Below are 576,716 nucleotides of genomic sequence, written 5' to 3' on the forward strand. Positions count from 1 at the left end.
CTCTTTTCTCATCCTCTCTTGCATACTCACTGTCTTTGTCTGTTTCTGTCTACATGTTTTCCTGTATCACTCTCTTTTTCTCTCTCTCCCTTGTTTGCCTATACCTATCTCTATCTCTCTTCCTCAATCTCTTGTCCTTCCATCTCTCTCTCTCTCTTTCTCTCTCACACACACACACACACACGCACACACACTTGTCCTCCTCTGCAGATCTTGGCTCCCCAGCTGAAAGATGTAGCCATTACAGAGCGACAGCTTGACACACAATGACCTGTCAGCGCATTCATCTCTCTGTGTTTTATTTGAGCGGAGAGCCAAAACTGAGCTGAAAATAAGCAAGTTGTTTCAAGGCCCTGGAATGAGATCAAACACTCGCTGGCACCAGCCATGGCTCGCTCTCTGATTTACAGGCCATCTGTCAAAGAGGTGATTAGACCAAAGCAGTGCTTAAAAACCTATAGACACTCTCGACTCATGCAACTCCCTAAACATAACACTTCATTCCTGTTTTCTGTGTATGAGCTCTTGCGATTAAAACAGTGACAGAATCAGGGTCACTTCTGAGCATTTAGGGGCCCTAAGCGACAACTTACTCAGGGGCCCACCACTCACACCATATTCATATTATATCATTATATTCATAATATATCATATTACCTTATATGCATGAATTTATTATCTTGGATGAGTCAGCAGCCTACTGTCGTCATAGCTAGTAGTGATGAGTTAGTCAGTTAACATGTACTAGCCTAACACGTCTTAATCTAGATACGAGCTAGCTAGTCAGCCACTAACTTTTCCCATTTCAGTTACATCAACAAAGAGAAGCAAGAAAGCAGACAACTTGACTAAATCCAAAGAAAGTCTCTTTCTCCCCTTCTGCGCTTTTCCATGCAAGATACGTAGATGAGCACTTCATTATCGCTGCTTCATCATGATCTGACGTTAGTTACATCCGTTACCTCATTTAGGTATGTAAATTGCAGTTTCTATTCCTTTCACGCCACTAGTCAGCCCACTGTGACTGCTGGATTTTCACCAAATTATAGTATGCATATACATCATGGGGCTCCCAATGGTCTGGGGCCCTAAGCAACTGTTTATACCACTTATAGAAACAGCCCTGAGCCAGTAACATTTTCTGAGACAGTAACAACGTCTCTTTTTGCCCAATCAATGTCACAGTAGTTTAGAATTAAATTAATGAATAAAGGATACGAGTCACAAAAGCCACTCTTTAGCTTGATGCTCATTTGCAGGAGTTAGCATTTGATATTTGCACTTGCACGAGCATCCTGTTGTGCTAGTCCATAAATATATATAATATGAACAGGAATACTATATTTGTGAATTGAAAAATGTTGAATTCTTGGATCTGATTGCTCAGAATTGATTTAATTGATTAATTTTCTATAACAGCAGCTCTGACAGTAGTGCCGGCTGCAAGTTTTACATTATTGCCTTCATTACAATTCATTATATGTTATCATTTCTATAGTAACAGTAAATTCACAGGTATTTGGTGGATTCTTACATAAGCATTTTAAAACTTGTGTAAATGTTGATATAGATGTTTGTGAAGAGACATTTATTTAGCATTTTTGGAAGGAGTCACCAGTGTCAGTACTTTATAACAGTCAGAGGTAAAGCTGTTGTTACAGGGTTCAACGCGTGGTGTGAGCAGAGGCGCAGATTCAGGCTCATTTGAGGATGACAGTGTTCACTTTGGCAGCCAGACAGCTCAAAACAAAAACTGAGCACCTTTTCAGAGAGTGGGGTGCAAATCAAGCAGTTTTGGAACGCCGCTCCGTAGTGGTAGGCACCAAGCCACCGAGCAGATTAGAGGAGCAGTGCACATGAGGGTAATGTCAATGTTAATGTCAATGTCAATTTTATTTATATAGCTCCATTAAAAACAACATAAGTTGACCTAAGTGCTTTATAACAATTATTACAAGAGAAAAGCAACACCTAGACCACACATTCGAAGGTCTGCCACAGACACCGGCGCCAGCTTGTCTGCACAAGGTAGTGTAACTTGTGTGATACAATGAGTAGTTAGAGATGTGGGAGCTTCAGAATATTAGGATCAACACAAAGTGTACTACTGCAAGGTGGGAAATGATTAAATAAAATGGCCTCCTCCCTGGCCAAACTGAAAAGTACCAAATCATAATGGAATAGATCATTCTTAACTTAAAGGACTCAAATCTTTATCTCAATATTAAGATATACTTTTTAGCCTCCTCTTTATTTTTACGTTCCTTTTCTTTTGTTTCCTTAATGTTTTCTCTTTAATTCCGAGCTCCTTCTGTTGCTTGCTTGCTCACTCACTATCAGAGCCCAGAGTAGCATGGCGTTGCTCTGTTACATGGCACGGATCTATGTCCACACACAGATTGAGGCATTCAGAGGGCTTATAAAGAGGTGTGGCCAGGTGTAGCACATTTAGGCTGGTTGCCTGCACGAGGCCGTCATGTAGCACTCAGTGCCGGGTCTGTGATAAATATATATATATATACAGATATATATATCTGTTAAAACTTAAGTTACAAAAGGATAAAAAAAATACAATTAAAACTGTCACTGCATGACGTTTCAAGAGTAGGGTCAGTATAAGAGCAAAGTTCATTGATCTTATCCTGATACATGGATTGGCAGTGTATTATGTGTGTGATAACGGCCCACACAGCCTCACACCCACACACACGAGGACACACTTACAGGCATAGGTTCAGCTGGACAGTGTTCCTGTGCCCTTGTGCTGCTTTATTGAGTCTCATGGTGAGTTGATTCTCTGCTATTGTTTGGTCATCACTCAACACCCACACAGTGTCCACTGATTGCGCTTCATCTCTGGCCGCCTCTGCACTCAGACGTTTTGTGTTTGTGTGTGTGTGTGTGTGTGTGTGTTTACACATGCTCCACATGTGAATTCAAATTCAAATTTTATTGGTCACATACACAACCATACCCAGTACGATGTGCAGTGAAACACTTTTTTCAATTGTACATGCCATAAAAATAGGATTTACGTAAACCAGAATTTACTTATATATAGGTAGGAAAGGAAAAATATAAAAATATGATATAAGGTATACAGTGAAGTGATGCAGTAAAGATCAGTATGACCATATTTTGAATAAATGCCGACATGTTCAGTTTTTTTGTGCAATATATGCTGTGCAATATCAGAATGCTACTCACCCCAAGCACTGCCGTAAATCTACTATCCACACTCACTAAATACAAGTTATTATCAATGTCTTGTTTAATAAGCCATCACTGAATGCAACTTCCTGTTTCCCGTGGTGATGATTTTTACAATAGAACAGCCATTATGCAAGGCTGCCACATATGCTGTTCACTATCTCCTCTGTATGACTTTTTATGCTTTTTGGGTATCATTGAGTCGGTTTACTCATTCTCAAAGTTACTCAAAATTTATGACAAAATGTAATAATAGAGGATAATTTTAGAACCTTGATGTTTAGCGAAATAAGTGTATCATAAGATTCTACATTAAAAATCATACAGTATATTTTGTATATGGCTATGCAGACTTGGCAACCCTTTACCTAGTTAGCATAGTTAAGTATGGTGCATATCTTTTTTCTATTTTTTTGTAAAAGTAAGTATCCCATGGCTGGGCCTATCTGAAATGTGCAGGGGATGGAAAGATTGAAAAAAAAATTTAACGGGTCGCCTCCTAAAGTGTCGGCATAACGTTGCCTAGCACATACATGTAAGAAAATGGAAATGAGCAAAAAGGAACGACCCATTGAGCAGCAGTTTTGTGTCTGCTGATAAAAGTGCAAAGCGTGCTAATCCACATCCCACAGAAATGGATACGCTACAGTGTGATGCATGCTAATGTATCCAGGCAAAGGCAATATGCTGAAAAGTTACACACTGTATATACACACACTCAGTAGGGATTATTCACTATATACCGTATGTTCAGATAATAAGAGCATTTATTATGTCTGAGAGATCAAGGCAGAATTTTGCTGTTTCTTCTGTTGTTGTCGTTGTTTTTTTTTTTTCCGTCCTGCAGGCAGAAAGATCCTGATTCGTAAGAAAAGGTTTGCTGTTGATGCAGTTGCTACTTTGTTAATAGTACAGATCATGTAAAATTTTAGTAAACCTATAAAGGCAAGGCCAAAAACCTTGATCTGCTCCTCTCTGTCTGATCCTGATGTCTCTGGATTCTATTAACTCCAGTGTAGATTCATGTACTGGCTGTGATTAAGAGCCCGAGTCAGTCACAGGCTTTCTGCGTAATATCTAAGAAATGTAGATTGCATGACTGACACCCTTTTAAGTTCTGAGCCAAACAACGGGGTGAAGAAACCTGAGCCTTATTTAAACTCAATATCCTGCTTTGAATTCAGATAGGAGTTGAATCAGAGCTGATTTGGCTCATGATAATGCTCTTACAGTACGTAAAATAAGCTGCAAATACTAAAGCGTTAGTATTCACCACATGAACATTTGAACACAGAAATTGTGCTTAAATATAGTGACGTAGTGGAAACCTTTTTTCTACTCCCTTGTATGCACCAGCAAACATGCTGATACAACTTAAAGGTCATGTTCTTTTCACGCTGACAGGGCCCTCAGAAACTTTGACGAGGTGGTCCCTCTGAAGGAGCGCTCCATCCGTCTGCTCAGTAAAAACAGAATTAAGCTTCCCGTCAAACCTGTGTCGGCTCGATCATGCACAGTAATTAGAATGGCAAGAAAAAGCAAGAAGGCGGACCAAAAAAAAAACCCACAAACCAGCGTTTGACAACGGACAACGGACAAGCTGAGAATTTTTTGTGTTGAGACTTCAGATGAAGAAAACAAGGATTGTACATCAAGATGTTCATGTGTCACACTTCTACTGATCAGAAAAAAAAACATAACAGAGCTAATATTAAACTTACAACAATTAACGCTTTTATTCATATATTTGTAAGTGCTGTTTGACCTTTGAAATTATCTTGGTGTCTCGTTCCTAACTGACCCTTCTTGGATATTTTTACTTAGCAGGCTGAATAGGAAGTGAAGAACAAAGATCAAGGACGTAGAATTATACAGACGCACATTTCAGTGGGGGAAAAAAGGGAAAGAAAAATAACCACTGGCGATGTCATACATCAAGCCATCAAGCTGAATTCAGAGCTGAGAACTTTGAGGGCAAGGTTAATTGAAACGTTTCTGCACCGACTACAGCTCAGTCTGTCATTTTCACCATATTATATCATGTTAATTTCTCAACTAAAGCCCAAGCTCATGACTATAAACAAGCTCTGTACTTTAACACACATTACCCATTTAATTACATTTACATGAATGTAATTTAAAGGACATATGTGGAGGAAGCTTAGAAATGCTGTTCTTTTTTGTTTTTCTTTTAAGCTCTCATTAGACAAACAGTTCCTGTGAGCCATATGTCACTCTGATTATCTCACAAACCCACTGTTTCCCTGTGCAATTAGCAGGTAACAGCAATCAAGGGGACAAAAGCCGTTGACCTCTTTGCACTTGCTCTATAAATAGTCTCAGGCTTAAAGTTATGACAAAAGAAGTGACGCATACACACATAACTGTAACTGTAATTGTAAAAGTAAATGATTACAATTCCATAATGATTGTAATGTTATTGAATGGTTTTTTTTTTGTTTTCAGTCAATCTTGTATAACAAGTTTGTGGTGTCTTTCTGTAAGTGTATGATGGTAAGATGGTGTGTGTGTGTTATTTCAGCTGACCAAGGGGCAGACCGTTTCTGTTTCCTTCCGTTCTGAAAGGCAACAGTAATAGCTATTAAAGGATGGCCTTAAGAGTCTCTGGCATGTTGATGCCTGATGCACAAAGGTCATTGATTCTCAGGCCTTCTCCTTTCTCTTAACAATTCGCTGGATTTTTTTTTTTTTTGGCATTTGGTGAGCACACGCAGAGGCCAGCTCTCTTCGATGTGCCGACCTTGACAGCGAATTGGATAAATAAACCTTCAATTTAGCCTCTCTCTCCTTCTTGGCTTGCCTAGTCGGGCAGCATGTCCCACCGGGAGTCTTCACCTATCCGAAGAGCTCAGTCTGCCCTCGGCTCAGTGACAAACACAACCTCTTTCTCCCGCTAACAGCCCTCTCCTGCAGCAGTCAAAGTCAATCCAGCACTCCCCAACAATTTAATGCCAATTCTGTCTTTCGCACTGGTCTTTGACCAGCATATACACAGATCTGCGCACACACATACACCTGCACATGGACTCACCGAATAACACAATCCCACTCATTCACTAAACCTGTCGCAGGAGGCAGCTGGACTGAGTGTATCACTCCATAACAGGTAATGACATGGCATTTAATGGTACTGTCCAAAGCGATTCATGGCCCGCAGGCAGGTAACAGGGGACACGGATAAACGTGGCACAGGGGCAACAATACTGACATTGTATCTCTTCCAGGCCTTGTCAACAGATACCAAGTGACATAGGTGTCATTGTTTATGCCTAAATACATATACTTTGGTGGGGGAGATTTTCCTGATGTTAATAAGAGTGTGTAGGTGTGTAGAGGGGCTTCTGTCTACCTTACTACATTCTGTTTAATGCAAATTTTACATTTGCGCATAATAAAACTTAAAGGACATGAAATGGAAAGAGTTCAAAGTATGACAACAGGATTTTCACTCTATTGCAGGGAAAAATGTGATATGTCATGTGATAAATGTGATAAGAGCTACTGTAAATGTGTACCATTTACAAAAATTCACAAAAATACAAAGACATCAAGTCAAAGTCCAAAGTAAGTTGATCTCTATTGCTTCATTTATGTATCGAAAAAATTGTTAGCTACATAGCTAGCATTCATTCTAGAGCTAAATGTACTCAGTAACTGTACTTAACGGGGAGTTGTTGACAACCTTAATCCTATCTTGCCACCTAGCCAGCTATCTAGGTATTTAGTTAGTTAGCTAGCTTAATAGATACATAACTTTCTAGCTAGTTAGCAATTTAATTTATTCTTACTAGCTAACAAAACTAGCTAGCTTGAATGATATCTAGCTATCTAGAATGTTGTCCATGCACTGGGTCTTAAGATTTTGGATGTTGTGTTCTGTAAAGTATTATTGTCATGTATTTTGTCCATTTCTTCATGCATGATAAACAAGTTTTTGATCCACATTTCCATATCCTGAGTGTGATGTCAGAAGCAATATGTTGTGTGAATTAGGTGAATAAACAGTAATGCAAACTGAATTTTGGAATAAATGGTGGCAAAAATGGGTGGCGCATTGGCGTAGCAGTACTGTTGCCATCTCACAGCTCCAGCTTCCCCTGTGTCCACGTGGGTTTCCTCTAGGATTTGTATGAATATGTGTGTATGTGCATAGCTCCATGCCTTGGACTGTTGTCCCATCCAGATTGTATTACCACCTCATGCCCACTGTTCCTGGGATAGGCTCCAGATCCAACGCGACCCTGAGCAGGATAAAGTGCTTACTGAAGATGAATGAATGAATTACCATAACTGTGTGTATTTTGCTGGTGTCTTGTAGCAGTAAGTATGGCTCTTTGGACTTGTGTTGTAATCTTGAAGACATTTCTGCTGATCATTTGATGTATCATAAAGGCAGTTAATGAAACAGAGATATTTACATTGTCTTTTACAAACTTAAAAAAAGGCGCAAAATGTAGGAACCATGGATGGTTACACGTGTGTGTGTATGTGTGTGTTGGCAGATGAGTGATGAGAAATAGGGACAGAGGAGAACAGCTAGGCAAGGAGCTATGGAGAGCTGTAAAAGTGACTGCGGCTGGCGATAAATCGGATTTATATCAGCTCCTCTTGGTTTGATTGTTAATTGCACACTGCTTACTTGCAGAGTCAAGTCTTATGAGGAGGAAGAGCCCTTGATTTGTTCCAGTGCTCTACACTGCTGAGTGAGAAATACAGAGACACAGGCAGAGAGAGAGAAAGAGAGGATCACCTAGTGCAGAATGATGGACAAGGTTAAAAGGAGCTGCAAGTTTTGATCATTTGTTTGTGCCGTTCTTTAGCGCTGGTGGCAGAAGGATGGGGACGGCAATGAGAGCAGCTGTAAGTAGTGAACACAGAGTTAAACAAAAAACAAAACTTTCAACCAAAGTGTGTGATGCTTGACACAAGAAGTCTCATCTCTCTCTCTCTCTCTCTCTCTCTCTTTCTCTCTGATTGGTCTGTGTGACAATGTGTCATACTCCATCAGATTACAGGCAGACTACAGATAGGCAAAAAACAGAAGAGGATGGCAGACAAGAATTGGAAAGAAACAAGCAGCGAGGGTCATTTGAGATGAATCGAGAAGGAAATCAAGGGGAAGGCAGACAGACTGAAAAGGGAAGAAAAAGGCAGAGCGATATATATCCTCCCCCGTGCACTACCATTAAGCCCTCAGGCAGCGGTGGGATAGGCTGTTTGTGCACAGGCTGACCAGAGGAAATCACTGTTATGAAAGCAAATCAAATCAAGCTTTAACATTCTCTTTTAGCTAACAGCAATGGGGTCATACAGAGGTCTGCTTCTTCTTTTACCCACTGCTAGCATTAGCATGTAGAACAGATTAGCAACAGCTCTGAGAAACCCAATATGGCCTATGCAAATTAGGCAGTACAGAATTTTATAGTAATCATATAAATAATGATATATAGTACATATCACAAAAAAACACTATTTGTTGTTCCATGATTGGGAAAAATGTGGAGACAAGTGCAAACACACATAATCAGTGGAACCTACTGTGAAAGCAACTCCCAGTCATACCCCTCCCTTCCAGCTGAGGTCACCATCTCCTGAATAGTAATGTAGTTCTACAATTACTTCCTCCTTACACCATATCTAAACACATGAAACTCTCAGTATCATTGTGAAGTCTTGCCAACTACCTAGTACCTAGTTCTGAGTCTTCTTGTTTCTCTGAGTGCCTTGTTTATTATTCTGACGCTTGTCTTGCTTATTGTTAATGACCTTGGACTGTCCTTTTGATTGTAATGGCCATGATTCTTTGTGTACCAACCATTGCCTGATTCTAGAGAATGTTAGTTAGCTTGCTTTGGCTAGCTATCTGTCATGTTAATAATGTTTTAGCCAAAAAATGACATCTAGTTAGCATTAATGCCAGTGCTGTCATGCCAGTGGCATTCAACTACTCATTTTATCAACAGCTTTCTTCTTTTCTTTTGGTCCCTAACTGGTGTCTGGATGAGAGCAGCCTCAGAACTAGTGTGTTGCTTCTGGATCTTGGACAATACTTTTCCACGCTTGTTGAACAAGGGTGACATTTTGGCTTCTTTGAGGTTGAGTATTGATCCCTCAAGTCATTTTCAACTTGCTTTATCCACTTCTGTTTTGGGTCTGATCACTACCTTCAGGGAAGCCTGTATGGGAGCCAGTTGTCGCTCATCCTGTACATGTGGCTGAACCATTGCAACCTTCATCTCTGGATTTCATTCTCATTCTTGGGTTGCTGTTCACATCTTAGTCTTATGGTCTTGTTTCAATGGTGATCATGGATGGAAACTCCCAGGATTTGTCATAAAAAACATTTAAAAGACCTCAACTATTCATGTCTGACTTGAGAAGCGTCTATGTCTCTGATCCATAGAGCAGTATGTCAGGACTGGTGTTCAGAAGAATCCTGGTTTTGATGGATATGTTTGTTTTCTTCCATGTGCAGAATTTGAGAGAGATGAAGGCCACAGTAGCCTGACCAATCCAACTGTGGATATCGGTAATGGATGCCACTTTCTTCTCCCGAACCAGAGACCCCATATATTTGAACCCCTTCAGCTGTTTGATTTGGACTTCATCCAGGTTGGCAATAGTTTGCCAATCCATTGGTACCCAGGACCTTGGACTTGTCTGCACTGATTCAAGCCATAAGACTGCAGTTTAATGAAATGGAGTTCAAAATCCCTGAAATTAACCCTGTGTTTTTGGATTAGTGATGGCCTATTAAGGAGTTGTTGAGAAGTTATTCTGAAAATTGATGTGAATGGTATAAATGTAGAAATTATAGATCTTAATGAAATGGCTTGGATTTAGGTATCGCTACAACCAGTTTATTTACATACTGGGTCAAAGCAAATGATCTTAATATCATGGCGTAATGTTATGTTCTTTTGTAATTCAGAGAAATGTGGAGGCAGACATGTGTCTGTATTAGCAGACACATGAGCCAATACAGATTAACCACAGTGTGAAGCTTTATCAGGGGGTTTGTGGTATGGAGAAGATTTCCGGCTGTGTCACAGACAGCTCTAATGACACCTTCAGTCTTAAATGCGAAGCCGTCGCTGCTTCTCTCCCCGACTGTGATAATGACTGGCTTTGCCCCAAACTGTGTCAAACGAAGACAAATACACCCAGCCAACTTCATCATGTAATTAGATGCTGCCTACAATATCTTATGATAAAGGTTTATGTAGTGCTAATAGCTACCCCTCGGTTTGGGTTCAGCTTTGATTCAGCCTTTACTAACCTTCAGGTATGTTTTTAACGGTCTTTCGTCTTTTTTTTTTTTTTCATCTGTGATTGAAGTGCTTTTCTGCTCTTGGAGTAGATGTGGAGGAATTAAGTGGTCTCAGAGAGAGACAGAGGGAGAGAGGGCGAACAGAGCAAGACTGTGAGGTATATGATTTACTTATTTCTGAAAGAATAGCGTGAGTAGGCATTTATGTGTGTGTGTCTGTGTGTGTGTGTGTGTGTGTGTATGTGCATGCTTCTGCAGAATGGCACTAAAATTTGTTGTGAAAGTCAGTACACTGGGTTCATTCTTATTGTGTTTGCGTGTGTGTGTGTGTTACCAGATGAGTGTCTTCCTGCCCTCTCAACGGCCCTGAGGGTTGCCTGGAGGCGTGCCTGCAGTGCCTGTTCTTACAGAGCTCACATCAGGAGACAGCCAACACTCTAGTACTCTTCCCTGAAGCAAACTTGCACACACACACACACACACACACAGGTAAAATTCTTATGGAAATTCACTACAGTTTAACTTAGTTTCACTGTAGTGTACTGTAGCTTTACTCTATGATTTTAGCTATTAGTTTATGACAATTATGGTTAACTCTGAACTATGAAACTACCACTGAAATACTGTGGCACTTTATAGTAACTATAGTTACACAGTATGTTACAAATTAATACTTCTGTAGTTTACCACTATTTGTTGCTTTATGGTAACTATATATACTACATACAATATTTAACAATGTTACAGCCACAATTTTATGGTAATTATATTTATAGCACAATGTTGTTGAATTCTCAGATCTGATTAGTCAGAAGGTGTTGATCCAATTTCTACAACAGCAGCTCTGACAATGATGCCGTCTGCGAGGCAAATCAGGTTTATATTAATGTGTTTGTTCTGTTACTATATTCTTGTAGTGACGACTCATTCACAGTGACTGATGGATGCTCCACATAATGTAAGATTGAAAAAAGACATTATTATTAACAAATAAAAACTTAATTATCCTCAAAGGATAATGTCTCCAGTAAGGAGACATTTATGTAACAGTTATGGAAGGAGTCTCCAGTGTCAGGTTTCAGTAAGTTTTTTTTTGTTTTTTTTTTTGCCACAGGAAGTCTTCAGGACAGAGGACTTTGGACTTTCTGGGTTGTCAGTAACATGACAAGCTCCTTTTTCGAACTAAAAAAGAGGCTGGTGAGGGGATAGCCATTATCAAGACAAGTTGTTTCATGGATGTTTCATGGATGTTTCACAGCATTAAATGTACAAATGTGTTGTTCTTTAATTGCTGTCATGTAAGAGGAATATCACACTTCAGGATGCACTGTTATAGAAAAATATTTAACTTTGGAGTGGTGACGCATTGCACCATCCCATTGCTGATTATTTTCCAGCACACTGGGCATCCTATCATGTTTTATTCCTAACTTATTATACACTATAGTCTCACAATGTTACTACAGTGCTTTTTGTTAACTATATTTATTACATACTACACTGCCACAATGGTAATAATTCTAGTTGTTATATTCTTTGCCATAACATTATTATGGTTTTACTGTGATATTTATATTGTTTCGTTATTATAATACTACCATACACTTCTATATTTTTAAAAGACATGGTTTGATATTTGGTTGATATTTGATATGGAAAAAGGAATAACAGATAAACTACAGAAGTGACATAGTGTTGCATATATTGCACTTTTACTGTATAAAATATTTGTTACTCCACTCATATCTATATATCTATATATATATATCTATATCTCTATCTATATCTATCTATCTATCTATCTATATATATATATATATATATAGATAGATATTTATATTTATTTATTTATATAGATATTATAGATATTTATATTTATTTATTTATTTATTTATTTATTTATAAACAACCACATATCTATACCTTCACTTAAATGCACACAGTGCGCAAACAGACTGCGAAGGATAAATTAAACCCCCTCGCTCTCATTTACTATCCCCCCTCTTGATTTCCTTTTATATTTGCATGGCCTAAATAAATACATCAGGATGGTTTAGTAATGTGTACAGCAAGGCCGCAGCCCCACAAATCAGCCATGGAGCTAGCTCGCTCCATCACTCACCCGGCCCGTACTTTACAACACAATTACTTGCTGCCTGACACAAATGAGCTGGGCCTAGCAACCTGCAGCAAGCTAATTACAGCCAGCCATGGCCCGCCCCACCATTAAAACAATCACGCCGTTTTACACCAGCCAATGCTGCCACCAGCTACCACCCACTGCTTTTACACACACACACACACACACACGCAGACTTTATTTAGAGTGAATTTATCAGAGATCGCTTTTATTTTCTGCTTTTCCTTTCTGTGCCTTCTGCCATCCAGCATAAGGAAGTATCTGTATATTCTCCATCACTGTCTGTGTCATCCATGTATTTACACATTCATGTTCATGTCATGCCCATCATAAATTCCTGTCAATAACCTTTATATGAAACTAACCTCACAAACAGCATCATGCAATCCATTGTTTTAGAGAAACATGAAGTGTTCCTGTAAATTTGAAAATCATTAGCAATGTGAGAAGAAAGATAAGGATGTTCTTCTGTGTCTGGGAGGTGGTTGTGCTCTTTGGTGCATTTATCCTTTATCTGTATGGCTACTGGTTGGATGGGGCTCAGCAATCACCATTAATTAACATTACTGCTGCTGCAACTACACTAAAAATCAGGACTACCTTCCTCTGTTCCACAAAAGACAGAAGAATGAGTCATTTTTGCCTCCTCTGAAGTGGAGCTAAAAGGGGATATATCCTGGGCTCCTAATTACTGAATGTTTACTCTGCACCTCCACTCCTACCACCCCCAGGCTCCTTTATGCATGAACCTGAGAATTTTACAAAAGAAAAATAACTGTCAGCCATTTTGCTTTTATCTTGGAGCCCAGTGACACAGAATAGAGAGCAACAGTAGCTGACTCAGTAAGACGTTCGCTGTTTACCCTCTGGGCGCAGGATCTGCTCAACCAAAAAGATACAGACCTTTGATTTACGTTCTTGTTCTAGTATTTAGAAGCAATAAGTAGTAATTTTAGTGATTAAGCTGTTTGGTTGCTGAGTTCACACTGTAGTGTTATAAGCACTAAAATGGTATTTTCAATGACCGATGCAAATCACTGCTACATGTCACATGGTCACATGGTTATGTCACATATATAATTTTTAGATTATACACAGATTCTGCTTTATTTCATCTTTTTTTTTTTTTTTAAAAAAAAAAGCTTGGTTATTTGTCTAGAATTGGAAATTCATCAGGATCTTCAGGGAGAATTGCATTCTCAGTCTTTAAACATTTTTGCTAACCACAATAGTCAAATAAGAATAGTATCAGCGCCTCATGGTATGTGGTTTGAATACAACAATATAAATTAATATGACTTGATTTGTATGAAAAGTTACGAGATTGAATGAAATCTATCCATATCAACCTTATTCCTTTTGGTTTGTACTTTTTATACCCTTCAAGTTTTCCTTTTTCTTCATACAGATCAAGAGTGGGTGGAGCTACTTGTTGCTGATTAAATAAACGGAATTTGGGAAAAAGGCCATATCTGAAATTCCTCCATCCAAATAGCTAATTTCTTACAGGTTCATTTATTTCATTTATTTTGACAGAGTTTCTGCTCTCATACTAGAGGTGTGCATCAGGACTGGGATCCTACAGGACCCTTGCATGAATGGGCAGGGTTTTACCTTCGTGCTGGTGGGAGTTGGCGGTCACATTCATTAACATGGGAGAGCATCGGGTATGAATAATAGGACGCATTTACAGCATTCATCTTCCATAGCTGATCTAGCCTGGTCAGGGTCATGGTGGTTTAAAATATGAATTTGGTTATATTCTGGGAAATGGAACCAACTTAAGGCACTTTTACACAGTTTTACAGTTCTAATAAAAACTAATATGTTCTGATTACATCATCAGCGTAATCTGGGATTGTACAAAAAAATGGGGACACATTAACAAAAACACTCTTCAAAGTGGGCTTGAGGTAATAATATTTTTTTTTCTGTCCTTTAGCATGTTTGATTTACATTTTGCCATCCCCACTACCATATTTGTAGCTGTCCTGTGAGTTTAGCATCATCCTATGCCGTCCTCCTTTTGGTGGCTTCTAGAGAAGTATCATAGTAGCAGACATACTCTGAAATTTGAAATTTCTGACACTGACAGGTCACAATGGCACTAAATCGCTAAGCACATCACATTCTGTGTTCTAAGACCACCAATCTCAACTCATGACTGAAGAATTATTTTATGACGTGTGATTTTTGGACTCCAAAAATCATAAAGTGTAACGCCAGCTTTAGTTTGTTAGAAAATATCACAGAAAATACCGAATTTAATATGTTTCAAATGGTATCAGAAATGACTGCAGAAAGTGGGTGGAATTGGTCAAGAGAGTTTGTGGGAGTGGGCAGAATTGTGGGCAGAATTTCTTCAGGAGTGGATGGGGATGGGATTAGGAAATCCTTTACCCACCCCCTCCTTATCTCCCTTTTATTTGGGAGGACTTGGCTGTTTAGCACAAAGCTGAAGCTGCCAATAACTCCAGCCCAGGTTCTCAGTGTCCCCCCATTACATTTCCACAATCACTTTTAATACCACTATCAGTTGAAGGTATAGCATGTACTCTCAAAAAAGGTTGTGGAACTGTTCATCATAGCATAAAGTTTACGGTAAAGAGGAATCCTAAGTGCATCCAAAGCGATTGCATGTTTGCATTGTGTATTTGCTCTAGACAATGTACACACATACCCTAAAAGCAAAGCTGGCCGTGGAAAAAATGGGGCCTGTTAGGAAACTCATCTGCCGTTTCCCCTTTAAGAGATAATAAAAAGTGCCTCTTTTCCTAGATTTTTTCAGGAAAAGACTGCTAGAAATATTTCTTTCATGCCCCCTTTTGTGTGTGATGGTGTATTAAAGCCATATTTTGTGTCATCTCTGACAGATATACGGTGTGCCTTAAACAATATGAACTATCTGTTAAGAAATAAATTGCTTACACCACTGGAATTCTTACAGGAACACTTCAATCCAGACCCCCTAACCCTTTATATAATTATTTCTGCCACATTTTCCCAGTGCAAGCAGACATGGCCGCTGATTGCAATAAAACACTTCAGTATTGGAACGAGGACTGCTGAGGCCATCAGTTATCAAAGTCGACATTGATCTAATGAAGGTTTTGATGACTGCAACAAAGGTAAAAATGACCTTTGAACTTCATTTTTTTTTCCCCTGGTCTTGTGAGTTGATGTTTGGTGAAGCTCAATCTTGGATGATGTCGCATTTACAACTCACAAAGCACCAACATATTTTCAGTACGAATGTGCCACAAGGAGACAATGATATATCGTGCTGCTTAAACACCTTTTGGGTGGTTTTGTGGCTACATTTTTTAAGTACATGTCCACGTCTGCACCCTAAATGAGGCAGAACTGAGGTTACCATGTGAGTGTTAATAGTCTCTCTTGGCAACCTCAGTCTCCGTCCTCATTCTCTGTTTCTCTCCTTCCTCCTTTATATATATATATATATATATATATATATATATATATATATATATATATATATATATATATATATATATATATATATTGACCCAGTATATATATTCATGTTTGTGGTGAGTATTTGCTCATATATATATATATATATATATATATATATATATATATATATATATATATATATATATATCCATCTCTTTATCACTCTGCAAGTTCTGCATGCCATTTTTTTTCTGTTAATGCGCCTCACACATAAATCAGACTAACAAGAGACGGACGAGCAGCTAACCCTCCATACACACATACTCATTACTCTACTAAGGGAGGAAGAGACATGACACTTCCTTTCCCTCCATCCTTTCTCTCTCACACACACACACACACGCATCCACCCACATGCACACATACACATGCATACATGTTTCCTCTTGTCTCTGATTGAGAGCTTCCTGTCTCTGCTGCAGTCCCCTCCAGTTGCAAATCATCCTTCATCTCCTCATATTCACATGAGATGATTGACATTTACGTCAGCTCTTACCAAGGCAGCCACCCATCCTGTTAAAGCTCATGCCCAGATGTGTCTCATAGTGACCTGCCATGTTTCTTCTCAAACACAAACCTGAAGCAGATTGCATTGCTTAGTCATTATTCCTCATTGACCCAGTGATGGATATGGCACTGCAGAATAACAGCAGGCAGTGAAGGATTCAAAACCTGATGGGAAATGTGGGATACTCTGGCACGGTCCTGCTACCCACATGACCACAGAATAGGGAAGGATGTACACATCAGAGTTGCATGTGCCGTCCACCTTCCTAATACTCCAGGCTGCCCAAACACTGTACAGACCAGCCGTTTGCAACTGAAAGATCATGATCCGGATGCAGACCTAGCAAAAATATTTCAGTGGACTAGAAAAAACACTGTAGCAGAGCCAATAAACATTTTTAAAAAAATAGCTGTAGTTCAACAACTCTAGCTTTCTAAACACAAACCACCTCGGCATCTGTAGCAGATCCTTTGTTGAAGCTTATCTAATCACAAGCATTTATGTAGATTATATAGCTGAATGAAACTCATCGGACCGGAGACAAGCTACATGCCTAGATACATTTATTCATAAAGGGGGAAGTTTTCAGGTTTCAGATTTAGATTTAGATCATTTTATTTTTCATAGCCTCTCTGGTCTGATTAGCAATCTCATAACACGGCTTGTTTAAAAAAAAGCTGATAATGAATGCGTAATTTTTAAAGATTAATGGCCAAAGAATTATGTGTTTATTCTCCCAGGGAAATTCAAAACAGATGTATCATATCTGTTCAGATAACATGGTGTTAGTCAAAAGTAGAAAGATGAAACGCCTCTACCAAACAAAACATAACCACTTCAAACTGTTGTAGTCATGAAGTAATCATTAATGGTTAAGCAGTAAAAGGTAACTGTAGTCACCATTCATTTTAGTTACTTATCCATACCTTTGTAAGCAAAGAATTTTATGTAACTGGACTTTTACAAATATTAGTTGAGTACCTCTGGTTTAGACAATCATCACCTTGTTTTTCAGCTCCTGCTTTGTTATGATTTATAATTAGCTACACATTAACGTGGCCTACAGTCCGTGCATGCAATTTGAACTTTTTTCTGGGCCATTCATTTCACCTTCTGTGTCTTCTTTTTCTTGGAAAACAAGTAACCAATATCACACTATATCAAACATGTCTTTGAAAAATTAACATGTTGATACACTGCTATTTTAATAAGTAATACATTACTTAAGAAAGTGCTCATAGGGCCTACATAAAACCTACATAAGCCCTTCATAAAAACTTACATAAATCTACATTTATGAATATTAATTAAGTCTTTTTCCAGCAGACATCAGCAGCTTTGTTCATTTTGATTTCAAGTGATAGATTTTTGTTGACATAAGGTTGTGTTATGACACTTTCTGCACTGAAATATGTTCGAACATAATTACAACTAATGGTGATGATTTAACCTGTCAAACATCAAACTAATTTTAATTTAGGGTCAGAGAAAAGATGCATAACTGTCATTAAGGTGTTGTGAAATTGCTTTAATAAAATCTTAGGAATGCTATAATTAAACACACTCTACTGATGGGCTAGAAAAAATACACATATAACTCTGTCACGATAATGTCATGGATTTAGCATACAGATACATGAAAATGTTATAATTAATGAAACACAAAAAAAATTTACTTAAAAGCCATAGAAATATATACAACCTGACATTACTTTCAGTATTTATATCAGTCATATAAGCAGAATTCATTTCAGTAAACATCACATCATTACCCTTATGTAAGTTTGACAAATTAAAAGAACACTGACTTACAAAAAGTCCAACAAAGTTGTCAAATGACTTGGGTGTTATGTCACCTAATCAGAATAAAAACTGATCAAAGTAGTTAGCAGTCAGTAGTCACCTGTCAGAATAAGCCTTTATAAATATCTATGTATGTTTATTTTGCTTTAGTTATTAAAGTTTTATGTTGATGTCTTGTATGGTTACGAACACCATTTATCATAATATCAAAGATTACAATAAACAAACTATAAATGATTCTATTTTATTTAACGAAAATGCACTTCAGCTGTCTACTTGGTAGCTAGCTCCCTAACAACCTACTAAATCACCATTAGCATTTAGCACTGTTAGCAAGAGCTACTGTATGTATGAATTGTTATTACTGTAATATAATACATATATAATAAAATAAATATTAGTTGCTCAATCAGATCATGTTCATTCATCCATACATCTTCAGTAAACTCTTTTTCATGGTCAGGATCCAGGGGCGGGAATATACCCCGGATGGGACGCCAATCCATTACAGGTACCATGCACACACTCATTCACACCTAGAGTCAATTTAGAGTAGCCAATCAACTACTGGCATGTTTCAGGAGGTGGGAGGAAGCCAGAGAACCCAGAGGAAACCCACGCTTTATAAAGCAAATTAAAAGTCCTGCCACTGTCACCGTCAGCTTGCTCATCAGAAAACTAGACATGGACGTCTATAAAGCTGCTTTTTGGTAAAAGTGCCATTCTGCTGACAAACATGTGCTCACACACATATAGTGTACATAACTATACACACATGCATGTCCACTAAACCATTCATCATCCATACATCCTCAGTAACTATTTAATTATTAGGAACACTAGGTGTGAGCTGAGGACACTGCAGTGCATCACTCACACAGGCACTCACACCGAGGGGCAATTTAGAGCCACCAGTTCACTTCCTGGGATGGATTTAGGAATTGGGAGGAAACCGGAGAACCTGGAAGAAACCCACGCAAAAAGAACTCGAAACAGACAGTAACTCAAGCTCAGGATAAAACCAGGGACCCTGGACACACTAGTCACCTATGACATACTCTTGGCTCTGCATTTTAAAAAGTGGCAGAGTTTTTTTTTTTTTAAATATGCTCTCTTTCTCTCTCTGTTTTCCCCTTTCTTCGTTTATATTTCCCCCATCCCCCTTTCAGCATGTATTCACTACACCCACACGCACCCTTCCACAAGGCTCCACACATCTTGGCATATTTCCTTGTTTTTGACAGTCAAATCAAACCAATGTGAGTGATGGGGACCAGAGGGTGGATGTGTGTGTGTGTATATATATATATATATATATATATATGTGTGTATGTGTGTATGTGTGTGTGTGTGTGTGTGTGTGTGTGAGCAAGAGAGAGAGAGAGAGCAAGGGATAGAGGATGGAATAACAATCGAAGGAATGAGAGAATACAGGTGTTTAGGTTTATGAGACAAGCTCAGTTGCTTGGGTCTTTGACAGCTGTTGATGTTATCAGAGACACTTGGCTGTTATTGGCTATGGGTTTGAAAGGCAGAAAAGGGGGGCTTAAGAAACAGAGGGAGAGAAAGAGGAAGAAAGAGAGAAGGAAGGGGTCCAGAGGGCCTCTCCCTTTGAAACATCCCTGTTTGATAACATTTGGCTGAACTTTCGGATGTGAACCTCCCTCCTGACTCTACCACACTCAAACTGATCGCAGAGAGAAAGCGAGCGAGAAAGGGAGAAAGACAGACAAGTAAAATATTATTGACCGGAGTGCTTCGTGTCTATTAGGAGGAAGAGCAGAACGGGGCCGGGCGAGGGGGGTCGGCGAGCGTCTCCCAAAGCAGACAGGCTTCAAGCTAATCAGGAGGGAATGAAGGAAGTGGAGAAACCCTTCACTAGAGGAACAGGTCGCCATACGGGCACATGAAAACATGCGTGCTCCCAAATGAGAGAGCAGCAGCCATTATCTGCCATTTTAACAGCCTCCTCTTTCACAACACAGACTCCCAAACTTTTCATCTTCACCTCGAGAGGGCAGAGCTCAGGCCATGTGATGTGTTTTTGCCAGTGTGCTTTGTAACAGTGGCTTATTCAGCACTTCTACACGTCTGCAAACTTAAAGTTGCTGCTCTCTATCAGACAGTTATAGCTAAAGTACTTGAATAGTACAATCTTTAAAAAAAACTTAGAATGCTAAAGGGTTTCTTTGGTTTGGCTCTCTGTGGAAATCCTTAAAGTAGAACCCAACAGAGTGTTTTTGGTTTTCCAGAGAGGATTCCAAGTTAAACACCTTTAGGAAGGCAAGAACCCTTAACTATCCAATAAAACCTTAAACCACAATTGTAGCCTTCAGAAGGGGTCACTTCCTCCAGCATAGTTGTTGTTTGTAGATAAAGAATGATGGGATACCAAAAGAATAATATCAGCAATTTCATTCATTCATTCATTCATTCATTCCTCTTCAGTAACCACTTTATCTTGATCAGTCACAGTGGATCCAGAGCTTATCCCATAAAACAGATTCAAAGGTCCAGAGATGATCAAACCTCTTGTATTGTGTATGTGTGTCTGTTTTGTTATATTCTATTACATGTAAGCAATTTACCTGAGCCTCACCATAAGCATTTCTCTGTACATACTGTACATCTTACTGCACAAAAGATTAATAAACTTGATTTGACTAGCATGCTTCCGAAACCAGTGAACTCAAACTTCAGAAATTCTTCACAAATTCATGATAATTTACATACCTCATGAAAAATTAGGAAGGCTAGGTTTGTAAGAAGGGGTGGTGTTTGCCATAACATGCTCAAATTCAGATTTTTCATGAGATTGTGTTGCTAAACGCAAGAATGCAGCTTTGCCACGTACATGCTATTCATTTCAATGGCGCATGATGGCTGTGGAGTGGAAAACCTAGCTCACCAAATATGTGCCAAAACTTGGTTGAATTTAGCCGATCAGACAAACACTTCATGTAGGGGAGACAAATCCAAAAAAATAATAGAAACATCCACTGATAGAGGCCGTGAAACAGCATGCGGCTAGAAAATATGCGAGTGGACACATAACATTACTCTCAACTAAAAGCAGGAATTGTCTTTGGCAATAATTCTAGCCTTAGATTTATTTTGCAGCAAATATTTGAACAGCCATAAAGTATTTCACTTTAGATGGTACACTTTATCAAAAAAATATGAATACCAAGTCATTTGGATGAATATGAAGCAAAGAACATCTGTTGTTTAATTCATGAGCTCTAGCTGTTAGATGCGAATGCAGACACCATTTACTGTTGACACGTAGTATAATTGCTGAATGTATACATTGTGCATCACAAATAGCGTTGTTTTCATGCCGGCTTTTTCAACTGCATATTCAGTTGCAGTCTAAAGTAATCCTTGTATGTTTACCAGCCAGATAACATTCCAAGAAACAAGCAGGGTACAAAATCAGGGAACGCCATGCAGGGAGGCCATGAGCTTTCCCCATAAAATATTTTCCTATTCTGATAAAACACTGACCCCAACTGAGATTAATCAAGAAAACAGGAGGGAGGTATGACATGCATAATCTTTTCTTTTATTCTTTTTTTTCCCCCTTCTCTTCCCGTTGAATGTTAATTTGCTCCATGCTACCACACCACCATGGATAATCTGGATGGAAATGGACTCGCTTCGTCCTAGCTTCGCCGAGAAATATGTCAGAAGTCCAACTCTATTTTCTCACACACAATATTAATTTGGAGCTCAGAGGTGTTGGAGATGGATATTCAGGATGGAGGACTAATAGCTGAAATTATATTATTGCTAATAATACATGTGCTGCAGGCTCTGATGAGCTTCATCCGTGGCCTCTTCTAATTCATATGTAAAAATCAAATATGAATTTCCTGGTTAAAAAGCGAGCCTTTCTACCGGGAGCATGTTCAATAGCGGCCGTTTATTATCAGCGGCAAAATTCCAACACCAGAGCTATGAAAGTTCACGCATAAGTCATTTAATGGAGGTTTCCCGATTCTTGATCATGGGCTTGTTTCTTCATTAACTCTCGGCTTCATATCACAGAATTTATGCTTTTCGCTGTTAATGCAATTTATGTTTTTACCAAGGCAATCTGAAGCCAGGATCAAAGTTTGCTTCCTCCAGTGGAATGAGAGAGAAGGGGAGGTATGGAGGTGGTCATTAAAGAAAAGTGCAATACATGTTGTTTCCTCTTCGCTTTTTCTTTCTTAATGCACTGGAAGATAAATTACACCCCCTAGGTTTCTCTTGTTATTCCACAATTACAGCAGGTACACGACTTTTCTTCATAAAGGACCTGATTGCTCAGAGTGCTCTACCTGTGCACACACTAAACCTCATCTGCCCTTTAACGCAGTGAGATTGCTTTTTTTGTTTGTTTTTTTTTTGTTTGTTTTTTTTTACGTCTTTGTATGATAGACAGAGATCTTTTATTGTGTATTTATCCTCACCTACAGTTATACCCAGATCTTTCTTTCCATAAATTATTTGCATGTATGGCTTTCTTTGCAAATTCAATTCTTCACAATGCTCTGAACTTTCATCCACACATCTTAATCCAACACAGCCTTGCCCTGTTATCCCAAAACCAGGAAGAGAGTGGTGTAATCATAAATGGAGGCTAAGCAGTGCACAATCTGCTCTTCCTCGTCCCCACGGTTTTGGCAACGAGATGGAGATTAATTTCAGCCTCACCCACAGAACAAGCGTCTGCTATGGTGTTACTTCACTGCCAAAAAAGAGCTCAATAGTTTAATCTGTGAGCAGGATTCCTTCTGCCATCACACCTCTTTTTTTTTTTTTTTTTACATAAAAAAAATTACACAGTAACAGTCAAGTGGCTTGTTCATGGATTGTTTTGCTCAAGTATAAAATTATACGTACTTATTCAAAATGATGCTGCTCTAGATTTTCAGAATGGGTTACAAAATACTTTACTATATGGCCAAAAGTTTGTGGACACCTGACCATCACACTCATATGCGCTTTTTGATCTCATTCCAGCTTTAGCCCCCCTTTTGCTGTTATAATAACCTCCACTCTTCTGGGACAGCTTTAAATAGATTTTGGAGTGTGGCTGAAGGGATTTGCTGAAGAGTATTAGTGAGGTCAGGCACTGATGTTGGGTGAGGAGGCCTGGGGTGCAGTTGGCGTGGGTGTTCAGTGGGGTTGAGGTCAGGGCTCTGTGCCTCGAGTTTTTCTACACCAACCTTGGCAAACCAAGAGCTCGCTTTGTGCACAGGGGCATTGTCATGCTGGAACATGTTTGGGTCTCTTATTTCCAGTGAAGGGAAACTGTAATGATACAGCACACAAAGACATTCTATACAATCGTGTACTTCCAACATTGTAGCAACAGTTTAGGAAAGGCCCACATTGGTGTGATGATCAGGTGTCCACAAACTTTTGGCTACATAGTGGTGCGTACTACTGCCTTATGTTTTCATTGGTAGAAGAAAATAGGGATTAAATGATCTTTTTGTAGGCTAGACTTGTGTCATATCTTGTATGTTGATGATAAAAGATTTTTAAACCTTGTAATGTTTTTTAGGCATCTAATCACTGATTTAAGTAATGGACAAACAATACAGTGCATGTTGTTATAAGGAAATAATCAATGATGCATATCAGGCCATTACCACTCTGAACAGCATGCCCCAAATTAATTTATTACTCTTACACTGCAGAAATTTGTCAACAGGAACAATCTTTTATTTATTTATGTACTCTTTATCTGTTTATAGTTACATATAATGTTGTGCAATGACCACAAAACATATTAATTCCTGTTATCATGTACATTATAACAGCGTTCCCATCAGCCTGCCTTTTTTCTCTTTCTTGGTTTAATATGTTAAAATGTTACTGAGAAAATATAACTTTACCTATTTATTGTTACACAGCGCTGACAATGGAGACTCCTTCCAAATATGCTAAATAAGCATCTCTTTACAAAAAAAAACAATCTTTTAAAAAATTTGTTTATGTGGTGTGTCCGCATATAAGTCCATGTGTACGTTGTTAATATAAAAACAATAACATATTAGAACAAGTGCATTACCATAAACCCATGATTTTACTTGTAGCCGGAAATAATAATTATTAATAATAATTATTAATAATAATTATTAATAATAATTCTGTAACATACTGTAAATCATGTCTTTGTATACAATGCTGAATCACTGCACTGTTTCTGTCTTTGCTAGCATTATGTCATTAATTGCTTTAGTTGTCACTATGGACATTGGGTGGACATTGGCGCTAATATAATTAGCTACTTTATTAACATAAAGTTCTCCCTGGTATTTTAATATAGGTGCATTAAAAACAAATTCTAATATAATTAGAAGTCTGATTTAGTACTTTATCTGATTTATGGCTTATTTGATAACGATCTGTATTAACTGAGGTATTGAGATTATAAACAACTTTTGATAAAACTATGTGCATACATTATACAGTATGCATCCTGCTAGTTACTGGACATGTCTGCTCATACCGGCGGTAAAATATTTTTACTAAAACTATTATTTTCAGGTAAATTTGGAGAGTTGAGGTCCATTAAATGTTTCAGCATTTCAGGCTGAGTTGAGAAGATTTAATAATAGGTAAATATATTAGTTAGCTAGCTAGCAGCATGAGCATCAGATATAAACTGAGGTGATAGATTATTTGTTTAAATTGTGTTAGAGCACTGGTGTGACTTTTAGCAAGTAGTAATTGCACCTGTGATTATTAAGAAACGTCACAAACAAGTGCCTAGACCACTGTCTTGTGGAAACCAGGAGAAGCCTTTTCTCAAGTTCTCCTACAGTGAGAATGAGGAGAGTATAGTAACTCTGTCACTGGTCAAAACCCTAACATTTTCTAATTAGCTGACAACTTTTGGCAGAGTTGTTACGTTGAAAACCTGAGCATGTGGAGAAGGGACCAGGAATGGGTGAGTGCAAAAAAGGGCAAGTAGGGTCAATTTAAGCAGACAGGACCTCTTTCCAAACACACAAAACAATGCCTGCAGCTTAATTTCACTGTACATGTTTATCTTTATAAGTGAGAAAATGAAAGCTGTATAGAATGAATCCAGATTCAGATTAAATTGTGCTCTCAATTTTTGACAGTAAAATAACATCCATAATATGCTAGGCAGCCATGAAGTGGGGGAAACAGATTAGCAGATTAGCAGAAGCCTAAAAGAGTTCTCACAACTATTATTCTGTTTGCTGAGTTATGAATCAGAGTGAAATTGATACTTTTGGTTCATTGCTATTTGGCTGAAAGGAAAAAGGTCACAAACCTTAGCCAAGTGCATACAGAAAACACAAAAATCAAACAAAGGTTGAGCATAGATTTGGCAGTTTAATAAAAGATTAAATAAGAAAGCTGTATAGAAGTTTAATAAAAGATTAAATAATTATATAAACAACTACTTTAAAATGTCTTGTGTATTTCATCCAGCGTTTTTTTGATTTTTTTGTTCCCGGAACAATTTCCAGAATAATCACACATTTCTTCAGCACTCAGTTTGCTCCTTGTGGTTCAGTTTACCAGCTTGCATCTACAAAAAAAATGCTGTCTACACAATAACACAATACATGCCATGTTTGGTTCACTTCCTGCAGTTGGGTTGCTTCAGAGTCACTTTGGCCCTGTTCACACCTGGCATTAACATGCGTCTTGGATGATCAGTGGACAGCTGAGATGCATAGCTGTTCACACCCGGCATTATGAATGAGTCTCCAGTGACCAAATGTGATTGGATTTCATATGTTGTTTCCGCTGGAAGAAGACTGTCACACTCGTTCATTACATCAGTCTTCCACTGCATATATTTTCAGACAGAAATGTCCCTTGAATCATATCTCATGTACCTTTACGGTATGTTTCAGAAGTTTTAATCGCATGGTCTGCTAACAAAACATATAAATGATTGAGAGATGAGGTGAAAAATGAAGCTATTGAAAGCAGCTGCTTTTGTCTCTGCTGTTGTAGTGTCACCTTTATCCATTAGCCTAGCAGCAGAGAGTTCTACCCTTCAGCATGATTTCCAAACAGTCTCATACTGATTACATGTTTTCCAGCTAGGGCAATGATGCAGTTGATTAGTTAGTCCTTCGCTGCTGTCGGGGATGAATCGAAACGCATTCGCATTCACACTACATATATGATATATGGTATATGGTCCCAGACCACCTCCGAATGTGGTTTGAGTGATCAGATCAAAGTGCGTCTTCAAGACACATTTGACGCCATTAACATCTGAATTTAGCGCTGTCCACTTGTTATCTGATCACCCTGGACACACATTAATGCCAGGTGTGAACATGGCCTTTGGGTGCTTTTACATATAATACAAACGTTTTGTTCATTTGAATGGAACCCTGGTGTGTTTTTGCCCTCGGTGTGCTACATCTGGTCAGGTAAGAATGATGCAATCACACTCACGTGTGGACAGAAACAACTGGTCTCGATCCAGTTCCAAGCGAACTGTAATGCAAATCGATTGCAGTGTGAATGTGATTCAACCCTGAATCGACTCCACTGCAGAAAGTGACCTAAACATCCTATGTATGTGTACAATGGTTAAAAAAATAGAGAACTAATTGTCTTCACGTTTCAGTGGTTATCCTCTCTCACTTTGCTGAAAAGTTTTCGCTGAGCATCTTTTACACCTGACTTCACGAGAAGAAAGCAGAGCAGCCCCGCTAACAGAATTACAATGAGGCCCAAAATGTACTGCATCTGCAAAAATTAATTATGCACTTTATGATTTCAATAATACATAACGAAAGGAGAAAAAAAAGATTTCGTCTTTTATCTTTGAGCCCTTTCCAAATTTAGTAGCGCTGCATGGATAGGTTTCATTTTGCTTTGAGTTAAAGAGGCCTTATTTTTTTTTTTTGCCTTAAAGCAGCCGGCACGGAGCCAAGAGAAGTGGGAGAGATTTTAAAAAGGATGTTTTGAGGCCCCCTTACCATGAGCTTGCTTTTGTAATTAGCTGGGGCCACCTCAGCGTTTTTTAATGAAACATTTCCGGAGTGCGGGAAAGAAGGCCTGTCTCATCTGTCCGTGTGTGGTTATGGACAACACACACACACAACAAACACCATCAGCCAAGCATTCAGAGACAGTATGTGTGGGATAATGTTATGTGTGTGTGTGGGGGGGTATGTGTGTGTGTGTCTTGCTTCTTAAATAGGCCGCTAATCACACAAATTATTGCATCTAATTACCGCTCAGGCTCTAATTAATTCCTCCAGTATCACATCATTTAGTGCGCATTCACACCACAGCACCTGTTTTTCAGCGAATCTGCGCTGTTAATTTGCTTATAAAACAAATAGCATTTGCATAAAATGCTTAATGAAGGGTTGAGCTGGGTTCTGCTGTCCCGCCATAGTGCTGCGTAGAGAGGTCAGAGATAGAGACGTGCTCTAATCCCACTCCAGAACAATGCTCTCCATTGTCGCGCCTCTCGCCCCATCTCTCCCTGATAGGTTTTAATAAAATGAGAGCACTCGGCACTAATTAATACGAGCATGCGTTGCTAATTACTCTGCTGTACAACACGCCGGTTGTTGAACCCTTTCATGAAAAATAAAAAAAAGCATGTCAGGCTGCAACACATGAGGAAGGATAATGATGCAAGAGGAAGTGCGGAGGTCAGACGTGGATTTTTGGGAAAATCATAACACCTGAGGAGGTTATGCAATGCGGTTATTCTCTAGTGAACTGCTGAGGCCTTGACTTGAAGAGTGTAGTGAGCCAGAGTTTTGGAAATATCTTGGTTTTTTTAGCCAACTCTAGCACTCATACTGTATGAGGATTATAATCCATACAACATTCATGCATCATTAAACTTGTAGTATAATGACACCAATGCACAGTGATGCACATCTCTCCAATCCAATACAAAGCTGCTTTTCATGAGAACACTTTATTTTTAGGAGTTACTTTTAAGAAATCAGGAGCACGGTATACAAATGCAGCATTAGTTCCAAGCTTCAGAAAAACATAAGCAGCTGTAGAGCTGTTCACTTTAGCTCACTGAGAGATGCCATTATCTCCACTTTTTCTTTGGACACTCTTCCCCCTACTGGCGTGAAACTATCATTATACATCTGTGCTGGTAGAGTTTATGCATAACCGTATACACACGTTCAACATATCACACACAGCATGCAGTTTAGTCTCAATATGTGATTAAGGATTATTGATTAACTGATTAATACACAGAATTTCATTCTGATTTTGTCTTTTAGTTATAGTTTTGTGTTTAATGAAGGTCACATGCTGATAAAATGCAAACCTGAAATGGAAATAAAACAGCAATGGACAAGTTGCAGTAGCTTACGTTAAAATCAAAGAAGAAATCTGCATTCATAACCACAGTGAACTAGTGTTAAGCAATTTGTCATAATGGTCCATGTTTGACCCCAGTACATGTTCTCTTGCCTTATTATCCTTCCCTATGGGCTGCAAAAGCAGTCCTGTGATGCAGCCTAGTGTGATTCTTTTTTATGTAAAATAGATGTGTTCCACAGCAGAGTAATTAGCAACACGCAGTCCCATCAATACAAATAGTATAGAGTAATAAAAACACAATATAATTGAGCTGTTGTTAAATCTCTGTACTGTACATGTACATGGATACGCTGTATATGGACACGTGACACATGTACTGTATATACGGTGTATATGGATATTGCTGTTGTAGTAGTGTTATGTTAATGTTCTGCCTTTTATATGGACATTGGACATGTCCAACAGTCAGTGCAAGTTAAATTATTTCAGTTCTATTTTGTTCAAATATTATTGATATTTCATCTCACAACTTCATAAAAAACCACCAGTTCAAAAGGCTTAAGGCTAGAGGAGTAAGTATTTGTACCTTCATTCTCATAAAAATTGCCCTCAAATCTCTCAGGATATCAAGCTATTGCTTCCAAATGAAGGATATGTGGATTTTGAAACATTTTATTATTCAGGTTTATGTGCTCTTTTTTTAAAAAGCAGAACATCATGTGCAAAATGTAGTATTACCGATCTAGGCCCGGTTTCCCCATGGCATCATGAAGTTAAGATGATCTTAACTAGCAGAGAGACTATTCAGTCTGATGCTCACACTATTATTTAATGATTTTTGTTTTATTTATGTTGTTTATTTATTTATTTTACTATTTAATGAGTTTTGTTCCTGAAACTCAAGCCTGATCTCAACATATGTGTGTGATTAGTTACTGTATGTAGATTATTCTGTTACACCACACACACTTTAAAAATCCTGGCTCTTTCCCAAGCCTGTTCAGCTCAGGTCAGCATAAACAGTGTGTAAAACACTACTCTCTCTCTCTCTCTCTCTCTCTCTCTCTCTCTCTCTCTCTCCTACTGTCTGACACACACATTAGGAAGAAAAAACAGATTTTTGTAGAGCCAACATTTAACCCACTACTCCATTTTTGCCAAAAGCAAACACAGAGAGGAATACGACAGAGAGACATTTTACAGTAACAGAGCAAACAGTCGAGCCGAGCCTTTCCGCCTCTTCGCCGCTCCATAACCGCAGCCCTGCGCTGTAAAGTGGCTTTATGAGGATTAGCGGGAGGTGCTGATTTTTTGACATCCATCATTAAGAATTAATCATCCTTAATAATTCATGTGGGCTTCCAAAAGTTGAACATTAATTTTTGATCCACTCCATCCCGGCCCATTATTTGCATGAAATCAAATGAAACTGTCACTATAATGTGGTGACGTCTGTGAGGAGGAGACGGAGGCCTGGACCTGGCCTGGATGAGAGTGGGACCTCAGTAGTTAAACTTTCAGTCCATGTGTGTAGACTATTTTATGTAGCAAACAGGAACTTTAGGGTGATTTCATTTTAAATTTTCTATGTATTGCTGTGCTGCTATGACAGACACATCGGTCCACTCTCTTTTTTCCATCAACTCTTACTTCCAAGGTTTGCAAATTGGCTGAATTAAATTTTACCTACATGAACATGCAACAAAATTAACCTCTACTAAAAACAAGTTCTTTTTTTGCATTCTTTCCACATTCTTTCATTTTTAATTAAATTAGCTTTTTCTGCCAGCAAACTTTATTCCATTTTTGTTCCACTGCTCTTGGCTTATTAAGTGAGTAGCCAAAATTTTGACAAATGAGCCAGTCTGTTCATTAGAAAAAAAAAAAATTCTAAGCAGTGTTTAAATAACTTTATTTGTGTCACTGCCATGAACTGCGTCAGTAATCTATTGCATTCTAATCAAGAAATAGAGGCCTACGTCACTTTGCATTTCAGTATATTCTTATTGTTGGTTGAATAAACATTAACTATAAAAATTCAGGTTGGTATTGGGAAATAATCGTTTGCAGCCCTAATTTCTGTTACATTTAAGTTTTGATTAGTTTAAGAATGTAGTATTCAGAGTGTTCAACTGCATTGCAGAAATCATAAAAAGTAAAAAAAAAAAAAAAAAAGTGTCTTAAACATTAAGCTTTCTGTTTAAGTTAAATGGTTTTTGTGACTCATATATTGTCACAGGAATTTATTTATTTATTTATTATTATTATTATTATTATTATTATTATAATCATATGCTGACTGCATAGAGTATATAACACAGGGGATGTTGTTGATACTGTACAATGCACAGTGTAGATACTATATGACCAAAAAGAGCAAAAGCTTACAGGATATGTGATATATATATATATATATATATATATATATATATATATATATATATATATATATATATATATATAGCAATAAAGTGCATATAGTCCAAGTAGATGCTCAAAATAAAACACTACTACATATACTCATTATTAAAACTCAGAGCACTTGCCTCATGTTTGCCCATACAGAAACACACACACACACACACATACACACACACACCCTGAGCTAAATAATTACCCCACTTCCCTGAGCGATCGCTCATTCTGGCCGTAAAGTGAATGCTCTAGGCTGTCCCCCCTTCTCCGTCTCATTAGGACCCTCCCGTCCGCCACGCAGCCGTCCTATGTGAGAAATTATCAATTAAAACCCCGCATCATTTGCATAGGAGGAAGTGGAGATTTATGGGATAGCGAGACTCGCGTGTCCCTGCGCAATCCGGTGCCACTCAGATTGTTTGTGGCCAATCTTAAATCCTGGAAGCCCTACTAAGATGAACTGCCACGTTACTGTGAACGTCAAGGAGTCCGAGGCCCAGCTCTGAGATTTATTAGCAATATTATCACAAACATGTCTCAAGTTTTCCCTTTTAATATGGCCCTGAGTCCTTGGAGGAATGTTTCCAACACTGCAATTACGCATCTCACAACTCCCATTCCCATTCCTGGTATATAATATATTAATAAATATCCGGCCCTTTTTTTTTTTAATATAAGTGCAAGTGTGGTTTTTTTTGGGGGGGGGGTGTTGGTTGAGCCCAGGGTAACACTAATAAATTACTTTTGTCTTTTCATTGCTGTTTTATTCTTCATCATTACTTTCTTTTAACTGCACTTGTGTGCAAGTAAAACAAGCTGAATGGTCACTGCTGAGGAGAGACGGAACGAAAAGAAGTTTTTTCAGCATTAAAATGCCCTCCCTATGCCATGGCATTGGTCTATTCCAATGGACGGCCACTCACTAAATTGGATTGACCCTCTAATGCACCATGTGTGTGTGTTTGTGTGTGTGTGTGTGTGTGTGTGAGCATGTTGTATAGTGTTATATAGAGGAAGACACAGACTGCATGATTACAGCAACCTGTGCTTGTATGTGCCCATTGACCGCTTTGTGGAAATGCCTAACCTTGACCTCAGCAGTGATAGAAGGAATTATTCCTTTTCAAACACACGCTACGTATATCCTGTACACAATACACAGAGATGGGAAATTACAGCAGAGTACTGGCTTTTTTAGTTTTAAAAATAACAAGGCATTTTTAATAGGACATTTCTTATTATATAATACACAGAAATAGGTCTTATTTAGTTTTTCCATTATATATATTTCCATAGTATATACATGATCAGCCTTGTACTATGTGACATTACAGCATTTACATATTAAGTTGATAGATTTTATAGATATTTTTGTGTATCCAAAATATTCTGTGTGCCAAGCAATCTCTTGATCAAACCCAGACACTCCATCATCATTAGTCTGTAAATCATTATTAGATTTTGGAGACATCATTAGTCTCCAAAACCTATTTTTCATCCAACATTACTATATCACTCAGAAACTGATAAACTGGCTATTTTTAAGCATTAAAATGAGAGTATGTTAAGCTTTATTGACACTTGTTCTATGATAACTTTTTGAGGTTTAGGGATTAAAATAGGTAGAGGAAAATATTTCTGAAATTATATATCTTACAGCATAATTTGTACTGTGGCAAACAATTATTTGTCATAATTTAAGCTAAAATACCACAAAAGAATACATAATATTGGATTATTCATATTTCAGTATGCACTCTAGAATTCATTGACAGAATTGTTATTAAGAACATTTTTGAAATTGAAGGATTTTTTTTTGGTTTTTTATTTTAGTGAAATGCATTCATAAGCTCGTGCACACTTTATATTATGCAGCCTTTATTACAGTGTAAAAATCAGTACTACTGCAATGTAGCAAGGGTGATGTTGATTATTTTCCTATAATGACATGTCCCAAAGTGTTTTATTGCTCTTATACCACAACAACCTCCCAATGCTAGCATGTTTTTATTTATTAAAGACTGAGGCATCATACATTTTTATCCATTTATATTTACATTTAATGTTGTGGAAAGTTTGAGCGGCTATAGCGGCTACAAGCCATCATTCCCTCACCAGCCAATTCTTTCTTCTTTCTCTGGATAATAATAAGTAATACGATGGTCATGTTATCTGAGAAACTGTGAACATCCTGAAAACTTAAACATGTTACACAGAAAACTACAATTACACACGTTGTTTTAATCTGTGTATGTGGATCATCTGTCATATAAGTCCCTATGTAAGCTGTTAGTATAGTAACTATACAGAACTATAAAACTACTGTCTGAACCGTATAAAAAAAGTAATAAGGTAGAATAAATGTGGAAATAGCACTAATTATGAATTACATGTATTTACATGTACAACTATCATCAGAACAACATCAGAAATATAATATGTGTATTAATACCATATGTACAACTAAATAAATTGATTTCACAAAAATGCACTCCTCAGTAGCATCAATTGTTACCAAATGTTGTCTCTCCAATGTGCTACATATCATAAATACACCTAAAATATTATTTGATTCTTGTACAATATTTATGTGTAAAGTTCTATGCTTAGAAAAAACATAATGCCATTAAAATACACTGCAACATGACACTTTTAACATTATACTATCCATGTTTTTTCTATGTTTTTTTATATCTTTTTTAAAATATATATTTAAGAAGAACTAAACTAAATCTATCCAAATCTGCTGAGTAAGCTGCTTGTTTTCCCACTGCTGTGAGAAAGAGGAGGAGGGAGGAGAGGAAGAGGATAAACCTCGACAGCAGTGTCATACGTGTTTGACATGAGCTATTATAGCAGTAATGGCTGTTGTTTTTGAGAGAACATGTTTGTTGCTGATATTTATTCACGATTCTCCCCAGAGACGTGCATGCAGAGCAGTGGAATGCAGCGCAGCCTCACAGCGCAGCAAACAGCAGCGCAGCAGCAGCAGCGCATGGGCCTGATGTCTCTCACATATGCATTAATAATGGACAGCTTTCTCATAAACCAAAATCAAAAGGGTCCTGAGTGCAGCAACTGCTATATTCTTGTCAAAACACCTTCTGCTGCTTGCTTTTGAATGTGTCTGCATACTGTGTATGTGTTTGTGCATGTACAGTATGGATGTGTATGTATGTAGATGAATGCATGTGTGTTTGGGAATCTGTGTATTTATATGTCTTTATGCATGTATTTTTATTTTTTTTTTAACTCAGTCACATTAGTTAGAAGCTTGCCAGAAAGTTCCACAAGGCGTCTGGTTGAGACCAATTATCAACTCAAGTAAAGTAGTTCAGGAACTGTACAAGTTCAGGAGCTTATGTATTAAACTTATGTTCTTGGGCTCCCGAGTGGTGCAACAGAAAAGCGTTCACCTTATCATCCAGAGACTGTGAGTTTGAATCTTGTTGATGCCCCAGCCCTCCATGGCCAAGAGTCCAAGAGAGGAAAAATGGCCATGCTAGCACAGCAATGCTAGCAAATTGTGGGCTTCTGTGAGTTCATGAATGCAGAAGGGGACGGACAGCACTTTCATCTGAGTGTGTTACATCACCCCCATGTAGCATGGCTGGCTAGCTTCACATGTCTCGGCAGAAGCATGAGATACCTTCACCCTCCTGGACTGGTTGCTAGGGGAGACCTAACTGGTTGGTAGGAATTGGCTAAGACCAAATCAGGAAAAAATGGGAAAAAATAATGTTCAGAAAATTGCTATTTCTTCCTATTTTTTCTTTTTTAGTGAATATTAGTACCCTTCACATCTAATTAAAAAAAACTTCAGTTTTAGGCCATGTCTGCTTTTGTTTCTCTGAATACGGACACAGATACTATTTCAGCCAGATACAGATATAGGTACAGATAATGGCATTGTGTTACACTCAGTCTGTGTATATAGGTTTATTTGTCTGAGTCTAAGTATGCTTGCATTTATATGTGTTTGTTTAGATGTTTGTATCCACCTGTGTGTATATGTGATAAGCTCCTGTATGTGTGTATGTATATGTGAGTTTATGTGTTTATAGCCTAAGTATATATATATACTGTATGTGTGTGTAGTGTTGTACTTGTGTGTTTGTGTATGTATCTATATCTGTATTTACTTTGTGAGTGTGTGGGAGGAATTGAGGGGGTGGCGTCTAATGTCTACATGTGTACGTAAACTATGAATGTGTGTGTTTTGACGTGTGTGAATTTAATTATGTGGGCATGCATACATATGCATATATGTTTATGTGTCTGTATGTGTGCATATATGGTGTGTGTATGTGTATTAATTGAATGTGCATACATTTGTATGTGAATTTATATGTGTATTTGTTTTTTATGCATGTGTATGTATTCTACCCACACCCTGCACCGTTTGCACACCTGAGTGTGAGATTCAGCATGCCTGAGTATACAGATATGCTGCCTGAATATGGATCGGCCTCCCAAAGGCTAAGTGGGATGGCTAGTTTAATATCCCCCAATTAGAGTGTGATTTGAGAGATCAGCCGCTGAAGAGCCCAGGCCGTCCCCACCTACACGCAGGTCCTGTCACCCAATGTCACACTCGCACAGTGCAAATGTATGCGGTCAATTACCGAGTGCCGGGCCCTCGTCAGCCACAGGGCCGGGCTAAATATAAAACAGCGGCCCTTGAAATGGGCTGCGGGGAAAAAATGAGTGTATGGTAATACCAAGAGACCTTCCTCAGAGTAGGAGTGGTGTGATCTCCTGCCTGTAGCTTTATATAGGTTTACAAAGCTTAAATGAACCCATCTCTCTAAGGGCAAGGAAAAGTGAAGGTGGTGGTCTCTCTCTCACTCTGTCTCTCTCTTTCTCTCACACACACACACACACACACACACACACACAGTCCCAGTGTGGCCTGTATTAGTGTAGCGGTGCAGTATTTTCCCAGATTACAGGGGAGAGCTGGCGCCTGCGTTCACAGCTCAGCTGAAGGCGACCAGGTCTAATTGCTCTCAGAGGGGGACAGAAAAAGAGAAAGAGAGAAAAACAGACAGAGAAGTGAAGAAGCAAGCTGCTCTCACAGACACACCAGTGTTGTCTCACCCCTCACACTCCATATCGAGCCACCAGTCTTCATCTCTCTCACTCCGAACAACCAGCTACAATTAAGGGAGGAAGACCGAGACAGAGAGAGAGAGAGAGAGAGAGCAAGGGAGCGAGAGACAGAGAGGAACCCTTTATTAAAGCTAGTGCTAATTGAGATAGGAGCCAAATAATGGGGGATGACACTTTAATGAAGACACGCTATGTGAAGCTACTTCCTCTCGCCTGATCACCGTGCCAAGGCAGCGTGCCGGAGAACGAGCGCACCCATTTCCTCCGCTATATTACAAGACCCAAAGAAATGATGTGGAGGTGTCCTCGGTGCGCGGTAATGCGGTTTTGGAGTGGTGACAAAAACAGTGAGGGAGATGCTATTGTTCCCCTGTGTTAAAACCCAATTACATGAGGCTCAGCGTGATTGCCTTCGTGAGCTCCCCGTTCGTTTGCCCACAGCAGCAAGGGCTTCTACATGGCGCAGCTCCACTCTCTCTCACACACACACACACACAGACACAACGCAACACACTGATCCAATCAGTGCTGCAGCCAGGCTTCCAACGTCTGTCTCAAGACTGGCGTACTTTTGTTTCTCATTACTGTCTGAGAGGAAAGCAGTGTGTTTACTCCAAAACTCTTTACAGAGGCTTCATTTGTTACACAATTACATCCTGTTAAATGCGGATGTTTTTTGTAAGACATGATAGTTACAACGCGGCCAAAATGTTCACAGAAGACAACAGAACACTACAGGAATTGTTTTTCTATCATATTTACTGTCAAATAATCTTTTGAATCTTTTTTATGCCACATAAATGAACTTGGTTTACCTTTTACACTTTTTAACTGTGCATCTTAATTACATTGATTGTTTGAATTGGTGTCAAAGAAATGAAGTAATTTTTGTGTTACGTGAAAAAAAGTGACCCCATAAAAATAACATTTATTTTTGTTCATTACAACACTGAGGTTTTAAAATAATTCCATGGATGATGATTATTATTATTATTATTATTATTATTATTATTATTTATTTTATACCACAGCACTGTTAAATTCTCAAATCTGATTGATCAGAGAGTGTTGATTAAACAGCAGCTCTGATAGCGCTTTGGTATAAAATAAAATACTAATAAAAATAAATTATTCTAATATATCTTTATTGTAAAATATATTTATGATAACAATAAAGGAATAAAAATATGTAATTATTTAACAAAAAATACACATAATCATTGATCTTTGGTGAAGTATTCTATGAGATGTTTATTTAGAGTATGTAGGAAAGAAGTCTCCAATGTCAGAACTTTGTAACAGTCAAAGGTAAACTTTTCCACTACAGGAAAGTGTAAGGACAGAGGACCTTGTGTTTGTTGTGGTTTCTTGGTAATAAGCTGGATTTATATGTACATATATAAGTTGTCTTAAAACTTCAAGAGAAAGTAAGGGAATTACTCTTTATAGTTGCTATAATGTAAGTGATAACTGGAACAGGGTGCAAAGGTAACTATAAAAGGATAAAAAAAGTATGACATGTTCATGTTGTTGCTTAATAAATTAAAAACTGTAATCATTAGCAAACTGCTGTGGTATGAGGGGAATAAACCATGATATGTGATGTTATATGAAAATAATCATATTCAGGGTGGAAACCCTGAAGCATCACACTGATGTGTTATTTTTCTTTAACAGTGCCACTCATCACACCATGTTTTATTCCTTACTTAACTCCTTAAACTCCCAGGGCCTATTGATGTGTCCAGACTTACATTCCTCACTGTCTACAGTATTCTTCACATACTGTTCCTATAACTTATAGAATAGATAAGAAATAATTCCACTGTCATATGTTAATCAATTGTTTCACAAATTCTTGTAAAATTCTCTTGTATAAGACTGGTGAAGTATCAAATGTTCCCTTATATGAAAACACTGATTAGTTTCCAAGGTCATCATCAGACTATGCTAGTTTATAGAAGAACAGGAAGAAAAATTATTGTAAATTAATCAATAGACTTTATAATTAATATATTGTTTAAACCTTTTTCTATATAAAGCACTTTGGGATTTTGGGCTGAAAATGAAAAGTATTATATAAATAAAGAAATAAAGATATTTTTATTCTTAGTGAAAAGGTTTAATGGAGGTGCATTCATTTTATGACATGTTTTGCGAAATGTATAATTTCAGATATGACCAGTAAAAAAGTGTATGTTGTACACACTTTCATACAACCTGGATGCAGACTGAATCCTGTACAGTAAAATGGCATCAGCAGCTGCTTGCATCCATACACAAAAATGACACAATACAGCATCCAGGTGTGCTACTTTTTCCTCTTAATCTGAGAATGTAACCTCTTTTGGTCTTCTCCTGTTCTGCACTTTAAAGCGAACTGAAATATGATCTAAGGGGCTGGGGATAATGATACATTTTATTCTAAGGTCAGTCTTTTCTGCTTGCACACTTAACTGTTGTTTCTCCACCTGTGAATGTTTGATGGCGAGTAGGAGAGGGTCATTATTCACAGCCATTAGCACTCTCTCTCTGCCTGTCTCTCTCACCGTAGGAGAAAGAGCCTCTTGAATTTTCACACACCTACCAGTGCTTCATCTATGCTTATACGACTAACACCAGCATGAGCTTAGAAGTGTATGGACAAAACCACTCCTGAAAACTCCTGAAAACTAACCTGTGGGTACTCAGTCATGGATAGGGCCTGAGAGACCTCTCAAATTTGTATAAATAGCCTTTCAAATGTACTCTATTGTATAACATTCAAATCACACATTCCAAACACTAGAACTGTTAGCAACTGGCTTCACAACTTTACAGTTTGTGAACTTTTTTTTTTTTTTTTTAAAGAAAAACATTGGCTTTTACACACTTTTGTATGGTTATAATATATTCACGAATTAATTACAACATATTCATATATTTTTTAAAGCCCCACTTTGATTTCAGCTAGAAAATCAAAACTTTTAGAAAAGCTCTGAACTACTGTTTTGATAATATGCTCAATTACAGACAGGTAAGAAATTAAAAAAACAAAAAACGGTGGCTCTTTTATGGTGTAAGGGACATTTTGCTGGTATGATTTGGGTCTGCTTGATCCTTCAGAGGGAGGACTCACTGTTACACAAAGTTCTCATAACTCCTGGGATGTCAAACATACAGCCCCCAGGCCAGGTCAGGCCCAATAAATCCGGCCAATAAATTCCCAATAAATTCTTATCCAGCCCACTAAATTAATTTATAATCGATGTGTTAAATTAAAACTGTCTTGTGGACCATAACTGTTTTAAAAGATTCAAAAAGAGCTAGTCTCTGTTATTATCTGTTATAAACTCAGGGCCGTAAACCCAGCTACTAACAAAAATGCACTAATGATGTAATTATTTATTAGCAAGCTAAAGATTTTATGCCATAACTAGACATTCACAGCCACTTTCCACTTGACATTGGACTAGGTGTAATGTCACTCATTACCTAAAATGAATTTGACACCCCTTTATCAGAATGATGAAGCATTTCTATGCTGATGGAAGTGGTCTTTTTCAGGATGACCCCACCCCCATCCACAGGGCATGAGGGCTAACTGAATGGTTTAATAAGGATGAAAATAATGTAAATCATATGCTATGGACTTTAGTCACCACATCTTAACCCAATTATACACCTATGGGAGATTTTGGAGTGATGTGTTAGATGTTGCTCTCCACCACAATTCAAAGGGGCATTGATATTGATTAATATGGTGGCTCATGATGGACCAACACCTTACTAAGACACTTTATGTTGTTTTTAACTTAAATTTTTCACACAACTACATCTATATTTCATCTGTTTTGTCTACTACATACCACCACTTCAGGTATAATGTATGCTGCTCACAATTTGGGGTCTCTGAACTGCACATTATGTTTGTTTAATTATAATCAACATTATATATGCATGTGTCTACCAACAGTATGTCATTTCAGGGGTAAATATTGAGCATTGCCAAGCAACTGCAAGGTAGAGGCAGATCCATTGTCAGGATAATTAGAGAAACAAGATAGTGCTGTTCTAATTATTGTGTAATGAGCTACGAAAACACTAATTGATGAGTATGATGGTAACTCATTACATAGTTACAGGAGCTTATTAAGACATGTTTTCTCTCTAATCTAAACGTTGACCCATCGTCATTAAATATGCTCTATGTTAATGATGTATGATGTTTTTTGGTGACTGCTACAACAAAGCTGGAGTACTTTATAGATACAGGTGAAAAATGAACTTGTGCAATGATTACTCAAATGATTATACTTGAGCAAAGGTATTTTCTAACTATGGCCATGTGTCAAGAGGATTTACCGACATCATTTCGCACTAAACTCACAACAACCAACATAATTCAATTTGTTATGAAGTTATGAAGGATAAGATTGGGATAGTGGATTAGGGGTTACTGTTTTTACCTTTTTTGTGACTTTATTATATACAATCAAATGAAATTCAGTCTTAATACCCTCACCCATTGGAAACTGGAATTCATTGGATCAGGTTTGAATTCAGTTGAACCACACTTCAAGGTTTCTTCAAGGATACTTTGGATAGTTAAGAATTCTTGATAGCACTTTAGGATATGGTAATAAACTATGTATAAGCATGTAATATGTATTTAACTAATTAAATCTTGCATCTAAAAATATATAAGATATCTGCAAAAATGAGTAAATGCACACACTATTAGAAAAAAAAAGAAAGAAAGAAAGAAAGTAAAAGAGTCACTGGAGCCATCCAGTCCTGGTGACCCCCTGCCTTGCAAATATTTAGGAATTTGCATCCAGCTAACACACCTGAGCCAGCTCATAAGCAACATGTCATCTCATTATCAAGATGTTAAAGAGTGTTGCGAACAGAAGAAGCTTGAAATGGTGTATGGTTGTGGGTGACTAGGACTGGAGTCGAAAATACCAGTGGAATCCCTGTCAATCTTTCATTTTTGCAAACCTTTTTTTTTTTTTTGAACACAATAATAATATGTCTGCTAATATATTAGCAATGATTTAGAAAGGTGTACTAATCTTTAATTACTATTGTCGAAGTCCAATGGTCATTTAACAATAAATTAAATAAGAAAATGTTTATCTTACTTTTTAAGTCAATCCTTAATTATCAATACATTATATTAATGTTTTTTAAACTTTGTATAATAACTATTATTTAATTTATCATCACTAATTACTCATTAATTTTATTAGTAAACTATGTACTACTTGCTTATTAACAAATTTTCAATTAAAGTGTCACCAGATTTTTAGCTTCCTAAAACAAGCTATGTCTACTTAGAATCTTTTTTTAAACTTCGTTAAAGATTTTAGATTTAAGAAGAGAGTGATTAGATGCTAGGTATCAGTCTCTCACCAGATAATTGTGCTAAAAAAAGGCATCTCTTAAATCAGGTGAAAAGATTAAACCACACACGCTAGAGAAAAGGGTTCCTTCAAGGGTTCTCTGAATAGGTTAGTGTGTATAGCTTACTGAAAAAGAATCTTAAAGAAATACACTGCTGAGAAATGGATGTGTTTTGGGGTTCTATGTAGACCATGAAGGTATAAAATAAACTCAAAAAAGGGTTTCTAGGTGGAATCTCATGTGTAGCATATGTCCTTCCAGATTCAGGTACTGACAAGGTACTGTCTATATTTTATATTTATACATATACAAAACGTTAATGTATATAAACAAAAGTGTAGTTCAGGCATTAAAGATTCACAGAACCTGATCTCCTGAAACAATTATAAGCCAAAGATTTGATTGATTTTTTGTGTCATACAAGATATTCACTCTATTTCCATCCTAACCCTAACGGTAACCTTTGCATATGTTCATACACATTCATACGTATTTATAAACTCAAGACCATGCTGGATTTGCCTTGTTACAACCTAACCCTCAACCTCATCAAACTCTCTCTCTCTCTCTCTTTCTCTCTTGTTCTCAATTCCTGAAATAGGTGTGAATGATAGTAAAAAATGAGGCACCGTACATTCGGAGCTGGAGCCCTTTTGATTGAAGTGAGTGATTTCCGCAAGCGCACCTGCGTAAAATTGATGATAATGCTGTTGAAATCATTTATTACAACTTTACTAAGATGAATATGAGCTGTGGTTTCTCATCATGCAAATGCGGACGGATAATAAGGCCTCTCTTCTCTGGAGACGAGAAGTAGAGAAACTATATTTTTCTACTCCCTCCCTCCACTCCATAGTTTCTGGGTTTGCTCCAATGAAAACTATCATTTCTGTCTCTCTATATAGTGCTGTCATTCTGTAGCCCCTGCATGTGAGACAGACTGGCTTATAAGGAGACAAGAGCAAATGTGTCATCCAACTCATAACATATTGGAACTACACAACTGAGGTCTATAAATCTTTGAGATGCTTTAACACAGCAAAGGTTCAGGCTTCACACAGATTATGGGCTAAAAGAGGGCTGAAGGTCTTAAGTCTCCAAGTAGCCTTTGACTGTTGACATTAAAGCCTTTGACATTCATTTAAAGGACCCACATGGTTGCAAAGCCATCCTCATGATTCATTTGAACAGGCTTTTTAATATATATTTTAACCCACTTTCTCCCAATCTGGTCATTTGCCATTTCCCACCAATTAGCTAGCTGTTCCCTATCACATTACAGCTACCAACCTAGGGGGTAAAGTCTAGCATGTGCTTCCTTCGAGATACATCAAGCCAGCCACTGCGTTTTTTCAAACAGCCATTGTAAACATTCTACATCACAAGAAAGCATTGTCTGCCGTCTTCTGCATACATGAGCTCATAGACACCAACAATTGGCTAGTGTCACTCTTATTGAGAGGAATGAGATTAACACCATCCATCCCACCCAGAGAGCATGGACTCCTGGCCATGGGTAGCTGTGGCATCATCAGGAATAAAACTTGTAATCTCTCCACGAGAGGGTGAATGCTTTTCCATTGTGCCATTCAAAAGCCCTATCTGAATTGTTCTGAAAGTTAATGTTAGGGCTAGGATTAGTATTAGTATTTTTGGTACTACATTTGTATGAAATTAAATGAAAACCAACCACATTGCCCTCGTTTGTTCATATTTGGACAATTTTATCAAGATATCATATTCTAAAATTCACTGATATGACCATCATGCATATGTATACATAATGTTCTGCATTAATTACAATAGCAGACAAGCAAATCTGTTCACTAAATCTGTTCAAGTACATGTAAAAAAACACCATTACCATTAAACTGACTTCTAAATCCACAACATAAAAAAATTGATTTCCAACCTTTAAAAAAATAATTATATCATAACAAACAATATGGTTTGCGTTGCTGGTTAAATTCTTTATTTTCAACACTGGCAAACAATCCAAAATGTTAGACAAGGTTGTGTCAAGTCAAGTCAAGTCGAGCTTTATTGTCATTCTGAAACATGTGTGGACATATAGTGGAACGAAATGTCGTGTCTCGCAGGACCATGGTGCTACATACAAGTTAAACATAAATATGGACATACAACAATAGAAGTATAAGAAAAACAATTAAGTTGACTATACATATACAAACTGAGACTGTACAAAAACTTTACATAGATCCTGTAAATGAAATTGTGCAAAAGAGATATTTTGTACATGAAATTGTGCAAAAGAGATATTTTGGGGGAAGCAGTGCATAGTGCAAGATGATTTGTAGTGCAATGCACAAGTAAGCATACATTATCAAATTGAGTCTTTGTGTGAGGGAGTGTCTGTAAAAAGTGTTCAGTGTACATTCAGAGAAAAGAGTGTGTTACTACAGGTGATTTGTATAGCCCACTCATCTGTGTGTAGCACACTCAGAATTGCACTTAAACAGATTGTCAGTTTTTCATGAGTTAGGGGGAGGTGGTGAGGTGTTCATGGTTTCAGGAGGTTGTGGATGAGGTTTCAGAGGGGGACAGGGAGATTGGAGTTGAGGGCTCTCACTGCCTGGGGGAAAAAGCTGTCGAGCAATCTGACAGAGTGAGCTTTGATACTCCGGTACCTTCTGCCTGATGGCAGGAGCTGGAAGAGATTGTGGGAGGGATGGGTAGGGTCCTTCACAATGCTGGTATCCTTGCTGGAGCATCGTGCAAGGAAAATGTCCAGGATGGAGGGGAGAGGGGCACCAATGATCTTTGCAGCTGTGTTCACTGTCCGCTGTAGGGTCTTGCGGTCAGCAGCACTGCAATTTCCATACCAGGCAGTGATGCAGCTGAACACCACACTCTCAATGGTGCCCCTGTAGAAAGTGGTGAGGATGGGTGGTGGGAGACTTGCTCTTTTCAGCCGGTGGAGAAAGTGGAGGCGCTGTTAGGCCTTCTTGTTGAGTGACGTGATGTTGCTGGTCCAGGTGAGACACTCTGTAATGTACACTCCCAGTTATTTAGTGCTGCCAACTCTCTCCATGGCCGAGCCGTCGATGGTCAGTGGGGGGTGGTCAACAGAGTTTCTCTTGAAGTCCATCACAACCTCCTTTGTCTTACTCACATTGAGGGACAGGTTGTTGACACCGCACCATTCAGCCAGCTGTGCCACTTCCTCTCTGTAGTGTGTTTCATCGTTGTTTCTCATGAGGCCTACCACAGTTGTGTCATCAGCAAACTTGATGATGTGGTTGGAGCTGAACTTGGCAGTGCAGTCATGAGTAGCAGCGTGAAGCAGACTGACTGAGGTCTTTCAGTTAAAATGTTCAGGATCCAATTACAGAGGAGTAAGTTGAGGCCTAGCAAGTTTAGTTTGTTGATAAGCTGCTGATTGTGTTGAATGCTGAATGAAATCGATGAACAGCATTCTAACATGAGTCTTGCTGTCCCAGGTGAGTAAGAGCTAGGTGGAGAGTGGAGGATATTGCATCGTCCGTGGAACGGTTTGGACGGTATGCAAACTGGAATGGGTCCAGCGTGTTTGGGAGACTGGACTAGATGTGATGCATGACTAACCACTCAAAGCACTTCATCACAATTGGGGTCAGTCATCAGACATCCATCAGCTGTGCAGCACAATCTCTTAGTACACAGCTAGGTATGTTGTCAGGGCCCGCAGGCTTACGTGGGTTGATCTTGGACAGGGTCTTTCTTACGTCAGCTGGAGAGAGACAGAGCACCTGGTCATTTGGAGATGTGTGTAGTTTTTGTGCAGGTGTGTCGTTCTGTATCTCAAATCATGAGTAGAAGTGGTTGAGTGCATCTGGCAGGGATGTGTCATCGTCACTGGCCTGTGGCAGGGGCTTGTAGCCAGTGATGGTCTGAATGGCTTGCCACAGGATCCGGGTGTCTTTACTGTCACTGAAGTTATTGTTAATTTTTTGAGCATATTGATGTTTTGCCTTCTTGATGCCATGAGACAGATTGGTGTTTTGAGAGCTGGATTATCTCCTGATCTGAATGCCTCATCTCGGATTTTTAGCAGCCCACTAACCTCAGCTGTCATCCATGGCTTCTGGTTGGCCCGTGTGGTGATGGTCTTGGTGACTGTCACATCATCTATTCACTTTTTGATGTAAGCAGAGGATCAGGCAGAGGATCAGGTGATCTAGGCAAAACCAGGCAAGTCCAAAAACCAAGATCAATGAACAAAATCAAGTGTTTGTGTGTGTGTGTGTGTGTGTGTGTGTGTGTGTGTGTGAACGTGAAAGTGAGTGTATAGGCTGGGTGTTGTAGTCTGTGGCGGCGATATTTGTATGCCGCAAAGCATTCTAGGAACTAGAGTCCAATGCTGAGTCTGGTGTTGACATGTCACCATTCATGAGGATATTGCACTCCCCTGCTCTTCCTCTCTATTTACATGGCTTGGATTTTTTAATTTAGGTAGGACTTAGCAACCATCATTAACTTCCACAATCAAAAGTTTTTTTCTATCCATTGCCTGAATTTTGATCTAAAACTCAACCATTGAGTCTCCTTTCTGTGTCTTAGCCCCTATTTCTCCTGTACAATATGTATCTTTAATTCCATTTGGAGCTTTTTTACCTGATATTCTCATGCTTTACACTCTCATGCTTTAGTTCTTATGCTTTACACCAAAATGTACCTCAGGACTCTGCATTTGTCCTCCTGGAGTAGACGGAAAAAGAGAGCAAGGGAAGGTCTGACTGACAATGCATACTCATTTGCTAATGTCTGCTAATGTTAGCGTGAAGAAGCCAAGAAAGCAAATGGATTTGATTACAGATGCACCACAGAGAAATCATTAGCTCAGGCATGTAAAAAATACAATACAAAGCAGAAACAAAGCAGCACACATTAATGCACCTGAGCAATTTAAATGTGAAAGAAGCGGATTAGACTGATACTTATACACTGTTATTTAATTACTTTGGAGGAGACGGCAAAGCAGAAAAGTTTATGCTAAATCACTGACCAGGTCATTAAACAAGGGCCTTTAATGTGCAAGTACATTTTTTTCTAAGGGTAATTATAGTTTATTACAACTCATTTGACACTTTGCGAAGCTTGCTTGTATCATTCATTAATAACTAGCAACACAGAGGCAACGGGGTGGATATATGGGACACAGTAAAAGCTTGGAAGTTAATCTAGAATGAACAATTGATGCCCAAAGTTATAGTTCATATAATATATTCTATTCTTCAGATATTCATATAGAGTATATTATAACTACCTCACAAACCAATGAAACAAAATGGCAGTAGTGAAAGCAGTGATGAATATATGTATCTGTGGTGAAACCAGAATGCTAAATAGGCCAGTTGTGGTTGTAAGTCAAGTAACAAATAACCACAAATATACCAGAGCTTTGTTGAATTCTCGATTCTGATTGGTCAGAAGGTGTTGATTTATTTTCTGTAACAACACGGCTGAGATGTAAGTCAAAGCACAAGTTTATATTAATGCCCACATTCTAATACATTAGCGTTTCTATAAGAACAACCTATACAGGAACTTGGATGTCAGATGCCCCATATAAATGAATTAAAAATGGTGAAGTGATATGGTGAAGTTTTCTGTGAAGAGATGTTTATGTAGCAATTTTGGAAGGAGTCTCCAATGTTAGCACATTGTAACAGTCAGAGGTACAGCAAGTCTTCAGGATGGGGGGCTTTGCAGTTTCCCACTAGCATAACAATCTTGCAAATTGTTGTTAGTGATAACCGGAACTAATCTGTCCCATGGGCGTTCTACAACATTAAATGTATCTATACACAGATAAAGTGTTGTTTTTTGATAAATAAAAATGACCAGTGTTGGTAAATTGCTGTGGTAGAGGAATAAAACACCATGGGGCATGCTGTGATGGGAAAATCATCAACTTCACACCACCCTATTTTCTGTACACATCTACACAATATGGTTGAACATAGTTCAGGCTTGTTAATTAGCTGATGAGTTGAATCAGGTGAGTTGAGAGCAGGGAAAACACCAAAAATTGCAGGGTAGAGTTATTCCAGGACCAGGATTGAAAAACACTGAGCTAAGATAATAATCTATAAGAATTATACTGCACCAGTTATTTTGGGTGTTATCTAAAGCTGTCTAAAGTTCTGTCAACGTTTTATACAGAGTTCTATCAAAAATACATTGTCCACTACTGAAAAATGATTGATCATTTGCTGAAATATCATGAAACAACTGTCTAATACTGTTCAGTCAGCAATCAGTGACATAAATGAATTGAAATGCATTATGATAATGCTCACGGAAAGGTCAGTCAACCTCTTCAACACAACCCAATCAGCATGAAAATCTCAGCAGAAAGCATATTTCTGCAATATATTCAGTTCTCTGGAGTCATTCAGAGAGCAAAGCAATCTCTCTTATGGAGACGAGTGTTACTGCAGGATGGATGATCACTTGAAATGTAAAATATCATCAGGACTGATTCCCCTTCAGCTGAGATCTAGTAGGCCCTGTGGTCTGGCACATTGTTTGACATTGCACAACTCACTACTCTCTTCATCCACCTGAGAAGCTTAACTGCTAGTTTTAGCTTCAGGAATGCTATTAGCCTTTCCCATATTTGTGTGGTGGTCTGAGAAAACCCATCCCATCCCACTGTGGATGAATTCTGGCCAACAGCCTAAAATGTGAAAAATTGCAGTTTGGGCTATTTCTACCTGTCTATAACATACTCTGATACCTCAACTTTAAGAAACCATCAATATATTTCACAAAAAAAGTGGAAATGATTTTATTACATTTGTAAGTTCATCTTGAGTAAGGAGCCAGTTTAATGAGCTGCGGTTAAAAAACAGTCAGTCTGCCTGAAAAACATTGCTAGCTAAGTGTGATTTACTCCAATAGTAAATGACACACTTTGATCATGTAGTTGGATAGTTACATGCTGTAATGAAATGAAACTGTCAAGCATTCTTCCAAAATGTTTAAATGTTTCCATGTTTTTTTTTTTTTTTCACTTTGGGAGTAACCAGATGTTAAAATGCTTTATTCTGGTCAAGATACATACAACAGAGAAACATCTGTAGTTTGTAGTTTTCAGAACTATATTATATAGTAGAAAATGTCCAAATTATACTATGTGATGGGATTTCCCAGGCTGCCAAACATTTATTGTATATGGAAAGAAATTATTAATGCCATGTGCTTTTATTTTTGTTTTGGTTCTGTTCCAGTTTCAGTTTCTGCCCTCATTCTGCTATCGCTACACTCCCCATGGAGTTTCACCTGTGTCTAATTATTTATACCTTGCTCTGTTTTGTCTTATGTTGTTAAGTCCTGCCACTATCTTATTGTGCAATACCAAGCCTTTCGCATTTTAGTTAAACTCTACAGTCTGCGTGTTTTCCTGTTGATACTTTTCTTTTCCGAAGTAATCTTTTTCTGGACCGTTTATTAAAGTTCAGTAAAAACGCTCAGTAATTCTATCCCATTCCTCATATTTGTGACAGGCATTAAATAATGTACAAAGTTTTATTCCAAATATTCTTTTAAGACATATACTAAAACTAAATATATTTTACACTATTATTATCCTGAAATTGGATAAATCAGTTATTTTGTGTAAGAGTGGGTTTGCCTCTATCTCTTTTATGCAATTTTGAAAACATTAAAAATTAAGTAAAATGTAAATATTACAAAAATGGCTGAGCTGCAACAGTTAGCACATTGGTGATGAGATAAATAAATAAAACAGATTTTTCAAAACTAATCATAATATAACAACTGTGCATTCCAGTCTCTCCATGATTGTGTGTTTGCTATATTGAGGACGTCATCTTGTTGCAGCATATTCAGAAAATAACACAACAGAAGTTTCTTCTGTTGAGAAATTAATTTTTCTTTTGAGAAATGAAGTTCTAATTTGTAACACATGGATGGGAACATGTCTATTAACCATCTTGTCTTTAGCAATAGCAATATATTGAATAAGAAAGCATAGGTACTATATTAGAACATCATTATAATTTGCCTTGTGTCTCACACAAATCTGAATGTGATCACAGCTTTAGGGCTGCACAGGTTCATAAGGACTACATCAGGGTGTTTACTAAAGAAGAAAAAAGAAAAAGCCCACTTCCAACTCTCGCCTACACCCCACCCAATAGATATTTCACTTACCAGCAGTGGGTCCTGCTTTTTTCTGCTTTTTTTTTTTTCTTTTTTTTTCTTCAGACTTTCTCTTCTACTTCATCCTGATCAGGATTATAAAAAGGATCTTAAAAGTGTCTGTACATGCTACTCTTTCATAGGCTCCAGGTTATTGCATTGCAAATTTCCAGGCCTCTCCAGAGTCATGTAAATCGTTCAACAAATGTCTTTGAAAAAGTAAGTGTAGAGGAGCCGTGACAGGGGATGGGAGGAGGAGGGTGATGAGGTACGGTGGAAAATGACTTTTTCTCCTCTCGATTTCTTACTTCTTTTTTTCCTCTCAATTTCTTGGTTTTACACAAGTCATTAGTAAATTTTAATTAAAGGCTGGAGGATTGGCAAGCTGGTAGCTTTTTTCTCTTTCTCTCTCCCTTTGCATCTCTCTCCCTCTCTCTCTCTCGCACACACACACACACACACACTCTCTTATCTCTAGGTTGTGTCAATAAAAGTTAAAAAGAGAGAACTGAGAGGAAGGATATGAGGACTCCCTTATGTTAATGTCAGTGTCAGTCTGTGTCAGTGTGTGTATAAGACAGAGTGAGACACTCAGATATGGAGTACCTAACGGTGTGGAGTACAACTAGTCCCTGGCTTTAAAGCTTTAGCGAAGAGCAGAGTGCCACGATCAAAGTGATTCTCCCACGTAGAGAGTGATCTAAGGCAGCTCAACTCCCTCAGTGGGGTGCTGCAGAGAGGAGACCCACGCTCCAGGAATTAAGAGCTTCCTGAAAGCCTCTGTCAGATCCCACAATGCCCCACAGGGCTTCGCCGTGTGCCCTCCCCATCCTGTACCCTCCTCTGCACCTGGAGGGAAGGTAAAATGGTGCCGAGTAAACCTGGCACAAATCTAAAACTTGTCACGTGAAACACTGACAATGAAACTTTATAAAAACACAGATTGCTATGTCAATATTTTAAAAAAAACTCAGCTCAACAGCTGAAAATGACTATTTAAATTTCTTTTTTTTTTTCAACAGTGCAGACAGCTCTCAGAAAACTTTGCTAAGCAGATTCAAAACCTCCTTTTCTGTCTCTCTCTTTCTCTTTTTTCCCTTTGCTACGGGACTAGTCAGAATTCAGGTGCGTATGACAGTGCAGTATGGCAACGTCTGAAGCCTTTGACAGGTCCTGTCAGAGGCGAATCACTGCCACATGGTTATCTCTCGCTGTCTCGCTCTTTCTCTCTTAGTGTGTGTGTGTGTGTGTGTGTGTGTGTGACTGAAGTGCTGACCCCTGCAGTTGGCCCTAGAGGCCTTTCTGGTCATGCTGTCTCTGTCTCTCTCTCACCTCAGCCTGACAGCGTACATGAGCTGCTGGACACACAAGAGACTGGACAGGTGAGGCCTGATGCGCTCACACACACACACACACATACACACACACACACACGCTCACAAAGACAAGAATTCTGATTTTTCAAAACAGTCACAAACATGCATATGCTCTTTGAAAAAAGTAACCTCTTCTTCTATTGTTCCAGCACTTTCTATCTGAGTTTCTTTACAGCACTGCACAGATTATGTTTCTGACTGCTCCCATATACTGTATGTGCAAATACTAAGAGCTCTATTTTTGTCCAGACACAAGCATAAATTAGTGTTATAAAGACAGCATGTTGCTAATTTGTTTGGGAGTATGCCAGTTTTTCCTGATCTTGCCCACTCAGTATTCTCATGTTCAGCAAATAATGTACCCACTATGCCATGGCTTGAGCAGTGCTACAGTGGTCTGACATTCCAAATCTGTAAGTGCAATGCTATTTTCAAACCCACTTTGGTCCAAAATCGCAATAATATTACTGCTTTCATCACCCACAGTTAGTCACTGTTGATGTCATCATACTTCAAAAAAATAAATAGGCTAGTTCAAGCAAATACTAACTAAAACTCAATTGATTGAATTATATTTTCTCCAAAATAAATAAATAAATAAATAAATAAGAAATCAGATGTGGCCTTGCAAAACTCTTCACATGGTGAAATTTTTCATTTTCTACAATATATAGTTCATAAAACTACAGGCTTTTCTGAACTGAAATATGTTTCTCTTCTACATGTGTTTTACAGCTAAAATTAAATAATTTTAAAGTGTCGTTATTCCCAGAAGTGGAAAAAATTGCATTTAAAGATTCCACTCCAATTCCACTGAAAGACACCAGTACACTGATTCCATAAGAACAACTACTTTATACTGTATTGATTTGCTTTAAATGTAATATGTAATATGTAAGATTTATAAATAACAAATTATCTTTATATCAGCTTTTTTTAATGGGCTATAGACTGACCCATCCAGGCTAAGTCCCACCCATCCAGTAATTATTATTTATTTCATATAAAATAAGGGCAAGCAACATTTACAGATTATTATAAATCATTATATTTACATAATAGATAATAATACTAACGTATATTTAATTATTTACATACAGTAGTAATAAGTGAGAGTCATTAATAACTCTGTTGTCATCTTTATCTCAGTTGGAATTAATTTGATATTGATCGGTATTATCCTGAGATGACAGACTAGGAGAGAAGACTTACAGCTATAATGTCAGTCCTCTCTACTAACTACCTACAAAAGAAATTTCCTGATTACTTAAAGTTACTGAATAATATATTTTAATAAGCTGAGACTGGAAGGGGTTAATATCCATGCCTGTGTACGCAACACTTGAAGTTGCAGACTAAAACATCTATGATCCACAGCCCACAGCCTTGTCACATGACCTCTAATCTAGCACCTATTCCCACTTAAAGTCACTCGATTACTAATGAAACTCATATTATTCCATTTAATTAACCCAGACTCTCAGCGATACTTCGTGAAATCCCAATCGAGCATTGTGTCTTTGAAAATTCCAAGCCTTAATTATTTTCTTGTTTTAATTAGTGTTTGACAATAGACTGATTCACGTTTGCCGATTTTTTTCTTGTCTAGTTTGTGCATGTTTGCAGATTGCTTGATCACATTTCTGAATATTGCCTAGTCCTTTGATTTGTCTACTACACTGGTTTTAATAAAACCAGAAAACCTGCCCTGGTGCCCATCCGTCTGCTTCAGGACAGTGATTTTCAGAATTATATTGAAAAGGGCAGTTATGTTTTATGCCCTTATTGTGCTGTGTTGTTTGTGTTGTGACAAATTTTATATCCACTGGATAGAACTACAGCATATTCTTTGTTATTAACAGGGATACACAAAACATGAGAATAATTTGAAGACCAGTCTTCCATTTTGTTCTATTTTTCCAAAGAGAAAAAAAAAACACTAATAAAATAGAGCAGAAAAATCTTATCAGGAGTAGAGAAGCACGTAGCTCCTGCTTCGTATTCCTAAGCTGGTGTGTGGAGGGATAAGAAGCCAGGTGAGTACACGCACACACGCCGCCAGACCTGACTGACACTCAGATTCAGGCAGATTAGTTTCTTCCCTGCATGCCTCAGAGTTTGGTTTGGACATGGAGCAACAGGAGTCCAAACATGTCTGTCTCTGATATAGATGATGGAATTGCTGCTTGCTGTGATAAAATGAGAGGATTAAGGTGAATGTGTGTGTTCTTGTGTAGCTATGTGTGTGTATGTGTGTGTGTTCTCATGCAGACATGTATGGATGTATTTAGTGACATGTTCATATAGAGTATACGTTCCTTATTGCAGTGAAAAGACCTGTTATAGGCTTTTTTTCTCTGCTAAAAGCTCTTAAACAGGCACTTCTTTCAAATAAAATTATCAAAATGATCTCCACAATTACCTGACATACCTGACAAACTCACTTCTATTGACCAGACCACCAATTATGGATAAAACTCCACATCATCTACACTCCAGAGGTACCCTCAAGAAGTCGGGTTATGAATTATACACTGTATAAATTGTGCTGGATTGAAGGTCACCAAAGGATTGAAGCTGATTGAAGTGAATGAGGGAGTTAGCCTGCAGTCATACAGAACTGTGGCCTTTGATGTGAGCTCAGCCATATTGGCAGTGTAACACCCAGATGTGTGAATGCACATCATACCGAGCCTTGTGGACTCACCGCACCCGGAGCTGCTGGACGGCACACAGCACAGCCACTCGGATCAGCTTGACGTTTCTGAACAGATGACAGAGGTGAATTATTCACATTGTTATGGAAGCTCGCTCTCTAATCCTTGTCTATAAATCTTCATCTGAGAGATGGATAGAGTGACAGATGGGAGGGAAAGGGAGTGACGGCTGTCATCACACTTCTGGTGAACTCATTAATTCATTTTTAACCATGCTCATCATTTTGAAATTGTAATGATTATTTTATGTTTGATTGATGTTTTTCCAGGATTCTGATATCTGCTTCAAAATACTTATAAAGGATGATGAATGGTATTTCCCAGCCTTTCTCTCACTCTGTATATTCAGTTTTAAAGTATAGCCCATGAATGATGTAACTCTCAGATACATATCTTTAAAATGGGAAGAGTTGATCAAAAATAAATAAATAAATAAATTATGAATAATAATTTCAGCAGCATTTTCCAGACTTTATTCAAATTTAGATGTTAATTGGATAATGCTAATTCAAAAAGTTGCATTTTGTATGCGTAATTAAAATTCAATTGCAAAACACTGGACTATCGGCTGCAAACAATGTATTTGCATTTGTATTTCTGCGCACAACTATGTACAATGGATGACAAAATTAAAACTCAAAAGCAAAGTTTGTTTGCCATTTAATTTTTTCAATCGCTTAACTCATATAATTTTGCTATATTCAAAAAAGTCATAGGAATCCCTCCATTTGCTATTGCACTCGCACTGTTGACGTGGAAGCTCTGTCGATCAGTCACTAGGATGGGATTTTCTGATGTTGAGCATATTTTGGAGGAAGTTAAGAAATTGGTATATCTTGTGGAAAAACAACTGCAAATACATGTTTGGAATAGCATTTACCAATTAGCATTTGAGTTTGATAAAAGTTCTGTCCCGGCACTCTTGATCTCCAGACCTGATCTTATGAATGTTCTACATGGCATCTAATGATATGAAATAGGTTGGAGGCAGTTATAAAGGCAAAAGGTTCCATCGTGAGCTCAGGTTTGTGTCTGTGTGGAATTCTGTACATGGTCTGCGTGTGTCTGCATGTGTTTTCTCCAGGTTCTCCGGTTTCTTCCCACCTCCCAAAAACATGCCTTTAGGTCCACTGGCTAAGATAAAATTGCCCCTAGGTGGGAATAAGTGTGTGAATATGTGAGTGTCATGCCCTGCGCTTGACTGGCATCCAATCCAGGGTGTATTCTAACCACACACCCAGTGATCCTGATATAGGCTCCAAATCCACAGCAACCCTGACCAGGATAAAGTGGCTACTGAATGCGAGAGACAGGGAGATATAAACATCTAATCAAAAAGTACAATTTATTGTTTAATGTCTAAAGTAATTTGGCAATAACCATCAAAGTGAGGGAAGGAAAAAAAATAAATGAAAATTATATCTGAGTTGCACGAGGTTTGTATTCTTTGGAGTTCGAAAAAAAATTACAAGGTTAGAAATAAAGGTAATAAAAAAAGGCCCAAAAGTAGACTAGGCCTATAAAGGTGGATAAAGAGCTTAATGTGTATACATTAGGATTTTTTATTTAGGTCTTTATTTTTCTTCACATTTTTGTGTCACTCTGTATTTGTATTTATTATTTATCTAATCTTTTATGAGAATCAACATCCAAATCCAAAATCGGAGTCATATCAGACGCAAACATGGTCACCAAAGGCATATCCATTATCATCATCTAAACAGGCAGGCAGACATCAAAACCAGGAGACACTAAAAGATTGTCTAAGGAAAAAGAAAACACAAGAGAACTAGAAAAACAATGAACTGGGAAACAATAAATATGCAAGATATTGGAACACACATGAAAAACACTCGAGTATAAATACAGTGACTAATGAGACACAACAAGATTCATAACAAAGGACAGGTGCAAACAATGAACAAACAATGTACCAGTCTAGACAATGATTATACATAACTGTCTAGTGTGTGTTCACTGAGAAATATGAACACATGTAGAATCCTAAAAAGCCCTGGATGATCTCTAAATAAATGAAGTGTGGAGCAATGCGAACTTTTTTGCACTAACCTCCTCTATTAACCTATGCGACAGAGCGGAAGGGGAAACAACAAACAGAATCAATGTGGTTAAAAGGTAGCCTGCAGTCATACAGAAGCGTGACTTTTGATAAGAGCTCTGCTATAATGCTCAGATGTGTGGATGCATATCCCATAAAGCCTCAAGCCTGCAAGGTGCAGGACAAAACACAGCCACTTGGCTCAACTCGATGTTTTTTAGATAATAGATAACAGAGTTGAATATAATTACACTACAATATACAATCATAGTATGAATTATAATTCCTATTGTTAGGCAGACAATTTGCTGCTTAAGTCTCCATCTCAAAATATAATTTATATATTTATATAATAATATATTGTTAATGTATTCTAATGTTAAAAATTAATACAGCATATAATATAGCTTATAATACAGCATATAATACAGAATATAATACAGCAAACACAGAGGTGCAGAAGCATGCACGGGATAGTTTTCTTTCTGACAACTCCTGCCCACTCCTGCAGACCATCTTGACCGATCCTTTCCACTCCTGCAGTTATTATTTTTGTTTGCAGATAAAGCAGTTGAAATTGCAAATGTAAATGTGTCATGCTACACAAGCACCAAGTACACTCTCAAGTTAACACACACGAATGCCGTTTGTCCGGGTTGTTTCATATCTGATCACATGAAAGTAAAAATGCCTGCTCCAGTGATATTTTTGTTGGATCCTGCCCAGTCCCAATGCACACCTCTACACTAAGGTTTAAGTTAGCTAGCTAATGTCAGGAAGCACTGAACAAAAATTGCACTATTGTTTACATCTGAAGAATATTGTTTAATCAATTTAACTCATGTTCAAAAAGTACATTTTAGAAGTATTAAAGTATAATTCTTAAAGTATTAAGGCAATACACAGCTATCAACTGTTGAAAACCAATAAGTAGAAAATAGACAAACAGGACGTGTAAAAGAATTGTTATTGTCTCTAGATTATTATTTCTAGCCCAGTTTGGATAGGACATTCCTCAAACATCAAATCTTTCTTTCTTTCTTTCTTTTTATCTGTCTTTTTTTCAGGTAAAAGCAGCTCAAGCTAACCATGTACAGGTGTGCATAAGTCAAGAGGGAGGAGGTTATGATCTTACATCATGCAGTCAGGGCTAGAGGCTGTTTGTTTTTCTTTAAAATGGGCAACACACTGCATACAGAGGTCATTAGTCTTGATGAAAAAGAAATATCGTTCTTTAGTTATTATAAAGGACAATGTGTCAATGCACAAATTGCCTTTTTTTCCTTGTCACACTTTTTTACTTCCCAAAAAAGACCTTGACTCGTTCTCTGTTTTGTCCTTTACAAATGAGGCAACTTTTGTCTGCAGTACCAGTGAAATATGTTCCTGGAGGGATAGTGGACAAATTACCAAGCAGAGTGCACTTGTTTAGAGCTTTAAAGCTTTTCTATTGTGAAGTTTCTACAGTGAATGAAAGTGAGCAATCTAAAAACGATCACTTCTTTGGAATCTAAAAGCATGTTTGTTCATTCACTTATATTGTTTCTTTTTAAGGAAGTAGAACAATCTTATTCACATATTTGAACTGTCCTGCACATTTGACGTTGCTGTGGTCTAGCAATGCTCATCAACAAATCAGCTGTTCCAAACATCCTTTTCAGCTTCTTTCCTTAACCACAATTACCAGCTGTTGATGGCTACAGGCCTCTCTATGGTGCAGCCCTTACAGTAGATTGCCAATTTGGACGTTTTTCTTCTTCTCCTTCGCTTGCTCATTGTTCTCCCAAGCCGGGCCGCTGTCAGGGGGCTAGTAGAAGCCTGCAGCGCCAAGGCCCAGACCCTACAAGAACGAAGGGGTGTCAAAATGCATGGACCGCACCATTTGTCATGTAATCTGGAGAGCGAATGGACGGGGCGCTATCAGCAATCTGCTATTGATCCCCTGCAGGAGCCTTGCTATTGTTCATCTGTGGTGCAGGACTGGCACCCAGCATTAATGAAAGAAACTAAACAATGCATAGCAATCAGAGAGGCTGCATCACGGCATTGGCAGGAGAGGAAGAGGAAAAAAAGAAGGAGAAAGGAAAGACAAGATACAAGAAGAAAGTTTTGGAAGGAGATGCAAAAACTTTTTGTTATTGTATCTGTCTGCGTCTGTTTTTTATGAGAGGGTGGGTAGAAAAATGGATTGCATGGTGCTGTCACCCCGCAGCCCTCTGCTATGTGTACACCAGGGGATTCGACCCTGGAGGTGCTGTCGTGGTCCAGTAGCACAGAGACGGAGAGAAAAGAACGCATCATTACCTCAAGCTGCTTCTGCACTTGGCTTGACATTAATTGAAAAACAGGGTTCTTGGGAGCATGTTTGTATGTACTTAAAAAGAAGAAACCCTAGTAGTGGAATTAGCTTTTAGGCTACATGTTTCTCTTACATATTTCACTCTGACATGTTTAACCTTCATGTTCTACTCACTGCTTACTAAAACACATGGTTTAATGAAGCCATTTTATTTGATAAAAATAATAATTAATTGCAAAATGGATTTTAAAATTTCAAATATATGCTTTCAATTCTTTCCAATATAAGCAATATACGTATAAGGAAATTGATAAATAAAAGTATCTTTCCATGTGAAGATCCTTTCAGTGGCAGGTGTGTGTGTGCACAGATGGAAGTGTAACTGGGAAAAAGTCACTAAAGCGCTCTCTTGTTTCATATTTGCAGGGATTTAATTTTTCCTGCTTGTATTTCAACTTTCAGGTCAAAATACACCAAATATAATCACTATAAGATGTGAAATGAAGCCATTTAAGACAATGTCATGACTCATTTTTAAACATCATTCTGGTTTCTTGTGCTTATTTTGTAATTTTATAGCTGTTTTTTATGTATTGATATATTACAGAGTTACATATGAGAACAGTGTTGATTGGTTTGGAGTTGGACAGGTGCTCAAACGGGCCCTGAGGACCTTCTGCTCCATCTCTTTCTTTTCTCTCTCCATCTGTGATGTCTTCTCATATCATCCTCTCCATAATCCACTTCTATCACAGCAGAACGAAAACAGCATCCTAAGATTGAAAGACATCTGATCCATTGCATCATTTGTATTTCAATAATTAATCTATCTAACATGAATGTAGAAATCAGTCATAATCCATAATTTAGATTCTTGAGACTTTGTGCTATGAAAGCATTTTTGGAGCATATGTAGTCTATTTTAAGATAGAATTCACTTTTTGTAGGACTCATAACTCAGAATATTTTCGAAAATTGTGTTAATATGTCTCGAAATTCTGTTGTGTCACATATAAAATGGCAGCTAGATGAATTGGGGAGAAACACCAAAGCAGCGGAGGTGCCTGTTGTCAGACTAACTGTCTATTGAAGACGAAAGAGAGGCATTTTCTCTCCCTCTCCCCTCATAAAACAGTGCGATTGCCCATAGCATCACCATCTGTCGGTGACTGGAGGGTGAAACAGTAAACACTCTGCTCTGCGTGTGTGTGTGTGTGTGTGTTTGTTTGTGTGTGTTTTTGTGTGTAGGAGTAAAAGTGGGATGAATTCCAAAGCTGGTACCCCTCAATTCAATTGACAGATGCACTATTTTGCATTTAATTCACTCAATATTTATCAATTAATGAATCTGTTTGATGGCCAAATTCACTATGAGCGTTCTAGCATTTAAGCCCCAGACGGTAGTGAGTCTGTTTGCTTTATACTGACTTTTCTTCTTTCTCTGTCTCTCATTGCCCCCCACCTCTCCCTCTAATCCACTTCTTTTTATCTCTCCTATTTAGACAGAGCTGACTGAGTGACATTTGAGTGAGAGTGGCCTGAGAGATGCCTCAGGCTGTGTGTATGTGTACATGGAAGTGGGTGTGGGTGTGCGGATGCATGGACATATGTGTGGGCTTTAGAGAGACAGGAGCCAGCAGATAAAGTGCTTGTGTGGTGACCGGGTCATGTAATTCCCCTTTAATACAGTCAAGGCTGATTCCAGAGATCCCACATCCACACGGGCCTCCTGAGACCTGCTGTCACTAGGAACCAGGAGCTCAGCTCTGACATGGCCACCAAGACGAACTACACACTCACCTCTTCAACATGTCTGTGCATGTGTAGATCTGTGTGTACATTCATATTTGAGTATCTTTATTTTTTATACATTTTGATTCAATTTAATATATTGAATGCATTTGTTGACTTTAATGTAAACTTTGGACAGGGAAAATAATAGATGTTAGACTTTGGAAAAAAAAAATTCTACTTTTATCTCAGTCAATAATAATGCCCATTTCATCATAAGGATTAATGACACTTGGACCCTGAAGCTGAAACCAGGTCATTTTTCTACTGAAGCTGAAATTCACTGTTTGTCAGTGAAGTCAGAGGGACACACAGTGGTCCTGACACTACCATTAGCCACCTGATACCCTTTTTACGCTAACAAGCCAGCTCAAAGTAAAGTAATTCTACAACTCTCCAACTTCTCAGCTAGCTAGTCATCTATAAGAGAGTATTATGCAGCTAATGGTAAGGGTTAGAACTGCTGTGTGTCTTTCTAACTAGCCAGCTAACCACCTAACATTACAAAACAGTAATTCAAGGTAAAAGCTCTTCAACTTCTCCAACTAAATATTCGTTGGTTGATTCCATCACTGGGTCTCACTGATGCATTTTAAACACAACAATGCGTGTGTTTCAGATTAATAACTTAAATAACAACTTACATGAACATGAATAAAACCTACAGCACTTAAAAATGCATTTCTGCCTGTCCCAACCCACTATAACTACATTTTACCTTGAAATATATTAATTAAAATACAATTTATAATTTTTTTTTTATTATTTTTACATTAATGTGTGAATCCATTTAATATCTCAACCATGCAACATCACTTTCTATGAGCCATCCACTATAAGTTATGCAAAATGTACATTTAAGTGTTGTCCCACAAGATTCATTCAACCATGTCACTCGAACACTTTCACCTCTATGAAATATTTGGAATATTCCACAAGTCACATGTTCAACAGGAATTTATATTTATATTTCAACAGGAAGTTAATTTATATTATCTGAATTTTCCAAAGATCATGGGAAGAAGAAAGGTATGTTCTTTCATTCTTTTTTTCTTGTTTTTAATGATATTGTGAAATTGACTCATGTGGATGGTTTGAAAGTCCACAAATGCTGCCTAAATTATAGACCGAAAGTGAATTATCAATTTTAAAAAATAAAGTTCTTAATATCCTTATTCCATTATCATATATGCTAGTTTACCACATATTGTGTATTTGAGCATTCTATGCTTAAAAAATATCAATCCTGTTATTTTCAATCCTGTTAGTAATGGAACAGCAAAAAAAACTGAGGTATACAGCATATTAATGTGAATACATTTCTGAAATGAAATGCTGAAAGAAACAGTTTGGATGATGTCCTTGTAGCTAAGCATATCAGGATCACATTTTCTAGTAACTGACTGTAAATATTCTCAATGTTACATATTTTTTGCATGCATAGTGTTTAAACGTAAAATAAAATAAAGGAATAGAAGAATTATTTATTATTAACTTGAATATATATTAAATCAAAATCCACAGAGTAATGTTGATTCTCCAAGATCTTATAAAGAGAAGCTCCTCCAAAGAAATGAGACCAAGATGAGCGTGTGATTCAATATTTCATATTTTATATTGTCATGTTCAAGCCTTTCTTAAGGCACACTCATAAACAACATATTTGTGTGTTTATACTATTTGGTCACACATGCTCATTACACTGGCCATGGCATCATACATTAATAATCATCCATGACACTCTTCAACAGTCGAGCAGTCCCATAAGTCCAGGGATATTACATCTGCCCGCCTCATTTATCTTCCTCCAGCCATCTCAGCTCCACTGTGTCCACACATCGGCAGACCAGCACACCTTTAATTACCAACATATCATAAAGAGTAGAGACAAGCCTGAGGGTCCTATAGGACCTTGGCTTTCTCTGTCTGAGCTCAAGACATGGATGCTTCCATAGGATAAACATGGATTCGACTTTCACCAACTGACCAGCTTTTCTTTCTCCAAACTCCTTGTCACAAACCACTGTGAAGCACCTTGAAGGTTTCAATAGACATGAAATAGATGGATGCCAGCATTTTGCCCTTGTAAAGATAACACAGGCAGCCTTATCCTTGACAGTAACCAGCCTTGACCCAAGCTTTCTGAGAATGTTTTTGAAGTAGTTAAATAAAAGACTTTGTTCAAATGAAAGGGCACATGGAACAACTCTTCTTTTCAGTTTGGAAATATATCTTTGGTAAGTCCATTTTGATTTCTTAAAGGTATTGTATGGTCAAAAATAAAATGTACACACTGTTCCCTTTCACCCACTGTAGTCAATCAGCCAGTTCTGACCTTCTTTAGAAAAATATATACTTAACTTTAACATCATGCAAACTGCCCAAGTCATTAGACTCTAAAAGATATTGTTTGATTATGAAGTACTATTTGTACAAAAGCATTTTTTATAAAATAGCTGAAGCCTATTATATATAAATTAAACAAATTTCCTATCTGACACTAATGCTAGTGTGGTGTAAAGCTAAAGTAGCAGAGGTATGTGCTAAAAAAGGCATTCATTTCAAGTTTTAAGATCATTGCTATTGCTTTTTAGCTATACTTCATATTTATATCCATTTTTAGAGGACAGTGTGTCACACAGTATCAGAAACCACATAAGCATGCCTGGTTAACATCTTATTTAAAGATGCATTTCACTGAGCAACATGAAATTTACATAACCCCTTCCAGACAACTGACATAAACCTACATAAACCCGTATAAAGACTATACTAAATCTAATAGCCAGTGTAAAGGTTAACTGAATGTTATAAAATATTCTTATAGTGCGTTATGACACTTTTCAAGCTGACTTATATTCAACTGTCATGACAACTGACTTTGTAGTTTAGAATACCTCTGCTACTTCTACAGAAGTCATATGACATGCAGTAATCACAATCAAACACAAATTTGGCATCTTAGTTGACAAATCTCTCTGTATGTTTCATCTGCTAGAACAAATTATTATTTATAATGTTATTTATGTCAGTTGTTATGAAAGACTTATGTAGGTGCCGTAGCCCTATGAAAACCTCCCTTAGGTAAAATGTTACCAAAGTCTGTACCTCTAGTGCATAACTAAAGAAGCAAACTTAGGACACCACACATATCATGGCTAATCAATTACATTTGCAAAAAGGGGAACATTTTGTAAATTAAATTCAGAATATGACCAAACTGTTCCTTTAAAGATTATAAAAGAGTACACAGTGCTAATATTAAGATGGATACAGAGTCTATTGCTTTTAGTTATACTACACACATTTGTCGATTTCTAAAGATAACAGTGTGTCAGGAAGTCTGAACTGAATCATGTAAAGATGAAATTGACAGAATTATGTTCCTGGCTATGCAAGAATGGGTGTTCTGCTCTGCAGAGCAGACCTCATTCTTGTACGCTGTGGTCCTTATAAATCCTGCTGGTCATGGGATGCTTTTCCGAAAGGTTAAAGTATGCAGGAGCAGTCTATGGGCTGATTCTGTTCACAGTATGCAGATTCTGACCTCCGTGACACTACAGTTAATGCAAGAAAGCATCTCAACATCCCTACATGAACTCCAGTTGTTGGTTCTATCCACATTATTCATATGGAGTGGCTGTTTCTCAAATAGGCAGATATAAAAACATGACGTACACACACTGGTGGAGTGGTGTGAAGTTTCCTCTATCATTCCAAACCGCAACATAACAATTACACCCAGACTAGTAGTATTTTATATCCTTCAGGTTTGAGTATGTGAGCCTTCACAAATGAAATCTCAGTCCTCTCAATTTGACAAGTGTTTTGCCAAATTTGACACCACTCCCAAAGGAGTTCCTCCCACAGTTATTATTCTTGTCTTTTAAAAATAAATACAATTTTACATAAAACCCTTGCACTGTGGCTTAGTGAATTGCATCATAACCATCACTGTGCAAAAGAGTGTATTCGGTGCTATGGGTTGCATGTCACTATCTAATCCCACATGACTAAAGCAGCACATGCCAGCTGACAGAGGCCAATCTAGACTAGTTTTCAGAAGCTACTGAGTCTGTAGTTGAACATGGTGGAAAAACATCCCAGATGCTGCTGTAGACAACAGCCTCGATCCAAGAAAGACTATCATTGAGCTCTGTTGATGGACATGAGCTTCCATGCTGTGCACTCTCAGTTTCACAATCATTAATTTCAGCCAAGCCACTAAGGTGTCTACACAGGTGCATTTTAAGAATTGGTAAGTACTTAAACAGTGTAATATTATACACAGATTTATTATTTTGCACATTTACTACAGTTGTTTTCTTTTTCTCATTTATAGTGTAGCCTAAAAATCACAGAAGCTGGAAACTTAATTTGTAGCCTGTGTATGATCTTAAAATAAAATAGACTAAATGCGCTGAATACGTTTTTCTTTTACTGTGCAAAAGATGACAAGTTGTCTACTTTTTTGAAATACTGGTTGACTAGTAAGAATGAATAACCTTGCAACCCCTAATGCACATGCACACTGGCAGGCAGGCAGGCAGGCAGGCAGGCAGGCAGTCAGCTCTTTGTCACTGATGCTTGTTGACCTTCAAAACCTCTCCATATACTATCTTAGGTATTACTTGTTGTGTTCAGGGGTCAATAGAGGTAAATTAGTATTACCCAGAGCACCTTGCCAGAAACCTTGTACCTACACCAGCGCCCTGCGTTCCATCAGTGCAGCCGTCCACATTGTGTCCTTTAACCGAAATAGCACATCACTAAAATCTGCTCTACAAAGCACATTCTAAAGCTAAGGCTTGTTGCATTATACATGCACTCGGCAGGGAATGGACAGGTCAGGGGATCTTTTTTAAAATACATCACCTCAGAGAGGAGTGTGTGAAGTTTAACCTGGTTCCCTCCATTCTCTCCCTGTCCTATTTTCAATTATAGCACCTCTATATGGCAGAAATGCATACTTGACCGCATTGGGTTCTTGAAAATGGCATGTCTGACAGAACGTGATGAGGGTAACTGCACCTCTGAGCAAATTACAGGTTAAAGTAAGTGAAATTCCTTTAGCTGGTTATAACATGTCAAATAAAATTCATGACTTTGCTTTTTTCCCAGTCGGGTTTGATCTTTAATCTTGCTAATTCCCGCCATTAGCTAATTCTCCAGTGTTACATGGCAGCTACCATTCTGGGAAGGTAAAAGCTAACAGATGCTTCCTCTCACACATCATTATTGGAATTCAACCTGGAACTGAAATCTTCTCGACAATAAGGCAAACACTTTGAACATTGTGCCACACAGAAGCCTAAACATGACGCTGCTAGGAATCAGCAGAGAGTTTCTAGTACTGATCATGTTTTCCTCACACATGTTGTGTTTATTAGCTACAGGTAGAAATCGTGGAGAGGCTGGCATCTCCCTGAGTGGCCTTCTCCCCCGCACAACACTAGTGTTCATCTCACAACACTTCTTCTCCCTTTGTTCTTGTCTAGGAGAACATGTAAGGAGGAGCTTGATTCTTTTTTTATGATGTTCAATGCACTAAACACATGAGAAATGCTTTGTTGTGTTTGTCTCATACCATCCCCTTTCATTGTCAACAACGTTGTTGCATGTGTTTTAACGTTAGCTCGCTGGGTTTGATCTTCTAAAGCGGCATGTCGGGTAACAATGTGCTGCTATCAAAGACGAGGTGCTTACAAATAGAGCAGACACAGGGGTAACAGAGTCTAGCAAGTGGTTAAAGGTAGAAGTATGATGGCTGTGTGTTGCTTTCAGAATCCTGTAAGTCTTACTTTTATTTCATCACAACCCAGTAAATCCAATGATATTTTACTTGCATATAACTACATCATAATCATGTCCTGGAAGATGTCATACACCGTCATGACCTGTCTTCTGGGAAGAATTGCACATCCTTTATCTTTCATCTTTTAATTCATAACACTATCATAACATTAGAATTACAACATTACAGTCCACTGACACTTTACTTGAACCCTGTTCTAAGACCGGCATAAACACATCAAAAATGTGGAATGCAAAATATCATGTGTTGTCAAGGGTGTCCTCTGGGAAAAATCACTCACTTTTAATTCATTATAACCATACAAACCACAGACACTTTACTTCAACTCTGCATTATGATACTAACATGAGAGTGTCATAATCATGCCATAGCAGATGTCATACATTGTCATGACAGTATATGTCTAGTTGTATAGCAGTGTTATTATGACATATACTTCATGACAACTGTCATAATGATTGACAAATTAAGTGTTATATTCACTCTGACCTCAAAACAAAATTCTCATGATAAAAGTTTAAGAGTTCTATCATGACATTGCTAAATGTATTTCATCTTCATAAAGAGTTTGTCATTACAGTTGTCATAGCATACATGCTGACCAGAGCACCAATAGTTATTTATTTATTTAGTTAGTTAGCTAGTTAGTTAGTTATATTTAAGGGTTTATTATTATTATTATTATTATTATTATTATTATTATTATTATCCTATGATATTTAAGAGAAAATGGCAAACAAATCATCCCTTTTATTTTGGAAATGACGCTTTGCTCATGATTACAATATACATTTGTTCCTGTCATTTATAATATATTCACTGAGAGCTAAAACTTTCCAACAGATACCTCAACTTTATTATTTTTTGCCAATGTGTATATAGGATAAGAAAATAATTTCAATCACTAAGTATTTATATAATGTATTTGTAATATTAAACACCTGCCTCTAAAATAGGTATTAGTTAGTTACTGTACTGTAGAGCCTTCTATAGAAACTAACCTAAAATATATGTTGTTTATAAGTAGTTAATTCATCTAAACATCAGAAAATCAGAAAAAATCTGAAAATAAGCATCTCAATTTCCTGTACAAACCTTTTTTACAGTCTCTACTCCAAAGCAAAACTGTTTCAAAAGTTGTCTGTTGTATGTTTGTTTTCTACACACACAGTATGGTGCACATGTATGATCTTCCCTTTCAGAAGTCCATAAAGCCTAGTAATAAATAAAAGGCAATTGCTTCTATGTGCTACTGTGTGATGTTATTATACATTAAGCTGAAATTTCTTCACTACGACACCTGTAACATTTCCTAATTGAGATCAATATAGTTCAAGTTCATTGTGTTCTTTCTTTGATTAGCTGACATTGAATTCAGTTTGGGTGAGATGCTTCTGTGTAGTGCTTCCCATTGGACCTTAAGCACATATGGGGAAGCACCATGGCATAATGGCATTGCAAGGCTACAACATGACTAACTCGTTCCTCACTAATAAATGATTCCTTAATAGGGTATACATACATGATCAATTACATGAACTGTCATTTCTAAATATTTGTTAATTGTCTAATTCTGAAAAACTAATAATGAGCTATTAATGATGTATTAATGAATGTTATTATAAAGTGTTGTAGCAGGTCATGACAGCATATGATCTTTTATGATATGAAAGATGACGTGATTATTTTATGATGTGTTTTTGTGTTGCAACTATAGTGTTGCGAAGTGGATTATTCATTCATTCAGCTTTGGTCATGGCCTTTTCCTGGTTAGGGTCACGAAAACTCTGGAGCCTATTCAAGGAACACTGGGTGCGAGGCAGGAATATACCCTGGATGGGATGCCAATCCCTGGCAAGGCACTGTACGCACACATTCACACTCCAATCCACCTAGTAGCATGTGTCAGAGAACCTGGAAGAACCTACACGGACACAGGGAGAACATGAAAAACTTCACACAGTCAGTAACCTGAGCTTAGAAGTGAACTTGGAGCTGTGAGGCAGCAATGCTACCCTCTGCATCACCGTGCCACCATGGTGAATTATTTTAAAGTTAATATAGAAATGTCAAATGGAGAACTGCAGTATAGGCTTGAATTGTTTATGAGATATGTGACCTAGGAAACTAAAAGCAAACAATAAGGCACACAGGATCCAAATAGTTATTGAAATATTGCACTGATGGGAGCAATTTATCTAGTACACTATTTGTTGCTGATTGTGCACAAGTTCACCTTAATTCGTACATTATTGCTGGTGTTGTTTATCTGTCTAGCCTTTTTCACAGTTAATATGTGTGTGTGTCTGTGTCATAATAAGGGTAGTGCGTCCTTCTAAATGCAGGGGTAGCATATTTCAGTCCACACATCCCCCCCAAAAGACCAGAGATGGCAAAGACAAAGCATATAATAATTAAAGGGCTCAGGAACAAAGCACAGGATGCACACACAAGGGGGGAGGCTGAAAAGTAGCTATCACACTGGCAGATAAATTCTACACACAATTATTCATCCACCGTTCATGACATGTAGATTAATGAGTTTGATAACCCAGGGCTTTCCAAAGAAATAGATTCAATTCTGTTGTCCCTCTGCCACCTTCCTCCACCATCCCTTATGACTTGCAAACAGCAATGCGCTCTGGCACACGGGGCAAAAAACAAGAGCGAATCGATCGTTAATGCAGGCCACAGAGCAAGAACTGCCAGCTCTGCTCCATCTCCTGCTCTCTGTGGGTCAGACACAGAAGACTGAATCTCAGTCTGAGAAGAAAGACTGATTCAGGGATGGTGGAGAGGAGAGGCAGAAAGAGAACCTAGGACTGGTAATAACATGTCCCTGAGTGCTGGTGGAATGAAGGACAGAAGATTCACTGCATGGAAACACAACCCTCCCTGAACAGATGTAATGAATGGAAGCGAGATGTCTCACATATGGTCTTTATAGTGACCTAGAGAAGAGACGCCAGGAGATCTATAGGGGAAATGCAGGGTCATGAGGACACAAAACAGGACTCTCGCAGAGGTGGTCCCCTTTTAAAAATGCATTTATTTCAGTGTTGGTTCTGTTGCAATGGTCGTTTTCGTCACGCTTTATGGGCAAAACTTTGTTTCTCACCTGTTAGATCACAGATCCTATTTCATCACTGTTGTGCTTCTGCATTTCGGCTTGTCATAGGCTTCTTTGGGTCTTAAAATGAGTGGTCGAAATACAGAGAATTAAATAAGCTTTGGTTATGTTGAGTCAGGAGCTGGCAGAGACAGCTTCAAATTGGAGAGCAAGTTCGAGAAGCGAGAGATGTTCCATCTATCACCGCACCACATGTCCAGATATCCTCCCCTGCTGTATTGACAGCTGTGGATTAAAAATGGTGCTGTGATCGGCGCCCCCTGTTGGCAGAATCAATCCAAACACATCGTTCTTCACTTCCTCAGCTGTCTAAGTCAAGCAGTTTCTATTGCTCTAGAGGAAAGTCTGGAGGTAAGCACTATTCTCTCTTCTAGACAGAGGGAGTGAGAGGTCTTTCTGACATTCAGGGACCTCCTTGGAGGGCAAGAGGGAAATATTTACAGGCTTTGCTTTTGAATTGATGCATTCCTTTACACCAACTGCTAGCAATATTCATGACGCTAAACTTTGGATCAATGGTTAAACCACGGCAGGCAAATGGTCCATGTAGAGTACAGTTATTTTGAATGTGCTTGGTCTAGCAGAGGGAAAACCTAGGTGTTATTAGCCTTCTGATCTTAGCTAAAGAGGGTTTTGCTCTCTCAGCAGTGCTGAGGCTCGTTCACTGGACCTCATTCATCAAAGGCCTCTGGGAGGTATTGAGAGGCTCTGCTGTCTGAGAGCAGCCCGCTGTCAATGATTCTTACCTTTGTTTGTAATTGTCTCTGAGAAATCTTTAGCCCTGCAAAGCCCTCCTTACTCTCTCTCTCTCTCTCTCTCTCTCTCTCTCTTTCTCTCCCTAGCCCATAGCACCTTTTCCTGACTCTCCTGAGACCAGTCAATGCAGTCAATGCATCTAAAACCTCAGATCAACCAAAGTCTCAGAGTATCTGAGCAGGGCCCTATAAAGTAGCTTTGCTTGATCTCTATAGCGCTTCCTTTCCTTTTACTGACTTTAAAAGGGCCTGTTTTCAGAAGAATTATGCCTCTTTCTTACCTATTAGTCTGTTTACCTAGTTAGTATCAAAAGTTTAACACGCCACATTTAAGCAAGATGGCCTCACGGTTGAAAATATGTAACAATCTGCATGATTATTAGGGATGGGTTTAGTGTTTATGTTCTTTTTTAACAATTAATTCATATGAAATTATATTTAATCCAACCACATCATGTTCACATTTGTTTGAATTTGTGCAAACTTTTCATTAGACCAGGTTCACTTCAGTGGACCAGAAAAAAGGATGTATGGGAAAGGGCAAGGTTTGAAACATACTGACAAAAGTGTTTCATTTATTGATCAGAAAAATGAAACCAGAAACCTATTGTAAGTGTGTAGATATAAATAAAATCAACCAAACCTGGGAAACAGAGCTGATGCTAAAAATTAGATAAATAACTAATTATTAAAAAGAAAGAATTTTCTTGTGGAATGTACCTCATAATTCTTTTCGGTGTTCTTTATTGCTGATATCTGGAATACACTTGATACTTTGTCATCAAAAAATAACACCATAAAAGGGACCTTTTTTGAAATGTAAAACCTTTAATGGTGCAGAGGGACATACCAAAGAATAATCTAGTTTGCTTTGTTACACACAATGTTTGTTTTTGGGTTTTTATCCCAATTTTTTCCCAGTTTAGTTATTTGCCAGTACCTAGCCACTATCACATGACAGCTACCCACAGGGGATAGTGAAGTCTAGCATGTTCTTCCTCCCAGATACATGCAGCCAGCCAACACATCTATTTGAACTGCTGGTCTTGTTATGTTACGGGACAGCTGAACGCTCAGAGGAAAGCACTAACTGCCCTCTTCCACCTACACAAGCTTACAGATTCCCACAGTTGCCCACAAAACCCCTATGATTGGCTAGTGTTCTCTGATTGACATGGGGGAGAGTATCAACATCCCTCCCACCCAGCATGGCCAATTTTACTCTCTAGGACGCCTGACCATGGACGGCTGTGGCATCATTGGGCTTCAAACTCGTAATCACCCCATGATAGGGTAAATGTTTCTCTGTTGCACCACTTGGAAGCCCCTAAGAAGGCATTTCTCATGTGGTTTTGGACCATATGATTTGCTCTGCAGTCGAGTATGATCACTGTATTCACATAAGCTCAATTATACCACACCGATAAGGTGAACGCACAAGGATTCAATTCAAACAGGATAAAAAGTACTTGAGCTCATTTTACACTATTGATATTATGCCTGCCAAGCATATGTATCAACTTATCTTTCTCTCTCTCTCTCTCTCTCTCTCTCTCTCTCTCTCTCTCTCTCTTAAAATACACTGTGCTTTCTCTCTCTCTCTCTCTCTCTCTCTCTCTCTCTCACAAGCACACACGCACACGCACACACCATTTTAAACAGTAAAGTAAGGCTCATCCCAGTGAAAGGCCAACATCCTAAATAAAATGGAGTGGCATTAATATTTATACCAGTAAAGTGCCCACATAATCAGACAGAGAGATGTCAGATAGATGGCGTTTTTGTGGGATGAGTGTGTGAGTGATGCATGTACTCCCTCTCACACACCACCTTACATAAGCATTAACTTCCATTCCATCCTCCCTCCTTCATGCAAACACCTTTGACAGCTCCCTCCCCACACACACACACACACACACACACACACATATACACTTATCTGTCATACTTTCTATTTCTCTTTTTCACTACCACTCTCACGCACACGCTGACCCAACGAAATGGAGGTAGGCTCGTGCCCTCGGTTGAGGGCCGTAGAAATTGCTGCAGTGAGAGCCAGGTGGGAGGCAAAGGGAATAAATAAAACCGGGTGATGTTTCTAAATCTGCTCCTGTCGAGAAATATGACTCTTCAAAGTGAGCCTGTCTGTGAAAGAGTGAAATAAGGGGCATGGAACAGAATGATTTGAGCATATGCAGCTGGGGTGTGTGGAGATCCAGAGCTTGAGGAATCCAGCTCCAGGTCCGAGGCCCATATGTTTCAGGAGGTACAGCGGTCACTTATTTAGGCTTACCTTTATACATCCATATGATGGATTCATCTAAACAGATTGAAGCACTAAATACAAAAGCCACTGATTGAGCAAAGCTTACATGCTTCATCCCTGCAGTATCACAGGAAGTTCTCTAAGCTCCTCTGGATGCATTTGAGGACTTTCTATCAAGCATTGGTTACATTGTGAGAAACATGGACTTAGAACAAAGCATTTTGGGTATGTTTGATGCTGACTGGAGACTCCCATGAGAGGCATCCATCTGCAGAATTCATTTAGCTTCGGAATGATTTCATACCAGATATAATATACTACAGCATGCATTCTTCCACCTTATTTGTAGTCATATTATTAGATTTATGAGCAGTACTACAAGGTGGGATGTACAGATACTTTTAATGGTTTCTTACCATCTGTGTTCGTCAATCAGCAAAAAAGGGGTAGACACTAGAAAACAGGAGATGGGACCATCCTCTCTGTGTCTGTCCCTGTAGTGCCCTAGAGTTAAGAGACAACTAGAAAAAGGAGACCACTCACCTTGATGGCAAACCAATGAAAAGCGACAGAATGAAAGAGAAACAGTTAAGCCTGGCAAGTAAAAGAGATGGAGAAAGCATGCATTTGCCAGGTGTTGCTGAATGAGGACTGTTGGAGTGAGATAAAGATGGAAAAGGTCAGTAACGTGGCTTTAGTTCTCAGCCAGGGAATGTTTTAGCAGAGGTCACGGCTCTCCCTAAACACCTCACCAAAAAACAAACATGTTAATATCCTTTCAGCCCAGATGTCATTATGAAAGTCTTTAACGAACCGTGACAGAAATGTGGTTTGTATGGTGGCTTTCAGCCATTTCGTGCACAAACTGAAATGTTCATCAGAGACAAATGTAAAGTATCTCGCATTGTAATCTGAAAAATATTAGTCGCGAGAACGAAAATGGCTAATAATAGCACAGCCGTGAGAGGGAACGGCGAGGTAAATTGTGGTTGGTTGGTTTTTATTGCTTGTTATTAAATCTGGGCCAAACAATTATTATTTTTCTCTCTCTTTTGTTAGAGCAACATAAGAAGAGGAGAGGAATTAAAACTGTGCCCCTGGGCTGTACGCTTTAGCAGTAGTGATTAAAACCAGGAAACGGTGATACACAAGCTATTAGACAAAGCTATAATCAAATTCATTAATTTTACCCGTTTGGAGGCTGACAAGCTTTCTTAAAGTAAGATTAGCCTTACTCAAGCACAATAACAGCAGGTGTGATTGCAAATTAAAGGGTTGCGGGTTGCATTCTTCAAAAAAAAAATCTGTGTTACTCTCTAAGGCCTCACTGAGTTTTCTGTTATGGGACTTGGAGTTATTAGACACATATATAAAATGTATCAATTTTAACTGATAAATACTTTTTGTTTCTCATTATTAGCTGGGCAGTCAATGGCACACACACACATACACACACACACACACCAAATAACCCAATCTGCATTATTGAGTCCTTTTTTCTTCACACCTGTGGGGCCTTTTGTTACAAAATGATTGTGCATTATGGATAGAAACCATAAATATATAATAATTAAAAAAAGATAATGAGATATGCAATAAGAAGCATAATTGATGACTATAGCACAATAATTTGCCTACCAATATTTGCCCATATTCATACTACTTCAGTGAGCAAAATGTGATCAGTGTGATTGTGTATCAAAATCATGCTATTGACGACAATACATTTGCTTTCTTCATTTGCATGCGCTAATGAGAAAAACAGCATTTAAGATACACAGACTTTTCTGTCTGCATGGAAGTATTCACATTTTTCCTAAAAACAGTGCCATTGTGTAGGCCTGCTAAAATCATCTTCATTCTAAACCTTTGTGTAAAGAGAATAGATACTCCAGTCAAATATACAAAATACTGAACAAACCATTAATTCATTAGCTAACCCAGCAGACAGGTAAATCTCCAGTCCCTTGTGTAGGTTGCCTTGAAACCTTATTAGGCTAAAAAGTGATAGCCAAATTAATGTAATAGCATATGACTAGTTAGTTAGTTAAATGCATTAATACAGACTAAGGGAAACATTTGAGTATCATGTATCATGATCATTATCCTGTTTTATAGTTGTGGCACAACAAAATGTCAGAAAGTCACTGGCCAAAGTTTCAGTTATGAGATGTGCTGTTCTGTCCCAGTTTCACATGTAAAAGATATTATTAGAATCTGGTTGGTGTCATTATCTTCTCTCAATATGTTTAACATTTGGGGGGGGCAAGGTGGCTTAGTGGTTAGCACTGTTGCCTCACACCTCCAGGGTTGGGGGCTTGAATCCCACCTCCGCTCTGTGTGCGCAGAGTTTGCATGCTCTTGCCCTGCTTCATGGGTTTCCTGCAGGTACTCCGGTTTCCCCAATCCAAAGACATGCATTGGAGGCTGATTGGCATTTCCAAATTGTCCATATGCTACTAGAAAAAAATGGGATATTCATCAACCAGATCACACCTCAGACTGTGTGTAGTGCAGCAGGTGCAATTATAGTTACAGCAACAAGGTTGGCAACCCCAACTTGAAGCGTATTAAGTTTAAACTTAGCTACATACCAATTGATAACGTTTGAAATTTGCAAAAGTTAATAAGGAGGAAGGTTTTTCTCTTCTTGCTGATCCTACTACAAATAAACAGGCATGAAATCTGTTTGTCCTGGCCTCCTGGGCTAAAGAATTGTCCACCCCTTCAGAGACTTACAGCTCTATAAAAGCAAGAGAAAATAATTATCTAAAAAAAAGAGAAACTGAACCTCTGCTCTCTGTTAAACTGTATGTCTGACATTTTCCAAGTGTGTGATGAACATCCCAGAGTCCAACTGAAACTGATACAAGTCCGGATTCTGACCAGAGGGCCCCTTTAAGCTCAGAGAAGAGGGAAGGAAATGGATAAAAAATTTGAAACAGAACTGACCACAATCAATTCTGAAGCACAGCACCAAATTAATTAGAGTTCTGCATGGGAAGACCTGGGCTGGCTTCTGGCTGCTCAGCCCCTATTAGTCTCCCTCGCTACTCGCCTCGCTCCACTCCAGAGCACCAGAGAACATGCTGGAACAAGTCTGGCCGTGCCCTCCACCCACCTCCATGCAGCACCCGACACATGGGCCAGCCACAGGCTGCAAACGATTACCTCCAATTTATTCAAATGATTAAACCACATATGAAACATAAGAGGGGAGTTACAAGGGGCTTGTGTGTTTGGGTAAGGTTTTCTTCCAGGTCTTTTAACAGTGGTGAAGTAAGACAAATTCTAGTTAGAAAATATTAGCAACCTTCAGGCCTTCCCATGAAGAATCAGCATTATTTTCATTTGTATCATTTTATAATAGTTCTTTTTTTTGTAATAAATTTAATAATCACATCTGAATCACAATAAGGCAGTCACAGTGTCTGTGTGTTTGTGTGAGGTTATTTTTAAGGGCCATAAATGACAAAATTTATTGAATACCTTTTGAATTTTCATAATATTCACATACAGTAATGGCATAAGGAAAGTACACCCTCCTTCAATTCTATGATTTTATTTATCAGGGCCTATAAACAAACAAATAATCTCAACAAAAAACACAACAGATTTCAGTATGTAGTCATTTTTCCCAAAAAGTAAACCAACATTTAGAAGCCAGGTGGGAAAAAATAAGTACACCCTATAATGCACTAGCACGTAGAACCACCTTCAGCAACAATATCTTGAATTTAACTTTTTCTTTAGGAGTTTATCAGTCTCTCACATCATTTTGGAGAAATTTTGACCCACTCTTTTCAGTTCATTGATGTTTGAGCGCATTCGTTTTTTTTTTTTCTTTTTTGTTTTTTTTTTTTTTTATTAAAGACTACTTTTGTAAGTTGCTTTGGTTTAGGGCACTTGCTAAATGCTGTAAATGTAATAAAAATAAAAAAGTTGAGGTTTACATTAGTCAGTCTTCTTATGCATAAATTTACACATACTCAGGAGCACAAGTAGGATATTCTTCTGAATTTTTCTGAAATTACGGGATTTTCATGAATATCAAATTTCTTGTGTAAATGCTCCTATGAAAGAGTTTACAAATAAACAAGTTTATAAATATAAATCTACATAATAAATTAATCTATGAATAAATCTGTTTGTATCCAGCTTGATAAATGAAGCCCATTGTTGCTATATTCTTTCTTTAGGAGAGCGGGTTTCACTTTCACCTTATATGGTTTGTGCAATAAGAACATGTATGCATTCAGTCTGTGGGGGTATAACATTTTTAAAGGAATTTGTAAAGAACAGCCTTAGTTTCTAGTAAGGTAAATTCAGAAATAGTCCAAAATATGGACATTAACAACAGAAACCAGCTATGGGGATAAATAGACGCAATGTCAGCGCAATCTGCCTCAGTGCTGAAAGGAAGCATGATTGTGAATCTGACTCTTCAGAAGCTGACTCCGCTCTTCTCTTCAGTGTTTTTTTTTTCTCTCTGAAAAGATCTGCAGCTCTTTTCAGAACGCACTCACTCTGCTCACTAAAACATTTGAAGGCGCTGTCAAGTCTTCTCGTTAAAACTGGAGTAATGGGACATATGCAATTAAATCAAAGCTGCATTTCTCTCTGCTGGTTTCAGAACTTCAATGCAGCAGAACTTTAGGACAAAAGGGATCATCTAGTCTTGGACGTCTCGACTCAAGCCTGGCTGTCAGGAACCAAGGGTTAATGCATTGCGATTAGTGCTCATGGGTCTTCATCTGATATGTTTTTAATTAACGGTATCCCATTCAAGCTCTTGAAGTCATCCCCCACTCTTGACCCAAAAAAGGGAAAGTTTTGACAGGGCTAATTAATGAGCATTTGGGGGAAAAAAAAAACGTAGAGAGGCAAGACGTTGGGTTCATTAGACAAGCCAGTCTGCTACACATCAAACAGGCCGGAGTGGTCCATGTGATCCCTTTCTTTTATTTCCCATCTCAGAGTGGTGGGAGCAAGTGAGGATGAAAGAAAAAGAGAGGAGAGACACACAGAGAGAGAAAGAGTAGTGTTGGCACTTTGCAGCAGAAGAGATGAATGACTCCTTACCTCTGAAACACTGTGGCCTTAATGAAACCTCCAGAGGCAAAACAATGGCATCTTTCTCACACACATACACACATGCACACCATACAACATACTGTACCTACTCATATACCTACCCTCTGCATATTCCACCTACATGAATGCCAAACTCAATTCTTACTGCTTTGCTCATCCATTAACGTGGCACACATATTCAACTTACTCAATCACAAGCACAAATTGGTATGGATGTGTACTTGTGCAAATGTCTCACACTTTCCCTCAGACACACACTCTATAAAGGAGGGCAGATTCTCACACAGGTAGTCACAGTCTCTGAGACTCTGAGGCCACCTGAAACAATAAAACAGGTCACGTATACACTACACGTTATTATCAGTAAGACTGAAAATAGCGCCTACACCTTACCACCCAAAATCCTCCTCAAAACTTTTATTCATTCCTCATCAATCTGGTCCTGCACTAATAGGACTAATATCTCTGCCATTGAAAGTTTTGAATCAAAACGCTTCATTGTGGATTTTATTGAGTCTCTAATAAAACAATTCTATACAGTCAGGTTTAGAAGGAAAAGTGCACAGACAAAAAGGCTCCTGGCAGTCATCCTTTCAGCCAATATCTCATTTCTCACCCACTTTCCCCACTTTTCTGTCTTGATTTCTTTGTTTTTGGCAGAATCTGAGGGCGGCTGAAAACCCATCGGTCGTCCCGTTAAAGGCATGTGGGGACATAACTCACGGCGGCCTCCGCTATCGGCCAGCCAGCCGCCTCATAAGGCTGAGATAAAGCCGGGGCCAGGGACACAAACAGAGACATCAATCTTCCCTGATCAGCTGCAGATAGAGAGAAAGAGACGCCCCAAAAAATGGAGAAACAAATTGGATGTCAATATAGGGGTCTGAGACCAAGAACCCGGTCAGCTGAAGTCCAGAGTCCAGTCAAGCTGACCTCTAGTTGTGTTTTTGAGTTTGTGTATGAGGACGTGTGTGTTTTGTTAAGTGTTCTGTCTACTTGAGAGATACAATGAGTTACTTCACGGTAGTTATTCAGAATAAGAGAAAGGCATGATGTACAGGAAAAACCAACATAAAGTGTCTTAGTAAGGTGTTGGGCCACAACTAGCCACCAGAACAGCTTCAGTGCACCTTGGCACAGATTTTACAAATCTATGGAAGGGATGAATACCATTCTTCCAAAAGAATTTTCTTCAAATTGTGGTTTGATAATGGTGGTAGAGAGCGCTGTCTAACATGTGCGACCAAACTCTCCAGTAGGTGTTCCATTAAGTTGACGTCTGGTGGCTCCAAAATTCATAACACATGATTTACATAATGATCATCTTCTTCAAACCATTCAGTGGGCCCTTGTTCTCTGTAGATGTGGGCGGGGTCATCCTGGAAGAGACCACTCCCATCAGGATATAAATATTTCATCATAGGTTAGAGGTGATCAGTTAGTATAACAGTGACTTCTCTCTCTAAGGGGACAAGAGGACCCAATCCATGCCAGCAAAATTTTCCAAAGCAAAACAAACCCACCATTTTTTTTCCTTTAATTTGTCACACATCTGTATTTGTTATATACAGTCATATGTACTTTTACAGCCCCTTGGCTACTGTAAAATACATTATAACCTTTAAACTTGTATAATGAAAGACTGATTACTGGATGCTTTCAGAAATGTCAAGATATTTTTAAATCTTCCAGTAAAGAAGGTTAATAATAAAGAAAGAAAGCACTGTTCTGTGCACTTAATTTATTTACTGTTATAGCCTTTACATTTTGGTGGCATATCATTTCTCATGATGCAAAAGTTCACAGGCCATTCATTTCTCTTGCAGTGCAAAGGCGTGTTAAGAAAGTTCCATTTGTAATAAAATGATTTTTATTAATATGAGTAGAATGTTATTTATTGGCAAGATGCTCCTTCCTATCCTCTCCATCCCTCTCTCTCTAATTCACCCAATGTAATGTTTTTCTTGCTCTCTTCCTTTTTTCATTCCCCTCTTTATCCTTCTCTGTTTATGTGGGTGATGCACTCTGCTTATCAGCCTTCTGTCATTTTTCCTTGAATACTCAGGCTCCTTTCAGCCAGACTGAGCTCATAAACATGCGGCCAAAGCAGTTTATAGTAGTGCTTATACTTACAGATAGCAAGATAGCTAAAAGTAGATACAGTACATATAATCTGAGATGAAGTAGCTATGCTTGAACCAAATAACTCCTTTATTGATTGGTTGCAAATATAAGTTTATTCTAATGTTTTAGAATGCATGTGCAGCATATGCGTTACCATGGACTATGCATATTCAAAACTACAACCAGCAAACTCTAATAATAATGCGATAGGATAAGACTGAAATGAAAGACAGTCTTACTAATGGTGTTATAGCATAGCTGTTCAAACACCTGAGCAATTCATTCATTCATTCATCTTCAGTAACTGCTTTGTCCTGGTCAGGTCTGTGGTGGATCTGGAACCTATCCGAGGAACACTGGGGTGTGATGTGATACACCCTAGATGGGACTCCAGTCCATTGCAGGGCACCAAACACACTCATTCACACATTCATTCACAACTAGGGGCAAATTAGATTTACCTGTACACCCATTGGCATTTTTTTTTTTTATTGAGGTAGGAGGAAACCAGAGAACCCAGAGGAAACCCACATGGACATAGGCAGAACTTGCAAAACACCACACACAAAGTAACCCAAGGATCCAGAAACCCCGGAGCTTTGAGGTGGCAGCACATACCCCCTGCACCATCATGTCATCCTCCTGGAGCAATAAAAAAAAATAATTCCAATTACTTGAGTTTTCCAGAAGGTTTTGTGGGATCCATGTGCAACTAGAACCACGTCCACATTACATCTTTCACATAAACATTTAATGACTACCCGAAAAAACTGCCCTTCCACTCTAAGTACTGTGAGCAAAGCTTTGAGGTTTTCCATTCTTTTCTCAGTACAGCAAAAAATGTTCAATTTCCTAATACTATAGCAATCACTCCCATTCACCTCACAGTCATCTAGCTCCAGTGACCAAATGACTACATGATAGTGACAGTGACTAAATACAGCAAACCAAATGGCTAAACAAGTAAAACAGAACTGAGTGAAATGTTTCATATTGTTTTATACCACACAGAAGTTGAGTTTTCACATCTGTGTGGTCTGAAAGTGTTGATTAATTTCTATAACATCATGGCATCTATAACATCATGACAGCTCCACAGTATTAAATGTAACTAGAAATAGTTAAAAGTATGATGCATCATTAATAAATTAAAAATTGTAATCACTGGCAACTTGCTGTGGTATAAAAGGAATAAAACACTTCAGGATGTGCTGTTATTAGAAATTAATCAACTCTGGGTTTTCACACCACCCTGTCATTGATTATTTTCCTATAGCACAACCTGTCTTGTTTTATTCCTTCTTTACTGTATATGCCAGTGATTAAAAAATGAGAGTGTGAAAGCCAGATTCTGACTTGGTGAAAGTTTCCAAATTCACACTCCACTGTCACTGTCACAACATTAAGGTAATGCTTGTCACTGTCATTAGCTGGGTTTTCTGCGGAGGGAAGTCAGAGCTCAGGAAAGATTGACTACTGCTAGGCGGCACTGCCAGAGCCTGAAATTCAACATTAACCTTTCAGGATTTGCAGCCAGACAATGAATGATGCAACATGACTTGATGTAAATTAAAACTTACCTATGATAAGCCCTTAAACTCCAGGAGCCACTGGTGATTCATGACTTCCTCCCTCTCTAAACAGCATTCGTATTAGTTTCACTATAGTTACTGAATAGGCTTTAAGATCTATAACTGAATAATAAGCCAGGAGCATTTGCACCTTTTGTTATGAATTTATTTGAAATCTAATGCAATCCAACCACGTAGACCTTGCTTGCTTTAATTTATACAAATCTTTCATCAGGTTCAACAACTTTCCTCCTTCCCTTAGGCCCCCCCCCCCCCCCCCTATTTGCTCATCCCTACCACGGAGCAGGTGATTAAAGTCATTAGGAGTCACCTGGCTGCCAGGCGCGCCTCTATTTACACTGCTGCAGGGATGCCAAATGGAGCGCATCTACATACTCTAATGTTTCAATAGCTGAGAGAAGAAGAAAGGGAACGAAAAAGAATGATTGAACACATTTACCAAATGCTAAGTCTCTACCTACCATGGTTTTGGTCAGTCTGAGCCTCCTTATGACAAATAGGATCTGATTTCCTGTCACATAAAAAACATAGTCAGCGCCAGTCCGGATAATCACAGCAGGGGCAAATTCAAGGAAAACTTTTCCAGGGCTTTCATTTGAAATGGTACATGTGTTAGTTTTGGTTCAGTTTTGATCTTAGGAGGGGGTTGTGAAAGTATGCTGTGCATGTGTGAGTAGAAAAGGAGTGACATGTAGGCCTTGTGCATCACAATTTTATGTTTTATTTGACATATGTTATGGGCACAATGCTGATTTTATGAACATTTGATTAAAGAGTCATGTGGAAGTGTGGTTTAAGGAATTGGATTTGTCATGGGATGTGGCTTTGTTTTACGTTCTGTAAATGCGGAAGTGTTGTCTGCACAGCGGGATCCTAGTCGCACTGAGAGAGGAGTAGAAGGAACAAAGACTCACAGAGCGGAAACCAGTCATCATATGGCAACAGCATGTTCGCATGGAGAGACTCAGATATGGTGGACAGCACCATCTGTGGGCCACTTCATGTGCTGAATTCTTGAAAAAAAAAAGTCAAAAAAAAATTCAAGCCTTTACTTATGGATTTTTAAAGAGTTATGGTTTACAATATGTCATAAATGAGTGATTTGAATTTTTTTTTTTTTTTGTCCTAAGGGTAAAGTTAGAATGATTTATACCAGGGGTAAGTAAACGTCTTCCAGTTAGGGGTTTTTCAGAAAAAAAACAAAAAATCACAAGACCCTGCACAGATGAATTATAAGCAGTTTCTAAAATGTTTTTTTTTTTTAAATTCAAAAAGCAATTATAAACCATTTTTTTTTTTTTTTTTTTTTTTTTTTTTATTATTACTAGATTTGTTTTTATATAGCTTTTTATTTCTGGTCTTCCCACAAGCAGAACCAAACAGCACTATAGCAACTGTTACAATACTAATTAGTAGTAGTTTATAGTGAGCTTCACCATCATTACATCGTTAAATAAAAATAATAAATCATGCACCCCCTGGCTTTACATCCCCCTGGGGAGACCCTGGACACCACTTTGAGATCCTCTGACCCTCTTTGTACAGAGACCCTCATAGTTTTGTAATGGTTGTAATGGTTGCTATTGTGTGTTCCACATTCATACATAAAACACACCAGCATACAATCGAAGCACTGCCAGACTCTTCTCGATTTCAGACATCTCATCACTCAATGTGACTTCGCAGAGTAAAATCACAACCACAGCATGCTCTCTCTCTCACCTCCCACTCTCTTCACTCTCCCCCACACACATACACATACAGACACAAAACACAAACACATGCACATAAAGACACACTCACCTCACTTCCCTCTGGCCTTGTCTTCTGTCTCATTATCTTGTTGGCAGTAATACAGGAACATCACTATAAGGGGTAAGAGGTGTTTTTTCTGTATATGTATGTATGTGTGTGTGTGTGTGTGTGTGTGTGTGTGTGGGGGGGACAAGTATTGGTGTCTTTGTAAATAAAGAAGTTACATTAGTCACTGCGTCAGTAATGTTGACACATATGGCACTACAGACTGAGCTGAGCATTAAGGCACCACACATACACATTGGAGTGTAGCCTGCAGTCAGGCAATACACCACTGACCTATCCATCCACACACACACACACACACACACTTATACATGCACATGCACACACATACATGCACACAATACTACCTGGCCCTTACAGAATCCACAGCATCTCTTCAAATGTCAGAGGAAGGGCAGTGAGTGTAAAGATACACTTTTGCATACAATTCTACACTGGTGTTACCTTTACAGTTTGCTATTTCAATAAGCATCCTCTACATCGTTTTGATTTTTTCTTTCTACACAAAATCTTCGCAAAAGCATCTCACACACACACACACACACACGCGATATAAGCGAGATTCTGACAGAGCACACTAGCCTTTCTGCTCACCCCAATTAAAGCCAAGGTTTAGGTGCCCTTTTAAAAATACAATTTTCACGACAAATTAAGTCTCACCAAAAAAAGAAAGAAAAAAAAAGATTAAAAAAATTAAATGGGAGAAAAGTTTTTTTCTCTCTCTTCCTGATTCCAGTCAGCTGTAATCTGAAACCTAATTACTAGCAGTGCAGATTTTCCACTCTGATTTGCTCCAGCCAATTAATTTATATTATTTCCAGAATGACATTCACTCCTGATCCCTTTTTTGTCTCTCTTTTGCAGCTCACACCCACACAGATTTCGTACAGTTTAGGCCACTATCATACCCCTTTTATACACCTTCCATTTTTGTAACTATGCAGCCATACACACATACACACATGCACACCAAAACAAGGTGATATTCAAACTGACCCTGATCTAAAAATGTTATTTTGTAAGTATATTCCAATCAGCACACACCGTAATTAAAATTATTACATCATTACATATATACGGTGAGACTTTTGCCGGCACTTCAAATTCACCTCTGCTCATTCCCTCTTTCTGCATTTTATCTTTACAGCTTGCTAGTACTTCACTAGTACTTACCAGTAGATAACCAATCCTAATGAAGCACTTATTAGACATAAAGCCTATAGTTTATGTATCCTGTGGCCAACATATCACGCTTGCTAAAGTCTAATTACATAACTAGGGATTTTAAAGCCCACTCTATGCTGTGTTGAACCTGCGGCTGCACTGCAGAGAGAATAAGGTGATGGGGTCAGAAAGTGTGGTTAGGCCGGCAGCCTCAGGGGTCAAAGGTTAGAATAAGGTCAACCTCAAATGAGCCTCTGTGGTTTGTAGTCCTGCCCTGAGCTCTGTCTGCTGATCCAAGATCTTTGGCTGAGCACACCAATCGATAAATACTGTATGTGTTACAAAAAAAAGTAAGTCTGTTAGAATGTCCTGTTCCTCATAGACATATCCGATATCAGTTATATATATATATATATATATATATATATATATATATATATATTTATTATATACATATATATATATATTATATACAGTATATATATATATATATATATATATATATATATATATATATATATATATATATATATATTTATTATATACATATATATATATATTATATACAGTATATATATATATATATATATATATATATGTGTGTGTGTGTGTGTGTGTGTGTGTATATATATATATATATATATATATATATATATATATATATATATATATATATATATATATATGTTGGGAAAAGTAATACAGCCCACTGAATGCGAATAGTATGTAGTCAGAGGCCATTTCAGCGCTGTCGGGCTGTTCAGTACACACATCCTCTCCTAGTCTGGTGCATTAAGAGCTTTGAGGGAATCGTATAGCTGAGATGTTAGTGTACATAGGCATCATGAAGAGAGGGAATAGAGTTTAAACTACAAGCATACAAAGAGAATCCATAAACCATCAACTCATAAGAAGACTACTGTACTGATGATTAACTGGATCTTCGTCAATGTCCTCTCACAGTTAGAAATGAAGTGTAATAGTCATAAAAAGCCAATATACAATATGCAAACATACAATAAAATAACAGCAAAAATACTATCAAGCCAGTCATTTCTGACAAAATATGTCTATATTCAAATAACTAAATTCACAGTGCGAAAAATAAAGAACAGACAAAGTAAATGTTCGAAAAGATAAACTAAACAGTGAATTAGCCTTTCTAAAGATCTTCCTGCTCTCCTGTCCACTATTTTTAAGTATCTAAAGCGAAGATCCAAACAAGGGACACATTGCCCATACAAACTGAGAGGGGAAGGTTATGTGCCCCCCTCAGTGGCTTATGATTTGATTACGATTTAATCAAATTTATGTCAAATTTATATCGGTAGCAACTGAAATGCCCCATTTTGTGCTTATCTACATTGATTCAGTGCTAGCAACCACAGAAAACAACTAACTACAAAGTATAGTGAGCAAAGCTTACTTATCAGTCCTAAATACATTCCCTTTTTTTTTTTAAAAAAAATTAACTTTGATTCAGAGCAAAAAGATGTAAAATCAGATGATGCAGTGTTGAGCTGCTAGTAATGAGTGAGCATTAAATTATATATGAGTAGTGTAGTTCTTTCAGGGCAGGCTAGTTATTATAGAAATGCTTACTGACAAACAGAGCCAGACACTACAGGATATTGGTAACTTCATGATCTAAAAAAAAAAAAGGAAAAAAAAAAAAAAAAAACTAATGGGATTGTTACGATAGGTCAGCCATTTGTAACCAAAGCTATGGCTGAAAATTTTGTTGTAAGCAGAAAATAAAAGTTTCAAGAAGTGATTAACATTTTGTTGCTCAAAGGTTACCTGTTATTCAAACTGACTTCTAGAAATAAGATTGACAGAACCTATTAGGACAAAGGATAAAGGACAAAAAGCAAGATCTAAATCCTTCTTTCCATTAGTATTTGATGAATTATTTGGTTATATATATATATATATATATATATATATATATATATATATATATATATATATATATATATATATATATAAGATGCTCTGGTATAGTTCTTAAAAAATAACAATAATAAATCATCATATCATAGTTCATATTTCATGGAAATCTGTTTTTGTTTGAATTATGTATGGCAGTGTAAAATTATATGCATAACCATTGGTAACAGGTTATTTCCAGACATCAGTGCTGATTTAATTATGCATTTGTTTAAATTTTATTTAGACAGATGTAAGTAAATTATTACTTCAGATAATCTGTTGCTTACTGGCCAGATTTGGTTCCAAAGCTTATATTAAAATACAGTGTGTGGCCTGATCTGCTGAGACCCGAGGACATGAGGAGTGTGTCAGCTAACGAGTCTTCCTCTCTCATTAAACAGACGAGGTGGGTTTCGAGCGTGCAGTGATGACTGCAGCTCCTGCGCCATTTGTTTTTGTTTCTGTGGAGCAGACGTGAGGCGAGGCCTAAAGTTGCACTGAAAATATTTATGGCGATCGTGAACGGCAGTCTGCGCTACTCATTAAGACACATTAGTGGTGATTCCAGCCGAGCTGACGCGCTCCTTGCCTTTCAGGGCCCCCGAGTGAAAGCCGAAGCTCTGACAGCAACGTCTCTTCCAGCCACTCAAGCACAGAGCCCAAATCCAATATGAGGCAGGAAGAACAGGAGAGTCGCAGTGCAGTGCCTCCCTCCATTCGCAGATAACAGAATTTCAGGGCGACAAACTTCAAGTGCAGTGCTCCACCTCGGGGCTAAGCTAATTGCATTAATTTTCTTTGACACTTTCTGAAAATAAAAAAAAAAAACAACAACAACAACAAGATGGAAAAACAAGAAGGAAAAGAAAAGACAAACAAAAGAAAATGATATTTTCTCTTTTGTTAATTTTATAATACGTGATGAAATTCACAACAAGAAAAAACTTTCCAGCAATAATCAATCATTATTTTCAGCGAGAGGCACAGGATATTGCTGAAAACATCGTTTTGCTCCCGTGAGGATGAATGCTCATTGATGGTGTAGCACACTCATCTGTCCCTGCAGGATACCGAGTTGACTTTTTAGAGAGTAGCCACAGCATTAGTGTGGATGAGCTCAGAGAAATTCTCATCGCAGTTTATCCTGACCCAAAACCTGCACTGTTTGTTTCTCACAGAGCTCCTAATGTAGATTCTTGCTGGTAGAAGTAAAGCAATGGCAGGCTCATGGTGCAAAATGTGTTAAGATGTGAACATTTAGTATGCAGAACAGAATGTTAAATATGAAGCTTGTATAATAACTGAGAAATTGAAATGAATCTCTCTGTTCTAGACTTATGTGTGTGATTTTGTTAGTTTTTTAGACAAAGATGATCTAATTTAAAGAGAGCATGCTTGATTTGTTTTAATGCAATGGTACATGCTTTTCATATGATGAAATTACACATTTTGTTTTAAAAATTAAAACATATTTTTTTAATGTTATTGCACAATTACCATTTTCTGTTGAATATAACATATGGAACAAATAGAAAAAAAAATGTTGCATAGCATCCAAATTTTACAAAACACTGTTTCACATCAATATTAAGTTCTTCATAGCAAGATACATGTCTCTTTTTGCAACTATCTATCTATCTATCTATGATTTTTTTAATCTCAAAATGTATTCCTACCTTTCTATCTCTCCTCTTTCTCACAGCGCTGATTATCTGAAGTTCTAAACTTGTCCTTTCACTCCTTTTAAGGGAAAATATATAATGGCTTTAAACAGCAGAAGCTTTTCTAATGATCTTGTTTTTGAGCACAAAGGCAACATCGTCCGGGACATCCACGCAGCTCAGCCTCGTCTGGTTAAACGGCAGATTTATGGCTGTAAATAGCCTGACTTTTTGACTTCTGCGATAATTTCAACTTTACAAGGCAATATTTCCACTGATTATTTCCCAACATTAGGTGGACATTGCACTTAAAACTCCGCCATTTAATTTCATCCATCAGTCCAATAAACACATTTTATAGTGGACATAAATCACAAAAACAAAAAACACACAGAACGCTGTTAATCTAACAGATTTTATCACGCGGTGTAATCTATAAAAAAGATATGTTTTATACGAAAATGTGCTCTGCTGAATAGCTTAAGTAAATGCAATAAACATAGTGAACATTCACTGTAAATCTAAATTGCTGCATGTTGTTAATTTGATACATTAGGCAATCATTTGCTATAAATAATTGTTTATTAGCAAGCCGGCCCATCTCCTTCTGCTAATAACATGTATTTAAGAAGATCCTTTAGAAAATTTCAATTAGTGCACTTATGTTTTTGCAGAAGCATCAAGATCTACCTGTCCATTACACACAGTCGTTTTCATGTGGAGTTGAAAGTTCACCATCAATTTACTACTAATTATTATTTTCTTCTTCTTCTCCTTCTTCGTTTTTAAATAATATTACTCTTACATTCATGTAATGGGCCTTAATATTATTTATTAAACTGTAACAGTGATGTATTACATTCAGTAGTCACACAATACTTATTGTGTAGGAGTGCAGGTATGTGTATTATATGTGTTTTTTTTTTTTTTTTTCAGATTAACCCATCACATTTTGAGAATGAAATCAAATTCTGATGCAAAACATGATCTCAAACTATGAAGCTAAATAATGAAAAAAAAAAAATAGAGGAGAAGTGCGCCCTAAACACAACCATCCCTTCATAGCACATTCATTTTTGGATATTTGGATAGTGTGTTCCTGGCATTTCTCTCAAATCTGTTGTGATTACAGTCCAGACCTTTATCATACACAGTATGCTGTTATCATTAGACACAGAACAGGTTTCAGGTTAAAACCAGCAGTGGGTCAAGCAGCAGTCCCAGTGGCCACACACTCCCATAACCTCCACATTACACTAATGATCGGTGAGAAATGGGACCTGCTAGGCAGAACGCTCACAAATGCAGCCCTTATTACAGGCAACTAAGCAGGACTCTATACTAGTTATTTTTTAATTTATTTATCCATTTCATTTTATCCAACAAGTCGGTGATCGATAAGTAATTAATTTCCGTAGCTAACACAAAATAGTTGATTAAAGCGCAGTGCAACATTTTCTACTTCATTCATTTTAAGGAAGGAAAAAAGAAATCATTTTCATATTGGAAAGAGAAAGCATATCAATATTGTCACATTTGACTTAATTATAATCTTTTGAATTATAATTGTACTGTATGTAAATATTTAATAACACCCTCATATCTCTTTTTACTGTGGCATATTACAGAAAATTTACTCAAAACAAGAGCATAGCCGTTCAATTCACGTTCGGTACGGTGTCTGTAGAATCAGAAATCGCATCAGGTACACTCAAAGAAACCAAACCAGAGGGACGGGGAACAAGCGGAAAGTGTTGTGAGGAGCAAAGCAAGCACGAACTGGCGATTTCCCCTACCGAGAGGACATATTTTAGGGTGCAAGAATGTGAAGCGAATGAGGAAGTGGAGGGGGTCTGCGCTTTGACATTTTGTTTGTTCTTGCAGGCAAAATGGAAGACATACATTGTCCCTTATTGCCTAAAGACCCACAATGCAATTCCAGCCCTTCAGTGGTCACTCGGGGAGTGTGCTCCAGGAGTCACATGGTCAGATGGATCGCATCAATTTACCAAACCACAACAACAAAAGACGACCCCCCCTTCCTTTTTTCCCCTCTTTTGGGCTTTCACAAGGCGCACGGTGTGTTATGATACGAATAAAGCGTAGCTAAATATGCTGGCGTTCTTGTTTGGTTCTAAACGTGATAAATGAAACGTGGTGTGTGCCCGTTGTGGCTCGGTCGTGCACAAAAGTGCTACATCAGTCCACATGTGGACCTACATCGCCACCCGCTGGATGATTTAACACCAACTTTAAAAGCCATGCAATGACTTTGTACCATTATTTATAGTACTTTCCATGTTCACTGTCCCGGGTTACATATTCCTCCTGCTTCTGATTCTTTGATCAAATTCTTTACTTTAACAGTCTTCTAATTATAAGGACTGTTAAAAAGTTACCAATGACTGACAAGAGGAGAGCAAACCCAAGCAGCCAAGAACTCACTGTCAGCTGCGGTTTGGAATATTTAACACTAATGGCAGTGTGACAGAGAGAGGAAATGGAGTGATAAGAGCTCTGAAGGTGATGTGAGATGCTGTGTGAGTGATGCAGTGTTGATCTCAGCGGGGTTTAGAGTCAGAGCAGCGGTGCCACAAAGTGACATCATCAGACAGGGTTTGGATCACAGACTCCTCTGGGGCTCATCCATGTCACTCTGCCATATCTCTACTGACACAGCTATTAAAATCACATACACACACACACACACACAAAAATTTTACACACAGAATTAAGGACACTGTCGCCTCACAAATCATTTAATGGGGTTGTTTATGTTTATCAAACACGTGAAAGGAAGAAATAGTCAAAGAAACACAATATACTACTTAACTGTCCCATTGCTTCACACTGGTTACATACACAAAACAGTACTTCTTCTGTTCTTGTGTATCTTTCATCTAAGAAAGTGAATGTCATGTATCCTTAAAGCTTGTTTAAGGTACTAATTAGAACTTAAGCAGTAACATGTTAGAGGACACTCTGTGTGGGGCCCATGAAATATTGCCAGGCGTTCTGGATTTTTTAATGAAAGTTATTATATTTATTATTGAGTCTTTATAGTTATTAGCCTGTTTGACCAGTTATTTGAATTGCATGGTGTTAATCCAAAACTCAAAAACAAAAAGACCTATAAATAATCAAGGTGGCTGTAGTGTGTTCTGTCACTGAAAAGCTATATGGCTCTAATAAATAACCAGATAGTTGGATTATGTTCATAAAAAATGTTAAAGGGGGTTCCAGCCCGTAAAAAGTTTGACAGCCTTTACTCTAAAACTATTAAAAAAGAAAAAAACAAGCTGTCAACAGTGCTATCAACCAGCACAACATAAATTAAGTTTATAATTCTTGTTTATGTTTAGTGGATAATCTATAGATTCTTATTCCTATCACGATTTCAAAGATACAGATAAAGATGTTTTTGACATTTCGAACAAAAAAATAAATTGAAAAAAATGACGGTTACAGATAGTTCGATGATGTTTTTTCTAGAGATGGTTTGTATCTAAAGCGGAAAAATCCACATTCAGTGTTAGCACTCAAGTTTCTATGAGTTGTATGAGTTGTATATATACACTACATTCACTTTCCAGCTAAAAGACAAGCAATAATACAGTATAGTACCTTTTTCTGAAAGTGCAATGCATACAAACATCACTAAGGCCCAGTATAGTGGTGCAAGCACAAAAATAAAGTGATATGATCGCAGGGTTGTATACTTTAGTATTTGTATAGCATGGGTGTTATCAGGGTTCAGCTGGTACAGTTATAAAAAGGGGTGAGATGAGAATGAATGAGTTATCATGAGATGTGCCTAGGCATGCTTCTGTGATATCCAACCACTTACATAATGACAATTTTCACATCAATATTTTAGTGGTAGGAATAATAAGTTGACTGAGAGAACTTACAGCACATGTACTGACACTTAAAGAATTTATGATAATATTTCAAAGTCAAAGTCAAAGTCAACTTTATTGTCAATTCTGCTATATGTACAGGACACACAGAGGATTGAAATTTCGTTTCTCAGACCCATGGTGTGAGAAACCAACATAACAAGATAAGTAATTTAAAAAAAAAGTAAAATACAATACAATACAATAAAATACAATACAATATTTTAATGGTAGTTAAAACAGGAAAGGAGACAAATAAAGCTACTAAAATCAGGCATGTACAAGAAAACAGGTTAAAGATTGCAGGTAGCATAGACAGATTGACAAAGGATAAGGACTGAGTATCATTACCATATAAACACTTGCCCTGTTGTCTATTACCATTTTAGAAATAGTTCACCATACTGTATATGGAAAGTGGGAGTGTGATTTGAATGAATGGCTTCAGAATTTGAGATTCATACCTGTTCACAAGTGTAAAAAAAGTTATATCATGTAAAAAAATGTATGAATGGAAGGAGTCATGTCTTATAGACCTGCTGTGGATTTAAATAGTAGCCTGTTTACATTGAGGTGCAGTAACATGAATAGTGTCCATCCATAAAACTGGCTTGTAGGAAATAAAACAGGAATTTCTTACCTTTATTTGAAGTTTTGGAATGAGAACACAAATGAAATTTCAGACCAAAGTGGACTGGAAAAACACCTCTTGTTTCACCTACCCACATCAGTGCAGGTGAACATTTTAACCATAAAAATAGCAACTGAGATTAAACAGGAGGGGGAAAAAAATCTTACAAAATAGCAATGTTAAATCATCACTCACACATGAAATATTTAATGAATATGGAATAATGTCTGTTAAGCATGTGCTTAAAATCAAGAACATAAAAATGGCTGAAAAAGTGTGTCATTATTTTTTCGTTTTTGTTGTTGTTTTTTCTGAACGATATTATTTTCATGTTTGCTCTGCAATATGGTTTATAAAATTATCAGCGGTTTAACTCATATTCTGAGATCACTGGCTTTTACATCTTGCCTTTGCTTTATTAATGCTGATGTTTCCAGCATGGCAGATCCAAAAAGAAAATGGAGACATAAGAATAAATATAATACACAATACATTTTATAGTTGCAAGAAGATCAGTCTTTGTAGCACTTCATGTGAATTTGGGAGTTAAAAAAGAGGTTTTGGCAACCCAGATAACTTGCTTTTCACTCTATCACCCTCTCAGCCTAGACACCATGGGTTGGAAAAAAAAAAAAAAAAAAACGTGTAGAGAAAAAAAATCCTAAAATAATAATTTAAACTGAAGTATTACTTTAATACATCAATAGAAATAACCTAATTCCAACATTTTCAAAGGAACAGGCTGCTTTGCTCCAGGCTAGAGTGTAATGTGAGTGAAAGCATATCTCGTGGCACTCTGAATTAGAGGGGCGAGCCGGTGTGCCATTGAGTGAGAGGCAGCCGGGGTAATAGGAAGTGTGGATATTAGAGTTAATAAAATCACACGGAAGAAGACAGATATGCAACTTGACCAAGTACCGCAATGGGGGGGAGACATTACATTAGGCCACAGCACTCCGACAAGGGGGTGAACCCCTAATAGCAAAGCCCTCGCTGCCTAGATGAAATAAATAATGCACATCAAACACTGTATGTATTTATTTAGCGTGGCTGGGGTCAGATAGGCTGTGCTGCCCCTAATATCTAATGCCTCCCTCCTCTCTTTTCCTCGCTCCTCATCATTTTGAAGCATACATCAGGTTACTACTTCATTCGATCACAGTCATTCTGGGCTCATTTTGCTTTGAGCAATGAGAAAAAAGAAGCTTGTCATTCAGAAAATACAACCATCACCTACGGTTTTCCATCAGAATCGTGCTCGACGTGTGTCATGCACCAAATATACAGAGGAATCAGACAAGTAAATGCCACAGCCTGGAGTCATTTTAAAAATTGGTGGTTGGGGGAACGGCTTGGTGATAGCTGATCTGAGTGATGCCGTATGTAAGCTGCGGCAGTGAAATAAGACATTTGTGATTCATGCCAAAATGTTCTTAATGTATCAAAGATATGAAAGACTTTGACAAGAGCATCAACAGCTCACTATGGAGAACACAGAAACCGAAAAAGAAAACAAGGTGTTTTTTTTCTTCTCCCCTCCCGTCCCTTAGACGACATCCTACACCAGTACATTCACGTCCATAAACAGTTTATGATGAACTGCCTTTGTACTTAATTAAAACAATAAATCCAAACTGTGCATTAGGGATGTTAGCGGCCTCTCGTCTCGCCTCCTCCCCTCTCTCGACCTCCGCTCGGGCCATGCTGAGAGACTGGACCTTCATCGCGTGGCATGCAGAAATGACGGCACCAATGTGCTCTTATTACTCCCTCTCTTTCTCTCGCACCCAAATTGCACAAATCACACACTGAGATAATTTCATTCATATTTCACTTGCAGCGCAGGAAGGCCTGTGACAGAGGCCTAATCACATTCACCGGTCCTGAGGGGTTGCACTGTAGCTCAGAGATAGAGCTCTAATTTCCCTGTGTATGCTATGACTAGGTACCTGATGTTACATTGTGGCCTTACACTTGTCTGATTTTGTTGAGGTTAACATAGAGCATATGGAGTATTTACCCAGAACAACTTATACTATATAATAAAGGTTGCACGACTATTAATTTTTACTAGTCGGCCAGTAAGTCAAAAAAAAAAAAAGTGGTCGACTAGTCGTCTTTTTCCTAGTTAACACAAAAACAGATTCAGGGCATTGTTATTTTTAAGCTATTTTATTAGTGTAGTTAAATGCTGTTAAATAACAGCAAAGATTTTGTCATACCTCACAAATTTCCAGTTTAATGCAAGAGTATGGCCTCAGTCAGTTGGCATGTACTGTTGATCTGACTAAACTAGCTGAGCAGAATTGGATAGTGATGTGCAACCCACAGCACCGAATGCTGGTCAGGACAGAATTCACTATGTGCAATGCAAGGGTTCAAGAGTTTTATTTAAATGCCATTTAGCTTTAATGGACAACAAAAATAAATTTGGGAGAAATTCCTTTGGAAGAGGGCAGAAGTGGAATTAAAAAAAAAAAAAACAGTCCCCAGCATTTAAGCAGTAGTTTGTAAATGTTTTTTTTTTTTTTTTTTTTTTTTTTTTTAACAACTATAATAATCATAATATTTCAAATACGCTTTAGATTCACAGTGATGCACAGAGCTGTCAAGCAATGGATTTGGGTAATTTCTTCCTTTCAGGCATTTGTACACCTCTTTCTGTCTTGGCTCCATCCCCAGCCTAAGCTTTTAAACTCAGCATAATTGTAAGGCTTGCCAATATTTTAATTTCAGACAATATTGTGGATTAGTGTTGGAGTTGTACTTTGACCTATAAATGGACTCCTATTTCAGATTAGGGCTCAGTTTCTTAAAATCATCAAAAAATTACAAGAGAAAGTGTTCGAGATAATGTGCACTGTAACATTTTGTGCTGAATGCTTTGGAAAATTCAGTCCAGTTGACTTCTCTGTCCAACAATGCTTCTTGAACGTGTGTCAAAACGTCTTCGAGATGATGACAAAAACCAGACTTACTACTGTGAAACATGCAAGGAAGTCCCATTTCCCAAATGAGTCTAACATATGTCACAAAATTTACAGACACTGTTTTCTAATTCTTTAAGTCCCTGCATTCTTCACAGAGGAAGACAGATGCTTCCACAGGAACTCAGCATGGGGACAAGTATGTCATCCACCACACCTATACACATTTACAGCCTACGTCTGTAAACACTGGAAGTACAGCTCACTGCCTTGACACATCACAGTTTGACAAGCTTCATGTTCTGTTCACTATTTTATATATATATATAAGTATTTAAAGGTACAGATGGATAATGACATAAAACATACAGGGAAAACAACCCAAGAGCTTCTTAATGCAAAGAAATGTAATGTTTTTAAATGGCCATGTCAGTCACTTGACCTCACCTGACCTTACTGAAGACAAAACCTGAGGCAGAAAGACTCGTAAACAAGCAGCAACTGAAGGCAGCTGCAGTAAAGGGAGGGACCTCAGCATTTGGTGATGTCCATGGGTTCCAGACTTCAGGGAGTCCTTGACTGCAACGAATTTGGATCCAAGTTTTAAAAATAATTCTTATATTTATAATTATGTTAGTTTGTCCAGTTACTTTTGAGCCTGTGAAAATGGAGGGGAAACAACGGCTGTAATTCCTAAATAGTTAATGCAATATTTTTGTTAAACCCCTTGAATTAAAACTGAAAGTCTACACTGCAATCACATCTTGACTGCTTCATTTCAAATCCATTGTGGTGGTGTACAGAGGCAAAATTATGAAAATTGTGTAGCTGTCCAATTATTTATGCACTGTGTGTGTGTGTGTGTGTATATATATATATATATATATATATATATATATATATATATATATATATATATATATATACACATACACACATACACACACACAAACAATGATAATATATAATATATATTATAATATATAATATAATATATTATCATTGATAAATTGCTGTGGTATAAGAGGAATAAAGCACTTGGCATCACAACACCTCATCTCTGATTCTTTATCTACAATAGCATATGCATATTGCACATATAGTATATTATATTTTATATTATAGCACACACACTGTACTGAGGCTATACTGTGAAATCCCAGACAATAAACCTCTTTTATATTATTTTAATAAACTTCAGTTAAACTTGTATATACTTTGTTTGATTATTGGTTTAACTCAGTTATACCATTTTGCTGTTTTTATTAGAAACCTCTAAGAAAGAAAGAGAAAGAAAGTATAGTGAGCATGCTTGTGATTCTAATTGTTAAGACAATTAAAAAGGAGTAATGATCTTCTGTTGTCTGCTTTGTGTCACCAAACCAAAAACCTTTGCACACATAATCTAACAGCCTATACATAATGATTTCTAATTATGGTGTGTCGGTTAATCAAGCGTTTCTTTTTTTTAAAGTGTGATATTCCCTATTAAAGCTAGATGGCGTACATGAAATGCAGCCAGTTCAAATCTGCTCCAGGATTGGATAATAGGTCATGTTCACGTTTTCACTGTCCAATCACAAGCCAGTGAAAGAGGAGGAGGCGGGACTTGTCGGAAAACAGGTAGGTGGGGAAGAAAACACGCGGCATCGTGGTTGACGTCACGTTCTCATTCTTGTGTGGTCACCTGACCAAGCAGTGTCACGTGATCCGCGCTCCATTCTCGCCATTTTGAGCGCAGCGTGAGAAAAAAGTGAGAGAGTTTTTTTTACTGCCTGAGAGTAAAACCTGCGAATCACAAGCGCCGGGGGGCCAAAGATCACTCAGAGTTGCCGCATCAGTAAGTAACTCTGACTGCCTGCTTATAAAAGTCGCATGATTCCGAGCTGTTTATTAAACAACGCCAGTGGTTTAAGTGTCTTATTTTCCACACTGTCGGGGCTTCAGTGGGAGAGACGGAGTCCCAAACGCCTCCGCTCCTTATATGTAGTGCGCTACCATGGGGGTGGAAACTGTTCCATCGAACCCTATGTAGTGCGCCTATATAGGGAGTAAGGAGCCATTTGGAGTACAGCCAGATTCTCGCCATGTGTGTCTGCTCGGCGGATAGAGAAGGCATAAAAACCTTCAGGGTTATTAGGGACGTGGTGTTCTTAAGAGCAGAAAACTTTTGGCGTTTTAGCGTTAATCACTTACAAACTGAAATTGATTTCAAGGCATTGACTGCTTTCTAAATCACCTCAAAACATGTCTACACCTTGTTAGAGATTCAGAAATCTTTGGAAATTATTTTTAGCAGATAACATGCACTCCTGCTGAAAAACCAGAATAGAAACCTTCATAGAATTTGTAATGGTTTTAATGGGAATTGTAATGGTTTTAATGGAAACTCTAATGGTCCCTGTGGGCCTGTACTGGTCATTTGTTGCCTTGTGTTGGTGGTATGTTATGTCTAGTGGATACCATTAAGGATCATTGGTTGTAATGGTTAGCTGATGGTTTGTAATGGTATTTTTAGTGGAAACCATTAGAATTTCTGTAAAGATCTGTGATGACGCTCAGAATGGCAATGGACCAAAACCTACATGTTTTGGTTATCTTAAAACATTTGTGCTATTGAAGTGTATCTCTAAACTGCATTAAAAGGACCAAATACAGAAAACAATAATAATAACCTGGCCATTTTGTTATTATGTTTCTGTATTTGGTCCTTTTACTGCAGTTTAGGTCCCATCCTTTAACGTTGGCCTACACTTTAAAAAAAAAAAAAAAAAAAAAAGCATTAAAACATGTTTCCCTGCTCTGTTACTGCCTAACCCACTAAATACTGCTCAAATTCCACTTCTTTTAAGCTAAATCCAGCTAAATCTCTGGCTATGGCTTTTTACTGGCTCTATTTTGGTCCATGTGTTTTTATGATACACGTGTCTGTGTGTGTGTGTGTGTGTTATTAGGAAGTGAAATCCTGCTTTCACACCGCCGTCCCAATGAAAGCAGAAGTTGAGGAATATTTTGTGGTCAGAGTGGGAAAGTGTAGGAAACCAAATCTTTCCTCCTAACACAGAGTGACTGCATTTGGCTGATAGATATTGATGGCTTATCTGAAGTGTATTAACTGTTCAGGTGCTTACAGTGCACACCCTAAAACCAAATGGAACAAAAAAGCCAGCTCGCTTTAGTCGGGACGAAAGTCATGCTATGAGTCACAAAACCGTTCATGCAGTGTGATAAATCACAGACATGCTATAATAGCATTGGGTATTTTAAACCAGGCTCCTGCTGATCTGCTCGGGGTCAGACACCTCTTAAGGCAAACAGCTGCCTTCTCCTAGGCAGTAACTAATGAATGATATTTAAGTTTGTGAAGTGCTGACCTCAGATGTTCTCGTTACAGTTAGGGAGTTGTCACCATTAGGGGTAGGAATTGGAGTATTTCATTCCCATGTTGTGAGAATATAACGACACACTGTCTACTGTACATGTGGTTTTACAACATAGGGGATCCTGCAATACTGCAAAACAACAGTCTGCAGTATCATATGTCGTAGTATCATACGTCACACTATCTGTGTAACTAAACAGGGAATATCCATCAGGTTTGGGGGGGGGGATCAAACTCTGGACACTGAGATACTGACTGAAACACAGTGGATAAGACATTGCACTTCTGATCAGACAGTAGTGAGTTCAGATCCCAGCGCTGCCAAGCTGCCACTGCCGGCACTTGAGCAAGGCCCTTAACTGCTCGGTTGTATAAAGAAATGAGATAAATATAAGTTGCTCTGGATAAGAGCATCTGCCAAATGTAATAAATTTAAATGTAAATAAAACCTAGAACACCAGGAGCCTGGCAGAACTGAACAAAAAAATGTACTGACTGAAGTAATGACAATAGTAAATCAAAATGATAATAGGCACAGTGAGTTACTTTCTTTAGAGTGCTCAAAGGCATACATTTATTCATAACATAAAATATAACAGTTTGTGCCAGTGTATTGTTAAGCATGGGTTGACATTTCACTAGCAATACGGAACAAGCAGATTTTGTATCTCTTTATCTGCCACGTATACAGTAGAGTACAATGAAATTCTTTCTTTGCGTGTCCTAGCTTGTTAGGAACTTGGGATCAGAGTGCAGGGTCAGCCATGACAAAGTGCCTCTGGAGAAGTTTGGTGGGGCTTGAACCCACGACCTTCTGATCAGTAACACAGAGCTTTATCCAGCTAGCTGTAACTATATCGCAAGCGGCTTGTTCCGAATCACACCACCTGCTGCACCAGAGCCACTACCCGAGGCACAAAGAGGCAGATGGTAGAATGAATTTTACTAGGTGGATTAAGTAATATGCAAGGATGACAGATCTTTTCAGAATCAGGAACACACAGTTATATGGAAAAACATACTAAACCAAGCAACATGAAGTCCAGCACAAAGCCATCATATAACTTTCCTGCTCACTACACAGTCAGCTCGCAGATTTAGAAAAATAAAGACACAGCCTAGAGTCAAATAATATCTTTTATATTCGATGCAAGGAGAGAACACTTGAAGCCCATAGCTAGAAAGACCAACAACCAGCAGAAATTTTTTTTTGTCCACCCTTGCTAAGTTATCAACTGAAGTGTTGTGTTATTGTGGAATTGTTTTACCTCTCAATTCCTCCTACATCCAGCATTTGGCTTAAAATAGATGATTCACTTTGAGGATATTAGACACTTGTATTGTTTTTATGAATGCTTTTATACATTTGACTTTAAAAATTTCAATTGGGAAATGTTATTGATGTATTGCTTTTGATGTACTTAGGTATGGAGGACAGCAGTGGGGTTGCCATCCTAGTCCCTTGCTCCAGGGATCATCAAGATGTCTTCATCCCTGATTCACACATTCATGATGTGGAAGAAGAGCAGGAGCAGCACAAGCAGGCTGCAGATTCTCTCATCCAAGTGATTGAGAAGCTCAGTAAGATAGTGGAGAAACGGCCCAGGCGATGCACTCTCTCTGGAAAAAAGCGTCCTTCCATGACTTGTGCCTCAGTGATGGTGGCGGATAGCAGAGAGGGCAGTGGAGGGGTTTCACCATCCAAAAGAACCAGGGAGCATGGAGAGGAGTGCCAGGATCTCAGTTTTGCATCAGTGCCCATCAAAGAGCAGGACCTTATTAACAGAAGTGCCCGCATGGTTACCTGCTACCAGTGCAGCCTGTGTCGCTTCCTTTCTCCCACACTGAGTGCTTTGAAAGAGCACATGAAGCAGCATGATGAGCAGCACAATGATCTCATTCTCATGTGCTCGGAGTGTTGTTTTACTTCCAACCATCAGGAGGAGCTAGAAGCGCATATCAGGCTCCACTTTGAGGATAGCGACTGCGCCAAGAGGTCCCCTGCAGAGCAGCAGACAGTAAAAGGAAATCTGCAGGGAAGAATGGGGTTCTCCACCGTGAAATCTGAGACTGAATCAGAGAAAATGCCAGGAGCCCCTAAGAAGTGGTACAGCTATGAGCAAGGTCGGTATCGCTGCCTGATATGCAGTTATGAATGCGGGCAGCAGCGAAATTTGAAAACGCATGCCTGGAAGCATGCTGGCCTGGTGGACTGCTCATATCCTATATTCGAAGATGATACTGACCAGCATGAGGCTCACCCTTTTTATAACCTGAACAGAAACCCATCCTTAGAGCAGTGTAAAAAGCAGGAGGCTATTGTGGTTCTTGCACCTGTTGGAGAACAAGCTCAGGTTCTGCGCAGTGCCACCTCCATTCAGCTGGAACTGTGTGCATCAACAAATGTGAAATGTGAGGGTGATGTGGTGGCAGAGAGAGTGGAGGAGCTTGACAACCCTATGCACAATGTTTTCTCTGTCGAAGGAGCTCTGTCAGAGGAGCCCCCAGGAGAGGTTCAAGTGACTCCCGAGGCGCAGATGGAGCTGGAGTTGGAGACAGAAAACCAGCAGACTAACACTGACAGCTTGTTGTCTTCAGTACAGAAGATAATCAGCTCCAGTGGAAACAGTGCCGGCCATGTCAACGTCATTGTGGAGAGGCTGCCCTGCACTGAAGAACCTGTAGCCAGCAAGCCTCTGCTCCTGAGCCCAGAGGTGGCTGGATACAAGACCCTACTAGCTTCCCAGGAGGTGGGAATTGAGAGCCAATCTCACCCCATGTACTGTGAGGAGCAGGTTCTGATTGACTGGAATGGCAGTGACGAGCATCAGGAAATGGAGAGTCAAGAGTCTGATCCACCTCCGGTTGAGAATCTGCCTCCAGCTCGTAGGAGGACACATTCGGAGTGCTTGCGGTTGCACTCTTTGGCGGCTGAAGCCCTTGTGGCTATGCCATTGAGAGCTCCGGAGTTGAACAAGTCTGCTGTTAAGGCCACTTCGAGTGTGATCTCTGACACAGGCCAGAAAATACTTGATCTGTCTGCTGCTTCTGCTGTATCCAACACAAAGGTACCTTCAGCAGAGCTGGTGGCTGGGAGGCCAGGGTCAGCCACCCTTCTGAACCTCAGCCAGGGTTCCAGGGAAAAATTAATGTTGGAAGGACCTTCAAAAGCTGGTATCAGCACATCTTTACTGACTGTCATTGAACGGCTACGAGAAAGGTCGGATCAGAATGCCTCCGATGAAGACATTCTAAAGGAGCTACAGGACAATCCGCAGATTCTGAATGGCAGTATGGCTACAGGGGAGGTGGATGTGGCAGGTGATTCTTCCTCCACAGAAGCTGATCTGGTGGAGTACGTTGCTGGGAGTGACAGACCCTACCGCTGCCGTCTGTGCCTTTTCAGCAGTGGCAACAAGGGCTACGTCAAGCAGCACCTGCGTGTTCACAGGCAGAGGCAGCCTTACCAATGCCCCATCTGCGAGCACATTGCCTCTGACAGCGATGATCTGGAGAGCCATATGATCCACCACCGCAAGAGCCGCATGTACCAGTGCAAGCACTGCAACGAGATTTTTCACTATAAGGTGATTGTGCATGACGGAAAAGTTTTATACTGAATCCAAGATTAGTAGCATATAAGACCCATAGTACACTCTTTTGCTAGTTCTGCAGGGGAACATTGAAGATTCTGTGTAGAACCCTTTAGTAAGCAAAGAGACCAAGGGCTCTAGATCTGAACTATCCAAGGAAGCTGTGAGAAACTCTTTTTCCTAAGAATATGTTATTAAAGATTTTTATGTCTGCTTTTAAAGTCACCCTAAACTTTGTAAAATGTCTTTTTTTTTTTAAGCTTTTTAATATGAATTTAATGTGCAGCACTGGTCAAAGTGCAAAAAACTGTACTGCTTTTTTAAAGAAACATTATTGCCTCATAGAATGTAGCAGCCTATCATGTTCCAATATGCAAATGAAGGCCATGCAGTATGTGTAGGGTTGGGGGAATTTCCAATTAATGCTCAGTTTCCAATTAATGTGATTTCCTGATGCGAAAAAGCTGCCGAAGTACTTACACTTTTACCCGATTGTCCACAAGTAATATATTAAGTAATATACTATTCAGTATCGAGAGATATGTATGATTTCAAAACATGTTTTGGGTGACTTTAAGCTCAGCTATGTTAGGTTTTTAACCAAGTGATTGCTTCTGAAAGCTGCTTTTTATCTGAGCATATGTAAGTATCCAGATTTATTAGAAAAACTTCAGCGCATCACCTCCCAGTACAGCAGGGAGTCTATTAGATTAGACATGGAGCCAAATGCTGTGTGGGGCAGAACCCAGCTCCCATGTGTCTTTATATATTTACTCAAGTAAGATTAAAAAGTCATCCCCATTAAAAGTAATCTTTCAAGTACAGTAGTAATGCTTTGCATTAAGATCCCTTAACTACCATTATTTTCTTCATTAACATTAACAGACCATGCACTTCAGCAATAATAAACCATAAATGATGTTAACAAAGGAAGTTAACATGTGTATTAATTGATATTTGTTTATAAATGATAACTAAATACACCTATACTGACTGTTTAGTCATGGATTGAATACAGTTAAATTACAGCTTGTTGCTAAATGTTAATAACTTATTGAACTCTGGTCTCCAGGTATAAATATTGGCACCTGCTATTCAGCCTCTGTTCTGAATTTTGCCACTTAACATAGTCAGACATGTTCATTAAGATGTTGATTCATATTGGACATTAATTTTACTCATTGATAATATTTATGCTGGTATATACAGGTGTTGATTAGTTATAAATTAAATATTTAAAAAGCCTTGACGCACTTTACTCTAAACCTGGGACTGAGATGGTCATCAGTACCGATTCTTCCTTACTTACATTTTCAGTGCTAGCTTTTTTCCAGCCTTTTATTATTTAAAGAAATCATATTATTGCATTTTTTTTTATTATGGCAGTTCTAGGCTGCAAAAGTTTATGCCACCTGTGGTGGGTTTTATTTCTGCATTAGTGGGCAGTGCTGTTCTGAAGTGGGAAGATGTATTGATTTTTCTGCTTCTGCAGAATTCATACAGATGATTTCTAAAGTCATGTTTTTAAGGTTTGTAAGGTTCATAATTCTGGGGAAGACAAAAGAGAGAATTATTTTTTCCATCATAGGTGGGTTAAATAACAGTCTGTAGAATACAGACACATTGGCAGATTCTGTCTGATTCCTTCAATGAGTATCAAATGATAGCACTATTATGAGCGGTTTCCAGTTCAGCTCAAACTGGCTGGACAATTAAACTGATTGTGGTAACATTATTGGCAACACACATAAAGTTAGTGCAAAAATATAGTATCTTTGTTATCTATTTGTGCCAAATTGCCTATAGAGTCATTATGACACTGAAGTAAAACAATGCAGATTAAAAACTGACAGCTAGTGTAATGTTGGCAGATTATCTAGCAGCATTTTCCAACAGTCTTTGAAAAGATTATGGTCTCATATTTGTAATGACAAAAAGCATATTTTCCGACACAAGGTCACAGTTATTATTGTCATGCTGTAAGGATTCTCAGACTATAGAACAGATCACCTTGTCATAATTAATGAATTACAAGCACCAATTTATATATTACAAGCATCCCCTTGCTTGGGGTGTATAATTATATTCTTTACCATAAATTGACACTGTATGTGTTTTTGTGGCTATAGTCACTTTAACGCTGAACAACTATATTGTTAGTTAAAGGTGAAAGTATAGCGTTTCTGCCTCTCTTTGCTCCGTAATTTCTTTTTGGACTTAGAGTTTAATTGTTAATTTGTGTAATTACCTTGAAAGTGCTAAAATAGAAGCTCTCCAAGCCCTACACACAGCAGTGGAAGTTAATCCTATTATAAAGTTTGCCATTTCTAAATGTGGAGATGCGGGCCTTTTGTCTCCACTATGTATTTATTAATACACTGCCTGTGATGAATCTCTGAATTATTTATTTTTTTTAATTCCACTTTCAGAGTCAGCTGAGGAACCACGAGAGAGAGCAACACGGAATAAGTGACACCGCGGCAGCCCTCACGCCTGTTGGCGAAACCAAAGCGAACATGGACGAGTCTGAAAAGATGATTGATGAGGGTGAGACTCACACCATTATAGCATAGAGACCCCCCCCCCAAAAAAAAAAAAAAAAAACAAGACAAAAGGTGCAGCTCCTGAATTTAAATGCTGGTGGTCAGTAACCAGGTTGTGGTGCCATCAGGGATTTGAGTGCAGTGTCATTCTGTTACCACAGCAACAGCTTGAGAAGCTCAGGTTACTACAGCATGAACAGTGCAGGGAGGATTCAAATATAGCTAAGTTAATAGTGCAATGAAAAAAAATAACCATTTCAAAGCCTAATTACCAATTCTAACAGTTTTCTTTAAGGAGCTACACACTCAACAATAAAATAATGTGCCTATCATCCAATCATTGACTATGATGATATCCTTGTTCTGTATGTAGTAGGGATACATGATCTTAACGAAAAATGTGATACGCGATAGCTTGCTAAATAATGCGATATGTGTTACCATAATGCTATAAGTATAACCAATTGAAATTATATTTATGTATATATATTTAGATATATTTAAAAACTGAAATTGACATAACCAGCATATGTTTCATGTCCTTTTGAGGAAAAGAAAGCATTCTGTGCTATCTGCATCACCCTGAAACTTTGACTTTTCGTAACTTTTTGAAGTATTAAACTCATTCAGTTATCCAAGTTTTTGTGATATGCATATCGTGATATTTCGATAATTTCCATATATTGTGCAACCCTGGTATGTAGACATTGAAATGTTTAGCTTTGGGTGGTAAAATGCTCCCAAAGTCAAATGTACAACTTGTGAAGTCATCCGTTTGATGTTTTTACACTGGTCGTTAGGCAATATGACAAAAATATCATATAATGATACAATAATGATATAATGGGAAATAAAACAGAGCCTGGCTTGCTAGTATTGGAAAATAATCAACACCGGGCTGGTGTGATGCATTACCCCAAAGTTGATGATTTTCCTATAACAGCACATCCTGAAGTGTTTTATTCCTCTTGTACCATATCCCATTTTCCAGTGATTACAATTTTCAGTTTGTCAATAAACAATACATGCTTTTGAACTTTTTATAGTTACATTTAATATTCTGGAACGTCCAAGAGACAAGTTAGAGCCTGTTATAACTTGCGTTATAACAACCCTTCCCTCTTCAACCTTTTTTTTTTTTTTCTTCTTCCCCTCTTCTTCTTCTTCTTCTTCTTCTTCCCCCTGACTGCACTGTCCTAAAGACTTTCCTGTGATGGAAGACTTACTGGTACAACTGCTGACACTGGAGACTCCTTCCCTAAATGTTAAATAAATGTTTTCTTACAGAAAGCTTCATATTAACAATTATACTTTTTTTTACACTTTTTAAAAATTTAAAAAAATCTTTTTATTATTAGGTTTATAAAGTTCCTGTGAATTAGTTCTTCCTATACAAACAATAGATTTGCCTTGCAGCTAGAAATACTGTTCGAGGTGTGGTGTTATAGAAAATTAATCAACACCTTCTGACCAGTCAGAATCAAGAACTGAAGAATGCTATGGTATGACTTGTGACATTGCCCAGTCCTACTGCTCATTACACTTCCAGTTCTGATGACATGATGGTTCGCCTCTGAAACTGGTGGAAACATTTGCAATTTATTATCCTGTCCACATGAAACTTTATTTTTTTTTTACTCTAAATTTTACATTTTAAGTGATCAGTCAATGCTCATATTTAGACATGTTCTTTCTTGTACTTGATTTTTAGAAATAAAATGTCGGAGGATTTTTTGGCATGTTATCAATCATAAAGCCCTGCATAGAGGTGCTCATGTTTGTGTGTATGTCTTTGTGTGTATTTTTCCTGCAGACTGTGTCAGCGAGCCGAAAGTGTATAAATGTGACATGTGTGACTACACCAGCTCTACCTACGTTGGAGTGCGGAACCATCGCAGGATTCACAGTTCAGACAAACCCTACAGGTGTGTATCAGCTCTCTCAGCAGCACTGGGAAACTTTTTTTTTTCTCTCTCTCTAAAGCCAGTACATCAGCACATCAGGGAGTATAACAGTGACTTCCAAAAACCATGACATAGCCAATGTATATATAGCAGATTGTATATGTGTATAGCAGATTGTTAAAGTGTTTACAAGCTGAATGCGGATTAAATCCGTTAAAAAGCTTTCACTGGGTTTCACATGGGGAGCATGGGTGTGTGTAAGAGCAGCATTCAACCACAGGAGGGCAGTAAAGCCTAAATTTAATTTATTAAACATTTCAGGGGGAGTTTTGTGTGTGTGTGTGTGGGTGTGTGTAGCTTACAAAGTGGTAGAGATGCATGAAAATGGCTCAAGTGGGGCAGTTATTTTAATTTATACTGTTATTTCTAATTAAAATATCAATGTTCAGCTAATTTATGAGGGAACTGTGTAAGCTAGTATTCATTCACATGTTTTATGATTAGCCTTAAATAAAAACAAAGATTAAATCATTAAGTGAAGGTTAGTCTTTTAAATCAAAGAAACACAATATACACAGCTTGAGATTTACTGCACCAAAGTCGATGTTAGTCAGTGTCTTGTTGGCCAGTTATCTAACTTTAGCTAAGCTGATAGTATTTTATAAATTCAGGAAGCCAAAATGGACAAGCCCTGCAAATCCGTTGTGTCTTTCTGCTTCACTAGCCTAGGCTCCGGATCCACTGCAACCCTGTTGCTGAACCAGTTACTGAAAATGAATGAATGAAACAACATGGTCATGATTAAAACACAGCCCCTTCCCAGTGTGGTATTAGATGTGGAAAGAAAGATCTTCACACACACACACACACACACACACACACACACACACATAGTGGATCTCGTTCTCGGGCTCTTAGCAGGGCCTATTTACACATGCAGACATCTCTCAGCCATTTTGCTTCTCTCACCTACGCCTACTTCAAACAGCCCCTCAGAGACGCGTAGCCCTTTCAACTAGCACTCGCCTGAGCACTGCGTGTTGAGTGGGATGCAGTGGAAGTGGCAGACAGCACGATGATTTTCTGTCCTCTATAGCAGAAAAAAAATTAAAGCGTTCATCAAGTGGGTGAATTGCAGATGAAACCCATTAAATCCCTTTTGTCGGGGTTCACATGGTGACAAAGCGTGTGTAAATGCTAGAATATCAGCTTTTACCACAAGAGGGCAGTAAAGCTTAAGTTTAATTTACCTGATGTGTTTAAATGATTCACTCAGTGTAAGTAAGAGAGCAGAGCGCTTTCTTTGGTATTAGGTGTGGGTGTGAAAGATCTGTACACACACACACACTTGTACTTTTTCCAGGTCTCAGCAGGGCCTCTTTGAGCGCGTGGAGTTGTCTCTCAGCCATTCCGCTCCTCTAACCTACTCCTACTTCAAACAGCCCCTCAGAGATGTGCGCCCCTTTCAACTAACACTTGCCTGAACGCCACTCTTTGAGCTCAGACTCCATACAAATGGCCTCTTACTTCAGATGCAGAGCTGCGGGGTGATTGTTCACATCGCAGCCAGCCTTGCAAATAAGCACGCATCAAAAAACCAGCCCCAGATACACACTGGGAGTAGTCGCAGCCCCGTTGGAGGGAGGCAGTTTTCTGTTTTTAGAAGTGTTTTTATATGTCCACTCTGATCCGCCGCAGGTGCTGCAGCTGCGACTTCGCCACCACCAACATGAACAGCCTGAAGAGCCACATGAAGAGACACCCACAGGAGCACCAGGCTGTGCAGCTGCTCGAGCAGTACAGGTGAGCAACACGGCACAAAGCCGATAGAGAGAAGTCAACTGCTTTTATACCCCTGAACTCTCAAGGGGCTCAACAGTCAAAGCTTTTGCTTTAATGTCGGGAGATGGAGAGTTTGAATCATGACCTAACTATCCACGACTGGGGATTCCAAGAGGAAATAATTGGTTCTGCTGTCTGGGTGGAAAGAACGGCCATCCTCGCTCATGTCAATCAAACCGACACATCTAATCGCGGGAAATTGTTAGCATGCAGAATTCTGTATAGCTGCTTAAAAACGGTACGTGAGTGGCAGGTCAAATGGATGCATTTGTCATCTTTTTTTATTTACCTAATGCTTTTCTCATACAATTATACCGAAACAATAAAGTGTCAGTAACGAGACAGGACAGCAGATACTGAGCTGCATGAAATGCTGTAAGCTGTTGCACGTTATTTGCAACTTTATTGCAACAAATGCTTAGATGTTACCTGTTCCTGGCATGGTGATCTACTGTAGTAAACAGACACCCAGGAAACATTCTCATGCTATTTAACGTCACTGTGTCTGGCCTGTCTTGTATCACGTGACCAAAATTTATAATTAGGGGTGGAGAATCAGTAGCCTGGATAAGTAGGTTCAACACCCAGAGGACTTAATGGACTTAACCTGCTAACTAACTCACCACATGTTATTATGTTACATTAGCTGCCATTTTTTTATCCTAGTCAATTAGGTTTCCAGACAACCAAAACTTGGGACCGTGCAGCACACTGGAGCTTTTATTTGCCTGGTGGACTAGCTAATGAATTTAACATTTGTCCTCCTCTGGCAATTTATCTTAGTTTGCCACAAAGCAAACGAAGTGGATATGTATCATAGTGAACAGATGTGAAGGTCACACAGATACGGCTGAGTTATTGCTAAATATAGAGAAACAGCATAAGGTAACACTGATTTATACAGTGTACAGATGAAACTCAGCTACACAGTTCCCCCATCTTGTTCTTACAAATTTTCGTGTTCTGTTGTTTCCTATAGTTAGTTGTTTACCCTATGCTACTTCTGAAAGACTCATGCTAGTGTACTAAACAGTGTGTCAATCTAGTAAAGGTAAACAATCAGATATATAGATGTAAAGATGAAAAATTGATTTCATTCTTCTTCGTCTTTTCCGCTCAGGTGCTCCCTCTGTGGATACGTGTGCAGTCATCCTCCATCCCTCAAGTCCCACATGTGGAAACACGCTGGGGATCAGAACTATAACTATGAACAAGTGAACAAGGCCATCAATGAGGCCATCTCTCAAAGCAGCCGGTGAGTGTCACCTTGAATTGTTTGTGGTTACTTCACTGCTTTTTATGTATATATATATATATATATATATATATATATATATATATATATATATATATATACATATATATGTGTGTGTGTGTGTATGTATATATGTATATCAGCATTTAAATATAGTTGTTATTATATAGCTATATAATATTTGTATATTATATATAGTTGTTATTATTACATATATCATTATATTGCAGTCAATCTGTAGCATTGTAGCTTATTCTGAGGAAGATCAGTACCGCTACAGTTTAAGTTCTGGTTTCATGTCTGACATGCTTATAATTTTGTCCGAGGACATAGTGTGTAGTAGAGATGCATCTACTGCAGGGCAGATGGGCTATCTGACTACTGTTTTTCCTGTATTTTAATAACCTAGTCAAACCAAATCTGATTTCTACTCAAGCTTACCACAGAGACATGAAACCAAGAGCAGTTAATAAATCAGCCTATGGGTTAAACTGCACAGTAACATGAGCGCACACGAATAAGATATTAGATTAGATTAGATTCAACTTTATTGTCATTGTGCAGAGTACAAGTATAGAGGCAATGAAATGCAGTTTTTCGCATATCCCAGCTTGCTAGGAAGCTGAGGTCAGAGTGCAGGGTCGGCCATGATACAGCACCCCTGGAGCAGATGTGGTTAAGGGCCTTGCTCAAGTGCCCAACAGCAGCAGCTTGACAGTGCTGGGGCTTGAACCCCCGACCTTCTGATCAGTAACTCAGAGCCTGCATTCAGCCACCGCTGCCCGATATCAAACAGAACCTGTTGTCTAATAGTCTAAAAGGAGCGTGACAAAGAGTTAGATGGCCGTTTGAGCATGTATAGTGTTTGGCTTATCTTAGAAGACTTGAACAGCGCTATCTGCATGCTACTCTTTGCTGTCGGAGATTAACACCTATTCCACCTGCCGCATTCTGCGATGCGACAGAACAAAAGACTGAGTAACGCAGCAATGAAAAAGCAGAAACTCTCATTCATTCGTTTATCTTCAGTAATTGCTTTGCTTGCCTCATTTCAGCAAGATTGTTTTTCTGTACCAGTCTACGAAGCAATTTTGCTTGCTTGTGGCTGTTTGTGGCTCATCTGTCGAGTAGCTCTGCTTTGCTGTATTTAAGAAGTCACTTTGTTTAATCGTCCTCATCTATGGTTAGTTTAGATTTTTAAACGATAGGAAAGTTTGTGCTTAATGATCTAAACATCTTGACATTAAATACATAAACCGATATTGACCAGGGACTTAAACATAACTACGACACTTGGAAGTCTATAACTTTTAACTTTTTCAGTAAAGCATGCTGGTGTATGGGAACATGTAAAATAAACTTGGGTACGTCTGCTAGGATTCCAGAAGTGTCAACGAGAACAGAAATGATTAGACATCTGTTTCTCCAAAGTGAAACTGACATATAAGAAAATAGCAGCGAGCTACTGCTGGCTGTTAATTTTGAGCTTGATGATATGTCTTGTATCACTGCACTCAAGACCTCATGCTGTGCCAGTAAGCCAATCAAACGGGTGCGGATGTCTGATCTTTCATCCCATAATTCTACAGCAAGTCCTGATTATAGTCCATAATGCTTTAATAGAATAGAGTTGCTGTCATGAATTATTTGTAGACCTGTAATTGTGCTTGTACATTTTAGAAGCTAGTCCATATTGTAGTATCATTAGAGAGATACTGGCAATGTTATGAACATCCTGAACACTCAGGCATGATGCATTTAGAAAACTAAGTTTCAGTAAAAATAATTATACCACAGGACAGTTGAATGCTCGAATCTGATTGGTCAGAAGGTGTGCATTCTTTTCATACATAAGCACAGGTAGTTCTGGCTGTAACCTGAATGTTAATATTAATGCACTTGTTCTAATATATTATTGTTTCTACAGTAACAGCTCAGACACAGGGACTTGTACAGCGGACACACCACATAATCTAAGGCTAATAATAAGCGGATTTAAAACAAAGTAATTCTTATAATCGTTCATGCGGTGAAGTTTTTTGTTCGCAGACGTTTATGTAACGTTTATGGAAGAAGTTTCAGTTCAGTAAGAACACACAACCAGTTTCCAGTTTCTCTGTAAAATGACAGGCTGTGCTTTGTGTGTGTGTGTGTATGTGTATGTGTGTGTGTGTGTGTGTGTGTGTTTGGGGGGGAGAGAGAGAGAGAGTGTGTGCGAACGAGCAAGGCTGATGAGGGAATGTCTGTTTATCTCTGCTATAACGTAGGCGAGAAAGGAAACTAACGTGTCTCTCGGACGTTCCACAACATTAAAGTTAACTATAAACTGTTAAAATGCAGACGTGTCGTAAACATTGTAATGCTTGGCAAATAGCTGTGGTATAAGTGGAATAACACACACTACAAAAATAATGTGTTGGATAAAGAATAGAACAGGATGCGACATGCTGTTATAGTAACTGTTACAGTTACTCTTATCATCCCAGTTATTTTCTAGTAGCAGCAGCACATCCTGAAGTGTTTTATTCCTCTTATACCACAGCAATTTATCAGTGATTACACTTTTTCATCTATTAAAGATTAAAGACCATTTTATAGCTACACAGCATGTTGTGGAGTGTCTGTGAGGCAAGTTAGTTCCTGTTATCACTAAATGTTAACAGCTATAAAGAGTCATTCCCTCATCAGCCTCTTTTTTTTCCTCTCTCTTGAAGTTAATAAGACAAAAAAAAAAACTGTGCAAAGGTCTGTCATGAAGACTTTAAGGTGGTAGAAAACATACTGCCTTTTACCAAGTACTGACACTGGAGACTCCTTCCCTGAATGTTAAATAAACATCTCTTTACAAAAAAAAAGGTCACTATATCAAAGATTATATGTGGTGTTTTTTGGTAAATAGAAAACCTTTTAATAAGTTTATTATTTAGCTTAGATTATGTAAAGCGTCCAACATGCAAGTCCAGGTGAATGGGTTGTTTCTATAGTAACATTAATATATTAGAGTTGAATGCATTAATATACACCTGTGATTTGAATTACAGTCAGAATGACCGTCAGAGCCTCTGGTGTAGAAAATGAATCACCAGTCAGATTTGAGAATTCGAGGAATAGTGCTGTGGTATATTGTTTAACCTTACTTAAAATAACATCATTGATGATCATGTAGGATTATGAATGTTGAGATGTCAGGGCAGCACTTGTAAAGCCCAGTTCAGATGACTTGTTTTACAGATATTAGACTTGTAGAATGACCTTTAAGTAGAATGACTTAAAACCTTCAGAGACATCCTCGTTTTCATCCTTCTCTCACTCTTTCTCTGTCCCGGCCATAAGGTCTCCTGTTGTGCCTTCAAAATCAGGCCCGGATCCATCCATAGACCGTCCATACATCATTCTGAGCCAGAAGGAGAAGACATCGCCTCCTTCAGCCCCGAGAATGCTGGGGGTATCGGTGAGGAAAGGAGGCACAGGGCTTCCGCCAGCAGGCATGGAGTACTGCGTGCTGCTCTTCTGCTGCTGCATCTGCGGCTTCGAGTCCACCAGTAAAGAACAGCTGATGGAGCACATGAAGGAGCACGACATCTTCAGCATCATGCTGAGCAAGGAGCAGCAGGGAAGCCAGGCTTCTGAGGCCAGCCCAGCGCAGTGAGGGAAATCAGTGTACACACATACAGTAAATCTCTTAAAATTAGAGCCAGTAACTTTTTTTGCACATTTTTTTTTCTTTAATGCTTTTGATACACTGCTTTACAGATACAGAATTTCTGCACTCTTATTGTATCTTTTCTTTCCCCTTTCTTCTCTTTCTCGATGTCATTAAGGTTTGTTCAAACATAATTCAAGATTCAAATGTTTCTTCTGAAATGTTTTCAGACTGGTTTTTAAAATTAACCAAGGAAACATTTCATATTGTAATATTATAGGTGAATATTTTCGACTGAATGGCATTTCATACCTCATGAAGCCACTTTTTTACATGGTATACATGAAGATCTTTCTGGTTAATCATCCACAGGGCAGCTTCTCTACTTCATTGTAATTTTATTTATCAGTATTGTTTATATAGTCTTCATGGTAAGGGAAGAAAGGAAAAAGTATAGGTTAATTGCCTTCTCGTTTGTCAATATTTGTGTTAATATTTATCACGATAATTTATATCTTTGCATGTACCCTTCCGTTATGCTCACAGAAAGAGAACGGATTGATGCAAATCCGTTCTTTTTTTGGTGCTATTGACGCTTTCTTCGGGTCATTTGGAGTGAAAGAAGCGTCACTTCAGGAATGTATCTTAAACCTACAGATAAGCCAGTTGGATGTGTGTGTTTATCTGCTAGTACTGTTTAAATACACAGTCACAAGACATTCTAATGGTCACTGGTCCAAAAACAATCAGGTAATAAAACTCCATCCAAGACGAATACTGCAGCGAAAGCCAAGTACAATGTCATACATTAACCGTGAGGGATTATAACACGACCATTTAAAGACTTGTGCATTGGATATGGTGATGTATTGTAATATAAGTAACATTTATTAAAAGATATTTCCGTTTTCTTTCATAGGACACCATTGTCTTACTAGTAACATAGCTTAATGCTAAGTTCTTCCTTTTGTATGTAAACAAATACAGAAACTTGACTTTTTCCTTCGTTTTTTTTTTTTAGTTTACATTTAAAATTTATGATGTGATTTTTACAATTGATAGGCCACAAATGATTATTTATATATAAAATGTTTCTGTACGACTTTTAAACATTGATGGCTACCTCTGGTCAAAATGTTCCCAAAAACTTCAACTTGATAAAATTAGTCTTATGTTACCAAGGGATAATTTGCATACCTTTATTGATTTCATGCCAACAGTTAAGAAAAATGAAATCCATAATTCATGGGCTTTGAGATTGCATTTGGGGAGAACAATGTATCAAGCAAAGTAAATTATTTTATGTAAGAATATCTCTCTAGCACGCCAAATTATGAATATCTCAGCCTAATTTACAGACGGAAGAGCATGCATCAGAAAGATAATGACTTAGTATGCATGTGGAGCATGCAATCACTTGAGCTCATTGTGCATTTTAATCACAGTAATTTGAGTTTAGCTGGGATGCTCGGAAACCTTGTACGTTTCGGAATTGCTTTCCCATTTGGTTTTTAACACGCATACATCCAGTCAAGCGATGTAGATGCAATCAGATGTTGAGTGTATGCATTCTGAATGCAATTTGCTGTTTTGCAGTTCTCGTTAATAATGGAACAGCTTATTAATCTATATAGACTGTAGGAGAAGGTGGAGGAAGCAGAGGAAAGTGAAAGTATAGCTAGTTTCGTATGGTTTTTGGAGATCAAATAACCTTTGCCATTATTTGTGTATTTAGCTTCAATTCTGCACCCACTGAACTCGCATACCTACATACCATGCATCACATTTTCTAAAAAATCTCCGAACATGGGTGCTCAGTAAGTTGTGCCTTCCATTTTTACTCCTGATTAGTTCCCTTTTAAATTTAAGCCAAATGTTGCCCCGTAACTGGTTGCGACTGAATTAGGCCTTGACTCTAGGATTTTGTTCTCATAATTTCTGCAGTGTATTGACACATGGTACTGTAGTATGGCTTTATACATCACTGACTGTGTATATACTGATATATTTTTTAAGAATTTCTATTTTAAGGCAACTTGTAAACACACTACAGGGGGAAAAACAAAAAAAAACAAACAAACAAAAAAAGGAGTATCACCTAGCCAAAGCGTATCAAAAATGATCCTCTTCTACTGTAGTCCTGAGTAATGGAAAGGTTATCATCAGAAGTTTGTAATGCTGCCAAAGGAGGAAGAGCACAGTAGACTTTAACATTGTTAATGCCTTTCAGCACTATTTTTCAAGTTCATATTGTAGTGGTCGTGCAGGGCCATATTTCACAAACCTAGTGTTCCGTTCGTTTATTTATTTACACTTCATAGACTGTAAAATGTTATGACTTGTATTTTTGGTATTAAAAACTGAACAATGACATCAACCTTCTGAACGTGTCATTATTTTTTGGTGGTCTGCAAAAACTGGAAGCCCCAGGAGTCAAATCCACAGAGCTTAACTTTCCCATTTCACACAGGAGCAAAGTTCAGCATCTTCACTGTGCTTCTATCCAGTTGATCGACTTTCTCAACTGTGAAGACTTGGCTGTGTTGGATTTTAGAAAGTGTAAGAAAGGCCTCGCTGATGCTCTTTGTAGTAAATCACATCTTGGCACTTTGGAACAGTCAGAGGTGAAGCTTTTTCTGGCAAAGATTTTTCAGTCAAAGGCAAAGATTCTTCTGTCACGGAAAAGTCTTCAAGACTTTGCGCTTTGTGGTTTCCTGGTAACAAGACAACCTTTTTTTTTATCACTTCCTTAAAAACAAGCAGGTGAGGGAACAACTGTTTACCTGTTTTAATGTAAGTAATAACAGTGCCTAGTTGTTTCGCAGATATTCCGCAAGATTACAAGTAACTATAAATGGATAAAAAGTATGAAGTGTCATTAATAAATAAATTCTTCAGGATGTAGTGTAATAGAAAGTTTGTATCAGGCTGCATTACACCAGCTTGTCGTTGATTATTTTCCTATAACAGCACATTGCATCATGTTTTATTCCTTACTTAATAAATACATTAATTAAGCAATTTGAACACAGGTATATGAAAGGTTCAGATCAACTCCAGGTCACTGCTTTACAGGACAGTGAGGCCATAAGACTGGAGCTGAGGTCTAAAAATGTAATTTAATAATAGATTAAAAATAAAAATCGAGGTAATGTGTTAACGTTATCACTAAATATCAATGTTATATAAATATGCACTTGAACTTTTATGCAATACTCACTTTCAGTAGTCATCCGCTTTATCCTTATAAGGGTTGCAGTGGAGCTGGAGCTTACCCTGGAACACACCTTGGATGAAACGCCGGTTCATGACAGGGCAACGTATACACACGCATTCATGCACTCATTCAGACCTAGTAGGACTTTACCTTGCCCAATCCACATACTGCCATGTTTTTTGGGAAGAGGGAGGAAACCCAAGGTGCTAATGCTACTTGCTACACTACCATGCCATCTAACTTCATGCAGTAATGGTTCCTTTATTATAGTAAAGAACGTACATCTTGCTTTAAAATAGTTTATTACTGAACCTTAAATGAAAGTCTTACTGAGCACATTATGCAACACATTATCCTACAGTAGACCCACATTATTCTGAGTGCTATCACAAAACAACACAGACTTTGGGATTTAGATCACATTAAACCCTTTTAATGATAAGCAAACTCTATTACATTTGAGTTTGTTTCATATTATTTGAGCACAGGATTTTATTGAAATATGAGGCAAAGTCAAGTCAGTAGCCAGTATTTAAATTTAAAGCAGTCTCTGGTGGATTTAATGGTAATGGTAAATATCATATCCCTGGACTGCAGGAGCAGTGATAAGCCGGGGTGAATTGCACTGCGCTTTGGCAAAAAAAAAAAAAAGGTGGCAGGGGGAGCTTCTTTTCAAAGCTTCTTGAAATTGGAGTTCATGGAAAAACAAGAGATGACTGCAGAGAGAGAGAGAGAGAGAGAGAGAGGGGAAAAAAGTAAATCACTTAGGAAAAAAGAGAGCACACTCTTGCGTCAAGTGGCTCTTTTGCCTATTTTGTACTTTTTACCAGATAAATCCAAATCCCTTATTATTATTTTTTTTACACAGCCCCCAAAAACCTTGATTTTGTGCTTAGGTAAGTGGATGGAGAGAAAAACAGACACCGTTTTCTATCATGGCTTTAAGAATTGCACTTGAGTCCACTGGAAAACGTAGTAGCTTAACTTTAATAAGCCGTGGCCTCATATTTTAAATCTCTTACTTCCCCATCCAAACTTCTCCAGAAAGAGATAGAGTGCGTAGAATGAGGAAAAAGGCTGCAACCTACTTTCTCCTTTGGGCTTATCAGTAACTAAAGCCAGACATGAGTGCCTTCCAAGAATAAATAAATTAAAAAAACGAGAGAGAGAGAAAGAGAGAGTGAGCCATTAAACATTTACACTTTTCTTGCGCCATAATCCCTCACTTCAGTGAACTGCCTACCAATTTATTCTCCTAAATCTCTTTGATAATCTTAAACCCTTTCATACCGGCTGCAGCATTCTTTTAATACTTCTCCTCCAACCATGTGGATGCACACATCTTTCTCTTTCATCAGTTTCAGCATGGAACATCTAAGAATTTCAAAGGGGTTTCACACACAATGGCACATATGCATATCTAAAAGATGCTCTTTAGGCGTTTTATGAATTCCATCTTCAAGCAGCATGATCCAACATGCTTGAATTTTAAATATGATGGGGACTTACATGAAGGACACAATAAATTATATCACAGTCATTCTTTTTAATCTTATTTGCCGGCGGGATGTTCAGAGCATCTCTGTGACGTACTCTGCGTGATCAGTGCTGGAGCTTGTAAAACATTGAACAAACAAGACTAAAAGACTTTACTAAAAGAAGAAAATATTTTCAGGCAAATACTGAAAGGCCAGTCATTAAATTGAATAAAGAGGAGATTTGGGTAGGCTTTAGCACATTAAATGCTCTTTAACTATGTAAAAGTGTAAATATGTTGCTTTCCTCACTACGCTCGATGTGAAAATCATAAATGTCCAGTATTCTTTAAATGACTGGTCAGGATGTGTCAGTGTGACAGATGGACAGTTCTTCCTGAAGCTCTTCGATCCCTGCTACGATGGCCAGAGGACTGAAAAACAAAGCACATTAAGAACAAAACACTCGATCAACAGCTTGATCATGTGAAGGATGGGTAGATTGATGGAAAGCTGACATAAGGCACATTTGAAGGTGAGCTCTATATATAGATTTGTTTGAAATGCAGTGAAAAAAACACTTCCCCCAAGTATAGTTGATCAGCCAAGGCATGTGTGTTGGCTAACATTCAATTGTTTATTTTTCCACTGAAACTATAAGGTTAATGTAGCCATCCAAGCTCTATTTCACCCCAAATCACCCAAACCCAAATCACATCAAATAGGGGAAAAAAATGGTCACACAAGTGGGACTTGTAGTAGGACACAGTATAACTTTTGTAATCTATAAACATGGACAAACGCAGGAGTGTCAAATCTTAGCCGCAAAAATAAGAAAAAAAACGGTTTAATCAGCTGATTTTAACTTTCAATAGACTATCAGTTGTGGCACACACACACACACATACAAAATCACACATTCATTCACACCTATGGACAAGTTGGAGTAGCCAATCCAGATACTGTCATGTTTTTGGGAGGTGGGAGGAAACCGGAGAACGCTGAGGAAACTCACATGAACACTGGGAAAACATGCAAAAGACAGCAACGCTACTCACTGTGCCACCGTGCTAATCTTGGACATTTCCTTAGCACAATTTGGTAACTTTCCAAGCAAAGCAACAAGAAGCATGGCTGTACGAAGTCACAACAGAGACACGTAGACTTCCGAAGAAGGAACTGTACCAGAAAGCAGAAAGTTAACTCTTTTTACCAAGAGACCAAAAAATGATATTTCCGCCAGTTTTGGTGTTCATGTTTAGCATTGAATTTATTTGTGATGTCACACTCCACAGTAGGGGTTAATAGCTCATTAAGTCACGATACTCTACACACAGAAACCCAACAGTGTCCTGACTAATCTTCCAACAGACTTGTGGCAATAAACTAATTCATTTGTTTATACTGATTGAAAATATCCAGTAAGTCCATGTCCATTCTCACGGTGGAATAGAACACCAATGTACAGCGAGAAAGAGATAATAAGATTCAAAGATCCACTTTGAACCTATATTTTCTACTATTTTACAAAATTCCTGCTACATTACAAAATCGTTTATTTAAAAATGAAAATAGGTAGCTTACGTAGCAAATGGTGTCATTTGGTGCACGTTTATGAAGACTTAGGTATATCTTCGCTGAATAAGCACCACTTTGGTAAGTAGAAAATTTTTCTTTTTGAATTTTTTGCTAAACCAGTTGGCTGATAGTTGCTCTTTATAATCCCGGCCTGCCTTTGTGGCCACCAGCATGCACAATAATACAGCATGTGCCTTTTTCCTTTAAGCCATGCATGATTAATATTCATATTAACAAGTAAAAATGAAATATCAACTCTATGAATGTCTGAAAAGATCTTATTTATTCTACAATCTCTACACTAATTAAACATTATGGCATCCATAAAAGTAATATTAATATAATTTATAATAATATAATGGTATATATGCCAAAAACATATATACCAATAAACTGAGGCTGCTGAGAGACCAGACTAACTCTGATAAGTGTGGCACCGGAGCTGCAGGCTCTCACCATGGCGATCAGATAGTCAATCTCTGTGGTGTCTCTGTAAGGACTCAGGCTGTTCCACACAAAAGGATGATACGCTTTCCTGCACAAAATACATGCAGAGTATGTTTGAAGCTGGAGATGAAGCACTGAGAGATAAGAACCAAAAAAAATAAATTGTGCTCTATTTCAGGGATATGTTTCCCAGCAGTGAGTCTATTGTTATGTGTGAACATCAGTGTTTCATTCACAGTTCTCACATCGACTGTAATGAAAGTTGTGTATTCATCGGATACGTAATAAGGATGAGGCATTCTGTTATGGGAAAATAAGCACCAACGGTGGTGTCATGCCCCATCGTGAAGCAGAGTTACTGTTTCCACCCTGAAGTTGATTATTTTTCAATAACAGCATGTCTAGAAATGTTTTATTCCTCTTATACCATGGCAATTTGCCAACAATCTTTTATTTATTAAAGGTGGACCCACTTTTTGCCCAGTTATAGTTACATTTAATTTTGTGGAAAGTCCACAAAAAAACAAGTTCGTTCCTGTTCTCACTTATAGTATAGCATTCGTTCCCTCACTAGCCATTCTTTTTTCCCTTTGTTGAAGTTAATAAGACAAAAGAAATGGAGCTTGTCATATTACCGAAAAAAACCCCACAAATCACAACCTCCTCTGTGCTGAAGACATCATTATTCGTGACTATTACAAAGTGCTGATACTGGAGATTCCTTCCATAAATGTTAAACAAGCATTTCCTTACAGAAAGCTTCACAGTATCAACAATTATGTTTTTCTTTCTTTCTTTCTTTTTTTCTTTAAAAAGCTGTCCATTATTAGGTTTAGATTATGTGTAGTGTCTGCCATGCATGTCCCTGTAAATTAGACATGTAGAAGCAATCTTTTTAAACAAGCACATAGATATATACGACTGAGCTTGTGATATGTCAAAAGTATTGTGACAATTTTCACATTTTCAAAGAAGACAAAAATAAATTACACTGCCATATTACACTGTGCCAGCAAAGCAAATATTAAATTACTTGGTTATGGACATGGCTAGAACATCTTTAAAGTCTTGTTAATATGATTGCTCATAATAAAATAACTCTTGTAGTCTTCAGTAGTCTAGCTAACAATGTAGAGATAATATTTGTCTAATTTTCACCTGGTATTTTTGTTCTTTAAAACGTGGGCTACTCTTTTTTTAATTTGAGGGATATGCTGCATCTGGAAATACATTTTGAATGTTTTATGCTGGCATTTTATCATTTAAATACTGTAAGTATTTTAGATTTCCTTATCATATTGGTATACTGTTATACTGCAGTTCAGAATTTTAAAATAATGAGAAATATAATTAAGAAAAGCATTTGTAGGTCTCAACTAATATTCAATGCATCTTATTTTGTCCATAAAGTGCAAATTTTGGGAACTGATCAATTTCCTTTATCTGTGTGTACACCAACTCTCTGTACAGTGGTAGAGAACTGTTGAGATATAAAGTCTGACCGTTCAGGGCGAGTGAGAGCGTGCCGTTCTGAAAGTCTCTGCATTTCTGCCTTGATCTGCTCCAGCTTTTTCTTAATAAGCCAAGTGTTGCTCATGTTTCTGGGTGTGGATCTCACTACCCTACTGTAGCTCTTTCCTCTGGATAAGAAAATAAAAAATAAAGAAATTGTTTATTATTAATCTTATTAAACAGGCTGACCTATTTCACTCATTGTCTTGGGAAGCTTCAGTACATTTTCTTCTAGATTCAATCACAAAGACTGCAACAAAATCATTCTCGCTCATAAGAGTTCATACATATTTTGCCTATGATTGGCTTGAAAGGTATACAAAAATATCTGCACACACTAAGAAGACATGGTTTCTGAATTCTCTTGCATAAATTATGTGTAACATGATAAGCCTCCTTTACCTAAAGGGTATACTTCCTCAGGTTTCTCTTCAATCAATTCCACAGGGAGAGATGCGGTGTTGCTGTTTTTGGTTGGCCGGCTTGTTCTAGATGTGTCTAAAAACAGAAAGAGAGTAGACAAGTTTGGTTGAAAGTTACTCACATAGTCAACAAAGGCGCTGCACTGCTCACAGCACACTTATTGCCCTTAGGGTTTAAGCTGCCTTTCTCTGCTACAACCAGCATGCATGAATTATTAACATTATCTTTTCTCATTAGTTGGTCCACTAAAGATAAGCAATTCAATTCAGCATCTTCTATAGGATCAAAATCCAACAACAAAAGTGTTGATAATTGCCTCATTTCTGTCGTGGATGCTAAACTATTAGATTAGAAAATATGCCTGAGGACAATTTACTATTTTTTGTTTTCTTTTTTTTTTTTTTACCGAGATAAGAGTCCCTTTTTAAATCCTCTCTCATCCCAGTGTTTTCAGGACGCGTGCGGCTCTTGCTCGGGGTGCTTCTTTCACTCGAAGATGAGGATAAGTCTCATATGCTTTCAATTGGAATCTTTTAATTAAAAAAAAATCAATGTGCATTATTATTCCAACAGGTAAAAGTGCTCCGTTTCAGTAATGGTGTGTTGCTGCCGTGTCTACCATGGCAACAGTGGGCAAGGAGCAGTGTGTGTTTGGCAGTACTTAAGTAACACATCCAACTGGTTCACTAAATTGTGCAGTTTTTCCTGTCAAGGGTAGGATATTGCATTTGTGAAGTATGGCACCGTAAATGCATGTCACTACTGATTTTTAACTGTAACTACCATCATCATCACAGCCATGACCAAATCCAGAGCCTAAGCAAGATTTGATCAAAATTCAAACTACAGTGTTCTAGCATGCTGTCTTCATGGATGAAGAACTATTCTCTACCTGGGATTTAGGACATTGACAGTGTTACTGTGTACTACTATACTTGTCCAATGTCCCTAGACTCCCTTTAACAGTGTGATCATTAAATGTAGAATCAGTAAAAGATTTCTCGTTCAGAAACTCACTCTGGATCTGGTAACATGTACAGCAGGAGTAGTGCGTAGTTTTGAACAGACACTGTCTCAAGCTCTAGATAATGAATCTTACATTATTATTTCATCAGTGGAAAAAAGGAAGAATGGTACATTGGTGCAGTGGATAGTGTTGTCACCTCAGCTCTAGGGACCCTGGTTCAAGTTAGTGTGTGTGTGTGTGTGTGTGTGTGTGTGTGTGTGTGTGTGTGTGTGTGTGTGTGTGTTTCCTCCAGGTTCTCTGGTCTCCTCCTACCACCCCAAAAACACGACAGTAGGAGGCTTAGCTACTCCAGATGTGTGCATCTGTCCTCTGAAATGGGCTTCTTTTCTATCCAGAATGTAGACCCATCTTACATCTAGTATGCCCGGGATATGCTCCGGAATCATCATGACCCTGCCTAGAATAAAATGATTACTGAAGATGGATGGATATAAAAAAGGACCTCAAAACCAAGTGGACCATGCCTTTCCAGTAAGCCTCAGGACATATTGTCAATATCTACAACATCATGTTGTTTATTATGGATGATGGTCCTCATTCAGTGGTGCCATTTCTGTTAAACTTTTAAAAAGGGTCACAGATTATATCCTCTTCTACACAACATACCACGAGATGGACTAGTGGAAGAAAAAAGCTGCACTGGCAATATAAACATCCCAGCCTCAAACACCTCCCATGCAAACATGTTCACTCTTACCTACCTGAAATGTGTGAATAAAGACATTTAGACTTGACCATGACATTTACATTTTACATTTACATTTATTCATTTAGCAGATGCTTTTATCCATAGTGACTTACAAATGAGGAAATACAAGGAAAGCTATACACCAAGCAGAGAACAGTACAAGTAGTGCTATCATACAAGTCTTTTAATTGAGTGTTAGAGGAGCAAAGTGCACAGAGTAGAGGTGTAACAGCAGGTGTAAGAGCAGGTTTTTTTTTTTCCCGAGTGGTGACAAGTTAGGGGTTAGCTAAGTGTTTTGAAGACGGTGATGGATTCTGCTGTCTGGTTTGAGGTTGGAAGTTCATCCCACCACTGAGGTGCGATCAGTTTGAAGGTTCTGGAAAGGGCACTACCAGGCGTCGGTGGTTAGCTGATCGCAGGTTGAGGGAGGGAACATAAACCTCAAGGAGAGTGTTGAGGTAAGGGGGTGCAGTTCCAGACAAGGTCTTGTACGTGAGCATCAAGGCCTTGAATTTGATGCAGGCGGCTACAGGAAGCCAGTGGGGGGAGATGAAGAGGGGTGTAACATGGGTCCTTTTGGGCTGGTTGAAAACAAGGAGTGCTGTTGCATTCTGAACCATCTGAAGAGGTTTGATGGAGCTGGCTTAGGAAGCCCGGGAGTAATGCGTTGCAGTAGTCTAGGTTTGAGATAACAAGAGCCTGGACTAGTAGCTGTGTGGCAGAATGAACCTACAGAACCATGCACTTGTCGAAATGTCCCTTGACCCTTGAAACTCTTATTTTATTAAGAGAAACTATAACTATTTTATTAAGAGAATGACTATAGAGGGGGTGTTCAATCTTATCCGTAAGGGGCCAGTGTGGGTGCAGGCCTTCATTCCAATCAAGCAGGACTCAGATTTGGCTTCTGCTTGTTGGAGTGAAAACCTGCAACCACACCGGCCCTTTCCGGATACGATTGGACACCCCTGGACTGTAGTGTCTCAGAAATGTCTACTTTATCCTGAAAAAGGACAAGTGATATGTTTTGAGTGAATGAAAAAAAGGATCCTGTGGAAATAATACTCTGAGTTGACAGTTTCTACAAACAGAGATTTAATAACTAATAAACTACCAGCTCAGTGCATAGTATCACAATATTGTTCACTTAATCCAAATTAAGCTTATAATAAGTATGGGAAAAGAACACTGCCGGTGGTCGCGTGCTCACAGCTTGCTATGGTAACAGGCAAACACTCATATTAAAGTACTAAATAGTATGTACTCATAGGCTGCCACAAAGGGTGGCATGCTCAAGGGTCGCCATGGTTACAGTCAAACACTCATACTAAAGCACTAACTAGTATGTACTCATTGACTGCCACAAAGGGTGGCGTTCTCAAGGGTCGCCATGGTTACAGTCAAACACTCATACTAAAGCACTAACTAGTATGTACTCATAGACTGTCACAAAGGGTGGCATGCTCAAGGGTCGCCATGGTTACAGTCAAACACTCATACTAAAGCACTAACTAGTATGTACTCATAGACTGCCAGTAGTGGTGGCGTTCTCAAGGGTCGCCATGGTTACAGTCAAACACTCATACTAAAGCACTAACTAGTATGTACTCATAGGCTGCCACAAAGGGTGGCATGCTCAAGGGTCGCCATGGTTACAGTCAAACACTCATACTAAAGCACTAACTAGTATGTACTCATAGACTGTCACAAAGGGTGGCATTCTCAAGGGTCGCCATGGTTACAGTCAAACACTCATACTAAAGCACTAACTAGTATGTACTCATAGGCTGCCACAAAGGGTGGCATGCTCAAGGGTCGCCATGGTTACAGTCAAACACTCATACTAAAGCACTAACTAGTATGTACTCATAGACTGTCACAAAGGGTGGCATGCTCAAGGGTCGCCATGGTTACAGTCAAACACTCATACTAAAGCACTAACTAGTATGTACTCATAGACTGCCAGTAGTGGTGGCGTTCTCAAGGGTCGCCATGGTTACAGTCAAACACTCATACTAAAGCACTAACTAGTATGTACTCATAGGCTGCCACAAAGGGTGGCATGCTCAAGGGTCGCCATGGTTACAGTCAAACACTCATACTAAAGCACTAACTAGTATGTACTCATAGACTGTCACAAAGGGTGGCATTCTCAAGGGTCGCCATGGTTACAGTCAAACACTCATACTAAAGCACTAACTAGTATGTACTCATAGACTAACAGTAGTGGTGGCGTTCTCAAGGGTCGCCATGGTTACAGTTAAGCGCGAATACTACCATACTAAATAGTATGTTAAAATGTCATAGACTACTATATTTAAGTAGACGCCTTTGATACTAAATGACATGACAAATGTTATGCTGTTGCTGTTTGTCTTAGTGTTTATGTAGAAAAGTAAAATGAGAGTAGTTATTTAGCAGTATCTTGGGCAGTATGAGATTTCAAACAAAATCACAGCAAGAGCGCATTTAAGGCTTTGGACACAGACTGGGACTTTTTATCCTGTAGCGAGGGATTACTGAAAGACTGAGTTTAGCTCTTCATTTTCAGTTCCTCTTTGATTAATTCTGGCTGTCCTTATGGGAAGCTTGTGAAGAGTCTCCTGTGTGTTTCCACGTGGCGCTGTGCTATTGTACGGGCTCGGCTCACTGAGAGGGGAAACGCAGCGGCTCCGGTCACTTCAGGACCGATAATCTGTGCAAGATGGACTTTTATCATCATTAGCCACTTGCTAACTGAGAAGCGAAGAGCAGAGGCGCTGCACTTGTCCGGCTGCTTGCTTCATTCTCCGTGTCCTGCGAAAAGAGGAGGCGTTACCAGATATCCGACAACCTGCCCCGAGCTCAGAGGAACAGGGTGAGACACGAACTCATAGGCAAATTTAATCATTATCTAAATGGATTCCATTGCATGCAAAGCAGGGACACTCAAAGGCACCGTAGCGACTGTGATGGTCATGCGGGGTTTCGATGCAGTTCCAGCGGCGGCGTGAGCAGGAAAGAGCGGTGCGGTAACAAAGGCCTGCGGATGAATGGGAAACATAACCACAAAGATGCTCACATACAGTCATATCTCCCTGCTTGGAGTTGTGTTGCACTGCGCTTCTGCTTTTGCGGCTTATTTAGAAGCAGGCTGCTTTGTAAAAAAACAAAATAAAAACCCTGCATAAGGTATAAATCGTGTCTAGACGCTAAAAGACAGACCATAACAAGCCATAATGCGGCATAACGGTCTTTATTTCTCAGCAGAATAATACATATTGAGAAGTTACTTTCCAATTTTCCTGTTAACCCCGAGTTCATTGCCCCATTATGCTCTTCAGACTGCATCAGCAGTGTTTACTCTTTTCTGAAAAGTGCATTATGGGTGTTCTGCATCTGCTGCAGTGCATTGTGGATCTCAGGGGTGTGTTGGATATCCTACACTATGCTTTCAGCCATTGAAAACTCTTTTCAGGGGCAAGTAGCTAATGTACGCTTGAGTTGCTAGAAGTCACCAGATGACGCCACAGACTAATTTGCATATTCAATACATTGTTATGATTATTTGCATATCAAAAAGGTGTTACATGAAGAATTAAGAATTTCTGAAGACAGAATAGAAATAGAGTTTTATCAGAATAGAAAATGATAATAATAATAATAATAATAATTTATTTCTTATCTTTTTTGGTTATGGCACCACAAACTTTCCGTGTTTACAAATCCATGTCCAACTATTTACATATTTACAAAATGCTAACAATTACAAAATACTAATAATACTAAATAATTTCTATCAGACAAAACGAAGCAGTGGTAGTGAGTAGTCGGGAAATAGACATGTAGGAAATGGTTATGGATGGAATAACTCGCCCAAGAAGATAGTTTAAAAAAAGTGAGAGTGAGAATTAAGAAGTGCGTGGGTGGTGGGTGGGACATCAGTGGTACTCAGTGATTGGTTATATTGAACGATGGCGATCGGTAATTGGCTGCTGGGAACAATGGTGGCCAGTGATTGTTGGGAATATTGGTTTATGAAAACACAACTCAGTCAACTTGTATAACCAGCAGCTGTGATGTGAGCTGGAGAACCGTATTGAATTCAGGGCAATCTTCATTCGGATGCTGTTTTTTTTGTTTGTTTGTTTTGTTTTTTTAAATAAAGTTACAAAGTCACTAAAGGGGTATAAAAAGCCCTAATAAGGATGTCCTGATCCTATTTTTCCGATAGAATACAGATATCAAAGCTCTGGATATTGATCTATAAGTTGTGCCACAGTGATGACAACATGCATAAAACTAGCTGTGTCCCTGTACTGTTTTGGTGATTGGATAAAATCACACACATTCAAGGCTCAGTTTATGTCAATGAATTTGTTTAGAAAAGATCTAAATACATATTTAAAATAAATCCAGCATTTCAGGTCATTGATACTGATTCTCTGCTGGTTTAATGCATCCCTACTAACTAGGGTATTATATAGTAAATAGGGTTTACTGAAGTAGAGGCCTGTATCAGTGAATCAAGCTGCCTTGAGGTGAGAAGAGTCCTTAAATAATGTGTTTGGAAATTTGAAAACATAAGAGTACACAGCCATTTCAGGGACAGAGGGTGTTCTGACTCCCTACAGTCTTCACATTGTCTTGCTGTTCTATGTTTTAAAATTGAATCTGCATAAGTGTTATTGAAAGGAGCGATGTAGCTGCAGTAGGACTTCTCTTTTCACATTTTTGAAACTAAATGAAAGTTTTGATTCGTAACTAAAATATGAAAAAAGCTAAAGCAAATAAAAGCATGCAAATATGAATTGTAGTTTTGTATTGTAGGATATGACAGAAACATCTTGTGAAATTAAGTGCGTTATTTATAAAATGAGATAGACCTAAGATAAATATCCTGAAATGTGACTGTTATAAGGAGCCTCTCTGTGTGTGTGTTTCAGGATCTGTGATCGAACATGACTGCCCTAAGGCAGAGGAAAAGCAATAAAGTGAAGGAAGTGGGTCTGGAACCTCAGAGTCAGCGGTGTGAGCATGCAGCTGGCAACTTGGATAAAACAACTACTGGTCAGTACCATTTTCCTGTCAAGGACTCAAAAAGTCTGCCAGTGCAGCACAATAGACCATAAAAGTACTGTGATGGATTTTAAATAGCAGTGTCTAAGCATTTAATGGTGCTTGGTGTAATATCATGATGTAATTATATTTATGTTTCAGAAGGCACATCATGGTGGACGGTGTTGTGTGTTATCATCGGTTCTATAGTAGGAGTTAGTCTGGGCCTGCTGTGTTGCATCTACGTGGCTACACTTCATGAAAATGACCTGTGGTTCTCCAATATAAAGGTGAGCTTTCAGTGTAATGTGTCTATCCTGTTTCCATTCTGCATGTATCTCAACCAAAAGTAAAAGTTCTAGCAAAGTCTGGTTATCCCAAAAGTGAAAAGGGAGAAAATTGAATTGAAAGGTTGCATTTGATGGTGGTGCAGGAGCATTGCAGAAATTTTGACAGCTGATCTCCGTTTACAGATGGAATTCGATTATGTACTTTTCACTAATTTTTTTGCCGTATTTTTTGCATTCACCATGCTCATGAAAATGGAAGAGACACTGAAATAGAGCACTGGAGCTGAGCTGTTCTGTAGAGATGCTGATAGTTTGAAGACTGTTTAGATACTGACCTTTGGTGAGTGTACAATATAGGAGCATTGGAGACTGCACTTTTCTGTAGAGATGCTGTGATGGTGCTTAGAGACTGTGCACTGTTCTATAATGCCAGTGTGAGAGCATCTGGGACTGTGTGCTGTTCTGCAGAGAAACTATGATGGAGTGTTGAACTGTGTGCACTGTTCTGCAGAAACACTGTAATAGGGCTGTGGAGAGTGTATGGTGTTCTATCAAGCTGCTGTGATAAGTGTGCTTAAAATTCATTGTGTTGACTCATTATTAACACATTAACAACCCTAGTTAATTAGTGAAAGAAAGAACTCTACTCACCAGGCACAGAAGTAGCAATCGTTGACCCTGTGAGGTTAAATATTCATTGATTAAATATGAATAAATTTTCAACAAGGTTAGAGTCTCTTTTTGTTTACTGAAGATTTGTCAGTTCTCAAGAATTGTTATTTTTGTACTCTGTTGTTAATGTGCATCTATTTTTAGGAGACAGTGTTTAGAGTAAACTTATGCAATATTCATCCTCCCTTGATTGCAATTTATAATTTAAAAAGATTGCGGTAAATGATTAAATGATCCAGACCTGACAGCCTAGAAAAGACAGGAAAACAAACATTTCAGCCATTTCAGATTTAAGCAGAGTATGGGAGGGCATAATAATAATATCAACTGTGAAGTCAGGAACTGCTGGCTGGCAGTGCCAGTTGCAAAAACACAGCTGGGTGGTGGAGTTTTAGGTGGGGAAAAAAAAAAAAAAACATTTTTAATAATCCTTTAACAAATTGTTGTCTAATGTCCACATTTTCACTGTTCTGCTGTCCTCTGAGTGCTGACCAACACAGGATACTTTGCTATTGCATAGCTTACATTGTTAGATTTTGTTTCACATTAATTAACTAAAAACATTGTCTATTTACCTTGACTGAAGGCAGGGGTGTCCAGTGAGTCAGGTCGATAGTATGTGACATTGGGGGAAGGAGATGGGGCTTCCAGGTGGTGTTAGTTAATATCATAGCATTCAGTACAACTGCATCATTCCAGATTAATATGTCGACTGGCATGTCTCTCATTTAATTGGGGAGAAAAAGGCTACAATTCGGAAAATCTTTAAGTGATAACTTGTAGTAGACTATTAAATAGTTATATCATACGAGTGTATTTGAGACTTAAAACAGCATAATGATTCTGAGCCTTTACCTTGATATCTGTAATGTACATGTTAAATAGTAAGCCAAAACATCGGATCTGAACAGTTGACCAGTCTGAGAAGGACACATTTTAGCAGGCGCACATGTATGGTTGCTCTTTAGATGTTTGTAGTTTAACCCTCAGGCCAGTTTCAAGTATCACTGTACTGCATGTATTATGAAACTCACTGGCATACAGAAGTACTCCCAGGGCTGATTCCTTTGCTTTTGCCTTGAACTCCATGACACTTTCAGACAAGATAAAGAAAGAGACATGGAGAAGATGGACGCATTTACTTGATATTTCCGGCGAAGCCCTAGCTGAGCAAAGATTGTAAGAGCTGACATTCTCCAGGAAATTAACTGACCTTTTTCTTCATCATATGGGTTTCGCTGCATAATATGAAACTGAGATATTTCCACCTAGAGTATAACTAATCTAAGTTGCCATGTAAAGGAGTCGACTGTGAAAAGAAATATTCATTTACACATTTTAATGCAGCAAAGACCAAGCTTGTGGTTTCATGTTACATCATTCATTATTATACCAGTAGAGATAAGGCCTTACCTTCTTGTAACAAACTGCAAACTGAAATTTTAAACTAGAGCTGTCAAATACATTTGTAGTTGCATTTGAATTGAAATTATTTGGAATGTTTAGTATTTTAATGCATTTGAATAATAGTGAGCTTATAACTGAATACTACCAGAGACTGAATGAGCTTTAGCAGTAGCGCTACATGATGCATTATTACATAAATCACAGAAGGTCAAAATCAGTCAAGAGGTTTTTGTTTATTATTATTATTATTTAAAAAAAAAAAAAAATTTTTTAAATGAATGTATTTTTTTTTTTCAAACCTTGACAGTCAACTATTCCATTTATACTGGAATCCACTTGAAAATTTGACATTTTTAAACTAAATAATACATTATTAATATACTTTAATAAATTTGTAAACCACAAACAAGTAGTTAGGCTAAATCCCAAATGGATTCCTATTCCTATATAGTATATATTCACTACTTAGGATCCAACCTAATGTACAACCTATTCAGTGTAGTATATACCCAATATAATTCTCTTGACTGAGTCACAGCAATGAGTGACTCCAAGAGTGAGTTCCTACTTCCGGATTTTGTAATATGTTAAATAATATAGTATGTATTTTTCTGTGGTGGCCTGGCAAAACCTTCCATATGGTGAAACTTTGACTTTTTCTACTATATAGTATGGAAAACTATAGGTTTTCCTGACCTGACATATTTCTCTTTTACATGTATGTTAACGAATCAAGTGATCACATTTTAAAGGCTGATTGCAAGCAAACGTGAAAATGGAGAAAATTGCATTGAATGATTTCATTCAGACTGTGGTGCATCACAGACCTTTTAACAGCGAGGATCAGATTACAAACTGACTTGATTAGACTGACTATATTGTTTTCCTAATGGTTATTAAAATTGACATGTCAGAGTATATTATAGACAGAGAACCTTATTTTGGCCAAAACCTGATATATATATATATATATATATATATATATATATATATATATATATATTTGTTATTTTTGCCAGAATTCGGCCACAGAGACATTCGGCAGGTTTTCGCACATACAAACAGCAAACTTTGTTTTGATGGTCAACTTGTTACTTCTCTACATAACCTATATACAATATACAAGAGAAATACTGTACATTAATAATGTAATGTAATACTTTTTTCAGTGTGATATATTGTTCATTTTAAAAAGATGTAACCTGCAGCTATCACTGTGTTGAAAACTGATATATATTGCATTATCATACCATGAATCTTTGTATACCATGCCACACCTAGTTCAGTCAAGCGTGACATAAATTATTCCTGCTGGTATAGAAGTTGAAGGAGATATTAGAGCACCAATGTGAATGGAAAAAGCAGCTCAGTGGTCATAAATTCTTCAAGAGCAGGTTTATTTTGTGCTGTTCTCCGAGTTGCTACTTAATATTTGACACACACACACGCTTCCTTCCTGGAAAAGTGTGATTTATTCTCCAAATATGGTGAATGAATGTTTTGCTTTCCCAGATAATTTTCATGTATTAACAGTGGGCAGGAGATTATACAGTAGCTTCCAAAGCTGTAACAGAAGTCCAAAAGAGAGCCAAAAAGTTGTCATGTTCAGACAGAGACGTTTCTTTTGGTCAGTGTTCTGAACTGTCAGAAAGGTCTGAACACGAGGCCTTCCCCAGATCAGATGATGGTTTAAACAGTTGCTTATTTTGGCAGTGTGCATTATCCTCATATCCTCCTAACAGACTCTGCATTTTGTTCTGAAAAAAAAAAAGTGTATTAGTAATACATGTGCAAGACAGGGCAGTTGTAATTGGGCCATGAGACATGTTCTGCATTCCTTTCCTGTCTCTGAGATCACACAGATGTGTGCATTCATTAGAAATACAGATTGTCTTGTCTTCCACTCTGCAGACTGAATGTAATATAAATCGTATTATGTTGAATGTATTATATAATGGAGCTTTACTTTCTTTGAAGAATCGCTTAACAAGAACTATATTGCAATGCCATGTTAATATACTGTATACTATGTATGAAGAGACGTGTCTTTTTTGTGTCCTAAAGCTTACCATTTTCCAATATGCATAACTATTATTTGACATAATCCCACTAAACAAGTATTAATAATGTGTAACAGTTCAAAGACTTCTGACCCCGTGAATAATATTTATATTCGCATTTATTCATGTATACTATATTCAGCTAAACACTATGGCCTAATGTGCCATCCTGCCATATAATTAATGATTTAAAAAAAATATAATGATAAAAAATGGACATGCATTTCTGCTTCAGTGGAGCAATCACTGCTGGTTGAATAACTGATGCTTAAAAAAGCCTTGTAATGGCATTATACAAGAAAAACAGAAATGTTGTTCACTAATATAAATAAATTAAAAAAAAAAGGTTTACTGATTTACTGAAAGCAGTAATGATGATTGGAACTGTCAGAAGTATGAACTTGTGATGAATGAAGAAGAATTGTTATACACATAACTGGGATTTAATCCCTTTTATTATTACTTTTATTATATAAGCATACCAGCAGTGTAATAATTCACATACACATTTATGTAACACTGCAATAAATTACATTTCTGTTTGTCCTGTAGACGGGGGTCATCAGTTAGGGGAGTGCATGTTATTTAAAACAAATCAGTTCCATTGCATTTTCCATTAAGGCATGCACAAGTTTGCGTCAAAATGAGAAAATAAGGAAACAAAAAGTTTTTATTTGGTGTGTGTGTGTGTGTATTAAATTAATGCATGTCATGGCAGTGTGATGCACTTCACTTTAATTATATTGCGTGCGTTTGATTCCCACCACCTGCTGAACTACACACATCGGCAGAGGCTGACAGTAGATCAGTTTTCACTACGCGGATAAATTAGCATTCACGGGTGACAGACGATCTTCAGAATCAGGTATACAAATATGTAGAAACACTGAGCAAAATAGAGTGCAGCGCAAAGCTGTCATACAGCGCTCATGCTAACACAGCATGCACCATGCATCATCTCACAGTTAAGCAGTTAAACATTTTTACTGCTTCTTTTAATAGTTTTACACTACAGCTCATTGCTAAAACGTTGGCCAATGACATGGTGACTTGTTCAAAAACTATCAGTTGAGAGGATAATAACTATGGCTACACAGTCGGCCTTTCTTTTCTAATTCATATTCATTACTTGCTAGTCTGTATTAACACACATAACTAGCTAACTAGCTCAACACTCAGTATTACATTATGCTAGTTACAACATTTTAGCCTAGTCAATTATGTTTCCGGGCAGCTCGTTGGAGCTTCTACTTTCCCTATGGGTTAGCTAATGAATTTATCATTTGTCCACCCCTATATACGTGTAACCTTGTGCCATTTTTTTTTTTTTTAAATTAGGAGAGTGCAAACAAGACTTTCTGATATATTCCCTGTCACGATTTTTTTTGTGTCTATAAACAGTTTATTCTTTTTTTTTCTTGAATTACAGGAAGCATACAAGAAAAGTTTTGTATTAGTTTTTGATAAATGATGACATAACAGTTCTTGGTGGTGTATTACTGGCCCTGCTGTACATATAGTTAATCTGTATTTTTTTTTCTCCTCTGCCTGGTGAATGCAGTAGATGCAGCATGTGCTGGTCCGCTCATAAAAAGGTCGCGTTGGGGTTTAAATCAAGTCTGGCCGCGACTGTAATGGAAAGAACAAGAGTGATGCAAACGTGTGCTGTGTAGTATTTTAAGACTCGGTTATGACTCATTCTCCGCTGTCATCTGTTCTCTCGCTCGATAAACGTGGGCTGCTTCACTTTGCTTTGAAGGAAGAAATGACCGGAGCTTTTATTCCCAGCATGTTTCTTGTTTTTCTCCTATGGTTAAATGCCTCCTGGAGTGCGTCAGGGCTCATGAGAGTGCGAGCGCTTTATTTGCAGTGAAAATTCTCGATGCTGGAAATCCATTTCCCTTGGTCTTTGAGAGAGCAGACTGAGGAAGCAGGCTCATCAAAGGTGTCTGAGTTGTATTTGGAGAAAGTAAATACAGTGCAAACAGTTGCACATGGTTCATTTATTGTGTTCTATCAAGGTACATGTACAAGTCTGGATCAGAATGAGTCAGGCGAAGTTACTTTGGGTTAAGCCAAGGTTACCTTAATGTGAACCAGATATCTTGGTAACCTATGAACCCAGGGCTTGTACTTTCTGGATTTGGGCCATATATTTTTGATGTGTAGACATTGTGCTAAAATGTTCTGATATCGGCTTGGTATCTCCTCTGGGATACCGGTGTGTGAGACATGAAGCAGCTGCAGCCAGGACTCTCTTGAATTCGCAGTGTGTGAAGTCATGCCCATGACAGTTATATCACCGTGTGGACGCCATTTCAGACCGGAGCTGAAGTTTTAGATCGTTTAAAAAGCTCGGACAAATGCTTTTAACATTTTCCAAGTGATGTTCCAAGTCTTCAGCTTTCTTTTTCCATTTTTCCCTCAAACACCAAAAGGTCACCAGTTGTGCTGCTCAAATACCTTCCTTCCTATCTCAGCTGTCTTGTCTGGTCGTGGAACGGTCAGTTCTTTTGGCCGACTGTTGGTTTGTGTGACTACAAATGTCTCCCGAATTTTTACTGATCTCATAAAATATCTTGTAAAATTTGGATCTTTTTACACGAGTAACGAGCTAGTAGCACTGTTTGAGCCAGCTCCTCCTTCAAGACTCGGAAAGCACAGACTGGATTCATTCACTGAATTGTACACTGATCATCAGTGGAAGACAAAAAAGATCTCAGAAAGGCAGAGAAAGCAGCAATGGAGGCAAGACGCAGAGGCAAGAGCATGCAAGAGAACATTCTGGACAGCATCTATTTGGATAGCTCTGGGACAAAAGCACACACAGGGGTCTTGAAAACGAGGCAGTGGGTGGACAAAAGTTGCTGGAGCACTTCTTGGATGAGACATAATAACTTGCGCTGTTGGCAGACTGTTGGCATGGTGACTGGTTTAACATTGGCAGGGGTGATTGGACTCTTCCATGCTTGGTATGTTTATTCCATCCATGAAAACCTGCTCTGGTTTTCACAGCTGGAGGTAAGAAGGACCACTTTGAAGATATCAGTGCAAGTCTGTAGATCTTTGAAGCTCAGTTAATATTAATCTTGTAACCTGTGATGAGATGTAAATCTCCAACTTGGTATTATGTCTATTTGTGTCTGGAATCTAAAAAAAAAAAAGAATACAATGTTTCTCTGAGATATTTATACATAGTCAGGTATGTCTAAGAGTGTGCTGCATTAAATTTGCTTTAAAATGATAATTATATTCCTAAAAACACAAGCAAGCAATATTGGAAGTTGAAAGCAGCTTTGGTACAGACTTTATAATGAGTTCTGCAGTCATAAAGTTGCGACTGGTACTTTATTATTTCTCGAGTGGATTTACAGTGCATTTTTTCCGTGTTTTGAAAAGACACATTAACACGTTTTATATTTCATTACCTCTTAATGAAACTGAAGAAACTGTGTAAGATGTAAACTTTGGAGCAAAGTTGGGTCTGCAAGAGCAGGGATCAATGATGCACTTAATAAAATGTGTTTTTTGTTGTTGTTGTTGTTCTTTGCCTCTCATATTGTAAATGATTTCTTATGCTTTTGATATGTTTGTCCATTTATTCATTCATCTTCGGTAACCGCTTCATCCTTGTCTGGGTTGCAGTGGATCCGGGGCCTACCGCAGGAACACTGTGCGTAAGGCAGGAATACACCGTGGATGGGACTTCGGTCCATCAGAGTTTTTATTTGTTGTTACAGAATAGTTTGTCTGATCTGTGCTGGAGTTTTTCTTCTTCATACCTGTTTAAATCCATGCTAAACAGGAGGGATTGCTATAAGATCTAATTTAACCAGCCATAGTTATTGCACCTGTTTGTCTCCAACTTTTATTGTAACTCCATTATGCCAACATCTGTCTGAAAATAATGTACCACTTAAATAAGCATCTGTTACATACTCAGAAGCCACCATATGTCATAACTTTTATTTTATCTTTCTGCTCATTTGTCATATTTTGGATTTCTTGGCAGGAAGTGGAGCGTGAAATCTCCTTTCGGACAGAATGTGGCCTCTACTACTCCTACTACAAACAGATGCTGAGCGCCTCATCTATACAGGAAGGTATGGAGATTTATTCAGTTTTGAAACCTGCTGTCCAAATGGCCTGAAGGCACTTCTATTTTTTTCTCTATAATAATGGAAACATTGCCAGATTTTTACATTTTGACGCTTTTATCCAAAGTGATTTACAAGTCCAGCAGAATCCAGTCCAAATGTACAGCATTTAAACAGAGCAGACAGCAGTACAACTGTTGCCAAACTAAAAGTCTATCAGTTGGTGAGATTCGAGTGTAAGCCGCGAGTACACTCCATGACTGCAGTTAGTGCTTGCATTTTTCCATAGAAGCAAAACAAACTAAACAAAACAAATTTCAACAAACTAAAACAAAACAAACTTCATACAAATAAAACGCAGAGGAGCACATGGTCTGAAATGAACACCAGTAACCTCAATTTGTTCGCAAACTTAACGTACACATATATTGCCCTCCAGAATTATTGGCACTCGTCATAAAATGATTGTCTCGAATAAACATTACATTAGCAGGAGAGTTTGCCTACATGACAGCTCATCAGTCAATTTTGTTCTACCATCTACCAGATTGTGCTATGGCCAATGTGTGTAGTTCAGCAGGCGGTGAGTTTTGGAATGAGTAAGCACACGCTGTAGTAACATGCATGTATGTAGTTTAAACATACATACCAGATTAAAACTTTTTTGTTGTTGTTGTTGTTGTTTTCTGGTTGTTGAAATGACTTGTTTGCTCTGCAAATACAAGTAGAAAACTGCTTGTCCTGGGTTGCCGGAACTAGTGATTTGTCCACCACTGCCAAGCAAATTGTAATTCCTGAAAAATGTATATTGTTTCTAATTTGGTCTTAGAGATGGCACAGTACCACATTTCTTTTCCGAAACCGATACCGAAACCCATCAAATATTATTTTCTCTAAAAACGATTACGCTTTAAAATGTTTTATCCAATATCCAATCAACGATTTTTTGCTGGTATCAGCCTGATACTGGGCATCAGATCCATGCCATCTCTACTCTCTAAACTCTGCTGGTGCCTTTGACCATGTCTTGTTTACCATGGGTATAAATATGAGGTTGCATGCATGTACAAATCCCATCCATACATTATCATGGGAAAAAAAACAAAGAACTTTCTACACAACAGGCACAGAGGGATGTTGAACAAATCAGGTAACGAATATAAAAAATAAACATAATCAGTTAAAATACTATTTAAGCACAATTAGGGCCGTATCAAGAGGTTCCTTCCTGGTTGTCAAGTTTCACAATCAACTGTTAAATACCACTTTCATAATAATAAGCTTTTGGAAGCATTGCAAAAAAAGTAGAAGCCCCAAAATGCAGCGCCTGAACTTCACCAAGCGTCATTAGAGCTAATGGCATCATGTGTTATGATCAGAAGAGACCTTATCATACCAAATTATTTTGGTAATGCTCAACATCTGCATGTTTGGCAACAATAATGGGACTGCGTACAAGGAAAAGCACCTGATAGTCATTGTAAAGCATGATGATGGATTACTGATGCTTTGTGGCGGTTTCATGGCTTCCGCTCAATGAAGATTGATAACATCATGTATTCTGCTAAGTACCAGGGTAATTTCAGCCCAAAACCTAGTTGCCTCTGCCAGGAGGTTCTGCCAGATCAAGCTTTCAACAAATGGTTAAAGAAATACAACATCAATGGGATTTGATCTCTACTGAAAAAGCTGTGGTCTGAACTGAAGAGGGAAATCCATATACAAACCTGAGAATATAAAGGAGCTTAAAATATTCTGCATGGAGGAGTGGACTAGGATCCCTGTAAAAGTGTCTCCAACCTTGTTAAACATGTGTTATCATGTGTCATTTTTTATATTATTATTATTATTATTAATAATAATTTTTGCTCTTTTGCATGAAGGGTGCCAATAGTTCTGGACATCTCTGTATTTTAAGATAAATTAGACTGAGAGCGATGTTGATGGTGCTTCTGCATCGATGTCCAAGTGCCCTTGGAAGAGTCAAGCTGATTTCAGAAGAGTAGAACTATCAAATAGTTCTGCTATGCTTCATTAAATTATTTAAAAGTGCGTATGCGTCTTCTTTAAATCAACCTCATTCCTCCTGTGCTTTTCCAAAGCTTTCTTGCTAATTGGCGTTCAGCTTGCTCTTCCCATTCTTGGTTCAATCATCCAGCCAGTGGAAACTTGAATGAAATATAAATGAAGTAATGAGCTGACCAGTCATGCCTCCCAGTCCACTTTGTCTGTTTTCCGTTACTGTTTGTGTAAAGCGAGAGCAATCATGGGAGCTCTGCTAGTTCTAAAAGAGAAATAATAAAACAGGAGCTTTCTCAAAGTGCTATAAGTGAGCCAAATCACTTTGGTGCTCCAGCATGGGGAGGCTGGGGGGAACATTACAATTAAGCCATTAGCCATCAAGAAGAAACTGACTGCTGCAGCAACAATGCTTATAGCTATTCTCTGGATGCTGCTTTATTGTTTCTGAGCAATTGCACATGATCATGTAAATAGGCTTGGAGTGTGCTTAGATGTTCTCTTATTTATTGAATATGTTTATATGGGGAATTTTTACTTAGTCTCTGTTGCATTGCTAAGTGAGATCTATATGGCTTTAAACCCAAACTCAAAGTATGTGTGTTTGTGTAAGCAGATTATAATAGCAATACAAGTCAATTTGACATTGTAGAGACATTTATCTGGTGTTTAAGTTCTTCCGTTCTTTTTTAAATTTTTTTTTTTTTTTTTTTTTTTTTGGAAAACGAAAATTTTATAATGATGTTAAATTACAATCCCTTTTTGTCACTCTCAAATGTGGCAGTTTAAACCTTGGGTCAAACTGAAATGCAGGATTTATTATTATTGTTAGTAGTAGTAGTAATGTTGTGGTTGTTACTGATCAATAATAATAATAATAATAATTATTATTATTATTATTATTATCATTGGCCTAGTGATTAGCACGTCCGGGGTTGGGGGTTCTATTCCCACCTCCGCCCTGTGTGTGAGGAGTTTGCATGTTCTTCTCGTGCTTTAGGGGCTTCCTCAGTGTACTCCGGTTTCCTCCCCCTGTCCAAAGACATGCGTTATAGGCTGATTGGCATCTCTAAATTGTCCATAGTCTGTGAATGGGTGTGTGAGTTTGTGTGCGATTGTGCCCTGTGATGGGTTGGCACCCCGTCCTCGTCTCCTCCCTTGTCTTGTCATTTGTTGTCTCCCTAATGTTTCATGATTACTCTCACCTGTGTTCAGTTTGCCCTCGATTATGTATGTTTATGTATTTATAGCCCTCGTGTTTCCTTGTTCAGCGTGAAGTATACGCTCTGTGTCTCTCTGTACCAGTCTATTACTGAGCAGTTTGATTCATTGTTTGTCTCGCTGGTTTTGACCTTGCTTGCTGTTCACGGTTTTGATTCTACCTGCCCTAGTTCATGTTGTTTGTGCCTCGCCTGACCCTTGCCTGTATTCTGATCACGCTTTTGGAACGTCTTTGTTCTGTTTGCCAAGTTTAATAAAAGCATTGAGTACCTGCACTTGCATCCTCAACTGAACGCTGACATTTATTTTTGAAAAGCTTTAAATAATGATTAATTAGATAACTACAATATAATAAAAACACTATTATTAACAAGTCAGGAGGTCATTACTGCACACAAATGAGCTGACAATAAATAATACAATACAATGAACTTTTTTGGTCAAATATTTTTAAAAGCATTTTTGTTGGCAGAAATATGGCTACATCCCTGCTAATTAATATATTTGCAGTGGTTTAGCTACATTTGCACAATGAGTTTCAATATTAACACCCAGTTAATTATAAGCAATGACTGTAGTAACATTTATTTTTCAGTTATAGATTGAATAAACATTAATTAATGCAAGTGAATTTGTATGAAGTGCTAACATATATTATTGTTTTGTTAATGTTAACTAATGCAGTAAATGTCAGTTCAGTGAATGCTGATGTAAAGCGTGACTCTTTAAGGTTTTAATGTGTTAGGTTTCGGTATTAATAGCATTATTCTGCTTGGTGATAATTAGATGATGAAAACTATTTTTGTGTGTGTATGCAGGTCTATCTGAGCTCATAAATGACAACAAGACAGAGTCTATGAGGACTATTAATATTCTGCAGCGTATGAACATCTATCAGGAGGTGTTGCTGAGTATACTCTACAGGATTCTACCCATTCAGGTATAGCCTAATGTTTATAAAGAGTTATTTTAGTATAAGAACTTTGTAATATAATCCATAACCAGCAATATACAACTGTATATGTGTGTCCGTCAAGGGAAAAAACCCGTTAGATGTCTCTGAATTCTGGCAAACAGCCAAAAATGACCAAAATGTTGGTCAAAATTGTTTTTTTCCCCAATAAAATACTTTCACATCCCTAATTTAAGAAAACATTTGTGGATTTTAAAAAAATATATATAGTTAAGCTTCCTTTTAACCTTGTCTTGGCATCTTCCTGCAGAAATCATGAAGTCAGTTTAACAAATGCAGTGGTAAAAACAGTCTGCCTAAAGAGGTCTAAAACCTTGCTAGCTGAGTGTGATTTTCTCATGATTTGATCATGTTTTTGAATAGCGAAACAGACATAAGCCTAATCAGTTAAGTTTGTAATTAGATTCCGGCTGTCAAAATGTCTCCAATGCTCCTGCACCATCATATCATCATCAAAACAGAGAAGAGCGCTTACACACTCTGTACAGGAGTTTTAACATGTTTATATAACCAAATAAAAAGGCCTTAATAACAAGAAATTTAGTTAGTGCTCAGTCAGATGAGTGAAGGCGAGCGTGTGCTTACTCCGAGACACGTGAAGGCAGTCATTTTCATCTTTTCATACTGCTGCTCATGCTGCACGACAGGACAGTGTAATACACTCTGAGGAAAGCGCTATCCGCCCTCTTCCGCATACATGAGCTCGTAGATTCCCATGATTGGCTAATGTCACTGTGATTGACAGGTGAGAGGAAGTATGCCATCCCTCCCACCCAGAGAGCAAGACCAAGTTTGCTGCATTGTCTCCCGGCCATGGATTGCTGTGGCAATGTTACTTCTGGTTGAGAAACATGCAAAAGAGTAACATATTCAACTTTATGAAAGCCTGCAGTTTTCAGAACTATATATATTTTGAACAAGTCCAAATTTCACCAGGTGGAAATGGCCGACATACATATAAATATATTACTTTCATATGTATATACTTCCTAGACATGCTTGGTCTTTCCAATGACAAAAATATTTACTTTTGTGTGTGTTTTTGTGTATACAGTCCTACCTCGAGCCAGTGTACTTCTACATCTACACTGTGTTTGCTCTACAAGCAGTGTATGTACTCGCTCTCTTCCTCACCACTTGGATGCTCAGTGATTCATGGCTGGCTGGGACTCTCGCTGGAGTCTGGTACATCCTCAACAGGTACGGTGCATACACACACAGATGCAATTAAAATTCCCTCATGAAACAGGACCTCATTGCTATTCTGAAAGGTTTTGGCTTCAGGGAAAGGCTTTCTGAATAATTCCATTGATGCATTTTTTCTAAGAAACAGGAATATTTCAAATAGAGAATATGACCTTGTGAGCGAAAGTACTGACTCTATCTGTGTGTGTGTGTGTGTGTGTGTGTGTGTAGAGTAGACACAACACGTGTGGAGTTCACCATCTCTCTGAGAGAGAACTGGTCTCTGCCGTTTTTTGCGCTACAGGTCGCTGCCATCACCTGCTACCTGCGTCCTCAGCTCCGGCTGCAGCACCAGGTACTCATCTGTCACATGATTCACACAAATCACAGTATGTAACATGAGTCACATGATTCACATGAGTCACATGATTCACATGAGACACATGATTCACATGAGTCACATGATTCTGTTCTTCTTTTGATTCTATCTTATACTCTGAGCATGGATTTTTATCATTTCAATACTGAAAGCATCATCACCAACTGACTGACTGACCTGTCTGTCTGTCTGCCTTTTTGCCTTTCTACCTTTCTATATCTGTCTCTCTTTCTGTATCTGTATGCCTGTCTTTCTGTTTGTCTTTGTATCTGTCTGTCTTTTTGTTTGCCTTTTTTTCTGTTTGTCTTTGTATATCTGTCTTTCTATCGCTCTCTTTCTATCTGTCTGCCTGCCTGCCTGCACTTCAGACTTCCTATCTTTCTTTCTTTCTTTCAAATGAATAAACAACGTGTGCTATGTTGGATAATGTAAATGTACGTATATCTAAAAACTGATACACTATATGGTGAAAAGTGATGTACGTATGCCTAAAAATGTACGTATATCTAAAAACTGATACACTATATGGACACCTGACCATAACACTCATGTGATTTTTGAAAATCCCATTCCAGAATTATTCCCCGTTTGCTGTTATAATAACCTCCACTCTTCTGGGAAGGCTTTCCACTGGATCATGGAGCATGGCTGTAGGGATTTGCTCATTCAGCCACAAGAGCATTAGTGAGGTCAGGCACTGATGTTGGGTGAGAAGGACTGGGGTATAGATGGTGTTCCAGTTCATCCCAGTGGTGTTCAGTGGGGGTGAGGTCGGGGCTCTGTGCAGCCCACTCGAGTTCTTCCACTCCAGCCTTGGCACACCATGTCTTTATGGACCTTGCTTTGTGCACAGGCGCATTGCCATGCAGGAGCATGTTTGGGCTTCTTAGTTCCATTGAAGGGAAACTGTAATGCTACATCATACAAAGACAGTAGTGTGCTTCCAGTTTTGTGGCAACAGTTTGGCGAAGACTCGCATACAGATGTGATGATCAGGTGGCCATATAATGTATGTTGGTTAATATGAGTATGCATACCTGATGTTAGTTAAGCTCACCAATATCGCAGTCAGTCACGCTTAATTATTCAAGGTATCTAAAAGTCATGATCATATTTCCATTACGATTAATTGTGCAGCTCGAATCCTGGGGAAGATTTTTGCATCATTGCTTTTGACAGCCGCACAGTTTAGATTTCTTCTATTGACTGTTCTGTTTTTTGTCTGAGTGCTGAGGTGATGTAACAGCTCAGATGGAGGTTTATAAACATTGGTGAGAAATCTGAAAGAGACATTAGTGTTGAGCTGGTGCTGAACCGTGTGAGATGTTCCATCAACCTATCCTTCAGACAGATGGTTATGTGGTGGAAGAATTCTCCATCACAGGGACATCCTGTACTGATGGTTGGAGAGTTGGGGTTTAACATTGTGTGTGGCTGTGTGTGTGTGTGTGTGTGTGCGTGTGTGTGTGTGTGTTCTCTGCGCAGAGGGTGGTGCTTTGGCTGGTGTTTGTCTGCACGCTTTGTTTCTGTCTCACATGGCAGTTTAATCAGTTCATCCTACTGGTGCAGGCCTTCCTCATCTTCACTCTTGATTCACTGGACTTTCTCACAACCGAGCAGGTAACACACGCGTGCAAACACAGCATGAGGCATCAACTCAGGGTTACAGAAGTGTCTCGTGTTTGTAAACCTCTATATTAGGTGTGTAACACAATGTCAATATCTATATATGTATCTGTATCTGTTTAGTGCTCCAAATATCCATAGAAATATTAGTGCAACTCCTGTGAACACATTGTCTGTTCAATACAAATAATGTATTAATATTCGGTTACATCCCTTCTCCCTGTATGTGTGTGTAGGCGACGTCTCTGTACCTGGTACAAGTCGTGAGTCTGCTGTGTGTGTGGCTGCTGCACTTCTGTAACTCCATGTTGCTGGGCTCACTGGTGCTCAGCTTCATCGTGGCTGTGCTCTTCATCAAACACTTCCAGGTATGAACCTAAATTCAGCCTTCTCATTTACCATAATGCAAGGGAATCACTAAAGGTGGTTTGTTTTGACTCAAGTGGAGCTTGTTTTGTTTTGACTCTCAGTGGAGTAGGTTAAATGTGGTTATTTAGGGGGAAAGTTGATACTTGAAATGTGAAATATGTATGAATATAGCTAAAAGAAGGGCTATTCGGCACATCTGGACCTACTCTGCACAAAAAAAAACATAAACGTTTTTTGGTAATGTAAATTGGACATCTAGATTTTGCCCAGAAAAATACTTCTATTTCAAGATGAAGAAAAGATTAGTAGCGTGTTCATATACAAATCATCAAACTTTATGGACCAAAGAAGGCGTAGATATACCAAATGTCGACCATTAGCAATGTCTTTTTATGGGCCATTTTAATTGAGGCCAAGACCAGCCCAGTAATGGATGGATGTCTCTGATCAGACAGTGTTCACTGGGGAAAGTCTGGAAAAGTATCCTATTTAAAAGCATTCGTCTCCAAATCTGGAAAAATATAGAAACTCAGAAACCATTTTCGAAAACGGGAAAAAGACTATATTGAGTTTATTACTATATTGAGTTTGTTATTTTGACAAAAAAATTGCATACTTTTTCAACCAGTCATCACATTTTATGATTTTTCTTTTTGAGATACAGTTAATAACTAAGAAAACTGAATGTAGAACATCTGGAAACGTTGCAAAAAAAAAAACTGACAGTAGTCCTGTGATGCTCTGGGTTCAGGAGTTTTATAGGCACTGGTTGAGCATGGTGCAAACAACATCCCTATCGTATTATATACTTATTCTGTGTCTCGCACACATCTTGTTTTTGTGGTTTCTGGCACTGTATGACGCTGACGTACATGAAAATGGACAAAAGTATATTATGCAAATAAAAACAGCGATAGTGCCATCTTAAAGCTGGACTCACTTTCTTCCTCAGCACATTGTTTGGTGTCACTACATGCAGATAACACACAGCTGTAATGATAGAACTGAAGATAATATAGTTATAGTTTTATTGTATATGTGTGTTGGTCTGGGAAAACCCATCGGATGACAGCCAAAAATGATGACAATTCAGGTTTTGGTTAAACTTGTGTGATTTTTTTTATTATTATTATTTTTAATAACATCTACAAAACAGTAGAAATGTTGTATTTTAACCTTTGAAACATGCCTAGATGCCTAACATGCCATTCTGCAAAATCTTTTTTATGTAAATAAGGAGCCAATTTAACAAATGCGACTGTGAAAACAGAGATTAATTGTTTAATTCCTCAATTGCTAGCTTGCCTGGATAAATGTGCTTGGGTCGAAAATTGAACTGTTCAATCATACACTATGTACTTGACAATCTAGTTCCTGTCTTTTTTTAATCATCTGGTTGAATTACCCAGCATAAACACTCTGCCTGCACTATATATATATATATATATATATATATATATATATATATATATATGTGTATATATATATATATATATATATATACATTTATATATACATACATATATATCCTCTATTTCCATTTATAATCTTTGTGCAGTGTTCTTGAGCTGTTGTTTGCTTTTTTTTTTTTTTTTTTTTTGCTCCATTCGGCAGCCATCATCATACCCAGATAATCTTTACCTCTATTCTTGAGTGCAGATTAATTAATGTTGTATAACAGAATGTGTATACACAGTGAATAACTGAACATTATGTAAAGTGAAACAGCTCCGAAGCCAGTATCTGTAATTGCAATGAACTTTTTTCATTATCATGTCTGCTTTACTTATTTTGTTTGTAATGCTTCTTTTCTTTTTCTGCTCTTTTTTTTTCTGTGCATCTCAGACGGGACTGAAGACGGGAGGCTTTGTCATGCGTGTAGGAAAGCTGGCTCTTCATGTAGTCCTGGTGCTCGCATTAACTCTCATCATCAATTATTCAGCCAAGGTGAGTGCTGAGACATGGACTACATCAGTTCCGAGTCAGGGCGAAAATATTCTATCACAAGGTTATTCAACTAATATTTAATCCACTTACATAAAATTCCTTGCTCATAAATGAATGCATCTGATGATCTTCCTTCAGCTAAATAATTTACATAAACACATGTGATTGGATAAGCCGCAATAGAGGATCAGCTAGAGATGCCAAGCTGGTTCATGAAAACTAATCATTCCCATAGGTTTAACTATAGCCATAGTTTTTTTTCCCCTTTGTTTTTTATTAGTTTATGGGCTCTGCAGTTTTTTTTTTTTTTTTTTTTGTTTTTTTTTTTTGCAGTATTCAATTTGGATTGGAGAAATACTTTGCTGGGTTCACATCAAACTGATTGTAGCAGCTAATTACCTGAATTATTTATCTAGATTTATTAGCAAAATTAGATTGATTTGTTCTGTGGTGATATATCTTTGATTTCACACACAAGACTCTTGCTTTTTCTTGCTTACCCCCTGAGCTGCAACCTGTGATTGGTTGGATGCTTTTAAAAAAAACAACAACAAAAAAAAGCTTGGTTTCACTCTGCACGTTAATGAAGATGTGAAGTTTTTGGAAGCTCTCTGTTCTGTTGAAAAAATGATGACAGGAGTGTTTTTAAAAGCATCTACATTCAGCTTGCCTTGCTTACGCTTCCCATAGGATTGCATGTAAAATGAGTGATGAGGCAAGAAGCCTGGTGTGAATACAGAAACAAGAGGGAAAACCTTTTCCGTTAATTGGTTAGCGTGATTAGTGATAGGGGAGGTGTAGATGAGCATATTGTTACAATTTATTGTAATAATCATCCTCAAATAGTCTGAATCCCACTGATGGACTTGTATTTTTCTGATTATTGCCTCTAGAGTGCTGTCCCACTTTATCTATCTCTACTTCATTCTCTCTAGACAAAATGCCTCAATTCAATTCAGCTTACACTTCTTCCTTTTTCCACTTTTTCTTTGCTCCTAATGATAGCGAGTCCTGCAGCTGAGATCGGACGAGCACATCTTCAAGTTCATAAAGGCTAAGTTTGGCTTGGGGGCTACAAGGTAGGTTTTGCACCTGGATTCTTCCCTTCTGTAAATTTGAACCTTTTGTCATTAGTCAGGGCCATTAATGCAGTGTTTTATTCAGGATTCATCTCTTCACTGAGGCTAGACAGAGCCATTAATTCTCTGTGATTTATAGAGGTCTCGCTGCTGTGAAAAATGTCATCTGGAACGCAAAATAATCTGCTCATTCACTGGATATTACAACGCTTTCACATTACACCCTGGCTCCAGGGCTTAATGACTGTATCACACCTCAGACTTTACTTTTTTTTATACATTTCCTCTAACATCATCTATCTCCCCAGTTTCTGCTTCTCTCTCTGATTCTTTTTTTCTCAATTTCAAAGTTGATTTAATCACTTTATTGGCATGCATGCTTTGCATGTAATATTGAGAAAGAAATTACAAGTCGATGCAGTAATGCTGGGAATAAAAACCTGTAGAATAAGTATTATCTTCGATTTTTTTGTTTATCATTAACATATTTGCACCCACACATTCTCACTAGAGTGCAATGGTACATAATCAAAACTGCTATAAATGGCCCATGGTGTGTTTGGGTGCAAAGAAAATTGCATATATTGTCCCTATGTGTCCCTCTCTCTTTTTCAGAGATTTTGATGCCAGTCTGTATCTGTGTGAGGAGGCGTTTGGCTTGTTGCCGTTGGACACATTTGATCGTTTAGCTGCTACTCTGCTGCTGTACCCTTACCTCTGTACGCTCTCAGTACTCGTCATCGTGCTGGCGCTTGCCGCTCTCACCAACCTAAGGTATCCACATGAACGAACAAATTTTTCATTATTTTCTGATGGTTTGACTGTGTTTTCTTGTAACACTGATTGTTTCCAACTGAAGAGATAAAGCAACGTAAGAGCAATTCACTGAAGGTTTTGCTTTTCAGTATGGAACATTTTCTGTGTATTATGAAATGCGTGTATTGTATTTTACATAAATGGAACCACACAGTGAAATACAATGCAGATTGCTTTTAACTGGTGAATCATATTCATCTCTGACACTCATTCAGCATTTTAATTCTTATAAAGCAATTCCCTACACTGAAGAGATCAAGCGATGCAAGGAGCACTATGATTAAAGTTTGGCTTTTCATCGAGGCGTGTTGGGGTTTATGTTTCTAATGAAAAACAGCACCGCACTATGTATTGTGTTTCACAGTTCCCCTCAAATTATGATTGTTTTTCTATCTGGCACAGAATCTTCTTCATATTAAATTAGCATCTAACATGCCTAAATGGCAACAACAGTTACCTTTTAATTTCTTAACCACTGACTAATCACGTAATGTGATTAGTTTTTGAATTCTAAAGTGAATTTGAAATTATGTTGATTTTTGTAGTGGCGCTTCACTTTATCAATTTTGACTAGTGTCATGGATTCTGAACAGATGAGATGTGTTTTGAATTTAAGGTAGAAAGAATAACCTCATACGTCTCTTTCCATTCGTCTTTAAACGTTCTGTTTTTGTCATTGACTTTTTTAAACACTCCAGGAAATGAGACCAAAGAGGTAAATAAAATTAAAAATCAGTCAAAGTCTGTGAAAATTATTCTGTTTCTGAGGTCATGTCTCTAGCTCGTCTCTGGTCTGATGAGCCTTTAGCTAAATAATTTATAGAAATGCATGAGATTGACTGCACCAAGTCGCAACAGAGAATCTGCTACAGAAGATGAGCTAGTTCATCTTTTGTCAACTAGAATCACTGATCTACAGCCTATGTTTTTTTTTTTCTTTTTTAGAGCAAAATTTTATTAGGCCTACATATTTTTTCATAGATTTATCGGCTCCACTACAGTATATATATTTTTTAAAATATTTAGTTCCATCTGCTGAAATACTTTGCAGAGTCTGCTTCGGACAGTGAGCCAGCAGTTCGATGACCACACTGTTATAATTAATTATGAAAATGCATTACACTTTTTCGCTCTCTTTATTACACATTATGAATTGTTAATATAGTGCTTTATAAGTATTGTTCATAACACATAACACCAATCCCAAAGAAACCCTGTTTCAATTTTTGTTCTTGTGTTACTGAAATATTAACCTGTGTTAAGATGGATGTGAGGACTGAGTTGAGGATGGTGGAATTGTACATGGTTCCTGTGCGCAACCTAAGACAAATTTAGATAAATTTAGATAAATACCCATAACAATAAAACATTACTGCGAGGGAATAACTAAAAACAAATCTGAAACTGTAAGTGTTGCCTGTAATCTTATGTTAGTGTATATGTGTACACTCTTAAAAAAATGGTTCTTTAAGGGTTCTTTGGCTAATCTTAGTCCTAATTGGAGCCCATTCTGATAGATAAAGACTGTTCTAGGCTTCTACATAGAACTTTTAATGGTTTCCCCAGAGAAACAATCAAGAGTTGTAGAGTGCAATCAATTCTTTAAAATAGCTCCTCTTTCTAGTGTTGTGATCTGAGTACTGAGTAGATTTCACACACTCATCATGGGTCCATGCCTTTGCTCATAGACTGTGTTTTATCCATGTTCTATCTGTAAATAATCAGGGTTCTATGGGAGATTCCATGATTGGGGTACCTTCTTCATCCCATTGATTCTGCATTTACGTACAAATATGCATATAAAGTAAAAGACATTTTAAACATAGCTAAAGTGTCCCTTATAACAACCTATGTACATGCTTCAGATAAATAACATGAAGTATACTAAAACCCATCTACATTTTTCCTTGAAATAAAGTCATTAAAATGCTTTCAAAATCTTAATATTTTTGCATTAATATGTGAATCCATTTAACATCTCATTTTCCATGAGTCATCCATTGTAGGTTATGAAACAGTCTATATTTTAGCCCTGTTACTTGACCACATTCACCCCTATCAAATATTTAGAATATTCCATAAGTCACATGTTCAACAGGAAGTTGCATCTTCTAATTTTTCTGAAGGTCATGGGAGGAGGAAATGTAAATACTCTCTTTCTTTTTTTTTTTTTATTTATTTTCAATGATTTATGATATTGATTGAAGAGGCCACTTTGAACGTACAAGCTTATTACCCAAGATTGAAAGTAAATTATTAATTTAAAAAATAATTTTAAGTAATGTCGTCATGCCATTAGCATACATGCTAGTTAACCATATTTTGTGTAATTCTCTGCTAAAACAAACTCAACCTTGTTACTTATTTAAGAGCAAAATGCAGCCATGTTCAGCAGAGAAACTTTGTAAAAAAAATTCTCAGAAATCATGTTATCTGAGATGGGTTAACATAGTTTTGAATGGTTAATTGCATTTTTTAAAAATTTTATGCTGCAAATTAAAATAAAGTTTACATTTTAAGAGTTCTACAGACTAAATAGCTCCCCAGTCATGGAATCACTCATATTGTCTCCTTCGTTTTTAGCATTTCTCTGTCTACAGGGTGTCCCAAAAGTCTCCATACACTGGGGAAACTAACACTTTTTAGCAAAATGTAACTTTATTTACAAAACATCCTCTACATGATTGGCATTTCTTTGTAAACACACACGGAGTCGTCTCTCCCATCTTTGGCTCCCAGTTTGGCAGCAGTGTTGTGTGTGATGTGCCTGCCATGTTTCCTGTTAAAGCTTCCCGATCCAGCCATGAGAATATGTTCTTCTTTTGTCAAAGGCATTCTTAAAGGCTATCTGAAAAAAATATGTATATAATATAAAATAAGTATGAAAAATTTTGGAAGACTTTTTGCTAAAAAGTGTTAATTTCCCATACGTATGGAGACTTTTCGGACACCCAGTGTATTTCTTTTTCCTCCTTGTCTGGTCTAGAGAGTTTGGAGCTGGAAGAACGTCTGGAGTCCCAGAGGAGACGGCATTCAGCATGCGTCCAGACGTTGCCTACAACCTCCTACACACGATCTTCTTTGGCCTGCTGGCTTTCTCTACCATGAGGTAAAGAGAGGAAGATTCAGAACCGGATAGTCCTAAGAACAAAAACTAAATCGATACAAGGGACATCATGCTTTTCTTTTATCAGGCTTGTAGTGGTGGATGGTATACTGGTGGTGTGTAGAAAACATCTTTCTGCCTTAAAACATTATTTGTTCCACATACAGACATGAAATTTTAAGACCAATTCATGCTTTTAACATTGAGTGTTCTGCCGAATGATTACTGAAGGGACATACAGTCCCTGTGATCAAAAAGTAGTAAAAGATTTTTCCTCTGGAGAATGACCAGACTGGTTCAGGCTGACAGAAAGGCTACAATAACTCAGATAAACGCTCTGTACAATTGTGGTGAGCAGAAAAGCATCTCAAAATGCACAACAAGTTGAACCTTAAGGTGGATGGGCTATAAGAGGAGGAGACCACGCCAGGTTCCACTTCTGTCAGCCAATAACAGAAAGCTGAGGCTGCAGTGGGCACAGGCTCACCCAAACTGCACAGACTGGTAAAACTGGTAAAATCTCAATGTCTCCTGAGGCACACAGAAGATAGGGTCAGAATTTGGCGCCAACAGAATGAATCCATGGACCCAACCTGCCTTGTGTCAACAGTCCCGGCTGGTGGAGGTGATGTAATGGTGTGGGGAATGTTTTCTTGACACACTTTGGGCTCCTTAATACTAATCAATCATCACCTGAATGCCACAGTGTATTTGAGTATTGTTGCTGACCATGTGCATCCCTTCATGGCCACAAATTACCCATCTTCTAATTGCTACTTCCAGCATGATAATGTCAAAAAAGCAAAAGTCGTCTCAAACAGGTTTCATGAACATGACAGTTGAGTTCAGTGTTCTTCAGTGGCTTTCCCAGTCACCGAATCTGAATCCAGTAGAACATCTTTGGGATGTGGTAGAACGGGAGATTCACCGCATGAAAGTGCACCTGAAAAATCTGCAGGAATTTTGTGATGCAATCATCTCAACATGGACCAGAATCTCAAAGGAATGTTTCCAACATCTTGTGGATTCCATGCCACGAAGAATCGAGGCTGTAGGGAGACCCTACCCAGTATTAGTATAGTGTTCCTTTGAGTATTATGATACCATATTTTTCTGATAGTGCCCAACTCTGTAAGTTTTTTCCTCTGGTTAGTTTCATTGCATTTTACATGACCTTTCAAATAAACAACAACAACAAAAAAAAGTTTAATACTTAAAGTTTGCAGAAGACTCCAGCAACTTTTTAAAATTCAAACCAGTCAGGTATAGCTGATATAAAGTTTTATACCTCACTGTTTTCACGTACCTTCCTGTGTTCATTTATTATTCGTAAATCCCCTCTCTGATTCTTTTTCCCCTCTTCTTTCTGCTGAAATTCAACTTTTTTATCAGTTTTTCTTCCACTGACTCAGACCAGTTCTAATCTTTAATCTCCATCTTATTAGTGGAAGCCGCAAGCTGCGGGTGGTTTCGGCTACTTCTGCAGAAACAATAATGCGGACTGAATTATTTTGCTGAAAAGATCGCAATATATCCCACTCGGAATTCCCTCTGGTGTCTTTTGAATACTAAAAGGTCTGAGAGCGCATGCTCATTCATAGATAATGCGTTTGTAGCATCTGGTGCTGTTCTTTATTACAAAAGCAGCGAAAAGCTGTGACGTTGTCTCTGGCTACAGGATGAAGTATCTGTGGACCGGTCACATGTGCGCCTTTGCTGCCTTTGGCGTGTGCAGTAAGGAGATGTGGACGTTGTGCCTGCGAGTGATCCATTGCAACACTGAAGGAAAGGTGAGATCTCACACACATATCCTGGTCTAACGCAGTATTAAAGTTTGTCATTTTTAGAGCGTTCTGCTGCAAATCTCTAATGACGAGCCTTCTCTTGACTCGACCCCATTCTTTTGATGAAACGTTTTTCCTGTATTCCTTCCTTAAAAGTTGCAAAGCTGGTCAGGTTTGGGGCGGAGCTAATTTCCGGGCCAGAAAAATTTTTTAAAAGTAACCTGAAATGAAGAAACTAGTCAGAAACATGCATTGCAATATTGTGAAATACAGTTTATCTTAAAGTATAATATAAATTGTAATAATATTATTATAGCATTAGAAACAATTTAAAACCTTATAAACCGCACCTTTAAGGCTAAAAATTTAAGCAGGGTGGTAAAAACTTGCACATCCTGAGCCACATTTATCAGAAGTAGTAGTAGGTAGATTCTGGAAAATTTTTATCCATATGTTTTGGCTAAATAAAGTGTTTCAGTACAGCACACCCACCATCAATATTTTCCTTAAGCATCAATTACTGTGATTTGCAGCGAGTGCCTTCTTTAATGTCGTTACCCTGGAGTTTACAGCTTTGATTTACAAGATTATCAGTCAAATAATCTTTTGCAGATCATCATTTTACCTTCTGTGCAGGGATCATTGTACCGAATACACTAATACACTAAGCCATGGCTGGCTTTTTTTCAGTCTCAGCGGGATCTCATGCTTGTGTTACCAGATACCGCAATAACATCTCCGCTCTGGAAGATAAGCGATGCAGTCCGTGTAAATCTGAAACCTGACAAAACAAGGATATAGATCGTATCTCAGTGTGAAGATGTATCTTGAGAGTTGCATTACTCTCTTGTGAGAGGAGATTGAGTTTCAGTGAATGTTTTCCACAGCAAAGCACCTGCATTTCAGATTTTCCCTCACTAGGTGGCAATGTAGTAACAACCTAAAACAAAACCTCGTTTCCTTTCTTTCTTGCTGTGTCTTAACATGTTTGTGTGTTTTCCACAGCTAAAGTTGATCAGGTACTCCGTTCCGGCCGTGCTGCTGGCATTCCTTTATTACAAGGTAATGCATTTACAGCAGGCGATCATTTTCCTGTTTGCATATTCCTCTAATCTGCCTGGGCAGCAGGGTGGCAGGAAGTGCTTAGCCCAAACAGCCATGCATGGAAACCTGGAAAAAAAAAATGCTAGCATTCTCCAAGCATTTATTTTTAAGAGGATTTTTGCCCCTGCTGGGTTAATTCTGCTCTGTCAACAGCGGAATTGCAATATGCAATCAAGCATAAAATGTGCAGTTGTGTCTGTGTTTGTGTGTGTGTATGTGGTTTATAGTAGTCCTAAATCTGTTGCAATATCTTTGTAGCATTCTGTCTTTCTCTCTTTCACACTTGCTCTGTGTGTGTGTGTGTGTGTGTGTGTGCATGCTTTTGTACTTTAGTTCTGGCCCAAACTGACAGAAGAACTTTCAGAGCTGAGAGAATTTTATGACCCGGACACTGTGGAGCTGATGACATGGATTAGGTAAGATACAATACACAATCACAGAATATTATAAGATATTATAACAAAATGTGCTGCAAATGTAATAGAGAAGTCCAAACATGCTTTGTATTCTCTCATGAAAAACACACACTGACACTTCATCACATACACACCTCACAACTCTGGCTACAAACCAAATAAAGGAGCAGAATTTTTTCGGACGGTTATTAGACTTTCTGGAGTTATTGGTTATTATTAGTTTTGTGGAGTGTGTTTTATAAGTGCGTTTAGACAGACATCAGATGAAACATATTTGGCCTGGAGTTCTTATTGCTCATGTCTCTGCGTGTGTGTGTGCGTGCGTGTGTGTGTACGTGTGTGAAGGAAAGTAAGAGAGAGAGGGTGTGAGATTTGACAGCACATGACACAGGTTTTCTCGGTGCTAAGAAAATCCAATTTGTGTTGGGGATTAGAGTGTGGAGTTACCTTGCCTGGTGCTGTGGTGCTAAGCCTTTTCTCCACGCTAATTACCCCGCTGATGAAAAAGTTAAGCGAGGGATCGCTTTTCAGCAGCGTCTCCACTCCCAAAGCTCTCTTTCTGTCTCAAATGTAGATTATCAGTGATCTCTGTTCCTTTCGGAAAACTGTCCTCGTGTGAGCACGAACGCATGTGTGTAAGTGTGTGTGTGTGTGTGTGCGCACAAGAGTGTGAGAGAGGAGAGTAAGAGAGCTAGCTAAAGAGTATAGAGCCACAGCTCTTAGTTTATTCTCCTTCATCCTTGGTTCCAAAATATGCTCCATATAATGAATGCAGTGTTGATTGGGGAGCAGTGGTTAAACAGTAAAATTTGTGTGTATTTTTGGCTTCTTGTCAAGCAATGTGAAAATATTGGAAATGAAGGCAGTGCTTAAGCAGCCCAAACAAGTAAATGCTGCATTTTGTTTTCCTGTCTGACAATGAAAACTGAAGACCGTAAAAACGTAATACAAATAGTTCATCAGCAACAGAAAGAGGAAATATCTAGTTTTATGATAAGCTCTTGCATGTCACATGGGCTGACAGGAATTTTTCTAATAGATGAATAATGAAATGATGCTCAATTTCTATTATTTTGTCAAACCAGAACTTTTTCGACATCTCCATGCAGATTTATTCTTGGAAAATAGTGATAATGCGAGCGGCACAGTGGCACAGTAGGGAGCAATAGCCACCTCATAGCAAACAGGATTCCTGGTTTGATCCTGAGCTTGGATTACTGTCTGTGTGGAGTTTTGCATGTTCTTGATGCATTCATGTGGGTTTCCATCGGGTTCTCTGGTTTCTTCCCACCTCCCAAAAACATGCCAGTCCGTGTAGGATTGGCGACTCTAAACGCCCCTGTATGTGCAAATGAGTGTGTGCATGTTGCCCTGTGGTGTACTGCATTCCCGCCCAGCATTCCTGGGAATTGCTCCAGTTCCGCCATGACCTTGACCAAGATAAAGCAGTTACTGAAGATGAATGAATGAATGAATGAATGAAAATAGTGATAATGCTTCAAGCACAAAAGTAATACAAACATGTGTGTGTGTGTGATATATATATATATATATATATATATATATATATATATATATATATATATATATATATATATATATATTTATCTGATATACTATATTAATGATGTCACTGTAGGCGGAGACATAAGACAATCTAGATGATGTTGTGTAATTAAATCTAATATAGTCACAAATCCAAACTCTTTATGTCCATAATAGTTTCCACCTGGTGTAAGGCAATTGTTGGTCACTGGTCTAGTTTCAAAATTTTTAAATCACCCTCAGAAGTTTTTTGACAATATGGAAAGATGCTGTGAAGTTTGCACCCCTAAAGTTTTTTTTTTTAATGGACAAAGAGTAAAACGTTTCTCTGTTTTACAATTTATTAAGTTACAAATGAGACGTGGGCATAACTACAAGCCTACAAGCCATAACATAACGTAACATCATCAGAAAAAAGATAGTTTGAAAAAGTTTTTTTCATGACCCTCTCAGTTGCCAGACCTGATCTGAACAAGGCAGTTTGACATCTGACAGAGTTATAACAGTGCATTGGGACGAACGTGCAGGGTGGTGGTCTATGAGAGATCTCAATATTACAACTCAGATGATCAAAAAGTTGTTCAAATAATATGAGAGAAGTTGGAGGCATGAAGTTATAAAGGCAAAGGTCAGGCATATGGGTTATAAGAAAATACTTACTCAGGAAGGGAGATGCAAACTTGCGAACTGACTTAATTTTGACTTTTGCATTATAAGTATATCAAAAAGAGTGCTATTGGAACATATGCTGTGATAATGAAGGAATTTGTGAAACCTAACACTGTACCACATTGGTTTAGAATAAATTTCATTCCTTTTACATTTTATCCTAAGGGTATGCAAACTTTTGCACTTGACTACTTAAGCGTGGGTGTTATGTGTGAGCTTAGGTGCAGTGTAACTACACCTTTAGGTGTGAAACCTTCAGCCACCCTTTCAGAGTTTTTAAAATGAAGGACTTCATCACTTATACTACACAAAATTATGTTGTAAAAGGTCTATGTGGCTTATTGCACACGTGGAAGATAAGGAGAGGTTTGAAAATACGAATTGCTGAACAAAGTGCTATTAGAAGTCCTCATAATGAATAATCCTGTTGCTGTACATTTCACAGTATGCCTTAGTGCTGAGCATTTGTGCTATTTTACGGATTGAGAAAGTGTTTGTAATAGAAGAGGGGAGATACTGAGAGAAAAAATATTACAGAGAGTTATACTGAATTTACTATTAGATACCTTTTAATAGAGATTTAACCTGAAGTCTCTATTAAAGTGCCGCTGAAATTAAACTTGGTGTTTCAGAGCTTTTTCTAGCTGTCCTTTAGTGTTATGGAAAAAATATTATAGTATATCTAGAAAAAAAATAGTTTTGTTTACAAATAGTATAGAAATAGTTCAAGTAAAATGGTTCAAATTTTTTTGTTGACTCATACCCGTACCTGATATTACAAGTTTCAAGAATATGTCCACTTAAGATGACATCACTAATTGTGCCTGATGGTATATGCATTTTTATTTTTGTTTGGCCTGCCCCAATATTTTCTAATGTGTTAGTTCTACATATTACTAAAGATACAAACAAATTAGTAATTTACTGAAGCAGTTACTGAAGATGATTGAATGAATGACTGAATGAACACACTGCATGTGTTAATGTGGCTTTTCTTTGTCCCTCAAGCTTCGTAGCTGACTGCTCACTCCCACCCTCATGAGAGTTAAAAAGCACCTACTTCACTGACATTTTTGTTGGGTCATAGGTCCCACTGCACACCTCTATAGTTTAGGGAATTGACAGGTTATACGAATAGGTTTGTGAGCAGTGTGTTGTTATATATGAACATCCTTTTTGGGATCAAAACGGTGTACAAGCTTGTTTAACGTATCTCAGCCAGCATCTGTTCTCTTTGATGTGTGCACAGTTATTGTTATTTTTTGCAAATAGCGCTGGGAGTGAGTCATTAGACGTATACACAGAGTCTCTGTATTTACTCTTTTCCAGACTTGAACTAAAAACTTGTAAACACAGCTCAGTTTTGCAGACATAACATGGTCACAGGAGACATGGCAAAAAACCACAAAATTAGAGCTATTTATAAACAGACTAATGAGATAAGACTTTTAAATCAAAGGCAGGTTCAGGTTGAGATCCAGGAGAGTGTTCAGAGTGCAGCTGAAGCAGAATTAACACAGGGAAGAGGACATGCGTTCCTTCCTTAGTATCTTAGTTCATTCCTCTGTGGAGACAAGGAAGACATGCAAAGATTAGATATATGGAAAGAGGAAATGATGACATGCTGTTTTTGTGAATTCAGACATCCTTCTTCACGGAGATGTCGTTTTAAAGTGTTGCCATTTATTGATGGCTAGTTGTCAAGCTCTATCACCTGTCACTGAGCATAACAGATCTGAATATACATGACAAGGTATGATTACAAATGGAATTAACATCCATCAAACGATTTCTGCATTCTCATCTATCACCTGCTGACCTATAGACATGTTTCACCAAAAATCAAGTACGCTTTACCTAACTTTAATCCAATTTTTATTTATATATGAACCCATTTCTTTAAAAAATATTTGTGTATTATCCTATTATATTTTATTAGATTTTGTTGTATGATTTTATTGTATGATTTTTTTTTTTTATTGATGATTTTCTATGGCAGCCTCCACCTCAGAGTATATTAAAGAATCTATACCTCCCTAAAGATGGTGGCTTTCAGTCGATATCCCGGTACTAAGATTAGGGTTGTTACAGTTTGAAATTTTCATAGTAGGATAACCTAGTCTAAAAATGTAACAGTTTCACGGTATTGTCGTATTAACAGACCGTTTAAAAACACAAAGAAAATCAAGGGAAAAAAATTCTTGTGATATCTTTGCACAATCCCATATATACACCCACATGTGGGTGTAAGTGGGTCCAAAAGTCTGAGACCACACTGAAAATCCTTTTTAGAGGAAATAAACAAAGTTTTAGAATTTTAAAAGAATTAAATCGAAGAAAGAAAATGTGAAATATTTTAAATCTTTGATATTAAAGATTCTGCACTATTTCTAGGTCACTGTTTAAATTTAAGCAAATTTGTGATATTGACCATGTTACCTTTGTACAAAAGGTCAGATTTTCCTTGAGTCTTCCTTCGATGCCATCCATTGAAGCATGTGTTCAGATGACACTACAAATTTACACAAATTTGCAGAAAAAGGACATACCAAATACTAAGCAATTCTGAAAGTCACGTAAATATTTTCAAGATTCTACATTATACTCAAGTTATTGCTCATAATATATTTTTATTATACCACAGTTAGTCCTGATCAACTAATTTGATTGGACAAGCACAGTTCCAAGAGTGCTGATATTTAGTACAACCACACTGGGATATTTCTCTCTTTGTATCCCTCTGCTTGTCTATATTCGCTATGTAAAATTACAGTTCTAGCAATAGTTCACTACACTGAAACAGTTACTACACTACTGTCCGTCAGTCCGTGTGTTGCGTTGCCAACATCCAGCACTCTGTCCAGCTGTGGCTTCTGGAACTATTTTTGCTGACGGACCAAAAATATACAAAATATGTGACCAAGATCTATCTGAAATGTCAGTTACTCAATATTAATTTCTTGTTTATAGAACTGTTGTATAAAAGTAATATCACACTCACAAACATGCTGTTATACTAGGTATCAGCACAGCTATGATTACTTGCGGCCTCGTGCCTATGGCTGAAACACAGCGGTGCTGATATTCAATATAACAGCACTCATGGTAGTGTGATATTTTACATTTGCATTTACATTTATGGCATTTGGAAGACGTCCTTATCCAGAACGACTTACAGAAGTGCTTTGAAGTCTCTATCAATAAATACATCCTGAATACATCCATTTTCACAAGTGGTCTCAGAATTTTGGACTCCACTGTATATAACAAAAACCAAAAGGAAAGCTCCAACCCCGTAATTGTTGTTCTTTATTTTTGAGAACAAGTTTTCCATGAAATCTCTTAAACTGTCAGTATTTATCACACTGCATTTTAAGGTGAAAGACAGAGTGGCTGCAAGGAAAGGCAGTTAGCTGAGCCAAAAAAAAAAGTCTCTCAGTGTAGTCTGCATCCCTTGCACAGAGAAACGGAGGTTGTTTTAGTATGATTTAGGGGGTTGGAAAAAGGGTAGTCACAAAAGAGATGAGAACCACTGACAAGTACGGAATCATAAATGGTTAAATTGATGATATTTGTCCCCTCATGAAGATAAGTTAATGAAATCAGGAATGGATTGTGTTCTGCATTTTTTCCCAGCATCATTAGCTTATTCATTTTGTGGCACCTGGTCATCAATCAACCAACCACACCTAGCTTTTCCTTTTTAGTACACGCATGGATGTGTGTAACATCTAACTTGAATTAAGCTAAATTAAAACTGAATTAAGGTCCTGTCGAATCATAAAGCAGGAGAGAAAAAGTTATTTAATGAGGTCCAGACTGCACATGAAATGCTGACGTTTTTGGGGCACCAGCTTGCTAGCAGGCTTCATTAACTACAGATATACTATCAGTAGCTACTCTCAATAGAGCTGAGAAAGGCTTGCATAGTTCCTCTTTTGGCACATTAAGCAGATAATGGAAGCACATCTGGAGTAAAGACTTTGTCAAGAGCTGATTCAGATTCTGTCACTGTTGGATTTCACACTCAATTCTGCCCTCTTCATGTTGGATAAAAGTTTGAAGGACTTTTTGGATTGCAGAGGAGAAGAGCTGCTTAAAGCAGTGCAGTCATGACCTGCGATGAACACACATGCTAGGTTAACTGGTATCTGCAGCTGAAATTAAGTCATGTGTGTAAGAGCTCTGCATGAGCAGTGTACAACAGAGTGTAGTTTTTCTTTCTGAGCTTACCAAATATGGTGACAGACTAAGCTTTTGGAGTATGTGTGTGTGTGTGTGTGTGTGAGAGAGAGAGAGAGAGAGAGAGAAAATGTTTCTTCTTGGTGTGAGTGATCCGTGGCCTTTCACTCAGACTCCCTCTGTCCCACAGATCAGCACGTGATCTTTGTCAGCATTGTAATGCTCTGTCATCAGAGTCAGTATTATCACTCCGAATGTCTGTCTGCCATGTAATTAATTTCCTCTCTATGGTTTTGTGATTTTTATACCACACATCCTTTTGTCAGTGTGAGGAAAAACTGCATTCTTTCCAAATGTTGCCTTGTTTTGTAATAATGAAGACAAATTAGCCTTTTATTTCCTCTGAAGGGAAAAAAAAACTTTTGTAACCCTTCGAAGCATGGGTAATTTATGTTCTCAGAATGAACAAAAGACACTTTTCATTTGTGCTTGCTGCAGTGTCTCGTTTTTTTTTTTTTTTACTTCTTCTGTCTTTTCTGCATTCTTTCCATCATGGCAGCCCTCCTTTTTGTCTCCCAATCTGGTTGTATGTTGCACAGTTTTCTTTTGAATTTAAAAGTAGAAGTGTAGCTGTCTCAGAAGAAACTCTGCTAACATGAAGCTCAAGTGCTTTTTCCAACTGTGGCTTGAATCACTGTTTTTTTATCAGCTCACACAGTCATCTGGCCTTTCACACTTTACCATAATTCTTAGCTACTTTCTTAAATGCCACTGAATCCAGTTTTGATTGTGCAATTGAGTTAATTGTGCTGTAATTGAACACATTTCCTTCGAGCACTTGTCACCCAATTTGTGGATTTCGGCTTGCTCTTTTCAGGCGCCACTCAAAAAACTCTTTTTTTTTTTTATTTCACACCAAGTCAGTTTGCCTCATCTGCAGATCAATCACATGGCATTTTAGTGGTTGTCCTCACCCAATCGATTAGATAATAATTGAACTGAATTTGAGCTTTTTTAATATTCTCTTCACTCTGTATGTCTGTTTTGCTTTCTCTTTGTTGCTGTTTGCCTCTGTGTCTTGCTGTCTGCCTCTGCCTCTCCCTCCACACACGTTTTATGGCCCCTGCTGACAAATCTCCAGCAGCTCTGTGCAGTTCAGAAATGGTTGGTTCAGGATCAAAGCTAAAAGGTTTGCGCATGGCCAACAGAGATCAGTGCTCTGCATCAAAAATGGAGGTGGTTAGTAGTACATTTTTTTGGAAGGGACAAGTGCTGTTTGTGGCCACTTAGGGGCACCTGCTTATTAATACAAATGCCCTGCCTCTTAAAACAGCAAGCAGAAAACAGAATTGTCAAGAGGTTTATTTGTTGCCCTACCAAGCATGTGTGTGGGCAAAACACGTGGCCTAAGTGACTCCGGTTAATGCTTCTTTGAAACCGTAGTCTACTCTAAAGTTTATCTCAGAATGGTGCAACTGGTACAAAACAGAACACTTCTTTTTTTAAATGAGCAAGGTCATACTCATTCAAGTCCATGAAAACCTTGCTTTCTGACCGTGGTGGACAACAGAATGGATGATGTCTGAATATATACATTGAACCTTGAAGTGAATAGCCTCTTGGAGCAGATGAAGTAGTTCCACTCTATTTGGGTCACCCAAGAATAAATATGCAAGGCTGCATAGGACATGGAAGAACTGAGAAGAGAAAAAAAAAAGTGTGGCTGATGAATCCAATAACTGTATAGCGCAGGGGTCATCATCTGGCAGACTGTACTCAAGTTCTTCAGGGAGTCCAACCAAGCACTTGAAAAATACTATAGCAAAAGTGATGCACATATGGAAAAAAGGCTCTAAAAGGCTCTATGGAAAAAAGACACTAGTTGTTCATCAAGGCTTCTGTAGCAACTCATCTGTAGCACCTTATTCAATCACATGCATTTATATGAATTTTTTACCTGATGGCAGCTCATCATTAAGAGGATTTTTTTTTTCAGTTAGTGAAGTGGTTAGTGACATGGTTTCTTCAAAAAAAAAAATTCTGATGGAAAAATAATGTTTAAAGTTGACTTAACAGAGAAGTATGCTTCTATACTCCACTTCCATTTCCAAGTGGATGTCTCATCTGTTCAGAGTTTGTAGCACTAGTTAAAAGTAGTAAAGTGAAGTTCTGGTGCAAAACAAAACAACCACAAACTAATCCCTAATGGTTAAGCATTAAAAGCTAACTATTGTTAACATTCGTCAATGTTAGTTGCTTATCAGGACCTTCATAAGCAAGGAATTTCATGTAGCTTGACCTTTACAACAAAGTTGAATTCCCTGCTATAATCATGTCAATTTGCAGACTTGTGGAGGTATAACGGCACATATCAGGCCACCTAACATCATTTTTAGCATAATTTTCTTCCACTGGGTAGCTTTTTGCAGAATAATAAGACCCATAGCATGCATCATCTCAAGCTGGTTTGATGAACAAGAAAACAAGAAACTGAGTGTATTTGGAATTAGATGGAACAGCAGGTTCACAGCGTGCATTAGGAATCTGCAGACACTACCTCGATGCTTTTCAGACAGCAGGAGCAATTTCCTAAAGCAAAGTTTCAATCAACTTGTTGAATCTTTGCCATAAATTTCTGCAGGTAAATATAATCCTGGTACTAGATCTGCCGAAGTTGCCACTAAGTATGTTAGAGTTTAAACAACTAATCCAGAGAAGTCTATATCTGGAGATGTTAATATCTAACATCTAGGGTGGTAGAGAGTAAAATCTGTCTATTTGCTATTTTCCTCTGTCTCTCTCTCCTTTCAACGTGGGCTGTACTGGCCTGCTTTGTCCACCTAACTGACATTGGAATGGATTTTCTGCTGGCTTTCTGCTGACTAACTAGAGAGCAATTGACTGATGTTAAGCGTGCAGTTGTGTTATGTCCACCCACTACCGAACTCGTTTATCCTTTTAGCCTGAATCGATGGCAGCCATTTTAGAAATTTCTTCTGTAAATTCGATGTTTTATTTTGCTATTCGGATACAGAAGATTTGCATTTCTGCTAAAGTTCTAATTGAGCTCCATTACAGCAATTCATTCATTAATTCATTAATTCATTTATTCATCAGTTCACCTGTTTTTTCTGGTCAGAGTGGCAGTGGATGCAGAGGCTATCCTGGCAACACCTGCGATACTGGTTTTGGAAGGTAGGGTCTGTGAATAATTGACATGGAATTGTTGTCTTTTAGTGTAGAAGTGCAGTGATTGAAGGTCAGAAGAAGGACCATTCTAATATGTTAACTTGCCACTACCAGTGTCTGTGATTTAAGACACTCTTTGGTGGTTTGTTGTTGCCACTCCAGCTTGCAGGGCCACCTTATTTCCTCACTCTGACTGAAATCCTCTGATAGATACCATCTCTCTATTCTCTCTATTGTCCTTTCCTTGGCTTTGTCACTGTGGCATTCCCATCTCTTAGGATGCCAACACATTAGGATTCCTTGGAAACTTGCCAGCTATGGTTTCTTTTCATGTCGTGCTTCATGGAGCCAAGCTCGACTTCGACTTCGACTTCATCACTCTCACCTTATCTACAGTTGTTGACTCTCCCTGATACACCAAACACCCACTGCTGTTCTTTATGCTCTACCTCGATACATCATTTGCATTAAACTTTTTTAGGCACTCTAATCTCTAATCCTCTCCACCATCAGTTCCTTTGCCTGATAACACAGTTTCTCTGGATGACAACTCCCTCCAGGAACTTCACTTTTTGACTCTTTCCTCAGAACCAGCATCAGAACATGGTAACATTTTATCAGGTTGTGGGAACAGCCCGAAGACTTTTTGCTTTTAATGTTTGTTGGTATAGCCTAGCGCCTCAGTAGGCATCTTATCAAGTTATTAGTTATAAGTTGTCAGGAACTCCAAGATCAAACATATCATTCAGCCATAATTATATGCATTTTTGGGTAGCTCAGACCTCCTTTATTCCCCTTGATTAGAGTTTTTCATTTACTCCTGAAGTTGCATTTGATTATTTTAAGGTGTGTGTTTACATTCGCAAAACCAGTATCCAGTTACTTGGTTGTGCCCAGTATTTGGTCATTAGTATAATGATCAGTCAGGCATCTACCTGCCTGACAGTGACTGGCAAGGTCAATGTTCTTATCAATGCTCTTTAATATTAATGCCATTAATCAATTTTTATAATGTCAGCAAGGTGCAGACTAACATGAGCTGACATTTATGCAAGAGAATATAATACAGGAATAAAATATAAAATGCAAATCAGCCAAGGGCCAGAAGCATCTCTTGTCAGTATGGAGTTAATTAAACAGAAGCGACCCTCCTTCCTTTCCCATGGCAGGAAGTAGCCCAGACGAGAGGGTCAAAGGTTAGTCCTTTATGGCCATTTTTGTCTTTAGGTCTGGAGCTGAAAAAGAAAATGACGGATATAAAATTCATCATCCACTTTGGATAGATCACATGAGATACAGGAATGAGAAGCTGTTCTGAAAGAGGATGCCACCACTCTCATGTGATACTGGTGGATAATCAGGTTGTTTTCCTTTTTAATATTGATAATGCAATGACTTGGGCAGAAGGGAGCACTCAGCCTTGAGCAGGGAATTATGGGATTTAATCTGTTGAGTGGGCGTGTGAAGAGCATCCGAGTATCATGGAAAACCACATGTGCATTCACTCATGTGAAAGACATGAAGACATGCTCACAGACTTGCAGCTTAATCCTCCCTCTGGACTGAGTGTGGAGCTGGTGGTATATAAGAACACACATCTGCAATTTAGCCACTAAATCCTGCCTCCCACATGCCATGCTCGGCTGTAGAGATGTGGGGTGTGTGTGTGTGTGTGTGTGTGTGGAGCTGTAACAGCAGCAATGCTATTCCGTACTGTACTTGGTGGTTTGCTTCTTCAAAGTCTTCCCTCAGGAGTCCAATAGCACCTCGTTTTCTTCTCACATTAGCCAGCGCCAGAGGACAAGTCGCTCTGCCACCCACTGACAAATGGCAACCCCTGTGTAGTCTATTACTGCGAGAATCTTTACTTTCATTCTTCTTTACTCACTTGCTCTCCCTCCCTAGCTCATTTCTTCTTCAGTCTTCTTCATCTCTCTCTTGCCGTATCTTTCTTTCCTTACTTCTCTGTCTCCGCTTGATTAGAGGTGAGGATGTCGGCGAAGAGGGGGGCAGACTGAACGCTGAGAGACAGCCTATTGTAATTGTAGCCATTTTTCAACCTTGTTCAACTCTGCCAGTGTATCACTCCGCTCTAATTGAAAGCTCGTGTAATGTCATTGTGTGTGTATTAAGGGTAGAAGTGAGAGTGTATTTGTACAGTATGTAACTGTCACATCCTTGATTCTTCGTTATTGAACTGGCTGAAAGTCTTCTGAGGTTCTTCGAGGACAAATTACCCAGTATGCAACATTACTCCTTTGTAATGGAACATTCCTCCCAATGCGAGCCTGTCATAATAAAACATTCCTGCCAGCAAAACATCTGTCATGATGACACTGTCCTCTGTACTCAGTGTACACTCCACGCAGATGCTATCCCCTCATTTTTGAGACTGACACCAACAGTTTTTCTGCCTTGTGGTCAATAGCAATAGCTCTTCCTGGTGAAGGATTGTGAGAATGGCTATAGTTTGCCATGATTTAGATACATTTAGCAGAGGTGTCAACATCAACGGTTTAGCCATAGCATTTACGATTTTTGACTCAGTCCTAGGGCGATATGGGAGCCACCTGAAACATAATGCATCAGCCCAAATGGTAATTAAATTTGCCTGATTTTATCCAGGTGAACTTTGGCCTGTGATTTCTTGCCCCTCGCTCTTATGAGCCAATAGACAAGAAAAGGGAGGGTCAGTCTTTGGTCAGTAAAACAAGTATTATGAAGAAGCTTGCTGTTTTCTTACTGTTGCTTGACACACATCTGGAAAAAAAAGCCCTCTCTTCCACTATATATGCTAGGGTTTTTGTGGTTTTTCTTGTTAGCAACACTGGCTCCCTGTTTCAAAAGTCACTCATAATAACAACCTAAGGGCACTTGTTGAATTTTTTGTAGAATGCATTCATGAATTCTTCAGTACAATTCCTTTTATAAATGGGCTACTTATTCAGGTGGAAGCTTTTGTGGTACAAAAAAAAGTGCCTTCATTTTCGCCTGATTCAACATGGATAACATATAACCTCTAAAAGTTGGATAAAATAATTTAAAATTGTGTGTGTCTCATTCTAATATATTTACAGTAGAGAAATTACAGAGTTGAATTTGTTTCCTTAGGCATTCATTATAAGTGAGTTTTGACTCAATGGGCTTACTGTTGTTTTCTCACTACAGAGATGTGTGTTGAAATTATTGTTACTGGTAATTGTCCATAGGCTACCCTTGGGGTAGATAAAGATTAAGTAAAAAAAAAACCCACTGTATTACTCCTTTGAAAACTACTGATTCACCAGTTAGACAGTACTTACTGTAATGATGCCGTGTGTAACCCTCTAAAGCAGCCGAATGAGCCTGAAAAGTGATGATCACGTCCCAAATGTCTCCAACAGGAGCATTTTGCACATGAGTAATGTGAGCAGCGTACGCTTGAGTGCGCGCCCTCCTGCCGAGCCAGTTAACGTTCTTCCTTCTGTTCGAAATGAATGTCAGCAGCTGACTACAGCTCTCTGTGCGATTCCAACACACACTTGTATGAACACACACATACATGCACACACACACACACACACACACACACACGCACGCTTAAATCTTAATGAAACATGAAAAATAAGTAAAGTTGAGCACTTCGTTCTCTGCACAGCTCCAAGACCCCCAAGAGTGCGGTGTTTGCAGGCAGTATGCAGCTTCTGGCTGGAATAAAGCTGTGCACAGGCCGAGTGCTGACCAACCACCCGCACTACGAGGACCAAGCACTGCGGGAAAGGACCAGGCAGGTAAGAGTTCTGATTTTACCATCATTCCTGCTCATTGATACATGAACAAAGAGCATCGGGGGGTTTTATTAATTAAATTCTTTATTTTTTATTACGTGAGCCACTCCTGGTGAATGCTTAATGATGCAGAGCCCAGATTCTGCTTCACTACCATGCACACATTAGCCACGGCCAGAGCCAGGCAGGATGGACTAACAGTCTGACATTTTTTATGATTTTATGCTATGATTGATGATGGGTCAGAGTGGATCAGGCTTGTCAGTGCCAATCCTCTCACCCCTCTCTCTCTTTTTTCCCTCTTTCTCTTTTTGTGAAGAGAATGTGTGATATATTTGGACGCATTCAGTAGCACAGATTAATCGATCCGCTTCTGAGCCTATTAAACTCGACACGGATGTTGATGAGGAGGCAGGTCGGGGCAGAAGATTCCAGAAAGGTTCTGGCCTCAGTGGGCAGTAATTCTTTCGCACTTATAGAGCTGTGTGTGGAAGCATGACTAATGAGTAGTGTGTTAGAGGAAGACCAGATGCCCACCTTCATGACTGCTGTGACCTTGATGTGGCTGGAATATCACCACTGATAACCCCTGATAATGGAAGTGTTAGAAAAAGAGCAGAGCCAGTGGAAAAAAAATGTGTTAGGTAAAATATAAGTATATATATAAAATATATAAAATGTATTTTTTATATATTGTTCCAACACTAATTGGCTTTTTATCAGGTACATCATAATCTGTAGCCCATCTGTGGCTACAGTCTGCTCCAGAATTATTGGTACCCTTCATGAGATTGTATAAAATAAACAATTTTTTTTTTTTTTTTGAGTAATATCTTTCATTTTCGAGAAAACTATTCTAATACTATCTTTAAAGGTCGCGTATACAAGAATTGTTGGAACGTGATTAATTTTTTTGCCTGTTTACTTTGAATAACTCTTCTAATACTAGTTACAGAGCCATGGATATTTGTTTTGTCTAAATTATTCTTTCTTCCCCTTGTTTTCTGTATCTGTCTCCTGAAGGTGTATCAGATCTACGCACGTCAGTCTGCTGAAGAGGTGCACAGGCTCCTGCGGGCTGTAGGAGCAGACTACGTGGTGTTAGAGGACAGCATTTGCTACGAGCGTCGTCACAGCCGTGGCTGTAGGCTGAGGGACCTGCTCGACCTGGCCAATGGACATGTAGGTCACTCACCCCGACAGCACTCTCCAGTCGTACAGCTTTCTTCTTGCACTCACTAGTACAGTTCATTCTCATTAATGAATTTTTCAGAGATTAAAAAAAAATATCACTTTTTTGTTTTTTTTTCCTCAAATGTTTGTTTTCTATAAACGAACAGTATCTTCCCAAGCCAGCAGGTGCCCAGGCCTGCTTTGATTATTATTAGCTATTGTGTTATTTCTTGTGTGATTCACACTTCCATGTTTAAATGTCATGTTGTTCTTATAATTAACAGTAGTTCTCCACTTATTAAGATGCTGCTGTTTTTGTTCACATCATTAGCTTTTTTTAATGTGCAAAAATCAAGAGTTACAGCTTTACACTTTTATCAGACTAAGTGTAATTCTGGTTTCACACTAGATGTTTTTTTTAATCCTTTGGGAAGCGGCCCGTAGGATTGAGGGGGAAAAACTCTGAGGCTTTTTTTTTTTTGGTTGCAGCAGAGATTTTCCAAAGTTGTTCAGAAAATTTCAACTTTTCAGAAAAGTGCTGAGCGCTTTTCTTATCTCCAGACCAATCACATCATAGCTCTAGGGGGCAAGCAAGAAGAAAAAAAAAGGAGGACAAAGTGCAGCTAGAAAAGTTTGTCTTGTTAGTCTTGTTAGGAGATGTATGACATATTGAATTAAAAAATATATTTCACTGCCAATATTACAGCATTGCAGTGTAACTAAAAATACCAACTTGGCTATTTTTGGGAAATTCATGCCTACACAATGAAATGTGAACTGTTTTTTTTTCCCTGTATTTCCTGGTTTTTCACCCTGATAACGATTCACAGCAGCAATGATAAAATGTGAACTTTACCTAGTGCAGCTTCTTCAGTTCAGCCATAATAAGAATCCTTTATTTATGTAAGCTGAGAGGTGCATTTGCATACACACTGTAGTCTCAGCCTCAGACATGCCGCCCATGGGTTACAGAGTGTCTGATATCTTCTGTACGTTTTTATGGACACGACATTCAAGATCTTGAAGGTGAGAAACTGATTACTCTCTGCACTTCCATGTGTCAGTTTCCAGCAAGGAAGCAAACTTTAGAACACAGTGACACAATGAGCTTTTTTGGAGCAATGTGTAGTCAATGGATCAAACAATGTTGACGGAATTATGGCTTTAAAAGTTATTAAGTTTTGAATGAAGCAGTCAGAGTTGGGTAAACATCATCACATATGCCATTGGATTGTGGGAAAATTCCTGTGTTTGATGATCTGCCATGCTAGTCAAATTAGTTCTTGATCATGTTTATAGGCAAATGTTCTGGGCTCTTTAGTGAAGCTAGAAGGCTATATCAGGCTATATCACCATATATCAAATGTAACAAATGGTGGCATAATACCTGATATGCCATACTTTATGTATGCTATTGTGCAGTCAGGGATTCTAGTGTCTTAATACTGACTAGTGGCCACTACTTATTTTAAAATGACATTTTAGGAGTAAATATGATCTCTGCCATTCCAACAAAGCAAAGTTTCAATAATCCTTTCATTTGTTCCTGAAAGACATACATAATGAGTGAGTAGATTTTGCTTTCTGTCTTCCTCCAAATACAGTCCCAAGTCCCTTTCTATTAGGGCAGCACTGAAAAAACAGCCAGTACGACTGTAAACAGTTAAATTACCAGTGATTAATTACTGTAACGAGCTAATTCAAACAGCATATTTCTGCACAGGTTTGGAACAGCGATGGGTTGCAATGCTGATTTCAAAGAAGACCGTTTCTGCTTGTTTTGATATGAAAAGTGTCTTCACTGAGCATGCTATTTAGCTAGCTGATTTACATGAGCAAGCTAACATTATCTCCAAACTCATGTCATTTACTACTGATAAATTGTAGGATAAAATAATTGCTCTGAAACTTCTCCAAGCTCTTACAGTTGAATATGTTGCCCTATTTCTTCCTCATGTTCTACATCAGAAGCTCTGTGCGTCAGCTAATTAATATTCATGAACATGCAGGGTCTGTTTTTGAATATTCATGATTAGTCGGTCACATTTATGACTAATGGACTCAGAAAATAGGCTACAACATTTTATTGCGAATGCGCATAGTTTTCAGGGTAAATATTGCTTATTATATGTTTCAGAGACACCAAGGAATAAGACAATGAAATGCCTGAAGCTAAGATTGCACTTTTAAAGTGTTAATATGGCTGAATAGGGCTAAGCATGATGCTTAGTTGCTAGAATAAAGCATAAAATTGCATTAGTTGTCATTTAAATATCATCAGGCATCACACGTGTCGCTCCTACTGCTATCAGAGACTACTTTGAAAAGGTTTCATTACAGATTTGATGGAAGCTGTGCATCTCACCTCCTCTGATGTTCACGACTCAGTCAGGGGAAAAAAAAAAAATCCCTCGTTCGTTTGATGCAGTCAGATGAATCACTGGTAATTTGGGTTTCTCCAGACTGTCTTCTTCATCTGATGTGGTGCCCCACACAGCATGCATTCTTCGGTGTGTTGTCACATTAAATGCAATGTAATTTCTAATACACACATGTGAAATAATGTTCAGTCTTAACAGAGATGGTCTGGACAGGCTTGATGAAGCTCCAGTATAGTGTTGCAGGTGAAATGCTTTTAGAATCAAAGAGGTGCCTCTGGTCTTTCTGATATTAGTGGTTGGCATGTGAATTATCTGATTAACGCATTACAAACGATTTGCTTGGTTAAAAGTTGGAGGCTTTTAGGGCAAATGTCATTTTCTTTATTGAAAGTCAGTATAGATGAGGCATATTCCGTCTAATTATATATAATTTGAAACTAGCTAGAATTAGTACCATTTCCTCCACATATTGAAAGCTCACTCGCTTAAGCCTCTTTGATATTCCAAACCAGGGACATCATCGGCATACCTCTACTTCTCATGTACGGTATTGGCATCATTCACACTTGCAGACTACAAATAACACACTCACACACACAAACATACTTGGCTTAAAAGTGTTACAAACCTATGAATAAATGGATTTGTTGGAATTTACTTTTCAAACCCTTTTAATTTATTTATCATGTACATCTTCTTTCTACGCGTGCTGTGTTCCCAGTTCGTTCATAAATAATGCATCCTGTACTGTACCACTCATATCCTGAAAACTTTCCTCCTTGACATGAACAGTCAACAATGCCTTCATTTCTGAATCGTTCTGATTTCCAGCCATTCCTCATTCCTTTTAAATTCAGCTGCTGTAGTAGCGGTCAGCATCTTTCCGGATAATGCATCCACTTTTGTTCATGCAATATCCTCCGACTAATTGCCTAAGAATTGGACCAGGTCTCTTCACTAAAGATTGCATGTTACTCTACCTACCCTGGCTTGCATTCACACTTAACCTTTTACTTTTTCATTTCTGCCTAAAGGTACATGTGAAAATTAAAATGGGCATAAGGATTAAGCAGAAGTCACATCCAGTGTAAAAACTGAAGTCAATTCCAGTAACAGTAAATTTTGATTCACACTCCAAGCATGAACCAATAGAGAAAAAGATGGCAGACTGTAATCTCTTCGTCTGGAAACAAATGACGAAAATGCTAATTATTAATTCAAGATTATTTTGGACTCTTGTCTCACTTTTTTTTTTTTTTTGTATAAAACAAACAAACAAAAAAAAATCAATATAGCTAGCTAGCTAACACTACCACATTGCCCAGATATTGTTTGTCATGTGCTAGATTTAATTTCCATGCTACATTTCCTTGTTTTATTTGAAGCCCCTTTTAAATACTACAGTAAATATAATAACGAAAATGAAACTGGCTTTTATTCTGTATTTAGGTGGTTTGTAGACTAAAGAAGTACCAGATTTCTACAAGAGATGAAATAAAATTGCTAGGCGAACCTGCGGTGTGATTGTTGCCGTAGAGCCACTGCAAAGACTTATCTCCAATAAACAATTACATAAATATGCATATAGTATTTAGGTTGAATAAGGTTCTATGCTAGTGACCAGAATGAGTTCATATTCCAGAACTTCTAAAGAGCCCTTAAGGCTACTTTATTGTTGAATTCTTGAATCTGATTGGTCAGAAGTGTTAATTAATTAATTTAATTAATTTAAATAATTAATTAGTTAATTATCTTTCTGTAACAGCAGCTCTGACAGTAGTGCCGGCTATAATTCAAATCACGGGTTTATATTAATGTTCTAACGTTATCGTTTCTATAGTAACAGCTAATTCACAGGTTCTTGTATGGAGGGGTAGGGGCACCTAAGGGATGTGCTGTTATAGGAAAATAATCAACTTAAAGTATCATTGATTACTTTCCTGTAAGAGCACATCCTGCCATGTTTTGTTCTTTGCCTAGCCGTCACCTGCTCAGCTCAGCTCTGTGCTTGCAATGGATTCTAGCTGACTTTTTAAATTTTGGGTAAAATCTGTTTTTTTTTTTGGTTTTTTTTCCTCCCCTTCAGATCATGGACGGACCTGGAGAGAACGACCCTGACCTGGTTCCAGCCTCTCACCCACGGTTTTGCCAAGCAGTAAAGACCGGTGATCCACCCTACTCCACCCTCTTCACCCGTGTCTTTCACAATAAAACTTTTAACGTCTACAAGCTAAAGAAATCAAAGAAGAAAGGCAAAAAGGATGGGGGTGCGTAGATGAAGGACAGCACCTCCTCCAAATCAGCCACCTGCCTCGCTGCTGCCTGTGAGGAATGTTTAGTGAGTGACTGATCACAGTAGGAGTGTGTGTGTGTGTGTGTGTGTGTGTGTGTGTGTGTGTGGACAGATACCTGATTAATCTTGTGCAGGCAGATGATGTGGGGTATGTATGAGACTCTAAAGCAACAGGAGCTCATGTTTAAAGAACAGCAAGAGAGATAGATAGTGAGTGAACATGAGATGAAAAAACATTTTTTTCTTTCCCTTGCCGTCTGTTTTTTGTCTTTCCTTCATCCTCATTCCCTCGACATGAGCTTATGCATTAAACATGTTTACACATATGTTCTTAAGACATAGTTATTGAAAAGAAGCATGTTACACTATGTCCTTCTGTTTCCTCTACGCATTTCTTCCATTTCTCACGTACTGAATGAGATGTGTGGAAAAAAAATGTGCCATGGGTTTCAAAAAAAAAAAAAAAGAGAGAAAGAAACTCCATGTGATACTCAGAGAATCTGTCTGAACTGTTGGGATAATTGTTGTCTTTACACTGTAGCTGGAGTCATAGCTCACTGTCAGAGCACGTTTCCATGCACATGTCCACGAGCGTACGTCTGCTGCTCTCCCGATCTTCTAACAGTGACTAATAAGAGGCAGACTTGGTCACGGGTGCAGCACAAGTGCCATAAATTCTCACTGTAATGCCTAACGGCTCTAGCACTGTGAATATCATTGCTTTTTTGTTCCGTTTAATTAGCTGGAGTGTAATTTAGTGCTTGGCACATTGCCATGAGCGATGGCAGAAGAACAATGAATTTGAAATTTTTAAAAATGTACAGTCTATTGTGTAAGGCTCAGATTATAACTGGATTAACAAATGCTGGTAGATTTAGTATGAATATACCGCTTTCACTTGCATAGACACACCTGAAGTGTGAAATGGCTACAAACATTTATATATAAATTATATATATATATATATATATATATATATAGTTTTTGTTTTTGTGATTTTGCCTTTATGCACCACCACTATGGATTTGAAATAAAACAATCAAGATGTGATCGTGTAGAGTGTAAAGAGTAGACTTTCAGCTTTATTCTAAGAGGTTCCACAAAAATATGGCATTTACCATTTAGGAATTACAGCCATTTTCAACAAAGTACCTCCATTTTCAGGGGTTCAAGGGTATTTGGACAAAGTGACATCATTGTAAATATATCCATAATTTTAATACTTGGATGAAAATCATTTGTAGTCAGTGACTGCCTGAAGTCTGGAGCCCATGTTCTCAAAACTCAAATGCTGAGTTTCCTCCCTGGAGATGCTTTGCCAGGCCTTCACTGCAGCCACCTTCTGTTGCTGCTTGTTTGTGGGTCTTTCTGCCTTCAGTCTTGTCTTCAGTAAGTGAAAAGCATGCTCTGTTGGGTTGAGATCAGGGGACTGACTTGGCCATTGAAGAATATTCCATTTCTTTGCCTTCAAAAAGTCTTGAGTTGCTTTCGAAGTATGTTTAGGGTCATTATCCACCTGAACTGTGAAGCGGCGTCGTATCGGTTTTGAAGCATTTGGCTGAATGTGAGCAGAGAGTATAGCCCTATTCACCTCAGAATTCATCTTGCTACTTCTGTCAGCAGTCACATCATCAATAAACACCAGCGAGCCCGTTCCATTGGCAGCCATACATGCCCATGCCATAACACTGCCTCCACCATGTTTGACACATGATGTGGTATACTTTGGATCATGAGCTGTTCCTTTCTTTCACCATACTTTTCTCTTCCCATCATTCCAGTACAAGTTAATCTTGGTTTCATCAGTCCAAAGAATCTTATTCCAGAACATGGGAGGCTTTTTTAAATGTTTCTGGCAAAGTCTAATCTGGCTTTCCTGTTCTTGAATGTTACCAGTGGTTTGCACCTTATTGTAAACTCTCTGTATTTGCATTCATGAAGGCGTCTCTTGATTGTAGATTTTGACAATGATACGCCTACCTTCTCCAGAGTATTCTTGACTTCTGTTGATGTTGTGAAGGGGTTTTTCTTCACCAAGGAAAGGGTTCTGCAATCATCCACTTTAGTTGTCTTCCGTGGTCTTCCAGGCCTTTAGCCACAACTAAGGTTTTTGCTGTCTCTCTTATAGATTTATGTTGTTTTTTCAGCCTAATGATGGCCTCCTTCACTTGCATTGAGATCTCCTTGGACTTCATATTAGTAGCTCCAGTCGAACAGCTGCCAAATGCCAACTCAGTACCTGATATCAACTCCAGACCTTTCATCTGCTTCATTTGTCTTGAAGTAATGAGGGAATGGACCGCACCTGGTCAATTAACTTCTTGTCAGTCAATTGTCCAAATACCTTTGAGCCCCTGAAAATGGAAGTACATTGCTTAAAATGGCTGTAATTCCTAAATATTTGCCATATATTTGTGGAACCTCATAAAATAAAGCTGAAAGTCTACACTTCGATCACATCTTGATTGTTTTATTTCAAATCCATTGTGGTGGTGTATAAAGGCAAAATCACAAAAACTCTGTCATTATCCAAATACTTCCCGACCTAACTGTATATTGCAAGTAACGAATCCAAGCTAATGGTGTTCCTTAGTCTTTTTTGTTCCATTAAGTCTGTTAAGTTTTTTATGAATTGGATATTTGCAAACGTTTTTCCAGTCAGCCCAGTGCAGCAGACATGCAACCAAACTCTAAGCACAATTCAGAGCAATTTGGTTTTAATGTATTTCTCGGGCTATTTCAGGCCCAGGGTGCTACTGAAATACATGTGTTATGGATTGCACCATCATGCCCTAAATCCATTCTTTGATGTTCTCCACAACGTCTACAATAGAAATCCTCAAAAGACATTCAGTAGTATACATTCATACATACACCTGCTTGGTCATTTCATAAAGAGAACCTCAGTTCATGCTGAGTGAAATCAACAGGCAGAAATAAAGCTCTGTGTTATGATAGAGTTAAGGTACGAGAGCCCTGTGTTTTATTACAGTACTCATGGCACTGATTACGATGGAACATTCCAATTTAACGCTCTGAGGCCCTGATTTACTAAAGGTGTGAGTGTGTCAAAATGTGCAAGTTGATTTAATAACAGCCTCTGCAGAGGATTGTGTTCTTTGAATTAGCAAAATAACGTTCATTTTATGTGTTTGCCCTAACAAAATATACAGTTTGTGGCATATTTTACCTAGAAGTGCAAAATACAGGGTGTCTTGGCAAATGGATTTATTTTCGTAACCTGAAAGTCACCTTGGGGATGATGATTGCATAGGCAAATTAATACAGCCAAAGGGCAGCAGTTAAATTTGTGAAAGGCAAAATAAAACCAGTTAGGAAGCCTTGATATGGGGAATGTTTATTGAAATTTTAGTATAGTATCTCAAAATAATTGGATTTCTCAGAATCATATCTTAATAGTACTATGGTGAGTTTGAACTAGATATCCGCCATTTATTTGTGAAAAGATTTTTATTCACATATACATCATAGAACACAGCGTCACATCTATGTTTTATTTTGTGTTCACATTGTATTTTGAACAGTTTTCACCTCCTGAATTTAATGTTGCTCTTCTTTTGGCTGCTCCCGTTATGGGTCGCCACAGTGGATCATTGGTCCGCATATTTGATTTGGCACAGTTTTTACGCTGGATGCCCTTCTGACGCAACCCTCCCCAATTTTATCTGAGCTTGGGACCGGCACTGGGAGTGCACTGTCGTGTGTGTCTGTCTCAGTGGCTGGGGTTGGTTCCCTGGCTGGCAATCGAACACGGGCCACGGTGGTGAGAGCACGGAGGCCTAACCTTTAATCTGTATTTAATGTGATGCATAATTACGCACAAGGGTGAACAAATCACTAGGGATAAGCAGACTTTGTGTCCAGGCTAATTTAAAAAAAAAAAAAAAAAACACGTAGCACTGTGCAAGTATAATATACAGTTGTGGAGTTGTGGAAATAAAGATGCTATCCAGACTCAAATAATATCTTATACATGTGATGTGAGGACAGAACAGCACAGCTCATAGCCAACGACCAACAACATCGCACATACAATGTGCTACTTGATTGTATAATTACTCATTTCCCTAAGTGTGTATTAATGCACTGTTCTAGCTAACTTGCTCACCATACATTATTATGTTTTTTATTACCTATTTGATTAGGCTATAGATTTCTGGTCAACCAAAATATGGGACTGGGCATTCCACTTTCTCAGTAGGTTAGCTATTTGTGATTTTAGCACCTTTTTTTTGTATTTAGGCTGGTAGTAAATCAGGACCTTAGTTGTATATCTGAGATCATTATTTCACACTTGTGAGGATGGCAAAGGGATTATATTTGTTTTGGATCTTTGGGCATTGTTCAGTGAAGGTGCTAAATTGCACTAGCTTGATCTTGTGGTGTTTTGAGTGTATGAGTAATTGTACCAGGTCATCATTTAAATGGTTATGTTTACTTTTTGTGTTTTCGAATAAAAAGATTCGTTCATTGAATGTTCCATCTTGATTCCTTCATTGTTCAAATTCAAAACACCATGACATCTTAAATGTATGCAGTGCAAACAGGCACTAATAGAGAGAACATCTCATTGTTATTCTTCCCAAATGATTACAAACTGAACACTGCTCATTATCGTTTGTCACTCAAAAAATTTGTTTTTTTTTTTCTTTTTCCCATCAGTATTGCATGCTAAATTAAATAATAAGGCACAGACACACATAAACTTTTACCCTCATCAAGCAATTCAGAGTGTATGTATATGCAAATTGGAAATGACCCCAAACCTAGACACATCATCATGCTAAAGATATTTGCATATTGGAACCCAGTAGGCTCTTGTATTTTATGATGCAGTACCACTTCCCTGTCACGTTAGGTTTTCTAATGAAATTTTCAGATCCCACGTTCGGTTTTGCATTTTGACCAATACGCACTCGTTGATTCGCCCAAAAGACATTAATCGTTATTAAAAGAGAAAAAAAAAATTAAATAGAGATAGCACTGAAACAAGAATAGTAGTAAATAACTTTATTCATTGAGAAAGAAAAATGCAAAACGTCAATATATTTTCACCCACTGAAAGAAATATGCCTTAAAAAAGGAAAATGATAAAATACAAGCTCACGTTCAACAGCAGAAGCTTGATATCTTGATATTCCTCAAACAGGATCTTGATATTTCTTTGAAAAGCAGTAACTTTCTTTGATATGTACAAATGAGGTAAAAACATCTCACAATATGCAGTACTATATATTCACCACAAAAAATATGTCTGTGAAATTAAGATGACACTGATCTGTCTGAGATGATAGAAAACCTGGGAGACCGAATATTATTTTCACCTCACAACTTTTTTTTTTTTTCCCTCTTCAATCGTGTTATGGGGATGAATCTGAACTGCAGTCCTGTTGGATCCTTTACCTTGTCTATGAAAACGCAAGTACCATTTCCGAGCTTTATGTTGCTGCCTCTGGAAAAATTGGCACTTTTGAGATCCTTAATAAGAGTGACGACTTTTCCACCGACTTCTGCATCTCCCATGATGCTTTGGTTTGCAGCATGACAGTGAGCGATCAGTTCGTATTAGGATTAGCGCTCTGATGTCTTTTAGCACACTCCTACACACCACAGCTGCACTGTCATGCTCCATATTAAGAGCTGCACAACAAAAACCATGCCGGAATGAAAGTGAAAAAAGAAAAACGATGGAGGGTCGGGGGAAGAAACGTAACCTCAGGATGCATAGAGTACAATGTTGGCATTTGCGACCTCACAGGAGGAGGCTGCGTGACTTTTCTGTATTCCATTTCACATGGGCAAAAAGCGGCACGACAAACTTTCACGCCTTGTGCTGCTTCATGAACCCATTAAAATGGGTTGTGTTGAAATGCTTAGTGTCAGGAGCTGGAGGTTCGCTTACCTCCAACTTTTCTTCCAAATGTTCTGGGCTGAATTCACCTTTATACTGAGGTTCATCAGGTTTCTCAGCAGGGTTGCGTGGTGTGACAAGGGGAAAAAATACTCACTTTCCAGTTATAGTTCTTTTGCCAGGAGTAAAAATGCCACATGCTGTGCAGGTTTTTGTTAAGGACATAATGCTTCCTAAAGGGAGCGAAATGGAGTGGAACCTCACTAGTCTCGTACCACCGAGAGCAGCTCCTGCGCAGAATTCAGGTCCTAACACCACCCAATAATGTGAACCAGTCTCAAAAAAAAGACATATGCACATATACACATATTCATGAAATGTATTTAGCTCTTTCATACAAACTTTGTAGTAAAGGCCTCTGTGAAAACCTCGTCTACATCCTTTAGTTTGCTCCAACATGTACGTCCACCACCCGTGTCCCAAATATATTTGTATTCCGACTCCACTCGAGAGAGAGGGCACAATTTGTATTCCCATCCAACATTGTAGAAAAGGCTGAACAATAAGCCTGCTCTCAGCCTCATTTTCTTTAGTGCTTCGTACTACATCCTCCTCATTTTTTTCACAGTCACTTCTTCCCTCCATCTGAAGGGGAGTTAAAATTTATGAGGAGAGTGGTGTGAATAAAAAAATAAGCTGTGACCGAGTTTGGAGGTGTAACTGATGAACGTTGCGGGTACTTTGACAGCACAAGTAGCAAATGCGTTTAGAAAAGCAAACCAAGGAAGGCCATGGAAAAAAAAAAAGATCCCATCTTAAATGTCCAAGCACTTTTCCTTTTTATTCAAAACACTTATAGAATGCAGACATGTAGGACAGCACATAAGAAAAGATCAGAGTGTGAGGCTTTTCTCCAATAGGACTCAAAGTTAACGGATGCTATCACTTTCCGATATTGTCACCCACGAGTTGCGGCTGAAAAGTGTTTTTTTTTTTTTTTTTGCAGGGCAAGATTAAGTGTCATATACGGACGCTTATTTCTTTGACTGGCATTTCCCATTTGTGGCTCATTGATAGTCCAGGGACAACAGCCTGTCTCCGTTTCATTCGGATCTCAGGAGAAATGTTTTGTAAAGAATCACAATCCCAGTCAAGGACAGAAAGCAAAGCAGACCTTGTTCGGCTTTACAAAAGAAAAAAAGATTCCCTGTGATTCTGGGTCCATCCCTGACGCTCACATGTTCCAGAAAAGTGTGCTTAGAGGTCGCTAGCCTCCGCCCTCTCATAAAGTGCTCGGAGTTTATCGAACCGCGGCCCCCAATCTTTGAGGCACTCGTGTCCAGCAGCGCTGCTCTCATCCAGACCAGCTGAGCTGAAGGAGCTGAGTGAACCAGCTGGAGAACCTCCGCCTTCAGTAGAGAACACCTGAAGCGAGTCAGCGGGCGCAGAGTCTGCGTGTTGCTCGGCATCTCGGATGATCTCGCACAAGTAGCGTGCTAGGTCCTGGCTGGAGAAGGACAAGCTCTTGCGGGCGAGCTGGGCAGTGCGGGCGGCTGCGGGGGCGGCGCACTGGCCCTGGGCAGGAGCGTGGTTCAGGGGCACGTCTCTGCGTAGGGTAGTACTGCTGGACGACACAGAGGAAGTGCTAGTAGCTGTTGGAGCTCGGGATGGTGGGTCCGACTGGTGGAGGTGGTGTTGTTGCTGTTGGATGGGGGCGTGATAATGATGAAGGGCTCGAGAGCGACTGTACTGCACAGACTGGGCCGGACTTGGCTGCAGGGACTTCTGCAGTTCTGCCATGTCATAAGCATTCTGAGAGAAATGGAGGAAAGAACAAGAAGAAAATTAAGAAATAAATAAAGTTCATTTGAAAGCCATATTCATTAATTGAAGTTAATACGACATGCTTTCTACAGCAGTCCTTTTTAATGTCAGCATATAAAATATGCAACAAACAACTTGATCCATTGGCTAATAAGAGCAGAAGAAGAGACACTGGCAGCATAAGAGGCTCTGTGTCTTCATTACAGAATGCATTCTTCTGTTAACCATTAATGACATAAATCCTGACTCATGCCACTAATGCTAAAGCCTGATTAGCTTCTATGAGTGCACCTCTCTTTCCACCTGAGAGAGAGAGAGAGAGAGAGAGAGACTGAGTGCATTCTGATAATTCGGCAGAGTGGAACATGATGCCTCTTCCAAGACCTCTAAAATTGGTGCTTTTCTCAGTAGAGAATCAGAAGTAATCCTGAGGAAGATAAGATAAAGAGAGTGAATGTTTATTATCTATCTGTGTCTGTATTAAACCTGGAGTGGGCATGGCCTAAACCAGAAGGATGTTTGTTCATTTGTTATAGTCAGCATGGGCTGTGAATTCTGACTCTAGCTTAGATTGCACAGTTACTATTTTAGTTTGTAGCTGTAAGCGATACTTTCTAATGAATTTAGTTGGTTCTATTTCGCAATATAGTACTTAAACTACTAACTTTTTTAAAAAAAAATCCATATCTTGTGTATTTTTCATACTATAATAACCTCCCCCAACAGGGCTTTAGACTGATCATGGTCTTAGTCTCTGACATAGTGAACCAGTATGAGGACGTATTTATTGATGGAGGCTTCAAAGCTTTTGTAAGGGGCCGTTTACACAACAACGTTTTCAGCCAAAAACGGGAAACTTTTTATGCGTTTTGCCTGTTCGTTTACACGACAACGGCGTTTTGGGGGCTGAAAACGCATATTTTTGGAAACGGGTTTCAAAGTGCAAGTTTTTGAAAATGCCGCAGTTATCATCTATATGTAAACACCCAATACGGGAATCTTTGAAAACGGTGACGTCATGCGGGTGCGTAGTACGTGTTAGTTATGTAGACATGCGCAGTACGTGTCTATTGTAAAGGCAAGAGCAAACAACCATACACAACAATGGTGGAGTACATGGTAGTGTTGTTGCTGCTCAAGAGTTTGCTAACACTTCTTCAGCAAAGTGTGGATTTACTTCACCAATATTACGACCAACTAACAAGATGACAGCGCCAACTACTGGCCTGGCATACATAATACAGCGTTTTTTTGGCCGTTATCACGGATATGTGTAAATGCGAATCATTTTGAAAACATTTTGACACCTGCTAAATGACAAATGTAAAATGTAAATATAAACAAACTAGTAGCCTAGCCAGCACAACCCAGACCAGGCAGTTACTAAGGATGAACAAAGGAACAGTGTAAATGCATCTTGCAGCACCACACGTTCACGGTCTTTGCTTATCTTCAAGCTTCATATCTAGAGTGGTGTGAGTGCCCCAGGTATAGTTGTGTGTTAAATAATTACCTGATGTTTGAAGACTTCGGTAGATATGCCAATCAGGTTGTGCATGTGCTAATAATGTTACACCTTGCGTTTTACATAACGTGTCTGAATGTGGCAATGAGACATTGCACTATAACAGCCTAGACAAACCAATGAATCTACCACCTGCTGACATCAGTTGGCGCATTTCTTCTCACTCAGTGGCAATGCTTTTTATTCATCAGCCCCCCATCCCCCTCCACCCCCACCCCCCCCATCTTGGGTAGAATAAACTTTTAGAGCTTTTCTCCCCAGCGCATACACTTTCACTAAAAATGTCATGGGTAAAATGTCAAGCTGTCACGGTATCTTGAAACGTTCAGCTTTCAACAGTTTCGAGCATGAAAACTGGATCGGGTGGGCTGCTGATGTTAAAGGTTGCCGTGGAGACAGTTCCACATGAGCCGTCATGGCAACTCTGTTTCGGTCAGACTTTTTGGACGTCCCACCACAGGTTGTCATAGCGACATGGGCCACTTATGTCTAACTCTAACACTCTGGTTGTGGCATAATATGCTAAAAAAATGGCACACTTTCACAGTCATTGACAAGACAGTTCACTGTTCACTGTTAACTGTTTTAATCAAGCAGTCAATGAGGAGGCTTTCACCTGATCTTCCTCGCCCCCTCCTTCCTCGTCATAGTTCAGCACGTTCTCCCGGATGTCCTCCCAGCCATCGTGGTGAGCAGAAACGTGGTACACGCCCTCCTTCAGGCCCTTGTAGCTCCGCCAGCGTGTATACAGAAAGATCCCCAGCAGGAGAACTGCGCGCAGACACACACACACACACAAGAGAATGAGGAAAAAACAACCTCTCAGCATTATTGCATGATGACTTTGGTCCTTCTGTGCCTGATCGTTACCATAAAGCTCAAGCTAATAAGGTCAATGGAGCCTGATCGTAGGTCAGGGAACACTACTTTTAAGTTTAACTGCTACCTTGGAGCCAATTAAAGAGAGTGATTATCTTAGCTTTATAACCTTTAACAGTGGAACTCTGCAAATTGTTAGGGGGGAAGCACATTATATAAGCATCAAATATTTACCATCAGATTGTTGGTGTTTTCTGTAGTCTGCTTGTTTTACTGACTGGTTTCTTCTATTCCTAATCTATCATGAGTGCTCTTTCAAATACATGCCTGTAGCTGTATCTACACTGTATCTGCATTCAGATTTATACCCGGAATAGGCATGGCCTTATCCCAAAGTGTTTTTTTTTGTTGTTGTTATTTGAAGTACATACCAGACAACAATGGCCCTGAAAAAACTCAGAGGTAGAAATGCCAGCACTGACAGCTTGGTCTGACAGTTCCGCAACCTGAGCTACATCACTCAAGTTCATAATTGGACTCAACCAGAGATGCGTGTATTATATTTGCTTGTTCCTGCCCACAATATTTTCTGACAAATGTAGATGCCTCTAGTTCCCACAATATAAGCAAAGTTATAGGCATTTAAATTCATAGTTCAGTTATTTCATAAGTCCATGTGTTATTCATGCCACATTTCGATCAGATATCTAACAATATTGAAAATATAAATACATATGAGGGTATTCCTATTGCTAAGATATGAACCATCAAGATAAAGATCTGAGGAAAAAAAAAAATTAAGGAATGAGGCTTGTGCTCCCGAGTGATGCAACAGTAAAATATTCACCCTAATCACAGGTGACTCTGAGATGCATGTGGAAGAGTGCAGGTAGCGCCAAGTGTGTTACGCTGCCCTGTAAAGCAGCATGAGCAGCAGTTTGAAAAGATAAAACAATGGCTGGCTTCATGTGTGTTGGAGGAAGCATGTGTTAGCTTTCACCGTCTTTGATAGGGGACATAGGGGAGAGCTGGGAGAGAAAATGGAGGGAAAAAAATGAGGCTTATAAAGTGAATGTAGTCTAATCATATACAATTAGACAGAGAGGACTTTAGCGTCTCCACACACTGGCTCTAGCACAAAGACAGTAATGTTTTCATTACAGGGTAATGAAACAGAGCTCCCTGTCAACATCTTCTAGCGTCAACCGTTTCCAGACTCAGACTGGCCTTTAGAGTAGATTATAGGTATTTATACACACATTGAACCTCAGTTTTCTTACAATCTGAGCATCCTCCAACATTCTCACTCTCTCCCTCTCCTCTTGCTGTTTGTTTTTCATAAGATTTCATGGCATTTCTCCATCTCTCTTTTTTCTGCATGTAGTCCCCTTTGCCTCCGAATCATTCTGTTTCTCATTCTGTTTCATTCTCTGTTCCACTGAGGCCTTTTTCATGTCACGGCTGTCTCATGTTTTCCCTTTTTTCCCTTCCGCACTTGGTTTCTTTATTAATTGCTTTTTCTTGGTTACTATGAACTGCAGGTCACAGCACTTCCCGGTTCGGTGAGGCCAAACACCTCAGCTTTTGGGCACTGAACACACAACTAAATCTTCCAATGTTATTAAGCAGTAAAATCAGTTAAACAATACTTGCCATTAAAAGTGTTCAAAATGTTAACATTGATAAACATTTCATCTGCAAAGAAAATGTAAAACAAACATCAGGTGCTAGAAACGAAGCTATTTTCAAGCTTTTTTCAAGTAACCAAATGATGATGATCATTTATTGTGTCAATGCATGACAACTCCCAAAGATTCAGGAAGCCAAGCAATAAAATTACTATTTTTTTTTAAATCTCTCTGCTTTGGCAAATGTGCTTCACATAAATGAACATCAAGTATCTCCTCTTTAGAGATTTGTCATGCTGCGTCAGTGCCAAAGGAAGGTACTTACACAAAGCCACAAGACATTTTAGCTCCGTTTTCTCCCCTAATCACTGCAAATAGGATTTCTGGCTCATATTCAAAGAGCAGTTTAAAAAGGAGAGCAGCGTGCGTTCAAAGAGAAAGGTGGAGAGCAGTCCACTAATTGAATCGTCTTTCAGATAGAAACCTTCCCCCCCCCCCCTTAGTCTTTCCACATTTATGAAAGCTGGCTGTATATGGACCACTCACTCTGCAGTGCTTATCAAAGGGAACTAGGACAGTTGTGGTGATATCAAAGTCAAAACGTGGCATATGGTTTGTGTTAAAACTGTCCTGCTTCGTTTTTATCAAACATTGTGTGAGATGATGACAGGATGTTCAATTTGCCATAAGGAGTGTGTCTCTGCATGCCTATCTAACTCAAATGACACAGAAGCAGGTGGATGTATGTTTAGAAAAAGCAAGACTATTCTACATTTTAAAGACTTTGGCTAAATAATCAACAAATTAGGTTGTAATTTGAAAGAAATTATTATAAATACTAAGGGTATGAATGCATTATTTAAAATGGATGATATGATCTTAATGTAATGTATTCAAATAGAAGGGTGCGCTGCTTTTTTATTTATTTTTTATTTATTCTTTTATTATTATTTTATTTATTTATTTATTTTTCCAGAAAGGTAGGCAATAGGGACAAAGGTTGAGACTAGAAGTACACAACAAGGAGGAAAGGAAGGAATGTCAACACTGGATTTACATGATTCATTCACTCATCCTTAGTAGCTGCCTGGTCAGGGCTAAGGTGATGAAATTAGGCATGATTAAACTTGTTAAAAAAAAATTATCACAGGCAGGTACAAACAAAAATAAGAAATAGTCCTGACCTCCAACCAGGAAAATTCTAAGAAAATGTCACCTCAAATTTCTACTCAGGAGCTCGGGGTAGAATTCTCAAGTTCCTCCGATTTCACAGAGTGACACAGAGCTAACAAAAGATGAACATGGAGTTGTCCAGGGTTTTTCCCCATTTTGTACCTTGAGAGCATGGAGGTCAAAAATTACGTGATTATGTGATAGCGTGGTCCAACTTCCCACTTTCGAGTTACGTCGAATGTATCATAACTATAATCCATGAGCCACTGTAAAATATGGAGCAACAAACACACTTATCCAGCCTGAAACACACTGAGTTGGTTCAACTCCGCCCAGGTAGGAGGAGCTTCAGGTCTGACTCTTTTCGGACTTTTGTTACTGTAGAGAGAGATACTTATTATTATTTAAAATAATAACTGCCCAAGCAGGATTAAAAAAAGAAAGAAAATCAGTCCCACGCACATATCTACTTGAGACCAAAAATGAACTTTCCAGTGTTTCTTGGGGCAGAGTGGTAGGTTTCGCATTTAAGTAAAATAAATAAATAAATAAATAAATCACCTAACCTTTGTCTCATGATTTAATGCTGTATCTAAGCACATTCTAAAAGCATGTGATGTGAAATGTTCTGTAAATAATATTTTATAGATAGAATTTTATACAGATGGAACAATTTCATCAAAGAAAGCAATAAAGCTACTAAAGAAATGATGTGTGCTTGCAGCTACTGGAGCCATTGAGGTGAAAAAAAATCAATTCTTCCATCTGATGCAAAAGGAGAAATAAATGAACAGATAGATAAACAGATAAATAAATAAAATACTTCCTAGATGAAAAGACTGCCTGGTTTATTCAGGTTCAATATCGTTCTCTGTGGCTTTATGAGTGATTTTTCTCTCTCTTTCTCAAAGCGTAACTTTTAAGTTAACAGTTGTGAGAGATTTCAGAATGAGCTCTGCAAGTGTTATTTCATAAGTTCAACTCTGCTGGACTGCATTCAGGTCCTGCATTCTCCATCGATCTCTAAGCCTGCGTTTCTGCTCACACGGGATTACCCAGCAGCCCCTACAACTTGCCGGAATGATCGTAAACACCTTTAGGGCTGAGGAACTATTCATGCATCTTCTCATTGTGTGAATGTCTAGTGTGTGAGTGACAGGAAGTGCACACTCACATGAGTAATGATGATATAATGTGGGGCTTGGTGCATTCAGTGAAAACATAATTGCAAGAGGAATGAAAATATCCATCATACAACAGACAACAAAGAATAATTATTTCTTAAGAGCAAGAGAGAAGGGGAGTGCAAATTGCCAAAAAATATTGATGCCAGCCAACCCCAATCCAAAATTGTACAGGGGCCATTAATTTATGTGCTGAGTATACACTCTCACCTCATGGTGTCTCTACATTGCAGTCTCACACATACGTTCCCTAATCTTCCTTCGTTCTGTCCTTTTCTCAGAATCCTGATTTTCTATCTATGCATGCCTTCATCCTGCTCCCCATTTTGATCTCATGTGTTCTCACTTTTGTCGTCCTCCTTTGCTCTACTGCCTCATCTCGCCTTCTCTATGGCTGAGAGTGTGCGTGTGTGTTATCTGCCACAGCCCTGTTCCCATAAGCGAGTTGACTCTCTCGCCTCTGTCTCGGAGGAGAATCGTCTGCAGGGAAAATCCTTTGAGAACTTTTAAGGCTGCAAATCAGGATCAGCATGAGACAAGGCTGTTTACTGCCATCCAGACACTGGCTAATCTCCACACACACACACACACACACACACACACACACAGACACACACCACAGACCTATAGGAAAATAAAAATGGAATCAGAAATGCACAGTTTTATTGGATGGGGCGACACACACACACACACACACACACACACACAGACACACACACACACACACACACACACACACACACACTGAGTCTGCAGTGCACAGCTCAACTGCTTTGCCTCAATAATCAACTGAAGTGAGGAAAAAAAAAATCAAAGGGGAATAAATCCAGCAGGTTGGAACAGATATGCTTCAGAAGGTGTGATACAGTGGGTGCCGATGTACACACAGATATAGGTGTGTGTGTGTGTGTGTGTGTGCGCATGTTTTTATATCTTGGTGGGGACCCACAAGGTTAGAAATATCTGAATGTTTTGACATTGAGGGGAATTTTGGCTGGTCCCTATAAGGAAAACTTTAGCTTTTATTTAAATTTTTTTTAAAAATATATATATATAATAATAATATTGTCGTCAATGGAAGGTTTTCTTTTACAAGGATAGGAAGATAAACGTGTGCGCATGTGTGTAGAGCCCTCCTCATCGCACACACTTAATTAAGAAGACCAAACTTTGTTGCCATGGAGTCCGAACATGGTGCCTATTAAATATTAAATAAATTACTTAGCACCACACTCTGCACTTTCACTTACTTCTCCAGCACTATTAGCACAGAAGAGAAATCATCTAATATTTTTAAGACGTAATTATGGCTGCATTAAAGACTGTCTTTATGTAAATGGATGTCTGAGAACTGTGTTCAAAGAAATAGGTCACATTAATGGAGAATGAAGTGTACACAGCATGTGTGTTATACTGTAGGCCTATAATGTACAGTGCCTAGAAAAACATCATATTCCAGTCCAAAGATTTTTATAAACTAAATTATAAACTAAAAATACTGCGATAATGTTCATGTATTATTTTCCACGCTATGCAAGCAAAAAGAGTATGGTGATACACAGTACAAAATACCTTATATGAAATGTATGAAATGAAAGTGTATTATTTTTAAAATATAAAAATACATTTTGTAAAGGTCATTAGTGCCACTTCAGCTAACACTTTCACTAGGTATCTTTCAGAAAGTATGCCAGTGGTTTGTGCTAAATTATACTACTTTCGTTGGACTACCAGCCCACTATCTAGCAGAAAATGTGATGGATAAGAAACCTTAGCAATCATGTAACTCTTTTAAATCCTTATTAAATATCAAGTAACAACAGTCATTGGATCTGAAGCATGCTGGACAGATGCTAGAACAGGATTTCAGGCTGTAAAGCCTGCTGAGTGCCTGCTCTAAAAGCCTCCAGATTTGCATAATGTCACATTTTTGCAGGAGTTGACAGTACTTGAGTAGTTGTACTTCGTTACTATAATTAAATATTAATTTGGCATATTTATACTTTACATGAGTAGTATTGGAATTGAATACTTGATCTCATACTTAGTAACATTTGCAAGATTTACTTTTCGCTCCTTATATTTTTATTTAAACATTCAAAATACTCATTACAAATCACAAAGTTGTCTTCTTTCGTATAGGCAATGACTGTACGCTATGCACCATTACAATGGGCTCAGTGTAGCATCCATACATTTCAGTTTTGCACCCAATTGAGTTCATCACAGTAGAAAAAAACTATCAGGAATCGTGCCAATTTGCAACTTCTCAACCGCGCCCTTCTCATTCCAGAAAATGCAATCAGTGCTAGAGCTATCTGTGTGCATTTGTATATTCAATTCAATTTTATTTGTATAGCGCTTTTAACAATGACCATTGCCACAAAGCAGCTTTACAGAAATATATAAATTCAGGATATAAATTTTAAACTTATGAATTTATTCCTAATGTGCAAGCCAGAGGCGACGGTGGCAAGGAAAAACTCCCTGAGACGATATGAGGAAGAAACCTTGAGAGGAACCAGACTCAAAAAGAAACCCACTCTCATCTGGGTGACAACGAATAGTGTAATTATAAATAAATCCTTTCTACTACATGGTCAACAATGCAGTTGTGTAAACAGGAAATTCATTATAGTTTGCACATGTAGTCTGTTTTGTTGAAGTTATCAACTGTTCACTGATGGACACTTGAGTGCTAAACTGTTCGTGGCAATTGCAGTCCTGAAGCTATCATAGCATTTGTAGTCCTAAGCCATCTTAGCAAGACTGTTCATATCAATTGCTGTCCAAAGCCATGGTTTTTAAGTGGTTCCATCCTCAGTAATCTCACTGATCTTTAGGCTGTCCATGTGGGGCCTCAGCAACAGCGAGGATTAACAAGCCACTGGACTGCATTGTGGAACCTGAGGATGAGCGTCCCTGGCCCTACCTCAGTAAACTGTTTCAGTATGCTGGAGTAAGCAAAGACTCATAAAATGAGGCATCTCCTTTGCCTCCTTAAAAGGAATGAACTCCATCTATTTTGAAAAAGCATGCTGAGGTGAGTTTTGCTAATTTGCACTGCAACATTGACTGGCTATATTTAAGTAAGTTAGCCTGGTTTATTTGCTAATGCATGGTTTGATTAGCATCAATTCCAGTAGCTAACATAATGGATAGATAAGTCAAATTCTAGCTAATGGTAAATATTACAAACTGACAGAGATTATATGATGTTTTCAGGCAAAATGATGTTGCTATAAGACAAAAATCATCAAGTAAAAAAATTTACTTTTCACATGAAAACATGACGTTAAATGTCCACCCCATGCATTTTTGGCAATAAAAAGACAGAACATAGAACAAAAAAGTATTCTAACAAAAATTACGTGTACAGTTTTTTTTTTTTTTTTTAACCATTAGCAGTACTTCAAATGCATATTTCAAATACACATATTCATTCATTCATCCATCCATCCATTCATTCTTGTTATTATTTTTATTTATTTATTTATTTATTTATTACTGAAGAGTAACTGCTTTCTTCTGGGCATGGGGTCAGAACTCACTCTGGATGGGATGCCAGGCTCACATAGATTAACAATCACACGCACATTCTTACACTCATTCACAACTAGGGGCAATTTATTAAAGCAAGTCTACCTAGTAGCATGTTTCTGGAAGGTAAGAGAAACCCGGAGAACCCAGAGGAAACCCAAGAGAACACAGGGAGAACATGCAAAACTCAGACAGTTAAGCTTAAAAAAAGAACCTTCATATAAAAATGAAAAAAAAGTAGCTGGGTAAGAGAAAAAATATTTGAGTCACGATTTTTGAGATTTATAATGAGTCTAAATACCGTCTTAATGACTGCAATGAATGTAAGCATTAAAAAGTTTTGAAATTTTTATTAAAAATGTTGGTACAGTTATAAATATTAATTTGTAATTACACTCAGGTAAAGTATCAATCCACTGGAATGATACTTATGTATAATAATGAAGTAAAATCACCCAAGAACTTTGCCTACACACATGTACACACACATTGGTGTCTGTGAAATATTGGCACTGCACACCAGTTCATATTCTCCCTTTATTTTATTTTATTTTATTTTTTGTTATGACAGCTGAAAACATGTGGTGTATCATTTTAGATGTGTTGTTGCTACAAGTTGAAGAAGCAGGTGACACAAATGACAGTTCATTGGAATAAACATGACACAAACTGAAACGCACACTGAAGAAAATAGCATGACTCCGATCTAAATTCTCTTGTTTACTGTCACATGCATTGTTGGTGACAGTGGAACAAATTTCCATTTCTGGTCTGTTAGCATGGATATAAAAATGTCCAATGTTTTCAAGTCATGTCATTGCCTCTCTCTTTTTTTTTTTTCCCCATGAGCACACACACGTTTTACTATCCTTGTGAGGACCTTCCATTGACATAATTATTAATGCTGCCAATTAATGCTATGCTACACCTAAACTGAACCCTAACCTTAACCTCAGTAACCAAAGGGAAAACATCTGATTCTTTAAGTAAAAAAAAAAAGGGGACCAATCAAATGGCCCCACAAGGTCAAAACTGTCAGATATTCCTTTCCTTGTGGGGTCATTTGGTCCCCACCAAATTGTACAAACTGCAGGCCTGTGTAAACACTACAGCTCTAGTGTAATGGCTATTCTACACACAGACATAAATCCTTTACTTCTAGGCTTTTATGATTCTCTTTCTCCATAGCTTTCTCAAATGAAATTCATAAATAGTGCTGTGCACCTTTAAGGACCAAGAAGCATGGCTCCAGCTTAGATTGAAAATCTAACAATGATACGCAATTCAAATAAAGCTTCCTCTCGACATACAATGTTGTTCTCTAGCATCAGAATGATACACCCAATGTCACAGACCTGAATTTAATATGTTTTATGAAAACAACACATTTCGTGTAATGGAATGACTGAAGAGAATAGACAAAGTGAAAGGACTGAGAAATTAGAAAGTCAAAAATAGGGTTATATTGGCTTTTCCTTTCATGTGCTTTATATAAAGAACTCAAAAAGATATTTGCTGTCTATAGGCACAAGATATTATTGTGCCTTCAATGTCACTTCTTCAATTTGAACAAATGAAATTCTTCAGTTCCATCCATACTGACATTATGCACAACACCAGTAGATTTATTATGCTGGTCTTCTTTCATGTTCAGTTATATTTCATGGGGAGGTCATCTGTATATCCACCTCAGTGGGTGGAATAATTACTATTGGTTTATGGAAAAGAGGTGAGTCGAGACCAATCCAAACCATACTCAGATCTGAACTTCAATCTAGACAGTGTAGTACAGTAACATTAGCTTTTGTGAGCTGTTCAGTTGTTCAAAGTAAAATCCCTGATGAATCAAGCCTGTCAGAGAGTTAGAGAGATGTTAACTTCATGCTAGTCGCAAAGGTAGAGATTAGAATGCCCTGATACAGGTGCTGCTATAACTAGGGTCAGGTTTACTAAATAGTGTTAATAATGTTAGCTACCTCGAATCACTGCTAATACTGTGCTATGCATAAGCTTGCTTTGTGACACGAAGTCCATTATTTAAAAATAGAAAGAATATGACATAATCCAGACTCTGCCTAGAGCAGGCCATCCACCAAATGTCAGTGACCGGGTAAAGAGGGGGTTAGTCAGAGAAACAACCAAGAGTTGAGGGGTAATTCAACACAATGCCACCACCACCATGCTTCACCTGTCAATTCGAAATCTGAAGCATGCAGTGTCAGTACTATTCCATTGTAACTTTACTTTCAGAACTTTACTTTGTGACATGCCAGACAAAAGCCATGCTTAACTTCAAAGCTGATAAAATTATGATTGTCCTATGATTGTCGTATGTCCTACTGTTTTATGACTGTGCCCTGCATTTTACACTATGGGTTTCAGCATCGCTGCTTTACAGCAAAAGAAATGCAGAAATGCACGAAATGCAGTGAGTAGCTGCGACTTCCAGTCTAACCCTTTCTTCCACCCAAATTCAAACAGCACACTGCCTTATGAGTCAGTACCATCCTTTAAATCACCACACAACTCACGGACAGCATGGCGCCTTGGACCAAGTACTTATTCTAAAAGACTTTAATTGCCACACACCACAGGATAATCATCCATGCATGAGTTCTTTGAACACAAAAACGCAGCAGGTAACTAAGTGTACGCTGCACGACTAAGCCAGCAGGAGGCTTCTCTGGAAATTCTGCGCCATTCATTAGGGTCTTTTGTAAATCACTGAACCAAGCTCATTCCAAAATGGTCATGCATGTAGAGAATCTGTTGGATAGTTACATAGTCATTGAATGCAATACATTTATAAAAAATTTTACACAGCACTTCTTGATCACTCAGTAAATAAAGAAATAAAGGTACCAAACTGTACCTTTCCTTGATGCTGGGGTGGTGTATCAAGGGTGCATTTTTATTTTTTGTATTTTCAGTATGTATCTTTCACTTGGGACTGTGGATGTGGTGTACCTTAAATTAGGTTCTAGACAAAGCTTTAATGGTACATCAGTGGTCATATGCATAAAGATACAGAACAAACACATGATACCACATCACCGACAAGGAAAACTGCAGTTTAATACCTTTATTTTTGAAAGAGTCTAGGTCAGTGATAAAGTTGTAAAAGCGAATAACTCAAATATGATTTAACTACAAATAAACATGAAAAATATTTTTCACTCAAAAGCAGGCATGAAGCATGTTTTTTATTTTAATCAGTTTATCTTTATACAAATGAAACCTGCATAAACATCAGTGATTTTTTAAAATTTTATTTTCTTAATAAACTTTGAAAAGTAGGTGAAAATTTTGACTTTTTTGGATATCATACATTTTTAAGTGAAAATTATGGTTACACCAACCAGCTAAAACAAACTACCTCACTTGATGTTGTTCGTAACTATTGCATTGGGTTAATTATTTTATTTACTTTTATTCTTTAACAGGAATACCACAATAAGTTTGAAGTCAAACTGTTTAATAAATTGTTGTCCTACAAATCTCAGATTTTTAAACAATACTTAACTAATACTAATTATTGTTGTACCACATTGAATTTAACTCCCAAAAATCTTTGTAAATTATTTAAATTCAGAAAATTGAATGGTTTCATTCAAAGTAATGATTGTGTTAAAGCTTTTTTTAATTGAAAAATGTAGTTCATTTTGTATTTTTTGATTAATTTTGGATTAGTTAATGGATGCAGACACACACAAAAATGTCATGCTCTTGACCCATATACATATAGAATCAAAGATGTCTTGCTAGTCTCCTTCCGGGAACGAGTGTATTTGATCTCTCCCCTTCACTCCATTGCTCACACAACACTACAGTAAAGCCACCTTGAATAAATCCTCACTTATCACTGTTCAGATCCTCCCAGAGTGCCAAGGACCACATGACAAAGACACACTAAAGTGAGTTGATGATGCACCAGACAAGATCACCAAGAACACACCTCATAAGCCAGTTTAATTTTAACACACTTACAGGTATCATTTGGTAGCCACACCGGACCAGTGGGAGCTCAGAGGTTAAAGTTTGGAAAAAAGAAATGTTGTGAGTTCAAACCCCGGGGAGTCACTGTTGGCCTTGACCAAGACCTTTTGAGCTCAGTTGTTTGGATTGTAGCTCGTCTCAAATTTAAGCTGCCTTGGATGAAATGTCTGCCAAATGTAAATTTAAACCAAGATCCCCATGGAGGGAAACAGCTACGATTTGTTGAATAAATGCCTATAAATAGTGGGATGGTGATAATTTATGGCTTAACATGTACATTTTATATATACAGACTCTTCTACATGACTCTTATTGACATTATCAGTCAGTTTGCTTAATTTTTCATCAATGAGTTTTTTTTTTAAACATAAAATTCTATGCTGAGTTATTCATTCAAATTTTCTTTCGATTTGAAGCCAAGCAGAGGTGAAAGAAGAGTCAGGAACTTAAGCATAGCATACCAAACCTATTAAAGTGCCTGGAAGAAATTAAAAACCAAGAAAAATGGTCTATTTGTGCAAAATGTCAAAGAGCAACTGCTACCCATTTATCGGATTCTCCTCTCACCCTTTTTTACAAGGAGACAAACAGGACAGCATGCAAAAACCCAGACAGAAGTTTTTTTTTTTTGGTAGGGAATGATCCAGACAATTGAAATTCTGTCCAAAATGGCAGTTCATTGATCTTCATTTCTACCCCAGCATTAGTAAACAGCACATTGTGCGCCTACAAATTAAGTAATTAACACTTCTAAAAGCTGTTGCAGCTGTGAACATCAAGGTCATAACAATGACGCCATGAACCTAATCTGTGATTGAAGGGAAATGATTATTGTTTGTTTTCAGCTTATATCGGTACGCTGGGTGAATGCTAACACAGACCTCTGATGAGTAAACAACAAGGATAAAGAAATGTGAGCTGTGTGAAGGTTTAATTATCGAACCTGTCATAAAATCTAGAAATGTGCTTTGTGGATAAAAAAGGCAAAGCTGAAACTAGAGATGCATCGATAATGATAGTGGTATTGGGTTTTCTGTGAGACGTTTATTTAGCGGTTTTGGAAGGAGTCTCCAGCGTCAGCACTTTATAACAGTCAGGGATAAACCTCTAACACATGATACTACTACTGTATGCTCTACTTCTGTTTGGCATAATTCTTCACCTGAAAATCACTTGCTGCTCCTAAGAATGGCCCCAGATGGATAGCCTAAAGATCACCATGAGATTACTGTAGATGGTACCACATAGAAACCATAAGGATGGCTGTGGATGTTCTTCTTAAAAGTGCAGCGATTGCTAAGAACAGTTTGCACTCAAGTCTCCATCATTGAACAATTAATAACTTCAGTTTGATACAATTGACTTAAAGTTAAAAATTCAGAAATGACTCTGATGCTCATACTCAAGTTCCTGTTAACGCAATTAGCACTTTTTGTCTATATAGTATACAGTTATAGAAGAGAAATTATTTATAATCAACTACCAGTGTCACCCTTTTGAGTCTGGTTTCTCTTAAGGTTTCTTCCTCATGTCGTCTCAGAGAGTTTTTCCTTGCCACCATCGCCTCATTGCTCATTAGGGATAAATTTATAAATTTAAAATTTATATCTGTATTTCTGTAAAGCTGCTCTGTGACAATGGCAACTGTTAAAAGCGCTATACAAATAAAATTGAATTGATACTAAGTGATGTAAGCCTAGTGTACATTGTTGCGCTAATGAACAGAAGACAAGAAAATCACAGCGATCTGGATGTATTCTGTGTATTTCATAATTAATGATGGCAATCAAAGCAAAGCAGACTGTAAACAGTGTTCTGTGAACATGTCAAGAGGAGGAAATAGAGCATCTTCCTACACTACAACTAACCTGAAAAAACATCTTATGGTATTTAAATAGTATCTTTAATAGTGAGAGTTTCAGCATTTTCAGCAAGCACGGTCATTAAAAATGAGTGAAAGGCAAAGTGATTTGCGAGTACACAAAGGTATTTATGAGCGTTAATTAGGTTTTACATTCCTATGTAAGTCAAGGTGCTATTCATGTCAGTGCTATCACATCTTAACTTGAATAGCTTAGTATGAAGAGTTCACTGCTAGCAACCCACGCTGGCTAGGTGTGAAAAAATGTCCGAAAACTCTAGGTGAGTGAAAATAACAGCTCTTGACACTCAGTCACTATCAATCCTTGAGAATGAGGGATTCCGACATAATTAAACCAATGAAACTAACTTTTCTTAGTGGTACAGAAGCGCTTTTCTGAACTGAAACAAAATCTGCTCTTCTCCATTGCAACCTTACTTGGTCCAAGGTATCTAACATACTGTAGCTAGCTAATGCACTTCATTTAATATCAGCTCGCTAACAGAAAATTATACAGAAAAAGTGTAGTAGCCTAGTGCATGAACATACCCATGTACTTTTCATTTCCACTGTTTAAACCACAGAAACATAAACAGAGCTAAGTAAAAATCTGTGATTTTTATCACAGAAATCAATCTGTCCCTGACTGATTAATAGTAAGCACTCATTTTAGTACTGGTACTGGTACTTAGTGTGAAAAATGGTACCAATGCATCCCGAGCTGAAACAAATTATTATGCATGAACTACATCTGCAAGCATTTGAGTATTTGAGCAAATAAAACCCACACTGTGGCTTTTTATGGACCTTTTTTTATACCAACCATATACGAAGAAGAGAACATTGCAAATAAATCATGAAATGCTCACAGTAAGGCTTAATGAGCTGAAAAGAGCTGAAGCACCAAAAAGCCAAAGACCTCCTATTGCTTATCACATGAAGTGAATATAACTTGACATATAACCTGCCTTATCTTTCACAGGTGCTATAGCAAACACTCTCAACAATAAAAACTACTACCAAGATATGAAAGTCAAACAAATCCTACACACAATGCTGGAAATGCGACAATGTCAACAAACAGTGAGCGGGAAGTGAAGCCACAGTCTATATTCGCATATATCCTCAAATCATATTGCATGACTTATTTTATATAGAAGCTGAATAGTCAAGTCTTGAGTTTTTAATTCTAACTGACGAACATTGATATTATATATATTGCATACTGCAGCCATATCAAATATCAACTAGAAATCACTACTAATTGGTTTGAATCTTGCAAACAAGATTACATCATTATTGACTATTTAAAGTATGCTTTAAAATAATCCTGCAGAAATTTGCCTATAATCTACAGTAGCAGGAAATGAATAAAAATAAAATCATAAAATCTAATGCCACTGTAATAACACTGTCATACTACAAAAAAAATGCCATTTCAGATGTACAGTATAGCCAAAGCAGTTGTGTGATTGGCTGTCATTGTCACATAGTGTGTCAGCAAAGTTAAACTTGATGAGCAGTTAATGTTAGATAATGTACGTTATACCAATAACACAAGTGCAAAAGTATTAGGCACCCTATATTTTTCATAATACAGATTTTGTCTTAGATGTTTATCTGATGTCTTCTGTGTTACCGCATTGGTAAAAATGAGCAATTTTTACATTTACGCACATTTTTTTCCAAAAACCAAACCAAACCAAAACAAAACAAAAAATAACAAAAACTAATTTTATAAAAGAAAATGTGTATGTCAGTAAAGAAAACACACATTACATAATAGACCAGTTTTCAGACAGTAATGTATATGTTAAGGTTTGAATAAAATATAGCCATTGAGCACTGTCTGACAGAAATGCCATGGTTCATTACTGGGCCATAAATTTAAGCCATAAAAAGGCAGTGCAATTGGTCTACTTCAGGTCAGTTTATATTAAGCTTGTCATATTGTATATTACCACAACAGTCATCTGCTTAACCCTATTTAATCAAAGTAGACATATTGAGATTAAAACAGAACAAAAACCTCTTTGACTAATTTCTCTGTGCTGACTGGGTATTGCATCACACATTAAGCAAAGCAATGCAAAGCAAAGCAAAACAAATAAAAAAAAAATCAATTTTTGTTTTAAATTAATATGAGGATTTCCCAAATAGGCAAAATATCCTTTACTAATAATTTCATAATCAAGTTTCAGCTGAGTTCATTTTGTATTTTTTGTATTTTAATGTTGCAATATTATATTTTTGATAAATCAAGGCTCAGGCATAGGACCCTGTGTTCATAAACTGAGGGTCTGCAGGCTGAAACACCTTGCTGATGACAGAGATCAGAGGAGAATGACCAGACTGGTTTGAGCTGACAGGAAGTCTCTAGTAATTCATATAAACACTCTTTACAGTCATGGTGAGCAGAAAAGCATCTCAGAATTCACAATACATCAAGCCTTGAGGTAGATGGGCAACCAACCATCTCTCTTATCAACAAGGCACTTCCACCCACAGAACTGTCGCTCACTCAGTGTTTTATTGTTTTTCGCACCATTCTGTGTCAACTCTAGAGACTGTTGTGTGTGAAATTCTCAGGAGATCATCAGTTTCTGAAACACTCAAACCAGCACGTCTGACACCAACAATAATGCCACAGTTATAGTCACAGAGATCACATTTTTTCCCCATTGTGATGATTGATGTGAAGCTCTTGACCTGTATCTGCATGATTTTATGCATTTTATGCTGCTGCCACATGATTGGCTGATTGGATACCTGCATAAATGCGCATTTGTACAGGTGTACAGGTGTACATACATACATACATATTGATAGATAGATAGATAGATAGATAGATTGATAGATCGATATGAGAGAGAGATTCAGAGGCAAAGAGAAATTCAGAACAGACCAGAATATGATGGAAATAGCTACCTAGCAGTGCCATGAAGCAGATGCATATGGCAAAGAGCGATCTGAAGCTCAGGCCCACGTCGTCATGATAGACGGCCAGTGTGACCTCACAGTGGCGCCCCCTGTAGCCCTCTGGACACTCGCATGTGAATTTGGAGGGTGACTGGGCCACACAGGTGCCCCGATGGCACGGCCGGCTGGCACACAGGGTGTACACACAGAATTTGCCTGTAGCGTTGGCCTTGACCATGTGACCCGGCGGACACCTTGGATTGGAGGAGACAAAAACACACAGATGTAGAGGGATTATGTAAATAACTATTATATTAGTAGTGTACAGTAGAGGGTATTAGGAAAATGAAAAATGAAAAGTTGCTTATGTTTACTCGGGTGTCTGTTTCCAGAATTATTTTATGGCTTTACCAAATAATATGTCTCATTATTTTATTATACTACTGCACTGTTGGATCTGATTAGTCAGAAGGTGTTGATTAATTTTCTATCAGCAGCTCTGACAGTAGTGCTGGCTGTCAATTAACAGGTTTCTATTAATCTGCTCATTCTAATATGTTATTTTTTCTATAGTAACAACTTAAATAGGGACTTGTATGGTGGACACTCCATATGATCCAATTAAAAAAAGGATGTAATTGTTGATATGGTTAAGCTTTCTGTGAGGAGAAGTTTATTTAGAATCATTAGAAGGCATCTCCAGTGTCAGGTCTTTGGAACAGTCAGAGATTCAGCTGTAACTTTAATTTTTCCAACACAGGGGGGCTTTGTGGTTTCTTGGTAATCCTCAAGACAAAATTAACTTTAAAAGAGAGAATAAAAGAGAGGCTGGTGAGGGAACAGCTGTTTATAATGCTATAACGTGATAACAGGAACTTTATTGACATTCCACATAACATTAAACATAACTATAAATGGATAAAACATACAGCACATTGTTGGCAAACTGCTGTGGTATAAGAGGAATAAAAAAAACTTAATCAACTTCGCAGTGGTAACCGTAAATTCACTTCAGATCAGACCAGATCACAACACCCTGTTGTTGATTATTTCCTTATAATGACATGCCCTGTCATGTTTTATTCCTTACAAAGTGGGATCTTATAGAACATAACAGATGTCTTCTGTAAAATTCTATCCATAAACATATACAATGTCATGATCTGCATATAAATTATAACGACAAGCCAGAGCAAAGGACTCGATAAATCTTCTTGCTGTGTCTAATTCTCAGACTGAACTGGATGTCCAGATATGGCACCCTCAAACACACTCGTATAATCTCTATGAAGCAGATGGAGCAGTCAAAATGTGAAAAGATTTCTATTGAATGCATGGCTAAATACTGTTATGATGCTGCCTCTTTAAAACACACATCCACAGACATGCATACACACACACACATAATTTGTATGAATTGCTCCTTGCTGGACTGCGGCTCCCGCTGAGTCGATAAGTGGGAGAATAAGGAAAAAGGAATTCCAGCAGATAAGAAAATAGCCCCCTTCCAACCCCCTCAAACACAGATGCAATACAGACATACAAATACACGAGCATCCACCTACACAGACCACACACACCGTTTAACTGTGTGTTTAAGAAGGAGCATGGTGAGGTCCTCACAGCTTGATACTGGCATGTTTACAGACAGCCCCAGAGCATCCAAAGCCCCCCACCTCATGGGTGTGAGTCTATGTGTGTGTGTGCGTGCATGTAAGAAAGAGAGAGAGAGAGAGACACAGAGAGAGAGAGAGAGAGACAGAGAGAGAGAGAGAGAGAGAGAGAGAGAGAGCAAAAAGACAGAAAGAAAGCTAGAAAGGAAGAGGATGCAATTGAATATGTGCAGATGCAGGTGAATATGTGCCTTTTAGTGCATTCCTAATGTAGAACTATCCATACCATGGTTGAGTACCTGTGTCCATTTCCTATCACATGTGATATAAATAAATGTATATAAAATAATAATAAACTCCTATCACTTACTTCTATGACAGTAGGAGTTCCCTGGAGGTTGTGGTATGGTGTAATCCTTTTCCACACAAGATTATTGTTATCAATAAATACAACAATGGCGGCACTTAAATTTAAGGTCTATAGATGGATGCAGCAATGAAATTGAACTTTCAATAGTACTTACCTTACGTTCACACTAGCAATCAACAAAGTGTCAGACAAGCATTTATTTTGTATATACAGTACAAGCCTGACAGGGAGCTGGGATTTTAGTGACAGAGGAAAGTGACAAAGTGACAGCATTTCTTTGCAAATCAATTCTTTGCAAATTAGGTATAACACAGTAAAGCAACAAATCCAAACGTCTGATTGGAAGGACTCCTCGACCAATCCTATGGTGTGTGGGGTCCTATGCTTCTTCAGTTCCCCACTCACAACTTTAGGTTCTTACCTGCAATTAGTTTCCATTTGCTCATGAAAATGAAGGAAAAACTTATAACCGTGGTTTTATCTTATCCTCTCGTACATGATGTTTCATTAAATGTGTTTAGAGACATTATGGAGGAAAATAAACCTCTGAAGGAAGTAGCAGAGATCATTAGTGCCTCTGTTGAGTGTACATACTAGCTAGTACATTTAGCCTGCTTTGCTAATCTGGTAGCAAAGCTTAGCAGGTAACATGTAAATTGAACAGGCAATTTTCACACTGATTAGTGCATTATTTAATTTGTGTTTAATTAGTTAGCTTCACAAGGTGATACTTAAGTTACTACTGTTTTTTTCTGAATAAAAAAAAATGTGAGTCACTACACGCTAACAACAATGTAATTTGTTGCTTGCTTGTGTGACTGTAGGATTGGGAATGGTAACAGACACTAGTGATAACTGCTGTGCCATGCAGTCTGATAAAAATAAGCACCTCTATCTATTGTCAGTGGTTTGTCCTAGCTCCACCCATCCCTGTAAGGGGAACTTTGCCATAAATTTAATGACAACCTTACCACACCATGACAAACACATGTACACAGCTGAGTAAGTATGAGTGTGAGTGTGTGTGAACCTGCACTCGTGGATCCTCCACAGGTCGACGCAGGTGAATGGAGGGCTACATTGATTCCTCCTGCAGGAGTCTGAGGAGCAGCCCAGTGTCACTCCCACAGTGCTAAGCACTAACACACCATCTTTGGGCTGAGTGTCCAAAGGCATGGAGCGGCCGTTTAGCCTCAAGTCGCGCATGCAACCTGGAACAGATGCAGAGAAAAGATGAGTAACTATTTAGCACTAGTTGAAGTCAGTGTTCTTGTCAGAAGCTAGCTGAAGCTAGCTGTAACTCAACATTCAAACAATTACAGCACCTTCTTTCAGTATTCACTTCAAAACCACGCCCCAAAACACATACACACACAATGTCTGGGCTAGAAAGTCTGTAAAAGTTGGCATTATCTGGACTGACAGAAAAGTAGACAGTCTGCCCTGATTGGCTGGATGTTGGTGCAACACATCATTTGCTTTTACAGAGCCTGGAGCACCACATAGACCTGAAATTTTTCTCCAAATATATTATTAAAAGGTGCTAGAATATGAGGAAGCATTTGCCAAACATTACAAAAAGTGTGCTCTCTTAATGCAGAGTACTTGTTCTTTTTGTCTGGAATTTTATTAATGATGAAAAAAGACTATTTTCTCAAATTACATTAAATGACTACATCATCAAAAGTGATTACATCAAGATTACATCATCAAAAGTTTTTTGAACTACAAAAAGCATACAGGATGGTACTAACTGTGAAAATATCAGGTATTAATAGTTAAAATGAGAATATATACAGTCTATACACACAACAACCACTTTAATAGGAACACCTGTACCCCTGGATGCAATTATCCAATCAGTCAATCATGTACCAGCAGAGCAATTCAAAAAATCATGCAGATACAGGTCGAGTTAATGTTCACATCAAACAGTTAATGTTCACATCAAACATCAGAAATGGGGGAAATGTGATCTCACTGAATATTTCAGCAACCTCTGATCTCCAGGGATTTTCATACAGAACAGTCTATAGAGCTTAAATGCAGAATGGAAAACAAAACAAAACAAAAAAAAAAAGCATTTCTGTGGGGAGAAACGCCTTGTTGATGAGAGAGGACAGAGAAGAATGGCCAGACTCAACCACTCTTTACAACTGTGTTGAACAGAAAAGCATCTCAGAATGTACAACACATCAAACCTTGAGGCAGATGGGGGCTACAACAGCTCTAGACAACAACAGGTTCCTCTCCTGTCAGCCAAAACAGGAATCTAAGGCTACAGTGGGCACAGGCTCACTAATACTGGACAGCTGAAGATTGCAAAAAGACCAGGTGCCATTTTTCTGTCCAATATTCAAATGGCCAGTTTCATCAGCTGAAAAAAAATCTATACAAATTTATAAATTATTAAAATAAAATAGTTCTTTGCAGTGGACCTTTTTGCAAAAGGAACCTGATTGACTCAAAAACTCTTGTGTTCAGTGATTATTTTTTGAAGAATGTAGCAGAACAATTGCAGTGAATTTTTTGCACTTTGGTCAAGCTTTACAAAAATATATGTATAAAACTATAATCTTTATACAGTTTTACCAATGCATATCTTTTGGTGTGTGTTTTGAGAGCATCTGCTTATTATATTAGACAACACTGAGACCATCTTATGATAATTGTAACATCAGATATATTATGTTCATGTGATGTAGCAGATACTAGGATAACACATGCAAGTAGGAATGTGTGTTTCAAGGTTATAGTATGATGCCATGACTGAAACAAATTGGAAAATGTAATCTATAATAAACTATAATATAAATATATAAACTATATCCATATGTTTGGTGACTCATGACCAAGAAAAATGATCACTGAGAAAAAAAAAAATTCCAACACGCCTCCTCATCCTCCTCAACATTCTTGCATTAATTAAAAAAAAAAAAAAAACTACATCAGCGCTGTGGAATTTAAATGTCTAGACAGAAAAAAAGCTGGATTGCTACCCAGTGTATTAGTCTTCCCCAGTGGTCTCAGACTCCACACACACTTTGACGTATAGTCACATGTACACACACGTGCCCTCGGATTTTGAGAAAGATGCTTTACATGTCCACTTAACAGACACTTTCTGCCAGAGGCTAGTCTAGGCCTAGGGGAGCACTTTTCCTCCTGTCATCCTTTCTTTCCACTCTATCCTTTATGTCATATGTCATTTCATTCCTCCTAATCTTATCTGATTCTTGCCAGTTGCTCAGTAAATCCATACATTCGCTCTTACACTGAAGCTGCATTTAAGCCTATTATGAATTAATCATCACTAATAAATCTTTCATTACTGCTAATACAATAAAGTGTAATCAGACCGGGGAGAAGGATTAAAGTACGAGTTCATAATGTTACTGATTCTTTGTAACACAATGACAGAGAAGTCTATCCCTGTGTAGCCTGAATTCAGACTAGAGAAGAATGTCCACTACCAAGAACTGTTTTCACTTCATCAGTTATATCAAAAATAATTAAGAACTCAAAATTCTATGAATGTGCAAATCGGAAACACTCCAACCTTACACATGTCCCATCCATTCTACTGGTAAACTGTAATAACAGAAGAGAAGTCTTACCCTGATTTCAGACTAGAGAAAAACTGTTTTCACTTGTAATAACACAATTTTGTGAAATTATATTTCTCAGAAAAGATGACTTCATTCTTTGCCAATAGGAGTCAAAAAAAAAAAAAAAAAAGATTTGTTCTTATTAACTGTGTAATGCTTTACTGCTCCTAATTCTTTTAGAAAAGACACAACTGAGTCAACATTAGACATTAGTTGTTAAGAGACGATAATAATAGTTTGATATCTGATTAATACCAAACTTTCAAACGTCACAGCATATTAACAATTCCACAAGAATTTTGGTTACAAAAGCAATAGGCTCATTTTAAAAGCCTTAAGGGAGAGTTGCACCATCAAGGATTCGATTAAACCAAGTTGAAAGCTTATCAAGGATTTGTGGGGCTATTTGTTGAGGATTTATTTCATTTGAGCTCAGTTACAACACTCAATTTTAAACCTGATTTAACAAATCAGTGATTAAAACATGAACCTCTGATTAAAATCTTTACCTGTGATTAATTCTGATAGCTCGTGATGGATTTGCCAGCTTAGACAAGAAAATATCATCAGTGTTACTTCTGAGATTTAATCGGTATTAATACATTTTTTCTTTAACATTGACAGAAAATCTTAAATCTATCTTTGCTTTTCTGGAATCCATCTAATATATGTATGCTGGCATTTCAGAAATTTAAATCACCTCAGATTTGTGCAAGATTAAAATGAACCCTTAACTGAAGTTTAAATCTAAGTGTAACATAATAACACTCAGAGCTATAAGATTAAAGTAAAACTAAAACCAGGATTTAATGAGGGTTGATATATAATACATACTATTTTAAAACAGTATTTACATTTTGGTGCAACTGGATTAATAGACTTTAAACTTTGATTTAATCCTGGTTAAAGACTACACTGTTAGCACACAAAGGGATCTTTAAGGGTTTTAAAACTTGTCTGTTAAAATAATCCAGGCAAGATCAGAAAATCTAACTAATGAATCTAAATCTAATTGACAAAGGCCTAGATCTTAATCACTTTGCCTTTGGGAACTTTTAGCAAACAACATACGGCCAACATATGGCCAAAAGTTTGTGGACACCTGACCATTACACTCATATGTGCTTTTTGAACATCCCATTCCAGACTTAGTCCTCCTTTTGCTGTTATAATAGCTTCCACTCTTCTGGGAAGGCTTTCCAGTAGATTTTAGAACGTATGGACCTCACTATGTGCACAGGGACATCGCCATGCTGGAAGATGTTTGAGTCTCTTAGTTCCAGTGAAGGGAATCTGAACAACATACAAAGACATTCTATACAATTGTGTGCTTCCAACTTTGTGGCAAAAGTTTGGGGAAGACCCACATATAGGTTTGATGATCAGGTGTCCACAAACTTTTGGCCATATACTATATTTAACTTACAATAATAAGCTAAAAAGATCACCCTCCAGGTGTTCCTTCCTTTAACAAAGTATTCATTAGGATCTAAAGTCACCAGTTAATAAGTCAGAATAAAATAGATTTAAGCTGTTGTAAAAGCAGGTCAGTATTTTGCATGATTAAATTCAATTCAGCAGCACAACACATCCAAACTATGCAATTTTTTTTAACCAAAAAGTTTATTTTTTATTATTATTATTATTTTTTTTTTACCTTGGAAGCTCTTGTTGTGTCCAGTTGGGAACGAGTTTCCCAGCATGACCAAGGAGGGGTCAATGATGATCTCCCGGCTGCGTCCAGGTGACCCTGTGACCTCTCTTCGTCCACCGCCGCCATCTACACTCAGAGACATCTCATTATCGTGGCGCTCCAGGTGAACTTCGTGCCACTCACCGTTGTCCAGGCGATGCGAGAGCAGTGTCAGGTTGAAGTCTCCATCTCCGAGGTTGTAGAAGACAGCTAACAAGCCCTGAAATATCTGCGAGAGATAAAAAAATATGATGTTTTAAACAATGTAAAGCATTTCCAATAAACATATTTGCTGTTACTTTCAGGGAAATCAAGAAATAAACAGTTCAGGTCAGCGGATGTTATACTCATAAGAACACTTGGTAATGAACAGAGAAAGATGTGATGAAAGAGACAGAGGGGAACTGACAGGAGAGATGAAGGAAGAGGCTTAGCACGTATTGCGCCAAGGAAGCCATGGGAGATGGTTATAATCAGGCAAAGAAGAGATCTGATAAAGCCTTGCCACACACTGACTGAATTAAACATACCACCCATTTAATTGGAAACTCTGGGACCCGGGAATTCAAAACACTGTCAATTTAGGCTGGCTCTGCCTGCTCATGCTGCAAAACACAATCTCCACTAGATATTCTACATTGAAATCCATGTTTTTTTTTTTTTTTAACTATTATTTATACTATAGCTGGGCTGTGTAAATGACATGCTGAAAAATCTTTCACTACGATACTGAAATTGAAGCAAATTCAAAAGAAATCTAAAGAACTCCCATAATTTCTAAAATAAATCACTGTGCTTTAAATTCATTTTACAATAGATTAGCCCATGTAGTAGTCTGCAAAAGTATTTACAGTACAGGAAGATTATACGGTAACAAAGGACCTTACTGTGTAACTACAGTAGGGGTGTTACGCTTTGAAATTTTCACAGTATGACAGTCTAAAAATATCACAGTTTTAGTGGACCATTTAAATACATGTAAGCCCATGGTGAAAAGGAAAAATAAAATACAAAATAAGTGTATAAAAATGTCTTTGCAATTACTTGTGTAACAAAAAACAAAAGAAAACACAGACACACACATACAAATATGTAAGTCTTACAGATTAGTTTGTTGGACAATCATTTATTTATTGTTTAATCAATAGTATACTAATACTAAATATATATTTATATGTTTTATGCTATTTTTCAATTAAAAAAACTAACCCGAATCCAACAATCATCAACATTTTGGGAGCTTTCTTTGTAATATCCTCCTAAATAAGGATTTCAAGTTTCATAAATGCAGGTCATCTAGAAAAAAAAATTATATGGTGGACAAAGGTTCAGCAAAACTGGACAGTTGAAGATAGACAGCCTGGTCTTTTTCCACTTTTCAGCTGCAAAGTGTCACTGAGCCCGTGCCCATTGTAGCATCAGATTCCTGTTCTTGGCTGACAGGAGCGGAAACCGATGTGGCCTTCTGCTGTTGTAGCCCATCTGCCTAAAGTTTCAGTGCACCGTGCCTTCTGAGATGCCTTTCAGCTCACCACGGTCGTAAAGAGCCATTCTAGCCATTCTCCTCTGGCCTCTCTCAGTAACAAGAACTTTCTGGACATAGAATGGACGCTCATTGAATGATTGTTTGTTTTTCATACCATTCTGTGTTCTTTAGAGCTTGTTGTGTGTGAAAATTTCAGGAGATCAGCAGTTTCTGAAATACTTAAACTAGCCTGTCTTGCACCAACAACCTGCTCTCTTTCAACTTCATCTCTTTTATAAATGTCTTAGTATTATAATGTTCTATTTGGGTTAAGAATAAATGACTGAGTAAGAATGAATAAGAATGAACACAGCAATACTGTTCATGAACAGTATGAATAGTAAGGTCAAAAAAGTTCAGAAATATGCCAACAACATTTTTAGCCTTCAGAGAATTTCAGAGACGTTTCTAACAGACAAAGTGTAACAGGCTAAAAGGAGAAAACTATGTGATTGTGTGATCATGTATATGAGTGCACAAGCTCTCCTTATCTGCAACTAACCACTTCATTTCATTTTCTGAAGCCTTCCACACAAGTCCCAGAGTGCATAATTTACCCTCCTGTGTTTAAAATGCTAGCTCTTTGTCATGACATGAGCACCAGAGCTAAACGAAACAGCCAAACCAGGAAGCAATGAGGTTTTCTTCCACTAAAACAAAGCAAACTAATAAGAATAAAATATTGCAATAACAACATTAACAAGGATGACCTTCATGAAATGTACAGGTCTTCCCACTTGCTTTAACTTGCTTGCACACACAAGCACCTGTCAGCCTTCTGGGCTCTGTTTATATAAAGTGAGCTTTAACTTCAAGGTTTGCTAATGAACTATTAATTCTATTATTAATATACAGTATATAAAGTTCTTAACAGGCATACTCTGTCCTCATGAGACTTTGTGCATGCTTCAGAAGTCCACAATTTTCCCTCCAATTAACGATGCAGTGAAATACGCTTGCTTTCTTGCCTTGGGTGGTGCAGAGCTGATCTTGGACGTTCCCACTGAGACCCAGTATGTCTTTGAACACACCCCAGAATTTCTCTATTACTCCTGTAGCTTCTGTGTACTGAGGAACATAGGTGAATAAACCTTAATGAAACCACTGGGTTAGACTGAAATTTGATGTGGTGCATCTAATTTGATATGAAAAAAGGGTTGAGAACCTTAGAGCTGGACAGGTTTTCAAAATCTTAGATCTTTTTTTTTTTTTTTTTTTTTTTGCTCTTTCGCATCAGGAATGTTTGCTGCTTGTTATCTGAAAGGACTAAAAGACTACCCAGTATACATCCTGTATTTTTTTCATCTAATCATGCACCACAACTTTCACAAACAAACCCCAATTAACAACAACAAATGAGACTTTTTTGGGCATGTATGCACAACCATGCGGCAATTTGTTTCCCAGACTCGAGGCTGACTCCAAACCATTTAATTATACACGCCACTTTCAGAACACAGTAGCCTGTTTTACTTGTCGCTTCCTCTCATCTTGATGTGGAGATGATAATGTAAGGCCACCTTGCTGGAAATTCCTGCTGAGCCTTGCTGGTGATAATCCAATAGAAAAAATGAATCCTAAATAGATGGCATCACATCACATCAATTAGCACTGTTGCTGGGGTAATTGACAGGAGAGCAGCGGGAAAGAAACCTAGCTCTGCATGGGAGATGAGTACGGAATCATTTTTCAGGATCGAAGCTTAATAAAATAGACGGGACACGGAGCCTCGAGGCTTCACATGGGTCACATTAGCCTGCCACAGGAGAGAATATATGATATCTCACAGATTTCTGGAAAGACTATTATAATACATGCTTTAAATAAATCAATGCAGATGTATATTATTCAGAGAGAGAGATGAACAAAGCTACACAGATAAAGCAATAATCAGTGATTTAAATGTCTCATCTTCTGGCAGTGTCGGATAAATAAATAAATAAAAAATCTCACTAACCAGGCAAGCCTCAGAATAGCGTGTATTGTAACTGTATATCGGTCAAAGGCATATTAATGCCCCTGTGATTAAATACAAACACACCACTTCAACTTTACTATGCTATGATGACAACATTCTCAGAGACTAGCAGATGGGCTGTGCTGCAACACACGCAGGGAACTAATACTAAACTACACATGCAGGGAACTAAAACTATAATATTTAAGTCTAGCCAATTTCTGCTGCTCAAACACTACATTAACGTTAGCAGCAGGTATTTAAGGAAAAAAAGTATGACACAAAACAAAAAAATCCAGCATGTTAAATCAAACAGCCTTGTACAATACAAGCTGCCTCAATGTCACTCATGCCATCAATAGAGGGAAAAACAGCAGAGTTTACAGATGAGAATAAACTAAAAGAAAGAGCAAAAGAAAACAACAAGCTGTACACAGCTGGAGACAAGAACATATCACTACCCAATAATAAATATGGTGGACGCAATGTCAGGGAGATTGTGTGGGTATGTGCGAGAGCTAAATAGAGAGATGGGGATACAGAAGTAGTGTGTAAGGGAAATGAAGGGATAGATAGTTGAAAAGTGAGAGAAAGCACAGGAAAGGGTTTCAGAGAGAGACAGAGAGACACAGACAGACAGAAATAGAGAGAAATGAACAAATAAATGCCTTGCTTACTATAGTATCTAATAAGCAGAGGTGTTTCCCAAGCAGAAGTTCCCAAATTTTTTTACTCAAGCAAAAGTACTCATCTAAATTAATACTCAAACTAATGCCATCAACATTTCACCTCACCATTGTTTATCACACCAAGCTGGTCAGGGCTTCAGTAAAAAGTGTTGGAAAAGACGTCTGACTCAAACTACGCACTGATTTCAGTACCTGATGGTAAATTAGTGCCTCTTTCACCAAGGAACCGAAGAAAAAGGGAAAACATTCACTAAGAGTAATTACAACAGCTTTATTTATAATGTCTCAAATGTTATCTAGCATGCTAAATCCAATGATAACTAGCTGAATAGCTAGTTGTCACAATACAAAATGCCTTGTTAAATGCAACAGATAGATTAGAGTGATTGGTGTCAGGTTTCGTTGTTGCTGTCACATTTGATAAAGTTTAAAATCAGTAGGAATTTAAGGTACCCTTATGAAGAAACACCTTAATAAACGTAAATACAGAGGGTTTACCTCAAGATACAAACCACTGGTAACACTCAAGAACAAAAAGGCCAGTTTAGACTTTGCTAAAAAACCCATAAAAAAGCCTGACTAGTTCTGATACAAGATTAACTTGTACCAGAATGATGGGAAGAGACGAGTATGGAAAGGAAACGAAGGTCTCATGATCCAAAGCAAACCACATCACATCATCTGTCAAAATGTGGAGGCAATGTTACGGCATGGACATGTATGGCTGCCAGTGGAACTGGGTCACTGGTATTTATTGATGATGTGACTGCCGATAGAAGTAGCAGGGTAACTTCTGAAGCATATAGAGCTCTATTTTATGCACAGATTCAGTCAAATGCTTTTCACTTACTGAAGACAAAACTGAAGGCAGAAAGACCCACAAACAAGCAGCAACTGAAGGCCTGGCAAAGCATCTCAAGGGAGGAACCTCAGCATTTGGTGATGTTCATGGGTTCCAGACTTCAGGCCGTCATTGACTTCAAAGAATTTGTATCCAAGTATTAAAAATAATCCTAATATTAATGATTATGTTGGTTTGTCCAATTACTTTTGAGCCCTTGAAAATGGACAGACTCCATTTTTAGGACTCCAAAAATGGCGGTAATTCCTAAATGGTTAATGCAATATTTTTGTTAAACCCCTTGAATTAAAGCTGAAAGTCTACACTGCAATCACATCTTGACTGCTTCATTTCAAATCCATTGTGGTGGTGTGTTTTTCCACCACTGGTGTGTTTTCCACCTCATGTGTTTTGTTCAGACATTGCATTCAGATGCATACAAGAACAACCTGCCTGATGGTATCTGAGTGAGGAGATCTCACTCTGGATCAACTGAATTGAGAAAGTGAGTCAACCCTGAATTGACTCATCTGCAGGAAGTGAAATAAATATGCTGTGTATTTTGGGTTGCAGCTTTTTTTTCATAAATGTGAGCTGCTAAATAGATTCCCCACAAAGTGCAATCTGAGCCAAAGGACAGAGTTGAGGAGAGAACAGAGCTGCGGAAATGTAGTGTGTTCTGGATATTTGTACCAACAAACAAAAAGACAAGAAAACGCAAGGTGCAATACACAAAATGTTTTAAAATTATATACATAATTATCAAACCATTTATTGAGCGCTGGCTCTTTGTCATTCAAAGACAAAGAGTGATGTTTGTGATTTCAATGCCCACTATCCATTGCTGTATGAATGAAAATGTTTTCCGAGTACAATTTCAGCCTTACACTCTCCGCAGTTAATGTTTTTCTTTTCTTGTATTTTTTTTGCTTTGTTGTTTATTTAATTATGTGCAGTATGTGCATGCAAACCAAACCAAATCAAATAGCAAACATACAAAAATTATCTATTATCTATATATTTTTGCTCTGATTCAGACTCAGACCCAGTAACAGACTAACACACCTTGAAGCAGTTCGACGCTAAAAACTCACTCACATAAAAACATAATGATTATTGAGGAATGTAGGGAATAAAAATATTTTTTATGACATGTTGTAAGTAAAAGTCAAAAGTATCAGGTGCGAAAAGCTCAAGTAAAGTAAAGATCCTTAAAAAACAAAACAAACTTACGTACAGTAAGAAAGTAATTGTACTTTTTACCAAGATACAATAACACCACAATGACAGCACTGTTGGGAAAATAAAGTGAATATTCTGTGACTACACACTGTTCCCTTCCTCCTTGTTGCCAGTTTTTTTACAGGCCGTTTGACCCACAGAATTATGGGATATATACAAGACAGTGAAGCATCCTGTACACTTATGCTGCCTTCAGAATCAGCCAAATGAGCTTTCAGTGCAAACATTTACTTGGAACATGACTCAATGGCTTCCCGCCTCTGAATAAAACCAAGGCAGCCTTTTTTTCTTTTCACATTTTGGATGCACCCATAGAGAGAGTAAGGGCGAGTAACTGTCAGAGAGAAAGAGAGTGAAATAAAGATATAGATTGTGTGTGTGTGTGTGTGTGTGTGTGAGAGAGAGAGAGAGAGAGAGAGAGAGAGATTGATAACCTTTTTCTCCTGACAAGGTAATGTCAAAACCTTTTGTTTTGTTTTTGTTTTTGTTTTCTTCCTTCCTTTCACCTGAAGGCTTATTTGAAACCATAAAACATGCTGGGAAAAATTATATTTATACATTGGCCAATTTATACATTGGCCATTTTACGGTATTACAGTTTTATATGCTGAAGGCTTATAAAATGAGTGACCTTTTTTAAAGAAATGTATTTGTTTGACTAGACTCCCATCTTACTTTAAACTAGAATGGTTACAGTAAATACAGAGAGCAAAACAAAAATTCAGGCAAGTGCTGTGAATATAATCCTACCTTCCAGTATATAAAAAACAAATAGGAACTCTGTTCATCATACTGTATCTGTTTGTATCAAAGTATTTACTGTGTCCACTGATCTTGGAGAAAAAGAGATATTGTACGTATGAAATTCAAAAGCCTTGAGTCATGTAATATGTTAGCATGTAAGGATGTGACACAACAGCTCAACATTTTGTTTAGATCATTCTTTCAAACAAACGCTCTCATGTGGTGTTCATGTGAAGAGCAGGAAAATTTCAGCACAACACCAGTTCAAGGCTGGTAAAAATCAATGTGCTTCTAACAAGCAGTTGCTGTTGGCCTAGAATCCTAACATCAGAAAAGCTACCATTCAATTCAATTCATTTTGATTTTATTTGTAATAGCGCTTTTAATAAGAGACAATGCAACTTTAGTGAAATCTGGATGAAGAAGTTCTGCCATGAGCAAGAGAGTCATAGAAACATAGAACCCACCATTTTAACACCCATAATAATCATTAAAATTAGAAGTGCAGGCAAACATAATCACAGCATTTATTAAATAAATAAGTAATTGTATGTATACAATGTATATTTTTATTTTTTTATTTTTTTATTTTTTAGGCTTGGATGGTAAAATATTTTCATAAAAATCCCAAAGTGAAACTAAAATGTACACCTCCAAAGTTGTTTTTCTCACTCTGTGTGCTCTGCTATGAAACTCCTACATGTGTTTATGTAATAGATCATCTCTTAAACCGATAAAGTGAGCTAGGTCTTAAAAAAGGTTCACTGGTTCACTGGAACCAGCACTGGCACCATGCAAGGGGCAGAGAGAGAGAGAGACAGACAGACGGACAGAGAGACAGACAGACAGAGATATCTCACCTCCAGTCGGATGTACTCATTCTGTGCTGCAGAGAGCAGGCTGAGGATGGAGCTGCTGTGTTTGCGAGTTCGGATCAAAACCTGCACCTGTGTGTGTCTGGCTTGGAGCAGCCCAGACAGCTGATAATGCACATAGCTCCTGCCATCAAAGGAATACTCAGGAAGCTCTGTCAAACACACACACACACACACACACACACACACACGCACACTGTTAATGGCTAAGCACCTGAGGAGGGTACAGAAATCAGAACTCACAAACGGTGCATGTTGTTTCCTGACAGGATGTTCCCTGGGTGTTACATAAACACAACCTACTGTACAGTTCATAACACTTCAGAATGCTTCTGATTTCTGTTTCTGCCAAACCAGCGTTGGCTGCTAACATTTTCTCCTCCTACACATTACTGCCATTCAAAGGCCCTCAGGAAAAAAAAAAAAAGCTTTCCACACTTATACTCACACTTCCTCATTTCTACACCTCCATTCACTAATGTCATTTGCAGCTGACCTCTAATCATTTCAAACTGCTGGATTTTAAGTGCACTGGTGTGAGTGGGTTGAGCGTCGCCTTACCCTGTTCACACTGATGCCCGCTGTACCCGGCTATGCACTGGCAGCTAAAGGAGCCCCATTCGCCATGGCAACGACCCCTGGTGCCACACGAAGGGAAGCCCATGTTCACGCAGCTCCTGTCAGTCATCGAGCAGCCAGGAGAGCTCCCGGAGGAATCAGCTGGAGAACCCAGATCATACACCTGAGGAAAAGGAACGTACATAACAGTGTGTGTGTGTGTGTGTGTGTGTGTGTGTGTTTGGGGGGATGACTAAGAATATAAACCAAGACCTTTATCTATAATGTCAGACATAGTGCAAAGTGAATGGCAGCAGTGAAGGATTGACAAATTGATAAACATGAAGGATTTAAAGTTCTTGCATGAATAAAACTTTAAACTTGCAATTATCACCACTGATAACAAAATGCTTATTGTAATCACATTTGTGTGTGTAAGGAAACGAACAGAAATTCTATTACAATTTGCCACGCATACAGTTGTTTTGCCAGTGACTGTTTTTCTGGCTTTTTGGAAACAAAGGTGGAAAAGTCAAAATGTGTAAACACATCACATCCAACATAGTAGCGTACTAAATAGTGCTGGAAGCTGGAAGCATAAAGATTCCTGAAATTACCACCCAGGTTGTACACTTTTTCAGTTTCCTCTTGTGGAAACACACTACAGTTCCTGGGTTTCTGCAAAAGTTCCTGGGTTCAGCTGGTAAAAACATGCCCAAAGTGCCTGATTTCTGGGTTTCAGATTTCCTGAAACTGTTCCTCTGAAATAATGCACTTAAAGTATCTAATTTCCTCAAAAGGTTTCGGCGTTCCTGAGAAGGTTCCTCTCCTAAAATCATGATTACGTCCCTAATTTATTGAAAGAGTTTCTGAATTCCTGAAAGGTTCCTTGGGTAAATATATGTCTAATGTTGCTAATTTCTGTGAAATATTTCTGGATTGTAAAATCAGGCCTAAAATCTTTTATTTCCTCAACATGTCTCTGTGTTCCTGAAAAGGTGCTTAAACAAGCCTAAAATCTCTAATTTCCTCAACACTTGTCTGGGTTCCAGAGAAAGCCCTGCGGGAAAAACAAAATACTAAATGCATTTAAATACTAAAGAAAAAATCAGAAATGAATAAGGAATGATAAAAAAAATACATAAATATATGTACAGGAATGTACAAGAAGGGATGTACAAAAAGCAAGGAATGTGCAATTGTGCATCTAATTTCCTCAAAAGGTTTCAAGGTTCCTGAAATGGTTCCTCTGATTCAAAAAACACCTCAGTAATTTCTTGAAAAAAATGCAGTGATGAAGATGTTCCCTAACTGTCCCCTGAGTCCTCACACAATGAGCAACAATAAGAAGTGTTTAAAAGTGATTTAAGAAGCCAAGTGGAACATTAAGTGGAAGAAGGAGTGTCTTTAATTTTGTTTACGAGCTCACCATTATGCAGTGGAAATCACCCCAGTGAGATCAGAGCTCCACACATATAAAGAGGCCCAGAATGTCCACAATAAAAGGACAAGAGAACATTTAGTTCTCTTCAAGCCCACTCTGAAGGAGGATGTGTCTGGTTTACACTGTCTAGATTTAAGCTCTGTGTTTCTATTAGTGTAACATATTTATATATTATTACTAGTGTGCAGTTACCTTTATGTGCAACGTGATGGGAAATAGACTAAATGACTACAGCAGACAGATTAGAAACAGAGACAGGGAGAGGGAAAGAGACATGAAATGGAAAAGATGAAATGAAAAAGATGAATCAGAATGAGAAGCTCAATGAAATGCAATGTCCTGTCCTGTCTCCTAAACCTCACACTCTTTAACTTGTGTCATGCTTCATGCTTCAGCAAACCCACTGAGGTTTCGAAACACTTCTCAAGCTTTTCCCAAAGGCCTTCTGTCTCTCTGTATACGGCTTTGTCATAAATCATTAATAGATGCTAAGAAACGGTGTATATATTATCTTCCATATATCAATACATTAGTTTTTACAGCACTGGGCTTGATAATAGAAAGCCTGCACTGGATAAAACACTTAAACTAGAGGAGCTGTTCAAGGTAAAGCAACAGTGCTGACAGTAAATGCACAGGTCCAGGCTTTACTCTGATTATGCTCAGTGTTTATTACATGTAACAAACCTGTAACAACTATGTAACAGCTAGTGAATAAAAGCAGCAACACGGTACTAAATATGGAAATGTGTGTAACTGAAGTTAAAATTTATAAAATTAGTAACCATTGTCAAAGGATCAAGCTCTGTCTGGAATTGTTCCCTATTAATTATATAGACTATTGGCAGTTTTGCTGCGTTACTGTAAATAAAAAAACTGAATAAATTAGAAAAAGCAAATAAAAGAAAGAAAGAAATGCAGTCAGACAGAAACAAAAACAGACAGACAGACAGACAGACAGAAAGAAAGAAAGCTTGATAGTCACACAGATGGAAAGGAAAGAAAAACAGACAGTAAGAAAGACAGGCAAACAGGCAGTTAGTCAGACCAGCAGACAAGGGAAGAAAGAAAGAAAGAAAGAAAGAAAGAAAGAAAGAAAGAAAGAAAGAAAGATACAAAGACCTGCAGTCAGACAGAAACACAAACAGACAGACAGAAAGAAAGAAAGACATGCAGTCAGATAGTTACACAAATGAAAAGGAAAGAAAAACAGACCTGACCTGCAGTCAGACAGAGACACAAACAGACAGACAGACAGAAAGAAAGAAAGAAAGAAAGAAAGACCTGCAGTCAGACAGAAACACAAACAGACAGACAGACAGACAGACAGAAAGAAAGAAAGAAAGACATGCAGTCAGATAGTCACACAAATGAAAAGAAAAGAAAAACAGACAGACAGAAAGACAGGCAAACAGGCAGTCAGTCAGACCAGCAGACAAAGAAAAAGAAAGAAAGAAAAAAAGAAAGAAAGAAAAACTGACGTACCAATCTGAGGCCCAACATCTTTTCATTCTAGTTCCTATCTTGTAAATCCAGTTGGAGCTCGTTTTGCTTTTTCAATTTTTGATCACAAGTACGGGTGTTCTGCTGGAATCGTTACCTTGCTGTCGACGACGAGGTTGCTGATGCAGCCGGTGAAGTGTTTGTGCTGGAGCTGGGGGTAGATGTAGGGCACGTTCTCGTTCACTCCTCCCAGCTGCAGCACCTGCGTCCCATTCAGATGCCTGTGCACAGATCAGAGCTACTTTTACCTTTGTGCAAGTTAATGAACTGCTCACTCAGTGGATATTAACACTCTCGCAAAACAGCAGTGTGCAGCTTGGGTGTTAGTGAGAGCCAGTTCACATGTACTGATGCACTCAATCAATCGCTCAACCTTTTAACCCTAATCTCTAACGTGATTATCAGAAAATCAATATGCTACCACATCAATACTTGACAAGGAAACATTAAATACTTTATTGATTAGCCACATCACACCAGTAATCACTGATACACACTGATACTTCGACTGAGGCAAGGCTAGTTCAGTCTGCTTCATGCCCTTGAGGAAAGCTCCAGAGTCAAGACAACACAAAGATCATGCAGAAAAAGCCACTGCTATTTTCTGTAACACGTTCTGATGCTACTACAGCTACAGCTACTAGTGCAGTTGTAGCTGTTGTCTGGATTACAGTTTAAAATAATGAGGTGGTTAGCTTAACATGTCTTGGAGGACGCACTTGCTAGCCTTCCCCCTCCCTGTTTGGTAGCCGATGTGTGATAGGGGAGAGCTAGGTAGTGATGGGAATGACCAAATTGAAATCTGTACAATTTAAAAACTATTTTTTTTCATTTCAACATCTGTAACATTTAGGCTATCACAAACCAGGGGTGGTCAGACTACATATGACTACAATTTGCCCAAAAAACATACAAATACAACAAATGAATTAGCTCCTCAGAGCAGTCAATTTCAAACAGTGATCACACAAACTATGTGCTAACTCTCTTTCTTCTAAGATCTTAATTTTTACCACCAGTCCCACCTGCATAAGATGGTTCTAAGTACAACCATTTCAGGAACCATTAAGAACAACTTATTGAGAGTATATTTGCTAATACTACTACTATTACTCCTACTACTGCTGCTGCTACTACTGCTACTATTATCAGTACTACTACTACTACTGCTGCTGCTGCTATTATCAGTACTACTACTACTACTGCTGCTGCTACTACTACTGCTGCTGCTACTACTACTACTGCTGCTGCTATTATCAGTACTACTACTACTACTGCTGCTGCTGCTACTACTACTACTACTACTGCTGCTGCTATTATCAGAACTACTACTACTACTGCTGCTGCTACTACTACTGCTGCTGCTACTACTACTACTACTGCTGCTGCTATTATCAGTACTACTACTACTACTGCTGCTGCTGCTACTACTACTACTACTACTGCTGCTGCTATTATCAGTACTACTACTACTACTGCTGCTACTAGTACTACTACTACTACTACTACTACTGCTATCACTTCTTCTACTATCAGTACTACTACTGCTGCTGCTGCTGCTGCTACTACTGCTACTACTACTGATGCTGCTGCTACTAGTACTACTACTACTACTGCTATCACTAATACTACTGCTGCTGCTGCTGCTGCTACTATCACTGCTGCTACTACTACTACTACCAGTGAAAATTTAAAGGTTTGTAATAGTTGTGAAAATTTATTTAAATGCAATAAAAGTTTAACCTGTCCAGATTTGGTGTGACTCCCGTCACCTCACAGGAAGTGTGGTCCTCGGTGGTCAGCCAGCTGCCTACACCCTCCATCTCCATAACTGTGGCTCCAGCACAGCGGTCTAATGTGAAGCGCACATCCTGAGAGAGACAGAACAGTCATACACACACAAACACACAGACACATACATTACGAATCACAGAAGCAAACTCAAGCTTAAGTGTAAAGTTTCAATTTCTACTTGACCATGGGCTCATTCTCTTTCCATCAGGCTGCTCTTCAGTGAAGACCTTTAAACTACAGACTCACAACTATAACTACAGGGTGTACACACTCAAACTGAGGCAGATCTGTGTTACAAAAGAACACTGAATCTACACCAAATTTCTCTTCATTCAGCTTTATAAAATGCAATTAGAGATGTCAAGCAATTCACACACTACCTGTCAGGTTCTATCAGCTACAATACAATTAAACTCAGTGATGTCAAATAGCTATGAGAAGTGAACTGCAATATTCTCAAACAGCCAGCGGCATGCTCACACACTGTTTTTGATATAAAGTGAGCGTTATAAATTTGAATTTGGAACTGACCCTGAGGCGCTTCCCTTTGTTACTGAAATATTACTGAATGGAGAAGGATACATGGGAAAAAAGGTTTACTCAGTCTGTGTCCTCTCCATCCACAGGTGTTATACACTAACATATATATTATGTATATATATATATATATATATATATATATACATACATACACATACATACATACACACACACACACATACATACATACATACATACAAGGTGGACCTACACAATATTAGGCAGATGGTTTTAATGTTATGGTTGTTCAGTGTATATACATATCGGCTCTGACCCATCGAGGTATGGACTCCACAAGACCTCTGAAGGTGTGGTATGATATCTGGCACCAAGATGTTAGCAGCAGATTCTTTAAGTCCTGTAAGTTCAGATCAGACTTGTTTGTCCAGCACATCTCAATTAGATTAAGATCTGGGGAATATGGAGGCCAAGTCAACACCTTGAACTCTTTGTCATGTTCCTCAAACTACTCCTGAGCAATTTTTGCAGTATGGCAGGGCACATAATCCTGCTGAAAGAGGTCATTGCCATTAGGGAATACTGTTATCATGAAGGGGTGTACTTGGTCTGCAGCAATGTTTAGGTAGGTGATATGTGTCAAAGTAACATCCACATGAATGCCAGGACTCAAGGTTTCCCAGTAGAACACTGCCCAGAGCATCACACTTCCTCTGCCGGGTTGCCTTCTGGTGCCATCTCTAACCCAGGTAAGTGATGCACACGCACCCGGCCCTCCATATGACGTAAAAGAAAACATGATTCATCAGACCAGGCCACCTTCATTCATTGCTCCATGGTCCAGATCTGATGCTCACATGCCCATCGTAGGCACTTTGGGTGGTGGACAGGGATCAGCATGGGCACTCTGACCGGTCTGTGGCTTCGCAGCCCCATAAGCAGCAAGCTGTGATGCATCGTGTGTTCTGACACCTTTCTATCATAGACGGCATGAACTTTTTCGGCAATTTGTGCTACAGTAGCTCTTCTGTGGGATTGGACCAGATGGGCTAGCTTTCGCTCCTCACTTGCATCAGTGAGCCTTGGGCACCCATGATCCTGTCTCCGGTACACTGGTTGTCCTTCATTGGACAACTTTTGGCAGGTACTAACCACTGCATACCAGGAACACCCCACAAGACCTGCCATTTTGGAGATACTCTGACCCAGTCATCTAGCCATCACAATTTGGCCCTTGTCAAAGTCGATCAGATCCTTATGTTTTTCAACTTTGAGAAGTGACTGTTCACGTACTGCCTAATATATCCCTAATATACTGTAAAGAGATAATCAATGTTATTCACTTCACCTGTCAGTGATGTAATGTTATGGCTGACTGATATATATACATACATGCACATAAAATGAAGGGCCAAACAGGAAATAATTATATGAAATCTGAATATAGAGTTATAATTCTGAATATATAAATGTAAAACAGAATATATATCTATATTTATAGTAATAATTCTGAATTTATATTTATAAATCATGAATATATAAATGTAAATCCTGAATATATAGTTATAAACCTTGATTATATATTCATACATTTTATCGGGCATATTGATAGACAAGCTCTTAATTTTTCCATATTTGACTAAACCAATAAACATACTTGGTATAATAAGGGTTTTTTTTTGTCTCAGTAAAATCATTAATCCTCAACAGATTGTTGACAATTTCCCTAGCCCTCTCAGTCATGCTAAATTCTGCAGAAAAGCTACATAGCATTAACACTGTTAATGGACTGTGAGGTCATTTGGCACTACAGCCAGCCTTTTGTAAAGTAAAGGAACATACTCCCTTTGGTTTAGATAAGTGATGTGGACTTAAAATAATTATATAATAGTACAATATTTGCAATGATAAATGTATACAGGATGTATAGGCCTACAAATAATTCAATGATATATTTATATTGAGATGTAAACAATGTATATTCAGGATTTATAAATATATATTCAGATTTATATATATATATATCCGTACACACACACACACTCAGGCAATATACCCATATGTGCTTTTTATGCATCCCATTCAAGATTTAGTTCCCCTTTGCTGTTATAATATCCTCCACTGTTCTGGGAAGACTATCCACTAGATTTTGGAGCGTGGCTGTGGGGATTTGTGTTCATTCAGTCACAAGAGCATTAGTGAGGTCAGACACTGATGTTGGATGAGGAGGTCTGGGGTGTTCAGTGGGGTTGAGGTCAGGGCTCTGTGCAGGACAGTCGAGTTCTTCCACATCAACTTTACGGATCTCGCTTTGTGCACAGGGGCATTGTAATGCTGGAACAGTTTTGGACCCCTTAGTTCCAGTGAAGGGAAATTGTACTTTTACAGCATACAAAGACATTCTATATAATTGTGTGCTTCCAAACTTGTGGCAACAGTTTGGGGAAGAACCACATATGGGTGTGATGGTCAGGTGTCCACAAACTTTTGGCCACATAGTACGTATATATATATATATATATATATATATATATATATATATATATATATATATATATATATGTGTGTGTGTGTGTGTGTGTGTTTGTATGTGTGTGTGTATATGTGTGTGTGTCCAGTCTCCTTTAGTCACTATCGCTATGCTATCTCTGTCACTGTGCCTCAGAATAAAATTCATGCACACACAGTGCAGGATACACATATTAGTGAAAGACATGAGTGCAGGGTTAGAATGGGAAAAGAGGGAGGAGTAAAATGTTCGGCCTAGGTAAAGCATGAGAGTCCCCTTGGGGTGCGGGGCTTGGTGGAGGTCCTGGTGCCACCCACACATGCCCACCTTGCTATTGCTCCTCACATCCAGTCTGTGCCACCGTCTGTCCGCCACATTCACGTTGCCCGGCAACTGCAGGACTAGAGTGCCCGAGCCGTGGTTTATCTTCAGGGTGGGAGTGCCGTCGATCAGCTCTGAGAGAGAGAGACAGATGAAGACAGAGATGAAGAGGAAGAAATAAATTGTGTCGACCTTTACATTAAGATTCCATTAACTAACATTATTTCCTGCATTAACTAACATGAAAAATCATGATCATCCAAATTTATAAACCACAAATAATGGTAAAAAACAGGAATAGTAAGGAATAAAACACGCTGACGCATGCTGCTATAGGAATTGCCGGGTTGGAGTGATGGCATTACTACCACAAAGTTAATGAAGTGTTTAATTCCACCAGAGCAACTTACCAGCACTAACATTTTTTTATTTATAAAGAAATAATAAAAAGTGGAAGGTCTGCAAAAGTGAGGAAGGTCCGCAAAACAAGTTAGTTCCTGTTATCACTTATGTTGTAACAGCTAGAAACATTCAGTCCCTCGCCAGCCTCTCTTTTTCTCTCTCTTGAATAAGACAAAAATGCAGCCTATCATGTTACTGAGAAACTGCAAAGCCCTCTTTCCAAAAAACTTTTCTTTGTTGGATTGTGTAAAAGCACTGACACTGAAGACTCATTCTAAAAATGCTAAATAAACATTTCCTCAGAGAAATTTTCACCATACCAAAAATTACACACATTTTTAAATCTGTTCATGTGGAGGGTCCATCATACAAGTCCCTGTGTAAGCTTGTCACTAGAGAAAGATAACGTATTAGAATGAGTACATTAATATAAACCTTCGTTTTACCTTATAGCCAGAACAACTGCTAATATTAAGAGATAACAGTAAACTGAAAACAGTCAGAGCTGCTGTCATAGAAAATAACTCAGAATCAGAATTCAACAGCAGTGTGGTATAATGTATGGTTCACGCATATTAATTCATGTTCGTTTAGATGTTAATTAAATATACCTACATTCACTAATGTTTATTCAATGCTTGACTAAAAATAAGTTCACAGAAAATTAGCAAAAGTTAAATTACACCATTTTCTTAAATCTTTATAAACTTACTGAACTCGCCAGTTATAAATAATAAAACTTGCTATTCAACTGCAAACATGTTAATTAGGTGTTCACTGTGTGCATAATTTTACTCAAACAGTGTTATTGCAGGTGTTGAGTATCTGCCCTTTCGGTTTATTATGTTAAAAACTCAAACTACTTTAACTGTTGCATAAGCAAAAACTAAATGAATACATAAAAATATACAGCAACTTGTATGTCCTACCAAATTCTAAAACTTGTCTGAGATTTACTCACTGAAAACAAGACTGGAGGCAAAAATCCCCCCAAAACTTCAGGCAACTCATCGGCAACAAAAGACCTATTACCTAGCACCAAACATGACATATTCATTCGTCTAATTATTTATGGTTCCAGATATAGTGGATAAATCTATAAAAAAATAAATAAATAAAAAAACATGCAAATCTGGTATGTTTCATCCAGTATAATAAATGGCTTAAATACATACCACTTCATAGTGATAGCTTTACTTTAAATCCAGTATTTTCAAGTACAGGAATAAAACAACTGCATGACTGTTCATTTACTTACAGATTATGGTGTAGAGTTCCTAAACATTAAATAATACTTAATAACTTGCTTCACTTTACAAGCTTTTGTGAGTTACACCCAGATATAATAATGTAATGGCATAGAGGCAGCAAACCCTGCATGAGCTACTGTAATTATAGTACAAAAACAAAAATATTAAGAAAAGTTTGCCTTTATCTGAGCTAGTCGATTGGCAAATTAAAAATTAATGAGGCAACAGAGACTCCCCTAGGCTTTGAACAGTTAGACAGGCGTTCTGAGAGTGAGCATGTAGTGATGCTGCATTAATCAGTTTGGCCTCGACAGCTAGCTGCCCTTGTAAAGATACCTACAAATAAAGCTGTTTTTTTTTTTTCAGCGTGATCTCTGCCATCTTTTCCTGCTTAACAGTCACTTTTTAACAGATGAAAACACTCTCTGGACATAATCAGGTTCAGTGTATGCACTGACACTTCAAGATGGCATAGGTCAGGCAAACCATTATTAAAGCCAACAGGACAAGTGACCTACATGTTTATTAACTCATCCAATTACTATATTACAGGAAAATCAGCCCAGGTAATTTCCATCCAGGTAAAAGCAATGCATCAGGATCAAGGCTATTTGACTGTTTGAGCTGGCGTTGTGTTCACAGTCATGCGTAGTGCTTAGTGCTTTTCTGTACTTTAAAATTATCTCAAGGCGCCACTAATACTCATCAATGCAACTTTGCAAAAAGTAGGAATTAATAAATACATGATACAGCTAACAGTACAATACAGTGATAATTATAAACATTTATAAACCTACAATATAAAAAGTCTACACATCCCTGTTAAAATGGAAGATTTTTGTGATGTGAAAAAATTAAACCAAAATAAATGATGTCTGATTTTTTTTTAACCTTCAGTTTGATATAGCAACTAACAAAATTTAACTGAGAAAACAGAAAAACAGAAACGTTTTAGGCAAAAAAGTGGAGAAAAATATGATAAATATTGATATTTTATTACAAAATAAGTGTCCCTATCCTTTTGTAATGGGGCATGTGACTCTGAGTGCTCAGAATTCAAAGTAATCATCATACAGCAGTCATCAGTGAAGTGATTCTGATCAACCCCAAAATAAAGATCAGCTGTTTCCGTTGGATTTTCTTGACATCTTCTTAGTTTCATCCAACTGCTGAAACCAGGGTCCACAAAGAGCTTACAAATCCTGTGATCTCATTGTTGAAAGGTAGCAATCAGAAGAGGGGTACAAAAGAATTTCCAGAACATTAGATGTACCATGGAACACATTGAAGGCCATCATCATCAAGTGATGAAAATGGGGCACCACAGTGACATCACCAAGAACAGGACGTCCCTCCAAAACTGAAGAAAGGACCAGAAGAAAACTTATCTGGGAACATTAAAGGAGCTGCAGGAATATCTGGCACGTACTGGTCACTCTGTATGTGACATGTGACACTCTGCATGTGACAACAATATCTGGTATATGTATGGGCTAAGGGGCAGGGTGGCTAGATGGACATCCTTTCTCCTAATAAAAAAAAAAAGAATAAATAAAATAAATAAAAACCATCCAAGCCACCTAAATCACCCCAAACCATGTGGCAAAATGTGGTATGGTCTGATGAGACCAAGGTAGAACTAGCCAGAGCCCAGATCTAAATCCTATCAAAAACTTGTGGAATGACGTGAAGTGGGCTGTACACAGGAAATGATAGCTGTGGAGCATTTTTGCCAGGAAGAGTGGAATAAAATCGGCAAATCACCCTTACCCAAAAAGACTGCATTCCAAAAGGTGCTTAAATAAAGTATTAGTTAAGGGGTGTACAACCAGGTTACTGTAAGATTTTTTTTCTTTTTCTTTTTTTCCTCCTAAACTGTTTCTATCTGTTTTTCACTTGGATTGTATTGGTTGCTATATTGCATTAAAGGTGGAAAAAGATCTGACATCATTTATCTTGGTTTCATTTTTACACCACAAAAATCTACAATTTTAACAGGAGTGTGTATACACATGTTGTGACTGACCAAACTGCAACCCAACCAAACAATTATATTTATTTTTATCTACTGAAGAAGAGACTTCAGAAATCTCATCCTCTTCATCCTCACCTTCCTCACTTGAGCCATCAGGGGCAAAACTACTGCACAAATCAGAAAAAAAAATCACTCATCACACAGAACTCTGCTAACCCTTACATTACTTATTTTAATTATTCCCATCAGGTAATTTCTGTAAAGGTCCCAGGGTTAAGGCAAGCACTTATTAAAGAATCTTTAATTAAATTTTCATTAATATTAAGAATAAACAGTGAAGGACAACTGCCCGCAAATTCCTGTGTAGCACGACTCGGCTCAGCTCTCTAAATTACCCATAATCCCCATGTTGACACTATTTCCTCCCTGACATGAGTGAGCCAAGACAAAAATGTGGAGATCGAAAAAAAAAAATTAAAATACATTAATGCATCATACAAACAGCACATTTATCCTGATTATTGTCTCTGGCTGGAATTGTTTCTGGCACAAAAATCGTCAGTAGTAGACTAGTGAAATTTTGTCACTCTTTTACAGCAATTTAATGTTTCACATTCATTTTCATTTATTTACATTTCATTTATTTATATTAAATAAATTGATATTTAACTTGATTTAAAATGTATTCCCCGTCATCCATTAAAACAAATTCTCTGTCTCAAGCTTGATGATATGATCTAATGACATATGCTTGATTGCTTTTTAATTTCGAGTAGTATTTCACTACTTCTGCTTAACAAATCACCACCTTATGAACTCCAGAGACCTTTCTTTTACGGGTGATGGGAAAGCAACACGGACACTTGGCCAGGTTCTGACTAGCCCTGGGTTTTTATTTTGTTGCAGACGTGCCGTGCTGTTTGGGAGAGAAGTGCTATAACAGATTGAGCCAGCATTGGAGCAGGCTGAAATTCCTGTGAGGAAAGACACTGTCAGCTTGGTTTGCTAGTTCGTTGTGTAAAGTTTACTCTGGGCTTTGTGAATGAAATATGAGAAGCGGGAACTGGCCTCGGGTTATCTTTTGAGGTTAAGTGATCTTTGATGTTTTGTCTCAGTTAATTTTTTTAGTTTATTTCTTAGTTTTCGATCCTTTAAAGGTTTGCGTAAGTGCACTGGATCAGTGATGCTGAAATCCCTGTGGGGAAGCCTGGTTTGTCTGGTCTGTTTCAAAACCAAGCCCCTGAGAACATAGCTCTGTCTCTGTATCTCTGTCTCTGTCTCTCTCTCTCTCACACACACATACACATATATACACACACACACACACACACACACACACACACACACACACACACACGCCACTGCCACGTTGACTCTATCTATGCTACCTGACCTCTTACTGACTGTTAATCCTGATGTGACATTTGAGCCACTAGAAATCTAGAGCAATAGGACTGAGAGTCTGGAATAAATAAGAAGAAAGAAGCAGACTGAGTAAGAAGTGGCAAGACAAAGAGTGATGGAGAGAATGTGGATGTGGATGCCTGAGAGGGACACACAGACATCTCTCTGAGCCTGCACATAATCTTAAAGATGTGTCTTTTGAACATTTCCATCTAGGGGTATCCAGAGTAGTGATTACAGTTGTATAGCCTGCCAATCATTATAAACTCACAGTTAATGTTAGAAGTGAAGATAATAAACATGAACCTGTGTATAATATACAGTATAATATAATACGTTATGAATATAACTTCAAAAATCATACAGAAATTCTGTCAAGGTAGCTCATGCTAGCCAGCTAGCTAGCATTAGTGGTGAATTCTGTCACATACGTATGACTTAAAAGCTTCTTCAGTGTTTTATCTAGCAACCAAGAATAATCATGAATAATTATGACTTCTCAGAAATGTACCCAGGTTATAGCTTACTGTATGTTAGCCAGCTACCTAGCATTAGCAGTGAAAATTAGGAATAGTTATAAATACATGAAATTTTCTCAGAAAACCTGTCTGTCTATCTCTAGTCATGCTGAGATTGACAATCATTCAATCCTCCTGCTGCTACTATTATTAGCTAACGTTTGCCTCAGTGTTTAAGTAGCATGTATTATTACTACTATTAAATGACTACAACATCATTTGAAGTAATTCTTAAGCATTGTGTTGCATAGTTAGCTACCTAGATGGCTATCTAGCCTACGTAGCACAGCCAGATGAAATGTCACCACTGGGCTTGCTAGCTAAATTCAGCACACGTTCATAGAGTAGGTCTCTTTCATGTGAATATATTTTAAATAAGGAATAAAACATGACAGGGAGTGCTGTTACAGGAAAATAATCAATGATGCGGCAGTGAGATGCAGAGCAAAGGGCCGTTATGACCACAAAGTTCATTATTTTCTTGAAACAGCATGTTCCAAAGTGTTCATTCCTCTTATACCACAGCGATTTCCCAGCAATTACATTTCTTGATTAAGCAAAGAATGATACAACATACTTTTTTATTAACTAACTGACTTTTACAAAGCACTGACACTGGAGACACTTTCCATAAATTTTACTTAAAAATCCCCTTACAGAAAACTTCACCATATCAATGATTCCGATTTACTCGCTGTTATTATAGAAACAATAATATATTCAAGCAAATTAATATAAACCTGTGATTTGCCATGTTGTTATAGAAAAATTTATCAACATCTTCTTGAAATTATGAATGAAATTATATTTATTAGGCAATTTTTGCTAATTTCTGCTTTTATTTAATCAATGTTAAGAGCTGCAAATAATAACACATAAATGGTAATAAACTTACAATATTGGAACGCATGAGAGAAAGCTAGGAAATCCAGGAAATGAGATATGAGATGAGACAGATGGGAAAAAAAAGCGAGAGAATCCTGTCAGAAAAAGAGAGCTGGAAGCATTTAGGTCTGTGTATCTCCACTGTGTATCATGCTTGCTGTTTTACAATGTCACGGATGTGTAAATAGCCTCCCCATGGCTCCACTCCTGAACTCTGTGTGCCAGAAAGCATGTACTCCAGCTACTACATGCATTTGCACTTAGATATGGTGCTCGGCGGGAATGCTGAACTGCCTCGTCTCTCCTCTCTTGTCCCTAATTCATTCCAACCTTCTCTCAACATCAGCGCACATTAATCCCAGTGCCAGCACAAGACCGAGACAGAGAGTCTGGGGAGCCCTTAAACACCCCCAGAGTATTTCCTCTCTTAAACATGAAAAATGGTTTCCTTCTCTCACTCACACAGAAAATCTTGAGCATATGGACTGAGCAAATAGCATTACAAATCACTTAGTATATACAAATCAGGACCATAAGAGGAGAAAATGGTGTATGTGTGCATTTAGATGGTTTTTCATCATGCTGGCTTACAGACCTGCCCTGCCCTGCTCAGGAAACGAGGAGGTTTGAAAGCGATATTTGAAACCCAGTACAGGAGGCAAAAATTTGAGCTGTTCAAATGTAGATTTTGCATATCGACCATACATGCATGTCACACTCGGGTGCAACAGTATATCCTTTAACCTCTTTCATCACCAGATATGCCCTCCAAATGTGTGTGTGTGTGTGCGTGTGTGTATGCATGGCTGGGTATCTGCAAACTCATTTATACCCCGTCTGCATCCTCTCTCTCTCTCTCTCTCTCTCTCTCAATTGGCTTTAATGAATATATTGCATGCACAAAGACAGTGTCTAATTTTGAAAAATTGCTTAGATTAACAAAAAAAAGAAGGAATGTATAAAACCATTATTCATAAATATAGTCTTGAGTCATGGTTTGATTTATGCTTGCATTATGTTTGGTATCACAAAATTAACTTCATATCCAATCAACGTGCAGGCAAACTAAAAAGAAAAAAATATATATATACAGTATATAAAAAAAATATTTGTTGTGCATAATGAGATGGAAAATGCAAAAGTGCCTAATCATTGTTTCCAACTCATAAAAAAATAAATAAAAAGCTAGAAGTAAAAATCAAAAGAGTATAATAAAAGTATAATTTGACATTGGAATCGACACAGCACTCATCAGAATTAGTTTCACATCTTTGCCTAGATTAAGAAGTGAACCAATTGAACTGTCGTGTCACAAAGGGACGATAAATGTCATTTAATTTCCTTGTGGATCATTGGTGCCCGAGGCGCACTTTGACACAAAGGCAATGCTGAGACACCTCTCAGCCTCGGCTAAGCCTTAGGAAACTTACCATTCACCATCCTTAATCAACCAAATTTAATTTGTCAGTCTAATTTGTCCATTGATTAGACACTCGCCCTTGTTCTGCTCTGAATCTTTGTGCAACCTTGAAAAGAGACTCTAACCAGCACTGAGACCCACACAGATACTCCTGCCCTTTTCAACGGAGGAGATTAATCGAGAGAAAAGCCAGCGGTCAGGGAGGAAATGTAAGCCCTGGCTGGCATGGGAGATTGTGTTGACAGAAAGAAAAAAAAAAAAGGGCTGGACTCTGAAAGATGAATGAGATCACCAACAAAAGCCACATGCACATCACTACATATGTGATGAAAAGTACAACACATGCAACCTCTGTAAATGATGAAACCACATGGTTTCATTCCACCCAATCAGTGAAACCCAGAGAACCCAGATGCTTTTTCAGATCTGGATGCATGGCTGATTAGAAGTGGACTTTGTACAATGGGAACATTATGAAAATGATAAATAGATGTCTAAGCATGGGGTAAAGCTGCAAGTATGGATCTTAGTTTCAGCTAGTCATACCTGAGCTGCTGTCACTGCTGGGGTGGACAGTTACGGGTTCAAATATTCTAAAATGGTTCTACTTAAAAAAAAAAAAAAAAAAAAAAAAAAAAAAAAAAAAAGAGTCTTCTCTGAAAAGTAATCTCATAGAGTTTTTTTTAAGGAAAAAAAAGGTTCCTCTATGAAACAGGCAGGTTAAAGGCTATTATTTGTTTTCTCTGAGACACATAAAGCCAGCCAGCTGCAACTGTTCAAACTGCTGATCATGCTGTGTCAAATGCAGCATCACATGCTGGGACGAAAGAGCTATCTACCTGCTTCCACATACATGAGCTCACAGATGCCCACCATTAGTTAGTGCCACTGTGACTAACAGGAGAGAGCCGTCCCTCTCACCCAGAGACCACGACCAAATTTGCTCTCTTCACTCTCAGCCATGGATGGCTGTTGCATCATCGGGATTCGAACTCAATCTCTGGACGATAGAGCACTTGCATCACTTGGGAGCTCTGGTATGAGATTTACAGGTTTTTTTTTTACAGAGATTTACACACAACCACATCCCATCAACCAAACACTCAAAAAATGCTCCTCAAGGGTTCTTTGAGTAAATAATATTTCCATATTTTTAACCACTAGGGGTCACTAATCATGACCATGTGATTAAGTTGCATCATTCTTTTTTTTTCGACAAAGTCACAAAAACGTCATTCTAAGCAACATGACCAACTTCTGTCGAAAGTGCTGGCTTGAAAACTTCAGTGTGGTTTTTGTTTGGTGTTGATACACAATGCATAAACAGAAATATAATAATTATATGAAATAATATTATCTTATGCTTGTTTGATTGTCAAACTAGCACAGGACATTGCATATCGTTGCATATATTGGAAAATCTTTGCCATTTTTTTTGTCATATGAATAGACAGAAAAACGTTGGAATCTGCAGATTCAGGAAAAACAGGCTGAAAAACAGACATTATCAGAGGAAGTGAATAAGATGTAGGAGAGTTGGAAAGCACACTGTTTGCTTTTACCTTTTTTTTTTTAAATCTATTTGTTTCTTTTTTACTATCTGTTATAAAGCCATCAAAAGTCTCAAAAGCCCTCAAAAGACTCTGCATGTTTGTGGTTTTGAGCAAAGAAAAATCATTTTTCTAAATTTACATATAAATCTGTTTTGGGGTCCAGTATGCTGATATAGTATTTTTATTTTCATTTGAGAAAAAAATAAAAGAATTATGAGGTCATATTGGTTAGGTTGTGCTTAAAAAACAAAACAAAACAAAAAAAAAAAAACAGACACTAAAGTTTGTTTTTTTTTTTAAAATTAAAACCAACATTTAAAAAAGTCCTAAATAGCCCTAAAAGTCCCAAGGGTTAAAGGGTTTACTTTAAAAAATTTTTTTCTGAAGGAAAAAGAAAAAAAATAAACTGTTGTGGCGTTCTACAGATGACCTTTCTCTCAGAAAGACAAAATGAAGCTTTTTGTGTACTGCACCAACAACCTTTCTATAAGATTTAAAAAGAGTGAAGGTCAACTTCAAATTGCAATGAATCGAATTTTGAAAACTCTATCAGATACCTGAGATTTTGTGAGATGATTGCACTACTGACATGTGAGTAGGCAGGCATATGAATGTTGTGAGGTTATGTTTGTTAGTGTAATTTTATTTCCTATGTTTCTGAATGTTATCAGTCTATGAACTGTTATGGTTTGAGAAAAGTTTGGCTCCCTGGATTTTCTGAGAACATTTTATGTAATATTTACAAATTATGCTACATCATTGCTGTAACTTGGTGTATAAAAAAAGAATAGCACTCTTGATCAGTTTGAGGTAGCAAAATTCTGATAATAAACAGCTCCAACATTCACATAACTGTTAGTCATACAATTCCACCCTCTTCCAAATGAATGTCCTCCAAATATTTTTTTTCTCCAGCAAGTGTTGTTTGGAAAGTGCATAGTGTGCGGGAAGACACCCAAACAAAGATGCACAGACAAACCATGCTTGCTGCTAATGAGCTGCCACTGTAGGGCAAGACACGCCTCCAGGGGTGGGATATATATACGTTCCAGAGAGCATTTCATTGGACAAACACACAATCTAGTACAGGATGAGTTATCAAAAAGTTTAATCATTTTAGTTGGAGCTGTGAAGCAGCAATGCTTCTCCATGCACCACTGTGCTGCCCTGCATTGATGTTCTGTGTCAATTGGCTTTTTTTCATTTAATTGCATAAAAACTGTGCCTTGTTTACTTAAACATGTAAATGTTTCATATCAAGATTACGCCATATTGCATCGCCATATTGCGAGATCTGAACATCAGTATTTAGCATTTGGATGAATTCTAGAAGTAAGAGGATGTGACAGAGAGGCAGAGAGAGTATGTGTGCATGTTTGTATGTCTGAGAGAGAGAGAGAGAAAGGGTGCGAGAGAGCATCTGTGTGTGGGTGTGTGTTAGGAAGAGAGGAAGAAAGAAGAAGAAAAAAGCATGAGTGAGCAGCTCCGGCGGAAGTGTTGTAGCAGCCGTGTCGGTATGTTTAATAGGGAGAAGAGAGGCGTGAAGCTGGCAGGCACGAGGCCAATGATAAGGTTTAATAGGGTGCACTGAAAAACAGGCGAAAATAATAGGGTCTGATGGAGTGAAACTCTGGAGGAGTAGAGAGCGAGCGAGAGTGATGCACCGAGACGCACTGTAGCAACATTCGTTTAGTTGTCTGTTCTCTTTCACGTTGCCATTCATCATTCATCATCCACTTCCTGCCCTCCTCTTCGCGTCTTCTTCCTAACACTGCCGCTTCTTCTCTCGCTGCAGAGTCTTTTACGCTTTGCCTCTATCGCTGTCTCTCAGGCGTCTAGCCCAGAGTTTCCACATCCTCCGCATCCTCACATCCTCCACTCTCATTCTCTTCTCCAGCTATTCTCTCCATTCTCTCCATGTGACTATTATCTAGAGCTGTGTTTGAAAACGCCTACGCCTGACCTAATACTTAAAAGTACCATAATGATTTTAAAAGATTATTAAATAGGGTACAGTTTGAAGTAGAGCCTTTAACCGGGAGCTTACATTAAAATGGTCCAGCTTAACATGATGGTAGTTAGTAATGTTAACAGTGCTAGGTGTATTTTTTTTAAGTAGTTCATTAAGAATGACAATTTTGAAATGGAAACTTTTCTGTTCAAAGTATGCTTTCTATTCTGGTGTATATGAAGGGTCAGATTAATTTAAATAAATAAATAAATAAATAAAAAAGGTCTGGACAATTTCAAATTCTGTGTTTGGGCTATTTGATTTTTATTTACTATTGATTTTCACAGAACAAATGTTTTCTTTTGGTATGTAGCTATGTTAAAACTATACGCCGTAAAGCTTTTTTTTTTTTTTTTTTTTTTTTAATTATGATGATTAATTAGCATGAACAGATGGTTTTCAGAATCAGGAATGCAGGATGAAATGCAGGAAACCAAAAAGTCCAGCTATTATATAACTCTCATGCTATAAGTAACAGTCACTCTGTGGAAAATGCAGACTCACCAAAGCTTATAGTGGAAATGTTGGCCAATGACATGCAGACGTTTTATCAAGGGCACAAGCATGATGTGTTACAAGATCATATATATATATATATATATTCTTTCTATTAGACTTTATTAATGCACTTTACTACCTAACTAGCTCGTCATATATTATTACATTACTTTAGCTACTACTGTTCAGTCAGGTTAACTAGGTTTGTATGGAATATGTAATAATTATTTAACCCATGTAAGAGTATACTACTTAAGTTTCATGGTCCACCAGAAAGGGACTGGTGATGGGCCAGGTATATGCTGAAATGTTTTAAGAAACTTGCATGTTGTAGCCTAGGTTTTATAGAAATTCAGTAAAAATTTCAATGTTTTTTTTTTTAAACTACTGAAATATTGATATTAATTCTGTAATTGTGGTTCTTATTATTCATCTTTGTTTCTTGAGGGAAGTGGATAATTTATACCAGTGTATTACTAAGAACTCCATGTATGTTTTGCTCTTTAAGGAACCTGTAGCAGCACTGTAGCATCTGGGGATAGTGCTAATTTCATGGCTGGAACAATGAAAAACAAGCTTGAAATGAAGAAACTAGCCAGATCCACATGCGTAGCAATTTTGCATGTGGCACAAACTGCATCTTTAAGACTCTTTCTCTGTTTTGCACTTACTTTTGCTCTCACTCTCAACATTTCTCTATCTCTCTTTCTGTAGCCCAAACTCTTTTTCTGTGTTAGACTCGTGTGCCTCTGCTAGCCTCTTCTCTCATCTCTCTCCCGCTGCCTGTCTGTCTCCATCGGCAGTGCGCAGCGACACATTTCATCCTGCTCAGGTAAGAAAACACTATGTGGCGTGAATGAGCCGGATTCAATTTAGATATGCTACTTGACTGAAGAAAACTTCACACAGCACTGGGCACATACACACAAAATATGGGGCAAGCTGTGCAAAACTTTCCTTTCAATCGATATCACCGTGCCCCATCGCAAATCATTTTCTTTCACTGCCTGTCGCTCTGTCTTTCCACCCCCTCATCCTTCTTGCTCTATCCTTTAATCTCTCATCCCACGCTGTGTGTCCATGATCTACTGTGTGCATGCTTCTTTATTTTTTCCAATTATATCACTGCAAGTCAAGTCCTTTCTAAATAATGAGGGTAAAATAAGTCAACCTACTTAAATCAGAAAAATGATATATAAGAATACTGTGCAACAACAGGTTAGCAATTCATGTTTCCATTAGCACTGGATCTGGAGTGTGTCATGCATTAAATAAGACCTTTTTTTTTCCTCATGCATTTTTAAGTACAGCAATCAGGGGGAGGATGTGATGATGAGTCAGAGCTGCAGCAGACAATCGCTATTCAAGACACAGAGAGTGGGGGAAGTGAAGAGAAGACTGTCAGAAAACGCGACTGCTGTGTAAAAAAATATGAAGTCATTTAAATTGCTTAAGCGTTATATAAAGAGCTGCGAGTATCTGATATGATCTTGATCTTTACTCCTTACATTCTGTGCACCACACACACACACACACATATATACATACACACAGGCTCTGCTTTATTCGAATATTCCCTTAAGTATTCAATCTAAAAATGTTATGCTGTAACATTTCATCGATCCTCTCAGCTCAGGTTACTGTCTGTGCAGAGTTTCGCATGTTCCTGTGTCTGTGTGGGTTTCTTCAGTGTTCTTCGGTTTCCTCCTGCTTCCCAGAAATATGAGGGTAGGTAGACTGGCTGCTCTAGATTGCCCACAGATGTGTCTAAATCTGTGTGTGCTCGGTGCACTGCGATGTACTGATATCATCCAGATTGTATTCCCGTCTCAAACCAGTGTTCCCGGGAGAGGCTCCAGACTGACCGCAAACCTGACCATGATAAAGCTGTTATTTAACATGAACGAATGAATGAATGAATGAATTCTGAAAATGTGATTTAATACTGGTTTGCTTTCCAGGGTTATTAGAGCAAAGATGGCACAGAACAACACTGCAATATTTCAGAAAGTAACATTCCAAAATAAGTAACTAAAGTTGTAGCTGAAACTGATCCTGGGACTGCCTGCTAAAAACTCTGTATGAGGCTCATATTGAAAAACTCCTGTGATGTGGTGGAAATGTCCAAAGCCGAAAACACAGTCACTTATCAAACCTTGCTCTCCACCATGTTCACTTTGAGCCACAAGCAAACTCGATCTACCATCCTTCAAGACACAAGGAAGACATGCATCAAGACTCTTCACTGCTTGTGAAGAATGAAGACCTAAACATTTAAACAAGCACTAAGTCTACACCTATATAATACACCTATTTATCCAATTATCCAATCAACCAATCATGTTGCAGCAGCACACTGCATAAAATCATGCCGATATAGGTCAAGAGCTTCAAATAAAGTTCATATGAAATGTTAGAATGGTAAAAAATGTGATCTCAGTGACTTTGACTGTGGAATAATTGTTGGTGCCAGATAGAATAATTTGAGTATTTCAGAAACTGTAGATATCTGGGATTTTCATGAACAGTGAGCACAGGCTCACCGAAACCAGACAGCTGAGAATTGGAAAAAGACCAGGCTATGTTTTTCCAATTTTCATCTGCACAGTTTGGGTGAGTCTGTGCTCACTGTTGCCTCAGAATCCTGTGTGAACCCAAAGTGGTCTTCAGCTGACATAGCCCAACTGCCTCAAGGTTCAGTATGGTGTGCATTCAGAGATTCTTTTCTGCTCACCAAGGTTGTACAGAGTGGCTGAGTTACTCTAGTCTTTCTCTCAGGCTGAACAAGTCTCCTCTGACCGCTCTCATGAAGAAGGGTTTTCTGTCTGTAGAACCATGACTCGCTGGATGTTTTTTGTGTCTGCACCATTCTGTGTAGACTCTAGACATTGCTGTGTGTGAAAATCCCAGACCAACTGTTTCTGAAACAGTCAAACCAACCCATCTGCCAATACAAACCATACCATGGTCAAAGTCACTGAGATCACATCTTTCTCCTTTCGGATGTTTGATGTGAACATTAACTGACGCTCTTGATCTGTATGTACATGATTTTATGTATTGGGACTGCTGCCACATAATTAGCTGATTGGATGAGTGTACAGGTTTTCCTAATAAAGTGGATGGTGAGTGTATATGCATTTAAACACACTCTTTGCTTGTTAAACTGCATACAGCATATTTAAACTGTATGCAAGTTTCATACCTAACATGCAAGATCTGCAGTGCAGAAGGTGGCCAGGTGCTTGAAACCTGGCTCAAACAGTTTACTATATCAGGCCCAGTCTGACAAAAAGTTTCTAGAGAAATTCATTATAATTTTCCTATAGCTACAAATATGAACGTTTAGAATCGTGAGGTAAAAACATCTATCAAGAACATCTAAGATCTGACATACTGAAAATCCCTAGAACATTCAAAAGACTATTAATCACATCCCCACCAAGCAGACTGTAAGCAGAGGTATTCTTTAGGGACGTATGCAGAGCATGCATATAAACATGGTTGAGTTCATTAGAGCTGTAAATGTGTACACCCTATTGTAATTACTCTCTGAATAGAATGACAAATAAGGCTTTAATGCATAATGAGCATCTTCGTTAACCTGTGACAAACTAAGACGCACATGCTGCCTCCTAAGACAGAAGAGGTTATATGCCATAGACTGGGTTTCAGCTGCACAAAAGCACAGTAACTTTCTTTTTTTTCCTGTGTTTTTGGACTGCTGTTTGGCTAAGCAAATCTCCCCCGAGAGTTTCAGTCTTCAAACTTTTATATTAAAAACATTAAATCATCGCTGAAGGTGGATGGAGAGTTTACACACTCAGTCAATCTCTCTCTCTCTCTCTCACACACACACACACACACACACACATTCTCTATCCATTTTAGTTCAATTTAACAATTCTTCATTAGCATAAAAGCCACATTACCACCAAATAAATTAACATAAATATAAACGAGAGAACAAATGGAAACAAAATAGAAGTATAAATAGAACAATAAAAAATTGTAAAATTACATATCATCCACAGGGTTGAGGAGGATTTTTTTTCACGTAACACATTGCATTATTATTATCTAGTGACAAGATGCCACAAATCTTTCACCTTGCATGTCGTGTCTAATCTTTTCTCCCGAAATGCAAGCTTTATTTATATCTTTTTTCCTTTATGCACGCTAGAAATTAAAGACAGGTACTTTTTTTTTTTTTTTTAACAGTACGCATCTCATTGATTTATACTTCAAGTAATCTGTTAGAACGGGCAGCTCAGTCTCTACTGATCTCTGGGCAATTTTTAATTTTCTGTGTATTTTAAGGTTATTGTTATGTAATGGATAACACATGACGGATCATGCTGTTATACCACAGTAGTATTGCTGGGGTGGTGTGATACATAACGTTACGACCCCAAAGTGTTTTATTGTCTTTTAGCAGCATGATCTGAAATGTGTTATTCTGCTTACACCACAACAATTTGCCAATTATTCCATTTTTTAAAATTTATTAATGAATGACACATTGTGCTTTCTAAAGGTTTATATTTACATTTAATTTAATGTTGTGGAATGTCATGATACAAGTTAGTTCCCATTATCACTGTTATAGCAACTATAAATAGTCTTACCTCACCAGAATTTCATATATATATATATATATATATATATATATATATATATATATATATATATATATATATATATATATACACTTTATGTAACCTGTTATATATAATATATAACCTGTTACAGCTGTGCTGCTATATAAAGGTAACCTACACCTGCTGACCAATCAGATTTGAGAAATTTAACAATGCTGTGATATTACTATTACCACCCTGAGGCTGATTATTTTCCATTAACAAATTTTTTAAAAAAGTGTATTAACTAAAGAACACATCATTTCATCCATTCATAGTTACGTTTAATGTTGTGGAAAATCTGTGAAACAAGTTAGTTCCTGTTATTAATTACATTATAACAGCTATAAACTGTCATTCACCAGCCTTTCTTTTTCTCTCTCTTGAAGTTAATAAGACAGCATCGATTGATTTAGATTTAGAAATCCCTCCATCCTAAAACCTTTGCCATGCTAGAAAACCACAGCTTTACCTCTCGTTGTCAATGCGCTGACACTGGAGACTCCATCAGAAAATGCTAAATAAATATAATTACCATATTAACAATGACACATATTTTAATCCATTTATAACAGATATGTATGTGCTACATGGCTACAGTGCTTTATCAGGTGCTGTAGTAGCTGGCTACAATGCTACTTTTGTGACAGTCGACCAGCTAAGGGCTCATCAAATTGATCAAACAGATCAAATTTTACAGGCTTTGTTTTCTCTTGCTAAATAGTTTTTTCCTTTTAGGAAAAAGAAAACTTTCCAAAACAGATCCACTTTCATGTATAACTGGCAAGTCTTTTTTTTATCTGACCTCTTTTGACTTTACAGCACAAATTATTTAAATTGCACAATAAAATGTTTGCCAATGGAGATCAGATATATTCCCAGAAATATCTGCAGAAAAAACTGCATTCCCGTGAATGTGGCAAGTAGGCAAGAGGACCTCTAGAAAGTGGACTTTGGTGAAACTTTGCTTGCTCCGGCAACACAGGTACAACATTTAAAAAAAAATATATATATATTTTTCTCCATCATTCCAGCTCCCTGACGTTCGCTATCTCTCTGCAGTAGAGACAATTTGTGTAGGTTACCTATAGCCATGAAATCCTCAGGTTCCCAGGGTTGCAATGGGGCGAGCGGGCCGCTGTAGAGCAGCAGACCGTCTGCCACCTCCGTGATGAACTCCAGAGAGAGGTGGCTCTCAAAACATGGCCTTATGGGAGGAAACCAGGCATAGCCGTTGCCATGGAAACTATGCTTGGTCTGCTGACATTCAGGTCCATCAAACTGTGCCGGACACTGACATCTAAAAAACACACACACAAATAATATATACATATATATATATATATATAATAACAATAACAATAAAACAGCAAGGTGAAAAAGTCTGACTTCAATGCCAAGAACTGTTTTTATTACATCATTTAAGAAAATTGATTTCAATTTTGCTCAGTTGAAAGCCAAATCTTATTTAAGCTGTTCCGAAATTCTAAATATTGGGTTTAAACAGTATTTATTTTATTTTACATTTTTGTGATGCTTTATAGCTATATAGCAGATTTTCCAAACTGAGAGCTGGGACAGAGCAAACAATAATAATTCGTTCAGGTCTGGGGCACGTGTCAGCAGTTGGTGTCTCGTAATGATTAATACAGACCACATTAGTAGATCTTCTATGATCATAGATCTTCTATGAGTCATATTTTAGCCTTCTAGACTGGTATTCAGAAGAAAAAAGCAAAACATATATATATATATATATATATATATATATATATATATATATATATATATATATATATATATATATATATATAAACATAAAAAACAAACAAAAAATGCTCAGTGGTTAACATGTTGGACTACTGTTCAGAAGGTCGTGAGTTCAAAACCCAGCACTGTCCATCTGCCACTGTTTGGCCCTCGCCCTCAACTGATAAAGTCACTCTGGATAAGGGCATCTGCCAAATGCCATAAAGGTAAACTAGTCTGGTGTTTTATTTCATATCACTTTACTATATTAGTTACACTATTTTTACTGATAAGCCATTTTACCTGCTTATTCACTACATTTGAATTACAATGCATTTACTATGCATTTATGGTTTGCATCTTATGCAACCTTCACCCAAGATTAGCTCCACCCACTTCACAATAACATCAGAGAAATACTAGTGAAGTACAGTCAGACATCGAAAAGTCACCAGTTATTCATATTTGGTATTGTACATGTGTATTGTCTGCCTACAAGACCAACATTTATACCTAATTAGAAAGCAATTATAGTTTTAAGCTCCTTGGGGCTTTAAAGCTGCTGGTGTGAGGACACAGACATGGCAGACAGGATGAGACAGTCAATCTCTAGTTATATGGTGTAAAATAGTGTGCTTCTACATGAAATAGTGGTCAGTAGTCATGACACACACACGCGCACACACATGTAAATACAAATGCACACAAACACACATCATCCATACACAAACACCATATGGGTCACTAACATCAATGCAATTTAAATATGTAGAGACAAGCTAGTTGTCAGATCTTTTTTTTTTTTTTTTAAAATATATACACTGATTCCAGTTGAGCTGTTCCACAAGCACTACAATCAGTGTGGCATCAGTCATGTCAGTTTGTCAGTTTCTCTTTCTCTTTCATCTTATTTCGTGTCACTTTGATAAGTCCAATCATAGTTTTTGAAAAATAATAATACTGATTCTTGCTTTGCTGTTCTCTTCCTTCAGGTTTATCACTTCCTCTTTCTCTCTTTCGCTCATTCATTTTCAATGCTTGGCTTCTAGAGACACAAGCTTTAATGTGTCACCCTGCTCTCTCTCTCGCCCCTCTCCCTCTCACTCACTCTCTGAGCTGCACATCGCTGATCACATGATTGAAAGGGAAATGTTGTGAAATGATGGCTTCTTAACATGTCTAACTGATGCAAGAGCAAACTTCACTCAGGTGAGTCAATGCGTGTGAAACACCATAACGCCACCTGCTAATCAAAGATAGGCCTGCGTTTACTAACACAATATGCTGAAGCAGGAGACAAGAGACAAAACAACAATGTAAAAAAATATATTTATAAGGAATGATGTGCAAGTGGGCGAGTTTGAAAGCACCCCAGGGGTTTGCATCATGTAAGAAGTTTTCACAAAGTCAGTCGTACTTTCAGCCAATTAAAACAAACCCTTTATCGGGCTGAGTAATGTCATGGTAAAAGAGCCTGTATCAAAAACTAAGGTAACTCAAAGGACATTTTAAGAGTCCAGTTATATAAGAAAAGGACAATGTGAGCACTACAATAGCAGGGCCACAATACACTCTAACCAATGGTAGTCCTGCAACAATGCAAGCTGTCCATGAATAAAGGCAAGGTGATCGACCTGGAATGCACTATGAATCGTTTCATGAAAAGTTTAGCACAGTGCAAGATGTCCAGACTTACACCCTATAGTAGACTTTATTGCAGGCCTAGGATGCCTCAGACTGTTCTTGCGTTCGCACCATTTACGAAGCATTCATCACACGCATGACAGGGGGTATGAGTGGAGAATGGAATTCTAATGTGCGCCAGCAGAGAAATTTACTGTGATAATATGCCGTTATTGCATTCCTAATATGGGGACATTGATTAATGTCAGTCTCTTGAAGAACCCAATCCAGATAGTTTTCCAGCCCAGTGCAGCTAATTCTCTCCCCAGACACACATCCAGGACATGAGACCGGGCTGGGCTGCTTGCAATAAGGCGACATTTCACCCTACAATCAATACAATAAAAGGTGGAATTGTCTGGAGGATGGCATGGCTTTAAGCTAAGGTTTCATAAAAAGCCACTCTGACTTTGGGTTAGCCAACTTCTTGTTTTGACTAAGAGTCAGGTTACACTTCAGCCACAGTATCTGGTGTTGGTGAGAGTCTATGTCTATCTTAACCTTCTCACACATGGCCAGTGATGGATAGCTTAGGTATTTTGCATGGAGTGTTTAGTCATAGAGCAATACATTCAAGTGACAGAAGCTATAACAGCGGAACTGGACCATCAGAGTGGCTGAAAACGAGAATACTACAGAGATAGAGCAAATGGGCTAGACAGGAGAGACTGCTAGTAACTTATGCAATTGCGGTTTTGTGAACACCAGATAACCTCCAGGGGTGGTGAGAATCAACTGATTATCTTCTTATGCTCACATGTTGAGACCTTCATAAAAAGGTACTATATAACACAGTGTTTGATATAAATAGCAACCATTGTTTGCTAGAACTTTCTGTTTCTGTTTGGTAAGCACTGGTTCTGAATGATGGAATACTGTTGGTTACCTGCTGTGTATATAACCACAGTTACATAAGTCACTAGCATTCTATTTTAGCCACTCTACCCACCAGAGGCAGTAAGAATCACCTTGGTAACCTGTACGACAACGTCATAAACCAACCCAACTTAGGAATGACTGGAAAGGTGTTCTTAGATGACTGCCACACTCACTCCACTGAGAGTGATAATGTTGCCCTTGTAGAACCATGAGAAGGTACAGAGTGATGCCCAGGTGCCAGCAGTACAGAACCCTTTAATTAATGCCCATGAGGAGTTAAGACTCCCTGTAGAGTGGCATGTCACAGTAGGGGCCAGATGTCTGACTCACTTGTTGGCCAAGGTAATGACATCCACCACCCCACAGGCCAGGCTCTGTTTGGACATGGGAGCTCCCACCAACCAGTCCTATTCCATACAATATGTACTGGACATAGAAAGGAATGCTCAGCAGATACCCCTTCACCAACCACTGCCAGGTCAACAAAAGTAACAAAAGTAGCTGATATGATATTACTTTGGGCAGAAACCCTAGGTTCAATGTCATTGTCATTCTGGAAATAATCTGGACAACACCACATGCAGGCAAGGCAAGCTTATTGCCAAGATATCTAATGTAGTTCTCCCACTCTTTTTGGTGAAGTAATAGCCAGGAAAAAAAAAAACCTTTAACAAGCCTGAGATCCCATGTCCACAGTGCTGCGGTGTGCTACAATGCACCTTCAATATAGACAGGGACTTTTGGGACTACAGTCCCTGTAGGAAGGCTAGTACGTTAAGAACTGGGCAGTGCACTGGATACAGATAATGGCGTGCACATCATACATGAAACACTTTCCACCTGGGAGCACACAAGGCCTTTACACTAAGGGTTCTTGCATTCAGAGGGATCTCTTGGACTGCTAGATTGCAGCCATCAACCTGCCTTTCATTCTGGGGGATCAAATCTGTATGGGGAGGAAGCAGGCAAGGTGTTCCACCCACTAGTGAGAGCACTAGTGGAAACCACAACCTCGAGGGCCACTTTGGGGCCACAAGCAGGACTTCGTCTGATTGCTGAATTATGTACGGTGTGGGTAGAATCAGTGATAGCCAGTGAGGAAAGTCATAAGCCAGTGCATCCTGACCTAGCAGACTGTCCAGCTCTGCCAGGGAATACCATAGTCAACAGTGAGGTGACTTGGCATTAGCAAACCTATGCCCTTCCAAATTTTACCCAGATCTGGGACACTATTTCTGGGTGCAGAAAGCTACTCTGCTGTCATACAGACTGTTTTTCCCAATTTTGATGATAAATTGATATAACTGAGTCAAGCGTTGACATAGGTTGTCTTTAAAGATTCTGGAGCTAACCTACACTAGAATGTCAAGACATATGAGTTTGTAGCTCTATCTGTTGGGTATGTCAGAGTAATATAATGATTATTAATGTGACATAGCTTGTCAACTGAGGGTTAAATTGGATAAATTGAACAAAGATCAGCATTTTTAAAATTGTCTCCTGTACTTAGCACTTGGTGTTAATAACATCAACATAAAAATCTTCTGTATAACAGGTACATAATGGTGATTTTAACAGAGCCAAACATTACACTGTAACGAGATATTTTCTCTAACCCTTAAATATGTGCATTTCTTATTTCTGCTTACAAGATTGTTGATGCCATAATGAGGCAGTTATGTGTATGTCTCACCCTACACAGAGTGACTTTGACTTTATTGTTTGACACGTCACATAATCACCATTATAATCCAGACGCACACTGAGCTACAAAGTCAGCAGTCATTACTTTGTACCATACAGTAAGTCAGCCTGGAATGTGTCACAACACAACAGTTGTCATGAAACATTTTCTGTAACTGTATATGTATTAGGGTGTGTGTGAATAAGACAGAAAGAGGGAAAGCTGAAAGCTTAGAAATACTGCAGGAGAGAGAGAGAGAGACAGAGAGAGAGAGAGAGAGAGAGAGAGAGAGAGAGAGAAAGAGAGAATAAAAATAGAGGGTAAGCTAGACTGAGCGGGACTGCTGCCAAAATGCCATTTAATCTTTGCACTGTCACCAGTATTTGATAAGCATCAACTATGCTGAAAACGGTCATGGGTTTCAAAGATTAGGTTTAAAATGTCACAACATTGAGCCACAAGAGCCACCAAGGCATCAGATCATGTCATTCTCCCAAGCTGATAATCAAAGTCTTGGCCTCAGGGTACACAGCAGTGTCATCAGCAAAAGACACTACAAACTTCAAAGCAACAGATTTCTGTGAGTGAGTGTGCGAGGTGTTTAGAAAGCTGGTGTTTCCTCAGCAATTCTGAGAAAATCTCACAAACTAAATCAGATCATTTGGCCACTTGATAGAATCCAGGCCTTACTTTCAACCATGATGGCCTAAACTCAGTCCGTTTACTCTTTACCAGCATGTTTAGCTCCTGGCAAAAACAAAAAATATCCATTGCGGGGAAGTTCTGCACATGGAAACACTTTGCTGATGAAGGTCAGACTGGTTTGAGCTGACAGGAAGTCCACAGTAACGTTTCAGTCTTAGTATTAGTATGGCATTTCTAATTAAAGTGGCTGCTGAGTGTACAAGTTGTTCTTTAAGCCCTGAATGCCATTTCTCAACTACTCGACCATGTTCAGGTGTTCTTTTCAGGTCTTGTTATTGTGTTATTGTGCCTGTGTTATTGCTAAGTGATAGCATAGGTCTTGTCTGGTTATCTCTTTCTGAAAGGCTCATATCTGTGCTTCAGGTAGGGCACATAAGAGAAGAGCAGCGATGAGTCTATCTGAAGTGTGCACTGCACTGGATGCAGGAAGTCCACTGGGATATACTGCTACTGCTTCATCCTGCTGGTCATGTATAGGCTTCTGGCTGATGTCACTCAGTGAAAGCCTCAGAAACTGCCAACATTGCGAATCAGCCCAGTACCATTTAATCAGGTAACAAGAGTAGGGAGAGAAAGCCTCACTGAGTTACACTCCACCACAGGAAACTGTTGCTTCTAATCCCAATTTGTGCACAAGGGCCAAAATTCTGAGACAGCTACAGTTAAGAAACAGACATAAGTTTGATAAGTTGATTTTCTAAATCAAGGTTCCAATATTTTTCCCATAATCCAAGGGTCATATTTTATGCAAGGGTTATAAAATATGAGATAAGAAACGTCATTGGTTTGTGTGGGTGCTCTCTGTACTTTGGTGATCATTGCTGCAGATGGTCACCTGGCAAAGAGTACAGTATTTATTTGTTAAGGGTTGTCTTAAAATGAATATATTATTTAGAAAAGGTGTATTTGGGTGATATTCAAGTAAATTCTTCATTATATAAAATACTTTGATACCTCAACCTTAAGAAACATTAATATATTTAACCAAAAGGACATGGAAATGTTTTTATTTACTTTTTAATCCTATAAAGATCATGTTGTGTAAGGAGCTAGTTTAACAAATGTGGTGATAAAAACAGTCAGTTTGTCTATTTACAGTCTGTGAGTTTCTCACACAGTCAATTGCAGAGCTATGTGCCGTAGCAAAACAGACACAAACCAGTTTACTATTTGAAATGCTAAATGCTAGTGGTTGACACAGATGCAAAAGAGAAACATTTCAGTTAAAAAAAAAAAAGAAGTCTGTAGTTTTTATTTCTGTACACTCCTGGGCAAAAAATGGGCCAAGCCCAAAATGGCAAATATTCAGCTTTTAATGGTCTTAACAACAAATCATTGGTCAGGAAAGTAGCAAGAATTAAACACATGCACTCCTGAGAGCTCCTGTGCCACCATTTGCTCGTTTACTTTTGCTGCAGTGAACTGTTTGGGGAAAAGCTAGAAACAGGGAAATATATAGTCTTTTTATATGCAAAAGTAAAATCATGATAATAATGAAAATATTTAAAATATTTATTAAATATATTAATATTTTATTAATAGTTAATGATATTCAAACTAACACATGTCTGGGTGTACAAATTTTCCAAAAATATCTTCTTGGATGTTTTTTTTCTTAAAAGATTAGTCATTATTTGGTTATCTGCCACACCTGATGCAGCCCATCAAGGGCCACAAGGCTTAAACATTTAAAGAAATCAAATGGAAAAGCTATCCTATACTAAGTTCCTTTATCTATTTGTTTAATTCTTGCTAATTTTCTGCCCAATGATTTGTTGTTAAGACCATGAAAAGCTTAATATTTGGCTTAACTGTAGCATCAACTGTCCTAATCATAATTACAATCTTATTGCTGGTTGTGTGGTTTCCAAGGATCTTAACTCCAAACTACTTTTGTAGACTTGTATCATGTCATGAGGCTCCCCCTGTCCTGTGTTTAAATGTAAAGGAACACGCCAGTAAAAGGACCCACTGAGGTTAACCTGGACTGACTGGGTTTGTAGGTTTCATTTTAGTAGTTACAAATTTTAATGCTTCAGTCAGCAACAACATGGCAGTGTCTTTCCAAAGGAAGGCCTGAGAGGAAATTGGCAATTTTGGAATACAGACAGACAGTCTGAAGGCCAGGACCAATAATCTTTGATACAAAAGAACCAATTTACAGGTTTCTGAATCAATTGTTATGCAAATAAAATTATATTTCTTATGAATCACTGGTTATGCCACAAAAAAGGTGTTACAAATCCCTGACTGAAATGTGTATAGTGATTCCATGATTGGGGTGCCAACTGTTTCCCACTGAAATTACATTTAAGGACATTTTATAGACATGTGAAGTGTATTTCACTACATCTTATGTGAATATTTTAGATAAATAACTGTAATAAAAACTCTACAGCACTTAGAAAAGAGCATTTTTGCATATCCACTTAAAATTAAGCACTTCAACTTGAAATATAGTATAATCATTAACATACTTCATACTTTTGCATTAATGTTAGAATTCATTTAACTTCTCATGCTTGGAACATCCTTTCCCATGTCATCCATTATAGGTTATTTAAATGTAGTTTTAATTTTAGTGTCCCACAACATTCACTCTACTCTGTTACCTGAACACATTCCCTCTTTTAAAATATTTGGAATATTTCACAAGTCACATGTTCAACAGGAAGTTGCATCATCTGAGTTTCCTAAAGATCATGGGAAGAAGTAAAAATGTTCTCACATTCTTTTTTTTTTTTTCCTTTTTTCAATGACACTGTGATATTCACTGACTTGTTACTCAAAATATAGAAATGATTGAAAGTAAATCATTTGTTTAAAAAAAAAATGTCCTTAATGTCTTCATACCATTAGCATGCATGCTAGTTAACCATATTTTGTGCATTTGCTAATTCTATGCTTAAAATAAATAAATAAATAAATAATCAATCCTGTTACTAATTTAAGAGCAAATGAAGCAGAAAATTATACAAATGAAAATATTGTTGCCAGAGATGGGTTAAAACATTTTTGACTCGTTAAATGCATGTTTTCGTACACTGAGTGCTGAACAAATGGTAGAACATAAAGTTTAAGAGTTCCAAGGGCTAAAAGGCAGTGCAATCATGGAATCGCTCTCTGAATGTGCTGCCATGTTTTGCACATTTACAACAACGCAGGACCTGCAAGAGCCAGACACAAACAAGTGTGACTTTTACTGTAACTCCAGACTGTAATTGCAGACAGTGTGTGAAAAATCATTTACACCCTAATTAGATACTGTCCAAGTAACTCCTGACTAAGGAAAAAAACTTGTGTACCTTGTGTGTGTGCGTGTGTGCATGTGCAACACCATCTTAATATCCACACCAAGCAATAGGTAAAGGAAGGGCTGAAAGCTTTGATTAACATTGGGTTCATGACACAAATAGCTCTGGAGCACACAACAAGCAAGTCCCATTCACTCCTTTATTTGCTCTATTTAATTGAGAACTGAGAAGAAAATGAAAGAAGAAAATACAGGATCCAGGGACATATAGTATGTTGGAATAGTATTCTAAGACATACCTTTCGTATGGTTTTTAGTTTCTCCCATAAAGACAGATGAAGAGAGAGAGAGAGAAAAAAAAATGATGCAGAGTTGAACAGCAGCTCCAGATTGCTGATGAATATGGATTTTTTTCCCAGTGGTATTCCATTTGTTTGTTCAACTGCCTAATTAATCAGATGAGATATGGCAGTATGACTGTTATCCTCTGCCATCTATCACAGATCATGGGATGAGAACATGTGTGTACATCTGTGTGTTCATATTTGTTTGTATGAAGTGGTGCTGATTCAGATATCACTGGCTGTGCTTAGTTACCAAGATTTCTGTCAATCTCAATTAATTTAATTAAGGCTGCATATTATGAAGGAACCTTTCACATGTACTCTGAACTCAGAAAAAAAAAAAGAAAAGAAATCTGCATCACATACATCTTAAATGTAGTCTGAACTAAATTATTGAATATCTTCAGAATAAGAAATATTTCAGTTCTGTAACATCTTAAATTACATACTTCTCAGTGAGCATACAAGCTTATGATTCATATCAGTATATCAGAACTTTCACTCGAATACTCTGTATGAGATGTTCTGCACCAACATAATTTAACCAAGCCCACCTCTACTACTACACTATAAGATTAAGACTGATGTATAATAAATATTTATAGCTCTTTTTTTAAACATATTTTGCATAGCCCACTTCATGCGTAAAGTTTGTGCTCTTCATGACATATGATTAGACTTACCGGTCTACCGGTAAATAAGCTCTTCTCTGCAAACACAGTCAAGCTCTCAAGTCACATGGTAATGCGGTACAGTAACACAGGTATTTTCAAAACCTGGAAAGTCTCTGTAATCTCTGTAGCCTAAAGGATACTTCACTCCTACATTACCTGTAGGTATGTGGGAGTGGAATATTCTGAAATGCAGTATGCATATATCAGAGACATCCGTTATGTCAATAAAAGACCCCTATAAAAGACTCATGTGGGACAATTCCATTAGAAATCCATCAAATGGCTTTAAATCCAATTACAAGTTACCTGTTAAATCACTAGGGCCCTTACACTGTGATAATAACACATTTCAAAAACACACAATACCATTACTAATCATCATAGCCCATTACAAAACCACCAGAAACCAAAGGAGAAACCTATTTTCCACCATTTCTTGTAAGAAAGAGCTATATAACCCAGTTATATAGCACTTTCGATCTGAAAATTGATTCAGATTGACCATAACTGATTTAATTTTTTTTCCTTTTTTTCTTAACTGAGTTATTAGTCATTATTGGGCTGTATATTTAGCTACCTATATACTGGAGCAGGAATATATGAATAAGTTGCTACGGCGAGGCATGGCTGACGTGTGTGTTTAAGGAAGTGTTGATTGCCACCTAATACATTATGCAGCAATCAAACACAAGGCATTTAATTTTAAACAAGCTCTCTAGAATAGACTAGTTGATATTGATGATGTGTTTGTTGCTCTGCATGACTAATGACCCTATGGGATATTAATTATACTGCATTTGTAAACATTTCGCATCATTACCACAGAAAGTAAGCTGCCTTTTCTCCCCCCTCTATATTCATTCCATACTATGTACAACACCCAATGAAATACTAAAGCACATTAAATATGAAATCTCTCACATACTCATATAGATTTCCTTCCACATAATTGAATGAGATCAATTACATCAGGAAGGAACGGAGCTCCCTCAGGCAATAAGTCCAACCTGTTGCACAATCTCACATCATTCCCCATAGAAAGCAGATTCCCAGAGTTGGTTCTAATGAGAAATTGAAGATGTGAACTATATTCTGTTTGCCAGCAACCCAATGAGTGACACTGGAGATTTAGTTATTAACTAAAGTTTCATACTGAAAAAAAAATAAAAAGAAAAAAGAAAAATCCTCTCCCATCCATCACCTTTCCCCCATCCCTCTCGCAGTGTATTGTTATTCTGTAAGGAAAATCAATAGTTGTGCAAGACCTTGGTAATTGAATTGAACAGCAAGCAGAGGAAAAGCTTGCCGCACCTCATATTTGCAAGAATTCTCAGTAGTGAGAGGATTAGCCTTACAAATATTGGATGAGATCTATCTGGAAAGTTCACTTGAACTTGAGTCATTTGGCATTCTCGAAGATGCCGTTGAGCATGAGAACGAGAAAGAAGGGAACAAGCCTAACATTCAGAGCTAACTATTTCATGCTGTTTCATCACACTCTTTCATCACACTGTACAGAGACCCAGCTTCTAATATGCTGCATTTAGCCTTTTGCTCAAGTAGTGTTAATTGACCATGAGCACATGAGCACTTGTCCAGCAGAACAAAGCCCTCTAACTCCAATCCATGCAGCTGAAATCATACTGCGATTCCTGAAGCAGGGCCTTCAGCAAAGTTCTCAAGGACTCCAGTTAAAACTTTATGAATGTAGTCTGTTAATCTGCAACACATACAAAGCTAGTGACCTAATGTGCTTCTAGATACAAGCAAGGCACAATCTTTGAATTCTAAAAACATGTTTCTTGGTTGTTAAACTTCCACAAGGTTCCACAAGGTTCCTGAACTTTCTCTGCCACACGCAGACAAAATTCTCCAAAAAGTTGTGAACATTTAAAACCTACAGGGCCCTGTTTTCCTGATCGCAAGGCAAGTGCAAAAAAATAAGGCAGGAGATCATGATGTGGACATTAGAAAAAGGGATGACGATTATAATGAATGCATTATCGAGTTGTTTTTTTTGTTTAGCAATATCTAATAAAATTCATTCTCATTCCCTCTATGTAATCATATTCCACATTTACTTTTACTTTTAATTGGCAGAAATAATTAACTCACTGAAAAACCTCACAACAAATATATTTTTGATTTTCTTGTGCACTTGGTGAGTTTTCACTTTAGGACCCTGTTTATATCATCTAATTCCTTTTCTCTTTATATTTCATGATGAATTAAATATGAGTCTTTAATATGAGTATGTAATTCAATTTGCTACACATTCTATTGATCCTATTCATTATTAGGAGTGGACAAATCAGTAGCCTGGGAGCCTGGGACAAACAGATTTTGTATTCGGGATACTTTTTTATTTTATACTTTTTTACTTATTTGTCAGATAAGTAGGCTAAACAACCAGGACAAGAGTGTAAAAATAACCCCTTAAATTCATTAATTCCTTTCTTTGGAGCTATGTTTAAACATATTGCACTTCACAGTGGTGTGACTTACCTCGATGCTGTAACTATAGTGTGACGGTAGAGCGATTTTTATTAGGCCAATTAATTAGCATAAATGGATGAGAGATGAGCAGTTAAGAATGAAGAACACGCAGGTATGTGGAAAGACTGACAAAAACCCAATGCAAGGCCGTCATTTAGCACAACATCCAGTCACCTGGCCATTTTAAACATATTGAGAGAAAGACTTGCTAGCTAGTTAGACTAGCTTGCCTTGAATAATACATTTTACATGTGACGCAAAGACACAATACCACAGCTTATAGCGGAAGCATTGGCCAATGCCGTGCTGACTTTTTGTTGAGGGCACAACCGACATTATCATAAAAAGTGGTAGCCATTGTAATGTAATAACATATAGTGAGCTGTATTAATGCACTTAGCTAGCTAAAGAGCTCACCACATGCTATTAAATTACATTGGCTACCACTTTTTAGCCTAGTCATTTACGTTACTGGGCAACCAAAACCTAGGATTGGGCACGAAATGAATGAATTAATAGTTTGTCCACACCTGATCATACTAATGTACATCATATTGTATATTAGTGATAATTCATAAAGTAATTTAGAACAACACACTAAAATTATTAACATTTAACTCATTAACACTGTTTTGTTTTATTATATTTTAAATGACAATAGGTACTATGTATAAATAAAAATGGATAATGTGAAAAAGTATAGTGTGAATGTTTTATGATTACGTGTGTTCAGTGCTGAAATGTGCACTATGTTTGACACGATGGATCTATGGATCTATGAATGAAAGGTTGAGTTTATCTGTACATAAGTATGAAATTGTATGAATCATTCTAAATGAATCACAAATCTTTAATAAAAAGGTACTACTGGATGAATCAGCTTTTGATTCAGTGTAGGCAGATTCATTTAAAAATATTCTGTTTTTTTGTGAACTGCACATCACTACAGTGCATATTACACCAACCAGGGTGCCCCTGTGCAAGCTTTACATAACATGGTAGCCCTGTTATGCCCAGTAGTATTGTCTACACCTGCTTAACATCCCATAATATCATAGCAAAGCAGAAAAGCAGGATCGCTACTAAGCAACAAGTCATTCACACAGATTAATTGGCATTTGCTTGGCATTTGCACCCATTCCACTATTTTGGCACTGATGTCTCATGTTAAAGTTTAAAAAAAATCACAGCACTGTATGAAAAAACTGGCATGGCCATGACCAAATAACAGCAAAGCCAGTTAGCTTACTCACTCATTTGATGGCCATTTAACATGCTTTCCTTTCAGGAAATAGAAATAGTGACAAATAATTAAATACACTAACAAAACTTATTAATTAGTAGGTGCATCATAAGCTAATTATGATAGTTTACAACTTACCAGCCAGATTGTTGGAGTGAAGGGAGACGAGGTACCAAAAGGACCAGATGTATATCTATTCATTGGAGCTTTGCCCTGTGCAATTCTTTCTCTTCCCTCTCTCTTCGCTTTTAAGCTCTGCTTTTATGCTCATAATCAAAACTTTTGCCAAGTAGACTGGCGGCTACTACACTGTTGAATGAAGCGATGTAATTGAACCACCAGCAATTTCTAAATCACCTGAAAAAAATTTGCCCAGATCTCCTAGATCTCTACAAAATTGGAAAAAAAATAATTGCCATTTATTTTTCATAATATTAGCAAAAAATAATGCACTATTTCATGAGGAAAAAGTCTCCATTGAATGTAATAAATGAGCCAGAGTGTTTAAATGACATAATTTAAATGTTGGCTAATGCCCACCTAGGCCACAGGCCAGTCTTAATAATATATATGATCAATTTTCTGAAGTTTGCAGCCTGTCTTTCTTACGCTTCACTATGTAGTCTGTAGACGGCACATAGCTCAATTTATGTGTTTAAACGTGTACCATGTTTGACATGATTGATCTATGGATCTGTGAAGGAAGGGTTGAGTTTTGCACTAATAGCAGTACTGCAAATAAAAGAATCTTCCTAAATGAATCACAAAGCTTTAACAGGAAGGTAGTACTGGATGAATTAGTCTTTCAAATGGTGATTCAGTAGTCACATTTATTTAAAAATATTCTGCTGTTTGTGAACTGGACAGCGCTACTGGGCATAGTACATATCCGGAGTGTATGGATACCACACACTCTCATTGCTAATATACACAGGATAAATAGCACATTCACACATTCTGGTTGTAAGAATTGTTACAGAACCTTTTAAGCCTTTGCTCAAAGTCAGGTAAATACTGTTTTGCACTTGTGTTTATGCTAAAGCAGGGCCCCAGAGGGTGATAATGTAAATGCACCCATGTTAGCATAAGTGTGTCATTTCTGACCACAGAAAAAGCATCCAGGCATCAACAGTATTTAAAAAAAAAAATAAATAAAAAATCTTACACCCAGTCAATTTAGCAATATTCCAGGGTTATGCCACAAAATTATACATGTGACTGGCTGAACACACACACACACACACACACACACACACACACACACAGACTATGACACACTGTGGAAACTGTCTAACCTGTATCCATTCTGCGTATCCACACACACTCCTCCATTGTGGCAGGGGTTCCTGGGGTAGGTGGAGCAGCCCTGGTGCAGGTGCTCCCGAGCCGAGCAGCTGCACACAGCCGTGGACTCCAGTGTCACTGACACCAGAGCCATACTGTCTGAATCCACCACGGAGGGCCTCTCGCTCACACTTAGCCTGTTCATACAGCCTCCCCCTCCGCTGCAGTCCACCGCCACACATTCGTCCACGTGCACCTGGGTAACGTTCACCTGCAGGAATGACTGCAACTTGGGACAGAAAGAGAGGAAGAGAAAAATGTATAGAGTGAGTAGGGCATTAAAGAGAGCATCCACTAAAAAGAGGTTCTTTCAATCAATGCTGTGCTTTGATCAGACGCGTGGAAAGGATGAGAAATAAAAAAAGAAATTGAAAGAGGCCCTACGCTCCAGCATTATCATACAGAGCAGCAAACAATAGTCACAAACCTATAAAAAACAAAACAAAACGACTTCACAATCCTCTCAGGTAAAAGTCATACAACAGCAAACACCCTCATCAGCACACTTGGTTTCATCTCCTGCCACTGCAGCCACTCGAGGGCTTATCCCACCCTGCACTTTTTTCTTAAAGCACATAAACAGCAAAAGCGTAACCTGTGCTCTGTGCTTCAACAGCAATTTTTCAACAGCCTGCTACGAGGTGTGTATTGTCCTGTGACTGAACGGTTCTCATCTAGCCAGAGTGGATAGGTATGGATAAGTATAGTCATAGAGGGCAAAGGATATACAGGGGAGAGAGAGTGAGAGATGAGACTGTGCCTTAGCTTTAAATCTAACTGGATATGTAACTCCTCTCTCCTCCTTAGAGGAAATCCATTTGCTTTAATGATATTTGGAAGAGCAGTGACAGGTTGAGCTAACATCATGATGCGGCTGCTGAGAGGACCTGCTAGATTAGTGCTCAAATGGCTGATTAATGCTCCACTGTGGTGCAGAATCCAGGCATTGAGGCACCACATGGACGTTATACAGCCCACCTTGCCTGGAGTGAGATGAGACTGTCACTGTGCATATACAGTCCATCCAGTAGGGAGGTTTTCTGAAGCTTTATCTTTCTCTCTCTGCTTTACTTTCAATGCAAGTATAATGTGATGAGTGAGCAATACAGCAAAGCCAGTAATATCATGTACAGCACTTTATATTAATATACAGTATGACCAGTAAAAATATAATAATAACCATATATTGGAGTATTGCTGTTGTCCCAAACTATAGCAAACTGGTTGAACACAGTGGTGAGTTCCCACTGTCATCAGGCGTTAATAAATAAAAAAAAAATCATTTATTCATCTTCAGTAACTGCTTCATTCATTCATCTGTAAGTGCTTTATCCTGGTCAGGGTTGTAGTGGATCTAAAGCCAATCTCGGAAACACTACGTGTAATATGGAAGAATTATGTGAGATTGGATGACAGCACATCACAGCTTGTAAGAAAAACTATATATATATATATATATATGTGTGTGTGTGTGTGTGTGTGTGTGTGTGTATCATATATATATATATATATATATATATATATATATATATATATATATATATATATATATATATATATATATATATATATACATATATATACATACACATACACACAGTATATATATTATACATACACACACATATACACATATATAATTATAAATGTAATAATTATAATATCCTGCACTACTTATTTATTTATTTATTACTATTTTTGTGAATATTATCATTATTATTATTATTAGTAGTAGTAGTATGAACAACACTACCATAAACATTAACTGATTTTTTTTTTTCTCAACAGAACATAAATATTTGCCTAAATGTCTGCAGCAAAGGTGCACAACATATCCCTATCCCCATATATTTGTTTTTGCAGTTTGTACCTAATAGCCCTAATACACACCTAATTCTAGCATTCAGGCTATTAATTCTTTAAGCCTTGATAAACAAAATTAAGTGTATTAAATTGCTTTTGTGAATAATTTAAACCTGCTTAATATAGCAGATTTTTATCACCAGAGAGCATGGAGGATTAATATATAATGCATTAGCGTATATGTGGATCACAGCAAACTAACAGAATATTTCTAAGAAACTTTCTTTTTTTAAACTAGATGTCAGTAAATATATTGTGCTCTGCTGGCTGTTGGCAAATTGACTTAATTTGTGAACATATTTTTTTAAAACCTTAACCTTACCCCTGTTTGGTTTCATACTGTCTGTAGTGTACAATGAAAATGTGAAAAATTATATAAATAATAAAACGAGCTGGCATGATATAGGAGCGGAAGGGAGAATATGCAAAACTCCACAGAGACAATAGCCTGAGCTCAGGGTCGAACCCTGAGGTTGGGTGCCAAAGATATCTGTTGTGCCACCGTGCTGTCACGAATTATTTATTTATTATCAGTCATTTCTTACCCCTCTTTAAACTGGAGAAATGTGGTCATTTGTTTTGAATATGTGGCTGAAGTACTTTAAGCATCTGCAAATTCAAGCACAGAAAACAACAAAGTGACTCAATCTCACTCCTCTTATAGTAGCCCTTCTTATACCACAGCGCTGTTGAATCTGATTGGTCAGAACATGTTGACTGATTGTCTATAACAGCCGATCTGATACTCACTCTGGGTGCAAGGCAAATCACAGGTTTATATAAACGTGCTTGTTCTAATAAGTTAACGTCACATACATTATCAAATTCAGGGTGGTACATCACCCCACATCATGATTATTTTCCTAGCACATCATGCCCCACCACGTTTTATTCCTTACTTAGTAAATCCCCCTGTCTAATTTGCAATTGCTCCAACGTCTATATCAAGAGCAGTGTGTCCAGCCCTCCTCACACAGACGGTAAAGGTTAAAATGTTCAATAACACCACTGGCTAAACTCCCAGTGCTCTCTAGCTGTCGCTCCACCGTCCTCCTGGGACCCAGAGGCTTTTCTATTTACCATACAAAGTGTGGCCAGCACAGGGCACACAGGCCTCTAACTGCCACTTTCATGTGTTAATGCTTGCTAAGAAGGTGATTTGCATGCATTACCTGTGAGGTTAACCAGCGAAAAAGAGGTCTCATTTCATCAGAGCTCAGAGACATCCGATCAGCCCTGGCTTCATATCGCCAGACGAGACGGAGTAACAGAAGCCCACACATGGGAGCCGGGGATCTGCACACAGCCCATAGCTAGTTGACGGAAAATCTAATCATGCTAGCTGGCTCTGGCTCATCTTTCTCTCTCTCTGGCTCTCTGTCGCTGTCTCTCTCTATCCTCCAGGCTGTCTCCAAATGGTTGTATTTGTAGTGCAAGTCCGCTTCTTTCTCAGTGTTAATTTCCAAACACCGCCTTATGTGAAACCCAAAGGAATTGAACCTACAATACCCACAATTCCCACAAGGAAGACAGCCTACAGAGGCAGTACTATGGCACAAAGGGACATCCTAGCAATTGTTCAGAAAGAAGATGACATGCACACACAAAAAAAAAAAAAAAAAAAAAACAAAGCCAATGGCTGTGGTTTTATCACTCCATGCTGTTTAAAGGCACTTTCACACCTATTAGTCCAAATCAGAGTGAAATTGATACATGCGTTTTGTTTGCTATTTGGTTTGGTGTGGTTTCACACTGCCCATGTTGCCCGCGGGGCTTGTATGGCTACAGTCATACTCATAAGATTCACTGGTTGCTTGTTGATCCAAATATCCAGAACACATCGCATTTCTGCAATACTACACCTCTCTCATTTGGCTCAATTTAGCGGATCACATCAACATAAAAATACCACCTGCAATCCAAAATACACAGCACGCTTAGTTTACTTCATGCAATTGGATTGATTGAGGGTGGAATCGCTTTCTCAGTGCAATCAAACCATACTAGAGTTTGCTTGGAACCAGACTGCAACCATATGGCTCCGATGGTCTCGCTTGAGTGAGACTGTGGTGTTCTTACCTGACCAAACAAACCTCACCATACAGAAAACCACAACAGAGTTTGATTCAAACCGACTGAATGCTACAAACATGAAAGCACCATAAATTAAGGTAGCTTCTTCACATACTCCATCAGGCTTCGCTTCACGTATCTGAATGCGATGTGTTTTTCAGAGCAATTGTATTCTGCTAAAGGAAGTTCTCCTGGAAATGAAAATAACTCATAGAAAAGGAGGCAGAGAGAGCGAGACAAGAGACTATACCCTGCCAGGGACTCGGAGATGAGAACAACATACTCTCAACACTAGAACACTAAATTACACACACCGCTGTGCTTTTCTCTCTCTGCCATTACTGCTCGCATGCTCTTTCTGAACTTCTCATAATGAGCAACAGGTGTGACATTCAGCATGACAATACTTATAATCACAACAACTGCTCAGGTCCTCAAAGCATGCATCTTGAAAAAAAAGAAAAAAAAAAAAACAACAACAATGGAATGGCGTGTATTTGTGAGAGCGTGGCCTCATCTATCAAATCAACCTGAACAAAAGGGGCAATGCGAAATATCCCAATTATTCATTTGCCACATAATTACTGCAGCTGCTAATGTTCTGGGTAGCTCTGAAAATTGTAGACCTGAAATCTGACGAGCTGCAACGTTGATATGCCCGTGTGAAGACGTTAAAATCTGTTTTGTCTAAGAAAAAAAAAAACACGTTTTGCACCTCATTTCATGCTCCAGCGCCTGCAAGCAACAGATAAAAAGCATCTCCCAGTAATGAACAACTTGTGTTCACAAGCTGTCTCAAATCATGTCTTCACACTATTTTAATGCAGGTAGTGTTTTCAGCCTGGAAAGTTCAACAAGATGTAGTGTTAGTTACATTTAAAATTAGCTAGGCCTTTAGGGGCAGCAGCAGCTGTAGTTATATTTATTTATATAATCAATGTAGTGACTAAAAAGAAGTCTACTTACACACCACCAGGGCCCTATTCTGAATTTCTGCACAATTTTGTAAAAAATTGGTTCCACTAGAAAAAAAAAAAAATAGATACACCATCAATTTAACAATGACATCTGGCATAGATATAGAAAACATAGATAATCTACCCCGATCAGATACTAATTTAAATCCCTTCCTCATTTCCAAATGCACAAGACTTGCAAAGAAATGCTGTAAAGCAAAGGTGCCTTCAAAAATTTTGCAATTTTAAACATTTCTAAAAACGAATACTACACAGAGCAGTAAACCATAATAAACTAAACAAATTCAATATATGGTGTTACAACCCTTGCCTTTTTATTTTATAAATAGTAGTCTCAGGTACAGTTTGCGCAGTTTTATAAGGAGATTAACTGGTAAGTTTTACTGAGCATTTTGGAGAATCTGCCACAGTTCTGCTGGAGACTTTAACTGTCACACGTTTCTTTTTTGCATGAAAAACTCGGGAGCCTTCATAATGTTTTTTGTCTGAAAATTGGTCCGTCATATAATATGTTGCTTTCTTTACTGACAGAAAAACATTTTTCTGTAACATTTAATTTTTTGGGGGAAAGCAAATATTGGAAGATATTAAGTCTTTCATATTGACGCAATAATGTAGAAGTCATAAAATAAACATATATAACAACATTTGTACTAAAAAAAGAGACTTTTGAATAGTACTTTATACATTTCACCTCACTACAGCATTAAATGTACACTCATGGCAGTTCACCTTTATTTCAAATCTCCCAGATTTATTGACTGAGTGATTTGCCTTCTGACCTCTTATACCCCATTCAAGTGACTGAATGCTATGTTCTACACTACGTAATGTTGAGTTTCTTACAAGAAAAATAGTCAAGGAAGAAAAAAATCTAGTACTCTTTTTTTTTTTTCCTTAACCAAATTTTAAATCAGATTCAAAAGTTCATAAATCATAAATTTCTTCAAACTACACTACCTCATTACCTCTAGATCAGCATATCTCTATAAATAGACTTTATTTTGATATTGAAGCACAACAGTATGTAATTGTTCATGACTAAACTGAAAACATTAGATATAAAATACAGAGTATGACTTTTTTTTATTTGCTTATTTATGTTTTCTTCAGTTTTTCACTTGCACTACAGTGTAGGACTTTTCATTAATGGCCTCTAGGAAGTGTAAATTAGTAATTTCACTGTACAGTGTAAATAATTACTGTCTGTTCCCTGTGCATACCCTAAACTAAGTCTTGACTCATGACTCAGATTTGATATAATTTAAATCACTTACCCCAATCCAAAGCACTGAGTTCATTTTACTAATTTAATTGGAGTTAAAAGAACAGATTTTGCCAGGCTCAAATCTTATCTGACGGACTGTTATCAGTTTGTAATGGTGTAATTAATGGTGAGTTCTCTGTGAATCCAAAAGTAAAGTTTGGTGTTCCACAAGGCTCTGCTCTAGGACCATCTTTATATATGCTACACTTATTTATAAACATGGCATTAGCTTGATGATACACAGCTTTATGTTTCAGCATTGTTCACAGACACCAAGCTGAGGAATATATACAGGACATTAGATACTAGATACTGAGTAACCTCCTCCTACTTAATTCCAACAAGACAGTATTTCCATTTAGTCAGGAATTTTAGGTAAAGGTATGGGGACAGTGTTTTGGTAAAGTGAATTTTTCTGATGCTGTTGATGGTGGAGTGGCAGAACATTGCTGTTCTAGAGTGCTCTTATGCCTGTGTTACCTTCCAACTCTCCCTGCATGTGCTATGATTACAATGTACACCCTTTTAAACCACTGTAGGATAAGAGCATAAGTAATGATCTGTCCTTTCCGTCTGTAGAGCTGTATGTCAGATCCTGGCACACTACTACTCCTCTCGTCCACTGAACCTGCATGATTCATCCTGATGAATCATGCAGGTATCCTCAATACTCACGCTCTGTCCCTCTACTTTCTTCATCTGGAATGTTCTGAACTTGTGACTCACCTTCTGCTGCCATGGATGGTTCCTCATGTGTAACCTCGGCTTCTCTAGGACTTCCCAAAAGCAGTTAATGCTTAAGGCTCACCTTCCTAATTTATTAACCTCACCTTGGTACTGGAGACCAGCACATTTTAAGAATCATAAGGACTATCCTATGTTCATCCCAGGACTATTAACAATATGATTATACCATATGAGAATTGCATACACTTTCAACACCATTATGCTCTTTGCCTTTTCTCTATATGACTATTTTTGTAATGATGTATTATCCAACTGTCACCCAGAATAGTATGGGTTCCCTTGTCAGTATGGTTCCTTTCTAGGATTCTTCCTCATGGCATCTAAGGCTGCTTTTTCTTGCCAGTGTTTCCTAAGGCTTGCTCTGGCAACTGGCTCTAAGCCAATCGGATAACAAAATTCACTAAAGTTCAGTTCAATTTCCTGCAAGCCAGTAATAACTTTCTAATTAATTAGCTGATATTAACCAGCTAGCTTAGTCTGTTGGCTGGGATCTGACCCCATTGTGTGCAGTTACATCATGTGTTTTGTGACACAGCTTAAAAACAGTTTTTCAAAGTGTACCGACTTGCCACTCAGATTAATCCACATGTTGTAGGGTTGCACTTCAAAACCAAAGTTATGAAATGTCCTTTCACAAGCAGCTTGCAATAGCATTTCTCTATCAGGGAGAGCTCTAAATTCCCAATTCCCTAAATCATACATCCAGCAGCTTGAAAACTGAATGGATACAGGAGGAACTTTCGGGTACTTCAGGGACGGGAGGGGGTTTTCCTCATCTTCTGAAATGTCAGCATGAGCGTGCACCGACGCTGATAATCACAAAGGTATTCTGAGTATATCTGTCTATGGGGATGGTGGGTTAGGGGGCAGGCTGGAAGGATGAACCCCTGGGAGATGAGCGACGTGCCTCTCGATCTGCTTCCTTTATCCCAGCAGGCCACAAGAGAATCCTGGGATGTTCAAGTCTGAGCATGTTAGGGGAGAATAGAGATGGAGGGAGCTAAATTCTCAGAGCTCATGGAAGAGGATTAGGCACCACTGAAAAAATGAGACATAAGGAGGCTTCTCTGTTTCTGTCTCCCTCTCATCATCCACCCTGAGCTTATCTGACACACAGACAGCCATCATGGCTGCCAAAAATAAAGCAATTACTTGAGAGGTTTAAATGTGTGCATGTAGATCTTTGCATGAAAAAATATTTCCCTTGAATCTTAATCTTTTTTCATTTATTGTTTGATTTCCTTTATTGGTTCATTTAAAGCTGTATAGATTCTATGCAGCACTCATGTAGAGATGAATTTTCATTATCCTAAAGAAACTCTTTCCATAGTATCACCAAATACTTCAGGTAGAACAAAGCAGGTATTCCATATTAATGAGGCGCTCCAGGTAAATATTCACTTTCTTCTGCCCAAACTTTAGGCTCTGAGTAATGAAAGCAAGAACTAGCAGAGGCAAGAGAATAAGGGATCAAACAAGTCAGAGAATAAGAAAGTGGGTCTTTTGTGTAGTATTTCCTGCAATTAGAATGCCAAACATTGATAACCCTAGCCTTCCTCTTCATCTCTACTGCCCCTCCTTTTTATTCCTCTCTCTCAGCTCTATAGCTCACTCTCGGCTTTATACTTCCTCTCTCATTCTGATCAACGTCTGTCCTCTGAGGGCGAGCGCATTCAAATAAATTGCTGCAAGCTGCTTGAAAATCACACCTGAATTCGTCCTCTGCTTCACTGTGGTTAAATCGCTTTATATTTGCAGAAGAGAGGCAGGAGAGCAGCACTTATTTCACAGAAAAGAACGGGTAGCCAATGGCAGAATGATCCCGAAAGGGCTTTTAATCTAAGTAATTAATCTGAAGTAAAGAACACGTCTCAAGCTTTTTCAAGCATGCTTGAGGGACCGTTACTCATCTTGTAGACCCCTGATCTACAGGTGACTGGGAGAGCAATGATGCCAAGCTTAAGTAATTGAGACAGCAGTTCTAACTGTTGTATGTCTGTTGCGTGACAGTTCATATATTTCTAGGCGAGTTCACCGACAAAGCTAGCCTACAACTTGCCGATGGCAACAAGAACTAATTATCATGCAAACAGAGCTTACAAAAGAATAACAAACTACAACAGAGGTAAGCAGACGCAAAACAATTATTTCGAAACTTCAAATCCTGAACTGGAAACCACATATAAAGGAAAAAATACAAAACCCTCCCACTGTTTATTGCACTGTGCATTGTGAGTCCAGGATAATAAAACACACTCTACCCTGAGAGATATTCCATGTTACTCCTCTATACCTGTATGTAATTGTACATAAAACCGGGACCGAAACCTTACCTTCTGTTTATGAGCAGCGAGATATCCATGCAGTCTCTCGGCACGCTGGAAGGGGGTACTGTGCACAGAGAAACGCACGTCCAGGGTCCTGTCTCGCACTTCTATAAGGCTGAAGATATTAACATCGTCCACGCCAACAGACATCATCTCAGAGAGGAAGTCTCCCAACAACTCGTATCTGCTCCGCAGACCCCCTCGCTGCTCCATGAACTCTTTTGCGGTGATGTCTGTGGAAAGCACACACAGAAAAGAACAGTCTGGTTGATCTTTATTCCTGACAGTTAAACAAGTGATGGGCCATCTAGCTGAAATATTGCTTTGGAATGATGACAAACTGAATCCAGAAACTTAATTGTAACTCAAGTTCAGCTGGTCTCAGTAGGTCCACTTTCATCCTGAAACTGAAATGTTGCACAGGTATGGTTGGCATATGGTTGACTATTTTGGCCTAGGTTTGAAATCTCATGAGGAACTAAAGCCTAAACTCAGCTATATACAGTATATATAACTGCCTCAATGGTGGCTTGAACAAATAGGCATAAACAGACAACAAACAGTAACTACATGAAACACTTGACTAAAAAAAAGGAAGCCTGAATGCATTTCAATGTATATGTTCCTGCATGTGTGCATAATATGCCTTTGTCTATACAATGAGAGTCCTATAAACTTAATCAGAATGGTTTGATAATAGCAATGGCGGATTATAGAAAAATTTATTTTTGCCCTCCCATTCAATATCCTCAGCAGCCATCACTGAACTGCCTGCTGTCTGGCCAAGACACACACAGTAGAAAAAAAAACATCAAATTAAAGCTCAATGTCATGTTTTATCCAAAGGAGGACCAGCAGGGGTCAGAAGCCTGAGCACCCGCAGAATAGCACTCATAAAAAATGCATTCTCACGTTTTGCCCTCCTGAACATGTTCGTCTGTCATTAAGTGAACTCAGTGCCTGGCGATTGCTGCACTTTCAAACTGAAGCTGACAGGCCACATCCAATAATGCAGCGTTGTGCAAACACGGGGTTCACTATCAACATGTGTGTGGCTTACACTTTCTGTGGTCACATCTTGCATGGCTGGAAAGACATAGCATTATGGACAAACATCCTAAATGGTCTTCTCCTACTGTCTTCACTCTTATGCCTGAGCTTCCACTATAAATAGGGGCCAAAGTAAGCTTCACGTTCCCAGCTTATAACTATACTGGCCCAAGCATTCACCAAGATTAGCTGCCAAAACATACTACTAGTTTCCACTGGCCTTCGGTAATTGGTATGTCTTTCTTTTTCGTGTAGCTTTAGGAAACTGGTGACCTGCTTTTCCAGAGGATGTGTTAGTGTGTTAGTCGATGTATCACTCAGAACATCTCCTGGCAGGGTAAAGCTTCCTTGGGGCTATTTTTAGACAGTAACAGAGTTCTCCTGGGACTCTTATTGATGCTTTGCAGCATATAGGCAGGGTAGAATATGTTGGGAGAATTTTGGGGCGATTCAGAGCTTTAATGAGATCAGCATATTGTCAGCTGCACTCAACCAGGCTTGTATATACTGTACGGAGTTGTATACTATATCCCGTATACTGCCGCAGAGCATTCGACAAGAGGTTTTAAGAAAGCTTTTATACAATATACAATTATATAATTCCACCTAAAAGCATGGGTGACCAGAGTTGTGTGTGCGTTCCTTTAGGGAATTCATTTTTGTTTGCATCTCAGTTGGGTTCCGTGTGTATATACTTGAGCATGAGTCATGCCAAGTTTGCATGTGGGTGTATAAGTGTAAGTGAATGAGTGCAAGAGAATGAGTGCCAGCATGCTTTCACAGTTTTCACAGCTTTAAACTCCTCCTCTTACAGCTTGCTTAAACAGCGTGCACAGCAGAACAGCACGGTGAAGGTCGTTCGAGCCTGAAGTGTGTCAGTCAGAGACCTGAAGACAGGAAGTGATTAATAAGAACAAAGGTGGCGAGTGGCAAAAAAATGCCAAACTTTCTGCTCCCATTGCAATCTCCACATGAACCAGGTCTGATAGGCAGGGTTGACCAAACACTAACTTGTTTCCATGGGCTCTGAGCAGGATCAGGCCATAGCCACACAAACAGAGGTACATTTGAAAAGCATACAATTCTTTTTTTTCTGCTGTTGGTATCTGTCTACAATGAAACAACATTGATGGTGTAGCAGGTAGTGTTGTCTCCTCCTGGCCTCAGGGTCTCTCTCTACAGATCGGACAAAAACATGCTTGGAGGTGGATTGGTGATTGCATTGTGCCGTGCAATGGACTGGTATCCCATCCAGAGTGTATTCCTGCCTGTGCTCCCGGCATAGTCTCTGGATCCAATGAAACTCTGAAGAGGATAAAGTGTTTACTGAAGATAAGTGAGAGTAAGTGAGTGTGTGAGTGAGTGAGTGAAACAAATTGTCAGAAAATCTCCAGGATACGTTAGTTTTCAAACACACATCCAAATCAGAAGGTGAGTTAATTAATACCTGTTGATGGCGTTTTTGAACATCTGAACACAACTGTGTACAATATAACTGTTCCATTCCTACAGGCAAGGATGTCAGCTTTGCATTCACTAATGTACAACCATTCTGTGTGTATTCCATTTATCCATCTTTCCCAGTGCCAAATAACATCAAACCACACACACACAGCGCAAAAATAAATGGCAGTAACATCAAATGTAACCATATTGGCAGAGATATTGCTTTAGAATGCTAATCATGCAATAAATAAAAATTAAAAAAGTAGAAAAAAATAAAATACACCCTCATTAAAATTAGTTGGCACAAGTCACATATATTCATATGGATTCTATATCTATGAATATATGTTATATTCTATGTCTATATCTTGAGTAAGGAATCAGAGATGGATGCACAAGTACATGTGTAGGTTCTAAATCTGTAATGCACAAGTACATGTATGTACTTTAAAAATGGACTCTAGGGGAGAACATTAATCCAAAACTATGTAGATCTCTACAATAACATAATTACAGAAGCCAATAGATATGTCAAGAGAAAAGGGCACACAGACACATCCTCACAGAAATGAATTAAGCATTAAAAATTATTTAAGAAGAATTCAGGCTGCGGTGAGTTTGAGGATAGTGATGATTGAGGGTCCGTTATTGAGACCTTGAGATGGATTTTTTTTATCGATTATACAAATTTGTACAGGTGCAGAGAATTCTTGACAAGAGTGGAAAATGGAAATAGCTGAGACATTTTGCATGTTTTTTTAAAAGACAAAAATGTCTCAGAAGGTCTACCTAAAACAGCCAAGGTTTTAGGTACGCCAAGGTTTTCTCCCCCATTCATGTACTAGAGACTGTGAAGACAATGTGTGGTTTTCTGTATGTGTGTTTGCTCATCTTCATGCCTGTTTACCACATATTTCCCTTTCAATCAAGTTCACCTGCAATTTTACAAAAACAATGAGCCATAATCTTTGTAAAGCAGAATTCTAAAAAAAGTAGTTTTTTTTGCAGTCAATATTTGTCTTTCGAAATGGGATTTCAAATGTCAAGGAGGCGGAAATTAATAGTGTGAATAGGTCTTTCCATTACCAGGAAAGTTGGGATTCAGTGTGTGTTTAGATAGGGTTCTAAGAAGGCATGTCAAGTGGGAAATACACACTATTCACCTTTAAATGTGAAAGACTCAAGTAGTGAGATCTGCTGCCTGAGAATGAAAAGTGGCATGGATCAATGTGTATTTACTGGATGAGAGATGCAGCACTTTGTTTACATGTCCCTCATTTAAGTGCACTGGACTGGACTGAACTGGTGAATACACACTATATATTTGTGTGTGAGAGAGAGTTTAGGAATTACAGCCATTCTTTTACATAGTCGTTCCATTTTTTTTTTTTCAAAACTAATTGTTCATACTAACATAATCATAAATATTGGGATTATTTTAATACTTGGATGCAAATTCTTTGCAGTCAATGACTGCCTGAAATCTGGAACCCATGGACATCATCAAATGTACATCAGTTTCCTCCCTTGAGATGCTTTACCAGGCATTTACTGCAGCTGCCTTCAGTTGCTGTTTGTTTACGGGTCTTTCTGCCTTTCTGCATGAAAAGCATGCTCAATTGGGTTGAGGCCATTGGACATTTAATAACATTTAATTTCTTTGCTTTTGGGTTGCATTCACACTATGTTTTGGGTCATTATCCATCTGTACTGTGACACACCATCCTATCAGTTTTGCAGCATTTGAATCTGAGCAGAAAGTATAGCTCTATCCACTTCAAAATCCGTTTTGCTACTTCTACCAGCAGTCACATCATCAATAAACACCAGTGACCCTGTTCCACTGGCAGCCATATATGCCCATGCCATAGCACTGCCTCTATATGTTTGACTGATGATGTGGTATGCTTTGGATCATGAGATGTTCCTTTCCTTTTCCATACTTTTCTTTTCCCTTCATTCTGGTACAAGTTAATCTTGTATCAAAGTCATTTATACACTTGTAGCAAAGTCTAATCTGGCCTTTCTGTTCTTGAGTGTTACCAGTGGTTTGTATCTTGAGACAAACTGTCTGTACTTACATTCATGACGGTGTCTCTTGATTGTAGACTTTGGCAATGATACGCCTTCCTCCTCTAGAGTGTTCTTGACTTGGCTAGAAGTTGTGAATGGGTTTTTCTTCACCAAGGAAAGAATTCTATGATCATCCACTTTAATTGTCATCCATAGCCTTCCAGGACTTTTGGTGTTGCTGAGCTCTCCAGTTGCTTCCTGCTTCTTAAGAATGTACCAAATTGTTGCTTTGGTCACTCCTAAAGTTTCTGCTATCTCTCTGATAGGTCGGTTTTTTCCCCCCAGCCTAATGATCGACACTTCTTTGGACCACATATTGAAAGTTCCTATGAACAGCTACCAAATGCAAATTCAGAGCTTTTATCTCCTTAATTTATCACAAAATTAGGGGGAAACAGGCCACACCTGGCCATGAAACAGCTTATTAGTAAATTGTCCAATTACCTTTGAGCCTGTGAAATTGGAGGGACTCTAAAAAAAAAACTGCTGTAATTCCTAAACGGTTAATGCAATTATTTTTGTTAAACACCGTAAATTAAAGCTGAAAGTCTACACTTCAATCACATCTTGATTGCTTCATTTCAGATCAACTGTGGTGGTGTACAGAAGCAAAATTATGAAAATTGTGTCACTGTCCAAATACACAATGACTGTATTTTGTGCACACTATTTGTGCACACACAAAGATAAATATTAAGACCATGTAATGTCTATAAATTTCAGTAACTACTATTGTATATGTTGTTGTTGTTGTTATTATTATATAATCTTTTATTATCCAGAATTATTGATGCCCTTCAGGAAAATAATAATTATTTTTAAATATAGCCATTTTACAAAACATTTTACAAAAATAAATAAAAAAACAGCAAAAAACAAGGACAAACTAATAACCATTCATTTCTGTTAATAGCAATATTACTCACATGCCCAATTAATATTCTAAATAAATAATAATAAATAATTTACAATAAATAAAAGGACATCCTTGAAAATTATTTTATTGCCCTTATTATTGCCTTTAGTGAAATGTGAGGTTCCATACTACATACATTGTATGACTTTTTTTTTTTAAAGAAAAACTGTACAGTGTGCCTAGGTGTATAGCTCAAAACATCACTCATTACAAGTGTTCTCATACCCTGGTTTCTATCAGTGCTTACCACTCCACTTTCTGTTTCTTCCAGCTTTTTTCCAATAGTCTTTAATATCATAAACTCCTTCAGCCACCACCTAATTTCAAGGCTGCTATCCCGCTGGGAAATGCTCTCTCTACTATTAAAATGCTGATGGTTGTAAAGCCACAAGCCACCCCGCTGGCACCACTTTGGAATTTATTACACTATCACATTAAAGCTTGCTCTGATTACAGATCGGACATGCCAGCTACGATTAAAATAATGTCAATACTACAGCTCTGTGCCATCATGAGACACCAACAATTTAAAGTGACTTATGTCAGATCTCCTCAAAAATGATCAAGTTTTATATTAAAGCCCTCAGAATCTTATTAGGTTATGCAGAATTTACAATTAACACAGGGTAATATGAGATCTTTGCACATTATCATCAATTAGCATACTGTCACTGGCCTAAGGATCCCTAATATTTCCAAAGAGTAACTTTCATAAGAGTGAATAAATCAATGTGTTGTGCACTGCGTTGGTTTAATCAGCATACTTTATGTTGTTTTTATTACATTCAGCTAAATCATTCAAATCATTATAGGAAAATTTGCTTCAGATTGAGCTGTACCTGCAAGACGAAGTGAGGCAGAGTTGTAGATGATCTCGTCCCGTAACTCTCGTACGTGAACTCTGACGCTGGACACAGCATCTGGCCACTCGCCATCTGACACACGAACCTGGAACTCATAGGTGCCAGGTGGAGCATTCTCTTTTATAACCAGAAAACCTGTCCTCTTGTTCAGGATGAAGTAACTGCAGGGCCAGAAGAAGGAAACAGCTCATTCATTAAGTGCTTCATTATATACTAAAGTGTGTGTCTATATATATATATATATATATATATATGTATACATACATACATATATATATATATATATATATATATATATATATATATATATATATATATATATATATATATATATATGTATACATACATACATACATATATATATATATATATATATATATATATATATATATATATATATATATATATATATATATACATACATAGCCTGTGTGTGTTGGTGTGTACAAAAGTTTGGACACTCTACTAAGTCATTACTAAGTCAGAGTTTGCAAATTCCAGCTGCCAATTGTTGTACAATGAATTTTAATGAATTTTCACTCACTGTTCCTTGGTTATTTTTGGTTTCTTTCTTTGCATGCATTGCACGTTTAAGATGTACCCACAGATTTTTTCAATGATGTTCAAGTCAGGCGACTGTGTAGACCATTCCAAAAGCTTCAGCTTGCAATTCTTGATGTAGTCCATTGTGGATTTTGAGGTATGTCTTGGATTATTGTTCTGCTGTAGAAGCCAGCTTCAGTTTCTTGACTGTGTCATATCTACTTCCAGAATTTGCAGATATTTACTGGAATCCATTATTCCATCTACCTGTGCAATGTTTCCTGTGGTTGTCTCAAAACTCCAAAGCATAATAGATCCACCCCAATGCTTAACAGTTGGCAAGGTGTTCTTTTCATCAAATGCTGCTCCTGAATGTGGCCAAAGAGTTCCATTTTTAATTTATTAGTCTACAGCACGGCACTTGTATCGAAAATGCCTCTGGCTTATACAGATATTATTTTGCATACATCATACTTTCACTTTTGTGATGAGGCACAAACAGTTTTATACAACAGTTAGATCAGGTCCACTAATTTGAATGGACGAGCGGTGTTCCAAGAGTACTTATATTTAGTATAACTGCACTGGAACATTTCCCTGTTTGGAATCTAGAGATAGTTACTACAGGTAAGGGTTACTACAGTAGTGTTAGCGACATCATCAGTGGACATGGCAAATAATACTTTTTTCATAAATATAACTTTTTTCAGATTTTTTAAGATGAAAAGGAAGAAGGGAAGCCAATTTCACTGGAAGCACCTTTAATGGGAACGTACATGTCAATGTGAGCTAGCTAGCCAGCTGCTATATGACGTGCTATAAAGTGAGTGTACCTTCTTTGGGATCTACTTCCACTAGCGGAGCAAAAACAAACAAAACAGTTGGCCATATTGTGTACAAAATGTCAGTTACTTATTAATAGCTATTAATTTCTTGTTCATAGGACTGTCGTATAAAAGCAATACTGCACAAGCAAGAGTGAGGTTTTACAGGCCTGTGGTCTTGTGTCTGTGGCCGAATCACAGCTGTGCCTATCTTCAGTATAACCTCACTCTCGCTTGGGCGATATTGCTTAATTGCTTTGCCTGTCTGACGAGTATATAGGCAGTTCTATCTGAGTTTTCTTGGTCTTCCAAATCTTGCCTTGACTTCCACAGTTCCCTTTAACTGTCAGTATAAATTAATGGTCCTTTGATATCTTTTTATAGCTTTCCACTGCTTTACAAGCATTAAGTAGCTTCATTTTCAGATTCTCAGTCAGCTGCTTAGAGAAGTCCATGGTTGTTGAATAGCACATGTTTTGAAGAGTTAAAGAATTTATTATCCTCAGGAATTGTTATTCCTAATGACAATCCTTGACCTGCCTAGCCAGTCCTAATGAGTTTATTTAAGACCTAAACAGTTTTGAGATTTTACACCTGGAAGTGTCTCCAAACTTTTGCACAGGCCACACATATTTTTCATTTTTTAGATTTCATCAAATATAAAGTAATTTATATTTACAATATATTTATATACAGGTAAAGAGTTTCATTTAATGTTCATATTAAACATGAGAATGGGGAAAAATGTGATCTCATTGACTTTTCTCTGAACTCTGAATATGGCCCATTGCACATGCTGCGTATAATTAATTACTCAGTTTGCAACCACATATGCTATTTAACAACTGTGATAAGCTGGTGATATTTTCTGTGCAAACTGTGATTGGTCAAACAGTGATTGTTATAGAGATGTATTCATTTTCATTCAGTGACTAATGGCATGACATCAGGAACCATATTGCTTACAGAGTCACAAAAGATATGAATTTACCAGAAGAACTGAAAATATGATTTGAAGTCTCAAATCAAAAGAAGCTCTTTACCAGCCTTCACTTTTTGGCCTCATGTTCTTTTCAGTGTAATTCTGCTTCAGTCACTAGAATGTCATTCACTCTTCTCTGCTTCACTGTCTATAATGTTAAAGTCACTTTAATAATTAGAAGTAGAAGAGCCTTACACAGTTACCCGTTTTTAAGCATTGCAGTTTGTATTAAAAGAAGCTGGCCACTAATTTTTGTTTCAAATAATCTAATAACAAATGTACAACAAAATAGCTGCATCCACTCCTAAGTTTTTCTGAAAAGAAGACATAAGCAAAGCAGGAGCTTAAATTAAGCAGGTCATGCATAAATAATGTGCAGCCACTGCTGTGTTCATTACTTGCACATTCTTAGTAAATTACCCATTAAACTGGACACGCCCAACAGAGTACATGGTCCTACAAAGTCTATAATTAGTGGTTGTCTTATTAAACAAATTTATTCATGTTAACGGTGTTTTAAAATATATTTTGATAATATTGTAATGATGCATTCGCTCCAATTCAGCAAGAATTGCAAATATATTTTAAACCTAAAAGAACCTTGAATGTCAAACAGTTCAGCCAAAGTTAAATGGATGAAACCGGTCATTTTAAAACCATTTAACTGATGACAAACAAAATTTCAGAATTAACAGAAAACTGGCATTCTGGTCAAATAACCTCTAAGACCAGTGCTGGCAGATACATATTCAGACTAAATGAGATGGCACTTTAAATTAGAGGAAAGGTTAGAGAGGGCAGCAAGAACACTCTCATGAACACAAGAGATCAGTGAGGGTAGAGTGAGGTGAGGAGAGTTAAAGTGGGAGAGAAATGGAAGTGAGAGAGAGAGAGCAACAGCTTCTCTAGAAGCTTCCTTCATCTTTAATTAGCAGTGCTGATAACTGGAGGGCGAATGGCCCTGCTAAGATGTGCTGATTTAAAATTCAAGGCCCTGGCCATAAAACTGACATGAGCCTGATTGCTTCTTAAAATTTAACTTTATCCTGGCATCCAGCCCCCAAACCAATGGATGACTGCACAGATATCAGCATAGAGAGGAAGAGACGGAGAGAGGGAGGAAGGGAGGACATCAGGAGAGTGCAGATCAGCGCTTAGACCTCTCAAGGCTAAAGCTGCCTCCATTAGAGTCCCCTTACACAGTCCTTAATCACACAGCCACTAAGGTGTCTAACATCAATAAGGAAGGGAGGAGGCAGAAAGGAGACAAAAAGATGGAGACAGAGAAAGAGAGACACAAAGACACAGAACTAAGAAAAGTAGACAAAGACAAAAGGAAAAAGAAACTAAAAATGACCAAAAATAAATAGATGTGGGGGATAAAGATCTTACTTAGGAACATGTCCTTCAAATGCATAGGTTTTGTTGTCCCAGTCATCAGGATCTGGAGCATACACCTTTCCCAAAACAGATGTCGGCATTCTCCCTGTTGGTGCAAAATATATTTAGTGTCTGTTTGTCCACACTTATAATATTAAATCATATACTGTAACTCCAGTAATTCCCGTAAATTGTATTTAATAATAATAATAATAATAATAATAATAATAATAATACTTCTGAACAGCAATGCTGGGGTTACCAAAGCCCTAAACACCAGGTTATTTTTCAGTTATCCTGTTATATTGACTTAACATTAAACATCACATAAGCTATCAATAAGATGGATTACGTCAAAATCACAAAATAATGTTAAATATGACAAAAATGACATATTAAATTGAAATAATGGGATATCAAGTCGAAGTAACAACATTATCTTGTAATAAGTTATTAAGTCAAAATGCATACATGCAATTCAACTAGTACAGGCTTCTGTACAGGATTTCATACTTAAACTAAATGTTTAGATTATCAGTGATCACACTGTCATTTAAATTCCTCTCTTTTTTAAATCTTATTTTCTCATCTGCTTCTCTATACCAGTGTAATATAGGTACAGGAGTTCTTTTTTTTTTTTTTTTATCATATTGCTGCCCTGGTCTCAGTAGGGTAAGCTGTGCTTTCTCCACCTCATTAACACCAAGCCCCAATGCACAGATGGGCACACACTTTGTTGCTGTTACTACTCTTTTCAGAGATATAACTAACCTTGGATCATTTTTGTTCAAATTCTCAGAGTAACATAATAGAGAGAAAACCATTATTTTTCTCCATCATGTTTTCAAACAAATATAATCATGCAAAGTATAGTCTTGTGAATAACTCTTTATAGGATAGTCTTTACAGGATATGCATTCAGTACATTTCTAATTTATATTGCATTAAATATATTACATTTATAGTTTATTAAGTGAGGGCATGAAAAAAAAACATTGGTTCGTTAAACTTCAATGTTTTCTTCTGCATCTACAGTATATGTACATGGAGTAGATATAACGGCACTATAGAACAATAAAGTTAAGAAAGTCCAAAATATTGGGGTCATTGGCTAGATAAAACCTACATCAGCCCTTCCTGATAACTGACATAAAGCTGCATACTGTAACTAATCAAATATGAAATGAAATGAAATAACTAATAAAACTAATAAATAACTAATAATAACTAACTGTGAGGTCAACTCAGTCTGCAAACTCAATTTCCCAGAATACACTGGGGCCCTTCAGACCCTTCATGGTCTCCCCAGATAACTCTTCCCAGAATTCATCAGCACTAACATGTTCTCAGTCCCAGCACCTTTGATCACCCTCACATGCTCCCAATCACACACACACACACACTACAAAATGGACTCTCACTCACAAACACATTGAGAAGTAACGCTCAGCTGTGCATACTCTGAAGCATACCAAGCCTTTTTTATCACGTTATTGCTACTAACAGAGTCTAACGCTCTGGATTTGTCTGCCGATTGTTTAATACACCGCTCTAACTGCAACTGCATCTGTCTCAGCCTCTCATCTCAGACACTATATATAAATAACTATGTCATAATATTGTTGTACATTACCATAAAGAAAACAATAATCTTATAAAAGATGACAGTATGTGAACAGAAATCTATGTCAGTTGACTGAGGTACTGTCTTGAACAGCTGAGGCCTAGAACAAACATAAACAGAAAATATATAAACATTTATGCAGCTTTATGGCAGATGATATAAAAAGTTAGTGTAGTGATGTGTTACCCAACAATTTAGCTAACAAATCATATAGTGGAAATTGCAAAACTACTCAGAACCAAAAATGATGGAGAGCATTAAATGTGTTTTCACTTTGAAAAACTTTTGACTGCCTTCAGTTTGTACACTTACACTGTATAACCAAACAGATCTGTTCATAAATAAGCAAATGCATCTGTTTAGCTTGGTTTTGCCAGGAGTATAGTTAATGAAAATTAAATGCTAATATCTGTCCCTCGATGTGGCTGAATGAAAAGGAAATATCCTGCGCAAGAAACTGAATGACAGTTTGAGACTAGTGTATGGCCCAAAGACATTTTTTTGGCACAGAACAAGTTGACATTTTGGCTGTATTCCTATGGTGTTCATTTTCAACCTAGCTAGGTGGGCATAATGTAACCAAGCACTAGTAATCAATCTAGTTTCAGCCTGAGAGACTCACATTGGCACATTCACTAGTAAACAAAATAATTTATCATGCTTCCTGGAAATGAGCAGACACTAATAGCTTTAATAGGCAAATAAACATGATCCAAAAAAATACTGACTAGTTCTATGTAATGGAAGGAATTTTTTTTTAACACCTATTACATTTTCAGACACCCGTTTGCAAGAAAACACAGAGCTAGACATGGAAGTTGCTGTGGCACATTTCTTTTTGGGCTTTAAACACATTAATGGATCCAGCCACCCTTTGCTCTGGTTGCTATGCTTTTAGCACAAGGAGCTCTTGAGCAAAAACAGCTCCTCAAAACGTGTAAGAATGAGGTCAGCAGCAGCTGCATCAGCACTATTCTCCCATCTTTTCATCCCAGCTCACCTGAGAGCTCCAGCTACATCCATTTATCTTAAGAATTCTCAGAAATTTAAACAAAAGCATTCCCAAAATACCAGGAAAAAACTAACAAACAGCAGAAAGTGCTGGTGACGTCTTTGACATAAAAAAAATGTGTATACTTTTCTCTAAAGATGTATATCTTCACTGAGAGACAATATTTGTTTTACATTGAGAATGCCTTCGAGATTTACCACTTGCAAAGATAGATTGGTTTTGATATAGCAATCACCTTTGCCAAAAGAATATAAGACACTGGTCCATGTGAAAAATGTAGAGAATGTATTCAAATTGTTACTAGATGCAGAAATTAAAAAAAAGAAAGAAAAAAAAGGGGGTAATGCAGTTTGGTATAGTTTAGGTATGGTTGATAAATTTCCATTAATTTTTTATGGAAAGTTGGTTGTGTTCATATAATTAGAAATCATCCCATCTAATGTTGCCTCAGTTAATTATTATATATAATTAACTTATTTAGCTTAATTACCTACTTAATGCCCTATTGCACTGCTTTGTGGGTTATTCCTGCTCCTGTAGGCATGGCATTTATTAGCAAACAGATTCTACATAGGCATGGACCGATAGGCTCATATACACTACTAAATAGGACAGCACTGTTCTGATTAGCCAAAACAAATAACACCCTTAATTTTCATTAGTTTTACTTAATTATGAAGAATAATTAATCATTCACTACCTTCACACACTATTAGTTTACACATAATAAACTAAGATGCATTTGTTTACCTCTTAGTTCTCTATATTTACCTCTGTGACTGTTAAGATATATTGTCTTCTCTCCAGCAACATGGGCATGGTCATTCTTGTCACCGATAGTGATAGTGAGCGTGCTGGTGACTGTTTTGGGTGGTTTTCCACTGTCAGTCATGATGACTGGCAGAAGGAACTCTTTCTGTCTCTCTCGGTCAAAGGCTCTGAGGGCTGTGATGGTGGCCGTGTCATTCCTGTTATCTTGCAGGTAAAAGTCATTGCTGTAACGGTATTCAGGAGGGACAGTGAAGGAGAAAGGTGAACCATTTTCTACAGAGTCTCGATCAACAGCTCTAAGCAACGTAGAGCTGGTGTTGAGATGTACCAACTGCGGCCCTGGAACATTCTCCCACACTACAGGCGAGTATGCAGACTCAAACTCAGGCCCGTTGTCATTTACATCCAGCAGGGAGATGTGAATAGTGGCAGTTCCAGTCAATGGTGGAGTCCCGTGGTCAGATGCAAGGATGATCAAGTTATGCTGGGCGGTAATCTCGCGGTCCAGCTGCCCGGCCACAGTCACCAGTCCAGTCTGATCAACTGAGAAGAGACCATATGGGTCAGATTCAGGTGCTATACTGTAGCTAATCTCCCGATTCAGACCAGAATCTGAGTCACTGGCAACCACTGAAGCAACACTAGTACCAATCAAAACATCCTCTCTCAGGTCAGGAATCTGCAGGAAGTGAGGGATGAAGACTGGAGCATGGTCATTGCAGTCCTCTACCTCTAAGGTACAATGGAGGAGGCTGGAATAGTCCAGATCCTCCACCTTAATGGTAAGATTGAAGCGTTGCTCACCCGGCCTCTCAAAATCCAATCGCTTCTTGAGCCGTAGGGTTCCCCGTTGCTCCTGCCGGTGACTCACCATGTAGAACTTCTGCTCTGGGTCTCCGGATACCACACTGAATGTCAGCTGACCATTCTCACCAGCATCTGCGTCTTCAGCGACCAGGTCAAGGAGGGCAGTGTTGGGCTCACTGCTCTCAGGGATCCGTGCTGAACAAGACCGGTCCAAGAACCGAGGAGTGTGGTCGTTCACATCTGTTACATGGATGGCAGCAGTGGCTGTACCCGTCATCCCACCTCCGTCCCTGGCCTCTACCAGTAGGAGGTATGAATCTGTCTGCTCCCGGTCCAGGCCAGCCTTGGCCAATGAGATGGTTCCAGTAGCTGGGTTGATAGTAAACATATCCACCCCACTGTTGCCTCCACTCAAGGCTGCATTACCAACAATTCTATATGTTAGTACGGCATTCTGCCCTACAGCTGCATCATCCAAATCAGTGGCAGTCATCTCCATGACCGAAGTGCCAGGTGGGGAGTTCTCAGCCACATCTCCATGACAGTTGTCTGGTGCACAGGCAAAGATGGGGGCATTGTCGTTAATATCCCACACACTAATGATGACATCAGTAAATCCAGTCAGGCCTTCGCCACCCTCATCTGTGGCTAAAACCACAAAGCGCCATACAGCCCGTGCCTCTCGGTCCAAAGTCCTCTGGGCATAGATCTTCCCTGTCACCTCATCAATGATGAATTCACTTTCAGCTCCCTGACCATGCAGCGAGTAGCGTAGAGCCTCTTGGTCAGCATCCTTATCTGGGTCAGTGGCTGTTACCTAAAACATCAAACAGAATATCTTAGACCTTTTTCCACTGACACCTTTTCTTTGAAATTGCTGAAGTGTGCTGACGTGGACTCAAGTGCCAAGAGCTGAAATTCCTCCCTCTGCTAAAATCCCTCTTCAAGTATGAATTCTATCAGGAAACAATTAACAAACAACTAACAGCAAAAAAATCAATATAATTTAATCTAATAATTATACAAACAACAAAGTAAGTACATTTCCAAGCCTCAAATTGGATAAAGAGCATTATGTCAAAGCATTAGGTCATCTGCTGCAATTCAGGCTTTAAAGAATTCAGTGATGAGACAATATACTCGAGTTCCTAAAATGTCCAAAAATCTGTTTATCCATATCGTTGGTTTGATAAGTGCTTGTACAAAGACTTAAAATCTGAGTACGGCTGTAACATGACTCATTTCCCCGCTCATTCAAAACAAATTATACAGCAATTTACAAGACAGGATGTGGAATTCTGTACCATCCCTCAATTCGGGGAAATGGGACCATCACCACCAACTCCCAAGGGTAAAAATGGTTTTGAAGAAATGACTCAACCTAATTCTGTGCTGTTCAGAAATGCTGCGTTTTGTTTAATGGTTTTACTTTATTTTAAAAAATCTTGAAAAACAAGAAGATTTGATTCAAAAGTGAACATATTTACCTAGCCTGAAAGCATAATATAATTTACTTAATGGATATGGTCAAGTCCTACCAGTCACTGCTTATTTACACTAACATATAAAAGCATACCCCCCCCCACACCCCCTCCTACATTTTCTCCCAAGACATATGATAAGAAAAGCAGAGTATTACTAATCCTTTATTATTGCTGCAGTAAATGCGTCACCTGCAGTACGAACACTGGCGAACCATCCAGCTCCTCTGTCACGCTGCCGTAGTACTCATTGACAGAGAACACAGGTGCCTCATCATTCTTATTCACCACACTGACAACAACAGCGGTGTAGTCTTCCCACTTCCCATCCGAGGCCAACACATACAGCTTGTAACGTTTGGTTTGCTCATAGTCCAGTGGTTGGGCGATAAAGATGGTGCCCACCTCAGGCTCCACATCAAAGACGCCGCCTGTGTTACCTGCGGTAATCTGGTAGCGCAGCTTAGCATTGGCACCTGCAAAACGACATAGTGGCCATAAGTTTCCAGAACTACTACAGGTAACTGATACTACTACAGATTTTCTGATGAAGATTTAGTCAATATAGTCAAATATTCATTCATAAATAAATACATGTGCATATGAAATAAGCATATATGTAGAGCATACAGCAGTTCTTAGGAAACATTTATAGCTTATTAGTGCCTTATACCATACTGTGAGTGTTTTCTGATTCTCCTTAGTAACTGTTTCTGGAAATGGGCAGGCTAATTAATGATTAGTAAAGCAATTCTAAGCTGGCAATATACAATAATACGTAAAAATGTTTATATAAAGGGAAAAAATTCAGATCTCAAATTTTTGTATATTGTCTTGTTTTCCTTATGACTCAAACCAACCTCCTGTATCACACAAGTGAAAATGGAGCTTGGAATAAATGAAGTCAATTATATTACTGGCAGGTTATTAAACTATAGCAGAGCCAGAATCACACAAGGCAGGAGCTAAAATCTCAAGAGCAAAGGAATAAAAGAGATGTGGCATGAGTAAGACATGCAATTTTTAATCTTGCAACCTCTACTGTGTCTTCCAACATTAAAGACATGTGAGTGAACCATTTTTTGTTTCGTATTAGATTTATACCCAGCAAAGATCAATTCCCTGTAGAACACTGAGTGTAAAGATGGCATAAGCAAACAAAGTGGAAACAGAAACAATAAAAAATATATACAAATATTCAGCTACTGTTGCTCTCCTTCTCCTCATGGCACCTCTCATCTCTCTGCCTTTGAGTTTCCCTGCTGAAAGAGGAACAATGAAGAAGACACAACGCTTGGGCAGCCTCAATTCCGATCTAAATTTTGATCTCACTATCACCCTGAGCAGCTCTGATAAATTACTAGAAGTATCATGTCATTAGCGATCTGGAGGTTGGCGCTTTCTCAGGACTTTTATGAAAAGGGATAAGCACAAAGTAAGACAGCTAATACTCCCTGACATCACCAGAAGCCATTATGGAAGATCAGTTTAAGACTGATGTCTGTCGTAATGAGGCTAAAGGCCCTGATAAATGCCTGATGATCAGCGCAGCAGCTTCTCACATATCCAAAAGCACACCAGATGCAACAGAGCAGATGATTCACGCAGGGAATTATGGACCTGACATGGCTAGCCAATGAGAAATGAGTGATGTCTTGACTGTGACGTGCTGCCGTCTGGATAGATTTACATGTGAGAGGGAAATGAAACAGCGCTTATCTCAGGGTTTTTTTTTCTTGGGCTCAGAGTGTGCAGATTAACGCACCTGTGTATGTACGAGTGGGAGGACTTAACTTGTCGGTACATTGGCTTTCTGATAATTATTCATCCTGTGTGCACATTTGAAAGGCCTACATTTCCCTTCAGAATTATCGGCCCCCTTCGTAAAATGAGCAAAAGTGATACAAACATTAAAAATTTTAAACATTAAATTTAAATTTCCTAAATTTCAGAAAAAACTGGTTAGTTTTCTATAATAAAAATATTCTCACAAGAACTTTGTTTAAAAATGGTATTTTGGGGACTATAGAGTTGCACAATATATGAGAACATTCACCCTATCATCCGGAGACTGCAAGTAGGAATCCTGATGATCTCACAGCCAACAGCTTGCACAGTCTTGCACTACTCCCAATTGCACCTTATAGTCAGTTGTTCTGTTGTGCCTTGGATCCCTCTCATTTCAATGGATCCATGTTCACTACTGCCATTCCACTTTGCACCTACACTTAATGTCTTCAATTACTTTAATACATGTCTCCAGACTAATTTATACACGTCTTGCCATTTGCAATTTTTTTTCATGCCTTATTTTCTACTTGCACAGTTGATACCACTCTGTTTGCATGTTACATTGCACTTTACTGCCACTCTAACACATTGTCTCTTTTGCACTTCACACTTAATGCTACTTGCTGGTTTGTACTTCTGGTTAAATGCTATGTGTATGTCGTTGGCTTTGTACTTGTACTCTGCTCAATGACAATAAAGTTGAATCTAATCTATCTAATCTAAGTCATAGGCAGGAGCCAAGGGAGCGTTCTGGGAGGGATTGCATGCGGTCTAGCCAATCATGGGTGTCTGTGAGTTTATCTATTTGAAAGAGGGTAGATAGCGCTTTCCTTCGAGTGGGTTACGCTGCCTTGTGATGCAGCATGAGTAGCAGCGTTAGGGGAAAAAAAAAGTAGGCTTTTCTAAACCATTGGTTTCAGGATTACTGACATTGAAGGATATTCAATATAACTTTTAGGAAACAGATGGCTGTTGCACAAGTCAAGTAATGGATATGAAACATAATCAGTTAAGCATAATCACAGCTATAATACAAAAACATTCAAAAAGCTAGAACAGTTAGAAATTTGAAGAGGGTCATCCACATGAGCAAACTTCTAAGGGTATAGATAATTTTGAAACAAGGTTTTTGTAGAAAAAATGCATGACTTAAAAAAATTTATTTACATAACATTAAGTTCAAAATGTAACATATTGCATGTGTTATGTAAGGAATATAACACGAACATAATCTAAGACAGGTTGGCGTGATACTGTTACCACAACTGTTACCACTGTTACTAGATCCTGAAGTATTTTATTGCTCTTACTCTATAGTGATTTGCCAACTATTGCATGCTTTTATTTTCTTTTTTTTATTATTTCATAAACAACACTTAATTTTTAATCCATTTATAGTTACATTTAATGTTGTGCCTGTGAAATAGGTGTTACTATAGAAACAATAACACATTGGAACAAGCACATTAATATAAACCTATCATTTGAACCATAATTACTGTTACAACTACGCTGTAATAGAAAATTAAGTAACACTTGTAATTAACATGAATTAATTAAATAACTGAAGAATTCAACAGTGCTGTGGTATAATATATTTTTTAATCAGGAGTGGCAATAATTCTGCAGGTCACTGTGTCACATTTTATGTATCGTGACGTCAGCAGTTAACTAAGCATTCCTTAACTTCATTCACATTCATACCACAATTGTTTCTGAGCCTATAGACGTGTATACTGATTTAATCCAGAAACATGATCTTGATCTTGATTTTTCATTTTTTTTAAAAAAGCTGAAACATCCTTACAACCTTTTAAATAAAATGATTTGACTCTGAGGTATTCATAGTTGTGAACTGTGGGCAGTGTGAAGTGCAAAATGAAGAATTTGAAGATACACTGAGGACTGTGTGCTGTGTCCTATAAATCGAAGGTTGAGCTTTCAACCTTGACAACGTAAAAAGTGACACTGTAAAAAGCTGGCTTAGAATTTCTCTAACCTATCATCATTCCAGTACACAGTTAGCCATGCGACCCATGTACCTTCACTTGTATTTGTATGTATTCACATCTCGTCTTCATCCTGGCTTACCTTCATCTTCATCATTAGCGCTAACGGTGAGGATGGTGGAGCCAACATCCGCATCCTCATCCACATCGACTTCATACACCGTCTGCGCGAACACCGGCTTGTTATCATTCACATCACTGATGAAAATCCGCACATACGCCGTGTCTGAGGGAGACAGCAAACACACACAAGATTAAACAAATGTCTGTGATCTTAGTCTACCAATCTGGATGCTTTTTTCTCTCATTGCACTCGTTCTTATCTTTTTACCTCCCTCTCTCTAAATGCATGTTTGTCTCATTTTGTCTCTCTTTTTTTCCCCTCTCTGTTTCTCCCTCTTTGGCTCCCACTCTGTGATCCTTTATCACCATTTCTCATTTTCATCCTCCTCCTATTTTCACCTGCTCTGTTTGCTCTACCTCTATCTCAGTCTTCTCATCTCTTGGTTTGAAGCCATCAGGATGTGATTGTTAGGATGGAGCCTTGGGGACACAGCCTTGGATGGGTTAAGAAGGAAGGAATGGGAAGGACATCCATTCCTCTCTCTAATATTTCATCGTTTAATAGCACTTTCAAAAGAGACATGATTTGCAATATACTTCTCAAGAACACATCAATTATTTAAGCAGGTTGTGGAGGCATCTCATGTAAAAGTTATAGGAAGAAACAAACACATAAAAAAAATCCTGGCAGGCTCCAGTAGTCCAGTAGACTTCAGCTGTATGTTTCAGCATGTGTGAGAATGAGAATACTGTAAACACTGTAGCTGTCATTCAGTGACAGGCTGACATGTTGTTCAGAGTTCTGTTGTCAAGGCATGGTCATGTCACTGCACTACAAATAAACAAGAATAGCTGGGCTGTGTCACTTCCTGCTTCTGTGTTTTCTGCTCTGGTTGTCACGCCAATCACTTTGACTGGATAACTTCATTACATTATTGTACATAGGAACTGATAGACCTGCACTGACTGTGAAAATAGGATGTTGTGGAATTTGAAGACAGTGTGTGACTAACCAATACAAAACCATTACATGTGTAGTGTCAACACTACAGGCTGCTACACTTCACTATAATTTCCCACACATCACAGTTCATTAGAGCACATCACTGCATCTTACTGCAGAGCATATCACTAAAATATGTCCCAAAATCATTACATCACATAGTAATATGTGATATCACACAACAACATGTCTCACTGCCTACCAAAGCAAGGTGGCTCATCTGGCCATATATCCTTTCAGGGAAAACACAGACTAATGTTCAAAGTAAATCTATATATAGCAGTGTTTTGGGTGACTTTACGAGATATATACTTTTGAAAACTATAGGCTTTCCTAAACTGAAATTTTTTTCTTGTTTGAATTAATCTAACCAGAAAGTAAGAGTAAATTTATAACATTTTAAATTCTGGTTATCCCAGAAGTGAAAACAGAGAAAACTGCATTTAAGATTCCATTCTGACTCCATCAAAAGATGCCCCGCTTGCCTCTATATCTATAACCTAATCTATTCATGGAAAAAAAAAACATTACTGCCAAATTTTATAGCAGCATACATTTTCAACAGGAAACAAGGTATCACTTTGATTAACATCATCAGCCACATCAATCTCTGTCTCACCTGAGGTAAAAATCACTTTAACACGAGTATCATCGTTTAAATTTTAACACGAGTATCATCATCATGTCTTCACTCGATCAATCTCTGTCCGTGGTAACATCCTTGGAAAAATAATCACTGATTAATTCAGTCAGTGATTATTTCAGTACCGGTGTTACAGACAAAATTATTAGGTAATGTAAACATTTTAAAACTTTCTCTGGTGCCCTCTGTACAAACTTTGTAAGCACTCTTCTCTGTTTTGATGATGATGTGATAGCACAGGAGACATTTTGAGATCTTTTGGTATCTGATTACAAACTGAGTTGATTAGGCTTATGTCTATTTTGCTATGGCAGGTAGCTAGGCAACGACTTAATTAAAGCCTGACATTCACTGTGTGAGGAAGTCACAATTACGTATCACGGTTTTAGACATCTTTAGACAGACCACATTTACCATTACACCTATTGGAACTGGCTCCTTACCCAACATGACCTTTGCAGGCAGACAGTCAAGACAAGTTTAGAAAGTAGCCCAAAATAAACATTTTCACATCATTTTATTAAAATGTTTTCATAAAGCAGAGATGAGTATTGGCATGATGAGTATTTTGGTCCAAAAATTCTTTCCCAAAATTCAGCCACAGTGACCGATGGATCTGACGGATTTTCTGAGACCACTTTACAAATTTTCAACAGGTAAACAAATGAGATGCTGTGAACACGAAAGATTTTTTTTTTTTTTTTTAGGAAACTGTACTGAAGAAAAATCTAGCATGATAAATTAAACATTTTGTGTTGCTGTATCTGAAACACTCCTTGAATTGTTGTATGAAGCAACTGAAATAGGAAATTTACAATTAGAATTTGCACTGTTGTCTACCTGAAAACATTAGTCTGGGCTTCACTTCAAGTGCACTAAAGTGCAGATCACACCATGTGTAGAAGCATCAATAAATAATTTGGTTGAACTTGTCACATTACTAACTATTTTAAGAGCCACAGTGGTGCAGAAAGGCATTTTGTGGTCTGAAAATAAAAGAGAACACTTTCAGTGTTGAGCTAAATAAACACTAATTAAATAAGCAATACATTAATTAAATATGAATTAATAAGAATAATACGGCAATGCTTGTTATATTTATTGACCTCTACTTATCAACTGTGGAGAACTTTGAGAGACAGATCAGTCAGCACCTCTGTAGGTGGCTGGGCCTGCCACAAAGCCTGAGCAGCATTGCTCTGTATGGGAATAACAAACTGAGGCACTCCATGAACAGTCTGAGTGAAGAGTATATGGTCATCCATGCAAGAGAGGTGCTATAATACAGGGAGTTGTGTGACCAAAAAGTCTCCTAGGCTGGCATCAAAGTGCAAACTGGGAGAAAATGGACGGCGCAAGGATGCAGTGGACCAGGCTGAGTCACGACTATGGCAGAGAGCGCTAGTGGTGACAGTGGCATCCAGCTAAGCAGGGCTCGGTAGCATTACAACAATCCGCTACGACTGAATCCAGGGCAAAGACAGGCACCAACTGTTCCAAGAGGAGCTGCGTGCAAGCCAGATGGTAGGGATGTGACAACAAGGTGCTTGAACAAGATGGGAACAGGCATTAGATTGGAAGATCTCCTGGTCCGAGTTGTGGCAGGCTGACATTTCCACGTCAGGTTCCTAATTCAGACCATCTATGACGTCCTACAAAGTCTATCCAATCTCTTCAGCTGGGGAAAGGTTGAATCACTGTTGAATCACTAGAAGAGGAGCACTGGAGCACATTCTCAGCTGCTGCCCCAAAGCACTGTGTGAAGGTCACTACCAAGGGTGGCATGACCAGCTGCTGAAGGCAATTTCCATCACCATCTGCAGTGCCAGAGACCAGTGCAAGTGCCTCCAACCAGCAAGGCAGACAATTGCCTTTATCAGAGCAAGGAAGAAGCCCCAACCCAAGCCAAAGGAAGCAGCAGGGTCCTTTGGAACAGCACATGACTGGCAAATGAGGGTGGACCTGGGGAAGCAGCTCCAATTCTCAGAAACCAGCCTGAGACCAGACATAGTGCTGGTTTTGGAAACATCAAAGCAGGTGATCATGCTGGAGCTTACAGTGCCCTGGAAGGAGAGGATGGAGAAAGCCAATGAAATGAAGTAAGCCAAGTATGCAGACTGGGTGGAAGAGTGCTACAGACATGGTGCAAGCCAGTAGAGGGGGACTGTAGAGGCTTTGCAGCTTAGTCCCTGTGTAAGGCCTAGAGCCTCCTTGGCATCACACGAGGAAGGCCATTAAAACCACCACAGACACAACTGAGGGGGCCTCTAGATGGCTGTGGAACACATGCTACTTAGATAGGTGTGAGATGTGTGTTGGTGTCATGTACTAATGCATGGATGGTTCCAGTTGTGTTTGGTAGACATATTTGGAACCAGGGGCACTGAGCATGCATTAAGGGTGCCAGTTGGGTTTGGTACAGCCTGGGGAGACCAGCATAGCTCTGGTTGTGTTAGGCGGACATGTCCGTGTGGTGTTAAGTGTAATGAGAAATCCATACAGAACCAGTAGCACTGAACATGCCAGTGGGACTTGCAACAGCCTTAGAGGAGGCCTGTATGGTTCTGGTTGCATTAGACATGTTGGCAGAAGGATGAGCAGCATAATGCGTAGAATATAAGCTAGTTGGAAACAAGCCAAGGCCTAATCACCCCCGGCTGGGTTGGATGGCCTGAAACACCCGATGACCCCAAGTTACATCACTGATGTGTCCAAGGGCATCATAAGATGTATATTTCAAAAAATATTTCCTGTACAGCAGAAAGGATGTATAAAAATTGTGCACTTGAGCCTAGGTTCGAAATTAATTTTTGTATGTGAAAACAAACTTGCAATGATAACATCCATCCCCAAATCGTGATCTTGATTACAGACTCAAGTTTTCAGGCCAAGTGTGAAAAAGCCCCTAACAGTACAGTGACTGTTTTTTTTTTCTAGAAGGTAGCCAAAGATAGCCGTTTTAAAATTCAAAAATCCTCCTTTAAGCCCATGCATAGGCTGCACAGAGCCCTGAACTCGACCCCACTGAATACCTTTGGGATGAACTGGAATGCCAACTGCACCCCAGGCCTTCTCACCTGACATCAGTGCCTGACATCGATAATGCTTTTGTGGCTGAATAAGCAAATCCAGACAGCCACGCTCCAAAATCTAGAGGAAAGGCTTCCCAGAAGAGTGCAGGTTATTATAACAGCAAAGAAGGGGGGGCAGGGATGGGGGGCTAAATCTATAATGGGAAGTTCAAAAAGCACACATGGGTGTTATGGCCACTTGTCCACAAATCTTTGGCCATATAATGTATACATACACTGAACACTTTATTAGAAACACCTGTACATCTGCTCATTCATGCAATTATTTAATCAGCCAGTCATGTGGCAGCAGCAAAAACCCCAATCCCCAATCTTCAACTGTCCAATTTTGGTGAGCCTGTGTCCTCTGTAGCCTCAGATTCCTGTTACTGCCTGACAGGAGTGGAACCAGAAGTGGTCTGCTGCTGTCATAGCTTATCCACCTCAGGATTTGACATTGTGCATTCTGGGATGCTTTTCTAATCAACACAGATGTAAAGAGTGGTACCACAGACTTCCTGTCAGCTCAAACCAGTCTGGCCATTCTCTTCTGGCCTCAGAACCACTGCTCCCTGGATGTTTTTTGTTTATTGCACTCCAGAAAACTCTACACTTTAGAGAATGGTGTGCGTGAAAATCCCAGGAGATCAGCCGTTTATCAGCTGAAATACTCAAACCAGCCCATCTGGCATCAACAACTATGCCATAGTCAAAGTCACTAAAATCACATTTTTCCCCATTCTGATGTGTGATGTGAACATTAACTGACTAAGCCTTTAACCGATAGCTGCTTGATTTTATGTACTACACTGCTGCCACATGATTGGCTTACTGGATAATTGCATGAATGTGCAGGTATATAGGTGTATACTTCACCTTTTCTTTATTTTTTTATGTACAATACCTGCTTCTCATCAAAACACCAAAGATTTGAATATTGCATTAATCACTGGTGTAAAGCTTGTCAGATTTTGAATTATTTAGAGGCTCTGATCAGAAATAGCATTTTGTAAACATCTCATAATGACTCACTCACTGCAGCTAAGTGCATATTATATCAGATTTTCAACATAAAAGTTTGCCGTAAAGTCTACAAATCCTCAGCAATAAAGGACTAATGAGAGAATGGATGACATGCTGAGGCCTAAGAGGCTCACTGTGGAGTTTGAGGCTGATTAGTACAAGTTTCATCATATCAAGTTTGTATATATCAAGTTCAGCTATATCCGCCTTTACTCACCACTTCTGAGTAATTTCTTCAGATGCCTTAGTGGTTATTTGTTTTCTCTTCTCTTTCTCTTGGACACAAAATACACAGGGTATAAAACTACTTCTGTGCTTAGCTAAAACCTATATCTGTCACTCTCATCAGGAATATTAACCTTTTACTTATCAGAGCTACATTCAGGCATCACAGTCCTATGCAGAACAACTCCTATTCCATTTTAAAAGAATAAATCAATAGCATTAGAGTAATCAGTCTAAATGGACCCAGACAACTTATTAACACAGAGGTTCTGTTAGGAAACAGGCTTGGCTGGTCGTACCAGAGTTAGGCTGTCCATGCCTTCCTGGCCTGGCAGACTCCCAGCCGTCCATAGAGTTCACTTCTAAAAGATAGGAACCCTTAGTCTCCCGGTCGAACACTGCTTCGGTGTAGATGGAGCCCAGTTCTGGATCAATGCGGAAGAACTGATAGTCTCCACTGCGGTCGTTCAGCAAAGAGTAGGAGATCTGAGAGAAATGAAGCAAGAGGGATGTGGATGAGAACTTCAGTATGAAACAAAAGGAAAGAAGAAACAACGTACAAAACTTGGCAAGAGGGAGACGAATGAAGTGATAGTACATATGATTAATCATCACGCAGATGTGTAATTAATAGGGCTGAATAATATTATTCTTAGCTACATCTTAATTCTTTCTTTAAATTACTTTGCACTGATGCACAGATCCCCATAAATATCTGATTGTAATATAAAATAGAATGTAAAGCAAATCATAAAAGTCTAAACCAATTGGGTGGTGAAATGTAAAGGCTATGATGAGTAAGTAAGCAAGTAAGTAAGTAAGTAAATAAGATTTATTTATACAGCACATTTAAAACAACTTATGTTGACACTACATAAATTGGTACAAGAAATAAAACAGCATAAGTAATCGAAAAAACAAAGCAATAAAATAGCACATAAAACAGCCAGACAAACAATTAGCAACACAAAACAAAGATACAAGAACAGACAATATCCTATTAATACTTAACTAATGCCAATATGTACAGGGAGGTTTTAAGATGAGATTTAAGGTATAGCAAGTGTGCTATATGTACATTAGACACTAGCTAATTTAGCTAGCAGATCTGTAGGACTAAGTCAGACCCCGGCTTTAAAAACAATTGTGTGGGCACATTGCAGATTTTATGAATTAGAAGGACAAAAATACCTGGACAAGAGGCATGTGCAAGCCATGTCATTTTGTGGTTATAACAAACATGCCAAATCACATGGTATGTTTCTTTATAAAGTTGGAAAAATGGTCTTCTGCTCAATAAAGAACCTAAAACAACTGGCAAGTTTCAGGTGCCCTAAGATTCCTACCCCCAATAAACAATCTCTTGAAAGAGAGCTGTTCCTCATAAACTGTTTGCCAGGACTCCAGTCCAACACCACAAGCTCTGATTGCATTCAATTCCTAAAAATGTAGTAACACTTTCATGGCGGTTTAATAGTATGAAAAAGGTTGAAAGGATAAAAAGGTATGGATGCTCTCTCTCCACAGCATCTGACTACCCCAACTGGCAATTATTAGGCGAGGAGCGCTACTATAACAGCAGGTCTTGTATAATAACTGGTGCCCTGCCAGCTGAATTACTGTGTCAACCACAAATAGGAGGGAGAAAGTAAAAAAATAAATGATATAATAAAAAGCTTATAGGGGGGCCAAGTTATTAAAATAAGCAGCAATCTCCAACTGTTACAGTAACAGTCTGACTGAACTTATTTATGCATAGCAAATATACAAATATACAAATGTGTATATATATATATATATATATATATATATATATATATATATATATATATATATATATATACACATATATATTTGTATAGTTGTGTGCACGCTTGTTGCAAGGTTGGTCAGACAGCAATGATGCAGCCAAGGACACACTCTCTCCAAACCAAAGTCTTGTCATTCCTCAAGTAATTCTATTAAAAGGGAAAAAGCAGAGTCAGAGCACTGCTGTTGTTATTTTTTGTTCCTTTTTTTGGATTTACTACTCAATTGGTTTATGCACACTATGTAGAATTTCTGCTAGGCGGAGCTACAATTGGACTGAAGACTAATGGCACTGTCCTCTAAGCTCTGCAGTAGAACTGATGTAATGGATGGATGCATGTGATGAATAAGCCTATGACAAAGCTTTTTACTCACATATCTGTCATTACTCATGCTTTATGAGCGTTCTTTGATGAGTTCATGGCCTTGGTTTTTTTCTTTTTTTCCCCAGTTAAACAGCTTCAAATTGTCACCACTTCAATATACACGAGCAACATGAGATGGAAGGCTCTGCTGATTATAAGTGTTCAGTAAAGCTACAGAAAGTATGGTATGGAAAGTATGAATGGCATGTTAAATAACGACTGAATGCATTTGATGTCCACTCCTGTCAACTACAAACAGATCTACTGTAGGCATATTAATTAGAATCTAATAAGGACAAAATGAAAAAGACAAATAAATTTAACTTAGAGCATCACATGAGACATTGAGACACTAATTCACTAATATCCCAAATACTGATTGCGCATGCAGTTAGTGGGCATGTTGTACATCAAGTATAACACTGATTCATTTTGTTCAGTGGGTTTGCTACTACAAAAAAATAAGATTAAGAAAAATAAATAAATATATAAATAAATAAGTATACACATAAGTGTGAGCTCTGAACAGGCTGTTTAAATTTTAAATATTGTTGGCACTAGAGGTGCAAATGTGTGGCAAAGTCTAATATGAAACAAATTTTCACCATGGTACTATTAAGTTATAATTTTGAGAAACTTTCCAATTATTTTAAAGTACTAAGGCATAATTCTATTAAACTTTCTCATTACTAAAACTTTGTAAATAGTAGATGTTTGTCTTCAAATGCGGGAAATGGGCTTCTGCTAATTTAATACCTGTCCTTTGGTTGCATTAATTTGCACACGCAATCACCTTTCCCAAAATGACTTTCAGTCTGTGGATGCTAAATTAATCCACTGTATTTGCACTGACACTACTCTATATTTTCAGGGAGAAATACCCTAATTTGCATATTTATAAAGGCAAACGCTCAAAAAAACCTTGTTGTTTTACTAATTGGAAAGATGCAATTCCCCGTACAGTCTGTTTGTAAAACACTTTCCACTTTTTTCTGTCTTATCAATTTTGCACATTTTTACTCAGAAGACCTTTGGTAAATCAGGGATTTATTGTTGTAAGTTGCACAGATGTCCTTTCATTATCACATGTAATAATAAAGCAAGTGTATGTTAAGCTATTAATGACCCATTTTAACACTTCTGAGTTCTTCACAACAATAAAAAACATGACAAAATATCACTATTTATGAAGGAACACGTTGATCTACCTCATATACAAAATAAATTAACATGTTCAGCGCTAATGCACTATGCAGTCTAATAAGAGATTTTAACAATAAGACTAGTAAAAGTGACAGTTTCTATGTGCATGCTAAACTGGTATAGTGCTTTTCTTCCAAAATGACAGCATCTAATATACAATCTGATGTATCTCTATATATGATATACGAGATATGTCTGCTGTTCAAGCATATATATATATATATATATATATATATATATATATATACACACACACACAAACACACATCTAGCTTCAGGTATTTTTCACATCACACATCAGAATACAGAAAAAATGTGATCTCTGTGACTTTGATCATGGTACGGATGTTGGTACTAGGGCTTGTTTGAGTATTTTATAAACTGCTGATCTCTAGGGAATTTCACACACAGCAGTCTCTATTGTTTACTCAGAATGATGCGACAAACAAAAAACATCCTGAGGATGGAGGGTCTGCAGGCTGAAGCACCTTGTTGATGAGAGAGATTAGAAGGGAATGACAAGACCAGTTTGAGCTGACAGGAAGTCTATAGTAATTCAAATAATCACTATTTACAACTGTGGTGAGCAGAAAAGCATATCAGAATGTACAACATGTCAAACCTTGAGGTGGATGCGCTACAACAGTAGGGGACAGGAGTGGAACCCAATGTGGTCCCCTGCTGTTGTAGCACATCCACCTCAAGGTTCAATGTGTTGCACATGCTGAGATGCTTTTCTGCTCACCACACTTGTAAAGAGTGATTATATTAGTTACTATATCCTTCCTGGAAGCTCAAACCAATCTGGCCACTTTCCTCTGACCTCTATTATTAACAAAGCATTTCTGTATACACATACACATACACACACACACAGTACTGTGCGAAAGTCTTGTGCACATGCAAGAAATGGTGTAGAGCAAAGATGCCTTCAAAAATAATGAAATTAAATGTTTCTACTTTTAAAGAAATACTATAAAGAACAGTAAACACTAATAAAAGAAATAAAGTCAACATTTGGTCTGATGACCTTTTGTTTTAATTAAAGCAAATAGTATTCTCACATACAATTTGTGCCATATTATAAGGAAATGAGCTGTAATTTTTACTCAGGATCTTGCAGAACCAGCCACAGTTCTTCTGGAGACTTTGACTGTCGTAATTGCTTCTTATTTTTGCACAAAAGCCCAGCAGCCTTCATTATGTTTTTGTCTGTATATTTATACTAAATATTCTTTTATTTTCTTTTAGTTTATTTGTTTGCCTTGACTCCAAAGGGGTGAAGAAATTAAAATGCAAAAGGTGGATCAACATGCTCATTCCTAAATTGTGCTGTTCTTCATAAACTGTGCTGTTTCATAGAACCCAGAAGTGGAAAAAAAAACAGTCTACAGTGTACTGCATCTCTCTTTCTGAATATGATATAAATATTCTCTATCAACTTATGCCTAGCCTTCACCTCCAGTCCCAACACCCCAAAATTTTCCACGATATCTCTGTTCTAGCATGTGGTGCCTTCTTCAGATTATGTCTAGAGATCAAGTGTTTTTTTTTGCAGAGAAATTGGAACTCATAAGAGAAATAGCTTCCTCCTGTTCACCCAGAAACTATAAGCAATGAAAACTTTTGCACCCAAGTGTATCAATGAATCAATAGTGCCATAATATACCTTTCCATTTAAACCCAGATCGAGGTCATTGGCAGACACTTGCAGGACCAGAGTCCCGACCTCGACCCCTTCTGTCACAGAGGCCTCATAAATAGAGGAGGTGAAGAATGGAACATTGTCGTTCACATCTGTTGATAGAAGCAGACACAAAATGTAAAAGCCCGGCATTTTTAACATGGATCTCTGAGTTAAATAACAAAAGATTAATGGCATAAACACTTACAAAATACTTTACAGAAACCAAGAATGCACATTTTAATGGTATTTTGTGGTTTAGTTTTCCACAGATATGTTTGTCACATGTTTAACACTTGACTTTAATTACTGTTTATTCTGTCAGGCTAAGCTGCATGGCTTTAGCTGCAGTTGTTGCCACACTTTAAAGAATGATTCATCATCCACCCGAGATGTATTATATCTCTGTTTAGCTGCCAGCCACAATAGAACATCCTGACCTTGTAGTAAACAGAAATAAAATAAAAAAGACATAAACATAGCTATTATATCACAGCAAACCTTTTCAAGAGAAAATAAAAGCCAAACAATGTCACTAGGACTTTGAAAACATCAAACGCTAAGCATGTCAGATTCATATTTATTGCCGTGTCACAGTTTACACAGTTCCTAAGTAAAGTTTAAAAGGCGAGTGAAATTCTTATGCGCAGAAAACCAACAACAATGCAGCAAAAAAAAAAAAAAAAAAGATATATACACATACATATATATATATATATATATATATGTATACACATATGTATGTATGTATGTATGTATGCATGCTCGGTAGGATTGAGATCTGGGGAATTGAACTGGGGCGCACTGTCCTGCTGAAAGAGACCACTGCCATTAGGAAATACCGTTGCCATGAAGGAGTGTATGTGTCAACGTAACATCCACATGAATGCCAGGACCCAAGATTTCCCAGCAGAACATTGCCCAGAGCATCACACTGCCTCTGCCGGCTTGCCTTCTTCCCATAGTGTATCCTGATACCATCCACACGATGTAAAAGAAAACATGATTCATCAGACTAGGCCACCTTCTTCCACTGCTCCATAGTCCAGTTTTGATGATCACTTGCCCATCGTAGGCACTTTGGGTGGTGGACAGGGGTCAGCATGGGCACTCTGACCAGGCTGTGCTGCACTGAGTGTTCTGACACCTTTCTATCATATCCAGCATTAACTTTTTCAGCAATTTGTGCTACAGTAGCTCTTCTGTGGGATCGGGCCAGACGGTTCGATCCACACGTGCATTAATGAGCCTTGGGCTCCCATGACCCTGTTGCCGGTTCACTGGTTGTCCTGCCTTGGACTACTTTTGTTAGGTACTAACCAATGCATATCAGGAACAACCCACAAGACCTGCCGTTTTGGAGATGCTCTGACCCAATCATCCAGCCATCACAATTCGGCCCTTGTCAAAGTCACTGAGATAAATACGCTTGCCTATTTTTTCTGCTTCCAACACATCAACTTCGAGAACTGACTGTTCACTTGCTGCCTAATATATCTCAACCCTTGATAGGTGCTATTGTAATGAGATAATCAATGTTATTCAATTCACCTGTCAGTGGTAATGTTAGGGCTGATCAGTGTGTGTCTCTGTGTGTGTATGGCTCCCCTCATTACACACATACATATATATATATATATATATATATATATATATATATATATATATATATATATATATATATATATAATAGAAACTAGAAAACGTACAACGTGCAATATTTGTCACAACGTGTGTGTGTGTGAGTCTGTGTGTGTGTGTGGCTCCCCTCAGTAATGGAAGGGAAGTAGGAGGAGAAATTTAAGGCAAGATCTTTAATGGGTCGAACGATCCAAGGCACTAATCGCCATCTGATGTACTTCTAGGTTTTTAATTTTCTCCCAGCCAAAGTTGTAATCCATGAATTAAACAAGAGGTCCAAATCCATTACGACTTCCTCCCTTCCTCCTCCGTCTCTCTTTCTCTCTCTCTTACTGTCTCTCTTTCCTGTGCTACTAGTTGTGCTTTTAATTGTGGAAGGAGGGCATAAATATGTAAGGGAAAGACTGGCACTGATCTCCACAAGGTGTCCACTTTTAAAGGGGAAGAACCAGCTAAAAGCAACCTCATCATAAAGCTCTTACTGGATTAATATTAGGCAGGGGGTGGGGGTGGGAGGATCCTCGATCAGTATTAGAGTGCACTCATAAATGGAATAGAGCAGGAGATTCATGCATGAGTTGAGCCCAATTATGGCTTTGGGGAAGAGCCAGTAAATTACATAGGGTGGCACCGAGACTTCCTGCAGTGGAATTAGAAATGCAGGGCTATATTGAAGGAAAGAAAGGGCTAAGCAAGTGGTAAAATTTGGGATATTAAAAATGGTTGCTTCTCAAGTTTAAAAAAAAGTAGGTAAGTGTAGTTCAGAATCTGAGAAAGTGGATTAGAATAAGGGATTGAAGTATATCAAGAAATAGTGAGTAGGATTAAAGGTATAAGGGGAAACAACTATACATTAAGACCTGTGATTTGATATACATATGTTTCTTTCCCAGAATAGAACTTTGATTAAAAACCTGTGATTTGACATATGAACCATTTTATATATGAAAGCTTTTATTTATTAGTTTGCTTTCCTTTTCACCTTCCCTTTTCCCATGGTATAAAACAAATGATTCTACCATTGTAATAAAGCTAGCCAGAAGAAATATAGATACTGATGCTGCATTAAATGTTACATCATTGCAGGCAGGTGTGAAAGGGAAAGCTTTCGTTTTATATATTAGCAAAAACCATTAATATTTAACACTTTTATTTCACCTGCTACTCTCAGGTCAAAATGTGCTGAAGATGGTCTGGGAAATGGAAATGTATTTTTAAAAACAAACAATTTGTCATTCTAAAAATCATAGAACGCTATTCTATAAATCATGAAACGTTAGCATTGTTTCTCTTTTATTATACAGGGCCATTCGATGGTCATTTATAACACAGAGAGATGAAAGTGATTACCTGTTAGGTTGACATACACGGTTGTAAAAGCAGCTAAAGGCACAGCGGCAACGTTCTGAGCGCGTACTCGGAGCATAAAGTTGCGTGTGGTTTCATAATCCAGCGGCTCGGCCACCAGGATGGAGGCTGATCCGTCTTCTCGGTTAGGCGTCAGGTAGAAACGCACAGGCATGTTGGTCTCAGGTACCATGCCATCTTCCAGGTTATAGGTCACTCTGGGGTCACCCAGTGGAGAGGTGGCTTTCACTGTCTAAACAGCACAGAGAGACAAATAAATATTATATGTGTCAAACTTCACAACTTTTCTCATTGTAACATTTCTGAGCCAAGGAATCCAGTATTCTTCAGACAGGATAATTTCATACAGTGAAGTCAAAACCCAAATAGCTTCATATCTTCTATATATGCTCAATACCTATAGTATAATATAATGGCATTGCAGAACCTACATAGTGCACTTTAGTTTAATCCATTTAATGCCCAGATTCAGGCTCAGTAAAAAAGTGACTCCAACAATCATGATAGAGTCACATAATTTTATAATCACATGAATCAGTATTCAGTCAAATCGTGAGGTCCCTAGAAATTCCCATCCTTACATTCTCAGAGGAAAAAAAAAAAAAAAAAGATGCTAAACTGTACCTTTCTTGCTGGTGGGGTGAGACCATTTCTTTTGTTGTTTTAATATGCATGTTTCACCTGGAAATATTGTATCTTTATAAGAGATTTATAGTACATAATTGGACCATAATTACCTTCTAGCATAAAGCTTTAACGGTACACTACATGCACCTTTTTAGGTAGATACATGCTAAAGGTAGAAAAGGTGTATGCATGAGGGTACCTGCCAAACGACAAGGAATGCTACAGTTTATTACTCTTTATTTCTGTGAGTGTACTTTAATTTTATTTCATAGCTTCTTTATTACAGTTACCGAAACACCCATCTTTTCTGATTTAAAGTGCACAGAGAAACATCTGTGTCAAAGGCAATCATAGCCTTAAATTCAGAGTGTTCACTTAGAACAAGACAAGCACTTCCATTCCTGATCTATTAAATATCCAGCAGGCCTCATTGCATTCTCTGCTAACAAGAAAATCTAGCATTTATACCACTGATCAATTAAGCCAGAAACAGCAAATCTTTTCTTCTAAACTTTTTTCTCTCTCTCCTCTTTTGACTTCATACATTTAGTATAACATTCATCTATACTTTAAAGAGCCTTAATCACTTATAAAAGAATTGCAGAGGATCCAGAAAATTAATTCTCAATGCACACTTAACTGAATGAATGCGAAAAAAATTAAACGGTCATGAATAATAAAGAGGCAGTTATTGGCCGAGTCCAGCGGCCAGGATGCAGCAGTTCACTTAATATAGCAGTGAGGGCAGAAGCAGTAACAGGAAGGTTGGTTCTGGACTAACACAGTCTCCAGAGACACTAGCACCTGGCTATTCTGAGATACGCAAAGAGAAGGCAGATAGCCAGTGTGTGTGTGTGTGTGTGTGTGTGTGTGTGTGTGTGTGTGTGTGTGTGTGTATATATGTGTGTGTGTGCGTGCGTGTGCGTGTACGTGCATGTCTGCAATGATCGGTGTAGGTATGGGTAAGATGATAACACTGTAGCTGTCTTGTCTTCAGTCTTGTCACTGATTTAGATGGAAATAGATGCTTCTGTACACATTCAGAGTATGCGTGTGTGCATGTGGGAGTGTGTGTGCTTGTCAGAGAGAGAGAGAGAGAGATGTATAAGGTTGGGAGGAAAACCAAGGTAACTGACAGAACATGACAGCTCAGACTAGAGTGCCTGGGAGTCAACTCCCATGTCAAATAACTATCTCAGTTATAGGATCATTTCATCTAAACACCTACTGAGATGCCACAGTATATTAAATGCAGATCTTATGAGGTATTGTTTTGAACAAAATAGGAATCTTGTTGAGCTTTAACCTTATCAGATTTGCCATCTCACTGGTGGAATAAAACTCTGTGTTGTCTTTGGAGCTTTACTGTTTCTCACTTCTCTGAGTGAGACAGAAGCAGTTTGTTTCTTGTTAAATTTTTTGGGATGACAAATATGGCACTCACTTGTTAATGTGTCAATGTGATCAAACTACTGTGTCTAAATAAATAAATAAATAAACAAATAAAAACAGCCTGCCTTACTACCTGGAGTATTATTCATGCTATGGTTTTGTGTGTGTGTGTGTGTGTGTGCATATATATCATATTTCATATGATCATATTTCACAAGTGATCACATACAAAGTGACCATTTTTTCCCCGCTACTTCTGGCATGGCTCATGCTTCCTTCACCTCTTATCTTTTTGATATATCCCATTTCATAACCATTGGTGAGCACAAATCCTCTACTTCCCTTGTCACATGTGGTGTACCTCAAGGATCAGTCTTTGGGGCTCTTCATTTTACCACATATAAGTCTCCTCTTGGCAAGATCATTTAGTAGTAACATCTTAGCTCTGCATTTAGCTCAGTACCAGGTTTTAGGTTCACCACTGCTCTCTCTCACACATTATTAACTCCATCTCTCCATGATCCAAAATAATAGATGAACTCCAGTTTTCCTATGTTAAATGTTAACAAAATAGAAATTTCAGTTGACACTCATAAATCTCTCAGAATCCCCTGAATTTTCAATTGACAGAGTAAACTGAATTGTGTTATTGTAGGTCTTAAGTAGAGCCTATTTTGTAAAATGTATACAATGCCCCTATCCCTTGAATATGAGTATAAAACAGTAAACAATATGCAGTACTGTATGTGACTATTAATTTGAGGTTTATATTCCTGTCTATGCTACAAGCAAGGGAAGTGGTTGATGGATTTCATATATTTGTCATATGTTTTAAATATTATAGCATGAAATTACACTCAGAAATAAATTTCCCACCACTCAGTAGAAACATCTTCAAATTATAAGAGTCACTTACATCTTCAAATTATAACACTCACTTACATCTTCCAATTATATCAGTCACTTGCTATTACTACACAGATCTGTCATCTGGCTGACTAGTTATATTGTACTTGGTATATTGTATTCTTATTGTACTTATTTTACATTTATTTCAATTGTGTTGTGTGTGTATTTTGTGTATTTTCTGCCTTATAATGTCATGTCTTGAATCTTGCCACAAGCATATCAATTTCTTGACATAATGTGTAAATGAGAAACAAAAAACACATCTTGACCTGTGAACTGTTCACACATGGCATAATATACGTGATATGGAGTGTGATGGATCGTACCACGATGGGAGTGTCTCTGACAGTGTTCTCTGGTATGACCACTTCATAGCTTTCCTTCTCCCATTGAGGAGGTTGGTTTTTCACATTGGTGATGGTGACAGCCAACTCAACAGAGCTACTCCGGTTCCCTCCATCTGTGGCTATGATCTCTCTGGTGATGTAGGTCCTCTGCAATCAAAATATCACAAAGCGTTAAAGCCTCCAGACCAGCATTGCATAATGAAGAGCTCATTCTAGAATAGTCCATAAAATGTTGTTTAATCACTTATTTCTTGTGTCTTCTTAAGTCTATTGTTTAAAATCATCTCATTTCATTTAAATATACATGGTCAGAGGCTAATGATGGAGCCAAAATGAGTGTTTGCATTGCTGATGCTGTGATCTCAGTAGACAGAGTGTGGGAGAGGTGAGCGTGGAGAGAGTCTACACCAATCCCTGTTGATGTGCCACTTTGACTTGTATTAAAAGAAGTGTGTGTGCTGTCTGATGTGATGACAGCCAAACAAATTCAGGCTGACCTCCTCACACACACACGTATGCTTCATCATACACCCTTGGTAGTCATGGAAACTGTTCTAACTGAGACTGCTTCTCTGAGGGGCCTTCATATCAAACGATTTAATTTACTCTCTTTCCAACCCTATCCACACACACATCCCATCCGCTCTTTCACTCTTCCCCCCCGATCAACACATTTAAATAATTAGATTTGTTTTACTGGACTTAGCATCAAATAGCATTAATTAGATGTATTACTTAGTATGTAAAAGAGCTATACATAAAGGTGGGGGAAGTGTGTTTTATATTTGGCAAAATTTACCTCACAGCTGGCAATATAATCTGCTCAGGGTTAAAAACTTCGGTCTCTGTATTTTCACAGGATCAAAGAAAAAATATGATGTGCACCACCAACATCAACTAATCAGGACAAGGATGTGTCTCGGCTTGCCTGTCACTCTTGTTGCCTGTCAATTCTGAAGGCTCACCATCTTTTGCTAGCATTATGGCATTCTAGCCTAGACATGTGCTTTAGAGGTGTGTTTTTGGAGGCACCAAATACAGCAAGGAACTATATCTGTTAGAATTCTGAGTTTCAAAACTTAGCTTCAACCAAATTAGTTGATGGAAGTCTATTCTACAACTTTTTCTGACTGAGAATACAGTGTGAGCATTTTTGCTGCCACTTTTTTCCTTCTTTTGTGTATGTACGATTGATGTTTGCTTTTGCACTGTTAGTCATTGTTGAACCCATTGGTATCCGGTTGCAGCAGATTCCCCCTGGCCTTGATCTTCCATGTATGATGTGTGTCCAACTGCGTGCCATGGATAGAATGCAGCATCTGATCTCTTTTGTTGTGTCTGTAATTTGCATCAAAGTCAGGGAATTTCATCGAGGGGCCATCATTCTAAACAGTCTCATGTTTCTCATCCCAATGAGTTCTTTAGTTAAGTGCTCTATGTAGAACCCTACAATAGACTGTTTCTATTTCAGAAAAAAAATCCATGTGGAGCTCCTTTAGAAAGCTAAAACTCTTAATTATCCAAAGAACCCTTAAGGACCCCTTCTCTCTGTGAGTGCATCTTAAATGACCCCATGATTTCCTCAATAGTGGGTAAACAATCTGGCTATTACGACACAAATCCAAGCCTCATCTACACATTAAACTAAATCACTCTTGAAATCACTATGTGTTGACAGAGTGGGATTTAAATCCACTATTCTGAATTTCACCAACCTAGATCATGTTTACTGAACTCACGCACACATTCCAGCTAATAAATCTCAACACTAGTAGACATTATGTTGGATTAGAGATAAATGTGAACTTTGCTGGAGGGAAATGTTCAAGAACAATGTGATATAACCTACTCACTCTACATTTTCCCTAAACCAAGCAAGTAAGACTTACTATGTAGCCCTCTTTTTGTGTGCAATATATATACATATATATATATATATATATATATATATATATATATATATATATATATATATATATATATATATATATATATATATATATATCATCATCATCATCATCAAGGTGTTATATATTCTGTGGATTTCATAACCGTCACATGGGGCAAAGTTGTACAGATGTAAACATTACTGAGAGGTGTGGTCAGGCACGTTTGTGCGATATGCAATAAAATCAGCTGCTCTCATTCCCTTTAAGAATAATACAGCATGATGTCATTTTCATAATTATATAATAAGATTTCATTTAATGATGCTTATATTTTAGTGGTGGAAATAAGAGGCTGACTAGCAGACAAAAACAAATTCTGTTTTGTTTCATTTGTCCCATGTTTTGTCTCACTTTGTGCATATAAATAATACTTTGGCTCTTTTCTCTTCTATATGTTGGCAATAAATTTAGTGAATTAATTAGTTTGTTTGAGATTTTATTGATTCTAATAATTCTGATGTTCTGTGTGCAATGACCATGTGCAACGTGTTTATTCTTTTGTTTTTCTGCCTATATTATACTTTGACTTTTTTTTATTGTTTCATTGCAAAACTTTGACTTTGACCAAGTTGTTGGATCAAGACTCCTTAAAATTCATGTTTCTCCCTTTTCAGGCTGCAATATGCTATAGCACTACTTGATTACTTGATACCTGCAAACCAGAAACCTATTTCAGTTCAGAAAAGCATGTATGATTATACATAGCAGAAAATGTCCAGGCCAACAAAAATAATTCAGTTTAGTGTTCAGTTTATCTCTGAAGTGAAGTGACATAAATACTTCTATAGAACTTCTATAGAACTAGATTATAAAAGTTGGGGCTAGATATTTAAAATTGCACTTGATGCCAAGAAAATACTGTAGTTTTGCTCCTAGCTTTGTGCTAAGAGATACCAAAGAGCAGTAATTTTGCACCAAAGCATTCTGATAAAATATCAAACACACTCTAGCACCCACCTAAATTAGTGCCTTCATTTTTAAGCATGAAAAAAGTAACTAGGCAAGAACAGAAAAACTTGGCTTACACTCAACCAAATTAGCAATATGCTGGCGTTATACCAACAAATTATATCTGCACAAAAATAGATCCCCATATGTAAAATGTCTTGCTGAGGCAGGGCATAATTTCAATTTACCTTCTCCAGTAAGAGAGCAATCCATCTTTTCTCTAAACCTCAGAGATGTATATCTCTCTAACCCAAGAGATTTGTATGAGTGTGTGTGTGTGTGTGTGTGTGTGTGTGTGTGTGTAAGATATTAGATATAGACCTGAGAGATGGGCTGGTTGACGTAAACCCAGCCTGTCACAGGATTGACTCGCAGGTATTCTGGCTGCTCTTTAGACATGGAATATGTGATGACTGCGTTGGTGCTGTAGTCATCATCATGTGCAGCAACTCGCAGGAAACTGGTGCCAATCATGGTGTCTTCCCTCAAGAAGTCTGTTTGAACGGAGACCGGAATACAAATTATTTTAATCAGAGCCGTGGGGAAAAGGTTTGTGCAGTTACAGAGGAAAAAAAATTATATTTTTACAGGGTATGTTCCATTCAAACTCTATCAAGCCATGAGGTCAAATGAAGTTCACTTCAAGATTAATTCAGAACTTGCAGATTTATCATGAATGCAAAGTAGACAAGCAGAATTGAAATGTAGAAGAGAGACACTCACACTCATAGCGCAGATTCTCAAACTTCGGACTGTTGTCATTCTCATCCAGTATGAGGATGTTGAGTTGGCAGATGCCTATGAGAGGATCTGCTGCCTGATCCGTAGCCGTGACTGTCACTGCGTACTCCCTCTGTCGCTCCCTATCAAACTTTCTTGCAGTCGTGATCGCACCTACAGCAACATAACGGAACAACAGAATGATGGTAACCAATTAAACTGACAAAATAGTACTGGGGAATTGCATAGGAAAGGGATCTGAGAAGCCATTAATCCTTTCTGTATAATTGGTTTATTTCCTTCACAAACCCAATATTTGCTTCCAGACCACGTAAGCATTTAAACTTCTTCACGTTCTTAAATCTATTTAAATTTATTCATCTTCAGTAACTGCGTTATCCTGGTTAGGGAAGACAGAGCGTGAGTTGGCAATACACCATGCACACACGCACTCACAGCTAGGGGCAATTTAGGGTGGCCAATCCATCCACTGGCATGTTTTTGGGAGGTGGGAGGAAACCACAGAACCCAGAGGAAGCCTACAGGGATACAGGAAGAACATGTGAAACTCCAAACAGACAGAAACCCAATCAATCCAGGGACCCTGGAGCAGTGAGGTGGCAATGCTACCTGTTTCGCCACCATACGATCCTTCTTAATGTGTAAATGCATAACTGACACTATCTTTACAAAAGGCAAAAGTAGCAGGTAGAACAAAATTCCCTACATAAACCTTAATATCCTTTTAAAGGTGGTAAAATTCACACAGTTTAATTGGAACAAAGAAATTCCAAATGTCACACTTTTTTCCCTTTCCTTTCTCTTTTGTTTAAAAATGCTGCAGGATTGATGCACAATAAATGGTTATATTTCACGAAGCATTTCATTTCATTAAAGATGTCAAGAGGAGTTGCTAAATGGCATCTTTTCTTTTCTCCTGAAAGCTGACACATTTTAAAAGGCTGTGATTAAAGTGAATTAGTGTGAACTTTGGAATTCATGAAAACGCTTCAATGTGTGTGAGTTCCATGTGGCAGATGAAGGGATGTTAAAATACTCTATGTTAAAAAATATTTCTATCCTTTCTTGTCAACAATTAAAACAGTATCTATGTACGTATTTGGCACAAATACTATAGTACACAATGAAACTGGACATTTATTAAAAGAAATCCATTTAATTATATAGCTATTCTAGCTTAATTTTGCAAGTACCTGTCTCAGGATCGATGTTGAAGGCTGGAACCATGCTGTCTTTGTGCATAAAGCCATACGTCACTTTCCCATTGGCTCCCTCATCAGCATCTACAGCGTGTACCTGCAGCACAAACGTTCCTGCCGGCTTATTTTCTGGAACAGACGCCATCTCCTTATACTGCTGACACTGAGACACAGAGAAAGAGGTGGTACAATAAGTTAAACATCATGGAAGAATCTGCACTAAATAAAATCTGAAATTATATGACAATGACAAAAATCTTCACAGCCTCTGTGTTCTATAGCTAGGAATTCAACTAATTTAATGAATGTAGCTAAAAAGAAGTCTTTGTTACTCATGAGTAAAGAAAAACGGACAACAATGAAAGAAAGCAAGGAGCAATGTGGTGGGAGAAAATTACAGAGTGGAGAAAGCAAAAAGAATGTGAGCGAGGGAGGTGAAGAAAAAGGGAAGCTGAGGTTTATGAATCTGTTCTGTTCTATTGAAGTTAATCAGTGTTTTATAACTGAATCGTCCTTGAAACAATTGCATCTTGCTGAGTCCTCTGATACTGCTGGAATGAGCCCTGATAATTCAGCCATGCGGGGCTGCACACACACCTTTCTTATCTTCATCAGTGTGTGAAAACAACAAAAATGAAAAGTGCTATCCTCATCATCTGCACTTTCAATGAAATCCAGAAGTAAATAAGATTAAAAAAAAAAAGAAAAAAAAAACACAGCCATAAATTCCTAAATCAGTTTGCTAGCAGCTTGTTGGCATTTGATACTTCTGAATTAATTAACAAATGGCCCTGATCTGTTTTTGTCCCCTTTTCTAATTCTCTAATGGAATAAATAAATAAATAAATAAATAAATGCTTTCTGCCTTTTTGCTCTCAACTCAGGTTAGTGAGAGCTCTAATATCAGCAGACCTCAAGGTCTTTTGGACTAAAAAAGTCCGAAAGTCTGTGTCCACACCATAAATTGTTTTAGAAAGTAAACCCAATAAACCCCTGCCTTTTCCACCCACCCATCATCCTTTCCAGGAAGCATCAGAAGATCGTTCCTAACAAAAACAGAACCCCACGATGTGAGATTGGCTCCATCTCCGAGGAGTTCCACTATTACTGATGTTCTTGCACCCAGGAAAGAGCTGATTCTCATCCAAGAACAAACACCAAAGGGGGGGATGCAGTGGAGGATGGAAGAAGGGGAGGAGACAAGGGCAATAACACAACATGAAGGCATTTTTCTCTGTCTCCTGCTGCTTCCTAGCATGCCCCATGGAGAGCAGAAAAGTCAGAAACCAACCAGAGAGTAAAAAAAAAAAAAGAAAAGAAAGTTGGAGATAAAGAGAGTTGGTGAAAGAGAAAAAACTGGATATTGTATGAGATAGTTGGACTTGCGGAGAGAAACAGAAGGAGAAGTAAGGATGGAGAGGATGGACTGAGCAAAGAGAAAAGAGCTGTCAGGCTGAGCATTGGTGCGAAAGCATTATTTCTCCTCCCTTCTGGATATTTTCCGCTTCGAAGTCTTTTGGTCGGGGATGGAGTACTGCGGCTCTGCCACTTCAGGTCTCTTGCTGCAGCTCAGGAAGTGTAGAGACACGTCTCTCACCTCCTCGAGAAAGCAGTTTGACCTCTCTTTCAAAAAGGGCTGACGCTAATTTACCTCACTTCTCATTGAGCTGAACTCAAAAAAAAAAGGTTTCACAGCTGCAGAAGTGGTGCTGCAGTGTTAACGCTCCTTGAAGAGCATCTCCTCACCTCAGCACCCTCGTTTAAGGCCTCCTGAAACCCCTCATCTCATGTTAAATTGAGACATTTTCAGACAGGTAAGCCCGAGATAATTCGGCAGGTATTTCACACATTAATTAAAACGGGCCCGAGATGATCTAGGGCTAGTGCAGATCAGCTAGCTAATAACTTCCCTAGAGGATAGATGGACATAGAAGCTGCGATAAAGAAGTGCTTAAAAGGATGGAACAAGGATGGAAAAATCGGAGAGAAAAATGGACCAAATGCTGTGGGAATGTACAGCGTTATAGTAGGGTCAATTATTCTGAGTCCAATAATAAGAACAGCTCTTATCTGACCAGCTATTAAAATACTTTTGCTTATTATGCATCTTATATTTTCATTAAGTAAGTCTAAAAATTTGTTCTCACTGACTGAAATTTGCAGCTCAGAAAATGCATGCAGTTTAGTCTAGGAGTGTTCAAATAAAATGAATACATTTATAAATTGGTTGCTTACAAAGGTCTGGATAAGCAACTAACATGGCTGTATGGTGACAACAGATAACACAGCTATAATAAAATAAAATAAAAAAAAAAATAAATAAAAAAAAAAAAGAAAAGAAGTGGTTATGTTTTGTTTCACACCGGCACTTCATGTTCCCAATCATCTTCAAACATTCTGTTTTTATCACTGATTTTTTTTTTTTATGTCATGTTGTCACTAACCAGACCAGAGAGAGTAAATTAAATAAAATATGTGAAGTCTGTGATGACTCTTTCATTTGAGCTGGCTTCTTAGTTTTTTTTTTTTTTTTTTTAATAAAAGGAGTCATTTGATCTGCTGAAAAAGTTTGCTTAGTTAGGACCTGGACCGCAGTCCACCAGTTGACGACTCCTGGCTTAATGGATCATATTGATTGAGTCAGTATCAGGTTACGAGCCAAAAAATAAAAAATACTGGAAGCATGTTACATTACATACATATTACACATTACATTTTCCAATTGACTCCTCATTTTTCAGAAATGACAAAACAAAACCGTTAACTTTGATACTTGACTCCAATAGTATCAAGTTAAACATTCAGGTGAATGCTCAGTACCTTCTCAAAGATGGGCTTGTTGTTGTTGACATCATCCACTCCCACAATGACCTGGGCCATGGCTGATAGAGACTGAGGTCCTCCAGAGGCATTGTCATCTGTGGCTGTGATGTTCAAGATGTACTCCACCCCCTGCAATTTTGGTGGAGGACTGGAGCGAAGGCGGATCAGCCCTAGGAGAATGAGTCACATGGTTTTTAATATATAACCTTTAACAGTAGAGGAACCTTGAAAAATTTGAAAACTACTATGTGTAAGTATTTCCCGATTCATTCTTAGAGCTCCTGGTGGTCAAATTCAACCTGAGGCACAAGAGTAAATTAGCAACAGCATGTCGATTCCACACTTATACAATATGCACTCAATTCAATCTCATCTAATGAAGATAAGATGTCTTTAGGAACAGCATTCAATAAACCTTCTCTCCTTGAGCATAGAAATTAACTTGCATGTGTTCATTTTACAAACCTCCATCCTTATTTCCTTTCCAGTATCTGAAACCACTGTATTACAAGTTCTGTACCAGACATCAATAATATCCCTGTTATTTTAATATAGCTTCCAATTGCTCTCTCTCTCTCTCTCTCTCTCTCTCTTCATAGCATCTTTCCCTGTTTATGGCCTAAGGGAAGTGGTCTTGTGCTAAACATCTATACATCTGACCCTCTGCTCTATCCTTGGAGTTTTGCTTACAGTCAATATACAGAGATATTTTGATCTTTTTGCTAATGTCAGTAAGGTTAGTGCAAACTTTGTGACCTCTCTATAAATCTGGATAGGCAGAATATCTGCAAGACTTTGGAGAAAACTGAATTTTCATGCAAATGGCTTCTGGGAGTAGTAGTAATAAGTCAAGGCTATTAATTTTGGGGTTTCATCAGCTCTGCTTAAGGTTAATGGCTGTCAGGTGACACAAAGTTCCCTGACATCATAGGTGTTAAACTCTCTCAGAGAAAACAATCCAATTAAGTTGAACTGGTGAAGCCCATTTCCAGTTACTTCTTAATTCCCAAAAACATGTCTTTTTCCCAAAAAAAATGATTTTTGCCCCTAAATGTGAATGAATGTGTGAATGTGTGCATGCGTGGTGTACTGTGATGCACTGGTATCCGATCCAAAGTGTATTCCTGCCTTGTGTCAGGATAAAACAGTTAGTGAAGATTAATTAATTAATGGTGAATCCCACTGGATGAGTTACAAATCAAAATGACCTGCATGACTAAAAACCTTCATTTATGGAATTTCATATCATCTCTGATCAACACCTTCTGATTTGATAATTCAACAGCACTGTTTTATAACAGATGATATAAGATTCCACAAATGAAGTTTTTCAGTCTTGCAGGTCATTCTGACATGTCTAGTTGTAGCAGCCTGTAACATACAAGCTAGGTTCACAGGGACTTGTATGGCAGATATTCCGCATTATCTAAGGCTAATAATGAATGGATCAAGAAAATGGATTGCTGTTTAACAAAAAAATGTATAATGATTGATATGGTGAGGTTTTCTGTTATGTGTTTTAGTTTTTTTTTTTTTTCCCCTTATAAACGTCATGAAGGGGAAGAGAGGAGAGGCTGGAGAGGGAACAATTTTTATAGCTGCTATAACATAAGTGATAACAGGAATTATCTTGTCTCACAGACATTCCATAACATTAAATGTAAAAAAAATAAAATAAAAAATGGAAAAACATTGTAGTATAAGAGGAATGACACACTCTGGGACATGCTGTTATAAGAAAATCCACCTCCATATCACATATCGCATAGGGCCATATCACACCACAGATAAATAATCAACAGACTTGATTATTTTCACATTAGAGCACACCCCATCATGCACTATTCCTTACATCTGCAATGCCCTGTTTTTAGTGAAGGTCTGTTTAGTGTGTGGGCTGCTGCCACACTAAATACTTTTCAAGTTGTGACATCAGGATGCAGCTTAAATGTGACCTTTCAGACAGCAGTAGACATTTCCCCTGCTCTCCCTCAGCCTCATCAGACAATGTGTATTTAGCTGGAGAGCTGGATGCCTCCTATCTGCAGCTCACAGCTAAAGCACATTAAAGGAAGCCCTAAAGCTACTGACACAGACCTGGCATTGGAGGAATCATTCACCTCAGGGCCGTGAATTGATTCTAATGCGTTGTGCTAGTGCTTTTGTGGAAAAGCTTGAAGGGGAAAAAAGAATGTGTAATCAATTCTAATTCAATCTGAATTACTCTCCCCCCAACCAGTGTCAAAGTGCAATGAGGTCTGAGGCAGAAAAGCAAAGGGGTGTGTGTATGTGTCTCTGTGTGTGTGTGTGTGTGTGTGTGTGTTGCTCTACTGACATACAGCTGTACCCAGCGTATAAATGCCGAAGGCACAGTTGGGCCTTCTCCACTAGAAATTTGTAACAAGGTAAAGTGCAATAGATGCCTGTAAGGCATTCAATATGTGGCTGATAAAATAGACACAAGTTCAAAAAAAAAGAAGTAATTAGTTTATTTATGGCAGATATAACACAGCTAATAGTTTTAGGGAAGAAATAATGGCATGTCCCTAGTGTCCCTATTATAGATTCACCTATTCTAGAAAACCTAGGCACTGTATTAGCTGTTATTGTTACCTACTTTGACACCATCACATTAGGAGGGGCAGAATTTGTTTGTAGTTTGTTGCATATCACAATTAGTAAATAGAAATGTACATGCACAGTCAAATAATTTGATTGAGACTAACTACTTGCTGCAATATATGCTTATTAATATTTTTAAATCTAAATTCTTCCCTGATAGGTCTGCTCAACAACAGCTCAGACACGAAGCGATAGACCACTCAAACCCACAGAGTGGGGCCGCCGAGTGCTAAAGTGTGTAGCGCGAAAAATCGCCTGTCATCTGTTGCATCACTCACTATGGGTTTCCAAACTGTCCAAAATGGGTTTCCATGGCCGAGCATCTGCAAACAAGCCTAAGATCGCTATGCGCAATGCCAAGCTACAGCTGGAGTGGTGCAAAGCATGCTGCCACTTAACTCCAGAGCAGTGAAAACGTGATCAATCACGCTTCACTAACTGGCAATCTGATGAATGAATACCCCACTTGGTGTATGCCAGGAGAACACTACATACCAGAATGCATAGTGCCAACAGTAAAGTTTGGCAGTGGAGGGATAATGGTCCAGGGCAGTTTTTCAGGGTTTGGGCTCAGGCCCTTAGTTCCGTTGACGAGTTCCGTTAATGCTACACCATACAATGATATTACATATATACTGTATATATTATATGGCCAAAAGTATGTGGACTCCTGACCATCATACACATAAGTGGACCTTCTCTAAACTGTTCCCACAGTTCACTGGAATTAAGGGGCCTTAACCTGTTCTAAAACCCCAGGCACAAAGTGAGGTACATAAACACATGCTTTGCCAAGGTTCGTCTGGAAGAACTCAAGTGGCCTGGACAGTACCATTACCTCAACCCCTTTAAATACCTTTTGGATGAATTGGGATGCTGACTGCGAACCAGGCCTTCTCATCCAACAACAATCCCTGACCTCACTAATACTTGTGGTTGAATGGGCACAACCCCCCACTGTCATGTTCCATAATCTAGTGGAAAGCCTTTCCAGAAGAGTGGAGTCTGTTATAGCAGTAAAGGTTGGACCAAGGTGGAGATGATTTGGCAAGAGGAATGGGCTAAAATTGAACTGCAATGCGGCAAAAAGCTATTTACTTCTTACTATAGACATCTCAAAGCTGAAAAAACAACAACTTTGCAACAATTGGTAATTTATGGTACCTGAATATTTTTGAACATATTTTATGCTTTGAATACATACTTTTTTGTACATATTTATAAGTACAATGTCAAAAATGTGTATAAATTTGAAATGGATATTTGCACTGGCAATATATTAAGTAACAAAAAAGTGTCTGAATACTTATTTCCCCTCACTAAAGTTGCCCCAATATGCATGGAATGTACACCTGCCAGTCTAGATTTTTCCTTGGCTAAGTGGTAAAGAGGTACTAAGATAACTAATTTCAGGAAAAGTACATTATTTGACTGCTATTTGGTGGAAGCCTATTCTGTCTTTCAGTGTTCTAATCCAGTTGTGCTTTAAGATAGATACACAGTGCTTGTGTTGATGGATACATGTTTCTCTCTCTCTCTCTCTCTCTCTCTCTCTCTCTCTGCGTGTGTGTGTGTGTGTCTGTGAGACCTCTGCATGAAGCAGAAAGCAAAATGATGAGGCAGCCAGCACATATCAGCATACATCAAAGATGAAGATGATGTTCGTCCAGGGGATGGATGAGCAAAAGTTCCTTCATATGAAGGAGAAGAGGATAAACAACCACAGGCCCTCATCCCACATCATCTCCAATCAGCATCTCAACCCCAAACACTATACACTCAGGGCATGATAAAAGAGAGCAAAGAAGCAATAATAAAAAAGGCCAAATGAACAATTGTAGAAAGTCATTTCAACCATCAGTCAGTTTTTACATCTTTCTTTACCCAACTGCCTCACCACAATGACTTAGACCAAGTTTGAGGAATTTGCTTAGTTAATCAGTAACTTAATTAGAGATTTGATATTGTGCCTTCAGCATCCGTACTCAAACAACCTGGCTTATCTTGTTTGCTATATGTTTTGTGTGTTGCCTCAGTAATTACAAATTTGAAAGCAATTCATTAGTGATCACACAATGCTAACCACCTGTCTACTGCATCACATTACCAATCATTTTCATTTATTCAAGTATTCTCAGAAGGACAGGCATTAAGATGATGGAACCTCTCTTAACTCTGCTCTGTCTGCTGGGCCAAGAACATCAGAAAACAATAAAAATAAGTAGGAGGTAAATAAATAAATAATAATAATAATAATAAAAAATCCTGACAGGCGCAGTGTGCTGGAGATGATCTGGCTGATTATTGGCATAAACAGTGGTAAATGCATCTTTCACCCAGCTGGATATGTCCTTTGTATTTATGCCTTTAATACAACATCTTATTGACTATGCGGTTTGAATTTCTAATGCAGCACTAACTCAAAAAGAAGATATCTGTCTGTGAGTAACAGGCAAATTACCTACAAGCATCAAGTGCACAAGTTGTGTCTTAGACTGCTGAAAACCTGAAATGGAGGAGCGAGAGTCTAATGAATGATTTTAAGAATGATAGGAGAGGCTAAAATTTGACAAACCATGGGATAGGGGCAATAAAAGGAAAGTTTGATCTTTAGAGAGCAGAATGTGTGTGTAGGCTTTGTAAAATGAAATGGGTTTATTTAGGAAATGTTCAGACAATTTTAGATCATCTCAACTAGGTAATAATAATCATATTAGATTTCTTACTGTTGCCTGTTGAAGTGCTACCTTTTGACTCTGAATATATTTGGTTTTGCCTTTGGTTTTATTAAAGGCTCTTGCTTTGTGGCATCCGAGACCATTGCTCTGCTGGCAACCACCCAGAACCTTGCTCTGTAACCACTGCTTCCTAGACCATTGCTCTACTTCCAACATCCAAGACACTTGCACATCTGCAAGTAATTTCAAAACTCTTGCTCTGCTGCCAACTTCTGGAACTCTAGCTTTTATCCCTATCTCTGAGACCCTTGCTCTGTCTCCAACCTCAGAGATCCTCGCTCTGCTGTCTCCCAAACACTTGCTCTGTTGCTAATCTCCAAGACCCTGGCTCTACTTAGTCATCTGGCCACCAATTTCTACAGCCAACCTCAAAAACCTGTCTGTGGCCCCTGCTTTACTTTCTCTGAGACCCTTGCTCTGATACCACTGCCTTCAAGACACTTGCTGTGTTGCCAACCTCTGAGACTCACCACCAACCTCCTAGACTCCTTCCCCTGCTCTGCTGTCTCTACCTTCAAGACCCTTGCTTACCTGCCAACCTTCGAGAGCTCTGTTCTGTCACCAGCCTACTGTTTAAATCCCTGCACCTTACCTGGCCTGTGCGACCAAACCTGTACTTGCTGCGGAAACCACTGTGGAGTTCCCTTTTAGATAAATAATACATTTCTCTTTGTTCCATTAGCATATGGCTTAGGTGATTTTTTTTCCTGCATTACCTTGGTTCTGCTGCCCTTGATAATTTGGGACCAGCAACTCTACCTATTGCCAGCAATGCCAGGACTATTGTCGCAACATTTTATGCCTCTTTTTGTATTCCTAACTTTGTCCTTATAGTAGCTCAGTATTTGTGATATGCCTCTTCTGTTCATAGCTCTCTCATTGACTCTGTTCCTTGCCCTCTCTTACTCCTTATTATTGGTCACAACATCTTTCCCTGACACAGATCCATTGTCACTCATCCCCTGATTCTGATCCTTTCCCAGTATCAGAATTAGCCTCTAACTCTGCCCCTAATTCTAAGACTAACTCAGGTGCTGTCACTGACCCTTCTCCAGTGCCTGGCCTAGAACCTGATTCTGTGTCAATATGTGTCATTTCTTGACCCTAGTTCTCCTGCATTATTCTCTGTCCATGGCTGTGATGCTTTCCCTATGTCAACTTCATGCCACTTCCACCTGCATCAGTGTCAGGTCCTTTCTGATCCTGCCCCTGTGTTGGTAACAGTCTCAGTAAGCCTCTGTCAGTCACAGCCTCTATTCATACACCAATGTCAGTCCCAGCCTCTGTTGCTTCCCTAGTGTCAGTCAAAGCCTCTGTAACTTCCTTATTATTGGTGACAACATCTGTTCCTTCCATGGCCTCTGTTCCTTCTTCAGTGCTGGTCATAGCTTTTTCCCTCTTCAGTGTCTTTCACACCCAGTCACAATGTTTTCATCATTCACCATTTCCCAGGTTTTACTGGTTTCCATGTTTTTGGTCCCCTAGTCCCATAGTTCTGCTTTGTAGCTTCCCTTATTCAATAGTCCTGTTACCAACTTCAGAAATATTCTGCTATTGAGCTCTGCTAGTAATTTGGTTTATGATCAATGATTACATTATGATGTCCGTCAGTGTGTTGAGCCCAATACTGAATTTCGACCACAATTTTTGTATCTAATTTATAATACAACCAAAATAATACCAATACATAATTCTAGTGTAGATATCTAAGCTTGATGCCCTTGAAACAAACTCTTAGATATAAAAATGTGCTCATACAGTCTGAAAATGGTTACTCACTTCTACATATTCAAAGGTAACTTTCAAATGGCATAGTTAACAGACACATAAATCCATACACTTCTCAGGCAAAGTGCTCAATATAATAAATTTCCAGCCCTGAAAAGATCAGCCCCAGAAGGAGTAACCTTATTAGCCTTGAATAAGATATGCCAATCCAGCCACATAGAAAGCTTGAAGGACTTGACAGGACATGAGATTTCTGCATCACTGTATTTCTTTCTTCTGGCCTTAGTAAACAAGGTCAGTCAGCTGCACAACTGTCTATTAAAATTACCTTGAAAAACCTCTTACTGAATAAAATACAGAAACTAAAGACTGAATCAAACCAAAATGTTTTCTTATTAAGATAAGCTTGATCTGTGTTGATTTGAGAAGAAAGGAAATTAAAGTAGCATGGGAGAAATGGTTCACCTTTTTGACTGTCAATGACAAAATTGCCTTCTTCATTGCCTGCTGAGATTTTGTACATGATTCCGTCACCATCTGGATCTTTAGCCAGTACCGTTGCAACCAAGGTGTTGGGACCAGCATCTTCAGACACAAAAGTACGATATCTGAAAAGAACACACAAACACACAGAGACAGATATTAACACTTCTTATTTCCATTAAACAACAACCGAAGTGTGGGCGTTAACAGCAAACCATGTACTGTGTCCACTCTTTACAAATACTGGCATCTCATAATTATCTCAATTATACCATAATGAATGCATTTCCCATATGTCACACTTTATTTAAAGTTCAAAAAGATGAGATGAATTTGCTAGGAAGTGTGAATGAGATGGGTTGAGCTGTCAGGTGTTTGTGCCTCAATTAAAAAACAAACAAAAAAAAAACATACATACATATACACACACACACACATATACATACAGTCAGGTCCATAAATATTGGGACAGTGACACAGTTTTGGTAATTTTGCCTCTGTACACCACCACAGTGGATTTGAAATGAAGCAGTCAAGATGTGACTGAAGCGTAGACTTTCAGCTTTAATTCAAGGGGTTTAACAAAAATATTGCATTAACCGTTTAGGAATTACAGCCATTTTTTACAGAGTTCCTCCATTTTCACAGGCTCAAAAGTAATGGGACAAACTAATATAATCATAAATATTAGGATTATTTTTATTACTTGGAGGTAAATCCTTTGCAGTCAATAACTACCTGAAGTCTGGACCCCATGGACATCACCAAATGCTGAGATTCCTCCCTTGAGATGATTTGCCAGGTCTTTACTGCAGCGATCTTCAGTTGCTGCTTGTTTGTGGGTCATTCTGCCTTCAGATTTGTCTTCAGTAAGTGAAAAGCAGCTCAGTTGGGTTGAGGTCAGGTGACTGACTCGACCATTTAAGAACATTTAACTTCCAAGCTCTTGGGCTGCTTTCACAGTATGTTTTGGGTTGTTATCCATCTGTACTGTGAAGCGCTGTCCTATCAGTTTTGCAGCATTTGACTGAATCTGAGCAGAAAGTACAGCTCTGTACACTTCAGAATTTATCCTGCTACTTCTATCAACAGTCACATTATCAATAAACACCAGTGACCCAGTTCCATTGGCAGCCAAACATGCCCATGCCATAACACTTCCTCCACATGTTTGACGGATGATGTGGTATGCTTTGGATCATGAGCCCTTCCTTTTCTTCTCCATACTTTTCTCTTCCCATCATTCTGGTACAAGTTAATCTTGCATCAGAACTGGTCAGGCTTTTTTTTTAGAGGTTTTTTAGCAAAGTCTAATCTGGCCTTTGTGTTCTTGAGTGTTACCAGCGGTTTGCATCTTGAGGTAAACCGTCTGTATTTACATTCATGAAGGTGGCTCTTGATTGTAGACTTTGACAATGGTAGGCCTACCTTCTCCAGAGTGTTCCTGACTTGGCTACATGTTGTGAAGGGGTTGTTCTTCAATAAGAAAAGAATTCTGCAATCATCCACTTTAGTAGTTTTCTGTGGTCTCCCAGGCCTTTTGGTGTTGCTGAGCTCGCCAGTGCATTCCTTCTTTTTGAGAATGCACCAAATTGTTGATTTGGCCCTCCTAAAGTTTCTGCTATCTCTCTGATAGGTCTGTTTTGGTTTTTCAGCCTAATGATGGCCTCCTTCACTTGCATCAACACCTCTTTGGACGGCATATTGAGAGTTCCCATGAACAGCTACCAAATGCAAATTCAACACTTGGAATCAGCTCCAGACCTTCTACCTCCTTAATTTATCATGATATAAGGAGGAAACAGGCCACAGCTGGCCATGAAACTGCTTATCAGTCAATTGTCCCATTACTTTTGAGCCTGTGAAAATGGAGGAACTCTGTAAAAAAATGGCTGTAATTCCTAAACGGTTAATGCAATATTTTTGTTAAACCCCTTGAATTAAAGCTGAAAGTCTACGCTTCAGTCACATCTTGACTGCTTCATTTCAAATCCACTGTGGTGGTGTACAGAGGCAAAATTACCAAAACTGTGTCACTGTCCCAATATTTATGGACCTGACTGTGTATATATATATATATATATATATATATATATATATATATATATATATATATATATATATATATATATATATATATATATATATATATGCAATATTCACAGAACCAGAACATAGCAACAAAAATATACAAGAAGTTGCTGTGAGGTGGAAATCAGAATATGCTGTCAAAAAGTTTCATTTAGAATAAATCTGTCTTTTCTCATTTTCTTTAAGTAAATGTCATTATGGAATTTATTCTGCCAGAAGAGGAGAGAGGAGCTGTGGGCAAATTGGCCTATGTGTAATTATTCCTAAGCTCTAAATTACAGCTTATACTGTATACCACTCAAGGAGACCATCATTATAAAACATTATGAAGAGTGTGGGTGTAAATGTGTTTCCTGCTGGGACTGTGTGTCCTCCTGCTGTACAAAACAGTACATGCTACTTGATAGTACAATGCATTGACAGTTTAGTAATGCTGATGTGTGATCTTCAGTTATACATGCCACATGTTGAACCAATGTCTAGGTTTATTGTAGCTTTCTTGTCCAAACTAATGATAAGGCAAGAATTAAAATTGAACATCCCGCTGTCCAGATAATAGTGGTTTTCTGAAATGAAATCCTATGCACCTACTCCCAGACTCTGATCCACTAAAATTCATGGTCTTAAATTTGTTCTACATCAAGAGCCGGGCTGCAGTACACATAGATAACAACAAGAATGTTTTCACTAGAAAAACTGGTAAAATCTTCTGAAGTTGTTCAGCTGAGCGAGAGAAAGTGAGACATCCCACAGTGCTGCACAAATGCCGCAGTAAGTGTGGCTTAGACAACTGGAGTAAATCATATCATCAATAAGAAACTATCCAACAACAATACGTTTCCCACCAAGATTCTCCCACTAGGCCCTTCCTTTGCTTCCTTTTCACAGAAATTCTGCATCACATAATGGTGAATGAGACAAACAGGAATTTCACATCTGCACAGAGAGATATCTTAATCTGCCCACATGGTCTTCTGAATGTCTCCCCAGGTGCATAGACATTTCTGAACAAAGTTGTTAAAACGTGGAAAAAGAAAGCACAGACATTGACAACTTGACTGCAAAGATCTCCCCCACTCACCTGCCCACTATTTGTTCTCATACAGCCTCAAAGATCTCATTTCTCTACCATTGACATATCGAGAAAGGAGAAGCATGTTGTATTAGACAGAACTGAAAGCATTTCTTCTTCATCTGAGGAGGGGTGTAATAGTCCATCATAGCTGATAAAGGTCAAGTGCAGATGGGGCTGTGATGGACTGCCAGTGGGTTCTGCACTTAGTAGGTCAGGAATACAAAAAAGCACTACAGGTTAAATTGGACTACAGGTTTTTGGAAGTAAAACTATTGGTAACATCTTTGCAAAGCAAGTCCTTTGCAGAATACACATCCAGAAAGCAGATAGTGGTGTCTTTACAAAGAAGTGCAAAGTGCCTGAAAATACTGCTATCAAGTTGGTTCTAAGAACATCACTTGTAATTTCACTTGTGATTTCACTCATGTGGTTCGCTTGTGGTCCTGCTATGGTGGAATGAACTGCCCAGCTTTATTTGCCCTGAAGATTCCTATCAAACCAAAATTGACTGAAGACACAGCACTTGAACGTTTCTGCAGAAAAACCATCAACACTCTCAGTATAATTCAGATGCACTCCCTTTTATTATTAGCCTTCTCGATGCCTTTAAAAATTGAGCGAGTTTTACACAGAGAGGTGTGGTAATGTAATTATTACTGGAGTACCTCTGTGATTTTAATCCCATCTAAATCATGTAATTTGTACAGACTGTACAAGTTTGAAAAAGCAGAACAGTAAAATAGGGATGATGCTTAAAAGGACTTGGCAGAAAAGTGATGCTTCCTGGGACTTTAGGTAAGTTATTGAATCTTGAGAACAGATATAGCCTACATACATGTTATGATCATGCAACCTACTAATGATCAAGTGCAACTTGAGAGGCCACAACAAACATTTATAATAAAAGTCCAAACAATTAGTGTGTATTACAGTGAGGTGTTTGCAGTATGCATACAATTTTTTTTAATGGTACGACCACACAAACATCACAAAGACAATCACATCTCCGTGATTTATACAGACATCTCTTATTCCATGCATAATGATCATAATTACTACAGACATCATCTTGCAACATTATTTAACAAATATCTGTTTGATAATCTTATTCTGCGCGAACAGTACTCCAAGACTCATGAGACTGTATCATTTTGTAGACTGCACTGTAACAGTTTGTGCTCTAGCATTCCTGAGTACTAGCACTTACCAAAACCCTCCTGTTTAGTTCTGTTTGTCTGTTATTCCTGCAACCATATTGCACTTGTTTTTAGTTAGCTAGAAGAAACGTGTATCACTTGTAACACTGTCACCTCCTTACCAGTTTTGAAGTAATCAACAGATGTCTCTAGCAATGGATGCATCATAATGTCTTAATCCACGTCCAAGTTCTAACTCAACAAAAGAGTGATTTTCAAAGCAAAACTTTACCATTAATCTCAGTCCGGCAAAGTGAATAATAAACATTATTTGGCCAAAGGTTTGTAGACACTTGACCATCAACACCCATATGTAGTTTTTCCCCAAATTGTTGCCACAAAGTTGGAACCACACACTTATATAGGATGTCTTTGTATACTGTAGCTTTACAATTTCCCTTCACTGGAACTAAGAGGCCAAAACCTGCCCCAGCATGACAATGCCCCTGTGCACACAGAAAGGTCTATGAAGACATGATTTCCCAAGGTTGGTGTGAAAGAACTCGAGTGGCCTGCACAGAGACCTGACCTCAACCCCACTGAACACCTTGGGATGCAGAATATACTCCAGGCCTCCTCACCATCAGTGCCTGACCTCAGTAATGCTCCCATGGCTGAATAGGCAGATCTCCACAGCCATGCTCCAAAATCTATTGGAAAGCCTTCCCAGAAAAGTGGAGGTTATTATAACAGCAAAGAGGGACTAAATCTGGAATGAGATGTAAAAAAAATATAGGTGTGATGGTCATATATAGTTGTGATGGTCAGTTGTCCACAAACCTTTGGTATATAACCAGACAGTTAAAAGGAGGAATGAGAGAGATAAGGTATGAAAGCATAATAAGAGCAATGAGATGATGGAAATCAGAAGAAATATAGCTATAAAACATATAGATCCTGACTAAGAGACAAGAAGAAGGAGAGTAAAGAGAAAGTGTCATTCAATGCAACATGGGCATGATGAATGGCTAACACAGGAAAGGTGGCAAGCGTTCATGTAGGTGATGTGGCTAATCTTTGTGGGGTCACCACATCAGTGTACATCAACAACCTTCACACAGGTAACATGAGCAACCTGCAATTTATCATCATGCTCAAAGGACTAAGATCATTCACTCAAAAGTTTTATTTAATTTTACATTTTCACATATGGTATATTCAGAGATACCACAGTTCTTGTTCTCAGATGCTTTCTCTACATATCAATCAAAAGTGACCATAGTGATATCCTGTCACACCTTACTGACACTGAACTATAGAAAGCCTCTACATCGCAAATGTCTCTCACCTAAGCCTGTTGCCATGACAAGAAATTTAATACCAGACAACTGCACAGGAATTGCCATGCAATGCCAGAAGGCCAGAATGCCAGAAGGGCATCCAAGCCAAAGAAGCGTGATGAGTATGGGATCAAGGGCTGATCTGCTTTCTCCACGTGTTGCTTTCAATTTCAATCATCATCTGAATTATCTTTTTTTTTTTCCCCATCCAGTCCACAAAGCATGGCTATCCAGCACTGAAGAGCAAACTGTTGAATAGCAAATCAAAATAATACGATGTCAACCAAATAACCTGGACTCACACAATTACCAGTCACTAATGATATATTTACCTTCACTTCTACTTCTTCTTTTGCAAAAAAAAGAAAAATCACAAGTCTGCAGGTTGATGTGTTTATGCTCATTATTGTGCTCCCCCTCTCACTTACATGTCAACACACTGTAAAATCCCATCTTCTTCTTTTAGAAATATTCAGCCTCTTTCTCTCACTTTTTGTGTCTCCCTTCCATCCGGCTCAGACGAGCAGCTCCAGTAATGATGTACTGTGGATACGTGTCTGCTGGAGTGACAAGGCTCATTTTTGTTCTTAGTGGAGGAGCCCCAGCATCTTGTAACGGCAAATTAGCCCAGTGAATTGGAACAAACAGCAGTGACAGACATTACAAACTACTCAATTACTGTCTGGACACAAGCAGGCCTGGCTATTTAATAGGCGAGATGGAGGATAATCAATGGGCATTGGATGCACTAGAATGGGTGTTTAGGGACAGCAGATCAGGTGGAAAGCAGAGCCACGACAAAGTCAATATTCCCACCATCACCTCATGCCAAAATTTATTCTAATGATTATTATAGCAGAGTGGAATGAGGAAAAGAAATTAGGTAAGCACAATCTCCATCATGTCTTATATTTCTACATATACATACAGCACATAAAGTGTGCCAGGAGACAGAAAGATGTCTCAGTAATAATAATAAACATAGTAAAGTCCATGCAAAAATATGCATTATAAAAAAAAAGATCCATCGCTCCTTCCGCTCTCGTCAGTTGAATGCATGGCTCACTGAACCTGCCTCAGTGCCTCACTGCTTCACTGAGCATGCTGCCAGAAAATCGGCCAATTAACAAAGCCAAGGGCCCAGGATCCCCAAGCAAAAAGGGGAAAATAGCAAAAAAACAGTTAAGCTCATCACAACAAAACTACCAACACTGGCACAGTGTTGCAGCCCCAGACTGACACACATGGGCAAAAGGAGACAAATAGATATAGAATCAGCTATGGACATGATGCAGCACTCCACATACTCAGAATTGGGCAGCTGAGCCTGGAAGGGATTTGGGGAATTGGCAGGAATGTAATGTTTGTGGTGCACTGTGGGTAATATACCGTTATGAAAGTTATGAAAGCATGTTAGAAAACATCAAAAGTGTGTTTAACTAATTTCCAAATAAATGTAAAGCTAAGTGATAATGATGAAAGCTTTTACTTCAAGAAAATAGATTATATATTCTAATGAATGAAATGAAAGTATAGAAGTAAATTTTAGAAACCTGCACTTACACTGGCTGAGAGAATTCGGGAGGCTCATCGTTGACATTGGCCATACGCAGGCGTACCGTAGCTGTGCCTGTCCGCGGCACCTCGCCCTTATCCACGGCCATTACCACAAACTCATACAAATGGTTGGGGCGTTCGTAATCCAGAGCGCCTGCCGGGAAGATAGTGCCATGGGGGGAGATGATGAAATCAGAGCTCAGTGTGTAGTAAGTGATGTCAGCATTCTGCTCCGAGTCACAGTCGCTGGCTGACACTACGGCAGAGACAGAGATAGAAGAAGAGAGAGAAAGAGAAAAAAGACAGGCGAGAAAGAGAGAGGAGGAAGTAGAAGAGTGAGAGAATGGAAGAAATAGAAGAGAAGAGAGGTAGAGTGTGATGAGAGCGAACAAGAGAAAATTGTGCTCACAGACTAACAGGATTAACATATATTTGAGCTTCCTTGAGAAAATAGATAGGCTATATGCAGTTTCCACCTGCGTAAGTAAGATTTGCCTATAACAAAGTGAATCTGACATGCAATCAAAAGGTCTCAGGCTGAGAGCTTCATTGCATTCGACAAGTATAGCTGAACACAAATAGGCCATGGGCCTTTTTTGTGTACTACTCAGAATGAAAAGCTGCACACACAGCAGTCACTTTGTGAGTTGACGCCCTGAGAAAAAAAAAAAAAAGAAAGAAAAAAGAAAAAGAAAAAAACTGAGGTAAACATTTCTTGATTCTAGGGATAGTTTTCCTGATTCTGCAGATTTTTTGCTGAATTTCAGATGATAAATTATGGGCTTCTGAGATGTGCTTTATTTACAACTTCATGGCATAAAAGGTTAGATGTTAACAGCTGTCATTAAACACTGAGGCTCAGCAGAAATCTACCATTCAAGCCAAATATCTGCTATATGTGCATAAAATGTTGGTTTAAAGTGGCCAGCAGAATAGTGCAAGCTAACACTTTATTTTTTGATAACATGTATTTAATATGATCAAAAACAGAATCTGGCTGATGTTCCTGTAGGAGCTTTCAAAAGAATAAGTTATTACTATCAACAATAAGTTATTATTTCATATATTAAAAACTAGTCTACTCGTACCTCAAAGAGACCTCATTCCACTCCTGTTGTCCTGACCACATTAAGTTTCAAAAATACCACACATCGTCTCTTTCGGTGATCAAATCAACTAACTGACAAAGCATCTCTGTGTGTGCCCTCTAATGTGTAGGTTGATCAAGCTGGCTTGTAGTACATGCTTTAATCTGCAATTCTGATGTCCATAAGGGATTCTGTGCCTCAGGGTTGAATAAGATTACACTGTGCTTGGGATTTAAAACCCGCAATTTCCGCTCACCAATCAATTTCCCTAACATGAACATCAAACTTCAAAATTATTCAATCATTCATTTCATAGAGATTATGTTGTCACTAAGAATTGTGAATTTAAGGGTCTCTTGTTACATGTCAGGACAGCATTCCACAGTCATGCAGATTCTTGGCATGTGGGTAGGATATGTAGGGGACAACTGTTTGGCATTTACATCTAAAGATTTACATCTATTTCCTCGACAAACATTAATCCACACTGGGAGACCTTCAGCAACTGCAATCAATTCTGAAAAATCAACATATACCTGTATCTATCTGAGGAAATTAAAAAAATGTCTTGATTCACATCAGTGTCAAGACATTTTAGATACTATAAAAATGTTACTCTGAAATAAAATATACAGTCAGGTCCATAAGTATTTGGACAGCGACACAATTTTTGTAATTTTGCCTCTGTATACCACCACAATGGATTTGAAATGAAGCAATCCAGATGGGATTGAAGTGTAGACTTTCAGCTTTAATTCATGAGGTTTAAGAAAAATATTGCATTGACCGTTTAGGAATTACAGTCAATGCAATATTTTTCACAGGCTCAAAAGTAACTGGACAAACTAACAATCATAAATATTAGGATTATTTGTGCCTGAGGTCTGGAACCCATGGACATCACCAAATGCTGAGGTTCCTTCCTTTTGCATTTACTGCAGCTGCCTTCAGTTGCTGCTTGTTTGTGGGTCTTTCTGCCTCAGGTTTTGTCTTCAGTAAGTGAAAAGCATGCTCAATTGGGTTGAGGTCACTGGACATTTAAGAACATTTAATTTCTTTGCTTTAAGAAGCTCGTGGGTTGCTTTTGCAGTACGTTTTGGGTCATTATCCAGCTATAGTTTGAAGCACCATCCTATAAGTTTTGCAGCATTTGACTGAATCTGAGCAGAAAGTAGAGCTCTATACACTTCAGAATTCACCCTTTTGCTACTTCTACCAGCAGTCACATCATCAAAAAAACACCAGTGGCCCAGTTCCATTCACAGCCATACATGCCCATGCCATAACACCACATCATGTTGGACAGATGATGTGGTTTGCTTTGGATCATGAGACCTTCCTTACCTTTTCCATACTCTTCTCTTCCCATCATTCTTCTATAAGTTAATCTCGCATTAGAACTGGTCACTCTTTTTTTTTTTAGCAAAGTCTAATCCGGCCTTTCTGTTCTTGAGTATTACCAGTGGTTTGTATCTTGAGGTAAACCGTCTGTACTTACATTCATGAAGACGTCTCTTGATTGTAGACTTTGACAATGATTCACCTGCCTCCTCTAGAGTGTTCTTGACTTGGCTAGATGTTGTGAAGGTTGTTTTTTTTCTTCATCCACTTTAGTTGTCTGCCATGGCCTTTCAGGTCTTTTGGTGTTGCTATGCTTGCCAGTGCATTCTTTTTTCTTAAGAATGTACCAAATTGCTCATTTGGCCCTCCTAAAGTTTCTGCTATCTCTCTGATAGGTCTGTTTTTTTTTCAGCCTATTGATCATCTCTTTCACTTGCATTGACACCTCGTTGGACCACATATTGAGAGTTCCCATGAACAGCTACCACATGCAAATTCCACACTTGGAATCAACTCCAGACCTTTTATCTCCTTAATTTGTCATGAAATAAGGAGGAAACAGGCCACACCTGACCGTGAAACTGCTTATCAGTTAATTGTCCAATTACTTTTGAGCCTGTGAAAATGGAGGGACTCTGTAAAAAATGTCTGTAATTCCTAAATGGTTAATGCAATATTTTTCTTAAACCTCTTGAATTAAAGCTGAAAGTCTACACTTCAGGTGTGGATTGATTGTATGTAACAGCACAACTGGCACTGGCAAATTGCTGTGGTATAACAGGAATGAAACACTTTGGGATGTACAGTTACTGGAAAATAAACTCCACGGCAGGATCACACCACCTGGTCATGTTTTATTCCTTATATTAGATTTGTGTAAGGAGAACATTTAACATTTATGAAAGTGTCAGTGTATTAGTGCATTTGCGTTCAAGTGAAAGAAAAATAAATGAGATATTCTTGAATCATTAATTTTATAGAGATTATGTTATCAGGATGAATTGCAAATTTAGCGCACATTGTATGTATTCAAGGTGCAAATACATAACAGAGATCCACAATCAGTTACTTGATTTTCAGCAAGTGGGCTAGAGGAGATCAATGTTCAGCATCAACTATTTCACTGCTGCATATACTGTAACTGTAGTAATGACTCCACATTACAGTCAACCCAGTGTGTCTCCAAATAATTACTGGCAGATGTACAGCAACTGCGCTCAATTCTAAATTCCAGTAAATATAATTTATCCAAAATATATCCAAGCCAAGATTTCTACTGCACTTCTACCTCAATTGCCTATGAGGTTAAAGGAATCTTAGCAAAAATATGTATATACATAGTGAAGTCAATGTCATGTGCATCACTGGATGAGCCATTTTGATTATCTCCCATGAATACATGGAGGTATAATCCTTGAGTACCAGAGACTCCTCTGACTGTATAATGTTTTCCAAATTCTCAAACAATAATGTATGCTTGTCATCTCGCTGGGTTCAATCTGGTCCTCTCGTTCCCAGCGCACTAATCCTGCAGACAGTTTTCTAATCTTCATGCCTGCTCTTTAATAAATCACTACAAGATGCAGCCCTGAGAATAATAACTGCCATTTCTGCAAAAATGTACAGAAGGAAGAGTACCCAGAGGAGGTTAATCAGATATTACTTGCATGTAAGAAATTAAAATAGGAACAATTTTGCTTTGAAATATGAGATTTGCAAGTTTGCATACTTAAATATTTGTTTTGTTTTATATATATGTGGAATTCATATTTCATCATCTCAATTATTCTGAGTAGATCCTTTCTGCAGATGCTTTCCTGCTCATTCATTACAGATGTTTGACTAATAAACTGTCCGAAAATGAACTGCACCTTCAGCTGCTGTTCTGAGGATGTTTAATCGAAGCGTAAGGAATATTTTGAGCTTGGTGGATAATCTGCGGGAAGCCTGCTCGTCCTGCACACAGATACCGGTTCAGCTGCACCTGCTGAGCACAGCCAGGACATCTGCTGTACATTTCTCTGCTTCACCTTCTTTAATCTGCCAGCAGTCTCTTAGTTAATCTACCAAAATGTCTGCCAAAAGCTTGTTTTCCACAAGTCACACAAAAAAAAAAACTTTAGACACTCAACCTGATGTTTGTTTGCAGAAAGTACTTTGCACATTGTTGGGTCTGAATTTGCCACTTGTTTTGTCTCTTCAGCTTTTGTTTCACTTCGCAGTCTCACTCACTCCCCACCCCCTCACTCGCTTTCACTCATGTACAAACAGCGATGTGCCAGCAGCTGTTCTCTCTCCTTGTTTCATGCACATACCTGTTTACATCAGGCTATCAAGGTCTTCTATGATTCTTATTGCCTCAGGCCACTGTGTGGTATAAGTGCACTTGCAAGACCGCGAGATTGAATGAATGCATGCCAAGATTCGCCATGCAATTTACAGACAAGGAAGTGAAATGTCAACAGTGGAAAACTACAAAATTGATAAAATGAAAAGGTAACTCTACCCCTGCATGTGAACAATAGAGTGCGTGCGTGTGTGCATTATCTCTGTAACGATAGGCAGATTTTACCCTGTGAGAACGTGTAGCTGATTGTTCAAAAAATAAATAAATAAATCAAATAAAAATTATTAAATAAATAAGACAAAATATTTATTTTATATTACCGAGGTTAAAGTTAGGGTCATGGATAACAAACAACTCAATTAAAAATACCTCACAAACAAAGAACAAGTGTGTGTGTGTGTGTGTGTGTGTGTGTGTGTGTGTCTGCGTGTGTGTCTGCGTGTGTGCGATTTTCAAGCACGTGTAATTATATCTCAGTTATGGGAGAGTTCTTCTAATGACTCAGATAACCATAACTATCATCAGGAGCAAGATGAAAATCCAATTCAGTTTAATCATTTCAGCCATCAATAATACCACATCGAGATAATTTAGGAAAGCTGAAAATGGTTTTAATAAATCGTTAGAACAATAGTTATGTGACAATAATTGGGATAAAAGTACTTACTTTTAAACAACTAGATTGGTGAGTACTTACCCCTTAAATTAAACGTAATTAGAAATATACAATTTGGTAAGCAGGAATGTAACCTGTTTCAGTTCATTTCTAAGAGCAGTCCTAGACTTAAACTGTGAAATAAGTAGCACCAAAATGCATAATAATATTTATTATAATAATATAGTCGCTTAGCCCCCGGAGTTCCCAAAATTGACTCTGGATCCATCCACCTTACCAGAATAAAGCAGTTACTAGAGCTGAAGGGATGCATTTTTAACAGTAACTCCATACACATCAGACTTTTTGCAGTTTTAAAATGTTATTACAATAACCAGGTCTTTCACCGAGGTTCTGAACATGGTATTGTATGTTACCTACACTAGAGGTTCTCAAACTTTTTTCTAGCTGAGACCACTTTAACTGAGAAGTTAGTTAATAAAATAACTGTAAAATAATAATAAACTTAAATAAACCCTTCAGTACAAATTAATGTAATAAACATGATTTAAAAGTGCACAATATTTTTGTCTATTTATTACAGCCATAGATTGTTTTATTCCTGAACTTTCCACATAGAGGACACATTAAGTCCAAGCTGACATTATTTATAGGTCTGTTTGTTTTTGTGTTATTGTGTTTGGATTAAACCCGTTCAATTATGTGACCAGTAAAACATGCCAATTATTATAAGAACTCAGTATGAAATATAATAACTTCGATTATGATGGGTTTCCACTGCTGGAACGAAATTAAAAATATCACAAACCCCCTGCCTGTGCTTCACAGGCCCCTGGGTCCACATTGAGAACCACTTGATCTACAAATCTTAAATGAAATTAAATTAGCAATCATAAATTAATTTAGCAATGAGAATGAGGAGATCAGTTCACAAACACAAACACATTCACACAGTAATGTAGCTACCACAGGTAATATTGGGAATAGTATTAAGCAGAGTGCATGTGAGAGGAAATGACCTCATGTCATAGTGATTTAATCTAATTTACAAAGACCGGTTGGCTAGCAGTTATTGTTTGTCTGTCTGATATCACATCATACTCACCTTATAGATCCTATTATGGAAATTTTGCAGTCTCGATCAAATGTACAGTGAAGAATATTAGCTGTACTCATGAACTCCCAATAGGTTAGTGCCCAAACTATTTGGCTTAGCTAGTACACAATAACCATTATGTAATTTACTATTTGTATATATGAAATGAAGAAGAGCACTATTTCAGACATGAGTGAGATCTATACTTGTGAATCTAGGATTAGAATTACAGCTGTTAAAAGAAAAAACAACAACAACAACAAAAAAGTTTTCATTTGTTCTTTCAACTGTAAGCCATTTTGGATACATGCATAAATGTAAATGTAAAGGAAATGTCAGCATATGTGAAATTCACCAACCTATTCTCGTCAGGATACTGAAAAAAACATTCGTATGTGTTACAACAGCTCATGATGTGCATCAGCCGAACCCCCCAACACACACACACACACACACACACACACACACTCTGCCCTAACCACCTCCACCCTCAAACACATCCTGATGGGCTTTATGTTAGTGCTCTGCTGAGTGAACTCCATTAATTATCTGGAGTATAAAGCCTTACCTTGAAGCAGAGACGTTGCTGTCGTTACTGTTTCTGGGACGCCTTCTTTGCTATAAATGGACTGCAGGAACTCTGGAACACAGTCATTCTCGTCCATGATGATGACACGTACCTGGTGCACATGGGAAAGTGGGAAAGAAATAGAAATGGTGATGATGGAGAGTGAAAGCAGACAGGAAAAAAAAAACAAAGAAAAAAGGGAAAAGACCAAACATCTTCAATCAATGATATGTGTTTTGAGACTCACAATGGGGTGAATATGATCCATGGCACAGTGAATCGTAGAGATAAAAAGGAAAAGGGATTAGACGAAAAAGGGTGCAATGGGACAATATTACAAAGTTCTAGTGAAAGACACTGATTGTGTTGGGGATAGGGGGCGAGGGAGCACACAGGAAGGATTTGGCAGTAATTGTCCCGATTTCTTACCACACAGAGGAAGCTATTTTGGCTAGATTGCCCTTTCAGCAGTAATCCTGCCAAATTGAGCTACCTTGGTGAATTGGTACGAATATTCTTTTTAGGGAAAAGTGTGAAATCAGTTGATTTTTACTTTGTGATACTTCTCTTTTCCCAGCTCTTTCTGATATTCCATATACTAGTAAGTGTGCATTGTAGTATTAAGTGTTAATTAAGTTTTAAGTATTAATTACAATACAGTAAAGTAGTATACAGTACAGTGATGATAATATTAAATATTAACATTAATAATTATTCCAAACCTTTTTCTGACCAGTAATTTAAGAATTCAATACCAAAACAAAACATCGCAAGGCATTCCAAACCTGAAAACCATTTCTTCCCACATTTTACTCAGTATGCAAATATGAAGTGAATTGCTAGTGTTTCTGAGCTTGACAGCTGAGTTTGCATAAACAGTGTAGCAAAGCCTTGACTCATTTAAGTTGAAGATAAATTTAAGAAAAAAAATGCACTCAGCTGAACTCAGCGGTTTGAATTTTACACCACTGGTAAGAAAAAAATATGCATGGATATTTATTCATTTGGCAGATGCTTTTATCCAAAGAAACATACAATTGAGCTGAGCAGATACAGGTACCAGGATCTGAGCTCACCTTTCTGACTAATCAGTATTCGAGAGCCCAAACCACTGTGCCACCCCTTCATACAGTATATATAATATACAGGATATGATTGAGATATTCAGAATTGAGTCCAGTACCAAGATATCTGGGGTTCTGGAAAAATTTTACACTGGAATTGAATATACTGATGTCTGGGTGGTTATGATGGCTTCCATCTCTCAGATCTCAGCAGTAGTGTTTTGAAGAGTGTGTAATGAAATCTCAAGTCCCAGCGTGCCTCAACAACCGCCTTGCCCTCAGCAGCAGTGTTTTGTCTCGCCTGAATATTAACACCTGCAGCCATATCCCTGCTAACTGAAGACTTTTTATAAACACACTCAAGGTGTCGCACAGCATTACATGTCCCATGTGCACTTGTGCTGCCATTTCCTAGTACTTCCATTTATATGCTCCCAGTAATTCTAGTTATATTGTTTTTATGACCTAAGTTTAATCTGTTTGATACTCCTCTAGTTCATGTTCGTTTGTATTCTGTGTTTAACATTTTCCTTGTCTGCCATTCTCCTGGTTTCAAGACTAAGCTTTCTAGTCAGTCTAGTGACTATACTCTTTGTTACAGCAAGCCAGCTAAATGGTTAGCCATCAGGAAACGTAGCTTTATTGTTAAATTTCTTAACTGTGCTCTACAAGCACATCGTTTTTGGTTCCTTCCAAGCCCCTCCCCCAACCCACTCTCAATCACACTGCTGCTGACTTCTTGATTCTGATTGGACAGAAAGTGATAATTCACTTTCTTTAACAGAACGGCTCTTACACGTAGTGACAGCTGCAGTAAATCCCACGTGTAAATTACTCTGTTGGTTTCAATGCGTTACGTATTTAATGTTTATAGTAGCCCACTAATTCACAGGAACAGCTTAATTTAGTTGCTAATTTCCAAAAAGATTGATTTACATTGTAAAGGATTACTAATTACAAAGATATTACATCACCTGGAGTTTGTGCATATAGTATTAGTCAGTATATTATAAGCTGAAGCACCATGTGTTTCTTTTTCTCAGTATGTCTTTCTATACTTTCATTCAATATGCTTTTCCATGAAAGATAAAGTGCTCAGTATATTTTCAGTAGATTATTTGTTCATGTCTTACTGTTGTCACTAAAGGAAGTGTGTAGGAGTATGTGTGAGAGAGACAGTGTTTCTCTAAAGCCCATGGACAGTTGCTTAGTAACTTTCAAAACAGCGGAGATCAAAATAGGCTGAGCTCCTCCAGAAACGACCAGGCACCTAATAAGAGATCACTGTCTAAAGCATCACTCTGAAGTCTTTCTCTAACAAGTCCATAACTCATCAAGCATCATAAATACCTTTAAAAGAGAATGAGCAGGAAAGAACAAGGCCTTAAGCTCTTTGTGATAAGATGAAGACATTTGTGATGACAGTCAGATGTGGCATGACCTGAGAGAAGGAACAAAAGTAAGTAGGATGACGGAAGAGTTGTAGTATAGATCATGGTCCAACTTTCTCTCTCAGTCTGTTTTTTTTTTTCTTTAACCCCAAGACTTCAGTTCACAGATTGGACAGATCTAAGGAACAGCTGCCCGTCATTTCATTGCCCTGTACTGCACTTATCAAGGCCTCTTGGTGTTTGCAGTTGAGTGCACTGGCATTGTTTTGTGCCATCCTCTTGCCCCACCACATGTCTGTGTGCTTGACTGACTCGCCTTAGGACTGGAAAGCCCTATGGATCACTGAGCAGCACAGATCGTGTCTCGCCAAAGCAAGATGTGAGTTTCAAGGGTCATGTTGTTGGAGGCATGCATGCGACTATCAGTCACAGATTTAAATCATTGCCATTGCACTTTTTTTGCAGTGTTATCCTCGAATTAAGCCACACATTTAGACAATAACCTGGCTTTAAATGGATAAATTTCATGAACATGATCTGCTTATCATTAAATTAATCATTTGCAAACTTGACAGAGAAAATTTATGAAAGGTTTATTAGTTGGACAAGAATTGCTCTATTATTTGAAAAGAGTATTTATTAATTTGTTAATAATTAATTAATCAATTATTAATATTTGACATATACAGTAAAGATGTAAAACGTAAGCTTTAATATAATATTGTTGCTCCTTTTGTTAAACGTAATCCACCAAAACCTCACATAAAGAAAGTGCCCATAAGATAAAATAAGCAATAAAATAGGGTCATGCTTCAGTTAAACTGTATAGAAAACTACTCTCATCCATTGATGTAAGTTTTAATACAGTCTTTCAGGGTGCACTCTGTGACCAAGTGTTGTATTATATAAAGTCTTACATCAGTGGGTGATATGGGCTCTCAAGAAACTTTGAATGGTAAAATTCTATAAAAGTCTTGCAGAGAAATGAGCCATCAAGAGTCATATACGAGGGCTGAAAGTAGAGTATGCAGTAGACGTGAAGGGTTCATTTGAACCACAATTTCTATAGACCAGATCCATCACATTGAGAAAGACATCAAATTGTTCAGGGAATGAGTGCTTCCAATAAAGTGTGAATGTGCAAAGCAGTGAAACTGACTGTCAGACTGGTTTTGAATACAAGAAGGGAAGGTCTTTTTCAGTGATGATAGCCATCTATTCAATGACATGGTGTAAAGACACAGGAGCCATAATCACCAAGAGGGGAAAAAAAAAAAAAAAGCAAAGCTTTCAGACACATAATGAATGAGCAAGGTTAAGCAATAACATGACTGTGGTGACTCACATTGAGTTAAAGAAACAGTCCAGCATCCATCCTGCCCCTCCAGATTAGGGGCAAATACTACAGGCAACAATTACGGAAAAAATCTGTTTACTCAAGAATATGTAGTTTCTTTCTTTCTTTTTTTTATGTTTTTGGGGAAAATTTTTGTGTGACAAAGTTTTTTTTTGTATTTTTGTATTTAATGTTTTCATTAATTCTACAAAAAAATTCATCATTTTTTAATTAATCTGTATCTGTATAATCTGACCTTTTTGATATAGGACTACCTTTTCAGAGGGATGAAAATGAATGGTGGTTATGCATAAAGATCCCTAATTTTGGATAATACATCTACATAAGAACAGTTTTGCTAAGACATTCTCTTGGGTTTGGTTTGTGTTTTAAATAAAAAAAAAATCAACTTTAAAAAAACAGTCACCTTAAAAAAGAATTCAAGTTTAAAGATGTCACCTCATCTTTGAATAAAAAAAGAAGTCAAGTTTAAAAAGAGTCAGCTTTAAAAACATTAAACTTGAAAGACGTCAACTTTAAATAAAAAAAGTCAGTTCAAAAGAGTTATTTAAAAAAGGAAAAAAGTGGAGTAACATTATATTTTATTTATAAGCAAACCATTATTTAAAAAAAATTTGCTACAACAGATAAGTTAACTGACACCACTGAATCTTAACTAGTTTTATTTATTTATTTTATAGATTTTTTTAATGTGAGCTAGATTTGGCGTTTAGTAAATTTTACTAATCAGAAAGCATCAATTCTTTGCTCAGTGTTTGTTTGTTATTTATTTATTTATTTATTTATTTATTCAGTTGTATACTTTATACAATATTTGAAATATTTACTGACCTCCCCAACATCTGTTCTTTGACTGGCATTATACATGATTTCCAAGTCAAAAAGTTCCCTTTTCTTTTATTAGTACAGGGAAATGTATTGTAAAATTGTACATTACAGATGCGACAGATAGAGATTGGGTTGAAAAACTCTAAAGTATTCATTTACTCAATTGCACCATGACCAAAATACCTGTCCTTTTGGTCACTGACTTGATTTGGTGTTCTTCTTTTCAGAGACATACTAGCCTTGGTTCTGCTAAGCCTCACCTCTGCAGCACTGCTCAGGCTCTCCTTGTTCTCGCTGGCTCTCACGAGCAGCAGGTAGCGGTGCTGATCAGTCTCATAGTCAAGACTGCGGGTCAGGCTGATCTCTCCACTCTCCTGATCAATGCTGAACAGGCTGCTGGGGTTGATAAGCAAGCTGTAGCTGATCGGCTCCTTCTGGAAAGACAACGCCGGAGTGACCAGAAAGCTGGAGAAGAAACAGAGAGAGAAATGTTACAATGAGGATGAAGGGTCAAAGCTACAACCTGGTGAAATGAAAGTGTATATAAAAATGCTGCCTTATAAAATAAAGTTTCTATCCCGGTATAAAATGAAAGAAAATCTCTCTCCCTCGACAAGCATTACAACTTCAAGCAGTGTCGATGGAAGAGTACACATTTTGCAGATTGAATTTGACAAAGATAACCCCGTAAGCAAACATTATTCATTTATCCCAAAGAGTATCATGGTAACAGCACCCAAGAGGAGCCTCTGTGAGGAGTTCTGTGAACCAACTTGTGCTGGGACACTTAATCTTAATCACTGCAGACCTGAGGGCATAAATAAAGCCCACAACCATCATTTCTCCAATAGATTACAGCCTAAAACAATCAGTGGGTACAGACTGAAACTGGTGATGAAAGCCTTGAGGGTTCAGAGACTGATCAGACAGCAGCCAGACTACAGCAACATGGCTGCCCATATGATCTGCATCACTTATAGACAAAAGGAGAAGTGAGAGAGGGATGGAGTCAGATGGAAGGAAGGAAGATGAGAGGAATAGTCGGTTACAGCTACATGGAGGTATTGCAGGCATGTGGTCTACTGTGTGTTCATTCATATTTTGTTTTGAAATGGGAAAAAAACGCATATGCAATCATGATGCTCAAAACAGTTATTGGCTTTAAAAAATAAATATTACAAAAGGCTCTCCATTGCTTGCTTTTCATTATTTCTGTTTCATTTAGTTTTGGGCTAAAATTAATTAACAATCTTGAATAACACATATATGTATCAGCAATTACTGGGTAGCTAGTAGCAAGAAGAGGGTGATTAAGGATTAGTGCCTCATATGGATCACAATGTGCATTTTAAAAATAGAAAGGGGGTGATGGTAAAATAGGATGACAAGGCAGGTGAAAAAATTGGCAGTATTTTCCAGGAGCTGTTATTTAAAAATAATTTATCACCCATATGTAGATTCCATTTTCATCACCTCTTTTATGAACGCAGAATAAGGTTCCAGAGTGCATATCTTACCCCGAGAACCGCCCTTAGAAGAGCCTACTTCCAGGTCAACTCTGGTCACACTGAAATGTACTACAGTGGACATTCTTTTCATATTTGGATTCATGAATATTTGATTATTAGCCTTTGTGTGGTGAAACAAGAAGAAACAATTATAAATAAATAAATAAATAAATAAATAAATAAAGGAAGGAATTAATTTCCTATGTTAGTGCATGCCAAGAAAAAAATAATAGAACAAAAAGCTGTTTTCCCATTTTTCTTCTGAAAAAAAAATGATTGAACACAACATACATGGGTCAGTGTGTTCACTTAAGCTCCCTAATGTGATTTTATTTTTCATTTATGAACATGCTGGCCTGTCTGATTCAGACTCATGATCAGATGACTTCAGATGAAGTTAAGAAAGTTTTATAAACATGAGCAGCTTCTAAAATTATAATGTTTCCTGAGACCAATTGAGTAATGGTCCAATACCATCTAACAGAGCCATATCAGAACATTGATGAGGCCATATCCCAGGCATGATATCCATGATATGAAATTGTACATAAGCATTGATGGCATTTAGGCCATTTCCATCATCACACCTAGATTTCAAATGTCATTATACACCTAAATGTGGCTGCTTACTTTTGGACCAAAATGACCCACCAAATACATCATCTGCACTGCCATGATGAACTGATCCTTATGTGCCAAAATTCAACCATTTCTGGCCCAGATACCAAATGCCATTAAAATGTTAATGAAGCAGCTTATAATTAGTCCACTTTGGCCCACTTGCCATTGCCATATCTGGCCTAAATTCCACCATATCTGGACTAAAAATGTCTGATATCTTCATTTCAGAGTTATCTAACCATAAACAAATACCTACCAGATGTTGCCAAATATTATGAATTTTCCATTTTAATGGAAGTTATAGGAAGTGATGGTGTGAGTGTAATATCTGTGACACATGCTAAGTAAGGCAAATGTGAATAATGAGAAGCCATATTTTAGATTAGATTATTTTATGTCGCCCAGCTGTAGGGATTGTGTTTCTTCTTGTGAAATGTAATTACAAATCAGCTCATATAGAGAAAACACAAGCCAAGGAAATTAATTGGATAAAGCCAGTATAGATAGAGTAAACAAAAAAACAAAAACTTTCTACTTTCCGCCTCAGAAAAATACATAAGTAAACATAAATAAACCTAAGAAAAATGTACAGCTTCTCAGGTTTGACTCCACAGTCATAAATACACCACTGTGAGAGCATGTGTGATGAGCACGACTATGCTGAATTAGCGTGTGTCATACATGGTTAATGCCTCTCATCATACAGCTGCACAAACAGAGCCATTAATGAGCCATGCATTGAGCACAGACTGTATGCTTCAGTAGGCAGGGAAAGAACACCACAGGGGCAAAGATGAGTATGCCATTGCTATGATGATGAAGATGATGATGAGCAATTTGTGACGGATATGGGGTAAACAATCAGTAGTTCACACAGTATGGGAGATTTTCTATGCATGGTGTTAGATTAGTTTAGTTTGCATTTGTGTGCACTGTCATTACTCACGGCTGTCCCTCCAGTGTGTTTTCGGGTATGGATATTGTGTAGGAGGCGTTGGTAAATTGTGGAGCTCTGGGTCCTGCTACCACAGAAAGGATGGCAGGAAGACTGCGACTCCCCAGACGGTCAGCAGCCATAACGGTCAGTACATATTCTCTGTCCCTCTGCAGAGGCAAACCCGTGGTCCGCACATGACCCGTCTTTCTGTCCACATCAAATCGCCCATCACCTCCTACAATAACAGTATTTTACAGTATTAGAATACAGTAGAGTAAACTGCAGTGCATTAAGTCACTCAGTCACCTTTTCATTTATCCTACAAGTCAAATTATCTCAGTACACATATCAAATGATGACAAATCTGTCATGGCACCAGACAATCAGTATTTAAAGGAAGACTCCACCATGAAATATTAAATATTTTTAATACTGAAATATTTATGATGTGTTTGGCAATTCTGGGGCAAATTTTTTGGTTGATGCTGTATTTTCGCTGCCTTGAGAAGTTAATGGATGTCTGCTGTTCTGGCGTCACAGGGAGTCATTGCTAGCACAGTTTCACTGCCATTTAACAGGAGAAAAAAAACTTTAAACAATCTCAAACATAAGAGATAACAGGCAGGTATCGCCTGAAAAAGTGAAAAGTGCTTCTTTTTTCACTCACCATTTTCCAGCTATGTTCCATGTTATATTAATGAAAACTTGAATATAGAAGTACTGGAGGCAGCAAACGCTTGACTCAAAGTTCCAGAACGCAATGCAGCTATACAATGCAGGTGCTTTGATTTACGACACACACTCGGCTCAGCTAGATAGCGATCTACGAGATTAGAAGCACAATGGCATTGATGCTGGTATTAGCATGAAAGTTGAAGCTTTGGAAGCTGATCTGTTTGAGCAGAGTGTATAGATGAGGAGGTGAGAGAGCTGGACAGACTAAAGGACTAAGTGCTTTAGGTAGACATGAAGCAAAGACTAAATCCCACTGGTATCACTATCAGAGGTAGCTGAACGGCATTGTGGGAAACAATTATGCAACCTGAAAAATAGGTCAAAAAAAAAAAAAAGATCTGAAAAACTACAAATGTCAACCCAGAATTTCATTACAAAATAATCCTGGATGTCACTGAAGCTCACAAGTTAATTATAAGATAAATATGCAAGTTGTTCGAGGTGGATTTTTCCTTTGCACTTTTATTTGATCACTTCTGTAAGTCACTCTGGATAAGGGCATCTGCTAAACGCTGTTAATGTAAATGTAAATGTTATTGACTCGGAGCTGTTTCTGTTTAAGGAACAGCTTCAACTTATTGGGATTCTTGCCATTTTCCTGCACAATTTTAACCCCTGTTTATGTAATCACTGCACGTACCTTCTATAGGTGTTATCTTTCCTATTTCAATTTTGTTATTTCTAAAATGGAGTATGAAGTTCTCCTGCTGGTATATTTATATCTGTCTGCCATGTTTTGACTGCCATCTGGTTTTGCTTTAAAACACACTCTCTGCATTTATCACTGCCTGGCCTTCCCTATCAATACAAAAGCTGGTCATGAAAGGAGCTGGCTTACCATCAGACAGGAAGTATTCCACCTCGCCATTGATACCCTCATCACCGTCCCGAGCTGTGAGCTTGTAGACGAGTGTGCTGGGGGCTGCGCTGGGAGACACCACTGCCAGGTAGGGGAAGGGTACCATTGTCCACTCTGGAGCATTATCATTGACATCCAGGACTGTGAGCTCAACTCTCACCAAATACCAATCTGGACCTGCAGCAAGAAGACATAGATGCATTACTACTCACTCTTCATGTAAGGACTCAGTTTATTTATACAGGTTGTGCCTTCTCTTGGGAAATAGCTGCATAGCACTATACAGCACTACACAGCACAGAACAGATGAACACAATAGGCTAATCGACCAATGGCGGGAAAGGGGTGGAGACAGAACTAGAATCAAAATAAAACAGCATCAAAACATAAACAAAAGCACTTGGAGAATAAAGAACAAATGCAAGCAGTGCTCGTTGCACTGGGAACTCATGGGAAAATTCATGACAAACAGTATACAGGGTGTCCGAAAAGTTAGCAATGAGAGTAAAACTACATATACAGTACTTAATTATGCATTCATTATTTACAACATACGCTCTACATGTTAACCGTTACACTGTATGCAGTTCCTTAGCTGCTGTACAATGTTTTTGCAGATTTTTCTCAACATATTCCCATTGTATTTTAGAAGACCTAATGATATTAGCCTATTTCCAACTTGCTTAAATCATGAACATTCATAGATCCCACTGTTTTTAAGATGTTTTAGGTCATCTATGTTATCCATATATTATTTCTTTTAAAAGGATATGTTCAGAGGTATCTTAACTTATTGATACCAATACAGGTTTATACTTGGGCAAACTATAATGCATGTGTAGATATTAGTGACAAAACAGCTGAAGCATCTATGAACATAGTCAGTTTTTCCAGGCATTCTTTAAGATGTTCTGCCGTATCTGATGTAGGATTTCCCAGACGTTTGTGCAGCTTTTTTCACCTCGTAATATGAGTCACCTCAAAACAACCCAGTTTGATTTTTTTTTTAAAAAAAAGGAAAAGGAAAGGCACCCTTTTCTTCCAACCTTCCCTTCCTTCCTGTTGCTCATTCAACACCCAAGTTTGCATGTCAGTGCTTGCATGTGCTGCTTGACACGTCAAGTGGTTGGGACTGTGATTCCTGATTGGTCCTGTCACTCTGAGTGGCACTGACAGCAGAGCACCTGCCACCTTACACTGTTGACAGCAGGGATGAAGTTTTACCAAGAGTCTCTGTAGACATGTTATAGTGATATAAAAGATGAAAGAGAATCATATATCAATAAAGAAAAAAGTGAAGTGGTGACAGCTGAGAAAGAAAGAAATACAGAAAAGGGAGAGAGAGAGAGAGAGAGAGAGAGAGAGGCAATACACACATTACCAACTAGTAATTAAACTCAAGGATCTACACCATAAATTAGGGCATTTTTATTATGAACAACTGCAATGACACATCACAGTGTCTTGTTTAACTCTTAAACCATCAGCCTTCTCTAAATGGTGTCTGTTCATCACCATACAAGGTGTATGAAAAACTGAAGGACACACACATATTGGGTGTCAATTATCAATCTTTTAGCAATGCTGTGTGTGAGTGTTTTCACAGGCCAAACTGAACACCATCTCGATTTACAAAAGTTTCAGTAATGCTGATTTGCGTATGTTGATAAACGCCAATCGCTCGTAAAGTGCAAAGTATGTTCATGGCAAAGCTGAATTGCATTTAGTGAGACCCATAAAACTCCATAAAAGGCAAAGAGCTGAAAACAAGAAAATAACAACCAAATGGTGAAAGAGTGCCATGTGTGCTTAATCTTCCAGCAATGCAGCTCAGCCACTGCAACTCATCAGTTACCATAGCATACACTCACCATAGCATACACTCCTCCTGTTATACAGCAGCCTTTCTTTGTCATATTGAGTCCAGTGATTTTCACTAAGTTTGTGTGCGCAATTGAAATACATATGCTATTTACACCTGATAGCATATTCCTTATATAAATTTGCAGTAAATCATGCCAGTTATACAACTTGAAGGCCATCAATCAAGTGAGTCTCCTTATATATAAATTTACACAATATCAGAAACTCTTAGGATACATTTTTTTTAACTAACTAGATTTTCATGAATACTATATTTCTTGTGTAAATGCTCCTGCAGATGATTCGTACCCAGTTTGATAAATGAGGCCGATTGCATGGAACCACACAAACAGCTTTGGCTTTCTCAAGAAATCATGTTTGTCAACACAGGATATAAGGCAGCAAAAGGCCCAGATGGAACTGTTCATTTGCCTACAGTATAATCACTGTATTTAGGAACTAATCAGCCTGTGAGGATCTTGAAGCTTGTTGGAGGAGTGCAACTTTGGCAGTCATAGTGAGTCGGTGATTTGCAGTTAATGGAGAGATGAAGAGATAGCGCAGCCTTACAGGTGAAGTACAGAGCTTGTAGAGCTTCCTTCAGAGGCGTGCCATATGGCTCGTTGCCGTTCTCCAGCCTGAGGGCTCACACCGGGTAATAATAATGGCCCTGCTCTACATCACTGATAAGACCAAAAGCCCTTGGCCCTTGCACCACTTGGTCCATCAACTCTTATCCATTTTTACTGATTTAAAGAGTAAAGTAGCACAGAGTATGATTTCTAAATTAGAGCAAAACAAGTTCAAGATTACTCATTACCTTATAAAAAGGAGGAGCGTTAACAGAGGTGAAAAATTCAGCGGAAAGAAGGGTCATATTGAGGGATGTGTAAGCCAGATGGAGAGAGTCACAGCAATTTACTGGAGAAAGTGGAAAAAAGAGCAATAAGTGAGTAGGAGAAATAAGAGAAGTAAGTGGACAAACTGAGAGCTGAATTAAGAGAAAGTAGAGCAGCAATAAAATGGTTCCAAGGTTGTTATGGAAACCGTATTAAAACACACGGACTAAAACACAAGCTGACAAGTGACTGCATAAACCGATGACATTAAGAAAGAGTGCATACAGGAGGGAGCCAAAAACTGCCAAACGGATCAGTGGAGGCATTCTGATAAGCTTTAGAGAAAAGAGAATGGCAGCATGACAGCTGAAATAATCACATATGAACACCTTTTCCTTCAAATATACCATAAGTTCATTCAAAGACCAACATACGCATACACATATACATACACACACACACACACACACACACACAGTCAGAGCAAAGCACAAACCTCTGGGGCCTATGCAGATGTAGCTACTGTGTCAACCTCTTCTGACAAATTTTAGGTGGTATGGGTTTTCCAAAAGACAATATAATCAGTTGTTTTTTTCATGTTTTATTTTTCTTTCTTTCCTTTCTTCTTGTAGATGCACCTATTGCTTTCTCAGGGAAGGCCATGACTTTATTAGGACTCTTTCACTAATTATTATAAGCTTACTTTAAATGTAAAATACTACTACTACTACTACTAATAATAATAATAATAATAAATATTAGGAGGCAGGAAGTCATCAAGTCATATCTTAATTGTATGTTTGCACAAAATGCTGCCTCATGCAATCCCTACATCTGGATGATTTTTGAAGACTGCAAACCTGTGTAGTTATCCTGCACACCATAAAATCATGTGAGACAGTTCTAGTGTAGCAGCCAACTAGGAAAAAAATGGCATTGGAAAGCACTGAGGATGCAGGATGTAGGGAAATAAGTTTGTGGTTTAACTGTGGCATAATAATTGTTTGTGGGTTAGGATTTTTTTTTCCTGATGAGAAATAACTTGTGTAATCACAGACTATTTGTTCAATAGCCCAACTGGGACCTTATTCCACCTAGCCCAACATAATCCAGGCATCCTAGCCACATTGTGATGCATGTGGATTTTCAAGCCCGTCTCAAACCATTTCCTTACAGGTGCCATCATTGCTACTGAAACGCTGCTTTCTAAGATGGGTGCATGAGCCAGTATAGGCAGCAAGCAGACCCAGCCAGTGACTAGGTGCCAGGTAGCGTGCATTTACATTTACAGCATTTGGCAGACACCCTTATCCAGACTGACTTACGGAAGTGCTTTATAGACTCCATCAAAAATATATCCTCATGCTAGTCTAAAAATACTATAAACCTAAAATCCCGTTAGAGATGAGGGTTTTTTTAAGTGCTCTTTGAAGTGCTTGGTGAAGAGGTACAGTAGTCTTAAGCTGGTTTTAGACTGTGCAAAAGATTATTACTTGTCACACTATATGAGATAATCCCAATAAAATTGTGTGTGATAACATGTTCTCCATGTCAGATGATGAACATACTCTCACGAGAGATCTGCAGTTAAGTTAGGAATAACATATAAAGGACCATGCAAGTCCTTGAGTATGAGCTGTTACTACAGAAACAATAACATACTATAACAAACACATTAATATAAACCTATTGTTCATGTTACAGCCAGAACTACTGTCCAATTCCCGAATTTGGAAATTCAACCATGCTGTGGTATTAAAAAAAAAAAAAATTAATATGTTCTGCTTACGACATCAACCAGCATGATCCGTTCTCGGTCAGAAAATGGGGTTGTTTAAGCAAAAACATTTGTTGAAGTGAACTTGAGGTAATAAGGATATTTTTCTGTTTACATTTCATCATTGCCAATACCGTATTTCTTGCTGTCCCATGAGTTTCACATAATGCTATCTTCTTACTGGTGGCTTTTAGATGAGTGTTGTAGAAGCAGTGTCACACACTGACATTTTAATAAAAAAAAAATTTTGACACTGCCAGAACTTTATAGTCAGTTGTCTTTGATTGCAAAAGCAAAATTTAGCTGAAAATCATAAAGCAAGTTTGCTTGAAGACATCCATTTACTCTGTTTGGACAGCTAGGGGACCGTTCATTCCACCACCTGGGTGCCAGCAAAGAAGAGTCTTCATATGTGTCTTCCTTGGATCTTGCAAGATGGTGGTTCAAGTTGAGCTGTGCTATAGGCTCGTAGGGAATGTGTTGCAGAGCAGAGTTTAATAAGTGCACATTTTGCACCATATTTTTGTCTGACATTTAATCTCTCAATGTGCTAATTCTACCAATATTAATTTATGACCCTAATTACTTAGAAGCTTAAAATCTGAGACCAAAATAAACCTCATTTCTTGTTTGTTGAAGGCTTCAACATGCTAGATCCCTTGTTTTTCAGTTCCACTATTCCTGCCATATGGACAAACTGTCTCACATCCCACCAACACGCTAACAACAGTGATTAGCTAGCATGGCACACAATATAACTGCACAATAGTTAACACTCAGACCATATTCAAGGGTTCTCTGAAATCCAGAACTCTGTGCTATAGTGGATTATAATTGCACTTGCCTTTGTCACCTCCCTAGCTGAAGCCCAATCAGGACCTCCTGCACATTCTCTCCATCCCGATTTCTGCTGACAGAGGGAGGACTGAAGGCAATTTGCCACCCTCTGCATGGAGAACTCTTTCTTCCATTCAGAGCTCAGCATGCTAACTAACTTACATGACTCCCAAGTCTCTAGAGCTGGAGGGAAAAGCTGGAGCACAGCAAGAGCTGAGAGAGAGGAAGAGAGAGGGGGTGAAAAAAAACTCAGAAAGAATGAGAGCAACGAGGGTCTACAGCTAATTAAATATTCTCCAATTCTCTCGAAGGATTACCAAGGGGTTATTTGCGCCTCTCTGGGATTGTGATTTTCATAATCGTATTACAACTGGGAAATTTTTCCTCTTTTCACATCAAATCACCAATTAAAGAAAACAACTGAAAAAGTGGGCAGCCAAACGGATGCAAATTATGAACAAATCATAAGTCATAACGTTTTCATTTTTTTATATAATTAAAAAGTTTAACAGCAACAACAGTGACCACAGAAACTGAGAAACACTTTCACATGAACACACGGCTTAACACATTAACAAGTGCAAACACTGACACAAAAACAGATCCACACGGATATTTCACAAGACTCAAAGAACGTAAATCTGTCAAAGAGCTGGATGATGCAGTAACAAAGACACAATGACTCTGGTGTTCTTTTGTACTTTTCTACTGTAATCATCTGTGCTTTTGACAAAGCACAGGTGTTAACACACCCAGAAGTGCTTTAAACTCCCTCAGACTGCAGCTTCTCAGGTGCCAGCTTGAAATTGGTGCTTATCAGGAAGGCTGTATTTGCAATGGGGTTTATTCTGAGAAGCTGATTCCGAGAAGAAGAAACTGTACAAACTATTGAACATATTGGATAATTTACCTCTCATTCACAATGTATCAAGAGACTAATTTACTAAGAGAATTCAGCCCCTTCATGTGCATTCATATTTACATTTATATATGTGGTAGGATAGTATAGTGGTGCAGCAAGTAGCACCTCACGGCTGCAGGGTCCCTGAGTCCCTGAGCTCAGGTTACTGTCTTTGTGGAGCTTTGCATGTTTTGCTTGTGGGTTTCCTCTGGGTTCTCTGATTTCCTCCCACCTCCCAAAAACATGCCGATAAGTGAACTAGCTAAGCTAAATTGCCCCTAGGTGTGAATGTGTATATGCATTGTGCCCTGCATGGACTGACCTCCGGGATATATTCTCACCTTACACCTAGTGTTCCTGGGATAGGCTCCGCATCCACTGCAATGAATGAAGGAATGAAGGAAGTATATTGATAGCCATCCAAGTATATTTTGCAAGTAGCAATAGATGGAAAGGAGACAGGGGAATCAGACCAGAGCTGCAACCAATAAGAGTAACCAATGAGGAGAAAATCTGATGGACCTGGTAAAGCAATCTTGTTCCTGCTGTTTGATTTCAATTACCATATGACATTGGTTCCTTCATTGTAACTTCGATTTGTACATAAAAATATACTAGATTACACCCACCCATCCCTGACAACACCTGATTCTCTGCCAAGCTATTAGTTTAACTGCATTTCCGATTAATGAGGTGGCAATGAGGTAGAAGCAGAGGGTCATCGATGAGCACTATGCTGTTCTTAAAATAATGCATGAGGTTTTGCATTTGTTGTCAGCTGATTGGAAGCAAAATTAACACTAATTAATAGCTGCTATTGTGTCAGCTATTTCTGATACTGATGTGAGGAAAAAGAAAAAAATCTTGACAGTTAAGTGGTATTTTCTGGATTCTGTCAAATCAATCCCTTCAGTTGTCTCAGCTTGGGCCTACATAAGTAATTGTATTTTTAATTGTGATGACAATTCTGGCTTCCCTATTTAACTAAACTTAATTGTAAGCTTAGTTAATTGGGTAACTTTTGAGTAGCTATATTGAGTAGTATTTCTCCTTATGAGTCTAACCTATTTCAAGACATTTTACAGGCTTGGAATTGCGTTGTTCTATTAGCAGATCATTTTCACAACAGAGTCTAGAAAAATGTCTTGAAATAGGCTTAATAATATTTGTTTTAATATAATTTCATAATGAGAAATATTAGACAAATTCACCCACTGTTTTGTCATGCATCATTGTAATAGAGATATGTGTGCTCCAGATCCTCTGTGACCATGATCAGGATAAAGCAATTACTGAAGATGAACAAATGGATAAATAATAATCCTAAAGTTAAAGGTGTTTCCCACTTGCCTTTGGCCTTATATTGCTGGACATTGACAGTAAGTATATATCCCCTGTAATGCCTGTAATAAGAGGCTTAACCTATCTGGCCAATCCCTATTCTCTGATGACAGCCCTATCATTGCTCACCATTTGAGTTCAGTCTGGACCTGCCAGAACAGTGAAGCAGTGCTGTTTGACTTCCATTATTGTTTTAACCTAACATGAGAACACAAAAGGCCACTTCAGAGAATTGGGACAGACTGCACAGGCAGAGGCAGGCTATATTCTCTCAGTAGGAGGCACTTATAGAAGGAAAGGGATGCTTGTTTCAGTGTTGAGCCTTTTACATACCTTGAGAGGGTTAGAGGATCGAGAGTTAATGGGGAACAGAAACTGTCCTAGTGTTATAGTTCATCTGGCTAGGAAATGTCATCTTTTGCAAAAGGATGGACTTTCAGGCAAACAGAAACAGACTTATTCTTGCAGAATAGTGGCATCATTTGAACCTGTTACAGCTGATCACACCAATGTGAGGCTGAATTAAATAGCAACTTAATCTTCTTTGTAGGCTCTATCAACAGCAACACTTGAGCCGTGTGTAGGAAGTAATCACTATTATGCTTTTCCCTGAAATGCTGTACTACATTACTACATTGCATGACTGTTGTCCTCATACAACACTATCTGATGACTTTCTCATGCCTCAGAAGACTGGGGGTCACTTGGCATATGTCCAGTTTTCCCTATTCCCCATTTGCGGTCTCAGTGCAGGGCGTTGGACCAATTCTTTGCCTTTGCAAACACTGCATGCTCAGTGTAAAAGAGAGGGACTAAAGGAGATGGAGATAAGAAGGTTTAGATCTTGGAAGGATTGTGGAAATTAATTCCCTCAGCTAATGATAGAAGAGCTCTTTGAAAGAACTGAGGGGATGGTGCACAGTGTCTCTATCCCCTCAAAACGGCCTTTGAAACATTTTGGCACAGATGATTCTCCCATTGTGGATGGACAGGAATAAAAGGGTTTCTTCTGCTCACCATTGATAAATAGAATATAAATGGAAGTATTATGTGAGAGTTATCTGTAATGGGGATATTCATTTGGGATGTTGATACTTATGAAAGGTCTTTCTTTCAGATCATGCAGCTGTAGTGCGGTAGAATGTGAGGCCAAGAAGAATGGTCTTTACTGCTTCCATCTCTCGGTCATATTTATTGAAATATTGCTTCACCTTATGGATAAATGCTAATCACTGCTAAATGCATTAAATCATACAGTGATACCCTATAGAGTTCCAGGCATTTGAATTTTCTGTTCTTGCCACGTTTGGGACCGAATTTCTGGATTTGCTTCACAAAGTGAAGGTAACTAGAGGTGAAAGATGGCTAAAATGACTCCCCTTACTTCAGAAGAGAATAAATTGTACTTTGACAAAGCCGATGAAATAGACTGTGATCCTTATGTACTGTCCCCTGAACTGCTGATTCCACCTAAACTGGCAGAAACCTTATCAAATGTGTGTTTTCCTGTTATATCTAGAGTGTGTCTGTTCTCGAGAATGATCAAAGCATTTAAGAGCACAGAAGCAGGTTGTATAAATGGGCTAGAGGAGCCAAGCCCCAACTGTCTTTCAAAGATTTATAAAAAAATAAATAAATAAATAAATAAAAAATCAATGTAAGGTTTCATTTTTGGCATCCACTTTTTTTTTTTTTTTTTTTTTTTTTTGTGGTTAACAAACGTTTTAAAGACTATTATTTTCTATTGACTATTATTTTTTATGAAGTGGAATGCAACAGAACCTCCAGCAGCCATAAGAAAAATGCACAGAATGAAATGAAGCAACACTGTGGGCTAACTGTAAAGACCCTAGCACTGTAGTTTCACAATCAGTGACAGTCTTGTCAGGTGATTACACAGAGTGACACACTCCATAGATTTAATCTCCATATGAGCTAATATCTTTCAGCCTGTTTCTGTGACGTTTCTGCAATACATCTTCAGTAGGCATGTTACGGACTCAGTCGTGGGGGTAATGAATGTAAACGAAGTGGATTATTTACTCTATCATCACTTTTTGCTGTGTGTGACAGATTGAGCACACATTGTCTAATCAAAGTACAAACTACACAAAAGGACACGTGACAGAAGCATAAGTTTAGTGTTTTTTGAGTTTGAATGAAAGGGTTTTTTTGTATGTATCAATAATGAAAAATGAAATAAATACAAATAAATCTTCTTAATAAACTACAGATACAATAACAATTATGCAGTTCCTCTATTGGGTCCTTAAAATGGCTGTGATTACACAGTGTGAAGTCAGGAAATATAAGGATACTGGAAGTTGGATGTAGAAGTACATTACAAACAGTGAACATTAAAAAACCTCAACAGGCTTGAGGATGAGCATCATGTGGCTCCAGAAAGCAAGTTTTATGTGACCCCCTGTTCTTCATCACCCTCACACTCCTCATTAAAGCATGCTTTAACTGTCAGAGTCATAATCCCACCCAGCATGCATCTAACAGCCAACATCCACTTTGCCTTGACCTCTCCCGGATACCGCCAGTGCCATATCAGCCACAAAATCAGGATAAAGAAAATCCGCTCCTCATTTAATGGGTTCTACACTTAATCTGCCCTTTTTCAAGCAGGAATATTAACACCACATGGATCTCATCCCTAAGACTAATCAGGGCACTCTGATTTTTAACTGGGTCATCAAATGGAATGAAATCACACAACAAAGTGGAACATTATGCTAAAAGGATAGCAAAAAAGCTTTCCCCATGACCTTGCCACCCGATGAAAGACAGGATGCTTAACTTATAAAACAGATAAACCTAGAAGGATTAGTAATGAGCAATTAAGAGGGTGGTTAATACCACTTGTGATAACTTCAATACGAGAGACGACTAGAGAGCCTTGGCAAAATTTGTGCTTTAAACCTAAATTTTAAACCTAAAATTTGGATTTAAACCTAAAGTAGGCATGGCCAAACAATTTTTTGCCTTTCTTTTCTTTCTTTTTTTTTTATTTACATGTGAATCCTAGACTGGAAAACATTGAAAAAAAAAAAACCCTGATGTGAAATTGTCAGAACTGTCAGCATGGTGTGTGAATTGTGGCTCTGACAGTTGCTCAATCTGACTCAAGTTCATAATCGGTCTCAACAACAGCTGTGCACAGTACTGGGATTTAATCTCACTCACACAATTAGTTTTGTTTGTAAATGCCCACAATTTTTTATATTCAAAGGAATTTTGTTGGTTGTACTTCACAAAATACTTAAACTACTAGCCTAACCTCCCACTTGTACACCTTTTCGTGTTCCATGGATTCTCAAAAAAATATATATACATTTGTATTTGTTTAGAACACACTATCCATTCAATCACAGTAGTGTATTTAATAACATTCATATTTTACCAACTGGTCACCTTATTTTAAAAGCTACTGCTATAACACCAGGATGCATATTAAGCCTTGGATTTCCAATTTAGTATTATAGCCATATAGGTAATATATTTCAGGACAAACTTGTTAAGCAATTCGCAATTTAAAACTGCACATATCTGTTTCAAAGTGGCTTTCTCAAGAACTTTTACTTTATCAGTATTGCTGGAATGCTGATTAAAATGCCTCTTGTCCCGGTGAGCTAAATTACAGACAGACACCGTTATATAACAGTAAAATGTTGATTGCAATCAGACCTCTGAAAGAATCTGTTAAGCAAGCTGTTGTTTCAGCATGTAAGCCTAGTTAATGTAACCCCAAGCTTAGCCTGAGAATGACAGTGGAGGGGAAAAAAAAACGCTCAGCTCAGTTTTTGCCAGTTTTTCCACCTGTAAGCCAACAGGACGATAATTAAGCCTGAAAATCTCAATAAAGTCTTCATCACACCAGCAGGATGCCTTCTGCAAAAGGTAGGTATGAGAAATCTGCTGTAATAGAGAGACTTCATTAACCTATAGCAGTCTCATTTTTTAACAGCTGGGAGATGCCAGATTAGGAGAGGCTTACTCATTCATTATGTTTTGTGCTTGAAATAAATTGGAAAGGGGAAAAAACAAGATGTGTAGAATTTTAATGGTGGCGAAATGGCTGGAAGAAGCAGCTTGAAAAAGCTCTGTCTCGCTTTCTGCTCAAACACAATGCCAATAAACTGTAACATGTGAAAGCTCCTAAACGGATTACTATCAGGATTAATAATGTGAGGGGCGAACACAGGAAGAGAGGATTATCCATGTAGCTTTGAAGTCAATTTGAGAAGGAAAAAATTGACTTGGAATGCTCAACACCTCATTTGGAAATGAAGGCTATGCTAAGTGACAAAATAGGAGCCAAGAAAAGTTATAAAAATATGCAGAGGCATATGAACACTAAGTAGCTTTGGAAACACTTCTATCAAATGTGATTTCTACACAAAACACAAGATATACAAGATTAAGTGTTCTCTTCATAGCGATGAGCTGCACTTATCTGTCATATTTCCAAATTTTAAAATAGAGAAACTTATTGAAAATTACATTGCCGCTGTTTTTGAAGGAAAAAAAAAACCACACACATTCCCCAGAGCAAGTTAGAATTTCTCTCACAAAAATAATGTTCTTCTATAATTTGTTTGTTCCACTGTGGAACTATCACATCTTTACCAGACAGGGAGATAAATGCAAGTAACAAATGAGAAAACAATATCTTGGCATCTTGGCATCACAGAATGGCTAATTACGGTATGATTTGGACAAAGAGCATTCTCATTAGTCTGACTCAGGAAACTTTAATCAGTGTGGAGGTGGATAGAGAACATGGCATTGGAGCATAGAATCATTGATTGTGCTCCGTCAAAATTAGTGGCCTGATAGAAGCACTCATTCACCCACAGCCAGAGAGAGAGAGGAGGAGACTGCAAGTAAGAGACAAGGAGAGAGGAAAAGAGCCGATGAGATCAATGAAAATGTCATGATTCACTCATTGTGGTGTGAAGCTTTATTTTTGCTCAATCAATAGCGAAGCTGCACTTTGTTCACCTTCTGTGATCTGCTTTTCAATATAAAGTCTAGTATGAGTAGCATGAGTAGTAAGTGATAGGCTCTTACCAATCGCACATATATGGCAATCAATAGAGGTGTCTAACAAGTGCCAATGCCATTGATTTCTCAAAGGAACAACAATTACCCATACTGCACATGTCAGACATATCTGAGTGTAAAAACAAAAGTGGGTCGAAACCTGACTGCAGTCTCATGCCACAGGGTCTTATAGTCTTAAACATTTCCAAATTTTCCCTTAGGGATCAACAAAGTACATCTATCTATCGCTGAAGTGAGAGGTTTTTACTTTCATACAGGCGCAAGCAAGTGGTCGGATATGAAGCTTGCTGGGGAAAAAAAACCAAAAAACTCTGCACGATGCATTTCAGGATTATTTATTACTCATTAGTACTGTAACTGTCAGGTCAGGGTCATAGTGATTTAAATTAGGCTACTAGTTTACACTAGTTTATACAGTATTTTAGGAATTATCATAGGGAGCTACAAAAAATATCGAGATTTTTTTTTTCTAGTTTTCCAGTGTTGCTGATGGCATAGTGGTAGGGTTCATATTTGATTTTTAATAATAATAATAATAATAATAATAATAATAATAATAATAATAATAATAACAACAACAACATTGGTTAAAGCTTGGGTTTATTTAATAGCATGTATTTATGTATGTATTTATTTACTAGCAGTAAGTAAGGAGAAGTGGGTCTGTTCTGCACTCTGTGTTAGTTGCACTGAGCACGATTTCACATATCCTATGCTCACTCTTTTTTTAATCGAACCCTGGTGCATTTCCCCAACAGTGCGGTTATTTTGAGCAGGCGAAAGAGCAAAATAATCGTCTTGGTCTCGGTCTGCTTCAAAGCAAACTCTAAGTTCGATTGTAGTGTGAAAGCAAGTCGACTCTGAATCGACTTGAATCTGAATCGACCCAACTCTAAATCAAACCAAACAACAGCTGAACCATTATTTATTACATATTATTTTTATCTCTGATACAGAGGCAGCACATGGAGTAACAGGTCTGAAAGTGTGACAAGTTATCAAAATGTGCTCACTGTGCATTAGCTGCAAGCCTGAAAGCTTTACAACAGGCAGTTTATTTTTCCAGATGCAGTTTTGCAAAGACATATCCATTTAAGACCAAATGGAACAGCCTTGTCAACATATCATGGCAATCTGTCTCACTGCTAACACATTGCTGTGCAGTTATTTAAGACCAGTGTCACAGTAAACATGTACTGATTTGGTGATATGAAGTAAAACATTTTTTTTCTTCATGTCTGCACAAACTGAGAGGCTTAAAATGCAAAGTAGGACAAGTCTCTCCCCATAGAAAAATGGTGGCTTAGCAAGTGTGAAATGATTTTTGTCGCTCATCATTTATACTCAGCCAGCTAACTGCTAACTGCTAACAGTTAGCTTAAACATGCCACAACTCACAACCACATAAGGATGTTGTGATATTAAATGAATTTTTAAATGTGAAATGTAATGGTACCTGACAGCTGTAGCAAGTGTAACTCAGTGTCTTTATATCGACTAGCATACAGCTCATCCACACACACTGCAGCGGATAACGGCAAATATTATTCAAATAGTGCTTTGAAAGATATGAGTAGTTCTCTCATCCTGTTGAGGTCAGTCCACTGACTTCCTGCTGCAGCAAGAATCAATTTCAGAAATCTTGTTGCTTTTTTTTCCTCTCCATTCCAGGCCTCTGTAAAACATTATCTACACAATCTGAGACTCAGTGTGTCTCTGCTCCTTCCACAAAGGTCTAAACACCTTCCTCTTCAGACAGTATCTAGGATTACAGCTGTAATTTCTCTATATATTGAATTGGTTGCTTTATTGTATTACTTCTTGGTTTTTAATTTATTTTGATGCACTGAGGTTTGAGATTGCCCTTTTTTGCTATTCATTATTGTATTCTTTCTTGGATTCCTGAACTTATTTGTAAGATTGTTTAAGCAATACGGTTTGAAATGACCTTTGTTTTAATTGCTGTTTGTCTTACTTGTATAATTATTTAAACAAAAAATTTAACTTTTTTTTTTTCTTGTTGTGACCACATAGATGACTCTACCACTTTCTGGTCTTTCTGGTTATCAATCCTTGCAGATTTGCTAGATACTTTAGATTGCTGCACCACATGTTGTAAGTCACTCTGGATTAGAGAGAATGCTAAATAGCCACATGTAAATGTCAGTGTAAATGTATCATGTGATTTTGGGTTGATCAAATGAACTGACTTAAGAGTAACTGGTTTAAGGCAAGACTTAGATGCTGAGTGGAGTGATGCACATAGTTATTGTGACCGATCACCTTGTTCTATGATGAAACATTTCCATCCTGATGAGCATGGTCTCTTCCAGGATGGCCCCGCCCAAATCTACAGGGCACGAACCTCACTAAATGGTTTGATGACAATGAAAACAGTGTAAATCCTATGCTCACCAAATCTCAACCCAATTGAACACCTACGGAGAGCAACATGTTAAGTCAAGTCAAGTCATTCTGCTACGTGTGGACATATAGTGGAACGAAATGTCGTGTCTCGCAGGACCACAGTGCTACATACAAATTAAACGTAAATATGAACATACAACAATAGAAGTATAAGAAAAACAAATGTTAGACAGTGTAGAAACAATGCTAAGGCAATTAACTGTTCTGAAGGCTCATGGTGGCCAAACACCTTACTAAGACACTTTTTTAATTTGTTACACATTTGTACATACATACTTTCTTAGCTTAGAATGTTAGCTTTCTGGGCAAACAAAAAATGGGAATGGGCAAGGGCACTTGAGTTTCCACTTGGATAGCTAATACATTTAGAATTTGTCTACCCTTTGTTAGAGCCAGGGGTTGGCAGTTTAGGAGTTTTAAGAGAAAAAATATCAAAGAATGAGTATGAAACAAAACACTATTAATGTTATTTAACTATTAACTATTAATGATGCTTAGGGCTAATTTTGGGAGAGATCTGTCTGGCCTTTTAGAAAATGTCCACCATGGTCTGGCATGTATACAAAGGTCAACATGGCCAACCCTACATTTATTATACAACCCCAGTTCCTATCTTTCACTCTCATTTATGATAACTGTCCTTAATCCTTTGGCATGACTATGTGGCACATAAATCAATAATTATATACACTGTATACATACACTCCTGAGCAAAAAAAAAAAAAAAAAAAAAAAAAAAAAAAAAAAAAAAAAAAAAAGGGCCAAGCCCATTTAATGGTCATAACAATAAATCATCGGTCAAGAAATTAGCAAGAATTAAACAAATAGATAAAGGAACTTAGTATAGGATAGCTTTTGCCTTTGATTTCTTTAAATGTTTAAGCCTTGTGGCTCTTGATGGGCTGAATCAGGTGTGGCAGATAACCAAATAATGACTAATCTTTTAATAATAATAAAAAAAATTGTACACCCAGATGTGTAAGATTGAATTTTAAACCAAAACATTTTAATCATTATCATGATTTTAATTTTGCATATAAGAAGACTATGTAAGTGAATTTCCTGTTTCTAGCTTTTCCCCCAAACAGTTCACTGCAGCAAAAGTAAACGAGCAAATGGTGGCAAAGAAGCTCTCAGGAGTGCATGTGTTTAATTCTTGCTAATTTTCTGACCAATGATTTTTTTGTTAAGACCATTAAAAGCTGAATATTTGCCATTTTGGGCTTGGCCCATTTTTTTTGCCCATGAGTGTACTAAACATACATGTGCTCACAAACAAAGAAGACTAAGACTATTGAAACAAATAACTACTAAACTAAAGCCTATAAACAGCACTAATGTAGATAATAAGCCTGGAAAAATGCAAAATTTGACCTCCATCACTACAGATCAAAAGGTCTAATAATCCACATTCCCCTGAAGCACAGTAGAATAAATCGAACAGATGTATGATTAATCAAAACTGCTGGATGGAGCTGGTTAGAGCTAAATTACTGCATGCAGTCTTCCAGGTCAATACCAATATTTCCCTGCTCAATTCAGAAATGCCGATTACACTGTAAAAGAGAAAGTAGAGATCTTTGTCTGCATAAATAATGGCCATTCTAGAGTCTAGTTAGACCTGCCATTTTAACATATGTTCACATATTCCTTAAAAATATGGATTACTTTCTAATTCTAAACAAGAATAATAAGCATTTGGTTAATATCAATTTGAATAGCTCACAAATAGTCTATCCCCTACAGCTCAAAGCACAAATATTCTGCCTTTCAGTGGTTTATTAACTTAATTTCAAATAAATACTGGTGATATTTTGAAGCAGCACCATGAAGCAGCACAAGCACAATTTGAATAGTCACATAAATGAACAGATAAAGGATTTCATTCAACATATTGTGGGAAAAAAAGCTAGCGCACAGCATGCAATCAACCCCATGGAGACCATCGCCACTGGCCTGCAGACAGTAAAGAGCAACAGAGTGAAAAACCTCAAGCACTTTCGGGAACAGTAGGCCTACAGCACCACGGGGACCTCCCAGAGTCATCTCCACTTACAACCCAAACACACACAAACACACCCAAACATACTGCTTTCTGACAGCAGCCACACACATGAGGTTTAGGCGTTTTGGATTCAATTACAGCAGACACACAGGAGACCAGGCACCATGCTTTAGTCCCAGTTTAAGACAGCAGAACAAGCAGTTGCTGTCACTCGAGACACAACCTCACACATAGGGAATAGGCAGATACCCGATAGGGGAAGCTGAGTTTCTTGCAGCAAATACAACACCCTGAGACATCAGTTCTACATTAGCATGGCTCAATATGAAGCTCAGCTTATGAACATGTTACAGAAAAGTACAGTGAAGAGCTTTTTAGAGAAAATACACAGATAGTGATATTAAAAAAATGTGCGTTCTCACAGCCGTCTTAATTCTCCAGGTAGTGTCAGATGGTAACATTAATTAGCACTAAATAAACACAGTGGATGTTGGTAGATATGCTGTGTTCTCCTGCCCAAGCTGGCAAAGCTTTATAGCCTGAAAATGAATGTGGATGTCAACATTATTGGCTTCCAAACTGTAGATGTGTGTGGAGGTAGGCAGCAGATTTTAGGGTCACAAATAAAACAGAGTAATAATATTATCTGTTGATATACTTAATATTACAAATGGTTAGTCTACAGAATGCAATTTCTGTGTAGGGTATGGAATGGTTGGTTTTTAGTAGTGTTTTCTTTTATAGTCCTCTAAGTGCTCATTATTAACCAAGTAAGTGTCTGGTACAAACTCTAAAGTCCTGTGTAATTATTTTGGGTAAAACAAAAAGTAATTAGACTGTGTAATTAAGGTACACTGAAATGGTGAAGACATTTTAGCTTTTAAGAAAATAAGTGCACAAAACATTACACAGTTATTAATAGAACCTTAGAAATGCTCAATTAATTTCCTGTAAAATGATGGCAAGTACCATGACTTAATTAATTTTGATTGAAATGCTTGACAGGTTCTAGATATTGCTATTAATTTTTTTTTTTTAATAAAAAGCATCCTGTAGTTAACAGCAAAAAAATTGACAAACAACAGGTTAAAATGAATAAAAAATAATAATGTCTTTGTGTTCTCAGCTTAAGCCAGGAAACTGGCTTGCTTACTGTCAGGATTTTTGTCAGGAGTTATGGTACAAATTACATTTTTTCAATTTACTTTACAAAGAAAAGTGTATGTTTCTACTTACCATCTTAGTTATTAGGTATTTTATGTCCTTCAGTGAACCTGTAAGCGATTTCAGCGAATTTTAGTTAAAGTTCTCATTTTTAGACCAGAATAATTGCACAATACTTTGGAATTTAAAACACATACACCGATCAGCCATAACATTAAAACCACTGACAGGTGAAGTGAATAACATTGATTATCTTATTACAGTGGCACCTGTCAAGGGGTGGGATATATTAAGCTGCATGTGAACAGTCAGTTCTTGACTGCTGGGCAAGTGTAATGAGAAAAAAAATGGACAAGCATAAGGATCTGAGTGACTTGGATAAGGGCCAAATTGTGATTGCTAGACGACTGGGTCGGAGTATCTCCAAAATGGCAGGTCTTGTGAGGTGTTAACGGTATGTGGTTAATACCTACCAAAAGTGGTCCAAGGAAGGACAACCAGTGAACTGGCGACAGGGTCGAGGGCACCCAAGGCTCAGTGATGTGCATGGGGAGCAAAGTCTAGCCCGTCTGGGCCGATCCCACAGAAGAGCTACTATAGTTCAAACTGCTGAAAAAATGAATGCTGGCTATGACTGAATGGTGTCAGAAGTCAGAGTGCCCATGCTGACCCCTGTCCACCACTGAAAGTGCCTACAATGGGCATGGGAGCATCAGAACTGGACCATGGATCAATTAATGGAAAAAGGTGGCCTGGTCTGATGAATCACATTTTCTATTACATCATTTGGATGGCCGGGTTCGTGCGTGTCGCTTGCTTGGGAAAGAGTCTCGGTAATTCATGTGGATGTTACTTTGACACGTACCACCTACCTAAACATTGATACAGACCAATGGCAATGATATTCCCTAATGGCAGTGGTCTCTTTCAGCAGGATAATGCGCCCTGCCACACTGCAAAAATTGTTTAGTAATAGTTTGAGGAACATGACAAAGAGTTCAAGGTGTTGACTTGGCCTACAAATTCCCCAGATCTCAATCCAATTGAGCATCTTCGGGATGTGCTGAACAAACAAGACCGATCCATTGAGGCCCAACCTCGCAACTCACAGGATTTAAGTTATGATTGGTATATGATTATATATAAGTATATGATTAATGCTCAAAACCTGAGCAACAGAAGTGTCCATAAAAGTTACCATCTCTGAATCTAGGTGCCTGTCAGTAAGTAAAGAATAAAACATCATGAGGAGGGAGTGCTGTTATAGGACAATAAATGACTGAATTTTCCAATGAAAGCATGTCCCAAAGCATTATCACAGCAATTTGCTAATTTCCATTTATAGTTAAATTTAATGTTGTGGAATGTCTACGAAAAGTAGTTGAAAAGTACAAAAAGTACTACAAAGAATAGGTTTTTTTTAGCTGCTATAAACAATCAATCCATCACCATCCTTCAGCTTGTCACGTTACCAAGAAAACAAAGCACAGCACTACTTTCTTGACGACTTTAACTCTTTACAAATCACCAACACCTGAGACTTGTTCCATAAATATTAAATAAATGTCAGAAATGTCAGAAAGTCAGAAAGCTTCATGAAATGATTATACGCTTTTCTTTGTTAAATACCAGTACATTTTTTAATGGTTTATTATTAGACTTATGTGGCATGTCTCCCTTCTTACAATAATGTCTATGCTCTAATGTCTGTCTGTTATTTATAAAATATGGGTTACTAGGAAATGCTTTGTAATAACTATGTGCGAAGCTGATGACATTTTCTTTACAAACTGGAAAAATTCTTGTGCAAATAAAATCTTTAATGTGATATTCAAATTCCGCTTACAAACTTTCTTTTCTTATTTTCAGTGTCAGCAGGTGTGTAGCAAAACAGCTTGATCATTCGTACTTTACAGAGATGTTAAAACATCATATTTTGATTTCTAATTCTTATTCAAGTTTGCACCCTGCAAAGTGAAAATGATGATATCTAGCCAAATAGCCTAAGGATAATATCACCTATGTAACATTGTACTCATTACTAACTGTGCATCATTTCCACTAGGGAAGAATTCACACACTTACATCTCATTATTATGACACATTTTACTGAACTCAGTCATTTATATAAATTTAAAGTAATAGTATTGTTGTTTTTTCCACCCCCTATTTTTATAATAAAGACTTGAAAGAATTTAATGTGGCTTTTCATCCAAACACCTTCTGAGACTAAGAGGTTCATTTAGAGTGCGAGTTTAAATAACTTATTTAGCTTAGAAATTAACAAGTTTACAAGATAAAAATGTAGCACCTTCAGTACTCACTTCAAATGTAATGCCATTCCTTAGAAATGGCTACAGATTCAACCGTCTACATTATGGCCATTTGTATAATCGGAATAGCTGGAATCTCACATTCTGTGGTGCTCCATTCATAGTCCAAAGTCATGTATAATGACTAGGGCATTCATTAAACAGCTTCTCTATGACAGTATGTTCCTGACCTACTGTACTTTTAATTAATATTTAGATTTACTGTTGTTGCTATTCATGGGACATAGTCATTAGTCATTAGGTTACATGGAGCAAGCAGCAGTGCAATCAAAGTACAAATGAACGCATAGTCATGATTATACTAATTATCTGTGATTTACCAAAAACACCATTGGTTTAATATGACAAAATGATTCACAAAATGTGGGAACACGTTAGAAATATGGAGAATGAACTTGGTTGTGTGTGAAACCAGGCTGTCGGATGGTTCAAACAGGAAAAAAACTGCTTTGGTCTTTATGGTAATTGATATAATAAATGAAATAGTCAGAATGAGTGTGCTAGGGCTCCCAAGTGGAAGATCACACGCTCCTTGGAGATCAGGAGATTGAATCTACAGCCATCCATGGCCGGCAGTCCAAGAGAGAGTAATTGGCCGTGCTCTCTTGGTGGGAGGGATGGATATTACTGTATCTCCTGTCATTCAGAGTGACACTAGCAGACTGTGGGTGTTTGTGAGCTCATGTATGTGGAAGATGGTGACATAGCTTGAGCAGCAGTATGGAAAGATGTGGCGGCTGGCTTCACGCGTCTTTAAGGAAGCATGTGGTAGCCTTCACTATCCTTAGTTGGGAGCTGACATTTGACAGGGAGATCTAGGAGTGGGTGGGAATTGTCAAAAGACCTAAACGACCAAAACAAATTAAAAAAAAGAATCAATCTAGTAGTGTTTCTGTGGTTCTCCATTAATAGTCCTTAGTCTGCAACTTTAATTTAATGCCTGAGGATGGTCTTGATTTAATTTCTAACCTATTGTAGCTTTAAGAAATACCTTGATTTCTTGTGCTTTTCATGTGACATAGTCATTAGTCATGGAATTAGCACCACGACACTGGCCCTCTCAAACCAGAGCAAGCCCTAGAGCAACAAGACTCAGCTGCAATAACAAGTGAGACCTTGCAGACAGCGAGATAAAAACATGGTTGCATGAGACAATGTGTGAAGAGAAGAAGTGAAACTAATGCACATTTTTACACCTCTAACCCTTTCTCCTTTTCTGTCATGTCTTGCACTTGAATGTGTCAGGCTGGAGCATCCCAGACACAACACCTGTGAGCATGTGACAAGTTTCACCCACATTTTCTCCACCTGACATATAAATATGTTGTTGTCACCATTACTTTCAGTGGATGTTTTGTGTTCAGGACACATTCCTGCACTGGCCCACTACATGAATAAGTGATCGAGTGAGATACTATATATAATTTCTCAACAAGAGCATTGAAGGGGTACCACATTGTTGTTGTTTTGTTCAAGAGAATCCCTATCCATTACAGAATTAAATCATTTAATTGATTTTTTTGTAATTTTTTTTACACATTTCCCTGAGAAAAGAACTGAATTGTTAACCAGGTTGTTAAGGCAACTGTTGACACAACTGTATACAAACCTTATCTGTAATTGCTTTTTAACCAACAATAATTCTAGAGAAATTTGGGAAAAACTGAAATATTCCTATAAACTGATGTTCTGTATATCTCATGCCTGATTTTGGATATCTGAAAATCATCCCTATTGTACCATATACTACTACTAAATCCAGTGGATATAAAAAGTCTACAAACCATCTACAAAAGTCTACAAAATGGTGGCAGCATCATGCTATGGGGCTCCTTCTCTTCATCTTAGACTGAGGCTCTAGTCAAGTTAGAGGGAATCATGGATAACTCCTTATACCAATCTATTTTGGGCCAAAACCTGCAGGCCTCTGTTAGACAGCTGAAGAATTTCATCTTCTAGCATGACAACGATCCAAAGCAGAAGATGATGATCAAAGTTTTGGAATGGCTCTGTCAGAGTCCTGATGTAAATCTTATTGAAAACCTGTGGAATGACTCGAAGAGGGCTGTGCAGAGGAGATCTCCTCACAATCTGATAGATCTGGAGCATTTTTGCAAGGAAAAGTGGATTAAAATTGCCAAATCAGGATGTGCTAAGTTGGTAGACTCTTACCCAAAAAAGAGTGAGTGCTATATTACAAGCAAAGGGTTTTATTTTTCCACTTGAATTTTGTTGGTTGCTATATCATTAAAGGTGGAAAAAGATTTGACATGATTTATTGGGGGTTAATTTTTTATATCACAAAAAACTGCAATTTTAACAGGGGTGTGTAAACTTTTTATATACACTGTGTATACAGTATATTTATATTTCAAATATATTTCATCCTATTTGGGCAACAGCAAAACTGAAAACACTGAATGATAGCACTTTAGTGGCACTTTAATGAGAGGAAAAAAGAAAACACGTTCCACTGCATAAGAAAACAACTGAATAATGAGGAATATGGTAAAAGTATCTATTGCCTTGTCTTTTAAGGAAACTATTTTATTGACTTATATTACGGATGTAAGTGAAAACATTACAACAACAGATATGAACAGGAGGCACACTGTTTTTTTTTTTTTGGTCATCAAATTTGTCTGCTGCTTGACTGTGCTGTGGAGCTCAAGACACAAGCTTGTGTGGTGGATTTGTCCTAGCTTTGATCTTTTATGCTTTTCTCTGTGTCCTCTGGCTGTGCATTGAGTGCAACAGCATGTCTATTGCTTTCGTCAATGGCAGGGAACTTTACTCTGCTATGCTGTTTTAACTCTCTGCGCTGTTTGGTGCCATGGGTCTGAGCAGTCTTGGGACTGCTGCTCGACCCTCTGTGCCATGATGTGTCTGTGCTCCCTTTGTCTGGTGTTTGTGCAAATACATTTTCAGTTTAAGATTTCATTTTAAAACTAACACTTCCCAGCAGAGCAGGTGCTCCATATAGCGCACACAGACCACACGCTTCACGCAGGGCAGCATATCTCTGCTGGGGTTTCCAAAAAAATTCACTTTAATTCATTAAAAAAAAAAAAAAATTCAGTGCTCATGTTTTCACCAGTCTTCATTGTTATTAAAACAATCTTGCTGGAAAATTATATGGGCACTATAATTAATTTGGTATGTATTTTGTTAATGAAAATTTGCTTATTTTTCCAGCAGCCCTGTTTTTGTGTCTTCCGGTGTTTCGTGGGGAATAGTGGTAGGGTTCTAATAAAAAAAAATAATAAATAAAAAATAATAAAAAACAAAAGTTTAAATCCAAATACACACAAATATATGGAGCACTAAAAACACAAGCATTACAGTTCTCATGTGAAAGATTTTATCTGTTATTATTGTTGTATTTCATTTTATTTTGTTATTCATTATTATTATTATTATATTATTATTATTATTATTATTATTATTATTATTTCAATTCACACAATGTAAAACCAGTGAAAAGTGAAACTTTTTTTCTCAATAACACATGGAACATTACTTGTATTCGATCATCTTTTCACACCTTGAAAACTCTCAGGTCAATGGCATAAAATCTCAGAAAAAAGGCTGCAGTTGGTCTCATAACGTCTTTTAGCTTCTTTTACAAGACAGCAGCTGTTCAGAATCCCCAAGAGTAACAGCATTGACATCATGACTTGTTATGGTCACTGCAGATAGAATCCCGTTTTGAACCTAATCAGAATTCGGCTTTGAGAGCAGAGCAGAGCAGAAAATGAACACGCACTTATCTGCTCTTTTATGTGATGTGTATACGGCTGTCAGAGACTGCTAGCTGGTTAAGTGGCCTCTGCCATGTTTTTAAGCACAAATGGAGAAGGAAGGCAAATGTAATACCAAGAGGCACTAGGCATTATTTGGAATTATTTCTAAAATTCCCAAGACGCCAACAAACTGCTTTTAAAAACCCATCACCATATCGCACAAACAGATTTGTGAATTGTCTCTTTGTCACACACACAAACGCCTGCATTAAGAGTGCAGATTATCTTTTGCAACCTTGAAATGCGTTTCTCTAAATATGCTGCAAATCCAGCTTAGCGCACTCTGAAATGTGTCAGGTCTGCGTATGCTGCCTCGTGCTCCGGCAGTCCCTAAAGAGAAAAGCATCCCGAGCAGATACAGAAGCACAGATAGAGAGAAAAAAAAAAAAAGAGAGAGGGAGTGTGAACAGGCAGCAAGCCAGAGGTCTTGAGTTGCTCCTCTGTTCTGGCAATATTGCATGGCGCTGGACCAACTAACACGCTAAGGCAGCTGCAGCTGAGGACTCGGGCTATCATTGCGCTATCAAAGCGTTCCAGCTTACCCAGGCTAATAGTACACACACACACACACACACACACACACACACACACAATCCCTATCTGCATTTCTTTACCAATCTTTTCTACCATGGTCTCTCCTTACTCCCTGCGTGTGTGAGAAGTAATCAAATAGCAAAAGCCTCATCAGCCTCAAGAAGCCCAGCTTCCCCGAGTGTCCCAAAAAGTACTGAAACAATGGACGGTAGGAAATCAGTAGTACATGCGGACGCAGAGAGCCAGAGTGTGTGAGGGAAAAAAAAAAAAAAAAGAAGAAGAATAAAAAAAACAAGCAAGGAAGCTGAAGCTCAGCAGAGTGCCAAGTGCAGCGCAGAGGTTTTTGTTTCATATCCTTGTGTTTTTATTTTTTCTCCTCACTCTCTTACTCAAAGGCAGTATCTCCTTTGGGGCAGTGGGGAGCGAAAGCAAAACGTAGAGATTCTCTCTCTCTTTCTCTCTCTCTCTCTCTCTGCCCCAAAGCAGTCAACTCATATAACTGTCAGTGAGATGTACTATTGTGTCCCATTCAGCCTCACAGATGCTAATTCTACCATTAGTCTCAATAAGAGATTAGCCTCTAGCGGGACAGTCTGAGGCATAGATATGTGGAATGATGCAATGGAGTTATTGGGAATGAGGTTGTAATGAGACATCTAGAGGCTGCAGGTCAGAGAAAACCTGGCCGAGCACAATCCCCAGGCAGTGCCACTAGTACTAGAGATGGACTAACATCAGCCTGCCCTCCCATGATGAAGAGTCATGTGATTTTATTGTTTTACACAAGATATTGATGCTTTTCTGACTGGAGGTCTGCCTGCCATGGAATTCTTAATGATGCCCAGAAAGGATTTGAAGGCATGGATAGCTGATTCAATTACATGAAAAATGTCTATTCCTTCCTACCTGGAACATTTCTCTGCTGAAGTACAGAATGTTTCAAGAGACACATCTGATGCAGCGACCTAGCTTCACAATCTAGTTCAGTCTCTAAATTAAAGATGTAATTGTTAGATTGGGGTGGATATCTCAGGTCACAGGCTATGGTCACATTTTATTCTGTACGGGAAGTCGATCAAGACTCAGGAAGACAGATGTGATGTGATTAAAGTGGGGGTATTAAATCTTTAGTAGCAGCACAGTTTGGCTGGAACAAGTAGTCCAACAGAAGTGCCACAGAGTGTGCTTCACTTTAAAAGCAAATAAAAACTGATTACTCATTTGTTAATGTATGGATAAAAATCTTGTTATTTTTAAATGGGCCATAGTAACAGCTTGTTAGTATTGCAACAGAACAATTTAGAATATAAAAGAAATGCACACAAACATTTTAATTAACAGAGATAAATTGCGTTTCTCTTAAATGGGCTTGTGTTTAATGAAAAAAATTCCACACAAACTGCCCATGGTAAAGATGCAAGGTGCGTTTTTATTCCCACTCCTACCATGCTCATGAAGGAATTCTGGCCGATGACGCCCATTCCCACAGAAAGTTTGCCCAATCCCACCTGCTGCCGTAGTTATTTTTATTTGTACCTGCCTGTGATATATTTTTAATTAACTTATTTGGCTCCGTTTCATGCATTCAATCATCTTCAGTATCTGCTTTATTCTGGCGAGGGTCATGGTGGATCTGGAGCCTATCCCAGGTCCTCTGGTTGCTAGGTGGACACGCACCCTGAATGGGAGGCCGGTCCATCCCAGCACACCATGCGCACACACAATTTCACTCATTCACACCAAGAGGCAATTTAGCTCAGCCAATCCACCTTCTGGCATGAGAACCTTGAGGAAACACACATGGAAACGGGGAGAACATGCACAGACGGAAACCTGAGCTCAGGATCAAACTGAGGTCCCTGGAGCTGTGCGGTGGTAATGATACCTGCTGCATCACCACACTACCTAATTCTATTTCCCAAATTATAAACAAATCAGTAATTTAATGCAAAGCAACCCTAATCAGAGTGAAGTATTTACTGAAGATAAACGACTGAATATGGTAAAGGCATCACACGGAGCTGTTTGAGCACTACGCCTTGTCCAATTTACTACTATCTTAATCAACTTGGCCTTTCTTTGTCCCACAAGCTTGATATCTGACTCGCTGCTCCGCCCACATAAGAGTAAAAATATCCAGATCCCAAAATATATATCTAAAAGAAGAAAAAAAAGAGCACACTTCCATAACTGTCTTTATAAGATTCCATTGATTACAGGACTGAAAACCACAAATCTCTTAGACACTGAAACTATGTTAACAGTCATATACAGTATAGTTAGAGTTCTTTGTTTCCCATAATGAATATTTTCAGCACCCTCTAACCTGGCTTCTGAAATTAAGTTCCCTCTTGATTAACTTTTTTTCTTGGATATTGGATAACTACAGTGTGCTGGAAATACGTGCCTTTTATTGGCTCTCCATCACAACACCTGCATAAATAAGGGAGCATGTTTCATGTCAATTAAATGTATATGTGTGTAAACTGAAGCATGCCTTTCGCATATAGCATATAAATCAGACAGTATGAGCAGCCATGGGTGTGTATCCATGCTGCTGAATCTGATTCATCAGTGCAGCACAGATTATTTCATACATTTTTCCGTGCTCTCAAATCTGTGCTCATTTTCTAGACAGCTTTGACCAATAAGGGCCATTGTGTTTACTGTAAGCTAGGCTAAACTATGCATCATAACATAAGAAAATTAATTTAGAGCTAGTCATTAACAAAAATTTGATTATATCATTCGCTAATGATGGACATTAACAAGCATTTCCTTTTGTTTGTTTCTTCTCAGGCCCAAGCCCCAGATAATGGACACAGACTACTAAGAACAGGGTTATAATACAATTGCATGCAATTTGTTTGAGCTGTCCACAGTCCTAAGAAATCATTTAATAAAGCCATTCCAGTGACAAGAAGATAAAAGAATGAGCAAGAGGGGCTGGAGCTCCAGACAGTGATGACAGATGAGAAAAGTATTGATGCAAAGAGATAAAATGTTTAAAGACGGGTTAAAAAAAAAAAAAAAAAAAAAAAAAGGACAGCCAACTGACTTTGTCTGCCGTAGGTCATGTGAACCCCCTGAGCTTTCAAACAATGCTTTCATTGAGAGCAGAGGGAATACAAATAGGGCCGAGCTCTGTGCTAGCACACTGCACGTTCTGCTCTGTAATCTCAGCGTGTAGGAGCTAAATTACACTGTTCATCTCATCAAGCATAGAATTGTGTCTCTTGACATGCTACTGAAAGCAATGAGAAGTCCTCACAGACACATTTGTGGTTTATTTATTACCTCCTCTTTCTCAGTCTTTATCTATCTATCTCTGTGCTACATCACACTCAAACCAGCACAATTATATTCCTCCTTTGTATGTTTGTCTTATACCCAATGAGTCATTCTAAACACTTCCTTTAACCTTGATCACATGTTCATAGGTGTATGCATGGGGTTGTGTGTGCATGTTCGATTGTCTATGATCGATGTTTCAGATGTGCGAAGATGCGGAAGATACTGAAAATCTTCCATGTGTGTAATTGTGAATCACTCTCACTTCACCACTGCAATGAATTCTGGATTGTCGTCTCTTACAATTACAATAACACAACAAACTGGATAAACTACATGCGCACAATGTTCATTCTCATTTCGAAGAGTGTTATATGGGTTGTCTGGTGTTATATTACACTACATATTATTGTAAACAGCTTTTAATCTACAAAGCATTTAACTATGGTGAACACTTGGTTGCAACTCCACTTTAGTTACGGACTCTTTCAAGAATTCACAAAAGGTTTTCCATGCTTAGTGGTTTCCAGCTGTTTTGAAATTGCCCCTTCTCACTCTTGACTTTGCGCTTTTTGTCTGTAGCTATGACTAAATATCATTCTGTAAATTAATTTGCTGGTGTAGTCAAAGAAAAAAGGCTTATGCATTTTGGATAACCGTGTTAACACAGTCTGCTGCCACTGAAAGGAGAAATTGAAACGTGCTGGCCAGCAGGCCACCTATCATACATTCTAAGAGAGAAGCCTCAGGCCAATTAAAATCTGTCCATTGGCCACATTTGGCCCTGGGGCTGGATTTTTGACAACCCCTGACCTAGATCATCAAAAAAAAGCAGAAGTTTAAACATTTCTATTTCATCCTGCTAGATGGTGCTGTGCAGCTCTTACTCTATAACAGAGTAGCAGAAGAAATTTAGTCATGCAGCTAGAGTAGCTAGTTATCTGGCTTATAAATTTTGGAGAGAGGAAATAAAAATCCACACATCCTCTGCAGTGTGGAATTGGTTTGATCGTGTGTCACATAGTTGAAAATAGCTTGCTAATTATAAAACAGTAGCAAGGTTATTTGTTCTTTGTTTAGAGCTTACGTTCAGTTTAAATTTAAGTTCATTCTTAAATGAGCACTATTCTACCTCATGTTTTCAACATGCATGCCATCTTGGATGACAAGACAGTTAAAATTAGTGATGTCAAATTAATTAGTTTATTAATATGCCCAAGTTCTCCCTATAGTCCAGACGATGCCACAGCCATCTGTGGCTGAAAGCCAAGGGAGCTAAATTGGCCGTGCTCTCTGGGTGGGAGGGATGGCATCCTCTCTCTCCTGTCAGTCGCAGTTACACTAGCCACTGTGTTGTGGGAATCTGTGAACTCATGTATGCAGAAGGGGGCAGACTGTACGCAGTGGGTTATGCTGCACTGTGTCGAAAATTGGCTAACAATAACAACAGTTGGCTGATTTCAAGCGTCTCAGTGGAAGCATGTATTAGCCTTCACTCTCCCTGGTTGGAAGATTTCATATGATAGGTGAGAGCTGGCTGGTGACCAAATTGGGGAGAAAATGGGCAAAAAATTGAGTATCAGGAAATACATATAATAATTATTAACAAAAACCAATATTGAATAATATGGATATTATATGGATTTTAAAAGATATTTGGCCAGCCCTAATATATACTATGCATCAAATGTAGTTCTATTTAATTCTGCAAATGTATTCAAAACCGTTTCATATAATAAAAATAAAAATTCTTGATCTGAGTTCTCCAGTCTTCTCCCACAAGAACATGCCAACAGGTACACAGATTTGCACTTAGATATGAATGAGTGTATGAATGTTGTATGCATGGTGCCCTGTGATAGACTGGAATCTCCCATTCAGGGTGTATTCTTGCTTCAGGCCCACTGTGTTCTCGGAATAGGGTCCAGAGCCACTACAACCCTGGCCAAGATGAAGCGGCTAGAAGACATAAAGATGAAAGGATGGATGAGTAGATGGATGGGTGGATGAAAAGCTTTTGGCTGTTCCCTTAAAAGGGAACACAGACAAACGTCTATATTTCTGAACCCTTACACTGGAAATAGTGGACTTAAGTACTTAGGCTTTCAGCATGTCAAGCTGTTCTCAGATAGCTCTAATCTAGCACGAATATGCACTTTTGGTGATCAGAATTAACTTGCTGAATGTAACTACTTATCAAAAGGTTTTACTCTGCTGAACGTAGGTTTTTGTTAGAAAGTTTTACTTTGCTAAATGTATGAGAGGCCAAATGAGGTGGTTGTTCTAATGCTCTTCATTCATTGATCTTGAGTAACTGCTTTATCCTGGACAGTGCTGCAGTGAATCTGGAGCTTATCCCGGGAACACTGCAATGAGGTGGGAATACACCCTGGATGGGACTACAGTACATCACATAGCACCATTCACACACACATTCACATCTAGTGGGCAAATCAGAGTTGTCATCTTACTTACCTGCATTTTTTTTTGAAACCAGAGAACCCAGCAGGAACCCATATGGACACAGGAAGAACATATATGAGGTGGCAGTGCTATCCACTACACAACCATGCAGCCTTTTTGACTGTTCATTTACCTTTTTATATTATATTAATTATATTATTATATTAATTATACTAGCATTCACTGAAACAGGAATAATAATCACTCTTTTTGCATTATATAAACTCAATATAAATTATTATATTATACTAATAAGTTAATTATATATTAATTCTTATATTAATTATATTATATTAACATAAATTGCAAAATAAATCATAAGAAATTGTTTTAAGAATACACGGGAAGCCCGGCTTCCCATAAAACTTCATTAAAACATGGTAATGAAGTATTTACCAAAGTGCCTACTGTATATTATTCATCAGTCTGGGTGGAATTCAATATATCAGCTCCCAAAACAGCTAATACACACTCAGTGAAGTTTGTGCATCAATTAGTGTGTGTTAAGTGTTCATATAGTCACTGTTTTAATGGGATGAAAGATTGGACAATGAACATCGGCTTTTAATACATCATTTTGGGTCTGCTTCACTGGGCATGAATGGAGTGTGGGCGGGTGTGTTCTGCAGGGGAAAAAAAAAAAATCTCAATGTTTGTTAGATAGTACGCTCTTCATTTGTCCCACCTGAAGGCATGGCTTCTACTTATGATGATTGGTAGACCTCTCAAAGGGACAGAACTTTGTAACCAGCTGCCAATCAGTAAATAGGGAATGAACGTGACAGACATCTCAAACACATCCATACCGGTTGGAATCGCTTGCAGACTACAGTAATTTGTAAATATCGAAAATAAACTGTAAGTATAAATTTCTGTTTGATTATTTGTATTCATTACTGAAATTTGTTGTTTATAAGTCTAGCTAGCTGTCATTCTTTCTTCAGCTAGCAGCTTAGCTGCTTTATGACAAGAAATGACAGACACTGCTAAATATTGACCTGACTTTGCAAAAATAATTTGATGCTCATACTTATAAGGAGAGACTGGTCCCTGGAGGACTAGTGGTTAGGCCACAGCGCTCTCACTGCTATGGCCTGGGTTCGATTCCCGGCCAGGGAACTGACCCCACCCACTGGGGCTGCATGCAATAGTGCGCTCTCAGTGCCAGTCCCAAGCCCAAATAAAACTGGGGTTTGAGGGTTGTGTCAGGAAGAGCATCCGGTGTAAAAACTGTGCCAAAATCAAATACACGGACCAATGATCTGTGGTGGTGACCCCTAGTGGGAGCAGCCAAAAGAGGAACAACAACAACTTACAAGGAGAGACTAAAAATTAAACAATATGGCAGCTCAACACCCAAGAATTTAATTCAAAACTCAGGGACCAAAAAAAGGTCCGTTTAGCTGCCTTGGTACAGTAAAATCGATTGGGCTGTGTTCATTATTAATCTTAGAATCTAAATCCCTGTGAATGAGTGATAATATGCTAGAATGAGCACCTTGATATTAATCGTTCATGTTGCAAAGTTTTTTTTTTTTAACTAAGACAGAAATCGCAGCCCACTCTTAACCCTAGAGTTCTTATAGTTAGCCGATTTGACAGGTTACAGGAATAAAGGTTTCATGGCTCTAACACAGTATTATTGTACACTTTTACCTGATATTTGAATATTTGGATTTTGTCCCTAAAATAAAATCTGTATGTAAGGGGTTTGTAGAATTTATTTTACAGTTAAATGCATGCCCTTCTGCAAACAGGTTGAGAGCCCCTGGTATATGTTGTATATATGTAAATAAGAGCCTCCTAAGTGGTGCAACAGAAGAAATAGTGCCCTATCTTTGGGACGTCTGAAGTTTGAATCCTGATGATGCCACAGTCACCATCCATAGCTGGACGTAAAGAGAACAAAATTGGCTGCGCTCTTTGGGTGGGATGCATGGCACAGAGACAATAGCCAATCGTGGGCATCTGTGAGCTCGTGTATGCGGAAGAATGCAGATTGCGCTTTTTGCCAAGTGTATTATGTTGCCAGATGCAGTTAGTTGGCTTCACATGTCTTGGAAGAAGCACGTGAAAGCCCTTACCCTCCCCAGTTCGTAGCTGTCACATGATAGGAAAAAGTTAGATAGTGGGTAGGAACTAGCAAGAACAAGTGATGAAGAAAATTGGGGAAAACAAAAAAAGTATGTCTCTAAAATTGCCATCTGCTAGCTATCAAACGGGAAGATTTGTACTGTTGTGTGATAACATGCTGAAAAATTGTCATATGTAATACACTGCTATCCAAATACATTTCACAATCTCAGTCTTTTATTGAGTTTATATTTATATTTAATCTTATACTGACTTTTTAGTGACTATGTTTTAGTGACAACTGATCACCCCTTACTTTTAAACTTGTGTTTGTGTGTAAGCTGCTTTTTATAGTTGAGAACAGCACCACGATTAACACCAGCTGGTGAAGGACAATTATACAGCCATCCAAAGCCCTGCAACAAATATTTCTAAACCTTGGCAACAGGTTGCATATGAGGACTAAATCTGTAAACACCCATATCTGCCTAAACAGATGCACAAACACACACAAGTATGTACAAGCCATGCACATTACACATGCCTAATCTTCTTAAAAGGTATTTGATAATTTGGTTCAGTGTGCAAAAAGCCATATTGAATTAGAGTGAAAACTATAACATCCGGTTGATAATAACTGGGAAGGAGAACTGAGAGCTTAAAAAATAAAACAAAACAAAAAAAGCATTACAAAACTCTGTTCAGAGAAGTGAGCTCAGTGTGCACACAGCTGCCTGATTGATTTCACCTATAAAAAAAAATACATTATAAAAATTTCCCATCTAGTCTAAACGATAGATCTTGTCAAGCTCTTAAGAGATAAATTCTTATAGGTAGGATACACTGGCTTGACTTTACATACACTACAGGAACAAACACTTGTCAACCCGCACAGTATATGCAGCTATACACCTATATAAGGATCAATGATATGTGCTACTAGTATATTAATTTTCCCATTAATTATTAATAAAAAAAATTGTTGATAATGTGGCTCCACGGTTTTATTGACATCTTGTTAATAAAATAAATATTATGACAGATATCATGTATCATGATAATTTCCTCATGTACTGCAATAAAGTAGGACCTCAGCGGATGCCTGAAACTGCACATAGAAGCGAACACTATATATATATATATATATATATATATATATATATATATATATATATATATATATATACACACATATACACACACATATAAAATGGCTGGATAGCATATACAGCATGGATATGCTGGACAAAGGGATGATTAACATCCCGGACGTGATCCCACGAGATTTTCTAGTAATTTTCTAGTAAAAATTCCTATTAATTTTCTATTTAATTTTTTGGACCATGGTAACTGAAACAGCGGATCCTGGGATTTTACTGTATGATATATTTGCAATCATGATATGATCTTATGTACCAATACCTTAAAAAAATATCAACACAAAGTGGAGTTACTTTTACCATCCCAAAGCTGATTATTTTCCTATAACTGCAAGTGTTTTATTCCTCTTACAGCAAAGCAATTACATTTTTTAACTTAATATATTTTACTTAATAGTAATTAATAATTTACTATAATGAAGTTAATAAGACCAAAAAAAAACAGCTTGTCATTTTATTAAGGAACCAGAGTTCTCTCTCTTGAAGTCTTTACCCAAGGCAGAAAACTTATTGATCGTTACAATGCACTGACAATGGGGACTCTTTCCATAAATGTTAAATATACATATCCTAATAGAAAGCTTCACCGTATCCCTGTGAATTAGTTCTTACTATAGCAACAATAACATATTAGAATGAGCGCATTAATATAATTTATATAAACCTAGGCTTTGAATTATAGCTGACACAAATATTAGAGCTGCTGTTATAGAAAATTAATCAACACCCACCAGAGAATTCAAAAGTGCTGCATGATAATAAATCACCTGTATAATCCAGGTATATCAAGATCTCTCTATCATTATATGTCTCTATTTCCCACATTCAGTGGGCATATCCCTCACCATGGCTATAGCTGTTCTTCTCATGGGTACTTTTTTCCCCACACTGACCTATACTCTAAGAGACACTAAATATCCGCTGAATATCTGCTCACATTAGCATGCAGCTGGTAGAGAATGTAGGCCATGTTGTAAAGCAGTGTCCTCTGACATGACTATTCAAGTAGATAATAAAACATGGTGTCCCACTATCCAGCATAACTGTGTGTCTGGGTCAGACTGAGCTCAATGACACATGCTTTGTTTTTTGATACTAGGTAACGTGGGTCATTGATTACAGAACATTAATGAAAAGATGTGTAATTGTACAAACATGAAGTAATTAATGAAATGAACTGGAATGTATTCAAGCTTAGAACAGGAATCAATCTTTCATAGGCACAGGGTAATTAATGTTATTGAATATATTCTGTTGCCTGTTTATTGGAGCTGCACTTACTGGTAATTTTATCAGGTACACCTAGCATGAGTCACTTATTGGCTATAATAATAATGATGTGTCAGTATCTACGTTTTAGGTATTACGTGCAGGTTGTTACGGCAATACGGAAGATACCTGAAAAGTATGCTTTTCTGCCTTTTCAGCTAAAGCTTTTGTCAGACCAAATACAATTTTCCAGGTGGAAAAGCCATTTAACAGAATGAGGAAAGGACACACGGTGTAGGACATGAAGGACATTACTTTGGCTTCGCTCTAATTTTATCTAGGTGAATTTTGACCTGTGAATTCATGAGCCTCAGTCTTGTGAGCCAATAAAAAAAATAAAAAAAATGAGAAGATGGGTCTGTGCTGTCTGTCTGCCTCAATTTTTTTTTAATAAATTTCTATTTTTTAAATAAATAGAGGGGCTGCTGCTCATTCAATATTTTGCCATGTTTTCTTACACTAGGCTGTGCTGTGTGTTGCCATCAAATATCTTTTTTTTTTTTTTTTAGTACATAGACTATCAGGCCACTCTCTTTTTAAAGAGTAAATTTTTTGTTCGATATTTTCAATTAAAAAAAAGTGAAAGACATGCTCAAATCTACAAATGTCTACAAAAAAGTTAGTTGATCAATGGTAAACAGTTGAAAACATTAAAAACAGTTGTAGACACTATATTATGGGCAACATAGTAGGGATGTATGAATCTGATTACAGACTGGACATGTACTTATTGTATGTAAGTTTTGTAACCATTGTATAAGGTAAGCTTAAATTCAGCTGGTTGCTTATAAATCCAAACGTTTCTGGAGTTAAATAAGGCAGTATGCCGTGAGGACATGCGTTACAGTGATTCTATCAAAGGTAAGGGGTTAGGCACTATATTTGTCAGCTCAGTCGATAAGAGCCCTACTCTATGGAAATCTTTAAGGTCATTAAGGTGGTGATCAATTCTCAGCATTGCAGTGACATCAACATGAGAGTGGGTGTTGCCCTGGTAAGGGAAGTTTGTCTAATGAACTAGATACACAATGTTTAAAACACCAGAAATGGTACCTGTACCTATGACACGCAGCTATATTAGGTACACCTAATGAAAAGATCAAGTTTAGATAAGATCACATCAATAAGGTAGATAAGATGGTCAATAAGGTAGATGTGCCTGATCAACTTTTTGTATTTTACATGTTTGTTCTTTCTCCAGTCTATTGCTGCTTGAAAGAGAAGTGTACTTCAACACAGCACTTCATCTTCTCATGCAAAATGTCCTTATGCATAAATTATATGAATTATAAACTAGTTATTAAACTGAATCACTATGACATTTGCTGAAGAATGTGCTTAAAATGCATGTCATGAACAAATAGAGATTTGTTTTTTCTCTTTCGAATTATTCAGTGTTCCTGAAAGGAACTCCCAGGGCTGGTTAGAAAATGCCTCGCTGTGTTATTTATCCTTGCGGTCATCCTGCTAGCTCTTGGTGATCGCTCCTTGTTCAGTTTGTTTGTTGACCCCAGTGTGCACACTGGCTCACTTGCCCTCCTAAAGAGAAGCAGTCATACAATCAGTAAAATCCTCCACACTTGGAGCTCATGTCTGGCCTGACTGCCACGCTCCCTGGCTTGGATCGATCTCGGCCTTTTCCCTGATGCAGCTGCCAGTTACTGAGGTGAACGCACGCAACAGGGGCCAATCAATGACAGGCATTTAGCTGCACCATGTCAGCTAGAGTAAAACGTTTAGTCTTGGGAAAGTGTGTGTTTATGCAAGAGTGTCCAGGGTGAGCTAAGGCTCCTGTAGTCACTGATTCAACAGCACCAAGTCAAATAATACCAAGTCTAAACCTGTTGCTACTCTGTGGCCCATCTGGCCAAGCCAAATTCAGTCCCTATTTATTGAACCACTATAAAGACTCTCTGAAAGAAAGATTTTAGAACGCTGCACCGAATGCACTACTATTCTCAATCCTCTAGACTCTGTTAAAATGTAGCTGTAATCTCACAGCAATATCCACTTATTTTTATGAACTAACATCTGCAGATTTTTATTTGAGGCTCAGATATAAAGTATTCATTCATACACTAAGCTGCAATGCAGACAATATTCATTACAACTTTTACAGTCAGATTTAGGTTTATGGCATTTGCCTTACACAGCTATCCAGACAGACATAGAGTCTTCATTTCACTGCTGGGGCATCAGTAAGTATAAGAAAGAATCTTAAGTCTTGATCATAGGTGGTTTGAGCCAAACCATAATTGAGGATTTGATCATTGCTGTCAAAGCTAGCCCAATGTGAACTGAAGCTGTCAAATCTCAAGGTACCAGGTACTGAATCAGCGCCTGATGTTGTAGAGGAGAATTTAAATGAGAAAAATTAACACTGTGCTGATCTATACAAAATAAATAAGTGTAGAGACCTGAAAACATGGTGAAATTGTATTATTTTTAATACGCACACTAAAATAAATATATATATATATATATATATATATATATATATATATATATATATATATATATATATATACACACATACACACACACACACATGCTGTGATAATATATATAATCCTACAACTGAAATACTGTAGGTTTCTCTTTTTCATGTTATCTCAACCAAAAAGTTCAACTTTAAAACCATTTTTAATAACATTTTCAAATCTGCCTACCTCCAAAATTAAAAAGGAAGAAAACTGTTTGCCAGAATTCATCCACATCAGATGAGTTTTTCCTTATAATGCTACACAAATATGAACAATATCACAATATTTTACAGCAGTTTAATGTGGCTACAGTATGTCTAATATACCCAAGCAAACCACATTACTGTTACCTCTGTCCTGGTTTGTCACAGAATACTATTTTTAACTGACTTTTACATGACAGAAAGCTCATTTAAATAACATTTTTTTTCTCCATGAAAGAAAACATGAAAAATTACAGAATTTCACACACTTCTTGTTTTCATCCTGCTTTGTATATAGTCTTAGGGTTCAGTGGATAATTAAGGATTCTTAGTTTTGAAAAGCTTTCTCCCCAGAGGGACAACTTCATAAGTGTAGAACACTATGGAGAGTGTAACATTGAATCCCATTTACAGCAACAAACATCAGGATTTTTTCTCCCTCTCTATCTCAAGCAGACTCTTTTCTAATTTGTGGTACATGAAAACTACTTGCTATCTGTTTTTTTTTTTTTTCAACCTTGCTCCTGCACTTTCCTGGCACACTGATTGAGCCCTACTGCCAGTCTGTGGTATTGACTCACATGCAGTAAGTAGTCTGGCTTTCCAGTGGCTAAGCTGAAATCCTGCAAATGGAGCTCATCTGCCTCTTCTCCAGCACATGCCCACACTAACACAGAAGAGTAACAGCACAGTTAAGTAGAACAGCCTTGCCTGGTGATAAAGGTTTGTAGGGGAAGAAAAATGTCAGGTTAGGAGCAAGTACACATATCCAGAAGTAGACTACTGTGTACACAGTATATCACTGGCACAGAATATATCACAAAATATCACCGGCATAATAAATTCAGTCGTGACCAGTGCTGTATGAAAGAATGCATTCAGTGCCATGTCACTATCCAGTACCACTCAGCTAGTTTTCAACTAGTTTAGAGTGGTGCGTGCCAGCTGACAAGCTGATTTAGATGCTACTGAAGCTCGAGTACATTGCGGGGTCATTAACGGTCTGGAAAAACATCTCTTCTACTTTAGATATAGCGTCCTCCATCCAAGGAAGGCCAGTCATTGAGCTATAAGGAGGGCTCTGCTGATGGACATAAGCATCCTTGCTGCGCAGTCTCAGTTCCTGAATCAACAATTTAGGCTGAGCTGCTAGGCCAAGTGTATTTTAAAAATTGGTATGTCTTTAAGCAATGTAATATGATACACAGATTTATTATTATGCACATTTACTGCACTGATTTATTTATTTTCCCCGTTAACAGTATAGCCTAAATATTTGAAGGAGAAGGAAAATGTCAAAATATCAGTTTAGAAGCAAATTAAAGTGTCCCAAAGTAGACCAATGTGTACACAGTATATCAGCAGAGAGTGCTGGAGTGAGCCCAGCTGTGTAAGTAGTGGTGTGAAAGTATATGCATTCAGTTTTGAGTTGCCTCTGTGTGTGGTTCGGTGTGTTTGTAAAGGCTAAGTGTTTGATTTCACAGGCTGCTGCAGAAAACTGTGGATGTCTGCAGAGGAACAAATAATCGGCTAAATGTGATTTCTGCCCACACCCAGCTAGCCAGAACTGTAGCCTGTTACTGAGTGCAATTGAATCAAGTAAAAGTAATAAAAGTGGGAATCGCAATAGGAAGCTGGTGAGAAGTGGAATGAAAGAGACTTGTGAAAAAGTAACCAAATTAATTGTTAAACATCCAATCTGCAACACCCTTATGGGTTTTATTTAGATATATTTCAGTCATACAATTAAAAATGATTCAGTGTGATAAAAAATAGACAAGGTGGCATAAAACAAAGAAAAAGAGAGAAAGAGAGAGAGGGAGAGAGAGACGCTATCTCTTCTTCATGGACCTTTGCTCCATGTGACTCACTCAGTTAGTTGCTTACTTCACACCCAGTTTGCAGGACCCAGGAATAGCAGTGTTTCATGCATCTCAGGATGGCCATCACACATTCCTTTCACACATCCTCTGTCACGCACAGATCCCTGTTCCACTGTCTCTCTCTGTATCTCTGTCTGTCTGTCTGCTTTTCTGTCTTTCTCCATACCCATATTGTCTTTCTTCCTCATGCATAGGTTTTCTGGGTAGTCTCACTATCTGCAATGCGTAATTAAATATCTAGAAAAAATTTTTTAAACATTCTCTAGTGCCACTTTATGCCACTTTACAAGGTATAAATCTCACACTCCTACACAAATGCTAAAAGCCAAACAAAATCAGAGTTGCATAGACATGTCAGCATTTTACAAATTCTTTTTCAGACGCTAGTGAGTTGAACATGGCAGAAAAACCCTCAACCAATCCGGATTCTTGAGCTATAAGCTGGACATGATCTTCCATGCTGCACTTTCAGGATGAAGCTAGGCCATGTTGCCACAGGAGTGCATTTTAGAGCTGGTATGTCCTTTAATAGTTAATTAAGATACAGAGATATATTACTTTGCATTTTCATTAACAGTGCAACCTAAAAAGCAGTGACACTGCTCGTTTGTAACCTGTTTATGGGTGTTAACTGAAATGTGGTTTGACACATTCTTTGCTGGTGCAATATTCAACTGCACTAATACAACTGCCTAAAACAGCAACGTCTTAAAACTAAAAAAAAATTAGTTTTTGCTTTAACTGTGGAAAAGATGACTAGTTGACTACGTTTTTAAATTACTGGTGAACTAGTAAACTTTTCTAGTCACGCAACTCCTACTTACAACTTAAATTTACTACCCAGTTATCATATTTCACTTACTTTCCTTGTCTGTGGACGTTTGGTATCCTGTAGAAATTCAAAAACATGCGTACAGCACAGGGTTGCCTTTTGTGGGTGGTGAGGCAAAAGGTTTTAGAAACAGAAACAACACCTCCCTTGGTTTATTAGCATCTTGTTCTGTTCCATCACTTATGCTTTAAGAAATGACAACAAAGTCAGTGTCTGAGCACATGTGACTGATAAAGCAAGTAGCCAACTTAGCAACTTCTCAATATGAAAATTACCTGATCCACATAAATACCATAAGAGGTGAGAGTCCATGTTCCATAATGATCCTGCATAAATTAATTGCAGATTTCAATCACAAGTTAGGATATAAAAATTTAAACTGGCTCCTTATGTACTTAAAATGATGTTTGCAGTAATTTAGAAAGTAATAAAAAATTGATTAAATTTTTTTTTGTCTGTTTGCCAGAATTTGCCAGGCCACTACACATTTATATTAGATTGGGTCATGAAGTACAGTGGGTACTCCAAAATCACTGCTGCAAGAGATTTACATACAGAATCCAACAGAGACTAACTTAGAGATCCAGATGTTTTGGAGTATCTGAATATCAGAGGAAGGTATTGCAGATTAGAATTGAGACTGAACCCAGTCAATCCACTAAAGATCAACCTTGGTCTTCCAATGTGGATGTCATTATAAGCACAGCTCACATAACATGTCTCTTATCTTTGCCCATGAGCCCATACGGACTGTTCTTGTCAGCGTGATCAGTGTCTGGATGTTCATCCAATTATGCCCTTGTGCGCGACGAGCATAGCCTTCCTGCCCCTGCAGTCTTCTATTTTCACCACAGCAATGGGCATTAATAATGCAACTGCAATGTTTCTCACTATCTTTCCTCTAGCTTGCTGTTATGCTCTGTTCTCTCTCTCTCTCTCCCTCTCCCTTCTATTCTCTCTCCTAATTCAATCAGCATTTGAGTTTACAGTCTCTGGACTCTCGTGCTCCTTGGCTCTGGTTGTTATTACAGTATGTAGTGTGCTTGTGAACATGTGAGGAGTCATCAGTTATTTTCAACCCTCTCACAGTTCGCTAGAGAGAGAACAGTCCCTGCTTCTTGATTCAGTAGCACCGGTAGAAATCCTGGCTCCACGGCTCATTAATGAGTTTCCTCTGTCACACACACTATTGGTGACCTGCTAAAAAGAGTGTTGGCGCTGAACCTACAGGGCATACTCCCCATCAGACAGTAAATCAGCCTATCAGCCTCAGGGGGGAAGACTAGTGACACACACAGATGAGAGAACTAGACACAGAGATTGTGAAGCAGTTTGGACTGTAAAAGAAGTGCAGAAGCAGGTAGGAAATGATTTGGCAAAAGAAATCACAGTAACTGTGAACATGGCAAACAGTGTGAGAGATAGAGAAAGCCACACTGAGATAAATAAAACCAGCACCAAAGATAGAAATTAAAGCAGCTGGTCTTTTATGCAACAGTAGAGTAAGAAAGTTTCCCCTGACCACATGCACACACATCCACGCACCCACACACACACACACAGAGCAAATTCAAAGTTACATAAATGTGTTAGAGTAGTAAGCAGTGTCCTAAACGCTCCCTGGAGAGGAAGACTGAGGAAGAACATCTGCCTCCGGCTCGGCACTTTAAGGAGTCCGCCCAAGCATTCACAAGCTGTTAAGCTGTCCGTCCTCGATCGATGACCCCTTACCATGCTCTGTGCCTTGCTGTAATACTTGTTGGCATGGCAAACGCACAAACACACACACACACCTGAGGTGGGCTCAGCTGGGTGCCTTTGATGAATAGTTTCATTAAAGCCAAAGATCTGAGCTCTAATCGAGTCTTCAGATGCTGCAATAAGCATAATTCTTCATTACTTCTAACCCACAGCCAGGCAGGGCTCATTGGACAAAGACTAACGCATTAGAGTGTGCAACTGTGTCTGTTAATGAATACATGTGCTGGGCACTGTATGCACATTACCTTACATAACAATTCACCCCCTTGAACCTTTCCACATTTTGGAGTGGAACTGAAATGGGCTTAATTGGAGTTTTACACACACACACACACACAATATATATATATATATATATATATATATATATATATATATATATATATATATATATATATATATATATATATCATGAATCTTCACAAAATAGCCCATACATCTGAAGTGGAGTGAAAAATCAATGTAGTTAGCAAAATTATTTACAAAGAAAAAAATGTAAAAAGTTGGGATTTCATAAGTATTTACCCCCATTGCTGTGAAATTAGTTCTGTTGTAACCAATCGCCATCAGAAGTTACATAATTAGTTGAATGGAGTCTATTTGTGTGCAGTTAAAGTGACATGATCTCAGTATAAATACACCTGTTCCTGGAAGACGCCATAGTTTGTGGAAGAACATATCTAAATCAAAAGCATCATGTAGGAGCTATCAAAACATGTCCAAGACAAACCGTTAAATTTATTATTAAAAAAAATGGAAAGAATATGGCGCATCCACTAAAATTCAGTGACCGAGTAGAAAGGGGTTAGTCTGTCTAGCAACCAAGAGGCCTAATCCTAAATCCTGGATATCTGATTTCTAGTAATAATACAATGTTAATGAGTTAGTCAGACACGGCAGTCTATATGTAAGGTAACAAATGTGAGGAAATAAAATCAAGATTTCAAGTTTAAGATCTGAATTGGCTGTGACAAATCAACAATATTGAAATATACTGTACATAATGCATTAGACTTATTAAGGAAAAACCCACAAGTGCATAATTTGCATCCATATCCCTGTACAAGAACACTGAACAGCACAATTTAAAAAGTTCATAAATTTTAACCATTTTAACGGCCACTCTGACTATCAGCAGAAAGTTGTCAGTGAAAATGAATAGTCTTCATCATCTCCACTCCAGCCATAGCACAATGGCTCTGCACTGTCTACACACCCCAGTGCAAAACAACAGAGGAATCATTTTCCATCAGCAAACGCAAATGTGCCATCTCTCACCCCAGCGCATCCAGCACCTCCGACTCCACTGGGGATGAGAGCAAATTGGTGCTGCATTTGGGGTGTGAACCATGAGCCACCTGCTCACCTCTAGTGAAAATGCACACTGCTTCCAGTGTGCTTACTATAGGCAAATCTTGCACATTCTGACAATCTAACTCCCACTGGACAGACGATCATTCCTCTTTGGTTTACCTGTGTGAGAGCAACACAACTATTTCTGAAATATGCAAACTGCATCATGAATTGATAAAGTGGTCATGAATTTATATTATATGTGGCAATGTAGTGCATGTATTCAATTCCGCAGAAAGAGATTGTACTGGGTTTTTTTTCCTTACAAGGAACACTTCACAGATAATAACCAAGTACTGTAGCTCCATCATTTTAATCTGATTTAGTCTCTTGACAGAAAAAAATAATGGAGTTGAAGGAATGTAAAAAAAAAAAAAAAAAAACTTGTCGTACATTAAGAGAATTAAAAAGTAGGAAAAAAAAATATCATATAGAATCAATTAGAATACAGCTAAATGAAAAGGCATATAATTTTTTTTATAATTAACAACTGATCTTCAGTAGCATTAAATATTTATTTTGGAATGAAATTCTGAGTTGACTTTAGTTTAAATTTCTTTCACTGACATGTTGGACGATTTAACAAGCAACACTCACTACATTTAGAAAAGTCCTTAAATTTATACATAAACAAAATGTTGAGAAACATAGCTTTACTTTCTTAGATAGTTCTAATATAGCATAATACTGCTAGTAATGCCATATGCATATATCTGGTGAAAGTGGAAGAACCATAATCCTTAACTGGATTAAAATGATTTGGATTTGGATGCAAAGATTTCTGCATGCAAAAATAACATGCTTGATTGGGATAAACGTGACCTGCAGAACATGTGTTCTAATTTACACTAATGAACCTCAGAGTGACATGAGTTGCTGTTCTGCTGTAGCCTCAGTAACACCAAAGGGATTCATCAACCATACATAGTTGGCCCAGAGACAGCAGGGAGCAGGAAAATGATGGGACAGGAATGTGTTCGTTACACATTTCTGAGTTCACTGTCCTGCTGAAACCACTGATGGGGCTAGCTAACCATTGCCTTAACCCACCACTGATCTTTGGAGCTGGTGACACACTGAGGAGAAATGTGAAGGAATAGAAAGATGCATGCTGTGATCTGTCTATCCCCTAAAGCAGAAGACGTGATAGGGTGCCAACCCACAGCTTGTTCTCATTCACACCACCTGATGCAAGCATCCATCTGGGACGCTAATTATCAGCAGCGGCTAATTGGCTTGCTGGACCTGTACAAAGGCTCATGTGACAGCTACACACATCCTAATCACCCAACATTCTCTCAATGCAGCAGGCGTAATTAATTGATAGTAAAAAATAGTAGAAGGGAAAGCAAAATTGGGATGGGGAGGAGGGGGGATTGGCGAAGGGTGAAGTGAAAAAGATGAAATACTACTAATTTAATAGTTGATACACACAGAACTGCCAGAGTTGCACTGACAAAGCCAACATTAAAACGGAAGGAACACTTCTACATTAAAATCTTAACCTCCTACTATGGCTAGACATAGACACCACTTACCTGCAAACTCTTTCACTCACACAACCTTCTTTTGATTCGTTTGATTAGCAGAACTAAAGACTCCCTCTTATAGATCACAGACACCCAACTGTCCAAAACACAAAGAACACATGGTGCTAACTAAGAGACAAGCCGATGCTAATGAGGACCCACAGCTCAGCCGCGTTCATCAACTGCCTTTGAACTGCACTTTTTCTAGACCCCAGCTATATCGGGCAATGAACTGCTAATTATCCTAAAAAAGGACTTCAAGGCTAACTGCTCCAAAATCTGCCTTGTGATAGGACAGACCATCTGAAGGTTTTGCATATGGCATTCTGAATTAAAGCAAACACTGATTTACACATTTCAAATTCAAATCTGATACAAAACGATATATAGATAATCTTGATGCCAATATGGTGGTGTCTTGATGCATTTCGTTTTCAATAGAGCCCCAGCTGGCTAGAGAGCAATGCTGGAATATGTGCCTTAGGTTTCCATTTTCAACTGATTAAAACACTCAACATTTACATGTACATTTACAGCATTTGGCAGACACTCTTATCAAAAATACATTCAGATACTGGCTCGCTAGGTCACAAACTAGGAGTACCATCAGTCCAAAAACTCTGTTGGGGAGGTAATAGACAAGTGCTCAGACAATACAATTAATTTTTTTTAAGTGCTAATTAAATTGTATAAATTAAACTTAGAAATGATTTAATGTTCCAATCTGTGCTCCATTCAAGATATAATGAAACAAAAGCTGTGCATTAGAATGTAAAATAATTAAACACAGTTAAACATTAGCTCTCTAGCCAGGCTTTCACTGGTGTGCAGGGTTGCCAGGTCTCAGTGAAACTTCTACCCCAACAACATCTTAAACACACAAAAAACCTGAAACCAACCCAAAAATTGTGACCCACAAACATTGTGATCCTTATACTTATGCAAGGCACTATACATCCGTGTAGACCACATTGCATCCACTTTCCTGGAAGACACCAACAGTCACTAATTTACAATATGTTGTCTATATATCTTTTTACAACAAGACATTCTATATATAATAAATATTGTACACAAGAAACAACATCTTTTTTTTCGATAATGTCAGACTGAAACTGTGTCCATCACTTTTTCTGAGTCATTAAAAGAGTAACAGTGCTGGCTAAGATTTCCCTGAGTTTTGTTCACAGTGGGGACTCAGTGCCAGCAGCTTAATAAAACACAGAATCAAATGTTTTCTGATACCATTCCGCTCACACTACTATATTCTTTTCTGCCAAACTGTGCTAATATATGGCAGCAGCATTGGGTAGCCATTTCTCTGACACATTTCTATAACTGTATAACATAACTATTTAAAAAAAAAAAAAATCACAAGCTGTTAAAATGCATTAAAATTTAACAACATGCTGCAATTACTACTAATGCAAATAAAATCAAACGTAACATTTTCAGATGAACCAATACTTGATTCCTTCACTCCTTGTTTTCGCTTTTTGCTTTTTGAAATTTTTATTGTTTCTTTGGATTTTTTATTTTTTTTTTATTTTAGTGGGACAGATTTGTATTTTTGGACTGATATACATGAATTCAAATGAATAGATAATCTCTACGTCCATAGATAATCTTGATGCCACATTAGCAGCTGTTATGTGCTAACTACTTCCATACATTCCATACAGCAAAATCATATGAAAGTAAATCAGTAGACTACCATCACTCTGTGCAATCTATTTGGATCAATAAAACACATCACCAAAATGGTGAAATCTGTATAAGATGATCTTAGTGATGTAGTGTAATGTCACTATCTGTATCTGTATTCGGATTGAAACCTGAAGTGGGTGTGGACTAAACCAGAGAGCAATGTCTGCATGGTCTGTGAATTGCTCCATCACTCAAATTCATAATTGGTCTCAACTAGACATGTCCATGGCAGTTATTATTATGTCTGTACCTGCCTGCAATAGTTTCTAAAGAATTTTGCTGGTTCTATTTCCCAAAAGATAAACAAACTAGTACCCTAATTTAAACCACAGCGATGCTGACCAGGCAGTTAATAAGGACCACTACAAAGTTCATGGTAATGAATGTGGTCTTTCTTTGTCACGTGAGTTTTATGAATGTAAAAACCTTCCATTCGCATGACTTTTTAGTTGCATCCCTGAGATCACAATCCCGATGCTTGAAGTGTGTGCCTCCTTTTCATATCTGTACTTCTAACCATGTAGAACACGTTTGTTTGTTCCAATTAATATATTTGTATTTGGTTACATCTTTGTCATATCTATTATACTAGCTTCTCCTAATGAACAACTAGAAGTGTTGTCTGGTGTTTGGTCCATGATGCCATATCACAAGGTTATTATTATTTTCTTTCCCTGGTAATTTACTTTATTGTTCAAAGAAGAAGCCATATCAATGATGATAATTATAATCCCGGACCTGCTAGCTAGCTGATATAATTACTCCATGTTGGAAGTTTTTTTTTTTTTTTTTTTTTTTTTTTTTAAGCTTATATTTCAAGTTATGGAACATAAGCTAGAAGCTTATTGTATTTCTGTTAAAGGTGCTTAACACTGGAAGCTAGGTTCAGCTAGTAGTGTTATCTCTTGTACTTGGTCCTAATCTTTCCATCATAGTAGGTGACATGCCATGGTTTATTGAGTGTGTGTGGCTAAGTGTCAGAGGGTATGTTGCTTCAAATTCCAGTAGATCTATTAACATTTAAGGTGAATATTTTAATGTCAGTAAGAAGGAGATCTCAGGAGAGTTGAGTAGATTCATCATAGATATAAGCATAGATATATACCATGTATGCTCCTTCAGGTTAAGATTAATGTCTCTTTTTTTGGGGTGATTTTCCAGATTTAAACGGGATGGCATGAATGGAGTGACTGTTCCCATTTAGCGGAATTAAATTCAGAGCGTCTACAGTTTCGTCTTTTGTGAAAATGCCAACACGACGTGCAGCATTTTGATGCAAGAGTCACTGACACCTCAGAACAAGAGAACAAGAATTAGTTTCCACAGGAGAAGCCTCAGAGAATGTGTTTTCTTTCTCTGAGGAACCTTATACAGGTGTTAATGCAGGCTGGAGTGGTTCTGGTTAATATCGTTTAGACTTTCTTTAACACCACATTAGTTCTTAGCTAATGTTTGCAATATTTGTCAGGTCGTTTGATGTTTAGTATGATTAGTTTTACAAACGGATTTGTAGTTTGATTTGCCATTAAGTGCTGCTGACTTCTATATTGACTTATACATTTTTCTATAAAACCATCTATATTGAGGATTTAAAGTTGTTCCAAACCCCAAGTTCTTTTGTATATGGAAACAAACAAGGAAGGAGACAAGCTTACATGAATTTAATTAGTAGAAGACGCATGGTGTGATTTGCAACAAAAACTATATGTTTACCTGATATTGATATTGTTTTGAGCTTTGACATTACCATTTCAGGGTAATGGCCAGATTGTTAAATCAAATTAGCATGCTGGCAGGGTGCTTTTTAGCAGCTGTTTAGATAGATGATCAACAGAACAATTTGTCATTTTTAGAAAGCTTATTACTCTCCACCCCCGCTATGTTGATCTAACCAATTTGCCCTAATGACAAAGTGACATTGCGTAGGCTTTTTTTTTTTTGTGTGTGCAGCAGAGATATTTTCCATTACGAATTAAAGCCTAGACAGGACCTGTTATGAAAGTCCTTGAATTTGATCCCCTTGTGGAGAGTATTCAGCCTGAGTGAATGTGGGAGTCAGTGTTACAAGCCAGGTCTATGATGTGCTGCTCTTCTATAACATGACATATTTAGTGGTATATTTTTAGAGATACAAGACTATTTTATTCCAGACTGTCTGTGAATGTAATGCTTCCGCATTTGCCTTTTGATTCATTTCCGGTTAGCAAATAATGCTAGTTTTTGCTAGTTTTTTCAACAAAGAATGCTAGTTTTTTCAACAACCAGTGTTTGCAAGACTTCCTTCAAATGTCAGCACAGGATGTTAACCACATTGTGAAGGTATGAGCCGTTGCTTCTTCAAGGAAGAAAAAGGAAAGAAAAGGACAACTTGTATATAAGTTATGTTGACAAGTATGAAAATAAAGCCCAGTGTTAGCACAAAGCTAGGGTTAGCCATATAGGCAGCAGCTAGCATATGCAAAGCTGTCTGAAATCTATTACACATCAAAGTTTTTTGACTTGGCTATTAAACAAATAAAACAATAGCATTAAAACAATAGCACTATTTTAGTTTCAAACAGAAATACAGTCAGGTGACAAATCAAAGCAAAACCCAGTGGCTCTGTTATGATGTGGGAGGACATTCATCTTGCTGGCATGGTTTGGCTTCACTTGTCCCCTTAGATGGAAGACTGCAAATCAATACAGTTCCTATGAGTGATCATCTTTATCCTATGATGAAACATTTCTATTCAGATGGGAGAGGTCTTTTCTAGGATGACAATGTTTCATCCACAGGAGACAAGGCCTCACTGAATGATTTGATGAGGATGAAAATGATCATAAATCATATGCTATGGCCTTTGCTCAAACGAGAAAGACACAGAAGTGCCAGCACTGTGTGCCAGAGAGTACTGACTCAAGCACTGGTCCCTTCAGTGTTTCCACAATCAACAGTATCACTGTAGACAATATGTGTATGTGTGTGTGTGTGTGTGTGTGGTTTCAGGACTTCTGAAGGGAAAAGAATGCTCCCTGATAACATCACACCGTGTTTCAGATACTGAGGTAAATGTGCTCTCATAATGTAGCAGGGCTTGTCTCAGTCTATCTGTGCCATTTCTCTTTTTTTTCCCTCCTTCTCCCTATCTAGACACTACAGAGCCATGTATAAAAACATGCAGTGCTCCAACAACTACTGGCTTCCACTATCCCATATTGTTTAGACTGCTATTCCTATTGCCTGCTATTTGAAAGGGAGTGTGTTAAAATGATCATTTTACTTCATTCTCTAAGAACACATTTCTTTCACTAAAACTGCTATTTGTCTAGTGAACAGACCATGCACATCATGGTGTTCACTGTTCTCAGAAGAGGATACAAATAGATACAGTTTAGTTCAGACTTTTTCAACTTTATTGTTTGTCCTTTTTATAGCTGAACAAGTCGACTAGTTTTAATCTTCCTGAAATTTTGTGATAGAGACAAGAACACACATGTACTAAGAATGAGGCTTCAAACTGGGAAATCACACCATGAAAATATGTGCCACATCAGTCTCGACATGGCATTGCTACCTTTTATTTGCAAAGTGCAAGTTCAATAAGTGGAAGAGTAAACAGAAGAAAGATGAGCTTAAAAGTAAAGAGAACAAGGTGAACAAAGGCTGCAAGGAAACTATAAGCTATCAAGAAGAGATAAAGAAATGAGGTCTGGACAAAGAAAGACTTGTCAAAGGAGATACGGCTTTCATAAAAAGAAGAAGAGATTAAGAAGATAAAGCAAACTTCTTCAGATGCTGGGCTAATTAAGAGAAGAGAGTTGAGTGGCGGAAAGGCAGCAACTAGAAGTAAGATGAACAAAAGAGGAGGCAATCGGAATACAGACAAGCGAAGGGAAAAAAGAGGGAGAAAAAATTTGCTGTGTGAAAAAGCCTGTCTCATTCTGACTCATGTAGTCAAAGTAAACAATAGAAGATAAAATATTAGCCCAGTGCTTCATATGCCAGATGGATCTTCACAGAGGAAAGATGGAACTTGATAGTTGCTTGCGGCTTTAATACATTTTTTTTAAAAGATTAGAACATGGACTGCAAAAATTGACATTTTAGCAAGTGAAGATGTCTTGAATAAATGAAAAGTTATCTAATATTTTTTATTCATTATGAGATTATTATATAACCCATACAGTATATGACCGTTAAGCCGTTTTTAGAAATATTTACTAATTTCAAGCAAAAAAATTGCTTGAATGAGCAAAAAATGAGCAAAATAGAACAAGACAATTTCATACTTGAAATAATAATAATAGTAATAATAATAATAATATATATGTATGGAATAGGCTCAATAATCTTACACAGAGAAATGCTAGGAGCATTTGCCTATATTCAAGATATTTTTACTTGCCAATATATTATTTTTTTGCAGGGCTTGTGGAGAAAAGTGTGCCATATGTGAGAAATGGGCCAGGGGAAAAGGCGCTGTCTCCTGATCTAAGATTAATTCTTATTTTCACATCTCAGAGAGCTCAGTGCTGTCGAATCGGTAACAAGACACAGAACACAGCAGAACCCAAAATACACAAAACACAAATCACATCCACATGATCAAGGCCATAGTGAGTTTAAAAAAAATCCTGGAATACCAATATTTTTCCTGAACTAAACAAATCCACAGATATACACATATACAAACAGATGCAATTTTTTTGAAATGCTAAAGAGTCACCAGTATCGTTATATATTTGCAGTAAAAAACATTTTTCCTCCAAACCTAAGCATTCACATGTAATGTACTTAAACTAATTGGTAATAAGCAGCTACAGATGTGACATTTAGCCTATGCAAAACGCCAGATGATTTAACTGAGGCCCAGGGACTAAATTAACGTGAATTCTTGAGTGTGACTAATTAGTGTCTAAACAAACACAATGTTCAGTAAATGTTGGACTCTCATCTAACAGTCTGTTTTTTTGTCAGGAGACTCTTTTTCTGAAGGTGACTCATCTGATTTCTTGGAGTTGTTTTGAAAGTTAGGGTAGCGGTTTTTATTTGATGAAATGTCACAGTGATGATTCTCTGCAGAGAAATGTCGTATTTGGTTGGTGATGGTCTATTTGTGGGACAAAAGACAGGCAGATCAGCTTTTTCATAACGCTAACTGTCTCCAAATAATTTTAAACGAGTTGCATGATTCAAGAAAAGCACTGTAGATTGTAGGCTTTAGTCAGTTTTATTCTTTGAGTGGATATTTTTTACAAGAGCTAACCATTAGGACTCTCTGATTTATGGAGATTTCAAATAAAAAGTGCTAATTTGGATGTGCAATGTGATCAATCCTAGGTATGTCAAGGATGACAAAACAATGATAAGTATTCAACTCCTTTCTAGTGCCTGGCTAGCTCAGTTGGCAGAACATGCGACTCAGGATCGTGGGTTTGAGCACCACACTGGGCACCAACCCCAGACAATCAACATGCAGACAGTGGAAGGTGATCCACTGTGGCGACCCCTAACAGGAACAGCCAAAAGAACTACATTCATCCCCTTTCTGCTTTTCTGATGGTTTTGCAAACTTTATTGATTTTTCCTTCCCTTTCAATGTAATGGGCAATTTTGACATACAATCCCAATTTAGTCCATTTAATTCTAGGTTGTATCACTATAAAATATGAAAAAGTTCAAAGCCTACTGTAATATCAGCAACTTGTAATAAAAATTTCATCTCCAAAAAAAACGACAGAAACTGAATTCCACAAATTTAATACCTGGTCTTCTGTAATATTTTTTCTGTGCATTTGTCTTTTCAGAAGTGACTTTTCAGTTAATAAATCAAACTGCACAAGCTAAATTAATCTACAGTATTGAAACAGCTGAAATACACCCTGTATTTTTCACTTTTAAGTAGAAATGTGTGTATGTAAATGTAAATTGATTCCAGTTTCATTACTGTGAACATGCACAATGGCAACAAAATATATTTTGTTGATAAAAGACTTCAATAGGCCCTGTTAGTAAATCACATTTTGGGGTTATCAAGAATACACAGAACCAAAAAAAAAAAAAAAAAAAAGAGAAGATTATTAATCCAGGGCCTCTGTTTTAATTGAATTCTTTTTGGGAAACAGTTTATAATTGGAAATTATTTTTGTTGTGTCGTTTCTTATCCCCAGGAAATTCAGTGTGTTTGGTGTGTTGATGCTGGAAAATATATTACGGTTTCGAGAGTTGTCAATGCGTGATTGAGAGCACTGAGCTTTCTGACTCAACACTGGAGGATCACCTCTGTGAGTGCTGATTGAAGCGGAGCTCTGATTGGCATTTAGTGCAGTGGTTGGCTGTGTCAAGCTGTATCCACCAAACATCCACTGTGGTCTAATGTTTAACACAAACAACTGAAAAACACAACTGATTCTGAAAATAGCACGTCAAAAATGTTTGGAATGCCCTATTGGATTGTCATGTAAATCCTGGCTTGTCAAAAAAACTAGTGCATCTGTGGAAAAACAACAGACATATTGAGCATTCTATAGATATCCATAGCTGACGCAATTGGTTTGGCTTTTTGTGTAGATGAACACATGGCGCTGACTGCATTAGCCCGAGTTCTCGACCTCATCAGGAATGAGTTTGATCTGTTGGAGGGGGGTGATGCGAGCAGGGAAATAAGACGCATGCTGGGACACTTACAGAATGCTCCAGGGTCACACTCAATAGCCAGAGTAATCTCCAGCCTCAATATCATTTACATACTCTCCCTTCTTCCAAGTGTCTTTTTCAAACGGTGAGATGGATTATGGTGATGATCCTGTCTATGGAATGCTTTTAGGAAAGCAATATGTTTGTTTAAAGGGTCTGATAAAAAAAGAAAAGAGAATTTATTTATGTGAGAGTGTAAAATGAACAACCTAGGGGCCAAAAAAAAAAAAAGGACTGATAGAAATTGAAATCCAGGTAATAAATATAACAGATAAATATATTGTTTTACTCAAAAGAAAAACAACATAAAGAAAGGAGATGAGAGAGTGGTATTACAAAGAGACAGAAAGAAATGCCAGAAGCCCTGTCTCCTTCAGTTGACAGTGAAAGTTCCCAGCCACATCCCTCCTGTCCCCTGGCTGATAATGCACTGCAATGATTTCATAAACAAAATCCTCAAGTCCCATTAGTTTCAAGCCTGCTCAGGACAGCTCATTTCCCCTGAGCGCTTCCTACTCAAGGATCATTTCATCTGCACTGGCTGCTTCAAGACCTTTCAGTAGCAAACACAAGCAGAGCATGGCACTGAAAAACATTTGAAAAAGGAAGATTTTTCATATTCAAGTGGCTTGTGTTAAAGTATATTATACTTCAAAACATTTAGAGTAGTGGTACAGTAGATATAAAAATTCTACACAACCATGTTAAAATGGCAGGTTTTTGTGATTCAAAAACTGAAACCAAGATCAATCATGTCAGAACCACCCTCAATGTGAAAGTTTACACAACGTATAAAAATTTAGTGAAAAACAATCAGAAACATTTTAGGGAAAAATAGGAAAAATTAATAATAATTTTAAAAAAAAAAAAAAACATAACCTGGTTGCATAAGTGTGCACACCCCTAAACTACTACATTGTTGAAGCACCTTTTGATTAGATTACACCACTCAATCAATCTATCAGCATGGCACATCTCGACTTGGCAATATTTCCTCACTCTTTCTTGCAAAAACATTCTAGATCCAACATACTGTGAGGGCATCTGCTGTGCACAGCCCGCTTCAGGTCTCCCCACAGATCTTTAGTTGAATTTAGATCTGGACTCTGGCTAGGCCATTCAGCAACATTGATCTTCTTTTGGTTAAGCCATTCCTTTGTTGATTTGGATGTATGCTTTGGGTCATTGTCATGCTGACCAAAGGTGAATTTCCTTTTCATCTTCAGCTTGCTAGCTTACCATTAAAATAGACTGGTATCTGAAGCTATTTGGATCTGAAGTTTTGGAATTATTATACCTTTTGTAATTGATCTCATCAGACCATAACACATTTTGCCACATAGTCTGGGGTGATTTAGTTGAGCTTAGATGATTTTCTGTGGGAAAGGGCTTCCATCTAGCCACCCTACCCCATAGCCCAGACATGTGAAGAATACAAGAGATTGTTCTCACATGCAGAGAGTAATCACTACTTGTCAGATATTCCTGCAGCTCCTTTAGTGTTGCCGTAAGTCTCTTGGCAGCCTCCCTGTTAAGTTTTTTTTTTTTGTCCTTTTATAAATTTTGGAGGGATGTCCTGTTCTTGTCACTGTGGTGCTCCATTTTCTCCACTTGTTGATGATGGCCTTCACTGTGTTCCATGGCACATCTAATGTTTTGGAGATTTTCTGTACCTCTCTCCTCACTGATTCTTTTTGACAGTGGGACCCTGTATGTGTTTTGTAAGCTCTTTGTGGACCATGGGTTCAGAAGTCAAATGAAACCAAGAAGATCCTACAGAAAGAGATGACCTTTATTTGGGGTTGATCAGAACAATTTCATTGATGACAGCTGTATGATAAATACTTTTGAATATGAGATTGAATGGGATTGGTGCATTCTGAATACAGCCACATCCCCAATTATAAAAGGGTGTGCAAACTTATGCAACTAGGTTGTTGTAAGTTTTTTATTCTTCCTATTTTTCCCTAAAATGTTTGATTGTTTTTACTTAATTTTTCTACGCTGTAATTTCACATTGAGGGTGGAAAAAGTTTGGACGTGATTTATCTTGGTTTCATTTTTGTTTTACGTCACAAAAACCTGACATTTTAACAGGGATGTGTAGACTTTTTATATCCACTGTATATGTGGCAGCCTGGGAAAACCTTTCATGTAGGGAAATTTTGACATTTCCTATGATATATACTTCTGAAACCTTTACTGAACTGAAATATGTTTCAAGTAAAGTTATAGCAGTTGTAGTCTGGAAAGTTGCATTTAAAAAGTGATACCGACTCTAGCGCAGGAGCATTGTGGGTATTTTGACAGCTGGTACCATATCTGATTACAAATTGAACTAATTAAACATGTTTATTTCTCTGTGTCATGTAACTATCTATCAACTTGATCAATGTGTAACATTCACTTTATAAGGAAATCACACTAATCTGGCAGGTTTTAGACTCTGTTAGGCAGACTGACGTATCACTACCACGTTTGTAAAATTTGGCGTGATCAACATGATCATTGCATGACGCTAGAATAGAAAATAAAATATTTCCATGTCTGTATGGTGAAATACATTTATGGTTAAGTTGAGGTGTCAAAATATGTTATAGGCAGAAAAATCCTATTTTGGGCAAAACCTGATTTTGTCATTTTTGACTGTTTGTAGAATTCAGCCACAGAGACACCTGATGGTTTTTACAGAATGCTATACAAAGTAATTATGCTCCTTTTGCAAGGAGGTGTACGATGAACAGATTTTTCCTTGAATTATTTTGGCTTTTTTTTTTACGTTACATCTATGCATTTTGATTACATGCACTGAACATCAAGCCCTATATTTGAGCCCTATAAACCAGCTTTACAGTAGGGATGTAAATCTACATTTCTGTTGAGCAAGCCAGAGGTGATAATGGCAAGAAAAACTCCGAGGCGACATGAGGAAAAAACCTATAGAGGATCCACCCATCCTCTTCTGGGTGACACCAAATAGAGGAATCATAAGTTGTTACACGTTTACAGCTATATATGATAAAGTTAAATAGTACAGCATATTGAACGGATGTTCAGTATGAGCACATTGTGAACAGGAATCCTGAGTCTTTATGATTACAGCAGCAATTCTTAGGTACAAATCTAACATACACATTGATGCAAGGCGTTGTCTTACGCATAAACTGTTTTTTTTTTTTTTCCTGGGAAGTACAAATCTTTAAGTTATCCATGTGGTTGTTATCCAGGCTGAATCAGGCAGGTGAGAGGAGCACATTAGTACATTTTGTCTGTGGTGAGAGTGTAGTTTCTAAGCTTTCCTACAAATGTTCTACTTACACTATCTTCATTACTAGACACATGGGTATTTCTCTATTAACCTTCCTGTACAATAGCAAATATGGTATTTAGTGTTTAAGAGATGATGATATATGAATGGTTTCTGTCTATAAGAGGTAGCATGGGAATTTCTGTAAAACATTCTCTAGGGCCTACTAGACATGGTGGGACATCCCTAAACACCTCCCTCCCCTACACCCCCCACAAACCCCCAAAGTGGATCTGTTCCTTACAAGTATATCTTAGGCTACATACACAATTCACTTTTCCAACAAGCTGATGCATTTTAAATTCTTTTTTTTTTCTTCAAAGCTTCATGAACACATTTTCTTTTTTCCAAATTATATTGGAACTACTGAAATGTGGCCATGTGACTCTAATGCAGTGTTGGCTTAAGTAATAGATTTAATATAGCATTACTGAACTGTAAGTGATACTTTAGCTGATATCAATTCCAGAAAAGTGCACAAATACAGTGCATTATACAGAATCTTTTTTTGCAATAAGAACAAGGATAGCTGTTTAAGATTTTGTAAAGGGAAAAATAAGTACATATTTTTGCTAGTGCTTTCATGCTGTGCTCTGTCATTGTAGATTGTGCAATATGTGCTGTATGTAATAAACTCATAAGCTAATTGTACAAAACCAACAACTGTGTTAGCCATTTGTAGCTGCTCAAAAATACAAATAGCTAATAAATGGTGTGGGCCAGGCGCAGCTACATTTCATTGGCATAGTTATGGGCTAAGGCTGGGCAACCTCATTCTGATAATAAAGTTGTGCAGATTCCCAAAAATGGCACTTTCTGGGCCACTCGACATGTCCATAGAATATACGGCACTCACACATTGACACATATGTGCCAGAAAAAACTGCAAAATCTATGCATCTGGTCCTTTCTCACATTCATGCTGTAATTATGAGCAGCTCACAAATTGTGAGCCAGCCTCCACAGCAAATAATCTTTGCAATGACTTGTACTATTCGTACTACATTTTATTCAACAGCAAAAATGGATTCCCTACTGAAAAATCCCAAGTATGTATCTCTGAAGCCCAGAATCAGCTCCAAATGGGTGGGACTAACTCCAGATTGAACAAAGCCAGACAACGGTTGTACCGTCTGAGACTGCTGAGGAAATTCAGGGTCTCTCCAGCGATCCTGAAAACGTTCTTTACTGGGGCTATAGAAAGTTTACTGACTCAGTGCATCTCGGTGTGGTACAGAAACTGCTCAAACCAGGACCGCAAAGCCCTGCAGAGAGAGGTGCGCTTAGCTGAGCGCATCTCCGGGTCTGCTCTTCCCTCTCTGCATGACATCTACACCCGGCGATGCAGTACCAGAGCTGCTAAAATCATCAAAAGGACTCCACCCACCCTGGTAACTCTCTGTTCAGCCTGCTTCAATCAGGCAGGCACTTCCGTTGTCTGATGGCTAAAACTGAGAGGCTCAGGAGGAGCTTCTTCCCTCAGGCCATCAGGCTGCTCAACACAGATTTGTCCACAATACAGATCCCTTAGGACTCCACAAAGACCAATTTCACTGTGCAAGCCATTGACACTCCACACACTGCACTTTGTATTGTTACTACACGTAACATACATATTTTTTGCACATTCCTGTACAAATATTTATTATTTTTTATTTTTAATTTAGTTATTTAAATGCACAGTCTAAGGAGCAGTAGGCCAGGGTTTCATTTCACTGCATGTTATATAACTGTGTATGTGACAAATAAAATCTTGAATCTTGATCTTGAAATTGGCTGCATACTGTATAAAATGAGTTATAGATGAGTGTTAGGCTCAGGAAAGGTAGCCTCTAGAATCATCCGCTACATAGACTTTCTACTACTTGTTAGCTTGCTAGCTCATTTGGTGCTGTACCACCTGTTTGGCACTGGCTACTGGCTGCAGAGATACATGTCTCAAAAGTTCAGCTTGGTTTAACCATCGTTGCCAGCCTCCTGATCAATAAATCTTTGACATTTCTAATAAGCAATGTACATTGTCCTGTTCTAAATGTCTCAAGCATTTTTTCTTGAGACACTCGAAGATTTTTTTATGTCCACAACACAGTTGCTATATATCAAATGCTAGTTCTGAGCTTAGCTTAATGCTAGCAAGTATGTTCTTAATAGATTATTGTACACCACTTCCTTGAATGTCAGTTGATGTGTCTATGGGAAAGGTTAACATTTTCTACATTTTACCTCAGAATCCAGAAGCAAATAATGCAAGTTGTGTAGCTAGCAAGTGTTACCTACTGTAGTTAGCCAGCTAGCTAATTAGCACAACTCGATTATTGGTAATGATGTAAACATTAAACATGACAGTAACTAACTTTTTTTTTCCAATTCACGTGATTGAGCTATCAAGGCAACCACATATTAACAGCTAATAAAGTAATCATCATACTAACTGAATCAACTACTATCTTCATACTTTGACAATTATTTTTAATATAAAAACATTAAATAAATGAATATGTTTTCCAACATATTAGAGGTAATGCCATATTCTTTAATTCACAGCATACATGTTTTATCTGTATTGTCATTTGGTCTGACTTTTTTGGACCTTTTGTTATTTTGCAGATTGATGCAGTGACATCTTTTTGATGTATTTTTAAAAAAAAAAAAAAAAAAATCATACATACTTTTTTCTTTGCAATGCCTTTTGGGTAACTTCAGCACCAGAACACTTTAGTTATGTTCAGTTGATCTCTCCAAGGGGTCAACTAACAAACTTCACTTAAGCTGATAAGGAATCAGAATAGCCCTTAAGATAGTGATGTAGTTTCCCCCTAAGGTGAAATGACAAGGAGAAGTGGACAGTGGTGTGATAAAAATAGTTTTGGAACTCAGCCTCAGGCTAAAGAAAGAAAAATGCTAGCTGTGCCCTGGACAGAACTCGACAGAGCGTGCATGTGGAGTTACAAAAATGTATTACATTAATTTTGAAAGGAAGTGAACATGCTAATATTCTGTTTTCTGTGTGTGTGTGTCTATGTCTGTGTGCCTGCGTAACAATATCATATCTCTGTTGGTGGTCTTGTATTGAACATCTCGGGTAACATTATGTCTCGTTTATCAAGCTGAATTTATGAATAAATTTATTCGTAAATCTCTAGAAGGAGCATTTACTCAAGAAATGTGCTATTCATGAAAATCCAGTCTGTTTGGGAAAACGCTCGTATCCTTCAACAGCTCCGGAGTTTGGGTAAACAGACATATAAGGAGAATCACTAATGTAAACCTTGACTGATCTGCTTTAAATCATTTAATTGATATTTTATATACAAATGTCATGTCAGTACAGGTAACAGCGATGAACTATAGCTCCCATCAGTCACAGCAAAGCACATGACCCTGTCAAATGCCTTCCTGATCACTCACGTCTGTTTCGTGTTTCCCCTAAGTAGCATCTCTATTCAAGTTCTTTGTTTTCTCTGTTTCTTTGCCAGGTTTTTGTTGTGTATTACCTCTGCTGTGCTTATTCTATTGTGTGTTTTGGATCACTTTGTCCTTCCACTTCTTTTGCTCTACAGATTATTCTTGTTCCCGTTTTATTTGTATTTTTGGTAATAAAGAAACTGCACTTGCATCCGCCTCCACTATCTGCCAACGGGTTATGTTGACAAGTTTAAACATAATTTTTTTAATTGCACACACCAATTTAGTGTAAACTTTATGAAACTCAGTCATTTCATCTTAATGACTTGAAAGAAAGCAATCCAAAATAAATCCATTAATTAACTCAAACAAGACAGGCCATTAAACTGGGACAGAAGAAATGGCACCCTATAAAAAGAGGAAGGCTATGTCCGAATATCCCTACCACCCTACTACACAGCAGGGGAAAAGCAGTATGCCAAAGGCTGAATTATCAGTATTCATAAAACAGTAGTGAGAAATACCCGGATGACCTACTGCTTCTGCCAGGATTCTGCAGTATGGAGGCAAATACACACTGCATTGTCCCATAAGGCAACAGAAGTAGCATGGAAGAGCTGTCAGAATCAAAAATGTTATGAAGCAGCACGTCGGCTCTTTTTAAGTGTAAGTGCTATAGGTATTAAAAGTTGTTCCTTGTGGTTAAACCTTACTTGTTTAACAACACCTGAGTAAATTGTTAACTTCTTGAAAGTTTAAACAAGAAAAAAACTGCTCTAATCTGGCAGACTCTATGTTTTTGCGGTTACTATGACATCATAGGTCACATGACAATGCCAACCTGGCTGATGTAGTATGTCCGGATTGTATTCATACTACACACACATATACTGATCGGTACGTATGAGCAGTAGGTACTGAATCGATGCAGTAGGTACTGACACAGTACGCGATTTCGGACGCAGGCAAAGTATTAGCATGTGTCTGTGGTAGCTGACATGCTGCAAAGGCTGAGCTGCATTGTATAGTTGTCATTTTGTGGTTTTAATCTCTCTGTGAGCTTTACCTTTTATGAACATCATGCATACCTGAAACTTTTATAAATCTCGCAAGAATTTTTAGTTCGGGGTGGCGTACGAAAACCACACAACTTTACTAAATGTTTGATAAGTGAAGCCCATTTGTAAGGTAGTAAGTGTGAAGGCATTTTAAATAGTCCTTTGTAATTGTAAGCCTTTAACTGTAATGTCGAGTTTAAGAAGAACATTGCAAGCAAATAACTAGAAATGGCTGGAAGATGCTTAAAACACATAAAAAAAGTCTGTTCCATTTTAATAATTCACATTGAAAATGATTTGCGCATTTTATACAGCTGAACTTTAAAAGTAATTTTGAACAGAACTGAAGGTTCCGCTCAATTGCTATCCTGTTGTTCCCGGCTTCACAATGCACCCTGTGAAATCTTGTGTGAAATACACTGTACAAAGGTCAGAAAAGATGCCCAGAAAAGCTGAAGTAAATATGTGCTCAAAGTGCACTGAGTTATTATAATGGAATATAAAAGGGATTATTGGAAATGAGAGACAGAGAATGAACACTGAAAGAGATAGAAAAGAGGCACAGGGACTTATTCAGGAATAGAGAGAAAGGCATAAAGATAGAGATACTATAAAGGCAGAAATGACAGGGGGAAATACACACAGACAGAAAGAAAGATCAAGACAGGAAGTGAAAGAGAGAGAGAGCGAGAGAGACGGACAGAGGTGTTGGATGTTGGAAAAGGAGGCCACAGGTGTTCGTCTGAACAGTAAGATGACTTATTAAAGCTGCATGTCTGTATTTCACCATAGCATTATTCCACACAGAAAAAACATTCACAAATACTTAGGACAAACTATGAGCCATATGGGTGCGCACACACTCTTTTCAAAAAGGTATATTGTCTGTGATGGATCTGCAAATGTGCAACCTAAAAAGCTGTTTTGCTCCTAATGTCGTATCATTTTCAGCCAGTGCTCTCAAGTGCTCGATACCAGACCAATCTGTCAGGGGAAATTCTGAACCCATCAAATCATCACATAACACACACAGGGCCTTTACATGATGAATGTCATGGGACAGCCATTAGCCATAGTGGCTCAGACAAAGAGGTTGAGCGCTAATTCTGAATCGTGAAAAAAGCCACATTACTCACCACTCTACTGTAACAAAGAAGGATGTGTGTGTGTGTGTGTGTGTGTGTGTGTGTGTGTGTGTGCGCGCACGCATGTGCGCCCACTTACCACAAGCTACAACTACTCACGGCCACACGGCCCATTAGCTGCAGCTAGAAAATGGCACTGAACTCACACAAACACACACACTCACACACATTTGTCAACATTATTAACAGAGAAGCAGGCTTGCCGCTATCTTCCTGAAAAGCTGAGGCAAGGATGCCATGTTGGAAAGGTCACAGGCTGCCTTCCATCGCTCCTGTTTGTCTGTTTGATTAAGTCTGGCCATTAGAACGCTTGGCCAACACACTGGTCGTGTCCTATTTCACAGGCAGCCAGACTGAATACAAACTAATCAGGAGGATAAAAAAAAGCTGCAGGAGAAAAAGAAGGCAGAGGGGGAAAGAGATCAGAAACCGAACGATATGGCAAAAGGGCAACTTCAGACAGCCTGATGAAACAATCAATCAGTGAAGGAGGAATGCATGAGACAGATAAGGTGAGAGAGAGAGTACTTTGAGAATAAGAAATGTACAAAAAATGGGAGGGGGGAAATAATGAGCAAAAGATATATAGTGCATGATGCTAGATTTTTTTTTTTTTTTTTTTTCATAATTAATAATGAATACAACAATAGACAAATAACCAAATAATATGTGAGTTAGACAGAGGATATGTGGGAAGGAGAAACTGACACTGTTAGTCTGCCCAGCTCTTTCACACCTCTATTGTTTCACTCACTCACTCACACACACACACACACACACACACACACACACAGCAAGGCATTTTTGGATAATTAATCCAGTCAAGGATTACTGACAGCTCCTCTCACTTTCTTTCGTTGCAGATGATTGCAGATGAACACAACATGGAGAGACTGACAGAGTAACACACAGAAACAGACGTCTTACATAACTGCACAGATAAAAACAAATTAACCACCCACACACTCAAACACAACTACACAGTCAGTGGCCTGAGTGAGGTGATACAGGTTTAAAGTGACAGAGACAGGGTGGCATGCAGCGCAAACTTCCGATTAACACCACTGAATGCTGCTTGAAGAAAGATAGAGGAGAAAGATAATTGCAAAGGCAGGAGGTAGAGATGCACTCGTCCATTCTTTCATCCTCACTCACTGTGTGAAGGCTTTGGGCTAAACTGCTGGAAATTTGTGTGTGTATTGAGCTGGCTAAATGCTCAGTAATGGATTTTGTGTGTGTGTGTGTGTGTGTGTGTGTGTGTGTGTGTGTAAAGATGTGTGAGAGAAAGAAAGATAGAGAGACAAAGACCAAGATTGGCATTGACCTGGCTAAATGTTACATGAGCTCCAACTCTCTCTCTTTCGCTCTCGCTCGCTCGCTCACTCTCGCTCACTCGCTCTCTCACTCAATTTCTGTGTATCGATCACCGGGTCTTGCTTGCCCATCACTGTCACAAACACTGCCCTCGTCAAGGCAACCTGGCCTTGTCACAGGTGTTGTCATCAAAGAAACCAGACAATCACCGGATAGATGGGTGTTTGTTACACAAACCTGGAGCTGAAAGTGTGTGTGTGTGTGTGTTCACGCCTAGCTAAAATCACAAAGATGAATTTTTCTTCTCCACCAATGACAATTCTATATTATTGCCCACGTTCTCAAGGAAAGTGTCCATTTTTCAAAACATACACACTCACACAAATCTGCAGACCTGCAGGCCTTTAAATACACACTCATCACTCATAGAGCAGCACCTTCTTGTAACTGTTTATCGTTTGGCACAAAGCTTCCACAGCTAAGATGAATCTTTATTTTCAAATGATCTGACAGTATCACTAGACTACAATTTTCATTAAAATGACCAAGAATATCTTTCCTTTCACAGAGACTTACACTCCAAACGACACTCCTGAACCACAAACCTTTGTAACCTGCGGTGAGGAGTAAGCGCTTAAGGCTGATATTGTAGGTCAAATATAAGTGAAACAAGCAGATTGAGGATCCATTTGCAAGAGATTTAAATAGAAATCACAGCAAATAGCATGATAACACTATCCAAATATCCAAAACATTAAGACAGGCAAATATCAAAACACGATCAGCAAATGCAAGGGTTATAGAAATGATAAGACAATCAGTGTAAACAAGACTCAGAACTTACTCAACTGCAGGGAATGGCAAGACTTTGCAATGTCCGTGAAAAGTTTATATACACTAAAATGAGGAAGTTGCGCTAACAGTTAAAAGTTGTGCTAGTATTCTGGTGAGTGTGACCTCTGCTGGCAGGGAGGGGAAATGTCCTGAGTCCAACAAGAATCATAGTCTTAATCATAGCAGGGATCAAAACACTGGTAGTCATAGTCCATAATAATAATTGGGTGTGGTTTTGGGTGGGAGGGATGGCATACTCTCTCTCTCAATCACAGCGACACTAGCCAATCATAGGGCATCTGTGAGCTCATGCATGTGGTAGGGGCTAGATAGCACTTTCCTCCATGTGTGTTACACTGCCCTGTGATGCAGCATGAGCAGCAGTTTAAAAAGATGCAGCTGGCTGGCTTCATGTGTCCCAGAGGAAGCATGTGATAGCCTTGACCCTCCCCGGTTTGTAGGTGTTACGGGAGCCCTAACTGGTGGATGGGTATTAGCCAAGACCAAATTAGGGAGAAAAAATCCCCTAAAAAATGTGTGATAAGATTTTGCAACAATACAGTGATACAACAGGGTATACATAGAAAAAACGAATCAAGGACTAACACTAAACAGGTGAACACAGACAGTTAACAAACCAGTGACAGAACGGGGGGGCGGAAACAGGAGTACAATAGAAATAGGGGTACATCGCCATGTGAACGTTGAAGCAAGGTGGGAAATTGTGACAACTTTTCCCAAAGCTTGTCAGCAAACACACAAAGGTATTTCTATTACAAACAAAACTCAGTGATGTTATAAAGATGGGATGCTGCAAATTCTTTTTTAATTCAGTTACATCTTATTCTTAAAAGTTCATTATGTCACAGTTTTTTTTTCCTTTAGTAAACTGACATAGGGAAGCGTGTAGGCTATACATTAAAGTGCAGATAGACAATCAGCCTGCAACCTTCAGCATTGTAAAGCAGCGAAGTGTAAAAATAAAAATACTCAGAGACAATTACTGAAAAAGCTTAATCCTTACAATCTGTATTTTTTCTGACTCATTAACTACTCATTCAGTCCAGCTATTTTATTAGTTTTATACCAGTCATTATTGTCTACAATATTCATTAATTCATTCATCTACAGTAAGCGATTTATCCTGGTCAGGGTCACAATGGATCCAGCGCCTATCCAGGAACATGGGACAAGCCGTTCTTTGCAGGCTAGCATGAGTACACCACAGACACATATGTACACAGTCATTCACACCTCCGGGAAATACAGAGTCACCAGTTCACACACCAAAGAACCTGGAGAACATGTGAAATTCCACACAGACAGTAACCTGAGCTCAGGATCAAACCGGAAACCTTGGAGCTGTGCAGCTACGCATAATGTGTGTTAAACAATTTAATGATATCCACTCAGCAAACTGTCACATCACGGCAGTAATGCAATAAGTAGCTCACCGCCTGAAAATTCCATGCAGGGCAAATGCTAAGATGTTGTCTCTTTTTTAAAGATGTCAACAGTGACAAAGAGAAAGATGGACAGAGAGAGAGAGATAAAGATGGATAGAGGAGACTTGTGGGGTGTGACTGTACTTCTGGACATATGCTGCATGGTGCTAATGCTTCTCCTGGTGTGTTTATTAGTGCGTTTGTAAGTGTGAGTGTGAGAGGGAGCTGAAGCAAGTTTGCATTACTGTGCGTGAGCATGTGTAATCGGCTCCATCTGTACATGTCCACATGACCCTTTCAGTCACAGAGTACACTTTAGCGCTTCTGCTTTCCTGACAGAAGATCTCACCATATGCTCCCTTAATTCTTTGGCTCGTGCCGACCAGATTAAGAGATTTATGCCACTGATGCCTGTTCTCATGCCCTGGACAAACACGGAGGTTTTAAAATGAATGCTCCAGTGCTCTGTGTCAATAATCCAGATCCTTTCCTTGTTGAAAACTCCAGCGTCTGTTTTATCAAACAAGTGAGGCTGTCTTGTGCGAGCTGTCTGTAGCCTGCCAGGGTGATTGAAGGCTCTGCTGGTTGGACATATACTGGAGTCATACGAATAAACACCTTTCACTCAGTGCTTTGACAGGTGCCACTGTGAGGTACTGGCAACCCATCACTCATAGTGTCCCTTTAGATAACATGACAGAATGTCACACTGACTGAGAAAAAAAGACCGAAAGGAAAAGAGAGATGGGTGAAAGAAGATGGGTGAGGATGTATAGATGATTACAACAGGGCCCCCGAGATGATAGTGTAGGTGTAGTACTTACTGAACAGACATCTTATTATCACATGCACACTTGTGCACATTCTCTCTCTCTCTCTCTCTCTCTCTCTCTCTAAGTCTCTCGATTCAATTCAATTCAATTCCATTCAATTCACTAAGCTTTACTGGCATGACCTTATGCAGTTACAGTATTGTTAAATCATCACAGAAAAAAGAAGACTGTGATTCACAAATAGTTACATCAGCAAGCATTCATATAAGAAAGAGAATAAAGAACAGAAATTAATACTTATAATAGTAATAATAGTAACAATTAAAATGATGTAAGATGAAAAAGAAAAACAGGAATATGACAATCTTGCATTTAATAACTGATGCAAAGCCTGAGAACATCAGTGCTCTAACTACAGAAAACACAGAGAGAAAGGATAGACAAGAGAGACAACAAAACCTGCAATGTACTTTTCCCCAATGTCCTTTTTAATACTGACTGTAATCCATATATGAGCTTTGAGTTTATAATTATCCAGTCCCACAAGCCAAACTTCTAGCTTTGTTAAGGAATCTGGTATGATTCTTCACTAAATGTGCCCAAGAACCACCTGCTTTAACCTGAACAGGTCATTTAATTAGCATTACAACTGACCAATTTTCCTAGAGCCCCTTGGCAAAAGGGTACGGGACACACCTACTCATCTCTAACTATGTTAAACAAACCTTTGAACAAAGTTTTAAATAAACTTGTTATAATAAAGATGGGATGCTGTGAATTAGTTTTCAATCCAGTGATTGGCTGATCCAATACCTTGTTTGCACACGTGCAGTGAATTATGGCGTTTGTTTGCCAGTCAGTCAGACACTAGTGCACATATGTGTGCACATATACAGATGACGGTCTTTAAGATCCTGAAGCTTGAAGCCAGAAAAGTGTAGACAAATTATCAGACACCGTGTGAGCCCTAAGAGGAGCGTCAGTGGCTGAGAGTAATAATTACCACTTCATGAATATTTATTAATTGAACCTGAACAAATAAAGTATTGGACATTATTCATTATGAGTATCTTTTTTATCCACTTTTTGCAAGATACCTTATAATAGTCTGCTGGATTCCATTCATTTCAGATGACTATTTGAAGTGTTTACAAAAGGATTTACTGGATAATTAAGGATACTTAGCTTACTAAATTGGTTCTAAGCTCCCTGGACAAAAAAAAAATGAGCCACATCTAACAATAACAGCCTTATTGTACAGTGTCAGCAGGTTGCACACCTGCACAAATGTAACTTAGAAAAACCAGACTGTCAGTTGATGGCCAGACTCTGCAATTGTTGATGAACTGATGAACTCACCACTGACACTCCCATGTTCCAGGATGATAGCTGGAGGGTGCATAGTGTCAAATCCCTGTGCGATCTGTCTGACTAACATGATGGAACCCTGTACCAGACCTCAATCCCATATAAAACTTGTGGGACTATTTGGAGCAGGAGGTGAAGCAAAATAAGCACTCACAAATTCTAGCTGAATTGTGCAACCAGTCAGTGGAAGAGCGAACTAAAATTGACAGGAACTCAAGACACTGGTGGAATTCGTAACTGGATTGGTGCTTTTATCACAGCAAGGGGCGGCGTAACTTATCATTACAAAATGCTAATTTGGAACCCTCTGCTGTAGGGTTCTACATTGATGTAAGTGTTCCCCCAGAGTGGGTGCTAGATAGAACCTTTATTTATAAGAGTGTACTGATGCATGTGTTATTGTAGCATGAGTGGCTCAGGCTGTCCTGCTCCCAAAGTGGACCACTTGCCCTGAAATTGGATGAGCAGGTGTGGATGCACTGGAACCCAAATACTGAACCAATTGGAATTAAGGTATTGTGGGATGCTGGAGGTTAATTTAGAGCTAAACTCAGTTCAGTTGGCTCCAATATCGCCTTCCTGGCAGTTGATGAAGGTATTGATGAAGGAACTAATAATGAATAACTTAAACACTAGTTTGTTCATCATGAAGTAACTCATGTTTATGATTAGGCAATAAGAATAAGAATAAGAATAATAGCATTTTATCTATCATTATTATGAAGCATCTCTGTCCTCTGTGAATTTAACTCAATTTTAGAAAGATCAAATTTCAAACTTCATTTTCCAAAATTCCAACTGCAAAATTATAACTTCATGTCTATGAATCATACAAAATTGAACAAACAAAGGTAGATTTCATTCAATTTCATAAGAACAAAGGCGTGAAGAAAAAGGTATGAATGGTAAACCCGCCCCAACATGAACCTTGGACTTTATATGAAGTAGCAAGTGGAAGACCTAGTTGTTATTTCAATACTACACATGACAAAACAGACAAAGACACACAAAGGCATGCAAACACACATATTCCAAATTAAACAACCCTGTTTTCCAATGTATATATATGTAGTGGTTGTGTGCAGCCTTGCACTTGATTAGACCCTCTATTTTTCCTCATTACTGTTGTTCACTGAGACATATCGGTGAAACCATATTTACACATGAACTGACTATATAAAGCTCTATGCATGTACACACTTGCTGTCTGCACATGTGTGAGTCTCACATTCAGACAGGCCATAATGAACAAGAAGAAGTCATGCAGAATAAATCACATAACCACATTCTCGTAGCCTCTGTACAGTGAAAGCACTGTCAGGTAATTAAACAGTGCTGATGGCCATAATGACTCACTTTCAGCTACTTATATCACTCAAACCATGCAAGATTGATCCCATCAAATAGTGTATAGCTACGATTCTGACCCTTTTTGTGGTTTCACACTGTCTCCATAACAACCTATTTTTATCACTAGAAGTAGCTTCTGTTCATAATATATTATGATATTACAAGCAGAAATGGAAAAAAAATTCAAATAATATTATTATAATACTGTGTATGTTTGGGATCAGCCAGTCATCTGTTGCAAGATAGCAGCTTGTTCACAAATGCTATAACTTGGATACTTTTTGATGCAAATAAGTGAGATCATATTACTCCATTCTTTGGCCTTCAGTTCATTTCAGGATTCAAGAAAACATTTAGTGTTTGTTTTTGAAGCTCTAAATTGACTGACCCCTTATTACATTGCAGACATTGTACACACAATGTGTCTAGACTCTTAATGTCTTTCATGCAATTACTGCCTTTTTCTCAATATTAGCTAAAACAAAGTGGTGGCCGTGTTTTGGAAAAGTCTACCAGCAGACCTCGGACATGCTCCGTCTGTGTTCATTTTTAAATCAGAGCTCAAAACATATTTTTTACTCTACAGCCTTGGGAATCATTGAATGTATATTGTATATGTATGATATGTATGTATGTATATATATATATATATATATATATATTTATATATATATATACATATATATATATATATATATATATATATATATATATATATATTTTTTTTTTTTTTTAATATAGCACATTGTAGAGCACTATGGCCAACATGAGATTTAAACCTGCTTTATAAATTAAATGTAATAACTTCTAAAATATAGCCTAGCTACAAACACATTACGTTCACAATGTAATTAAAACCGCTAATAACATTTATTCCACAGAGCTGCTGAATTCTCTAACATGACTGGTCAGAAGGTGTTGAGTTACTTTCTAAAACAGTAGGTCTTGCTGCAAGGTTTGTATTAATGTGTTTGTTATAATCCATTGTTGTTTTTATAGTACAGGGATGCTCCACATAAACAGATTTAAAAGTGGTTACAATTGTTATCAATTGTTGAGGGTTTTTTTTTAACATTTATGGAAGGAGTCTCCACTGCCAGTGCTTTGTAACAGTAAGTAAGTTAGTAAGTAAGTTTTATTTATAAAGCACATTTAAATTCGGCATTACACTGACCGAAGTGCTGAACAAAACCAATACAACAAATTCTAAAATAGAATAAAAAAAACAACAACAATAACAGTCTGAGGTAAAGCTGTAACTTAAAGGCAGAGAGCTTTCTGGGTTCTCAGTAACACAACAAGTGATAACGGGAACTAACTTGTTTCACAGACAGTCTATGTAAATCTATGTATTAAAGAACATTCTCATTCTTTAATACATTAAAAAAAAATTGCAGCTGTTGCAAATTGATGTGGTATGAAAGGAATAAATCACTCCTGAACTGAGGGAAATATTGAGTCAAATATTCAATACAGATAGGCATTTCAGAAACCAGCTTACAAAACCAGCGCTTGCTTTTGTGTGGAAACTTAAATCAACCTGCCTGACTCGCTTAAATGAGTTATTCCAAATGAACGATTAATTTACAAACTGCCTATCGCTAGCAGCTGACTGAGGCCCTTTCAGATACGAGAGAGTAAACCACTTATCTTCTCTTGAAGAAATTCAGCAGTTTCCTCCAGATAACTGCACTGCCACTCTTAACTCCGCGAAATGAGAAAGTGAATGAGATGGGATTACACAGCTAATGCGAGCAGATGAAGGAAGGTCGGGCCGAATCTTTCACTCGTAGAGGATTAAACTGACCAGGATTTCTGAGGAGCATCTTCTCATCCTTTACAGCAACATCTGGCCTTCATATCTACCTTTACAGCACAAGGATCGAAGTAATTTGAGGATGTTACCACAAAATAAATAACACAAAAATAATAATTGCTGATGTCGCTATATGACGCTGTGTATATAGACATAATGATTATATTATTATTAGTAGTAGTAGTAGTATTAGTAGTAGAAGTATTCTTATTATTACTGTTTTATTTTTAATAATTATTATTATAGGAGTTTTTCATTCATTCATTCATTTATTCATTTATTTATTTATACTTAAAACTCTCTATCTCTCCACCAGATCTTACTGGATCCCATAAGAGCAGATACTGCATAATTAATAATGAAAAAACACCACTTTCATGAACAAAGCCCATACCGTAATCTGAGATAAATGAATTTGGCATGTAGTGCACCTACACAGGATGTGGGTTTATTCAGTATGTGTAATTATTAGTTAAGCAATGTACATAGCAAACCTCTCCACTAGTCTACTGAGAGAAACAAGCAAACATCTTGATTCATGCAGTGTGAAGTGCACAGTGCACTTTGTACTGTTCGATGCAGGTTCTTGTCTGAAGTATTGACTGAAGCTACTTAGCTAAAGCACGCTGACTACAAGCTCAGACACTCAGACTACATGTTGCATTAGGCATCGGGTCTGTCCCACTCCTACACACTTGAGTGCCTATAAATTTTATTGGCGTTATGTGACATGACATGACATGTCAACTTGCCAGTGTTCAATTAGCTATTAAGTAAGCAAGTGCATGATAATTAAAAAAGCACATACTTAATGCCCACATGTCATTGCATCATAAATTCCGACTATGAGCGTGTACACAAATGCTATCGATTACCCTAGTGTTTCTCACACAGTTTTTAAGGATGACTCAGCAGCAGGGATGGCTGGTATAAATGGGCTAGCATGGCTAAGCTCCCCTGTCTATCACCAATTACAATACATCAATTTAAGGTTTAATTTTTGGCATCCACATCAGATTTCCTGTTAGGGAGGATTAATTTAGATATTTGTAGATACAAGTGCAACAGCCCCACCAATGGCCATCAGAAAAATGCAGACGTGTACGTTAAGGCTGATTTCTTTCTAACACAGACTGTAGATTCATGGAGCCTATCAGTGAAAAAAATGTGTCAGGTGACTACACAGAATGAAACACCTCCTCGATTTGATCTGTATATGGGCTGATATTTTTCAGCTCTTCTCGCTGACACATCATCAGCAGTGAGATGAAATGCAGGTGCAGGTTTAATGAATGCAAAAGAGGTGGATTATTTACTCTCTCATCCTCTTTTCCCCAAAATGCCTTTGGAGGAGAAACTCCAAGTAGATAGACCGTGCACACACTGGCTAATCAATGCCCAAATTACACAAAAGACAGATAGCTGAACTTTTGTGTAACTGACGTTTGATGTTTTTTATGGTTTGAATGAAAAGGTTACACGCTCACCAGCAGCTGTTAAAGATGCCACTCACTTTATTAAGCATATTTTAGCTACACTGTCTCTATATTGTAATAAAAAGAATGCACCAATCTGATATTGTGTAACAGTGCTGAGGCTGAGGATGATACGTGCTGTAAGAATGAGTCCTGAGAAATAAGTAATTAAATTTGCTATTCAATAATCATAATAATAAATTATAATTAACTTGTACTTAATGTTAATCATACGAATCAATTATAGCCAATTATGTTACTCTGTGAAGTTATTATATTTTAATCAAGAGTATATGTTATCGTTTTAGTTCAATAACAGTAATATTATAATACGTGTTTGTTCCAGAGATGGCAGAATGTCTATGATATGATGTAGGGGTGGGCAATATGACAAAAATATCATATCACGATTCTTGAAGACATTTCTACAATACACAATAGACTATGCATCACAATATATAGGTTTGCTAACCATTTCCAAGCCATACAGTTGTCTCGCATTCAAACAAACAAAAAATATAGATATTTATTTAACTGCATGTATTTTTATTTTTATATTTACATACTTAATACTGAAAAGAGGAAAAAATCTGTAAAATTGTTAACATTATACAAGATGAGGTACAAATTTTTAACATCAAATCCGCTCCTTCCAGTAAGTTTAATTATTTAAAAAACCATGATATCACAATATCTCAGAAAAGTGTATTGTGACGTAATTTATCACAATATAGTTATTATATTGTCATCGCCCAGCCCTAATATGATGGACAGATCTGACGTGTTTACCAAGACTGAACATGGAGAACATGGAAAGACATTTGATCAGACAGAATAAAACTGCTGGAATTTGAACCTGATTTGAAGATGCTGATTTTTCTTTGACTTTTGGCTTCTTCAGCTATAATTTTCCTTTATTTCTGCCTTTTTTTAATTGTATTTTTACTTTCCTTTAGGCATAAAAAAAAACTTTTTGTTGGAAGAGTTCTGTGAGTAAATCTGACAATGGTATTTGGGGATATTTCTGACTCCACTGATGTATTTTATGCTGTAATTTTAACCAACATGCACATGAACACAGCTTGTCTTAATGCATGCTGCAACCACACCTCACTTATTTCTGCATAACTTAGCAACAGAAGCTTTGCAGAGACTCAGACTCGGGTCCTGTGGGGATGTCAGTAACGCATAGCTGATACTCACAGCTCTGATATCATTATCAAATTGAAAATTTTATTGAAATATGGGCTGTCTACCTGATAGGAAGTTTATAGGCTGGGAATGTTACCCTGTCTTGCTCTCATGCACGCCAGTGAACACAAATTAGCATCTTCCCCAGCAGGTACAGAAGCTGTGTGGCTTTATCTGACTTCCTCTCCTGCCTTTTTTCCGTTCACAGGTCGCAAGCTCTTAACTGTGAGTGTTAATTAACCTGGCATGATGTATTACCCATGTTTCCTATGAAACCCAAATATGGCGCGAGCGCACAACTTACACTTTTGCTCAAAGCAAGAATACAACTGCATCAACTCTGAGATTATACACGTATAGTGTTTTTTTCTTATTTATTTATTATTAAATCTGTCACTTAGCCCTTTCCGCAGTGTGTAGTGGAAATAGCAAATAAGTAAACATATCAAAATTAGACAGGTGCAGTTATGAAAATAAAACGGGGTATATGGATGCAACTGTAAAAGAGGTCAAACATTTCCAGCTGAACATGAATGCATGCTGAGTTAATATATTCAAGTGTGTTGGAGTTAATTCAGCTGTGGGAGAGATTTAATTAAACACCGGGGACTTGTGCGCATTAAGGGCGCGTGAGGGAAAACTGGCTCACAGGATTGTTAATGGAGATGTAGACTGGGGTAAAGAGACTCCACGCGCGCTTTACCTCTTTTATCCTGCACTTTAACAGTAATCTCCACTACAGGTTCAGTCTCCCGGTCCAGGCTTCTGGAGATCACCAGCTCGCCGCTCTCTCTGCTGACAGTGACCGGAGAGCTCTCCGTGTCGGGGTAGAGCAGCTCGAAACTGGCCGACTGAAACCGGACCGGGTTCAGGTTCATGATCACAGAGCCGATGGCTGCGTCTTCAGACACACTCACGCTCACGGGCTCGCTGGGCTCCAGGACGGAGCGAGACTTCCTCAGCAGTCGGGAGGATGGAGGGAAGGCGGCCGGCCACTGCCGGGGACTGATCTCCACCTTCATGTGGCGACCTGTGCGCGACGGCCATCCGCGGTCTCTGGCAAACACGCTGAACTTTATGGGCGACGCGAGACCGAGGATGGAGTCCACGAGGAGAACTTCACCCGTCTTGGGCACCACGTAGAAGCTCCCGTTTCTCGGCAGCGCGTAATAGATGAGCTCGGCGTTCTTGCCGCTGTCTGTATCCTCTGCTGCCACTTTGTAAACCACCGACCTGAGCGCAGTGGCATCATCTAGAGTTATTTTGACGTCCGCGTGCCGAAAAGCGGGTTCGTGGTCGTTCGTGTCGAGGACGTCCACCCGCACGGACGCCACGCGCGACACGACGCGTTCGGCCGCCGCGCAGCTCGCGCAACACAGGCCCACATCCAGCACGTACTCCGCGCGCTCTTCTCGGTCCAACACGCTGGCGGTTTTCAGCTGCACGTGCCCGCGTCCGTGGTGCGCGAAAACCCGAAAGTCATCGCTCCCGTCTCCGAGTAACTTCAGATACGCGCCCGAGCCCGAGCCCGAGCACCAGCGCTGCGCGTCGATGCGCCTCGCCGGGATGCTGAGCCCGTTCACCCGCGAGCCCGGCGGGGAGTTCTCAAACACGTGCCCGTGGAAAAACGGCGTCCGCTCGTCTGTCTTATTTCCCAAAACAAAAGTCATGCAGTAGGATATCAAAACAGCCCAAATCATGGTTTTCTTTTTCGGGCTCGCGCCGCGTTCTGCGGGTTCACGGAAAAGCGCTTAAAATGCAGAACATACTCAAAAATCCCAGTTAAAAAGCCTTCTTCTAAACATTTCCGTGCATCGTGTTGCGGCCCGTCCTCGAGTTATCCGTGCTGATCTGTGCGAGCACTCCGGTAAGTGAATCGCAGCGGAACTTTTGGCTCGAGCTGCGCGGTGCTCCGGTGGCGCTCTGCCTCACAGCCGCTCGCAGCGCGCGCGCGTTAAAGCTGCTGAGTTTCGACAGAGCAGCACGCGCTGCCGGACAGCGCGCGACTCGAGCACAGGGGGCGGGGCTTCAGAGAGACCACGCGGGGAATCCTCTGGGAACAGCCGCTCACTTCAGATGCCTATAGATACCAAACTATTTCATTCAGCATACACCCTGCTTCTGCTGTACACTAAAACACAGTGTATTTAGAGCAAGTGGAAATAAAATTACAAATAGCCTCCACACATCCATCACACATCTTTACAGATCTATCATTTTAACGCATGCATGTAAAGAAAAATGTCTCAGCACTACATTAAATTAATAACAAATAAGCTCACATTATGTCTCTCTCCATTGTTAACCTATCTGCTGTCTTTTCTCTCTGTCTGTCTGGCTAATGTGAAGACTGTGTTTAATATTATTATTATTATTATTATTATTAATTATTATTATTATTATTATTATTAATATAACAGGCATATTTTTATTGTTTGCTTGTTTGTTTTTGTTTATTTCCCCCCCTCCTTTCATTCTCCTATATATTTTATCCTTATACCTGTTAAATGCTGTGGAAAAAAGGTTTAATTTTTGGCATCCACATCAGATTTCCTGTTTTTTCTCAAACAAACATACTCACATAAGCTACATGTTTGCTATCCTATGTAATATTTCTAACATACTGTATGTCTATGAGTAAATTATTACATTCCAGTAAATTTGGTCTGATGAGGTGAGACTACAAGACCACTTGGGAAACAGAAATAAGAACACTACAGACTTCTTAAATTCGACCGACTCTTAGAATCACAAATCTTTTATTTTATTAATTTTTTGTGAGAAACTGGAGAAAAAAAAAACCTTTGAAACAAACCTAAAGAAATCAAGGACATCTTAAAATTAAATCTAAAAAAATTAATCAAAGGCAGTTATGAGTTTGTTATCAGGGTAATGAACACAGTCCAGCAGAGGTCATGAAGACCACAATCTGCCAAGCTGCTGCGAAGCTGAAGAGCTGGAGCCAGTTGGAGTGATGACATGAGGGTCAGCTGACACGGGTCTTTACCTGCTTGAGGAACTGGAACGGGTTATGAATTGCAGCACACAACATTCGTTTCAGTAAACATTCATTTACACTCCTCCAGCAGCCTCCCTCTCCAATGCTCCCAGTGTTCATTGCCCTCTATCTCCATTTTCTTGGACACAAACTTTCTCTGGTTTCAAGACCAGATTTATTTATTTATTTATTTATTGCTAATTTAGTACTTGCTATAAAAAAGTCTCTAGAAGTTGCCAGATGACTTCAAGAAGTGATTTGCATATTGATTATATTATTGTGATCATTTGCATATCAAATGTGTTACATGAAGGTTTTCTGAACACTTACAACAGAAAGGAATATAATTAAATAATTATTTTTAACACCATAAAAAGCCAACATATTTATATATTTATAAAATACCACAATTTTAACAAGAACAAGAACACATGTACAAACAAAGAAAAAATGAAGCTATGGTATTAAATAGTCAGGAAATAGACAGGTATGGTTTGGTAAGAAATAGCTATCATCTATTCACTCACCTATCACTTTAATAGGAACAAACATACCCCCTGCTCATTCATGAAATTATTGATCAGCCAATCAGAATGGAGAAATGAGTATTTTGGAAACTGCTGATTTCATGGGAATTTCATGAAGTCTCTAAAGATTACACAGAGCGGAGCAAAAAACAATATACATGCAATGAGTGGCAGTTCTTTAGGCAGAAGCGCCTTGTTTATGAGCGAGGTCAGAGGAGAATGGTCAGACTGGTTCGAACTGACAGGATGACTATGGTAACTTAAACAACCACACTTTACAACCATGGTGAAAAGAAAAGCATCTCAAAACATACAACATGCAGAACCCTGAGGCAGATGGGTTATGACAGCAGAAGACCACATTGGGTTGCACTCCTATCAGCCATGAGCCAGAATCTGAGGCTACAGTGGGCACAGGTACACCGAAACTGGACAGCTGAAGATTGGACAAACACTGCCTGGTCGTTTTCCAATCCTCAAATGCAGATTTTTCAAGTCCTGGTTTACTATATCTAGTATTAAATATTGAAATTCATTACTATGTATGAATTTATTTTTGAACTGAGATCTAGTTTTGGACAAAATGTACCAAATTGATGATGTGGCCACTCCTAAAGTTTCTACTATCTCTCTGATAGGTCTGTTTTGTATTTTCAGTGCAATTGTGGCCTCCTTCACTTACACTGACACCTCTTTAGACTGCATATTGAAAGCTCCTATGAACAGCTACCAAATGCAAATTCAGAGCTTTGAATCAACTTCAGACCTTTTATCTCCTTAATTTGTCATGAAATTAGGGGGAAACAGGCCACACCTGGCCATGAAACTGCTTATCAGTTAATTGGCCAATTACTTTTACACCTGTGAAGGTGGAGGTACTCTGTAAAAAACGGCTGTGTTTCCTAAACGGTTAATGCAATTATTTTTGTCAAGCCTCTTGAATTAGAGCTGAAAGTCTACATTTCAATCACATCTTCATTTCATCTTCACACTTCATTTCATACGGTGGTGTACAGAGGCAAAATGACTAAAATTGTTATATATATATATATATATATATATACATTGTTATATATATATATACATATATAACAATTTTAGTAATATAAATGTATATATATATATATATATATATATATATATATATATATATATATATATATATATAAATATATAAATATATAATTTACAGTCAGCCTGAATTTGTGCTCTATGCTTTTACAGAAACCCATCTTTAATTCAATGACCACCTGATACACCTTCCACAGAAAATAAATAAATAATACAAAAATAAAAAAAAATCAAAGCTAGGAGCATGCCCTATGTCAGCATTACAATGTGAGTAGACACATTCCTGACAGTGGCCAGGATTCTTCTCTAGCTGTCTGCACTTCGAGCCTCACAAGTACCTCTCAAGGGAAGCACAACTTTTCCAAATAATGTACCAGCAGTGTTTCAGTAGCTTTCCTGGATATTCAGGGATCCCTTGTAAATCATGTCACCTTGTCAAAAGACAGTGTTAAAGCCTTGTGAAAACCGCACAAGATTGTGGCTCAAGTCTGATCAGTTATTCTCACTATGACCATTTCTTGTTGTAGCTTTACAGAATGACACATTGGTGCTCAGGAAGCGTATCCTTACCTTTTCCTTGCATATTTCACTCAGCTTTTTCATTCCTAGTTCGCCATTAATACTTGGCTTGGACACACCAGCAGTAGTTCATCACTGGTCTCAGTTATTTCAGTTTACAGTTGATTATGGAAATTTAAGCTCCAGTGATAAACATAGCAGTGCTGCTGAAAACACCATACATTTAATGGTATATAGCAACCAACAAAATTAAAGCTAAAACAAATTTAAACGTCTTGGGGAAAAAATAAGAAGAAAAGATTTACAATAACCTGGTTGCACAAGCATGAACATCCTTTTATAATGGGCATGTGAATGAATTGGCATGTAGGATTTTTTTTTTTTTGGATATATTCTTGGTTTTGTCTGACTGCTGAAGCCATGGTCTGCAAAAAGGTTAAAGCATTTATGGGATCTCATTGTTGAAACGTAGCGATCAGGTGAGGTGTAAAAAAGTATTTTAAAACACATTAGAACACTGTGGAAACCATGGAACACTGTGAAGGCCATCATCAACAAGTGGAGAAAATGGAGCACTACAGTGATCACCAAGAGCCGAACATCCCTCCAAAACTAAAGAAAGGACCAGAAGAAAACTTATCAGGGAATCTGCCAAGAGATCTATGGCAACATTAAAGGAGCTGCAGGAATATCTGACATGTACTGATCACTCCCTGCATGTTACAATGATCTCTTGCATTCCTAATGTCTGGGCTATTGGGTAGCGTGGCTAGACTGAAGCCTTTTTTCATGAAAAATAACATCTAAGCCTGCCTAAATCACCCCAAACCATGTAGAAAATTGTGTTTTGGTCTGATAAGGTCAAGGTAGAACTTTTTGGGCATAATTCTAAAAGATATGTTTGGTGCAAAAACAAGACAGCTTATCACCCAAAGAACACTATACCCACGGTGAAGCACGGTGTTGACAGCATCATGCTACGGGGCTGCTTCTCTTAAGCTGGGACAGGGCTTTAGTCAAGATAGAAGGAATCATGGATAGCTCCAAATGCCAAACTATTTTCGCAAAAACCTGCAGGCCTCTGTTAGACAGCTGAAGATAAAGAAAAATGTCACCTGACAACCACAATGCCAACCCAAAGCATAAATTCAAATCAACAATGGAAGATCAATGTTTTGAAATGGCCTAGTCAGAACCCAGACCTAAAACTTACTGAAAACCTGTGGAATTACTTGAAGAGGGCTGTGCAGTGGAGATCCCTTTGCAATTTGATATATATAAATTTTTTATACCTAAAAAAATACTATAAAGTGCATTAAACAGTAATAAAGTAACGAAAGTCAATATTTGGTGTGACAACCTCTTTAAAAAAAAAAAAAAAAAAATCAGTAGTCTCAGGTACAATTTGTGCAGTTTTAGCAGTTTTACTGTTACTGAGTGTTACTGAGTGTCACACTTTTTTCCTTGCAAAACCCAGCAGCCTTCATTATGTTTTTTGCATCTTTTTCTATGTAATATGTTGCATTCTTTACTGACATACAAATATATATTTGTAACATTTTTTTTTTGTCTTTTTGAAAAAGCAATATATGTTTATGGTCAGAATCACATGCCTCCATTTGCAGTAAATTTTGTTTCTCATGCACAAGTCTGAACAGAGCTTAAGGACATAGATCTTAAAAAAAACAATATACGCAATTTCAGTACCTTCTCCTCACTATGTGTGTTTACCTTAAAAATAATCTGCCTGAGCGCTCATCAGCTATTCTTACAGCTCACTTTAAGTTAATTCAAAATTTTATCCAGAAAAAATCAGTCCTCAAGATAAGCAATGTTAATGATTCAGATGCTATCTCCTCTGAAAATAACTTTTTGTTGACATTAAAGGGACCATAGTATTAATTATTTAATAACGATTTAATTATAGTTTAATTGACTATATTTGCAGCATAAAAAGCACAAGTTTCAGTGTAACATCTTGTGGTTACATTAAACTGTCAGACAGAGATGATGGACTCATTCCAATCAATATCACCAATAAAACTGGGCTCAGAATTGGATGTAACTGAGACCCACCTCAGTGTTTGGAGAACTCCACCCAAGTGTGTAACTTTTGAATAGTGCAAAGTCTGAGGTCTGAACACTGATGTGCATAATTTCAGCATTAAATCCTCACTGTGCAAGTTTAACCCAACTCTGAATATGGCACTTATTTAAATAAGAAGAGGGGAAAAAATGGTCCTACTAACTGTGACAAGATTGCCAATTTGCGTTGTTGAACTTTGTGTCTCCAGGCCTTTACTAAGTCTCAGGGTAGTTTTCCATTAGCAATTAATATGTTTTCTTCATTCTCAATGTTGCTGAGGATATTAATCTTCTCCACATTTACAGTAGAGGAAGTGGTGTTTTGCCCCAACCCACTTGATTTATTGCCCTTCTCTCAGCAGTGACATATGCTACGCTATTTGAGAGTGTCAGGTGTCACTGCCCCTTTCTTTAGCACCTCATATTAAGGAGCTGCTGAAATAGTTTTGACAAAAGACACAGAAGACAAGGCTACTCTACTGGCCATAACAGGCTTTCTAAAGTTAACCATGTTCTCAACTTCTATTACTTTTTTTTTAGATGGAAGTGTGAGCAAAAAGTTTGTGCATCATCCGAAAACAAAGATATATAGGAGATATATGCAGGTTACTCAATCCACCCCAACCAATCTGAGAATGTATGCCGTTTTTCTCAATATTCCTGAAAAGTGCTTATAAAACCTTCCATTAAATCTGATGTTATTACTGTTGGGCCAGTCTTTATGAATTTTATAATATCTGCTGAAATATTAGAACATCATTCTTTCAAGGTCCGCTCAGCCCATACCTCATATTTGCTGTCATCACAGTGTCGATGTCACTCGTTAGATGTGTAGAGCTTCTTGTAACTGTGATTAAACAATTTAACATTTTTGAGCGTAGGAATTAAAAGTAGTACACACTATAACTCAATGTCATAAGTGATATATGGGATAATATTCTGTACATATGTTAGCTGAAGACGTTTTTACAGTGGTTCTTACAATGATTAACTTTTACAAAGGTTATGCTTGAAATTTATCTGTTTCCTCCCGAAACATTAGGTCTGTTGATACTTGTTTTGATATGAGATTTTGAAATGAATGATGTTGCTAAAGAATAAAAATGAAATCTCTCTTCATGCTGACTCTTACATTTACAATAATAGACCGAGTTATACAGAACGTATAGAAACGTTCTTTAATAAAACATTATTATTTGCAAATTTGCATTTTGTTTCAAACATTATCAGTATTATTTTAATAAAGTAGTACATAAAGTTCATCAATTGTTTGAGTGAAAAATTTTGAATCGAAAAATTACATTTTAAAGTACTGTTTGAACACATTATTCTACTAGAGAAATTACAGAAATTCCTTACTGTGTTAGATTAGATTAAGATGAATTATTAAATGTGTGTAAGTTGGTAAATTGTTTTGTAACATTTTTTTTTAATTTAATTTCTGAGTTGTTCTCACTCATTAAGGCTACTGAGTCAATCTATGTAAAGAGAAACTTAGAAAAGAGTGGCCAAGGCTACCTTGCATGTTGAACGTTAGTAATAAATACCTACAATTACCAGCTGTTTTAAACTACCAAAAAAAAGATGGTTAAAACACATCACCATAAAATGTTTATCATTAGTTTCTCCAAATTATAGGTTGATATGCTTCAGCAAAGAAGCCACATATCTGTAGAAGGACTTAAATCTCTTCCAAAATGTAGAGGATTCGCTACAATCAGCTTGCTGCTAAAGCCAGTGAAAGACTGGCTTCACATCCAGGGTGGACTGGACCATTGGACCATCCAGGGTGTAATCCTGTCTCATGGCCAGTGTTCCCAAAATTTACAGCGTAAGGATAAAGCCAGTAATGAATAAAAATGAACGAATGAATCCTTAACCAGTTCCTTTGAATACTGTCTTAATACTTAATACTGGATACTTAAAAAAGTGAGTGTAAAGCTGAATTTTGACAGAACGTCATGGTGATGATGGTATATTTACTGTATACCAGTAGAGAGGAGAGAGAAGTTTAAAAGTTTGAACTTCTCTTTTGCCATATATACATTTTAAATAAATTAGTTAAAAATCATAACCATGAAATCTGATTAAAAAATGTCTTTATTAAACAAGTCATTCAATTCAACACAAGAACAAGCATAAGATGCTAAAATAAAAGACTGAATAATAATAAATTATTAATATGAACAATGACAACAACAATGACAGAATCACTTGGTCACAGTCCTGAATAACACAGAGAAGAGAAACGCCTGTCTTTACATCCAGTTTAAAATAAAATAAAATCAAAACTTAGAATGGCAAAATGATAGAAGAAATGAAAAATAAATAAATAAATAAATAAATAAATAAAATACAGTATACTGTGTCAGTTCCACAAAAACATATAGAAATTAGACTGCTTAGAATGCTTTACAGTGTAAGGCTACAGCAAAAGAATACTCATATTCATAAGTCAATGAGAATAAAATGAAAATAAGATCAATTACATTAAACTGTTAAAATGTGGTGAGTTTGCAACTGTCATGGCTCGAGTTAAACTTATATTGGCACAAATTCTATTTAATTTATCTCATGCCTGAGTGAACTAATCTAGGCTAAAATCACTCATCAAAGCTACATCTGAATCAATCAATGAAATTAGCATCTTAACAAACGTGCTCAAGGCAACCGCAGATACTGAAGGTGGACACAAAATATCCACAGTTATCAGGCTTGACGTATAGCCTTGTGCAATATCATCAGCTAAGAATGCTGCTTTGATAAAGAATTTTTTTTACCAAAAAAAAAGTATTAATAAACACTGAAAAATAACTCCTCCACCACTTTTCAGTCTTTCAATCATCTTTAACCAAGATGAATTCTTAAGTAAAGTGTGTAGTAAAAGCTTGTAATTGCCTCAAACATTAATATGCAGCATCCAAAGATTGCTTTGGTTATTTTGGTCTTTATGTTACTGCAAGGATATGAAAAAAAAAAAAAAAACATTAATGGAGGCTCCAAGAGTGAGTCCAACAATTGGCTACTCAATAAAAGAATCAATAACAGCAACTGTATACACTACTGTATACATCATTTCTATGCCTGTGGCTCCTGTCATAGAAAATAGTCAAGCACGAAGACAGCACGATAGATCCAAAAGCACTTGGATATATACCATCTCGTTAAAAAAGCTGCGATTCTGCCAAAAGCAATTAAAATTAGCAATAAAAACAATGTCCAAATATTGCACCAGACTTCCATCCACTTGTTCCACACTAGTAAAGCCTACTATAACATTCCACATCCATGTTCAAATAAAGTAATGGACCAGAGCTGAGAGATCAAACTTCCATGAGAGTAAAGTTTTCCACAAGGTCTTAAAATATTCCTACAGATTGTCATTAAGTCATTAAGAGTATCAGATAAAAAAGAAATATTCATTAGAGTCAACACTCAAGCTGCAGAAAGACACTGAACAAACAACATTATCAAGCTTAATGTTCTTTGTCATGGAATCATTCATAACCAAGCCTCCTGTGATAACTCAGCAATGGCAACAGCATGATTTCAATCTCTTAATAAGACAAATTTGTTGCATTATTATTAAAACGCAGTCTAACTTTAGTGCAGACTAAAGGTATCTGTCAAGACAGAGAACGAAGAAGGAGTTCCAGGGTTCCAGCATGATTGATGCTTAGCAGCAGACGAGGAACATGACTCAAAACTTACTCATTTCTTGTACTGAGCTATAAAAAGCTTCATGAATTGGACTGCTCTTTCTTTTTGTAATTCAAATTACTTTATTGCTCACAATTTCAGACAAGTTCATTACAGTATAGACTCACTGTCGAATTTATTGGGAACACGTGTACACCTTCATGCAAGTATCTAATCAATCAATCAAGTGGCAGCACAATGCACAATGCATAAAATAATGCAGATACAGGTAACAAGCTTCAGTTTATGTTCACATCGAACATCAGAATGGGGAAACATGTGATCTCAGTGACTTTGACCATGGCTGTTGGATGTTGGTGCCAGATGGGCCAGGCTGAGTATTTCCCAATCTCCTGAGAATGGCCAGACTGGTTTGAGCTGACAGGAAGGCTACAGCACCTCACATAACCACTCTTTACAACTGTGGTGAGCAGAAAAGCATCTCAGATTGTACAACATGTCTAACTTTGAACCAGATGTGCTTCAACAACAGGTTTCCGTCCTATCAGCCAAGAATAGGAATTTGAGGTTACACTGGGCACAGGCTCACTGAAACTGAACAAATAAGGATTGGAAATGTCACCTGGTCTTGGTTTTCTGTTTCTGCTGTTGTAGCTCATCCGTCTACATTGTACCACATACAACACAATTCTGTGTTTTTTTTTTTTTTGATCAGCAAAATTTTCCACCCACAGAACTGCCACTCATTGGATGTTGTTGTTGTTGTTGTTGTTGTTTGTTTGTTTTTCGCACAATTCTGAGGAAACTCTAGACACTAGTTTGCATTAAAAATCCCAGGAGATCAGCAATTTCTGAAAGAAGCAAACCTGCCCACCTGGCACTAACAACCGTGCCACAGTTAAAATCATTCCCCCCATTCTGATGCTTGATGTGAACATTAACTGAAGCTCTTGACCTGTATCTGCATCTGTATCTGTTGCCAGATAATTGGCTAATTGGATAATTGCATGAATGACCAGGTGTAGAAGTGTTCCTATTAAAGTGGCCAGGTAGTGTATGTATTCTATTATTATTTTTAAAAGAAAGTCTATCTTTAGTGTAAACTGTAAACTACAGGTATCTGCCGAGACGTAGAACCCAAAATAGGGGTTACAGGGTTCCAGCCTGACTGATGTTTAGCAACAGATGATGAGTGTGTGTCAAACATAGCAATTTTCATGAGCTATAAAAAAAAAACACCTCAAATTGGCCTCCTTGCTCTTTCTTTTTGTAATTCAAATTACTTTATTGTTCACAATTTGAGGCAGCAGAGATGTACAAATATCTGGGATAGGCATTCATTACATAAGAAAAAGGAACTCGAGCAAAACAGAAGAAGACACTAAAAATGCATGATTGGTGTACTGAATATTCAATTCTTTAATATTCAATGAAATATTATGTATTAGATCATGAAATGATCTAATGTCTTTTTTCACTTTGTCTTCAACATTAATTCTTATGTGATGCATTTCTGTTTGATGAATTCTGGGAGAATTCCAAGAATTCTGGAAGAGAATGCCATCATTCTGGCAGCTCTAATGATCCTCGAGAAGGAATAACCATGGTCACATTTCTCCATAGCTTCAATAATTATACAGCAAAATAGACTATAGAACATTCCCATGTCACGGGTAAATACTGTATATACTGATGTAAGATATGTTTTCCAGCCCAAATTATTATCATTCATGTGGTTTCAATTTAATATTTAATGCTAAATAGTAACTTAAGACCCAATTCCAAAGCATGGCAGAGCAGGGGTAAGAAAACTCCAGGCAACCTTGTCAAACGTCTTTTTGAAGTCGAGATGAAACTGGGATGTCATCCAAAGAGTTCAACCACATTAAGTGGAAGTTTTCTCAAACTGTCAGCTGAGGACATGACATTAATGAAGCCTATCTCACCAGTGTGATATATTTGGCCATAAGTTCTATCAGCATTATATTACAGTCTACATTAATGAGCTTATCTCTCTGTGTATACTTAGGTATTCAGGATTTCAATGCTTCATTAAATGAATAACTTCAATAAAATCAGGGATATTAAATTGATATATTTGTTTGGTGAGACATCTGCACTTGGTGATTTGTCTTGTGTCTGGATGTCCAAATGTTCAGCTAGATGAGTCACCAGTTTAGGTAAATTTATGTTGTGGATTATTCCATGATTGGAGTGCCAATTAGCCCTTAATTTTCTTTTCAAAATAAATGATATGTTCTTGAAAAGGACCTCCCATATTATATGCTCCTTTAATATGAAGTCAACTTACTGTGTCATTTTCATAAGAAATATGAAAGCAAACTTCAGTAAAAGCTCCAAGATATAGTGAAATGTTCTAATTTTTGGAGGTTGAAAGTAACTCAGTTGAAAGTAAAAAAAGGTTTTTTTTTTAAATAAAATTTTTAACTCGATAAAATTCAACAGTCCACCTGGTCAGAGCAGATTATAATCTACACAATATGTTCTACTATGATTTATTTTCTGTCACAAATTTGTTTCTCCTGTGCGTAGTACCACAGCGTTCCTTAATGAACTACTCTGATTGTGTTAGCTGTGAAAATCAAGACAAAGATGTTAAACAAAGATATGTTAGATAGTCATGTCCTTCCAAATCATGCTAAAAGCGTTCAGATTTTATGCTAATTCTTTGGACATGTAAAAAAAAAAGGACAGTTTTCATACTTCCCACTTATTTCCTCTCATTTTCGCTCTCCCTTGCTGATAATAAGGCTGTTGATATTAATGCAAGGTATTTTTATTAGAGAATATGTAAACATTTTTAAAGCATGACCAATTAAGTAGCACTAAGGAACCGTCCAGATGTTATGAGATTTTAACAACTTGAATATGCAAATGTATGCACTAATAACACACTACTTGAATATCGTTCAGGGAACAGAAATACACATGACAATAAAAGAACAGACCAGTACAATAAATTTCATTTTGCTCAACATAGCTACTAAATGATTACTTTCGAGTTTTATAGATTTACATTGTAGTGGAACCTACATAATTTCCATAGCAATAACTCCCACATACTTGCTTATGTTTCCGAAATGACGTCATTTGAAATAATGGCTCGTACTGATTGTACAGTTCAGTATGTTTGTGCAAAAACATAAGCTCAACAGATGCTGTGTGATATTTCTTTATGTTTTGTTAAAAACAAAAGGAAAAACAAGGAATAAAAAAATCAACCTCTATACATGATCAGATGTGCAATCATTCACACCAACAAATTGTCAATAAATGACTGCAATCCATTTGAATAGTATGCTGCATTGTTAATGAATCTCTTTTTTTGATTTTATATAATTTAATAGCCTGCAGGAATTACATGCATATGCCTACCACATATATGATGTAGCTCATAGCTCATGTTTAATTCACTCCTAGTATACAGTACTGACCATTCCAGCCATGCCGATCCAGCTGCTGGTTAAGAATGTTACAAAATGTCTTCTTTGTGTTTTAAATAAAGACTCGATTGCTGCTGCATTTGGGTAACTAATATCATCAAAGTGACAAGTTTTGGAAAAACTGACACCAGTCGCATTCACTGTAAAGTATGAAAGCTGTTATGTGGCCTACAAGTAAGGAACAAAACACAACAGGGTGTGCTGTTATAGGAAAATAATCATCAATGGGGTTACCACTACGAAGTGTTTTATTCCTCATATACCAAAGCACTTTGTCACACTAACAATTGTTTATAAATAATGAATGGCACATCTTACTTTTTTTATCCATTTATAGTTACATTTAATGTTCTGGAACATCCACAACACATGTTATCATTTAAGTTATAGCTGCTATAAACAGTCTTTTCCTTACCTCTCTCTTGAATAAAGCAAAGAGTTTGTCATTATATCAGAAAACTTACTGACTGTTACAAAGCAGTGGAGACTCCTTATAAACGTCGTCTTACAGAAAGTTTCATCATTGTAATGATAGTACTTATTATTTTATTATTATTATTATATGATGATGATGATGATTATTATTGTTGTTGTTGTTGTTGTTGTTGTTGTAGTACAGCATCAGCTATACAAATCCCTGTGGATTAGCTGTTAGTATAGAAATGGTAACAAGCGCTTTAATATAAACCTGTAATTTAAATTACAGCTGCCACACCTTGTGACCAATCAGAATCAAGGATTCAGTGGTGTTCTTGGACAACTGTGTTTAACTGTGCTGTGCTGTGACAGGTACACATTAACTGTAGACTATGTAGCACTACCAGCATCGACCAAAGATTATAGCTTACGACTGTAATTATAAATAGTTGCTTGCCTTTTTCAGCTATGCACCTTCTCTGTTAACACATCTGTCAGTTTTCAATAATGATATTATATATAGAAAGAGAGAGAGATAGTATACTAAAAATAGAATTTGTCATCACTATTACAGCTATTACGATTATAAGAGTTTTGATACAGGAGGAAATATTCCTGGAGAGAGAGAGAGAGAGAGAGAGAGACTGAGGAGATTATCCATTTTAATTGTGTAATTAATTGTGGTCTTATTATCACTCTTGAACTAAATAGGAGACATTAGAGAAAGTATGTCAAATAATGTAACGTAAGAGGAGGTACACAGTGGAGTCAAGACAGGAGAGAAAAAAAAAACCAGAGAATGAACTCTGATTTATTGTTGAATCCCTTTAGCCTTCTCCTCTTAGCTGAAGTACTTTCACTATTTTGTTTTGCTCGCTAACTCTCTTATAGACCTTTTTTTCTCCACTGACCAAGGTGAGAGGTGTCTATATAAAACCTACTCCCATAATCCATCTGGCTTAAGACTCTGATAATAGCCAAACATTCTTTCATTCTTTTGTGCCTAAGGTTTGGCTGTGATGATGTATTATATATCCATAACGACCTATGCCTTTTTCCCATTTTTTCTATTTTTTTTTTTTTCTTTCCTGACTTAATTTTTTTTTCTTATTTCCAACGAAAATATACCACATTGGAGATTTAACCATTTGGCATTATATGCCTTCACCTACAGATACAGGCTCATCTTCAGATCCTAGCAATTTCCATGGAGATTCGGCTTATAGAACTCGGGCAAAAGTATTCATTCTTATTTTAAAGTAATGAGTACAGAAATAGCAACTACAGCAATTTGCTCAGGCACTGTTGCTTTTCCTTGCACCCTTACACACAAAGGTGCAAGGGTGTTCCACATGCTTATTTCTCTTAGAGCACTTCCTGGAAATGGAGAATTTTACTTTATTTAACCATTCTATACTTTACAGTTTATTTCAGTGTAGAAATACTGTGCTTAAATACGTAACAGAACATTGAAAACTATATAAACAGAGTAATCTCTGAATAATTAACTATGTTTTTATTACTCATATAATAAGGCTATTACCCCACTTTTCTGATAGGTGAAGACTACTTGAGTGGATGCAAACTAAATGACATCCATCAAGAACTACCACCAATGGAAAAATCATTGGATAATTACATTATGATTATAATAGCCTGTCATAATTCAATTAAAATACATTTATAATACTTTATTAATTATTACTGAATACTGAAACTGTAGTTCAATCACAACCTTAATAATGCTGCCTATAATATAAGCATCCATGATGGTCAAGCATAATACCTAATAAATCAAGTTTTCATAACATCAACACTTTTTATCCTTATTTTGTTGTTTTCATATTCAGAACTGTTTGTAATTGCTCAGTTCTGGGTCTCTCAGCATCCAAATCACCACTACCCTGTGAAAAAGAAGTTCTGATGGGTTTTTTTTTCCAGAGACAGACTTTATAAACTAGGTGAAGGTCTGTCCAAAACTACTAGATAAGTCTCCACTGGTCTCTAAAAAACACTGCTCGTACTATATTGATGATGGTCCCGTGTTGTTAGGAAGGTCCCAAATTGCCTGTGTGTCACTTCTGGGTGCCATTTACAGACAAGTGGTCAGGTAGCATAGTTAAACTGGAAGATTTGGATGTTTTTCCACTCCCAATCTATTAATAAATAGACTATATGGCCAAATGTTTGCATACATCTGACCATCACACCCATATGTGCTCTTTGAACATTCTATTTCAGTCCCCTTTTGCTGTTATAATAATCTTTTGGGGCCTGTTAGTTCCAGTGAAAGGAAATTGTAATGGCAACAATTTGGGGAAGAATCACATATGGGTGTAATAGTCAGGTGTCCACAAACATTTGGACATGTAGATATCTAGTATTGGTGCAACCATGTCCTACTATCACATTGGGCTTTATTCATCAAGATGGATTAGAACAGATTTATTTGTAAACCGTCTGTATGAGCATTTACACAAGACATTTGGTATTCATGAAAATCCCGTAAATTTGTAAAAACCTTCACATTCTACTTGTGCTCCTAAGTGCGTTTAAATTTACCCATAAGAAGATTAACTAATGTAACCCTGATCAAGGTTTACAACCTTGATTGACTTCAAATCATATAATGTGCATGGATTACTGCACTTTTATATTTGGATCACACTGTCGGGCATTTAAATTGCTGATTTTTATTATGTTTACAACATTTAGCAGACACCCTTATCCAGATCAACTTATAGAAGTGCTTAGTAGTCTCTATTAAAAACAGATCCTCATGCTAGGTCACTAGGTCTTGGACTAATAATACCATTGAGAAAATATTATGAAAAAACAGTCAATTTCTATTATTGGCATTGATAAAAGAAGTGAGCCAACATAAGCCCATAAATTAAGATAAATAAAACTAATCATTCAGTTATAGCAAAAGAAATACCGCCTTATAAACGGAGACATAAACAAATGCCTCAGCTGATGGAGAATTTAGTGCACAATTATTATTAATAATATTGTATATTATTACATATTTTTATACTGGCGTAGTACTGATTCAAAATACATTCCACTTCGGTTTTTCATTCATTTCATGCTCTTAGCTGTCTGTGCACTTGAACGTTTATGAAGTTTAGTGGGCATTACTACATGCAAATGAGCTGTGTGGGAATGCGCGCTGCCCGTTATAGGTGATCAATATACGCACACGAGTATGAAGAAAATCAGCATTTCCAAAACATTTGTAAATCTTGCATAATTTTAGTTCAGATTGGCTTCTGCAAACATTTACACAAACTTTTAGTAAAAGATTGATAAATGAGGCCCAATGTCGGCAGCATGCTGCTCAGAAACACGGCAGACCTAATATAAGATGCATGTGAGCTTTTCATTTGGGCTTTTTGTCTGTGGCAATGGTAGTCAGTCAATAATGTAAAAATCTGAATAACTTGCCAGCTTTCCAGTCCGCTTGTCACTTTTAAGTTTGCTCTTCTCACAGCCACATGAACTGTTCAGAGAGAAAGAGAGAAACAGATCTCACTTTTACATAGGGAAAAGAGTGCACAGATGTGCCACAGCAATCATTACCTGTAGCTCGTCCCACAGACTCTCTGTAAACCATGCCCCCGCCTGCTATACATAACCTGGCGGAATATCAACAAAACACATTGAGACACTTTTCAATGGGGTTCACCTTCCCCCTAATTTACTGGAAGCACAGGAGTGAGTAAGCTTGGGTGGCAGTTCATGTTAGCTTACAACAATATATTAAACAGCGGCAAGAATCAGTACCATAAGCAAATTTTGAATTGGAACTTTCTCAGTTGTAAGCAAATTAGGTATGACTGGTTAAGCAACAAATCCAGCCATATCCTGCCATATACAACCCCAAATTAAAAGATTAGAGACGTGACAAAAAAGCTTGGCAGGAACACATGCTTCCTCCAAGATGTGAAGGCAGCCAAGCTCATCTTTTTAAACTACTGCATCACAGGGTAGAGTAACACACTCAGAGAAAAGTGCTATTTGCCCTTTTTGGCATACATGTTTGGCATACATGTTCACCGATGCCTACGATTGGCTATCACTCTGACTGACAGGGGAGAGACAGTAATTCCATACCTCCCACCCTATGAGCATGGCCAGTTTTGCTCTCTTGGCTCCTGGGCACAGATGGCTGTGGCATCATCAAGATTCGAACTCGAACTCTCCAGATGTTGGGTGAAAGCTAGTATGAAGCCTAATATGACACATGTACGTAACACAACCAGTAGCTCACACTGTTTCTCATTAACGGCTTGCCACCTGTGTCTCTACCCTAAATAATTTCTCTCATACTGTACTTTAACCTGTGTCTTTTTTTTTTTTTTTTTTTGTCTTGTAAAGCAGTAGCCTGGACCTGGATATGGAGGGCAGCCCAGCCATCCCCCACAAAAGCTGTTACAGTATCATTTCTAATCATTTTATTCTCTTTTCATTAGTTTCAGTGCATTAATTAAACATAGCCAATGGAAAGGCTAAATGCAGGCAATGGAAAGACATTTTCTTCAGTTCTGAGAAAAAATGTTTTGAATTGCCGCACCCGTTGTGCTGGCCCACATGCTGAGTAACCTTTAGCTTTCTAATGCCAGTTAATTGAACCTCATTAAGAGCAAAACATACAGAGAAATTAGTTCTGTTATGTCTCAGAACTGTGGCTTGTTTGTTCCAGTTCATCCTAATAAAATAGGTCTGTGTCAAAATATGGGAAACATGCTATGTGTAAGCTTTTCATTAGTGGCAGCAAGAAGTAATATTTTCCCATCCTACTGGAAATCAAATAATTTTTATGATTTGAAACATTACTTTTTGGCTCATTACCCTTGGCTAACCATGGCATTCAATAACGTTTGTTCTATTTCACTGGAAACTCATAAAATAATATATTGAAACGTTATCAAGTTTTACGCCTTTGCCCTTGGCTTCAGCTGTTTTTACAATAACAATTTGGCTTTGAGACATAAAACCTAATGAACGGGTCGGCCATATTTGCATATGAGTATGTGTGTGGGTGTGTGTGGGTTTGTGTGTGGGTAGGTATGATGGGGGGGTGTGTGTGTTATTGTACAGACGAGATGCCGGTTAGCACACATAATTAGATAGTCTGGCAGTCGGGCCTGTCATCAACAGCACACGTTCTTTTTAATGAGGCTTATCTGCATGCACTTTTACCCCCCGTCTATTCTGTGTAGCTCAGCCAAGACACTCCAATGCGTTGACTGTGCATAATCAGAACATAAATGTACTCATTACACCGAAATAAACCTCCTTTAAATGTCCTCTGTGATAACACTCTACTCCTAAGGGGAAAAAAAACAATGATGACACAATATAAAATATTTCCCACAGTGATATACATAGTATGTGCCAAGTGGAAGAGGGGAAAATGTGCAGAAAAGGTTTTCTTTAGCTACAACAATTTCTCTGTTGTTCCCGCTGTCTTTCTTTCATATCACGCGATATTTGGAGTCAGGACTATATATTGGTCAGGAGGATTTTCCAGGTTTCTCACTTTTATTCCATGGTCTGAGACGCCTTGCTGGAGTGAGAAAATGCCACTGTGGCCCTAGAATTAGTTCAAATAAATACATTTTTATGTGCGTACTATTAGGATAGACAAAACAGCTTTACAGAAATCTGGATTTCAAAGAATCACAACCCCAAAATTAGCATAAGGAAAAAACTTAAGAAAAGCCAGATTCCCAAGCAGGGCTGTTTTTAGCTATACTGTATGTAGTCTGAGAAATGGATTATGGTCCTGAGACACCAGGGGTCCCGTAAGAAAAAAAAAAAATATATATATATATATATATATCTCAGACTTTCACTATGACCTTCTGGACCCAGACCTAGTGGCAGACCCTAATGGCCTCAAGAGCCACCTGTCGGGGATGGGCTATACTGCAATAAGGACTCAAGACTCAGGACATTTCCTCTCCCTGCACTAATTGCACGTCCATGAGCTGTTTAAATAGTGGAAAACCAGGAATAAACCCAAAAGTGTGTGTGAGGTCAGAGGTCACACTAGAATTCAGGTGATCTCTGACATCACACACAATTTCAGGTTACTTCCTGGCTTTCCACTATATAAACAGCTCATGGACATTCATTCAGTGTGAAGTCTTGCTAATCATTTTGTTCCTTGTTCCTGATTACTGCCTTTTGAACTTTGCTGTATCTCTCAGATCTGTCTTTTGGATTCTGGTTTTCATAACCCTAATTATGACCTCTGCCTGCCTTAACAACACCGATATTGGGATTGTGATTTCATTGTGTTTGCAACAATTATTAGTAAACCTTCTGCTCCTGCCTCTGAGTTACACTTATAATCATGTTTTGACACAATGTCACTATTTTTATAATTCCATGTGATGTTTAGCAATACCTTCATAATTAATAATTACATAATTATAAATCAACTGTAATATATATTCACAATTTTAAATTATGGTTATGAACATTTAAAACCATTAAAGAGTGCTTTGAGTAAATTAAATGATAGGTTCAATTATTCCTGATTATGTGACTATATTAAGACTATATGAATTTTTTCTCATAATGTAATATGAGAAGACTTATTATCGGAAGATTAATTACAAAAGACACACACATGCACATTACTGAAAACTTTAATGTCAAAATAATAGACACATTACAGAAAATGATGGGTATTTGTCTAAGATGTCATGGGAATACATATAGCACATACATATTCTTGGAGGGATAGGGAAGTAGGTGCTCCATGTGTGTGCCCATGTCATATCTGGAAGCACCCAGTGATGACATTTTAAATGTTTATAATGTTTTATTTTTGTTAATGGATCTTACAGTTGCTTTATAATTATGCACATTGCATTACAACATGATAAGTTATAAAGGAATCATTTGTAGCATATTATTAAAGCTTTATGAGGAACTATTATGGTTTATAAAATTCTTACAAGGAATCATAACCAATTTACAAAGAATTATAGAAATCTGGATACAGAAATCCTTAGCCAACTTGTCCACAGGTCCCTCTATGAAGTTATTAGGGCTACTTTTGGTAGTAGTGAGGCATCCAAAACAAAACAGGCCACACGTGAGGAATAGCCAGTACTGCTCACACTGATAGACAGACAGAGAAAGAGAGAGAGAGAGAGAGAGAGAGAGAGAGAGAAAGAGATTCAGGAGCAGGGATTAAAGCAAAAGAGACATTAAACCTCTGTATGCTTTCTGTATGGCCAATAATCCTTGATCTAGGTCAAGGATCCACCCTCCTGAGGAGGGGAGGTCATGTTTTTGAAGCCACTGAAGTGGAAAGTGAAAGAGGTCAGGCTCCAGCAGTTGCTTATGGTACCACTGATTTCTTTTTTTTGGCCAGACAGAAAACAGCCAGGATTAAAAGTTCAAGGTCAGTGTCTGGAGGATTGGTGGAAGTGCAACTTTAAGTTCTAAGACTGGAGCTATACCGATCTTTAAAGGATCGATGAATGGTCTCTGTGGGTGTCACGTTAATCCTCTTGCTGTCTTCCCTAAACCCTGTAGAATAGGCTGCTCAGAAACACATGTCCATTTCCAAACTCTTCCTCCCCACTTTTTTTAATGATGAAACACTGAGAAAGCAATAAATACAGTGCAAAAACAAGTTTATTGGAATTGTATAATGAAGTGATGCAGCAATTCCACGCATAACAGGTTAGGTGACTAAGAAGAGCACATCACGGATGGTATATTCAGTGCAATGGCTTTATAAAATGAAACCATTAATCTCAGTGGATATAATGAACAGAATAACAAAGAAAGTGTATATGTATTTTGTGTATGGTTCTAAACAACAGAATCACAGACATTTGTCTAATGAAAAAAAAAAATGAAGTGTGTTAGAACAGCGAGATGAAACTCCATGCCTGAAGGGTCACAGTGCCTTTTCATTGTTCTTGTGCATCGGGTTCAATATACGAGGAGCTTTATAATTAGGTGGTGAGATGAAATGTGTGTATTAAATCACAATAAACCAGTGTGGTGTCTCTCTAGTTCTGGAGGTTGTACAACTCTGTTCAAAACAGTGCACAGAGAGTACTGTACACTATGTTTTATATTTAAAACACAGATTCTCAAGCACCAGTTTGGTACCTGGCTGTGGATCGTTTGGAAAAGCGTGGCAGTGAGAGCACTGGGCTTCATTTGGGTGAGAGCCAAGACTACTTGCTAAACCTTGGACACCCTTATGGAGTTCTCTTGATTTACTTTTTCCCTTGTTTAACATGCATAAAACAATCCAGTTAATGTTTTTAGCAATTCAGAGGTGTTACTATTGCTCCTAGCAGTAAGAGAAAAACAGGCATTGGCTGCAATCTGCAGAAATGCATGGATTTATAGGCAGCCGGCTTTGTGTAAGCTTACTTTATACGAATACTACAATTTAACAAAAGCATATACACTCTGGAATGTATGGATAGCCTCCGGGTCCACCGCAAACCTGTCAAATCAAACTAGTCTGCCTACATTGGAGCATGAAATACTCTCTACAAATACCGAAAGAGATCATGTATTCAAATAACAATGATGCCATAGCCATCTGTGGCCAGATACCAAGAGAGCAAAAGTGGCCATGCTCTCTGGGTGGGAGGGATGGCATACTGAACCTCCTGTTAATCAAAGTGACACTAGCAAATTGAGGGCATTCGTGAGGACAGGTATGCTGAAGAGGGCAAACAGCGCACTGCCCTGTGATGCAGCATGAGCAGCAGTTTAAAAAGATGCAAAGCTACATGTTAGCCTTCACCCTCCCCAGTTGGCAGCTGTCCAATGATAGGGGAGACCTGGCTGATGGTGGAAATTGGCAGACATTGTTTATAACATAAAAAAAAACACATTCGACCATATATTTAATTTTTTTCTACTCACATCCAGCTGGATGTTCTTTGGTAGAACTTAGACTAGCTGATCATGTTATACTGTCTACAATATGATGTTAGTTCTGGTGAGTGTTTAAGGCTCTCTCACACTTGATTTTGGCCATGCTATGTTCCTCGCTGGAAATCCAAAATCAGGATATTTCAGGCAGTCATAAAATGGGGGTATCTGGAGGACTAGTGGTTAGGCCACAGCGCTCTCGCCAATGCAGTCCAGGTTCAATTCCCGGCCAGGGTGTGTGCAACAGTGCGCTGTCAGTGCTGGTCCCAAGCCCGACCTCTAATGGGAGCAGCCAAATCAGGAACAACAACAGACAATCATAAAATGCAACAGTAAGAGAACAGAGAGTCAAAAGTCTGGTGTAATGACTACTTAATAATAAGCAGTTTCTCAAAGATACTAAAGTCCCACATACTTAATTTCTATTGGCTCACAGTACCAAGGTTCGTATATTCACAGGTCAAAGTTCAGATAAATGACATCAGTGCAACTCAAGAGTCACAGCTACCAGTAGAATATGTGACGTTCATGTCCAGCATCCTCTCCCCTTCAGTGAACTGGCTTTCTCATCACCAGAATTTTATTTGTGTTTAGATGTGACTGCTGCTTCAGCTGAGAAAGCAAAGTGTAGTTTTCTTGTGTCTTCTCCCCCAAAATATATGTTATATAAACATCGATCGGGAATAAAAAGTAAAAATGATAAATAAAACATTATTAATAATTAGAAGAAAAACTTGATGCAAGTTCTGTTGCCAGAAAGATATGCACAAGTCATTGGCAATAGGAAGTGGTAATACGGATGCCTTTTATGGGATACTGTTAATTTATTGATCCATAAAGCCTATAATTCTAAGGCCAAGACATATTATTTAGTTCTTTGTAAATAGAAGAAAATGTTTATGTAGAGTCTTTAAATCCAAACTATAGACTGAGACATGGGAGATGAAGTGTGCTGTCTGTTTAGTGGTGCAAGCCTGTTGAGTGTAGCACAGCTGGAAACCACTGGTCATGGGACTATCCCGCATGACTAAACATAGCACAATGCATCATGTGGGGTGGTGTCTCTCTCTCTCTCTCTCACACACACACACACACGCACACACTTGCAGCCCCTAATATATCAGCGGCAGCAGTGCATTAATCTGTATCATCTCTCTCTATCCTCTTTGTTATTATTATTATTATTATTATTATTATTACTATTTGGATAGCACAAAGACACAGAGTGTTTCAGGCTTATCAAAATCTTGTAATTTCTATGGGAAAGCAGAAAAAAAACACACAGTTACTGAATTTAGATTTTAATCTAATCCATCCTTTCCTTCTGTCCAGACAATCTGATATAATGAGTACACTAATCTGCTAATTCTCTTGAAGCAAGCAATAATGCGCATTAGGTCATTCATTTTCCTGATGAAAAGTTATGAAAAGTTCTCTTGTTTGACAGAAAGCAGGCAGGTTTGGTGAATGCAACACTGGCAGCTCAGAAGAAGACTTTTGTTCATTTAGATGCAAAAATACACAGAGGAAGGGCACAGTGAGCCTCAGGGTGTTGGAGTGGAAGAACTCTGAAACTATGGCCTCATTTCAAAAGGATATCCATCAAACTTGCTATTCTGCTGCAACACCGTCCATTTACTTCACGCTGGGAGACAAATCAGCAGAATCAACTACAAATCTCTAATAAGCACCTACATCACAGTCAGACCTAATGCGCATTAGACATTATATCATTTTGTTGATATAAAAAAGTGACTCAATCAGTGTAAATAATTTCCTTGTGACTTTGAACAATGCTCTCTCTTTCTTTCTCTTTCTCTCTCTTTTTTAAGTTTCTCCAGAACACAACAATTTAATCACCATTTAGATCAAGCAGAACATGAACGTTTCCATGGTGAAAAAAAAAATAATAAAATAATTCTTGAGCCTCTGTAGCGACTGCACACATTCCCTCGTTTGTGTCCTCTGCTGTAATGCAATTGCTGTCTTCACACATGCATAATAGAAATGAAATATTTTCCTCTCTGCTACAGCCACAATTTATCCAGTTATTTATGGGAATTCAATTTAAATCAATTTCAATGTCTTTCTCAAAACCTTTCCCAAACCTATTATCTTGCTCAGACCTGTTTAGTAATTGCTTCTCTCATGATCCTTCCAGCACAACAAATCAGTACCTTAGCATCAAACCATGCATTTACTTTAAGTTCATGTGTCAGTCTCACAAAAGAAGTCGTAGCCACATGCAAACCAGCCCAGAATGCAATTGGAATGGAGATACGCCATGGAGATACATGACGAGCAGGTGTGCCTTCACAATGGCAAATGTTTTGCAATAAGAAATGCAAATTTTTTGTGAGTAAACCATGTAATCTGCATTACACTGAATCTCCACCCACACACCTCCAGTCTGTAGTCATTGTAGGATGTGGTAGGTGTATGCAGAAGCACCGAGGCATTATTTATGCCATTAGTATGACACAGTCCCTCATATGGATGCATCATTGAATACTGAGTCACACAACATGCAGTATATAAGATGGAGTAAAGGGTCATTTAAAAATAAGTAACTAAAAATATTCTTTAAATGTGAAGTGTTTTCAGAAAAGTACCAATTAAAATGCACTGTTATGTTGCACAAGAAGCATATATTTTACAGTGACATCACATCTCAAAGTGTTTTACTGCTTCATTTATACCACAACAATTTGCCAATGCTTTGCCAATGCAATTTGACAATTTTTTTTTTTTTTTAAATAAGGAATAACAGGTCATACTTTTAACCATTTATAGTTAAATTAATATTGTGGAACATCTGTGAAACAAGTTAGTCCTTGTTATCACTTGTATTATAACAGCTATAAGTCTCTCTCGCTCTCTGTCTCTCTCTCTCAAAGTTAATAAGTTGAAAATGCAGCTTGTCATCTTTCCAAGAATTTGAAAGCCCTCCATCTTGTAGACTTTCCCATGCTGGAAAGCTATAAACTAAGTACAACTAACTAAAACTACGTTATAGTTTTACCTGTTTTGCATATAGTTGTATTGTTACAAAGCACTGAGACTGGAGAATTATTCCAAGATGTAAATTAACGTCTGCTCACAGAAACCTCACCATATTAGAAATGATACTTTAAAAGAAAACGAACGTTAATGTCTAGCATTTGACATACAATCCTTGTGATAGCTGTTACTGTAGAAATGGTAACACAGTACAACGAGCACTTTAATATAAATCTGTGGTTTGCTTTACAGCCAGTACTACTGTCAGAGCTGCTGTTATAAAATTTATTCAACACCTTCTGACCAATCAGATTTGAGAACTCAACAGCACTGTGCTATAAAAATAAAATACAAGAACTCGCTCACTTCAGGAATGTTGATTTATCAGTTATTTATGATAGCTGATTTTTTTAAAGACATGAAGACCTTAAAACACGAATATTACCATAATACTCCGTGAACACTGAACCATCAATAGTCTAAATGTACTAATATGCTAAGACTGTATGCTTAAGTCTTTCAATCTGTATTTAATAGGAATAATAGGAATGCCCCCTATTATTATTATTATTATTATTATTATTATTATTGTGTTTGTTGATAAATGTCATATTCTCTGTCCTTTACTGAAGTTGTTCACTGAGCATTTCTGTGATCCTTATAGTACTCTAGAAATCTGTGCTTGCTGTCCACTTTGATTTCTCAAAAAAAAAAAAAAGTGGTAGACTGCTGACCTATACATTATTCCAGTAGCTGCTCCAAGGAAAGGTAGCAGGGAATTAGACGAGTGTTTTACAGCTCACTGAGTAATTTATGTCATTGTTTGATTATATCCTAAAAACGCGTTTGCTTCAAAATTCTGGCTTGCAGCAGAAACAGCATGTATCAGATGTACTTGTGTCAGTGTGACATACTGTGGTTACATTAAACATCAGACATTGGCATTGGACTTAATACTGCGCACCTCTTAAGCCAATATTCTAATCCAAATCCAAGGTCAGAATTGTGTGTACCTAAGGCATCTGTTTTAAGCAAGCTCTGTCCTGTATGTGCAAAGCCCACACAAATGTCTGAATACAGTGGTTACATCTGTAGTTATGCCTGAGGTCTGAATACGGATGTGTGCAATTTCGTTATCAAATACTCACTACATGTCTGTAACTCAACTCGAAATACAAACCCCTATGCTAACAATTTCCACATATCCTAAATAGACTTTTTACTGCAATATTTTCAAATTGATTTGTAATGCATTAGAAAAAAACTAACTACTTCTACCATCTCAAAATGCCTTGAGGAACTGTATGGTCTGGTTTTACACTCTTCAAAGAAGACTGATTCCAGCTTCATTTAATGGACCAATTCTGAAGCTTTGCATTACTTCAAATGAAGACTAGAGTAGTTATATAATGGTTTGAATAAACCTTCCATTTTTTTTTACTCTGCATTACACCTTAGCACTTGAGAGCATATCTTTGAGAAGCTGTATCTCAGACTATTATATAAAAAACTGTTCAATTTATATTCTGCTAGATTTCACTTTAGCAGTATTTCATGTTCTTAAAAATGTAATATGCTATTCATAAAAGATGAAGCTATGTGACATTGAAAATTATTTAACCCAAAGGATTTTATTTAATTATAATTAAACAATCCCACACAAACATGTAAGCAGCTAGTCCCACTTTATATTAAGTGTCTCTAATAACCATGCAGTTACATATACAGTAAACTCTACACACAGATCTAATGTAGATTTTAGTAGTATAGCTTATATAAAAACAAAGCAATGCATCTTAATATACATAATGGTAATCCGCTATCACAGTTCAAAAAGATTCAGTCAGCTGGCTTCACGTGCTTCCTTCAGCCTGCCTGGTTAGTGATAGAGGAGAGATGCGTGATGGGTGGGAATTAGCCAAGGTTGAAAATTGGGAATAATAATAATAATAATAACACCTCCAGGGTCCTGGGATTGATCCTCATTTTGTGCTGCTGTCTGTGTGGTGTTTTGCATGTTACTGAGCAGTTTTCTTGTCTACGAAGAACTAATACAATATTTGTGTAATTCTAGTCATTTGACTAGTATGTATGTATGTGCCAAAGACAAGCACGATAATATCTCAATGAACTAGTTCACATGCTTGTTAATTTCTAAAGAATCTAAAGAACATGCTAATTTACAGCACATATGTGCACACCACTGGATGGTCATGGCATTGCAGTAATGTTGACCCCGTGTACTTCACCATGACCACAGCTCACTCATTCTTATTATGTTGCTAGAGTAAGCCTTATGTTAAGACCTGAGCTTTAATATAAATCTAAGAAATCAGCACATGTTGAGTGTTCCCCAAGCCCTTTTGAATGAACTTCCTCTTCAACTGTGAGAAAGCTAACAATTGGAGCATTGTATACAGAATAAAGTATGCGATTTCTAGAATAATCACTAAAACTTCAGAATCAAGTTATTCAAGGTTTTTTTTAAAAAAAAAAATAAAAAAAAGACCTGACTCTTAAAAAAAATCAGCAGCTTGTTTCAAATAGGTTGCTTTAATAAACAGTTTTTCTTTGACACACAGACCTTATCGCTGATTCCTCCTATAATCAAGCCATGTGCAATCATGCTCATCAGACACCAGTCTGATGTGATTGTGCACTGCTTGTTATTTAAACCACCCATTTTTGTCTGCTACTTGAGAATCAGCTCTGGAGCATAGATGTCCAAGCTGATCTTTATATACAATAAGGGTAAGATAGTTAGTTCACTTGTGTTGCTTTATGTTAGGGGTCAGAGAATGCCTTCGCTGTCTTACTGTAAATGCCTGGTGGATTTGTCTGTTCTTTTTTAAAAGCTAACACAAATAAGTACAACGAAATGGGAGTTTACAGGTGCTGAACACTCGGCAGTAGTAATAACAGCACTGAACTCAACAGGGTATACTGTGAATTTATTTCTAGTTTACTGTAAAGTGTGTTATGGAGGTTATGGAGGTTTTGCCTTGGGAGACTACACCTCAGCTCTTCGTTCTAACTGACTGTTCACCATCAGTCATAACCTAGACCTGTTTCTTGTTAATTACAGTATTCAACCCTTTTCCACATTTATTAGTGTGGGACTGAATGAATGGGATTATATGCCATGAATCTAGACAAAATAGTGAAAATAGTGAGGTGGGGAGAAAAATCAATATAGTTTGTGAAATGATTTACAAATAAAAAATGTAAAAGTTGTTATTGCATAAGTATTCATCTGTGGTGCTGTGATCCCCTATATTAGTTCCGGTGCAACCAGTTGCCATCAGAAGTCAAATAACTAGAGTACCCCCGTGGGCAATTAAAGCATGATATAATATCAGTTAAAAATACACCTGTTCCTGGAAGGCCCCAGAATAAGTTAGCGAACATAGTACCTAAACAATATCAGGAAGACCAAGAAGCTGTCAAAACAAGTTTAGGACAGAGTTCTGGAAATGTATCAACAGGGTTTGGCTATAAAAAAAAATATCTCAACTTTGACCATCCCATAGAGCACCATTAAATCCATTATTTAAAAGATTTGGCACAATGATGACTCTGCCTAGAGGAGGCTGTTAGGCATTAGTCAGAGAAGCAGCCAAGATTCAATGGGTACCTCTGAAGGAGATGGAGAGATCCACGGCTCAGCTGAGAAGAAAGACATTATTGAAAAAAGGCCATATGAAATCCTATTTGGAGGTTGCCAAAAGGCAAGTTGGAGACTCAACAAACAGGTGGAAAAGGCTCTCTGGTCAGTTTTTTGGCCTTGGCACAAAGTGTTATATTTGGCAGATCTCAACACTTCTCATCACTCTGAGAACATCATGGTGGTGGTAGCATCATGTTGTGTTAGATTCATACTGTTCATCAGCAGGGTATGGGAAAATGGACAGGATGAGGGCAGGATGGATGGAGTCAGCCATACAGGTCAATCCTTGAAGAAATCCTGTTCCAGTCTGCAAGAGACTTAAGAACGGGGTGGGTTCACCCTAAGCATACTGCCAATGCCACACTGGAGTGTTTCAAACCCAAGAACCTGAATGTGATAAACTGGCTCCATCAAAGCCCAGAACTCAATCCAATTGTGAAGCTGTAGGAAAGCTTGACAATTGCTGTTCACCAACAGACTCCATCCAATCTGACAGCGCTCATGCAATTTTGCCAAGAAAAATGGGCACAAATATCAGGATCCAGATGTGCAAAGCTGATAGACACATATCACAGAAGGCTTGCAGCTGTAATTGCAGCCAAGTATTGGCCCAGGGAGATGAATAGTTATGCAACCAACAAATGTCTGCAACACATTTTTGTTTAATTAAATGTGGAAACCAAAACTAAGGGTTGAAAAGTTAATAGGGTAAATAGACTGTATGCAGTGTATATCGTATGAAAGTTGTCTTAGCTTCTTGCTTGCTCCTACTTAAACATACTTCTGTACATTTTTTGACAGAATAACATTTATACTCTTATTTCTGGCTTTTACTAATTATTCTACCCATTTCCACTAGTTTCTATAAATTTTCTGGGACAGCTCATATAAACCTGCTCACATCCATACTTCTGATAATGATTAGCAAACATTAGAGTGGACATATGTACTTAGAAAAGCAAAAAGAAGAGAGAGCTAGTGTCAGCCAAAATAATTAGCTCAAAGCTAATTCTTGGATTATTAGTACTTGATAAGAAGGCATCAAAAGCAAACAACTCAGCATTGCTTGGACCATATGGCAAAGCAAATGCATGTATGCCAAATCAAGGGGGAAAAAAACATTATGCATCTGCTGCACACACATTATCCCATTACCATCTCACAGTCACTTTATAGCATGAGATAAGATCCTAAGCAGCTCTAAGCTATCTCATCTTCATCTCTTCATTAGCCAAACCTCTCTTCAGTTTGTCCTTATGTTTTCACTCTCACTCGATCCCCCAGTGGAGCTATTTAGCCTGCCGCAATATCACTTGCAGATACACTCGCTCACACAGTCGCAGCAGAGTAGCACACACTCACACACATGCTTCATCCCATTAACTCTGCATCTCACTAACACCCCCTTGACACCACTGTGCAACAGTGTGCATCTTTTCCCCATTTCTCTCTCTTTCTTTCTCTCTCTCTATTACGAACAAGCTTCCTTTTTTTCCTCCTCAGGGTTTGATGATAATATATGTTAGGTGTAAGAGAATTCGGAAGCAAATAAGTTTCTTCTAACTGCAGCTGTTATTGCACTAAGGCTTGTACTTTTCATTTTACAAGACTGTCATCTTCTGTCACATATTCATTTCAACAGCTGTGGGATCGATCTCCAGTCAGATATTCTACTTATTTCCCTTATAATTTCTTTTTAAATTCTCTAACAAATACACATGGCTCTCACTAAAACTCAGCTGGTTTCACCCAGGGCCTAATTACAGTACAGTTTGTCTAATTACAGTACAAATTACAAGAAGGGATGGGAATTTTGTGTGGTTTGAACAAAAGTGCTGGCTAAGGGCAAGTGCAGCTTTTCTGTTTACCAGGCTCGCTATTCGGAAGAGACATGGCATGATTACGTACTTGAAACACATGATTTAGAAAATAGCAATCACGAATGTTGCTGCCTGTCAGACTTTCAGTGAGTGTGTTCCTATGTCTATGCATAATAGTGTTATGTCTTTGATTCAAAAAGGCTCAACTATAATGGTTTACATACTTACAATAATATACTAGACATCTTACCAAAGAAAACCAATCCAGAAACGTACATATTCCTACACTGTCACTGCCTTTCATTCATTACTTTCTGACACTTATCTTGTCATCCATCCATGGCATCACTGTCTGTCTCAGAGTACACATTCCACTAGCTCATTCCTTAGTTGTACCCAAACAGACACGTAGCCTGGGGCACTGCATTCTCTGCCACTGATGCCAAGCAGGTGGTACAAGCAAATAAAGAGTGCGGCTTTTATTCCCTTCATGACCTTTCCTGTGCCTCCATCCAGCCATACTAACTACTGACATCTTAACTGACATCCACCTAGGAAGAATGGTGTCCACTAGGGTTGTCACAATACCAAAAATATTTCTGATATTTACCCCAATTTTATCTCAATTTGGTCATTTGCCAAGTCCTACCATTTAGCTATCTCTCCTCTATCACATGAACATGGAGGCTTCGTCCGAGACCAATGAAGCCAGCTAGTGCATCCTTTTAAACTCCTGCATCACAGCACAGATGAACACACTTAGAGGAAAGTGCTAACTGCCCTCTTCTGCATACTAGAGCTCACGGACGCCCACGATTGGTTAGCGTCACTCTGAATTAGAAGGAGGAAAGTAACACCATCCAGAGAGCATGGCCAATTTTGCTCTCTTGGACAAAAATAAATCAAATAAATAAAATACACAGACTGAAGTCACTGAACACCTCAAATTCAGATTGGTATTCTGTTTTACAAATACAAAGCTCTTCATAAATTAAATAGCAGAAATACTTAATCATTCAAACATAGTTTTATTTAATATGTTTCAAACTTACTATGTTAGAGCCGTGTAGCACTGACCAATTACCGATCAAGAGACACGCTGCTATTGTCTGAGCATTAATGTCATAAAAAAACATGCACAAAATGGTATAGCAGTTATAGTTATAGCCCAATACTGTGCAAAACCAAACTGCACTGTTAATAAGCTTAAACCTTACATTGCAGGGAGCACAGAGAGGCTCTGCTTGCAATGTGGATGTCCTGTTAAACAGTATCAGTTCATAACATTGTGATTGCATAAAAATTAGATGATTAATTTGTAATGACAATAGGGAAGAAGCAAATTCACTGTCACAAGCTGCATAACCAAACAGGAAAAGCAGTTAGTCAAATGCTTTGTCTGGCAAAAGTCACGTTGTCTAGTCAATGTGTTTTGTCTGTTCACTCATGTTTTGTCTTTTCTGTAAACTGAAGGTTTCTTAATCTTGTCCAGTCAAATTAGCACACATACTGCAATTTGATTCACCTCTTGGCAAAATACAATCTTAATTATTGCTTCCTCCGAGACCCATGAAGCCAGCCAACTGAATCTTTTCGACCTGCTGCTCATGCTGTATCACAGGGCAGGCGTAACACACTTAGAGGAAAGCACTATCCACACCCTTCCCCATGCACGAGCTCGCAGATGCCCACGACTGTCTAGTGTCACTCTGATTGATGGGGGAGAAACTGTATGCAATCATTCCCACCAAGAGAGCACACCCAAGTTTTGCTCTCTTGGACTCCTGACCACGAATGGCTGTGGGATTCAAACGATCTCCAGATAATAGGGTGAACACTTTTCTGTTAATCGTATGTTGGAGTTAAATGCTGTTTTCTCTTAACATGTGATATTGAATCAAGTAATACAAATAGTCTCTTAGATATTGGTGCTTTCAAACAATAAGAATCATTCCAGCACCTGCATAAAACCCAGACAGGCCAAATTTCCACATCAGCTTCGAGATCTTCTGCTTCAACAGCAAAAGTGAGGTCAGTGAAGAATTGGACAATATATCAGTCATTAGTGTGCTATTGCTGGCCTTTACAACACCAATGCTGTATATTGTAAAAGGACCAATATGAAACTTAACAAACCCTACACAAGTTATTGTGTGCTGTAGTCATCTTGAAGAATCTCAGTCACTTCTGAGAGTTTGTCGCACAAGTTTCTGTTATGTTTGCAGCGAAGGTTCTAAACATCATACTAGCTTTGTCTGTTCGCTTTTAATCCATGCACTCTCGTCCAATCAAATTAGCACACACAATTTGATTCAACTATAGGCAAAACACAAGGTCAGATCGGTGTTGGCCTATTTAAATGCAGCATCATGTACATGAATCATGTTTACCACATTCGATATGTTTTGCACCTCTACTCTCCACCTGTCTGTCCTGTCAACCATCTGTCCATTTTTCAATCCATTCAGAAGCAAGACATGTAGAGACCTGATGTCAGCATTAGCAGAGATGCCTCCATACACCACTGGCTTGACAATGATGAATTTGTGCAGAGGCATCACCGCTCTGAGACTTTGAGCTTCGACTCTGTCAAACATGTATTGTAAAAAAGTTTGATGGCTCAGTTTGTGCTGAGACAGAAAACTAATAATTAGTTAGAAGGACTATTTGACAAAGACATTAATGAGTAGAGCTGTCATTCAAGCTGATCCCCCAACAAATCAGTTGTGACAACTGAATGCTGTTCTAACTGGCACCAGGAACTTGATGGTGTAACAGGCATTCAAACCCGCAAAGTTGTTGTCAGCTGAATACAAGTGCTCGTGTCAATCATAAGTTATCAGACCTGGATCAAATGCTGCACATGTTTGAAATAATTTATCTGATGGCTCTTTCATCTGTCTGTCTCATCAAAGGTCTAGACTTTTGACAGTTCATTGGGGCTCGAACAGGAGCACTTGCTGGAGGCTAAATTAAACGTCCACAACCTGTTCAAAACAGAACTGTGAAAATGTTGAGGTCAAAATGGCCTATAATATCTGATAGTGTAAATATATTGCCGTTCAGAAGACCGCGGTCTGGATGAGGACCAAGAAAAATATTTCAGAAGACCAAACTGAACCTTTCAAAAATACTGTAGCAGAGCCAATAAACATGAAAAAAAGTCTGTAGTCCATTGACTCTAGTTTTCTCAATAAGAACTTGATTAGATTATCAAATTGTTTATCAAATAACATGCATTAATTTAAATTGTTTAGCTGAGAACAGCTCATCGGATCATAGAATAGCTTCAGGGCTAGAGAGAGTTTTCATAGACTTTCATAGATTTTTCATTTTATTTACTCTCTCTGGTTTGATTTACAAACTGACAACATGATCTGTTTCAAAAAAGTCGACGACAAACACAAAGACAGAGTTTCATACACACACATTCAAAACACTCACTTCTTATCTGTTCTGAATCTGTAGCGCTTGTCAAAAGGGGTAATGTGAAACGCCACTATGAAACAATACATAGCCACTTTGAACTGTCATATTTGTAGCAATGAACTAATCATCAAAACATGAAAAGGTAATTGTTGTCATTGCTGAGTTGCTTAACCAGATCATTATAAGCAATATACCCTTGCTACAGTATATTGTATCTATTTATCTGTCTTTATCTTTATTGTATCTATGTATTTATGTCTTCAATTCTACTTTCGAGAGAACAAGATAGACAAAGTCTCTTATCAACTGTACAAGCAAAGGGCTTCTGAAACTGTAGGAGGTAACACTAATTCATATTCAAAGTGAAGCAACATTCATTTCATGAGATTCTAAAGATCTGAGTGTGTAGTTTTACTTAACCTGTCTTAAGTTATCTCATTTCACTGCTGCTGTAGCAGCAACTAGCAAGGATATCAATGATTATGTCTGTTGCTGATCCATTGTTTAAGTCTCACACTATTGGAAAAAATGCTTGACAATGTGATGAGGCAATCTTCTCGGTTTCGCCACGTTTTCACACTGTACAGTACAGATAAATTGCATGTCTTGCAGGAAATACAATAAGCTCCTGCAGTGATACACCAGGGGTGATTGGTAAAAATTGATCCTTTAAAGTCTGTAATTTTAGTTAATACACTTTCAAGTATTATTTCCTGAAAAATTACATGCAGTCTACCACAGCTACTGTCTGACAAACCATTTATCCGACTCTTGACAAGCATGCTATTTTATTCCAATAAGCACATACAATGTAAAATATTGTTAACAGAATATGTTAACTGTAATTGTGCTTTGAAGAACAGACTTTGCTTCTTCCCCTGCATCAGAGACTGAAGGTCAGTGTGTGTGTGTGTGACTTTGTGGCTTGACCTTAAAAATGAAAAGAAAGCAAACCTTTATTTTCATTATAGATATTAACATCTTTGCATATCCTACCTTCAAAAGAGGTGTGAGAGCACAGGGTTAGCCATGGTACAGCACCCTTGGAGCAGAGCGGTTAAATGACCTTGGAAATCTTATTGGGATTTGAACTTTCAACCTTCAGATCAGAGGCCCTAAGCCTCCCACCACTGCACATTAATATGTAATAATTATTGGGGTCTTGTTTGGCTCCAAACTTGGCAGTGCATTTTTCACTGAATTTATTTAATAGCTTTGACATTTTACTGTATGTGAACATACAGTATGTACATAGCTGTTGTTCTGTGGACCCTGAATAACCAGCAGGTGCGGTGTATAACACCTTGATACCACCTTGTGCTCATTCACACACACGCACACACCTTTCAACAAGGTTTCATAATGATGTATGACACAGTATTTGCTATAAATACTGCCATCATACATCATTCCCTTAAACATTCTTGCATAGATTTCCTAATGACAATGACAACACATGCAAGCAATCTTATGAGTAAAAGGACTCACCTTAGGAGTGCCCTGAAAGGTGCTCAGTGATGACCTGTGTACTCAAACCATTGGGAGATGCGATGTTAAACCTTTAAAATCTGTAGAAAGCGAAAGGTGATGCCTCGGTAGGAGCAGAACAGGCTTCCTGGAGTGACACACCTTTAATGAGAAGGAGATGCTTCTCACAGAGGGGCATCTCACAGCAGGGTCCAGCCCATCTGTACTCTAAAAAAAGCTGGGTTAAACGTAACCCAATTTGAGTCATTTCTGTAACCGAGTGCCAGGTCAATATACAACAGAACACATGCTGGTTAATTTGACCACACACTGGCTTATGTGTCAAACACAGCATACTGGGTTGCTTTAATACCCAAAGATTATTTATTTAGTCCCAGCCACAGGTCAGTTTTATCCTTATTTCAGGGTTCTTCAACATATTCATGATTATTTCTGACCCAGGTGGAGGATTGGAATACATTTTAATTAGATAATTTGGCAGCACATTATTGTATAGTCCTCTAAACACTCTAGAAACCATCTACACTCTCTTTATGTGAGATGATAGTTTATAGATGATCTAATAAACATCAAAAGCTACTGTATAAACTGCACCATCCAAACCAATAAAGTAAAAGCAAAAAGGACAAGCTGATAGTCTATAGAGTGTGTAGAGATTGTCTTCTAAACATCAACAATCATAAACTGTTGACATATTGTAGAGAATTCGTTGATAGGCTGGTTGGTGACAGTCACCTGACAGGTTGTTGAATGTCTATAGATGTTTGTAGATTATCTATTTGTAGAGTGTCTACAGTGGAGTGTTACTAAAAAATCAAAAGTTTGCATTTAAGTTTGAATGTTATTTTCCTGGAATGTCTTTAGTTGTTTGCAATGGATTTATTTTTGCAAAGGTTATTAGTTAGCTATAATGTATGTGTTAATTAATGCTACAAATTTTAAACACTCAAAAATGCATTTTTTGTTCTGTTGTTTAAAATGTATTGCTATTATTATTATTATTATTATTATTATTATTATTATTATTATTATTGTTGTTATTGTAAGTAGAAACACCAGTACCCTTGCTCTTTCATGCAACTATCCAATTAACAAATCAGCATCAATGGCAGCATGTAAAGAGCTTCCGTTAATGTCACATCAAACATCAGACTAATAAAAATGTGATCTTAGTGATTTTGTGGCATGGTTGTTGGTGCCAGTAGACATTCTGCATGCAGAAATGGCTTGTTGATGAGAAAGATGAGAGGAACTGCCAGTTTGAACTGCCAGTAGCCATTCTTTACAACCCTGCTGAACAGAAACAGAACAGCAGAAGACCATATCAGGTTTCACTTCTGTCAGCCAAGAACAGGAATCTGAGGCTAGAGTAGGCACAGGATCACCTAAACTGGATTGGAAACGACCATGCGGTAATCAAAGTCATTTACAGTTTTTACCCATTCTGATGTTTGACATGAATATTACCTAAAGCTCTTGACCTGTGTCTGTCTCATTTTATGGACCAAACCTTAGACCAGTCACTTAGCATGCACACATGCTAAACATTCATTTCAGAATCAGAAGCACCAAGAGAGTTGGAAACAGAGACAATATCATCTCACATTTAGGCACCTGTTGCTTCCCACACTCGCTTTTATGTACAATAAGAGAACATTATAGCTTCTAACACGTTTGTCAAGTGTGTAAGGTGTTATCCAGATGTTATAATATCTGAATAGTGTAAGAACAAATTGATTAAAGTTTCCATTTTTATGTCTCAAATCCATGAGTCCTTTTGTTTTCCACACAAAGCACTGTTAGGGGATGTTCATTAAAAAGGAAGCAGTCTCCGTACCCTGGCTGATTTAAAACACTTTAAGAATAAATTGTAATTTTTAATTTTTAAATAATAATTGGATATACTGCATATTTTAATTCCCAGTTACTGCTTGATATAAATTGAACCCTAAAAAACATAATTTGGGAGAATTGCTGTTTTCTATATAAATCCCCATTGCACAAAACTAATCTTGTTAGGGAATTGAGTGACAAAGGTAGAGGAAGAGGTTATGCTCTGTAAGTTTATAATATCAGGCAAGTGTGTGCTCTCTAATGCTTGCAGTAATGAGCACAGCTCAAGGGTACATCCATCCTGATGGAGAGCCGGTGTCTGACAAGCAATATAGAGATCAATGAATAATCAGGACTGAATTCTGCTATCATTAGCCTTGAGTGAAGCGTCTCATCACGCCAACCCTGGCACCCCTACTTAACCTCTTTGAATGGGGTTCCAATTGCAGAGAGGAAAAAAGGTTTCAAGATCTTGCCATTGTCTAGCATACCAAAAGTGTTGTGGCATAATAGCAGCAACAGCTGCTTTATGTGTGTCTTCACCACCGTGACATTTATATGATGTGCTCATTTGTTAGATGATTCTAATATTATGGATCAAATTAAAAAAATACCAGCTCAAAGAACTTTGTATCATCCATGTTTGGAGATATGTAAGACCAGGCATCAGCATCATCGTTTTATCACAATGTGGACAACCCTAATGTTTCAGTGCCGTGCATTAATATACACTTGGCCTCTTGGTTTCTCCTCTGACTAATGCTCACTTTACTTTAATGGTCACTGACTTTTGGTATTTTCTTCCATTTTTTTTAATAATGGCGCTCCATGGGCTGTTCAATGTTCGGGATATTTTCTTATAACCAAACTCTGACAGTTTTCCAGAACTTTGTCCTGTTTTGATAACTCATTGGCCTTCATGAATCTGTGTCTCTAGCAAACTCTGGGGTCTTGCAGGAATAGGTGCAGGGGCACCGGCAGTGCTGGAATTTGAAACAGTGTACTGAGGCATGCCATGACATTATGTACCATGTTTTTAGTAACTTCAGATTGATGGTGAGCTTTCAAAATCTGATATTCGATTTGTTTCATTATGGTTGTACCATTAAGTTTGTCTATTTTTTTTTCTTATTGTAACAAATCCAGGGAAGTGGGTGCAAGTGCAGCCTTCCTTCCTCTGTCTATCTATCTATCTATCTATCTATCACGAAAAAAAACCAAACATCTTTACAAAAACAGTCAAGGAAAGGTTCAAATGACTAGAACAGGGGTCTTCAATCTTATCCAGAAAGGGCCAGAGTGACTGAAGGCTTTCACTCCAACCAAGCAGGAGTCACACCTGATTTCACTTGTTTAATCAGTTCATCTTGCTCTCCAACCAACTGTCAAGTGTACCTCCAATTTGGCTGTAAAGTAAGCCCTGCAGCCACACCGACCCTTTATGGATAAGACAGAAGAGCTCCAGGCTATAAAAACAAGAAAGGATACAAAACAAGACTCTACCATAGAGAATACAACAGTAGATAACTACTTACACAACCACAATACAACACAAATGCCAAGCAACTAAGATGGGAAAACACAGAACTTATAAAGGTGAGCTTATCAAGTGAAACACAAGACAGTTGTGCACAGGAAGTTAGTGGAATAACCAAAGAAGAAATTATGTGTGAGGTTGCACTCTACTGGTCTGGAGGGGAACGGATGGGGTTTCATAGCAAAGGAGGTGAATACTTATGCAACCACCAATTTTACATTTTTTATTTGTAAATAGTTTTGTAAACGATATTGATATTTTGGCTGATTTTGTGTTGATTTATGATATAAAATTCCGGTTAATTACGTCCAATGAATTTCAAGTTTGTATCACTACAAAACGTGGAACAGTTCAAGAGAGTGAATACTTATGCAAGCTACAGTATGTCTGTAATGACACCAATTATTAATCAAATGACGTCTGCATTTCTTCACTCACCTCTCTGGTTCTGTAAATGTTTGCAGATCTGTCCAGTGCAAAAGATGCCAAGGACCTTTCACAACTCACCAACCACTTAATGTGGAACATGGATCATACTGTGAAAATGTGAAGAGAAATCTGGATGCCAATTTGCATACTTGGCAAACAAGGGAAATAAGATTTTTAAATATCTTATTGCCCTTTGACAGTCAAATGTGTTGGATATGCGTGTCCAAGTTGGTGGCTGAAGTGTGTGAAGGAGTGTGATAGCTTTCTCTGAGAACCAGCCCTAATGCACTGTGGGAGACAAACAACAGTGGAGCAATCCTTCTCTCCTACATCTTCCTTTCTGCAGTGCCAGTTCCGCTTTACTATCTCTCACACAAATCCCACACTCAAACCTCCAGAGAAATCCAGAGTGATTCTTCACACAAACAAAGTTAGTTTTTTAATATTAAAATGCATCGCTGCCATTTCACTATACTAGACTAGCTTCGAATTTCCACACACACCCAAGAATCGAATGACCACCACTAGTAAACCACAGACAGAACTGGGGATCGATATTATTCATCTGTTGCAAATGTCAAAGCTTCCAGTGATGAAGTGCAATAAAAGAGTGATCATAAGCATGAAATATTTATGAGTAGCAAAGGAAGGTGAATTTCACATATCTAGTGGACAGCCTCTGAATCCCCAGAATGCAGTTTCTTTTTATCCTACTTATGGAAATTTCCTCCATGTCCAATGCTGCCTGGGGGGCAGTACAAGCTCCTCTTTGAATCTTTGACTCCACTCAAGGTTTCTTTATGTCATATTAGGTTTTTCCTTTCCTCTGCTGCCCTTCAAATTGTTCACTGGGAATCTGGGACCTCTAAAATCCTGCTTTATGAGAAAATGTGTTTTATGGAAAACACTATACAAATAAAACTGGACTGAATATGTTCAAATTTACTGTTTGTTATTTTTTTTCTTCTTGTCAGGTCCGTTCTTATATGCAAGGCAAACAAATCACTACCCACTTCCAACCTTCAGATCAGACATGGTGTACCAGGGGTGGAAAAAGTACTGGGAGATTATACTTGAGTGAATGTATAGTTAATATTCCAAAATCTTACTCAGTTAAAAGTGGAAGTTCCCAACCAAAGATTTACTCCAGTGAAAGTAAAAAAGTTGCTATTTTTAAATGTACTCGAGTATTAAAAACTAAAAGGTAAATGTTTCTAACTCATGAAATTAAGTAGTCATGTTCTGCCTGACAGATGGCTGACTAGTTTGCTAGTTATATGCATGACTAAAGCTCCACCAATTGTAGCAGAAATAAAATATCCTGTAAATAACCAATATAGCTAGAATTTGACTTGCTGCCTAGCCAGTTATGTTGCTGAACTCAATGCTAGTCTAACCTGGCATTAGCAAATAAATCACTACGTTAAATAAAGCAAATTAGCAAAAGTTTCTCTATAGTTTTTCCCACACTGATGAACTTGATTGGAACTGAAATAAAAATAAAATGCACACTTCTTGGCTGGGAGAGAAGAGACCTTTGAGATTTGTATGGAATTAATTAAGAAGGCAAGTATTCAGACTCCTCACAGTAGTTTCCCGTTCTCTCTGGGTAGACAATAACCTGAGCTCCAAATCTAATCTTGGAGGCAGCAACCGTGCCACTCCATTATAATGAATTATAAAATAAAATCCATCAAGGTCATTAGAGTAGAATCAGCCACACTGTTTGAGCGTGTGATGGTGTATGCAAAAATTAAGTAGAACCCAGTCCACAGTTTCCTTTATCAGTGGTCAGAGGAATATAGAAGAACTTTTTCATCAAACTGTATTTGTATTAGTGCGGAAAAATCACAGGTCCTATATCTGCAAATCACCACTATCTCAGGTTCTATATCTGCATTTATTAGGGTCTTAAATTTAACTAATTCTCAGATCTCAGACACTCAAGCTTGAAATTGTGAAACAGTGGCTCAGCTCATGCAAGAACCCTATCTTTCTCCTTCTTTTAATGTTCCCCTTTACCCGAGGCATGCCCCCCATACACTTCAACACACTTTGATCTGTCATCTCTGAACTTGCACTTTTCCAGCCTGATATCTTAATCTTTTTTTATTCGTTTAGTTCCCCAAAGTGCAAACACAGATTTGCGTCGCTTATTGAAATGTGGTTAGATTACGCTTTTCACTTATAGTAGCCTTAAGCGAAGTTGATTAAATTCACTGCTGTTGCAACAAGACAAGCTGGCAATCCATCATAAAAAAACTACACTGAGTGCCCTTTTGACAGCACACATGCAGTTGTTTCCAGCTGTTAACATTCCCGAGTCCTCCAGCACTATCATGCCAATGAAGGAAATTAAAATAACACAAGAGCACCAGCACCTGATTTGTCAGGTCCTGTAACTGAGAACATTCTGTGAAGGTTTGTGAATATCATAAGCAAAGCTTAGTTTAATCACTCTCACACACCTGCATGACACTGACTTCCCTCAGAGCATGATATTTGTTTCAGAACAAGACTGTATGCATAGCCTAGGTGCTTTGTTTCTTTAGTACATAGCTCAATAAGAGGAGCTTTGTAGAATGAGTATATTAAATATTATAAAATGCAAACAAATTGTAGTTGTAATCATGAGAATACATAAAAACTCATTTTAAAAATTCAGTTTTTACATGATAAATAGTTTATTTAAAAGGGAAAACAAATTACACAGAATAAAGGCGGTCAGCAAACCTTTTCGCATAACTGAAAATGCAAATTAAGCATAAAAGACATGGTATGCAAAATGACAGTGGTGTGTATTATTCCCTTTAGTGCAGGCAAATTGCTTTCATAATCATCAATCTGCAATAGAGATGTTTTTCCTTCCTTTGCCTTTTCAGAAACTGCTCTTCAGATAATCTCCATCTCCAGTCACTCACAAATCGAGTAATCTCACAACACAACTCATGCACTCCTGCTGTAGTTAAGCTGCAGTAAATTTACAGCAAAATACTGTTTTATTATTTTACAGGATTGTACTCTACATGATTGGGTAAATAGTTTGGTTTAGTTTAGTTTTAGGTAGGTGGGAGAAAGGTAAAGACTTTCTTTGGGCAACATCTGAAAATTTGTGGATGTTTTTGTGCCCTTTATTTTAGCAGCTGTCTTATGCGAACGTCTTCTAGTATATACAACACCCTCTTTGATGTAAGTTTACAAACTAGTAAAACCCTTGAGCATTAAACCACTGAAATTTGTCTTTTAATGCAAGTTAATTCAACTGTAGATATGGTTGAACCAGTACAAGCTTGTTGAGAGAAGCATTGGCTCAGTGGTCAAGCCAGGTCAGAAGGTTATGAATTCAAATCCCAGCACTGCCAGGCTGCTATGATTGGGTCCTTGAGTAAGACCCTTAACCTTCAACTGCTCAGTTGTATCCTGCCTCAGTTGCTTTGGATATTTTTATTTCAAATTGACAGTCTATGACTGGAAACATACAGTGATATTCTATAAGTACAATAATGACCTGTAAATATATTACAGTACTTTTAAAAGAAATATGTACTATATATTTACAGTATTTTACAGGCAACTCTGCTGCCAGTAAATTCCTCTAAATTCTACAATAATTTATTAATTCTAATTTTTGTTAATAATAATTCTACAATTATTTTTTTTTTACATTATGGCTTTCACAGTTGTACATTGTATACAATCAATTATACAGTGATCTAAAGGGCTATTTTAAAACACATCATGATGTTGGCATCTTAAGAGATCATTCCAATAGTCCAGGCTGCATCAAAATAATATTTTAGACAGACTGGAGAAGAGAAATTAGATGTCTGTTCGATCTTTATGAATTTGTGATTGTCTTGATTACAAATAATGGTACAGTGGTGCATCATGTAGCATCACCACTTCCCAGCTCCAGGGTCACCGGTTCAATCATCGGGTTACTGTCTGTGAGGAGTTTTACATGTTCTCCCCATTTCCATGTGGGTTTCCTTCGGACTGGCTATGTCAAATATGAATGTGTGTGTGTGTGTGTGTGGGGTGCCCTGCTATGGACCGTCAACCAATCCAGGGTGTATTTCTGTGTATTCATGAGATAGGATCCATTGCAACCTTTATCAGGATAAAGCGCAGCACACTGCACACTGACATCCGATCTTACCGTGGAAATGCTACAAAAGCTGCAGAAACAGAGTTAGAGAAAAGAAACTTACAAAAGAGATATAGACAGAAAGACAGAAAGGTATGGATAGAAAGTTAGGACAATAGATAGAAAGAGAGATCAGCCTCAGTGGATGAGACTTGATGGTGCACCCTGATTCAAGCTGAAGGGTTTGCATTATTCAAAATGCCTCCTATCTTCCCTCTTACCCAGGGCAGACAGTCCAAACCCATTAGACTGATTTTTACTGAGGATGTTTTCAGGCCTCGCCACCATCCACAGACTTCACTTGCAATTTGCCCACAATCAATATATTTGTGTTTTTGTTAGACACTATGTCAGCCCAGCTGTGTATTCACCATGGGGCACTTTTGCACTACACCAAAGAGCCAGCAGCAGTTCCCTTTTAAATAATCCATTTTGGAGTCTGCGTTCATGTCTGGAGGCAATGCATTAACATGGCTTAGCTACTTTTTATAATTAGCAGCGGGTGTTGTGAAGTACTTCAGGTTGTCATCGTCAGCAGCAGGCGATTATCTGCACGTTCAAAGTCCTGAGCATCTGTGGAGATTACACATGGAGAGGAAGCCATCAAATAGCAGAACAGAATAGTGTCAAGAAGATGCCAACACAGAAGCTAATATTCTGTAAATTTGTTTTAACTTTGCAATTATTACCATCCTAGAGGGAGTTGCACTAGAGAATTGTGCCTCTTACCAAGTGCTAAACAAATGAGAATGAGAATGCTGCCAAGTGAAAATTAGGCTCAGGCTCAGAGATACTAACCAAAGAGAAGCTACACCATAATAAAACGCAACATTACAGACGTGTAGGTTCTTCAAAACACAGAGCCTCTTACCAATATACTTCATGTACTATAGAAAATGATATCCTTACATGAAAAATGTGTCTTAGCTGCTCTTGTGTAACAAATAACCTTCCTGACCTTGGCCTTATACCAAGCAGCATGCATGTCCACAGAGAAAAACCAGAGATCAGGTCAGAGAAGTAACAGAGGATAAAGGCTAGTATTCGAGTTTCTATGCACAATCCACAATACCACAGTATATATCAGACATGACTGTTGGATTTAAGAGCTTCTTGGATGCAATGATCTCCAAACCAAAAAATCGGCCTCCTTCAAAGCCACAGGTTCAATCGAATGACCGTGTATACTGACTGAACTCTGAGCTATTATACCCAGCAGGCAGGTCTATGAGTTTGCCTCAGCTCATAGTTGGTATTGCACAAGCAATAAGTCCGTGAATTACAAATGATGGCTTTTTGAGGAAGAAAAGATTAAAGTCTGAAACTGTAGGACTTGATCTAGGTTGATCCACCTCTGTTTGTGTTGTTAGGCTAGATCAGTTACCCACTATTCTGGTTCAAAAAAAACATAAAGAATAGTAGAGTGGAATTTTCATGGTCAAAAACCCAGAAGATTGAAACTGAGAAAGGTAACACTAAGAAATATATAAGCTAAGTGTTCACAATGATAGATTTAAGGGCTATCAGAGAAGAAAACCAACAAACAAAAAGGGTCAATCTTACCAAAGGCCAGGGGGCAACAAGATGGCTCCCATCCACTTAATTACTATCCAAAAATATATCATTTAAAATAAATGGGAACAAAGGTTTTAGGAGATGATGTATAAAATGATGAAAATATTAAGACAGGCAGGTCACTGGTCATCCTGTGTAGAGATAAAAAAAAACCTGCCATTTACTTAGCTCTAGCCAGGCAGTCTGCTTGGATGACTTGGATGACCTGACTTAATTTCCCAGCAGTAATTAGGAGATCATGAAAAGAAGATCAACTGATGAAACTTTTTTCTTCATATAACACCTTTAAAACTACTATTACGACTTTATTATTGACTGACTCCTATACACCAATTTTGGTGTCATAATGAGATTTCTTACTAACAGTAGCTTCAGTTTAAGTATGGATATCACCATAAAAACCTCTGTTTATGGAGTCAGTTACTCAGGCTGCTACTAGAATATATAGGTCTTTGGCTCATTCGGGTACAGTATGTGTGTGTGTGTTTGTGTGTTTTGTTGCATACTAATTTACATGTGTATGTTGTGACTGACCATTATTAAACATACTATACATGTTCAGCCTGTTCATATTTCAATCACATAATAGTTTGTTCTCAATGAGGAAGGCGTTTTCCCATATAGACTCAGAGTCCCTTTCATGTGTCCCCACCAAATTTCAAGACAAACATACACCCAAGCGTGAAAATATCATATCCTCTATTGTCGTTGTGTAACTGTGTTAAGAAAACACAGAAAAGTATATGTGTGTGTGTTGGGGGGTGGGGTCAGGATGCATTCTTTTTAGTGAAATGTTCCAGGATGATTGTAGATTCTCTCAGAAAATGAATGAATGAAGGAGTTATTTTTAAGCCAGCTATACACTGCTGTCAACCAAAGGCACAAAAACAATTCATTATAAACCCAATGATGAAGGAATATGAATTCAGTGACGTGTGACAATCACTGGCTAAGTGGTACCAAGGTCAATGTAACACCAAACCCCTCCAACCCCCCTCCAAGACAGACACACACACACACACACACACACTTCAGTCCACTTCACCAAGCTCCATATCTTGATGATTTATTTTATCACGCAGAGACTGAAGGAGACCAAGGACAAAATCATGTGAATGTGAGATTGATCTTAGCAAAGAGAATAATCAAGAGCAACTGCTCCAACATGAAAGATGGCATAATGTAGAGACAAAGAGAAAAAAACTAATTCATGGAGTGGGAGAGAAATCAGAGTCCCAAGCTGCCCTGTTAATAGTCATCTACCTGATTAGATTTCTCAGATAGAGTGCTTTCAGACTGTTGATGGGAAAAGACGCATGATTTCTCACACACCCTGAGATCCATGACTTTGTGTTTTTATTGTGAGTTGGATAGAATATGCATTTATATATGCATAGTACTATATATCTTATAGGATGAGATCCCACAAGATATGATATCTTATTTCCTATGGCTTTACTCAAACTTCCAACTCCCCACATCATTTACTTTAATGCACTTTTTCTTTATAAAGCCAATGAATAATGTGTCGAACCATTTTCACTTCCATTTTCACATTTCTACTTTACCGCAGAAATTGTTGCTCCAAAATCTGAATTGCAAATAATCAAGTATTGGGTGAGGGCCAAGCTTCATCAATTTCAGGTGAAGACATTAGCCCTCAAATTGAACTGATTTGATCAAGCTGCACATCATCTCCAGGTAACCAGCTCTTCAGTCAGCCTATCTATCAACTTCCACTGGGGTCTGAGACTGATTTATGATCTGTTTCGTGAAGACACCTGAGGAGAGAGCCTCCTGCTGTAGCTAATAATGCTATCTCTACCCTGTAAAACCCGCCTCAATAATTTCTTATTCAAAGCACAGCATATGACACTGCCTCGGTTGTAGAAGATTGAAAAACTTGTTTACGTCTTAGGGTAGATGAGCAAGTGTATCTTCTTGTATAGAACAGATGACCTGCACCAAGGAAATGATCCCAACTGAAATGTTTCCTTGCACATGAACAAGTAATATGGAGTGTGACAAAACTGAGATGCAATCGAAGGAATACTGCAGTATTCATATCAGAATTAGTCACAACACTCATTAACAACATAATTAGCTCTCATAAATGGTAATTAAATGAGGACTATGTAATACCACAAGTGTCTAATTAAGTTTCTATGCTGGAATTAGATGTACATATATTTTAATTAAATATCCTGCTAGTAGTGTTAAAAATTCTATTAAAATATATATATATATATATATATATATATATATATATATATATATATATATATATATATATATATATATTTAAAAGCAACATTTCCATGGCTAGTTTCTTTTTTGCCGACTTGTTTCCAATTTTCTGGCCCAGAAATTAACTCCACCCCAAGATTTAAAAAAAAAAGTTCTTAGATCTGACCCTTTTTTAATAAAAAGCAATTCTTGAGGTAGATAGTTTCAACAAGCAGGTTGGGTTGGTTGGGTGGAAGGGTAAAGCTTGTCAGTGTTTCACTTCAAATCTAATTCAGCTCACAGGCAGCCAAAAGCTCTAAAAATTACAAATTGCATCTTTAATCTGCCTCTTCCTGTACAATTAGACTACAAATCTGAGAGTCTTCGTATAGTCGGATCTCAAATATGCTGTATGTCAACTGTTTTTTTCTGGATTTTACCAATCTGGATTTTATTCTGCTCTCAGTCACCTTCCTACTTATTCCAATCAGCTGTTTCTCATCTCATTCATTGGACTGAATATATACTGTATGTATCATTCTAAAAAGTCTATAAAAAGTCTAGCTCTTAATAGCAGTAGTGTCTGCTGATTTGTACTGAACCATACCTGTCAATGATTTGTATTAGTTTAATAAACTGCTTGCGATTTGATCCCACCACTTCCACCTCATTGTGACAGTGTGTGAATGTGTAAAAAAAAGAGGGGGGGGGGGGGGGATTGTATGTAGGATGTGCATTGAGGAATACTACTCTATTACTATGTCTGTAGTGCTGAATCTCATCTTACCTCTAATTTTCACTTCTAGTTCATGCTGAGATTGTGTTTGTGTGCACATCAATAGGCTCACAGCCCATAGCCTGTGCTCAGCCAGAAAGCAGAGCCACATATTAAACAGTGTTAAATAAATAAGAAAGTGAAGAGCAGTAATCCCTACAGACATGGCAAGTCAGGCTAGTAAACATCTTTGAAGGAAACTTTTTACACTGGATGCCCTTCCTGACGCAACCCTCCCTTTATCCGGGACCAGCACGGAGAGTGCACTAGCCTGTGCAAACCTTCCAGAGAAGCAGACTGGACACCACGGCTGGACGTTCAGCACGATCTTCAAACAACACTGAACACTGAGTCAAAGGACTCTTCGGCTGGTGCAACACCTGACTAGACTGAAGTCATTTCAAGGATCAGGCCCAACCAAGAAGGCACCATCAGAACATAACTATAAAGCCTCTCTGCAGAACTTCTTCAGTGGTATGCTAGTTTAGCTATAATTAGTTTGTTAAATAGATCCACTCTTTTGCACACATCTGCCTATACTCTCTGTTTATGTCTGACTTTATTCTGCTCATTATCCAACTATCTTAGTTAAATTTAACTTTCTTATGCTTATTAAACTTGTAAACCTGTAAGTAATATCTTGTTATGAGATTATTTTGTCCATTGGACAGGTGCCATTTAATAACAATATTTAATTTAATAGTAATAATTTACCAACCTCACCTACCCTACAACAGAAACAAAGGACCGTCTAACTGACAGCATCACTGACCTAGCTGGAAAATACCTAGATTGTGAGACTGTTTGGAAATTGTGCTGAAATGTAGAGTTCTTCACCTCTAGGCCTCCAGGATAAAGGTGATGTTGTAACAGTAGAGGTGAAAGAAGTTGCTTTTCATAGCTTCTTTCATTGTCTCATCGCCCATTCATTTATAAGTTTTTTTAGCAGATCACATGATCAAAACATTTGAAACAGTCTGTACAGGTACATGAGATAGGATTCAAAGGAGATTTCTGCATGAACGCAAATGTAGAGGAAGACTGGAAGACATAAATGTGCACGACACCTTTTCTCCAGCAGAGATTTAAGTATGAAATCTGATCACAAGTGGTCAACGGAGACACAGTCAAAGTGCCAGTCCATCAACAACCATGCCACAGTGAAAGTCAGCCATTTTGATATTTGATGTAAACATTAACAAAGAAACATTGACCTGTACCTGCGTGGTTTTATACATTGTCCTGCAACCATGATGATTTAGTAATGGTGTGCCTATTAAAGTGGCCGGTGAGTGTATATAGCTATATTTTGGCACAAGTGACTATGGCTGTAATCATTATTTACATCTACATTTGTCTACACAGCTTTATAAACTCTGAGAGGCTCTTACTGCCTCTGAAGTCGGTTTCTTTTTTAACACTTGCAAAGCCAACAACATTCAAACAGATCCATGAAAATGTTATAAATATCTTATCAACACATTTCATTGTCATGCCTATGCTCTTTTTATTTTGTGTTTGTTATACTTCTGTCCCAGAACTTTTCCCATGCATCTTACCATTTTAATTGAGCATCAGTCTGGAGGTGGAAACAAGGTTAATTAGCTGCCAACAAAATGACAATGCTGATGTTCATCATGTGTCTACAAGACGTTTAATAATGAGAAACAATACAATACAAATTACACCAGTTTGGTTAGTTTCATGAAATTGGCAATATCCTGCTGCAATTGACCTTGGAAAAATTCATTTTCAAATAATACATTTCAAAGTAGACATTTTGACACAATGTCATTCTATGAACAAAGACAAAAGGTCATAATTTTTTCCCACAAGTGTTTTCTTTGTTTTCTTTCACTTTAACCATAACTACACCCTGCAATCAACCAGGTCCAGGAACAGGCTGCTAAAAGTCAGACTGCAATCAGGTAGGATGACGTTTGTCAACAGCAAAATAATTAGAATCAGTCAAGCAGGATAATACCATGTTTCCTTCAACGGGTCTTCAAAATCATAACTGTGAATATTTTTGCAGAGAAATACACTAGGGACATATTTGCAGCTCTATGCTTTCATGTTCTATGTAAAATTCTTAAATTACATGAACTTCAATAAGGAACAATCCAGGATACAGTATAAATTATACTATAGTTATATACATAATCAAATATACAGATAGTCACAAACAGTTGACAGATATGTAAGTAAAAGTCAGTGTTGCCACTAATGTACTTCTAGTGACTAGCACACAAGGAAAGATGAATTTATCAATATGCAAATAAGTTTGCCTGAACTTTCCCCCCACCGCCTTGCTACAAGTCCATTGCAGACTCTAAAGATTGGATTGCTAATACTTTGCAGAGTTGAACAAAGCAGACATGATGAAAGACCCAGCAGCACCATGCCACGGTGGCACCAGCTGCATACAGTAAGAGCCACATGCTGATGTAGTAAAGGCTTATAATGGGAGTCCTAATGGAGACTCTCTTCTCGAGTGAACATACATGCTGGGAGAGAGCCTGTTAGACAATAAAGTGCCAATTTCCAATATGTCCCCAGCCAACGGTGGAACAGTATGTTCACTGCCTCTCCGGTATTCCGATTCATTAGCAAGCAGTGGCAATTGAGTAAGGGAGCAGCGGCTAGCAAGCTAACACTGATTCATGTACTGTCCAGGCTATTTGGTGAGATAATTGAGAATGCTGTCATTACAAAGTACTCACTCGCTTCTGCTGGAAACAGTTATGATATTGTCTTTGAGTGGAAAATGGAAAGTTTTTAGTGTCAATGCTAGGAAGATTTTCTTACAAACGAATGAAACTAAAACAGAATATTTTGTCACATTGTTAAGTCCTCCCAAGTGGTGCAACAGAAAAGAGATCACCCTATCATCTGGAGATTGCAAGTTGAATCTCAATGATGCCATAGCCATCCATGGCCAAGGAGCCAAGGAAGCTAAATTGGCCTGGGTGGGAGGGATGGCACACTGTCAATCACCAGTTAAGACCAGTTAGAAGATAGCCCTTTGTACATAAATTATAGTGCACTGCTTAAATGTAGGTGACATGTTTGAATGACTACAGTCAATTGCCTCTTAAGTTTATGTAAGGTATATGAGGTAACACATGAATAGCACTGTTAAAGAATCACTAGACCTCCAGTTCACACACTGGGAGTATCAGGTTAGCAATAACACTTCTTCTCAGTGCATATCAGCATGGAGAAATCTGTACTTGGCACAAAAGTCAATTATGTAAAACAATGTAGAATTTTTGGTGCTTTAACAAAAATAACTGGTCACCAACTCTTTACTGCTCAAATTGGGGGTCCAAAACCAGTCTTAGACAAACCAACAAATTTATCTTTTGCTTATGGATAGTACAGAGATAAAATTTGCCTGTTTTAGATCGTAACAGATCATTTCTTCTGAGTCTAAAAAGTGAAATATGGTGTACCACAAGGTTCTGTTCTAGCCCCCCTATTATTCTCCAGTTATATTGTCAGGCAGCAGAGTTGGCTGCAGTTGTGGGTGAATGCTTTTTTTTTTTAAGACAGGCAGACAAATCCAAAACGTGACACAATAGTATGGTCAAAATCAGATAAGGGTCAGGAGATCAACAAACAGACTTGGGGAGACAAAATCCTGAACCCAAAAACCAGAGCAGCAAACACAAGAAACAAGGCTTGGTATATCAGACTGAAAAGAAAAAAAAAAAACACTGGATGATACTTTGAATCATAAGTTTTGGTCAGGGCTATATATTGTGTGAGTATGTGATTGAGTCCAGGTGCAAACAGTCAGTAATCAGGTGAGATGGAACGTGCCACTGAGCATATGCCTTAGGATGTGTAGTCTGTGGCTGCCATGTTTGAAGGCCGCGGTGCATTCTGGGATGTGGAGTTCAATGACAATTCCGGCATTCACATGACATATATCCAGTACCTTGGAAATATGAGCAGAACTGCTATGTAAAAAGACTGTCAAAGACATAATATATTGGATAAATAAAAACTTCGTTCTTTTAAATTTTAATAAACCAGAATTCTGACTAAGTTGTGTAGCAAGTCTACTTTGAGGTACATGAGGATTGCTGATTCCTCCCTAGGCCTTGATGGCTATTTTCTGGAACCTAAAGCTACAGTTAAGGACCTTGATGCAATCTTGGATACTGTTCAATTGAAAATCAGAGTGGCATTTCTAAAACTCTACATTGTTTTCACAAAGCGGGGGCAGGTGGATGTAAGAGCAAGCTTAGTTTTATAAAAAACTGACATGGTCAGAAATCAGGCAGGGGTCAATCGTCAGGCAGATAGAGCAATGCCGGGTAAAGTGAATCACTCAAGGGAAGGAGCAAATGTCAAACCAGAAATGGCAACTGAGAAAATAATGCTCATAGCTGCAAATAGGGAAAAAAAATGACAAAAACCTGCAAAAAAATGGAGGTGAATAAACTGCTTTATATATTTTGAGTTAATTGAGAGTTTTAATAGTTTCCATTTGGCTTTTTTTTTTATCTTGTTGAGTATACTTTTCATGACACTAAATATACAGTATGCTTACGAATATAAAAAGATTTAAAGTTGAAATGTTCTGTCAGTGTTAACCTTATTGAGGATCAAAATATTAACGTGATGAAATCACAAAATTGCCACATAGAAAAGTTTAACTTTAAGGTCTCTGTATGTCTGTATGACTTACAGGGGGGCACTGGGAGCTCAGTAGTTAAGATATTAGCCTACTGATCAGAAGGTCATGAGTTCAAATCCCAACACCACTAAGCTGCCACTGCTTGGACCTTGAGGAAGACCCTTAACCCTAACCTGCTCAGTTGTGTAAAAAAAAAAAAAAAAAAAAAAAAAAAAGAGAGACAAATGTAAGCTGCTCTGGATAAGGGTGTCTCCATAAATATGGCATAGAGTCTGACTGGTGTGTATGGAATTTCATGTTATTCAGTGCTTTTATATAGTGTTTCTATGGATCTTTTGAAACTAGAATGTCATTCTCATTGTAGTACATAAACCTAAAACCTTGAAGACCATAGGGCAGTGCTGAGGACCCATTGCATATTATTTGCCCATCACTGCAGATTTTTTAGCTGACAACAAAGCCTATCATTGGAATGTTCCTTCATGAGCTGTTGAAGGAAGGCAACATAGATTTTCTTTCAACTCCAAATGCTGTTTCAGACAATGCCTGCCAAGGCCAGTCATTCATTGAGGGAAACAAGTGAAAACTATAACACTCGACAGCCATCAAAGCAGTACAGAGAAGTCTCCTTTTATCCCCTCTATGGCCTTCTTCTTTTTCCAGCATCTACAGGAGAGCAAGAAAAGCCTGCGGTAAAATGTATATCTGGAATCTGGCCGTTTAGTCCCAAAAGAGAAAGAAACGTTTCCTAGAAGAAATTATGTTTAGAATCTATACAACATATACAATTATAAAATAGTATTAATATGCACTGACCATGAACTTTGAACAGTTTATTAAGTAGCCATTAAATAGTTGAACAACAAAATACAAGTTTATTTTAACTTTTAAACTAAAGTGGCATCGTGCTGATTCCTCCTGGACAAATCTGGATGCTTAAGTTCTTTATGAGTCATCATAATAATCCAGATATAATAATACATTGCTTGGGCATCAACAATCTATGAATCGCCATGGAGGCCAGCCTACACATACATGTCCCCGATACAAGCAAGGACGCGGGTAGAGAGGATATCACCACTGTACCACTGCACTGAGTCAGGGTCACATGAGCACAAATTAAAGGGATTTGGACAGAGATTGAGATGGACATGGAGAATTGTACATCCCACCCCTGAAATAACGATTTAAAACAATACAAATTAAATCACAAGGTCCATAAGTGAAAAAATGTCTGCACCTGAATCCACACATCGATTTTAGTAACTGACAGTAAACTATCTACCAAGATATTAACACTAACTAGCAACAGCTATATCATTAATCTGTAAAATGTTAGCTAGCATTATATTAAACTCTGACAATACAAACTAACTAAAACATGCATACAAATAGGTAATGGATGAATAGCAACAGGTATTTTTCTTTACATTTTTTAAATATTTTTTTGGGAAGTTTCTTAAAATCCTGATTCCTGATACTTTTTGGTGTAAGACACTGCACTTGCATGGAGAAATATAGAAATTTACACATAAATACATCATACATGTTTCTGTTGTCATATTCATTTAGATTTAGACTTTATATTTGGTAGTTTTGTTTTTTTTTTAAATGCAAAAATGCAAAAAAAGTCACCTTATGACTTCAGATATATACATAATAGAGCAATTGATCTGTTTTGAAATGTAGTGATTAAAAAGATGAGTGATTAGAGATTGTTCTTTTAAAATGTAACAAGTAAAAGTCAAAAGCTTTAGGTGAAAAAATTCGGTTGAAATGCACATACATGACAAATAAACTTGATAAGTAAAATAATGAAGCAATTGTACTTTATTACTTCCCACCTCTGGTGATCTCCCATGCTAATTTTGGTAGTTATACATTTGCATTTGAATATAAGCTCATAAAACATCTAGCGGAATCTTTAAGGGCTTCCATGCTTTTATTATTTTATTGCATCATGTTCGACTAGAGCCTGCAATTACACATAATTTGAAAAAAAGTGTTTTTATTATTTTTAATTGCTTGACATAACATCTCTTTAAATTAAATACTAAACAAAAATTGCAGAGGCAACATTTCCACCTAAGAATCAGACATCTTACTACAAGTGTAGAAAATGCTTTAATCATGTGAGCTTTATTTGGCAAAGACAAACCAAATGTGATGGGAAACCAAAAGAGCATCGGACCATATGTGCTTGTTGAATATCTCATTCCAGGTTTAGTTCCCACTTGCTGTTATAATAACCTCTACTCTTCTGGGGAGGCTTTCCACAAGATTTTGGAACATGGCTGTGGTGATTTTTGGAGCATGGCTTGTAGCCCAATTTAGCCACAAGGGCATTAGTGAGGTCAGGCACTGATGTTGGGTGAGTCTGCATTTCATGTCATCCCAAAGCTGTTCAGGGGGTCGAGGTTAGGGGCTCCTCCAAACCAACCTTGGCAAACCATGTCATTATGGACTTTTCTTTGTGCACAGGTGTATCGTCATGCTGGAAAAAGTTTGGGCCTCTTAATTCCAGTGCAAGGAAATCTTAATATTACAGCATACAAAGACAATTCTCCACACAATTTTGGCTATATAGTGTAGGATAATTTTTCTGATTTTTTTTTCTCCACAATTAGCCAGTTATCTGAATGAAAACCATATTAATATGCTGGTGTGCTGATGTGTTGCTGGGAATCTCAAACATAATGGTAAAACTGGGTCCGGATTTGGGATGTAACCAAATATGAAAACTTTATCTGGAATGAACAGGTAATGTTTCTCCAACACATATAAATGCAGATCCAAGTATCTGTATATATATATATATATACGTGTGTGTGTGTGTGTGTCTCAGATATGAAGCTCATATGCGTGAGGCTTGTATGACGCTTGTAGAACACAGACCACATTTTTAATGTGACCCTAAATTGCTGTGGTGTGTGTGTGTGTGTGTGTGTGCATTTACAGCATTCTTTCAGTCATCCTTAGTAACTGCCTGGTCAGGGTCACTGTAATTTCAATTAGGCTACTAGTTTGTTTACTTATAGTTCTATATTGTGGGAAATATAACCAACTTAAATGTCAAGGGCAGGTACAAACAAAAAATTTAAAAGCAGTCGCACACTTTACTAGCTGAGGTTGAGTCACTGTCAGAGCCAGAATTCACAGACCATGCTGACAGTGTTGACATTTCTACCTCTGCTTTTTTTTTTTTTTTTTTTTTCAGATACAGATAGTGGCACTGAATTACACCCCCAGTCCAGATTGTAAAAATATTTCTGTACAATTTGGGGATCTGTTTGTTTGTTTATATTCATTGCTTTTTAATTCCTGTTCCTCTTTTTTCTGCCTTTCTTTTTTCTCAACTTTCTGTTTTTTTTTACTGTCTAAAAACCATTAGACACAAAAACACAAGAAAGCATTTCATCTCTGAAGCACACATCAGAGTGCACTTCAGATAGGAATATTCTACAGTAAAGCTCTGTAGTAACTATGCACGAGCAAAACATGAACAAATGTTGTAACCATTTGAAATGAATACTGCATTATGCTTTGGTACTTATAAACACTAATAACTAATAGTAATAAGATGTTATTTAGTAATGCATAATCTGGATATTCCAGTGCAGACACTCGACAAACAGTTAACAACGTGCATTTAACCATTTAAAATCTGTTAACCCATCTTGTCTTTACTAAAGTAAGAGGGTTGAGTTTTTTTTTTTTTTTTTTTTTTTTTTTTTACCAAAATTACAAATACACAAAATGTGGTTAACAAGCACCTTTGCTAATGGTATGAGGACATAAAGCACATAAAGCACACATAAAGGACATAAATAATTTTAATTATTTACTGAAAATGTATGTTTGTGATTCATAATTTTCAATAATATTTCAATACATAACTTGTCAGTTAATATAATAATATCATTGAAAATAAAGAAAAAGTATGAAAGAATGTACTTTTCTTCCTCCCAAGATCATCAAGAAAATCAGATGAAGCAACTTCATGTTGAACATGTGCATTTATTTCATAGGGGGGAAAATGTTCAGGTAACATGGTTAAGTGATTGTTGTGGGACACAAAAAATGTACATTTTTCATAACCTGTAATGGATGACTCATGGAAGAGGATGTTTCAGGCATGAAGTATCAAATAAATTCACTCATTAATGCAAAAATAATGTTATTTTTAAAGAATTTCATTTTTTAATGGTTATATTTCAAGGTAAATTGTAGTTATAGTTGATAGACACAAAAGTTGTGAATGATCTTTTTCAAAATCTATGTTTAAATGTATTTTACCTTTACTTTACATACATACACTATATGGCCAAAAGTTTGTGGACACCTGACCATCACACCTATATGTGGGTCTTCCCCAAACTGTTGCCACAAAGTTGGAAGCACACAATTATATAGGATGTCTCAGTATGCAGTAGCATTACAATTTTACCTTCACTGGAACTAAGAGGCCCAAACCTGTTCCAGCATGACAATGTTGCACAACTGTGCACAAACTGAGTTCCATGAAGACATGGCTTGCCAAGTTTGGTGTGGAGGAAGTCGAGTGGCCTGCACAGAGCCCTTACCTCAACCCCACTGATCACCTTTGGGATGAATTGGAATGCTGACTGTGCGCAAAGGCTTCTCGCCTGACATCAGTACCTAACCTCACTAATGCTCTTGTGGCCGAATGGACAAATCCCCACAGCCACGCTCCAAACTCTAGTGAAAAGCCTTCCCAGAAGAGGCTAGGAGGTTATTACAACAGCAAAGGGGGGCTAAATCTGAAATAGGATGTTCAAAAAGCACATATGAATGTGATGGTCAGGTGTCCGCAAACTTTTGCCTATATAGTGTATTTGTAAATGTAGCAAATACAGTGGAATATAAATAGCACACCAATCATGGAATCACCTAAACAATATATTATGAAGCAGCTGATAGGCTGTGACAGTTTGTAGATGGTTTGTAGAGTGTCTAAAACAAACCATCCAAATAAATAGTAACGCATTGTTCTTGTTAATGACTCATTCACACATACTGGAATTTCAGTAGTTAACATTTTCGTCAAAAAATAATGACTGCTGTGCTTTAAGTGCAATGACTGGAACACTTCAGTGGGCCTTGTACAGTTTTAAAGCCCGTACATCTCGAGACTAAAAACAAAGCACAAGTACATCATTAAGTGAAAGCAACAATAATTTCCACATCTGTTAAAAGACAAGGTAACTTGTTGGTTTTGAATTTGTAGCCAGTATGTTCCATTATGTAATCAAATAAATTTTTGTGACTGGTAAATGAACCTAATCTAGTGTTTGGCCTACTAAAAAGATAAAATTAAATTAAACATAATTAAGCTATAATATTGCATTTCATTAGTATTTTATTTCTAGCTGGTCTAAAAGACTTTTCTGTAATTTCTGGCTACTGTTTTGAACATTAATGTTTGTTACATTTTAGACTGCTCATGTTGAATTAGTGTGGCTGTTCCTGGTTATTATATTATTTTATCTATCAGCTCATTCAATAAATTTACTTTATCTGATGTTAGGTTCTGGGGGAACAAATAAGCAATCATTCTCATATGCTCATATTTATTCATTAGTAATGAGACATGACAAATTATTCATTTCAGATAGTTAGGAGAGAGTGGGCTCGGTTATAACATTCGTCAATTCTTTTTTCTTTTTGTAAATCTTATGAGTAAAATATTCTAAAGCTCCAGTTTTTTTTCACATTTAATGGATACATTGACTATTCATAACAAACAAATGCCATTTTAATCTTAATATCAAATGATATATAAAAGTAAATCAAAGGACCATATGTTGTGAGGTCAGATGTAACATCTCAATTCATTAAGTTATTCAATTATACAATATACATTAAACTATACAAATTGTTTTATCATACAGTAAAGAATTCTTATGTAGTTGCAGGACGGAATGAAGAAAGGAAACTTACCATGGTGTAATTATTGCCATAATTTTTCAGAAGAGGAACATTGAGAGGATGCATGCTGAGTGAGAAATTAATCATTTTCCATTAAACAGAATTTTCAGTAATTGTATGTCAAGCGAAAATTCAGGGTGCATCTACCATTAAATGTTTAGCTAATGAAACATCAGTGAGTGCTATCAACACTTCAAGGCTCACAAATGAGACACTTGGAATCACACTGACTGACAAAAATACAAAATAAGTTACCCTCTCTGCATGTACTGTGTGTATGTGGGTATGTGCCTAAGGCCTCTATCCATCCCGATCAAAGCAGAGTCCCACTATCAATCTCCATGCTTTTTAAAACATCCTTAAACATGCTAACATAGTGTACATAATCCTAACATAGTGTACATAACATAGTCTTGGCAGTTATATCTGTGTACTAAGAGAGGTACACACAAGGCTAAGTTTATTAAGCTGAATCAATTCCAGCTGACATATACAAAAATCGCCGTGGTTATTTATACAGAATGTACCACCATATCAACATGATTGCACTTTTCATTTTCCCTCCATGTTTATTCTCTCAGAGCATGAGTCAGAGTCCAGCATGAATAAATCAGTGTGTAATGAGACTAATACTTTGGACAAAACATGTATTCAGAAAACACACATCTATCTCAAATCTCCACTTAATGAATATTGCTGAATCTTATCATGCTTTTAGCGTGTTAATTTGTTATTAACAAAATCCCACTTCTCAGCAAATACCTTGATTAACTGGCATGATTCTTTTAAATCAGTAAAGTTTGTTTCTCTTTATTTTTCTTTCCCTGTGGAGTTATCCCTCATGCTCTGTCTAATTTCAAATTGAGCCAAGCACTTTGTACAATAAACAGAGCTGATTTAGCAGTGAGGTAATTTTTCACAACAGACGCTTAAATTATAAATCAATAAGTGTTAGCCTAACGTAGCATGCTTACTCAGGATGTCGGGACGAGGAAGTCAGGTTGAGTCGTTTCATTTTCAATTAAACCGAATCCAATATGGCCCTGTACCCCTACTGTATCTCTGCCTTTTTTCAACAGTGTTAAGTAATTACCCCTGCAAAAGGTTTTCTCCTGTAGTCCCGTACATGTGACAAAGACAAAGCAGTCAATCCGAAGCAAACGTGTAACTCCTAAATACATGTCACTGTAAGATTAAATGCATTTGTTTAATTATGACATGAGTAAATGCAAAGAGTGAATTTCGAAGTCTGGGAAATAGATTTATTTAGGTAAGCAATTCATTCATTCATAAATCTTCAGTAAGCACTTTATTCTGTTCAGGGCACAGTGAATACAGAGCTAATCCCAGGATCACTGGACAAGAGGCAGGAACACACGTCCATCACAGGGCACCACTCAGGCCATAATTTAGCATACTAGCATACACTCACTCGCTCACTCATAAACATGCAAAACTACACACAGGCACTATCCTGAGCTCAAACCATGGACCCCGGTGCTGTGAGTCTGCAGTGCTACTCTCTATGCCACTGCACTGCACTCTGGATGAATAAAATACAATAATAAAAGTTAAATGTTCATTCACTGGATACAGAGTTGGGGGTTTGTTTAAGTTCCTCTAACATGAGAATTGCATTATTAGGACAGGAGTACATTTCTGCCTCTCCACTCTGTTTAAAGCCACAAGATGTTCCTGGTATGTCCTCCAGCAATATGAAAACTCTTTTCATACTCAGTCACACTCGTCACTCCACACATGGCAGGCATGAAGTAAATAAAGTTTATTAATTTTGTGGAAAATAATGATTTATTTTCAGAGGTAAACAGGACGCCTTTGGCTATTTAGGCAAAAAAAAAAGTGCCCCTGCATTCTCCGGTTCAGTGGTTTTGTTTGTTGGACAGACACTGATACTGATTTCCCAGCAGTACAACACAGTCCACCTTTCAGGTAATTCAATTCGCTTCAATTTTATTTATATAGAGCTTTTAACAAAAATATAGTAATGAAACAGCTTCACAGAAATTCTGGTATAGACTTAGATCCTTAATGAAGCCAGAGGTGACAGTGGTGAGGAAAAACTCCCTAAGAATGCATGAGAAAGAAACCTTGAAAGGAACCAGACTTAAAAGGAGAACCCATTCTCTTCTGGATGACACTGGATAGTGGGATTATAAATCATTACTCTTCTAGAACTATACTATATTATACTATACAATATCATGCTATAAAGACAAATAGTACTAAGTGTGTCGAATCATATTGTGAATAAGTGTCGTAAAAGTTCTGAACACAGGGCAGTCTTTATGATTACAGGATGAGTCTTGGGCATAAACTGTTTTTGGGAAGTGCACATGTTGTGGGACCATTGACAGCAGGAACTAGTAGAACTCAATGCCAGTGGCATGGATGGAGATGCCTCCATCACCAACAAGTCTAGTCCTTCTTATTATTAATTCATATACCTCAAATAACCTTAATGTATACTTCAAACAGGAAGGAAACTATTGAAGAAAAACTATTTCAGACATTTGACCTTGCCGTGACCTTGAACCTTTTTTAATCAATGAAAAAATCAGTTCATCTGTTACAATAATAATTCCCTATAAATCCTACTCACATTCGACAACTTATTCTTGAGATATCCCGCTAATGAGAATCTAATGAGAAACTGCTATTCAGTAGACGAGGCATAAAAAGTGAGTAAGAAGTACAGAAACCTAGAGTATCAGTATTAGAGTATCATGGTGAATCAGGCCTGTCCAGAGCGCAGGAAGAGCCACAGCAGTTACAGTGTGTCAGGATCAGTCTTTCCTATCACACTCTTCAGCTTGAGTGCATATACGGCCCAAAAGACAGAAAGAAAAGAGATTTTAGGTATGTTCTTATCCTGCAGTGGTGTGAAAGGGTGTACATTTTTTATACTTTTTACTCTTTAATAGAGTCATGTAACTATAGTGCCTGTTATCTGCCATAGCAGGAAGCATTCATTCATTATCCTATTTTATTTTTTTCTGCATAAGTGCATGCCTTTTACCATGATATAGCAGTATCAATAAGCACAGTCATTCATAGTAATGTAGTAATTAGGGCTGGGCAGACTGTAGAGACCACTTCAATCCTTTTAAAAGGCCAAGTGTAGAAAAGCCACAGTCAGTCTCCCAGTCACTTTCTGAATATCTCTGTTTTATACGGAAAATGAAAAAAACAAGGTTGAGATTTACACAAAGCAGGGTGTACAATTGTATTCTCAAAGAGCTGGTGTGTTTGCTGCCTTGTTGGAACAAAATCACACTGCCACACTGGCCTTTTGAAAGTAACCATTATTAAATAATTACATACATGTGTTTTCCCATGTGATTATTTCAGTAATATGTGAAAAACACATGAAGGTGTATTTCACCCTCAAACTAAACACATGACATTATGTGAATAATACGTGATCAGAGGTGGAAAAAAATAAAACCACATACCCAACATGTGAAAAATTATTATGTGGAAGTAAGTAAATAATGTGAGAAAATTGCATGTAAAAAAATAAAATCACATGGCCTGCATGTGTAAAAGTATCATGTAAAAATAATTTAATAGCATGCACATGTAAAATAAAACCACATGCCATAAATGTAAAAAAAAGAAAATAAATGAATCTTGTAAAAAAAAAAAAAAAAAAATTAAAAAGAAAATCACATGCCCCACATCCAACAAATTTAAAATTTCTTTAAAATTTAAAAAAAAAAATGAAAAAAATAAAATAAAATAAAACCACATGCCTTACATGTGCAAAATTAAAAATTGAAAATAAACCATGTAATCATGTAAGAAAAATCACATGCCCTAAAAGCAACAAATTACCAAAATAATTATGCAAAAAAATCACGTGGAAAAATAAGAGAACATGCCCTGCAAGCAACAAATTAACAAAACAATTATGTGAAAACATCACATGTGGAAAAGTAAAACCACATCCATGAGAAATGTCCACATGTGAAACATGAAATAAAAAAAAATTAAAAAAAACACGTGAAGCACATGTGGCTTTCCTGTAAGAGACGCCTGGGTTGTATACTTGAGACCTGAGGCCTAGCCAGTCCTTGTGGTGTGGATTTCAGGATTAAACCATCCTTGAGATAGTTTCCGGTTCTAAATTGGTATATAAACCTTTACATTAATGTTAATATGTAGTCAAATAACATTTTTGCACAGTAATTCTGCTATAATGATGTTCATAATAGATCAATGGAGTCATCATATTTTTCAGAATTTAACAGTCCCAGATGTCAAATGAAGGTTTGTTTAATTGCATGTTATTGGCTACCAGCTGCTATGTTGAGAGACAGGTTTAACCAATCAGAATCATGTATTTTTTTCCTGTTTCTGTTTGAAAGCCAGCTACACTCTAAGTTCAGAGATATCGAGCTGATGGTCTGAGATGTAAGAGAGGTTTACTGCAGGAAGAGAAAAAGAAATGTAGATCTGGGGTTTCTAATAGAAAATATATTTCTAGCATCTCATTATAATCCTTTTCAGTGAAACTTAAAGGTATGTTAAGGCAATGTTAATATTAAAAGATGACTTGATTTTAGATAATGCCATAAAGTAATAAATTAATACATTTATTATCAATATAATTGTATAGATTACAGCAATTCTTCATTATTTCCTCACCTGAAATGATTTCCTGGCTACGTAACTGCTTGAAACCCTGAACAGGATTACGGTCCATTCCAACAGGGACATCAGTGGATACCTTAGCAAGGCTCATATGGCTTATATCATCTGAGGCAGGTTAGACAGCAATACAAGATTTATCACATCAATCATTATTTCATAATTAATGCAAATAGTCTTGGCATGGAAGAGTCATGAGAGGTTTTAAATTAATACAATGCTAAATTAAACATTTCGACAGCTCTGGCTAATATGTGTCAAATTAAGCAAGAAATATTTCATTTTCTTTAATGTACCGTAGTTGTTATCTCTAGCCTTGATATCGCACAGCTCATCAGATTTAATATAGCGTGTCTTTATATTTGTGAATACAGACTTTTCATATGTGTAAAGGGCACTGAAGAACTCTAAAAATCTCAGAAGTTATAGATATTTTCTGCAATACATTTATCATACAGCCTTCAGTTATAATAGAGTATCCCTGCTATTCAAGTCAATTCTTGATTGTGTAAATCATGGTGCATATAGCAGGCTTGCAGATATCCATTACGAGAGAACCGTTTGCTATTTTACGTTTCTAATTCACAAGCTTCTAACGAGTGTTAGAGCATCAAAGAGAATCAATGGACTATGGATTAAGGAGGGAGCATGTGAAAAATAATAGTAATAAAAAAAAAGATCGATATGAATGCCAACATTCTTCTTATGACTGCAGGCAGACCTTTTAACGACTCTGCAGCATCAAAGTAGAAAGCAAGCCATCAAATGTGAAGACGATGAAACAGAATGAAATGTCAAAATCGCAGTGCAGATGAAGGTGTCTGGAGCAAAAAAAGAAGTTTCAACGGTAAACACAAGCAAGTCATTACATAAGTACTGATTTTAACAGTAACCACATACATATGTCCCACACACACACACACACACACACACACACATGCACACATATATATATAAAGTCTTAGACACATGCAAAGAAATGCTGTAGAGCAAAGATGCCTTCAGAAATAATGTAATTAAATGTTTCTACAAAAAATACTATAAAGAGCAGTAAACAGTAATAAATGAAACAAAGTCAATATTTGGTGTGATGATCCTTTGCTTAAAAAAATAGTAGTCTCGAGTACAATGTGTGCAGTTTTATAAGGAAATGAGCTGTAAGTGTTACTGAGCATCTTGCAGAAGCAGCCACAGTTCTTCTGGGGACTTTGACTGTCACACTTGCTTCTTATTTTTGCAGCAAAACCCAGCAGCCTTCATTATGTTTTTTGTCTGAAAAGTGTTCTCTTACATAATATGCTGCTTTCTTTCCTGACATTTAAACATTATTCTGTAACATTTAATTTTGTGCTGGAAAACTAATGTTTGGAAATCTAAACTGTTTTTGTACTGACTCTATAATGTGGAAGTCATAAAATAAAAAACTAAAACAAAGTTTGTACTAAAAAAATAGGGTGCCTAAGACTTTTTTGCACAGTAATGTATAAATACTGTATACATACTTCGTCTGTGTACGTGTGTGTGTGTTCTAATTCTCAACTGTGCAATAATAATAATAATAAGAAGAAGAAGAAGAAGAAATGATAAAAATTATGTATTTAAAAAATGACTTGCTCTTGTGCACGGTTCATCAGTATCAGTCACTGTTTCAGTAAAATGGAGTTGTGGAACACATTTGGAATTAGAACTGCTACCATTCACATGCTGGCAGAGAAAAAAAGATTAACCGATACAGTTTTTTCTCAATTGTGTGACATAGAAACTGAATTTGATGCTCTTGAAACAATTCTCATTGCCATCAAAATTCACTCAGTTGTGCAGAACAGTGCCACTGCAAAATAAAATACTTTCTTCTTTGTATTTTTAATATATAAAAATCTAATATTGATCTGAAACCTTTAGATCTGCTATCATTTGATTAAATTATGGGCTGGGATGGTAGATCATCCACATAAATGAATTAAAATAAGCTGTATTTTTTATCTTACAAACTTCAGGAGAGGCTGGTAAGGGAATGACAGCTTATAGATGTTAACATTAGTGATCACAGGAGCTAAGTTGTTTTGCAACTTACAGAATCTTACACAGCATTAAGCATAACTACAAACATAACCATAAAATGATATAATACAATATCTTCTTAAATTAGTATTAGCCTGGGCAAATAGCTGTGATACCAGATGACTAAAGTGCTTCAGGACGTACTGTTGGGGTGGTGTGATGTGGCCTAACATGACGCTGAGGTTTGTTACCAACCCATAGTTGATTATTTTCCAATAACAGCTTCTCCTGTTGATTATTATCCTACAACAGCATGCCCCATCATGGTTTATGTTTTACTTTATTGCAAGTTAACAATACAAGCTTTCAAGCTAGCTCAAAAATAAGCTAGCTAACAAGTAAACATGAGGAAACATTACAGAAAAGTCTGATAGTGACATGCAGAAAGAGGTGCTTGGAATGTGGACACTTTTTTTTTTCAAATCCTCCAGGGCGAAAAAGACAAAATACAACAATAATCATAAAATAATAAATAATAAATTTATATGACAGTGATATTTCCATTTCTGAAAAAAATTCCTCTTGTGAATTTCTCTGAGAATATGTTCTCTGTCCTTCATCTGAGTCATTTATTGATTCTCTGTCTATAACTGCTTATTCGATCCAAGGTGAGGCTAGTTAAGTCTATATTCACAGAAAATATTTTCACTCAAAAAAACTGTAAAGCAGGGATGCTTAGCAAAGAAATGATTAGCGCTTTATGGTAATTTCATTGTTATTTAATAACTCTGCTAAACTGTCATACAAGCTAGGATACAGGGTTGAGTTCAACCTTCTGACGATAACTGGCTATTCCCAGAACAAGGTCCATCTCTCATGTCATCAAGAGAAGTACACACTGATTGAATTTCTTGTCACGGTTCAGCACTTAGCAGTCTCTGAGCAGACTGAGGCACTTAAAAGTCTACAAAACACTACTTTCATGAACTATTGTAACGTACTGCTCATATTTAGTTATTTATGGACAGCTAAGCTACATGTTTGGAGCTTTTAGACAGTCTATTTCACTTCCAGCATCTCCACCATGTGTAACATGCACAATGTCGGCTTCTGAAACATAAACTTCCAATAAATAGCTGGCAACACAACAAGCATGCATATTCAGAAAATACAGAAAATTGATCACAAATGTAAGAGCATTCATTGCCATTGCCAAACTAAAGATGTCAAGCTGGCCTAGTTTGCACAATGACATGTTGCTCTTCAATCTTGTTTTGACATAAAATGTGCATCTTTCCAAGCCAGACCAGAATATAATTAAAGCAGTGTGATCAAAAAAGTTTAAAAAACCTTTAAAATATCAAAATGGAATCTAATCTTGACCCCAGAATCAAACATTTTAATGAACCTGAGTTACGTTGTTGAGTTACGTACGCATGAGTTACGTATGTTGTTACACACCTATTATAAGCCAAGTGTATGGCTGAAAGGTTAACAGTGAAAGGCTGTTAAAGATATATTATGAGAACCTACGAGAGGCATGAGAACAGGATCATCCATGATTTAAGAGCAAAAACAAAGCTGTAGACAAACCAGGAAACACTCAAATTACAGGTAAGGCCAGCCAAAGGGATATGACAGACATGGGCAATATATACCTACTATGTCATGAACTCAGAAGCAGGTGGACGTAAGTGCAAGTTAAATCTTTTTTTAAACAATCCAAATCAGAAACGTAGTTTATAGAAAATGTCACTTGAACACACAGACAAATTAAAAAGAATGATGAAACAAAAAACTAATCAGAAAAACTCAGAATTGACATCAAAACATTACAATGAACATGAATGAATGAGCTGCTTATATACACTGAGGAATGAGTCAAAACAGGAAACAGGTGTGAATATACAGGAATAAATCAGTGAGGGTTAGGGCTGGAGACAGGACCAGCAAGCAAAAGTTCATGTCAAAATAAAAGTACATTCAAAACAAATGAAATTAGCAGTCACTGTGCTGGGAAGTGTGCTCCCTGTGCCTATGTGCTGAGGGGGATTTGTGACACACATTCCTACCTAAGACCTACAGGTGACTGGGTGGAGAGCTGTCTCGGCTTAGACATAATAAATATGGAATCAGATATGCAACAAAAAAGGCTGGGGTGGAACACTGACCATACATATTGGGGAAATCATAACAGAGCAGAAAGAATACCAGACATGTAAGAGACCAAGACCTGATTAGATAATGATATATAAGCAGAATAGAAGAGGACTAGCATTAACCAAAACAGGAACTGACTGTGACAGAGTTAAGGAAACTGTGACATTCATTCATTTTCTGGAACTGATTGTGGTGGATCCAGAGCCTATCTCCGAACACTGGACATGAACCAGGAATACAACCTGGATGGGACACCAGTCCATTACAGGGGACCAAACACAATCATTCCCACATACATGGACACTGAGAGGACATGTGGAACTCCATACAGACAGCAATCTGAGCTCAGGATCAAACTCGGGACACTGGAGCTGTGATGCACCCTAACCGCAACATCATATGGACTAATACGTAGTTACCAAAGAACAGATGCACGTTAATAAGCCTTGCTCTTATGGTGATGAAGACAACGTCAGTTAAACTCATTCAGAAATAAAGGATATGAGACCACTTTTAGAATGAAAGAAATCTGAGATCCTCAGTTCGGTCCTTGACTCCTCTGTTTTGAAATATGACCCAGTTCATGAATTCAATAACAAGTGGTCAAGAACATCGCCTGAGGTCATGTCATGCTGAACAGCTTTCATAATGACTTGAATCTGGATCTGAAAAGTGGGACTCCAGATGCCAGTGTGTTGTTTACAAGCCTTCTGGCATCAGCTTCCAAAGACTGGAATGTATTCAAAATGCTAATAAATATAAAATCATCACATGGCCAACAAATATAGAGCAGAGTTGTATTATTTAAATGCAAGCTGGGAAAAAATAATAAAGACGGCACTGAAGGGATGTACTGGTGAAAAATATGCCAATGATATAAGAAGATTAGGGAGATCAGTGGAGGCTGTTACACATGAAGCAGATGGGTTATGACAGAATGAACAGACAGGCTGAAAAGGATCTAGAGATGAGGTGAATGAGAGAAGATCAGACAAAATGAGGAAAAAAAGGAAGAAAAATGGGTTGAGCAGAAGACCAAAAATGAAAGGAGAGGGGTCAGAAGAAGCTAAAGAGAAAATGACACAAAAATAGAATAAGGTAAAAGATGAACATTATGAAAAGTGACAGAAGAAAGAAGGAATGGATAAAAGGAGTCAAAGAGGTAGCAAGGAAATATGAGGCAAGTGAAAGCAGAAACTATTGTTAGAGGTGTTAGGTTCTTTGAATCCAAAACAGGAAGGAGGAGAGGAAAGAAAAAAAAAACTGGAATACACTGCTTCTTTGTACTACTTTTTAATGAGGCCTAAACAAATCCTCTTCAGTTTTATTCCAACGAAAAATAATTATTCATAAAGTGTTAAATGCCTGGATTCTTCTTGAAATCTAATACATAAAACATAAAGGCCATGTCACAGATTCAGTTCACTCTCATTTACAACTCTGGCTGTCTTTCAAAATCATCAGTTTCTCTGATTGTTTAAGGCAATAAATATCTAATTGAATGAAAAACAATGGAACATATTATTTTGTGCGAGCACGTATCATCAAGTATAAATTTTAAATGATGCCTCCAAATCATCAGAGGCACAGATTAGATTACAGCTGGAAGTGTTCAGTGCAGATAAAACAAGAGGAGAAGAGATGATGGGTGTAAAGCAGACACCATAAAGACAAAAAGACTATTGGGTAAAAAGTCTGTTTAATGGTCTGTTTAAAAGTTTATTTGCTATTATTCTCAGTTATTCATAATGACTACTATATTATATTTAATTAAAGGGTTGGATTATGATAATATTCCAATTCCTCACAGTTGTCCTACTTCTTTTAGAGGCAAGATTTTTTTTTTCTTTAAAGGCCTGAAGGCATACTGATCAGGGTAGTTCAAATTTGACTTAATAAAACCCGAGGATCAGGTCAATTTCAGTCAATTTCTGACTATTCTAATGAATGTTCATTCATTCATCTTCAGTAAGCACTTTATCCTGGTTAGGATCGTGGTGGAACCAGAATCTACTCTTAACACAGACTCTTCACCCTCCTGCCGTATAGACTGGCAAAACATACCAAAGCATTCAGGCCCTCACGGCCAGACTGTATAACAGTTTCTTCCCCCAAGCCATCAGACTCCTCAATACCCCCCCCCCCAACACACACACACACACACAAACACACACACACACACACACTCATACTCAACTGTACACCATTCTACTCCCTTTGCAACTTTTTTGCACTGTTCTTTACAATACTGTAACCGCAATAACTGCTATGTCCATATATGATATAAGCTTATCTGCTGAATACTATGTCATAGCATGTTATGTTTATACTTACAGCATTCTATTATAATATTGTTATATCTTTTTGCACAACCTGTTACATCTGACACTTTAACCACACCAGAACTGTGTACTCCCAGCACTGCACTCTCTCTTACTGTGCCTATTGTCCTGTTCTAGTAATTATTGTACTGCCTTGTGCTGTTTGCACTTTATGTAGTCCTGTGTAGGTCTGTGTAGTCTTATTTAGTTCTGTGTTGTTATGTAGCATCCTGGTCCTGGAGGTACGGTGTTCTGTTTCACTGTGTACTGTACCAGGTTTATATGGTTGAAATGACAATAAAGCCACTTGACTTGACTTGAACTATACCAGGAATACTGGAAGTGTGGCCGGAATACACCATGCACACACATTCACACACTCTTTCACAATTTACAGTCATCAATCCATCTACCAGAGCCTTGGGCTGTGTCACTATGCCAGTACTAATGTATCTGACTCAATAATATGAAAAAAGATCATTTCTGTAATGCATTACATGTATTGATATGTCATATGAGAAGTGCTCTAAGATGCACCGTTAGACCTTTCATTGCATTTTCCACACTAGTATACTAGAAACACTGTTGCCAGATTATAATCGTAACAAGTCCATTACAGTAAGCATAATAATTTAAAAAGCTTTAAATTGCTGTTGCAGTAATTTGACAATTGCTGTAATAAGCCATTCTGGTATGTTACTGTAGTTAAATGTACATTTACAGTTGAGTAGCTTTTCTTTTTGCACATTTTTTTTTTTATTACAAAAGATACACGTGACATATTCTTCATAGGGAGTATCATAGTATATTTAAAATGGATTTCTGTTGCAACAGAAAGAATAGTTAACTCACAAGTCTCTTTAGCAAACCACAGCCACTCTGAATATGTTTTGATATTAGCAGTGTTGACTCTTCATCAGTAGGTTTCAGTTTAACTATAAAGTACATACTTGTGAGTAAAAAAATGTATGTACTTGGAAAAAACATTTCTCTAAGCAATAATTAAATTCACATGACTGGTACAGTTTTATCAGCATGTCATCCTTTTTAAATATTATTTTTGTAACACTTAATTACATTAAACGGTAGCTTCTGCCTGGTCTTCATAGCCAGTAGTTTTTCAGTATCAGTTGTGCCAAATATGGATGGGGTATTAACCATGACAATGCATGCTTACCTTGTATATTTGTTTATTTCATAAAGCACTTCATTTTACAGAGAGAGGAGTGCAACTGAGAGCGGGCTGTACACAGTAACAAACTCGGACAGCACATTTGCCGTTAATATCTCTGATAACCCGAGATGCAAACACAGCTGTGACACACCTGCAGAATGCAGAGTTTTCACTTAGCGTCAGGGAAGGAGTTTAATACGACACTGTGCTTCCCCCAGAGCAATGTTGGGGAAAACAATCTCAGAGCTGCCAAAATTACTAACAAGAAATTCCTAGCAGGCAGAGAGGGGAAAAAAAGCAGATTTTTACGACAAAAACCCTATTGTACGTTGGCGGACAGGCTGGCTCGATGCTAACAACATAAATGATAAAACCTATTGTGTGAACTGATGCACAGCAGTAAACATTCCACAAACTGTCCCCAGACTGCTCTCCTTTATTTTGTGATTTATTGGTTTGAATTGAACCAAAGCATCTCAAGCAAAGCTTTCCAGAATGCCACATGTCCAGAAGTCTGAAACACAGACAATATGCACGTCTTACAAGTAAGCTAACCAGCAAACCTCTGGATTGGTATTCTTTAAAGTTAAAGAATAATTGTTGAATGACGATGCTGTCTTTTCTAATTCTATAACAATGCAGCAGGTTCACCCACTCCAAAAAGCTAAAGTTAGTCATCCGGCACACCATGCAACTTCGTGGGTGTCTTTTCCAGTACTTAGCTAATTATTTGCATTCATTTTAGCTAGCAAGCCAAAAGTTATGTTGTTTTGGTCTGGTAACAAAATGAAAAAGTAGTTAAAACAAGAACAGTAGTCTGATAACCGTATGAACTCAGTATCTGCTCCCTACAACAAGGCTTCTTAAACGTTTTGCAGCCAGGGATCCCATTAACCATAAAATTAATTCCACCATAACAATAATATGGGAACAAATTCAAAAAGTAGGCTCATTATTTAAATTTGTACATTTTTTATTTATTTATTTATTTTTAATATTGGAGGTATTTCTTCTTTATTCCAGAAATTTCAACTGATAGAACACATTAGCATCTAAGTTGAGTTATTGAGGTTTGGATTAAACCTATTTACATCCAGTCAGGCAAGCTAATAACTATAAGAACTCAGTAATAAATATACTGTAACATCTTTGACAATGGTGATTTCCTGAATTTTGTTTAAAAAAAAAATCACAGACCTTGGCTATGTTTCATGGACCCCATTTTGATAAGTACTGGTCTACACTGATTAGAGATCACTATAAAATAGTCACTATGAAATAAATTGGTCTCGCCTCACACATGGATGCAGTTTACTAGTTTAGCTAGTAATAAGCTTAACCTAACTGTATACAAAAGTTGGTATGCAGTTAGGCTATGTGTGCATGTTGAAAAAAAAAAAGGCATGTATTGCATGTGACATTGCATCAGGATAGAGAGTGTGGGACAGAGACACCACATATGAAGGCAGGCAAGAGTTTCCAAACGAAAATATTCCAATGGATAATAAAATCAGTTTGACTCCAGTCATTCCTATTTCTTTTCACCTTTAAAAATCTACTTTACATTTAAAAATATAAAAAAGAAAGTCTGTTTGTTTGTGATAGTACAAACACTAGGAGATGAAGTAAAAGAGAGAAAGAGAGAGAGAGAGAGAGAGAGAGAGAAAGTACAATAAGGTCACAAATGCAGAGAGAGAGGGAGGGAGAGAGAGAGAGAGAGAGAGAGAAAGTACAATAAGGTCACAAATGCAGAGAGAGAGAGAGAGAGAGAGAGTGAGAGAGAGTACAATGAGGTCACAAATGCAGAGAGAGAGAGAGAGAGAGAGAGAAAGCACAAAAAAGCCCAACCATGCAAGTAAGACATGCTCAACTGATGAGTTGATTAACAACAATTAACATGATTAACATGTGAATAAATTCTCTCTTACGCATTCTCTCACATGTCAGAGTTGTTACATTCATTTTTTACCTACCATACCAACTAACACTGCATACTGATGGAGTGAGAGAGGTGATGTACTGTACGTGCACGCACACGCAACACAAATGAGTACTCTGCCCTTTTCCATTCACATCATATATTCTCACTGTGGGCTGGACCTCCCCTAAGGGCTAAAATCTAGACTCGCCCTTGCCCTGTTTGTATACTTTCCATTACAATTACATGAAGGATGAGCATTCCCCCCACTGCAGCTCATACATTATTGACTACCACATAAAACTGTGTTGCTCAGGCCTGTAAGAAGCATTGGGAGTTCTTCAAAGAGATACTTATAACCATGCTGTTGTGTGTCCTGATCTAAAGTATTCCTCCTTTCATCTCCCAAATCTTACGGTCAAAAAGGCACCATTATCTAAACTCTCATACGGATTCATTTAATAAAATTTTCATTTTCCGTTTTCTAAATTCATAGGTAAGTGTTAAAATGGAAATAATTTACCAGTAAATATCTTACTGGAAGTAACTTAACACTACTCTAACACTATCTAGTAATGAAATGAGAAAAAGTCTATTAGGAAATATGTTTTATTCACTTGTTTTATTTTTAACTATATATTATTCATACAATAATCAAATTTGTTAGATGTGTTTTTTTCTCTGTACAAATGGTTCCACACAGCTTCATTGTCTTAGGTGCCTGATGTAGTGTTGTAAGTCTTAATCCTCTCTTAATCCTTTTTGGTGTGTATTTCTGTTGCTTATAACTGTATTAAAAACCTGTTTTTATAAATCATTCTTTTTTTTCCCCAAAGATGCAGCATTCATTCATTCATCTTTAGTAACTGCTTTATCCTGGTCACGGTCAGGAAGAATGAGCTCAAGGTGGGAATGGATAGAAAGCCAGTCCATCACGGGACACCATGCAAACACATATTCTCACACTTATTCACACCTAGGGGCAATTTAGAGTCACTAATCCACCTGATTGTTTTTTGAGAAGACACCAGAGAACCCAGAAGAAACTCACAGGGAGAACATGCAAGTAACCTGAGCTTATGATCAAACCCAGTGAGGCAGCAATTCACTGAAAACCCATGCAACCCATGATGCAACATGATGAATCAAAATGTTTTTTGACCATATGTCCTACATCATAGGACTCGAGACCATGATGATGCCATCTCCATGATTCACAAGAGCCTGAATACAGGAATCACTGAGCTTCTCACCAACTCATCTTCTTATATACTGACCCCTTACATACTGAATCTCAGAATCGGACTTCAATAAAACTTTCTGCCTCAGCTCCCAGATTTATTCCTGCTTCTGCATCGTTACACTTTTTTAGGCACCAAATCATGTTTTCTTTTTTCCCATGACACTGTCTGGTGATATTGGCAGTTTAGCACTGGATCTAGGACCAAGTGTACAACATGACTGACTGAAGTCCAGCCCAGACCTGCATCCTCATATATATGTTGTTTCAACAATCATATTCCATTCGAAGTGGGTGCAGGACCTTTTTATTAATCCTACATCCACAGACACTCTTGTCCAATCTTCTTTACTCCTGTAGCAAGTTTGACCAATCTTATCTGCTCCCACAGTTATTTTTTTTTATCCTGCTGGCTAATGAATTTTATAATGAATGTAGCTGATTGTTTCCCAAAATATAGACAAATTAGTAATTTAAACAACAGAGACGCTGACCAGGTTAAAGTATTTACTAAGGATGAATGAATGAAGAAACTCTGGAAGCGCATTATACAGCACTGCACTTGTAAGGTGCCATTTCCATTATGCTCACTTGATGTTAATGAATGTGGCCTTGAGCTTCATGACTGCCCACTCACACCTGCGTGAGAGTAAAAATCACCAGCTCCAGAAACTTTTCTGTCTTGATTGCATCACATTTCCTAGATATCTCCATTTCATTTGTAATTGTAAGAACAATAAAAATGTAAAAGTGTATCTTTAACAAAATTACGTTTAAGATGTAGGCAATGGTGTGTGTGCGTGTGTGTATGTGTGTATGTGTGTGTGTGTGTGTGTGTGTGTGTGGGTGGGTGTGTGTGTTGGGGTGCATTTCTGTCTTCAAGAAATTTTTCTTCATATTTTTTATGACAGTTTCTGTACTTTTTTTTTTTTTTTTTTAGTTCAGTTATGTTCAAATCATTCCTCAGTGCACTTCTCAAGGATGGCAATAGCAAATACCACAAATTCCCCAAATACCATCTAGCGCACAAATATATTTGCAAATAAATTCCATCACTTGCACACACAGTTTGTCTAATCAATGTGTAATTAAGATGAATTGGGGTGCTGAGGAATTAAGAAATACATGAAATAGCTGAGAGGTTTCACAGTCCTGTGTTCTTCAAACAAAATATCTAACAAAAATATCTTTTTTAATTTTTAGTTTAAAAGCATCATTAAAAGTAACACTTTATTTATTATAAGTCTTATATCAGGATTATTTAACTAAAATTTGTAAAGATCCAGTTACAGAAAATCCCTTCCTTACAAACATGACTGAATAACAACAACAATTAACTTTTAATGCTTAACCATTAAGCTGAAAACAGGACCGTTTGAACTGGTAAATAAAATGAAAAAATCAATGGAAGTCTGTAAAAACTCTTCCTTTCTAAGCCTTTCTAATGTCTCTGGTCCAATGAGCTTCCTTAAACTAAACAATTTCCATGCAATAATGTGATTGGTAATAGAGGACCTGCTACAGATGTTGCATTGTTTCGTGTTTAGAAAACTAGAATCACTGAACTATGGAAAGCTGTTTCACATGTTTATCTGCTCTGCTCCAGCATTTTTTCAAGTACTTGGTACAGACGACTGAAAAACTTTTCTGCGTCCGCATCTAGGTGTCCAGTAGTTGACTACTCCTGTCCTACTTTATTAGATCTTGCGCTCTGATTCATATCATATCTTACAAACACTTACTGATCTATTTTTTTTACATAATTTATAATGATTGCCTTTGCCTTTTTTACACAGTATACATATATTTTGTCTTGTATCCTATGTTATGAGTGAATATCCTTATGTATAAACACCTGCAAAAATGTCTTATCATCTTCCTTAGAACTTAATTTAAAGCATTTTTCCTGTTTTTCTTCCTTCAGAGAGTAAACAAGTGTGCAAATGATCTTGAACTAGGTAGAGGTAATTGAGTCACTTACCCCACAGGCTTCCCTTGATGAATCACATTTTAGATGTTCTTTTAAGTGGTATTCCATTTACATAACCATTAAATACTGCAGTCGTGTCTCTTAAATCTGTAATTGGAAATGGTAACTTTCTCATAGCTTTTTTTTTTTTTTTTTTTGGGAACTGGAGTAGCACACATGATTTAAATATAATCCCAATTAACTAAATCATCTCCTTCAGGAGAAAATGTGTCCAAATAAATAGTTAATTACACCCATGAAGAACACAGCTGAGATAACTTGCAATTAAAGTTGTTGATTAATTCAGCCTTTTTATCATTTCCACTACTCCAATGGAGAAAGTGTGATCTTGAGAAGACATTGTATCTGTGTTCCCAAACCTATGAAAAAATATCATTCATTAACACAACACATCCATGCATCCAAAAATACTTTAGAGGTCTCTTGTTAGCATTCCAACAAGGGTTTACAAGAGTGGATACATTATTTACTATGGATACATATTTACTATGAATATACAGCTTTTTATATATTTTTGTTTTGGGGGGTGGGAGTGGATGGCATGAGGGGTTGGTACTCCAAGCAGCCATCTCTCTCAGCATGGGATCACAAATTTTTCACACTAGAGGGTGACTCTTACCGGCTTTTTTTTATTATTATTTTGCTAATGACCACAAAGTTTCTCATATTCTCCAGAGCTATGTGGGCCGCTGAGATCTAATGCTGATCTAATGTCAGGAGTCATTGCTAGACTCGCAAAAACCAAAAAGAAAAGTTACAACACAATCCAAGTGTATAGCTGTAAATGGAGCCAAGAGTGTTACATGTTGCACAAGACTAAGCTTCCACTAGCTTTGCTTAAATAACAAAATAAGCAAAGCACAAGGAGTGTTTGGAGAACTCAGATGTGCTATGAGCACTAGTCATCAAGCAATATATCAAACTACAAATAACATGGTTGTACAAGTTGTGGAAGGTGAACTTGTACTCAAAATGAATAGATAATGGTGTTCTAAGCAAATACAGATACAGATTATTTAGGAAGGTTCTCAGAAAGGTTTTTCCAGGGCATCTGGTTGAGAAAAGAAGTGAGCATCAGGACTCAGATCCCATGGAATGCAAAAAAAAAAAAAAAAAAGACAAGCCACTGGGTGTCAAGGGGTCAGATATGAAGTTTGCAGGACAAACAAAGACCATGTTCATGTGCGTTTATGCTGTTCATTCCTTCATCCTTAGGAACTGCTTGGTCAGGGTTGTAGTGGTTTAAATAAGGCTACTATTTTGTTTATGTTTTAGGAAGGAGAACCAATTAAATTTGAGAACATCGCAGACAGGTACAAACAAAAATGATCATTGAGCATGCAAGGAAAAAAATCAAACAAAAAAAACCTGTTCTGCACATATCTCTAGTTGAGACCAGTTATGAACTTTAGTGATGTATTAGAGGTTGGGGAACTGTCAGAATTCACAGATTGGTTTATATCTGAATACAGAGACAGATACGGATATTTGGAGCACTAACCAGATACATTTACAGATAATGGCATTGCGTAACACCTATTTAATATGTAACCATGAACAAAACGGGTCATCAGTCACCTCAAAGGCTAAAAGCACTGCAAAAAGAGACTGACACTCGGTGCTGAATGTGTTTGGCATCAATGTTCAACTGTAAAATCCATAACAGAGAGTTCAAAATGTAGGTCTATGACTTTTTTTTTTTTTCCAATAAAGAGACCAGTGAATGCAGCAACTTTGTCCTGGATTTGCAAAACCTTTACAGAGAACACATTTGCTTTTTTAGCTCATGAAATTCACATGAATATTCAGCATCTCTTAATTGGTCATTCTCATAATCACTGTCTGAGCTATATCTATGTTTATCACTGCCACATTTACATGCACAACCTCCCACAAGGGAAACTGTTGAAAGTCTGGTATGAAACCTTTACACCAGAATGAATCTCCACAGCTGTTAATGCATTGTTATATCCAGGTGACTCTCTCTGAAACTGATAGAAGCAGTGTCTCATCCCTCTATAGAGCGTCCAGGGAATTATGGTTCAGAGTTCCTCACGAAAGATTTTTTTTTCAGCTTGGTATTAACGCTGGGAGTCTATTGTGCAAAACATGGCATTGATTTCCATTGTTGATTCCAAGCTTGGGAGGAAAATATAGACAATAAAAATGTGCAGCAAGGCACATTTTCCTCTCCCATAAGGTATCATTACAGATTTTCCCAATAGACAGATTTCCTAAAACACTCTACCAGTTTCCTCAAAACTATACTTTCTGAGAATACACATTAATTTGTGAAACCTCTCACTTCCTACCTATACAGTATAGTTTTCCTTTCAAATCAAACCTTGACTTTAGATGGCACAGAAATTCCATAAAATATATAACCTTTTCAAGATACCATTAAATTGAGCTGCTAAGGTGATGTGGTTGTTATTTTTAATAAGGCATGGCCATGAATTAATATATCAGTGCCACAAATAAAGTATCTTATGGCCAGGAATTATTATGTTGTGTCATGGCAAGAAATTGTTTAACTTGAGGCAAAAACTTAAAATGTCGTGGGACATCATTCTTAATATGTGGCCTCCAGTTAATTATTTGGCAGGAACAGACAAAAAAGTCTATTCGCTTTCAGAATTTGCTTAAGGTGAAACAGGCTAATGGTGTGGGGTATATTCATGCTTCAGTGCCAGAGAGCATATCTAGTATGTCTTCATCCATAATTCCAAGGATGAACTTGTAATATTTTTAAATCATCTCCATTATTTTCATGGGCAAGAAATATATCTTGAGAAACTTAAGGTGTGGCCTTAATATAACAAGTGAAAGATTTTATATACATTCCTATAATAGATTAAAATTTTAAGGCCATGAGATAAGCTTCTCAGGTGGGCCACACCTTATTAAAAATGACACCATGTGATCTCAGTGGCTCTGTGCCATTACATACTAACAGGATTGAATTTTTATCAACCTCTATACATTTCAAACTTTCCTGGATGATGCTACTGAGATCACTTTGTGCATTACCACATGGTTACTGGGGGCTCATGCTTTACTCTGGGCTGAAGACTTCCTGGTATAATGGAATATGAATGAACTATTTATAATGCTATCATTTAATGCATGCATACCATGACTAGACAAATCCTATATATGGCAGAGGGGGCGTGGTCGAGCATCAGTTGCGGACAGAGAGGACGCGGGTTGAACTGGCAGGTAACGTGTGATGTTATTACCTGTGTTATTTACCTGTGTTATTACCACTAGCCTACTTATGTGGGTTTTTTTGGTTGTTTGTTTGTTTTTTGAGAGAGAGACAGATCTGGCGGAGCCTGCATACAACACACAAACACACACACACACACACACACACACACACATGGAGCATTAGCTTGAACTGGAATTTGCATCTGCATGTATGCACAGCACACCTCAATCCACCAAAGCCTGTTTCAATGCAAGGCACTGGGAAATGCACAGTTGGTGCATAAGATGGGATATGGAGATAACTATGTTTTTGGATGGGTTCTGCCCCAGCATAGAAAGGTACGAGGTGTGTGCCACTCTGGCTGGGGAGGTGGTGTCATGGCCGTCAACACTGGTTCTGGATCATGATAACTCAGAGGAGGGGGAGGGCTCTGCCCCCATACCCACCTCCATGGGGAATGCCCTTGGATCCTGCAATTGCACTCACCTACTCTTATTTTTCACTGCCTCTTCCGAATAATCTCCCAAGTTGGAATCCTGAAAGAAATTCTGACTGACCAGGGCACAACATTCATGTCAGTGTTCCTACAGGAGCGATATGAATTATTGTGGATTAAATCAGATGGCATCAGTGTTTACCACCACAAACAGTTGGACTGTTAGAGTGGTTTAATCAGACAATAAAAACATTATTTGTAAATTCATTCACAATGATGTGTGAAATTGGTATAAGTGGCTTGACCCCCTGTTATGTACAGTATGAAGCTATGCTTAACATGGCAGTAACTGAGGAGTCCCACAGTGATTGGAGCAGCCCAGTGGGTCCCAAGGCTGTCAGGTCAATCTGTCTTTACCACTCTGTTTGGCTTTTCAATTTGTTCCATTTGGTTTGTTTGGAGCTCCAGCTATGTTCCAACATATTATGGACAAAATACTTCACCTAAACAGCACATATGCCACTGGTTATTTAGATGACAAAAGCATTTATAGTAATGATTGGCAGCAGCATTTGAAACATCTAAGAGCTGTGCTTCCACTTAGGCTATGGGCAGGTGCATCCATAAATTGACAAGATAGCAGAGGTTACAGCCTGCTGAGACACCAATAAGGGGGTGAAGAAGCTCTTGGGGCTGACTGACTATTGTAATAGGTTTTATCATAGGTATTATCACAACACACACACACTCACGGAGCGTGAGCTTGAACTTGAATTTGAATGAGACGAAAGCTTTGAAATATTGGTGTAATTTTGGTTTTTGTTGAGTTTTGAAAAGTGCACTAAAAAGCATTGGTGAAGAATAAAGTAAGCCCCAAAGCTCTGCCAAAAAATCGTCTGTCTACCAAGTCTTTCTATATGCACACACTGGGCTCTACACCACCATACACATATAGGCTACTCAATCTGCAAGAAAAAAAACATTCCATCATCAGAAGCATCAGACCAGCATCAGAAGAAGAAGAAGAAGAAGAAGAAGCCTTTATTTGTCACATATATATTGCAGCACAGTGAAATTCTTCAAGACACATGCACACTGTGTGTAACACAACATTATGCAAATGACAATAATAGCAATACCACAATTCAGTCAGAGCTACAAGAGCTTCAACATAATCTCATACATGTCTGAACACTGTTTCTCTCTATCAGTCCAACACACTCGTGTAGGTAAGCAGACAAATAGGCCTGTGATACTCACACTTACAAACATGTATCCTGCAAAGAACATCATTGTTATATGTATTGCAGTACAATAATGTTTAAAAGCTGTGCTAACCTACCTTAAAATTGAGATCGCAGAGGCCTGGGTTTGGCTTCTTCTTGCCATCCAGATAAAATTATGAGAGACGATGACCTGCTTTAATTCAGGTCTGAAGTAGGGCACCAGATTGAAATGTTCCAACAGGGACACATTTAATTTTACAACAATAGACTCTTGCTCACCTGGCTAAAATCGATTATGAAGGGGCTTGAGCTGATGAACCTGATATGTCTTGGGCAAGAGCTTGCTCAGATTGATTTATACAATTGCTGAGAGTTTGTCATGGATTCATATAATTAATGACTTTTAATGTTCATTCTTGCATCAGCCCTTAGGTTAAATAAACCTTTAAATATTCCAGATGACACCTTCTGCTCAGCCTTCATCATCAGTTTTTCCACCTAATGTTTTCACAGCTATCAGCACATCAACTGTTTACTGTAGAAATCAGTTTGCATCTGTCGGTGAAGAGTTTGAGAGACAAGCTTTGCAAATCATAGAATACCCTTCAATACAACCAAAAGATCGGTACAATCACACTCATGCCTAGTAGGAATGCACGCAACCTGGATACCAAAAGGACCATCTTTATTTTCAGCAATTGTTGCTGTAACTCCTAATCTGCCAAATGATTTCCTTTTACTGGCTCACAATCACAACACCTGTATAAAATAGGGCATATTTCATGTAAATTAGATGGATATGAGGGTAAATTGGGGGTGTGTTTTATGCGTATTACATGTAAATAAGGGATTAGTTGAGCTTAAATCTCAATTGTGCTCAAATGACCACTTGCACTGATGTCATACGACTGACACAGATTCGTTTGTACACTCAAATCTGTGCTCATTTTTATGTAAATTTGATGAATAAGGGTCATTGTGTGACATTTCCTGATAGTGGGACTTCCACAATTGCCCAGTGGCTAATAATGTTCTGCCCACTTCATCTCCTTTTGTGGATGTTAAACCCATGAATGGTGCACTCATTGGGTGTACCTCTGACATCAAGCTCAAAATCTGCTTAACAAAAAAGACACAATTACATACACAATACTACAATAGCGTAGGACTGTATAAATCACATCAGTTATACACCATACAGTAGTGTACCCACTGTAAAAGCAGGTGATATTATAATGGTTTTCAGGCAAGATACTACAGGTTTACTACTATGTTTTTCTTAGATCTTTTGAAAATTGCATCTATAACATATCTTCTCTTAAACTGTAGCAATAAAAGTATCAAAATGCAACAGAAAATGATTATTTCACTGGTTACATTAACATTTAGCAACAATGAAGAAGGCTTTAGCCCTGGCTCATGTCATATATCCCTGAAAAGCTTATTTCCTGGTATACTGTATATGTCAATTTATGTCTTGTTATGATATACACATCAATTTCTTTTATAAACCTTCTAAATCACACTCACTAGTGTGGAAGTTTTATGGTTTTAAAATCTCAAAAATCTAAAAGCAAAATCAATATATTTCTATACTCAGAACCAAAAATCTCTATGGTTTTGCATTAATAAAATTTTACAGGTTCATTTCTAGCCCTGATTAAAAGATTATTACAGAGGAATTTACCAAAATGTTGATTATTGTTGGATTTATGTTAGATTTTATACCCAAAATGGCATTTTTTAATAATTTTAATAGTGCATGGTATTTTCTTAATTAAACATACAGAAATGATTTTCAAACAAAATTTTCAGAAATGTTTTGTTTTCTCCTAGGAGTGTATTCACAGTGAAATAAATATTCTAACAATGTCAAAACATTTTTGGTTTTATTAAGTATGCAATTTATGCATATTTAATTAGATGAAGCCTGGTTTGTATAAATAAATGAAAATGTTCCAATTTAAAAAAAAAAAAACTCAAGAACATCAGGAATTACATGGCAAAGACCGATATCTCTTGTTTAAAAAATACCCTATTCTCCTGTAGTGTCTTGACGTATTATTAATTTTAATATTATTATTAAAATTAAAATAGATATTAATAAAATAAACATATTATACTCACTTGCACATAGTTCAAATATTGGTTTCTGACCCATTCAAAATTCCTTTGAAATGGAACTGCTTCATTGACATTCTGGTGCAGTGAATAAATCAGTCAGTGGTTGCATTACTGATATGCTTGTGTCCCTGAAAAACCACTAGACTTTCAAATACACAGTCCTGAATTTCTACTAACTATATAGCATTGTTTAGCCATATTTATGATTGCAGTTTCTTGGTGATTTGACAAGTGGCATGGCCTTCCTCCAGAAGGTCCTCCTGATTCTTCAAAACAGAAGAAGTGCTATTCAACTAGAGTCATTCATTATATTTTTTGAATTCTTTTTATACAGGAAAACTGAGAACACTACCCAAGGGCATGTGATGTATAACAAACCATTATAGTATTCTGTACAATACTCCAGTATGTACTGCGGTACAAACTTGAAGAACAAGTTTGTTTAAGGTTTGTCCAATGAGATCTGTGCTTCAGCTTCAGCTTGAGAATTAGAGTTAGTTTTAGATTCTGCGATTTCAACAGTTTTTCCCAATGAAATCCTGGCCGAATTCTCTAACAGACTGTGTGATAACATGGTTGTATATGGTTCTATCTGGATACTTTTCATTAAGCAATCCCTTCGTCTCATATAAATAATTAGTAAATGGTATGGTATAATGGGAATGGTATAGCTCAGCAGAGAAAAATGCATTATGATCACATTTGCTTTTCTTTTTTTTTTTCCTCTGAATGAAGCCTCTATGATAAGAACTACTTTCTTTAAGTCTGAACTTATTACGCTAAAAATATATTTTACCTCTTAATTTTATTTTAAAGCATTTAGTAGTCATATTAAAGTGCATTAGAACATACAGTACTTGTTTATGTGCAACCACACAAACACATCTTATAAACTCTCATAAATTCTTTCTCATTGACTTCAGTCATTACACTGGAAGATTCAGTTTATTAATCACACTGCATGTAGCCAGAGTTACAATCTGTAATATTTAATGCTAATTTTACCTAACATTAGCTGCAAGATTAGATTTGTGCTGCAAAAAGATTTTATAATGTGGCAGAATATTTACACATTGTAAGACCAGCAGTACAGTAAACTAATCCTGTTTTGGATATTAACTGTTACTGGCCCTTATTTGTCACATTTGTGTAGAAATAAGTGCAGATTTGTGTGCTTGAAATGGCGTATGAAAGTCTGATTCATAAAACTGTTGTTCAACATTACAACATGATGACTGCTGATTTAAGCGCAATAGATTAATTGGCTTCAGATGCATGGAAGCAAACTTGTGCCTGCTGATAATCCCTAATTTACTCTAATATACATCACACAATACACTGCATGTCCTGAATTATTATTGTGTGGCAATAGTGAGGCAATAAAAGGAAAGCATTCAGCAGACTACAGTTATCCAAGATAGATAGATAGATAGATAGATAGATAGATAACTGTGAGTAAATTGAGCAGGAAATACATTTCAGCAAGGTGGTTAGAGGTGCTTCTGTCCACGGTTGCTGAAAGCATAAATGTTCTTTTTGGAAGTTTTAAAATGTGAAATAATATTATATAAAATGTTGACACAGCTTAAACTGAGGAAAAGGTCTAACACATTTGTGTTTTTCAGTCCTTTGTTTTTAAGTTTAATGACATACTGTAGGTGCATATACAGTAAGTGTATAATACAGTAATGTATATTTTTTAATAAAGCTGTTTAAGTTCAAATTCACTTCACTTGTAGGTATATGTTAACTGTAGTAACAGTTATAGCTAGGTTTTTATTCATTTTAATATTCAATAGCTTGAACTAAGTTGAAGTCTGATTTAATTGAAGTTTCATTTAGAACTACTCTAATTTCATATAAACCAAATACTGGAAGAAATTAGAACAAAGATGAATAAATGGCATAAATAGCAATAAATGGCATTTGGTGTGCTTTAGTTGTAGTGGTGATATCATGTTAAATAAAAAGCCACAACACATCAAATCGTGAGGCAGATGGGCTCCAACAGCAGGAGACCACATTTGCTTCCAAGTCTGTCAGTCAAGAACAGGAGTCAGAGGCTACAGTGAGAATGTCAGAGAGAGTCTTATATCACTGTCAAGTTAAGTCAAATTTATTTATCTAGCGCAATCAGAAACAACTTTTGGCTGTATATAGGTATCTTACAAATCTAAGGATACTGAAACTTTCAAAAACTAGTAAAACTGTGGTCATGCCCTGCAATTGCCAATATTTCTTTTTCTTTTTTTTGCTTTCTTCTAAATAACTTTCTCTTTACTAGCAGATATCAGTACGTAGAGTATCTTTTAATGGCACCTAGTAGTAGAACCTACATAGTGCTCTATATAGCCAGTAGGATAGAGCAGCTCTACTGAGTGCCTGATCAAAATCTATAACAATATATAAGTAACAGTAGTTTTGTATGTGTATGTATTTATATATCAATTTTACAATCAAATATATAATACTAACAAATGATATTGTTCTAAATTGGATATTACATATACAATGTTAAATTTGATCATTTACTTAGTTGCTCTTTTTCTGTGGTTGAACAGAAAAAATAATAATAATGTGATAAGTATATTTCAAACATACAAAATTCATATTTAAAAAACTTTTCTCATTTTTTTGAAGTTAAATATTTTCTTTTGCATTTCATCATCTTCCTTTTCACTCTTGCTTCTCCTCACTGATTACTGAAATAGCATACATTAACAATGCTATCAGGTAATGTTACTACAACACCAAGCTGATTTGATGTTATGAGTAGTTTTGCAGAGCAGTAATTGCCATCATAATCATTTGCCTCATATGTTCTAACATAAACTCAAACATTGTCTGCAACTGATTCTGATCTACTTACATTACACCATATAGTCAGATGCATAATTAATGGCATCCTTCAAAAAATTGCCAGTGAGTCTGTGGTGGATCCGGAGCCTACTCTTGGATCACTGGGTGTGAACAGGGACTTCAAACTGGATGTGATGACAGTCCATCACAGGGCACCATGCACACACACCTTCACACTCATTCACACCTGGGGAAATTTAGAGTAGTCAGTCCACCAACTGGCATGTTTTTTGGGAGGTGGAAGAAAACCGGAGAACTCAGGGGAAATCCACAGGGAAAGCATATGATATTCCACACTTAGGATCAAACCAGGGACCCTGGAGCTGTGAGGTGGCTGTGTCACTGTTCCACTGTTGGCGAAGGACAATTATTTGAAACAAGCAGTACTGATTGTCAGGGTGCCAGTAAATTTGAAACCAGTGTTTTCCAGAACTGGAGCTGCTTGATTTTTTATTTATTTATTTTTTTACATTTTTTTAAGTAGTGTTAAAACTATTCTGCATCCCAACATGTTGAAGCTAAAAATATCACCCTTTCCATGTGCTATTCATTTTTTACAGTCCCTTCCAAAAGCATTGAAATGGCAAGGCCAGTTATTTTCTTTTTGCTATACACTGAAGGTATTCGGGTTTAAGATCAAAAGATGAATATGAGAAGATAGATAGAATTTCAGCTTTCATTTCCTGATATTTATATCTAGATGAGTTAAACAACTTAGAACACTGCACCTTTAGGGGCAGACCACTCAATTCTTTTGGTGAGCAAAAGTATAGGAAAAGATAGTCTAACAGTGAATTAAAGTAAATGAACACTTCATATTTAGTTGCATATCCCTTGCTTGCCCAGCCATTCCAATACTTTCCAAGGGAACTGTATATTTGCTTTTGCTCATTTTCATGAAGGATGCCAATAATTCTGGAGTTGAATACACAAGCCATGAGCCCATGGCAGACAGGTACTGGGAAAACTCTTTTTGCCTCTGAGACGATTGTAAGCAGACTGATGATAATGATGGAGTGTGTAATTATTTTTCAGATTTCATATCAGAAATAGCAGCGAACAGAGAGAATGCTGGAATGTTGGAATGTTTTCTCTGAGCCACAAGACGGAGACTGTGAAGCGTACAAAATCACAAACAGCAGACAAGTAGCTGAATCCTAAGGGTGTCTTTACCATTTTGCTGAACCTGAGTGCATCCTTTCTATCTGTTTCTCCTTCACTCTCTCTCTTTCCAAAATGATATGTTCCTGTTCCTCTCATTCCTTCTACCTTAGTCCTTTTTTAAGTCTCCCCTTTTCGATTCAACTACATTTCCGTTTCCATCTCTTCTTTTTCTCATGTTCATCCAAACCCTTTATTTTCTCCATGCATTTCCCCCCCACTGCCGTGGGTGCAAAAGGCTGATAAGCGCTTAGCATTTTCCTCTCATCTTTTCTGTATAAACACAAGGCTTCCTTTCATCTTCTTCTTTCCTTCTGTTCTGCAGATGTATATATTTAAACATGATTTTCTGCTGGCTTGTTTGAATATGTCAAGTTTGGCCTTATCAGATTGACAATCTTGCCCTGTCACTCAGCATCCTGCCTCTGTAATTGGGATTCTGTTCAGTCAGACCAACATGTGTATGCATGCATGCGTGTGTGCTTGCGAGTATGTGTGTGTGTTATTTTTTCATGTTGTTTGGCATACTACATTTTTTCATAGCAATCCAAGAGTATATTTGCAATCTTGTCTCCTCATGAAGAGCACCATTCAAAATCATCATTCGTATACATCAAGTGAAAGAATCATCACAATCTGGGTGGCTGCAGATAAATACAGCACAAGTGGTGGTTTGTAGCAATTTAATTTTCCTGCAAACACAAATGTACATATGGTGAATACACACATTACTGTAACTACAGGAATGTTACATATATATATAGTACTGTGCAAAAGTTTTAGGCACATGCAAAGAAATGCTGTAGAGCAAAGAGCAGTAAAAAAAAGTCAGTATTTTGTGCTTGCTTAAAAAAAAAATATATATAGTAGTCTCAGGTACAATTTGTGCAGTTTTATAAGGAATGAGCTGTAAGTGTTACTGAGCATCTTGCAGAAGCAGCCACAGTTCTTCTGGAGACTTTGACTGTCACACTTGCTTCTTATTTTTGCAGCAAAACCCAGCAGCCTTCATTATGTTTTTTTTTTTGGCTGAAAAATGGTCTCTTATGTAATATGCTGCTTTCTTTACTGACATACAAACATTTTTCTGTAACATTTAATTTTGTGCTGGAAAACTAATGTTTGGAAATCTACTAGAGTAAAATAAAATATCTACAACAAAGTTTGTACTAAAAAAATAGGGTGTCTAAGACTTCTGCACAGTACTATGTGTGTATATATATATATATATATATATATATATATATATATATATATATATATATATATATATATATATATATAAATTGAGGATGTCATTGCAGTAGCCAGTTCAGCTTCTTCTTTTTCCTTCCAATGGCCTCCAGCAAGGACAATACATAGGCAAGTGTAAAGACTAAAACCATTCTGTTATAGGAACGTAATCGTAAAACGATGGGGTGGTATGATGTTGGCCAACACTTTTTAACCATTTAATGTTGTGGAACTTCGGCGAAACAAGTTAGTTTCTGTTATCAATTGCAATATAGCAGCTATACACTCACCAGCCTCTCCTTTTTCTATCTTTTCATGCTAATGAGACAAAATGAGACAAAAAAAAACAGCTTGTCATGTTACTGAGAAACCAGAAGGTGCAAAGTCCTCTGTCCTGAAGACTTTCCCATGGTGGAAAACTTACTGGCTGTTACAAGGCTTTGACACTAGAGACTCCTTCCATAAATGTTAAATAAACATATCTTTACAGCAAGCTTCACCATATTCACTTGTTTTCTTTGTTAAACAACACTTTTTTATTATTTATTATTAGCCTTAGATTATATAACGTTCACTGAACAAGTCCGTGTGAATAAGTTTTTAACTATAGTAGATATTACTGCATTAACATAAACTATCACTTGAATTACAGTCTGCACTATCAACACCTTCTGACCAATCAGATTCAAGAATTCAACAGTGCTGTGGTATAAATAGGTAATATATAAGTGATGTTAACTACTGCAATCGTTTTTTAAAACACATCCATCATTCTGTGATTGCTGTGCTTCTCATAAAGACGGTGTAGATTTAAATGCTGATTATAATGGAAGCATAACTATTGCATGACTTGCACTTTATGCAGATGACTAAAATATTTTAGAAATGATTTCAGTGTGAATTGGCCTGCTGTCGAATTACTGCAATCATGGACAACTACATTTGTCTTGGACACAGGGTCAGTGCAGCCCTCTATTTATAAAGTGTTTGCATTTCAATCACATTGCAAGTTACACCCATGCTTCTTTCAACTACTCATTTCTGATGCCGTTTTAAGAAAGCCTTTGATTTTCCCAATGGTTTGGCAAAATTTCATCATCATAAAACATTCCTCACTGACATTATCAACAAGCCACATTGGGCTAATCAATATACTGTTACACAGTTTTGCCCCAAAGACAGGTCAAAACACTTTTGTATGCTTGGCAAGTAACTACAGTTTATCTTAGAATAGTTACACCTGTGAAATTCTTTTTAAAGAAAACACAATTTCAAAAGTATTTAAAAACATAACCCAGCTTGTACTATTTCTCTGGAGCAAATCTGGTATAAAGTCTGATTTACTCTGATCTTATATCTGAGAAAGTCTCATGCTTTGGGATATGCAGGGTTAAAAAATGTGCCTGTGCACTGTTGTGGTCCAATATTCATACTAGTGTTGTAAAGTTTGGTAACACATTATTTGAAGGGTACCTGCATAGTGCCTTTATAACATATTCATATGCATTGGATAAATATTTTATAAAGAAATGCTTTAGAATTTATGAAATGCTTATGCCAAAATACGTCTGAGGTTTTGTATGAGTAAAAGTATGTCTATATAACGATCATTGTGAAACTTAATATGTTTTAAATGTCAGAATTCAGAACTCAGGCTGAATAGCACGTTTTAACATTCACACCTGGAGATCAGATCTTACCTAATTATAATAATTTAAATAAATTACATGCATTAATTTTATTTTTATTAATTTACGCCGACTTATTTTTAGGCGTGGATTAAATAAACATTATTCAGTACAGGTATATTTTGTTAACTTTTTAACAAATGTCAATTAATATGTGTGTTAACTTGCTTTGTTAATATTACTTAGGATTAATGAATGCCAAGTTTAAACATTTTTTATGTTAATGAATGCAGTAAATAATGTTAGGGAAATTTAATATAAAGTGGTACCAATGAATGAAGTGAATGAAAACAACAATGCCATTAATTTTAATAGAACATGCAAGAGTGCGTGCATGCTGTTAGGTTAATACTCTAGCATTATTAGTGTGCCAGATTATAGATAATAGACACAAGCACTAATTAAACCTGTATCACTGCCAAAGTTCACGATCCGGCACTAATGCGTAGGTTTGGTGACCTGAAAAACAGATCGACTAAAAGTCTTCATGGGCCAATTAAGTGTTTATAATCAAAACAGATTTTTTTTGGCAACAATGCAGATTTCTGAGTGACTTTGGGAAAACAAATGGCCCTGAGCTATTTAACACAATTCAAATTTTTAATAGTCTATTCCAACGGTTTTGCAGATATCAGAGAATGCCTGTCTATTGTAAGGACTCTCTCTCTCTCTAAAACACTATACCAATATGGCTCACACTTATGTTTCAGAAATAAAGAAATAAATAATTTCCTAGAAGTTCCATAAGGACAACCATGATGTATGATGTATATCATACAAGAAGGACATGAAGTGAAGATAATGTAAATGAATCTATTTGGTATAAAAATGGTTTCTTATAAAAAAAGACTGGATCTACAGGCCAGATCCAGCCTTTTCTATTAGCCCTTTGTTATTTTTTAACCAAATATTGAAATGAAAATGAATTTTGTACACACTGATGGCTTTTTTTTTGTACACATTAATGGTTTTTCACACAGGAAGAAAAGATTGTATGTTCCCCATTCATTTTTAATGACAGTGAGTAACAGGTGGTGAGGTAAAAGAATTCATCCCTGAGAAAATGTTTGCCCAAGACGAGAGTGCTTTTGTCCACTTTCAAATTGAAAAGTTAGCAACTAGGCCATTAGCTTTGGTCAACGGTTTCTGCACCACTAGTAAACCTCTTTGATACAGAAGTCAAAAATTAGCATGTGATGTGCTTAATCACAAATAATTAATTAAATAGCTAGCTAACAACCTATGACCTTGACATCACTGCTGTTGTTAATTTTTTTTTTTTTTACTAGGTACTAAATGCTGAATGTGTGTACAGTGTCATCTAATATGTAAAATAGTGAAATCTATGTAAGGATGCATGCTGTTATTTGAATATGGAAATGGCTTTATGTGTCTCCATATGGAACTTTGAAAACATATGGCTGTGGAGACACAGCTCTTTATTATACTTGGTTTCGCTTACAAAGGTAATTAAAATAGACCTAGTGAACAGACAAGTTAGACATTTTTTCTTAAATTATTTTTTCCCCTCACCATCAAACATTTTGGCCCCTGATTTTTTTCCTGTTTTTTGTAATATGGCTCTGACTCTGAATTAATTGAATAGCCCTGCTATAGCGGTTTTGCCCAGAGGCTAGTTTGCTGTTGGAAAGGGTAATCTGTAAGATTCTAAGTAATCTGCATACCACTTTGTTGTCAGTTATTTAGCTTCACTGTTCTATTAAACCAAATTGTTGAAAGAGAGTAGTTTCCATGATTATTTATCTACCTAACTAGGGGGACACGGTAGCTTAGAGGTTAGCCTGTTTGCCTAGCACCTCCAAGGTTGGGGGTTTAATTCCTGCCTCTGCCCTGTGTGCACGGAGATTGCATGTTCAGTGCTTTGGGGGTTTTCTCCAGGTACTCCAGTTTCTTCCCCCAGTCTAAAGACATGCGAAGTAGGCAGATTGGCATCTCTAAATTGTCTGTAGTGTGTGAATGGGTGCGTGAGTGTGTGTGTGTGTGTGTGTGTGTGTGCACGATTGTGTCCTGCGAAGGGTTGGCCCCCTGTCCAGAAACGAAAGTTTACCTCCTGCCTTAAAAACATGAGTAAACTCATCTCCAGATAACATTTGTTTCAACTCAAAGTCAAGTCAAGACAATGGATTACTTAAGTTTAATTTCTGAAAAACAAGTTCAATATCTAAAACTTGTCAATATCTAAAAATTTGAAATTGGAGTTAAAGATAAGAAATAAGTTCACAACTTAATGGGGCTATCATGTTTTATGTTGATGTTTTGATTATTGGCACAGACTCTTTACAATATATCATGAATAAGAGTGTACCAGATGCACTGCTAGATACATGTTTAATTAGTCGGACAGAATAAAATATATGAAACATCTGTCTGTCGAGTGTTTTGTGTAGTCTCCACTCTAAGTTTCATTATGAACTATTTGAAACTATCTGCAGCTTATTTCATTTTAATGAAACTTGGCCTTAAGGACTCACTGTAGAGATGATGTGGTAAGAGGATCCATTAAGTTAATGTATAAAACTGATTAAACAATGCGTATGTCATACTGATGCGAGTCTTCTCATTCTACACCTTCTACATCTTAATTGAGCCTAATAATTGGAAGAAAGATAACTTTGGATCCAGTTAGACCATGGGAGCAGGAAGGTCTCTGGTGCCCCCTGCCTCATGCATGAAAATGCAAGCTCACTTTTTTTGTTTGTTTCATGAAAGCAGTGTTTTAGTTAATGATTTTATTTGTCATTAGTATTAGCCACGTGTTGCTGCATTTTCCTCCATCTTAGGTTGCTTTGCAGAGACGTTTTCTTTTTTGGATAAACACTTCTACATCTCACGTTGACTCTTCATTGATTTCAGGATTAGCAGGCAATAGCGCGGTAGATTAGTGCTTCGGTAATTAAATAATTGACTGATGGAGCTTTCTGTTGTGTTTGTGTTCGCCATGTTGTGTTGACACTTGTGCTCTCACTTCCCACACAACTTTAAATGGCACAAAAGTACATTATTGCACCACACACACACACACACACACACACATACAGTTTAACTTTTATTAATACTGGAATCATTGCAGTGGATTTTGTTATATTACTAGTGACTAAAGTAACACAACTGAGAGGTCAAATCTTACAAAAAAATATTAATATTTCTCATTAACAGAGCTTTATACCCTTAGCTGTAAAATAAGAGAGGGAAAACATGAAAAGTTAAAATGATGGATGTGAAAGATGAGGAAGCAAAACAGAGAAAATAGTACATATAACCACACATTCCTCCAGTGGAGAAGCATGGTGTGTTTGTACCCACCAAAAAAAGCACATCATTTCAGGATTTAAAAATTTCCAGTAAATTAATTTTAAAATACTCATTTTATTGACGCACTTGAACACATCACTGATGTTTCTGGGGTCATTTGGTGTTTCGGGTCTTTTAAAAATCAGACCGTCGGCCAGGCAACCCAGTCTGGCCTCATCAGGTCCTAGCCGTGTAGCTTATTTTCTACGGATTACCCTGCTCGTCCTTCAGCCTAGCCAACACGCCTAATGCAACTAAAACCATACAGGCCTCCGCACTGACTAAGGCTGTAGCGAGCCACTAAGGCATTGTTAATGCATGCTCAGTGCCACTGGTTCCATATGGATTCCTTCCGTAACATCCAAAGTCATTTATAAAACCTCCCACCATAGCTGACCCTCTAACACCAGGATCATCAGTTGATGGCCTCAATATTTTTTTCAGTTACATCACCTCCATGTCCCCATGTTGCTCAATGCATAGGTTGTCACACTATGCCACACTCTGAATTTTTTGACACACTGTCACATATGGTGGGAAACAGAGACTAATATGGTAAAAGTACATCTGCATATCCACACCTGGCTATTATATATATATATATTAGGAACACCAAAATAACACTATTATTTTCAACTATTGTTATTAGCATTGTTAATGTGTGTATGTGGGGCAGCATGGGGGTGGTAACATTGCTGCCTTACAGCTCCAGGGTCCTCGAATCGATCCTGACCTCAGGTTTCTGTCTGTGTTTAATTTCACATGTTCTCACAGTGTCTGCATGGGGTTCCTCTAAGTTTTTTAGCCTTTTCCCATCTCTTAAAAGCAGGCCAGCAAGTGAATTGGTGACTCCAAATTGTCCCTAGCTGTGAATGAGTTTGTGAAAGACTGTGTGTTGCGATAAACCTGTTATTCATTCAGGGTAGATTCCCACTTTGCACCCCTCAGGATAGCTTCTGGGTCCACTGCGACCATGATCAAGTGCTTATCAATGAATGAATGAATGAATGAATGAATGAATGAACGTGTGCATGTTAGGTAAAGCAGGCAATGAGGGGTGGCCTTCACAGTATTTCCTTCATGAGAATTTAGCTGCAGGAGAAGTCTCATTGATGAAACCTCTCTCTAAATCAGTACATTTACACAGCCTGATGTCTGGCGTTATCTCACTAGAAACCTGAGCATTAGATGCTTTCTGACAGCATGTCATTGTGTTTCACTCTCTACTTTTTGCAAAATACTCTCAGAACATTACTTTTGTTCAATGCCATAAATGGTCTAAAGATAATACCGTTTAAAATAGTCTTTGCTAAATTTTCATGAAATGTGTTGAAATGCACTTTGTACTTTCATGAAAGGCACTTTGGAGTGTTAGATCACTAAAATATGAGAAAAGTAAAGAATGTAAGACAGGTTTGGTAGAGAATGAAACTGTTAGAAATGCAGAGCAATGCTGTGTGATTCAGCAATGATGCTGAATTAAAGCCAGATTATACAGAGTTGTATGTGAAAAATTACTTATTTTTTTAACCATAATCTTAATTTATGATAAAATGATATGAGTAATACAGAGAAATGATTGACCTGTGGTTCTTCGGTAACCACTGAGCTACTGCAGCTCCTTCCATCTGCAGCTATGATTTTTCTGGTAATGTAGGTCATATACAATTATTAAAAGCAAGCATTAAAACCTACTCATATGTGTTACATAATGATGATCTCAGTCTAGGCTTAGCATTTAAAATGGTTCATATATTTTCAAACCTATTATCACTCTAATTAATAGTCCTATACCTTATTATTTTCAGGCAATTATGTATTATTCCTGAGTGTCTATGAAAGTCTCAAGTGGCTTTTTCTCTGAAAATCAGATTTTTAAAAAAAATAATGAATAAATAGCTCTAGCATAACCCCCTATCCTCACAGAGTGGCTATTAATTAATTGACTCACGAAGGAATATAATGAGTTTATGCTACAGTTTACTAGCAGTAGCCAGCAAGATACATCACCTAGCTAATGGCTAAATTAGTTGTCTAATTTAATCCACAAGACCTCTGAAGGTGTGCTGTGGTATCTGGCACCAAGATGTTAGCAGCAGATCCTTTAAGTCCTGTAAGTTCCGAGGTGGGGTCTCCATGGATCGGACTTGTTTGTCCAGCACATCCCACACATGCTCGAGCAGATTGAGATCTGGGGAATTTGGAGGCCAATCAACACCTTGAACTATTTGTCATGTTTCTCAAACCATTCGTGAATAATTTTTGCAGTGTGGCAGGATGCATTATCCTGCTGAAAGAGGCCACTGCCATTAGGGAATATCATTGCCATGAAGGAGTGTACTTGGTCTGCAACAATGTTTAGGTAGGTGGTACTTTTCAAAGTAACATCCACATGAATGCCAGGACCCAAGATTTCCCAGCAGAACATTGCCCAGAGCATCACACTGCAACTGCCGGGTTGCCTTCTTCCCATAGTGCATCTCTTCCCCAGGTAAGTGTTGCATATGCACCTGGCTGTCCACATGATGTCAAAGAAAATGTAATTCATCAGACCAGGCCACCTTCATTCATTGCTCCATGGTCCAGTTCTAATGCTCACGTGCCCATTGTAGGTGCTTTCGGTGGAGGACAGGGGTCAGCATGGGCACTCTGACCGGTGGCTACGCAGCAAGCTGTGCAGCACTGTGTGTTCTGACATCTTTCTATCATAAACATCATTAGCTTGTTCAGCAATTTGTGCTACAGTGTGTCTTCTGTGGGATTGGACCAGACAGGCAAGCCTTCACTCCCCACGTGCATCAGTGAGCCATGACCCTGTCGCCGGTTCACCGGTTGTCCTTCCTAAGACCGCTTTAAATAGGTACTAACCACTGCATACTGGGAACACCCCACAAGACCTGCCATTTTGGAAACACTCTGACCCAGTCTTCTAAACCTCACTGTACATTAATGATCTTCACAGCCTGAAGGAAGAAGCTATTTAAAAACCCGGTGGTCCTTTTGCGGATGCTCCTGAACCTTTCCCAGACAGCAGGCATAGCGCTGGTTGTAGATCACTAACAAAATTCTGTAATATATTATCCATTGTGAAATATTTCCCAGAATGCATTACAGATCTATGGAAACATTCTGTACACTAACTTTATAGAAAGACATTGTTGAGAATAGGGCTAAGTTCTGAAAATCACTATGCTAAAGGATCCAACCAAGGCATTTCTCTAGCACAGACATTTTGGTGCCGATTTTTGATACCTTGGAGGAAAAAAAACATCATAAAGGATCATTAAAGCTATTTTAAGGATCAAAAATTTAAAAGGAAAATAAAAAAGGCAAACAACTTCCACAAGTGATAGCTGAAGATTGGAAAAAAACGTCATCTGGTCTTTTTCACTGTAGCCTCAGATTCCTGTTCTTGGAATCTATTCCTGTTCTTCTGTTCTTACTGCCTTAAAGTTTGCTTTAAGACATGCTATGCATTCTGGGATGCTTTTCTGCTCACCACGGTTGTAAAGAGTGGTTTTTTGAGTTACTTTAGCCTTCCTGTCAATGTGAACCAGTCCGGCCATTCTCCTCTGACCTCTCTCATCAGCAAGGCATTTCCACAGAACCGCTGCTCACTGGATGTTTTTTTGTTTTGTTTTGTTTTGTTTTTCTACACCTTTCTGTGTAAATGCTAGAAACTGTTGCACATGGAGTTTCTGAAATATTCTGATGTGGTCTGGTACCAACAAGTATACCACAGTCAAAGTCACTGAGATCACATTTTTATTTGCTTATTCTTATGTTGATATGAACACTAACTGAAGTTCTTGAACTGTATCTGCATGATTTTATGTATTGTGCTGCCTTCACATGAGTAGCTAATTGGATAATTGCATGAATGAGCAGATGTACATGTGTTCCTATTAAAGTGACTGTCATCATTTTGGTTTCAGCATTGGATGTATTGAATGTATGGGAATTGATCTGAACTAGAGGTATAGGATCTGCTTGAGTATCAAAATGTTTTAAACAATATCCGACTCTAGCTGAGAATACAGTAATGCTGTGAAAACAAGCATATCATTTGCAGGTCAAATGTAATGGAGAGTTTTGTGTTTGGGGAACAAATTAAGGGATTTTTTTGCAGCAAATGGCACATTTCTTCAGGCTCTTTTCACCTGTCACCTTGAGTTAATGTTGAGTTCGTTAATGTGCTTGCTTTGGTTGTGTCTCAAATCCCATACTATCAAAATAGTATGCCAACAACTATGCTTCGCTCTATGAATAATATTTTGTATATGCTTATAGGCATATTTGAATTTAGCTTCTAAAATTTGTATTATATTTTTACTGACTCTTTAGTTTTTGTCCTATTACTGTAGCACTGTATTTTGCTTTATACTACACTCTTTATCCAACTCCTGTCATGGCTGAAAAAATGTCATATAACAATGTTCAATCCTGAAACCTTGTAATTCACATGAGCTTTGGTTTATTTGATCAATGTGACTACAGTACAAAAAAATATATATAACACATACATCACTTTACTACATAAGCAACAGCACCTGCTAGTGGGCAAAAATGCTTAATATAGTCTAGAAGAAATGATAATCATATCCAGAAGTGGTTGTTTGCATTCATAATGCTGTGAACTCAGTAGAGAGAGTGTGGGAGAGGTAAGTGTGAACCACTCCCCGTGGATGTTCACCTCTGACAAAAGAAGTGTGTGCTGTCTGATGTGATGACAGTCAAACACATTCAGACTGACCTCCTCAGACACACACAAACACTTATCGTCATGGCAACTGTTCTACCTAAACCCGCTTCCCTGAAATGCTGTCATATCAGACAATTTTGTTTTCTCTCTCTCTGGCTTTCTCGTTCTCGTTCTTTCTTTCCTTCTCTCATGCATGCACACTCACAGAAATATCTCTCATCACTTTCTTTCCTGTTCATGGAATTGAAATAATAGTCGCAAGACTTTATGAAGCTATATGTGTATGGAAAAGAGAGTTCACAGGCCATGAGAGAGTGTGCATTACAGTGATTTTTTTTTTTTTCCCCATAGGTAAGGATGTTCTTAAATAGGTTCTTAGGAATGAAGCAGAGTGCCTAAAATCCCCTTACCCATGATAAAATCACTGTAAGACAAAAACAATAAGATGTAATGCAGTGGTCAATAAATGTTTTGCTTCATTAGTAATAATATTCACAAAAAAACATATCTTCCACAATGCAATGTAGTAAGCTTTGGCTGATAAGCAACATAACACACCAAGATTAGAGAATTCCTCAAACAGAACTATGGCTTTAGTAGTAACAATTTTACTGGTTTAAAACCTGGGGCATTTATACAGAATTCAATTATTGTGATGTGTATATCAACGGTTTGGAACATGGCTCAGCCAATAAAGATTTTTTTTAGAAAAGAAACTATCTTTATAATAAGCCATTAATCCTCTCTGAAACTTCAGAAACCCATTATTTGCTCTTAGACCATTCTAAGCTGCTTGAAGCTTATTGAATTGTTATAGCTTGATTGTTTAATTTAAAAAATAAATAAATAAATAAATAACATTATAAGACTTGAAGCAGGAAGCAGGATTCTGCACCTTTTCACACAGAAATGAGAGTATCTGTTAAATTCCAATTCAGTTCTTGAAATTGAATGCAAGAATTAGGTCAAGAATTGCAGGGAGGTGTAGTGACTTTAGGTTTAGTGACTCTAAAAGTTCTCCTTGGTGTGAATGAGTTGAGAATATGTGTGTGCATGGTGTCGTGTAATCCATTCCGAGTTTCCCCACCTCACATCGGGTTTTCCCAGGATAGGCACAGGATCCACCGTGATCTGAACCAGGCTGAGATAGTTACTGAAGATGAGGATGATGAAATGTATGTACATACTGTTGATGCAGATTTTAACATTATAAAGTTGTATTATAAGTCGATTTATAATTATAATAATAATTTATGCTGGGATGTGGGCTGGGATGCACACACACACACACACACACACACACACACACACACACACACACACACACACACACACACACACACACACACACACACACACACACTGTATGTAGTATAGAGCCTGTGACTGGAGTTTGTTGTGAATTCATTGGACATATACCCACACTGTTCCTTGGGCACACTGATGATTTATTCAGTCAAAGAGCTCCAGCTGTAACAGCTCATATTTTATTAATTTTTTTTTTTACATAGTCCAAGCAGTTATGCATGAAGCCAGGAAATGAATAAAGCAGTAAAAATGCAAATAAACAAAATGTAAATAATTAAAATTACATTTAAATACCAAAGAACTACTTTTACATTCATTTTACACTTGCATATAGTAGACAGTAGTAGTCCTCATCCTGTGGAGGCTTCTACACACACTCATTGTGGTAACATTTCTCACACATCACAGAAATTTTTTAAATTTATTTTAAATGTATTTTTCATTTAGGGCCCTAATATAAGTGCATAAAGTGTTTCTTTTGTTTCGCCACTCTTTGGTTACTAGAAAATTCAAATGTGGAAGTGTCACATGCACAGAGCCAATTCATATTCCATTTGAAATTCTCATGGTGTGGCCAGTTCAATTCCAATTTCCACTTGCGAATAAAATGTGGGCCAATTCTGAAATTTTGCATTTAGAGCAAACCTGCCAGGGACAAAACAATATTCTCAAAGTCATTTCAAACATTTTACCATGATGTTGTGCTTCTTTCTCTTTTTAGAAAGGCAGAAGATTGATGGACAATGAATGGTTACATTTCATGAAGCATTTCATTTCACAAAGCATGTCTTGAAAATGCTGTCTTTTCTTTTCTCTTGAGAGCTGGTACGTTTTAAAAGGCTGTGATTAAAGTGAATTAGTCTGAACTCTGAGGCTCATAAAAACACTAATGCATATGACTTCCAAGTGGCAGCTGAGTGGGTGCAAGAGAGCAGGAGCGAGAGAGAGAGAGAGAGAGAGAGAGAGAGAGAGAGAGAGAGAGAGAGAGAGAGAGAGAGAGGGAGAGATGGGCCTAGTTAGTCAAAATGGATAAGCAAGAGTCAAAAAATAAACTAAAATAATTTGAGTAAACTGTGCCTATGCGGTAGGGGTGTAACTAAATACTTTTTACTTTACTTTACTTTACTGTACTGTACTGTACTGTACTGTACTTTAGAAAGCTTGCCAGAATCTATGGTATCTAGTTAAGAGTATAGTGGTTTGGGGCTGTGATCAAATGGATGTTACCAAAAAAAAAAAAAAAAAATATTGTTAGACTGCTATGTAATAGAACACCAGAAGCTAGATCGCCATTTAACAGGCTTAATGTATCCATGTGGAAGGTTTTTACTTTCATGGCATAGTGAGTGTAAAAAAAAAAACCTGTAATTTCAAAATGGATGACTTGCTGTTTTGAAAATCAGAGATTTGATACATCAAGAACACTCAGCACTTCTCACGGAATCAACAGAGAGAAGAATCGTTGTTTGATTCTAAGCAGGTCAAAAGTTATGAGCAGTTTTATTTTCATTTGCGAATTATATTAATTTTGACAAAACTTGGTCTAAATATGGAATATGGTCTGTTTCTCAGGTCCAAAGTTTTGTCTGAATACATCACACCTTTGCCAAGACATGCCCTCACTTCCTGTTTGGTGATTTCTCTGTCAAATATGTATGTGTTATAGACGAACTGTTCCACATATCAGAAATCTGAGAAACAGGTTTTATTCAGGTGGGTCTCATGATGCCATGATCCTTATTTAATAAGATTCGAAGGAGAAGGAGAAGAAGAAAAAAAACTGTTTTTTGTTATAATTCAAAATGGCTGACTTCCTGCTTGGCAAATGAGAAGTTTGTTACATCGAGAACACTCGTGCAATCAAGACAAAGAAGAAGAATTATTTGATTGAGAATGGTTCAAAAGTTCTGAGCAATTTTACTATTTTGTGAATTATACAAATTACCTACTACATACATCATATCATTGGCAAAATATGGAGAAGGGTCTGGATGCAGATCACATCTGTGATGCTTAACTCTACTGCGGAACCTACCTGGCTGTCAGAGAGGACGTGGTGCTGTTGGAAATGGAAATTCATAGCATTAATAACATTATTTATGCTGAGACTTTAGTCATGTTAAGGAGAAGGAGAGGTTTATGTGGTCTTGGCACATTTGTTAGAACAACTCTGAAAACCCTGTGTGAGTTAAGAACTTTAGCTGACAGTAAGTTTTTATAGTTAAATGGTTATTTATTGTATACTGTTTGTTGAACACAGTAAATGTTATTAGACTGCTATGTAATAGAACACCAGAAGCTAGATCGCCATTTAACACGCTTAATGTATCCACCTGGCTAGCAATAACAACATTACCAATTCAAGCTACTGTATGTTTCAAAGTGCTAGAAAAGTTAAAAATTAATAGCAACTTCCTTCTATGTCTCATACCCTCGGTATGTATTTGTGTAGATTATTATGTTCATTGCATTGTACATCAGTATTAATTAATTTTGATAGGTTAGAATTGGAGAACTTAATGTTTATGACAGCAGGACCGTGTAAGTTCACCGTGGCCTTATCATACTTTTTTTTAGTATTTATTTATAGATTTATTAAATCTACTCATTATATCCAGGCAAAAATACATGCAACTACAAACTGTGTCTCCTTACCACCAAGTGCCCTTTTCATTTGAAATGTTAAAATGTATTATACAAAGCTAAATAAAATGCTGATTTAATTTGATTACTATTATTTAATTTAATTTGAATTTGATTAAATACGTGTCCCACCAGGACATATGGCAGTCTGGAAAGCACCAGTCATAAACCATGTACCAGATGATGAAATCCTGGTAATTTGTTTAATTAACTATATGTTACTAAAGCAGAGGAAAAAAATTTGTCTGTTTTGTGCTTTCTAATACTTGTTAATGATTTTTGTTTTCTGATTGCTAAATATCCTCACAGCCATGAGTGCTGTGTAAAACAAGTTTATTCCAAAACAAATCAGGCAGAGGAAAGATCCATTTCTATCCGCTGTGGCAAATTTACAGTAAACAAAAATGTCACATCCTGGACTATGTCTATCGTAAACTGGCCTTATAGATGAGGCAGGTCTCAAAGGGGAGGTGTGCTGAAAGATGAGATTTATGACCAGACACTGTTGGAAATATGCCCTCACTTCCTGTTTGGTAACTTTGTCAAATTTGTTGCATTATGGACAAAGATCCTGCATATCAAAAATCTGAGAAACAAGTTTTTTTTTTTTTTGTTTTTTTTAAAGAAAACACACAATGAACCTTTAGAGCTTGGGCTCTAAATATCTGAAACAATAAACAGTGGCTTTCCATTACACCCCTACCATGCTGTCATTATCCAAAATGAATACTGTACATAGTGTGTATGTATATAAGGAGAAAATGGAGCAGAAAGGAAAAATAAAGGAGGCAAACAAAACCCCCTGCTGAGGTTAATCTTTGTTTTATAATTGACTTCTTCTTGAATCAGTTCCATCTTGCTGAATTCTTTGATGAATTCTTTGATAGTGGAAGAAGCCCTGATAATTCAGCCATGCACATACAACTCATCTTCCTCAGTGTGCATGCATATGTGTGCGAAAGAAAAAAAAAAGTTCTTGTAATCAGATGTCTAGACTCTCAACACTTCAAATGGATCTCAGAAGAAACACACCAAATAAATAAATGACCATGCAAGTAAAAAAGATAAAAAGAGAGTAGTCAAAATTCTCAAATCAAATTTGCTTCACTGTTTGATACTTTAGAATTAGTTAACAACAAACGGCTGTTCCCACTTCTAATCCAGTGGACAAATGAGAGGGGTCTTTTTGTTTTGTTTTGTTTTTTTGGACTGTGTGTTCTCTCAGTCAAGTTAGCAGCGGCTCTTGTCTCATCACTAAGAACTGTTTTTATTTCAGCAGTAACCTTCTGCCTTGTACATTCCACTCCTCTTTAGAAAATGACAGCGCTCACCTACATGCCCGAGGCTGAAGAGAAAGGCCCCAGATCTGGAGAAGTCAATCAGCCACTGATGTTCTCATGTCTAGAACATCCTGGCTCTAATCCAGGAATACACTCCAGAGGGGACCACACAGCAGATGAGAGAAGAAGGCCTCTAATACACCATGAAGACATTTCTGTGTCTCTCTCCCCTGCTGTTTCTCAGCAGTATGCCCCCATGGAGAGCACAAAAGGGACCAAACTAGTCAGACAGTGAAAAAAGTGAAAAGAAAAAAAAAACATAGAAAAGGTGATGTGTTATTAGACAGACTCTGAGAGAAATAGAAGGAGGACAGAGGACAAAGGATAAAGAGGAAGGTAGACAGAAGGAACAGGAAAAAGCAATCAAGCAAAGTATTCGGTGTGACAAAGCATTATTTTGACTACCCATTTTACATTTTGCACATTGGTCTGGCATCCAAAGGTGGCATCCTACGACAGTGCCACATTTGAAGTCGCTCAGCTCTTCAGTACAACCCATTACACTGCGAGTGTTTACGTATGGAGATTGCATTTCTATGTGCTTGATTGTATGCGCCTGTTAGAAATGGGCGTGGCTGAAACACCTAAACTCAATAATTACACGGGGTGTCCACATACTTTTGGTTGTATAGTATAAGTACACAAACCAAAACTGTAGTTAAGGAAGAAAACATACCTCTTATACCACAGCAATCTGTCAATGATTGCAATTTTTATTCTTTTTTTTATCAGTTTTTCTAACCAGAAAGTCTTCTCTTCTGAATGATTCCCCATGAGAGAAAACTCCTTCCATAAATGTTGAATAGACATCTATCCTTACAGATAGCTTCATGATATCAACAATGTCAGCAACTTTTTTGTCAATTAATAAGGGTTGGATTATGTGGAGTATTCACTATACAATGAGGTGTTACTATAGAAACAACTGTGAATTAAAATGAGCACATTAATAGAAACCTGTGATTTGAACTGGCACTACAGTCAGTGCTGCTGTTCTAGAAAAGTAATCAATACCCTCTGACCAATCAGATTCAAGAAATCAATAGTGCTGTGGTATAAATTACTGTAATCCATCTATAACAGCGCATGCATTCTCAACAGTTAAATTATAGTCACCTCTCTAGTTTCAGTGTAACTTCACAAGTATTGGAGTCATTTAATATAAAATAGGACCAATTTATAAGTGGAACTCAAACAGAATGTTTCTCAGGTCAGAATAGCAATTCTGAGTCTTCTCATCTTGGCACGTCCTGTATAAGACCTCCTGAACCCACTCATCCCACATTAATTCAGACAATGGTAAGCAGGTAGGTCCATGATGATTCAGCAGATATTGCTGATACTTAATTAAAAAGGCCCTAAGATGAGCTAGTGCAGATAGGCTGGCTAATCACTTCTCAAGAGGATAGAAGGTGAGAGGAGCAGTGATAAATAAGTGCTTAAGAAGGGGAAAGAAATTCAGGGAACACCAGAAAGAAAGAGGAGGGAAAGGGCTTTTAGAACAATTTTAAAAAGCTGTTTAGATGTTTATATAAAATATAAAAAGATCTCCTTATTATCTCTATAGTTTTTTCTAGACAGCAGTGAGATAAAAGGAATACATCTGCTTAAGATTCTTGTCTTTTTCCTGAAAAAAAAAAAAATGTCTTATGAGTTTCAATAGAGATCTCAACAAATTTACACACTGTTCTCAGATCTGCCAAGATACACTATATGGACAAAAGTTTGTGGACACCTGACCATCACACCCTTATGTGGGCCTTCTGCAGTCTGTTGCCACAAAGTTGGAAACACAGAATTGTCTAGAATATCTTTGTTTGCTGTAGCATTACAGTTTCTCTTCACTGGAACCAAGAGGCCAAAACCTCTTCCAGCATGACAATGCACCCGTTCACAAAGCAAGGTCCATGAACACCTGGTTTGCCAAGGTTGGAGTGGAAGAACTTGAGTGACCTCAAACCCACAGAACACCTTTGGGATGAACTAGAATGCAGATTGCGCCCCAGACGTCCTCACCCAACATCAGTGCCTGACCTCACTAATGCTGTGGCTGAATGAACAAAAATCCCCACAGCCACGCTCCAAAATCTAGTGGAAAGCCTTCCCAGAAGAATAGAGGCTATTATAATAGCAAAAGGGAACGAAATCTGAAATGACATGTTCAAAAAGCACATATGGGTGTAAGGGTCTTTTGTCCACAAACTTTTGGCCATATAGGGCATGTCAAGTTCATTCAAATATGCTACTACATTAACTACAGTAGAAGCTTACTAATGTATATTTGGAGAGTTTACTAAGAAGTACGCTAGCGTATGTTTGAAATGCTAGATTAAGTACTTAAAGAAAAATATAGCTATCAGTCAATTTTAGTGTAAAATATTACACTAGGTGTCTGCTAGTAAGCTGAATGTAAAGGAATTTCACCTTCGGTCAGCATGACAATGACCCAAAGCATTCATTCAGATCAACAAATGGCTTAACGAAAAGGAGATCAACGTTTTCAAATGGCCTAGCCAGAGTCCAGATCTAAATTCAACTAAAAATCTGTGGGGTGACCTGAAGCGGGCTGTGCACAGCAGATGCCCTTACAAGTTGATAGACAAGATCTAGAATGTTTTTGCAAGAAAGAGTGAGAAAGAGTGAGACTCTTACCCAAAAAGACTGAGTGGTACAATAAAATCAAAAGCTGTTTCAACAAAGTATTAGTTTAGGGGTGTGCATACTTATGCAACTAGGTTATTATAAGGTTTTTTATATTTTTCTTTTTTTTCTTCAAAAATGTTTCTGATTTTTTTTTTTTCCACTTTATTTGTGTACTTTGCAATTTCACAAAAACCTGCCATTTTAACAGGGGTATGGAGACTTTCTTATGTCCACTATACATTCCAACTATTATTTTAGATTTAGATGTAGTAATACAGGTATAAAATGTATGCTAAATACTTTTTGAGCATGCTAAATACACAGGTTTACTTATTGATCGTTCACATTAAGTGTTTCATGGTTTTATGTGACCAAGTTAATCTAGTAAAGTCATACGAACATGTTAAGAATATATTTTTATCAATCATTTAAAATTGCATTAACTTGATTTTACTGTGAAGCACTTAAAATATCATCACATGAAAAACTAACCAGTGAACAAGAGACAGAAAAGTTTTTTACACATCGATTAACAATTTCTTGTGAACAGGAGATTGGGTGTTACAACCCTGCTGATGGATTTATTTTTTTTTTTTTTGTCTTATTTTATTTCTCTGAAGTAATTTTAGGAGAATCTTTGTGCGACAGTTGATACCTAGATGAAACGGGTGAAAATCCATTAAATCTTCTGAGCTATTAAATGGAAACTGTAAACTTTTGCTGTGGTTTTGGTCATGGTGTGTTTTTATTACTTCACTTATAAATATATAGGTTAAAAAATAATATAGTAGTCTATTATGACTTATTCTAGCATGACGTAGTCTATTCTGACTTATTCTTTGATATTCTTTGAGTGGTCAGAACTATACAGTACATTTGACCCTCTGCTCCATTATTGGAGTTTTGCCCATGGTCATTGCATATGGATCTGCTCTTTATGCTAATAAGTTAGCCAGTAAGGTTAGCGTAAACTTTGTGACTTCTCTATAACTCAGCATACGCATGTCTATGATGACTTGGATGACCAGAGTGGCGTTACGTAAATGCTGGAGTCAGTGGTGGCTCATCCAAAGCGGGAGGACGGGCAGAGCCCCATCATATATATCAGCAGCTCAGGAATCACACGTCCCCATGTTTGGGGTGGAGCAGAGGACAGGACAGTTAATGGGGTTGCCAGATTGGACCAGTCTAAAAATACTTTGTGGCAACCAAGGTCTTGTTTTATAGCAAATAATCAGAATTAAATCTAATAAAATACCAACAGTGTGTCTGTGATGTAAAGAACCATTTCTATTGTAAGATATATTGCAAAAATTGGGAAAAGGAAAGAGGTATATATTACCTTTTTTCATGGAAAGGATGTGAAAAAAGGAAAAAAAAAAGAATTTAGTCTAGTTTAAAGTTTTTGTGTGGATTTTGAGATGTACTTGGGCTAGAAATTTTGCCTCTAACCTGGAAACCCTCGTTAATGATATTTATAATGATATAAGGTGCTTTGGTGTACTACTACAAACCATTGGACCTGGGTGACTGAAAAACTTCAAAGCCAAACTTATGGTTCATGCTGTAATAGATTATCTCACGTCCTTTAAGGGATGGACTATATAAACTCCACTGTACTGTAATGCTGTGTTTGGGGACTTTTTACTGCGTTTACTGCGTGGGCTGCAGCTAAACTATATATACCGCAAGTTTCAGCTTAGATCTGACCTACCAGACTTTAGAACTACTCTCATTCAACCTCATCAGATGATGCGCATTGAGGTCTGCTCTCATAAGCCTGAGAGCTGGATGCCTTCTATCTGCAGCTCACAGGCCATTAAAGAAATCCTCACAGCTGACATAGACCTGGCATTGGAGGAATCACATTCATCCCAGGGCTTTTATTTGAGCCAAATGTGTGGTGCTAGTGCTTTTTTTTTTTAACCAAAGCTTCAGAGATAAAAAGAAAGTATAATCATTAGAATGATTAGAATTCAAATTAGAATTCAATCTGAATTCCTGCCCGGCCCATCCAAAGTCACAGCGCAATGAGGTTTTAGAGAGATAGGGTGTGTGTGTGTGTGTGGTGAGTTGCATTGACATGCACATCTAAATCCAATTTAGTTTGGCTTGTTCCAGGAGCTGTAATTTGTATCAAGCCAACATGTGCATTCATGTATGCAATATGTGGATTATACAATGTTTGTTGAATATGTAGATGCAAGATCATTTGGAAAATTAATACATTAAAGATGATTACACCACAACACAGTTGAATTCTCCAATCTGATTGGTCCATGGTGTGGATTAATTTTATGTAACAGCATGGCCTGGACAATATTTCTGGCTGGAACGTGAATGAGACAAATGAATGCATTTGTTAGAATATGTTACTGTTTCTATAGTAACACAGGGACTTGTATGAAGGACAGTCCACGTAATCTAAGCGTAATAATAAATGGATGTTAACTTTGTTGTTGTTTAAAAAAGAAAAACGTAATTATTGATGTGGTGAAGTTTTACGTTAAGAGATGTTTATGCAACATTTATGGAAGGAGCCATTCAAGACAGCTCTTTGTAACAGTCACAGTGCTTTTTAAAGTTTCCCAGCAGAACAGAGGAGTTTACACTTTTTTTTTTTGGATAAAATTCCAAGCTGCGTTTTTTGTCTCATTAAATTCAATTGAGAGAAAATGAGATGCAGGTGATGGAACAAGTCAGTACCTGTTACAATGCTTTGCAGTTTGAGTCTTACAGATGTAAACCTTTGGAAAGTGCAATATAAATTAAAAATTGTAATTGTTGACAAATTGCTGAGTTTTAAGTAGATTAACACACTTCAGACCATGCTGTTATACAAAAAAAAAAAAAAAAAAAAGCACACTTCAGGGTAGTAGCTGTCAGGAATTTCCCCCAAGAGCTTCCATGTTGTCATGTGTTTTTCTTTATTTTGCCAGATGTGCTTTGGTTTGATTCATGCCCTGTCTCTTCCCCTGTATTGTCATTGTTTGTATTCCTCATGTGCCCTTACCACTCGCACCTGTTCTTAGTTTTCCCTTTGATTAATTTGTGTGTTTAAACCCTTGTGTGTCTTTGTTTGGCACGAAGTATTGCTCAGTGTTTGCCTACCTGACGCTACAGAGCCGTTTCTGTTCTGTGGTGCGATTCTCCTGTTCTAGACCTTGTTCTGTTCCCTAGTTTGTGTATTTCACTTTATCCCTGCTATTGCTGTTTGTAGATCACCTGACCTCTGCCTGCTTCCTTTTCGCGAGTTTGACTAACGTTTTGGATTTGTCTGCCTGCCCTTTGAATAAAAAGCCTTTTACTGCACTTGCATCCATCTCAACTCTACATTCCTGACAATAGCACACCACCCCGGTGTATTATGTTTGTATAACAGCCCAGTCCATCATGTGTTATTCCTTTCACGAGTTTGATTTAAAACATTTTCATACAAATAGTTTGAAATACATCAAAACTTTAGGTGGACATATAATATTTTACCATTATATGAAGGGTAAATACATACATCTTTTGCAGTGAAAGACTGAATATCTTTTGAGTTTTCTTATATGACGAGACATTCCTGGGACAAAAAGAGATTTTTATGAGTGGGTCTGTATATATGCATGTATATGGTTACCATCGTGTATGTGGTACGCATAATATATGATGGCAGATGACCCTGTATGGGAGCAGGAAGCAGAAAGATGAGGCAGCCAGCATATATCAGCATACTTCAAAGATGGAGACGATGTTTGTCCAGGGTGCAGACGAGTAAACATCACATTATGTGAAGGACACAATGCAGAAAGACCACTGGCTCTTATCCAGTGTCAGCTCCAGCTAGCATCTCGGGCCCAAATACAACACAATTACAGATTTACAGATGTAAAACAGCAATGACAAAACCAGAGCAGAACGGAAGAATCCTAGATTGAATTTCAACAATCAATAATGTTGCTTCCTCCAACAGATAACTGATTCAATTAGTCTTAGTCCAAGTGAGTGGAATTTACATTATCTTTCAATAAAATAAAAATCATTATTTTTCAATCATAGCATTGTATAATTGTAATCAGAGCATGTAACTGCATTTTATAACCAATTATGCCACACTTTTTAGCACCATATTTCCTTATGCCCTTAAAACACCAAACATTTTTTGAAGAACAATAATCTGAGTAAGCTTATATAATACAAGTACTTCGTGCAGTCACAGTCATTTTGAAAACAATTTATAAGCTGTCACACATTGTTAACAGCCTGTCTACTGCATCATATAACCAATCAGTTTCATTTATTCAAGTATTCCCACAAGAACAGGCGTTAAGATGATGGAACCTCTTCTTAACTCTGTCTGCTAGGCCAAGAACACCACAAAATCAAAACACCATAAATAACAGTAAAATAATAATAAATAAATAAATGCATAAAAAAAAATTCTGACAGCTGCAGTGTCCTGGAGATGATCTGGTTGATTATTGGCGTAAACATTTCTGTGAGCATCGGTAAATGCATCTTTCACCCAGCTGGATGCTCCCTTTGTATTTATGCCTTTAATACAACCACCATCTTATTGACTGTGCGGTTTAAATTCTTAAAGCGGCAGTCACTCAAACAGAACGTATTCCTCTGTGAGCCTGAGAAAATTACTGCAGAGCATCAAGCACACCAGGGCTCTGTTTCACCCTGCAGAAAACCTCTAATGGAGGAGAGGGAGTCTAATGAATGATTGAGAAAACTGCAGGAAAGGCTGAGATTTGACGAGCCATGGAAATGGGGCAATAAAAGCAGTGTTTGATCTTTAGAGAGGAGAAGGGGGTATATGCTTTGAAAGAAATAAGGACTCTTCTCAAATGAGGAAGTGGGTCTACTAAAGCAATGCTTAGAGATCTAAAGATTATCTGAACTGCGTAATAATAATCATCACCAAATTAAAACGTTCTCTTCAGGATATTTGGCTCAATCATCAGACATATTTGAAGGGCGGCTTGGGAAAACCCACTGGGGTTGAATCCTATCAAAAAAGCCAAAAATGGTGAAAAATCCAGTTGTGGTAATATTCCTGTAATATGCAGCACATTGGCATCTCATTTTAATGGACCAGATTTAATAGAGATGTAGGGATCCATGTGCAGAGTATTTACTAAAATCTTAACCTGAGAAATAGGCAAAGGTCAAACATAGTCACGCATCCACAGTCAAACAAGCAGCAACAATCCAAAAGAACAGTCAAATAGAGAATAGAGATGAGTCACAGGCAAGGGAATCAGGGCTAACATGGCTCACAACTTACATAACAGGATATACTGGCAAGACTTCGCACTGAGTTAGTGAAAACCCTGTGTTTATATAATCCAGAAACAGGAATTGAACATTAACTGTGCAACTGATTAGAATTCTGGTGATATGTGTGCAAGAAAACATACATATACTGTATATTACCAAAAGTGTGCAAATGTCTATTCATTTCCTAACCTTGCCTTCAGGAAAGTCTGTAGTTTTCAGAACTTCCTGTAGTAGAAAATGTCAAAATGTCACCATGGGAAGGGTTTACCAAGGCAACCAAACATCTGACACAGAAGAAAACCAAAATTAGCTTTAAAAGTCATCTATAAGCTGACAGTGCCCAGAAAACAAACTCTGCTCCTGATTTATTATTACAGCCAAAACCAAGATGATAATCACATCATTGGCTTTTGGCCTTTCAACAAACAAGCTCTAATATATAAAAACGCAGTCAGATAGTTTAGGTCATTTTATGCTATACACTAGTAACACTTTCATTCAAAAGCAGTGGCAATGGCAACTCAAAGAGTACTTCATGATACTGTACACACACACACATACATATATATACATTATATATATATATATATATATATATATATATATATATATATATATATATATATATATATATATGTGTGTGTGTGTGTGTGTGTGTGTGTGTGTGTGTGTACAGTATCATGAAGTACTCTTTATGATAAAAATGTCTTTCTTAATATTAATGTAGGTTTTTATCAGTTGTCATGAAAGGCTTATGCAGGTGTTATGTAACCCTATGAACACTAATGTTAAGTAAAGTGTTGCCACTGCTTTTGAATGAAAGTGTTACTAGCGTATAGCATAAAATGACCTAAACTATCTGACTGCGTTTTTATATATTAGAGCTTGTTTGTTGAAAGCCAAAAAAAATGGCTTTTTCTGAGCCATTGCTCAGAAAAACATCAAAACATCAAAGACAGAATGAAGTTTTTGGCTGAATTTTGAAAGTTTGATTGAGAGTGGTTCACCAGAATTGTGTGGAGTCATAATTTGTCATGATTTGAGTTGCTCCAGAGAGGTGTCTTTGAAGATCTGGTGACATAAAATAATGAATGCATCTCTACCACAGTTAAGCATGTAGGAAGAGGTGTCTTGGTTTGGGGAGCCTTTTCAGCTGCTGGTACTGGTGAGCTGCTTCACTGTGAAAAGTCAATTAATGCTTTGGAATACAGGAGGATACTGCAGAAAGCCTTGCTCCCCATAACTGCAAAGTTGTTTTATAATGATGAACGATCAGATATTTTTCAACAAGACAATGCTCCTGCCCACACTACAAAGACCACCAAAAAGTGGCTTGAGAACAAATCCATCAGGCTCATGTTTTGGTCTGGTCAGAGTCCAGATTTGAACCCTACAGAAAATATTTGGTTTCACATTAAACGCAAACTAACCGGGAAACATTTTTCAACTACTCGAAGCCATCAACATCGAATGGAACAACATTGACTCTTCTTTCTGTAAAAAGCTGTCCGAAAGTTTCCCACAAGGCTTACATATTTAAAGAGGAAGAAAAAAATGTCAATTTCAGTTGTAGTCTTCATTGTCTGTTGTGCTGAGATTTTCTACATGATCTTTAACTATTACTGCTGCAACCAAGATACTGACATCTGGCATCTTCAGCCAACAAAGTGTGATATCTAATGGGCAAATAATAATAATAATAATAAATAATAATTAACTATTATTATTATTATTATTATTATTATTATTATTATTATTATGATTATTATTATTACACAACCACAGATGCATGCACAGACACACACACACACTTGTAATCTCTGAGGGAAGATGACTATGGGTGTTAATATGAAAATGAACAAACCATGGACTCGTGATAAACTGGTGTCTCTTGATTTTCTCACTTATGCCTTACTGAATTCATCCACCACATGTCACACTTTATTTAAAGTTTAAAATGAGGAGATGAATTTGTTACAAAGTGTAAATGAGCTGTCACAGGTTTACTATGAGTTTAGGTGAAAATGGCACCAAATGAACCCAACAACATAATCGGAACTAAGCCACAAAAAGAAAAGCCATAAGTTGCTGTCTGTCTAACAAAAATTTTCTTCATTATGTGTATTCATTTTCTTCAAGTAGATGTCAAGTATAAACGAGATGGAATGGAAGTGCTGCTAATCCCACACCGCAAGTCAAAAATGTTAAAATAATTGCATGATCACTGCAAATTTCTCAATTTAACAACACCTCACAGCTCCATGTGCCTTGACCCTGAGCTTGGGTTACTGTTTGAGTTCCACCATGACCATGAGCAGGATAAAGTGGTTAGTGATTGTGAATGAACAAGTGCTGAACTAGAAGTATTCTAATATATTCTGAATAAGATTTTTTTTTTAGTTGAGTTGAGAGATCAAATCCCACAGTGCTTCACAAATGCCTGAGTGTAGTGTGGCTGAGACTACACTACACTACTGAGAGAATCGTATCACCTTCAAGAAACTACACACCACCACGTCACCCACCACCATGTTCCCACCAAGCCCTTCTCTTGTTTTCTTTCAAATAAATTTAGTTGATTTTGATAGAACACACCTAAATCTTCCTCCAAATCTGCACACAGTATGATGTTTAGTATTCTACCCACACACATATTTTTAAACAAATGTTTTGGAAAGAGAAAGGAGAAAGCACTGATGCTCACAGCTTGAATGTGATAAACTCCTTCACCTACCTGTGAGTATTTAATCGTATTCAGCCTCCAAGAGCTTTGGTAGCTCTTGAGAGAAGTATGCTTTACTGCTCAGAACTGAAAGCATTCCTTCTTCATCTGAAGGGGATAAAATAGTTCATCATGATAAAGGTCAAGTGCAGATGGGGGTGTGATGGACTGCTGGTGGGATCTGCACTTAGCAGGTCAGGAAAGGGAAAAAAAAACGAAAAGTAATTCTGTGTAGATCTCCAAATTTTAAGAAATTGAATAGTGGTGACTTTTATAATCCAGGGCTCTAATACAAAAAAAGATGCATCTTGCTTAAGTTCTAAGCAAATGCTAATGTCAGCAAAAGAATTCAAAGATTAATATCACTGTGTGTTTCTATCTTTCACGTGATTTCTCATGCGAGATCATATACACTCACTGCCCACGTTAATAAAAACATCTGTACATCAGCTCATTCATGCAATTATCCAATCTGCTACTTATATGACAGCAGTGTAATGCACAAAATCATGCAGATACAGGTCATGAACTTCTGGTAGTGTTTACATCAAACATCAGAATGGGAAATATGATCTCAGTGACTTTGACTTTGAATGTTTGTTGATGCCAGACAGGCTGTTTTTCAGAAACTGCTGATCTCCTTGGATTTTCATGCAGTTTCTAATGTTGATACAGAATGGTGTGAAAAACAAAAAACATCTAAATGAGTGGCAGTTCTGTGGCTAAAACTCCTTGTTGATGTGTCGCTAGAGAAGAATGGCCAGACTGGTTTGAGTTCACAGCAAGGCTAAAGTAACTCAAATAGCCACTCTATGCAACTGTAGTGAGCAGAAAAGCAGCTCAGAATGCACGTCAAACCTTCAGGCAGATGAGCTGCAACAGGAGAAGATCACGTTGGATCCACTCCTGTTAACCAAGAACAGGAATCTGAGGCTACAGTGGGCATAGACTCACCAAAACTGGGCAATCGAAGATTGGACAAATTTTTTTAAAAAAATAAACAAATAAAAAACCTGGTGATATATTAATGTAATTATTTTTGAGAAAACTGAGAAAGCAGATTTGGTAACCCTGTTCACAGCAGCTCGAAGGAGGCTTTGAAGTCACGCTGAAAAATATTTGCTAATTGAATTAAAGCATTTTAAAGAAATATTTTTTCTTCTCCTTTTTAAGTCTGGCCAGTGAGTCCTATGGCATATTAACTTTGTGTTCCCTAAAATCTATTAATTTTTAAGCCAGGCTTCAAAATTACCCCTTCTAGAATATTTTGATAGGAATGAATTTCATTTGTTTACAAATGTATCTCATCAGTAAGCCTGCATTTCCTCTCTAACATGCTGACAGCTCTATGGTTAATCATTTGCATTATTTCACATTGGCTTGCTTTAAGCAGAGGGCTTTTAGTAGGTGGTCCAGTGCACAATTACAGCCTTACTAAATGGAACATTAAGTTTAGACAAATTGCAAGTGTATACTATAACCTCATCCACTGCTATATTGTGCCTTCTCACATATGTACCTCTAGCCCACAGTCAGAGAAAGAGTGAGAGAGAAAGAAAAGGAGATCAGATCGAGTTGGAAGAGATGAAAAAGGACAGATGGAAAATGACTCATGAAAAGAGACGAGATGAGACAATGTCAGTCAAAAGACAGAGACAAGCGACAAGAGACAACTATAAAGACAGATCGTTCCAGGCGGAGTTACAGAGAGGTACAGGGAGGGTTTTAAATCTGCCATTAGGTCTAGTGTAGGTCTGATGGATAGCTAACAGAGGAACCTTGACACATATTCCATGTAGGTGATGCATGTTGTTTCTGTGTAGTCACCACATCAGAGCATGCCAACCCCTGTCATACAGGTGACATAAGCTATGTGCAATTTGTCATAAGCTTAAATATTCACATAAATATTTACACACCAACACACAGAGAGGAAGTCCTTGTTCTTAAATGTTTCCTCTGCACTTACCAGGGATTAAATGTCACACGTCACTAGCAGCGAAACCCAAAAACCGACCACCTTGCTTCAGTCTGCTGCTTTGGAGGCTGATTTAGCACCAGGAGGAAAACTGGTTTAAGGTGGGATGCCAGTCAACAAGGCATTAAGAGAACTGGATCAGAGCCTGATCTGTTTTTTTTCCACATGTATTGTTTCATTTTTGGTCTTTATCTAAGATATTAGGCTTATTTCCTTGGCTACCCACTACTGGAAAGCAAACCACTGAATAGCAAAACAAATTAATACAATGTCAACCAAATAACATAGCTTTGTATAACAAATTCAACATACGCTCTATTCCAAACATCATCCCACACACAATTAGCAGCCGCTAATGATATCTTCCCCATAAATAAATTACAAGTCCGTAGACTGTCGTGTTTATGCTCATTACTGCACTCCCTGGGTCTCTTACGTGTCAACACACTGTTACAGCCCATCACTTAGCCCCTCTCACATTTTGTGTGTCTCCATTCTATCCGGCTCAGACGAACAGCTCCAGTAATGATGTACTGCAGCGATGCATCAGCCTGAGTGACAAGGGTCATTTTCAGTCTTAGCCGACGAGCTCATAACAGCAAATTAGCCTGGCAGAATGAAACCAACAGCAGTGACAGACATCACAAGCCACTCAATTACTGTCCAGACACAAGCAGGCTTGGCTTTTTAATAAGCCGAGATGGAGGGAGGGGATAATGAATGGGCTTCGGATATGCCGGGATGGGTGTTTAGGGATTGTGCATCAGGAGGAAAGTAGAGGTAGGGCGGGATAGCTCCACTGAGGGTGAAGAGTATTGAGAAAGTCAATACTCACCATAGCCTCCTGCCAGAATTCATTCTAGTGGACAAACTCTAGCTCAATCCCATCTTTCATTTACTTGTACAGTATATATGCGCGCATATATACATATACACATACATCATATATATATATATATATATATATATATATATATATATATATATATATATATATATATATATATATATATATATATATATATCATACATACATACATATTTGAAATGACAGACAGACAAAAAAAGATACAGGCAAACATACATAGCCAGAGGCACATATAGTATATCACTCTCTCTATCTCTCTTCTCCTTTACTCCTCAGCTGAATGCATGGATGACTGAACCTGCCTCCCTGCTTCAGTGAGCATGCTGACAGAAAATTGGCCAATTAGAAGAACCAGGGGCTTTCGTTCCACTGGGAAAAAATAGCGAACACAGTAACGCTTGGCACAACAAAACTATCAGCACATATATGAGAGGCATATACATATGAAAGGAACAGGCCAGGACTCCAAACACATATGGCGCCATTAGTGGCCATGCTGGAAGCCTCCGTACTCTTGACAATTAGTTTTGTGTTGCATCAGCTCATGGAATGACAGAATCAGCAATACAGATATGGGCAGTTGTGCCTGCGAGGGAGTTTGGGATTTGGCAAGGGATGCAGAGATGCAGCAATTGTGGTGCATTATGGGTAGTAGAATATACTGGTAGAAAACAACAAAACTGTCTTCGACTGATTCAATGTCTAAATATAATTGAAATACGAAATTTACAAGATTTTAACAGTTTGTTAACAATGAAAATTTAAAAAAACAGTGACAGTCAGATGCATTGACAGTCACTGTAGATGTTTTAATCTATAAAAAGGACATAAATGTGTGGCAGCCTGGGAAAACCCTTCACATGGTCAAATTCTGACATTTTCTATATATACTCTCACTAACCACTTTATTAGGAACACATGTACACTTGCACTTTCATGCTATTATCTAAACAGCCAATCATGTAGCAGCATAAAATCAAGCAGATGCAGGTCAAGAGCTTCAGTGACTTTGACTGTGGCATGGTTGTTAATGCCAGATTTGAGTATTTCAAAACTGATCTCCTGAGATTTTCATGCACAGCAAGCTCTAGAGTTTATACAGAGTGAAGCTAAAAACAAAAAACACCCAGTGAGCAACAGTTCTGCTGGTGGAAATACCCTGTTGATGCGACATTTCAGAGAATGGCCAGACTTTTTTTTTTTTTTTTTTTTTAACATGAATAACCACTCTTTACAGCCATGATGAGCAGAAAAGCATTTCTGACACAAAATATCAGCAAAGTATATTATTAGCAAAAATATATGTGATGGTTGGGCTGCATTTATCTGTCCACCACTCAGAATGAAAGGTTTCACACACAGCACTCGCGCTGTATTGAGGAAAAAAAAGTAAAAAATTCTAAGTGTAGTTTTCCTGAATCTGAGAAAAAATTAGTATTAATTGGTTTCTGAGATTTTTATAACTTAATGACATAAAAGGTTAGATTTTAACTGCTCTCATTAAACATGGCACCTTAGCAGAAAAGTTAAACCACACAAGTCCAATTGTCACAACATGTACATAAACTGTTGCTTTAAGGTGAATAGTAGAATAGTGCCAGCCGACCCTTAATTCTTTTGATAATATGGATTTGAAAGGATCAAAAAGACAGAAGCTGCCTGACATTCACAGGGGGTTGTTTTAAACATTAATAATTGATTACAAATCCTCTTTTATCAATGCAATATCTCTTGAGTTGTTTTGTTTATGAGAAAGTAGTCCACTGATATATCAAAGAGGTCTCATTCCTATATTGTATTGAATAAAAGTCAAAAACTGGCTTAAAAATGACCACTTTCTTTCTAAAGCTTGTCTTTAAGGGCTCTAAACATCATTGTTTCCTAACATGGACCTCAAAATTTAATATTCTTAAATAATTCTTTTTTATATACCATAGATTATGTTGTTACTGTTTGAACTTAGGGCAAGCTTTATATCTTAAAACACCAAATACATAACATAGTTACACAGTTCAATATCCTGAATAGTACCACTGAAACAAAAGATTTAGGTGACCTCTCTTTGGTATCAATTCTAGAGACTAAGAGAGATTGTTTCAAATATAGTTGTCATTGGACAACTGTCAAAGCGTATGACTGGAACATCACAACACCATATTGCGTTGAACTCAAAGGGCCAGATGTATGCACTCGATGAGGCACAGATCAGAACACAACTTGATGCAGCCACAAAATGTGCTTGTTATGTATCTGAAATTAACATTCAATTTACTAAGGCTGTAGCTCATTACACAAACTGCACCAGAGACTGCCCACTAAATGTTCTGTCTGAGGGGATATTATGGATTAAAAGCTGCTACAAAGTGGTGCAACCGTAGAGTCAGCCTCAGAAGCCCTTGCAACTACAGAGGAAATACAAGTTTACTACAGAAGAGATAAATGCAATTATAATAAAGATTCTAGTGTCAGAACAATTAACCATGTATAAAAATGTACATACAGTAAAAGTCTTGCATCCGAACGGAACATTTTTTTCCTTAAGAACCCAGATGTTTGTGTCATATTCATGAACGCTGTATCATGAATTTATTTACAGAGAATATAATCATGATGAGGTTCTGTACTGGCTGTCTGTCATTATAACGGCCAATTTAATCAGCCTGCAGGATTGTGCTATTGGTTTACTTTCTTTGTTCTTCTAGTGGGCTCCCAGTGATGAGACTACATACAGCAGGTGATGTAAACCATAGCAACATTTTAAAAGACTTCCAAACAAGCCATCATTCTGCAATTACTGAAAAGTGTTTAAAAACATGATACGGATTTATATGGTGGTTTAAACAGAAGTCTGTCTTTTCTGAGAGTTGCACTTGCACTTGTGCTTGTACAGACAAATAAAATACTTGAGAAACACTGTAGGTGCAAATTGGACTAGATGCTGGTTGATCAGGCAATTTTTTTTCCTTGTTTTTTTTTTTTTTTTTTTTTTCCATCCTCATTCTTGTCCACAGCACTTTTCAAAACAACAACTGCAATCAAGGTTTAAACTCCACCAATATCACATCCTTAAGGGAGAAAATAACTGGCACCTGGGAAATGCTTGTCAAATGTATTATTCCAACAAGAACTGGTCTTAGCAAAACAGTTTACACAATACAATCAATGTCATATGATGTGTTTTGAGACATCACTTGAAATTTTGATTATCTCCCCACGTTTCATACACTCGGATACAAGTACCATCCTGCATGGAGTACCAAAGTCAGTCCTTCCCGAGTTCTTTCTGGTCGTCCTGTGTATAGCACACTAACACACCATTTTCTAATCTCCATGACAACTCCTTAATAAAGCATTACAAGAAGAAGCCCTGGGAATAATAACTGCCATTTCTGCGAAAATGTACAGAACGTAGAGTTCCCAGGGGAGGTTAATCAGATATTAGTTGCAGATAGGAAATTAAAATTGGAACAATTTGGCTTGAAAATGTGAGTTTTGTGAGTTCCTGTATTTAATTACTTTTCTAATCTGTGTGGAATTCATATTCCACATCATGTTCACATCTGAAGATGTAGCAATTAATCACAATTATTCAGAGCAGATCCTTTCTGCAGATGCTTTTATCTGACATTTCCTGCATTCATTACTGATATTTGACTAACTAACCTGTCTGAAAAAATGATTTAATATATTTTGATCAATTTTGAGCCCAGCAGATTATCTTCTGGAAGCCTGTGCACTCAATCACACAGATGAAGGTTCAGCTGCAAGCTGCACCTGCTGAGATCATCCAGGACCCGTGCCGTACATTTCACCTCTTAACTTTCCTATTCTCTATAAATTATTACTGGAAATTACTGTACATTACAAGTTGGTAGGAAAAATCAGAAATTCAGGAGTGAGTTCAGGATTTATGTTAGTGCCAGATACCTTCACTTCCTGGAAGGATATATGGAGTTATTTGTTCAACAGTAATGTCTCCCTTCTCTTGTATCTCAGCAGACATGTTTGGGGTTGTGAGGGTGGAGCTTGAGTCCATCTTATTCCTAAGGCTGATTCATTTGTTCAACTCAGTAAAAAAAGAGATTTCTATTTGTGATACAAGTGTGTATACTCAGGATGCTCTTTACTGAAGACAATCCAAGAATCATGGTCATAGTTAAGGGCAGGGATCAATATACATGGAAAAATACACAAAAAAAAAAAAGGAGAAATCATAATCCAACTGGGACAAAAAAAACAAAACAAAAAACACTATACATCTGGGGGAGGGTAGCTCTAAAAGTGGATAGTCAGTTCAAGAAATTGCAGAGAAAGGGGAAATTTGAGTACATACATATTCTGTTTGATTTATTAAAGTTTCAGCAACTAGCAGTGGCTTTGAAAAAACTTGAATTCTGAACAATTTCTATGCACTTCATAGGTTAACAGATACAGTATATTAGGCTCTGACTTAAAAAAAAAAAAAAAAAAAACATATGGTCTGAGTCCGTTCCAACTCCTTTATCAAGTTCAGAGAAACATTTTGAAAGAGAAAGAGGAAATTCAGTTTCTCTATGAGGAGGAGAACCCAGAAAGAGGCAAATTGAAAAGTGATAGGTGCTCTGTGGGGTAATATTAAACGTTTGAGAGGATTGATTGACATTTCATTGGGTAATGCACTGGGCAAGATAAAACATGCTCCACTGTACGATCTCCCCTCTCATCATCAGTGGGATCACAGGGGTCATGTGTAGCCAGCCAGGGGTAACGGAGGATAATTTTATCCTCTACTACGGGAATGTTTAGCAAGGTCAGCGCTTTGATGTGAAGGCTTTTGCTTGAATAACTTTAATTGGATTGGGGTGATACCTGTGCAGTGGGATTGTGCAGCTATTTTGAGTTGATTAATTCTCTAACCAATGATATCCCTATTTTTTTTTTTCAAATAATCAATGCTGAAAAAGTCAGAAATTTATTCTGAATGTAAGCAGGAAGTTTTACTCACAATTGTCCAACATATCGGGACCAAGAGGAGAAAAAAAATGCAGTTATATAGACAATAAATTTCTCATTTTTTTCCGCTATGTCCTAGTTGCATTGGTTCAGAGGAGAAAGTGTTGCCGAAAGTGTCTCTCTTGAGGAAGTTATGTTGGGTCGACACGTACACCTGCTTATTCATGCAATTATCCAATCAGCCAATCATGTGGCAGCAGTGCAATGCATAAAATCATGCTGATACAGGAGAATTTCAGATAATGTTCACATCAAATATCAGAATGGCAAAAAAAAGTGACAATGACTTTGACTGTGGCCTGGTTGTTGATGCTAGACAAGTTGGTTCCAGGATTCCAGAAATTTTTCATACACAACAGTAAAAAAAAAACAAAAACATACCCATTGAATGACAGTTCTGTGGGCGGAACACCTTGCTGATGAGAGAGGTCAGAGGAGAACGGCCAGAAGGCTTTAAGCTGACAGGAAGGCTACATAACTCATAACAACTCTTTACAACTGTGGTAAGCAGAAAAGTATATCAGAATACCTCGGGTTCCTCTCCTGTCAGCTAAGAACAGGTGTATGAGGCTACAGTGGGAACAGGCTCACCAATACTGGACAGCTGAAGACAGGAAAAAGACGAGCAAGTGACTGGACAGTTGAACTGCCACTCACTGGATGCTTTTGCGTTTCACACCATTCTGTGTAACCTTGAGACTGTTGTGTGTGAAATTCCCAGATGATCAGTAATTTATGAAAAAACTCAAATCAGCCCATATAATACCAACAACCATGCCATGGTCAAAATCTCTACATGCTATAGATCAGTGTGCAGACCTGAACTAGGTCTAATTTCAGGAAATAGAGTATATGGTGTACATTTCAGCAAACTTGTGACTCTGACCAATATCACAAAGCAATGTCTTTACATGTCTGCGCATCTCTGCCAGTAGCAGGATAGTTTTAAAATTTGTTAAGTAACTGGGTTAAGATGTCACCATATTGATCAAAGAACAAAATCATATTTTCTTTCTGTGGTAATTAGATAAGGCAGGGAAGAGATAAAGAATGTTGTTGTTCTTCTTCTTTTGGCTGCTCCTGTTAAGGGTCGCAACAGTGGATCATTGTTCCGCATATTTGATTTGGCACAGTTTTTGCCCCGGATGCCCTTCCTGACACAAGCCTGCCCAGTTTTATCTGGGCTTGGGACCGGCGCTGGGAGTGCACTGTCGTGTGCAACCCCAGTGGCTGAGGTTGGTTCCCTGGCCGGGAATCAAAGGCCATGGAGCGGTGAGAGCATCTCTCTTTTTCTCTGTGTTTCCTGTGTGGCATCAAGCCTCTCTTGGTGTTTGCAGTTGAACGCACTGTGGCATGGCATTGTTTCTGTGCCATCCTCAATACTGCCACATTTATTATTTGCCCCAGCACATGGCTGCATGCTTGACTGCATCGCCTTAGGCCAGGAAAGACCTATGGATCACTGAGCAGCACAGATCATGCCTTACCATAGCAAGAGTTGCTTCTCAAGGGTAAAGTTGTTGTCAGAGGCACAGAAATAAAGCATCACCCTTGCAGTTTCTGCAGTACTATGCTCTAATTTAGCCATCCTTTTAGGCTAAGTGACAGTAATTTTATATGAAGGGATAAACATTGTGAATACAATCTACCATTTACTGTAATTATAGGATAAGTGGAATTTTGTATACATAACTTCAGCTTTTACTTTAATTACCAGATAGTGAAAACATAGCTCTTTAAGTAATTATTGGAAAACCTGACAGAATTGATGAAAGGTTGTAGGATATGAATTGCCCTATAATTCTAATTTTAAAAGTAATGGTTTTAATCATATAATATATGTAACATTAGATAAAATAAGCCACAAAAACACTGCCACGGATATAAGGATAATCGAATGACATGGTGTAAGGACACAAGAGTGCCATATTCACCAACAGAAAAACTGAAGTGTGTTGGTCAATTAGACATGAGGGGGATGTAAAACCAGCTAATTTAGCAGACTCTGCAATAATAAACAGCGCCCTGTATGGCAAGCGAAAACTATGCTTGCCATAGTCTTGAGGGTGGGGGATGTGGAAGCAGTTAATGTGGCAGACTCTACAAAGAACATGTGGTATGTTGAGGAAAAAATGTTCAAGCATTCTAGTGGCACATATTCACAGGCCTGCTGTTTGGTTGGACAGAGGAATGTGAAATACTCTGAGGATAGTGCTGAGGGAGAAACCAACCCATCGGGAGAGAAAGACAATTAAGTGCAACAGCACAGAACAAGTTCATAAAGATAACTCAAGAGCAGCGCGAGTCTATCTCTAGAAAAGCATTCGTAATATATTAAAAATACACTCACTACAGTAGAAGAGATAAGAAAAGGCAAGTGCCAGCTTTATAGCTCTGTAAATTTGACTGTATTCATAAGCTCCATATGGTGAAAATGTGGTCCAATGTGGGTATGAGATGAGAATAAAGTCATAGATGGCTGTCTGACAGCAGTATTTATTGCCAATACTGCACCATACATCATTTTGTGACTTTGCTTGATGGACGGGGCATGCATGCACATGCATAATAACATATCCAGGTGATTCTCACTGCCGCTGATGATTAGGAAGGATGAAATAGAACACACTGTCCAGATGTACAAAAAAAAAAAAAAAAAAACATAATCTCCTTTAACATTAACCAGATTGGACACAAATATGTGACTGCAATTCTACATGCATTGAAAATAGAATAGTTAGTCACTGAAAAGATGAGATCAAGTCATACAGAGCAAGGTGAGGAAGGAGAAGGAATCCTGGCTACACTTACATGGAGGAATTACAGACATTAGTTTCATGCAGAATCCAACAGTTTAGTATTTGATTTCCTTACAGTGATTTTTTTTTCCAACAGCAATTTGCAAGAAACTTACCTAGAGCAGGCTGGTAATGGCAAGTCCAAGTCCACTGAATCTCTATTTAAATGAGTTTGCTTAGAGTAAGAATAAGAATGTGATTTTTATTTATTTATTTTTTTTGTCTTTTTTGATTTCACAGCCTGCCTTTATATAGAATAGCAGTCTTTTCGTTATCCAAAGTAACTTGTTAGATAATTCACAGTGTTCACAATGTTTACCTATTTTTTCATGTACCAGAAGAATGTATCCATGGCAAAGAAAGGAATATTAGGAAGTTAGGGGAATATGAGGTTCAGGACTAGTGATAGTATGAATTGAATAATATGTGTGACACATCGGAAGTGAGGCAAACAGGTATGTAACTAAACCTATGTAACTAACTATGCAAACAGGTAAAATAACTATGGGATGGGGGTGAAATGAATGGATATTTCAATTACTATATAAATAATCTGTTTATTCGGATGAATATAGTCTAAGAAATCATATTTTAAAATTAATTTATGACTTGTAGATTCCCATAAATCAAATGGAGTTGTTCTTGTGAACACAAGATCATGTGAACTACAATTCAGCATGTAGTGCAAGAAGATCTAAGCTCTGTGCTTAATATTTCTAATCATCATCAATTCCACAACATAACGCATACACAATTAAATATGATGAAACAAAGACTTCAATAACTATCTAATACCTCCGAAACATACGCTGTGAATTCACCTGTAGAAAATGTAGAGCTTCTTTATTTTCACTTCACAGTAATAAATACAGCACTTGAAGACCCCTATAAGAACATGTTTGATGAGCATAACAATGCTGAATTAGTGTGTGTCATACATAGTTAACAGTGCTCATCATACAGCTGCACAAACACCACATAGGTTAATGAGCCCTGCATGCATTGAATACCAACTACACACTTCAGCAATTAAGGCAGAATGCATCGCAGGAGCAAAGATAAGCATGTCAGTGCTATAATAATGACACATTTATGACTGTGACCAGGTACACAACAGCATAGGAGATTTGCTATGCACTAATTTGAAATGTACAACTATGTAATTTTTTTTAAAATTCACTTCTATCCAATAGCTAATTCACTTCCATCCAATAGCTAATTCACTTCTATCTAGAATAGCTATTATGTAGGAGGTATTGGTAAATTGTGGCTCTGTGGGTCTGGTAGCACAAACACAGTCATCAGTCATGGTTGCCCGTTAATAATTATTATTACAGCATGTTATCTTGTTATCTTCCTATTTAGGTAATAAGCAAATAATCTCAGGACATCAGGTATCAAGCTTCTTTGGTCTAGGGCACTTCACCTCTACATCAACATTCAACAGAATTAGTTATATTTAGTGAGCTTAATGAAAACCGCTCATCACTGACACCGACCTCCTTAACCATGGAGGGCATTTACACCAAACGGTGTCAGAAAAAGGCTAGAAGTATCATAAAGTATCCCATCCACCTGCTCACCAACTGTTCAACATGTTCTCATCAGGTAAGAAGTTCCACAGTATCAGAACTAGAATCACAAGATTCACCTTTTTTTTTTTTTTTTCCCCCCCACAAGACATCTGGCTCACCAATATCTTACTTGACTATCATAACCAAAATCACCAGTGTGCAGCCTGGACTGATGATGGCGGAAGTGGGGAGTAGAAATATTATCAGAAGACGAGGAATAGGAGGAAGGCTTTGCCCAAAGAGATCACTTTTATTCTATCTGTTGTTATGAATGTTTGCTTATTTATATATTCATTCATTCTTATGAAAGTGTGATATATATTCAGTGGCAATTTGCATTTTTTTCCCCACTTATAAACACCTTGAAAATATTACTTCAACACAAACCTGCACCAACACAAGACTTGCTTACCAGCAAATCTTTTTAAGCCAGCAAATCTTTTTTGGCTTTGAATACTTTATGGTTTGCAAAATATGAAATAAGAAAGCATCTAAGGACATTTCATAACAGAGTCACTGTTTCCTGAAATGAGTGTTAAACTAACAATTTCATCCAGGCATAGTAGATCATCATTGGCCTTTTTGAGTGGCTATTAAAAAAAATAGTAGAATCAGACAGACAGAAAGATGGACAGAGACAGACAGACAGACAGACAGACAGACAGACAGATAGATAGATAGATAGATAGATAGATAGAGTAGAATTAGAGTTGTATATAGAAATTATGCAACACTGCCTCTTGACACACACACACACACACACACACACACACACACACACACACACACACACACTAAAAAAGAGCCATAGAAATATTTGCAGCTTTGGCTTGCTCACAAAATACTTCTTGAAGCTTGCTAGCAGAATGCAGCATCAGCATAGTGAGTCAGCAGCCTGTAAAATATGGAGCTGATGGAGAAATTAAGAGATTTTCCTGATTTTCCTGACATTCTCCAGTCAGTGGGTCTTAAGTCAGTATAAAGTTGAGCATCAGAACAAAATCATGTGCTGCTGATGCTACAGTCATCCCATTCAGCCTCTTTTTCTGCTGTTGTAGATCAATAAAGTTCTGCTAAGGATTTAGCCAACTACTGCTTTTTTCTTTATGAAAAGAAATGAGATAAAGGCGCCTCACTCTTATAAGTATTCACATGACACCATTATGTAAGAATAAGATATTGATTGCAATGAAATCTCTGTGGTAATCTGTTAGACAAGCTGTTATTTCAGCATGTAAGTCTAGTTTTTCATAAACTAATGCTTAGTCTAAAATGACTTCTGAAACATAAAACTTTTAAGCACAAAAATCCTGTAAGACAAACAGGATGATAATTAAGACTGTGTATCTCAGTTAAAGCATCCCACCAACACAATGGTAGTATTTTGCAGAAATATAGAAGCTTCCTTAAGCATGCACATATTTTACAACAAGGAGATTCAAGATGCAGTTAGGTTTTCTCATTTATTACTTTTGTACTACAAAAAAAAGAGGAAGGCATGAAAATGGTTTGCAGGAAGCAGGTAGGAAAATCTCTCTCACTTCTGGCACTTCTACTTCAACACAAAGCCAGTAAACTGCAATGCATGAAAGCTCCTAAACGGATTATTTAAGGGATTAATCATAAGCAGTATGAGAGGATTAATGTTGTAACTTTAATGTCGGGTTGAGAATGTAAAATTGACTCAGAATAATTCTCATTTGGAAGGCTATGCTGAGTGACAAAATAGGAGCAAAGCTTTAAAGTATAATGTCATATTAATATTAATCAATCTCTAAACTGAGGCAACTCACTTCCATCAAATTTAATTTCAACAGATGAAATGGGAACACATTTCATTTGTGTGCATAGCCTCTCAGTTTTATTTGAAATAGAGTAATTAAATGAAAGCAGCATTGCTGCTGTTTGAAAAGGCCAAACCTTTCAGCCCCACAGCAATTATATAACACTATATTAGACAAAAACAACAACAACATCAATAATAATAATAATAATAACAATAATAACAATAATAATAATAATAATAAGTTTGTCCCACTGAGTTACTATTACACCTATATCACACAGGGAGAATAGAATAAAGAAAAGAATGAAATAATTGCAAAAAAGAAGCAATATCTTGGTTAAATGTGTGTCTGTTCAGGCAACACAGAATGGCAAATTACAATATGATTTGAACAAAGCGCATTCTCAATAGCCTTAATTAGTGTGGAAGTGGATATAGGACACGACGTCGGCACATGGAATCATGAGCAACATTTTTTTGTACATATATTCACAGTTATTGTTCAGTTTTAATATAGTGGTTCTACTCATTTTTCAATGATCAAAAGACTGAATACAGCATTAATATACATTAGTTAATATTCTATTAGTTCATGTGTTCCTGTACTAAAGTATTGCCCAATTTGCCTAAAAAAATATTCAATCATCTTCAGTAACCACATAATAATAATAATAATAATAATAATAATAATAATAATAATAATAATAATAATAATAATATAGCACTTTCAGTTTTAAGTTCAAAATCTCAATCTCTTTGTATATAGTAGCAGTGATGCTCAGGATTGACAGCAGGCCTGGTTCAGCTGAGCAAAGCGATGGGTGTTTTCCTGGTCAGTGTTGCAGTGGATCTAGAGCCAAGATCAGGTGGATCATAGGATCACTAGACGTATTGGACAGGATGTCAGTCCATCGCAAGGCAAGATACATGTTTTTAGCCAGTGGGAGGACACTGGAGTACAAACTGAATGCTGTGTGGGCAAGTGGAGAATATATGTAACAGCTAATGGACCCGTTAACTGCACCAATATCATCTGTGCCATAGTGCCACTTCATGGAAAAAAAAACAGCATACTCCCTATATCTCCGACATCTCTGCAGAGTACAGTGATACTTTGAAGCAGCACAAAATCTACAAAAAACCTTCTGAATATGGACATGAATGAAAAATGTCAGTAAGTGTATTGAGCTTGGATCAATTCAGCACGCAGCCAAAGCTGCAGGTACTTTCACTATTGGCCTGCAGACAATAGAAAGGAAAAGCCATGAACACTAATAGAAACAGCAGGACTTCAGCACCGCTGAGACCTCCCAGAGTCATCTCTACTTACAGCATAAGCATGCCAGCCTATGTCTTTCTGACATCAATCATACACATGAGGTTTTGACATTTTGGATTCAATTACAACAGACGGTCGGGGGACCTGGCATCATCCTTTAGTCTCAATTTTAGACAGTAGAGGCAAGCAAGTCAAGTAAGTCAGTATCATCCGAGACATAACTCACAGTGAAGCTGAATTTGAAAGAAACATTTGCTCTATACTAACTTAGTTCAACATGAAGTTTTCCTGAGCCTAATGGCCATGGCAGTATCATAAAGGCAATAGCTAGGACGAAGAATGTGAAAACAAAACACACAGAGTAGGTGCTGTTAGCAAATGAGTGTTGCTTTATAGCCACTTTTAATTCCTTAGGAAGTATCAGATAGTGACATTAATTAGCACTAAATAAACACAATGGAAGTTTGTTTGGAACATACACAGTTTTCTAATTTGGCAAAGGCTTATAGCCAAGAATGAATATGGATGAGAATAGTTCTTGCATCCAAATTTTGGAAGACGTGCGTGGGGTGGATGGCAGACTCGTCTCCTCAACTTTTGAAAAGCAATTGGAGTAGTAAAAATAAAATATTGACAGGAAAAATAAACAGTTAAATAACATTATGGTTAATTATTCAAGATCATGTAAATTATCCGTAGGATGTTTTGACTTTTCCCATTCACAGTTCTGAATGTTTTACAGAGACAGTGTTTGCCATGATAACCTTATTGAATGTTTTTCTGATTTTCAGAGAGTCTTGGATTATATTGATACATAACCACTACAAACATTGGTGATGCTAGAAGTTATATTTAGAAATTATAGAAATTAAATATTTTATCCATTCATCTGTATATCTACCCATCACATCTATCCATCCATTGTATTGCAAGTAATGCCCAAATGACTTTGGTACCAAGGACAGCCCTGTAAACCCAGTGGTTACTTCAACTCTATATGGTAGATGCTGCTTGTCAAGGGTAAAATAAGAGTTGTAAAGAACTTATTATCTTACAAATTTTGTACTAATGTACACTCTTTATCATTTATCAAGGTCCATCAGAAGGTAATCTTGCATCATGTTGCCCCTCCGAACAATTCTCTTTCTCTAGCACCAAACACAACTGCACCTCCAAAATACTCTGGGGATCACTTGGACTTTCCCATTTTTTTTTTTTTTACCACAACCATACCTTCTGTATTTTTAGCTAGCCAGTTTGAGTTTGAGTTTTGCATTAACATGTATTACACTGGAAGAGAATGTCATAAGTATGAAAACAACCCATGGATGGACTGGCTAAAATATTACAAACTGCTGAAAGTATGCCTAAAGCTATTTTCTCTGCCTCTGCCCATCCAAACAAACAGATCACAGAGGTGCACAGGACCTCTTTGAAACATCAGTGCAGCTTTACCCAAGAGCTGGTATTGTCCCTAAAATCTTTTAATGAGGACCTGCTATTAGCTCTTCAGGAAGAAGCACAGTAGACTCAGCATATAGCCAGTACTCTGCTTACTGCGTTAAAAGCCAATGATGATATAGAAGCATTTTTGATACACTCAAGCAAATTGGTGGGTATGAAGGCATGCACTATTACTATTCTGCACTATTACATTTATGGCATTTGGCAGATGCCCTTATCCCAAGCGACTTCGAGAAGTGAAAGGCTTTACATTTCCATTTACCTTGCTCAAGGGCCCAGTAGTGACAGCTTGGCAATGCTGTGATTTGAACTCCAGCACACCAAGCTGTCTATAGACTGTTCCCCATGGAATTCTGTGAGGCTGTGTTGGAATGTTGGAAAACACCAATTTTACATGTGATCTTACAACCCAGGTGCTTACCCTCTGGCAGTACCTAGTGCAGCTCCCACATGTGACTAGCCAATGAATCTGATCAAAACAGCAAAGTTGGTAAATGACCAATTTATGCATTTGATCCTTGCTGTGTTAAAAAGAATAGTCACAGCCTCCAGAAACCTGAGCTGCTCACTTTGGTGATTGAGTTAGCTGAAGCAACCCACATTATTTGCTAGAAACAGGGATGAGCAACCACACTCCCTGGCCCCAAATAAATGAAGAACATCCTGACACAAAACCTTTCTGACACAGAGGCTGCTGAGGCTGCTGAGAGGTCGCTTTAATGGCGGAATACCAGAATGAACTCCCATTCCCTTGAGAGTAGCCAGTGCCAACACTCTCCAGAATTAGAAGCCCATGGGCAAACTCTACCCACCAGAATAGACATTACAAGGATGGAAGACAGCGGATCTGAAGTCAAACTCAAACAACAGCAGAAAACTGATGACCACCTAAGACACTTCTGAACACAGATCTGACTGGACTTTATTTCTTTATCCATCCATCCTTCATGACTTCCTAACTACCACACTTTATGATGAGAGGAATCCATCATTGTCCTGGTTGTACCTCAATTTCAAGATTAAGACAGCACACCTGGCGCACATCCTCCCACTTTTACAAATCCACCATCATGAGGGAAAATGCTTCCACTGACCCCCTCTTCCCCATATCACTCCCTATTATTGAGGTCCAATCTGAGCACACCAAAGTGGACTACATGGGGCACATGCCATGTACATGAATGACAACATTCTTCAAATCTACTATGCTTAACTGTAAAACAATAAAATAATGAAATCTGTTCTCAATGAACTTTTAAATTGTTAACACCTTTTGGGCACATTTGAGCACAAGAGTAGCAGAAGTGAAAAAATGTGACCGAACCTTTATGAATTTAATAGCAAAAGGCACTTTAATAGCAAAAGACAACTTGGTGCAAGTTGGTATGAAGCAAAAAGTTCTGTGCAAAGTAGAGTCCGGTAATTTGTTTTGCTTAAATTCTCCCATTATGAAACATTGATAGTTGTATTATCTCACAAAACCGGCCAAAAATTTACCTATTTTCAAGTCAGTACATCAAAAAGTCCACTATACTCAAACAAATGATGATACAAGAAAACTAAGTGGGTAAAAGCATGTGCTTTTAGCCATAAATAGAAGAGAACAGAGGCAAAAAAACAGCCTAAAAGGAAAGCAGAAGGGGCAACTGGGTTATTTAGGGTGAGTCTTAAAGATTTTATGGTCATGCAAACCCAGAAAACAGTCCTGTCAAGCCACAAACACAAGCGAGAGACTCAAGATTTGTCCCAAACACACCTTCACATTAAAATCACAGCTTATCTTTGCAACCTTTGAAAAGCAGCTCCCTAAACACACTGCAAATCCAGCTTAGCAGCCTCTAAAATGCCTACATATGTTGCCTCACATTTCAGCAGGCCCCAGTGAGAAAAGCATCCTGAGCAGATACAGAAACAGAGAGAAAAAAAAAAGAGGGAGGAGGGAAACCAGGCAGGTAGCCAGAGGTCTTGAGTTGCTCCTCTGTTCTGGCAATATTATATGGCGCTGGACCAACTAACACACTGAGGCAGCTGCAGCTGAGGACTTGGGCTATCATTGCACTATCAAAGCCCCCCCAGCTTACACAAACTCTTCCTCTATTTCTTTCTGCACTTCCTTCTTTCTCCAATCTTTACCACCATGGTCTCTCCTCACACCTTACAATAAGTAAACTGCATCCTCATCAGCCTCAAGGAGCCCCAAGACTGGACATTTGGAAATCAGGAGTGATCATGGTGCAAGGTAAAAGTGATTAAGAAAGAAAAAAAAAAATTCTGAAACAAACAGCAAGACTGAAGCTCAGCAGGGGACAAAGTGCAGTAAAGAGGTTTTTGTTTCATCTCATTGTTTCATACCTTTTTCCCTCCTAGCTCTGTAACTCAAAGGCAACTTTTCCTTTGGGGAAATGGGAGACAATTCAAAGACTAGAGACACACTCCCTCTCTGCTCCAGGGCAGTCAACCTATATGAATGTCGAAAAAAATGCCTTGTCCTGGTCCACTCAGCCTCATGGACACTAATTCTGCCATTAGTCTCAATAAGGGACCGATTGCTAGCAGGATGGTTTGGGGAGGGGGCTGTTATGGTCTGTCATTGTGGACTGTGATTATTGGGCTCTAATGAGATACCTAGAGGCTGCAGGTCAGAGAAAACCAGCCCGAACATAAGCCCCCAGCAGTGCCTCTAGCATTAGAGATGGACTAACATCAGCCTGTGTTCCCATGATGGAGGGTTATGTGACTTTATTGTTGTACACAAGATATTGTTACTCTTCTGGCTGGAGGTCAGGCTTCTACAGAATTCTTAACGGTGGTCAAGAAGGATTTGAAGGCACAGATTGCTGATTCAATTACGTGCGAAAATTTGTATTACTTACTACCAGGAACCATTCTCTACTGAAAAAAAAAGTAACTGAGCACTTAGAGAGATTTTTTGATAGTAGTCTCACAATCTAGTCCAAGCTTAGAAATATAATACATTCTATTCATCCACCATAGGGAATATCTTCAGACAGACATGATTCATTTTTTAACATCTTATCAAAAGCACAGGAGTAATTTGGCCACTGGAGAGGTCACTTTAATTGTAGTAGGGTCAGTGGACATGCTTCCATGAGTAGACAATTTGGGAAAACAACATTTCCTTTTTGTTGACATTTAATTTAAGCATTTATCCATCAGTTTGGAAATACCAGAATTAACCTACTGTGAAAGAGTTCTACCCACAAATAAATTCATGCACAATCAAAATGGTGTTTCTTTCAACATGTTTTCAAACATTCTTCACATTTTGACAGACACAAACTCCAGACAGGGCAAGTCATTTACACATATATTTAGACACACACACACACTATATATATATATATATATATATATATATATATATATATATATATATATATATATATATATATATATATATATATATATATATATATATATATATAGATAGATAGATAGATAGATAGATAGATAGATAGATACAGTTCAGATTGCCATAAGCGAGAGTACGTGGGTGAGTAGGAAATTGAAATGACCAGCACAGTACACTGCGGGTTGAGATTATAAACGGTTCATAAAATAAAGGAAGCCAGTCCTATCTGTAGATGAGCAGAGTTATGAAGGCTGATGATAAAGTCCTAAAATGTCTGGTCGGTATGAAAGTTTCACTCCAAATACCCAGATGGAGTTGCTTCAGCAATATAGTAAGGCACTTTCCCATAAGCACAAAGAAGTAGCCCCAATACTAGATCAAGAGATTTGAGCTTTGAGGTTTGAGCTGGAAACATAAAGGTTTCTCAAACAGGCTTAGGATGTAGAGCAACCATGAGGTAGCTCCAAACAGAACCTAGCAGTAAATAAACTCAATTAAAATAAGCAAACTCCATTTAAGTTTATCAAAACAGTGGATACAACCATTAAACTTACATTTGAGCTGGAAACATAAAGGTTTCTCAAACAGGCTTAGAATATAGAGCAACCATGAGGCAGCTCCAAACAGAACCTAGCACTAGTTCTACTACTTCCTGCTTTTATTTAATACAGGGTGATCTACATAGGTCCCCCTAGTGGCTAGGATGAACATAACATGAGTATGACTGTGACAGACGGTGACTGTTACAATATTACATCTCAGCTTCCCTTTCACACCCTAAATAAGTTACGCTTTGGTTTTGTCTAATCATCCAACGGATCCTGCTGAGTATGTCATATTCTGTTCAATCAAGCTGGAACGGTTTGGCTTATGCAGATTTCAACATTGTAGCTGAATAATATATAATACACTGAAGTACTAGGGATATGGTAAACAATACAGTGCTAGCTTTTAAATCACATCAGTCCTTTCCTTAATAAATGATGAAGTTTCATGTCTTTTTTCATTTTGTTTTCATCTCAAATAGTTGCTACGCCTCTGCAGACCTGACAAGATTTATCCATTTTGAGTAGGAGCTCAACATTTTAACATTGGAATATGCCACAAATCATCACTCAAAAATCTTTCTTTTTATCTCCAAGAAAAATGACATACGAGACAAACAACATATGCATCTCGAATGACTGACAATATTGTAGTTGTTTTGAACTCTCTGATATTAACCTACACCCCATGGAAGCCAAATTCCCTTCCCTTCATCACAGGCTATTAATACTGATTTCCTCTTTCTGAGGAACTTCTTGACTCTTGTGCTTTCTGTCAAGGTAAATGGAGATTGTTTTGAGTTCATTAATGTGAAATAATCAATATATTTTGGACTTAGCTAACAAATATATAAGGCAAGTGCTAGTCAAGTATATAATTAATGTTAGTTAATTATCCCTAACTACTATATTAGGGATGCCACCAAAAAAATCTTCTGCAAAAATGGTCAAATATGTCATCTTTTTGGGCAAAAATAAAAGAAACAAAGAGAAAAAAGGCTGAAAAAAACCCAAACTTTCAAATCTAATGCTTTATAAATAATTTTAATGGTAATGAAAATTAATGATTATTAATGATAATGATAATTAATAATCTAAAAAACAGTGACTAAAAACAGTGTTTGCTCTTCTGCACCAATCAGCACAGACGTGTTCCAACAGAGAGGTCAAGCCTGTCATGGTGGAAACTGAAGTGTGTGTAGATACAGTTTTTTTTGTTGGTGATGTTTTTAGTTAAGATGTAGACACTATAAAAGTTTACTTGCACACTCTAATTAACTGCTGTAAGTAGCTCTTTTTTTTCCTAGACTAAGAAGAAGTATAATGTGCATGTAAACATTTCTAATGTCTACATCTTAATATTTCCTCCAAGTTCTCTGGTTTCATTCTACTGTCCAAATACATGCCAGGCATTACAATGGCCAGCTTGCTTATTTCAGCAGGTGCTCCCATTGGTTTTCTGTTTTGGTCAGGAATGTTAGCGAACAGCTCATACCTCAGGTCTTTAACCTAGTCAGGTATATCAGACATGAAAGTGTTTGGGTTGATTACACCCCTCTGAAGACTGAAAATGAATGAATGAATCTATGCACATGCAAGACTGGATAAAGAGTCAAGATTGTTGAGATCAGGATTGTAATTGTATGAAATTTACTTGTGTCATTACTTGTTTTCGCCCAGTCCATTTAATAAAGACATTCCAGTGACAGCAAGAGAGGAGCAGGAGCTGTGGACAGTGATGACAGATGAGAAAATCATTGAGCCAGTGACATGAAATGCTAAAAGATGGGTAAAACAAGGACATCCAATTGACTTTATCCACTGTAGACCTTTGTGTCATGGAAAGTCCCTGAGCTTGAAAAGATTTTATTGAGAGGGAAGGGAATACAAATAGGGCAGAGCTCTGGGCCAGCATACCGCATGTGTGTAGAAGCTAAATTAATATTGTTCCTCTCAATAAACACAGAACTGTGTTTTTTGATATGTTACTGAAAGCTATGAGCAGGACCTATCCTCAAGGACACACTCATGATTTATTAATTATCCCCTGATTTTCTCTCACGTCCTCTCTCACCCTGTCTTCTATATCACAGTCACACCAGAAGAATTACTCCCACTTTAAAAGTCAGCCTTTCATCTCCTGAACACGTGCAATTACAATGCAGCACTTAGCATGCTTAGTTACACCGTGTGCATGTATTTGTGCATGAATGTTTGACTAACTGTGATCTGTGCTGTAGATGTGTGAGGAAGTTGAACACATCGTCCATGTGTATAATTACAACACGCCATTTATATTTTCTCACCACTCTAGTTAATCCTGGCAACTTAATTCTGGTCTTTCTTCACAAGTACAAAAACACAATGAACTACATGCAGACAATGCTTGTTCTCATTTTTGAAAGTGTTTTTTTTTTATATGTTTTATGAAACAAAACACTATTGTGAACAGACTGGACATAGTGATTATTCTGTCTACATTCTAGTGGCTTTGCTCCAAAACAACTTACAACAGAGGCAATGTTATACAATACAAAATGTGAGGAGGATGGTGAATCTCACAAATCATAATGCCAGAATGCTTGATACTTTGGGACTGGTGGTTTAGGGGCTTTTATGAAGATTGATGCCATTGCAAATTCTATACCAGGATCTTTCAGCCCAAAACCTGGTTGCCTTTGCCAGGAGGTTCAGACTTGGCCATAGTCATAACTTTCAAAAAGATGATGAGCCAAAAATACTTCCAACTCAATGCGGATACAATAAACTCAATGTTTTGCAATGACCTTTTCAGTCTCTCTTTGATTTGAAGCCTGCTGAAAGCCTCTGGTCTAATTTGGTGTTCTGGACCAAGGAAGAATGGACCAAGACCTCTATACAACCGTCTCTAACCTTGTTTGAGATTACAGGAAGAGACTCAGTGGTGTCAATAATTTTCAATACAATTTTTGAAAATTAAATAATGTCCCTGTAAGTTGAACTGAAATGATCACCTATTGCAAGTGTAATTATTTTTATATATTAATTTGTGCTCATTTTCATAAATGGTGCCAATAACCTTTATGCTATAGTGAAACTTATAGTAAAGATTACGTTTAACCTTTTGGTGATTTGAGCCTAGAGAGAAATACAAAAGTGAGGAATTGACCTAAAATAAATCTTGTAGAAAGGAAATCAATGGCGAAACTGCTTAAAATGTGAGCTCTGCGTGCCATATTCAGACAAGAGGAACATTCTGATGTTGTAGCTACAGCTGGCATTAAAACATGCACAGCTGTTTAGTTACTAGATCTCACATTTCTGTCCCCATTATGAAAATAAACTCATCTAGACCCAGATAAAGTCATTGTCAAGCTCCCAAGAGAGGAATGCTCATAGGCAGCATGCTGTAACTCACTGCATCTGCTGCATTTGGCTCGGCTGTACGTACACCAGAGGGACATTCAAAACCAATGACCCTGTCCAGTTTGTTGAAAGAACAAACTGCACATTGCTGATACCTATGCACTTGGTGAGAGCATATCACCAATTATCTCAAGATTTTCTGTAATATTCTCAAGCATACAAAACTGTCTGCATCTTCTATGTCGGTTTGTCTTTCATTCAGAGGTCATGTCTATCCCCATAGCTGTAGCTGTTGTCATTGGATCGATCTGGGCCTCTGATCATCCTGATGTCACAGGTGCAAATTTTTGCCAGTCTCAACAGTCCCACCAACTCTCTCCTTGATTCCTGTTAATGCATTATACAAATTGGTAATTCCTTAGAAATGGCAAACTTTGATTGCTTTTCAGGTCATGGGATGAAGGAGGTAGGATTGAAGAATCAAGAAGGCATCAATTAGTGTTTTGCGAAGCACCCCCTTTCTATTTAACATATATTTGTGAAGTCTTGCCAACTACTAGTGCAAATTTTTGGCAGTCTCAATAGTCACACCAGCTCAGGGCAGTACTCCTCCCCACCAGTAGAAGGCTCAGTCTCTCAAGACCACTCAGTATGCAGCATATTTTCATTGGTGGACTTGTTGGTTTTACTTTCTGGTTGTTTTTACTCAAAGCACATAGAGTGCTTCTCATTTCTTAAATGAGCTACTTAGATTCAGTGTTATGATGTATTTGTCTTTTGAAATAGTGAGATAGCATATTGTCCTTCGCGAGTGCAATAAATGAACTGGAAAGGCAGGAGTCGTACTAAAAACAAAGTGGAAGTGTTTCCTTATTTCCTTTCCTTGCTTCTCTTCCTCGTTTCTTAGCTTTGCCCTTCGATGGAGCATAGAAAACTAAACAAGAAATGGGAATGAGGACATTTACCAAACGAGATGTAAATATCGCTTGCTCACTGAAATGTTACTTTAAAGTAACTCGTTGATGACATGTTTCCCAGCTGTATTAACAGTATAACGGCTCTGCCTATACAGAACAGTGATTACACATTAATTTATCCTCAAGTAAAACCTTATTTCACATGCTTAAACACTGATGTTTTGGCCTAAACAAGATTCTACTCATCACGTGACTTTGCAATTTTTAAAGCAATGTATATTAATTGACTTTCATTCAAGAATGTACCCATGGCTTATTCAATTACAGTACACCTAATTTTATAGTTTATAGTTGCCTTCTTTGACTGCTGTTTTTGGATTGCCCCTGTATCTTGTTCGCCGAGTCCCTTGCCTGCTTATTGGATAACCGTTGGATAATTGTTTGCCATCCTGGACATTATAATTAAATTCCAGGACTTGGATCCACACTTTGCCCCTGAGTGCAAACCAATGTTACATAAAATTTTATTTGTGATACAATTTGTGCGCATTATCAGGCAGCTGCTAAATAAAACATGCAGTTCACTCAGAATGTATAGGAATTGGCATCCTCTGATAAGACCATCAAAGTAGATAATATAACTTCATATACAAAGTAATATAACTTGCCGTTCGAACAATCCAGAACTTCTGGGAAACACACATGCGTGGTATGTGGTTACAGAACAATAACACAGTATATGTACTGGTGGAGTAATTGGAGCTATAACTGGAGATTGAAGTAAAGTATGTTGGAAATATTTGTTGATCCCAGCAGGCATCAGTATTTTATGATGTAAGACCTCACCTCTGGAGCCTTGAATATGAGGTGTCAGTGCCATGGTTAGCAACTCCTGCTGGGCAGCTCACTGACATAAACAGAGCCACTTGCACTCATGGCTGAGTGAAGCACAAGTATCCACAGCTGGGGAACAATTTTCACTCCCACTCACCTCAGCTGGCAGAGCATTTGGGTAAGAATAAAAAGGCAGCACACCTTTTTAAGAAGAGTGAACTGCAGCAAACACCATTCTAAATTACCACATGCTAACAGTCTCTTTCCATCTCCTTTACAGCATCGCCAGACATTTCCTGCCCTCGAGCCTTTCACTAAGAAAGCACATTTGTGTCTTTGATACAAAAGATCCTGTTTTCCCACTGATTTGGGAGACAAATCATTTCCTAATACATGCACAAAAAACATTTACTTCAAGTACTTCTGGATTTGAGAACATATCATTTTAAGAATAAAGATGCCAGAAAAGTGATGCCATGAACTTTTAACCTTTAACCATCATGCCTCTTTAGGGACCAAAATGGTTCTTTAACAAATGTTTTCTAAAGAATGGCTTAAATTTTACACATTGTAAATGACAAAGATTAAACACAATACAAAAATATTGTTTTTTATTATTTTTAGCTGTTTATTCTGTGCATGTTGCTGCTCAAAGAACGTTTTAATGGCATCAGTATTAGTCAATAGTAGTCTCTATTTACTTTGTTAAGGATTCATCGTTTCCTAAAATGATTTTACCTGGAGCCCTTTCTGATGAGGAAACATGTAAAACCTTTAAGGGTCCCTTTAGATTAGAGGTCGTTGGATTGTGGGCCAGGAAAGTATTTCAAGCCAATAAACAGTCAAAGTTTTTACAGGCTGTCTAGATTTCTAAACATCAACCTGCTACAAATGATGTGGCTAATTCAGTCATATGCATTTATGTAAATTATTTAGCTGAAAGCAGCTCATCGGACCAGATGAGACTAGCTACAGGGCTAGAGACATCAAGTGTGAAAGGGGAAAGGAGCTTTAACAGATTTTCATAGGTGCAGTTTATGCAGTTTTTCTTTTTTTTTTTTTTTACCCTAGTTGGTCTGATCAGTTAACTGATGACGTGGCTTCAATGAAAACAGTGTTTAAAGATGATTGGACAGAATAGTGCTTTTATTCTGTCCTCATCAAATTTAAAATCGTTGTGTCTCATCTTTCACAGCACTCTTCTGTTTTATGCAACTTTTTATGCAACTGGATTTTGGATGAATACCCCTGCTCTGGAGGGACGACTAATAAGGACCCCCCCACACCATATTTAACTTTTTTTATAATAATCTTTCAAACTCCTTGCTTATTGAATTTATTGAATTTATTTCCTTTAATGGTGGTCTTATTAATTTATTAACAGCTTGAGTTCCCCTCTGAACCATGAGAGTTTGCTAGGGCATGAAATTAAAATAATACAATTTTAGCTCTGGCAAACAGCATAAAGGCCTTGTCAAAACATAAAAAATGAAACACAGGTGTTGTTTGCTTTTAGCCATTCATTCTGAGTCGGTAACTGCTTCACAGCATTAGCAATTTAGCTCTTATTAAATTCACTGAAACCTCCAGTAAAATTGTCGCTTCCTCTTAAGACCACTGATTCAATGTATGATTTTGATTTTGGTAATATACAATCTCTTCACAGGCCTAATCTACACCTGCTGGTTACACAAATGGACACACACACGCTTGACACTTTAATGCACTTCTTGAACATTTTGTGTTTTCCCTGCTCCTAACTCACCTGATTTAACCTGAACCTGAGAGAATTCAGAGGTGGAGAAAACACCAAAATGAGCAGGATGGGGATACTCCAGAGCCAGGATTGAGAAACACTGATCTACAACATTAATCTCTACACAATTCAAGGACCATAAAAACCACCGCAGATTTGCTGTCACAATAAGCACCATCTCACAGGATATTTATTTCTCTCTTTCTCTGGATGGTACTATTTTTGTCATGTTGGTCACATCAAAAGTCTGACTCTCTGCTTTTACTCACTGTTGTTCGTGAACTTTTCTGGCTCATTTCCCACAGTCCATCATTCGTAATAAGTCATACAAAATAAGTGGGCTAGCTGTCCACTGGCAGTACACACATCCTAAAACATCATTACAGTACACCCATGTGTATAAAGTATATCAGAGTACAGAGCTAAAGTGACTAACTGTGTATGTAGTGCAGTGAGTATGTATTTAAATTGCACTTGTGTAATGTGTTTGTCTCTGCGTGTGATTTGACACGTTTGTAAAGAGTAAACATATGATTTCACAGGCTGCTTGAGAGAGCCATGGATGTCCACAGAGACATAAGTAATCAGTGAAATGTGATTTCTGCCCATATCCAATCAACCAGAACTGTAGCCTGTTACTGAGTGCAATTGAAGTGGGAAAAATCCAAAGAAAGAGCTATATAGAAGTGTGAGGAAAGGAGGAAGGGGTGGATAAGCCTCGTAGAATAACACCTTTAAGGTTTTATTTAGAAATACATCACTTGCACAGTTAAAAATGGCTTAATGTGGCAGAAAATAGAAAAGGTGAGATAAAACAAACTAGTGAGAAAGGTCTGCGTTCCTCAGATGTGTTACAGAAAATGACAATATACATGAATAACTCAAAATAAACGATTTTGAGTTTAATCATTTGGCATCACTTTGCTATTTTTGTTCTTTTTTTCCCAGAATAAATAAAGTTTTCCAAATTAGTGCAACTGTTTCATCAAAGCGTTGGTTTGTAAAAGCATTGGCACCTCTATAATTGATACATTGATTTTAATATGCACTCACAGGTCATTTTAATGCACCCCTGGACCCCTGGTCATTCATGCAATGAATGAACAGGTGAAGAATAGAAAAAGGTAAAACAGGAGTGGAGCCCGATGTGGATTGAACCATACTGCTGTTGTAGCTCCTCCTCAAGGTTCAGCTTGTTGTACATTCTGAAATGCTTTTCTGCTCACCATGCATTTAAACTAGTGGTTATATGAGTTACCTTAGCCTTTCGGTTAACTCAAACCAATCTGGCCATTCTCCTCTGACCTCTCTCATCAACAAGGCATTTCCACCCACCGGACTGCCAATCACTCAATGTTTTCTCACCATTCTGTGAAAAGTCTAGAGACTGTTTTGCATTAAAATCCCAGGAGATCAGCAGTTTCTGAAATACTCAAACCAGCCCATGTTGGACCAACAACCATGCCATGGTCAGAGTCACTGAGATCACATTTTTCCTCATTCTTGATGTTTGATGTGAATATTAACTGAAGCTCTTGGCCTGAATTTGCCTAATTTTATGTGTTTGCTCCTGCCACATTATTGGCTGATTGCATAATTGCATAAATGTGCAGGTGTATAGGTGATCCTGTTAAAGTGGCCAGTAAAGAGCATTAAGCTGCTTTCCGTAATGTCTAACAAGGTAGAACACACTCTTGTAGAAGATATTAAATAGTCCTCCAAGCATAATACTTCAAATTCCTTTATGTAGGTTTTAGGCCATCATCTTGTTGAAATATCCATCTATGACCATGTATTAACCTCATGGCAGAGGCAACACTTGGTGAAGCTCAGGTGATGCATTTTGTGCATTGCTCTCAGGAACTCAAGAACCTTTTTCTTGAAATTTTTCCAAACCATTTGTTTTTATGGAGGTGGCATCTACTACTTGATTTTGAAAATCAAAAACTCACCAGTTCAGAGACTGAAACTGTAGTGTCTTTTATTGAAGTTATTGAGATTATTATGCAGTAATTTGGCCCATTCTGTTGAAGAGGAGGTGCTATCTTCCTCTTCCACATTTAATGAAAACATTTCCGTGCTTCTGATGCAAGAAAGGTAAATTTATCAACAATACACAACCCTAAGGAACAAACCAAAATCACTTAAATGTTTTTTTTTTTTTTTTTCGAAAAAGTACATAAAAAGCCTGTAGGTTTGGCTTTTGTGTCATGCCTACACCTGGACCTATGTCGTATGAAAATAAAAAACTAGATTTCCCATGATCCCAAGTCATCCAGAGAACTATAAACCACATCATATGAGCGATGACAAGCAGCCTATCCCATTCACAATCCCCTTTTAATCAAGCATACCTGTTAACCAAGCATAAACTTTTAATCAAGGATACCTCTTCTCAATCACAGTCATCTTTTTCATCTTTGCAGTCTTGAACCTGCATTTCAGTGATGTTGAATTCCCATGTTTTGTCAATTCTCTTTCAACTTTGATTTTTTTTCTTAGTTCAGCCTGTTTGAAAAATCGCCTGACCCATGTATTGGTGTTTGATCATTGGTTTGCTCCTTCAGGCTTGACTGCCCTACATTTGCATCCAAGTCTGCTTGTCTCGGACACTTTGTGTGGGAAAGATAAAAGTGTAAATTACAAATGTGTCTGCCTCACATAATTCAAACACAACATAGTCTTATACTTGCAAATGTAATGATTTACATGACTCAATTTGCATAAAAAGTTACAAAGCTTATAGTTAGGGGTGAGGCTGGTGTTCATATGATTTCATTCATATGAAATTGTACAAAATCCAATCACATCACTTGTTTGGGTGGCTATAAATTTCTCATATCAGAAGCATTATCATCTCATCTTTGAAACGTGTTGACATTGGAATACATGGCTACCAATGGAACTGGCTAATTTGTCAGCATCAGGATGATTTCTAAAGTGAACAGAAGTAACCACATGCTTCAAAAGACTGGAAGATATGTCCAGCAAGATGACCCAATATACAGTGCCTTGCATAAGTATTCACTCCTTTGAGAAATGAACTTAAATGGGATTTTTATCATTTCATTTACATAATATGTCTTATATTTGCAGGTGCAAATCTAACTGGTCCATATTCTAAAGCATAAACTCTGCAGTCCCGGTCTATTTATGGATGCCATTTTATAATTGATTCAGCAGCTGGATATGAGGATTTTCTTGCCAGACAAGGAATATTGCTTCAAAAGTTCATGCACTTTTCTCAGGAAAAAAAAAAAGATTAAATCTGTGACTGAAAAGAGTTGGAAAGTCCTCTGTTAAAACACCCCTAATGTGAATGTCTATTTTAGTAAACCTTGTATAACACGTCTCTTCTGTGCCCATGTGTCTGCGTGTACTTATGGGTCCTATTCTTGTCTGTGTGATCAGTGCCTGCTGGGAAATTCATCCAATTATGCCCTTGTGCTTGACAAGACTGTACAACGTAGCCTCCCTGCCCCTGCAGTCTGCCATTGTCTCTGCAGAAATGGCCATTAACAATGCAGCTCCTCTGTTTGATTAGGACAGGCTCTCTGCCCCTCGCTGTCTTTCCTCTAGCTGTTGTTTTGTGGTCTGTGTTTTCCGTCTCCTATTATTTCTTTCTCAAATGTTGACTCAATCCATATCTGATGCCATGCTCTTTGTTTCTTACTGTTATTAAAGTATGCAGCGTGCTTCTGCATATGAGAGCAGTCATCGGTTATTTTCAATGCTGTCACAGTTAGCTAGAGCGGGAACAGTCTCTCGTACTTGATTCAGTGCCACCAGTAGAACCTCTGACTCTGCAGCTCATTACCAGGTTTCCTTTGTCACACACACACACACACGCAAACATGCACACTTCAGCGACCTGTTAAAAAGCACGTCAGTAGTGCACCTACAGGGCATACTCCCCATCAAACACTAAATCAGCCTCAGCAGTCTCACAGGAAAAACACCTAGTTTTACACACACACACACTCACACACACACCTAGATGTGGGAACACACATCTGTGGGAAGACACATAGATTATGGAGCGGATTGGGCTGAAAATGGAAGTGTAGAGACAGGTAGAAAATGAGTGAAAAGGGAAAAGGATTGCGAGTGTGAGTATGACAGAGAGGAAGACAGAGAGGAAGTGAGAAAAATAAAAGGAGCACCAGTTTGTGCTGAACAAAATGTGGAAAATTTCCCTGACCATGCACATGTCACATGCTTACAGATCTATAAATTACACATAGCAATTTCAGAGGTAGTGTATTAGGCAGTATCCTAAATGTTCCCTGGAGAGGAAGGCCAATGACACGTGTGCCTCCAGCTCGGCCCTTTAAGAAGCACCCAAGCATTTGCAAGCTGTTAAGCTGTCCGTCGTCGATCGATGACCCCTTTACAATGCTCACTGCTCTGTTGTAATATTCGTTGGCAAGGCCAGCAAACAGCCACACACACTCAGGCTTGAGGTGTGTTCAGCTGAGTGCCTCTGATGAATAGTTTCATTAAAGGCAGAGATCTGAGTCCTAATCGAGTCTTCAGAAGCTGCAATGAACGTAATTCTTCATTACATCTAACCCATGGCCAGCAGTGTGTGTTTCTGTGTGTGTGTGTGTGTGTGTGCTCATGAATTCATTATGGTTGTAGTATGTGCATAAAAAACACTACACGTGTACAAATAGGACTAGCAAGGAAATGGAGAAATAGTGATAAGTTGAGACACTTTTTATATATTTTATTATGAATTCTCTTGGTGACAAACAGATTTTTAGGGATTTACATAGGTTTAGATTAGGTTAATATGTTTCGTGGGTGGTTTCAGAAGCGTAGCTGGGGGGGATTTCAGGTGTGATGTGAACCCCTTCTGCAATATTTTATGACAGTCCCAAATGCTTATTCATGGGTGGTTATTAACAGAACACATGTGCAGTGTAGCTGATTATATATGTGTCATATAACATTGTTTTGAGCAGTAAATGTGCTATAATGGCATTCATAAAAGGTCAACAAAGTCATCATGATGATTTCTCCATATTTAACCACACCAGCTGTTAAAATAATGCGTCCCTTAGATTGTTTTAATCACATTTTATTTTCTAGCAGTTGCTATGGCAGGAATCAGGATGAACTCATTGGGATAACCCATTTTTGCCCATTTCTATTTGAAAGCTACTAGCCAGATAGCTACACTACATTTATAAAGTACTAGAGGTCTAGAGTAGGCTGAGAAAAAGAAGATTAGTTTTTTGAAGATCTGTTTTTTATAAAGTAAGATGTCATTTCCTGCCATTACTAGCATTTTATTTTAATCATTTTAATAAAAGCATTTCATTTCCTCTACATACTAATGCTAGTACAACAGCAAGATTAGTTAACCATAGATGGTGCTTTAAATAATTAAATAACAACTTCTGAAAACCCCACTGCTTGTACTACTGTCTTTCATCCACTCAAAATGCAAGGTTGTCACATTTATTAATTCAATTATACAGGCCCTAACCCTGAAATTCATTCCTGACTATGTCACTGGTTGGTTTGTATCCATGTTCATTTACAATGAAGATACATTTATCGTAACCCAGTGCTGTGTCCCAACTCACACACTACAGGGATAGAGAAGATATATGGATTGTCTGGGGGGCCCTGAGGACTGGATTGAGGACCACTGACACAATCAGCCTGTACAGAATAAATATGTGCCTTTGACTTCCAGCAGGTGAAAATGTAACACACCTGAAATGTATTCAACAGCAATATATATTCAACAGTGTGGTTTTGGTGAGATAAGCAGTCTCCATCAACTCTACACAAGAAAAAGAAAAAAAAAAAGAACTATCAGCAAACACAAACATGGTTATACAGAGTCCAATGTGCTGCCTCTCCACCCAGCACATCAGCACCTCTGACTCCACTGGGGTTGAGGGCAAATTTATGCTGTGTTTGCGGTGTGAACTATGAACCACCTGCTCATGTCACTTCCAACCAAAGTGCTTATTATAGGCAAATCTTGCACATTTTGACAATCCCACTGGAAAGATGATCTTTCCCATTTGGTTTCCAGTGTATGAGAGGAACACAATTATTTCTGAGTTTCATGGACATGGCAAACAAAGCACCCCTGCTAGAGAGTTGAGCAAACCATGTCATGAATTTTTAAGTCTTCAACTGAGTTGCACAGAGTACACATTTTCAATGCCATAGAAAGAAAATAGTATGTAGTGGTTTGCATTTGATAATATGTTCTTTCAACAAACCCTGTTACAGACAATAATGCCTATAGCCATTCAATCCATTTTAATCTCTGTAAAGTATACCAATGGCCATGCATTAAGGGTTAAGGAAGCAAAATGTGTATAAATATAAAGTACACCTAATTAGATTTAGACCATGATTACAACCTACAATCTTTGAAAACACCGTGGTATAAAAGTGTACCTAATAATCTGTTCTCTGTCTGCCCGAGCTGTGGCTCCACTCACCCTCCGGTCCTGCCCGATTCATCCAAATGATCTACTTCTGCTTGGAGCTTTCTGAATACACACTGTCAAAACACACAACTAATGATGCAATGGTATAATGAGTATAAATCTTGCAAATCACTTTGCCATTTTTTTAGTCAGTCAAATACATTATTTTTCCAGTTGTACTTAAACATAAAATATGCACTATTCACTAGTTTTCCAAAATGATTACTAGTAATGTCATGTGTTTCACTCTATAAAAGCCAATAAAGGTTAAATAAAGCTAATGAAAATACAAAGAACAAGCAAGTTTCATCTTTGCTAAAACTTTGACAAACAGCCTTGCTATTTAGTGCCACACACATGCAAATGTTTCTGCATGAAAAACACACGCTACCAAAGAGATTAAAGTGACTTGCAGAACAAGGGTTCCTATTTAAACCGATGTATCAATCACAGTGGGAGATGAGCTGCTCCGCTGCTGTAGCCTCAGTTACACCAAAGGGATTCATCAACCACACAAAAGCCCAGAAACAGCAGGGAGCAGGGAAATCATGGGACAGAGATGTGTTCATTAAAGTCTTCCACAGCAAGAATCACAGACAAAGAGCCTAGATGCTGCTGATTTTGGAGCAATCTAAATATTCATTTAACCTACCACTGATCACTGAAGCCAGTGACATGTTGAGAGGAACATGTGAGGGGAAAGGAGAAATTTGCGATCTGTCCATCCAGTCTAGGAGAAGACGTGATAGGGTGCCAATCTACAGCTTGTCCTCTTTCACACTACCTGATGCGCGCATCCAGCTGGGACGCTAATTATCAGTAGTGGCTAATTGGCTTGCTGGACCTGTACAAAAGCTCATGTGACAGCTACACACATCCTAATCACCCAACATTCTCTCATCGTAGCAGACAGAATTAACTAATGGTAAGAAAATAGAGGAAAAAATGTAAAAGGAAGGAAGGGAAATGTAGTAGATTACTTAATACCCAACACACATAATCATATGTAACCCATCTTCATTAAAATTCCAAACTACCCTACACTAATAAAATCACAGCAATGTTCACTTACCTGATCTCCTTCTTCATCTTTCACACACATGCTCACAACTCACATAACTTTCTTTTGATTAGCACAACTAAAGACTCCGTCTTCACAGCTGTCCAACTGTCCAAAACACAAAGAACACATGGTGTTAACTAAGAGACAGGCCGATGCTAATGAGGACCCACAGCTCAGACATGTTCATCAACTGCCTTTAAACTGCACTTTTCTAGACCCAACAGGCAGCAAACTGCTAATTATCCTGTGAAAAGGTAAGGCCTTCCTGGTGTCAGGCAAAAGTGTGATGAAAGCCGAGTTGAAATCTGCCTGAGATATCACATGTGTGAGGATGTACTATATCACAGTTTCTCAAACACCATTCTGAAACTAGGTTTACACACAGTGCATTTATGAGAGAGACAGACAGAGAGAAAGTGACTGTCTCAGGTATATGGGTTTTGGTACAGATAATATACTAGGTGTGTCTTTAAGTCATTATGTTCATACAAGCAACATCCAATTAAAGGAACATTCAATAGAGCCAAAACATCCCTGTCCATCAGGTTTCCAAGAACTGTAAAATGCTAAACACACTGAAGAGCTCTGTCTATCTTAAAACTTTCTGCCGTTGTTGTGATTGTTGTCATTATTTCTGCCTAAGATCAGAACTATAGCATTACATTTAAAGGTTTTTCTAGAATATCCAGAAGACTGTAGGTTCAGGCATATGAAGGCTATATGAAGTTTTTAAAATTCAAACATAAGGATGTAATTTGAGATATCACTATTTAGTTAATTGCAGAGTTTCATATGGTGCTGTACTGCCCCCCAGTATTTACATTGGTATTGCCCCACGCGGATGTGCAACATGCCACAGACATCTTGCATGCATGTATGCATAGTTAAGAGCAAGTATAATCAAGGCTACAAACTGTAATAAACAGGAGGCTAAAAACAACTCATGAGAACTTTTAGATTTTAAAGATCAAGATAGTTTTAAAACAAATATGTGATACTGGTGGTAAAAAAAACTGTGTTAATAAGTCCTTCTCTTTCAAGGAAAATTACAAAAAGCAACACCAACAGTTGTAGAAAAAAGAATGGTATGCAGTAGTTCTTTCTAAACTAGACTAGATCTGCACAGCCTTTACTTGGCATTCATGTCATGTAATTACTCATAGTGAAACACCTTGATTCATCTTCATTTGGGCAAAGTTTTTAATTCCTTGCCCTCGGCAGTGATGGAGAAGGGTAGTGTGAATGAAACACAGCAGGAGTGTTTTAGAGGAGAAATTCGAAGGAAATAAATACACTAAGCACACACACACACACACACACACCCATTATCCTATTAAAGTACAAATAACACAAAAGGCCCAACGACAAAACCTTGGTCCAACCACATTGCTCTTTTTAACAAAATCAGCAACATAATTCAGGCATTGTGTCAGAGCTAATAGTCAGTATTTGCTATTAAGCAGCTTTCTTTCTGCAGCCATTTTTTGGCTGTCTATATGTGTCAATATTTTCAAAAAAGACAAGTGAGATCTTAAACCATGATTGCACTTGTTCTTTTAAAAAAATAATAAATGTCACTCATTGTGTATAGGATGAACTCAATTAACCTGGGACAACTTTTGCATTGTTGAAATTAGCATTGTGAGCTGCCTGGCAGATGGGTTGGGAGTGAGGACACAGCAGGCAGGAGCTGAGGAGAGCAAAGGTGTCCGAGATCTTAATTTTTTCTCTATGTAAACTTTTCAATGCTGCTTCCTTAACATGAAATAAAATGAAACCAAACACACAACTACTTCAGTTGTTAGGACCAAGTTCACGTGTGTGCTACAGGGCTCTGTATCTCACTGGCATCTGGCAGCTTAGTGATAAAGAGAGCACATAAATAGGCTGCTGTAAATCACACACAGGTGAAGACAAGCACTCATTAGGCTCATTCTCCACAACTCTTCACCCACTTCACAGACAGAGCTTGACTATGCCCCCTGCCGTTTATGTCATTAGCGTTATTTTAGAACAAACTCATGTTTTCTGAAATTCCCAAGATGATGTCTAATTATAAGTAAAAAGTTGTACTTGTGAGCAACTGTTTAGCTGTAAGTGTGGTGTGATACGGCCTGAGGTGAAGCAGAGCAGCTTGGTTTATACTTGACATATCATTTTGTGTGCTTGTACAGAAGCAGCAGCAACACAAGCGGTAAGCGGCATCTGAAAGATTTAAAAGCGACAGTTACAAAATCTGACAAAATCTCATGTCAGAGACAAAACTTTCCTGTCCATCAGGTTTCCGAGTGGAACCGTAAAATATTTAGTGATTTTATGCTCGACGATGCTAAACACACTGACAAGCTCTCTCTGCTCTGTCAACTGATGTCAAATGTCACATGATGTCAGTTGAGGCATGGAAATTTGCTACTGCATGATCTCATGATCTCAAAAGACTAAAATAACATGCACCCTATTAGCGTACAAAAAAAATCCATCTTCGATATTTCTAATATTAATTTATAAAATAAATGAAAGAAACAAAAGAGGAGATTGTGAGTTGCTCTCGCGAGCCCATTTGTAAATCAAGCGACCCCTAGTTTGGAAAACCCTGTCTGAAGTTTTGTTACAAACCTGTTGTGTCTTATACACTACAGCAAGACAGGAGGGAAAAATCGTGTATTTATGAAATTATTAGATGGGAGATGCTAGAATGATTATGGAACCAAAAACAATTTTATTTACCTGGTATTGGTATTGTTTTGAGCTTTGACATGACTGCTTGAAGTTAATGACCAGATTGCTAAATCAAATTAGCATGCTGGTAGGGTGCTTTTTAGCAGCTGTTTAGATAGATGATCAACAGAATAATTTGGCATTTTTAGAAAGCTTATTACTCTCCACCCCCGCTATGTTGATCTAACCAATTTGCCCTAATGACAAAGTGACATTTTGTGTGTCTGTTTTGTACAAAGGGAATATTTTTCCATTACAGATAAAAAGACTTTTCATAAAAGTGCAGGAAGTTGGACATCTGTAACTGAGTACACATGCTGATCTTCTTGAAATTCTGTGAAGGATGCTTATAAGCCTACTAATGAAAGATTATTTAATTTGACACATGTACAGCAAATTAAGCTTGAAGAAATTGCAGAAGGTGCTATAGTCAGTGTTAGATTACACCATAATGAGACAGGACTGGACATTAAAGCTTTAATTCATGAATTGTATCTTCAAGAAGTAACATCTAGGAGAGAAATCAAAAGAAATTATGGCTTAAAGGTAATGGGCTTTGAGGACAAAGACACAGGATAACAAGGGAAATGGGTTTTTGAATAAGAAAATTGAAGATGTGACAAAAGCACTGACAGAGAGAGCAAGTAATTAAATAAATAAAGAAAATAAATTTTAAAAAAATAATTAATAAATAAACATCCTAAAACAGTTCCAAACTTAAACACAAATATTAAAAAAACATATATGAGTAAGTTAAAAAACACAATAAATTAGACAGTTAGACTAGAATAAATAATTAAAATGAAGTATCATCATCAAAGGCTGAACATTAAGCAGTTAAATAACAGATTTTTACTTCCTGGGACCCTAAATCAACAGTCAGTGGGCCTTCAACAAAATTTGCTATACAAAGGGCAGGAATTATCTTCTAAAGTAGCACTATCCTTGCACTGTAACTGTCTAGTGTAAAGACAAAAAGGGTTAAGCTGAGTTCCACCACCATACAGTGAATCCAGAGCCTGTCTTGGGAACACTGGACATGAAGAGGAAACATATCCAGTATTGGATCGCACAACTCTATGCCCACACATTCACACACTCCAATCCACCTACTGCCATATCCACCATGAGGGTACAAACATTCATGCATTCATCTTCAGCAACTGCTTTCTCCTTGTCAGGGTTGCAGTGGATCCAAAGCCTATCCCGGGAACACTGGATGTGAGGTGGGAATACACTTTGGATAGGATGGCATGCACAAACTCATTCACACCTAGTGACAATTCAGAGTACTGGCATGTTTTTGGGAGGTGGGAGGAAACCAGAGAGCCCAGAGGGAACCCATGCAGGCATGAGGAGAACACATGAATCTCTACACAGACAGTTACCCAAGCTTAAAATCGAACTGGGGACCCTGGAGCTGTGAGGTGGCTATACTACTCGCTGTGCCACCATGATGCTATAAACATATTCAGACTGAGATACTTAGTAACAGCAGTAATATATAACAATCATCGGAAGCACAGCATCACAGGTGTCCAATGTTATGCTTAAAGGGCTGGTGTCACTGCAGGTTTTCATTCCAACCAAGCAGGAGACCTGATTTTACATGTTTAATTAGTTGATCTTGACCTTTAAGCGACTATCAGATGTGGCTCCTGCTTGGTTGGAATGAAAACCTGGAGCCACACTGGCCCTTTATGGACACCCCGGACTTACATTGTTAGCCATTTGTACAGCAAAGTCACCACTGTAATGCGATTTCTAACTGTTGAGAGCATTGAGAGATTGATTTATGCGGTGTGAGCGGTAGTCAGATGACAAGCTTTCTCTCTCACATCCTGCTGTGCCTCTGTGCTAAACCATGATATAAGACAAAAAGAAAAATTTTCAATAAATGCCCAATAAAAACGAATCATTGCAGTTTTACCAGTTTTAAAAAGAGGCAATTTTCCAAGCAATAGCAAGCCTTGATATCTCTTTTTACACACAACTTCTCAGTTTTCCTCAAGGATGATTTTTTTTTTTTTTTTGTCTGTACCCAATACTTAGCTTCCGAAGCATTCCACCACCTCAGCCTAGATGTTTGTGGTTTCATAAGAGGAACAATGACACCTAAAGTCAATAATCATATACTTTGCCTTAGATACATTTAGTGGAAAAAAGAATCATTGTACCAGCTAATAAAATCAGTGTCAGGGTGATTATATGTTCCTATGTCATGTAGTAGGTCCTGTTCCTATATCTACTTTGGCATATATTGGTATAAATAAACGCACCCCTTTAGAGAACTGGTGAAAGATTGCACCCGATTTACTTTTACTCTTTGTATTATTTGTCAAACAAAAATCAATTATCCAGCCCAGCAAATTGTGAGTCAGTTGAAAGTATTCACTGAGCTGTTTGGATAAAATGTTTAATGAGCCTTTGACATGTTCAGTAGACCTAAGGCTGGAATACAAGCTATCAAGCTATTACTGGAAATCTAACCATGTGATATTACTAAACAATTTATTTATTTGCATGGTTGTACTCATAATTAATAACTAATAATTATTTTTAAACTGAAACATGCTCTATGGTAGTGCCTATGATGTAGCTTTTACGTAGTTTATAAAACTCAAGCCAAACGTTTAACAAAAATCACTAAAAATAATTAAGGAATAAAACAGGCCAGTGGGTGATCTTATAGAAAAATAATCAATAACTGGGTGGTGTGATAGATGGCAGGATTCAGGATAATTACCACTGGAAAGTTAATTATTTTTATTATTTATTTTGACACTGAAAGAAAATATCCAAAAGAAACATTACTAATGTTTGAAACACAATTAATTTCCAGCTTTTTCGATCAAGACTGAGAGCATTAAATTGCATAAATAGCACAGCTGAGCAGTGCTTTATTGTAAACATTTTTAAAGTGAGCTAATTAGTAACATCGCTGATGTTTACCATTCAACAGACACCCAGGAGGAGCACCTATACTGTTAGCCACTTGTATAGTGAAGACACCCTTGTGAAGTAATTTACAACTGATGTCAACTTGTCAACTGGATGACAAGATCTCTATCATGAGACAGCGTAAACAAGGCTTCACAGGATTTACCTCACATATTGCACGCATGGAATCAGCGTGTTGGGAAATTCAGTGTGATTCAAGTCTTGTTGCTAGGAAATGCATCGTTTCGATGGTTGTCGCTGGGTGATTGAGAGCTCTGAGCTGTGAGAGCTCTGACTTTACACTGGAGGCTATTCTCTGTGATTATTCCTGTGTGACTGGTGCACTTGACCAAGTCAATATCATTCGCACAACACATACCTCTCTAGATTCAACAAATTCTCAAGTAATATCACAAAAAATAATGCGTTTTTTGATTGTTATGTAAAACCCATCTTGTCAAATAAATAGTGAATCTGTTGAGAAACAACACAAACAGTGAGCATTGTATGTATATTCATCCTGACACAACTGATTGGGCTTTTTGCATGGATGAACACATTGTGCTGACTGCATTACCCCGAGTTCTTGACCTCATCAGGATTGAGCTGGGCCTGCTGGAAGTGGGTGACGCAAGCAGGGAAATGTGATGCATGCTGGGACACTTATAGAATGCTCCAGGGTCACATTCAATAGCCGGAGTAATCTCCAGCCTCAGTATCATTTACATAGTCTCTCTCACTTGTGTCATCTTCTAAAGAGTGAGACTGAAAAGCAGTATGTATATTATGTTGGTATGCATGTTGGAGACAAGAGAGTATAAGGCATTATGTAAAATGGAGGGCATAGTAAAGAAAAGAAAGGAGGAAAAAGGCATAATGAAGAGATGGAGAGGCCATGGGTGATTGCCTCCCTCACCTGACAGAAAAGTTGTGGAAAGGTTCTACTTTGTGACATCGGGGAGAGCGAAGTTGGCTGATAATGCACTGCATGATTTCACACTAAATCGCTAATCTCCTTTGTGACTAACTGATTATTATAAAATGTTGTTCATTAATCATCTGTAGCCATTGGTGACAGGCTATTGTGAAAGGAAAATTGTTTGGCCAAACCATTAATAATTGCTAATTGGGGTCCATCTGTGAAACAGTGCTTGGACCCTGATGATCGCTGCTTGCAGTTATATTGTATTTAAGAAGGTCTATCCTAAGTTTCTTCATGCTTTGAAGAGGAAATTTCATCAGATCATAATACCGTCCAGGCAGGTTCTGTTTTACAATGCAATATCTATCTGCATTATTTAAAATAAGGTCGATTAAAACTCTCTGTGACCTTGGCAGGGTATGCTAAATAATTACAGAATATTATGAATATTTACAGTCAGTAATTAGATGGCACAGTAAAAAGTGCAGTGCATAAGAAGATGGAATAGTGGAAAAGTTTCATATATGATTCATATATAACAACATTATCACATTAACAGTTGCATTGTTTTTATCAGACATTGTTTTTAGAAATCTGATTTTTTTTATTTTTCATTAAAGACCAACAGCCTTATAAATCAATCTTTCAGGAAAGTTGTGTGTAAATGTTTTTGTAAGCCAAACTAAACTACAAAGTCCTGCCAGATTTACTGATTTTCTTTGTACTCACGTATGTATATTGATCAATGCCAATTGTCTATAAAGAGCAAAGCACATTCACAGCACAGATAATTTACATTTAGGGACAACCGCAAAACTCAAAGCTCACAGAGCTGAAAAGAGCAAAATGATTACTAAAGACGAAAGGCGAAAGAGTGGCTCCTAAGAGCAGAATCCACTAAATCTTCCACTAATACAGCTCAGCCATTGCAGCGATTCGGCTACCGCAGACACATGCTAACCTTTATCCCTATAATATGACAGCATTACTTTTGTTTTAATTGAATGGCTAGTCTTACTGTCTTCTTGAGATTTGTTTTGTCTTGCTTTCTTTCAAGTCATTAAGGTGAAACCACTCAGTTTCATCAAATCCTCATTCAATTTGTCTGTGTAATTAAGCTATTTAAATGTGACATCATAATCTGTAAACAAACATTGCAGTAACTCTTTGCCAATTATATGATTTGAAGCCATATTTCCTGTGTAAATGCTTGTGTGAACAATTTAAGAATATACACTGGTATCCATCTTGATAAATCTGACAAACCATGATAAAGGCTCCTTTCATCATATCTTATGTTGTTCATGACTTCTCACTGCTCTGAGTGAAACCTTGTGAGAAACACAATACAGAATGCTCAGAAAAGATGCATAAAAGAGCTGAAGGAAGGATGCACTGAAAATAGATGATGAAATGCTAGTAAAAGAGTATAAAAGAGATTATTGGAAAGTAAAGATGGAGAAAGAATATCAAGACACAGCTAAAGAGAGGGCAGAGTGATGGATAGACAAAAAGAGAAAGGAAGAGAAAGATAGAGATAAAGAAAATCAGAGCATGATATAGAGGTAAAAATGGAAGGAGAAAGATATTACTTTTCCACTGACATGGTGCTGATAATGGTGTTAGTATACACAGTGCAAAGATGTAATCATAGACAATGATTAACGTCCAAAATGTCAGTAGTATCTTATTGGTTTTAGCTCTTTATCCTGAGAGTAAACATGTCAGTATTGACAGTATATAGCTCCTATTTACTTCATTGTGATTGCCAGTAAAGTTGCTGTTTCCTTCTTCAGCAAATGGCTGATGAGTTCATTTTCAACCCTGTTCCATGCTGTTCATGTCTTATTTTAACAATGGTCATGTAAATAATATGGGTTGCTGGTGTTGTTGCCCTGGTGACCTTAAATCAGTGAGTTTTGGATTCAGATTAGAAGCATCTTGGCACTGGAAGCGAATGTCGGGTACCTTGTGGGTGTAAAAGGGCTAAAAAAGAGCAAGAGAGATGTCAGATGTTTTCCAGTAAAAGAAAGCAACTACAGTGACTTTTACACACACACACACACACACACACACACACACACTTATCTAAAAGGTATATTGTCTGTGATGGATCTGCAAGTGTGCAACCCAAAAAGCTGTTTTGCTCCTAATGTCGTATCGCTTTCAGGCAATGCTCGATCTCAGACCAATCTGTCAGGGGAAATTCTGAACCCATCAGATCATCTTACACACACACACACACATATACACACACATACAACCCACAGGTCTTTGCATGATGAATGCCATGGGACAGCCATTAGCTACAGTGGCACACAAAGAGAGGTTGAGCGCTAATTCTGAATCGAGGAAAAAGCCACATTAGTCACCACTCTGCTGTAACAAAGAAGGGTGTGTGTGTGTGTGTGTGTGTGTGTTCCCACTTTCCACAGTTATTCATGGCCACAGGGCCCATTAGGTGTGGCTAGAAAATGGCACTGAAATCACACAAACATGCACACACACACACACACACACACACACACACACACACACACACGCATTTATCAGTATTATTAACAGAGAAGCAGGCTTGCCACTATCTTCCTGAAAAGCTGAGGCAAGGATGCCATGTTGGAAAGGTCACAGGCTGCCTTCCATCGCTCCTGTTTGTCTGTTTGATTAAGTCTGGCCATTAGAACGCTTGGCCAACACACTGGTCGTGTCCTATTTCACAGGCAGCCAGACTGAATACAAACTAATCAGGAGGATAAAAAAAAGCTGCAGGAGAAAAAGAAGGCAGAGGGGGAAAGAGATCAGAAACCGAACGATATGCCAAAAGGGCAACTTCAGACAGCCTGATGAAACAATCAATCAGTGAAGGAGGAATGCATGAGACAGATAAAATGAGGGAGAAAGTACTGTGAGAAGAAGAAATGTATAAAAGGGGGAGGGGTGAGGGAATAATGAGGAAAAGAAAGATATATAGTGCATGATGCATTACATTTTTATAATTGATCATGACAGAAATACATAATTTATTGTGTGAGAGTCAGACAGAGGATATGTAGGAAGGAGAAACTGACACTGCTGGATCGCGCAGCTCTTTCACACCCCTATTGTTCCACACACACACACACACACACACACACACACGTAAGGCACCTTTCAATAATTAATCCAGCCAACAGCTCTGTTGTACTGTCCTTTGCACACAGGCAGGAGCACTAAATCAAGAGATTGACAGAGAAACATAAACAGATGAGTTACATAACCACGCAGATTAAAAACAGTCACACACACACACACACACATCTGGTCTGACTGAGGTGACAGTTTTAATGTGACAAAGACAAACTTTCAATTACCACCAACTGAATGGTGCTTGAAGAAAGATGGAGGAGAAAGATAAGTGAAAAGGCAGGAGGTAGAGACGCACTCATCTACTCTTTCATCCACACCTCCCTCTCCAACTATGATCTCTTTGGAATAAACTCTAAAGAGTGTGTGTGTACTGATTGTCACTCACCTGCCCAAATGCTCGGGATACAAGTATGTGTGTGTGTGTGTGTGTGTGTGTGTGTGTAAGCCAG

At 37.8% G+C, this 576,716-nt stretch overlaps 3 protein-coding genes and 1 long non-coding RNA gene across 7 annotated transcripts; 2 read left to right on the forward strand and 2 right to left on the reverse strand.

Annotated features, from left to right (window-relative positions):
• The first annotated feature begins 96,563 nt into the window (after nucleotides 1–96,563).
• On the forward strand, nucleotides 96,564–115,416 carry znf507 (zinc finger protein 507). Its single transcript, XM_026937654.3, has 7 exons — nucleotides 96,564–96,717; nucleotides 99,685–101,846; nucleotides 104,282–104,399; nucleotides 106,209–106,320; nucleotides 107,998–108,102; nucleotides 109,262–109,396; nucleotides 112,730–115,416. The coding sequence occupies exons 2-7, from the start codon at nucleotides 99,687–99,689 to the stop codon at nucleotides 113,043–113,045; spliced, it is 2,946 nt and encodes a 981-aa protein (XP_026793455.3). The 5' UTR covers nucleotides 96,564–96,717; nucleotides 99,685–99,686; the 3' UTR covers nucleotides 113,046–115,416.
• A 1,367-nt stretch (nucleotides 115,417–116,783) lies between these two features.
• On the reverse strand, nucleotides 116,784–122,523 carry LOC117596098 (uncharacterized). The gene is made up of 5 exons (XR_004577275.2): nucleotides 122,098–122,523; nucleotides 121,671–121,766; nucleotides 121,259–121,396; nucleotides 119,766–119,844; nucleotides 116,784–118,165 (listed from the first exon to the last, which is right to left on the reverse strand). It is a non-coding gene; the product is annotated as an uncharacterized LOC117596098 (long non-coding RNA).
• Nucleotides 122,524–126,124: 3,601 nt separating this feature from the next.
• Nucleotides 126,125–178,688, forward strand: dpy19l3 (dpy-19 like C-mannosyltransferase 3). 3 transcript variants are annotated; one of them, XM_026937520.3, is made up of 19 exons: nucleotides 126,125–126,263; nucleotides 128,332–128,455; nucleotides 128,606–128,733; nucleotides 136,885–136,975; nucleotides 141,028–141,149; nucleotides 142,237–142,382; nucleotides 142,599–142,722; nucleotides 144,232–144,366; nucleotides 144,609–144,740; nucleotides 146,587–146,688; nucleotides 147,694–147,767; nucleotides 148,383–148,541; nucleotides 151,570–151,692; nucleotides 153,368–153,479; nucleotides 154,479–154,535; nucleotides 154,911–154,993; nucleotides 168,216–168,348; nucleotides 169,369–169,527; nucleotides 173,986–178,688. In XM_026937520.3, the coding sequence occupies exons 2-19, from the start codon at nucleotides 128,347–128,349 to the stop codon at nucleotides 174,172–174,174; spliced, it is 2,178 nt and encodes a 725-aa protein (XP_026793321.2). In that variant the 5' UTR covers nucleotides 126,125–126,263; nucleotides 128,332–128,346; the 3' UTR covers nucleotides 174,175–178,688. The 3 variants fall into 3 exon arrangements, with proteins under 3 accessions (XP_026793321.2, XP_053085570.1, XP_026793320.2); XM_053229595.1 differs by having other exon boundaries at nucleotides 128,609–128,733; XM_026937519.3 differs by lacking the exons at nucleotides 126,125–126,263; nucleotides 128,332–128,455; nucleotides 128,606–128,733 and adding an exon at nucleotides 133,727–135,893.
• Nucleotides 178,689–179,208: 520 nt separating this feature from the next.
• On the reverse strand, nucleotides 179,209–417,995 carry si:ch211-186j3.6 (neural-cadherin). Of its 2 annotated transcripts, none has more exons than XM_026937517.3 (33): nucleotides 416,680–417,995; nucleotides 341,892–342,089; nucleotides 340,328–340,553; nucleotides 337,513–337,717; nucleotides 332,613–332,724; nucleotides 325,563–325,812; nucleotides 318,340–318,482; nucleotides 310,784–310,956; nucleotides 307,958–308,126; nucleotides 306,747–306,917; nucleotides 306,345–306,517; nucleotides 303,106–303,273; nucleotides 299,834–300,083; nucleotides 296,828–296,955; nucleotides 292,081–292,267; nucleotides 285,836–285,979; nucleotides 282,146–282,429; nucleotides 279,666–281,289; nucleotides 276,271–276,364; nucleotides 272,506–272,690; nucleotides 266,188–266,414; nucleotides 256,879–257,156; nucleotides 241,959–242,173; nucleotides 224,324–224,451; nucleotides 220,939–221,066; nucleotides 219,293–219,416; nucleotides 216,252–216,432; nucleotides 215,676–215,842; nucleotides 207,782–208,046; nucleotides 203,547–203,727; nucleotides 200,543–200,787; nucleotides 184,030–184,184; nucleotides 179,209–181,876 (listed from the first exon to the last, which is right to left on the reverse strand). In XM_026937517.3, the coding sequence occupies exons 1-33, from the start codon at nucleotides 417,674–417,676 to the stop codon at nucleotides 181,322–181,324; spliced, it is 8,730 nt and encodes a 2,909-aa protein (XP_026793318.1). In that variant the 5' UTR covers nucleotides 417,677–417,995; the 3' UTR covers nucleotides 179,209–181,321. The 2 variants fall into 2 exon arrangements, with proteins under 2 accessions (XP_026793318.1, XP_026793319.1); XM_026937518.3 differs by lacking the exon at nucleotides 416,680–417,995 and adding an exon at nucleotides 406,569–410,837.
• Nucleotides 417,996–576,716: the final 158,721 nt, after the last annotated feature.

This window comes from Pangasianodon hypophthalmus, chromosome 25, assembly GCF_027358585.1.
Source record: "Pangasianodon hypophthalmus isolate fPanHyp1 chromosome 25, fPanHyp1.pri, whole genome shotgun sequence".
Lineage (NCBI taxonomy): Eukaryota > Metazoa > Chordata > Actinopteri > Siluriformes > Pangasiidae > Pangasianodon > Pangasianodon hypophthalmus.

Excerpts from the sequence above, each read along its gene's own strand:
- si:ch211-186j3.6 (XM_026937517.3), bottom strand. The coding sequence starts at position 417,676 with ATGATTTGGGCTGTTTTGATATCCTACTGCATGACTTTTGTTTTGGGA. Across the intron at positions 306,518-306,746 it reads TGAGAATCTGCGCTATGAGT|ACTTCTTGAGGGAAGACACC; the intron begins GTGAGTGTCTCT and ends CCGTTCAAACAG. Across the intron at positions 285,980-292,080 it reads GCATGGACAGCCTAACTCTG|ACACGGCGTATGTGCGGATT; the intron begins GTACGACCAGCC and ends TGTCTCCCTCAG.
- znf507 (XM_026937654.3), top strand. The coding sequence starts at position 99,687 with ATGGAGGACAGCAGTGGGGTTGCCATCCTAGTCCCTTGCTCCAGGGAT. Across the intron at positions 106,321-107,997 it reads AGTTCAGACAAACCCTACAG|GTGCTGCAGCTGCGACTTCG; the intron begins GTGTGTATCAGC and ends GATCCGCCGCAG. Across the intron at positions 109,397-112,729 it reads GCCATCTCTCAAAGCAGCCG|GTCTCCTGTTGTGCCTTCAA; the intron begins GTGAGTGTCACC and ends CCCGGCCATAAG.
- dpy19l3 (XM_026937519.3), top strand. The coding sequence starts at position 135,615 with ATGGAGGCAAGACGCAGAGGCAAGAGCATGCAAGAGAACATTCTGGAC. Across the intron at positions 142,383-142,598 it reads GTCTGGTACATCCTCAACAG|AGTAGACACAACACGTGTGG; the intron begins GTACGGTGCATA and ends GTGTGTGTGTAG. Across the intron at positions 168,349-169,368 it reads TGCGGGAAAGGACCAGGCAG|GTGTATCAGATCTACGCACG; the intron begins GTAAGAGTTCTG and ends TGTCTCCTGAAG.